Source organism: Falco rusticolus, chromosome 2 (assembly GCF_015220075.1).
Source record: "Falco rusticolus isolate bFalRus1 chromosome 2, bFalRus1.pri, whole genome shotgun sequence".
In the NCBI taxonomy this organism is placed as follows: Eukaryota; Metazoa; Chordata; class Aves; order Falconiformes; family Falconidae; genus Falco; species Falco rusticolus.
Genome location: NC_051188.1, coordinates 44,813,253 through 45,389,968, shown reverse-complemented (window position 1 = coordinate 45,389,968; position 576,716 = coordinate 44,813,253). Strand labels below are relative to the sequence as shown.

At 40.1% G+C, this 576,716-nt stretch overlaps 4 protein-coding genes and 1 long non-coding RNA gene across 19 annotated transcripts; 2 read left to right on the top strand and 3 right to left on the bottom strand.

The window, feature by feature from the left end:
- Window positions 1-180,801: 180,801 nt before the first annotated feature.
- Window positions 180,802-311,821, bottom strand: LMO7 (LIM domain 7). 9 transcript variants are annotated; one of them, XM_037376041.1, is made up of 34 exons: window positions 311,644-311,821; window positions 277,803-277,873; window positions 274,097-274,166; window positions 254,883-254,989; window positions 225,556-225,586; window positions 225,044-225,157; window positions 224,557-224,755; window positions 223,153-223,405; window positions 222,401-222,700; window positions 221,763-222,053; window positions 221,260-221,460; window positions 220,058-220,774; window positions 218,512-218,541; window positions 216,114-216,231; window positions 214,785-214,927; window positions 213,032-213,473; window positions 211,932-212,252; window positions 208,921-209,035; window positions 203,259-203,420; window positions 201,680-201,864; window positions 200,936-200,996; window positions 199,775-199,831; window positions 197,644-197,669; window positions 197,238-197,342; window positions 196,288-196,380; window positions 194,518-194,918; window positions 192,700-192,765; window positions 192,338-192,403; window positions 190,417-190,469; window positions 188,579-188,798; window positions 187,402-187,674; window positions 185,894-186,002; window positions 183,957-184,059; window positions 180,802-181,541 (listed from the first exon to the last, which is right to left on the bottom strand). In XM_037376041.1, the coding sequence occupies exons 1-34, from the start codon at window positions 311,710-311,712 to the stop codon at window positions 181,519-181,521; spliced, it is 5,595 nt and encodes a 1,864-aa protein (XP_037231938.1). In that variant the 5' UTR covers window positions 311,713-311,821; the 3' UTR covers window positions 180,802-181,518. The 9 variants fall into 9 exon arrangements, with proteins under 9 accessions (XP_037231938.1, XP_037231937.1, XP_037231931.1 ...); XM_037376040.1 differs by lacking the exons at window positions 220,058-220,774; window positions 221,260-221,460; window positions 221,763-222,053; window positions 222,401-222,700 and having other exon boundaries at window positions 211,932-211,972; window positions 212,123-212,252; window positions 311,644-311,798; XM_037376034.1 differs by lacking the exons at window positions 199,775-199,831; window positions 220,058-220,774; window positions 221,260-221,460; window positions 221,763-222,053; window positions 222,401-222,700 and adding an exon at window positions 199,580-199,621 and having other exon boundaries at window positions 311,644-311,800.
- Window positions 311,822-316,882: 5,061 nt separating this feature from the next.
- Window positions 316,883-363,007, bottom strand: UCHL3 (ubiquitin C-terminal hydrolase L3). 2 transcript variants are annotated; one of them, XM_037377292.1, is made up of 9 exons: window positions 362,719-362,995; window positions 362,470-362,481; window positions 349,857-349,985; window positions 346,568-346,724; window positions 346,095-346,180; window positions 344,978-345,025; window positions 321,672-321,747; window positions 319,044-319,102; window positions 316,883-317,594 (listed from the first exon to the last, which is right to left on the bottom strand). In XM_037377292.1, exons 1-9 carry the CDS (start codon window positions 362,758-362,760, stop codon window positions 317,511-317,513), a joined length of 693 nt encoding a protein of 230 aa, XP_037233189.1. In that variant the 5' UTR covers window positions 362,761-362,995; the 3' UTR covers window positions 316,883-317,510. The 2 variants fall into 2 exon arrangements, with proteins under 2 accessions (XP_037233189.1, XP_037233190.1); XM_037377293.1 differs by lacking the exon at window positions 349,857-349,985 and having other exon boundaries at window positions 362,719-363,007.
- Window positions 363,008-365,981: 2,974 nt separating this feature from the next.
- Window positions 365,982-374,315, top strand: COMMD6 (COMM domain containing 6). 3 transcript variants are annotated; one of them, XM_037378474.1, is made up of 7 exons: window positions 365,982-366,168; window positions 366,824-366,882; window positions 367,459-367,524; window positions 367,690-367,766; window positions 369,075-369,243; window positions 370,331-370,483; window positions 371,729-374,315. In XM_037378474.1, exons 1-7 carry the CDS (start codon window positions 365,997-365,999, stop codon window positions 371,759-371,761), a joined length of 729 nt encoding a protein of 242 aa, XP_037234371.1. In that variant the 5' UTR covers window positions 365,982-365,996; the 3' UTR covers window positions 371,762-374,315. The 3 variants fall into 3 exon arrangements, with proteins under 3 accessions (XP_037234371.1, XP_037234370.1, XP_037234372.1); XM_037378473.1 differs by having other exon boundaries at window positions 371,560-374,315; XM_037378475.1 differs by having other exon boundaries at window positions 366,114-366,223; window positions 371,560-374,315.
- Window positions 374,316-382,554: 8,239 nt separating this feature from the next.
- Window positions 382,555-493,732, top strand: TBC1D4 (TBC1 domain family member 4). Of its 4 annotated transcripts, XM_037378472.1 has the most exons (21): window positions 382,555-383,637; window positions 445,867-446,469; window positions 447,845-447,934; window positions 451,501-451,605; window positions 454,176-454,308; window positions 456,149-456,240; window positions 457,043-457,153; window positions 457,791-457,910; window positions 461,326-461,400; window positions 462,408-462,634; window positions 464,461-464,610; window positions 475,111-475,268; window positions 476,159-476,368; window positions 476,579-476,581; window positions 479,988-480,146; window positions 481,680-481,838; window positions 482,262-482,506; window positions 485,352-485,511; window positions 487,765-487,934; window positions 490,332-490,508; window positions 491,462-493,732. In XM_037378472.1, exons 1-21 carry the CDS (start codon window positions 383,146-383,148, stop codon window positions 491,678-491,680), a joined length of 3,858 nt encoding a protein of 1,285 aa, XP_037234369.1. In that variant the 5' UTR covers window positions 382,555-383,145; the 3' UTR covers window positions 491,681-493,732. The 4 variants fall into 4 exon arrangements, with proteins under 4 accessions (XP_037234369.1, XP_037234365.1, XP_037234367.1 ...); XM_037378468.1 differs by lacking the exon at window positions 464,461-464,610 and having other exon boundaries at window positions 382,556-383,637; XM_037378470.1 differs by lacking the exons at window positions 382,555-383,637; window positions 445,867-446,469; window positions 447,845-447,934; ... (6 more) ...; window positions 464,461-464,610; window positions 476,579-476,581 and having other exon boundaries at window positions 461,423-462,634.
- LOC119143834 lies at window positions 454,604-461,389 on the bottom strand. The gene is made up of 2 exons (XR_005102841.1): window positions 461,311-461,389; window positions 454,604-455,947 (listed from the first exon to the last, which is right to left on the bottom strand). It is a non-coding gene; the product is annotated as an uncharacterized LOC119143834 (long non-coding RNA).
- Window positions 493,733-576,716: the final 82,984 nt, after the last annotated feature.

Genomic DNA, 576,716 nt, shown 5'->3' with positions numbered 1-576,716 from the left:
GATTAATAATAATTTTAGATTCTGGAGTCCCTTTCTGCTTCTAGCACAGGGTGTCACAGGATGTCAGAATTGGCATATAATATCCAGAATGAATAAAACCCCAAACTACATTCTTCTCTTCTGATTAGATTGATGATTTGTGGACATCAAAATTTTTTTCCATAAACAAGTAAGTTATGATCATTCTTGTATTTATCATTGTAGGCTCTGTACGCAGCTCCTGATGCCATGTGTAACTCTAACTGTTACACGGTAGGACAAGTTAGACAGTAAAGCTCTGAATCTGCATCTGACCTTGGTTTTACAGTGTCTACATGTCAGCTGTGGGGTCACTTTGGTTTCCTAAATATAAATATCTGAGGCCATCTCTACGCGTGTTGAGATGTCATAGGGCATCTTAGATATAGGGTTGGTGATGTGACATGGAGACTATAGGACACTGTGTCCTTCTGGATTGATAGCTGGATGTTGGGCAGGATATTCAAAGGCATCTCAAACAGCACTGACATCCATGTCTAGGCAACTACACTGAGCCCAGTGGAGTCTTCAGGGCTGTTCAGCTGATTAAATCTGCCTACTTTAGGATAATTTGAATAACTCTCTGGACTCCACTGATCAGATTAATTAGATTTCTGTAGACTATGAGGAGTTTAGGCACCCTCCTCACCTGTGAAGACATACATTATGGACAAATAAATCTATGTCTCTTAATCTGCAATTAAATCTACAGCTGAATTCCAACATTTTGCTAAACTGAATTAGTTCTGAGAATGATTCAGACCACCTGGAAGGAATGGAGAAAGAAAAGGGGGGTAGGGGGGTGAGGGGGTGGGTTGGAGAGAAGACTGATGGATTAGAAGAAAAGGCTTGTGAGGAAAGACTGGAAGAAATTGTTCAGTCTGGAAAAGAGCAAAAAGCACAATAGTCTTCAAGTAGTTTTCACAGAGAGGACATTTGTAAATTATTCCCGATGTACACTGAGAATAAAGGGAGTAATTGCAGTAAAGGGAAATGTAGTTCTGACCTTAAAAAAGAAGTTTCTAATCATAAGGATGGTGAAGTGCTGATGTACACAGCCTGGGGAGATTGTAGAACTGCAATCTCCAGTGTTTTTGAAGAATAGGTTAGACAAACATTTCCAGGAATCATTTTGGTGTAATTGAACGTGCCTGGAGGCTGTGAGCAGGGCCAGGTGAGCTTTCAGTCTCTTCAAAGCCCTATTTTCTCCAGTTAATCTCTTCTAGTTTTTAATCTTGAACTACTTTGTGCTGAACAGAGTACATCAATAAAATACCTGCTTTAATTTTAAATTATACATCTTTTATGGTGAAGAAGCACTACATATTCAAGACTAGACAGCAGTGATGAGGTACTGAAAGAAATAGCCTGGGTAATGCCTTTACTAGAAGATTTGTCTTAGTAGAAGAGGAAATAGAGCTGTAAGCAGTAAGTAGCTATAAGCAGCACATGCGTTATCATTTATTTAAAACTCTTTTATCAAGGAGAAACACTTGTAGCAGGATGGAGTGTAATAAGCAGAGGAGCACACACCTGATCTTATTTCACATTCGCTGCTATCAGTCTCTTTCTCCTTCCCAAGTGTCCACACCACTTGCCTTTGCTCCCTTGGTGCAGGGCATTGTTGTTTAGAGCTCTGATGGTTGGCTGTGAGGTAATTAACTGGAGCAGAGGCCCAGTAATCTCTTGTGCCGACTCATGGGCAAAACTGAAGCAAAAAGTTAGTCTTTGGCAGGCACCAAGACACATTAGAGCTGCCTGAAGGTGTCTAAAGAGGGAGGGAGGGATGCTGTTGTCACAAATCTGTTTGCTTTACTTCTAAAACAAGGACTGGTATAAAGTTTTAAATACCAAGATTCCTGCTGTGCCTTCTTTCACCATAACTGTAAAGACATTTTGAGTTTAGATTGGACTCTGGATTGTATTTTGCCCTTGGTGGAAATTAGTACAAAGAACAAGTAGTTGTAATGCCAAGTGAAGTAACTTTCCTGGATGTACACTGTGGTCTCCCCCCAGCTCTGACGAGCCTAGGGGTGGGAATAATAAACTGAAGTAACTTTCTATGGCAGTTAGTCTACTTCTTCTGGAAAGATGCTGAATAACAAGGTAGGCAACATAGCACAGGCTCTCGGCTGACCTCCTTCTTCAGGTCACCAATTCCCTTTTAAACCCCCTATGGTTTTAGTTACTCAAAATAAAAAAAAAAAAGAGATGAAGTATCCTTCTGACTGTGTGCTACTGTTAAGTCAAGGTGGTTTGCGTTCTCATTGTAGCATGTGATGACAGAATTCTTTGCTTTGTTTAACTCTGAGACTTCTTTTAAAAGCTGGGAAGAGAAAGTGGAAAATTTCAGCTGAGGATGTAAGTTGTCACTATGTTATGGGAAAGGGGGGCGGGTAGAACTGAAAGAAGAGACGTTGGTATTAGCTGAGGGGAAACGGGAGAGGACAGCAGAGGAGAAAGTTATTAAGATCACAAATGGTAAGTGACTAGAAAGTAAATGAGAGAACAGTGCTGGGAGCAAATAGGCAATTACCTTTCCAACTCCAGGTGAGGGCTTACACTTGCAGTTTCTTGGGATGATCTTGTTCGCAGCCAGTAAGAGGTTATTGAAATCCATGAATCCAGGGGAGAGCTGTGTCACAAGGAGCTGGGCTGGGGGCTTTTTCAGCTCATGAGTGGAAGGGAGAAATTGGGGCAGGTGGCTGCATCGATGACACCGGCATGAATACTCACACTGCCTCAGGCTGGTACGGCTTGGGGGATAAAAGCCAAAAGAGGTTTGACTGTTAACAGAGTTGCTGCACAAGACCATAAGAAAGTCGCTGGTTAGGACCTGCCCTTCCTGTGTTTTATGCTCTTGGAGAGCCATACTATGAGGATAAATCTAAACTCTCTTAGCAGTAAGCATAGTTGGGCTCCCCAGATGCTCCACTCTCAAGGCTGGGGAGCTGCACCACCTGGAACAAGCAGCTGCAATAAGGATATAGCACCAGATGTATGAATCATCTCAGCAGCTGGGCATCAGTCCCAAGAGAGAGGAAACTTCCAGCTTCCGAGCTGAGCTGTATTATTTGGCTGGCAGCTGGATCCTTGAGTCAAAGTGAACCGTTAGCACTGCTGGCAGCAGAAAGAGCAGGCAGCCAACAGGGCTGAATGGTTTTCACTGGTGAATGCAAAGTAAGGAGTCTACAGTGGTTTCATTTCATACAAAGTTAGCATGTATGTTCTTTGCTCATGTTAGTATGCTCTCATCTACTCGTTCATAAAATTTCATCATTTAAAAAGTAAATATTCATGAATCTGAATTCCTTACTTGAAAATACAGACGATACCGTAGCTAAGCAGAAGTGGCACAGTAATACAGATGTATAAAAACAGCTATCTAGAAAAAAGGCAGAAGAAACTTTTTCAAATCTTGAAGTCTTGGGAGCTGCTATTTCTTCATGAGAAATAGTTTATTTTCCACAAGGGGAAATAAAACAGATGTTAGAATCAGTAATATAACTTTCTCAGCTGTCACTTCCTCCAAATACTCTGCAGGAAGGGGTGATACCTTCTGAGAACATGAGAGGGGGAAGACATCATTCCTGTCCTTCTTGGTCAGGATAGTCTCATGTAGTCAGAAATCACAGCAAGTTCACTGATGAGCCATAAGATGTGGCACAGCTAGTGAATTAACTAGCTTCACTTCCTCACTGAGAGGATGGTTGCTTACTGGAACAGGCTCCCAAGGGAAGTGGTCATGGCACCAAGCCTGTCAGGGTTTAAGGAGCATCTGGACAATACTGTTAGTCACATGGTTTAGTTTTTGGTAGTCCTGTGAGAAGCCGGAGGTTGGACTTTTTGATCCTTACGGGTCCCTTCCAACTCCATTTATTCTATGATTCAGTAGGGACATTCCCAGATGTCTACACATCCACATAACAGCACAGACCATTTCAGAGTTGTGAGTATTATTAAGTAATGTGTTGTTTATAGGCATTTAAATTCTCTGGTTCATTGACAGTCCTTCCCCAGGAAACATTTATAATTGCGAATATCGAGCAATATATGAGAAACTGTTCCTTTATGAGACTGCCACAAGAACCAGCTGTGTTTTGCAGAGGAGCTCATATAGTGCTGTGCCTATTAGTTAGTGCTGGCTTATATTACACAAAGGCCAGCATTATGTAAGGCAGTTTGGTCAGAGCGCAGGCGCTGGCCAGGGCAGCCTCTGGCAGGCTCCCTGCCTGTGCAAGCACTCTGAACCACGCAGCCCTGCTGTATCTGCTATTTGGATTTGACTAACTGGCACTGTGCAGCACTGGTCCCTTGGTACGTGACTTGCTCTGACCAGCTTCTTCTGGGGAGCCTTCAACTCCTTCCATCCCAAGCTGGTCCACTTCCAGCTTTGGCAGTAGTTGCACTGGTTGGAGTGGAGGTTACTGCGCTGATCAGCACCTGCCTCCCCAGCCAGAGTACCCCTGTGCTCCTCGTGCTCCCATTCTGGCTCACTGTAGTTTTGGCCAACCTGGAGCCAGTATCTGTAGATTTGTACTACGTTGCCGGCTGCTTTCAACAGCAGTAGCGGCACCTCTAAAATATGCCTGTTTTGTCCTCACTTTCTCCATGATAGTCTCTCCAGCCCAACCATAGTCTCTGATGGCTTACAGTCTGCTGTCATTGCCTGGACAGGATTTGAGACTGATGTGGAGCGATATTCTTCCCTTCGCAAAGCAGAGAACGAAGCTGACCTTCCTTTGGTCAGCAAAAACAGAGGAAGTGTGGGATTTCCATCTAGTCACCTACCCAGCTGGGGTCTGGAACTGCCACACAAGAGCTTCCCTTTAAGAAGAGCAGCTAACCTGGGGGAATTTCATAGATGATTGATGTGCCAAGACTGTCAAACAGCAAGAGAAGGTTGAAATAAAAAAACCTTCTTCCTTATTGCTGGTATAGACTCATCTATTTCTGCAGTCACCAGGAATGATTCATCTCACCCAGCTTAAACCATCTAGGATTTAGTCATCTAGGTGTAAACTAGATATCCAGGCTCCTTCTATAGTTAGTGGACAGACACAGGCACCTCATAGTGACAACTCATCCTGCCCAAGGTGGATGTTTAAAATAGATATACCAAATCACCCTCTGGAAATGCCTATTACTCTTCACAAACCATAAAGAGAACTTAGGTAAATAGCTACAGAACCCCCATTTAGTGAGGGGGAAAAAAATCCTCACCAGTAGCAAAAGTTTGACTACTTCAGCTTTGCAGAATGTCATGGCAGGGTTAGATAGAACTGTGACCACCTTGTATTATCCAAAAGCTGCGCAATGGGCTGGTCCCTGGGGGAGGAAAGATGGGGATTGGTGCCCAGTTATTCACCCTACCTTGGTGTGGATGTATATGACACACAGGCTGATACAAATAACATAGGTGTGTTTGATTCCCCAAAACCTCTCAGCTAAACGAAAATTATTTTGATAAATACAGACAGCTGTGTTTTGAAATTCCCAGTGCTACCTAAGCTTTGGCGAAGCCTTTCCACTCTCTCAACACTGGTCAAGGTGTTGGACTTCTGCATTGACTTTTGGGTACCTAAGTTAAAAAAAGAGGAAACTTTAACTTGAGATAATTCCAGAAAAGACCAACAAAAAGGATCAGAGGTAAAACATGGCCAACAAGAAAACTGAAAGCTGTGGAAGATGTGTGCATATCTGCATCTGCCTGTCTTATCAGGCAAACATGCCATATTAATAGCAAGATTAATTTAAGGCTTTTCAGCATACTTCCAGTCAAATCAAGGCTTCATCATCATTAGACTGGAAGGAATTGCTATTAAAGTTCATTTTACTTTTTTCAGATTAAGTAATTTAAAGAGATTAATAATTCCCTGTAGATCCCATTGAGCTCTTGCCTATTCTTGTCTATTCACACATTTATTTATGAGTCGTAATAAACAAGGCAACTAACCAAGTGACTGTGCAGGAATGTGACTGTTTTACATGTTATTTAAACACATATACAGTATAATATGAAATTAGTAGTTTCCTCCCTGTTCTGATGCTGTTTCCCTCTCCTGTTCCTGATTCTTGCCTCAACAGGAGTATGAGGCAAGGCGGTTTTGAGTCCAGTTTTACAAATACAATGAATTTGGAGAAAAGATACAGTGATAGACACAAAAGCTTAATCTAACCAGTAGTATGTATGTTGCACTCTGTAATATTCTGTGATTTATTTCATTAACTTTATTAATTTCAGAGTGACAGATTGATTGTTAACTAAGTAGAAGGTCTAAGAATCATGTAAGGAGAGGATTATCAAGCACATTTTGATTTACTTACAGAATGAACCTGTGGATGAGTTTGCTGGTCAGTTCTACATTTACTTCCAGAACTTATTTCTGAAGAATATAAAATTAGAATGATTACATCTGCCTTACCGTAATTTATGCCATATATGCTATTTTCTTGGAGTTTGCTTAACAGCTCTTTACCAACTTAAAAAGTTACAAGCAGAAACTAGCCTCATAGAAGAAATTAGATCATGGGCTTTGAGAAATAGCTTTGATCTCAGCAAAAGTGACTAGCTCCATGAAATTGTGTAGTTCAGTTTCGCTGGTATTGTTGTCATATCTGCAATGGGCTAAGGGCATCAGCAAGACAAGGTTTCTAGGTAGAGATAATATTTGGGTTATTTTTTTCTGGTTTTTTTTTCACTTTGAAATGTTGCAGTTTATTGAAAGCAGTATTAAAAGTTCTTGCTATGCTCAGAGAATATATCCAGTGAGACACAAGCTGTCAGTTATTAAAGACTGAAAATTTCTAGGATTTACAAACATGAATCACTGAGCTAATGAGAAAAAGAAAGAGGAGGTAGAAAGGGAAGACAACAGTCATTTATGCTGGTGTTTACAGAAGTCAAGATGCATGTCTGAATCCATCTCGTTAACATCCTGGGTGTAATGAATATTTAACATTTCAGTTACTAATACAAAAGGGAAGAGCTTCAGTGGAAGGAAAATCCACTCTCCCAAACACTGCTTCCTGCTTGTTCCCTATGAGACAGGTCTCAACTCCCACTCCATTTCTGCACTCTGACTGTTCACACAACATAAACACGATTTCAAAAAACTCAGATACAGTTCTCGGGACAGCTCACTTGAGTTTGCTCATGAAAAACATACACAAAACCATATCACATTTGGCTCCCTCTAGCCAACATAACCTTCCATAATTTTCCTGGTTGGCTATGCAGCCTCAAAGACACCAGCAATTTTCTCAGTAGCTTGCTATAAAACTGTCTGGTGGGTTATGAGAGAGGCATTAGGTCAGTTGCTTTGAGCTGAAAAACTGCACAAAATAATAAAGATGGTAGGTTTCGTGCTATGTAATGGAGTTGTGCCCAGTCTGTCCCAGAAGGGAATAGTTTGGGAATACAATTGTTCATTACCACTGGGCCAGAAAGCCATTCTGCATTCTGCAGTACAGGTGCAGTTTAACATGGCAGGGGAATGCCAAAAGGAATAGACATGATGGTGCAATAGTCCCTGGCTGACTTTGGTAGGACCAGGTCCTGTGACTGGCCTCTAAGAATGCCTCCAGGCCATGCCTGATAACACCTAGTTTCAGAAACATGCTCAGGCTTAGGAATGTCCAAATGCTTGGTATTGCCTAGGGACGTCAAAAGTCAGTTGGATTTAAACTACCAAAAGATAGCTTATTCATTGTGATTCTAGGAAAAAAAGAATACCAAGCAATATCAAATTGGTTATCTGTTGATACAGTCACAAAGTCTGTAATATTAGCCAGGTTCCTGAGTCTTCACGCCCCTCCTCTGCCGCTGCCTCCTCTCCCTGACCAGCCAGGTGGGCAGAGGGGAAGGCCTGGGGGTGGGCTGTGGTTCCCATTCCCACCCTCCCAGTCAGTGGCACTCTGCCTTGCCCCAGCCAAGCAGAGCAGGTCATGCCTGCAGGTCCTGCAAGAAGTGTGGTGCAAAAAGTGGTACATCTTGGACTTTTCATATGGGAGAACCCTTCACAGCTCAGATGCCCTCCTGGGCTTAAACGTTTGGGACCTCTCTTTTCAAGCATGGAGGAGATCAGCCCTTTCTCAAGAAGAGGTTGACACATTCACATGGTAATGTGCTACCCTCAGTTCTAAGTTCATTTTGATCAAGTTTTCATCACAGAGCTAGATGGGAGGTTGTAGGCATCAATCCATCCACCCCTATGAGAAACTACATCATATGCTAAGGACAAAATTTACCTTAATTAAAGTATCTCATCTTGATCTAATGGGAGAAAGAATCTACTGCAGCTCTTGACAAACAGGTTGGTTATCAGATAGTCACTCAATGTATCATATTCACCTGATTTTTAAATTGAATTTGCCTGGCTTCAAATTACAAATGTTGGATTTTATTATACATTTACCTGGATTGACCAAAAATCCTTTTATGGTAATATTACTTATCATGTTGATTTTTACATAGCTGGGGTTACAGCTTTATCTCCAAGAAGTTAGAGTACCCAGAGTTTTTCACTAAAAAGAACAGAAACTCTTTGTTATTTTTTTTTCTAGCTCTTCTCTGAACACAGTCCAATTCAATGCCTTCCTTCCACTGTATTTTCCAGAACCAAATCCATCATTCTCAGCATGGTTTCACCACTAACAGACATAGAGGTAAGGTAACAAATGCAATGTGTTTGTGGTTTGAGCTTTTTTCTTTTAAGCTTCAACAGACTTTGCTAATCCCTTCTCTAAAAATATGACCCCATAATTCCCAGCTCCCAGGAAAACACCCTAACCATCTTTGATGCAATACAGTTTCTTCCAAGAACAGTGGTAGGGAAAGTAGGGGGAGTATAGTTATAATTATCTTTTTTTGTATCACTTTGCCTGCACAGTTTAACTAGTAGCAGGGCCAGTTATAGGGTCCTGGCCCTATGGTCTAAGGCTACAAAGCATTTTATGTTAATTGTTCAGTGAAGTAGGAATGGGAGCCCAAATCTCTTCTCTTCTAGGTGTGGTGCCCTGAGCACTATGCTTGCAGACTCACGATCACTTTTGTTCTGTGTCCCTGCTAATGGAGATCATCCTCATTTACCAGGAACTGGATGCACTTCACTCTATGCTCCTAATGTAAAAATCATTTTGGTGTCACTGTTCAAGAGAAAGACTGTTTGTATTGGATATTTTTGCATGTGCAAATACCAAAGTGAGTTAAATGGGAAAAAAAGGAGGATATGTGACTGGGAAATTGCACCGAGAATAAAAACCAGAAGTAACCTACTGTGATTAGCTTTGGTAGCTTCAGGCACTTGAAAATATCTGCTACACATATAGCAACTGAATTTTGCTTATCATTTATTGAAGCAAAAGAATACAATGTAGGGGGTCAAGTAAAAATATATCGATTGAGTCCAGGAAATTTAGAAGCAATGAAACTTTGCCATTTCTATGTGATTAGGGATTAGAGAAAAATTATCTTCTTTTGGAGGAAATTGTAAATGTGAGGAAATGTCACTTCTTTAAAGCCACACACAAACATTAATGCAGATCTGGATCAACAGATACTGGAATTCTCCCAAACACAGGGGGAAGGAGCAACCTCTTACAGGGCGACAGTTTCTTGTCTGCTTAGCCTGGTCCTTGCCTGTCATTTCGAGCAATTGCACCTCAGGTGCACTAGCAGGGTGTTCAGCTGAGTTTGACCTTTGCATCTGCTTTCTTTCTGCTTTCTGTGATCCGCCCGAGAGGCAAGTCTCCTAGCACAGCACGTACACAATACAAGGCAAAACCACTGCTGAAATGACATAGCTCATAATTTTCTCCATTCACTACTTTTTCCATTTCCCAGATGCTGTGTGGTTTTAGATTTATTTAGAAATGGTTTTCAGATCACATTGAATAGTCCTTTTGTAAAGCAAAGATTTTGCTTCACCTTATTTCTGTTAGAGCTATAGCCCCAGATAGGCGAATGAGCATTCAGTGATAACTCTGAAGAACAGACCTCTAATAAATCTGTCTTAATAATAACCATCCTAACACTAGAAACTGTAAGAAAATCTACATACAAGCCTCCAAAGTAAATGTATAAAACCTGTGTATTTTATTACATCTGTACCATGTGGTAAGTACAGAAAGGTTTTGATCATGTTTAATTATGCAGGTCAATTCATATTTAACTTCGCTATAGTGATAATGCAGATATCGAAAATTCCTGATAAAAAAGCCTTTGCAGTGTTCTATACTAGTAGATTTTTTTTCCAGAGTCATTAAACACAAATCAAAGAATTTAAAAAAACTTTACTACAGCTAGTTAGTCTTCACACCTGCTAACAATCAGACGTGTCACAGGTATGTTCAGTGTCCAGAGGAAAATATGAATATGAATGATAAAATATGAATGACATAAAACTGCTTTATTGAACTGAATGTTCCACTACCAAGAGCTTGTCTCAGGTGTAAAAGTGAGAGCTGTGTGTCCCATCCTAAAAACCCAGACCCAGGGGTAACAAATGTCCTTCTTCTAATCCAAGGAGTCACAAAATATCAAACTGTCACTGAATGCTGACTTACTACAAGACAGGATTTAATAAAAGAAAACAAAATTTTTATGGAAGGGGGATTGGCAGAAAATTAATATATGAACTAAAAAAATTATCATAATGTAACAAGAGGAATATTTTAGACTAGCTGTTTGAATGGCCAGAATACGTTTTGCTTGTGATGGTTTACAGGAGACATTTTAGTGCACAGATTGGTTTCTTATATGGCTGTGCAATTAATCACATAATTATCTCTTTTACATGACATTCATGTACTAATATGCTGTTGTCCGATTTCTAGGCCCTGTAAATTGGCTTTTCTTTAGCGGGGAAACAAGCAACACTCTCCCTGTGTAAATCTTCAAACTGGTGGTGTAGTAGTATCATACATTTCTCCAGATTATTTACCACCTTCTCAGAACAGAGGTGGGCACGACAGTCGCAGCCAAGCTGGTGTTCCAAGAGCTCAGCTGACAGCAGCCCCTGGCTTCAAGCAGTGACTCTGCCTCCGTAAATAATCCTGCTGTGTTAGCAAGTGCAAGAAAACCAGTTCCTTTGCCATTTTGAGCCTTCACTTTCCCACCCACCCATTACCAGAGCGATTGCCTGCTGCTCGCCCACACCACCCTGTGACAGCCCTTGTAGTAAGTGCCAGCTAGTGCCAACGGCTTCAGAAACACGCCGGCAAAACCTCCCGAGCACCCCAAAAATCCCAGAATGTGCTCGTTGCTGCATCAGGCAAATGATGATGATTTGTACCCACTGAGGACAGGAATAAATTAATGCATCAACATGTTGTCCAGGTGGCCCCAAAGGCAACCTCTTCCCACTCATAGACCTTCTTCCCTTCCATCCATCAGTTAGGGCCTACCCTCATGTGGAGCATTTATTCCTGGGTCTCAGTACTCTGTTATCATCCACTAAGAACAAAGAGCTCTGATTTATTCTGTTTATCCTATTTATGAAGTTTAATGTGTTGGAGGTACATAACATTTTCAGATGTATGGGCTATATATACAGAGTACCTATTAGAGTGGCTGAGAACGTCAGACTGCAGAAAGTATTGAATGTTGTGCCAAACCTCCTTCACAGTGCCACTAGGATAAAGTCCTGGTTACTTCAAGCACTGGATAATCATGGTCATTGGGTGAGCACAGTCACTGAACAGCCTCTGCCAGCCACCTCAGTAAGTCTTGCAGCTTAAACTATATCACAGACCAAACAGCTGCTCCAGGCACTGAAGATTAAGTAGGTACACTAGATATCAAGTATTTTCTATTTCCTCGGGTCTATGAAAATAAAATTATCCTATAAGGAGTAATTACTCAAAGTAATTTTCAGCATTTTGTTAAAATAAAATCCAAAACAGCAACAAAAAAAGAAAAGAAAGTTGGATAGATTGAACTAATTAATTCTTTCCTACAGCCAGTTGCCCAGCTTTGATTTCTTTGACCGCAAGATGCTGGCGTGCCTGTGGATGATGGCAAGACTATCAGGAAGTGCATCGGATGGATTAATTACTCAGTATTTGAGAGGCCCAATATGATTTTTGGAATAACATCTTCTGCTCTGAGGGCTTTTTTTATATGGTAGATCTACAGAACTTGTTACCCTTCATGTTAGGTTTATCTTCAAAGCCAGATGTGGAGCAAACAGATCATACTTTCATTTTTCTTTTTTTCACTCATATCTCATGTCTCCTTTTCAGCCAGCTCAGAGAAAATAAATAACTTTCTGTATATAAGAGTGTAAATTAGGATTACACATCCGAACATTTCTTACATAACACCAGAAGTCCACTATGTGCAGAAACAGCATTGGTAAAAATGTATATGGTTTGATTTTTCCAATACTTTTTAACCTCAAGACTTTCTTCCAGTTGCTTATACTCACCAAGCTATTTCCACAAGTTGTTTGCCCAATTGTATGTTTTTGGAATTTTGTCAAAACAGATTGAACAATACAAAAATATAGATTCTGTGGTATACATTCTTATAAGTCATCCTGGAAAATGGAATTTGCTCCCATCTGTTCTGGTATTCCTCTGTGATCCTAGGCAAGTAATTGGGTTAATTTTGCCCTTTACTTTACGAGATTCTTTTCTTTCTCTCCCCACGTTAGTTCCCTAACTGAAAATCAGTGGTAATTCCATTTCTCCTTCTCTCAAGCTCAACCTAAAATTTGAGTCTTTTTTTCTGTTTGTTATTGTAAACATGATGGGGTTAGAGTGAGCACCACATAAATGCCTACATTTGGTATATTGCACAGGAGATATGGCTATCCACATACACATAGAAGAACAGAACGAACTAGCCCTCAATCAACACAGTCTATCCACTTTACAGCATTCTATGGAAAAAAAACCCCACACCTTATAATCATGTGTATAAAAACTTACATAATCCACATGCATATGAGAGAAATGAAAACTTAGTTCTGCTGTGAGCAAAACTTAATAAAAAAAGTAACTTTACATCACTGATTGAATATGTCTTGGTTAATGGGTACCATATACAGAACACAATATCTTTATACAACATGTAGAGAAAATTGGATTCTGTGCCCCATTACAGCTGTACTGCACACAGGGGCTGTATCTGCAGGATCTGCCTGTTTCCCAGATCACAGCTTCTGGGCTGAGAGCATTCCAGACTAATTAAATATTTTCCTGGTGAGTGGTGGGACCCATTCAAATGAGTGAAAGAGAAAGTGTTTAATAAACATTCAAGGAACAAACATAGTCTGGTGTCTTTTAAAGAAGAAATGTCACTGGGAAATCAAGAATAAAAGATGTTTATATTCAAACAAAACTGTTTTGATGCCTTGGAATCATGTGTTGGAAGTTTTTCAAAGATATTAAAAGAAGATTACAGGGTGTCTGCATAACTGTACATGTTCTTCCAGCATAGTCTCAGGAAAACTTTCAGGGCCACTAAGCAAAGGGAAATTGGCAGGAGCTTTCACAACTTAAAAAGAACAAAATGCTCCTTAGTAAATTATGAATCACTTCTATAAAACTGACTACATGAAAAGGTAACTTCAACAGTTACCTCTTGAATTCCTGAAGTGCAGAATGGATCTAGTTCTTTGGTTAACCCTTTCTTACTCAATACCTATCTGCAGTAGGTCAAAATGAAACTATAGCAGCTAATAACTGAAATGTCCTGCATTTGTCTGGTGTAGAGTTTGGTTATGCACTGGATTGGATATGGGTCCTGCTTGAGAAGTGTGGCCTTAATATTTGGGCCAAATATTTTTATTTCTTTCTCAGAATTCTCAAAGATAATTTAGTGAAGAAAGCTCTCAGAAATGGCAACCCAAGAATCACAGAATGGTTGAGGTTGGAAAAGATGTCTGGAGGTCATCTGGTCCAACCCTCCCTGCTCAAGCAGAGTCACCTAGAGACATCTGCCCAGGACCATGTCCAGATGGCTTCTGAATATCTCCAGGGATGGAGACTCCACAGCCTCTCTGGGAAACCTGTGCCAGATTGATCACTCCCACAGTAAAAAAGGGTATGCTAGTGTGATCAGATAAAAGTTCATGTGTTTTAATTTGTCCATGTTGCCTCTTTTACTGTCACTCAGCATTACTGAGGAAAGCCCCTTCCATTCCCTCCCTTCAGGTATTTATGCATGCTGATAAGATCTCCCCTAAGCCTTCTTTTCTCCAAGCTAAACAGTTCCGGCTCACTCAGCCTTTCCTCATAGGAGACATACTCCAGTTCCTTAATCATCCTCATGTCTCTTCATTGGACTCTTGCCAGTATGTCCATGCCTCTCTTCTGCGGGGGAGCCCAGAACTGGATATGTGCTCGATGCGGCCTCACCAGTGCTGAGTAGAGGGGGAGGACCACCTCCCTCGATTGCTGCCAATGCTCTTCCTCATGCAGTCCACAATACCACTAGCCTTGTTTTGCCGCAACAGTGCATTGCTACTTCATGTTCAGCTTATTGTCCACCAGGACTCCGAGGTCCTTCCTGCTAACTGGCCCCCAGCATATGCTGGTGCATGGACTTGTTCCTCCCTAGCTGTAGGGCTTTCTACTTCCCCTTGTTGAAATTCATGAGTTTCCTGTCATCTCATTTCTCCGGTCTGTTGACATCCCTCTGAATGACTGTACAACCCTCCAGTGTACCAGCCATTACCCCAAATCAAGATACTTGGACATTATAAAATATTTAGTATTTTCTGGTGTAAATAAGCAGCAACCTGGCAGCCCAAGTATCCAAGCACTAACAGAAGATGACTTGAAACAGCAGTTAATGGTTTCCCCATCAAAGGCACAATCCATTCTTCAGTTTCTCTATCTTTTTTTTTAACCATCTGCAGTACAAAACCTCTGGGTAGTCTTCACTGCATTTTCAGATCTCAGCCATTCCTGATTTTAGAAGTCTAGAAAACAAGAGCTGTGGCTGAGAAAAAAAAAATAGTTTTCATAAAAGTTTTTTTGTTCTTCACTGGAACAAAGCCAGGATATTTTCAAATTCTTCACTAGGGAAAGCAAGACAGAAAAGAAAACAAAACCACAAAGACATAACCCACCATGACATTGCGGATAAGATATTCACTTGATCCGTAGGATATCATGTGTCAGTTCCCACTTCTAACTGACTCAGGACTAGCACTTCACTTCCCCATTGAGTGTCCTAGTGTACCAGTTACAGCTTTAGTTTCTTTATTTGGAGCAATAAATAATGAAGAACAGTTTCAAAAGGAGGGACTGAGAGGGATTAACTACTCCTCATCGATCCAAAACAGTGGGGGATTTGCATATAATTCTTCAACACCTTCAGGACATTTCCTTAGCATTTTCCTGCTTATAAATCCGTGAAACTGTTTTTTCTTCCTCTGTTCATCATTTGCCCTGCACCTACACAGACTTTGCAATGAGGGTTTGTTGTTTTAAAAATGACACATTTACATGAGAAGTTTAAGGTTTGACACATTGCCATGTTCCAGTATAAACTGTTCTCACTGAAGAAAACACTTATCAGCATGCCCTTTGACCTTCCCTGCTATAATGTCTTTTTCTGTTGTGTTCATCTTTTTTTTTTTTTCAGCTAGAGAGCAAAAAAGGATATGTTCACAAAAAAGATTAAATCTAGAATATGATTTAAATGAAAGCAGATGAAGCGATTTGTTTTCAATTCTGAAGACAAAGAATACACAACAGATTACTCAGGGTTTGTTATATCGTCTAATTTATCCTTAAGAGCTCTATCTTGCTCAGGATAGGTGCAAACACAATGAGACCTATGGAGTTCTGGGCAAAGCCCCAACTGTTGTTATGTATCCTTTGTTTTTTCTCTGCTAACTGTATCTGGGAAGAAGTAAGGTCCAAAGCATCATATAATGTTATTTCAAGGAAATCAGAACCACTGAAGCATATTGCCTGAACTGGGAAGTCCTAACATTAGTCTCTTCTAGTTTTTGTCTTGCCTCCATGGTTACCTGTTGCAAGTACTGTAATGTGCTAGCTATAGAAAATGGAAGGGCAAAATAAATTGTGACTTTAGCAGATAAGATAAATGCATTTCCATTAATTATCTACAAAGCTAATTCTTCTTGCCAAAGCTGTGAAGCATCTAAGCTTCTACAACGCTTTGCCAGGGCACTGTACTGTGTCTATCAGCTCTCCCAGCTCTGGTTCCACTCTAGTTTTCTTTCAACAAGATTCCTTACAGAAGCCAGGATTTAGAAATGACTGCCAAGTTTACTTTTACAAATTTCTCAAATTTATGTTCAGGACTGTACTACAATTGCAGGAAAAAGCAAAAGAGCCAGACAATGAAAGACAGAAGACTGTGGAGTATAAATCACTTATTTTCTTCACTATAAATCATTTTTGGAACAAAAATCTCTCCTGGAGAATTAGGTATTCATCAGAAGGGACAGTGTTTTTATATGCCTCATGGGTAAATCCTCAAAAGAGACTCTTATGCATTACAGGGTTTTTTTTGGGGGGGGGCTAGGGGCTGGGGGCTGGCAAGGAATAATAGGGGAATGCCAATTTTCAGAAAAAAATTCCAAGACACAATGAAACTTATTAGAATATGAAAGGTCTATGGACATGATAACTGACATTCTACAACACGCTGAAATATAGCTTACTATGATAAAACAATAGGAAAGTAAAGATAGAAATATATTATTCCATTTAGACCAACAGCCTCTTTGGAGCAGAGCAAAGGGTATGTAACCCTCAAATGCTTTGTTCAATCTTTTTTCATGTGAAGACTGTAGTTTTCTCTGGTTGAGATTTTCATGATGTTCCTGAGTGTTCCCTGTAGCTGGTTTTATATTACATAGAGACAAGTTCTCACTGATAGTATTGCGTTACACACTACATTGTAAAATGTGGTGGTGTGCAAAGATATTGCTAATCAATTATAATATTATATAGGACTCAAATCTAAGCTGAAAAAACTGCGTCCAGCATTGACCAGTCACAGAGAGCTGAACTGTGTCTAGTTCATGAGAAAAAATACACACTGTGACAAGGCAGGCGCACAAAGTACTGGTGAAAGCGGGGTAATACGGCACCTGGTGCTGGGTCCCTCAACACAAGTTTCTGTGGACACTTAAATGGATTCTGGAGCAGAGTGTAAGACAGTTAAATATATTTCTGTTAATGTGCAAATCAATTTACTTTTGTGATATTATCCTAAATGCAAGGAAGTAAATCAGAGGAGGTTGCTGGAGGAAAAAATAGAAGATAAATCAATGAGGACAATGGTGTTTGGTTCCAGCTAAAAGGATAAGATTTATGTTTCAGTGAGTTTTTCAGCAGCAGTTGCAATAAGCCTTGCAAAGATACACACAAATTGCAGCTAACCCCTATCTCCCCCAAGCTAGACACTGGAAATTGAAAGGCCAGAAGGAGTATTATAAATTGCAATATAGATAAAACCCATGTCGATGGCAGCTTTTTTTTTTTTTTTTTTTTTTTTTAAGTATTAACCCTTTTGTCTACCTGCTCTGTGGTTCTGGATAACTAGTGTCTAAAAAAAGCTGTTATTCAGTTTCTTTGATCAACTGTTATTGCAATCTCAACACTCTGCAATTGCATTCTCTATACCTGTTAACAGATCATAATGACATACAGAACAAGTGGCTGTGAATTTTTACAAAAATCTATCACCTTGAAGACAGATGCCATTATTTTCTGATGGTTTATTTCTGAGAAAGTGTGATGTATTGAAAAACCCAAGTGATGAACTTTGGTGTGTAAAAAAGAAAGCGTTAACCAGATGTACATTCATAGTTTGGACTTATTCTCCAGTTAAAATCATATAGAAATTTTGCCATGGTACTTGGTGAGCTCTGCTCTACAAGATGCTTTTGACTTACATGCTACTAAAGCCCTTAGGGATCACTGTCATATTATTGATGATATCTGTAATTTGGATTGTGTGTGAAATTATAGAACAGGGACAGCCATAAGATGGCAACGTTTGTCAGAATTTAGAGTTAGTAATTTATACGTTCTTAGATAAACTCAATTGTTATTTTATGTCTGTTTCATTTTGAAGAAATGAAGCTGAGGAAAAAATCAACAGACAGAAATAGCTTCAGCTACACAATGGAAACACTTGGTTTAGTCTTCATGATGGATGTAAGTGAATTTTTAAAGATTTCTGTTGGCTTTCAGTTACAAACAACTCAAATACTGCAGTTATAAACAACTCAAATACTGGTACTTGCGCTTTTTACTTCATTGTATTATATAAAATGAAGTTGTTTTTCTCCTGCCTCATGAAAGCAAAACTATTATTTCTGAAGATGGCAGTTGAAAATGGTTGGGTTTTTTTTCATTTTACAAAAATAATTAACTATTTAAAAAAAGAATGAAAGGATAGAAATGTGTTTTCATGGTAAAAAATATTCTGTTTTCATGGGAAGGTATTCAAATACATGTTATTAATTGCAAAATTGGCAGAAGTTTTGGTATATCAGTCTAGGCTGAGGAAAATCATGCAAAGTGCATTGTCATGTCTTTGTGATCATCTTATGTACAGATATCTTCTGTACAGAGCTGACATGGAAGTACTAAACCAGCCCTTGCAGAGCCACTGTGAGTCTCGAGTTGGCACATGCAACTTTGCTTTTAAGCTGTGAGGGCTGTTCTGCTGATTAGCCTCATGAGAGATATTGCGTTCAGCCTGATCTTTTAGAACCCCCTGGCACCGATACGTGGGAAGGCGGGTGGAAGTAGGCTGCTGTCAGCTAAGTCTCATCACCCATGGAGAAATCCAGGGATGCACAGGCATGGAGGTCACACATGAGCATCTAAGGAGCTGAAAGTTGGATCTTCCTCCTTTTGGGGGCAGAATTTCCAGTCCTGGCGGGTCCTCTCCGCCTCACATAAGTTGGCATGAGCCTGTGGACTGCCCTTTGGGCATGCTTCAGAAAGCTGCAGTTTAAGCTCCACTGGAACGGGATTTCTCTGGTGTATTTGAACAGGCACGTGACAAAATGACAGGCCTCTGCCAGCTTGCATTGGAGTTGGCAGGGCTTTTGCTTTTCTGAGCACCTAGAATCTGAAAGAGCACTGTCAGAGGACAGGCAGTCATATCTCCTTTGATTTTCCCTACCCTGTCCATAACAATCTAATAGACCACAGCTTCCACCAGTCTCTTGCTGTAGGAATCAGCACAGCACTTCCTGATAGATGGAGAAAGTTGTTATTATACAATGTGTGTATCTGCCACTGGGATAAATCTATAATTAGGATATCCACTTATGGACGTTTTCCAAATACATCTAAACAGTTATGCCAATTACAGGCATAATTATAAATGAATCAGAATAAGCATCAGCAAATGAATCAAACTGGAAGTTGTACAGTTTGCCTTGCTAATTACATTGCTCATAAAATAGCTGACATGAGATGTCTGCTACCTGCTGACTGGGAATGCAGGGTGTTCTTTATGCTACTATTGAACACTATTAATAAATAGGATAGTTAAATAGAGAAACATAAATAGCCTCAGAGGGAGATCAAGAGTGATTATTTTAACATCTAGAACATTCCCATTCTACTAGATTTGGAAACCAGGCATTGGTGGGAACTCCTTTGCAGTGTGTTAGCAGAAAATACAGATGCTTTGCTCCTTAGTTCAAGCTCTGAATCCAATTCCAAATAGCTTTTTCTTTCAGTCTTTCAGCTACCAAGACAAGCAAGTTTTGGTGGGACAGGCTGAAGAAATATAAATTCAAGCTTTTATTGGCAATGTCTTTATGCCCACTTAAAATAAGGAAATTCCTAGGATATTTATCATTTCACACCCCTCCCCTCCTTAGAGTAAGTGACTCTTTTTACTAATTCTGGAAGCATACAAATAAGTCTTTTAAGCATTTGTTTGCCGTGAGGTTTTGCTGTTGTCATTGACAAAGAAACTCACAGGGAACATGCAATATTGGCAGCTAATAATATCTGATTGATGTCACACTTATCAGAATAACCTTTGTTTTGCAACTGACCCTTTCAATGGTGCTAATACTTGACTAAAATAGTGAGCTGTGCCTGCTCCCCCACTGCCAGCTGGTTCAGTCCCACACAAGTTGACAGCAAAGGCTGGTGAGGGGGAAGCAGCAGAGAGGAAGCAGAGACTAAAGCTCCTGCTGCCTCTTCTTTGCACTGCCTGCGTGGCTGTGAGGCTCAGAAGCAGCAGAAGTGCCTCACAGATGCCTCTTCAATCAACTGTGCGAGTGTTGATGCATCCTCTCCACACCCAGGAGTTGGGGAAATCATCACATCCGTACCCCCTAGTAGCAAACTTACAAATCAAATAAGAAGCTTGTTAGCAACAATAAGAAGTGCCAGGCTCATCATTATCTCTTTTGCCTTCTGTACACTGCTGCTTCTCAAAAGATCTGGGATTATGACATGCACAGAGTAACTGCAGAAGTAGAAGCAGCCACACCTCTGTGGATGTCTACTAAATTTTCTGCTTCAGAGCAGGGGAAAGCCAAGCCTGCGAAAGTATGGGCTAGAACACAGTTCACAGTCCAGTTTAATCACCAGAATTATCCAGAAATTAATCTGGCCAAAGGCTTTTTCTACTTTATAGCTTTGAAAATAGAGAGTGGGTAGAGTAAGAAACAGCTTCAGAAAGTTAAAGAAGAAAACTAGTGTTCAAATGAACTTACATTGCTTACTGATGATGCATGCAAAAGTAAACAGAATTAAATTTGGTTCTTACCTTCTGTGGTCTGTCTCAGGTGGCTCACAAACAGTGAATATAGGGTAATGATTTTTATTATTAGTTACCTGTTTAGGCTTACGCACACAAAATAGCACTTGTCACCCCGAGCTGTACTCACACACTGGCATCTCTGTAATAGTTTGGAATTATTCTTGAAGAGTTTGCTGCGCAGTCAGACAGTTTAGAGGAACAAAATAGCACTCAGAATCCTGGTGTTAGATCTCTCAGGTATACTTACCCACAAGAACCATCCAATAAACCAAGTACGTCTCCTCCATTTTTACATTTCATACACCTGTTATTTTCCTCTTCAGATTAAAAACTGTCTTTAGCCTACTAACAGAATTTCAGAAACACCCATGCTCTGCAATATTATAATTCAGAGAGTAAAATATCTCTAATCAAATGTTCCCATTCTTGCTTATTTTCTTGTGCTGCTGAGGAACCCAGGCCCTGCTTAGAGAAACCTGCCTGTAAAGCATTTTGAACAAAAAGTGTGACATATCTTAAAAACTTTTGTCCTTTTTGACATATCTGTTTATGCTCATTTTTTTAAACAGTTGCACACAGCTCCGTCAGCTTGATATGGCCATAATACAGATGGTTTTCCGGAGCTTCTCCCTGTTCTGTGATATTTACTGCTTCTGATGTCTGCATACAGGAGAACTGTACTTTGAAAGTGAGTTGCAAAGTGAGAGAAGAAAGAATCTGCTTAGAATTTAGGAGTTAGTGTCCTAAAATTAAAAAAAAAAAAAAAAAAAAAGAGAGAGAAAAAACAGAATTCAAACTCAGATAGAAGAGGCTGTGAAATACTTAATTTTGGACAGTATTTTGGACCGCAGGATCCATTGCAGCAGACCCTGGATTTCACTACTTTTATGTCCCTGATCAGAGTGAAAATGTTCAGGAATAAAATCATGACTACATGAATATTCTGCTGCAGTCTGTCATATAAACTGTGACCTTCTGCTGCTTAAAAGCTTTCACTCATTCCTGATTAAGGAAGTTAAATGCCTCAGACAAACTGTTCTGCTGCAAATAATTCAAAAGATGAGGAAGGTGTATAGCCAAGTTGATATTTACAGACCATCATTTGCCTTTTATTAATGATAATAACATGTAAGAGTGGCTACCCAGTATGGTGTGATGCCTGTTGTGTCTTAGGTATTGCATTTCTGGGGCAGCAGTTTGCAGTTTAAGTTTCTGGCTATCAAAAGTCACAAACATTCTGTTTTCCTCTACTGAAAAAGATCAGAAGGAAACAAAATAAATAGGAAAAAAAAAAGAAATAATAGATCTAAATAAAAATTGCTTGAGTAAAGCATGAGAAAGTCAATGAAGGAGTTTTCAGGGGATAAATTGAAGATAGTAGAGAGGATTGTGAAGAAAAGAAGAAACTGTTAAGAGGGGAAATTTTTGAGTGGTAAAGGCTGGCAGCAAGGGAAACCAAAATAAACAACGATAGAGGGAAAGTTATAGGAAAGAGAACAGAACTGAAGATGAAAGCGAAGTGAGTGTCACTGAATGGAAAAGGAATTGTGCATGTCTCAGTGAAGGAAAGGGTGCTGAACTGAGGGCAAAGGAATGAAGCATATTAGGATTTCTGGAAAGAGAATATAAAAGGAAATTAAAAGGGGCAGATAGAATAGGAAGGAGAGAAAATCAAGTGTGGATGCTGGCTTGAAAGAATTCTGAGAGGATGAGTGGTTGGGGAGGTGGGGTATTTCTGAAGGGATGATTTTTAGGTAATAGCAAATCTGAGGTAAAGTTAAGGAAGTAAAGTAGGAATATTGAAGAAATAAATCATCTCCAGTTGCTCCTTCCACTTCTCATCCTTTCTTCCTTCCATTAGCATAATTTTCAGTTACAGATCCTTTCATCAAAATTTCTTATATGCTTCCCTTCTTCTTTGCAAACCACCAAAAATCTTCTCCCTTCCCACTAAGAAGATAAGGGGGACAGAGTTTGTCCAGCCCTTACAGCCTGTCCTGTGTTGAGAGCAAACACATTGCATCACTTCTTTATATTGCCTCATGGAAAAGGACTATGTAGCCTCATCGGTCATATGCTCTGCCATGAACACCTCCCTCCAGGCATTGTGAAGAAAGAAGACAATCCATGACCCTCTTCTTCCTTACCAGCTGTTCAGACAGGGAGCTCCAGGATTTCCAGTCCTTTTCTCTCCAAAGGAGTATGAGCTTTTGCTTGGGACAGGGAAGATAAAGAGGCAAAAAATCTTTTTCCACATCAATTTTGCAGAGGGAATAATATGCAGGGTAGCTGCCTCCTTCCCTAGGCAATCTTCTATTGGCATATGAGGTGGAACAAGGAAAATACCTGTGAGAATCCTAGATCCCAAAACTGAGCTCCACAAGAACCAAAGACACACAAGGAAGACAAGAAGCTGGTATACATGACTGGTATGCAGGATGATAAAGCTGTGTGTGAAAAAAGATGATAATAACAGTAGTTGGTGGGGAAGGCATAAGAGAGACAAGCTTGGATAAAGGGAAAAAAAAAAAAAAAAAGGAAAAGAAAGGACCTCCCTTTGCAATGCTTGGTGTACAGAAGACTCCTGTTTCCATCCATAGCCAATGTCTCCAACGTCTTCCATGCTCCCTTCCCACTGGGTCTCTTTGCTTCCCACTACTCAAAGTAAATGGTGAAAACACCAGCCAGAGCACTCAGCACAGCAGCTTGCAGTGCTCCTCCCTTCAAGAGCTTTCTCCATAATGCTCTCAATCCTAGAGAGACAAGAGAGCAAAGTGACAATCAGATTATAATGAGCATCATTCACTTCAGTCTGCACACAATTGAAGTGCAGAAAGCTGAAGTAACAGCTTTGCTAGTGGGAGAGCACTTTCTCCTGTACCGTCACAGCATTCCTGCTGGACAAAAACCTCAGTAGATTCCCCTCCTAGTTCCTGCAGTTTCCCCCTGTGATCCTAGGGCCTTCACAGCATATAAAATGTGATCTGCAATGCAAAGGATTTCTTACTTTGCCCCATTTGCTATTTCAATTTACTGACATCTCCTGCTTAGGGACGGTTACATTGAGTCTTTTGCTTCACTTTTAGATAACTATGGCTAATATTTGGAGCTAAAAATAAAGATAGCAAGCATATGCTGGCAGTAAAGGAACAAAGATTACAGTTTTTTTACTGTATATACACCAAGAGAGCATTTTACTCAATGTATTTTAAATATATTAGTAACAGAGTCAGGCTGGTAGAAACAGTATCACACAACCAAAACCCATAGATTTTTACTTTTAACTATTTATTTTCTGTCAGTGAAAGCAAATTACTAGTGGCTTCCGCTCAACTGGACATTTTATGCAATGTTTCTGACAGATGTGGAAAAAGAAGACTGATACAAGCTCATTGAAAGACCGGAGTCAGAACAGCCTGCAGACAACTGAGAGTATTTTTAAACTCCTCACCACAGCCTAAATTCCATTAGCATGAGACTTGGAAGGACACATCTGTTATTCTTTAAGGAACTAAAGCAGTTGGCTGGCCTCCTAGCTCTTGAACAAAGTGTTCAGGGCTCACATGGCAACACTGTGCTGCATATAACGAATCTGTTTAATTTAAATTATTTTTCTAAAGGAAAAAAGAAAGGAAGGAGTAATGACTGAGAAGCATCTGTGAAGGATCTGCTATACCCTGGGCTTTTTTGCAAAGTCTGTCTTCATAGGTTAGTTCATCCATCATCTGGAGTCACAGGAAGCAGCACAAGTGTGGAAGCATTGTAGATGAAAAGTGCAATGCTTGAAGATTAGTCTAGCTTCCTGTTTTACTGTTTTGTATATGAATGGAGAGTTTATGGAGAAGGTGTGAAGAAAGCTCTGTTTGACTTCAGATTATTCCCAACAAACTGATTCAAAATATTGGCCAGCCTTTTCTTTTCTTAACCATCTTTCTGTTGGATTGCAGGTGTGTATTGAAAAGGAGAATGCAGACTTCTTTATGTGAAATTTTGGTGTTAAAATCTGAGTCTAAAGATTTCATAAAAATCCAGCTTTAGAAGAGTAGCGGGGGAGGAAAGCAAAGGGTGGAAGATAGACCAAGGGAGTAATTTTATTTATAGAGAATTTGTAGAGACAAAACAACAGTTAAGTGCAACCAGATGCACTTAAAGCTATCCATGAAGTACTGTACCAAGAAAACCACAGAAATAAATTATAGACAAAGTTCCTATTCACTCTTCAGGTGAAAGAATTCGTGTCCTCATGTTTGAATGGCTACAAAACTCAGGCTGAGATATAAGCCATGGACGTATGTGTGTATGTATGCTAACGAGAGAGATGTAGTGAGTTAGTAAAGTATGAAAAATTGCAAGGAACATTTACAAGAAATATATAGAGGAAAGATTTTGTGATTAGGTGAGTAGACTTCATCCACTGCACTCCAAACCCTTCAGCAGTCAAGCTTTATGGGTTATCTCATAGCCAATGCAATCTATAAATATAAAATATAAAGGCTGAATGGGGAAAACATTCATATAAATTGTCCTGAGTTTTTCATGCAAAACCTAACTTGAATCCTCTAATCTTTAAAACCGTTTTCATGAACTGTTTATAAAGCCTGCTATTTCTATGTCTTTGCATTGTTAGCTGATAGACTTGGTAGGCAAAGTAAATCTACAGAGGCAAACTGAAATTTTGAATTTGTTGTTCGTGGGTTTCTTTTTCTTTTGTTTTTAACTGTTGTACAACTAGGCCTACTGAAGATACAAGGTCCTTGTTTCTAAAGACTCCTCTTCACATTTGTCTTCGATTTGTTTCTTAAAGAGAAAAGAAGAAAAGAAGAGAAAACAAAAGATTAGAAATGTGGAAGTACTTAAAAAGGCGAGCTGTTCCCAGCACTACAGAAAGAGAAGAGCAGCAGAGCTTTTGTGAGACTTGGAAAGGCCTAAGGTAAACTGGCTGAGGCACTCTTGGTGGGAGGCTGAATCTGTGTCCGGTCACCCTTTGCCCAGGGTGGATAGCTTTATTGATACTTTACCAGTTTGCTTCCTTCGTTCAAAGGACTTAAAAAAACACGAGTGTTGTTCTCTGGCCAGCAAAGTTCCAGATGCCTCATAACGCATGCTGATCACAGAAGTATTTGAAATACTACTTCAAGTAAAACCCTCTAATTATAAAAAAGCACTATAATCATACATTTAGGAACATATGTTTAAATTGGCTTCATCTATTTTAAGCAGAACAAAAGCCAACTGAAAAATTTCGAAGCAGAATACACCATTTTGAAGCGAGACACTAACAGGGATTTTTGGGGCAAACCCCCTATGATTTAAAGCTGAAAATTAAAATAAATACATTATGGGAAAAGGAGGTCTCAGCATGAATGGACTTAAAGGTGATTACTAGGAGATCCTTCCATTTATGCCAACTCTGTCAGTGATTTGCTGCATAATCTGAAATTAAGAGGGATAAAGTTTCTAGGAACAAGTAATTTGCAGTAAGCTAAATGAGGTTGAGAAAAATTGGACAAACTTGAAGGCCTCTCAAGCCTTTCAGTCACTGAATATCTCTGTCCTACTTTTGTCTGTCTGTAACTTAATATACAAGCTGATCTAACTTAATGTACTGGCTGATCCATCTTAGTTCTGCTGTTGAAAAGCACAATCATGCATGTGTGTTCCTGAGAAACAATTTAACAGCAGTTCAGCAGGGGTACCTAAATGTGCCAGACTTCATGCTCATAGCTTATTTGGGTCCAAGGAATAGTGGCCCCATACTCAGAGTACTCCTGTGCATCAGAGCATGCAAGCTATAATTTCAAAGTGCAGCCTTAGCGTGGCACAGATGCAAGCCTGATTTCAAACCCACAGTTCTGCCTAGGCAGTTACAATCAGCACCATTCACTTTCCAGACCATTTCTTTGCACAAGACGCAAGATATCACCTGCTGTATGTCAGGAGAAAAGTGAATTAATAGCATGGATTTAGTTTCACCTCCCACTTTTACAAGAGAAAGAATAGAAGGTGGCAAATAGGAAAAGCTTGAGAACTTTTGAATCATTTCATTACATTGTACTACACGAAGGATTTTATTGTTTAGAAGGGGATGAATAAGCACTTGCTCAAAATATAGAATAATTGACCTTTGAGGTCAGCAGATCTGGTGGTGCTGCACAGCAGAGCTACTTGCCGAATAGTAGAAAGAGGATGAGCCAAATGCCATCAAGGTATTTTTCATCTTCAAACTCATCTTCTGGGCTTCATAGAGGAGCAGATGTGGTGCCACTGAGGACAAAAAAGCACCATCCTAACAGTATTTCCTCTCTTGCATTTGCTTCCTCCATCTGCTCACATTCCCTGGGTGACAGGTTCATCTCAGCAATGTGTAGCTGAAGGGCCATCCAGACGGCATTAATGTGTGAATGTTGACCTCAGCAGCAGCAGCAAAAAATTCCTGCTCTGTTAGCCTTGCATGAACTGTGCCTTGTCCTTTTTGCTCAACAGCAGAGAGAGAGGAGGCTCTGTCCAAAGAGCCACGGATCGGAGGAGAGCTCTTTTGCTCATCCTCAAGCCTGTATATTCTCGTGTAGCCTGAGCACGCTCTCCTGACATTGTGTTACTGTGCCATCACGGGAAAGCAGGCTTGCTTCATTGGCTTCCCTTTTATAGAGAGACTAGTCTCCCATTCTTCAAATGAAATCTTGACATCAACATTTTAAAGATTTTTCCATTTTGCATTTAAACTAAGATGTTTAGAAGTGGTATTTCCTGGAAGTCTTACTCTATCCTAACATATTTCTCATGGGTTTTGACAAAAGAATTTGCCTTGAATCTGACAAAGCAGAAAGGAAAGGAGAGTATGAGACACAGAGATAGGGTTTGAGATAACTGGGTAATGGTATAAGGTTTTAGTATTTTCCAATAAGCCCATGGACACTACTGAATCAAGATCTTATTCATTAGTGTATGTTTATTTGTTTAAATAAAATGTAAGAGCACAAAAGGAGAGGTGGACTCTGCAACTGAGGCCCTCAGTTAGCTTGTGGGAGAACAGGCAGAAATTTGACAATGTCTTCCACATGGAAATTGTATCCTTTGACTACTGGGTTACCAGTTGGTTATTTTGACATAAACCCAGCTGCTTTAGCAAAAAAAAATACGTCCCGAAAAATCTCTGTTATTCTTTCTTATTGTCATTGTTTTATTTGTATTGGATTTGAGAAACTGGCATTTTCCCACTGCAGAGAAGCTTCCTGGAAACTAGAGTTACCATGCCCTCTCTGTGACATTTTATTACTCCTTTGGTTCTTTTGCAGCTTAGTAGATGAAATGTGGCTCTGGAGTTGAGGAGAGCTTTGTTCTGTCACTCTTAGTTTTCTTCCTCTCCATCCTTCTCCTTCCCCAAGAGTAATACAGACACTTCCCTCCTTTACAAAGTACCTTGAGATCTGCTGTTGGTGATCACTTCATGATGGTTCGACATTTTGTTTAATCTCCATAGCCCACTTCTTTTCTCCCCACTGGTTTGATCCATACCATTGTGTGCAAAAATACAAAATTTTTGTGTGCTCCCAACCATTCATTCAAGGCCTCTTAATTCATCCAAAGCCACTTAATCCCTATATTATATTACATTATATTGCATTATATTGCATTACATTGCATTACATTACATTACATTATATTACATTATATTATATCACAGTTTATTATATTTATTATTTTGTATTATATTTATTGTATTATATTGTATTGAATTGTATTATATATCAAGGAGCTTTGTCTCACACTGTCAAAGAAATGTGATTACACCTCTAAAACTGTTATTCCGAAACTAACCTCTGTGTTTATAGCAAATCAAAACAGAATGTAATCAACTCAGTTTGCTTTTGACAGATGTTTAAAAACAATTTTATGCTACCTATTTTCTTTGTGTCTGGTTTCTGCAGTGCCAGGATACGATAGTTACAATTTACGTTCACTGCATACGGGATGGATTGTTTGCCATTAGATAATTCTCTGCTATACACTAATATTCCTTTACTTTTAGCATTTGTGTTGTGAGTTCAATGTTTGCAAAATGTGGCGCTCTGACAGAAAAGTTTCTCCTCTGTTTATAAACTGGGAAAAGCACACTAACTTCCTCTACTTAACACTAACATGTCTCCAGCTGCAAAATTAAAATATCCTTGAGAATATGTTCGTTTCAAACAAGTGAATTGTTCCATTATATGTTTTGAAATCAATTATACTAATTCTACTTTAAATTAAATAGTTGAACTGCTCTTTCAAACTGATGCTCTACTGCCCACTCCTGGACATCAGAAAGTAATTCATCCCCGAAATCTGTTCGGTGCAGGACTTCCCTCCTGGGCGTTTGAAGCTGACTGAGGCAGACAGTCATTTCACCAAGAGCCCGAGCCCACTGGATAATCATGACCTGAATTCAAAACCATTCTGGACTGGATTTGAGACAGTCATCTGAACGACTCCGTATTTCCCCACTGACTGGTGAATTTCTCTTTTCCTCCTTACTGCAGGCCATAAAATGAGTTTCAGCATTCCTGATCTTCATCTGGCTATAAGTAACATGAAAGGAAATATATAACATGCATTACATCTAGTAATCACCCTAGCAAAACTGTTTTTCTTCTCAAGCTTAAATGCCAAATAATTAATCATAAACTGAAATAACCCATGAAGGAGGAACCTCTAAGAATGCAACTTTGGATATTATATGAAAAAGCCTTATTAAAATAAAATAGAATATCTTGAAAGGGAATGGAAACATGATTAATGTGCTTAACGCAGTATTTAAATATTTCACTCCCCGAGGTGAAAATAAAGGTTATTTGAAATAGATGCTGTAAAACACAAAGTATATTCTCTTATCCCCGCCACTGGCTTCTGAGACATCTGTCAGTTAATAGCTTTTAGGATGATAGCCTGAAGGAGTTCTTTACAGTACTTCTTCCTGTCCCCTTTAAGGCTTCAAAGGGTTACTGCCAATTATGTTTTAGGAGTAATGACCATAGGGCAATATACTTAACAAAATAGGGTTTTTATACATGAAAGCATTTTTTTATATATATATATGAAATATGTAAGAAATAAAACTGACTATATCAAAGCAAAAATATTGAGGAGGGTAGACTCCAGTGCATGGTAAGAACTGTAGCAGCCTGCCCCTGTGAAGCAGAGGAAGAAGAAATGCCATCAATTCAAGGCAGGCACAAACAGCCATTACGCACTCTCAGTATTACTATTCTCGCTCTTACAGGTAGTTACACGTTTTGCAAATGCCAAGCTTTAGATTTTCTCTGAAGTCTCACTGGTTTGGGGACAGTGTGCTTATCCCAGGGATGCACCATTTAGTACTTTGCTCACTGTGTCTGTTTGGGACCTTCTGAATAAACTTTTCCAAGACAAATCCATGGTGGGGGCAGCTCCCCCAAAGCAGTGTGGATGCAAACTAGTTGTTGTTATGCTTTTATTTCTCAGTGTAGTCATGATCTTGGAGTTCCTTGGTGCCAGCTCCTTTCTGTCTTTTCCTGCTCCCTTTCCCCCACTTTAAAGGTATCCACGGATTTTTTTTTCTTTAGCAACCAAGGATTTAACAGAGATATTGGCAGTAGCTGAGAATTGAATTGTTCCTGATAGGATCAGCAGCAAGTATTCATTTGATTTGTATGGGACCTGTTTCCCAGAAAGAGCTCTACAGTCCTAGCATTGCACAGTACTGGCGTATGCCACAAGCATTGAATATGCAATAGTAGTATTAGTCAAGAATCACAGTTAATGGTAATCTTTTTTTCCCCCAAATTAATCAGAAAATATGTAAGTCAGCATATTTAAATAATGCACTGAAATCAGAGCACAGCGTGAATAATATTTAAATAAATTCTGACAACATAAGAAATATAAAAAAGAGTATTCACAGTAATGGAAATAAGGAATTTTGAAAACTACATTTTCTGAAGGAGGAAATAATTAAAAGACCTACTTCAGTAAGATAATTTATGGAATGACCTTATCAGCAAATGAAAAGTGTAGTTAGGCTAAATAGGGCTTCCATAAAATGAAAAGGAGAATAAATGAAAGCAAGATGGAGATATATATTACTTTGCAGGAAGGCACAGCAACTAAAACAGGCAGGTTGTTCTCATGAAAGACATGTCATTTCTTGCAGCTAAAACCTGGGTGTCACTGAAAGCACTTTAAGGAAAAAAAGCCTTTAAAAATGTGTTTATAAACTTAAACACATCTCAGACCAAGCAGATGGATAACAAGGATCTCAGGTTCACATTTCTGAATGGTGGAGCTCACAATGGGAGCATACATAAAAGCAAATGCCTGAAAAATACTCTTTCCACAACAGTACCTTCTTGGGGTCATGGGTAAGGAGTGTACTTAGAAGAAGGTATTTGTTGTTTTATATTCCACTGCTGCCGTTGAAATACACCCAGGATACACAGATTTTGCACATTGCAAGCCAGATTCTAGACAGCAGGGGAAATACAGTGGACCTGAGCCTTGGTCGGCTCAGCTCTGACTTTAAAGCCATTTAATGCCATTTAAAAGTCCATATGCCAGTGCCCTCCTTCTCTCCCTTCTAATGTGATGTAGCCAGTTACATCTTGTATTTAACTGAGTGGCATGGTCTTTGGGCCACAGTGTTTTACTCTGATGAATAAAAAGAATCCCTTACATTGCTGCCAGTTGATCAAAAGTACCTACCTCCAATTTAACTGTTTATAGGTATTGTTCCTGAGCACAGTCAGAAACACTCCTCAGTGGTTTAGTGCATTTCCTGACCCTGTGTGTCTTTCAGATTTGTGCATGGGGAGCTTTTAAAAAGCCCTTTCTTATGTACACTTTCATACTGAAATTCTCCATCATCTGCTGCAATACAAATATGTTCTTCTGGCAGTTAGCAGACATTGTGAATAGTGACTGATTCCTTCCATTCCGCTGTTCAAGCTTACATAAATATCAAGATGTGACAGTAGGGATGAGGAAGATGTCACCACAACTTCATTTTGGCACATGAGAGGGTCATGGGGAAGTAACAGCACTTTTACTCCAGTATAGGTTGCTTAATTAAACCAATTGCTGATCATAGACAAAGGCACTCTGAGCTCACAGATGGGAACAGCGCCATCCTCACAGATGGGCATGAGCATCCAGCACCAAGGAACATTGTACTGTCACTGAATATCTGTGTTGGCGCCTGGCCAGAAATGTCAAAAAAACAGGTGCTGATCCTGATCTTCTATGCTCACAGTACAAGGGAACGCACCACTAGTCATTAATCTAACACCCGCATGGGTTAATCTTCAGAAGTCCCTGGGGAAAAATAAGGAGACTTTAACAAGCAGGTTTAAAACAAGCTGAGTATTTTGAAGTGCATTTCTACATTTCTACATTTAGAAGAGAAAGATTCTTTGAAAACTGATCTCAGTGGTATCTTCTTGATTTAATGAGAACATGAGAATAATCTTCCAGAAAAGCAACAGCTCTCCTGAAGCCAGTGATCTTATTGCCTGCCCACTGCAGGATTGTAGATATTTCAAAAGGAATAGAGACTATGTATCACCAAAGATAACCTTGCTTTTACACTACTGGATTTAACAAATTTAATCATGCTGTATGGGACACTTGAAGAAAGAAGGAAAATCTTAGAAAGAAAGGCATGAAAAGAAAGGCAGTAATTAATCAAGTTGCTCTTTAGGGAATGGTCAAGATATCTGCAAAATCACAAATTTGCTTGACAGTGTTCATTGTAATCATGGGGGAGCACAGCTTGGATCTCTGTTCTAAAAACTGCACGTCTAGTATCAATATATTTCCAACTGACTTAAAAGGCGTAGGCAGCCTGGGGCTCATTTTCTCACTCGGGCCCCTCTTCATTCTTACCTACTGCATGAATAACTGCATAATGAAAGGGAATGGGGCACACGGTAATATAAGCATGTCAAGGAGAGGTCCTTCAAGTGAGAAAAGAAGGACAAGAGAAAAGGTAGCAACTAAAAGGTATAAAAGGTATGATGGAATGAAGAAAAGTTGAAAATTGCAAAGATGGTGCATGAGAAAAGCTTGAGAACTTTTGAATCATTTCATTACATTGTACTACACGAAGGATTTTATTGTTTAGAAGGGGATGAATAAGCACTTGCTCAAAATATAGAATAATTGACCTTTGAGGTCAGCAGATCTGGTGGTGCTGCACAGCAGAGCTACTTGCCGAATAGTAGAAAGAGGATGAGTCAAATGCCATCAAGGTATTTTTCATCTTCAAACTCATCTTCTGGGCTTCATAGAGGAGCAGATGTGGTGCCACTGAGGACAAAAAAGCACCATCCTAATAGTATTTCCTCTCTTGCATTTGCTTCCTCCATCTGCTCACATTCCCTGGGTGACAGGTTCATCTCAGCAATGTGTAGCTGAAGGGCCATCCAGACGGCATTAATGTGTGAATGTTGACCTCAGCAGCAGCAGCAAAAAATTCCTGCTCTGTTAGCCTTGCATGAACTGTGCCTTGTCCTTTTTGCTCAACAGCAGAGAGAGAGGAGGCTCTGTCCAAAGAGCCACGGATCGGAGGAGAGCTCTTTTGCTCATCCTCAAGCCTGTATATTCTCGTGTAGCCTGAGCACGCTCTCCTGACATTGTGTTACTGTGCCATCACGGGAAAGCAGGCTTGCTTCATTGGCTTCCCTTTTATAGAGAGACTAGTCTCCCATTCTTCAAATTATACTTTGCTTTGTGAAAGAAGGAAATGGTATTCAGAAAATGTGAGTTAATGGATGAGAAAGGGAAAAGGAAGCATATAGGAAAGTGTGAGTTTTAAGGAGGAAAAAAAAGCAGTGGATTTTACTCCACATCTGCTCTTTAAAGTCCCACATCAGTCACATACCATCAGATTTACTTTCCTCTGACTAGACAACAAAGTTAACGATACCTGATTCTGCAGAGGAGAAGGAAAAAGTAACCAGTTGCCTTAGCTCCATGTTTGTGGACAATGAGTATATCTACCTTATTTTACAGTTCAGATGTATAAAATCATTAATGGTTATACCAGCCTTCACGGGGATTGTATGGGTACTGACATACTTTGGTTTACTCTGAACTGATATTGCTGTACTTTGCAGATATAAAGAAACATCTCCCCTCTTTTACAGACCTTTTTCTTTCTCCCACCATGCTTATAATCTTGGGCCCAAACTCTGTCTTTGGGTTTGGGTCTTTCTTTTAGGAAAGTAGTTTTCCCTGTGGTCACATAAACATTATGAGATGTAACAAACACTCTACAGTACATTCAATTACTTATTTTAGATTGAGTGGAATCTTGAAAAGTTTACATGCTGACCTATATCTAAAGCAGAAATAAATGCATGCTTTTGACATTTTGGAAGGTGTTAGCCATATAAACTCTTAATTCATTACAGTATTCCTAGATAGCAATAGGAACTACAGTCCACATTCTTATATGCATAAACAAGGTATTGGGTATAAACTGTCAGTTCTTGTAAGGAGATAGAAACAGTCTCCTTCCAACCTCATTGAACAGAAGTTCAACATTTGCTTTCTATTAGTAAACATTCTTTGCTTGCCCAGTTTTCATATCAGTGAAAATCCCCTTAAAGCAAACAAACTTCTTGTCAAAGTGCCTAAGGATTTGGATCCATTACTTAACATAGCGAATGTCTGATTTGGGCACTGGATAAGACATTAGCTGCTTTAGTAAAAAGCTGAGATGCAGTGAGCTATACTAACAATTATCTGAAAAGATTTTATTGTTTGGGTTTTCTTATTCTTTATTTCCATCTACTACTGTGGTTCAATTCACAGAAAAATGCTATTTAGACATAGTATGAGAAGGTGAAGTTTATTTCAAAGCAGAAATTCACCATGATGTGAGGAAAAGAGAAAAAATTGGTCAATTTTTTTTTTCTCTAACTGCTTTCAATCTTGCAAACAAGCCCCCCCCACCCCCCACCCCCCCCCGCTCCCGTCAAAAATACAAATCAGGAAGTGTTTGATAAAATAAAAGTTGTAAGAAAAATATCATTTAGAAAAACTCACAATCCATGCACAGATGAATTATAATAAAGGGAAAGGTTTGTTGAAGAAGTTGAATCAACAGTGATATGGATGTTTTGGAAAACCATTGTCATTTGAAGGACAGCAGGATATGAGATTGCCCTGCTCATGAGGGCTGCTTTCTTTGTGCAGCAACTAGTCTTTTCTTCCTGTGTCTTGTAAAAATAAACGCTGTTAAGTTATCTAGTTAACCTTCATAACATGCTCAATGCTTTTTATTACCTTTTTTTCATGAAAGTGTACGTTATTATTAAACAGCAATTACTATTGTAAAACAGCAGTTTTCTGTGAAATGTTTTTCATAAGAATAGTTCTTTCATCTTATTTCACAGTTTTGTCCCTACTCACCCAACTTTCAACTCTGTCATTACAGTTGCCAAGTGATAAAAATTCGGAACCATGTCATCTTCCTGAGTTGGGCGTGATGGCTACATCTCTGTAGGTGTGGTTCTTGTCAGCTAATTCTAACTAAATGAGTTTAATTCAGACATAAAGCACCTATCTTGGTGTTCCCTGTAGTCAGTAGAGACATGGACATTCCTCGAGGACATTCATTAAATCTGTCTTGCATGCCTATTTTGGGCCATCTTTTAACAGTGATTTTTTTTTCCTGCTGTGATCTATTGAAGGACGTTATATCAACTCACTTCTGCATGGTCTGTCTTTTAGATGGTTCAAGTTAGATGTGAATGTTTCAACTGTGAAATTTCAATAGATTGAACATTAGAAGATTTTGACTATGTACATGCAAATATTGTCCCAAAAATAGGAACTGCATGGGCAACAAGAATGATGGCTTTGACTGTAGCTAGTTCCATATATTTGTTCCATATATTGCAAAAAAATAATAGAATAAATGTTACTGATTTGGAGTTTTGATAGAATAGGCTAACCAGCCTGAAACAGAGAAAGAACAGAAACTTGTAGATCTGGAGACTCTTTCCTCTGTGAATTGCAGAGAGGTTTTGATGAACATCTCCTTGAGTTCATCAGTATGCATGCTACAAAGGTTTTTCTTTTACTTAAGCATACTTATTTTTAGCAAGAAGGCCCCTACTGGATTTACTTTCATCCCTCATACTGTTACAACAATTATCCCACAGGTGCAAGGGGTAGCTGCAAATCAAGATGGAAAGATTATTCAGACAGAATTCAGTCTGATAAGGTATATGTTCAAATAAGATAACGATTTATTTTAAAATGTAGTTTTGAATGCTTGTCATGAACTGTGCTACGCACAGGGACAATAAGAAGAACCAGGGAGAATATTTCAGCTATGACTCTATTTTCTGATTTACTTTAAGCAGTTTTACTAGAGGATAATTAAAGACATAGTAGATCAATTTTAGGACCCCCTGCAAATCGGTTTCTAGACTCTTGAGTAGGTATCATCCATTTCAGTTTGGTCAGGAAATATCTGCCTAATCTAATCTGCCATGTTTCTAATATGCACTTCCTCCGAGTGTTTAATTGCCTCACTGAGAGTAATGTTCATGAGCAGGAAGAAAACCCCTCACTATAATTGTGGAAGTTTACTGAGCAAAGTATGCTACAGTGATTCATAGGTAACTTTCTACACTTTACTTAACTGGGGATCTACTTAATTGTGCATCATCCCAGGGAACCAATTTGGCCTGAGGTAGTGAATTGCATTGACTGCTGAGTAATGAGGATACTTCTGACAAATATTTCTGTTTAATAGATATCATTCAGCAAGGTCCAACAGCTTAGGTTGCATTTAAGTACAAGAAAAATAAGCACAATATTCTACACTTTCAATTTTCTAATACAGAAGCAGACGAATAAAAAAGTAAAAGTAAGTGATTAAGATGGAATAAAATAATTTTATCTGTCTGTGTTTATACGTTACCATATCTTATTTTGAGTAAATCACAGCTTTAAATTGCATCCAAGTCTGTAAGAGACCATTGAAACATTATTTACTGCTGGATGTCAGCTATATCTGTCAGCACTCCAAAAATGTACAGTTGACAATGAGTCATAAATAAGAGATTAATTAGTGCAGTAGCTGGAAGTTATGTTGCTGTTTCAGATATTTAGTATCCACTTCACTAAGATAATTTGCATATGTTCTGCCCTTTTATCATCTGTTAAAAGATTTGATTAGAAAAAGGAGTCGAAGAACATTAGTGGCTAAAGGGGAGAGAGGGACACATGGGAAGGACACATGACGGCGTTTGGCTGAAGCCTCAGAACAGAAGAAAACAACCCTTAGTGCTGGCGTGAGCAAGGCTGAGAGTCAGCGAGGCTGACAGGATTGGTGCCCTTGGAGACAGAACAATAGGCATTATATTTAGAAGCTCAAAGGCCAACCATGAAAATGCCTAATTGGTTTACACTCTTGATTTAAACCCTGTTTCCCCTATTCTGCATTTTGTTGCTTTTTATTCAAGTCACTGGGAATTTTGCAAGTGCTCCCAGTGGGAGAATTAGGTTTACCGGAAAAGCATTTTCAGATATTAAAATAATTTATAGCAGTATAAAAAGTTGCATGCATATTACAGATGAATCAGGCATCACATATTAAAGGTGATATGTATGTCCCAAACTGCAGAGGTTTGGGAAAATTTAATTAATCATAAACCTTATCTGCTTCACCTGGTTCTGTCCCCGAGATCTCCCTTTGACTTTAATGTCCTAAAGAAATGTTCAACCCTACGATAACATCCCAGGTACTAGTGAATGCCTGTGCAGCTTCTGAAGGTTAGCCATCTTTTTCAAGGCAACTATGAAATTCCTGAAGAAACAGTTGCCTCTTTCTATTTAAGCACGCATGGGAAATGAGCAAAATTCTGCCCTAACCTGTTTTTTCATAACATATGATCCTATGGCTTCTTATTACTGACTGCTAGACAACTGTGCCCTGAGTTGATTAGTTAGCTCTAGGATCCCTATGTAGTTAAAGGAAAAAAATAGGCACTTTTAGGTCTGTTTCCTCTTACATTTCAAACAAATTTAGACATCTTCTTTTGTGTGACTTAAATCACGCTTCAGAACTGCCCATTTCCCTTGCCCAAATGACCTTGGCTGCCCAGATCAGATTTAGATATCTGCATTTGGTCAGATGAATCCCACCCTGTCACTCCAAATTCCTAGCTATACTGCGATATTTATTCTGATGGGGCTGTGAATCAAGCGAAATAGCAAAACAGTCCTTCCATAACATTCAGAGCTGCTGAAAAGGGTGGTCTGCACAGTCGGGAAAGACATGGGCCAATTTTGACATGTTGTGATGGGGAGTCTCACGGATAACTGGAAGTCTATATAAAAAGAGACCTTCAAGAAAAACTTAGAGAAATGGAGTTTGACTTAGGCAAGCAAAAAGAAAAATCAGGGAAAAAACAAAATCATGTTGTGTATAGTTCTTGGATCTGCGAAGATGCAAACAAATTTGTCTTCATGTCCACTGGGAACGAGACAAGAAATAAAAAATTAAAACTTCATTGAGGGAAATTTGGGCTAGGTATTAAAGAAATTTCTAAGAGAAGGGATGCTTAAGCAGAAGAACAGATCGCTGAAGACAATTATGAAACTGTTATAGTAAGGGATTTTAAAAAAGTTTGGAGCAGTATCTGTTGGGCATATTTTGAAGTTAGGATTTCTTTTACTCTGCTACTTTTCTGTCATTTTTTCTTTCACTCACTTGTATCTCTCTCTCTCTCCTTTTTCTCACTAAGTGTGTTTTAAAGGAGAGAAGAGAATCACAGCCTCCAACAGTAGTCCCCACTTTATTTCCAGGTCTGGATCCCAAATAAGTAATTTCTTTTTATATCATCTGTTTCTTAGGTCACTCTGCATTTGTATGGCTTTGTGGTTGGCCTTAGAGAAACAAATTACAAATGAAGAAATAATTGCTACGTATTCTACCCTTTGAAAAGAAAATGCAACAGGCAGGAACTAGATGGAGAAGAGAATCATACATCATTTACAGAATAACTACTTGGGCCTGAAACTCTGATGGACAGTCCCAGAGGGGCACCTGGGGGCATGCAACTCCTGCAGAAACCCCCCAGTAATTTTCCTACTACCTGCTGGCTTAACATTAAAAAACATCACTTCTGACAGCCTGCAAAAGAACAAGCTGGGACTTATTTCCATTTCTGAAGAAGAATTGTTTCACTCAGTGTGGGATTGGGTCATTGCATCTGCAGAGTTTTTTTAAAAAATGTTGACCACGGTTCTATACACAGTCAGGTTACTAGACTCTGTTTACTTGCTATATAGTTAAAATGAGCAGTATTAAATTTTCAAAGAAGATTATAAATGAGAAGGGGAAAAATGCCTTAAAATCTTTATTTTACTGTATCACATGAAAATAAGAAAATAATTAGAAAGGTGACAGAACACAAGGAAAAATAATTTTGCATTTACATCATCCCATTAGTTTCCAGATGATCACAGAATTCATGTTATTTGATGAATTTTACCTTCTGTGGTTACTAATAAACAAAAAAATCCCTGAAAAAAAACCCTGTTGTTTTTCTACTGAAGTTGCACTAAGCAGGTCTTTCTCTCTCTCTCTCTGGCAGTTAAAGGCATATTTGTTTGGCTGTTATACGGATCATACATTTGACCTCTTTACCAGCAGTAGACAGTAATTTCCTATACATTAGACTTTGGACACTGGGAAAAAGCCTGTTCTAATGTTCCCATGTTCTTTCTGAAGATTGCTGCTTTCCCCCTCACCCCCCCAGGAGAAAGAGTACTTTTAAAAACAAAACCAGGGTTGATAAACTGTAGTTCAGAGGTTAAAAAAACATATTTCTTGGAGACTTGTCGGAAAGGAAATTTTAAGGGCAGCTAAAATTGTTTTATAATAGCCATATGTGTACATTTTAAATTACAGCAACATGTATCAAGAATGCGTCTTTAGGCTATTTATGAACCTGGAGTTCATTGTGCAGCTAAGACTTCCCTGGCACATGAAGAGTCAGGTCTAAAAGGTGACATGCACATGGCAATAAAAATATTCAGTCCAAAGTACCCCTTTGATCATACAATGATCAAAAGCAGACACAGCACACTTCAACACTACAGTTTGAGCTACAACAATAATTCCATTAAAACACAGCAGGTAGATTTATGTGCTTAAACCCTTTGATGAATCTACTCTTCAGACTTGAAATCTGTTCCTGCTGCCTTTCATTCCCACACCAATGCCAGTGTTGATATTTGCTTTTTCCAGAAATTTCTCCAGACTCTTTCTACCATGTCCCTTTTTGTATTAAAATATCTCCTGCAAAAATTTTGTATACTAACGACAACTAGAAACATTAATCATCTGCATGTCAAATGAGATCAGATCACAAATGAACAGCTGCTAAGGCTCAACTCATTTCTAAACCAAAGTGGTGGTAGTGGGCAATCATGAAGTCTTAAAGGAGTTTGCAGCAATACTGCTATCTCCTTTGGCTCCAAAACCATCGTCAGGCTGGCTGTGTTTATTTTTCCAGGTGGTACCTATTGATACTATAGTCCACTGAAGTGGACAAAATCCCTGATGTAGCAGAGATGTTGGTAGTGACTCAATGAATGTTCAATGAGTGGTGCCTAAAAGATTGAGTGATGGAAACCCAATACAGGACATTGTTGAGCTCCTCCCTCCTGTCCCCTTCAGGCAGATTTGTGTTGCCTCTTCAATTGTTTACTTTTGGCCTTTGCATCCTGCATTTCTCTCCGCAGGGTGACACAGATGCAATGGGAAACATGAAGATGTGTTTAACCTGTTTCACAGCCTTGTGTTGTTCTCCTGAAAGCTGGAAATAGAGATTCCATACCCCACCAAAGTGAGAAGAGCTGAGACATGAAGATGTCCTCCATCTTCTACTTCACTCCTTTAACTGCTAGGAGTTCTGTGGATTTAGCTTCAGTAATACATTTCCTACACTTCAAAATGCAAGTGACTCTGAGTGCTCCCACAGATATCTTTGCAGATGCTTAGGCAAAAAGTAGAACCATATGGTTGTAGGAATACCCAGAATTAGGCAGAATTTGAAGAGGATTTGAGGAGGATTTTGAGGACTTAAATTTTTGAATGCAGCTATTTACAGATTTGTAGAAAGATAAAATCTATTCATCTGAAATGTGGAAAGCTTTTGGACACAAAAGCTCTTCCTCAGGTTTGAGATGGAAGGCTACAAAGCCAAACACAAAAGCTTCTGAGCTGCCCACAGACTACCACCGTAACATGAATGTTATTTACCAAGACAGCTAGCTTGGCTTATATGTCTTTGTTCACGGCTTTAGAGGCAGATGGATATCCAACTACGATTAAGATTCTTGGCCTTTCTTCCCACTGTAAAACCACAGAAAAAAGGAAAATCCCAGGAGTTTCAATTTATTTTAACAGCAAGTTAAATGAATGTTCTCTTTCTCCTACATATAGCTTTAAAACATCGGTCTTCGTTGTTGGCTACTCCTGTAACAGTACTGTTTGTCTCTTGTAAGTACATTTTAACTGTGTTTTCAAAATGCTTTCTGGAAGATGAAAAATGTTTGGGGCATGGGGAATACCAACATTTAAGGTAAAGTTACTACTGCAAGGGAAAACTAAAAGAAACCTTCCCCAGTTGGTAAAAATATATTAAAGATCCTTTAGTACATTAAACGCACTTTATTTTCTGCAATATTTTTGTTTACTCTTTGGTCGTATCACAGTGGTATGACTTTACTAACAAAACAAAGTTAACACAACTCTGCTATGTTGGTGTAAAGAAATCATAATCCAGAATAGAACAGCTAGAAAATTGCATGCCACATCCCACTCTTATTCCATGGCCACTAGAGTCCACAGACAAAATCCATCCCAGTCTTTGGAAAATAGAAAGTATGAATGTGAACATCACGCACAGAGAGATTTTTGGTTATCCCATTGAGAATCTTTTACTGTAAGCCAATAGGGGTTTTGTGCCCCAAACCCCAGCCACAAATTCCCAGAATGGGAACAAAACATGGCTTCACAAAAAAGCATGAAAAACGTTGGGTTATTAATAGTTTTTCCAAGAGGAACAATGCTAGTATATGCCAATATACCCTTCTTCAAGGGTCTGGAACAGAAAATGCAGTTTAGTGCCTCCATCTACAGTTTCTTTTAGGAATACCATCAGCAGTGGCCAAAGGGCCATTTGACTGTTTCATCCTCCTTTTGTTTAGCATAGGAGTGATGGAGACAGTACTCAATAAATGGAAGCATCACAGATCTGCTGAGAGAGAAGTCATTAAGCAAGCTGAGGAGAGGAGGTATAAACCCAACATCAAGGCCAGATTTGAAAGGCTGTGATTTAAAACAAACCAAAAAAATAATTGACCCATACAGATCTTGTTGCAAAGTATTCACTTTGTGATACGACCAACTATATGAAATAAGGAAAGAAGAGCCTATAACTCCTGCTTGCTAACTTAATTACTCAGAAAAAAATCCTTAGCTACACGCAAGGTTTCACTGTCCAGCTGTTTCCTGTGAAGCATAGTCTTACGATGTTTAAAAGCAGGTTCTTCTGTCCTAGCTCTGAAGGATGAACAAACTTCCATTTTAGCAAAAGGAAATAACTTTGGACTGAGACCAAGTGCTGAGAATTCCAGGATAAAAAGAGATCATATTAGTAAAAACAACATGATCATAGTAGTACAGTTACCAATTTAGCTATATTACACATTGATGGAAATTATGATCAGTGAAAATTAGGCTTGAGAAAAATATGCAAGGAAAACCTATTTAAATTAGAGGGAGCAAAGAAAGGAAAAACCAGCATGAAAATATTTTTCTAAAAAGAAATGTAGTCTTAGACTTGAATAGACTGATATGTGACCTTCACCGGCCTTTAAATGATGCTTTATTGAGAGAGTTGATGCCTGGTTCCATCTTTCCATCTCCACAAAATAAATGAATTATCATTGCATTTCACAAACAAAGGAGTATCTGAAAAGCTGCCAATAGCCTTTCAAGCACCATCTGACAGAAAAGATAGGAAATATCACTGACATAAAGCAAACAGAATAAGAAAATGAATACTTAGGAACTATTTATATGGAAAAAAATGCAAGATAAATTTCTTGACACAGAGCAGAGCCTTATTTCAGAGACCACTGGACTGAAACATGACAAAAAGAAAAGAGTGGTATGGTCAAGTGCAAAACAGCCAAGTCAAAACTAGAGCAGAGAGCAGAGAGGTTACCAGCGCTGAACTTAAAAATATAAAATGGAAATCTGAATCGAGAGCAGTGAGGCCATCCTGGAGTGCTGATACTGTCTAGTATCTCTATTCGGTAATTCCCTCGAGGAAACAAGGGAAATGTCCACCGCTTTTTTGTTTTCCATACAAGCAATGCTTAACACTTTCTTTTAATCTTTTTTTCTTCTTTTCTTTTTTCTGGTTTTGTTTGTTTATTTGTTTGTTTTGTTTCAAATGCTTGTGAGCTAATAACTGATAGGGAAGTAAAATGTGTACATTAAGATGAGAAAAGGTAAGACTCTGGGAGACACATTCATTCATCTCTAGGCTGCTAGAAGCTGACCACGATGACAATGATGATATCCCATCAAACATGCTCTTTTGTTCAAAATGAGCACCATACTTTATTGATTCCCGGTGAAATTGCTCTGAGAGGAATCAAAATACCAGCTGCCCCATTTATTGAGCTGTGAAACATTTCTATTCGCTGTGCAGCTGTGTGAACCTGAACTAATCTAAAGGGCAGATCGTCTCCAAGAGAGCTCAAAATAGTTTTATTGCAGGCAGTTTGCCTAAGTATTAAATATTGCCTGCTCACGTGGGATTCTGAGCAAGGGCTTATACTGAAGGGAGAGCAATGTTACTTACTGAATAGAGCACAGAATGCTGCCTGTTTATCATAGATGCACAGAAATTGCAGAAAAACTATTAAATACATCCAGTTTTGAAAAGTGTGAAGAAATGTCATGACCAAATGGTACATCGTGGTGCTCACTCCCTTGCATGTGGTACTTAGCGTTGTGCAAAACTGGAAAGCTGGGTAATGATTCAGTGATTCTTCCTGATAAAAGCATGTGTTTCTCTAGTGAGTGTTATCTCTGCAAGGGGTTGGAAGGGAACAGAATAGCCCACTAGTTTGCTTTTTGACAGATGGTAAATGATAAAGCAGCATTAAAATCAGCCAACCAGCTTAAAGTTTTCATTTTAGTGCCAGCACATATGTATGTTGCTTGGGGAATTATGCTCTAATTAACCTAAAGCATGTAGTATTGCTCTTTTACACGTAATGGGAAGATTAAGTGAGTGCAGCAGATTCTATGGTCATTATCAAAATATCACTGGTAATAAAAATTCTAGAAAACATATAAGAATTCTCTAAGAGAGGAACTGAATTCTCTTTTCTTGGTAACATTTTTTCCTGCCATATTTTGTATTCTTTGGCAAAACCACTTTTATCTCAGGCAGTTCAGCAAACTGAAAGCACTTTTCTGTGGTCAATAGTTGAACTCTTGTCAGTTACAAACCTTGGGCCATATAGCTCCAAAGGAAGGAAAAGCCAGTGGGAAATAAATTAATTTGGCTATATCTTTACAGTACATGGCTATACCATGCACCATGAAAAAAAGAGGGATTTCAGAAAAGCTGAAAATACTTGTAGAACAGCCCTGCAAGCACCACTTTGGGAATTCCCAGTCATTAAAAAAAAAATAAAATAAATAAAGTATCTGTCAGTTTGTCTACTTCTTTACTCATGAAGCAGTAGTTTTGGAGATGGTATTCAATCACATCCAGATTTTTAGGGACTATTCTAATAATTTATGGGTAGAAAACTGGGGACATTTAAAAAGAAAGATGGAAGAGGGGGTGTGTGTGCATTCCTTAGCATGTTTAGCACAAGCTCAGTTTAAAGCACTTCTGTGACTATCTGCAGGTCCAACCATCAGATGTTTTCACACTTGAGAAGGCCATCCAGAAACACAAAGTAACTCCTGTCATTCTGTTGGTAGACCAGAATGCATTGATAATCTTAATTATGTTAATTTTTGGATGATGGATTGATAATGTTAATGATAATTAACATTATCCATCCATTATATTATGGAATAGGAAGAAGAAATGAGCTGGAGAAGAAAACACTGGAGTTGCCCCTGGCATAGAAAGGAGAGGAGTGGATGAATGCAGGATAGGTGGGACAGGGAATGGCACAAGGCTATACCCATGGCCCCTGGTCTGAGAAGAGGGTAAGGAATGCTGCTACTAGGGAGGGAAGAACTGGAGCAAGATAACCCAACAAGTAAGACATTTTGTATTGGGGGGTTGAATTGACAAACTGTTCTGGTCCTGTCTTAATGGAATAAGGAGAATGACAAAGCCCCTGACAGATGCCCCTGCCACGGGGGATGAGGAGAAGCTGGGGGACCTGAACAGGATTTCAGTCCAGTGAAAAAAGAAGGCGTGAGGAGAGGGGGTATGACATAGCACCCAGAGTTACTCATAACAGGGTCCCTGGCACAGGAAGAGAACAGCTAATAGGAAATAAGCACTAGCCCTGCCAGAAGGAAAATGCAGAGGGACAGGAAGACGGTAGATGGGACACAGTGATGAAATAAAAGGAGGCATGGTATTTGTTAGTAGTAAGTTTAACCAACAATAGCTGGTGAAATGTGTAGTCTCCTTGCTGCTGCTACTTCGCCATGCTTTTTAACTACCTAGCTTTCACTGCTGCCCAAATGTAGCAATGCTTTCAGTTGGGCAAGCAGAGGGGATTGTGAGCAACCTGACGATTTGCTATCCACATGGATTTTGGTTTGCCAAGATGCTTGCTTTTCTGCAGCTTGGCTTAGTGTGGGAATATTTTCATGGATGATGTATGGCTAGAAGCTCTTGATAATACTGAAAGTCCTGTAAGAAATGCGAGGTCCTAACGCACCTAAAGATATTATGTGTGCACCGCACCTCTAAAAGAAGGATCAGTGTGATCTGTAATTTTGCAAAGAACAGGCAAGCAGAAAAATAAAGACATGGATATATATAAATATACATTGAATGATGAATGATGTACCACTTATCTATAGGATGATGTACTTATGTTTATCTAAAAGTTGGGAAACGTCCAAGGACCCTTATTGCTAACATGATGGATGTACTAATTGCTAAGTCCTTGGATTTGTCATCTTTAAAAAGGCTATCTGGGCCTAAGCTCCTGTTGTTTATACAACATGGCAAAGACAAGGACTTAAATCATGGTCACTAGTTTAGTGAGATATGTAAATGAATTCCTGGAATTGTAATGAATATGTAAATTATTTCCTGGAAAGTTAATGAATAGGTATGAGTTGCTTGTATAAAGAGGGGACTGAAAAATCGCCTTGGTGTGCATGACTTTGGTGGAGCGATCCCCCATGCACCCAGCACTGCTGAATAAAGATAACCTCTGCTTGCTCATATATTGGTGAAGTGATTCTTTAAATCAGGCGTCCTCAAACTACGGCCCACGGGCTGGATATGTCCCCCCAGGGTCCTCAATCCGGCCCCCGGTATTTACAGACACACACACCCCCCCCCGCCCCCCGCCGGGGGTTGGGGAGGAAACCAAGCAGCCGCAGATGACTGCCTGACACTGCATCCACGCGCCGGCCCCCTGTTTAAAAAGTTTGAGGACCCCTGCTTTAAATCAACATAAACACAGGTGTTTCTTTGCTGGCATATTTCTGGGAAAAAAACCCCACATCAAAACTAAAAGCATTTACACAAAAATGTCTGCAGGTAGGACTGAATTTGTGATTGGGTAATAACCACGTGAAATTTGAGGAAGTATTCAGAGACTGATTATGCAATGTTAAGTTACAGACAAAATGATTCCTTACTACTGGTAGAATTAAGTTGGCTAGTATTTATTTCTCTCTCTGAAAATGATGATTAGATCCAAGCACTTCTCAAGGCAAGGCTAAGGCTTCCATGCTATATTTTAAATAGGTCTGGGGCGATTCTCTGCCATTGAGTGCAACAGTATGGATCAGCCCATTCTCATAATATCAAGCACATTTACATTCTGAAGTGGGTCACTTTCAAGTTAATTGAAAATAATGCAATAGTCCATATAGTCCAAACTATGTTTAGGAGTTGTTTGGGAGAATGCTGGTTGGCCCAGGTTTAAAACAAACCAATTTAGCACTATACGTAACATAATCCAGTGGCCAGTAGTGCTCCCTCATAACAACCAATTTACCTGTATGAATGCAGCACCTTGGTCCTCTAGCAAAAATCCAAAGACAGCAAAATCATCTTTCAGATTCTCAGAAAAAAGGTTAAATAAAAGATGTTCTGTAGATATCTCTTCTTAGTGCATGTTAACTATGTATTCATCATTGCAGCCTTAATTTCAAAAACATTTGTGGTTATTTTTAATATTTGGCTTTGAGAAAATGCTTTGCTGGATCTAGGCATTCATCTGTTGATAACTTCATGGAATGGTATTTGTAGGCAACAACACCACTGTAGCACTTAGGACAAAACCCCTCTTAAATGGGTATACTTTTAAAAGTTTTCCCATAAAACAATATCCTTGGAAAAATTTTAACATTCAAGTTATGATATTTTAAATATCTTAAATTTAAGATTTTCTGTCTGTTAGGGATAATGAAACAAAGTGAATTCCAATAAGAAATTCCATTTACAATACAGGCTTCCCTGAAAAAACTTCTAAGGAGGGATGGAAAGAACAAATGTAACAGAAAGCCATGATCTACTTATCCCCAGAGTGCTAATTTCCTAGTTAATTTTCTGACTATACCCAACAGTCTGTATCAGGAACAAAGAGAAACAGAGACAGGGCAGAAAGCTGCTGAAAGGAAAAACTAATTACATGAGGGAATATGAGTGAAATAAAGTAGTTTTTTGCTAGTTTGGTAACTGGCACAAAGTATTTAGAGAGGATTCAGAGCTACACGGAAGTCAGAATTGTTACAAAAAGCCACATAATGAGTTGCAAACCTTCAGACAATCAACATGCTTTTATAACACAGAGATGTGCAAACTGCATCCAGTAACGGGGCAAATCTTGCCCGTTGGCCAATTGTCCAAATAACAGGATCGATGCCTGGGACACACGGGCAGCTCATTCTAAGCAGCCATGTCCCAGCTGTGGTAATAACCATGGAGTTGCTCCTTCATTCATTAGTGCAGCAAATTCCTGAGGATAAAATTATTTAAGGCAAAAGCTCCCAGCCCCATGTGTGGCACCACGTACTACTTCAATCCTGCAGGAATGCAGAAGTTCAACCAGTATCAACATGTGCATTTCCAGGTCCAAAGCCAACCATGGCAGGGGAGGTGGGATGTGAAAAGGGAGGGTGGGAGAGAGCATCTTGTTTTGTGGGCTGTGCAGGAGGCACAAGGAGATTGGTGTCTTGGTTTGTGGGAGTCGGGCCAGTAGGGGAGGGATGTGGGTTATCGAAAATAGGGTCTGGGGGAGCTAAGCTGTGTGGTCTTAGGAAGGACAATAGGATGTTTCTCTTCTATTATTCTATGTTTGCATCTGGGGGAAACTTAGCTGGGTATGGCAGGATGAGGCATGGGTATCAATGGTGACAGACCTTGATGGTATGAAAACCCATAATACAATTTTGCCACATCAGCAAGAGTCTTTTCTGGTAAGGAGAAACAGCATTAGGAATGTGTCCCTGCACATCAGAAATGGCTTTTAAACACTTTTCTGCCTTTACAGGCTTGTGTATTCTTCAGCCATTTTGCACTATCAGGATTTTATCAAGCAAGACTCGGAGCTTTCTGATGAAATATGCAGCAATTTCATGTTTCTTCCACACACAGGCTTCTAATTTGGTACAGCATAGACCCTGGTGTTCATTTAAGAGTTATGCATAGCAAAAACAAAGAAAAAAAAAAAGGTAACTTTGGCTTCAGATACATCTGGTTTTTTTGAAGCCTAAAGATTGCTTCAATATGAACAGCTATTTTATGTTTATAAATAGAAGCATATAAAATAAGTTTTAAAAGGAAAATCATAATTGGCCTACTATTTAGTGCTTTTGATCTTTTAATTAATTGATCCCCTAATTATTGAAAAGTGTAGCAAAAGAAATGGTAAACAGGTTGGTTTGGACTGGTTTTTGGTAAGGATTTTAGCATGCAGCAGTATGTCATTTCAGGAAAGCATTCTACAGGGTTATACAATATATTGCTTTTTAAATACAACACAGCTCTAGAGATCAAAGTTTCCTGAATAACCAAGTACATATTTCGGAGCTGTCATTCTGTTGTGGGATTAATCTTTGGATTAAAGTCCTTACCAGTGTACATTAATACACAATAAAGCATAATGACACCAAAATAATGATAAGGTACGATGATACCAAAATAATATCACAGAAAGTGGGTTACAGACAAAGGGAAAGCCTGAGATATGAACTGTGGTTTATGGCTCCAGCTCACATTACATGTTAAACATAGCAGTTAAGTGCTATTATTTTCAAATATATTTACAGAGACATGGTTAAATGTTTTGCAGAGGATTTAATTCTTTCAATTCTTTCCTTAGGCAAAATATATCCTTCTATACATGAAATTAGTTTTATTTCAATAAAATAACATTAATCCTTCTTAACTTCCCAGAAGATTATCCTTCAACAATTTTCTGTGAGATTATCCTCCCTTTCTCTTTAGCAAATACATAAATCAGGATCCAAGATCTTCAGCACAGGAGACACGATGGTGCCCGTTGTATCTGGTAGCAATTTCCCATGGTTACAGCTTTGCAATAGAAGAAAATACACTAAGGGAAAAACATGGGAAACCTGGGGTAATCCCCGCCAGATTAGTAATTCCTTAGCAGACACTATGAAGTTAGATTCTGCAGCCAGAAGAAGCTTTCCAGCAAGAAATTAGTTGTGCATCACGCTAAGGATGCACACAACCGGGTTCTGTTATGAGTCTTCTGGTGCCATCTTTAGTGAAAACCCATTCCAGAAGCCAAGTTCTAAGAAAGATTTTTACTTGGTTTTTTGTGCTGTTATTCATTGTAGAGTGACATCTCAAAGAGTTTTGCCCATTATGAAAAACCACTAAAGGCATTGAAACCTGGCACAAATTAAGACAAGTTATTTTGTTTGAAAATTGTTTACATCCACAAACTGTTGTTATAGATAAACTGGCATTTTCACATTAATCAGAAAATCCATCTCATTTCTAGTCTACTCTTGGTTCCATAACGAACTAAATGCACAAGTATCTATTTGAACACATTTAGGTGAGAGGTGCCACCATGACTCATTCCACCATTGTAGAAATAAAATATTTCTCTGAGCTGATTGTGAAAAATCAAGATGACTAAAAAAATAATATCTGAGAGAATCATGGGTTCTGCAATGAATGTTGTAAGCTGGACTGTGTATTTGTGGTAGGTCCTAAACTGGTTTAATAAATGCCATCAGCAACACCTCTGCTGTTCTTGACCAAGACATCCTGAAAACCAGAATCTTGTCAACTAGAAGATAACAGAGTCTGAGACACTTCAAAACTCTCCCTCACCCCCTCCATCACATCTAGAACTATGCATTTTCCCCCACTCCCAGTGAACTAAATCAAGAAGGTACAAGCAGTCCTAGCTCAAGGGCTGAGTTGATCCTTCCAGCCCCTGCTAGCTGACTGCCTCAGCCCAGCTGTGCAGCCCTCACACCCTCTTGCTGCCTCTCCTGCTCATCCCATGCACAGCAGCATCACTTCTGCCAGCTGCATGCCAGCCTTTGGAGAGCTGACTGGATGCCCTTTGCACACAGCCGATGTGGATACAAAAATCTGTTTTGTGAATAGATGCCTACCCACTAAATAACTGCAGAAAGAGGGGGAAGTCGTCCTCCACCAAAAATAAATAGATAGATAAATAAATAAATAAAGAGAAAGGTGCAGCTCTGACTGTATTTTTGCAGGAACCATTTCTGCCAGCATGCATAAGATATTTATGTTACCCCAGCCATACTAGGTCCCAACTGATGCTGTATTAGCTACATATAAATTCCTAGACACTTATGCCCCAGGGAGTGATCCATGGCCCTAGACCACTCATCACCAAAAGTTTCGCTCCCACCCTGCTGGGACCAGCTCTCCAGAGCTGCTTGGTGGTGTCCACACTATAAACTTCCTCCTCATACTCTCCTGGTCATTCCTGCTGGAAAGCATGTGATGTAAAACTTCGCATTTGACCCTGAAAAACCTGCAAGTCGTTATGTCAAAGTATAGATTGCTTCCTAAAGAAGTGTTAGCAACATATTGCTCTCCAATTTAGTCTTTTCATCTTGAAACCAGAGCATTACACCTGAAGCTTTGGGAATTGATTTTCCCATTACCACTGCAGACTCACCGTTCCCTGTAACTCAGCTACCAAAGCAAGTAAACACCTTCACTTTTTCAGTTCCAGTCATTATCCTGAAAAACCTTCATCAGTAAATGATCTTTCTAGCAGTGAGTTTCAACTAGCAAATTATAAGCATTTTTCAAGTAAATATAGTGCATATTTCCCAACAGTCCTTCAGTTTCAGCATCTCTATGAAAGGAAAACGAGTAAATCACTGATTTATTTTCCCTAGACAGCAGTAACTGTCACCCTGATAAAGTATCATGAAATTAGTATCGGGTAAGGATAGGCAAAAATTTGGAAATACTGTATCCAAATGGGTAATTGCAGTGGGCTATTACTAACACTAAACAGAGTCCCAGACTTGTGCTATCTAAATTCTGTTCAGTACTTGTTATTCTGAGATTAACCTTTTGGGTAAAAAATCCTTAAAAGTATTTTTTTTCTTTCTTTTCATGAATATGTTAATATGGTGAATGTGAGTATCTAGCTGTTATGCAGTCTGTGCTGCCTATCTTTAGTCATTACGCACGTTCAAAAAGCTTTCTGGTAGAGATTTATGCCAATAGTCTTTCCTCTGACCTCTTCCTCCCTATTTCTCATGGAGACAGCTTATAGTCACCAAAGACCTTCTTTGCTAATATAGCTTAAATCATTTCCTTGGCCAGACACCAAAGTCCATTCGCTGAAAACAAGACTTTTCTTGTGTCCACGCATAACACAGCTATATGTAGATTTCAGAATAACAGTATTGAAGAATTTCTTTCTTGCCGTTTTTTAACCCACAGATCACAAGTGGAAGGTGAGCTATAAGTGAAGGGAGGTCATATAGTTCTGTAACATTACACAGAATCCTAGAAACAGAATTATTTGGGTTGGGAGGGACCTTAAAGATCATCCAGTTCCAGCTGCCCTGTCATGGGCAGGGACACCTTCCACTAGACCAGGCTGCTCAGAGCCCCATCCAACCTGGCCTTGAACACTGCCAGTGATGGGGCATCCACATCTCCTCAGTGTCTCACCGCCCTCACGGAAAATAATTTCTTCCTAATATCTAATCTAAATCTACCCTCTTTTGGTTTAAAACTGCTACACCTTGCCCTATCGCTACAGGCCCTACTAAAAAGTCTGTCCCCATCTTTCTTACAAGCCCTCTTTAGGTACTGGCAGGCTGCTATGAGGTCTCCCTGGAGCCTTCTCTTCTCCAGGCTGAGCAACCCCAATCCTCTCAGCCTGTCCTCATAACAGAAGCGTTCCAGCTCTCTGATCATCTTTGTGGCCCTCCTCTGGACTTGCTCCAACAAGTCGATGTCCTTCTTACGTTGGGGGTTCTAGAGCTGGACCCAATCCAATACTCCAGGTCGGGTCTCACAAGAGCAGAGCAGAGGGAGAGAATCACCTCCTGCTACCTGCTGGCCACACTTCTTTTGATGCAGTCCAGGATAGGGTTGGCTTTCTGGGCTGCAGGAGCACATTGTCAAACCATGCTGAGCTTTTCATCCACCAGAACCCCCTAACCTTCTCCTCAGGGCTGCTCTCAATCCATTCTCTACCCAGCCTGTGCTGATACCAGGGGCTGCCCTGACCCAGATACAGGACCTTGCACTTGGCCTTGTTGAACTTCATGTGGTTCACAGGGGCCCACCTCTCAAGACTGCCAAGGTCCCTCTGGATGGCATTCCTTCCCCCCAGTGTCAACCCTACCACTCAGCTTCGTGTCATCAGCAAATTTACTGAGAGAGTACTCGATCCCACTGTCCATGTCGCTGACAAAGATGTTGACCAGCACTGATCTCATGTATTTCAAGTTTATGATTCTTTTTTTGTTATTTGTGAAGATTTTTGATCCAATGACATTTCTGTTACTGTTGATATCCTGAAAGTGCTTTGCCCTTACATTTGTTTGATGTGAGTTATAGTTTTGGATGGTCAGTGGAAGACACCTACTGACTTCAGGGAGGTTTTTAGAGTGCCCCTTTCCTAGAATGCTGGAAGTATTTAGAGAGTGAAAATTAAATGTGCTAAAAATTTCTCACAAACCCAAAGCCAACCAGACAAAAAAGGCTTGTGTACAATATCACAGTCAGTCAGTAATAATAGCTGCTAATTAAGACTTTGGTAGCTGGATGATAACCTCAGAAGTCAGCAGATGAAGTTCAGAAGTTCAGAACAATTGCCTACCTTAGAGATGATGCTAAGTCATAAGAAAATTACTCTGTTACTTTAATGACTTCAGACTAAATCCACAAAGAAACTCTCATGGAAAGATTAATTTAGTGGAGGATATGTTTATATTGCTGTACATAAAGCGGGGAGAAGTGGGCTCATCTAGAAAGCTATTCATGTGGCTTATTTCTGTTAACTATCTTAACACAAGATGAATAAAGTCATCCTTCTTCCCCAGCTGTCACTGTGGACCTGCTTGGGTCTCTAGCTTATATCTAAGGGTCCATTAAGACGTTCAGACTAGGCCTTTGAAACCAGCACTGCCAGCCAAGTTCCAGCCTCGCTAGCATTTGTGTGATTCTAAAGATTTCTTTACAATTTCAACGGATTTATTCAGAATTATGTTAACGAGGTTAGACTCTGGAATGTCTATCACTTCTCCCCCCAAACCAGCTCAATGCATATGTCTACGCCAGTAAACTAAACAGGACCAGGATAGATTGGGATCCTGGCACACATTTATCTTTATTGTTTAATTTTCAGCAAATTCAGAATGTTTTTTTCTGTGCCAACCGGAGAGTGTCTGGGAATGCTCTGAGGTGTAGAATAAGCCCAGGAATGATCCCAATAAAAGTATGGAGAAATGTCCTTTGTGGGAATTGAGAAAGTGTATATGGTGAGGTTTTTATGCCATTTGTCCTCAGGGTCAGAAATCTGACTTTATTCAGTAGTGAATGGGACAATATTGACAAAAAGTCCAGGACTCATGCTTTTGATGGGCAAACTGCTGGCGCTGCTCTGTAGAGCTCAAGGTAAATGGCAATATCTGGCAATTAACGGTGGTGGTGTTCTCACCTACATTCCTTATTTCCCAGTTAATACTGGAAATGCAGGTCATTGAAAATACTTCCACCTTCCCAGCTATTCATAGCAATTGATCCTGAACTTATTTAGCTTATTATGTTTTAGAATACTAATAAGAGGTTTATTAAAATTACTGTTATTGAAATATCTTTCCTCGAGCATATGTTTGGAGGTTAATGGTTTTTCTAGTCGATATATCTTTTCCTTTGGCTTTGTAGGGAATAGACAGCTATGTATTTAATCCATTATCATGAGTAATTGTTTAATCAGTTTCTATACGTTTTATGCATTCTTAAGTCTACACCATCTTTTCTTTTCCTACTTTTAGTGCAAGCTGCTGAATAACTGTGTAGGATGTAGCTATACATTAAGTTGCATTTTATTAGTTTCACACTGACAGAATTTGCAGCACTGACAATAGCTTATTGAAATATTTTTCCAAAATAGTCTTCAAATTCTTTAAGTATGCTTCCTCCAAAGAAATTTTAATATTTATGGAAACATCACCAAAGGACAAACTGTGAAGGATACTTTGTCATTTAGCTAGCTGGAAAACTAAAATGGAGTTAAACATATGCTTCCAGATAATCTGAAGATTTCCCCTAGAAAGGTATAATCAGTCATACCTTTAATCTGTTACAACTGACTTTGATGGAACAAGTTTAATTGGATTAGCTTTCCCTGCATGCTGCACACACTTCTCTCAACATCAGTAGTCCTTTCTTATGATGGTCCTACCTCCTTGCTCAGCAGTAGAGTTCCAGAGACTTCATGAATTTTCCAGTGGAGGAGAAATTGAGGACATAGTATGATCAGACTTTACACTTGGTTTATTTTGTCAGCACACACACATAGGCATGTGTGCGTGCATACATATGTGTGCACACATATCATAGCAGCCATGAAATGAAGATGACTGCAATGAACAGGCAGCCAGTTTCACCTCCCAGGAATAATGTCATTACACAACACCCGGTATGCAGAGAAACACTCAGTTTTGTGTATTTATTCAAATTTTAAAATAGGGAAGAAGCTGTCCTCCTTCCTGCAAAATACCTTTCCAAAAGTTATGGTCTCAGCCAGAGCTTAACGTAAAACTCATGAGACAATGTATTCTCCCAGCTTTTGAGGATTTACTTGCAGGCTATGTGTAATAATACCACCTACTACCACCTGACAAACAAAATTTGTTCAGCTGCGGAGAAAATTGATGATTATTTTTTTACAAAGTCCTCATATTTGTAGATTCATGACCTTAATTTTGAAGAGAAAGGGAATTCTTCAAGCCATATTGAAGTAACTCTGTTCATTAACTTGATGTTTCAAGACAACTCCTGACTAAATTCACACACATATTCATAGCACATAAATTCATGCTTTTATTCTACTAGAGTTAGATTCTCCACCAAAAATAAATACCATATCAAATCTCAACAATCTGACTAGAGTTATTATAATGCAAATATATTATGCTTCAGATGTTAACTTTTCAGATTAAGAAAAGGAAAACATGACTTATCCGGGGCCAATATGTCAGTATTTTCAGCAGTACTTGAATCACATTTTGAATTAAGTGATCTAGCTAGAAGAAACATTTAAGAAAATAGCAGCAAAGTAATAATTTTGAGATTTATAAAAGCATAAGTATGTAAATAAATCTTCATTTATTCTTTCTAATTATGGATAATTATAACTCCATATTTAATAATTCATATTCTTTATTACTCCATTTTACATTCCTTTCATATGGAATCTCTAAGTGAGGGGATTTTTAAAATTAAATTTGGACATTTATGATCAAATTTTCAGACTTGGTACATAAAATTCTTGTGTTATGTCCACATACAGCAAAGCAGAAGACTTAAATGCACATCTGGAATGTTTGTAGTAACACTGTACATGGTTTCAGAATTTACAGTCTTTTCAACAGTCATGGTTAGAGTAATGCATTAGTCTTCCACCATAATTCTAATTGCAGCTGCACATATTCTGAAGCACAGATATTAAATCTGCCAAAACATGTGTGTCAGTCCTGAAAATATGTATTTTACAAATCAGTCCTGACTGGAAAAATACAAATGTATTTCTACTTAGAACCACTATTTTACTAAAACCAGATAGCATGTCAGTGTCCTTTTATTCAGGAGGTGAACGTGAATAATGTGCTTGCACAGGACTCAGAGGAATCAAGTTCACTTCCACCTTTTACAAGAGAAGACTTAAACCCGTGTATCTTTCCAAGAGATGCTGACCCACTGTCCTGAATTGTACTCTATTGCTTGCTGTTCATTTGACATTATTAAATTTTGATTGAAACACATAGTAAGACACAGCTTTTCAACATCCTAGCTGGCTGACATTGCACTAGTCAGTAGGCTTTTTTTAACCTATGCCATTGTGTTTAAAGTAATTCAACAGCCCCAGAAAGGATGATCAAAATATGATTTTGGAACCTGATCTGGAGGTGGCAATGGGGCTTCAGTTTCCCTGTTCTTTCATTTATGTATTTGTTTACAACAGGAAGACATGAGATGAAAAGGCAGTAAATTTGTGTTGTGGTTTAACTTCAGCTGACAACCGAGTACCATGCAGCTGCTCACTTACTCCTCCCTGGGATGGGGAGGAAAATCAGAAAAAGGTAAAACTCATGGGTTGAGATAAGAACAATTTAATAATTGGGAAGAAAACCCCGAACACAATATTAACAATTGTTATGAAAAGGAGAGAGGAAGAGAGAGGAATAAAACCCAAGGGGGAAAAAACAAAACAAACCAAACCTAAAAAAAAAGTGATGCACATTACAGTTGCTCACCACCCACTGACTGATGCCCAGCCAGTCCCTGAGCAGCGATCAGCAGCCCCCATTCAGTTCCCCCCAGTTTAAATACTGAGCATGACATTCTGTGGTATGGAATATCCCTTTGTCTAGTTTGGGTCAACTGCCCTGCCTGTGTCCCCCCCCAGGCTCCTTGTGCACCTCCTCATTGGCAGAGCATGGGAAACTTGAAAACCCCCTGATTCAGAATAAGCACTAGTTCACAACAACTAAAACATCAGTGCTCAACAGCTAAAACATCAGTGCTTTCAACATCATTCTCACACTAAATCCAAAACGCAGAATTGTACCAGCTACTAAGAGGAAAATTAATTCTGTCTCAGCTGAAACCAGGACAACTTGTCAAAAGCCTGAAGATCTTTCCCTTCCCTTTCTGTCCCCGTTCCCTTCCCAGTCCGCTTCCCCTTCCCTAAAATCTCAAAAATTCTAAAATATCAACTTTTAATATAAAACATATAACGATTATGTTCCTTGATGATCCTTGCAGATTTATATTTGCTTTTCTAAGCTTCAAGGTTTTAGGGTTTTCCACCACTTGTAAAAGGCAGTTTCACTAACGGTGATGCAAAACCCAGCACCTATTTTGTCAGATGAGATCCATTGTGAGGTTTGCTTTGTATTATTCTTATTTCATAGCTGCTCTGGTGGCATGAGGTCATTTCACACTCATCATGAAGTTTTGATTTGGTTACAAAAGAAGTTGCAGACAGCTGTCTTAGAAAGCTGTATTTAGCTAGTATTTGCTCCAAGAGGGTGGCTGGTGTTTGAGAGCTGCTTTGACTGACGTTACATGGGCTGTGGTTTAATCCCAGCCACACAGTAAGTACCACACAGCCGCTCACTCGCTCCCCTCCTACCCCCAGCAGGATGGGGGAGAGAATCAGGAGAAGGGTAAAAAAAAAAAAAGAATAAAGAAATTGAAATTAAATGAAATAATAATAAATAGCAATTGTAATGAAAAGGAGAGAGAAGGGGAGAAGAGTAAAATCCAGAGAGAAAGGGAAAAAAAACAAGTGATGCACAATACAATTACTCAACACCGATGCTGGCAATTGTTGACCGATGCGCAGCCAGTCCCTGAGCAGGAATTGGCGGTCCCGGCCAACTCCCCCCAGGTTATATACTGAGCATGACGCCCCATGGTATGCAATGTCCCTTTGGCTAGTTGGGGTCAGCTGTCCTGGCTGTGTCCCCTCCCAATGTCCCGTGCCCCTCCAGCCCTCTGGCTGGCAGGGCCCAAGAAACCAAAAAGTTCTTGATGTAGCATAAACATCACCCAGCAACAACCAAACCCATCCGTGTGCTGTCAGCATTGCTCTCACACCCAATCCAAACCACAGCCCTGCACCAGCTACTGAGAAGAAAATTGACTCTATCCCAGCTGAAACCAGGACAATATGATCTGTCAGTTTTTTTCTAAAATACATGTCGTTTACCTGATGACACATCTTTTGCTTTTCCTCCTTTTGAGTTGAAAATTAACATCTTCACTAAATAATTCATAGAAACAGACCTTTATCATGTAACTAGCTTATTCTGCACAAAAATCTTGAAGGGTATTTCAATAAAAGATAAAGCACTGGAGAATGGACTTTCAACCCTCTTTAATTAACAGTAGCATTGCTAATTCCAGAAGAAATCACAGAAGGATCCAGAGGCTGACTTAGTGTACTCAGGAGTGTTGTCTTTATCAGTTTTGAAAACAACAGACAGCAACAGCAAAGGCCTCCAAGCTGTGCTCCACTGGTATTCCTGAGCTGATTCCTCTCACGAGATGCTGATAAGAATGCTACAAAAGCTTGCTTGCTAACAATAGCTATGAGGCACCCTTTTTGTTAAAGCATTTTCTTGAAAAAAAAAAAAAAAGAAAAGAAAAAAAAGGGTGGGTGGGTGGTGGTTTTTTGGGTTTTTTTTTTAAGTCTGGATTTAAAGGGCTACGTGGCATAGCACCAATCCTTGCAGACACACCAAGTGCAGTGTCACAGCCATTTCCCCACCTGGCAAAGGGCCCAGAGGGAGGCATGTTGTTCAGCATCACTTTCACAGCAGTGGTTGAAATGCATCTTTCACAGCTTGGGCCAGCTTTTGCTTTCCTTTCCTGTGCTGGAAAACCTGAATAACTGATAAGTAACTAATGCAATTATGGCAATATGACACTATACAGAATTGTGGCATTGGAAGCTTAAAGTTCAGATAATGTGAGATTCAAGCAGAGTATGTCACTAGTGACTAAAGAAAGTAGAGCAGATTCTCTGCCACATTTCCAAAAATCTTTTCACAGGCCTTCTTAAAAAGCTTATAACTGACTGCAAAACAACTTTGCATTTTGCTTACTATGTTCCTTTTTCTTGAAATGTCTGCTTTCCAAGACACACGCAGTTACTCTGGCACACTCATACCAATCCTCGAATTAATTTGGGGGACAAATTAATGTTAATTTGGTAGGCATTTACATAGTAGCTAAATGAAAAGAGCTCAGAGAAAAATTTGTTTCAGATTTCAATTTGATTTTTATCAATAAGTCGATTTCTACAAGACACGTATAAGATTAGATGGCCACAACTGTATCACAATGGCTTTCATCACCAATGCATCAAATATATGAAATTTCCAAATGTTTTTTTCAACTGAATAGAGAATTTTTTAAAAGGGCTATCTTTAGAAATAAAGAAGACTTTTTAATCTGAACACCATTTTAATAAAACAGTAATCAGATTTGCTGATCACAATGAACTATGGAAAAAGTGGAATAAGTAGAACTGATGAGTGTTTTTGGCAAGAACATATTTCAGCACTATTACTTTTAAACCAATGTTTAAATATCACAACCACAAAGTGTACACAGAGAGAAAAATAAGTATTATTACATTTGCTAAACATTTTCCCAGTCTCAAAGGACTCTGGATCCCTTGGAGAATTGTAAGGCTGAAGTTGAACTTGACAGCAATTTATATTTTATCCAAACTGGCTTACCCATCTCAGGAAGATGACTGCACATAGTTGGAAACTGAAGAAGGAAAAAAAAAATGTCAACATGAAATAAGTATGAGTAATTAATCACTGGATTAACTACTGTCAAGTTGTATATTAAATTAATTCCCACTTAATGGTGTTAAAACAAGATTAAAAGTGTTTCTGAGTGTTACAGACCAGTTCATCCACAAGTAATTGAGCTCATTATTGTTCAGCTGGTAACAGGGAGAAACAGCTTTCTCTTCTGCAGAGTTTTTTAAAGGAATCACTCTCTTCTCCCACAAAGCAGCTGGGGAGCCTCCTGCTCCTAACTCACTCACTTGTGCGGTTTTAACTTTATTGGGATTCCGGTACTCTGTTTGCCCATTACTAATGCAAACTGTAGAGCTGGAAGTGACCTAAGGGCTGCTCAGATATATAGCGTGAAGTCTGTGGAAAAGGGAAGATGAACGTTTCAAGGAGACGGTCTAGAAAATGGGCCTGCATGCACATACATGTAAACCTCACTAAATAATACTCAGTCTCATAGCTCCACCTCCTTGATTACAGTACTGTGCAAGACCAATTACTGCTAATATTTAACACAGACATTTGCAGCCACGGGCTGCACGCGTGCAGGTCTAGGTGATGAAAATATCCCTGCAAAATGCAAAAACTAAGACATTTTTACTTTTGATTCCCTTGCAATTTCTGAAAGATCAAAAAATGTTTTAATGTATTTTGCCACTTTTTCCCCATAAGGTAACACACGGGCAGGATTCTTTGCACTGTCTTCTGAGTCCTGCTTGAAAACCAATCATGAAAAATATAGCACACTTACATTTCTTCTTAGTTTCTTCTCTTTGTTCTTTAGCCCTTTTTTCTGTCATCCTTGCTTTCTGGACCATTGGTGCAAATTTATCAGCAGAAATGTCGTTCTGCAAGGTACTGAAAAATCTTCATTCAGAAAAAAATAGTGTAAGTTCTATTTAAGGATCACTGTTTTCAAAGTTCAGACTGGATAATAGAAAACTGGAAATCTCCGTGTTTAAGGCAGACATAACAGTTTAAAAAGGGTAAAATGGGTAGCATGGTAGATTAGTTGCCTTGTGAGGACAGACTAAAAAGACTGAGACTTCAAAGGCAAAAAGCCTAAGGAAGTATGACTGAGAGGTTTGAAAAGTTGTGAAAGGGTAAGCTGAGAGCAGAACCTTATTTACCAGATTTTGCAGTACTGGCAGTAAGGGGTGATTGCCGAAAGTAGAAAGATCAGTTCAAAACAGAGGTAGATGCAAAATGCTTCTTTACAGAGCAAACGGTGATCTGAAATTTGTTTCCATGGAAGCTGTGGAGGCAGAAAATAACAGCACATTCAGAAAGGGGTTAGAAAAATTAATTCCAGAGATAGATATTACAGGGGAATAGGCAGAGATGTAACTTCCAACATCCTTAATCCAACAATTGCGGATGCTGGCAAGACATAAAGAGAGACACTGCAGACAGCAGGCAGGCTCTTGTACTTCCCTTAGGCAGCATGTGCCACTGCCACTTTCACCGTGGGATGAGGAAGAAGGACTGCCAGTCCAAGCCTGCTGGGTCTGTATGCTCTTGTGATCCTATGATGTTTAACCAAAGTGGTCCTCCTTAAAAAGATGAGGTATGCAAAGAATACCTTGGCAGACTTTCAAGAAGTAGAAACAGCTTTGAGTACAGGAGTCAAGGCAACATACAGATAACATACAATGGGGGAATGCCCATGGACAGCAACCATGCTAAAAGTTTGTCCCCATCTTTCTTATAAGCCCTCCTTAGCTACTGGAAAGCTGCTATAAGCTCTCCCTGGAGCCTTCTCTTCTCCAGGCTGAACAACCCCAGTGCTCTCAGCCTTTCTTCATAGCAGAGGTGTTCCAGCCCCCTGATCATTTTTGTTGTCCTCCTCTGGACCTGCTCCAACAGGTCCATGTCTTTCCTTTGGTGAGGACTCCAGAACTGGGTGCAGTACTCCAGGTGGGATCTCATGAGAGTGGAGTAAAGGGGCAGGATCACCTCCCTCTACCTGCTGGCCACACTTCTTTTGATGCAGCCCAGGTTATGGTTGGTTTTCTGGACTATGAGCACACGTTGCCAGCTCATGTCCAGTTTAGTTTTTCATCCACCAGTACCCCCAAGTCCTTCTCCTCAGAGCTGTTCTCAATCTCTTCATCCCCCAGCCCTGACCCAGGTGCAGGACCCCACACTTGACCTTGTTGAACCTCATGAGGTTCATGTGAGCCCACTTCTTGAGCTTGTCCATCCTTCTGGATGGTACCTTGTCCCTCAGGTGTGTCAAAATTGCTGAGGGTGTACTTGAACCCACTATGTCATTGATTAAGATATTAAACAGTACTGGTCCCAATACAGATCCCTGAGGGACACCACTTGTCACTGATCTCCATCTGGACATTGAGCTGTTGACCACTACTGTCTGGATGCGACCATCCCACCAATTCCACATCCACTGGAAAGCCCATCCATTAAATACATATGTCTCCAACTTAGAGAAAGAAGGAAAGCCCATCCACTAAATACATATGTCTCCAACTTAGAGAAAGAAATGTCATGGGTGGGATACAGAGCTGATGGGAACAGACTTCATCTGTTGATATCAGTAAGTTTTATCAGACTCCTATGAATTTTAAATGACAACAGAACCCCAAAATCTACCATATAACTGAATTTGTGAAAAATAAGACTGACTTTTGGTTTGATTTATGAGTCCTGAGCTTTCAGTAATGCAAAGCTCATACTTACAGATGCTTGTTCACTTTACATTGCATCTCCAGATTGTGGAAACATCACAACGCATTTAATGTACAAGATTCTTGGGTAATCATATGAAGAACACTATTTGTGTGAGTTTAACTATATTTTCAAAGAACTATAAGGCTGAGGAGCCAAACCACTAAAACAACATTGGAGGAGCAAGTCTGTGTTCTCTCTGGCTTCATTATACCCATAGGCTTAGCAATAACATCAGCCTGATTAGTTTGATTCAGCATGATGCCAGGCTTTTAGTCCTCTCCATGCAGACATAGTCCTACTGTTAGTACTTGTTACAGCCACATAGGAAAACTAGACTTAATAGTTTGTGGCCATATGCAAAGAAGATGTAAACAAACACAATTGCACTAGTTTCACTGGACCCAAGACAACTTACTCAGGAGCTATAAGCTCGCAGTCTCCAGATTTTCATTCTAAGGTAGCAGCAGACTGAAGGGAACCCAAATGGCAGGGTAAGACTGTGTTTTAGAGCTCAGGTGTGGGTTACCTGTGGCTTTCAAATCATGTATTAGCAGGCTGACCACAGCTACTATATTTGTGGCCATGCACTTTTCTAGCAAGTGGGCAGAGGACCTGTGTTGTGGGAGGAATAAATCCATCAGGAGCTACCTAGACTGATACTGTCAGATTATTCTGCAATGTGTGGCAATGCTGAGAGAGAACAGCAGGACTCCTTAGGAGCCTGATATCTCACATACATACAATGACCCCTGTAACCTTCCTCTTGGATGTCTGTGAGGTATGCTATGTGTCCTGCAGATTTTGCCCATATGGACATGAAGACATGTGGGTTGGAGGATCATGAAGACTGACTGTTCTTCTTCTAGCTCAGATGGGAAAATGTAAAACTCACTTGTGTCACTGGAAAGGTTCTCAGTGACTTCAGTGTTTGCTTTGCTGGGGCTGTGAGTCAGAATGACACACAGGTGGTGGGGATATACTTATCCATTGAATGTTTCCTGTCTATTTTAAGCAATTACACTTATCTGGTTCAGGAAATTCAGCATGCAGTTTGCAGCTACTTGAGGAGGAAACATAGAAGAGAAACTCCCTGATGATCTGCTTATAGATGAATGTAGCCCTTATTAGGTTTACTTACCACAGTTTTCTTGCTGTTAATAACATGCTGCTGGTGGAAGAAAGAAAAGGTATATATTAATTCTCCCTTCCCTTTGTTTTGTGCTTTTCTTACTGGAGGCTGCTGGAATGAGTCAATTCTACCTAAAAACCTATGCCTCTGCAATGCAATCTGTTATGGACAGCAAGGTCTAAGGCATTGAGGCAGTGTGAGCAGGTGAAGAAAGGCACGTCCAGTAGTGTCTCCTAATGTTAATAGAAAGGATGTGTATTCTCTTGAAGGATGGGAAAAAAGGAAAATAATCAAGTTTAAACCTATTTTGCTCTCCTGACTGATGAGCGTGGGAGCCAAAAAAAGCAATACCTTTGGGGAGAGTTAATAGTCTTTCTCACATGAAGTGGTTTAGCTGGAGGAAATGAACAAACGACTGTCTTGAAATTCAGGCAGAAAGCATTGGAGGTATGCTGAGCAGTCTAGGCAGGTAAGAAGCCATGGAGTCTCATTGCATTCTTCATTGACTGGTATGAAGTGCAGAGCTCAGTGAAGAGCAAAACTGGGGCCTCTACAAATCTTGTAAACTCTCTTTTAGAGACTTGAAAGAGATGGCAAAGAAAAACCAAAACAAAATGCAGGAAGTGTTTTGCTATTCTCTTCCCTAATGCATGACAAAGATGAACATGTCCTTTCATCTTACAATACCTTCCTGATTACATGATCTTAGCAACAGTTTTGTTTCCTGTAAATCTCTAGGTACTTTGTGCTGCTTTCTGATTTCCTGAACAAAGACACTCCTGCAGTTCTTTCTGTTTGTGCTGCCTCCACTAATGAGTTCTCAGAGGTACATTAACCTAAACAGCTTTATAAATGAGAGGTGTTAGAAGAGGTCTTTTGGTTAGTTCAGAGGGGTTGGGAGTATGCATAAGAAGCCTTCTTCTCCTCTATTCTCTTTCTTCTTCTTGCAAGGAATTTGCTATACTAGCATTTTTCCAGGGAAAATGCAGTTACCATTCCCATCAGGTGCCAAGCCTAAACTTGATCGGACAGTGTAATCTTTCTTTGCTGAGAAGCACAACACTCCAAAGTACCATCTATGCCCATAAGATTAAAAGCCTTTCAGCTCTGTTCCTATTTTCCTTCACCATTCATTGGTGCTGTGGGACATCAGCTACTCAAACGGTACGAATGAACGGAACCGAGCATTATAAGGGATGCAAGCAGGCACCTCAACATGAATAAGGAATCAGATATCTCTGGGACTTCCATGTTGTTAATATTCATTAGAGCTTGTTTAGTCCCAAGACCAAGAAAAAAAATTTAAAAAATTCATGTGCAAGTTGCCATGCTAAAGGCAGAGAAACCATTCAGCCAGGAGTTGTGGTACAGTGAGTAGACTGAGATTTGTACTCCTCATTAATATCTGACTACTATGAAGCAAGGAAGTGAGAGAGAATTCCTCAGGCAAGACAGGGATACAGATAGGTAGCAAAAGATGACAGCTTTCTCCCCATAGAAGGGTGCTACTGTATTACTTTATCTCCTTTAACTGTTGGCAATTAACATAAGGGAGAGAATGCAGCTCTTTGCAGTGTCCCTAGCAATCACCCATCAGATTTGTATGGTGGTAACAGAGAAGGGAAACAAAAAGAGTTAAAATACTTCAAATGGCATCATTAGATAAGGCTTGATATTAAAGCTACTGCAGGTGTGGGACTTATTTGCTCAGTCCTTTTGCCCAGGAAACAAATAGTTGGTCAACTGCTGGAAAACTACTAGTGCTGTGGGATGACATTTTGTGTTCATTTTGTTCAGTAGCTATGATTTATAAATTGTTGTGACTCTATATGTAAGGCCCCCTATTACAAAATACCACCCCAATCCTTCTTCCATTGTGGCTGATAGAAAAGCTCTTATAGGTTTTAATAGGAACTGTATAGAGCCCTGTGATTTTAGTGGGGCGCCAGGATTAATTTATTCCACCTACCGATCAGCCAATAGTCTCTGGTGGTTTTTCTTTGTGTTTGGGATGAGGGAACACAGAAGACTTTCTATTTAAGAGAATTTCACCGTAAGACTGCTGACTGAGATTAAGCTGTGTGGAGTGTTTTGTGGTGTTCTTATTTGATACTGGATAATAGTAATAATAGGACTTACATGTAATTTCTGCACTCATTAAGGTCTTTGAAGAAGAATGGAAAATGAGTTACATATTTATGACTTTCTTGAGCAAGCTTATTAAAAATGTTTATCAATGATGTCAAAATTTGAGGAAGAATTCTGTCAGGTCATTTAAAAGAACTTTAAGGTTTTCATTGAAATTACTTATTTCAATTGTCTGAACTTCTATAGTTATTCCATGAAGACTTTGAATTCAGCACATAGCCTAATTTCTTTTTAAAAAAAGGCAAAAAACAACAACAACAAAAACCCAAATAAACCAAAAAAAACCCAACACACAGATAAAACAAACAACCTAATCTAACAGTTTGGAAGGCCCCCTGATGCAGCCTTCTTCCCTCCAAAAGTATATTATTGACTCATGAAAACTTATTGTATGGCCAAAAAAAATCTTTACAAATGTTAGCCTGTCTCAGTGCATAACAGGTGAGCAAGGGTGAGGAATGGTAGGGAAGCACATATGTCACTAGCCAAGAGTATTGCGAGCGGAGACAGAGCTGTATGAGTGATCAGAGGGCTGGAGCACCTCTCCTATGATGAAATGCTGAGAGGGTTGGGGTTGTTCAGCCTGGAGAAGGGTCCAGGGAGACCCTATAGCCACCTTCTAGTAGTTAAAGGGGGCCTATAAGAAAGATTGGGACAAACTTTTAGCAGGGTCTGTTGCGATAGGACAAGGGGGAATGGTTTTAAACGAAAGGACAGTAGATTTAGATTAGATATACGGAAGAAATTTTTTACAATGAAGGTGGTGAAACACTGGAACAGGTTGCCCAGAGAGGTGGTAGATGCCTCTTCCCTGGAAACATTCAACATCAGATTGAACAGGGCTCTGACCAACATGGTCTAGTTGATGTCCCTTACTCATTGCAGGGAGCGATTGGACTAGATGACCTTTAAAGGTCCCTTCCAACCCAAACTATTCTATGACTCCATGATTAATGCATGGTTGCTCATGCAGACTTCTCATGGCAAGTGCTGGACATACAAAAATAGTTCTCTTCTTTGCTGCTACTCACGTATCATTTGGAAATTCAGCCTCTTCTAATTTAATTAGAAGACCATCCTTGACAAATGACAGCTTTTCATATATATGGCTTCATTTTTATCATTTTCAAAGCAGTTTCTTTTTACCTTTCCAGTGATGGTTAGTCCTACAAAAAATTGTTACTGCTACATCATTATCTTGTGTATGAGTAATCATTCCTTCTTTATTTATATCAACAAAACATGCACATGACTTTGGAAATCAGTTTGATGACAATTTACATATTTTTGTAATTAATCTAGAAGTAAGTTTGTTGTTGGAGTGTAAGGAATACCATGAGCTATGTGCACAGAAATGAAATTGTAAGACCACAACTGATATGAATTCAGCATCCCTGAGCTCAGTACTTGTACAGCCAAAATAAGAAGCGATACAAATTCTCAGGCCTGAGAGCTCTCATGCATTAGCATGGTCCATTCGGAGCCATAAGACACATTGTTATATAGAAGACATACATGACAAATAACTTGACTCAAAAAGCTGACACAAGCGAAATTGCCTGGAAACTAGAAAACTAGAGTTTGCTTAGCCACATAACGTTTGAGCTGAATCAAAGAAATTTGGTGCCTCAAATCTGCTAAAGCTTACAGATGTTACAGCTTATTTTCCCTCCCCTGGAGTTACAGTATCAAAGAAAGTGAGCTGCTATATCTACTTTCCATAGTCAATGTAATAGCTTCTGTAACATTAAGTATGTTTTTTCAGTGATTGAGCCATCTGCAGAGAAAACACTATGTAGGCAGCTAGAAGAGCCATAATCAGTGTATAAAGACTGCACTACTTTAATGTATCAATGTAAAAATTATTTTAATCCTCTGAAACATAATCACTTACTGCTGTGGGAAATTCTACCACAGTTCCTAAAGTAATCATGGTGTGGATGGGAGCTCTGCAATGTGCATTTCACCCAGGAATTTTCCACTTACAAGACTGGCATTCACCATAGCTATCACATCATGATCAACATGCAGTACATGACACAGTTATTAATTATAGCTATAGCTATTCTTACAGGTAACCAGAATGACAGAGAATCATCCTGGTCTGAAAAGAATGCATGAAAATTATCTTGATATCCTGGCTTTTATTTTGTAGCTGATCTTGATGTGTTTTATTTTTTTCTTAAAAGCTAACAAAGAATCGTTTCTGCCATTGGAAGTAAAGGATCAGAACAGGTTTTGGAGGGATATGGTAAATGACACAAACAGCTATCTATTCAGAAAGGGCACCCCAAGCTCAATAGTTGATGCAGGTAGAACAAGGAGGACCCTGACTTTAACTTTTCCCTTCTGCACTGCCCTCTTGGCTCTTCTTGGCAGCTTGGGCTGCAGCTCAGCTGGGGCAGAATTTTGAGTAGGTACTGGGATGGTTTGAGTAATTTTGCATACAGCCAGCAGCAACGAAAGACAAAAATCATCAAGAGGAGCGTGATTTCTGTCCTGCTTTCTCTTCTGTCCTGCTGTCTCCTTCCCACAGGGGTATCTGCATAACAGGGGGCAGAGAGCCACTTAGTAGGCTTTGTGTCCCTTGAAAACTCTGCTTAATAAGAAAATCCACATTGTTCTGACTGTTTTGCATTGCTTCAACCAAGCTAAATCATTTCCTTTCCTCTTCCATTGTGCTTTTTCTTATTTGTTTTTGTGGCACCTCATTTCTTCAGAGCTCAGTCCCCTGCTGTATTCACTACTCTCTACTTTCCCTCTACTTTTCCCTCTCTGGTGTTTCTCTGTTCATTAATTCACTTGCTTTTCATTTTCCCAGTACTGTACCCATACATACCGCCTGCTGTCTCTGATACCTTTTTATTTCTCCCCTGCTTCCTCAATAGACAGGAGATTATGCAACAGGTTTGCAAGAAAATACTCATATAGACAAGAGTACTAAAAGACAGCATTCCTAAAATACCGAAAGCCTACTAACTCACAGGAACAGAAGACCTCCTTTTTAGTATCGGGTTTGATGCCATTAATTCACAGTTTTCTGTTAGCTCACTGTTACCCAAGTTCCTGTTTAATTATGGCTGATCCTTTTTTGTATTAATTTGGTCTCTAAGGTAGGTCACTGGTTTTCAATCTGTTTCTGACTTGCAATCACAGGTTTTACAGATACTTCTCCATTTTTTCTTCACTTGATATTTGATTTATAATTAATATTCTATGTTTACTAGATCTTGAGCTATTTTTTGCATTTTTAACACTGGCAAGGACATTTCTCTCAGTCTATGATACTGTACTCATTTTTATTTCTCTCCCTTTCATTCCTGCCTTGGTATAGGTTAAATGGGAATACTTCTCATGCAAAGTTCTTCATTAAAATGTTCATTTTTAACCATACCTATTATCATACTCTCAAAAATGGGCAGAAAATAGTTATAGGCTTACTGTATGACTTTGGAAGAGATCATGAAAACCTTTCTTTGCTGGGCTTGGCAGAAACCTCATGGGGCTGCAGCTTGTATGAAAGGATAATGGCTTGGCTTTTATGAAATTCCTCCTTTTTATGCTCTAAATAATAAATTGTTGCCTAGTTCTGGGATTCAAGGACATGAGTGTGGAACTTGCTCTTTCTTGGGCTGGTGGAGGATACAAGCAAAATATTGTCAATTTCTTTGCATTTTCCAGCCATATATAAAATACCTGAAATAACAGGTAAGCAAAGAAATATATTCAATATACGCTGAGCTTGAGCAGGTCTGAGAGTCTCCTCCACACCAGAAAACAGCCCCAGGAGGCTGTTATTCTGCCTTCTTGCTGCTTCGCATTCACGTAGCGATGGGAAAAGTTGTGTGGTATTTAAGTATGAATCACACCTAGAAAGCCTGATTTTCTGAACCCACTCTCACATATCTATGTTTTCCACTAGGGCTGGACTGTCCATAACCAAGTAACAAGTATTAACTACAGTATTTGTTCCACTGGGTGCTTGGACCGTCTGCCTACAGCTCAGTGCTATATGGAAGGCACCAGGCTACAGCCTGCAGATAGAAGCTTATGCCAGCTGCCATGTGCATACCTATAACCCCATCCTAAAATATTCTCTCCCTTCTAAGAAAAGGGCACGGTACCATTAAAAACAAAAAGCAGCCATTAACATTTCTGCATACTGTCTCCAGAAAGCACCGAATTACATTTGTTGGTGCTTCCATCAGGGAATATCATCGATTGGAGATTGATGGCTGTCAGACCTCTGAAGATATATGGAGAAAACTGTCTGCTGGTAGTCCTGTACAAACTTAATATAAAGTGGTGAAGATGAGAAGAGCTTTAGGGCTTGTCTCTAGTTCTACATCAGCAGAAATGGGGATCAGCAGAAGCAGAGATAACAGAGGGTCAGAAGGGAGAAAATGCTGAGGAGAAACAAAGCAAGAAACTCAAAAGAAAAGAAAACAGGGCAGATACTGGATGCAGAGAGATAAAGGACAACGGATGCTGGAGAAATGAGGGGAAGTAGAAGACAGAGGAGGGAAACTCCTTGTTTAGCTCTGGGCTACATGATATGGCTGGCGTGCCTGCACCAGGCAGGCAGATCCCGTGCCTCACATATTTCTACATTTTAGGAACAGTGCTTTCGAGTAAGTTCTCTGGCAACACGGAACAGGAGGTGTCTTTGAAAGTCTCAGTGGTGACCTTTTTTGCCCAAGTTTAGATATAGGAGCTATTGGTTACATGTGACAAACAGGAATTCCCATGTGACTTCTCTCCATGGACAGACTGCAGAGGGAACATGGACACTTACTTCATTAAGTGCCTAAAATTTCAACACAAGTTACATGCCAAAGCTAAGCAGACAGACTCTCACACAGTGGCATTTTAGGTTGAATGTAGCTAGCAGACTTGAACTCCCTTGCTAACAGCTGAAAGGATCTCTTTTTTTGAAGACACACAGAGGAAGACAAATATTCCTAAATTTCTCCACTAAAAGTGACTTGTTAAGTCCCAGACATCAGCTTTCATCTCAGCTGCTCTCTGTTATGAGCACACTTCACTCTGGGTTGAAGTGTTAGCATTACAATATCAAACATGTGTAAAGTGTACGGGGGAAGGCATCATGTGGTTTCTTTCTTGTTAACTCAAAATTATTCCCAGTACTAAATGAGGAGGAATCCTGCAGTGATTAGCAAAGTAGAAAAGGATGCACTTTCCTATTGTAGAGGAACCACAGTCCCAGCTTCTCAGGCCCTAGACCTCACTAACCTGGCTTCCTATTTTCCTTGTGACACCCTTTCAGTCAGGCATCAAATTCCTCCTGCTATGCAGGTGGAGACTTTACAGTTCATATAGGTCAGCCTAAGGGGAGAAGAGTAGAAAAGATGATGGTACCAAACAGTAGGAATGGAGTATGAACAAGCACAAGGTTTTCTACTGTTTCTGTTTTCTTCACCTTCCTTCTTCAAGATGTTCCGTCTTCTTAAAGATGTTCCCACTTTGCCAGTGTCACCAGCCTTCCTGCATTTGCTTCCCTTCACACATGTTCAGGTGTTGGAAAATACTTTAATTCCTATTAAAAACCACAGTGAATAGAGGAAATTATAATCAGAGACACTTCTTTTCCCTACTTCTTTTTCTCAGGGAAGCAATTCACCAGGAGGGGTGTTTGCTGTCCTATGCCTTGTCCTGTATCTGCTGTGAAGGCAATGTCTCTCCTCTCTGTGGGAAGTACTGGTTCACTTTTCACTAAGTCAGGAATAAAATTCCCATGAGGTGACTTTCTTTCTGTTCCCAAATTTTTGCCTCAACGTTTCCAATGACTCACATCAATACAAATCATCGTAAAAGGAAGCGAGGCTTCTTACATGTATCAAACAGCTGCTGTAAGAACTTCCAAATATTGAAGGGATGATAACAAAGAAAATCTACTTCAACTCTGGAGTTTACTACGTGATCAAATTTGATTAAAGAAGTCCAGTTCCTTATTGTTCTGAAAATTGAAGGCATTTTGAGATTATTCCGCAAACCTGCACTAAATTTATGTTATATAATACCACATAAATGGATAAACCAAAAGTAAATTAGGCAGGCCTGACAACTTCCCCCTTTCATTAAAATAATTGTCTTGATCATTACTTTTAAATCAACATGTTTTGCAGTATATTTTGAAAAACACTAACAACTGTTTTCTTGTTAAATCTTTCTCTGCTTCCAGGTTCTTACTGTCAATGAAGCAGCATACATAAATCAGAGGATAAGACAAAGGGTACCAAAGTTATACTTTTTGCAGATAGCCAGTACACTACCATGTAAAATCATGAAAGAATGTAACATTTTTGCCTATTTTTGGATGAAAAACTCTTGCTGTATTCCATCCACATCCTGGCTCTATCTTTTCTCTCTGTGAGGAGTAATGTGTAAAAAACAAGTTTACAAAACTGAAAGAGTAGATGATATAAACTGAGAGCACACCAAGAAGTTTGGCTGATAGGAATGGTAGTGTTCTTATTTGTCCTTCTGTATTCTTGTGGAAACCACATTGCCTATGTGTAGTCTGACAACATAGAGTCAGAAAGCATACACTAATGACAGTCTCCGATAGCATAATTTATATATGGTCATGGCCCAAAGGTGGACTTCTATAGAGCAACAAATTCTATCTGAGTTTTCTGGCTGTGCTTCCAGTACCTTATGCTTGATCGAATGTTTGATTTTTAATCTTAATAAACAAAAAATGTTAGCAGCAACGTCAACACTGAAAGCATCAGTCACTTCTACAGTAGGTAAAGAAAAAGTTCACCCATAATTGAAAAACAACAGATTTATATGGTGTAGTTAGTATCAGGGGATAGATAATTAAGCATGGTAGGACTCTATAAAGCTATTTAAAGTTAAATGATAGAAAACAGGATTTTTTTTGGAGAAGAGTTTATACTTGAAATATGCCAGGGATTTGAAAAAAAACTATGTGAGATTATTTTGCAATACAGTTTCTAGATCTTATCTTGACATGCTTTTAAAAACATGTTGGAAAGATAAAAAGATATATGTTAGTTTGGACCCCTGCTTTTGAATTGTCTCAATGCAGCTCAAAGAGAAATGAGGCAAATAATATAAAAAATCAAAGCAGCATCTAGAAAAAACTGTTGTGCAACAATGATGCTAGGAGTTTGGGGGTAAGGTTTTTTTAGGTGAATGTATATGGAAAGTGATTCTTTGAAGCAATTTGTGGACTCCATACAGGGAGGGTGACCTTGGACAAAGTCAGAAAGACCAACTGCAACAGAAAGAGATGTGATCATTTAACATAAATTCATTTATTGATTCGTAAATGACGGAGAGAGACTTGCCATATCATGCTGATATGTATAATTTCAGTTTGTGTGGGGAAAGAAAAAACAAATTTTGTTGTTCTTGTACCTGCCAATATTTTAAGTTGTTATCATATTTCAGAGTATTTTGCTTCTACGTGCCTGTTACTGGAGCAGTTATCCCCAGTGATGACAGACCTGTTTCACGTCTGACATCCAGCATCTTTCTAAGAGTACTTTGAAGAATGATTCACATAGATCCTATATGAGATTAGTCAGCTTGACAAATGCAGCCCATCTACTCAATGAGTGTCAGAGACTCAGTCCTTTAAACCTCTGGACTTAACAGCTGTAGTCAAGTTCAGAGTGAAGGTCATAAATCTTCCAGGTTTGGGCTAGGTGCCGTTTATTTGATAGCTGCAAGTTGCTGAGGACTACATCAAACTCATATTCTTTCAGGATAGGACTTGGACCAGATCCAGAATCGTACTGGGTAGTTTAATTGAATGAATGAAACACAATGTTGATTTGCCAGCTGTTAGAATCCAGGCTTTTAAGTCCTTGCTCACAAATGACTCTCTGCATGCAGGAGGGAGTAAAGGATTGTTCTGTGTAACACCCATTGATTCAAAACCTGTAGGGATCTCTGTTGCACACAATGCAAATACTGGTTATAAATACCAAAACATTCCCAAGTATGGAAATTAAACACCTTCAGAAGTTTTAAAAAGTAACATAGTCTTAAGACTAGCAATCACATTCTGCAATGAAATGCATACAAAGCATACTTATATACATACACATGTATGCATATGTTACAGTGAGATGTTTCAGTCTGATCTTGGTTTGATGAGATTTGGCTTTTCCAACTTTGAATTGGAAAAAGTTAATGCAAAATTCTCTTGCCTCCACCCTTTTCAGTATCAGGAATTATAACTGCCTGTGCCCAGTCTGGCATCTTTTAAAATGAGCACTCTGAATTGCTGAAAATGTGACAGAACTTAGAACAAAGATTTGGGTAGGCAGAGAAACAGCTTGAAGGCAGATAATGGTGTTGAAATGTAGCTGTCATTTCCAAATGCAAAGATTTGAAAATAATTCTTCACTTAGCTGCCAGGATGATCTGGATGAAAGAAGAGAGAATAATTGTTGCTTCTTCATCAAGTGAAGCAGTAAGTGAAGAAGTAAAAGGTCTGAGCTCTTAGCTTTTTAGTGTATTCCTAAAAATGTAACATTAGAGAGTAGAAATGAACTCTAGGAATTAGGTGGCTTAGACACACAGGCAGTCATTTGGATCTTGAATAATGGACTGCAAGGTCAGGTCCTGAAGACCACCATTGTTACTGTATTTGATTCAGTCAGAAATACCATGTTGTATAGACCATATGTGATAATCAAATTCCTTTTCACAACTGCATTGGCTAGATACAACACTGTGTAACATCTGAATGAAAGCAGAGAAGCAAACTGATTACCAAATATATATATATTTAATATCACCATTGTTCTTAAATTAATAAAATAATCACCTTTAAAAATAAGAAGATGCCATGTTCTCAATAAAAAAAAAATATAATAACGGAGTATCAAAGTTCTTTTGCATGAGTTAGGATGGTAAGACTTCCAAAACGTCTTGTGATATCTGATTTCCTAAAGGAAAGAATCCCAGGAATTATTATCTCCTCTTCCTTTGGTACTTTCTTGATATATAATTAGTGCAGGCAACCTAGTACTTTCATTCCTGACTCTTAGGACTCCCTTTTTTTGTCGAATAAAAAAACATAAATAGAAATCTGCTGACAGGAAAACTACTAGGGAGTTCAGCAATCAATACCTGCTAGAAAATTATTTCTAAACAATTTGAAATTTGAAGAGGCAGGGAAAATTCAATTTTGCCACTTTAATGAAGTACAGCAGTCTACCCAGACTCTGCTCATTACTTTTACAATGGCTAACATTCCATGTGTGAAATCCTAACCCAATGAAACTCAGTGGCAAAATTTTCTTTGGCAAGATATCTACCATCACCATTTTTTCTAATTGTTCGTTACCTAACATAACAGCTATTCCTCAGAGATTAAAGTGAGTTGAAGGTTTTGTTAGCAGCAAAAATATAATATGTAAACCAGGTCCAAAATGTATCACATTTGCTGTTGCATCTTACCCAGAAGCAAAATGTGCCTGTGGCCAAACATTCAGAGTTTAGGCCTGTTGCATTATTTACAGTGTTAAATGCACAGTTGTAAAACCAACTTCTAAACATAAAACCCACAAATTTAACTGAAAGAATATTAAGATTACCACAGAGACAAAATCCAGGATGAAGATTTTATGCCATTTAGTGCAATATCACTTTTTTGCCATCACTGCAACTTATGCATTATGATGCAGTACTGAATTTCTTTCTTTTTTTTAAGTAACACACTCTTCCCCATGCAGTGGATGAAGTGGTCAGCACATCTATTCACTAATCTCTGTTCTTCTTGATTGTGTCCCTGTTACTTCCCATACATCATACACTGCTGAAAAGGTGAGAACAGTTTTTCTCCCTGGTATGCCACTTATTGGAGGTCTTCAAAAATAGCAGCAGTTTGATTTTCATAACTATTATTGTCTCTGTTTTACAAATAACTTAAGCAGAGAAATGCAGTTGAAAGTATGGATGCTCTTAGGAGTATTGCATATGGTACTGGGTACTTTTCTATGCAACTGAATCCTGTTCCAGATCTCGAATGATTATAGTGGAAATTTAGATGTTTACCGTACATACAGACATGTACTTACAGACATTGTCAATTAAATAATCTGAAACCTTTTGGAAACATATATACTGCTGCCTCAAGCCAGTAAGCAAGTCTCTTATTTATTCAAGGCTAACCAGATAGGCTTGGCACTCTTTAATATCATCTGCTGCAGAAAGGCAGCAAAGCCTTCTGGCAAAAAAAGAGAGGTTTTGTGGTCTCTCTCTGGTTCTGCAGACCCTTCCAAAGATTCATTTTAAATAACTGCACCACTTTCTAGAAGTAGTAATTGATTTTAATATTTGTTCTGAGTGTCTATAAAAACTTGGCAGCATCCTGGCATACCCAGGCTCATTTCTATTCAGGAATAGAAAGGCATCTTTCTATTGGGATGTTTTGGGTAGAAATATTATAACTGCAGTGATTAAGATTGCAAAATCAAACCACTAGTAAATTAGGAAATTCCAAAATTAAATCTGCATTTTCAAGGCTAGTAGAAGATACAGATTAGGTCATAGGAAACTAAAAGATGTACTTTGTTTTCAGATTCACTTAAATATTCTTGGACATGTCACATAGAAAAAAACTCCACTAGTTTGTCTGCCTTTAAACTGGAGAAAACATCTTTTGCAAAACACTTCTTCTAGCAGTTAACTTGATCACCTTCCAATGTAGGCACCAAAGGAGGCAGGGCTCTAATAACAATTTTCTCTTTGTATGTGGAGGTATGTTTCCTCTTGTGATTCAGCCTTCTTCACTAGGTTATAAGGATCACCAGGATGCTCTGCTTTCTACTGACAGACTCGGAATGCAGCATGATCAATCTGTTAATATATAGATCCATATTACAAATTCAAAACTGTCAAGAGTAATGCTGGATGCCAAGTATTATTAATTAAAGTGTATAATAGACTATACTGGCAGTACGGGCACTTAGAAATTAAAGGCAAAGTGGAACTACAACAGGAGTGGGCAATAACATTCTCATGCCCATAGACTCAGACATCCCTGGGTACCAATAGGAATAACAATGAGGAATGCCATCTGCTGAGCTCTGAAATGAGCTCTTTATTCATGCTTGGCAGACCTGCAAAAAAAAGGAGAGGGAAGGAAGGGGTGTGGGGATTTTGTAGCCAAAATTTTCAGCTAGATAAAGGTAAGCACAGCAGATGTTGTCAGCATTTCCCTCATGGGGTTTTGTTTGCCCATCCGCTATTTTTCTGTAGAGACTAGAAGCTGTCATTCAAGAGACCCACCAAAATTGCCAGGGATGCTTTACTAAGCCTGGTACTTTCAGCAGTCAGGTGTTAACAACACATAAATACATGCTGCTGCGAAATAAATTTAGATCTTAATAGAACCCAACTGCAATAACTGAGATGGAACTAATGCCTTTTGTGATTTCTGCAGGTTAGGCTAAACTAAATGCTTTACAGAGAAGAGAAGGTGCATCAGGGATATTTCCTCTTATGGAAGCATATACATTCAGACCTTCACCAGTTTAAATACTAGTCACTGGAATCCAGATAGCTCTGTTTCCAAGACCATAGCACAGCTGATTTGTCAGCCGAAAAGCAAAAGAAAGCCGCTATTGATCATGTTTCCAATTACCAGTAATATAAAGCATATTTACAGAGCATCATACAGTTTTACAAAGAGTTTCAAATGAACACACAACACTGAGGCTGTACGCCAGTAATCATGATTTTTGCCATTATTAGTAAAAGTCTGTAGGCTTTGTGTTGACCTGGTAACTCAGGGTCTAAGGACTTTCTTGGCCTTGCCTTGGTCCAAGATGACCTTACTTGCATTAATAATTGTGTAGCGGTCAACTGATGCCTGTCCTGTTGTAACTTCATCTCCAAGAATATTGCATGTGGCAAAGGCCTGGCAAACTGAGGTGGTCATTGCAGGACAAAGAGCAGCCTTCAGTGTCAGGTGGGACAGCTGGAGGCTGCTCTGCAGCTTTCACACTTCACCTGGGAACCAAGAAAAAGCAGGCAGACCTTGTTAGCAAAACGTGAAATAACACTGAGCGGACCCAAACAATTTTAAGACTATTACTGATAAGACATCTCTGCCTTAATTTGAAAAATGAGCATATATTTTTGTAACAGAGTTAAAAGTTTTGACTGTTAAAATATTCATTTGACTAATAGTAAATATTTAGTTTCCAGTATGAGGTATGTTCCCTTCTGCTCATAATAACATTTGAAATGTATCAAGACTACTTACTACCAAGTCAATACCCTCCGTGACCAGCATTGTAAATTTGGTTATGAACAGATGAACGCATTTCTGCGGAATTAGCCGGAGCACACAACACAAACTTTGTTAGATTTGCGTTGTTATGCTGGCTTTATGTTGGCTGTGGGAGGACAGATGACACATGATGAAGCCTGTTAGTATGAAGTTAACATACCAAAAGTTCTGCACTAATTTGAACCAGCAGTGCAAACTTATATGGGATCAGCACTTGCAGCTGCAACAGTTGGAGCTGGTACTGGGAATCTGAAGACAGGCTTTCCTGTATCATAAAATCATGGCCTCAGAAACTCTGGTACTGCAGTTTTGATTGATATCCTATCTTACTCCCTTTTCAATTCATGTAGGCTCTAGGATATTCATATGACGTAGAATGTGCCTTAGGATTCAATAAATAAGGGACATGGTGATGAATGTGCTGATTATTTTTCTCCTCGGTGCTTACGTCACCTTATCATCCCTTCTTTCTCTTTTGCCCTTTGCATCTCTGTTTATCATTCTCCTTGATTTTCTCCTTTCTGGCTTTATGCTTCACTACTTATCTCTTGGTTTATTTCTCTCCCTTTCTTTTGCCTTCACTGCTTTTTGTTGAGTCTCCCTGCTCTGACTTTCCTACAGCCCACTGCAGCCCTCCTCACTGATGTCCCCCGTACGCTGAGCCCTGCAGACTGCTCATCAGCCCTCCTTTGCTGTGGAGCAGGGGCAGAGCACGGTAATGGACCAGCGTGCTGGTTCCTCTTTTGAATAAGATGCTTGTGTTTATGGAATAATTGCTGTGTGAATAGCTTTGCTTTCACTATAAAGCTGTAAGTGGTGCTAGTAGTTTAGCACAATCGCTACTGAATGAGTAAATGGGAGGTAAATAATGGAATTTAACAAAATGAATTTAAATATATTGTGTTCAATAAGCTCCTGAGAAAAAATGTATAAGAAGGTAGTCATTATTTGAGAGACCTCAGACTGGCAATATAAAACCAGTAATTTGAAATTAAAAATTAGGGAGACTAACAATAAAAAGGGAAGAAAATAAAGAAGATATTGTGGAGCAGGGGAGAAATGCTTAGTTTGCCTATACTCATAATCAGAAAAATGAATCTTATCTGTCCAGGGATGGAATTTGCACCCCAAAACATGGTTAAAAAACCAAAACATAAAATTGACAGGAATCAAATTAAAACTGTATTAGATCAGAGTGGGATACTGACCTTGCAAAAGCTCTAGTTACCCTTTCCATGGCACTGCTGGATGTGCTGTTGTATCACTGGATGACTTTTCGTTACCTCTGTGAAGCTAGCTAAATACTTTTGTCCACGTTGTAAAGCAAAGTCACCCAAAACACACAGGAAGTTAACATGAATGACCAAAAAAAATATACATTTTGGTTGGTCCAGCAAGAGTTAAAAGGACAACTTTCTTCTTGGCAATTTTCTCACAAGAGAAAAATGGCATTTTAGGATTGCCAATATATCCAGAGGGCTAACAGGGTGAAATTGCCACATCAGCAGCAAACAATAAAATAATGCAATGCTTGCTGAAAATGTAAAATAAAAAGATCTTTATAGAGGGCAAACCTTCATTAATATAAAAAAAGATTATATGTCCCAAGGGGATAATTTCATACTTTGTGGCTGTCAAAGGAAAGAAAGCACTCAGGGGCTCTAATTTCATCCATCCCTTCCCTCAGCAGTCAATGAGCTTTCAGATCACCACTCCCCTTCCTTGAAATATTTAATCTGGATCATAACTAGAGAGTTTCATTGCTGCCTTAATCTCTCAAGCTTCAGTATGAGACGTGCGTGGACTTGTTAAGCTTCTTGAGCCCCCTGTTCCACAGGACTCCAGAGATCCAACCAAGGCACCTAAATGAGGAGCCAGGTTGTCCTCACTTTACGATATAGCCTGGGAGAAATACAGACAGTAACAAAGGTGACTCAGATCTTAAATAGGTTAAATGTCTTCTAACCTGTCTCTGTGAGAAACTACAGAGAAGCTGTATTCCTAATTATTGTTCCTAATTGCTTGAAATTAGGATAAATTCAAGGAGGACCTGAAATAAACGTGGTGTTGTACAAAGGCGTGTCAAATAAGCAACGCCCCTCAGGGATTTTGCAGCCCAGCCTGCTGGGCGATGAAGGCTTGCGGAACAGCGAGACCCAGAGGGACGTGTTGTCTGAAGACCAAATTCAAAACACGTTGAGGTAAATGAGCTTTGATTGATGTTGGTGGGCTTCAGCCTCTGCTTCCCTGCAGGGCATCCACAGAGGTGAGCCAGCACCTTTTGCCTGTCGGAAGAAGTGAGGTGTGACCGCCTGTCCAACCCGCAGGCGTTGTCTGTTACTGCTGACATTACTTGTCGTGAGTAAAATGAAAAGGTGTTTCCTATGCATTTTGTGCTTGCATGTTCTGTTCACTTTCATGTTGTACTTACACTGCTGCCTAAGCAGCCCGTAATCCTCAGCAACATCTACATGCTGTTTGAGCTGTCTGCATATTCTCCTGACCTTTCTCAAAGGCAGGAAGCAGCTGCACTGCTGCATCCACGCTGACAGCCTCAGCCTGGGTTTTACATCTGCTGTCATCTTGCCAACTGCTTTTCATTACTCTTAAAAAAAAATAAATAAAATCGACCCCAAAAAAAGCCAACCACATGCCTTATTCAAAACCAAATTATCGCAGTTTGGATCACAACTGGTTTACTGAGCCTGTACAAAACCTTGTGCTTGTGGAGTGAACAGTGGAAGGAAAACAGGGAGATAGAAAGGTAAATGCTTCACTAGTTTATTCCTCACCAGCTTTTTAATTTTAAAATGATACCACTATTTAAATGCCAGATCTGATCAATCACGGAATTACAGAGGTGAAAAGAGATCATAATTAATCTGTAAAATATTTTTTACTGTGGGAAACTTGGAAACATATATTATTATTGCTTTTTCTATGCTCATATTTCTATTTAGGCTGAGATCTTATTCTTCCACAGATAAAATTTATAGTGGCATGTTTCAGAAAAAATCTCTCAGCCACCTTAGAAAAGACATATAAGATAAAAGCAGATTGTTTGCTCACTTCAGCATGAGCAGCCTTTGCTCTAGTACTTAACAAAGATTTCATGCACAGTGATTTTTCAATCTTGAAAAATGTTCTTTTAATGTGTTTGTGTGCAGCGTGTGTTTTTTGTGTAGAAGTCCCTAGGTTTTTAAGAAAGTGAACCATAACAATCAGAAGTTTACCAGCTCTGCCATTTGAGGCAACACACTTAGCAATAGCAGCAATTTGCGTAGGTTTGTCAACAGAAAAGAAAATACGTGGAACTCAATAAATGTGGATTATACTGAGCACTGTGCAGTACTAAATAGAAATATCTGAGCTAGCAAGGGCAGTGGGAAACTGAATCGTGATTCTGTTAGTGTGGTACTTTTCCTGGCCTAATTCCTCCTCATGACAAGTGCAAAGGAAACAGGATAAATTTTCCTAGATAGATCATTATGCTTGCACAGTTATATTGGTCCAGGTATGGAACATATACATGGCCATGGATTGTGCAGTTGAGAATGACTGAAATTCATGGTCTAGTAGGAGGTTTCTGCTTGTATACAGGCTGTTCTGCCCATTCCCTTCCAACTTGATTGTATCTGGCCTGGTGCAAGAGAGTGTCCCCATTGCAGTCCTTTCCCTACTCTGTCACTGCAGCCTCATCATAGTCCCATGCAGTCAGTCCCATTTCTCCAATTTTTAATAAAAGTGAAAGCCTCCTTATCTGAACAACTCCTTTCTCTCTAATTAAACAGCCAGCACCACCTCCTGACCCCACAGCCATGCTGTAACTTTTTGACCGCTTCCCTTTCAGCAGTACTGAACCTGGAGTGCCCAGACTTTTTGCCAGACTTTGTTTTCATCTAGCCCCTCATCCATGGATCTTCTACACCCACATCCCTTTTCTCTACCCTCCACCCTGCCTCAGTGTCAGGTCATATCTGCCCGCCTCATTGCATTTTGTCCTTTGCCTCACTGTTTCCAAACTTGGTTCTTCTCATCCAGATGCCCAATCTGCTTGCAGTTCCTTTGATTTCCACATCTACACGGTAGACTTTTCCTTCTTCCATATTTTCTCCTCCACGTTTGCCCTCATTTTCTTGCCCTGGCAAACACGCTGTTCCTCTCCCCACTCTCAGTCGTGCTTTTTCCGCAGCCTGCAATGCACACTTCCACCATCTACAACTTCACATCTCATCCTGCCCCAGGTTGTGCTCCCGCATGCTGTTCGGTGGTCACCCCTACTTTCCCATACTGTTTTAACCCCTTGGCATATAAATAAATTAAAGTCTTCCTCCAGGTTTCTTGGGCCCAGCAAGAAAGTTCTTACCAAGCACACAGGAGAAAAGACCCTTAAGATCTGAAACTTGGACTTGGCACAGTAAGAATAGCTATGATACAGCTACAATTTTAATCATAGTTTCATTCAACCACATGATAGACCTGCCACAGCTGGGATTTTGGGAGGCTTTATCCTGGAAATCTGTGGCAAAAGGATATCTATAGGACATAAGCCAAGTGTGGCTTTTCAGAGGCCAAATCTGAGCAGCTTTTTCCAGAGAGAGAAAAGTCACGCCAAAACACGCAAATGCAGGTGTACGTGATACGTCTTCTAAGTAGAAAAAAAAGGCTGAATCTTTTAACATGAGCAAAACAAATGTCTTTTTCCATTCTGTTACTGGTACCAAACCATTTACAAGTTGATTTTAAAATAAATAAATCTATTGGGCAGAAACAGCCATTCAGCATGGAAAATTTGAGTTGAAAACAACTAAATCAAGGAAGGCTTGTCAGCAGTTGAAAAGAAGTCTTCTAATAGGAAGCATAAGGCATACTGATTGCTAAGTGATGCTAACAATCCCAAATCTACTATTTTTCTGATTTTTTTTTATTATTATTATCTGACACTAAATGCAGACAACAATCTGAGATGATAACAAGAGGGTGTGAGAGGCACACTTAATATAACTGCTAGGCTTTCAGAAATGACTGAGGGGGACTGGCTGAAGCAGAAGATGAGCTTTTCTTTGTAAGAATATTGATGAAATAGATAAACCACATACTGAGTCTAATCTGGGAATCTGGAGATGCTCAAATGACTGTCAAAACAAAATGAGAAATAGAGGAGGAAATACCGTTCCAAAGCCTGCTCATTGTTTTAAGCACTTTTGGTGCCAATAGGAATAATAACAATAAAAACCATCTGCTGATCTCTGCAATGAATTCTTTATAGATAAAGAATGCTTGAAAGACTTGTGCAGAGATGGGAAGCTATGTGTGAGGCTAAAGATAAAACAAGGTGTGTGTGGCAGATGTTTGGGGGGCTCCACTCACAGGAATCCAACTGCCATGTTTAAGACCTCTCCAGGGACTAGAGATAAGCTTCTTGTGGAGATGCTGTCATCAGAGCTAAAAACGCATTTCTAAATTCTTGCGGTTTAATTTATCAACCATTAGCCAAAAATAAAAGTGAGATTCTAAAATGAATGAGGGCTCAAAAAAGGACACTGCCATAACAATTTAATATATACTGACCTAAATATAAATTGATGAATAAACAGAAAATTGATAGGGGAGATACTGGATTAGTTTTTCCCTCCTGTGGAAAATTCCATAAAGCCCTGACGTCAATTGGTAGGCTTTTTATTGCAGGCACTGCCTCTGTTCAAATCAGGCTGCTGCATGCTCACAACAGTTGTGATTCCTAAATATTTTTTACAAAGTTGTAGCATATAGTATATTTAGGAGCTGTCTGTTTGCGCATGTGTGTGAAGAGACTTGACCGTACAGGCAGAATGGGCAGAAGAGAGCTGCACAAAGCCAAGGGAAACAAAACCTGAAGATTAGGGTGGCAGAGGTAACCTTTACACCTGTCCCACAGAGATATTCACATGTTGAATAGTCACTGGTTAACAGCTTCTGTTCACCACCAGGAATCACCTAGTGGTAGTGTGCATCAGTAAATAAACTTTTTGCCATTAGTCACAGAAGATCGCAGGCTTGGCATGGGCCTAACAGTGGAAGGACTCAGGACTTCTCTGGGCCTGAGCTAGTTTTCGCAATAGTCAAGGAACTAATGCCTGATGAGTTGTAGCTTCTGGGGATACTGTATAATAAAGGTTCAACAGATCTAGGTAGTCACTGTGTGATGTACAGTAGCCCTTTATGTTCACAGGAGCTGGAGAAGGTTTTTGGGTGATGCTCAGTGAGCAGAAGCAGGTCATGTTATGAAAATGTAAAAATAGCCCCAGGTAGACCCCAAGGTCAAGGAGGAAGGGACCCCACCACATATCTCCTGAAGACTGCAGGGTGCCCATGACTCACCATGGACCTTTCCCCCTACACGCACAACCCTCTGCTTGAAGAAGACTGAAGCTATTGGTTGTAGCACCCATAGGGACACTGGAAGGGTGAGCATAGCTCCAGGAAAAAGAAGTAGATATTATCAAAGTTTTCTTTTTCAAGTAGTAAGAGTATTATTGATGAGTTTTTTCCACACTGCCTTGGACTAATAGTATTGTAGACTAATAGCGTTAATAGTAGTGGAATAAAGTAACTCTTTGACATATTTTGGATAATTGTTATGATTTTGACTAGTCTAACAACAAATTCTTTGCTCCATATATATATGAAATGGTCCCTTTTGTCCCTAACAAGGTTTCAAGCATAGCAGTAGCTGGGATACAAAATGCTTTTCCACATACTTCAAAAAGTAAATAATAGTCATAATCAGATACAGACCTTTTAGTGTCAAGCATAGTATTTTATGTATTATAACTGCAATCAAGGACACAGTTGGCTTTATATAGGGACAGATCAATTCTTCTTGACGGTAACTAAGCTATCCCAAAAGATTTCTCTTCATTGGCAACTATGTTAGCTCTAAGATGTGAGCAAAATTTATTGCAGAGACTGGGATCAAATCACAGGTAAGGTTTAGTCTAACTGGCTATTTCTACGATGCTGCACATATCTCTCTATGTGTATGTATTCTATGGCTGTATACATCTCTGCCTATTGTGTCCTCAGTGTCAGATTCTGGAACCAGCCTGAGGTCTACCTGTGGCCAAGGATCAGCAGAAACCAGTGAGAGAGGTGTGAAGGGTTACTCACCTGCCACACAGTGTGGCAGGCAAGCAGAAAGGGAGAGGAATCCAGTCTCTTCCCAACAGAGGAAAGGGTGAAGGGAACTTAAGTTTTCCCCTTAGAGAAGCTGCTGCTTTTGACAGTGAAAGTTGTATTTCCAACCACTGGGTCAGGTCACAGCACTTCTTTTGTGCAAGGCGAAAGATGACAGTTTCTCTGTAGCAGTCAGATCCATTCCACCTACTACAATGGAAAGGGACTGGACTCCACTTTTCAGTAATTAAGGAGTTAGAATACTCTAATGTAAGAGCTCTGACATTGCTCTACATGTTGACCATCAGAATATACGAGAACAAAAACCATCGATGAAAAATCAGCACAAGTAGAAGCCCTGTGAATTCGCCTCCTTGCTCATTTATCCCTCCCACTTTCCCCAAGGGTCATACTGAGAGGTATCCTGCAGTTGTGACTGTGGACCTTTTGTTTGGACCTTGCAAATCAGATATGGTTGTTGTTTGAAAAAACAGTTGTTTGAAAAGCCCAGCACTACAAACTGAAACAACTGTTTTAGTACTTGTGCTGTTCGCTGATGCATTTGCCTCTCTAGATTGTAGCTCCCTCTTGGCAACTCACAGCAAGTCCTCTAGGTGGCTAGCTAATTTGGTTTTGTTGGTGGTTTTCAGTTGTACAGTTTTTCTTGTCAGTAAGATGTTTGAAGATTATCTGGAGAGGAAGCGATCAGAGATGCCCTTGTGCTATTGCCAGCTGCAAAATAGGGCTTGAGGAATGTCTCCTTTGGAGAACTAACAGCGCCCTTCAGAGATTAAAGGGTCAATCTGTACCATATGGTTGGTGTCCTAGATCAGGCCTTTGATAGGCCTCTGATGGCAGAAGAGCTTTTCACGGCAGAAAGCAGCAGAAGTGGTAGGAGGGCACTCATCAGCCAGCAGAAGTTTGGGATTCTTTGAGCAGAGACAGGGGGTCCTGGTGCCTGCTAAGTAGAATAAGCACAACCCTGTAGCTCGTCCCAGTCCTGCCTGAGCAGAGCTGTGTATATTTCAGCATTCTTTCTCTACAAATTCCTTTCAAGCGTACTCAGTATTCAGTAAAAGACTGTGCACATCTGCTGTTCCAAGAAGCAAGTTTAATTGCTGATGGGATTTTTTCCCACTAGCATTTCAACCCATCTGCATGTTGCGATTACTGAAGCCTAATTTTGTTTTTGTCTACTTCAACCTTTTCAAGTGATATTCATTAATCCCATCTATGGCATCTCTAACATGTGGGAAATCTGCCTAGAGTAATTACAAAGTATTTCCTCCGCACTTAGTTCTCATATAAGAGCATGGGAAGATAATGAAGGCTGATTGTAGTGTCATCATTCCATTGAGGAAATGAATGATGCTGTTCAAATAACAGCTGGCTTGTTACATAAAAGAAATGACAGATCAGAATAATAAAGTAAAACTCCCCTTTAACAGATCATTCTAATTTGAAAGTCTCAAATAATTGCCTGGAATCCTGGAAATACAGAAAATAGTACAAAAAAACCCCCAAAAAAGGCCCTTACGGTTGCTTTCTGTATGGTTGTGTGCATATGCATATATATATATATTTACACACTTATACATACATGGATACAAACATATTACTTTTCTTTTTATTGTTTTTTCATATGAGATAGATATATTTATGTATGCATGTATCACAGTGAGACAGTGAGAAAGACCACCATGGATAGTATTTTTCAGTCTGGAATATCCACCCTGGAAAACAGAATACAATTTAGGGAAATCTCTTTTTATTGTTAGCTGGCCTGAAGCGGGCATTTAGGAATGTGAATGACATGTATTATAATGGAGTTTAAGGTGCAATGGGAGTCTCACCGTATAATAAGAATTTGCACTGCAGTGCCTTTATAACAAATCTTGAGGCCTTTAATCTCCAGCAGAGATAGATATATATATGAAAAACAATGGAGGTTTTTCTATTTTATATGTATTTGAATATGACTTTGTAGATATAAACATCATATATGTATTTAAAAATAGAAAACCTCAGTTGCTAAATGGTCTATTTAGAAGTGCCCACTCCTCCACAGATAAGATTTGCAGTGCTTAGCTCATTCTCTGCAAAGCCAAAGGGCTGATTTCGCTGTGTCTTTCTACCTGAGGCTGTGTTCCTAGGCAGTCTTTCAGACAGTCTAAACCGTAGAGCTTGACTCTAGTCAGGAAGTGAAAACATCATATGGCACTATCAGACTACAACCCTAATTGCTAAGTGGAGTTTGAAATAAAGGCAGGCTACTAACAGCCAAAATGTGATGTCTTTCAGGTCCAAGAATTTCCTCAAATGATCCAAGGAAAACATCATACAGCACAAGGTGTGACCTCAAATGATACAGAAAATAAAATTAAAGCTAATCACAGCAGTAGGGTAAAATGAGGCTCTGGGATGAAGCCTTTGAGAACAGACTTTCCCAGCAGCACCAGTTACATCCCTAAAATAGATACAGGAGACTTTGAAAAAATTCTTTGCATACTCCCATCTTACATTTTCAAGCTGCAGTAACTGACCAACTGGGCTTTTGGGATCTGCAGATCAGACGGACCCCACTAAAAGAATCACAGAATACCGGTTTCCAGTCCAGCCTCTTGCTCCAAGCAGCGTCTGCTGGGATAAACTCCAAGGGTGGAGACCACACAACCTGTCCGGGCAACATGTTCCGCTGCTTGACTGTCCTAATACAAAAGAGACATTTTGTATTTATGCATTAATGTTTGCCAGTGGGGTAGCAATAAGCTAAAATTAATGCTTAGAGCTTTAACAAAGGATCACAAGTAGAACACAAAATCGTGTTAAAGAGGACAATAAAGTAGTTAAATCAAGTGTACGTGAAGTCTTCATGAAAGGCTTGCTTCAGGAAAAAGTGGGATCAAAATTTAACTTGATTCAATTAGATTTTTTTTATTATTATTCATAAATGAATAAACAGGGATTTATATCACCATAGCAACCAAATACCATATGTTATTTCTATATAAATTTGAAAATGTACTGGTTTCACATGAAATTAAAACCAGAGCCCAGGAACACAAAGAACATTAAAGTAGTGCATTTATAATAGGAAGCCAATAATTTTCTGACCAACTGGTTTAGTCTCCAAATTAAGAGACTGTTGAAAGGGATATTTAACACTGAAGTTGATTTTTGAGAAGAATGCTTTCACTCCAGAACTAAAAATGATCTCAGAGCCCAGTTTTTCTCTAAGAACCACGCATGTCGCTTTGTGGAAATATGATGTCGCTTGATAGCTCAAGACATAACTCCTTCTAAAAAGACATGATTGTGTAACCAGAGTGTAAGCTATGCTGCACATGCGAATTGATAATGCCTCTTGAAAACGTAGCTTCTAAGGATGTTGTTAATACCCGAGTTAGTGAAGAGATGTAGTGAAGGGCATTTACTGAAAGTTATTTTATACAGCAGGTATCCGCATGCATTCTGAATTGGATTCAGCGAGCCTGCGTTGCTAACCTCTGTGCCTGCTCTAAGCCCACTGACCTGAATGCCTCTTATTACCAAACAAAGCCCAACTGGAAATTTAAGGTAGTAGATATTGGAGCAAAAACCAGAGTGAAAGTAGTCTGCAACCTTTTAGCTAGTGGGCAGCATTTGCATTTAGCATTTCAGCATCCCATTTGAATTCAGACATCAGATGAGAGAGCTCTTAATGGCAATTCAAAGTGTCTTTTTATTAGCAGCAGACTTCCTGCAGCTCTCATGAAAATGTCAGAGCAAGGAGACTGAATAAGAACCTCCTTTACTGCTTATTCTTTTAAAGTCTGGACCTTAAACTCTGCTGCTTGTATTAGAAATCACACCAGACTTCAAGAATTTGGAGGCTTTCAGGAAGGAGTAAAAGAAGGTGATTTTAATTCAAAATTTTGCACCTGACCTGCTCTTATTGATGTCACTGGAAGCTTTCCAGACTGAAGTGTGGCATAACTTTTACAAAGCCACTGTGACAACTCCCTGTTCTGACTGAATTTTCCCAAATGACCAGGGCTCTCATCTGATGTACATTTTTAATTTTCATAACCAGGATAGATCACTTGTTATTTCCTCTGCTGATTTGACAAGAATGGAAATTTTAGATTATATATTGAGTGTCATTAAAAATTCAGACTTTAGTTCTGTTAGTGAATAATTATATCAAGACCAAGAGAATTAAGGAGACAGATGTGACACATTTCATTTCTTGATAAATTTTCAAGTTTTTAACAATGAAAAGACAATTCCATGTAATTTCAGTTTTAACAATCAGAAGCTCTCCAAAATCTTATGCATTCATCCTCATCATATTTTCCCAGTTCTCCACATTTCAGAATCTAATGGTGAGCTTCACATGTAAAAATACAATATTTAGATAGTTATTGAAGCCAAGTGGCCTTAAAATCAAACCATACTGCCAATGCTGACCAATGAAATCACCAGCTGCTGTTGTGTCAGCAGCACATTCCTATCAGTCACAGAGCAGCCACTGGTTGCACAGTATTTCTAATGGACCAAGGAGGTACATCTACCAAAATACTCCCCGTTTCAGCTGGTAGCACACCACCAAGGAATGTCTGACTGTCAGGGAAAAAGAAATCCATGCTGCATGCATTGCTAAATTGGTAATCACTACCACTTCTGCACTGGTCTCAACAAGCATAGAAAAGTTGGGGTAGGGAGAGAGGGGGAAAAAAAAAAACCAAAAACAAAAACAAAAAAACCCCAACTCTTTGAATTGCTTTTATTTAATTAGACTCTTCCCAGACCACATCTGTATCACAGTTTGCATTTGAGGGTTACAGTTGTGTTATGATTTTATTTTTGGGCAAAGGCTTTTGAAACTTCCAGTAAAATTTTCAAAGATCTTAAAAGGAATTAAGCACACACAGCTAAGGTGAAACAGAATTAAGGTGTTCCATTCTTTTAGGTCACAGAAACGTATTTACTAAACCAAAAATACACAAATATGCCTGGTTTAGGTACCAAAACAATGCAAACCCTAGATCCAAAATCCAATACTCAATTTTCACCTTCTTCAAAAGACAAAATGATTTTTCACTTGGAATTTCTATAGACACCTCTACTCCTGCCCATGGTTATTTCCTTCTCTGCTCTAGTCTGAGAGCCTTTGTGTCTAATTCACATCTACATGCTTAGTATAAAGCATAGACACAATCATGCCACAGCAGGCACAAACCGGGACTGTCCCCGCCCCCATTAAGCACTGGAAGCAAAATGGCCAAGGTCCATCTTGAGCAATCTAGCTTCTGGGTCCTTTTCAGTAACAGCTCTTGCAAGGAGACAGACAAACTCAGGGTGTCACAGCACTCTGCCTGCAAGAGCAGCAATACAACACTTTATGGCAGAAGGGAATTACAGCCCCTAGGTTATCGTACATAAACTATTCTTTCACCCTTGTACTTTTTCTCATGAAAGCCAGCCATGCATGCTGCTGAACTAGCTGTGTGACTCAGCATGGATGTCTGCCCTAAGACAATCTCCAGTCATGGAATCCAGATACACAGAAGCCAAGATTATGGCCCTTGAAATGGCAACAAGATGCCCTTTTGCTTACCCTTTTGTATTAGCTGGCTCAAGTGGCACCTGCTCAGATCCTGCTCCGTGACGCATGTTTCTTCATGCAATAGAGGAAGCTTAGTCAGAAATCTGGGGGAGGAATCCAGCCCCTGAAATACTGGTGCAGCAGCCTTTGTTTCTGCAGCTAGAGATTAACTAAATCTTCCACATAACAGCTGAATCCTATAGCTACTCATCACAAGATTACTCAGGCCCTGATCTGTTTGAAACCTTTGAGTTTATTACCAGCAGCTGTGAGGTTGTCCTTTTACTGAGATGTCAAAGCATCTGAGCCACTGAGGGAGGAAGGAGGTCCTATCCAGGGAATTTCAGAATGTATTTGATCTCCTGAGAAAATAAGAATTGAATGTAATAAGGCCCAAAAGGTGAATGAGAAGAGTATGAAAACTTCAGGAGTGAATACAACAATACCAAACCATCTCTTAATACAGATACATCTAGACCGAAGTCCAGCTGGCCTGCCTGACAACCATAGCATGCCCATATACCATTTCTAGCAAAAGAGCCTTCCAAAATAAGGACCTAAGTTTCCTCTAAAGTTAATGAAGGTGAAGGTGGAGAGATGACTTCAAAGGACACTAAAGGGAGATCCTGTAACCCTAAATTTTAACCCCTAAGCTAGACTGCCAGGGGCATCTGGAGGACTCCTCTGCCCATCAGGGAACATCCCAATGTCAGACACTTGACAGAGGAGCACCGGATTCTTGCCTGGCACTTTTGTAGTGAATGACACTATATGTTAAAGAGAGGGTTAGGAATATTGACCATATGGCAAGAAGGGACTTTCTGAATTTCCTGCTATTGTAAGCTGCCACAATGCATAATTCTCTTAAAAAATGTCAGCCCTGCTCCCAGCCAGTCTGATTTGGAACTGCCTCTACGGGATCCATTGCAGAACCTGCTCCTCTTCTATTTTTCTTCTAAAAACCAAAGAACGTGGAGACAGGTAAGTGGATCACAGAGCAAAGTGTGGAAAGGAATAGTAGTGGAAATTAAGAAGGGACAAGCTCTATTCCTTCTATACCTCTTTATTTTTTAAGTTCGCCTTTTAGTCCTGAAGATTACTCACTATACTTTCTATTTTATTTAGCACTCTGGTTGCAGTGTTCATGAAATGTGAGTTCAAAACCAAGTGGCAACACAGTTGCTTAGTATGTGATAACTAAAAGATGGATCTCAATAAAATTAACAGCAAATGTCTAAAACGCCCATGAGGGATACACCCAGATGGAAAAGCTATGTTGTGTTACGACAACTCACCAGTTATACGTATGCAGTGTATGTGAAGTGCTGGGAAGTAATAATGAGGGAACTACATTAAAACAGTAGGATTTAATCTTAAAAATTGAAATGGGCAGTTTGGGCAAATCATAAATGAAATTTAAGGATAACTTTGTTGATATACCTTTTCATTGACTCATTCTGTCTTCCATTCTCATACAAAGACTATTAACATCTTAAAACTGGTAACAACCAAGCCTGATTTTTATTTTCTCAGCCCTACTCTCAACCTGAAGAGTAAATTCTAGGTAATTTCCCCAACCAAAAAAAATGGGCTGTAAAAGCCAAACTAAGGTTGATTGTGTGAAATTCTGATGAATGGATTTGAATTGTGGAATTCAACAGCTAAGGCCCTTTGAGGATCCAAACATCATGGTAGTAACTACCCAGTCTACAATGAATTACTTCATATTTCTGCTGTGTAACCATGCACAGTACAATAGTGTATACAAAAATCCCATCCAAATGCATAGCTTCACTTCAGAATCTGTCCAGCTTATGATACGCTACACTGACCGGCATTCTTTGGAAAAGATCTTGATTTGTGAAGGGGGAGCAGTGGGTCTGCAACTTTCCCTATGTGTGTATTCCTTCTCCCATGATAAGTGAATATATGCAAGCTGTGCAGCTACTCATTTCCCCCTTCAGCCTGGGCTGAGAAACGCAGAAGGTATTAGCTGAACTTTGAACAATATGAAGTTGTCTCTGAATTAAGTTAGTACATTCATAGGGGAAGTTACATAGTGGTATAATGGAAGTTGGGAATAGGAATAGCTCAGTGCTCTGTTGATGCAGCCCTGAATAGAACAGAATCATTCCAGTTGGTAGGTACCAACAACAATCAACTAGTCCAACTGCCTGACCACTTCAGGGCTGACCAAGAGTTAAAGCATGTTGTTAAGTGCATTGTCCAGAAGCCTCTTAAACACTGACAGGCTTGGGGCATCGACCACCTCTCTAGGAAGCCTGTTCCAGTGTTTGACCACCCTCTCAATAAAGAAAAACCTGCTAACATAAGTCTGAACCTCCCCTGATGCAGCTGTGAACCATTCCCATGGTTAATGTTGTGGCTTACTATCTTTGCAATTTCAAAGGTGGAATATGTTCTGCTAAATTTCATCTAGGTTTTTTTGCATGAAAGTTTTAAGCTTCCTACATGTCTGCATACCTACTCTTTATATAGGTGCATACAGAAACACCTACAGGGTACCAAGTATATACTTAGATCTTTGAGTAGATTATGCAATTCTAACATGTGTAGGCTACATGGAAACAAAGGATTTGAACAGAATACTAACTTAAACAGAAAAGAAAGAATTAGCAGAGAGAGTTCTAAAGAGTTAGCAGAATGTTAGTAGCAGTCTTTTCTCTTCACTAATTTTGAATATTTTTTTAAAAAAGGATCAAATGAAATTTTGAAATAAGATGTCCTTCCAAGCAAATAACGAGCCAGCCTTTTGGACCGTGCTTGACAATGATTCTCTATTTTCTCCACTTGCTTTTTTTAGCATTTGAAATTTGCCAGTGAAAGTAGCACTTTGAGGAAATTCTCACAAAAAGCAACAGAAATTAAAAAATGAGAATGTAATTAAGGGGTGCATAAATATCAAGCAGAAAGAGGGAAAGAGCCACAATTATTATATTTTCCTTCACCCACTGATTATGTCATCAAAGATAATTTCTGTTTACTTTCTTCCCTTCTGTGAAACATTAGAAAATGGAGCTTCTTGCTGGTGTCTAATATATTTCACATATGAGCCATTACTGCAATGTTTCTATCAAACTTCAGAATGATTTGGAAGAAGCAGATTTCTTTTTCTGATACATAAGAATTCCCCAGAGAGGCGCAATGAGATTGCTGAAGGTCAGTCATTGCACCCTTTAACCAGGTATTTGGAAGTCTGCATGATTCAAGACAGACATACTTACACTATGTTTGGGGCATAATCAGTTAGGCAGGGAGTTACAAAAACGAATTTTAAACAGCTTTTGATCTCTGTATTTAACAGAGTTAAATGTGCTCTGTGTAAAACGGAGTTACCAGATCTACATCTGAGAACCTCAGTGTATGTCAAGCCTTGTTGATCTTACACTCTATGTTCAAAATCAATTTTAAAAAATCACTTTATTCAAACTGCTGCCTCACAATACAGTCGAAACATTTGTCTTAAAAGGTTAAGTTAGATACCCACTCAGAAACTCTTGCAGATTCTTAGCAATAGAAGTTCAACAGAAGGAATGATTTCCAGGTAGTAGGAGATGCATTAATATCTTACTTACTCCCTGCAGAATGAGACAAGTATGTATTCTGGATGACTGTTCAAGTCAGGTCTACAATAAATCATGGCAACCAAAAAACTGTGATGTGAGCAGTGCTGGAGAAGAACTGCATATGGATTTTTTTTTTCTTTTCCTTTTTTTTTGTCGTTACGGTTTCATTTGAAAAAAAGATTAATTTGTGTGATTAAAAGATTAAGTGGTGGAGCACATTTTCTTTACGTTCTATAGAAGGCTGTTAAAGAAGCTATGCTTCTGCATCCCTGTAATGCTTTCTATGCAAGTATCTCAATGCACCCACAACACTGTCATAATCAGACCCCTTGAAAATCAACTGCACATCTCAGCAGAAGCTGGATAAAAATGACACTTCCACTGATTTCCACAATTTATTCCATACTAGTAGCAAAACCAAAGACATCAAGAAAGTTTTCTTGATGCAAAGATGCAGATAGAAAGTCAACATGCTGAATCAATCAAAAATGAGACAGAAGAAGCCTATGTGGCTGAACACCAAAGTTTTATTTGCTACAGTATCTGACAACATGATCACACCGACACCAGTTCCTAAAGATTGCATGTTTCTGAGCATTAACACTAGGGTTATTTGCACTCCAAAACAGTTAATAATATGATCCCATTTGTGCCCTGGTTTAAGCCATGTAGCTCCTCTTCTCAGAACACTCTAAAATAGAAAAATAAATTCTTCAGATTCTTCTTTCTGTTCATTATCTCAGAAAATTTCATAAGGCTTCATATTAAAGTTACTGCCTTAAGGCTATCAGATTGCTTATCCACCCCAAGAAATCATCTCATGTCCTCAACTAAAAATCTTGTTAAACATAATGAAGCAGAAATCAATCCCTTTATGAAATAGAGATATTTTTCACTCACACACACACAAAAATCTCATGGTGTTGTTCCCAATAATCCGTATAACTGTTACTTTGTAATTTCCTTGTTCATACAATCACAGAAGCATTTATATCAGAAGAAACCCCTGAAGACCATCCAGTCCAAAAGTGGACACAGCTCCAGACATGGTCTGACACATGCCAAGCAGAGGAGAAAAATCACTTTCTTAGACCTAGACCTACTAATCATGCTCTTGCTAACACAGCCCAGCATAACTAGCCTTCATTGCCATAAAGGCATGGTGCTGACACACGTTTGCTTTGCTGTCCACAAGGACCTCAGGTCCTTCTCAGTAGAGCTGTGACCTAACCAGTCAGTTCCCAGCCCGCACTGCTCAATGAAGTTGTTCTGCTCCAGATCCGGGACTTTGCATCCATCTTTAATGAACTTCTTTAGGTTCTTGTCAGCCCATTCCTCCAGCTTGTCAAGGTTTCTACAAATGGCAGGTGTTCTCATCAACCATTCACCCTGACTTACTGTCATCCATTAATTTGCTGAGGGCACATTCCTTCCTACAGTTCTTGGTAATAAATACATTAAAGAGTATTAGGCCCCATATCAACCCCTGCGAATACTGTATTTCATTGGCTACTGGTCAGACTGAACCATTAACCAGTAACACTTCGAGCCAAATGGTCTAGTTAGCTTTTCAACAGCCTGAAGTCTAGCCCATTCAACACACAGCCTGTTATTTGCCTGCCAGTATGCTATGGGAGACCTTTTCAAGGGTCTTGGAAAGCCAAGGCAAACAATGTGCTCTGCTCTCCCCTTGTCCACATAGACAGTCATTTCATAAGAGAAAGCAACCATGTTGATCAGACATTATTTGTACTAGGAAAATCCATGTTGGTTGCTCCAAAACACCACCTTCTTCTTCAGATGTTTGGAAATAGGTTCCATGAAGCCAGTCCCCTTAACTGTCACAGGAACCGAGTTGAGGCTGACCCTCCTGTAGTTACCGGGATCCTCCTTCTTGTTCTTTTCCAGAAGTTGGACAGCCTTCAGAAAGTCCCCCTGCTTGCCAAAGCCTTTGAAAAAAAATTACAGATGGGCCTCACAGTAATATTGACAACACCTAAAATTCATCCTGTTCAGTTCCACAGGGTTGCTGATTTTCAGTTTGCTGTGGCTCACTCCTGCGCTGCTGGCAGCACTTCTCTCTGTCTCACTGCGCTTCCAGGCACAGACAATAAAGACCAAGACTTACTTGCCAGAAAAGAGCAAGGCAAAGAAGATATTGAGTACCTCCGCCTTTTCCATGTCATTCATCATCAAGCTGCACATCCTATTCAGCAGCAGACGCCAATTCCCATGGTTTTCTTCTGCTGTCAAAGTACCTATGGGATATTTCTGTTTGTGCTTCACATTCCTCATTAGTTTTAGCTGCAGCTGAGATCCAACTTTTCTCATGCCATCCTGGCCTGCCTGGTCAGCTCTTTCAGCCAAGCTGGTTTTCTGCTCAGCTGTCTGCACATCAAGATGGACTGCTCTTGCACTTTGAGGAGGTTGTTCCTGATGATCATCCAGCAATCTTTGGCCCCTTTAAGCCTTAAGGCAGTCCCATGACTATCAGTTACCTGAACAAGCTTTCTTGAATTTGACTATCTTGAAGTTCCTGATCATTACTCTGACAGCTGCTTTCCTTCCTTCCCTCACATTCTGCAGCTCTATCATCTCACAATCACTGCAGCAAAGACTGCCACTGACCATTGCATCCCCTCAAACAGATCCAGGGGAGCGCCCCTCTGTCAGTCCATCCAGCACGCCTGTCACAAAATTATCTGCAGAGCTCTCTTGACTTGCTTCTAGCACTCATCCCTCCTCCCAGCAACAGAAAACTCAGAAGGAATTGGGTTGCAGAACTTCATTCACCTCTGTTTTTTTTCAAATTCAAACACATCACAAGTTGTTTTTAACAATTTTTATGCAACAGAATCTAACATAGAGTATCAGGTTTCCCCATTGAATTCTTTACCTTGCGTGTTTACATGTAGTATCAGTTGGGGAGGTATGGTTCAGCTCAATCAAAAATTACATTTGATGTGGGAATTCCTGGAAGTGAAAGTACACATTACATGGTGTTAATGAGAAATCAAATGAGATGAGTAGAATGATACCTTGCAGCCTTAGAAGTCAATTACTTTGGCCTTCTAGCAGTATTCAAGCCCAAACTCAAATGAAATCAGAAATACATTCTTTCTTTTCTTTGAAAACAGCACTGCTGTTTTTCTTGACATAACTTAAAGAAAATCTATCAATTATTTATGAAAAAATTGGGTTTGCCTTGCATATTTCCGGTGTAAATGAAGGCAGCCAGAAACCTGAGAAAAAGACTCGCGAGTGTTCTCACACAAGCCTCTGCATTGGTGAGTGCTTCTCTGAACTGAGTTATAGATTTTAAAATGCAAAATGCAGAGGAATGTAGTTTTCCTACTAATATTGTCCAACATGACACATTCCCAGTTAAGCTATGTGACTACAACATGTGGTCATATAGACCCCACTACAACACACCAACTTACCTGTACTGCCAGTTTCCATCTACAGACATTTATTGTTTCAACATTTGGTATTTGACTCACGCTGTTCACTTATTTCTCACACAGAACTTTGCAGATGTGTCTTTTACCAAAGTACAAAGGCCATTCCCATTTCCATTTCTTCTTGGTTGTGTGCTTTCATGATAGTTCTTTTTTTCTCCTTTCAGAAAAGAAGCTTAATGCACAGTGTCTTTGTGAAACTGAAATTTCATCTCAACTGCAGCATCTCTCATCTACCAACATAATCAGAGATGTGCTGCTTTAATGTTCTGTTGATACTGGAAAAATGAGAACAATGACCTTTGTGTTAATTAGTTAGCCCAGAGAAGCTACTAAGATGGAAAGTGTGGAACTTAGCAGGGCACTAGGTTACATATTCTGCCCATATCATATGTTAATTATGGGCTCAAAAAATGTTGCTGTGCATGTTAGTAGCCCTCTAACTCCTTCATTTTAGTTGGAGCAGGCATATAATTCCTCTCAAATATATTTTTTTAAATTCAGGTAAACTAGAACATTAGAATCTGATCAGTGGATTGTGTACATGGTGCTGAGTGATTCACTATGCTATTTTCTTCTTTTTCAAGACACTCTCGTGACACATTCCCTTGTTATTTTTTTATAATATAAAGAGTTAAGCCATTATCCATGTCATTACAATAAAAAACCTTCTCATAAACATGCAAATTGGTTCTTTTCAACATGCAAATTGTGCCTTTTCAGATACCTCTGCAGAGTATCTACCTGAACTGTAACAATAAAATTGCAGCACGCCTCTAAATAAGTACAATTGTCAGATTCTCCACTCTCCTACTCTGACAATGAAAATGCCCAGGGTCTGAATATTATTCCTGGCCAAGTAACCAGTTCCTTAAGCCACTTCAGTGGTCACCATTTTGCTCTGAGAATATATTATCTTCAAGTTATTACTTGAAATGTTATTTGGCAGTGAAGCTAAAAGAGAAACTGTCAGGTAAGGCTGATGCTGTCAGCCTGAAAGTACTGTCACACAGCCAGTACTGCTGATACCGAGTTGAAACGGCATGAATTTCCACCACAACAGGACCTGTCAATCTGTCACATGTCACCTGCTCTGATTAAAGATTTTGGGAGCAGGTGTCTGCAAATGCAGCAAAGGTCTCCTAGAATGTAATGATTCAAAAATAAAACCTTGCACAATGTGTCCATCAGAGAAGGGGACAAAAGGGCATCATCAGGGGCAACAAAGTTAGTTTAAAAGCTTGTTCATCTGCATGTTTTCATTAATCAGATGGCTTTTTGGTGGAAGCTGCCTAAAAGGTCTCTTTTGACTCCCTGTTTCCTCAGAAAATACATATAATATATGTCATCAATACAGACACTTCAGATCCTTCATCTGCCACCTTTGTTTAAGAAAAAAATTTTAGGCTAGAAAAAAAAAAGAACTTCTGCACTTCAATAAATGTGAGAAAAAATATTTTCTGCTCTCTCATTTTTCAGAAATTTGTCTGCATCAGGATCACATCTTGTATCCTCTGCAAAAAAGGTCTTCTACCCATAGTCTTGGAGAGGGCCCTTCAATGAAAATAACCTCTAGAAACTTTGGCTCTAAATCACAGAGCTTTGTGGATGATTTGCAATAAATAATAGGAAGATCAAAGGAGGATTAGAGGCTGGCTGTGAACAGCATGAGCAGGGACAACAGAAGAAAAGGTGCTAGAGTTAACTTAGTTATGTTCCCACTGTGAAAATAATTAAGGAAAAAGCCCTTCACCTTATTCAAATGTGTTGGATTCATTGACTAATAGAAGAGTTCCTTGTATCCCTGTGTTAAGATTGTACTGTTGTCCTGTGCACCAGATAGGAGGAGACTCCCGCTGAGTGTTTCATGCTTATGCATGAGTACATTATATGTATATGTCTTAAACTCAAAGAATAGGCAATGGGAATTTTAAATATTCTGTTAAGTATAGTAAAATCTTAAGATATAGAAAAATACACACATAAAACCAAGTAGAAAACCAGACTTTCTCCATAATTATTCTCTCTTTGACTTTTCCTCTTTCTTCCTTACACAGCTGGGTTTGTTCCAGCTTCCTCTAAGATACATTTTGCCAAGGTGAAATAACAGCAACTTTGTTATTTAGATTAATGAACACTGACTAACATTTTCCCTTCTTTTCTTGCCTGCAGAATTAGATAAATGCCTATTTTAAGGTAATCTTTACGTTTTAATCTATACTTTCACAGTTGTGTGCTTCAGGACTTGATTCACAGTAAAATGTGTTTGAGTTTAGACCTGAGTACTATGAGAAGTGATGTCATGCATTGCTGTTAAATTCGGGTGATTAACACATTGTATTTCATCCTCTGATTTACCAGTTCATGTTGACAATCTCCTACTATGTGTGGCAGAATTATGTACCATGACCCTTTCTGCTCACAACAGGTTAGCAGGGTCTGATAGATGATGACTGTAGGCAGCCTAGGGCTAGTGGCTGGGGTAACCATAATATAACAGTCTCATCAGCTGAAATTCCCACGTGGCTCATATGACCAGCCTTTCTCTGGAAAAGGGAATGCAGGTAAGAGAAGAAGAGGGAGTTAAAAAGGGTGAGGACTGTGACCAGGGCAGAAACCCAGACTTTGAACTGGGAAGTTCCCCTGGGCTGCCTCGTGTAGACAAAATTCTCACAGGGCCTAACATAAGCATATACAATACCTGACCAAGCACCCCTCTATCAGATTATATTTTGTTTCCTGTATCGCCGTTAATTTGAGGATCCAAAAATTGTTACCAAGACAGTCTTTGCATCTCTCCTCCTTAGTAAAAATGGAAAGCTGAAACACAATAAAGTTAAACCATTCCTAATCATTGAACAGCTTATCTTTATTGCCAAGATCAAAGATAGCAGAGCAGTGGGACAGCTGAGACTGCAAAGTAATGATGAAATTATGAGTTAACAAAAATTAAACATCATTTTCCCTTTGACTTCAGCAACGCAGCAAACAGTCGGGATTTCAGCTCAGATCTTTAACTGACCAGCTGCTGCTTTGCATCATGATGGAGCCTCATTCCTCTGATGGGGGCTGAGAGATCTCCCCCAAAATATTTTCTTTCTTGGTGATGTCAAAGAAAAGAAGAAACTAGAAACTCGGGGGGGGGGGGGGGGGGGGGCCCCCCAGTGTTCAAATGTGGTATTTGAAATATATTGATTTATGCCAAGAAATTCTGCTGAAGCTCATCCAAGCCTTAAGCTATTCCACTGTACTTAGGCCTTGCAACTCATAAAATGCAATTGCTAGGAAATGTAAACTCTGTCTGACATCATTAAGACTATTTAGGTGGTTAAACACCATCAAATGCAGTTAAGCTTGATTCTTTAGGGATAAGAGCTTAATATCAGCCAAACCAAGTAGTATACCAGAGATCCATCCAACCAACACTCTGTCCTGGAAAGTGGCTTGTTACTGATGCTTAGGAAAATGGCCATGCATCAGGTAAAGTTCCTCTGGTGACTGTTCAGTCAACTCCTGATTAGATTTTGGCTAAGCCAGCTCATGCTAAGGCCTGATATATGCTAGGAGCAGCACCATTAGGTCAAAACAGGAGCACCTGTTTTGTAGGCTGGGCAGGTGGCCAGGAAGAACTAAAAGACCATTGTTTATGCAGCCATGATACCCGCAAATTGCTGTCTCTGGCAGCTCTTATCTTCTGTCTGGCAGTTTCCTCAAAATCAACTAACTTACAGAATGGTATAGACCAAACCTCCAAGCTAGAGGGTATAAAACATCAACTTAACCAAGAAGCTTTTGAAGCAGGTCCAACAGCAGCTGGACTTCTGAGGCTTTCATGCTTCCCAGTGTGATACAGGGGATGCCCACACTGGGAAGGAGGAGGAAGGGTGGGCGCTTTCACCATTGGGTACATAACTATTTTCTTTTGCTCATAGGTGCATGATATTAAGAGTTACAGGTTATACACTATGAAATCTTAAGACTTGAACTATGAATTAGTGAATTAATGCGATAGACCCATCTGAGAAAGAGGGGGCTGAGCTCCATTTGTCTTGTTTGTTTATTGTATTTCTTAATAAGCTCATGAAATGAAATTTAAATTACAGAGTACATTGTCCTGTAAATTTGAGAGCTCCAAAGGGACCATAAAGTTTATATTGCAGAGTACTTTGTCCTGCAAATTTGAGGGATCTGAATGGACCTTGACATACACCCCCCCCACACACACCCCCATTCAGCTTTAAAAGTGCACTTCCTACACCGGAGGTCGCTTCCGGGTAATCGTCTTTAACAGGTGCTGAAGGATGTGAACCCATTTTGGCCTCCACAATATCCTGTGACAATGAATTATGCAATTTAATTATTTATAGTGTGAAAGTAATCTCTCTGGAGAGAAAGCAATAGTCTAAGTGACTTGTGAGGCAGCTTGCTCAGTCAGACAGGCAGTGGATCACGTTGCAATGCCAGGGCCATGGCAAGTACCCCAGACAGTGATACCAAGAATGAAGGGTACACATTAACAACAATCTAGTTCCACTTTCTTGCTATTAGTAGCTTACTGAAGTGTGATGGGAACCACATCTTGTATATCCCGACAGAACCTATGCCACCAGGAGGGACAGGGGGAGAAGAGGTCTCAGCTCACAGCTGTGGTTATGTCATTAAAATTGACAGTGACTTCAAGTACGCTGCTCAGCAAATTGTTCCACTAGGCAGCTCAAGAAAATTGTCTGAGGATCTCTTCAGTTTTGCAAATGGAAACACAACCTGGTGGAGCAATAGCAAATGCTGCCTAGTTTCTTTATTACAGGTTCGAGAGACATTATTACAGCTTGAAGTAGAGGCATTTCCTGGTAGATGGTCCAGAGAATGAAAAGTGACAGAGAATTTTTAACTTCTTTGTATGCTGGCAACCATATAAGAGATTCACAGAGGAACAAAAGGTATTCTGATCTCTTCACTGCCCCTCACACCGTGGGGGAGGGGGAAGGGGGGAGTCTTGGGAAGAAATAGTATTAGGAGGCTATCAAACAGAAAAAATGTTCAAAAGAAGGTAAGTCAGAAAGTAAACATTTCTTTACCTCACATTTCAATTCTTGCTAAATCAGATAGCTACATGACTCACAAAAACAAACAAAACAAAAAAACAACACCCCAAACATACAAAACTGTGACTTTGAAAAGGGCAGGGAAGGAAATCTCTGGTTATCAATTAAAGTAGAATCACACCAGGAACTTATAAAGGATTGTCCTGATCTTTCCACGCTACTGGGAGCTGATGGTTGCTATTTTGTCAGAGAACCAGAATTTAAGTTACTCAGTCATATTTTTTGGTATCTCAAATTTTGCAGGTTGACTCTGTACATATTCACTTCTGTTTTCCATCAAACTTTTAAAATCTCAGTATTTCTGTGTGAGATGAGATAATTGCATGAGATAGCTGACCTGATCTAATAGCTTCCCACTGACAGATGGGAAGCCCTATGAAGAAAGGTTTGAGGGGATTGGAGGAAGTTTAGCTTTTGCTCCTGCTCCTCTTTTTCCCCTGTCAAACCAACTGCCAAGCACGGATAAGCCCTTTTACCCCTGTGGCTGCATGGCATTGCATTGCTGTGATCATCTGTACAGAATCTGAGGTAAATGTTTGCAGCTGCAACTCAAATGATTTGGGTACAGGCAAAAAGGAAAAGCAAAACAAAAGGGGCATGGCAAGTAGCAGATATCACTGAGAAACAAGCCTCCCTAGCACTGTAGTTTAAATTTTTGTACTTTGATCCCAAGTTTAAGTTTGGTTGTTAGTGGCTTTCCTTGACGCCAGCAGGTCTGACCATCTGCTTTGAAGTCTCAGTTCTATGGATATCTGGGATTGTTCATAGTTTGTTTAATCATTTGTACCTCCTTAGTCATTTGCAAGGAGGCAGGAGGCCATAGCCATGTCAAAAGGATTTACTGAAATACACAAAAAAGCAAACAACCTTTTCAAGCCAACAACATGTCACCATATGACCCACAACTAACAAGCAGAGATATACTTTTAAATTGATAATTCATTTAAATTGATACTTAATTCTGGAACAACAAAATATTCAACCTTTACCAACTGCAATCCCAAACATTCAGCAAGGGCAAAATAATCCATGCAGATTAAGAACTTCCCTTACATTCCTGGGAAATTCTAAAACGAAAGCACAACAAGCTTTCAAATGCCTGTGGTGGTGTTGTACAACTCAAACAAAAAAAACTACTTGATTCCAGAGGCCACAGCAATTCTCATGTATATGAACTGATCTCAGTAATTGGGTGTCCAGACACATGACGTGTGTCTCTCTCTCTGAGAGCAAGGTTCTTTTGCAAACTAACAAAACACCTTCTGCAGGTTCGGGAGCCAACTGTTAGCCAGCCTGTATCCATAAAAAAATTTTACCTCATCTTTTTTCTTTCATCCAGAAAAGGTGAAGTGCATTTGGAGTCTGAGCAGGAAGTGTAAGATGGAGAGGGTTACTCGGGGCTGTCTGAATGTTCCTTCATGTCCTCTCATTCAGGCCCATTCAAACAGTGTTGCAAATTCTGTACCTTATTCGTATCAGCAATTCCTAACATGAAGTATGAGTCACATGGTGTTCGCCAAAAGACATTTGTTGCTTTTTCTTTTACATAAATAATAGAAGTTTAAATCACTTTAACAGTCTAACTGCCTTTGCCATTGTAAGAAAAGGAAAGATGTGCCTAGTGCATCATCCCTTGACAATTCTTGGGGTGTCTTAATTCTGCATGGCACTGCAAAACCTGAGAAACATGTATCTATACATATCTATACATGTACCTCACTGAATATACCTAATACAAAAGCCACCGTAGTAAAAAATACCAACATACATCAAGTAAACATAGACAACCAAAGCTCGGGGCACATATTCTTGATTTCCTATGTCTCTAAACAAAGATGTTTATCAAAGTAACCATAATAAGTAGCTTCAACACATATTTATCGTCTCCTCAATACCACTAGCAATGTGTTTTCAAACTGGGTTTTTTTGAGAAAAAACATAAGATAATTTAATTCCTTTGGCATTTTTTTACATTTTTATGTAATTTTGTTTGCCAAAAAGAAAAGTAATTGCTAGTATTCTTCCCAGGCTACAAGTAAGTGCAAGTTGCTGGGTTTGCTTGCTTTACATTATCAGGAGCTATAAATCTGGAAAGAGTTTAGTGAGATCCACTAGCAGCCAACAACAGTATCTCTGTTTGAAACCAAAAGCAGAGCAGTTGGCAATTCCAAAAAGATGTCATTAAGATGCCTCACTTTTTCCCTTTTTTATGTATTTTATTTTCTTCTTGTTTTCATCCAGTTAAAGCCATTGCAGTTTAAAAAGGCACAGTGGTCCTATCCAGGTTAGAAAAAAACTACCATCCATCCTAACTGTCTAGGAAAATGGTACTTAGAGTAGCAATTACAAGGATGAGTTGGGCTTTTTCTCTAAGGGAAGCAAAGCTAGCTCTCTTCTGGCTAAATAAGGCAATGTGCTCTAAAAAAATATGCAAAAAAAAGTTATTATGCTGTAAAAAGTTCTAGAAAGCTGCTCTGATCTCCTTGATGTGTCTCACAGCAGGCAGTAAGGAGGTGTTTGTAGGACCTACAAGAAGTTTGCCTACACACGCTCACTGAACAAATGAATCCCTGCGAGTGGTTGGGAGAAGCATTAGATCGCTGCACAGCTGTATCCAGCACACAGTCTGCTATAAGGAGCCATGCTGGGTGAGATGATAAAATCACACTTTTCCCTCTGAAGAAACCTATCCCATATTCAGATGGCCTCTGCCTGCTTCAGCATCTAATGAAACCTGTGGTACAAATGACAGGTTTCTACTTGTTAAGAGCTTAGGTTCTGTGATCATTACATTCAGGCACGGAATAACACATGCCAAGTCTTGCAAGATTTCAACCTGGGCTTGCAGCTATTGCTCAGGTCGGACTCCCAAACTTAGAGCAGGTTTCTCATTTATCATTGCAGAGCTAAAGCTCTGCACCAAATTCTGCTTGTCTACAATTGCCACATACAGCCAGGCACGTTTTTTCTTTCATCTGTTGTGAATGACAAGTACATACCTCTGGTTTATGCATGTCTGGCAGTTCTCTCCATCATCATATATGAGACGGTGGGGGTCCTTGCTGGCAACCTGATTGCAGTTGTAACACCAAAAAGGAAGACCCTGATGGCAGATACCATCTTTCCACGGAGCAGGAGGTTTGTGCTGGGAAGTGAAAGTCACATGGCAGTGAAAAATCAAACTAAAGAACAGCCAACGGCAAAGTGTGAGCAGGCCCATCCTAAATGAAAACAGGGTCTTTGTCAGAATCTACTGGAAAAAAGAAAACTACAAAAGATTTTGTTTAAAGGAATATAAAATAGCAGGGACTAATGGAAAAGCAGAATCTGTTAGAGTAGTAGTATTGCTATAAACACCAGATCTGAGCTTTCTAGACAAATATGCCTGGTCTCACTTTAAGGCACAGGGCTCTTGAGAGAACACAGTGTCCAGCAACATTGTTTTCAGTATTTTACAAATGGGGTAGAGCTCTAAAAAATTAACAACTGCTTTTTGAACCTGAATAAAAGGAGGCCAAATTTGTTTGGAGTACCTGGTCCTAAAAATGACTTTATAAGCACGTTCACTTCCCACTTCATAAAAATTCCTGATTTTATTTGAAGTTTTTTTAGCATTCAGTTTTCCAATGCTTACTGAAATCTATGAAAGTTAATCTACAAGGAGAAATAGTGGCCTCTTACACAAATGCCTTTAACTCTTTCCTGCAGCTAAAGATTTTTTAATCCAAACTTTGACTTCCCTGAGTCTTTTCTATCATAGAGCAAATTATTCCCTACTTCAGAAAAAAAAAAAAAAAAAAAAGAAAGAAAGAAAGAAAGAATAAATCAGAAGTATTATAACATCTATGAAACATCACTGTTTTCCTTGTAGAGCCATCCTGAAGCCCACGGGACGTAATTTCAGGGATATCAAAGCACTAGGGACTTACAAGTATTATTCAGAAGGGAAATCAGATGAGTGAATCAGCTGCCTTTGAAAAAGCAAACCCCGGCATAGATAGGGCCATCCCCATATTTCAATAACAAGTAGAAGCAAAGACATGTCATTAAAGTGGCAAATAACAGTTCTCCCAACAAACAGCTCTGACAAACCACCGAAGTGAGGGATATCCATTTAAACAGCTCCTTTTTTTGTCACTGGTTCTGAGATGTCTCCCTAATGTAAGCTGCCAGAACTGATAGCTCCTGGCTTTTAGTGCATTTTCATTCAGGTGAATTTTTTTTTCTCTCTCAAGGCAAATAGATCTCTCACACTAACATAAATTCTGCCTCATTCTTACTTACAGATAAGATTTATTTAAAGTTATAACTACAGTATTTGATTACAGTTGTCTCGAAGGCTTTTAAGACAGGGGACCAAAAAATCAATGTCTTTAAGGTAATTAGAGCTTTGCACCAAATCCTAGTAAATCCACAGGCTAGCTCAGTTTGAAGATACTACCTTGGGCTATGGGAGATGCTGCTTAATTTATATGTTCCACTTACACTTCCTGGGTCACATGGAGCAAACCTTTCAAATGTACGGTATCAAGAATCTTTACTACTGAAGCGGTAATTAAAGCCATTCTGTCTTCCAGGGGAGCATGATGAAGACAGAAATAGAGATTGCATTACCTTGGATACCATCATAAACACTTCACATAAATGTGACGCTACACAACCTAACAGGCATTTGGAGCTGATCCCTGTTCACTGAACCAAGTGAGTGTTTGATTTTAGTTTTGCCACCAAAAAGACGCAGTGTTGCCAAAGGCAAAGCAGAGCATAGGCCTCTTCAGGCAGCAGTAAAACAGCACCCCATCCTAATAATTTTGTTTTTAAAAAAGTAAAAATCTAAAAACTAAAAGGAAAGGTCGTTTCTCAAACAGCTTAGCTGTAACAAGTGGATGAGGTAAAGACTACAAAGATGTGTTGGTACCACTGCCTTATATAACATTATATAAAATTGAAACTACCTTTGTTACAGGGGATGTATTTTTTGGTAGCATGAGTCACTGCATAACTATGACAACATACTTCAAACATCTGAAAATAAACTGATATTCCTATAAGCTACTTCAAAGCAAAAAAGGGCAGGATTCATGCTTTTCATAGTAGACATTGCAACTCAGCAGGGCCCAGGCTGGCTCATAAAATTTGGAACAACTCTCCCTGCCTCAAGACAGCCCATGAGTGTCTGTATTTACTCTCTGTTCCTACCTGCTGGTCTCAAAAGCAATGCCAAACAATCCTAAGCAATCCTTAGCCTATTTATGATCTGTTCCTAAAAAACACATGGAAATAAATTTTACAGCATTCATGGTTCATCTAAAGTATAATCACTTATGCTCATTAAGAAGGAACATGTTTTTGTCTATTTTAATGAAAACAAAATAATATAATATCAGCCTCAGCCTGTGTTGCTGACTCTAGCTGACAAGGCAAAGGACTAAACCAAGATCTGTTGTCTCAATAAGTATGTAAAACCACAGAGAAATATTAAGGCAATCTGTTTTTCATCAGTGAAAAAGAGCAATTATTCTGCCAAAATTTTGCTTCTCCCACCTTCAGCTAAGGAAATTACTCTATTTGTTTGTTATGGCATAACACTGGGCACACCAGCATGTGCTCCTGGGCTTCATGTTCTTGAAAATGGTCTGCATGTCTCATCAGAAATGTGATAGAAACGTGAGAACAGCTACAGGGACAGCAAAAGGCGTTCAGTCCTACAAATTCACCATGCACCCCAGCAGAAGTATGAAGCCGTATGAGCAGCTCTGGGCTGGGCTTACACCCCAGGGAGGGGCACAGCCATTTCCATGCCTTTGAAAAGGGGATGCCTTGCTCTTTTCTGTTTCCTTCTGACATTGCTCAAGACAAAAAACCTTGGGATCAGGTAATTTGCCAGTGTGCAGCCCTACTGTAAAACTCCCATATTTTGGATCTCTGTTATCATACTTTGTCACTTGTTCTTGGGTAAATGATAAAAATCTAATTATAATTACACTACATAAATAAAAATAGATTATTTGGGGGAAGATTTTAATGAAACCAAATAAGCAGTGATTATACACAGCCAAAACTTCATTTGTCCAAATTTAATAATCTAGGTAACTTAAAATTACATTTCTGAACCTAAGCTTGTAACTCTAGTAGTCACTTTGTAGTCAATGATGGATAGCTACATTTCAACGGTGATTCAGCTCATCACAAAATAAGAGTTTAATGTGAATATTCCTCTGGAGGTGTCTATATCTCTCAAATGACAGTGTAGCCTAGGATGATGAACTTAGAATTGTATGCCTAATTTTTAGACTCTTACATTTTGGCAGATGGATGCCACCATGAGTATGCTAATGCAAGGCATCTATGACAGGCACTATTAAGACAGCAACTTGGAAAAAAGAATTTGAAAGAAGTTAAATGGTACTGCAGTTCCCATTACAGCAATGTTTTTCTCCTGCAATCATTTCACTACCCATCATAAATATTTCTTAGTGATATCTCCTGAAATGAAGTGCACGTACACCTGGTGCCACCAGCTGAGCTGTACAGCCCATAAGCTTTTATGTGAAGTGTTATAAGCATCAGATACAACATCTTTGCAGTACATTTTAGCATGCTATTAAGGCATAAAGGGTATATGATGCAATGTGGAAAAGATTGTGTGGCAATGCTGATGACAACACCTTTTATCTCCCCTGAACTCAAGCATCATGACTTTACACATTCATAAATAAATCTCAAAGGCTACACTAAAGAAAAGAAAAAAGGAAAGTGAGTAATATATTAAATTGTCTGTAAAACATTACAGAACATTATATCCAAACTCAGGAAACAGAGTCGTAATCCAAACCCCAAGCTCTCAGATGCAGGTAGATTCTGCTGCATCTAAATCTAAATCTAGACCTAATTCTAAATCTAAATTTAAATCTAAAAAAGAACTATTTCATAGTTCAAGCGAAAATGAAAAGGTTGACATATTTTCTAGTATTAATTATAACAATCTCACTGCTATTATTTTGAAAGGAACTGTAACAGAGAAGTAGAATGTCATTTTGCACTATTTAATAAGACCACAAAGGCCGAAGATTAATGACAATATTTGGCAGAGAGACAAGGGTTTTATTTCTATTGTATATACACCAATGCTAGTGGCCTCAGATATAGGCACGAGAAACTGGCATTGCTCATTTCTAAAGAAAAAAAATGATAATGCTAGTATTACTGAAGCTCAGGGTCACATGCCTGGAATGTTAAAATACCCAAGACCCATTATTTATATACCCAAGACACATTATTTATACAGCATACTGTGTGCAAGTGAAATCCTGGCATTGGCCCTGACACTGGACACCACTGACACAATCGTCAATGAAGATCTGAAGGTAGATGCTTCCCACAGCTATATGTGATCTGTAACTTGAAAGGAATCTGAAAAACGTACTGAAATTTTTCCAGTCTTCACAAAATAGCTTCTACCTCCTTGGCAAGTCTGAAACATTTAAACGTTGTAACTACTAAAGCTAAATACTCTCAAACCAGGAAAACAGCAGATCTTTTACTTAGGGGTATCAAACCCATTAGTCTCTCTCCCTGCACAGCCTGCCCTCATGCAGTCCTGACAGCAATCTGAGAAAAAGTAAGGCAAGCTGACCTGAGATTGAAGAAATGGTAAATATCTGTTTTCAGGCAACTAAAGCAAGCCTTTCGGCCCAAATCAATTCCAGACTAAAAAACTTAAAATGCCTCCACGTAGGTGTCTATAGATGTCTAAAATCCGATTACAGGCAATAGAGCCTGGGAAGCATTTCAGCCCATGATAAAACAGACATCCAGGGGATGAGTCAGCTGCCTACACGCTGGTTTGCAGTGGCATTTGATATGTCTCAAGGTATGGATGATGTCAAATGGACCTCTGGGAGACTCTCGCCCTTCTAGAGCAGCAGCTGGAAGCCACATGAGATTACTGAGGACATGGGAAGTGACATTAATGTCTCTGTGGTGTGAACAAATCATATCCCTGGTGATGGTCGGCTGAATTACTCCCCACATCTCCACCGACCATGAAGTCTCCTTTGCAGACACCACCGGGCACTAAATTTACCAGCATAAACTGATCTGTCTTGATCTTGAAATGAATCCCATCTGCCACGACCATTCAAGGAAAAAAAGATGCCACAGCTACACGATGTCAGTTTTCTTCTTCAATGCAGAGGCATTGAAAAAAACATTAAACATCATGGTAATGGACAACCGCAATGTGATAGCTTGCAGGGCAAATGGTATCAAACAGGAGGAGGAAGGTGGTGTTGCCTCCCTGCATGCCATCTGCAATAGCTTTTGTAGCTCTGTTGCAAACATTTGAAAGAAGATGGTGAAGGCTGGCTAAGGATTTCACAGAGAGCTACAAGACCTGGTCATGGTCTAGAAAACACACTTAATAAAAGGCGTGGCATATATTATCATGCATTATTGTCAATATTCACACCGGTTTACACAGAAAGGAATTTCTGTCAGTAAAATTCTGAAAACTAGCAGGAAAATATTCAGAGAGATGCCATGTTTGAAAACTAAGGACTGATAAATCTGAAGACATTTTTCCCTATGTGAAGAGAAACTATCACACAGAGATGGCGATTTTTGAACTCAGGTTTGTCTAACTTTTTCACAGTGATGCCCTAGGTTGATTCGTTCTGGTGCTGAACAAGCAGTGCGCTGCAGGAGGTTGGAGCAGAAAAGCAAACAGGCTCCCTGTAGCTGTGATACTTATAACACTACTTCGTGGTGCTAACACATCAGAGTGTGACACCCAGAAATTTCCCCAGGCTCTGCATGAGACCTCATAGACCGTGGGGAATGCACTAAGAGAGAGGGGAGAGAAGAGGCTGCCTTTTAGAAGAGGGCAGAGGGTGCCAATTAGCAGAGAGATACGCTGAGGTGCATCTTGGTAGCCGCACTTTTCCTTTCATCTTTCACAGAATACCCAGTCCCCCCCAAAGCCATACAAGAAGTACAACTAGTAGCACATCCCGGTGTTTGTCACAAGAAATTGTTAATAAGATGGAAGATTTTCTAGAGGGAACCTCAGGAAACATTCCAGGACTAAAAGTATTGAAAACAAACTTGTAACATTTAAGACAGCTCTGGCATTGTAGATGAAAGATATACTTGAACAAAACCCAGCAATGAGTTGTCTCTGATTAAACAGTATCACCTAGAGAAGGCTGATTCTCTCACAAGCTGAGGAATTACTTCCTTTTTGTGTGGTGCAAGAAAGGTAACAAGGAGCTGCTGGGATCTCTTCCATCTTCCACAACAGTGACTGCAAAATTGCTGGAAAATTCATGGGCATCTATGAGGGAATCAGAGGGGATTTGGGAGGAAGAACATTGTACATATAAAGTAATGTAATAATCACTAGTTTCAACTCAACATAATTACAAATGAGCTTCCACCAGCTACTAATTATCTTCTTGGTTACAAAGGCCACACTTTATTTAAATGAAGTGGAATGAAATGCTGGTAAAAGCTACATACATAGTACTAATGCAAGAATGCATTGGAGGAGATGTATTTTCCCTTTAGGCCCTTGAACTAAGGGTCTTGTTTTTAAAGGCACGAGAAGAAACAGCACACAGAAACTGAGCAACTTCCTGAGCATCTGAGAAACCACAGGTCTAGCTCAGAAAAAAAATTACTTTCTTTGAATGTGTAGCAAACAGTACACGCAAAGAAAGATAGTTAATTTGTAATAGAGCTGGCTGCTCTTGAGTTCTTTCTGAAAACATCTGGCCCAAATCAATTTTTTGTATGAGGACATTGGATCATATCCCTCTCACCATTTTTTTTCAGGCACCCATGGTAAACGTACCTTCAGCATTTTCTGTAGTCATGGAGGTAAGCACACCTTTGCTGGATCTCTAGATGCCTAAGTTTTGTGGGAGGAACATTTTGCCCAACTTCACCTAAGGAGCTTATAAAATAACGCATGAATTTAAGTCAGATCTTTCCCCATGCATAGGAAAGCTTAAGCAGGTCTCTCTCAAGACAATGTTATATTTATCTATGAAGACTAATTAGCATTCATAATCATGGTTATTGGAATAACATCTAGGGACCAAACGGAGCAAGACAGAATAACCTGCGGTCCTTGCCTAAAAACTCCAGTCTAAACAGACAAGGCAGAAAAAGGCTGGATGAAATGATACAACATGAGAGCAGAAAGGTGTGTGATGACACCCGCCTTCTGAGATGGTCCACAGTTCTCATTTTTTAGTTAGAAGACAAAGCTCATGGAAATAGAGAAGGCAGGAGATGTGTTGGAAATGCAGACAGGAAAGGAAGAAGGAAACTACTGTAAAGTGTGTGTAAGGAAAGAAGTTGCAAGGATTGCCATTGTCCCAACGTGCTGCAAAGTATTTGGGGTTAATGATGGACTTAGTGCACCACTCAGGCATAAATCCACAGTGAAATTAAAACATTGAAAGACAAAACCAGAAATACCAGAATGATCAAAGACAATGAAAATCTTGTAAGAATAGCATATCCATATAAATATTTTTGACATTTAAATGTCAAAATGATTTCACGACAACAACAATAGCTGTCAAGTGCAAATGTACTGAGCTTTCTATTCACCTTTCAGAAAGGAATTTAATAAGTAATTTTAATATTTTTCCTTTCATAGACAAGGGGTCTATGTTTTGTTTACAGGATTTGTCATTTATACTAAAAAATGTCATTCTAATCATGAAATATTCATTTAGTAAGTATGATAATTATGTAAGTTCTGTTTATTCCTAGCACACTGACTCTTAGGATCAGGGCTACAGCGACTGAGGACTCGTGAACTTGCTGTGAAATACCCACTACTCCAAGCAGATTTACAGCTGAAGAAGACACAAAGCCCTGCCAGAAATCCCACTAGCATGGAGCTCTCTGGAGTCACAGACTTGGCGGTGACAGTCTGCACAGGCATGAAAACCTTGACAAGCATCTCACAGTGCAGGCGTGATAGCTAAAAAAAACCAGACACAATTGCAGTATAGAAACCTTCACATACACACACAGGCTTCTTATTATAGCGTAATGAATGTACATTATCTGTATTTGCGGCTGGTTCAGCTTACTCGTAATTATCTGGCTCATTTCTTGTACATCACACTGAATACATAAATGTAATATCCAGAGATGTAGCAGAATGATAAAACCACAAACATAATTCATAAGACTAGAAAAAAAACAGTTAAAGGCAATATCATTCTGCTGATGAAGATTCCAAGCTGAAGAGCGCATATTTTTTTGACAGCCTTTTTTTTAATCTTTTGTCTGAAAGGGGAATAGACATTTGGCTTTAACTTTCCACTTTTACAGCCTGTTTTATAACACATATGAAATTATTTTTCAGTATTTAGTTATTTGAACATTAAGCACCAGATGCTCAGCACTCTATATTGTACATATATTTGTTAGTATCTCTGTTGACACTCAGTGAAAATAAAAGCAGGTTTGGTTTTGCAGTTTCTCTAGCCTAGCACCCTATGCCTCTTGTGTGTCGACTACATTTCCATGTGTGATTAAAATGATAGGTGTCTGGTGGTTTATAAAACCCAATCCTATTTACTTAGCTGTGTTTTTAATTAAGTGTGCTTTGCAGTCGAGCTCTCTGTGGCACTTGTATGGAGAATACTATAAAAATAAAATGAGTGACTGAATGTAATATTGGGTAGGGACTGCTGAAATGTCTTTTAATGTATTTAAAGCATGCTCATAAAACTTTTGTTGGACAGGCTAAAAATTCAAATTTCCTGGAGGAGAAGAAACTTTTTCCATTATCTAGCCAGAGAAACATATGATTAGTCATTAGACTCTACCCAGAAAAATTAAAAAATCTTTTTATGCCACTATTTCCCTTCTGAGTTTCAGGTTGTTCTACCTTACAGCTATTTTCATCAGCCATAGCAGAGCAGGTGATAAATGAGGTTACTCTCCCTGCTCCCAGATTTGTGATTCTGGCGGCTGTGTCACAGGAGTGAAGGACTCGGAGCACGGGCTGTTTGAATCCTGCATCTTTTCAACCCACATGTACATCTTACATTTGGAAACTCAAACAACCTTAAATTACTAGATGACATTGATGAGAGATATATAATTATATGGAAGTATATTCAGTACTCTGTGCTTTTACTGTTTTTATGCCCATGACTGGAACATGCAGAGCTTCAGTTTTGATCCCATTCAGCTGCTGCTCACACCAACACAAAAGATGGTCTCTGCCTATAGATATCAACATGTATACAATCTCAACAAAAGATTACAGAGGTACAAGGTGATGCACAGATTATGTGAGAGGGAATGATGGGCAGCACATTAGCCACTCTAAAAATGTACATCTACTTTAGAGTGCAGTAGGTGATGCCCCCTGAAGTGCTCTTTTCTCACTAGACACTGCAAAAGAAATCCGGGGATTTGAGACATGCCTTACAGACATCTAAAATAAGAGGTGACTCCCAAAGAGTCAAAATAGCTAATTATTGTCAATTTTCCCTGGGAGGCACAAAGATAAGACTTAAGGAAGACTGTTTATATAAAAGAGAGCAAAGGAATGGTTTTGTGCATATTTAAATGGAGCTGGTCTCAGTCAGATTGAGACTGAGATTGACCTGGTCAGGCACTTCCCAGTAATGCAATGATCTAATCAATGATTTTTCAAAGTATTTTTTTTAATACATAATTCAATTTCCGCATTACCCTCTGCAGTAATAAGACAACGCTGTATACATAGGAGAAACTTTATTAAATTGCAGAAGCAAAATGTACAGCTACTGCTGCAGGTACTTCACTTTGTGAGTCAACTTTCATGACTCATTGCAAACCCTGTATTAGACTCCAGCTGGGAGCAGCAAAATTAAAGTTTGTGCTCTTTCTGGTGGCCTCTTTCCCCAAACCAGAACTTTCTGTGTAATCCTGTATGCGTTTGCAGTATGTCAGCTACACGTCTGAGCCCATTCGTGATTCAGATCACTTTCCCTCCTGAACGTTTGTTGCCAGTGCCATCAGACTTGCTGCATTAAGGTCTCCTTTGGGAAAAGCCAGATTTCCTGCTCATACACTGTAAACTGATTAGGCATGGTGGGATGGATCAAGCTACAGCTAAACTCACCATCATCTTAAGTTTCCCTCTTTCTAAGCTTTTTGGGTGCTTTGAGCCTGAGCTGCAGCTGTGGCAGTAGCTCACAAGACAGACAGAAAGTATGTGGATCCGGCAATAGCATGCTTATGCCTATTTTTTACCTCTACCATATGGCAAAATATACAGCCTTTTGATACCTATCTGGATATCCACTTTTATCACAGAACTTCACTGGCAGAATAGAAATCATATCAGCTATCACCTTCTTTGCCTATCCTGGATTGCAAAAAGAGTGACAGCACAAACACTTCAGTGAGTGGTGAGAAGCATCTTCAGCAATTGCTTTTGTGCATTTTTAGTAGGTTCAGCCCCTCCTATCAGTTTCTGTATTAAAGCAGCAAAAGGCTGCTAGTTAAAGAAGGAAATTGTATCCTGTGTTGTGATCCTAAGGGTAGTCTCTACACTTGTATACTTGTGATGAGCATAGTAGTCTAACAATTGAAATTACCCATTTATTGCACTTCAAATTTCCACAATACATCCAAATAGCACACAAGGAAGTGTAAAGTGATGAGGGAAGTGGCGTAGTTGTTGCAAAGCCGTGCTTAAAAAAAAAACCAACAGACTACATGCTAATAACTACAGGGGAGGTGAATATTTCTTTATAGACACTTAATGTGTTCGAGTCATTATGTAGACACAGCCTAAGTTGCCTGTACATTCTTTGGCTGTGTACAAATCTTCAGATTTTAAAATGGAAAGTATTTTTACATGTTGCATCATACTGTCTTGTAAACAAAGCAGTGAACTTTGACATTATTAAATTTTGTGGCTTAATGCAGGCTGGGAGCACAAACAGAAGATGAATGTTCAGCCTAAAGGGAGAGACAGGGAGCGTCTGCCTGTTTCCCATTGATGAACCAGGGGATGCTATCCAAAAGGAAGCACAGCCGTTGAAGGATAACCTTCTGCTCTACTAACAGCATTCTTCTCTCAATAAATAGGCAGGAATATTTTCAGGATCATGAGGAATACAAAATCAATCTTTTATCATCTCATTCTGCACATCCTAGCTATTTGTTGCACTTGGATTTGGACAGCGTTCAAGGGACTGTGAATGGATGAATCTTCTGCAATTTTCTTTTGTAATGTTGCATTACCAGTGATGTTTCCAGTAAAAACAAAGCATCCCACCCAGTCACAAGAAATGCTGAAAGCAAGAGTGACAATGCTTTGCTTTTGGAAAATACTCTCGTGACAGGTTGGAAACAGCACAATATTGATGAGCTATGTGAAGGCTCTTGCTTGTATTCTCAGCTGATGAAAATTGTGACTGTTGCACTGCGCAGAGCTGGACAGAACAAGGTTTACAGCAACTCAGGGTCTGTTCTGCCATGATATTCTTTAATTATTGATCACAAAAATTAAGCTCCATTTTAAGGCATCCAATAATAAGCGGTTGAGCATTCCTGGCTCCAGAGAAGATTTACAGATACTACAGTGATAAAATCCATGCTGCAAGGTCAACATAACACAACTGTTTCTAACTCCTTGGTTTCTTTCACTGTTGAACTTTGAAGAGCGACCTACACCACGTGACATATAACTTCCCTATGTCTTAAGGCTGTTATTTCATTACTGATTATAACATACAAACAAGCTTGCTACCAGTCTCTGGCCCATATAAAACCAATAATGGGATATAAAGCTCAATGTTGTTGATTATTTTTTCTGGGTCTTGATCAGTTTTCTATAAATTAATACACTTGTAGGATAATCTAATGAATGGGGGTCATTTGAGGCAAATAGCTTTATCAGTTCAGCTCTTTCTGATGTGTAAGTAATTTAGGGACAGGAATAGTAAATGCTTTGCCTTGTGTCTGTGAGCTGATGCCTCTACTGCTGAGATCTCACCCCCTCTAATGATGTTGCCGTTGCTGGAGAGGAGCAGCTCTGCAGCCTCCTGGAGTGATGACTGGGCAACGGTGCTGGATGTAGTGTCTTTTTAGCCAACTCAGTCATCCCTGGGTGCAGGAGAGCAAGGGGGAGGTGACAGAAAGGGCAGTTAGGATGGAATAGTGGGAAAGTTGTGAGCAATAGGCTGTGGCTTTTTAGGTGCATGATCTAAAACAGAAAAGCAGAGTAATTACTTACCTCCTTTCTGCTGCAAGGAGAACGTGCTGAAGGATTCCCCTCTTCCATCACCTTCCCCTTTAGAAAAACTCAGCCACCACCTGCCTCCATTTGCCTGTGCATATGTGTGCTGCTGTTGTACAGTTACAGCATTGAGTACATTCTATATATTCACCCAATGTATTTCATCTTCTGTTCCTACCATGGATATATACATATATTTCTGTTTAGTTCAATATAGGCAAAATCACTCCATTTCTCTCAGTCCTTCAGCTACACTTCCACTGCTGGTATTTATCTTGTCAAGCCCAAGTAACAGAACACATTTACTAGCTGAAGTTGCAAGAATTTTAAATGGGTTTCTCGCTTTGCTTAATTTCATCAAACCAGAAGGCTTGGTAGCACCTTCATAACAGGAATTTGTAACGACACAACACTGAAATAACTCATACATCAATTTGTTTGTATCAGGGCAGAGGTTTTTCAGTGTGAGACAATCCCAGGGGAAATCAGGAGGAATACTGAGCAGATAGAGAAAAAAGAGCCATATCACTTGCTGATTCCAACGCACCTTGCTGAAATACTAGTTACTGCTTTTTGCACCAAAGGGAACTGTGCTAAGAAATACATTTACGGGTCCATTGCTCTGCTCACTGATTTGATAAAAACAGAACAAAAAATTACATTTGATGCCCGATTCTTCAAACTTTTATGCAACTGCTTAACTACAGGTGTTTGCAAGCCCCCTGGTGACTCAAGCTTACCTATGTGTTCAGTAGCTGCAGTGTTAAGGCTACAGGTGTACAATGTTACCTTCTTAAAATATGCCACTAGAAGTGGGGGTCAGTCTACCCGTGAGATTACTATCATCAGAGTGCTTGAATCAATCTTACAGTATTTAATCAATAAGTACAAAAAGCAGACTTTCTGAAGCATAAGGGCCCATATACTATGAAAAGCTTGAATGGTTGTTTCTTATAGAGAAAACTTAAGACATCCAAATGTGGAAAAACAAGGACACAAGAATCAAAGCAGGACTTTGCTGTTTTTTTCGAAGTAAAAATCAATTGCAGGATACAGCTGTGAGGACAAGATCACAAAATATATTGGATTTAGAAGCCAGAGAGCTATAAAAGCTTTTTTGAATGTGTGGACATCCCAGGGCTTCCTATTGTGTAGATTTTTTCCCTTTCTCAGCAGCAAAATAAGCCTTAAAAAACCCAAAAGCTGTAACGTCACCCCTGCTAGGACTGCAACATAATGACCTAAAATTGAATAGATTAGCTTAAATTGAAACATTTTTTGGCGTCGTAACAGAGTCATTATGGGATATTTGGTTACCATAGAAACACAAGTAATGAATAAGGCACTGTCACTAGGTCATGAAACTTGAAATAAATGAATACAGACATTAAAGGACCAATCTCATTGACACACCGCTATCTCTAGAATATAAACTCTAACCTTACTGATTGTAAAAATCTAAAAGACAGACTGTGCCTAGATGTCATTCCAATAAAAAAATTAATCTTTGTTCAATGTTTGGAAAGAAAAAGAAAGTGTGATGTTTTAACAACTTGCAGCTATGTATTTGCTGCTCACCCATGTTAAAAAAATACTCTTAAACAAGCAAATAGTACTGCCTAAAGGGTAACATTTAACAAAGAGGGAAGAACCACAGCAGCTATTACAACACTTAGACAGAATCTGTGTCTGCTAGAAATAGCTATTTCTATTTTCTAAGGTTAAATACCATCCTCTTGTTATTGTTTTTTCCCCAAGGTAAATGAGGAGGAGTCCTATGCCTTCTCTATCAAGCAGCTTTGTCAACAGCTATGGAAACATGTCTCTTCTCTGCTTGCCCACATTGAAAAAGCTCAGCCTCTGCTGCCACCATGCAAAAGGTGAAAACCATAGGTGACCTGTATGAAGGTCTGTGCAGCGAGGCAGGGGTGTGTGTTCTTATGTTTTCTCTTTCTGACACACATGCAAATTTAGCATCAACACCCACAGGAGTGAAGTTAAATGTCTGAATCTTGAACAAACTTACAAATGCACAAAGCTGGCCCTTTTGATTCTCTCTAATACCATCTGCCATTCACAGCTTACCCATCTCATCCCTCATTCTTCCTTCTCTTCCTTTTCCTCCCAGTATCCCTCACACACAAACTTGAGTATTTTGATAAAGAAGAGATAGGCCAGTGTGAATTTAAAACTTCCTCATAAATATCTCCAGTCCAGTAATTCCAAACATATTTGCTTGGAATTAAGTTTTTCATTACTGCATATGTTGTCAATTAAGGAACACAGTGTCCTACCAGCTAAAGTTTGTTCCAGCAACGTGAAGTATAAATATCATAACTCAAGAAAGCGAATGAAGAATAAGGAAGGATGCAATCTAATAACTTCTATATTTACCTAAGCCTTGGCAATCTGACACCTAATGCATAACAGTTTTACAAAGATCAGTGTTATACATGTTAGAAGACAGGTGAGATCTAAAGATAGGGTTATGAGACACAGAACATTTATTACGTACATGAATGCTCTGTGAAGGTGATTGATGGCTTTATCTGGACACTTGAGAAGAGGATCTGGATTTGAGTTGTTGCATTTGCAGGACTAGAGAATCAGTATGGGATAATTCAGAAAATACCTGTTTCTGTATTGTAGTCATACTTCAGCCACCTTCCATTAACAGAAATCAACGGCAATATGTTAATATTCCTTGTTTCTGATTCTATTATTACAGTGTTATAAGAGAAATTAAGGGAGAATTACTTTCCAGTAGAGCTGATAATTATAATCTCACCTTCCATCCTAGCCTTGAAATATGACAACTGGTATCATGTCTCCACCTTGCAGGCAAAAAAGCAAACAAAAAAATCTGTAAAGCACAGCCTTTGTCCCTGATGAGAGTTCTACAGACCAGGAGATGCCAGAAAGTAACTGAACTAAGAAATGTTGCAAGTGGCACTTTCACACTTTCTGCAGGAGAAACAGTGATGTAATAAGAAAAGGTGAATTTCTAGTTTGCACGTTGTGATTGTCATACTTACGCTTTCTCCCACAAAGATAAGCAGAGAAAACTGTTGGGTGTTTTCAGCAGGGTTGTATAAATTCTTCCATAAACCTTCCGCAGAACATCCTCACCAGAGGACAGGTTCCTGAGACCAGCTGGCAGGTCTCTGCTTTGGTAACTGTGTTTCAGCCTATAACGGGGATATGCTGCATGTGTAAGCTCCTGCTGCCTGGGGAATGACAGTACCTCTCCCCTGGAAGCAGCTGGAGCAGTTCCCTCCACACTTGCCACCCCTGCAGGAGCTGGGTCCTACACTTTAGCAATGCCCATCATGGCAGGTATTTTACCTTCAGGTATATCAGGAAGCAAAAAGCTCTTAATTTTGCAGTGTTGTTCAGCCTGGCTAATTGCAACCTCATAAGGCATTTAATGTCTGAACAACTCATGTCTAAATTTAACCGCTTTAAATGCTGACTCAACACAAAGGAGTACTGCTTTAGTTCGCTTACAAAGGAGTACCCATTAAGCCCTCTCGACAGTATACTTTAACAGGAAAGTCTTACATCTTACCATCCCTCCTTTTGTTTACACTGAACGAGTCTGAAAAGACTACATGTTTAGAGCGACCAGAAAGGTTGAATTTCCTGATCTTCTCTTGTCTATCTTATGCTGGTCCACTGGAGAAAGAGAGGGAGAAGGCAAGTGGTACTGAGTCTATTTGGGTTGGTGTTAATTTTCTTCAAAGTAGACCATTTTGGATTTGTGACTAAAACGGCATCAACACCCATGTTTCAGCTATTGCTAAGCAGTGCTTATACAGCATCAGGGTTTTCCTTTTCCCACTCTGCCTCAACAGCAAGCAGGCTGAAGGTGTGCAAGAAGCTGGGAGGGGACACAGCCAGGACAGCTGACCCCAACTGACCAAAGGGATGTCCCATGCTTTATAATGTGATGCTCAGAGATAAAAGCTCAGGAAAAGAAGGATGTAGGGATATTTGTGGTTACGGCAGTTGTCTTCCCAAGTAACCATGATGCCTGCTGAAGCACAGCTTTCCATGAAGTATCTAAACATCAGCCTGCCAATGGGAAGTAGTGAATCAATGTCCTATTTTGCTTTGCTTGTGCACACAGCTTTGCTTCAACTGTTAAATTGTCTTTACCTTGAGCAGACAGCCTCCTTGCTTTTCCCCTTGTGATTTTCTCCCCCATCTCACTGGGGAGGGAGGGAGCGAGTGACCAGGTGGGGGCCAGGATCAGCCAGCCCACTGCAAGAACATGGAGACAAAACTGAGGCTCCAAGATGACATTTTTGTGTTTCCTGATGAAAGGAGGCAAATCCCAAGGCTGGAAAGGGCAGGTAACAGCTCAGAGCAGTCCCTGTTCCGTGGGTAGCATCAAAGGTGACTTCCACCACATTTTTCTACAGCTGGATAGCAGCTCACATGAGACTAGTCTTCTCCTATGAAACAGAGTTTAGAAACTTCATGATTTTCCATTTTAGAAGTCTTGGAAATATTTCTATATTTTGTAAAGGATATTCTTAATTATTGATGCAAGAGCCTTCTGGCAATATACTTAACGGCCTTTTTAATAATGTAAAAAAACCTCTGTGGTCAGATTTTTCTTCAGCAAATTAAAGAAAGAAGTAGGCTCATGGTTCACCTAACAAATATACATAAAACTTCCCTACATGTCTATAAAATCAAATTGTGCTGAAAGATCACGTTTTCTCTCTATTGATCCAAAGAAAATCCTTTACAAATTGACTGTCACCCTACTGTGACATCCTTAGGTGATAACACGTCAGTAATTCCCGTCATTTTAGTATTAGAAGAACAACAACCATGTCAACTGCTTGTGTAAAAGTCTTTGCACAAAAGACATTTGCAATCTGCAGAACCCCATCACTATTTCCAAGCACTGAGGACCGCAAGGCCAGGAGGCACTGCAAAGTAGTGCCGGGCAGGAGCGGTGTCAGCCTCGGTGGGAAGAGCCAGCCCCGCACCAGCATTTCTCTGTGGCCTCCCCCCACACTGCTGCTTGGAGCCTGGGGAAGGCAAAGGGTACCAGAACAGGGGAGGAGAAGGGACCAGACATTTGAAACAGAAGCAATCTGAAACCTCAAAAAGGTAAATCCAAGACGCGGGATCATATTTTCTAGATTTGGTAACCATTTTTGTATTGTAGGCCACTTCTTCATGTGTGTGGATATACACATGCCATGCATACACATGCAGCCTTCTGCTCACACTGACACCTACTCCAAGAGATACCAGCCTGCAAACTACTCTGTGGCCAGTAAAAAAATTATTTGGAGCCTCTGTCATTTAGAATATAAGTGCCCTAATGTAGCTGCATTTATGCTAAAAGGGCAGGATGAAGATCTTGAAATCGTAAGAGAGTACGGACCAATTTGTGAGTCGTTCAGAGCACCTTGTACTAGCACAGCAGCAGCCAGGGGAGGGAAGGGGAGATGCTGCTTCTGTAACTTCACAGTTATTTCTTTTAAAGCGGACTAATAAAAGCTCAATGGAAAGTAGAAAATATTTTAAAGACCTTCTTGACTTCACCAAAGGCTGTAGTTGGGAGCACTGAGCAGCTTAAAACATCCTCACCTGCTGTCCCCAGATCAGCAGCTTCAGCCCAGTTTCTTTGAGGAGCTGACTACATTGCAGTCATAAATTTCACCAGCTGGACAGGGAAAAAACGGAGAATTCCTTCTGCACCAAAAATACAAATGAGCACAGTTGTGCCACAGAGGCAAGGCAGGAGGGAAGAACACAAACACTCATTCTTCTGTTTCTCTGCACCTAAATATATCATAGCTTCCCTACAAAAAATGTCTCATAGAGAGATTCTGTTTATTAATTACAATAGCAAACAGCACAGTAAAAAATGCTGGCTGTAGGCTGCCATCTGCCGTTTTGTGTAATGAAAGGTCGCTTGCAAGTGGTTGTTATCCCAGTACAGTGCCACTGTAAGCAGCCTGACAAATCCTGTCCCATGGCAGGCTGGGGGCATCCCATTCCTACCAGCGGTAGGTGATGAAGATTCTGGAAGCCAGTGGGTTTTCTGGACCTGACTTACTGCTCCCCAGAACTCTTCAAAAAGACAACACTTTGCACAGATGTTGTTCCTCTATTAATATAAATTTAAAATTAATATGCTTTGGTGGTTACTGTCAGGTTATGAATCTTTCAGCCACACAAATACACACACAAGCACACGAGCAATCCCCATGGAAGCCACACTAATAGAAAAAGTCTAATTGTTGTGGAACTTCATGTAATATGTACAACTTGCACATTGTTTTCTTGCAGTAGGATTATAGTTTTATATTCATCAGACAGCATGCCCTGAAGGTTCTCCATCTGTTTTCCTGGGCTCTTAACATCATTTAATGACTTATCACAGCTCAGAACACAAACATTTTTATTGGGTTCAAGTGCAGCATGTAAATTAAATGAACCTGTTCTGACGAGGAGATATTGGTGCTCTGATTTAGCTGGCATTTACCTTAACATGGACAAGAGAAGTGCTCACAGAAAATTCTAGAAATAAAAGCCAGGATTGTGGGCTTGTGTGTATCTATCGGTAGTATTTTTTCCATTGACTTCAATGAGTTCAGGATTTCAACTAATGTATCTTGGTTTTGATGCACAAATTCCCAAGCCTGCAATGAGTTCCACATGTACAGACTCTCAGACTACAGCTAGTGCCGTTAGTTTTGCAAGGGAAATAGGGCACAGGAAACTCTCTCCATATTGATCATATTCTCAGAAAAAGGCTGTATTAATCATTTCAGTATGTAGGGTGTACCTCCATCTTGTGGTAATTATTGTTTCAGAAACAGTACTATTAATACTTCAATTCTTCTTCTGAATCATTCACCAGTTTTAAGAAGTTTCACGAGCCCCTGTTACACGGAATGTTATTTTTTTTTTTATTCCCAAAAATACACAGCAGAGTATCTGAGTACCTAATGGACCAACAACACAGCTGAATCTTGCAATATTTGAGCATCACATTCAAGACGCTGTAATCAAGAGGATATTGTCAAGATCAGCAGACCTAATACTAACTTACTTTCTCTACAGCTCCTTGCAGAATAGCTATAATTCTTTATAATGTGAAAGGATCTGTCTTTGTTGGCTTGTGTGTGTTAATGGACCTCAGTGGAAGGTAGATAAATTTGTGGTATTATGTATGTATGTATATGCATTTGTAAGTACATGGTTGCATTTGCACACACGTGTTTTACAGTTTCTGAGAGGAAGAGAATAGGGGTTTCAAACAAAGGTTTTGGAAGCTAAGAGTGTTGTGAAATTTCCTGAGGTTTCCTTTTTACACCCAATAAGACTCTTCAACAACTTAAGCAAAATTTGTTGGAGCTACCTTCTTAATTCTATTGTCTCTTCTTAAAAACACTGAATCTGTTAAAATTGAACATGACGCTCTCAATTAAGCTGACAGAAGCCTCCTAAAGTTCAGCAAAAAGGTAACTGCAGACTCTTGCACGTGGGGTGGGATAATCCCATGCAGCAGGGCAGGCTGGAGCCCAGCTGGCCAGAGAGCAGCTTTGCAGGAAAGGATCCAGAGATTCTAGTGGAGCGTTTGAACATAAGCCACCTGTGCACCTTCCCAGCAGACCAAAGTGTCCTGGACTTTATTAGCAGAAGTTAAACCAGCAGGTTAAGGGAAGAGATTATATTCAGCACTTGTGAGACCACTTCTGAAATGCTGTGTCCAGTTTTGGGCTCCACAGTAGCAGACAGACACTGACATACTGGAACAAGTGCAGCAGAGGCCACCAGGCAGGTTTGGGGCTAGATAACATGGTATCCAAGGAGATCATGTGAGCTCTGGACCTACTCAGCCTGCAGAAGAGAAAGTTGGTGGGGTGATCTTACTGCTATGAACAATACCAGATGAGAAGGTACAGATAAACTGGAGAAAGATTTTTCTTAAAGGTGCACAGTTATAGAACGAGAGGCAACAAGCACAAATTGGAACACAGGAAAATTCTGAATAGCTACAAAGAAAAAGGTTTTTACTGTGAGGGTGTTCAAACACTGGAACAAGTTGTCTCAGAGGCTGTGGGATCTCTGTTCCTACCAATATTCAAAAGCCAACTCAACGTGGTTCTGAGCAGACACCGACTCTGTTTCTAGCAGGGGAGTTGGATGAGACACCTCCAGAAGGTGTCTGCTATCCTGCCTGATTCTCTCCTTTAGTTTCTGAAGACTCTTCTTGTTCACACAGCAGTAACGACATGATACAGAAATTCTCTACTGGCTCTCAGGCACTTCAGCAGCTAAGCAAGAAACAACACTTGACACTGGAACAGAATATTCGCTTGGAGCTGTCAAATCCATCAGTTCTCCGTGCATGCAATGAGACAATTCCTACCAATGCATCTTTAAAAATGTTTGCTTCTCTTTTGTGCATTGGTGAAACAGCTACCTTTCTGTTATTTAAAAGCTGTTCTTGGATATCACCTGTGAATAGCTTTGCCAGTCTAACAGCACACCAACGATATGAGCTGTCACGTTAGCAGATGACATGAACAGCTAGCATTTTCCAGTTAGTGGAAGGCAATTAAGAAACTCCCACATCACTGAAATATGGATGATCTGTTGTTAATCAGACACAAAACTCGCTTTAAATAGATAAATAGACAGGTTATTTATCAGCAAAACACACCTATTAACAACTCTGGGGGCATGCTTTATAAAAAAACAGTGGCTCTCACTGAGTCTGGTCTGTGCTGCAATTACCCTGGCCCAAAGCCCCTTCTCCTTTTGCTAGCCCTTGAAGGTGTGGGGAAAGGAACTTTTGGCAGCCTACTGAGCTATTTCCTTTCAGCCTGCGGGAGATGGGAATTTGAGAGGCATCATGAGGACTTTTATCTTTAAAACACACAGTTGCAAATGACAGTTTTCAGTATCCATTCTCCTGTCAACTCTGGTACTTACATTGCCATCAGCATAAACCAAAAGTGATCCTCAGTTACACAGCAGTATTGTATGAAAAAATGTGCTAATATAAGACTAAATGTTATTATAAAGTATTTTCTATATTTAAATACGTAGCTTGTATGTATTTTTATTAATGAAAAGTTTTTATCACAGCTAATGAAAATGCTAAGTATAATACCTTGCATTTGTCTTCATGAAAAATCAAATCCTAGTGCTGTTTTGAATGACCTAGGCATCTTCAGACTGTTAAACTGAGTATCTCAACTGACAATCGATGGATTTATCTATTAAGTCCTGGGATACATGACATAATTTGTATTTGCTATGGAAAATCCATTAGTGCTGTTCTCAGGTAGGTTAAAGTAGATTTCAGGATGACCTCTGTTGGAAAAACTCACAGATTATAGACAGTGACAGAGATTTTTTATTTTTTTTTTATTTCATCTCCTGGAATGCAAATGAAGGGTTATAATTTAAAATCGGTTGCCAATCGGGAAGAACATATGCAATCGTGTATCAATGCCTGTAACTGGCACATGTAATGACAGCTCCATGAATAATGTATGAGCAAAAGTGATTGCTAATCATATTTGGAGTATCTGAAATGTAGATCTTGACTTCATCTGGTCTGAAATAGGAGGAAAGCAGTAAAGTTTATGAAGCATGAACTACTGCAGTTTCTTGTTACATAGACAGGGTTGAAAGGATATTAAGACTGCTTCCTGCTACTCTTTATCCATAAAAGAAATATTAACTCCTCTGGGAAAAAATACAGAACTTGGGATTTACATTTGGAATATTTCTCATTAACGAAATAGTATAGTAAAGACAGATACATATTTCAGGCAGATGTTGTGCAGATCTTCTTTCAGAACTTCTGAGTTCTGCCTTAATTGCTGGCTATCTTCTCAAGTAATTATGCCTGACAAATATTTGGTTTCTACATATATATAACAAGGAAACAGGTGACAACCAAACTATTATTTTTCATTTTTTGTAAGCCTTTCAAATTGTGATAGCTTTCAGTCCTGTAAAAATGTCTCCAGTGTTCAACAGACTACTGATGTCTCAGCTTTTAGTCACCAGTTCTTAGTACTGGAACAACAACAACAATAAATCCCCCCCTCCAAAAAAAAAGCCTGAGATGAAAGCATCTATGCAGCACATAAGTTTTTTTTCCAAGCCCTCCCACTGCGTCTTTCTATGTGAGCAAGGTGTCTAGTAGCAAACACTACTTTGACCTCCTGAGGGAGAGGGTCTTCTGCATAAATCATGATGGCAAGAGTAAAAAGAAAGCAACACATTCCTTTGATCCTTTGCCATGCACAGCTGCTGGTCTGGGTGTTTATAAAAGTAACCCTCTCCGAACACACTGAGTTGCAGCTCCCCAGCTTTTGGCTTCGGAGCCCTGTTGAGTATCACTCTGTTAAGATGCTGTTCTCATACCCACAGCATGTGATAACTTGCCTGCTTAAGGGATGGGAGCACATTTGATGTGAATGTTTTGAACGGCTGTATGCTTATCTGCTTCCATGTTTCTCTGATGCCCTTTGTCACAGGTGTAGATCTTTTTCTCATCCTGAGTTTAGTGCTATAGAGTTCCTCCACACCCTGCAGTTCCCTTCACTGGGAGAAAGCAAGCTGTTAGCACCGCCGTAGGAAGCCTGTTGCCAGGGCAGAGGCATGTCTGCTTCTCTTTATCAAGAGGAGCCAAGACAACATTTTAGGTATGTTCACTACATTAAGAGCAAGGGGAGACATTTACTTTGAAAAGAAGAATGATAATAAAGGACAGTTCAGGGGGTGTATGACAGGATTAACACAGTGCATAAAGACCATGGACATGGGATGCATCTGGTAAAAACCAGGAGTGATCTGCTTCTAGGACAGAAACAAATAGCTTGATATTTAACTAAGGAAAAAAGCAAACAAAAAAAAGGGAAGAGGCAAAATAAGAGAACTGGAGTTTCAGCATTACTACAATGACATTTTGTCAGAGGCAAAGTGGCAAATAAGGGAACTGGCAGTTTCTCAAGGGTACCTAATACCAAGATTTCTCAGTACTAAGTCTTTCTAGGAGAAGCACAAATGCTTAGACACTTCAAAGCTAACATAACACAGAAGAACAAGACATGGATATTAATGTAAGGCAAACAGATACACGATTTCAAAAAGGAAAGGCAGACAGCTCATTTAAAGGCAGGGAGAAAAAAGAAGGAAGAAAAAAAAATCAAAAAATCAGGAGAAAAAAAAAAACCAACCACCAAGAAGTGCTTTTAGGAAAATTGGTTTTCACAGCTGACCTTTTCCTCCTGTCCCTATAGTAAATGCTCAGTCAAGCACTTCGGCCACTTTGCTGACTGCTCCCTACTACTCTGCGACTCGTTCAACACTCACACTTCTCACAGTTCATGCCAAACATATCTACCTGACTATCTATATATACATACACACAGATATACAGTCGACATCCTTGCCCTTTGGTCTGATCTTTTCTTACTCATCTCTGAATTCTGTTGCTGTGATCTGCCACTTACAGTTCAAGTCACTTGCCTTTCTTCTGACTCTCATGCATTATGCTAACTTCTTTCTTCTGTTTCTCTATGCCTTCTCCATCAGGGGTGACCAATCAGTGCTGATGCCTCATCCAGATTAACCTTTGCAACTAGAATCCTCTACACATTGATATATCCTCTTGAGGACAACACCAACTAAACCTAGTATGGAAGAAAAGCGAAGAAGTTGGAAAATTTATGGCTTCTAAATTGCATTCTTCTTTCTAATTCTTTTGTCTAGATAGAAAGCATTTTTTGCTATAAGGTAGCAAATTTCTTTGTTTGTATGGCAGCTATCACTTTGACAGTGGCATTGCAAGCAAATTGCAATGGAGACAATATACAGTTTGCCCCAGAAACATGCCAGAGTGTACAAGGGGAACTGAAGGTGTGGATTTCCCCACAACACTTAAAGTGGTAAAAGGGTTGGACATAATTCTCACCAAGAGAGAAGAAGGTCAGACTGCTCTACAGAAACATATTAAAGGGCATCAGGAGAGGCTCTGAGATCAATATTTATAGGGTAGCTGCTGTATAAGATAGATGTTTTGGAAGAGAAAAAAGTATTATGAAAGAATGTAGGTGCTAGTGGAAAGCTGACTGTTGCTTAAATAACAAGAAGAAAAAAAACCAAAACCCCCAAAAAACAGGATCCATGAGCTCCTGGCACCTTGAAAATACTTGCCCAAGTTAGTGGCAGTTTTGGCCATGTGCATATTTTTTGCTGGTTTTGCTATTAAGCATATACCTGAAAACCATTTCCTTGACTCCTTTACAGAGCTGTAATTGGAAAAAAAGGATTTTCTTTTCTAACTTACTCTGTAACAGTATCATTAGTCAAGCAAACAATGACGTAAAGAATGTACAGAACTGCAAGGTGGGCAGCAGTATTTAACTTCTTCATTGTTTACAAAATATGCTTATTTTTTTCTCCATATATACTAGTTCATTAAAACTGGCTCTTTCCTGTAAGCAATATAATTGTACCAGCATGGAAATACCAGGTTGACCTTTCAGCCTGGCTGTAATCATGACCTTAGCTATTCCATCAAGGTAGAAAAACTGTCTCACGGATTGTGTCCGCAAATGCATTAGTGGAGATTTTTGTCTTTTATAGCTATCAGAAAACATACTGGGATGTTCCATTTGCTGGATAAAATAAGATGATACTTCAATGAGAAAGGCTAATGAAAGTTATCCCAGCAAAACAAGAAAGTGAGGCAGCATCTGGAATAAGCACGAAACAAGTGCGGCCACCAAGTGTGAAGTAGAACTCTCTAAGATGAAGAAAAGAAATACTGAGCCTTTGAAACAACTCCAGTCAGCCTGAAATAAACCAGACTGCTATTCCAGTAATAATAATACTCTTAAATAAATTGTTACTGTTCCAACAAGCAAAGCAATCAGACTTTCTTTCTTTACTCTGATGAAACCATATATACTGTTTCCCTTTTATCTGTCTATCACAATGCCCTCTTCTGAGCCACAATGATTCATCCTTTAGGACTGAATTCTCCTAATAAAAGTTCAATTAATAAATAGATCCTTTGGTAGCAGAACACATTGCCTGTGAGTTTTTCAAACAATCAGGATGAATATTTAAGACAATTATATATAGAAACAATATTAACAGTTGGCCAAGGCCTATAAGACCTTTTCTCCTCAGTAACAAAGTGCTTAGAAATAATATATTTTAACTTGTTAATCTGTTCTCCCCTGTAGGGAACACTTTATAGTTAAACATAGAAAATAAATTTTGCTTGCAAACCTGTGTTACAATAATAAGCATTGTTTTTATAAATACACTGAAAAGATCAAGGAAAGATGCATGCTATCTGGTGATGTGCTTCCAATATTTTAATAAAGAACTCCTATAAAAGAAGTCCTTCTTTTGCTCTTGCTAAGCTTTATGAACTTTATGAACAGCAATCAAGTTGTAAAAATCTTTCTTAGCGCAAAAAAATCTCACTCAGTTTTGCAGGAAGGCTGGAATCACAAAAAGGGGAAAAGCCATTTTTGTATTGTGTTCTGAAAAACAAATTGGTAGAAAGTCAAAAACATTCACCAGTGGACAATAGCAGGCATGGTAATCCATGATATAGATAGGGTAAACTAGGGGTAAGTACATGTCACCAGTTTCTGATGCCAGAAGCACAGAGAATGCAGGTTTAGCTGAAGCTCAGACCCAGAATTTTAAGCAGTTGCTCTCCTAATGTTAAAGATTTTTGGTTCGCCTGTACTGTCCAGGAAAGTAGCAATCTCACAGTAGGAGCTTTCGGAGAATGTGAATAGCTATCATTTCACATAAACTTCATTGGAAAATAAAAGAACTCAGAATTTATGCAGAATTTAGGCTCCCTAACTTCAAAATTCCAGTCCTCAAGTCTCTGTTTAGCTGCTGCCTAGTCTTGGAAGCATCATCGCTTTCAAAGTGAGAGCTGCTCAGCAGTTGAGCTTTTCCCTGCCCATGCCTCATACTCCATGAGGTTTGGCAGATTACGTCCAGAATCACTCAGGGTCTAGAAATCAATTGTTCCCCTAACAGTATCTAGTAATCAATTCCTTCAGTAAGTGTACGCTGAAAACAACTATCATAAATCTATGGATGTGTTACACGGTGGCAATAATTTCCTTTTAAAATATTGCTACCTTCTCTCCTTGCCTCTACTCCAAATTCCTACAGAGACCTCACTAGTTAAGTCACATATCCAAGGAAAGGGAGGCTAAGGTCCACTTCCTATGTCTTCTTGAGATTACCTTAATCAGTAGGGTCCTCTAGCTGACAGTGAGTACACAGAGGGAAAGACCTTGCAAGAACATATTTGTATTTGTTCCCATTCTTTAATTAGTCAATGCTACTTTGAGCTTTGTGCACAAATTATTTCAAGATTTGTTGCATCAGAGATGGAGCACAAAGACCATGAGGCCTATGCTGTGTCCCTTGACCCCTGGGCTGTTTAATGAGTGACTTTCAATGTTTCTTACAAAAGGACAAGGTCTGTATGTGTGAAGACACCTCAGGTGATAATGCATCATCTTCAGACTCATCTCTTGCTTTGTTTTCCTCATTTGTCACTTTTAGAGTCACCTACATGATGGTCTACACTTTGATTCCCATTCTGATGTACCAGACTCTCCCCATGTGCTACAGTGGGATCTGAAAGCAGTCCTGAACATAAAGTCCTTTTGCAATCAGAATATAATTCACTGCTTAATCAAATTTCTTACTTCCCCTCTATGATCAGTCCATAGGAAGACACCTTGTACAGGAGCACTCATAGTCTTTTCTGTTGAGAATTTGTCTGAAGACTCTGGGTTACTGCAGTTCAGCCTGCTTCATCATTTCACAGGCAAAATAGTCACTCCTCAGTACAATGAGTATGTGCCTTGATAATGCAATTAAGTAGTAGCCTAGAGATGAACGTCAGGACTTTCTCCGGATCACAAGCAAGGCCTTCACTCTATCTTCATCTTTGATCAGATAGAGGAATTATGAGAAGCCTCTTCAGAGCCCCTTCAGCAAATCGTTAGCATTGAACATCACGAAACTGCAGGTCACGTGAAGAACTGCAACCACCAAATACAAAATCAAAATGCTTAAAGACCACAATAGATGTAATACCTCCATGCTCACCAAACATATCCAAACCCACAGAAGACCTTTAGACTCCTTTGTCATCACTGGTAAGTAATACTGAACCTTTTGCTCACAGCTGAGATACTGGTATATCATTGGTATATCATGAGACTTCTGGGGTGTTTTGTTTCAGTAATTGAATAAACACACATATTTGGGCAATGTTGGGTTGGAGTTGGAGTTGTGAACAGCATAATTCAGACTTAGATGCTGTTTCAAGATTCATGTAACGATCCATCTTTCTAAAGAAATTCCAGAAGATTTAAGGAATCACCAATCTGTTTCCAAGCTTGAGACATATTGGCTGTGTTAATAAGCGTGCGGTCAGTGTCTCTCCATATTGCAAATACCCAATGAGTCACATGGATCTTTGGACAGATTGTACAGGAATTTTCAGCATAGGAGAAAAAACAATAAAAGCCAGGAAAAAGTTCATACTTACTAAAAACCCAGATAAGAAAGCAAAGTTTATGGCATGTTGGATGCTCTCTTACAACAAAATTCATACTTCCTTGTAGAGGAACGAGGTCAGTGGGTTGATTAGCATTGATAACATGCAGCTGTGGCCTTGCCTCGAAGGCAGTGGGTTGATTGACATGGATGATGTGCAGCTGTAGCTCGTTCCTGCTAAGTGGTTAAATAGCCCTGAGGATTGTGGGAGAGGGGGCAGAAAGGGCAGTGTGGTCTTATTGCTGGGGGAAGGAGCTACAATGCAAACAGTAGAATCTCACCAATGGTAAAGCCTTGTTGCAGTCTACTAGTTTGATTGTGCTGCAACAATTGGTGCCCTGGGTGAGGCTGGCTGAGTTGGACTCTGGCTGCAACAACTGGTGCCCAACATAGCTGAGACAAGCGGAAGAACCTGCAACCTGTAACAGACACTGAGAGGTGAGCTGTTGCAACTACTTGATATGGGTATTTTGCAATATTTGTTGTCCATCTTGACTCAAATTGCAACTTTTGGTACCCAATGTAGATGGGGACTAATTGATATGGGTACAGAAGAAAATTCCACTTTAACAATGCTTATAGATATATTTGAAAAAAGAAATATAAAGTATAACAAGAAGGCAATAAGAACTTTGCTAGGATGGTGCAAAGCAAATGATGTGCTAATCAACACACTGCCTTCATTCCTCTACACTTCCTTATAAGACTAGGAGGAATGATGAGTGTGGTCCTTCAAACAGTTCATTATGATTATTTAAGTGCTTCCAGATGCAGAAAATAGCTACATATTGGACTGTTATTTCAAGACAACTTCAAGACTTGCAAACAACAAATTCAGGACAACTGGAAGACTTGCATACGGTGCATTCTACTACTGTGTAGTTCAGAGCAGAACTTCTCTCAGACTCTTCTCATTTAAATACTGACTGTCTTACTGACTCAGGTTTATTTATCCTTTCAGACCCAAGGTCAACAAGCTTCAAACCCAGTGAGCCAGGAAGATCCATTAGCTTAAAGAAATTTAACAATCAATGAACATTTAATTTGTAAGTTTGCAGCAGATTTTTTGTGTGGTTTCCCAAGAAAAAAGTGGGAAAAAAATCCAGGAAACTTGTAATGGATTGGCTGTTGGAACCAAGGGCACTTTTTAAATTGCTTTACAGTTGCAGTACCTGTTTCATTTCAGCCTTTGCTGATTTTTTTTTTATAGCTCGGCAAGAGGTTTATAGCTTACTGACAAAGACAGAAGGAGAAAGAAAGGAAAATAGAAAGGTGTCAGCCGTATCCCTGAGGCTCTGATAATCGTAAAAGGGCTTCCCATTTATCTGGTTCTATTTTGGATCATTGGATCAAATCCACCTTTCATATGTTGCATTATTACAGTAGAGTTCTAAGCTTTTATGTGGGAAGCTCATTACAGCTCCTATAATGTGTGAGAGGCAACTATTTTAGTGCTGTTTCAGGGGGAGGAAAATGGGTTAAAGCTCAGCAGGCCCTGGAAATGGCTCTCTTTCATGGGAGCAGGATGCCAGACTACGAGAGAGGTGAGAGGCGGAGAGACACCCAACTCCACAAAGGTCAAGCAACCACCCAGGACCCACAGCCTTTCACCACGGGAGGGTACTGACAATCAGGGGTACCCAGCAGATGTGGGGTCCTGGGACCTGCAGGCAGGGAGCCTAGCAGAGCTGTGTGACCCCCCTCTCACTGCCCAGGGATGCTGAATGCCTGACTCGGGACATATCGCCTTCCTGAGGCAGCAGGTCACAGCATCTCCTGGCTCCAGCTGGGCTCACGCCTCCCGCATATGGCAGAAGCAGTGTCTTCCACATAGCTTCTGTATGCCCTTCCAGTAAAATCCTCTTTCCCTAGGAGCAGTGAGCATATCTTAGAAGAACAGGAGGAAACCTGAAGGCACAGTATACCCCTGCTTTCTCATTGAGGATTATTCTTACACCTGTCCTAAAAACAGACAAACAAGTGCAGATAGAGTAACTTAGCTGCCTTAGCTCAGTGATTAAACTGCAAACAGAATCCAGCCATCCCGACCTCCTAATGCTGCTCTAAAGCTGTCACCACAGTTATGAACAACTCAGACTTGAAAATACAAGTGGCACGGGTGCTACCTTCTTACTGTGAAAACAGAAGGTATCAAATATGAGCAAAGTCAAATTGCTCCACCGTAATACTAAAAAGAATCAGAATAGATAACCTATAATAAATGGGATTTAGAGGTCTGTGAAATAAAGGATCTGATCCAAGTAAAGCCAAATGGCAGGATTTGCAGTAATCAGGATAGTCACTGTAAATGTTCATAAAGGTGCCTAGATGTACATTTATCTGTGCAAAGATCACCTGATGCACAGCCACAAAGGGCTGCATCCTCTGGCAGTTCTGCAGGTCTGCTACCCTTTTCACGAAGAACTGGCTCCTTACAGTTGCTTTAAATCTGGCTTCCACTATTTGCATTTCACAGTATTTTGTCCTCACTCTAGAAGAGACAGCAGTCTTTTACCCTTCCTGTGAAACTCACAGCTCTGCAGAGCTCTGCCAAGCAATACTGGCACTCTTCACCCTTAAATTATTCTCTCTCCCCTTCTCTCAACCTTTTCCAATTGCAACATACCCTTTAGAAGATGGAGGGACCAAACCTTCACTCAGTGTACCAGCCATGGGAAAAACCATGGGTTTGTACATCAGCATGAGTTTTTTCCTTGTTTTTTATTTCCTTCTTAATGATCCTAGCACTTGATCTGATTCTTGACTGCTACTGAGATGATATTTGCTACTATCTATCATAACCCCAGGGTTTTTCTCTGCAGCAGTAATGACCACTTCAGAGGCTATCATTCCAGGCAATGATAGGATTGTTTTCTTCCCAGGTTCATTGCTTTACACTTATCTACATTGAATTTAATTTGCCATTTTTTTTGTCTAGTCATCCAGTTACATAAATATTCAACTTCTCCTGTCAAAAAATAGAAGTACCACACTCCGTCTAACTACTTGGTTTGCTTTTCACCCTCTATCAAATATTTTATTGTTAAAATCTTTGCAGAATTCATACATCTCCAATAACTATTTCTGTTTTGCTGAAGCAACAGCTTTTCAACAAAGAGTTGTATTCATCAAAAATATTGCATCCAGCTTTCCTTGGTAATATAACAGAGTCTTCATTTGCTTTGTAGTTTGGTGACTTTATGCCTTTCCAATGTTTAGCATATAAATTAAGCTGAAAAAGACATAGACACAGCTGGTGTAACTCAATGTGGTTTCAATGAAAGTTTCTGATTTTCTTCCCTTATTTTAAGTTATTTAAATTTTTTTTGTGCAGTTGAGTGGAACTGCATATAGAACTACTGGTGGGCTGCGTAAAGTAGCAATGCTAGAGATGATCAAAGCCCTTTAAGACTTTTAATTATTTTAGCTTTCCCTTCTTTGTCTTCTCTGCTCTTATTTTATCCACTATCTTTGGGACACCTGCATTGAAATGACAAGATGCACAACTGACATGGACATGGAGGTATGCCAGTTTACACTGGCAGACTGTTCACTGGGATACATGAATAAATCAGTGATTTCATAGCAGGAGCCTCTTGAAAATTTTGAACTGGAATTTCTTTGCAGAACCCTAATTGCAAATATAAACCCAGAACACTGTACAATGCATGGGGCATTGTTTACTTTATGGTCCATATCAGAGTAGCTACTGGGTAAGACCCATGATTGTCACACCATGTGGTGATACAATCCTGTAAAACAAAATCAACTGTTCTTGTTTCTGTCTGACAATCCAGACCAAGGGAACCCTGGTAGGCAGTATTACATGAGCGCTAAACCAACAGCTTGCTCTGAACACACAAACATCTGCCAAAATGTGATATTGTGTAAAAATGTTATTTTATTAAACATCTTAAGATAATTTAAAGTAATTAATGATCTAGTTGTTAATGTACTTTGTCAGCAGTTGTATTAGTTTGCAGAAAATATAACTGCTTTAGCAGCCCTCACCATTATTTTCTGCTTCAGCATTTTGTTCTATACCTATAAAAAACAAGATGGTAACTGCTTTGAGTTGCTACAGGCAGAGGTAGATGGTATTTTTATCCATTAAATACAAGAGATTACCTGAACTGTTTGTTTAAGCACCTGCATTGTAAGATGCTTACTACTTTTACTTGGACTGAGAACCTTAAAAAAACAAAAAAAAGGGGTCAAAAATAAGTACCAATGGTATTCTCAACAGCAGCTGGAGCTTTCCAAGACATTATAGGTGGGTTTATTATATTATGGTGATGCTACTCTTTTATACTGTTCTCTAGCACCCATTTATTAAGACTAGATATTTGGATTTCAGAGATGCATTTATGAAGATTAACAGGAAATAACTTCATATAAAGATGTATAGGATGAGGGACACAAATGTATTCTGAGCCAAAACATGACAGCTAATTTGCAATCCTAACAGAGATATGTAAAGTATCCAGTGCTCCATTGCTAGACCTACCACAAATATCTTGCAGAATAGATTCTGGGATAATCTGTGAATATTGTATTATCATTTTCCTTGAACTGAGTTAAAATTTTGATTAATAGTTTGAGCTTTGCAACAATTTCTTAAAAATGGAGAAATCCTTACAAAAAATAAAGGTTGTATTTGCATTGCAGTAGGGCTGGGGGAACCATGGGACCATCATCCCACTCCCAGAAGTGTCTTGTTGCAAAGACATTATAATCTCAATAAAAAAGAAGTCCATCCAAAAAGATATAAGCATTGTGTGTTCATTGGTATTAACTATATGATTTATGTTAAGGCAATTAAAAAATCAGGGAGTTCTTGTCCTGCATTTCTTAAGGTCTCCTGGCAAACCAGTGGGTGAGAGGAAAAGGGGGAACAAAAATAATTTCTTTGCTGTTCTATGTTCATGTCAAATTGGCAATGGCCTCCCTTTATCTTAATGATCTTATGATCACTGTGCAGGGTGAAGGTATTTAAGAGTACAGTGTGAATGTATCAGAGCTGCATTTCAAATAGAATAAAGTGTGTGTTTGGGATGCTGAGGAATAGTAACTGGGACAAGGAGACAGAGGGCTAACTGAGATACATGACATGAGGAAAAGAATGGGAGATCTTGAAGATGCTGAAGAGGAAAAATCATGGGGTATGGCATAGTCTTTCAGGAGCTTTCTTAGCCTGATGTAGCTGAGAAAGGGCTTTCCAGGTAGGCCACGCTGACTTCAGCTTTTTGCAGTTTACTCGGGTGAAAATTTCCAAGACATCAAGGGAAACAGTTAGACGGAAGGGGTAAAAAATTTATTTAAATAACTTAAAATAAGGGAAGAAAATTAGAAACTTTCATTGAAACCACATTGAGTTACACCAGCTGTGTCTATGTCTTTTTCAGGGTAATTTATCAATTACTGGACTAAAGAGGCTGCCTGAAACCATGCACTTAGGTGAGCTGCCCTAAAAGCTAGGTATATAGTAAAGGTCAAGGAGTTTCAGAGAAAATGGGGACAGGCAAAATGAATGCCACAAAACAGATAATGACGGTCAGAATTACAGAGAATGACCCAAAATGACTCAGAGAAATTTTAACAGAAACACTGACTGGTCTGAATGAAGAACTAATGGAAATATCTGTATGCAAAAGCACAAGAGGTCTCAATATAGAACAAAGGTGAAAATAATAGCATATATTAATGACAAGGGCATGATGACAGCAGTAGGCTGGATAAAACTCAGGAACTGGTAGTTGGTCATATAAAGACTGGCAGGTCTGTGGTCTGATAATGCCACTGCACAGGAGACTTTTCAGCAGAAGGCCTGCGTGCTACCAAGAGGAAGGTAGCAATAAGGTGACACCACAGTGTGTGTTCTATCCCTCTTGCTCTTATCGCAGATGGAAGATGAGGTATAGCTGTAAGGAGATCCAAAACCAGGAAACACTGACAAAACTTTGCTGTGTTTTAGACAGGCTGAAGAAAGAAAGTTTCTGAGGCAAAAGAATCACACCATACCTTATAAAAAGAGTAAAACCAAAGGTTATCTTTGCCAGAAAAGCACATGGTGACATGATTAGGACTCATCTTCTGGTGTCTCTTTTTCCTGTCACACACAATTGACATGGGGCAGACCACTTGGACATGTTTATTTGTGCTGCTTGGTGGGTCTGAGAGTGAGTGATGGGAATGACCACAAGTGTCTGAATGAATTGTTTGAAAAATATCTCCTTCCCCTTTTACAGTGTCTCACAATGAGCTAATCTCTTGTTTATCTTAGATAAACCAGACCTAAGAAATACAAGAACTCCCTTTTTAAACAAAATAAATTTGCCTATCTAACGAAAGCATATGCACTGCAAAGCATTTTTTTTAGCCTTTTCACATTACCATTTTTGTTTAGATTGTCTGTAGAAATAATACGTACTGCATTGTAAATTTGTATAAAAAGTGGCAAAGATCTCAGCATCAATAGTACATGTTTACTGGTAAATATTTTAGGATAATTTTTATTTCAGGAATTAAATTCTGCTGACTGGTTTGAGCTCTACCCACAACTTCTCAAAAATAGACAATTTTTTACAGAATGTTTTAATTTCTTTTTTTATACATTATACAGTAAAATTTATAAATATATACACTCTAAATAAATATTATACAGTAAAAAAGGTTCTTCAAGGCTCGTGATAATATTCCTACTAAAACCATTAATATATTATTTGGAGGTGGGATGTATGAATGCTGCAGAGCGGAAGCTTAATATTAAGCAAGGAGGACAATAACTATAAGGCTTAACTTTGATATTTATGCTTCAGAGTTTAGAGGGGAGGGAAATAACAGAATGTTATTAAAGTTAAGCTGAAAATATCTTACCTCAAAAATTGTAATTGTATTTTTTTCTGTATGAATGAGAATACCATCCTCTACTACTTAGCATGGCAATATTATAAAATGCCAAGTGAATCCTAAGTATAAAAGTGCACTGAAAACTGAAAATGCTGAGGTAAAAATGCTGCTCATGATACACACATGTACAAATGGTCATTTTTCAAGATAGTGCCTGAACTTTACAGACTATGTGAAAACCACAGTGCTCATTCATTTTGGTACCAGAAACTGTGGACCAGTTAAAAGCCACATGAACTCCTAGACAGAGGGAACTCTGTAGCTGCATTTCACGGGATTCTGCACCTCAGAGGAGCCAGACCAACACGGCCAGGAAAAGCAGACTGGCCACTGATAAAATCAGTCTCTGCATACTTTGAAGAAACAGCATGTGATCCAAAGTGATAAAGGACAAAACCAAAAAATATTTATAGATAGATATAAATTGAGACACAGACACAGATATATAGGCATCTAGTTATAGAGACATAGAAAAAGAGAGAGAGAGCGCGCACTACTTGAAAACCGTTTCTCTGGACACTCAGACAACTGGCTGGAACAGAACAATCCAGGTAAAAGGCAAAACAGAAAAACAAAACAGAACACATCTGATCGCTAAGAGACCTGCTCCTCCCTGTTGATCTAGCAACTACGAGCAAAATGAAAGTCTTGCTTTCAGAACTGTTGGTACATCAGACAATCTGGAGTAATTGACATTGATGAAGCCCCTGTGTTAGATCTGTGCAGACCTTTTCTGAGATCTGTGACTGTGCTGCATTGAGGGAACAATCAGTTCTGCAATTCTGAAAACTTCTGAACTCACTTAACTTCAGGCAAGACCCTGGAGGACTGAGACCCTTCCTAAAGATAATTAATGAAATTGCATCAAATCTGGCTCCTTTAATAAAATACATTCCTTCAACACTAGCTCAGGAGTCTACCCATTTCAACTCTCTCTCGTGTTCTCATGTCACATCCTATTTACTTATTTTTGTGCTAGAAAAACACCAGTTTGGTGAGATATACCGCAACCAACTGAAGTTTCAGATGCTTTGAGATGGTTAAAAAAAACCCAAAAAAAACAAACCATGTGAAAAGGTAAGTATGTCTTAGAGCTGAGGAAAAGCACATAAAACAGAACACATGATGCAGAGCTACATGGCATGCCCTGGGACCTAGAAAAGACCAAAGGCCAAATACAATAGAGTGGGAACATAGCCAATTGAGAACTGGTTTTTCAAGAAAAAGAAGATAAAGAAGATCAGGATCCAGCAAGAGGAATTTAAAAAAAAAAAACAAAACAAAAAAAAACCCACAAAACTGGCTGGCTCAGGTAACTAGGCAGCTGATCACTATTTTTGAAGTATTTTTATTGTGCTTCCTTCTTTGTTCTTCTCTCATTCCTCTGCTGCACAGCCTAGTGTGCTGAGAATGCCAAAACAGAACCAGTGCTTCACTTCTCGTGACAGCTGGGGAAACACAGAAATGGTTGAGGACTCCCCATCCTCTGCCAGTTTTGCCTTTGACAAGAGTGTATGCATTTCCAAAAGTTCTTGTACATACATCCTGACCTCTTCCAGAATATTGAGGATGGAGGCTGTGTGTTCTTGCAGATACCCCATTACAGAAGCAGATGGCAGATTATGGGTGTCCCATACTGAGCACCATTCTATGTGATAGCTAAAGAAGCTGATTGTTCAGAGATTATCATGATACAATTAGAAGTAGAGTCTGTCTCTCTCAGTTGGCTCCTAGATGAGAAGACTGTTCAAAATAGCCTGACTATCTGGCTCTGTCGTAGCATTGGTGGGAGCCAAACACTTAGGGCTTAGCTAGGGTAGGAGAAGACCCTATGTCCTATGCTGCCCATACTGAGTAATAGCTTAACTATCCCAGAACAGCTTAAATACCTCCTGAATTGCATTTCTGAGAGAAACTGAGCCATTGAGTGAGTGCTCAGCTTGGAGTGAGACAGTTCTGCATGAGGACACGCACCATCATGCCTTCTGCAGCATGCCAGGGCAGCAGAAGAGCCATTATCAGGGTCCACACAAAACGGTGCATATGTTTTCAAATAAGAACTGATACGTTTATCCTTCTTATGCATTTACTCACTCTGACTGCACATAGGATTGGTGTCTGCTCAGAACTGACGGGCCTCAGCAAGTACCACCTGAAGGCAAATGTAGGCAACAGTGAGACAAAAAACAACAATGACAAATTGAACTGGATGGTGTCTTGCCTCCACCAGCAGAAGGACTAGAGGGCAGCCTGTAGAATATCTATGCATGTACAATTGTTCTACTCTTCCTACCATTTCCAAGGTCATGTCTGTTGATTTTACCTTTTCTTTTATTGTTTTTTTTACACACAGAGTTATGCAAGACCATGGTGAAGCTCTGTTTTTTGACACAGCTTCAGTTGTGTCTTTTCTTGTTCTGATACTTTGAAGATTCACAAGATTTTTCACTAATGTTAGCTTGATCCTTCTCAGAAAATCTTCACCTTCTTTCCCTGAACACCTCCTCCCACTAGCCTGCATGTCAACAGATAAAATCTTACAGCAAATATTAAACAGCCATTTCTTCCATTCATAGTATCATATGTTGTACCCTTACCTTCTATATGTTTCACTCTTCCCAAAGAACACAGTCGGCTTCTGTGGCATTGGCAGTAAATGACCTTGAAACAGATATGTCAGCGAGTACTGTGTCAGTTAATCATAACATAGTTTTCTCCATGTATTACACATATACATAGACATATACAGTAACACATCCATGAAGTTAGATGCAACAAAATCCCTATTTAAAGCTTCTAGGTTCTCCAGCCCTAATTTGGGGATCATCTTCAAGAAATCCATGCTACAGTGTGTTTGTATCTGGGTCAGGCATTTGGAGCTGCAGTGGAAAAGCTTTCTGGTTTCTCCCACACCTGCTCATTTTTGGTTTCATAAATAGGTGCTCTCACGGAAAGAAGTAGAGTTCAAACCAGTAAAAGGTGGGAAATGCCTTTGTTTTGTTCATATGTTGTAAAAAAGCAAATTGTGGTGTTCTTGCTTTTTCTCTTTATTTAATTATTCACGTATTAATAGTTTCCATACCACTGCATTTCACTGAAAGAAACTTCTAAATATCATTTTGGGGGGGAAAAACCCTCATTTTTTGAAATTTCCCCTTTCTTTTTTTCTGCACACTCTGCAAAGAAAACTAGAGTGGGCAAAATCTCATTTGGTAAACTCACCTGGCTTGAGAATTTCTTTCAGTCTCATTTTAATTCCTCAGCATGGGCTTTGTTTTGCATAATATTCAAGCCTCCAAATCTAATTTGATCGATGCATATTTGTATTCTTTCATAGATCCTACCACTCTCAACATTCTTTTCCAGCTAATGCAGCACATTCTCAAAGTCACTCACCAATGAAACAAAATGCACCACAGCTACACAGTCAATGAGAATACATTAACAATATTTGATTGTACAGCACAACTTCAATTATTACTTAAGGATAGAGTTATGTCACAATAGTTAATGCATACAATTAACTATTGGAATTCTTGTTGTTTTTGAACTCTTATTGTTTGAGGCAAACTGCTTCAATCCCAAAGAAAAAAGTTGCTCTTCAAAAGTATTTTTATGAATCACAGATCATATTGGGCCTGGAACAAATGCAGAGTTTTACCAGATGCATGGAAATTAATTGCTTCAATCTATCGAAAGAGTTTTAAGAAAGGATTCCCAGGAGGTTGTATGAGCCAGTTCCAACACAACAGTGGAAATATATACTACAGCATTTGCAGCTCTCTGAACTTACTCTGTAGTAATATCGGGGGGGGGGGGGGGGGGGGCGGGGAATGGGGCAGGAGAATGACTATCATCTAGCTGTTCTTCTTTCCTTACTGTTAAAAATGTCACCAGTGTTCCAGTGCAGTCTCAAATGACAGCACACAGAAGAAAAGAAGAAAAAAAAAAATGAAAGAAAGAAAATATTTCTAAAATTAATTCATATATGAATGCTTTGCTTAAACTGAAAAGTTTGGGCCCAGGTTTGTTTTTGTGAGATTCATGGATAATTATTCCTAGCTGAAATAACTACCATTCTGCTCCTGCATATTTATTTTGCATTGTATCTTTATGTTGTTGGGTAAACAAAATTTGGAAGTGTTCATACATGCTGACACACATAATTTTTCACTTTCAAACACCTGAAGGAAGGGCAAATAACAGTTTTTAAATCATCACCTTCTGTAGTTTATGGAGAAAAGCAAGGCCTTTTCCAAAAGCCCTCTGATATCTTTCTTAGGATGACATAGAATGTCTTCTGGGAATATTTAACACAGGTCTTACAAATCACCTTCTTAAAAAAATCTGTTTCCCTCCACAGAAAGTAAAAGGAACTGGTAGGATGTATAACTCACAGCTGGGTGTTCAATTCTGAGATCTCTGCACCCAGGGTGACGGATCCCAGCCACAAAAGCAGGTGTTCATCAGAAGGGCCAATACCAGCGTGACCTAATTAGGTCCTACAGAACAAAAGGAGTCCTTCAAGTTCCATGAAGTTCTGTGGATCTGCAACCAAAAAAGTGCATTAAGTGGGAATGTACTGAGAAGACACAGTTCTTTCCTGAAAACATGTTAAATATTGGCAATACAGTCCAGAGATGTCATATCAGTAAAAAGGAGGAAGAAAAAGGAAACAAACACATATTTGAATTGTATGCAATTAGTACATGAAATGTATGCCAGAATCCTCTTTATCTTCACCCACGTCTAATTCACACAACTCTCTCAATCAGGCAAGCAGGATTTAACCCATATGTGCACTGAATAACAAATCTGATTACAATCTTGCAAATGAATACAAGCAGGAGCAAGCCCAGGTGCAATTTTTGGATCTGGATTGGAGTCTTAACCATATGGTTTCTGGCTGCCTAGCAAAACCTGTTTTTTACTGCATACTTGCACAGGATGCTAATAATATTGGATCAAAGCTCAGGGGAAGAATGCACTTGTCTTGCTCGTGACATAGAGCTTCTAAACTTGGGGATATTTATTTTTTTAAAACTGATGGTGCAGAATAATAAAAGAGCAGAGGAAACTTATTTTATAGGCATAGATATACACATGCATGTACTTCTTAGCCAACCTTAAATTGCTGAGGGCCAGTTACTGCTCAGTGGTTTGAGGCAGGATCCTGATTTTAACTTGATCAAAGTTAATCTAGCTCAGGGATCTGTGCCTGGATCTGCTGTCTCCCATTGTGAGGTGGCCCCGCGTGAAAAGGGAACATTTTGGTCTTCACCAGCTGCTACTTCTGCCCACCATGCAATTCAAGAGCAGGCATGGAGGGCAGTGAAGGCTGTTCAACCAGCCCAGAGATCTGTTCCCAGACCACTTTCTCCCTCACTCCTGACTGAACTGAACAGGCAGTACATTTGTTTGTCCCTGCAGCCGTGCCTTACCTGTGCCCCTGGCTGATAGGTCATGTAGTTCTCAGTGTCATAGAACCAAAGCTATGACACCTCCCCACTGCAGGTTTTTTAGCAGCTTGGCTCTAAATGTGTATGAATACGAGCTATGTTTTCACACCTATTTGGATAGCACCTGGCACAGTCAGGCTCAAATCTGTGTGCTCTTCCAAGACAAATAACAGTGATAACTCTAATGGTAATATTCACCTGGAATGGAAAAATATCTAGTTATATCCGAGAGACAGTGAGATCTTCTCAGAGGACTGTATCCATATTGTCTTCCCATCCTATTCTACACAATTCTTTTCCATGCACTATACCTAATTTTTTGAGATATTTTTTTTTATTGAAGCCAGCTGAAAACTTTTTTGTTTTGCAGTGAGTGATGTAATCTTGCTTTTGACACACATGGAATTATGAAGAAATAGTAATACGATTTCAGATCCCATTAAACTGAAAAAAATACGTCTAGTATATGTAATAGCCATTTTGGAGCTGTAACCACAGAATTCTTTCATTTGCTTGAAACAAGAGTCAGACTACTGTTTGACTACTGTTTGAGTTTGACTACCACAGCACTGGTATTAACGTGGTCCTGGTGGCAACGCCTTGGTTGCCAGGCTTGAAAAACCTGCATAAATTCTTCTGGAAAGAGCTACTTCTGCATGAATTCCCTCCCTCTTTGTTTTTCTGGCTGGAATACCAATAAGGTCCATTAACTAAATCTCCTTTTGACCAAAACATAGCGATGGGGTGAATTTGTAAACCCTGAATATACAAATACATTCAAATACACTTTTATTAACACTCAGATAATCACACTTACTCAGTGAATACTAAAAAAATACCCCAACTCTGTTTGCTTAGAGGTTTTAATGACTATTTATAGTAATTTGAGGTAATTTCTGAATTGAGTTTCTGAATTCTGTCTTAGGATGCTGAAATGCAATTTTAAGGCTCTCCCTGAACTAATAATTTTTAAGTAAGTGCACGGTACATGGGTTGTACATTTATAGGAAAAAGCTATTATAACGAGGCCTTGATTGAGTTCAGTTACTCAGGACTTTCATTTATTGAAACATCATTTCCTATTGTTTATTAAAGAAATTCATTAAACTCTTCTGCCTCTTTAGCCACAACTACAAAAAACCCAAACATTACCTGGACTTAATCTCTGGCGCATTTGGTTTTGCTTCATTGTAGTAAATTAGAGTTGTGGCTGGAATTGATTAGTATATCCAGGTACTCAGGGCCTAAGTCTCTTGTTCACACAGGAGCTCCATCCACATCAAACACCTGGTTTAAGTGACTGAAGGGAAACTTGAGTTACTGCAGTGTAACTGAGAGGATAATCCAATCAATTAACCAAAAGGATGTAAAGGAATTCTTACACCTTAGGCTAAACTTTCACTCTAATTTACATAGATTTGCATTAATTATACTTTTCCAAAGCTATTTCCACAAAGTAAAAACTAAGTGTTTGTTCAGTGATCCCACTGAACAATTCCAGAAATAAACAATAGTTTTAACATTTACAACCCATGTCGCCACCAGGTTGCATCGCACAATTAAGATAATCTCAGTCCAATGAGTTAAAAACATCTCCTCTAGTTTAGTCCCTTAACATACGAAGAGTAGCTAAGCCAGACCCTGCCTCTGCCTGCTGTTTAGTAGGGTTGGTTACATTTGCAGCTCTCCTTGACAGTGAAACAAATAGTTTGGGGGTAACATCCATACAAGCTAGAGACAGCCTTAACATACGGAAACATTAAAATGCTGTTGGGGAAATATAAGGCCCTCAAAAGCTAAAAGCGCACACTTTGTGCTCTGTTCCATAGACCATAGATCAATTTCTATTACTTGGACCATGAAGTCTCCTGCAGGGCCTTCCATGGTTCTTATTAAACTGAGGACACAGTCAATATCTGGATATCTCTTACCTCAGCTATGAAATGTGCTGGCTCCAATCATAATCTAGCCATGACTTCTTTTTATCCCCTCAGTGTCAAAAAAAGTATCAGGTCCTCACTTACCAAAGCCAGTGTTGTCATGACACCTGGCTGAGCACACCCAGGAAGGTCCCAAAGGTAACAGTCAGAAGTTTCAGAAGGTAACTGGTGACTGAAGCTTAGCTTCAGGTGAGCCTGGACTTCACACCACCTTCTTGTGTGTGTGCAGGGTAGGCTTCTTTGGTGGTACAGCTTCCAGAGGGCAGCTAAGAAATGCAGCTTTCCCCATTCAAAGTACAAATATTGTTCTTATACTCCTGTAGATTCATCCCTGAGCCTGCACAACTATTAAAAGCAACACGTAAGGTCAGTGACTGCGCAGAGCAAGAGGGGGTGGGTTTTAGTTACTGCTGCTGCTCTCTTTGCATTAGTCTTCTGAAATGACTTAGTGACAGCTGCCATGCGTTCTGCATTTGACTGTTTAACTGGCCTGTTTTCCACTCCCCTTCCTATTACATGTCTTCTTTCAAGCTACCACTAACTTCATTTCTTTAGAGAGGTCCCTGTTGGAAAAAAAAAAGAAAAGGCTGTTAGTTGTCCACCACATACAGAAACCCAGCAACTAAAGAAATCTAGCAATGATAAAATCATAATGCCAGGGAACAAAAGGTTACTATTTATGGTGCCTTAAATCTCCAGGGGAAAAGAACACATGGAGGAGCTGAAGGAAGGCAGGTAGGAGGGAGGGATGTTCTTCCTGCACGATAAAAAAATCATTATTACTCCTCATTTGTTTGCACTTCATTTTGAAGAGTAGTATCTTACTATGTTGATTCTGAGCTCAATTAGAAAAAAAGCAAATTCCAGAATGGTATTAGATTTTGTTCAGAAGAATGGCTCAGATAATTTCATATCCAACAGGCCACAGGCCAGAGCTCAGATTGTTTGCTGTGCAGACAAAAATAGGTCTAGCCTTCCACTACATAACTACTGCTACAAGCTAACAAAAAAAGAACTAAAATCCCAGACTTGCACCTCCTGAATCTCAGTACTTTTACATGTAATTTGTTCCAAAAGCAACCAAATATTGCTGTTTGCACCATGTGTGATGGTAAAAATCACAGGTTGGGATCTCTGTCAGCAGAATCACTTTGTTGAAATCCATCAGCCTTTGCCACGTCTCATCAGGTAGGGATCTGACCTTGTGTCTTTTCTTGGCTCACAGCATGACTTTGCAGGCAATATAATTGCAGTGGGCTGACCTTGGCTGGCTGCCAGATGCCCACCAAGCTGCTCGCTCACTCCCCCTCCTCAACAGGACAGGGTGAGAAAATAAGATGAAAACGCTCATGGATTGAGATGAAGACAGGGGAGATCACTTACCAATTAACATCACAGGCAAAACAGACTTGAATTGGGAGATTAATTCTATACGTTGCCAGTTAAAATAGAGTTGGTTGCTGAGAAACAAAGAAAAAATTAAAACAGCACCTTCCCCCTGGTTCCCCCCCCCTTTTCCCAGGCTAACCTTCATTTGTTCATTTCAACTCCTCCACCTCCTTTTCCTCCCAGAGCAGTGCAGAGGGATGGAGAATGAGGTTTGCAGTCAGTCCATAACAGCTGCTCCTTCCTCCTCACACTTTTCCTCTGCTCCAGCATGGGGTCCCTCCCGTGGGATACAGCCCTTCAAAAACCACACAAGCATGGGTCCTCTCCATGGGATGCAATCCTTCAAGACAAGCCTGCTCCAGTGTGGGCTTTCCATCAGCTGCAGGAGAATTTCTGCCCTGGCTCTTGGAGTACCTCCTCCCCTTCCTTCTTCTCTCACACTCACATTTTAATAAGTTTAATTAATTTAATAACTTCAATTATTTTAATAATTTTTGCTTGTGTTCTACTGCATCTCTTAAGCCAAACTTGGGGGGGGGGGGGGAGAGGGGCCGGGGGGGGGGGGGAGGTTTGTTGCTAATCCAGAAACTAAACTCAAATCACTAATACAAGCACAATCTCAAAGAGGAAGCATGTTCATTCATGCTTTAAAAAGCACAATGAAGACATGCAAATCATTACTAAATTTTTTAAAAACTTTATTAGATTTTCTTAATTTTAGATGCTGCAGGCGGTGGGGGGGTGGTCCACTTTTGTCCTGGGCTTGCAGGTATGACTGAGCCCTGGCACAGGTTGCCCAGAGAGGCTGTGGAGGCGCCATCCTTGGAGATAGTTAAAAGCCATTTGGACATAGTTCTGGATAACTAGCTCTAGGTGTCCCTGCCTGAGTAGGAGGACCAAACAACCCCAGAGGTCCATTCTGTGATTCTGTGGTTTTAAAACGGTGCCAACAGGACTCTGTGTGGAAACAGGTTTAACTGAGTACAGGTCGAAATGGCTCACTTGTTACATACAATATATATGCTGACCAGCTTCTACATACAGCAAAATACCTTTGGCAGCAAAGTGATGCTTTATTGTATGAACAGACTAATTCTGAGTAGTAGAGAAGAACGATGTTCTTGTAAGACTGAAAATTGCACAAAAGGGAATTAAACTCAATGCCTGGGGTTAATGTTGCATGATTTCAAAATCAGATGTCAGTGGTTAACTAGTGTAAATTATTTTCTCCTTCCTCCCATGGTCATTTACAAAATGAGGTGTTGGTAATGCCAAAATAAAAAAAAACAACCAACATTTTAGTTGATAGGTAACCGTAATGGTCAAGAGTATGATAGGAAGATGATTTCTCATCCACTCCAGTCCTTCTGTGTAACTAATTAAAAAAAAAAATAAAATATATCATTTGCAATTATTTTGTGGAGAGGTTCAGAAGGAATTAAATCATCATGGATTAAAGCTATCTCTAACACTGCAATTAAAAACAAAGTATCCAGTATGCCAAAATGAAGGAATGTACTCTCTTTAATGTTCAATGTCACACAGGGCCTTTAAAGTTACTAAAAGTAACTCACTGAAAGGTCTTTCAGTTCAAAATCTCTGAAGTGATTTTTTTTTAAATAAAGGAATCAATAAATAAAAAAATGTGTACATCTGCTGTACATAATCATTATAAGTTTGGACCTTATTAGTGGTATTCCAGTAGAGTTTTCAATAGCTGAATTAAGATCTGTGAGTTTCTAGGCATGTTTTCCTAGTTTATCGTGCTTTATTAGGCTGGAAGGGTCTAGCCCTGCTTTGAGTGGTATGTGGGAGCACGATACAAAATTACACCTACGCCCAGTTATCCACCATTAAGTTGCTGCTTTTATATGAAAATTAGAGAAGGTAAAAAGAATGAAAAATCTGCGTTTCCATAACTAAGCTAGTAGTTAATATCATTAAGTTACTTTGCCTTGAGAGATAATAATTGGAAGACAATAAAATGGGCAGGTTCAAAGCACAGAAATCGAGAGACCAATTAGTGTTATCAGAAGAGTGCTGTAGGGATAACTTAGGTGGGAATTTCAAGAGGCAAAGATAAAGTGACTGTCATGGCATTTCCCTGGTGGAATAAAGGATATTATTAGCCATCTCCATGATACAATTACTTCAAGGATAAAAATAAGGAAAATTACAAAGCTTCATGTGTTGGTTTGTTTTAATATTGAAATATTGTTTTAACATACACTTTCTGAAGATAGAAGTCCCTCTCTCCGAAATATACACAGAAATGGCCTTTAGGAGGAAGGAATTGTGTTACTAATAAATTTAGGCATTAGTTAAAAAAAATTTTAAAAAATAAAAAGCAAGACCTTTCTGCTGTGGCTCTGATTCATTCAGGAAAATACACCCCCACTTCATTTGATTTCAAACAGGAGTTCAAACACAAACTCAGTTGGACACCACATGCGGTACGCCTAGCTGAAGTTCAGGAAGATGAATCTTTTTCCAAAAGCCATCCAATCTATGCTGATACAGGCTCCTCTAAGAGTCGAGAAAAAGAAGGAGGTGAGCCCCAAAGATTATCTCTAGTACAAGCCTAGTCACTTCACAGTAAGCTGAACCATCCCTGAAGTGCTTATCTTACTCCATGTGGGAGGCTGAACAACTAGGTTACTGCTGGGCTGAACTCACCTCCCGGGGCCAAGCTGCACATCAGAGCCCCTGCAGTCATGTGAAGGTCTCAGCACCTCACCCATACAGAGACAAGGGGACTGGGAGGACAGAGATAGACTTAGTTCTTGGTGAAGGACTCATCTCACCTAACTTGGGATGCTTAAATTGCCGTAAGCTCTCTGCATAGCCAATGGAGAAAGACTGGTATTTTTAGAAAATGATCCATTTACCTGTTAGATATCTACACTAGGATGAGAGGAAATGTCCCCCTTCCTCTCCAGTGGCTAAGAAGGAGGTACAGAACTGCTCCTGCTGTCGTTAATATCTGCACTGGAAACCATTGGGTGAATCCTGCTTCAGGCATCACACAAGGATGGTCTGGGGGTTACAATGCTGTAATTCTTATAAGTGATGTCCAGTTACTGTGCTGTGATAGCAGAGAGACACCTGGCTCCAAGGCTGTGCCCAGATGCCCTTTGAGAAACTTACCTAAAGCAGTGTGTCAGTAGGTGGTCCACATCTCCAGCTTTTGTCAGTAATTATCACAAAGTGTTAATTCTAACTACAGCATGCTCTCAGGCCTAGGCAGAAAGGAAGGAAGGAGCTCTCCTGAAGAATAAGATTTTCCCTTAAATCTGTCACCTGCTGTTGCTTTGCATCCCATTTTAGCAATTGTTATGCTTGTGTCAGTAAACATTTTTTCTTCACCAGCATTATTACCAAAAGTATGTATCTAATCCTACTTTTTGATATATGAAATGCTTAGACTGCTCAATGAAAACAGGAAAAAGAAGAGGCTTTATGAATAGTGTTCACTACACTATTAAAGAGTATCAGAAATTAGCTCAGGCTTGCCTCCAGTGCCTCAGCCTTTGAACTACTCCGAGTCCTGCCTCCTCGAACAATTTGGACTACAATCCTGGTTTATTCTGAAAAAAATATTTAGGCCTTTGAACTATCTTTTTTATTGCAAAGACCTAACTCCCCTTCCTCCTCACTTTCCTTATTTCTCTGTCAGGCAGGAGCCTGCTTGTTCCTTCCCTATCAAGTATTATTACAAATTTTTTTTGTTTTTTTTTTCCTCTCAGAGAAACCACTGAAATGTGGCAGCTCCCCTTTCACTCTCATCTTGTCTGAATTGCTTTCCCCTCCAAACTTCCTTTATTCTACATCATCTTGTGTCCTAGATTCTATGGGTTGTTGGCAGTTGCCTTCATTTATATCTTTTAATCTTCCCCTGTCACTCTTTTAAGCTGCTATTTCAGGCTTATCTCAGTCACCTGTCATTCACTCCAATCCCCTGACTTCAATTCACTTCTTTCTTTTTTAGTGAGGCAACTCAGACAGTATGTAAGTTCTCTATTTAACTAAAAAAAAAGAAAAGGAAAAGAAAGAAATACACAAAGGACTAAGCTCTGTTCTGCTATGTCTATACATACTAAATTACTTAAATGGAGAAAACTTGTTTTAAATGCAAGAGGAATTGATATCCCAATCTCACGTGTGCCTGCTGGAGCACTTTGAAAATGGTAAAGGCAGATGAGATCAAAAGGCTGAGTGGAGAACACATAACTGTGTACCCATGCTCTTTTTTTTAAAAATCTCAGCAGATGGTGATGTTTTGCAATGCAAACACTGAAAGAAAAGGAAAAAAAGCTTTCCTCAGCAACAGTTTTAAAATCGCACAAAACTTCATAATCTTTCCCTATTCCAAAACCAGGTTTGGAAGAAAATTATTTTTAAATGGATTAATATAAATATAAAATAAAAATGACCACAGAAAAATTTTGAAGCACCCCAGATGTCTGCTCAACACTTTCTTTCCCACAGTTTAATGTAGACTAGTACATCATGCATCATGGCAAGTGCTGTTAAAGTCTTACATATCGATGAACCCACAAGCCTCGGCACCTAGTTCATTAAGTCTGCTGTGAATTGATTTAAATGCCATGCTAATAACCATAAGTAAGTTAATAAATGGAATGGCTATATGCTTGAACAAAATATGTCAAAAGCAGTAAATAGTCTATCAAGCTAGGTTTTGCAGTACAAAAGCAGAAAAATATTCTTCTGGCAGCCTTATTTGCATTCAGAGAAGCACGAGTCTAAGTGCTGTGGTTCACCGTTAAAAAAATCATGAGATTAACTCAGCTTAGTGAAAATAAATCATTTCATAAAATACCATTCAGTCTCTTCTCGCTTGTCACCTCAAGGCCATGGCACTGATGTTTGCAGTGGTTACGATGGCAATCGAGACATACAGACATTTAGCAAATGAGTTTTCTCTACTCTGACAGCAGCTTTTCTAAGCACTTCTGAGTTCTGTAGAAGGAAAAGGTGCACACCGATAATTTTACTTTCCCAGCCTCTCCTGCTTTTGGACTACATACAGAAATTGCATCCTGCAGAGCAAAAGGAAAACACCTCCAATATGTTATATCAAGAAATGAAACAAAGCAATAGACAAGCCAACACAGCAGAATACCACATTTTTAACACTAGGCTGTTGTCAGACAGTCTGTGAAGACACTTTCTGACACACCTTCAGCTCCTTGCAGACAGTAGTTCTGAGCTCCCCTCCTACAGGCTATTTTTGTAGTTTTACTTGTTACAGGCTGGTCAGTGGCATGATTTGCAACCCAGAAATTACAGGGTATCCATTACACCAGCAGTTTAAAGCATCCTGTATACAAGTTTCAGTCACAGCCAAGGTCACATCAGAAACCCAAAGCATCCAAATCATTTACAAGATAAAAGCATTACAAAACCTAACATAAGCAGGAGCTTTATTACATACCAAACTGAAGACATTCTTGAATCATCCTCAGGATTAGTGCAATAGCGGTCAATTTATTTTGTTGAATCCACAACAATCAAAAGGAGATACAGAAGTCTAAATATGGATTACGTTTGTCTTGCAGCTGGTACTCAGAAAAATTGCCAGTATACAGCTTATGTCCTAAAACCCACTAATATAAGCCGCCAGCATACACTCCACAGGATCTTGTGTATCAGGATAGCTGTTTTCTGTGTTTGCATGCCACCCATTTCCTCCACAATTTGCAGCCAGCAGAAATGAACCCATGGCATTTACTCAGAACCAACCCTCAGCAGATATAAATTCCTGCAGGTCTGTATAGGACTGTAGGATCAAAGTCTAGATTTATGTAGAAAAATTCAGAGCATAAGGGGTTACTTGTTAGGCTTTTTATGTCATACCAAAAGGCATGGATGTAAGATGAGTATTGCAGTGAGCAGCAGTTTGAAATACTCTTCAGCATACTGACTGTGAAAAGTTTCCAAAGGAAGGACAGACACTCATAGTCCAGATTTAAGCCCACTGCTTTTCTTAGTTTCCTTTTGCAGACCTTCTGGAAATCATGCATGAAGGTCTGCCCTCGCTCTAAGGCACAAACTAAACCCCACTGTTGTAAATCAAGCAAAAAGACTGGGGAAAATAAACACAACATTACTAAGGCTGGACAAAACCAGGCAGAGATACTCTGATTCAAAATCAGCCTGGAAAAGCAGGACAGAGAAAAAGATTCTGCTTTACTCTGAGCCTTCTTGAAAACAGCTCTGCAGAAGGAAGCAGAGACGTGCCATTATTCCCCCGCAGCAGTCGGAAAGCTCACACATGGACAGCCATTTCCTAAACAAGAAGTCATTAAAAATCAGGTTTGTTGAAAAAGGGACACAGCTGCGTTAAGGAAGAGATTTAAAGGAACCTCTTCAACTCAGATTTGCTCCCTCAGAATATAGATTTTGTAAAAACAGGCTTTTACAGATCTGTACTGTTGGCTTTGCTTTAAGATATCTATGGGAATAGACTGGTTTTAAACAAAAAGCATATTTCCCAGCACTGCTGACAGTGTAAGCTTCCTCAGACACAGGTCCTGAAAACAAGACTGACACTAAACAAAAATGCAGCTAACCTCGGTGTCTAAAATGAGCAAAATGAAGGAAAGGAAGAAAACAAACTGTCCACGGCCTGGATAGTGAAGAGCTGTTCAGTCTCACTGAGGTTAAAATGTTGATCTCAGTCTTACTGAAATCAGTGAAAAAAGACTTGCAGTGACTTTTAAGGAGTTGTGCATTAAGCCTTCCATTATTATAGCATATAATAATGTGTGTTTAGCAATTATTAGCAACTTATTCATTAACTATCCAGTTCTCTAGGATATATCCATGTAAAAAAACCAACCAACCAAACAAACAAACAAAAAAAACCCCAAACCCAAATGTTAACATCCAATATCCTTCTAAAAGCTTCATAGTAACTGCTGGGTTTGCCAGAGAAGTTTTTTCTGGTTTTTCTTGTTGATAATCCAACACAGAATTTAAATATAAACCATACTTAATACCATATTGAATTGCTTCTTCCAAACGTGATGATTTAAGAAGCTAGGCTATTCCTGAATAACATTGCAAGGTTACTAATGAATCATCTGGATTTTGGTTAACTGGATTTGGAAATTTGGAAATTTCTCCAGTCCCATCCCAAAGAGATTAGCTAATGCCTAGTTCAAAACATGGGCAAAGTAATATACACAGTAACCTCTGGTCTGCTATTCCAGTACATTTACTGTATTTCAAACCTTAGCATCTAAGACAATTACAGGAAAAATAAGGAAAGAGATAGGGAAAGAGATAAACAAGATGTCCAGGAGCTTACAGCCAAAGCAGCAATTAAGATTATGGTGCTTAACGTTGTGATGAGTTAAAAGTTATTTTTACTTTTTACAAATTTTACACTTTACAAGTGCTCCAACCTACTGCTGTAAATGCCCTTCATCCATTATCAGGTTTCCAGACATGAAAGCAGTAACTTGCAGGGTTGCCCCTTCACTTTGCTGCTGGGCTTTGCTACGACTGTGATTGTTTGAGGCCTTTTTCAATGGAAACAGCAACAGAAACATTGCTTCTTAAGTTCTCATCTCTTTCAAGCATGTATTGAAAGAATCTCCAAGAAGCAAAGGCATTTCTCCATATTCATTGTGAGAGAGAGTCAGAATATTTTATGAAAAGAATTCTGTGTTGTGGATTACCTGAAAATGCTAGGACTCATTTTCATTTCAGTCTATTATTTCCATGCATGCATAATTGAATACATACATGTATATATATATATATGTAAATGCAATTTTAAAAGCTTTTTAAACATAATCTATTGTATTTGTACTTTTTTTTTTAACTTTTATTTACTTCAGAGGGAAAAGGGAGCAATGTACAGCAGTACTAAAACCAATCAGAAATGGTTCCTGACTTTGTCATCTAACTTTAAAGACCTGGCTGCAGATACTTGATTCCTCATGCAATCAGTGAAGGAAGAAAAGCATCTGGAAGGCATCTAAATAGGGAGGCAAAAGTATATGTAATCTCACTGGTCCAAATTACTCTCTGGAGTTAACTCTCCCCATGGCTCTATAGGGAACTTCAGCTCCTCACCTAAACTGTACCTAAAATGTTGGGGATACCATCACAAGATCCCAAACTTCAGTTCCCAGCTTTCTTTCCTGCTTATGGAGAAAATCAGACAAGCCAGTTAAATGACTTCATGTATTTCTTTTCAGAAAAAAAATCATTTATCCTCGTGAATAGCCAACTGTGTGTTAATGTGTATAATCCCTATGTGTCATATTCAAAGACTGAGAAGACATATAATCCTTACTGTAAAGGTAACCTGGTAGACTTAAAACACTTTGAGGTCAATGGATCTGTACTGCTTTGGGGTATTTTTTTAAAATGGATTCATATTGCCAAGGACAGAGAGCATCATTGCAGTTATTTAGTCTACTTTCACATAGAAGACAGGAGAAACAGCTATCGTTCAGTGACTCATACAGAAAAATTTATAATTTCTGACCAGACTAGAGGACTGGAAGCAGATCTATTAGAGTCTGAGCCCATTTCTGTCTTGGTCTGTTATGGAAGTCTGTATGCATAGTATTTAAATACCAAATTAGGCAAATGCATATTTAGGGATTTTCTTAAAACCTGGTTCATTGATACATTTGAACTTTTAGCATCTACTCTAGACATACATTCATGAAGTTCATAAAATGTTTATTAACCAAACTAAGGAGAAGCAGAGTTCTTGCTCCATGCTGTAAAGTCTGAATTCCATATTAAATTCCATTTTAATATCAGATGGGTCATAAAACCCCATTAATTATTTTTACATACATAATATAAAAAGCACATCATTCTGCCCAGAAAAACTCTGTCAAAACCAGAAACATGCCTATGTCCCATGGCTGACTTACAATTGTGAGGCTGGGCCAGCTTTGAATTATTTTTAGCACATCAGGGGAGAAAAGTACGAGACCACATTCAGAGATTCACAGCCAGGCACAATGCCTGAGTTCAGTAAATACACAGATCGCCCCGTCTTAACAGCCAAAGTTGTCAAGTCTAGAAATGGTCTAAAAAAATCTTTCCTAGCGCAGGTAAGGTACCATCCACCAGACTTCAGAGATCTACCTGTGTGGTTGGGCTGAGCAAAAGGAGAGCAGAGCAGCACTTAACAAACCAGGTTCCTCTATCAGTGTGCTGTTTGGATACAGCAGTCATTCCCCTGTAGACAGACTTGCGTCCCACAGAGGTTTCAGACCTCACCTCCAGCAAATTCTGAAGTTACATGGACCACCTGCATGTAAAACATCTGTTGGTCATGTCGTCGTGTCATGTACCTCCTGTATTTTCTGCTTCATTCATGTGGTGGTACATACTGCTTTGCTCTCTCACCCAGCCCTAAGGAGTGGATCCCTCCAGCCTTTTTCCTGCAGAGGGAGCGGTTGTCCTGGGATTAGCCTGTGCTCCCCAGCATCTCTGTCTCTCCTACAGAGGCTGGGAGAGGAGAGGCTTCTTGCAACAGCTGCGCAAGGAAATAAAACAGCAGCAGGTCCCTTCTTGTCTTTGCTGTTATTTGATCACACCTGGTGTAATAGGGATAGAAGTCCCAGTCCCTCATGTGTCAGGATCACTGGTCTTCACTCCTACAAGGTGTTCCTAACCAGTTTTTCTAAAGGGAAGAGGTCTGTGTTCTCAGAAGTCACTAGTGATACTAATTAGGATCCTTGCAATTTCCCTAGCTCACTTAAAAGTGTTTTGCTCTGAAAGTAGTGTATTCCCATCCACAGACTGTAAAGCCTATTATTTATGGCATCTCAGCCACCGAGTACCAAAAAAAAGTGTGGCAGCATCCAGACTTTAGTCCTTTTCTAAAAGACTAACAATTTTAATAATGAACATCAACTTCCCCGTGTTAGCCAGACACATGCCAGTTATTCTTTCCCTCTGCCCCATGTAAGAGAGAAAAGTGTCAGAGCTAAAATGAAAAGGGTGGAATTCAATCGCTGGACATGTCACTTAAATGTCTCACCTGCTACACCTTCTGAAGATTGCCCGCTGACATTTGCTGATTGTATTTGGTCCCAGTTGCTGGGAGACTCCCTGTACTTCGATTCCATTGTGAGGCAGCTCTCTGCTTTGCTGGGGGTCCTGTTAAAAGCAGTTCATGCCAGAATTGCCCTATGAAGAATTAGAAAGCACAAAGCTTCCTAGGAAGTACATGATACCTAAAGGCCATGGCAGCAGGGTGCTGTCATGTTTTCTTTAAAAATAAATGGAGATGCCCGTTGACTTCGCTGGTGACAGGATTTCATAGCATGAACACAAAGTCCAGGTTTGAGTCCTGCTGAGGTTTCAATTTCATTCCTCATGAGTAAGAAAGATAGTATGAGGTTTTTAAATCCTAAAACCAGCTTTGAAACTTCACTGCTATCTCATGTACCTGCACAAAAACCTTGTATATTCTTGCGGCTTTTTTAATGATTGTCATTCGAAGCTCATTCCCCTCATCCTCATTCTGACATAGTTTGCTGTAGCTTAACTTTTAAATCTTTGATGAAATGGCTTAAGGTGGCTATGTTAGATGGAGCATGTCCAGGTTAACAAAGAGGGAAGCAAATTCTATGGCTGTAAGAAACCAGGAGAGCGAAACCAATGAGCTAATGCCAGAAAAAGGGTAGATCCAGCGACAGTGGAGGCAGAAGACCCAGAGAAATGGCAATAAACTAGAGGTGAATCAACTGAGACCACAAAAATAGTACCTAAGTGCAAACTGGTTTATGTGCAGAACTGATTCATCTAAAATCTCTGAATTGGTTCCTGCCTGCATTGTCACAGCCTCTGAGTGCCCACATGGGAAGCTCATTAACTGCTCAGTGCAGCTCATATTATTTCATTTTCACGAACATATGACTGCTGCAACGGTATTGTTTAAAGTGTTGGGTTTGCAATATATGGCCCCAGACAGTTTGAGACCTGCTCATTGGAGAACATCTTTTGTAGTCATCCAACAGCTACCGTGACTATGGAGAAACTTCATCAAGCCCCGCGCTGGGACGCTGGGACTTGAATCCAGGAGGCTGCTGCAGATTCAGGAATCTCAATGTAGATACCTGAAGAAGTGTCCACATTTGGTGTTAGTGGAGATCTAATCAACAGAGCCAAGGGCACCAGAAAAGCAGTTCAGTGAGTAAATGTAAGGATGCGATTCAGTTGCCTCAGTCAGTCATCCCGAGGTATGAGATGCTTCATATCCAGGCAGATGCTTCAGATATCCAGGATTGTTTCAAACAGCGCTAGATGCCTATATATTAACAACTGAGTTGAGCCCCAGCTATCTGGTATAGGATAAAACACAGAACCATCCCTTTCAATCAGTCTCACTGACTGTATTGATTAGCTCCCCTTGGACTGTAGTGGGAGCATACACACATCACAAACAGGTAAGCATGTAGACGTATACATAAATATGTGAATCTGGAGCTCAGTACAGTGCTTGCATGCATCAAATATCTCTGCCTGAAGATGAGAGCATCCCAAATTCTGAACTGACTCCTTTCAGTCCAAAGTGACCTAAATCCCTGCGTGTCCAAGATCCTTTCCCAAATGTGTTTCCATTGATTGCCAGCATTTATGACAGTCATCTACTTGTTAACTTAGTGAGGAAAAAAAAAAAAAAGTATTAACAGGCAGGGCATTAAAAAAAAAATAAATCATATGTATTTACCATTTTTTTCTCCTTTTGGACCCTGTTGAGTTACATTGGGTCATGTGCCTGCTTTGTTAACACACTTTATATATATATGCAATACATACACAGCTGCTTTCAATGAAAGTTGAAGTCACCACAAAATTTGGAACACTGTCTTGAACACCCATTAAAATAAGCGTTCACATCCATGATTAAACATCATTTCTACCCTCTGTGCCTGACATCAGCTGTGCTGTGACATTAGCCAGCTAGTTGCTGACACTTTCCACACACACCCTCGCAGACTATTTGAAAAGGATTTCATCTGCTTTTCACATTATTTCGTCTGGCTTCAAGACTGTTTAAGGTGAAGGATGTGGAAGCAATGTTCCCGGATTTAACCATGAACTTGGGTGAAAGGCAGTGAAAAAAAACTTGGAAAAAAAACCCCTTAAGTGGGCAGCAAAGCATAAACAATGTGTCAAGACTTGTCAATACACTGCAAAGCCATTTCCATGCCTGTTCAAAACCAACTGGTTCCATGAGCAGCAGAAGGCTCCTGCCGCTGGCTGCCTATGGGTTTGTGGCCTCTGTCCCCAAAACCTCCCTGCTACCACACCTCCACCTCCCCACAGCCCCTGCGATACCTCCATGAAGAGCCTGGGATGGCTGAGAGCCACCCAGCTGGCACACGCCAGCCAAGGCAAGTAGCAGCTGAGCCGGGATCCATCTCTGTTTATCAAAAGCTCTCAGCGCGGGCGCTGATTTGGGCCTTTTCCGTCTGCTCAGCATTTTCACAGAACCCCCAGGAATGTAGTTATTTTGAGATTTCTACATCTCTGCCAGGTTAAGTGGATGTTAGCCAACAAAAGCCTGACAGACAGAGACAATGCAATGACAGAAGTCTTTTACACATAGGAAAGCAGAAAAAAATAGGTTTCAAAGGTATTTCCTGAGTCAGTGGGGAACACCTCCTATTTCACTCACCCTGGAGGATGTATGAATTGAAAGTAGCACACTTCTTCCGGTGAAAAGATTTAGTTTGTACAAAATCTAAAGCAAAAATAATGTTTGATGGTGCACTGATGCCCCAGAGGAAGAGCCATGTTAAAAAAAATGGCCAGAGCATAAATGCTGAGTTTGCTGGATTTTGTCTGCTAGATACTGCAGAGGAAAGGTAAACCTTCATATTTCATCCAGGTGTTTCTGGATTTTTCCATGAAAAAGGTAAGGAGCATAGACCTGCCATACCTGCCCATGGATTCAAAAAGAGAGAGTCACAAAACTAGAAAGCAAATAGTAAAAGACATGGAGAAGAACCAGTGAGAAACCGATACTTTCCTGTTGAAGGCAGGCAGGTAAAGTCTAAAGTGGAGTCAGAGTCAGTTTGGAGAAGTCATCAGCATTAACATCCAGTATTTCTTTTACTGCCTTGCTATTTATTAGCAATGAAGCAGAGAAGCAGCAGTTTCCCTGAACACAACAGGAGTCAGACAGCAATAAGCAACAGCCTGGCTCATCAGAAAGCAATTCCTGATCATGGGAAAGTTTGTTTTCTCAGCAGTTGTTCCTTTCTAAGGGAGAATAGTGTCATGACCTCTAAAAAATTTGCAAGACCCAGCAACCACCATGAATATTCAGTGGCTCTGTGGTCATAGCACTTGTGTTGGATGAAGAAAACCCAGGGGTTGGAGCACTCTGTGGGTCCCCTCATACCACATCTCTGAGTCTACAAGCTCTTCTGGAATTTCTCTTTGCATTTCTGCACATTTATGTAGACGTAAAATGCTCCCGTCTAAAGTTTCACTGAAATCCCATTGGAAATTTGCTTTAAATAAGTTGTACTTTCTATCTAATTTTTTTTCCTCTGTTTCAGAGTTTTAAAATGTGGTGTTTCACTACTTACAGCTGCAGCCCTCTTTCTTCACTCAGAGGAACTCTAGGCTCTCCTGGGGACTGTGCCACTGGGTCCGGGTCTGACTTTGTGCTGTCTCTCCTGTTTTCAGACACACGCACACCTTTGCTCAATAACGCCAAAGAGGAATGTTGCATGTCACATGCCCTAACACCCAGACAGAAGAGGTGGCATCAGGGAAAGGCTGGACAAAGAGGTGGAAATTGAAGAAGGAGCAGGGTGAGGCAGATGCTTTTTACCATGTGAGTTACAGATCCCTAAGCAAATGCCATGAGCACTCTAAGATTTTACACAGAATTTCACACATTTTCGGCTCAAGCAGCAATTTTGACCCATATAAACCCACTTCTGGTTTGTTTTTTCCTTTCCCTTTCTTTTTGCCTGGGGAAGGAAAGGAGGGAAATTCTTCTCATAATTTTTGAATACTTTAAATGAAAGTTTCACCATCTCTTTATCTGCACTCTTTATATGAACGTCACGCAGTGATTTGCTTGTGTCAGGTTTAAAGTAAAGCTAAAACAAGACTTTTCCAAAACAAAATAAGAAACAAAGAATATTCGCAATTACAAAAATGTTCCCTTCTCTTTCCCTCAGACAATACATTATCTGTTGAGGTTATCCTGTGATGTATTTCCACATCTAAAAAACTTATTTGTTGGGATTGTCACTATTTTGTTACTTGTGAGATCTACAAAGGTCTTTCTGAAAATGAGCCTTAAATAAAACCTTTAAATAGAGAAAAAAACACAAACAAATTATCAAACTCTGGAGTTACACTGCACAACCACCTACAACTGTTTCAAGGAAGTCATCAGCCAAGATGTGGTGAGCTTTACTTACTAATGAGGCAACAGCTTTGCGAGCAGTGAACTTACTTCCAAGAGTAAGCAGTCAACTGTCTGGGAGCATGCCAGCCACCAGAGGATATGCTTCCTTCAAGTTATTGTTGTAACTCATCTTTACACGAACAGAAGCAGGCAGCATTAAGAGGCTATGGCAGCCAAATTAGATGGCTGTGTGCTTGCAGAGCTTTTCTTCTTCACAGTTAACCATGTATTTCAAGGGGACGTTGGCAGTACTGATTGTATCCAGGAATGTCTGGATTTGCACAGCAAAGAGGCATCTGGGCCTGTACCACAGGCAGATAAACACTGGAAAAACACAGTTGTGTTCAGTGAATAGATTAGTCAAGAAAAGACAGATGGCAATGAACGAACTAACAGTATTTTTTTATTTTTCAGTAATGAAGAAATTATACATTTCTCCATTCTGGTCCCCCTGAGAGGTTCCCCCCTGTACCCACAAAGACAGTGCAACTCCTGATTTCTAAGTCTCTACTAACATTTCATGCATGAATCTGTGCACAACAGCTGCAACCCGCTGATGTCTTACTGCTGGAGTGTCTTCAGCCACCGCCTTTCCAAATAGCTGGCAGAAGATTTCTGCCACCAGAGAGCCCGAGCTGGAGATTTAGGCTAGAGATTCTTTATAGTATTCTTTTACCACTCACTAAATATTTTACCGGAGTCAGGCATTTCTCCTCCAGAAAGACTGTCAAATGGGTTTAATATCTGCTACTCTATGGAGAACAGCACTGAGCCATTTGAGAAAGGTACTTTACATAGCTCATGGACATCAGCGAGCTATTCCCATTAGCAGGGGGAGTCCATACCTAAGCATGAGCATCATCTTTTCCTATGTACAGCTGCAGGAGAAAAGAAATCCTGGTAATACCTGAGGGTACTAATCCATAATCCATAAGTTATCTGCACAGCAGTTACACATTGTGAAGATGTCAGCTGTTCTTTCCACATGTGCAACCCCTCTGCAAGATTTATTGAGATGCTATTTGATAAATTTGGGCAACATAGATGTTTACTTTCCCTGAAAGTCAACAAACCAAATAAACAAAACCATCTAGTTGCCTGATAGAGTTATTCTTGTTACAGCTGTCTTCTCTACCTGGAGGGAGATTCCCAGCACCACGTGCTAGGCAGTGCTAAGAAAAAGACTAGCAGTGGAGAGCCTTTACAACACAATGCCTTTAAATAGTCAAGAATTGTCATCATTTTATTTGAAGAAAAAAAACCCAAAAACACACACAAAACAAAACCTAAAATGAAAGAACCTATCTCAGTCAACAGAAAAGCAAAGTTTAAAGGAAAGCCACAACTCTGCAATGGTAAGGGAACTCAAAGGAAGTCCAAAGAACAGGAGTCCCTGGGCCACAGTGAAAATCACTGCCCTGTTGTGATAAGAAATGAGCAAAAATTCTCTCCACTGGAGTACCACAGTCCACTGAGATATTCATAGAATACAAAAATACAGAGAGACTAACATCCTGATGGTTTTAGAGATAATGAAAAACAGTACTACCTTAGGGACTCTACAAGAGAAACAGAAAGACTCTGGCTCAGCATTATCACTGAGTCTGATTCACAGGGTACAAAACTGAAAGGTTTCAATGGAAACAACTAAGTGCGCTTGTTAAAATATCACAAGTACAACTGCACTCTGACTGATTTCTGAAACATCTTATATATTGGTGAATACTATCATATTCAATATGATAAACAGAGCCAGTACAATCTAGCATATTATTCCACTATTCTGATTTTACGATTTCAAATCTGCATCTTGAGTTGCAGTACAGCGCGTGCAGCCATCACAATCCAGTTGTGGGATTCTCCTGATTTTCTACAATGAGATGGTCCAGCCCTGACCCACAAACTTGAATCTCTAGATGCTAAAATAATTCATGAACATGTGTCAGGGGAAAATACCCCCACTGCCTAGTACCAGAAACTAATTTTCAATATGCTATAATCAATATGCCATTTTGGATGTATTCGGCCTTTTTTTGCAGACTGTGCACTCCTTAGAAAACAGTACGTAAATCATGCCACATGTAGTTAATTCATATCACCTTGAAAATACATATATACAAGTCAATGACTAAACCTACACTGAGCTGTAAGAATTTTACTGCAGATATCTCAGCAGAGGTACTACACAGTGTGGAGAGAATGGAAAGGAAGTGTGAGTGGGTCAACTGCTTCAAAAGAGATGCAAGGGCTGTCAGTGAACATGACGAGCATCATCAAATAAAAGGGAAGATGAAAAATGAAACAGGGATTCATACTTAAAATAACCTGCATAAGCAGACTAGAAGAACTAAAATAATAATAACAGTATTTATATACGTTCTTAATGAATTAAGAGCCTCTGTCTACTAAGTCAATTTGCAAAATCAGGCACAAAGCTCATGGGTGACCTAACATGCTACTCTTAAGATAAAATAAAACACAGCAGCATTTACTGCATTAAGACACAGTGAACTGCTTAACATGTGATTTAGGACATAATAAATGAAAAGGTATTTCTTGAAGGAGATGTTACAGAATATATTGCCATGGTAACTAATAAAAATCACTGTCTATTGTTAAACTTAGTACTTACCAACTTATTAAAAATAAAAAGGAAAACCATTTTAGGTAGCCAATGCACTCTGTAATTAACAGCTGAAAAATTAAAATGCACAGGAAAACTGCTGATTTTTGTTTCAACTCATAGCTCACTTCATGTTTGGAAATAAGTGGTAAGAGCAAAAGTAAAAAAATAAAGAAATAAAGAATATAAGCTATTGTAGAGGGAAATTCTCACTTTTTCCAGGCTTTTTTTCTAACTTTCAAAGAAGTGGACTGATTTGGATTGATCTCCTGTTCCACCTCAAGCTGCTATAGTTCACAGCTCTTGGAAGATCATCAAATGTTTCATCAACTTTCAAAGTTGCCCTGTGTTGAAATTAATGAATGATCATATCCTTTCTGACAAATACACATCCATCAGTTTGTACAATAGCTGTTCTTGTTGCATACAAATGAAATAAAAGTAAGCTCATTTTTAGAATCAACTACTGCCCTTTAACGTGGGGCAATAAGGAACCAACTTCCTTTTGTTCTTCTTTTTCAACACGGAGCTCCCAACTTCTCTCTTTACAATGTGCATGAAACATTTCTACAAGGGTGATATTTTTTAGGAAATGGCATTTAAGCATTTCCTGAAATTGTTTCCATTACATCGTACTTGAAGAACGAATCTCACAGACTGACTAAATAATGTCCTCATTATTTTCACTGCCCAATTTGAAAAGCAAGTGAAAAAAATCAAAGAATGAATATTTTGTTTTCAATGTACGTTCATTGTAAATTATCCCTAATAGAGCAAATACATAAATAAATTTGTATTGGGTTAATTCCCTAAAGTCGAGAAGCAGTCACTGCCCTTCACTTTCAAAGATGTCAGAAAGTAAGCTGAGGTTTTGGCCCAGGAATACTAATATGGCACGGGAAGAAGACAAAAGATTATATTTATGCACATACCCAGAGTTTACTGACTTACAGCTCTGATGTAACTTGCCCTGTGACTACATTTTGGAAAGAAAACATTGTCTGACGTACACAGATATGGAAGTGACCTTTAGAAGGCAGGTAGAGGGAATATAGGCTTCATAAAGTATCATGCTTTAATAAAACTCTAAATACTGCACCTGATCATCACAATTGAAAAATTAAGTCGTATTGTCTTTCTGTGCTATGAACTGAAAGAGTGGAAGATGCCTCAGAATTTCCTTTTCAGACTACTTTGGGGCAAGATCTTTAATGACCTGGAAAACAGAATATATTCAATCAGAGCACAATCATACATATTTTGGAGGGGTATGCTTGCAACCTCAGGTAATGAATGGGAATAATGACAGTTCTTGGAAAACTCAGATCAGTGCAGGACACAACTGCATTGCAAAGAAGTCAGCAAACTGCAGCAGGGAGGTGGAGCTGTGAGAAAACCGAGTACATGATGTAGGTCTCAACTACACAGGAAAACGCTAAGCACCCACCTGTACTTGTACAGAGTGAAAAAGACTTAATGCACAGGTACGTCACATCCAACTTCAGCCAGAGGGTGAATTTTTATAACATGCCACAGAAATAGATCAGGAAAGATCAAGAGCATTGCAGCTGTCCTTAATCCTGCCAGCAACAGGGAATTTGCCTTGTGAAGCTCCCTTTTTCTCCTAGTACGTCCCACACACTGGCCAAACTGCCCAGAAAGGACTCTGTCCCAGTCCCAAGAGTGGCAAGTCAGCCAGTCCTGTGAGTGATCAAAGCATATAGAACTAGGACCTGGAAAATATACAAATGCCATTAGAAGGACCAGCACACCCTACTCATGCCAGCAGTTGTAGCCAAACTACCATGCCTCAGAAATCATTGAGAGAGGGTAGAAATTAATCAAGATGCCAACATGTGACACCAAGTAATTTGGGCCACAAGACTATTTTTTCTATGCCCAGGAATGGTTCTGTTTTCTGTCTGTCATACACACTCCTCCCTATCTCTCTGAAAGTTCACCTTGTCTCTATTGCTGTGTTTGGAAGACTAGTTCAGGTCTCGTTCTTCAAATGGTCAGAAAACTTTTGAATTTCCAGTCTAAATTTATGATCAGTGTACAACACTTTGAGCTCATGCCAGTGCTTCCTCTTAACTGAAAAAGATCTCGTCTTTTTTACCTCCCTCCCTCTCCTGAATGCATTTGTACATGAAACACCATATTCTCTTTCAACCCTTTACTAGGCCAATCAAATCTAGAAGCAATAGGACAGTCATGCACAGAGCACTTTGAATGATTAAAAAAAACTAACGCAAGTCAGACAGCCTCACATGGCATCTACATGTATTATTACAACCGCCACATGAGATCTATAACAACTTGCATTTTGAATATGATTTAGAAGACTTAGTCTGCTCCCCTTCCATTTATTAGGATTCTAAGTGTATGCGAAGGAAATACAATTTATGATTATCTGAATTCAATCTAAAAGCAAAACAAAACTTGATCTTTACAAATTAGACTGGTAGCAAATAAAATAGAAACTGGTACGTTCACCTAATTGAATATTATACTGAGCTATGAAAGCAGTTCATTAATTCTGATAAAGTTTCTCAGCATAAAAAGGCAATTAACTATAGTGTCATTTTAAAGAAAAATCTTTAAACTCATCCTCTAAATATATTTAAATAGCACTTATGGAAAAGAACATGACCATTTATTAAATGTTCTTAATGCATTTAACCTGAGCAGATGAGATTCATGCTGGGTGACAAGATTTTTGAGGGTGAAGAAGGGGTGAAAAGAAGGCAATTACGTTGTGTCAAAAAATGTATAACAGTTTGTGTTAATGGATGCACTCCTGTAAAAATATTTTAATATTTACTATTTCAATAAATGGCCAGTACACTCTGTGAGCCTCTTTGATTTCTGATCCACGGCTTCTGAGTTTAGGATCAGACCACAGCACACAGAGACAACTGAGAAAAAGTTTGGATGCACTTTGCAAGAAAATGTCCATGTACCCTGGCCAGTTGTTAACAAACTGGAAAGACTGAATCAATTGTAGTTCTCAAACATAACAACAGCAGAAGCCAGCTCAGAGCAGAACAAAGATTTAAGCTTTTTAGTAGTCTTTTTTTTTTTCTTCTCTACTTCCTCCATTTTAATGAAAAATTAATTAAAAGGCATATCTAAGTCTTTAATCATTGTATGGGTCTGCAAAGCCAGAGGCATTGCCTCAAATGCTGCAAGGGAAGCAAGGTCAAACCTACAAAGAGCTCAGAGATGAAACTTCAGAGAAAATCCACCGTCTAGGCAAGAAAGTGTCAGTTACAGATAGTCTAAAGCCAACATTGTTTTCATAAAACATAGAAAAACTGCTCAGTATTTTTCAGATAAAAATCTCCAAAATTCAGCTCTTTCACTGCTCTAGTGCCAGTGGATCAGCTACTCTTGTCACCGAGTCAGTCCCAACTGAATTCTTCAGAGAAAAGCTAGTAGAAATGGTGTCTTTGATTGAAACGCAAAACAAGGAGTTTATTACAGCCTAAAATGGATGAAATCAAACCCGTGACACCCTCTGTTGGTGTAAATAACTTTGCAACCAGTTGTTCACCATGTTAAGCAAGCCATATTTCCACCACATAGTCCTCCAGTCGAGTGAGGTTTTCACCAAACTGGTTATAACCTCTTAGAGAGAGGCATTAAAGGCATCTGTCAGAAAATGCCCCCAAAATTGTTCTGCATCGTGTCATTAAGTTCTAATTTTTTTTCTTTGATGATCAAAGGTGCAGCTCAAGGTATGATAAGGGAAATAGTTTTTAATGACTGCAGCCAGTGAAGTTGAGAGCTGCCTTCCGGGTCCAGCCCTTCCCTGCTGTGATCTGCCTTCATTCAAATCCCTGCAGTCAGCATATACTGTCATACTCATCAGTCTCACCTAAAACAACACACTTCACCACAGCATCACCCAAAAACAGGAGGCAACCCCTTCCTATGGTTCCCCATATTTCTGCTCTTCTTGGGAATGGGATACAAAGGATTAATATCTCCCCAGCTAAACAGTTCATGGCTGTACTACTTTTACTCTGAATTTATACTGTTCCTCCAGTACCTGATTTAGACAGTCAAAGGGTCAAAACGCACTGCTCCCCGGGAGACTCTGACAGCAGAGGTGGCTTCTGCCGAAAATAAGCAACTTCCATTGCGTGGTGGCAGACAGGCATAAGGCTGATGGAAATCAGGAAACTCCAAAAGTACTTTGCATTTAAAGCAGATGATTTATGAAACCTATGACTTGACTTAATTACAGGTTCAATGAGGAAAAGTTCCCCTCAGCACAGTAAATGCAGAAAAGGAACCTGACCCCCGGCTGAATCTGGGCAGTGCTGCTGAAGCAGAGCTGAAGGAAAGAAATAATAACTTAAGTATGGAGTCACGTGCGGGTTAGCTGCCAAAGAGACATTACTCCTTCTGCCAGCAGCGCAACTGTCAGTAGATAATGGCTGAGCCAACCTGACGGTGCAGTAGGAAAAGTGAGGAGATGGCTACGTTTCACTCTCCAGCGTGGCTGCAAGAACCTCAAGGCTTGCTGCTTAGCAAGCCAAACACTACAGTTCATTACTGACATTACAGGGAGAGGCTGATAGGGGCCGAACATCACGTTTCTTCCTGTTTCAGCTGTCAGGAATGCAAAAATCTGACTTTAGTGCCAGAACGTGAGCATGAAGAAGGTAAAACTAGCAGCCATGGTATAGGAATGCATTCAACTCTTTTGGCCCGAATGACCAGTGAAGCCAATGCACCAGGAATTGCTGTCCTGCTCAGAAAAGTGACTAAGTAAATATGTGAAATTCTGCCCAAGGCAACCCACAGGGCAAATCCTGTACTGGCAGAAAGGAGAACGTCCATATTCTGATGTCAGAGGAAGTAGGACAGCAGAACTTGCCCAGCATTTATCTGTCCTGGATGTTATCTGCTCAGTCTTGTATTGAAAAGCTGGTAGATGAAAGCCATTTCTACCCGTTACACGTTCTAAGTGCTGAATCAGGTCTCAGATGTTTGGGGTTTAGTATCTGGGCAGAGAAAAGAAACAAACACTACTCCTTCTAATCTGACCCCACACAGTAGAGGGACTTGTCTGCCAAGAGATTTGAGTCCCAAAACCTTCTAGCACTGCTGGAGATGACGTACTGCAATACAATCTCCCCAGTCCCACACCGAGTGTCCTCCACACAGAGAAACAGGGGCAAAGAAGAAAAAGTTTAGATCTCAGCTGAACTTAGATCTAAGTTTAAACAGAAACATTTGTCATCCTTCTAAGCATTCTGCTCACAGGTTGGTTAGTTGAATACTGAAGCTTACTAACAGCTGATGGGTGCTACGAATATGTCCAAAAAATTTAAAACTTAAGTCTTCACGTGGAAAATAATAATCAGTACTACAGATCCATGTTACAAACATCTAATCAGACAAATTAGAAAACACTGTCCGCAGACTCCTTTTAAAAGTAGTGGAGGATCACAAACCTGTCACTCAGGAGTCCAGGACTAGCAGATTGTTTGAGGTTAATTTTCTCATTTAAGAACGAATTCAACCTCGGCATTTCTTTTGGTGAAGCAATCATCTATCAAGGGCTCTTCACACTCTATTAGCTGAAGAAATTCCAACAGAAGTTAATTTTTTATTGAAATATCTGTTTTGCTCTCCTTGTTTTCTTGATTTGAGGAGAAAAAAGGTCAGCTGGTTTATAAAAATTACCATTTAATTAGCAAGTTTGAAACAAGAAGTTTCAAGAACACCCAAAAAAAGGTTTATAAGCCAACAAGATAGGTGAGCACTCAACATCTTCGCAGAATCACAGCATATTGTTTTCATTACTCTCTTAAATCTCCAGCTACTCTCTCAAGCTTAAAAAAAAAACCAAAAACCAACCCTGACAGTACCTGTATGGCTGTACAAGACTTCTACAGGACCTACACAAAAACTTAAAAAGTAGAGATGAAAATTACAAGGTAGTTGTAATTTTATCTGCATCACACATACGTTCCCAGCTGAGGCTCTGCTCACAACAGAGAGAATTTTTCTAACACTGCCCAACCATATAGCCTTTAGTATTTAGCTCAGTCAAGGTTATCACTTCACAGCCTCCCTAATGGGCCTTGCTGATCTGAGTCATATTCCTGTTCCAGCTGGCCAGCAATGAAGTAAACCAGTGGCGCCGGCTCTCCTTCACGCAAGCCACCAGAGTTCAGTGAACAGCAGAAGGTACCTGTGGGTTGTATGGGGAAATCTTTTTCCCAGGCTAGAGAACGGCAGTGCTGTTGCAAAGAGCCTGTTCCATCAGGGGAGGCAAGAGGCAGGCAGCTGACTCCCAGGCTCGCTTTGAGGAGTGCTCTGCTTAAAACCAGTCAGGCTCTGTGGGAATCAGAGAGTTGCAGCTGATCTATGCACATGAGAAGAGCATTATAAATGCATCTGTTTTGCTGCCTCAGCATGAAGCCTGATCAGAAGATAAACATATTTGCTGAACAGTATAACCATTGTTGTTATCATGGAAAAAAAAAAACAGTGAAGCAGGACTGATGAGAGAAAAAAATAATACTTTGACCATGAAAATCAGTGAGTGTAAATATCTGCTTCTTGGGGGAACTGAACCAGGAACATTTTTGCCCTTGTCCATTGAGACTTTTATGGACATACTTCCAAGGTCATAACCTTGAGACACTGAAGGGAATAATTCAAATGCTCTCTAGTGCTAGGCGGAGGGATGCTTTCGTTTTACAAGCTCAATGAAGGTAGCAACTTTAGTTAGTATTTTATGCACAATTCAGTTTTATGAACAATTCATGACCTGGCAAGGAGATTAGGATTAAAAGATTATGTAAACAGTATTTCTGAATAGGCAGGTTTCTTGGCTTCGAGTCCAAGATGTTATAGAGATAGAGGATTTAAGAGAACATCAGTGCACATGACACCAAGGATATGCTGTGTGATAACACTATCTATCTTCAAAGTGCTGTAGGGAATAATCAGAGAGCATTAGCATAATAAGGGTAAATGGATTGTGTAGCCTATATACCTCTTGTTTAGAATCTACCCATCTTTCCATTACAAACTGGTGTTTATCTGCTCACTTTTTATTTTCTGTTAAGCACTACATCACTAGAAGAAGCATATGAAATTAAAAAGATTAGGTGTTGGTGAAACCAAGGTGGCTCACGTAATGTAGAATGTTCTGAACAACCTAAATACCTTTGTATGTTGACAGGGATTCTGTGCAGAATTGCCTTTCTTTTATTGCTGAGTTGATACAGTACTGAGGGAGAGGGAACAGAAAACCCTGAGGTCTGTGGGTGTTAGACATGCTAGGAACTATTACAGGCAACAGAAAGCTCCAGAGAATGCTGAGTCCACCCGTCAAAAAACTAAAAGCTCCAATTATCCCAACAGCAAAGGGCAAAGAAGTGATATGTCACTTTTTTTACTTGCTGAGGTTCAAAAGTACTTGTAAGCATTCAAATTGTTGATAGAAATGCATGCAGGCATGTGCATAAAATATGCTAACTAGCGCAGCTTGTGACTGCCGTTCTTCAGTGTGCTGTGCTACCTGGGATGGTTTGTTAACAGGCAGTAGCTGTGCGGAGCTGAAGGCTGCCTGTTTACTCACCCCCACTGCAATCAATGGGGCTTTTCCTAAAAGAATCCTTTAGGATTCTCTTCTGATTTGTACAGACAGGAGTACACTGGTAGAACCATTGGCATTAATAATGAGGTACAGCACATATATATCTCATAAATGCAATAGTTACCTGAGCAGGAATGAACTTCATTTAAAATGAAGTATCACGTACAAATAAAACTAATGTTTCTCTGCAGGAGTCTTATTTACATGGGCATCAAAAAACAGCAATTGCTATCTTTACGAAGCTAGAGTTTGATGAAAGGCTGCAAGTTGGACCCTTCTATCAATACCTGCCAAACAGAGCAGGAATGAGCAGGAATTTGCAGCTGACACTTCATGCCGAGACATAAAAACAGAATGTGATCTTATCCCCCAGACATGTCAGCATGGGAATCTCTTACGGGTGCTTCCCCAAGACAGGAAAAATTAGTACAACTACACTGGAATTCAGGCATAGTCATTCCCACAAAGGCAATTCAATGCCTTACTAATTATGCCAGAAAATCTATGCAGCAAAACACCCTTGAGGACAAAAGCTCTTATTTGAATCTGTGCATTACACAAAGAAATTCTTACAGAGCTTCAGATTTTTTAATGCTTTTAAAGATTATTTCCCCTCTGTTCTAGATATTCTCCTAGGAGAGTTTTGTGTTGTAATTCACTGAAAGAGGGCCAGTCTGTCGACACCATCCTCCCATGGAGGTAATCTTGCATTTTCTGACTGATGCCAGCAATAAGGCTTTATGAACAGGTATAAGAAAAAAAACTTTAAAAAAGGGGGGGAGAGGGATGGAGGGACAGGACTGTAAAGTCACATGCACAGTCTAAGAGAGAAAAAGAAGAGTTAATCCAGTGCTAAGAGCCTAAATTAAGTTACATGAATGAAAATAAAATCATAATAAGCTAGAAAGCTTATTAAAATAAAATAGCTAAAAATAAAATTAACATCGTTAAGAGTGCTAATTAACCACTGAAACAATTTATGTTGACTTGGTAGATTTTCCATCATTTGCATACTTCAGATCTACACAGAGCTTCTTTCCAACAAAGAACACTGTTGTTCACACAGAAGCTGTGTGTTCAATATGGGAATTATTGGGCGGGAGGTTCTGATCTTTGCAGGGATATAGGCAGGTCAGCTTACTGCAGTTGCCCGATCTGACCCTGAAATCTGAATTTCCATCCCGGAAGGGCCAGATTCAATTGATGCACCAATAAATGGCACATCTGGTTGACTGCCTCGGGGCAAACGAAAATTCCAGTTCAGGGAATCAGAAACACCTGCTCTGACACAGCTACTTGCAAAAGGCCATTTAAGATGGCACACTGTGTGGACCACAAGCCTCACTAGGCTGTGTTTACTCTCACTAGGCTGTGTTTATGAACTGTCCATTCAACAGCCTTAGCTTTTCCATTCTTTCTTCTATTACAATTAATAAAGAGAATCTGTGTGTATGCACACCCTTGTACATATTTATTTTTTTTTTAAAGTGCTTTGGTTCTTTGCACAATGTTGACTGTTAATGCAAACCCACAGAAGCTAATAATTCCCATTGCACGACACATGTCTTTTGAGTGTTTGTTGCCTACAGCGGCAACTTAATTGGGAAGTTTGTTTCCTGTAGGTTGAGCCAATTAAAAAGATTCTTCAGCTTTAATAAACCGATACCCTACTGCTCACCCTAGAATATTCATTTTGTGAGCAACTGCTCCACATCATCCTCCTATATTGTTTTATGATGGTGCCCCTATCTCCCAAGAAGCATGGAGCTAAAATGAAAATGCTGAGGAGCTTCCAGCATGAAGCTGCCCTGTCATGTAATTACGCCTGCTGCTAATAGCCTTCCATTATAGCCATGGCACAGGTTTTACTAATCCATTACAAATGATTGGTTGGAATTTAAAACACTGCTGCAAGTACACCGGTGTTCACGTTGAGCTCAAACTGGCAGGTTTCAAACCTTTTTACACTCCATAAGTGACAAGGTGGGCCAAGTTACAACAGCTATTACCCAAGGGAAGTGTTGAACTTATTTATCACTTGGACCTTCCTTGGGGTTCACCCGTGAGGTACTTTCCTGAAAATAATGAGAGTGGCTGTGCCATTTCTGGTATCAGCATGAGCTCTGATTTCAGAGACCAGGCTCTAACAAAGGGCTTGCTGCATAAATCTTGCTGCTAACCAGCACGGCCTGCAGTGCTGCAGCTTGCCTGAAGAGACGAATGCATAGGTAATCGAGCTTGAGATTTCTGATGAATCTTCTATTAAAAAAATTCTTAAAGAAATCTCAACAAAATGAAGAGCATACCCAATATCTTGAATTTCACTCAAAGATACCTGATAGGTTTGTTCTTCGGCATTAGAGATAACACACAGTAAGCTCACGCTGAAAGTTACAGAAAACATTTTCTATTTTTGAAGTGCTGTTCCATTTAACTGGCCTGTGCCAGAGTGCCTATCCACAGACCACTCAGTTCTGAAGCCACATTCAGAGGCACATTGCAATTCATTAGCTGACAGCCTGCAAGCCTAAAGATAGGCTAGATGAAGGATTTAGCTGAATCAGAAATTCTCAGATATTTTTGGAAGAATTCAGTCAGCATTAAGATAGGTAAACTTAGGCAACGTAAAAATGGGGGCTTCTACATGTGAGCCTGCATCCACATGCCTGTTAAAGTCAGTGAACCTTAAACAGCCAAGCACCTCACCCAATGGTGGACACCTACTCCCCGGCCCATGAAATCACACCTTTGCTCCACTGCCTGTAGGGAACTGAGCTTGATTCAGTTGCTTGCTCATAAATGTCTGCTGCCCTTTCAGATGCTGTAAAGCATCTTGTAAGACCTGCACTGGCAGCTGCACAAGTATCTCCCAGACTTGCACCATATCTCCCCCGCCAGCCCTGGGTAGCTATCCCAGACACTCGACAACATCCCAAGCAGCACCTGATACCCAAGAGTAAGGAATGGAGCAGAGCCCTAAGTCCACTCAGAATTTAATAGCAGCACAGAGGCCCACCTCACCTATAGACAACTGCATTTAAGGGTTTTAATCTTAAAGAGAGCATCTGAATCTGATGAACCGAGGGAAAGCAACGGGTGCTCCTTGCTTGAAGATCATCTTAAAAAAGAATCTAACAAAATACAGCAAAGCCCTCCACTAGAAATCACCTAACTTATTTTTCTTCACAGAAAATGTTCTCTTTACCTCTATCTCTGCTTAGTACTGGTTTAAGTAGTTAATTAATGGCAAACACAATCATGTGAGACTGCTCAGATTCGGCTGCATGTTGCACCTCCATTACACCAGGTGGGGAGAAAGGCCCAGGATGAAGAGAAATTCTCTCTACAACTTTAATTACATTGCATCTGTAGTGCCATTTAGCAAACGTGACCCTTTTTTTACAGGATTACAACCACAGAAAGGCTTTTTATCGTGCAAGCTGCACTGACACACTGCCATCTTGTGTTGCTAGCAGATAATCAGTTTCGCTGAATTTGAGAGCCCAACATGGTCCAAATACTTTAGCGAGGACCAAAATACACAGACACAACAACACTTTTAAGGTGGGTTTCTCTGCCTGTTCCCCTCCAGGGGAAGGCAAGGAGGAAGGAATTTTCATTGCTTGCATTTGCCAACTCGAGTTAGCAAACGCAGGTTTGAAGGAGCCTTGTTAAACCAGGCTCCTTGTTAAACAAGAGTGAGAAACTCGGCTTCAACTCTGCAAAAGTTTCGATTTCTACTCTTTGAGCCCCACTAAATCCAAAATTCCATTCTCTGTTTGCTCACAGGCAAGCAATTTGGTACAAGCTAATGAAATAACAGAGTTTTCCACAGACATTTTGTGGGAAGATGAAATTGGAGCCTGTATGGAAATACTTGACACCATTTTGGAAAAGCCAGCCTGGCTCAGAGCTAACTCCAGGCTGCAGGACACCAGTCAGGCAGCTCCAGCAGCATCACAGGGCGGTGACTTTTCTCGTCTCCCTCTGCTCTTCACCCCCCCCAGGCAATTTCCATGCCCAAATGATTCCCAGGGATGGGTCAACACAACTGGGCTCAAGATGCAAAAGGTAGCATAGCCATCCCTGACTTTTCCCACAGTTTTGCTGCATAACACAGTGCTGGGAGAGGGGGAATCATGGGTAGGTTAGGATAAATTCATTGATGCTTTGGAGGTTGAGAAACTTTGACCTGTGACAAAAAATGTTGGGTGTTTCATTGCATTTCAGGGCTGCTGATGGAGATTGTGAGTATCCAGGTTTTTTTTGGGGGGAAGCAGTTATTCATAGTCTGGTGCTGCCTGCCATAAAAAAAAGGCTGAAAACTAGACAGGGTAGAGGAGCATCTGCACCCTCTCCATTAGGTACGTGCCTTAATCAAGACCCAGATCTGCACAGCACCTGATTTGGGCTCCTATTCCGAAGCATTCTCAGGGAAGCACTCTTCTTCCACAAGCAGCAGAGAGGACCCCAGGCTCCCAGACAGCCATGTGAGCAGGCAGCATGAATATCCTTCTATAGTGTGTATTTAAGGACTAGGGTCTTCAAATCCCCGAGTTCTCACCTGCAGTCCACAGTGTCATTACTTAACACAGTAATGCAAACCAAATGAAATATCCAGTTCGCTTCATAAGAGGCATTTTCAACTGAAAGCCAAAAGCAAAGGCCAAGTTGTAAGGGTGGCTGAACATGGAGCTTGGCAACTTTGGGTTGATGAGGTGGTTTAGATATTTTTTTGTTTTGTTTTAAAAGCAAAGTTTGAAAATTATGTTTGGCATTTTGGAATTCAGCATTTATTAGCAGACAGAGCCCATCTGTTCAGGGAAAGATCAATAAACCAAAGCAAAACAGGAGACTGACAGAGCTACAAGTAGGAGTTACACCAAGGCCCACACAGGTGAAGTACTCCCAGTACACCAAAACAGCATGATCTTCCCTTGTTGCCCCCAGCTATCAAAGCCATGATCTCTCTCCCCAATCTTCGAGTTCTCCTATCCATCCCTGAGACCCCCTGTGAGGAAGGAGCACCCTAAGCTGCTTTGGCACCCGCACTGCGGCTCTGCTGTGCTTTAACCCCGGCCGGCAACCAAGCACCACGCAGCCGCTTGCTCACTCCTCCTCACCCAGAGGGATGGGGAGGAGGATTGGAAAGGAATGTAAAACTCAAGGGTTGAGATAAGAACAATTCAATAGGTAAAGCAAAAGCCACACACACAAGCAAAGCAAAACAAGGAATTAATTCACCACTGCCCATGGGCAGGCAGGTGTTCAGCCATCCCCAGGAGAGCAGGGCTCCAGCACACATAACTGTTACTCAGTAAGACAAACGCCATAATGCCAAATGTCTCCACCTTCCTTCTTCTCCCAGCTTATACACTCAGCATGGTGTCCCATGATACGGAATATCCCTTTGGCTAGTTTGGGGTCACCTGTCCTGGCTGCGTTCCCTCCCAATTTCCCGTGCCCCTCCAGCCCTCTGGCTGGCACGGGCCAATAAACTGTAAAGTCCTTGATTTAGTATAAACATCACCCAGCAGCAACTAAAAACATCAGTGTGTTATCAACATTATTCTCACATCATAGCTAAAACACAGCACTGTACTAACTACTAGAAGAAAATTAACTCTATCCCAGCCGAAACCAGGACAGGCTCCTCATGGTGCCACGTACAAGCTCAAACTCAGAGCTAACATCCTCCTAAACCTCCCAGCTGTCCTCTTCCTCCATTTCATCCACAAGATGCTCCCCCAAATTCCTCTGATCTACATCCCATGTTTTCTTCGCTGCTTCTAAGGACATGGACACAGAAGGGTATGTAACTGGGCATGAAAAGATCTGGGAAAGCCACTGACCACAGCAATTTGGGAACCACCGCTGGAAAACACAGCACACATTCCAGTCGTGTTTTCAGGAGCAGAACCTAACCCAAAATTTTCAGCACCTCATTTCTAGACAGTGCAGAGAAGTTCTGGGGAACTTTCACCTCTTCCAGTTGTCATGCCTCAGGGATGAGGTACAGGACAAAGAAAGAGTCTTGCCACTTGGATTAAATGCTGAAGGGAAAGAGCATGAGGAGCTTGACAGAAGAACTATATACAGAATTTGACGTCTACTGTAAGGGAAGAGAAAAGCAAGAACTTTGCTCTTGTACATATTTAGGTGGACATCTTAATCCTGTCACAAAAACTGTTTTCCCAAGATGAAATTCAAAATTCCGTATTTCAGCAAATCATCTTAGACACATTTAGCTGGAGAGAAAGAAAACAAACTTCTACTAAATGCAACATCAGAAATTTTATTTACAAATGTACTGTAGTTCAATAACCATTGTCCACATATTTTGTGGAAGAAAAAGTGATAGTTACATTTTCCAAATGGGAAAAGAGAACTCTTCCCCTTAAATGTATTCCACAGAATATTATGCCAACACCACTGAGCAAAGGGATTATTCTTTGTATTTAAGTTTCAAAAAAGCACATAATTTTAGAAACCAGCATACGGAAAGCAAACACATTTGTGTGTATTTAAATGCAGCTTCATATTAACCTAGAGAATTCACTTCCAGTATATGTCAAAAATAAAGACAGTAATTGCAAATATATATTTATATTAGCTATTTCTCTAACACTCATTTCAAGAGCTTAGAAACAAAATACCCTCTTCATATACCATTGGAAAGTCAACTAGTTGATTATAAGCCTCAAAAATATTTTGAAGTTATTACTGAAAATATACTTATTCTCCCTTGTGCTCTCAGTACTTGAAGCTGAAAAAGTTAAAGCATTTTCCCCAGATATTTCCTTACTGCAATTACTTTCTTATAAATAAAAATAGTTATATGAAGAATACGATGCATTGCTATGAAGACTAGATAAGCGAGAGTTACTCTTAGGAAAAACACACATACACACAATATATATATTTATAGATCTACATCAGCAGCAATCACCTCTTCTTTTATCTGCAACAGTGGTTTCATATCTTCATTTGCTTCACATGGAGGTTGGTTGTCCAGCTATTAGAGAGAGACAGAAGAAATTGTAATTAAAGCCTAGCTACTGAAGAATCTTAGTGAGAGAAATTAAAATTTCGAAGTTATAAATAGTCAGACAACAGTATTTCCAATACCTATTGAAAATGGTAACACAAACTAAGGCATACATTCTGAATTTAGCAATCCAGATTTTGTGAACAATACAAATTTACGTTTAATCCAATTATAGCACTGCAAGTATTTCAGGCCAAGTAATACTCCACAGAACATGCACCTTACCAAGTTTTTAAGAATTATTTTTAGTATCAGCATAGAGACAGGGTGACAATTTTTCTAAATTTACCCTTCAATAATCAAATCAAAATCTGTTAAATAACTCTATCAGTATTTTAAAAAAAGAACTTTTTTATCCCCTCTCTGCATATATTTGTGGGCATCTGCCCATACACTGGTGTTTTGCTACAATGTCCCAGGTTTAAACCACACAATTAACATAAAAATGTGCAAAAATATCATAAAATTACAACGTAAATATTAATAATCCTACAGTTTATGAAACCTTTTAGCCAATATGTTCCTGTTTGAAACTAACAAATAATTAGCCAGGCTGATGTCAAATGCCAACTGCAAAGTAATCTGCATCACACACCAGTGCTGTGTTGTCAGTATATTTTCACTGTGGTAATAACATAGCTGTTTTTTGTATTATTCAAATAGCTAATTTCAATTACCAATCACTAATTCAAATATTTTGTTTTGTACCCACAAATTCTTACAGTTCCTGATTTACTCATATCTCATACAATTATGTTTTGAGGTGCCCATTGGCCCAAGTAGATGCAGTCTGAAGGGAAGGGAATCGAACCGTTTCCTCACAGATCAGCTCTGCTTCTGAAAGGCACTGCTGTGACTTTATGGGTTGTAATGTCAAGACTAAATAGCAATTCATCCGTGATAAAATTTTTTGTTACTTCCATCACCAAATTCCTGAGTACTGTCTTGGCAGGGAGTAATAAAAACAGGTTTTATTGGTTGTTTTGGTTTTTTTTCCCAGTACCCAACTTATCCAACTCACCCAGCAATTTTGCCCCCAGAAGAAAAGATAAAATAACATGAACAGGCTCCAGACTGAATCTCCCACACATCTGGGTGCTTGAAATAGGAACACTGTCACTTTGATGTAGTCTTGTCATCAACAAGGAGATAAATTCTCCGAACACTAGCTCAGAGACATATGACCCAGTGCTCTGGATCACCCCTCGATGGAAGGTGGCGATTCTCTTCCTCCTTCCACTGATCATAGTGGCATCCTTGCACCTAACATTAGCCTCTCTGAATGCACTGTTAGTGTCAAGGAGAGGTGGGTTTTTTTCTGGTTTTAGCTGGGGCACCACACAATCATTTCTGTGGTGCAGGCAGCTTCTCCTCTTCCTGGAAGCAAAAAAAATATCCTGAAAACAGCAACAGCATCAGATGCAGAGCTTCTCTTTCTGAGCTAGGCTTGTCAGCCAGCAGATGCCCAAGTCCTGCTCAAGTATTGCAGCATAGGTATCCTGTTCCCTTCACTGCCTTCTGGTCCACCATGAGAAAAATGTGCCGGGCTCATGAAGAAATGTGGACATGTTTCCCAGGAATTAATTCAGAGATGCTTTCCCTTAGCTGAATTTTATCATTCTAGAGAATTCCATATTTGCTACATAAAAATAGAGCCATACAAAACTCTCAAGACTTGTCAAAATTAGGAGGTTGTCTACCATCATCTATGACAGCAGGAAAAAACCCTCAACACCATTATTCAAAGCCTTAATATCATGCTCCAGTAAATCAGAATTCTGCAAACCATAATAAAGGAAAAAAATTATACTGCACCTTTTAATTAAGATCTGTAAGTAAATCAATTCCTCCTGAACTTGTACCTAAATGAATAACCAATCACAGACCTATAATTCAAATAATAATAGCATCGCAAATAGAAACCAGCATTTGTGCCACCTGCACAGGATAAACTAACAGCTTCCCAGGTATGCATTAGGATTGAATTAAATATATATATTCAGATCACGTTTTTCAAAAATGTAAACAATTTTTCAAAAAGACTTCTCTGTTATCAAGACAAGCCTGTTCAGCAACTGACAACTCCTTGACAACACTCTCTCAGATCTATGAAGAAAGCAGGATGACTATACCACATTGTCTGCTTGAAGCTGCTTAATAACAAGGTGGTAAAATCAGCTACCAGCAAGTTACAAGTCAGGAATGACTGACTACCCTACGAGGGGCAGAAACTGGCAATCAAACCTTGCCGAACCTATTCACTAACATACCAACTTAAAGCTAAATATGAAAGCTATCGAGTGGCTCAGCCGTGCAAACACTTGAGGCTGTACAGCACAGGCAAGAACTACTGTCACGCACACCGCAGGTGGATTGCCTTACTTTTAAATCTGATATAGCAGTCGTTGCAGAAGAGTTTGTTGTTTCGGATCCGAACTTCAGCTCCAGAGCGGGATCCCCCGAGGTCACATCCACAGGAAACACACTGCATGATAGATGAGTAATTAGAACTCCTTACAAAATATTAAGAAATGAGAAAGCTGTTCAAAAGCAGCTTGGATTAAGCTCAACAAAGCTTGAACGATAAACCCACAGCCACTAGCAGCAAATGTGTAACAATTAGTAGATCAAAACGCAACTAACCCTGAGAAAGTATTTTAAGGCGACGACTGGACAACGAATAGCAGATACACCAACTAAGCAAACATAAAGCAGACTTTTTAGAGATTAGTTCATTAAATCTAATTTTCTCTGAAAACTAAGACTGGCTCGACACAAAAAAAAATTGTTGTCTAGATGGCAACAGCAATTTTGGCACAGAACACCTGGGTGGGCTGCTTGCAGATTTCCATGTGGCACTATACACTGCTGGTATCCTCAGCCCTTTGGCACTCAGAGCAGCAAATGCTCAAACACCCCTGACTTCCTGGGCTTGCATCACAGAAATGAGTTCTTATTTGGAGAGAAGGGGCCAATTTAATTTTTTTTTTTTGATCAACACACAAATAAGGGGCTTGACAGCTCTCATACTAACAATAAACTATTTCACTATGGTGGCTGAACAAGTCTTTGCTATGAATATGAACTACCTCTGGAAGGAATGTAACCCAAACCATAGCACACTCCTTATGAATTTATGAAGCGAAGTACTCAGCTGACTACAGAAGGACAGACAGTTTGCCTGCTTGCTTACATGAGTAATGAATCTTTTAGATTTGGCAGATTGGCACTCTGTTCAACAGCTCATTAATCTCCAGAGATTTGAAACACAGAGATTTGGTATTTTCTTATGTAGGTTAGGAGCTATGGGTGGACTCCCTTGTACAGAATACACTCTGCATAAAGGGAGTGACAACGCACCCCCATGGATTACACCTTCTGCTCAGGCAGGCAGGATCAGGGGAAATTTTGAGTCAATCCCTTGTAGTTTTCTGGGTGATGCCTTTGAGATGGGCACAGAAGACAAGTGTTCTGAACCAGACACCCAAGTCTCTTTCTTAAAGCCATGCCTCCATCCAACACAAGGTAGAGTAAGAGCAGAGGGGTGCCACAGCACCTCCAAATCAGAGTCTAATTTATCATCTGGTCCTAGAGTAGGGGAACTAGAAGTGCTTTTACATCTTTTGCAGGCAGGCATTTCTTCTTTCAGCTTTGCGTATGCCCCGAGCTGACTACAAATCATGTAACTATGCCTCAGCGCTAAGCATGAGCTGATATACCAGCTTCTGTCCAGGGTCGAGTGGCACTAAACAGCTTCCTTTTGGTGCTGGGTTCTATCCTGCCAGGCTGAACGCTGCCAGCACGCCTTTGCCTGGAAAACACCATGTGAACACTATGCTAGGATTAGCTTAGAAATGATGGGCCACCTTAAATGTTCAATTGCCAGGGTCCAGGCTGAGGGTTTTTTTTGTTTGGTTTTTTGTTTTGTTTTTTTTTTGGGGGGGGGGGCGGGGTTAGGTTGTTTTTATTTAGGGTGGGGTTTTTTTGGTTTTAAGGTTTCTGGGAGAAGTGGCTCAGCCCCTTCTGATTTTTTTTTGCTGCCTATTCGAAGAAGGAAGAACTTTGATCTCACAGTCAACATCACCATCTTATTTGTCAAAGCCCTACTGGTTAGCTCTAGCATTTAACAAATACTTCTAGAGTTAAGGGCTAAATGCCTGCAGAGACGACTGCCTCATGGAAATATGCATGCGCCACGCTGTCAAAAGAGTAGAAGGCAAAGCAGGTGATTAGTAGAGCCCCTGTGAGCATAACACCGAGTAGCCATGCGTGCTTCTGATTAGTTCCTGTTCCTTCAAGATGTTACTCCCATCTCTCACCTTAAAGCAATGTAAATGATAACAAAGACCAAGAGACTCAATGATCATGGCTGCTCCTTTGCCCAGAACGTTATTACAGTATGAACAGATTTTCTTCCCACTGACTGACCTAAATATAGAATGAAAATCCTTAAAACCAGTTTGAAAAGGTTTAAAAGACAAAGAAAAGTTATCAAAGACTTTTTGAGATTAGAAACAAAACCACACTGGTGTAAAAGTGTACTATTAGGCAGCCTGGGGAAAATAAACTGAAAATTAAATATCATTTGCAGTAAATCTGAAAGCTAAGTAAAGCTGAAGTGTTATAATTTAAATCAAAGTTACACAGGAACAAATGGAGAAATTCTGTCACTTTCTTGGGAGATATTTCTTTGTATAAAATACCTTCTACAAATAAACATAAAAATTATGTTATTAAGTTTGGAGAGTAAGACCACAGGTTTTGTGCTGCTGCCTTATTTCTTATTTGTGGGGAATTATCCTGAAGGCTACGTTTTAGCAAGCAGCCCTGCCAAGTCCCACCATCTGCACCTCGTTAGGTAACAGAAGGCTACTCCTGGGCCTATAATATTATGCTAACTCTGAACATAATCCATACAGAGGTCAGTTTCTATAGATCTGCCAAGATGTTAGCAAATGGAAGCGGGAACAAGATAAGTAAACATGGTTAAAAAGGTAATTTTTGTACACTATAAAGAATGTAGGAACCTAGCTTTGGGAGGGAAAAAAAAGAAAACTAAAAAGAAAAAAACAGGTTCAATTTATCACAAAGTGTCTGAAAGCATAAGAGCTAGTGAAGCAATGTTCACACTGTTGTTATATATAACATGTGGAATTGTGTGGGGATGATTCTCTATAGCCTTACCCCAAGGTATTTTTAAAACGTTTCAAGTACATAAAGTAGCAGTTATCTACCCTACCACAAGTGAATTCCATTTTTGTTTCAAAATATGTTGCAATTTTTGCTTTCTCCTCCTAGATTTAAACCAACATCCTACTCTGCAGTTCCCCAGGGTCATGGGTTATGAGCATTCCTGAGCGCTCCTCGAGATGATATTGACCACATGCCAGGAAGGGGGGAGGAAAGACCAAGATGAGGGCCATAAAGCGTGGGTTTCAGGAATCTTTTGTTAAAACAAACCTAAGAAAATAAATGTCAGAAATGCCATCTGGAGTATGCTTTTACTAATCATTTTGGTAACCAACATACAGCTTGGAGACTGGAGATTTATTATTCCAGTTCCTCCGGTGTGTTTTTTTTTTTTAACCCAATGTCAAGCAGTGATGACAAACCTGGGGAATTTTCTGAAGGACTGGAGCAGGGGGGTAATAACAGCCCTTACTTCCACCGCCCCATCCAGCCAGAAAACTAAGTCCAGGTAGTTTTCAGACTTGTTTATCAATGTTATGGGCAAGAACGCTGCTGTGGACCACCATACACACAGTCTGCTCTCTTCAGGGCAGCCCAGCATTTATACCTTCCCAGCAGAAGGGCACCGCTCACTCACCTGCTGCGTGTCTGGGACCCTGGCTGGGAAGCAGAGAGGGGAGACTGAGCTCGGGGGGCTGCCTGGGACACAGAGGGGGCTCTTGCAGAGGTGCCTGCAGGAGGTGCTTTGCTGGAGGAAGGAGTGCACATGTAGGCTCGGTTTGAAGTGGACACCGGGCGACTGAAATCTTGACTAGAGGACAAAGATGAAGAGGAGGCAGACTGGTTCAGCCATGTGTGGTGCCTCCATGAGCTTGTTCTTGAAGAATCAAGATTGTCCAAAGACTCCCCTCTGTAACAAAGGTACACATAAAAATGTAAATAGCAGTACAGCTAGAGAAGAAGAGCTATATTCTGATTTTTTTTAAAAGAAAAATCATTATCCTAGCATTTTTAAGATTTTCTAGCATAAACATGCTTGTCTGATGACACTGAGAAATATTCTTCACACACCGATTTAAAATGTTTGAGCAGAAAATTATCCTTTGTGTCCAATCTTAGTCTCATGGGAAAAAGCAGGTGAAGCAAAAAGAGAGGTGGGACTTAATCACTACAGAATAAAGGCAAAACACTCTTCACTGCAGCCTTATCAGGGTGAACCATATCAAAATCCACTGTAGGGAAACGGACCTCAGACACCACATTTGTTTTTGTTTTCTCCAAGGGATAACAGATTGAAAATAACAATCCATCCAAGCTGGACAGTATCATCTAGGTACAAGGTGTTGGCCCAACAGCCACTCTTCTGACTGATGACTGTTTCCTAAGTGACAAATCTAACATACATACATTACTTAAAGCAAGAAACAAACTCCAGACTTTCTGACATTTCTACGTAAAAAGAGGTATACTCCTTAGCCATAATAATTAGTTTCCACAATAAATTGTCATGCTGAAATTCTTAAGCACATCTGTCAATGACAGAGTACATTATTGATTTCCATTGCTGGTACACCAACCAAGAAATAAGCAGCTGAGTTATTTACAGGTCACATCCATATTCTTTACTCGCAAAAAAAAGTTTAATTCCAGCTGTAATACAGCTACTTTCTTCTATTTGTGCTGCTATGCAGTTTAGCTTACAGCATTTCACAGACTCATTTCATTTCTGTGCTCTGTAATACAAGCTGAGGTTTAGAATCACTAAACAATATTACCTGATGAGAGACAAAGTTTATTTTTAACGCAATTCCTACCTCCTCATACTACTGCTGTACAGACTTATAGGCTCCTTATGTATACTGGAACTGCGCTGCCTAATCCAGCTGCTGTCCGTGTGTAGAGATGTTTTCTTTCTCATTTCCTGAAGGATTTGCTGTCTTTCCAACTCTGCTGCAGACAGGTTTTGCTCCTTCTGAGGCTTCTTCTGTGACTCGCCCGTGTTCCAGGACCTCTCTGAGTACTTGCTCTGGGTACCTGTTTGGACAAAATGCACAGATTTCAGCCAGATACCTTAAGGCACAAAGGCAGTTATCACAGATTCAGTGCTCTGGCTGTAACTCCAAAGCAGTCATTCATCACCACATTCACAAGTTTCTCCCGTTCCTTTTTATGGACAGGTGACCAGTATCAAACCTGCCAATATATCATTATGATTACACTTTTTAAAATCGTATTTCCATTATGTGGTCCTTTATGTTAAGTTCAATACAAGCAGGCATTTTCCTTCACTTTCTAAGTGTATATGCCTATCCATTTGTGTGTGCGTATGTATGCACACACATACATGTACTTTTAAAAGAGCATGATCTCTTTTAGTGCCACAGTATGGAGACTTCCTCCAATACAAACTGAAGTATGTATAGAATATATCATTGAACGGTGGGATACCTTCTCTCCCTTTAAGAGTTCATATCCTGTTTTCCTGTATGTTGTCCCTGTTCTCAAGATATTTTTTTCTTTATTCAAGGCACTAAGCACATTGCTTTATCTTGTTTTAGACAAGTATCTATGTATATGGGGGGAGACAGACAGGGAAATCTTACACAGTTTCTTTGTAATTTGTATGTTGTGTTAACTACTCAGTTGAAATTACATTTATGGTATAGATGGCCTTTGAGATTTTGGAAGGGGAAAGAAACAAGCCATCTTTCTTCAATGTGTTGACATGCTAGAAGGCAACAATTTTTTCTTTATTTCCTAGATCTGGTAACTTCTTTACAGTAAGACTAATAAAGAAAATTACTCTGCAAGAAGTCATTCAATTTAAAATTCAACCCTTTTAAATACTGCTCTGACTATAGATTTGCTCTTGGTTTTATTGCTGTAGATTGCCATTATAAGTGAGTCAACTTCCACAATATTTTATGAGTTCCAATGATCAAGTTTTAATGTGTGAAAGCAATGTTGTCAATCTGCAACATATCCTCTAATACACCATTTACCTCTCTATGATTACTTGCAATTACTTTTTTTTCAACCATGTTTTAGACACAAGAATAGCTTTCAGTCATTTTTTACTGTAACATAATTATGACCATCTGGTTGGTTTGTTTGCTTTATACACATTCCTTTCAAGACACAGGAAGGTAACTGAAGGACAACTCAAAGGCAGCAACGAACTAGAGTCCAGAAAACAAGCCACTGCGACAGTATCAAGCACTGACTTCTAGCTGTGTTACTCTTAACAGTAGTTACAAAGAGCAAACAGTTGTATCAAATACATTACCATCTTGGTATGAACAGCTTTTTTTATTGACAGAGTCATATCAAAAGAACCCACATCTTCAATGATATATCTACACAACTGGTTTATTCTCATATAAGTATCAGACATCTAAAATTTAGGCACCCAAGATCCATTTGTAATCACTGCTACAGTCTTCAAGGGAGCAGTTAATCCAGCAAGACACTGACTGTACGAATTTCCTCTTGCTGTTGAAACTTCATTAAGCTGTAGCATGGTATGACTTTGAACTACACTGCAGCTATCAAAAAGCACTTTGACAATTAATTTTCTTAGGATAACCACATCCAACACACCTTTTTTCAAGAAAATACATTTTCAAAATAATGAAAACTAAACAGTACTTACCATTTCTGATTGTGTTGAATTCATTCAGTTCTGAACTTGACTTGGACTTATTCCTAAGGATATAGAAAACATTTCTCTATCTCAACTAGGAGACCTCATCACAGACAAAGATCTTATCATTGCAGAGAAGATACACAACCCCTTTTTTCACCATCCCTCCCATCAACAACTAATGCTGAACTTAAAGCAAGAGGCAAAAACACCCAAACCAAGACCAACAGGATATTAAGGGGAGAAAAAGATGCCAATGTTTAAATGTCAATAGGTGATCGCTGATTAAAAGTTAAAATTATGTACTGAAAGTTCCCAGTGCTTCAGGTATAAGGGACCAATCATTGTATTTGCTTCAACAAAAACATGTAAAAAACAAAGTCCTCCTCTCTGGAAGCTTTGTGAAGACTACAGTCAGACAGTTAAAGAAGTGATAACTTTCAAAGCAGGTTTATAAATGAGTTAACATCCTGAGAAAACTAAATCATACTTCAGCACCATTACTAGATTGTAAGCAAAACACCTGCTCAAACACTGCATGCAGATAGTTCCCTGGAATTTTATCAATCACTGATTAAAAAAACCCATAATTTTTAATGAGTTTTAGACAAGATACGTCATTCAGTATACAGGCAGACAAGCAGCAAAAAGCTGGTTTTCTGACAGTACCAAACTGGAGCTTCAGTAACACCTCTGTGCTGTGTTATTAGTCTCAAGTAATAAATGCAGTTTCTTAGTTTAAAATACCTCAGAAGTGAACAGAAATCCTTTACTGGGTCACAACTCAAAGCTGCTACGTTAATGTGTTTACACTTAGAGTACTGGCTGCGTAACAGTGTTTTGTGGGACTCTTGTCCTTTGTCTATAAATAAACGATGCATAAAACTGTGTCACTTTTCTTGCTCCCCCAAGTTCCGATTGTCCATCCTGTGGTGCAGACCTATTTATTTTATTCTGTTTGAGAAGATGCAACAATTTCACAACCGCTTGTGGTAAAAACGAACTCCAAAGAGCAGGTCAGCCTCGCCTGGGATGCTTTTAGCACCCAAGTGTCTTCCTCACACATATATCCAAGATGTATCTATTTAGTGCAGGCATCTTCTGAAGTTAGATTTAGATCTTCCATTAGTAGTACCCTGTGAATTTTGGGGTTCCTCTTCATATAAAAAAGGGTATGCTCACTCCAGCTGTAAGAACTGATTAAGTATATACAGCAGAGGTGATCTTTTAGAACTAGTGTGGGATGCCATCTAAGACAAAGACTTGATAAAACAGTTCTGGATTTAAGTAACTTCAGCATTTTTTTAACCATAGCCCAGTTATTAAAAGGGAGAAGAAAAAGCTATCTATTCAAGAAGCCCAAACCTGCAGTGGTTAATATACTCTACTGAAATAAAAACAAAACAAAACCAAAACAGTACAACAAACAAACCACCAAGCAACACAAGACAGAAAGTAGCCAAGGTAAGAGAGCATAACTTAAACAAGCGGCACATCTAATACCTTCCTGATATATACGCTGCTGCTGTCTCTCTCCTCCCTCCCTGTTTACTCTCAAGTTGCACAATCCTGACTGGGATGACTGCACCTTAGTTTGTGTGGCACGTTATGACAACCACAATATTATTTGAAATTGTTTTCCAGCCAAATAAAACCAGTACCACCCACATATTTACTTCCTTACAGTTCTGCTTCTCCCAGTAAAACCCTACTGCCTGACTAACTGTTGTTTACAGCATAGCATATAATTTGCCAAAAGTTTAGCTGCTTTTTTTCTCAACATGAAAACATGCCATAAACACTGCAAAACACAGCAGCATATACGAAGTATTCACTTAACTGCCATGGCTAAAGCTTATTGGAAGTTTCAAAGCTTTCTGACACAAACAGTGACGTTACAGTCTACAGCGAGATTCAGTATCACACGTACCTGTCAGCAAATGACTGGCCAGGTTGCTCCTCAATGGTTTTAGAAACTTCATAACGCTCATAATGCCTTGAGAAAAAAACAAAACAAAACAAAAAAAACACAAAATGAAACCATAGTAGTTCCTACTAAAAATATTCAAAACAGATCCTTAAGGCGGGGGGGACGGACGGACCCCAAACAGTTAAATTCTAAGGAGACTTCATTTTAACAGCCAGAAACACAAAGGGCAGAAAAAGAAAGGCTGTCAGAAAAACTGCCTGAAATTGTTTTGTTAAGTGACAAGGAATCCAAACGTAAGCATGTCAAATTGGTTGATACTTATGAAGTAGGCTGAAAACCTACCTATTGATTCAATTTCTTACCTGTCAATGAGAGGATGGCCAGCTTGATCCTCTATTGTTTTAGATACTTCATAGCGCTCATAATGTCTGGAAACAAGATACAGATAAAAGAAAATACGTATTAAACAAAATAACATTTTCTAGAAATTGAGCAAACAGTAAGTATACATAGAGGAAACTGAGAAATTTTGGATATGTTAGATATATGAAAATACATGAAAAAATCTCCGAAGACTTTTTAAGATGCTGCAAAATTTACCATTAGCACTATATGACAGTGATTATCTTATCCATTTTAAAGCCAGGAGGTAAGCTTTGTCCAAACATAGCAGTTCTCTAAAAGTTACATGTATATTCTAGAATATTGTATAGGTGTAGTTTATAACCCACAGAGAAAAACTCTAACTTCCACAGACAAAGCTCTTCCAGTTGCCTGTCCCCAAACTCAGTGCTCTTAGCAGCAAGTATCCTGCCTTCACAGATGTTTGTATAACATTTCAGATTTCAAGTCACACCTTCTGATACCATCGTAAACCAAACATTTAACACCAGATATTTTAAACCCCAGTTTCACTAAACTTTCTCCTTTTACTATTAAGCAAAGCCTTCCTTCTTTACCAAAACACATCTTTCGGCAGCAACCTCAGAAGCAATGGAATCCCCTAGGATTAAAGCACATATCAAGGATTTAGATATGCAGACATTAGAGCAGCTTTATAAGTTACCGCACAAAGTCCTATTATCTTGCAACAGGGGCAAATTAAAACTCTAGAGATATTCTGGCTCAGCTGCCAAGAAGAACCTGTTTAGCCATTGTAACAACTGTGCCTCTGCTTTTCTCAGCAGGCATCTCAAGCAGCAGTCAGTTACAATGAGCTAAAGTAACCCCAGGTCTCGCAATCTCTCCTGCAAATATATGCAATTTTATAATCATACTTTCCTCTTTTAAGACTTAACTTGATACCATGCGTTATCTTCAGTCATCTCTTATTACTTACTTACGAACAGGGGAAAATCCTCAAGAGAAACAGCAAGGCTAGTAATACACAAGGCACTAAGCTAAATGCACAAGAAATAAGAAAAACTTACTGGTTTAATTTGTTTCAGACAGATTAATCTCCCATGATGCCTGTAATAGTCTGAAAACTTCTGGGCCAGAACATGAACTTGTAAAGTAAAAGTTGGGATTTTTGTTTGGTTTTGGTTTGGGTTTTTTAAACCAAGCTGCCAAAGAAGGTAATGAAAGAAACCACTTCATGCTTTAGAATAAATATATCCACAGTGAGTATTTCTAACAGGCTATGATATTTTTAAGCCAGCATCTGTTTGCTCATACACCATGATACCCCTCATCAGCAAGTTAACCCAGTAGTGCAATTAAACTTTACTACTGCACTGTCGAACTAAAGAGAGGAGTCTGGAAAATCAGTCATGCATTTATTGGAAAAGAGTTAACTTATTATTTCCTCTGAAAGGCCTTGCATATTGAGCCACTGGCTCTCAATTTACAGCCTTAATCAGGATTCTTACAAAATCTTCACAAAAAGCGTTTCAGGTCACCTTTAATTTGGCTGCAATTATTTATTTACACTTCCTACTTAAAAAATTAGCTGAAGTGGGTTAAGGGGCACTTGATTCATGGGGAAAGACTTTGTCTTATGCCTGATCCTTCTACCTTTAGAAAGAAAGGCCATCCTGTGGTATCTTGCACTGACTGATTACAGTACAAATCTTAAATGAATACCCTTACATATTCAGGACATACACACTCCCAGAAGAAATTTGTTTGAATTTTTAATGCAAAAGCAAGAGAGAGTACATCCCATCACAACTGCACACCTTTGGTACTGAGGCATCTCCACCAACACCTCCCTCTGCCTTTCAGTCTGACACCTCTGCTCCTCCTCCATCTCTGCCCGCCGCCTCTGCTCCTCCATCTCTGCCCGCCGCCTCTGCTCCTCAGCATACTGCTGCTCCCTCTCTTTACGTTGTCTCTCAAGCTCCAGCTCCTGGAGTTCCCTTTCTTGCTCAAAATGCAGGGCTGCTTCGTCCTGGATCCTCCACTCCTCCTGCAGCTTCCTCCTTCCTTCTTCCTCACCCTGTAAGCATGCTGCCAGCTCACTTGCTCCAACTCCTTCTGGCTCCTCAGAAGTATTTCCTTCAGGGCTTGCTCTCCAGCTGGATGCAGATGGAGCCCATGCAGGGACAGATGTTGTGTTTAAGGTTAGAACACTCTGCTCCTGTAGCAAAGAAAAAAAAAAAATCATGCTTTTAGGGAAGGGAGCTATTTTTTGAACAGGTTTCTCACTCAGAAAAGTTCATTTACTCTGAGGGAAGACTGTGTAAAAAGCATCCCAAACACTTTCAATGCAAGACCCAGGGTATACTTTGTTTTCATGGTTTGAGTGACTGCTAGCACATTCTCCTAATGAAAGAACTTCATTCCACACAGCAGCCTTAGCAAGCGCCATGGGCAGCGCGGCCACAACTATGTGAAACATTCTGCTTTCTAAAGTATCACTTACATTTCAAGCATCCCATCCCCACTTAAATGCCCACAGAAAACAAACTCATCCATGATACCCCCAGCATTTCTCCCTACTGTTTTGACTTAGAAACCCAAGACCTACCTAAGAACGTATACACAAAGAGATACACTGCAAATGCACATCAGACCAATGAATTTCACATGAATCCTCATGTGGGTGAACCCCCCAACCTCCTCCATTCTCTTACCGTTTGAAAGTCAAGTTTCAGACCTACCACTCTATGACCCTTCTCTCAAACATGAGAAAAGGTCTTTCAGCGGTCAAAAGATGTTTTAGTTGCAGAGAACAAATACCGTTTTTATGGGTCCATCCAAACCTCTAACGATGGAAAAATATGAAATGGTTTACATTCTCGGACAAAGCCCTCTAACAGCTCAAAGAGGTTTCTTATTGAAGTCCTAAGCCTTAAATTACAATCTACTTGCTTGTGACTGTGTAAACACAACTGATCTAGCTAGGATGCCTGAAGCAGCACTTGCATAGCAATAGAGATATCTCAGACACCTCCCATACGCAGGAAAAAACCTGTTCCTCTTCCCATAAGCAACAGCCTCAAAGTCAGCATCTACAGAAGCTACACACATTCAATGTTTTGAAACATATGATAGCAAATCTACGTTTATTTGATATGCAGATTTACTAGACATGGGATGAACCAGCTGCCAGTAACAAGCCAGGCACTTACGAACATGCCTCATGATGAAGTATTGAAGCAGAATTCCAACAAGTAGCATCAGGAGGTAAATATACCGCAAAGGTGTATATACAAGGTGACACTCCATTCTGGTCACAATAATTAATACGTGCTGAAACTTTCTGCTGACATGTTTCTGGTGTTAGTTACCTAACCAATCCTTACGGAATAAAGTCAAAACATCTCATTTACTCTGTTCTTCCCATCTTTGCAACCTCTTTCTACCAATACAATTTATTTTCCAAAATGAGAAGATAAATGACATAGCAAAATAAATCATTTGCCTGCTTGGATGCATCTGCTATAAGAGAAAAAAGGCATCATAAAAAGTAAACAGTCAAAGGTGACGCCATATTCATAGCCTACCTCATCAAAATACTTGGAGCTCTCTTTTTCTGCTTCTTGCTTAGCTCGCAGCCATTCTTCCCTCAGTTTTTCTTGTTCACGTTGGTATTTCTCCTGTCACATTAGATTGAAGTTAAACACACAAATAAGAAACATGGTATGTTTTTATTTGCATTAGAATGTACTTCTGGTATTTAATGTGTTTTTTAACAGACCAGCATAGGAAAAACATGCTTGAGCTCCACCAGGACATTAGGTTTGCCATAAGTGACTGAAATCCTGGCTCAACTACAATCCAAAGTTGTGCAACTAATTTTGGAGAATCCAAGATTATTAGATGTTAAGTCTTGTAACAACTGACTTCATGTCTTTTATATTCCCCGTTTTACAGTTTAGTTTCCATTTGAACAAAAATCAGCTATCTAAGGTACTTCTTGAAAGATGGAGTGGAATTGGGCACGTTAATACAGTAAATATAAAGTGATATCAACCTGGGAACCAGGTTGATTCCAACTGTTTAGCCGATTGCTAAACAACAGGATGCTAGCAGACACCTAAGCAGGCACTGGCTGCCTTCTCCCTTTCTGATTATAAGGCTGTATCGCTGATTGAAGATAAAAACTCATTCTAGAGGAAATTTTCTTAAGGGGGAAAAATAAAACTCATATTCCAAAGTGAACACTACAGCCCTTAAGTCTTTGCTTATTCCTTAAAATCTGTTGCCAGTAAAAGCATACCAGCCTTGCAATGACTGAGCATTTTGGACGTAGTGAATACACAGTCTGGGTTTGATTGTCCTCTTTTTGCTGAATAATTGCTAGTGTGTGTAATTGTGCAGCCCAGCAAATGTATGTGAAAGTCCTCTTAGGCCATCAGTAAGAAGAATTGCAGAAGTTACACGTTAATTTCTTTCAGTAACATTTGCTGCACCCAAGGGATTGCCAGCCTATGATTATGAAGATTAATTATACCTGCAATAAACGGTCCTGCTCCTTTTGCCATTTTTCCTGTCGTTTTCTTTCTTCCTCTTGATCCCAAACCCGACGAGTAGGAGCACTAATGGATGGGACTGGGAGCTAATAGAGCACAGAAATGAAATATTATTATCTTCTTTCATGTAATCAACACTTTAAAAACATTTTTTTGAAGTGGGAAATAAAAGCCATTACAAACACTACAGCTTTATAGTGACAAGGACCTAAATTAGTCTTTTCTTCAAAGGGTCAGAAAGCAACCATTCTATTGCGCATTAGAAAATCTTAGTCCTCTCAGATTTGATCACAATTTTAAAGAAGCATAAAAAGCAATAGAAAGCTTTGGTCTTCTTGAAAAGACCAGGGTTATACAACTAATCAGTAGTTCGTAAATAGTACTTACATCAGGCATTGCAGGCTCTGGGCCTCCTGCGAGATTTTGAAGGCAAAAAACAGAAATCATTAGAGCCATACATATTCACTATTGCAAGACGTGTGTAAATGTGGAAAGTCTGAGCTTCAGACAAATTTTTGCTTCCTTTGTAAGCCATGCTTGCATTTTCCCTACTGAACTTACTTGAGGGCAGAATTCATTAGGTGCTTTCAACTAATGTGTGCAATTGTTTAAAAGCTTTACATGCTCAAAAGTGCCATCAGCAATTGCTTGCATTAGCAGTACATCTCCCACTGTGGCAATATAGAGGTTCTTTGCTACACCTCTCTCCTATTATTATTGTGAAACCCGACTGTTTAGCATGACCAATCACCAGAACGCTGCTCCAGGGTAGAGCAGCTACTCACCTACTGCCCTTGATGTGAATTAAGAGCAACAGACATCCACAGGCAACTTCTCTACTGCAAAACCACATATTTCCCCTTTCTGACTGTCCTCTTTTCCTACTCCCAAAAGCACGCTTGAGTTTGATGAGCTTGTTACCATTCACTACGAACCTTATGCTATTTGAGGCCATCATGCTCGGTCTTAGACTGTGCCAAGATGACTATAAGCGATGTATATTATGCCAATACATTAAAAGTTGAGAAAACATGGAGAAGCACAGATGCCTTTCCTAAGCATCATCACTATTTTTCTTTGTTGCCAGCGTACTTGTCACTTAGCTGTCCAAATTTCAGTTAAAAAATAAAAAGTGCATAAAAGCAACAAGTTGCAACAGTTTTCTGTAGAGTACGACCACATGAAGTGGAGAAAATTCAAATACAATAGGTTACAAAAGACATCTAATGAGTCACAGGCTAGCATCCGAACTATATATGCACAATTTTGTCGTAATTATCAGATCGCAGCAGCCACAGGGACAATATGACAGACTTGATCTCCTGCAACTGCACCAGCAGATGCTGAAGTGAGGCATAGACAGCGCCTATCTTTGCTCTCCACTTCTCTCTGCCTTGCAAGCTTATGCTGGCCTGTACATGTTTAGAAAGAAGAATCTTTATATAATTGTAAAGCTAAAGTGTCAAAAGTTTAAAATGAACAAAACTGTACTGAGCATACACTCTAGAAATACACCCTTCTCCTCCCCCTCAAGCACAACTGAAATACTTCAAATATTACTGTAAAATTTATTAAAATAAAACCCAAACTTCATAACCAGTCTTAAAAAAAAATAATCCAACAAAAATACCACCATATTGCAGATACAATGCAGCAGAAGTATTCAAAAGCAAACAGAACCACAAACACAGATATATGCTGTGGCACTTCACATATCTCTTCTAGAAAAAAAACAGAAGCCATCACCACTGAAGGTAAAGTTCTGGCTCCACTGAAATAATTGCCAAAATTCACACTGAACTTCCAGTGGGCCAGGACTTCACTCTTTCAGGCTACAGCAAAACAGCAAGGCATACATAGTCTGAAGACAGCGTTAGACATACAACATTAGTGGAAGTATGTGAGTTGTGACATGCAAACACCAAAAGGCAACCTACAAAACCGAAGTTGAGGCAAAAATGTTTTGCCTTTAAAAGCTAACATATTCAATTCAAAATTTATATAGGTCTTCTTGGGATCTTGTGACAGTCACCACATAGTGGAAAGCCAGTAGCTACCTTTTTTTCCAACCAATTTAGATGAAAGCACAGTGCTGCAACTCAAGATAAATTCAAATCCAGAGTTAAATATTTTATCAACAGCTCCGAGGTCTGCACTAAGCCTCTGCTGGAACATCCAATGTTATTCTTGTTTTGTAGGTAGTAGCAAACCTGAACAGAGTGCTCGATCCTTCTTACTCCTACCCAGTGAAAAAAAAAGTACGAACAACACAGAAGAGATTTTAACAGCTATAGATATAAGAGAACACACAAAGACCCATTACCACAAAGGTAGACCCATGAATTGTAAGAATAACCTGATGACCCTGGGGAAAGAAGGGAAATCAATTATGTTGCTTCGCTGTAACTTCAACAAACAATGCTGAAGAGGTATAGTACCCAGCACCAGACTTGTTAGGAAGAGTGTGCAGCAGGAACTATTTCATGGAAGTACATGAAATGTTAGCTCTTTGGTTTACCTTGCTCAAAAAATTGTGACCGTCTTTTTAAGTTTTTCAAAGAAATAGGTTCAGACGCTATTTGAAAAATACAAAGAACACAAACAAGTCAATGAGGTGCTGGTTTTGGTGGGTTTTGTGTTGGTTTTTTTTAATGACTATCCCCACTGGATAAGAAACTTCTGTTAGACCCCCAATCTATAGCAATGCCATTTCAGAAAAAACAAAAAGCCCCTGAAACACAAAGGAAATCTAATCTTTTGTAACAACAAATACAGTTTTTAGTAGGTTACATCATATACTGATTAGTATTTCATTTTATCACTAACAATGTCCAACTGTAACAACAGTACAAGTGTCAGACTCAGATTCTCTCCGTCTAATTTAGGCCTCCTCAATTGACATGCCAAATTGGACTGAGGTGCCTAATCATCATTTAAAGTCATCAGAAAAGCATGTCCAGAGGGCAACTGATCTCTTGGCCCAGGGGGGAGGAGGGGTACGGAGTACAACATGACGGGACTCATACAATTCACCATGTGCATTCAAGACAAAATGAAATACCAAGTTCCCACTTAAGGATCATTGTTCCATTAGAAAGTATACGTACCTGGTTTCTCTCACTGTCATCAAGTAAGGCTATAACTGTTCATAGCATCATAAGTAATTATTGTTCATACCAGTATTATTAATAGCATTCTCCAGGAATAAAAGTAAAATAATATTAGAAAAATGACAACTACCCCCAAAACCTCACAACTGAAAAGGGCGGGGGGGGGGGGGGGGGGGGGGGGTGAGTTCAATACTTTTTAAACTCTTCCTGAGCAGTGAAATAAATCAATGCTCATACTGAGTCAGTCTCTACACAACGCAGTAGCAATTACAATAGATTGTGTCCCTTCCCCTTCTCTTTCACCCCTACCGCACAATAAATTTACAACTGCTAATGCAGAGATGTGGGGATTTGTCACTGCGCTGTTGTCAGTTCTCCAACTGCCTAGCATGTTGTGGAAGCAAACTACACCCAGTTTGGATGCAGCTAGATCTCTGATACCTGCCTAGCTTTCAGTTCATTAAGGTCTTGCTTTGCCCGCTGTATAAAGCTTGTGATGATTACACGTATAATGTCAGCGCTTGTTGCAAACCCACACAATTAGCAGATGAAAAGCAGTAGTGGTTTACCTCTTTGTTCATTAGAGCCAAGGTCTCCTTGCATTCCATTTATCATTTTTGTTTCTCTATCCTGAAAAAGTGAAAAATAAAAGGGCTGGGGTTCATTGGATTTGTGGAAGTTTAACCAATTACATGTCTCCCTGACAGGAACTGTGTATCACTGAACACTTCAGAACACTTTCCACAGAAAGATACAAAACTATCTGAAACTGCCTGAGTATATTATAAGACAAAAAGATAACAGGCATTTGAGAGGATCAATAATCATCCGTGAATTGCTGGCTGGAAAAAAAACCCACAACCATCAGTTTGCAAGAAAATGCCAGAAGTTGCGATCTTGCTATTTCAGCTCCTCGGCAGGCAGGGTGTTATTTGCAAGTAATTTGAAAGCACAGATATGCTTGCTCTTTGGGGCTGCAACTTTCATTTACATGAATAATGGAGGTAAAAGTCTTTTCTAAAGGATAAACGCTCTATATGTTCTAGTTCAAATGCACTCTGCACATATTTTAATACTCCTCCCTTAGCAGTGTCTGCTCATGGATGGACAGTAGCAAGTCTTTAAAATGCCTTATTTAGCTTAACACATACGTAACTACATCTCTGTATTTGCAGTACCCTATATGCTCCTTAAGCAATACAAATAAAAACAAGACTTCCAAGGTCTTTTCTCCATCTTCCCCCCATCAAGGTCTTAGACTTTTTACTTTCTTCCTCCCCCTAAATCCCACAACCCTTCAAAAACATACTCACAGAACTTTGAAGGCTGCTGGAGAAGTCTCTTTTTGTTGTTATGGTGGAAACATTTGAAATGTGTTCTCCAGAAGTTGCATCAATCCATTTATTTTCAGATGTACCTATAATGTTGGTAGCCATACTGGTGAGATTGAGGATTTTATGTCTTACATGTGGCAGGGAAGGCTGGTCTTTGCCCCAGTCTTTTTGGTATGTGGAAGATCAAGAAATTAATGTGGACAGTAATGTCAAAGAACAGAACAAGAGTTAGAGAAAACACATTAAAATAACACACACAAACACACACACAACCCACCACATAACAGAAGAGGGAGACACACAAATCAGGTGGAATTTGTGAAGAGAGGAAAAAGGGCTTTTACGAGCAGACCGCCTTCCCCAGAAATGCAAGTGTTAGTCATAAGCCAGGTAAAAGTTTACCAGATATTTTGCTAGCATGGGCTACAGTAGCTCAACATTACAGAGCAATTAGTATTCATTGGAAACTATTTCATTAGCATTAGTAAGGATCGAGAAAATTCTTCCAACTTTACTCACACAAGGTACAGTTTGACTCATATGCTATCCAGGGAAGTGTCATTTTTATGTCCATGCTCATCAAGAAGCACAGAAGGCAGGGGGCAAGGCAGTCTAACCTAAACTAGCAAAAATGATGAGGCGAAGACAAATGAGAAACTTCTCTTGCACTCCCATCATTTCTCCCCTCCCACTACCTAAAATTTATTCAGTGATGACTTCTCCACTAATCTCACTCCTTGTTCGTGCTAGGCCCTGTAGAAGTGATTTGTTTCCTGTCTGTTCCTCACCCCACTACTTTTTTCCCCACTTGCTGGCAGTGTATTCTACCTAGCTTCCCACTAGAAGAATGTTTTGCATTTGTACTGTGAAAGAAGTCATTGGTCACACTTCCAACTCTGGAAAAATCCTTTTGGGACTTTGAAAGGGTATCCTCATTAAACCCATGACAAGTCTAGAGATGCTAAAAGACCTTCAGCCAGGATGAAAAGCCTCACTAGCCAGAACAGGTAGTACCATTCTGGAGAGGCTGCGCAGCATCTCAAGATTTGGGTCAATACCCAAAGCATAGCACAAGGTACTACATCACTCACAAGCTCGTACGCCACCTGAAGCACTCCCTGAAGAAAGGAACACAAGATCCTCCTTCCCTGAAGAAAGGGAGCTGCTGATCGCAGGAGAGAGGCTCTAGAAGTTACTATCGTCTAGAGACCATCCCCTCTTCATTTTTGTGGTATGGCAGGAAAGAAAATGTTATATTCCCTTGCGTGGTGGTTGCATACTTTTTTACCTGTCCATCCTCTCAGAAACAGGCTAGAGCGTAAGAGAGAGGTCAGTAGTTCAACACTTTGTAGACTTGCTTGTCAACACATTTCTAATGCACAAGTAGTTAAAAAAAGCCAGGTTGTGTTAAAATGCAACAGACATGCTAGCAAACTACTTAGCTTAGATACATATTACTACTGTAAGGGTAATAAGGACTCTCAGCTGTCAGGTACAGCAGAGACAAAGCTTATTTGCCTTACAGAGCATACTGTATCTGCCCGACGAAACAACTCACCATTCTTTCCATATCGTCTGACATCCATGAGTAGGTTTCCAGTTTCTAGTGCTCTGCTGATGGCTTCTTCCCACTGACTATAGTCCATACCTGAAACCTTTGTGCCATTGACAGCAATGATCTCATCATCTACATGCAGCTGACAAAGTGCTGCAGGGCTACCTGCAGAAAACAGAAGAAAAATACAATTGTGTCTCAGTTCACAATTATTTTTTTACCACAGTTGTGGCTAGGTCAGGGGGGAATCCTTCAAAGAAACACTTAAGTGATGGATACTCAGAAAAATCTTTGAGAACAATCTATGACACTGTAATGTAAGGTCAGTAAACTCAGTATCCAGGTAGCATTTCAATTTGAAAGTTATGAAAATTACAAACATCAGTCTTTTGGACTTGTAAGTGTTCACATTATGGCTAGCCCATTTAATTAACAACTTCTGGGCCCACTCCTGCCTTCACTAGCTAACCTTTATAATCTGGGACAATGAGAGACAGGCAGCACCACCGTGTCTGTAGCCAACGATTAGCTGAAATTCAGCCAGTGTTTGGGTAATCCTCTTATTTGCCCAAGAAAACGGCATCCACTTTGTTAGTCCTAGGAGAAGCTGGCTTTCTCGTATTCTTATTTACATTTTCTGGGCTCTACTGCAAAAGCATGCTGCATTACTTCTTTTCTAAAACAGTTTGTTAACTCTGAATTGACTGGTAATTGGGCTCAAGATATTGCTGGGTGCTGTCCCATCAGACTTCTCTGGATTCTAATTATTTTGCCTATTAAGAGCAAATTTTATTGCAGCTTGGACTTTGAATTCTACTGACATTCTGCAGGATAGGCTGCAATTTATACTCTTTTTTCATTTACTACGCATTGGCAGGTGAACTCACTAGCCTAAGAACAGAGAACATACAGGATCAGTTAATAAACTTTTTGCTGTTTTAATTCAGAAAATGGATGAGCTAAGGAACTCAGACTTCCCTAAATAATGTTTTATGAATTACCATACCATTTCCATTAACAATTATTCCCTTAGCAGAATAGAAAATGGAAAAGCTAAGTGAAAACATAGTTAAAGATTGCACAATAAATGCTCATGTTAATAGAATAAAACAAATCTGAATTACTTTGGAAAATGTTTCCATTGTGTAAGTAGTGAATTCCACACACCTTATTCAAAATATACCAAGAACAATGCTATACTCCGTTATCAGAAATTAATGTGGACAAGCATGACAGAAGAATTTAGACACCATATGCTTCATCCTGACAATGTTCTAACTCACTAATAAAACGCTGCTGTGTGGATCATCCACTAAGGATTCAGATAGCTTTAAGTATACCTGGCGCCCCAGAAAGTTAAGAAATAAAGAAATGCTATGATTCCTAATACTGCATGAAACAGTGATCCATCACACTTCACTAAAAAAACAACACTGAGTACTACTTTAGGAGAGAATAGCTTCATATTCTATTTTTCTGCATTCTTCTTAAACTACAGACTAAAAACTCCATTAGCAGTTATCAGTAAAGATTTCAAAACACAACAATTACTTTTCAGCAATACTATAGAAGAAAAGGTAGGGTTTTCATTTGAAGGAAGAAAACCTGGGTGATAGTTAAACAAAAAAATGTGCGTCTCCTTAGAGCCAGGAAAATGTTAAAGAATTAACAGATTTTCAAATATATTAATGGAAGGCACTATTAAGGATACCATTGAAGTTCCTGTTTTCAACAATACCATATAACATTTGGAATTGTGTCTGATTTCAAGACATGAAATCTTTAATACCATATAGTTTGACCACATATAGACTGAACTTCATGCTCATGGTACAGGGAATGCTTCAGGCTCAAGGAGATCCTCAGAACTGGTAATTTCCCTTTTATGCTGTGACAGAATGTTCATTTTACTCAGTTTGACAGGGATGAGATCCACCTTAGAGGTGAGAACAGTATACCTCAGTTCAGTGTTAGGAAAGGAAGGGAATTTAAGATTGCGTGGCTCCTCCAGTACCACCAGAAAGACATATCCAGACCATACCCCAAACCATACATACAGATTGGAATGAACAGCAGCAGTCGTGTAACTAACTTCTAACTTCTAACACAGCCAGAACAACTTACACCTCTCAATTTTTGGCACGTTACTTTGCCAGCTGCCCTTCCTCTACTGCCTCTACAGTTGTGAATAAAAGAGCTTAAGAGTGCAAACCAGGGTGACTATACTGGGCTTCTGCTCCAATTCACCTCCAGAGAAGCCTCCAGAGACTAGCTGGCAATTCCAGTGCCAGAAGTTGTACGGTGCCAGTTGTCTCTCTCTGTCCAGCTCCTTTCAGGACTATAGGAGTTACTGGTAATTTCTTTATACTGCTGTAGAGGATTTAGTTTATGTTACATAAAATAGGTACTGCTATTTTTCATTAGTTTCCCTGGAGGTAAATATTTTTCTTTCTTACTATGCCCCAGTGAAAACAAAACCAGCCAAATACTCACTCATTTTCCACACGTGTTTAGTTATCTCTAACCTGTCCCCATCTGTTGCAATAACAACAGATAAATAGTAGCTTAATTAAAACTTGAAGGAAGCGGGTCAAATTTACTTTGTCCTACATGTCTGCAAGGGTTTGATTGCAGATGTGCACTCCTGCATCAACACAATCTCAAAAAAGGATTGCGAATAGGGTGGGTGAAAGGGGAAGGACTGAAACAATAAAGATTATATGGTACTGGGGAGGTTGGCAGAACAACCTCTAGATTAATGAATTCAAGGCCTTCTGTTTACCTCTGTTTTAGTGTAAACATTGAAAATTACTGTAAAAAATAAGCACTATCTTCTTTTATATGTAGTAAATGGGTCTCACTGAAACGTGTTACAAGCTTAACTCTTAGTAAGCTTAATTTGAGAACACTTATAAGAAGTTAATTTTGCTTGCCAAGTAGTTTTCTTAATTTTTTTGAAAGAGAAGAACCTATGTATAACACAGAGACATTTTCAGACTTTTCAGTAGCACCCAGTGACAGGACAAGGGGCCGCAGGCACAAACTAACACAGGAATCAACAGCTGAATGTGAGGAAAAACTTGTTTTCTTTGAGGGTGACAGAGCACTGGAACAGGCTGCCCAGAGAGGCTGTGGAGTCTCCTCTGGAGACATTCAAACCCCACCTGGACACGATTCTGTGCAACCTGCTATAGGTGACCCTGCTTTTAGCAGGGGGGCTGGACTAGATGATCTCCAGAGGCCCCTTCCAACCCTGACCATTCTGTGATTTATAATCAGTAAAAAGATAAATGCAGGTTATCACCTGAAGAAAACCATATAGCTAGTCAGAATGACACGTATGTCAAGACAAACAGAGAAAGTCTCCCTGGAAGCTATTTCTGGGCTCATGGAAGAGAAAAAGATGACTGGGAACAGTTGGTATGGAGTTCCCAAGCCTGAAACACACTCGATCAGCCTGGTTGTCTTCAATGATGACATGACTAGACCTGTGGATGAAGGGAGAGTGGTGGATACCATCTACCCTGTCTTTAATAAGGCTTTTGGCATGATCTTCCACAGTATCACTATAGAAGCTGGGACAATACTGTCTACAGGGCAGAATGACCAGATGGGTGAAATACTGGCTGGGCTGTCAGGCTCTGTGGGTAGTAGTCAATAGTTCACACTCAGCCTGGAGGCTGATTACAAGTGGAGCTCTCCCAGGGGATGAATCCTGGGTCCTGTCCTCTCTAACGCGTTCACCAATAAGCACGAGGAAGAGAAGGTGAAACACACCCCTATCAGATTTGCAGACCACACCGAAAGGGACAGGGTGGCAGATATACTGCAGGGCAGGGCTGCCATTCAGAGTAGGAACCTGACACCCAACAAGGGGAAATGCAGAGTCCTGCTCCTGGGATGGACTAACTCTGATGTTGGCTGATAGGCTGGAGAGACCCTGGCAGCAGTAGATTACAAATGCTGCTCTTTATTGAAATTTATGGCAGAAGAACACAGCACAGTGTTATAAACTGAGGCAAAGGTATGTCTGACTGGATATGCGGGGAAGATTTTGTCTGAGAGGATAATTACGCAATGCCCAGAGCAGCTGTGCAGTTTCCATTCTTGGAGGGTCTCAAACCCACCTGCCTAAGGCCCTAAGCAACCTGGTTTGAATTCAGTCTTGACACTTTCTTGAGCAGGGGTTTGCTCTATGACCTTCAAGGTCTTTTCCAACCTGAATTGTCCTATGACTTATCCTTAAAAAATAGGAAACACAAGATTCAGAGGTGCTGAGCTGAAAGCATATCTTACTCTTTCAATGGGCCATTCACCTCTTTCATCCTTCATTCCTTTAAAGGAATCTACAGCTACTGAGTAAGGATACAACACAAGCTAGTTGAAAAAATTATGTTAAACACAGGCGATAAACAAGAATACCAAGATACAGTCCATTCTCCATTCAATCTTTATACTTTGCACCCTTCCTTGCAAAAATGGTAATAAAGCATAATGGAGGTAACAGCCACTAGGTCATCTTCTTGCCTAGAGAGCTGGGGATAGAGTCCACATGGACCTATGTGAATGACCAGCAGGAACGTTCACTCCCCTCAGGTTTCTTACTTATACCTGGCAGTGCAAAAAGACAGTCGTCTCCTTCCACATAACAACATTAAACCAGAAGCCTAGCAGCAGGGAAAGCCATTGGAAAGTTACTCTCCATGCAAAGCGAGTATTAATGGTTACAATCTAATTATGAGAAGTGCCCACCTATAGTGCAGAGAGGTCTAAACATTGAACTGGGGGGAGAGGGGGTGGGGCGGGGCTGAAATCAAGGGTGCTCAGTAAGTGCTGTTAAATAGTATTTTTTCCTCTCTGGAAAGTATAATGAAGGGCTAACTACACGAGAAGTTTCCAGTTATTTCTCCTTTCTCAGGATGATCTTGTGTTAGCTGGAAGAAAGGGCACAATTCAATACTCCTCAAGTATTACTGGCAATGGGAAAGATCATTGCTCAGAAAACAAGCATTACACGTGATTTGCTTGGGTTTTGTTGCCGTTTAATTAAGGAAATCAAGCTTGTCTCTGCAGAAGACTACTAAAGCCTAGAAATAAACTTTATTGATGTTTTGATCTAGCCAAAAATGTTTGCTTTTCCTCAGCGTGAACACATCTGAAAAAACTGCACTGGAAATAAATTTAGAAGTTGCAATTGCTTAAAAATATTAACTATCTGCAAAATTCAACATGGCTAAGAAAGGGAAAATTGAAATGAAAATACTAACTCCTAACTAAGTTTCCTCTGCAAGTAATTACAAACCATATGAAGTGAAATGTTCCAAGCTTAGCTGAAAGGAACAATATGGATATTAGAAGTCTGTATGTGCCACTTATGACTGTTCTGTAAAGGGTTTGGTGACTATGTGAGTAATCACACTTATGCCTTTTTCAGTGGTTATAGAAATGTCCTTGGCTAGCAAAACGCAGTTTTGGTATTTCTGAATTCAGCCCATTTCAAGTGAAGAGGCTTCACAGAAATACATTATCAAACTAAATACGGATTTTTCAATTCTCTACCTATTTTTTTAACATTTACAGCCTTCTTCACAGCAAACACCTTAATTTAGAAGCCTCTGCAAACTAAACATAAGAAGAAAAATTTGTGCAATTAATACACATTTACCTTCTTCAACTGTCTGTACAAAGGCCCCTGAAGAACTCCAATTTGTTGTAAATCCAAAGCTGCGACTGTGGCCAGGTCTCTGGTTTATACTGATTCTCATTTCACTGTACTGTTCCTGAAAAATAAAACATGACACTACAGTATCTGGTATCACAGGAATTTAAATGAGGGAAAGTTTATCCTCTAAATAAGTGAGGCTGTTCACAATGTGCACCTTCATCATCTATTATTAGCATCATAGAAAAAGGAAGCAGTATTGAAGTCAGTTAACTAATTTGTTTTTTATTCAAACAGGTATGTTTTCGGTTTACATTTACATCTTCTCTACATACATATTTAGCTGTGCATCTCTCTTATTTTTAATGTTTTGTAACACAATGCTATAAAATATAAGAAATTTGATGACTCTAAACCCCTAAATGAGTCTTCATGGACAGTCTTGTGAATTTGTGAAACATGCTGCCTCCTGAGAGAGCACCAGTCAAGCAGAGATGTGAAAAAGCTAGATAACTGGAAAGAAGCTTGTTTTTTTCTTGTACATCCTTCAGTGGGAATCATCAGTTTCCTTTAGGTTCAATGCTGCAACTAGGTTTACTTGAATGAACAATTATCATTTTAATTTCATATGAAATACTACTAGCTTGCTATGGATTTTGTAATGGAGGCCTTCAATAATAAAATTAATCCCAAAATTAGCTAGAATCCAGATCTCCCATTCTAGCAAACTTTCAAGATGCTTTCGAAGTCAGAATTGAAACTTAACATTACTATTTTAAACTACAGAAATATTTGATTGGGAAAACATTTTGTAAACTTGCTTTCAATCCCACACTATATTATGAACATGTGTTGCATGCATTAACATTTTAATATGAACTCATTAAGAAAACAATTAAAATACACAAATGCATGCTATTTTCATTATCCTGGAACTGACATTGCTATAAAAGAAAAAAAAAAAAAAGATGAAAAAAAAGACTTTTTCTGTTCAACACTTAAAACAGACATATTCTAACATGTGCATGAAGAAGACCCCCCACATGCTTATATGTATGCACTAAATGTACAGTGATATTTTAGTTGCCTAGTGAACAAGCCTTCCTGAAGGGTGGGATTAATTTTCCTTAACTTAAAATATTTAAAAGCCTAGGTATCTAAGCCAATCCCCCACAGCTCCTATGCTGCTAGGATGCAACAGGCAGCACTGCACAAGCAGATGTAGTTGGTCAGAGTCTCCGGACAGGATGCAGCCAGAGGCGGCTCCAGCAGTACCTGAGTGCTGGGTACAGAAGACACCACCAAGGCAACATCCTGAGGTTTTTACTCATTAGAAAACACTCCCTGTTACTGCCCAGGGTAGAAATTAAACCCTTTCTTCAAAGCACAGCTACTAGCTTGCAAATGCTCCTATACAACCCAAGTCCTTAGGTGAGTAACGGTACATTAAAAGTGAATCTACTAATAGACAGGTTAGCACACTGGGCTAGAGCACATATAAAGCTTTTGAATATGAGTGTGTTCCAGGAAATTACTGCTGCTGTTATTTTTATTTCCACCATCCCAACCCAGCTACTTTTGAAACCTACCTCTTGCCTGAGGAATAATGTGACTTTGTATACTGAACTTCACCATTTGTACAGATAGTCTCCAAAACACTTAGCACTCCACAAACCTAGTGTTACTGCCCTGATGACTAGCGACCTGTATCAGTTTCCTAACTCTGGCGATGATTTACAAACATGCCAAATGTAACTTGCATTCCTTAAGTTATAACTCATTTGAGGCACAACACAAGCTTTTATTCTTTTTCTTTTTTCTTTTTTTTTTTAAATTTAAAAACAACACCACATTATTCATTTGCAGGGAGGACAATTTATAGTCTTGTGACTAATTACAGGGAAAAAATATGGACCTAGTACATGTTGTTCTCCTTTGACTCGTTTAAAGACAATCAAAGAACCCATATCTAATCTATATTTTCACTGATCAGAACAGCAATTCCTCTGCCTGTTTTTGCTACAACACAGAAAAAAAAAAATTATCATGATCTCTTTCCTTATACAACAATCATGTTTCCAAAAAGTTATGATAAATTCATTGCAATGGTTAAGGGGCTTCAGGAGTATTAAACTGAAATGCGCTCATTTTCCACCAAGTGATTAGGAAGAAGAATGGTTCAAAGTGACTGGATTTATATAAAGCTGGTGTGAGAAGTGACTTCATAAATCAGCATCCTAGTTCTTATGATCCTCACCCAAGCAACTGGCACAATTAACTTTTACAGCAGCATTAGAAATGCAAAGAAGTATCGCTAATCTGTCAAGGGGCATGAACCCCAGCATTACGTATACAGAAAGGTATCAACAATTAAAGCTATTGCTGATCATTTTTTACATGTGAAACATTTGATCAGGATGAAACAGTACTTGAAGATACATATTAAAAAAAACCACTGAAAGACCCAATAATTAGATAAGCACAAACACAAAGCAATGGTTATTTGCTATAAAATTCATTAATGTGAACATTAATTAGATTAATTTCAAGTAAATTATTTAAAAAAAAAGGAGGGGCTCCAGCCACAACAGATGGAAAAAAGGATAGTATGATACTAACGTTTAAGACTGGCCTCTGAAAAGCTAGTCTTTATTTTCCACCATCAGTTTGAAAGTGCAAATGAATGCTACAGCAGCTCAGATCATTCATCTAACTGACATACCTGATTGTGCTAATTCAGAGAATAACAACTTTGCAAGCATCAAGCAAAATTTAAAACAACTATTTTGAATTAGAATGAGAAATAAAACTAAGCACAGGACATATAAAGGGTAGGGAAAAAATGCAATAAAAGAACCAGTTATTTTCTTTCTCCTGAATTAAATCAAAGGAAATAGTTGTCTGAGCTGTTCTCTTACTACCAAAAGATATTTGCATTTGATGCAATTTACTTATTTTTTTACTCTGCTGTAGCATTCAGTTACACTAAGTAATCACATTATTTCCACACTTACCAGCGATTTTGAAACTTCAGGCTCCGGCAGAGTCACATTTTCTACAGAAGATACAAGTGAAAGAGAATCAGGGGGAATGCGATGCTCTTGTTTAAGAATACTGCTTCCAGCATCTGTGTCTTGGGATTTTGCAGGTAATGCCAAACTAGGAGAAGGTGTTGACTGAACACCTTCTTTTTCCTCCTCCTCACCTCTGCTTTTGAACGCACTAGTGGAGAGAGGGTGCGCAGAGTCTGGTTGAGAAAACGAACTGCTGGTGAACAAAGTCTGAGTTCTTTTAGCTTTTTCTACTTCTCCGTTGTATTTCTGGGTATCATCCATCTAGGACAAAAATGACAGTTTGGTAAATACGTGTTTTAAAAAAAATTCCCTAATCTTTCAGCAATCTAGATGTTTAATAAAAAAACCCTCTCCCTTTCACAAAAATTCTGGTTACTGTACCCATTACCCCATTACTTATTAGTCACTTTAAATAAGAAAAACGTATTATTTTCTTCTCAAGTGCTTGCAGAATAAGTAGTCCAGACTCTTTAGAGATAAACTTTTTAAAATCATCTGCTTAGAATGATTTGCATTCTTACCATTTTTTAATTCAAAACAAATAGGGATTTAGGAGAAAGCTATGAAAATAGATATAGTAGTTGGGAGGTGGGGGAATAAATCAGTTTCTGTGTTTCCGTGCTTTACTGAGTAGGCAAATTTTAGGCTAGCATAAAATGTCAATTCCAAAGTCAGCAGAGCAGAGGAAACCTACATCATCTGAAACGTGTCTTTAACACTACCTTATGTTAACTTAGCTTCAGGCAATTACATTCGAAGGCAGCTTTTTGATAATGAACACTAAGGAGACTTACTACAAGTAATAAAAAGATTCTTCTACCAAATATATTTGTCAGCCTTATTTCTAGGAGTGCCTTTAAGTCCAGGAACACAAGTAAGCATCTAAAGCCACAACAGAATTGCCTGCTCTATTAGCACAGCCTTCATCAAACAACAGATGATTTTTTAGAAAGAGAACAACCAAAGTTAAAACTCTACTGCTCCCCCAGCCATCCAAGACCCCAGCGTTTACAAACTTCAGGATTTAAGTGGAATTTTACCGTGAACGACCGTGGAAGTGACGAGATTCCTCTTGAGTGAACACCAAAAGGTCTTGGTGTAACCACAGATGTTAACCTAGAGGTATCACTTTTCTGGTAACTTCTCGGGAAAGAAGCTGAAACCTGAGCTGACCCAGTTTGAGCATTCACTGAGTAGCGGCTAGACAAAAGAGCCGAGCTTTGCTCCTCTGCCAGGCTCTTTGGCAGAGCAGGAGCTTCAGGAGCAGCCGAGCTCTCTGGCAGGTTCTCCTTGCAGAGCCGTGTGGCATACGCACTTTTGCTGTCCTTAGTGCTGTAGGAGGTATCTTCTTCTATAAGGTCAGCTTTTGCTGCTGACCGTGTGGAAGGTGCTTTTTCTTCACTAAACACGTCATCGTTCAGTGAATACGTCCATCTGTGTTCATATTTTCGCTGCCCATAGGAGTCTTGGTCTCTGTCCTCCCTGTGGGGACAGAGTACGCTGAAGTACCAGACAAAGTGACCTGACAAACAGGTGAGCCCTTAAGTCTTTCAACTACTGAATATTCAAAGCAGGGCATAAAATGAGAAAAACACATTTCCAGTAAACAAAAATGAATGGCATAATTTAAAAATATTATTATTTAAATATATTTTTAAATCTACCTGCCTCCCCCTCCCCCCCATTTCATAACTCCCATGACACTCAGGCACACGCTACTGTCACATCATCAGGTTGCCACCACGACAGAAATCTCTCTACCAAGAAAAGGATATAGTCGTTCAAGTTACATATCCTAGAAATCTGCATTTTATTGAGGAAAGAATGGGAAGAAGGTAGTCCCATAACACTGCCTGAACTGTAGAGCTCTGCTGATGTCTCTGCTCTATGAAAATGCTGTACTGAGCTTTAGATAACAAAGCAAGATGGCATCCTGCAGTTCAGGTTATTTGTTTTTCTGCTATTCGTTTCTTTGTCATAAAGGAGCAACCACCACAGAGATAATGTTTACCACATAATTTTTAAGATTCTGACGATACTGGATATTCAATACAATTGGCACCTGTATTTTTATTCAAGAGACTAATTTTTGTCCTCACAAATAAGTAAAAAAAAAAAAATCGGAAACCAAACACATTCTGTTTTAAGACTCATTTAGATTTCTTTTATGAATACATGCCATGTACATATCCGCTTCACCTCAGTCATATATGCATTTCAAAAACCCAAATAGACAAACAAAGAGACTGTCATCACTAGAAATGGTACTGTGCTACTCAATTTACACTTTTTAGTCTTTGGAAAGAATTCTGTTCTGCAAATAGCCGGAGGAACAATTAGGGATAGAGGGGAAGTCAAGTAAGAGTTTACAGCTCTGTGATATACATTAAAATTCTGGCTGTATTTATCCACAGTGGCTAAGAGACTAGCAAATGGTAGAGGCAGGTGGTAGAGGCAAAAAATAGTTAAAATGACCCAAGAATAAAGAAGGCAATTACCCAGTCCAACACTATTGCTTTAACCTCTTTAAGGTGGATGCAAATACTGGACTTCTCAATACATTTATTTCTGGACAGCAGAGCAAAACATCATTTATAGAGCAAAACTGTTCAACATTCTGCAAAAACAATGCACTGCTGGACCGTATTCCTTCCTTCAACTCCCTGGATTACTACGTTTGAGATCTCTGCAGAATCAACTGCAACTTGCCAGTGAAAGCTGCTCAAGAATTCAAGGGAATAAAAATGCTTAGACTTAAATTCTTCAACTTAATACTCCCATTAGGGTCATTACCTCTCCTGCTGCACTTCTTTCAGTGATTTGGTACTCCTTTCAGACACCTCAGAGGCTCTCCTTTCTATTTCTTCCCTCTCTTCCTTTTTCTTTTGCAATTCAGAAGTGAAGCTCTTTCTACGATTCTTCCATTTTGCTAGATCCTATAAAATTAACATGAACATATACAATCAGATTTTCTCATGTCCTCGTAAATCTACAGAGGCATCCCATCACTTGCTACCTACTGCCCTGATCTTATCTGCGTGTCTGCATTGTGGCCATGTTTTCGTGTGCCTTCCCCCTAAACGATAAAGGGTTTCTCGTATTTCAGGTAGGGTTACAGGCTCACTTCCTGCTAAAGTTAGCAATTGTAATTACTAGATTACAAGTAGAAAAGTACGTGGTTTGCTCTTTCTGCGCCCTCCCTCTTAATATTTTCAATTTTTTCATTCTGGAATACTTCACCCAATGACACATAGTTGAAAACTAATGCAAATGCCATCTGTATTTCTTTGTTGTAAACTTTGGAGTTCGGGATTATTTTTTTTCCAAATCACTACTATGTTAGACTGATATATTAGCTTGAGAATAAATAGGCCTTAAATTCTAAATTGAAAACATATACTTCTGTATTTTCTTCATTTCTATAAAACCACAATGTGAACTGGCAATATTCTCTACGAAATACCAGAGCTGAGCTAAAAGAAGTACTGAATATTAGAACCGAGACAGCTGAGATGCATTAAACAAACAACTATGAACTTCTTACTTGGTGCTCAGTTCTTAATTTCAGCTTCTTGTTGGTAATCATTGTCAAGCACAGACTTTAATAAAAAAGAAAAGGTCTTCAAATGATGCTGTGCAAAGCTACCAAAGCAGTTTACAAGCTGGATTTAAGACAGAATTATTAGGGCATAGGAGCCTCAAGAATTTGCACAAGGAAATACTATTTCCCTCCCTTTTCCCAAAGTATCAAATACTCAAGACATTCCAATAGTTTCACAAAAGTATTCACAAATTTCAGATAACACGTGAAACTGTGTTTCTTTATGTCCTGATTTTTCTTTATGTTCACAGAAATCAAGTCCGAAGGCTTTATAACAATACATTAAAGTCTTATCCTGAAGCATTAATCAGACACTTATGACGATACTTAAAGTCATTTCAGTTCCGCATTAAACAGACATCCCCCAAACCACTAGCAGTTGCATTGAGGTGGATCATTTTAGAAGACAGACCCATAAATTGCTGCACATGTGCCAAAGCCTGTTTTCTAGGGACACTGAAGGTAGATGGCATCCAGCCCTTCAGCAGGACACGTAAGGAGGGGTGAAAAAGAACACTTACTTCTTGCCACTTTAGATCTTGTTCTTGCAACTGTTCTTTTATCCTTTGTAGCTCTTCATAACGGATTTTGCGCAATGACTGCAGCTCCTCTGCGCTGACATCGTTCAAAGATTTACTCCTAGAAAGAAAAAGAATACTCGACTTTATGACATCTCGGCCTACATTTATGCAAGTGAAACCTTTGAGAGAGATTTATATTAGTACAACTGAGCGCTCGAGTGTTATTTTGAACTGAGCAGGAAACAGGGGCAGCTGAGGACGTGCTCTAGTGGCAGCACTCAAGTCAGTAGTTGCATATTTGAGCAAATAAAATCAGGTTAAGGGAACAAGCAGCTCTGTAGCAGCTCCATGCCAATCATTCACATTGAGCTCTCATACCCAACGGCTGTTTCTGTTTAAACTTGTTACTCTCTTTATTGACCTTGCTCCTTTTTTTGACCTAAAAGATGTCCTCCCCTCCTTGAGTCCATATTCCATCCTTTCACTTCTTTTCTCCAGTAACAGCCCCAGAATCACCTCCCATTCTTTCCTTCCTGAAGCTAATCATAAAACCAAGTCATCTATCAATGCACGTTTCTAAAAGATAGAAAGTCATTCACTGCCAAACGCTCAGTCCATGCATGTCACGGGCCCCACTAACCTATGTTACACTTCCCCAAGCTTCCCTGATGCTTTCCATCCAAGTTGGGATGGCTAACACAGCCATCTCACTAATTCCTTGAACATGGCTGCAAGTTTGCCCCATGAACTCCTACTCATTAGTTCCCTTTAATCTAAATTCCTCAAAGATCACCTTTCCTGCTTCCCCCTGCCCCCCCTCCCCCTCCCTTCAATACCATTTTCTCCTTTATTCTTTCACACTGCAGCGATAAACATAACTGGACTTTTAATTCAGGTGTAGGGCAAGACTCCTGCTTGGAGCTGATCACCAGCCTCTGAGACACCAAGCATAATGCAGGTGTTTCATCATAAGGTTCAATGCTGTAACTTAAAAGGAAAAATAGCCTGCTGTGTTTTACTTTTTTTTTTTAAAAAATAAAATACTTCTGTTTGCATTTATCCAAACAAAATCTGAATGACAGAGTTCTAACAGGGCTTGAAAATGTGGCACTTCTCCGATACAACGGAAGATCAGGTTAAAACCAAAACTGATCCAGCACAGGGCCTTGCTCTCATCTGTTATCCACCCAGAGACCGCTGAACTAACAAACCAGACTCTCTCGCTTCCTCCCGAAAGCCCCAACTACTTTTGTTGGTAACATAAGATTTTGGCCTCTAGAAACAAAGGCTAGGGCATTAACTTATTACACCTCTTTGCTTGTCTATTTTCTGAATGGGAAGAATGCCAAATGTAGCAAAAAGGCCTCCTGGTCACTACTGCAGAAACGCTTTTCTAGTACAGTTCTTTTCCTCTTATTTTTCTTTTTTTTTTTAATGGTTAACTTACATTGCATGTAAAAATGGTTTTAGGTAATGGAACTGTACGTAAGTATCAAATTGTTCCAGATGAGCTTAAGAACACTTACATGACCAGGGTTTCCTTTTCTTTCTCTTGAGTTTCTATAACTGCCTGCAACAAAATAGGAAAATCTACACCCTAAGAACGGGTATATTCGTGTATTCATACCAAGGAACAGGACATCACTTTCAATTCTAGTCTTAACTTTGAAATCTAACTAGTGACTTGAGCCTTCTGAGTCTTCCTCCCCTAACATCTAACTTCTGAAACATTTCTTGCTTCTTCCGGGAACGTTTAGCCATTTAGCAAGTTTTGTCTCAGGGTAAAAATAAATGAGCAATTAAATAAATGTACAGCTAAAAAAAAATAAAAAATGAGAACATGCATAACCAAATACTTCACATGCCATCACACCGTAAGTGGAAAAATATTTCTCTTTGAGTCACAGTACACTGTAAACAACACCTAATTTCACATTGTGTGAAGCAATCAGTTTACCACTGAGGATTCAATAACCCGTAATATATAAAACAACCACAAAACATTCATCAATCCCACGATAAGTATCACGTCATTAATTGTTTTCAGATTCTAACTGTACAGCCTTCGAAAGAAAAAAGTTACTAATCTTCCTTTAAATTTCTGAATGTTTTAAAGCCTGATTTAAAACACAGAACACAAAATACTTCCCTTCAGCAGGAATAAAATATTAGAGATGATTTTTCAAGTGCCTGATAACCATAACTCTGATACCCTAGACGCCAGAGAGAACTTTTGCCAGACGCATAGCTTTTAGTCTCTTACATTTGTTACATAAATTGCCCAAGCACAGAAAAACGAAGCAGCATGCACAAGTTGTTTTCAGCACCGAGTCTTTAGCTACTGTGCATGCACAAAAATTTGGAGGCAAAAATAACGTTATGATCTTTCAAAACTTACCCTTGCTCATCAGAAAGCTTTTGAAACAGTCTGAGAAATCAGAAACCAAAAAAGAAAAGATTCAGTGTCTTAATATTCATAACAACGTTAACACCACCAGTACACCAGCACTCCAGTAAGTGAAGGGGAAACTGAACACTTCAGGACCAGCCAGCGTGGAATAGCACATCAGAGGTCTGACACTAGTCAAAAAACACACGAGGACTTGCACGATGTGTAAGTCGGGCAGAAAACTGACAGAACAAGGCTGTCTGCAAGTTTCCAACACTTCTGATTTATTGATACTGCACAAGTAGAGCCTTGTATTAATTCTGCACCGCTTATTCCAGTGCTGCTGAACAGCGCGATGCTCAAAAGATACTCATTTCAAGAAATGAAAATTTATGTCACCTCAAGTCCCAGCAAGAAGCCTGGCTCACAGAGGCTGTTTTCTTGTTATTTAAACCATTTATGATACTTAATGAAAGCAATACTTGGAACGGATAAGAATAAATGGCCCTGTATAGAAGTTTAGCACATTAAGTGGAGAACCAAATTAATCCAGTGTGATTCAAGAGGATTTTTAGTATTCTTGAATGAGTATTTTATTCCAGTGAATGAATTCTTAAAACGTGAAATATTTTCAAGCACTTCAGAAACATTCCTCAGTGAAGCTCACACTTTGTTAACAGCATTAAGCTTAAAAGTTAAATGCAACAACACTGAAGTATCAACTGGAACATGGAAGTGTCTTAGTCACAAAGTAATGATGCACAGCTGGGAGAACTGCAACTTGCAATGCCGTATTTTCAGACCTAAGGAAACATTCAAAACCCCACTCTCTCCCAGTAAGTACGAAATCCAAAGGACAGCTAGAAAGTAGTTAAAAACAGTATTTAGTGAGAGAAGAGAAATTCTGAGTATACCAGGAAAGGATTAAGGGAGAGTATTAATCAGGACTGTATAAAAAAGCAGGGGGAAAATACTGGCAGAATGAAATACGTCACAGTGGAATTTAATATTACATGGACACACAACTTGCATGCACTGTGACTTTAGGTGGGCAAAACAACACTGATTTTATTTTATTTTTCCCCCCACCTCAAAACTGCGGCAGGACAGTTTACAAGCATTTTCAAATGTAGGTGCAAGCACGAGTATCAGAATGCCCATTCTGAGAATTTGTCATTAAAGCATTCATGTGTTCCAGAAATGTTTTTACCAATTATAATGGGGAAAAAAAGAAAATATTTCTAGCCTCCACAGTCTTTTGAATAATCACTATTCCTGTTCAAGCATGGAAAGAAACTTATGCAGAAGTTTGAGCCTGAAGGAATACATCTTTCCTCTAAAATAGCAGCCTAAACCTAGAAAACATAATTTTTTTGTTGAAAATATGGTATTGCAGTCATGAGCTGGTATTCAAAGCAAATAAAAAGCTTGTCCAGGACGCCACGAACAAATAGCAGATTGGCACTGTACGAATGGTTCAGCACAAGACGATGCTTTTCTGAATGGAAGGGGATCAACTGCACTCAAGCGCAATCCGTGCAGGACACAACCTGACCTCTCCACCATCTGCCGCTTCTTGTGCCTAACTCTGCTGGCCTCCCTGATTGCTTCCCACTTCTTCCAGTCTTCTTCACTGCACGGACCTGGGATGAAATTTACTGGCTGGATGTTGCTTCCCACCTTCCAAGATTCAATCTTGCGGTTCAGCATATCATCCTTCTTATGGCGGGAGGATGGTGACAGCACTCTGCCGTTGCTCTTCCTTTCCTCCGGTGTCGTGTTTTTTTCAAGTAAACATAGAAATTTGGACCGGATCTCCTCTGGAAGACTCCATGGATCAGGAAAAAGTGCCGGGTGATACTTGTCTGGAGCACCTGATAAAGGCACCTCTTTTTTCTGGGAAAGGATTTTACGGAAAATCATGTCATCCTTTTCCAAATCTGGAATTACAGTTTGGCCATCTCTGGGTTGCAGGATTATCTCACCCTCTAGGGGAGGCTCCTGCTCGGAGAATTTTTTTAAATACCGAGGGTCTTGGAGAACAACTTGATTCACATGGAAAGCCCCAGTTTTCCGAACAAACAAGTCATCATTTTCTAAATCTGGGTACAGATATCCATTTTCCGCATCTCCTTGCTTGCATCCTGGTACAAAGGAAATATTCTTTCTACATTTTATGAGCCTAGGGCCAGAAGTAGGATCAATTTTGGTCTTCGTTTCAGAAGACAAGTAGTCAGAATATTTTTGCAGGGCCTGAAGTAACGAAAACTGACTGAAGCATATAAAACAAAAGGAGGGAAGTAAAAATATCATTAACTAGCAAGAGACAAGCAGGTCACAATGTATTGCGATATACATTTGGTTTAGGCTTGCAGTATCCCAAGCAGTACAATTACACCACTTGGCATTCACCACCACTAACTGTAGCACAGCACACGTCAACCAACGTAAAGGTATCACAGCATACTAACCTGCTTAGAGACAGCACGCTTACATGCTCACACGCAAAGCCAGTAACCCTATGCAGCATGTTACGCTTTTGCATTTACACGTTTCAGAAGACCACCAGCTTACGGCTACATTAAAAAAAGAAAACACAACAAAACAACAAAAAAACCCACGCAAAACCAAAATCCAAAATAGTAATAATCAAAGAAGCGCAACATCACAGGACGTGGTTTAATTCCATTTAGCTGTTGCATATCCAGCCATTTCTTTTTGATGCAGCAAGAGTACAGCTCATGCAGCAGTATCAACCTGGGCTGATCAGAAGCCTCCAAGATTTTTCCTTCTGTAATCTGTGACAATGAGCTTCCCACATATTCAGCAGTTGGCTTATAGTTCTGATCCCTTCTGCAACTGCTGTTCCAGTCAAAACTTGGTCTTGGTTGATTAGCAACAATGACAGAGCTTTGTTGGTAAGCAAATTCCTCATCCTTGGAATCTGATTTCTTTCTACTGTGCCGCAGCACAAAGAATGAACAGAGGGAAAGAAAAAAACCCATGAAGTGTACTCGTTGAGTAAAATGCACAGTGGTAACAGTGCAACAGTGTAATGAAAATAATATTTCAATTATTTTTTTTCTTAAAAAAACCAACAAACCAAAACAAACCAAAAAGGAGAGAAAGAAAACATATCCTGCTGCTACACTGGCAAGAGAATGAAAATACCCAATAAAATAAAATAAAATTCATACCACTAAACTTCATTTATAGGTTTTGCACACAGGAGAGAAACAGGGGCATGCATGAAAACGCACCTGAACCCTTGAATCTCTTTATACCAGGGTTTGAAAGAGGATTTCCTGATTTTTTTCCATAGCAATTCTTCTTCTGGAGTCCAAAACTTAGGAAGAAATTTGTCAAAAGCAACAACTGTATTTGCCGCTGAAGAACTTAGCTTGCGAAAATAGAGATCATCTTTTTCAATGTTTGGGATGCCTATTTCTTCTTCCTCATCCTCATCAAAATACCCAGATAATTCTGAAGGAATGTTAACTCTTGGTTTGATTTCCTCTTTAGTATCCAACTGCCTCTGCCTCCTCTGGTTACTGTTCAAAATACCCAATCAGTTAAGATATTTTAGCAGCAACTTGACATAAAGAATGCAAAAAGACATGCTGTTTGGCTCAGGAGTTCAGCCTCATGAATGAAGCAAATTAGTTCTCAATTCCATCACTGCAGCACCAGAAATAACAAAATACATTAAAAAAAAAAAAAGTTAAATGGTTATATCAGCATCCTATCACCTCCGACAAAAATACAAAGTTTGACAGAAAAGGCATAACAATTATCAGCTGTGTTAAAATGCCAATTACGAGGCTACACTACAGAGTTATTTATGGACTGCAATTTAGGTAATACAATAGTTACTGGATCTTGGATTAGTATCTCTGACCTCAGTGGTTCAAGCATTGCAGCTAGTGGACCATCTGGATAATTTTCTTGTGAGCAAGATTTAGGAGAGTCATTGCGCAACATGAAATGATGTCCAGGTGCAGCAGAGCTTACAGGGCTCTTTCTGACTAGAAATCTACGTTTTGCTAAGTCATCCATAACCACGTCGGGCAGCCTTCTTTCATCTTCTGAATCAGAGCCACTGTCACACTCATAGATCATCTGGAGGGAAGCTGGATTTGTGAGACCACACTCTGCTCTGCTATTTTGGCAGGAAGCTACAGGATTCCTTTCACGTCCACTGAGGTTGACCAAAACAGGAACAGAATGAAGACAGTGAAGTCATGAAGGCAATGATGAAACCCAAGAACTGCCCACTAATCTCATCTGTATGCACCAAGAAGCCGGACAATCAGAATTCACCACCATATTTTGGAAGGCTTTAATGAGAAACTAAAACCATAGGTGTCTCTTTTATGAATTTCCATTTGAGATCATTTAAATCCCCTCTATGTGGAGTCTGGCCAGCCTCAAAAGATTACTCAAACACCAGAAAACTAGTTATGTGGAACAAAGTAAAAAAACAACAACCAGAACAACAAAAACGAACCACACAACCACACCAAAACATCCACCCTCCATTAAAATAAGGGAACTCAAATGCTTTACTTTGTACTGCAGCAACACCAGCTATTCTTTAACTAATAAAGAAATAATTTATTTAAGAAGTCCTAAAAGGCTGTACACCAGTACCTTGAAAATGTGGCATCTGACTCTGTGTAGGCAGGACTTGCCCAGCTCCTCCTATTGTCCTCGTTTCTCTCTGTCCTCTTCTTCCGTAGGGGTGCCGGCACATACGCTGTCTGCTTGTTTTTGCTGGGTAAGAAGCGATTGAAGTCAGCGGTAGGCTTCGGTTCAATCACAGGAATCCTACGGTAAGACCTGTCATCTTTATGGGAGTCATGCATTTTGAAAGGCAGTTCCGAGTCTGTGTCACTGTCGCAACCTTAGAAGAAAGGGGAGAAAAGGGAAGGCACAGGCATCATTTTCTAGACAGAAGCTTCTAGCTAGAACTTGCAAAAGTACATTCTAAAATCAATCCAACTCCTTATTTGGGGTGTTTTGGCTGCAAATCTCCCAAGCTACTGACAGCAGGACAGCAGGAGAGGTATTTTTAGACGTTTGTGGCAATGCTGCGATAAGGTCCATTAGGCTGAATTTGGTTTGCATGCCCCTGCTACATTTGTTCCATTCTTTCACTATCACAGCCTCCTGCAGGAAACAAAGCACTAACCTCTAGGCTGAAGACATAAAACAGCACAGGAGTTTTAAATTAAAAATACACTTGCCACTCAAATTTACTGTCGAAGACAAGTTACCAGCAAGTAGATATAGCAACAAGCTCATGTCACCAGGCTAATGCCCAGTAGAAGCCCCAGGTATGTCACATATGCAGCATGGCTACACGTTGCTTCATGCGGCTCAGAAATGCTCCATGTGACCTCAGCCCAATGATTTTATGTTATTCACATGGAACAAAATCTAAAAGCTCGCTATTTTTTTAGACTACAAGTTGGTATTGAATTTTAAAACAGGGAGGAAAAAAGGTTAAGAGTACAGCTGTAGGGATCCAATCTCACAAACTTTCTTCCCGTTACTTTTCTTTCCATGACAAACTATCAGAAGTAGTAACTACTGTTCAGTTCTTAACCTAGGCAGGAAACCCCCTACTGAACAGTGCATATTCACAAAAGGAGTGAAGACATAAAGGTTTGACATATCCGCATGAGGAACACGGCAAGGGACTTTTGCAACTGCTGAATTTTAGGTGATCCCATCAGGTGATCTGAATTCCAGCAATTACTCTTGCTGAACTATGGTAAAATACCCTGCACATACACACACCCTAATGCAGCAATGAGAGCAAGAGTCCCAGCAACCCTTCCTAGGAAAATTCATGTGAGCATTGCTTTGTTCCTGCCAGCCGTTAAAGGTCAATATTTGCTTAACCAAAACGCAACTGCAGCAGTTGCAAAACTAGAGTTGCCTTTCAAGTCGATGTAAATACTGGGCACCCCAAGTACTAGGTCCATACATTGTCTTCTTCCACACTCATAAGACATATGTCAACAAAAGATTTAAAAGAGGAAACCATACCTTCACTGCCACCTTTCAAGGTTATATCTGATGAAAAGCTTGTTGATGATCTTGAACCAAGAGAGTCCAAGCTATCAAAGGAATCGTCTCTTTTATGGTTAGCTGAAGATGAAAAGGGCTCTCCCCGGTCAACGTACCAAATGTCACCGTACCCACTATCCCTGCCACTTCTGTTCAGGTGGATGGACTCTTCAAGTGCCTGTGACAGTAAGTTTTGAAAGGTCTTTTACAATAATTTAAGATACAAATGCTGTTCTTGAGTTTTCACTCAAAAATTTTTAAAATGCATTTTGAGTGCACAAACTTCAACAAAGACTATTGCAAACCCCTAAAAATAACACATACAACAACTTGGATAGGAGGTTCAACAGAAGGTCTTAAATTTCTCTTATCCCAGCCAAAGGGAATCCAAGACAGGGCTCTTCACAATCTACTACATCAATCAGAGCAGATGGATTCTGAATTTTGTGATTATTGGATTCCTTACCTTAGTCAATGCTTGCCCTAATAACTTCTCAAATGCTTTAAGATTGAGGTTCGGACCATTATAATGAGGGTTACTTTGAGCTTTTCTGCCAAGCCAGTATAATGTGATCAAAACCTAAAAACAACAAAAAACCCACCCTGAAATACAAACTTCATCACTTCCCTCTCGTACCACGTACCAGTATAAAAGAATCTCAGCATGCTGTTAGAGATGTTTTCCACGAATTGTTTACAGTATTAGCTATGATCTCCATTAAAACCAGTTAAGAGTGTTACAACGCATTGCATGTATCTCAAGTGAGCAGATTTAAGTACTGTTTGTAATTATTACAATTATTTGGGAATGTAAGCTGCATAGAGATCACTGTAAGACGGCACTAATTTCTATCAGATAAATGAACAGCTGAAGAACAAGGTAAACGTGATAGTGCCATAAACAAAAGTGTTTTAAAAATATTTAGTCAGAATTAGTGTGAAATTCTTTCAGAAAACATTGTAGTAGGCGTGTCTTACATTTTTCACTCTTCTGTTGGTCTCCTCTGGTCTGAAGCAGGGCAGGGGGTGAGAAAAATGAAACAAAACAAAACGTTTTAAAATACCTTGATTTAAAACTTAATTATTATTCAATATTTATAAGGTTTCAAGCCCAATTAGAGACCAGTATAAAATATGCAACTATGTCCCGAAAGAAATCAAAATCATTTTACTTTGAATTCATAGTCATAACTCTGTACTATTTCATTTATTAAAGCAAGAAACTAGTTTATCTACTATAGTTTCTGATTTGACAGGTACTCAGAAAGGCCCTAGGGTTTTTTAGTTAGCTAAGGTTTTTAGTTACCAACAAAATAAAGAGTGGACAACAAACTAATGACTTAGTGAAATACAGCACCTATTAGCCAGGAAGATCTTCAGTTCCATATGAAAGCAGATTCAATTATTATTTTCGCTGATCATACTATGTTTTCTAAAATATTTGCCTCAGACACAGAGAACAATTCAGACTAGTGAGATTTTTTCAAACAAACAAAAAAAAAAAAGAGCAACTGAAACCGGAACACCTGGAGAGAGATGTTGTAGGGCTGGAAGGAGCAGTTTGGTATACTTTTATGTAAGATGAGTGTTTCTCAAAAATATTAAATAAATATGCAATCACTAACACTAGTAAGATTTTTTTCCCCCCCCACACACATATAGCCAATTTATGGCACACCTCAGAAGTGCACCAATGCACACATTAAGCATGGTGAAGGGGTTTAAACAAAAAAGCTGTTTCTGGCTGTCTAGGAAAAATCTAGTCAAAGGTTGCAGAGAAAACACAGCATAAACTTCAGGGGACAGTTACAAGTTAGCAAAATGATGACAGGGCCTGGACAGCATAACTGGCACTATTAATGGAAATAAAATGTTTGATGCAACATGACAACTGTCAGGGACACAGACCATCTCTCTCTCTTCGTAGTTTAAGAGTGCCCACTCCCACGTGGTGTGACTGTAATGCCTTGGCTGTCCCCACACCATAGAGAAATCAGGCTGCCAAGAACACAACGTCCTGAGATGGCTCTGACCTGCGGAGTCCTTGCCTGCAGCTTCCTTAATATCCCATGCCAGAGATGCTACTGGCTTTGTAGTCAGTGACCTCCTTCTCATAGATAAAGAGGTACCCTTCTCCTTTAACATGAGTTATTTACACTTTTTTTAAAAAAAAAATAAAATATTAAACACACATTGTTGTTCTTTTCCCACTGGAGACTATTTCTGAAAAAAACTTTCTCTTCCTTTTCTTCAGTACGTGGATTCCTTTTATGATGCCAATGTTGCAGGACCATGGCTGTCACCTAATGTGCTGACTAAAGACAGGCTGGTTTCCCAAGCAGAGGATGGAAAATTATTCTGTATCACCATTAAATTTCTTATACCCAATGGAGAGCACTCTAAAGGTTTACATTCTTCAACTTCAAGGTCTAAAAACCCTTCATTAGCAGGATTTCTGCTGTTATTTGCAATTACAAAAGCTGAGGCTATGCATGCCCTTGCTAAGGATACCATAAAGTCTGCTTCCAAACTTCAGCAGTCTACTAAGGAGTGAAAAACTCTGCCCTTAGTCAGCTGGACCCTGTATCCAGGACGTTCCAGTCTTCATGTAGAGCAAAGCTACATGACAGGACATGATGATATCCACATCTGCTTTCCAGAAGTTCTCTGGGGTCATTTAGGTCAACCACTTGCAACAGGAGCAACATTCAGCTACCTCTATATATCAACATTCTATACTGGAATAGCTGTAAACACACTAGGCCTGTGTACTTGTGTTACAAACAACACAAAACTTAGGTCGTTCAGGTAAACAAACGAGCACAGTTGAGACTCAAAATGCAGGCAGGGAGGTATTTCACGCACTTGAATGATCAACTGTGCTCCATTCACATGTTTGCTCAGCTAACAGAAGCAGACAGGTAAGTTGCTTTACACCTCATGAGCAAAGTTTCTTCACTTGGTATTTACTACTCTACTTCTTTAAACTACACCTATTGGTCACTAAACCTTTTCAGCAGCTTGCCATGATAGACATAGTCTGAGCAGAAGAAAAACCAAAACAAGAAAACCCCTGATAATCTATAACAATCAGTTCCTCATGTATCAGACACACGCACACGCATGCGCGCGCACACACACACACACACAAAATCCTAAATAAAGAAGCAATGCTGTTATCTTACTGGAAGACCTTAGAAGTCATTTGTCACCTACGAACTTCACAGCTACTTCTCCTCTGAGGCATGCAACTTGCAGAAGATGCAGTTTGGGTCCACTTGCTAACAACATTCTGAGTGAAGTAATAAAGAGCCTTTTACATGTACAACCTGGCCAAGCTCATGATGCACATCTGAGCTTATGTGAACAAGCCATTGCCCAGTTGCCCTCCAGTACATCACATTTAAAATAGCTGGGCAAATATCTATTGGATAGAAATGTGATACAAGCTGAAGAGCTTCTAAGAGGAATGACTTTTCTGTGAGCATGAAAACAAAAAAAGATTTTAACTCAACTGCAGTAAATGAAAATACAAAATGAAATAATTACATTAAATAGAAGTTCTCCATGAAGTTTTTATCAGAATGTAAATACTATGCAGTACTATTAAAAGAATTCAACTGAGGTCTTGTGTATAACTCTGAACAACTGCAGTTCATAGCAGGGGACAAGACATAGGCACCAGCCTCAAGCACAGCCAGCTCTTTGCTGCTGTGACATGACCCTGCCTCCTCTGACAACGTGCTGCCACCCAACAGCGAGCTCCTGCTCCCACCTCTGCTACCCTTCACAGCTGTGGCTCTAAAAACACAGGGCTGAAAACACTTAGTTTCTCACACTGTACTGGAAGAAATCAGAGGGTGGAGTGCAATAACTACAGCAATGTAGCGTTTAAGCTTTTTAAACACTCCTGGAGAACCACCTTGTTTTGAATGTAAGTCTATAACATTGAAGTGCACACACTTGTAGAAACACCTGTCCTACAAAAACTGTTACAGGAAATGAAGTTGCTGAAGTATCTTCACCAATGCAAACAAATGTCAATCCTACGCTGGGCAGCTGTGAAGGATGCCTGCTTTTTGATGTTTTCATCCAAAAGTGTCATAGAACCCAGTTGGTGCAGACTGTATTCTTTATGAAAATATTACTGTGTAACCTAATTTCTGACTTGAATAAATGAATGCCTTATGCTGAAAGTTATAAGCAGGCTGCTGCTTTGCTCAGGAGGGCACAGCCAAGGCTGCATCCCAAAAACAATCTGCTGGAAGAAGCGGGTTCCTCTCCAAATGATGATGCACCACTTATTAAATCACTTTGTGTCATTTCAAACATTATCTTCTCTTCCCAGAGGTTTTTATCTCCTTTCACTATCAATGTAACTTTGCCAAAGATGTCTGAACTAAAGAAAGGAAGCTGCTAAGGAGAGTAGTTAAGATCTCACAGAAAGAATTTTCTTACAAATACTTCATCTGCTCCTGCTAGTCTCAGCATTTTAGCATTCATTCTGAAGCTTAGAAGAAAAGCAACGCTGATCCTTTGCATTACCTAACCTAACCCCAACGCTAAACCCCAGCTAAAAAAGAGGTCTCCAAATTGTACAACTTTAATTCACAAAGTGTGAACCTTAATTGTTGGCAGTGGTTTCAATACAAGTTTATGTACAGCTTCAAGATTAGCCATGCTGGGAAAAAAAAAAATCTATCAAACACAGCATGAAAGTCTAAAGGCCATGAGATAACAACATGTCGGGGATATTATAATTGTGAAGCACCACTGCACAAATCCCCATTGAACACTGATGCAAAAAGGTGTGAAATAACAACCTGTGGAGAAATAATACTTTCTATGTAAATCGTATTATCTACGTCAATCTTTTTGCAAACAGAAAAAAAGAGAAATGGGACAGAAGCAGGGCTCACTTGTTAGTAGGTGATAGGCTTCAAGACCAAATACTTCTGTTATATCTGATCCACAATGCATATTCACAAACATCACTTATGCCCAGCCAGCAGGGACCAAGTGATGTTTCTGTAACAAGGACCACTCTACAAGAATAAAGCAAAGTGACAGGGCAGATCAGTAGGCTGAGCTGCAGCTCAAGGAATTTACTCTCAGCTCTGCTGTTTGCTCAAGGTTAAATAGCAGAATTAGTCACCAAGGCCCTAGCCTGCAATACAAAGGCTTTGGCAGCAGCTCTAGCTCAAGGATTTCCTGGTCTCTCTTTCCCTTCCAGCTGCTCCTGTTTGCTGCCCCCGTGGTTATGCCAACACGACTGAATCACACTGCGGTTCTACACTGCCCATCAGGACTAGAGGGCTGTGCCCATTTCTTTGTGTGGGTTTTTCCTAATACACATTTTCAAACTCCAAATTAACTTGCTCATCGGTTCTAGAGCACACTCGTACAAGCAACTGCATCAGCACCAGGGCAGAGGTAACATGTTGCCGCAGAGGAACGGGGCAGGGGGCTCAGTGGAGGAGGACCCTGCTCCACATGTTACTACCAAGAGAGTCCCCATGTGACAAAACCCCAGCCAAAGGCACTCTGTGCTTCCCGTTCATCTGCCGATGCTTAGCTTCACAAATTGAGAACAGCTTGCTAGGATTATTTTAATGCACTTAAGATATTTTAAAAATTAAAAAAAAAAAAAATTGTACAAGACATTTGCAAATCTTACAGTAGCTAGCAGACCACAGTACCTTAAGAAATCATGAACTAAACTTCAACCAATTATAAAATATATCCACTAGCAATGCTGATGCTTACACAGACACCCCTCCTTGTGCCTTCTTACAAGAGCAGTGCATTTTAAGTTGCTATGTTTAGGTTTGACTTCTTTCAAAACATTTAAACAAATAAACTCAATACTTTGGATTTTGTTTTCTTAACACATTATATGGTTCAGTTCCCCCCCATCCTAGCACGTATTAAATTCCAGCAACTAGCAACTCATAACGTCAAATCTGTTTTGGCACTTCACTTCGTTATTTTCCAGAGAGAACATCAACGTGGAGCTCAACACCATATCCAAGATAATAGAAGTCTGAGCAAAATTCTGGAAGAATATTTTACAGCATCATGTTCAGATGTGGCTTTCTGGGGGTCTATTTCTCATACGGAAACATATTTAAAATATAGATATCAATCTACAATATATTAAAAAAAAAACAAACAAAACAAAACTGCTAGATCAGAGTATTCCCCTCCCCTAAATGAGGGTTATCTACTGCGAAGAGGCCATGCAGTCATGCCCAAAGAGATAAGACAAATCCAAACCCATTTACAGGGAGAAAGAAGGGACAGAGACACTCCCACTGATAGAAAGGAATGTGCCAGTGACAAATGCACCCTGCCCAGAGCCAAACCCTTCCCTTGGTGATGAATACTCCAGAAACCCCAACAGCTGCCAAAGCTATCTGTTTTCCATCCTTTCCTCTGTACCACAGATGCCATGAACACAGGACTTGAACAGATTTCTACTTTAAAAAAAAGTAACGGTGCTCTTCCTTTGAGGTTCCTTCCACCAAGGCAGTAGCTCCACCACCTAGATGTCCTTTGAAGGACTTGGAAAAGCCATGCCCTGGCCTGGGAGCCGGAGCAGATCAGCAGGCTGCAGAACAAGCCTGCTCCCGAGCACCCTGCCGAGCTCCAGGCGCTCTAGCCCGACACCAAGCAGCTTTACTTACACTTTTGCAGAGGACGTCGGAGGGTTTGAAGGATTCTCCACCCCTGCTGAGGTATGCAGCACAGGAGACGAATGCTGGCTGTCCAACTAGCAGCGGGCTTGTGCTAAATTTCAACCTCTTTGGCCACCTACTCAACTGCTATTAATATTGCAGTTATCGGATTTCACTGAATTCCCACGTGTTGCTGAGAATAGAAAGGCTCCGGTGAAAGATGGGGCTGCTGCATGGGTACTGAAACATGAGGACATTCCTCCAGCACTTGGATTCTGAGCTAAATGATACTCAACCCCGAGAGCCACAGCTCACTGCCGTGATTGCTGGAAGTAAAACAGTCGGGTTTCGGCTGCGGCATTTGAGAACAGTTTTTGGATACACACCTTTCTATTTGACTATAAAAAGCCCAGGTATTTACCATAGCAACACATCCACTGGACCCAGTGCCACTTACATTGTAATAGCTCACAGAGTCCGGTATAAAATGATGGTAAAATCATTTCTCCATGCCCCTACAAAAACACTGGCTGACAAGGGGCTCTGTGGGCCCTGATGACCAAGCAGCCTGTCCCCACCCCACACCCTCCCCTGCTAATGAAGGGCTGAGGAGTGGAGAAGGGAAGCCCAAGAGGGGAAAGGTGGAGAGGGAACACAACCGGCCAACACCCTCCATGGGAATGTGCCCCTGTCCATCTCAGCCTGAACTCTCACACTGCCTCTTGAGCATGGTGCTTCCTTGCTGATCTCAACCCATTATGCTTCCATGCTATTCTTAAATTCCTTATCAAAACAAAAACAGGCACTTCTAGACATGTGCATCAGCCCCAACGAGTCACCGGACACTAACATTATCCATTTCCTCAAGCTCTTTTCCGACCTCTCCCTGGGTAGGCCATCTCTGCCAGCTTCCTCATACTTCGGTCTAATCTACAGGTTCTCCCAAAGGGAAAACTAATATTCATGATTGTGTAGGGCAGAAGGCATACCTGCCAAATAAAAAATAAAAATAAAACCCACAAAACTATCCCAGAAGAATACGCCTGTGCAGAATAGCCTGTCAGATAACCTGAGCACTCTTTGGCTCTCATCTCAGGGGTGGGCAAGGGAAGAGAGATGGACCATTGCTGCAGCAACAACTTGCAGAGAAAGAGGAGACTGATAGGAACCTGCAGCTTCCTGCTCAAATATTAAACCATATTAAAGACAATTAAAATATTTATAATTAGCGTAGCTTTGTTGACTGGTCCCTTTTGGTGTTTTTTTTCCTCACTCTATTCCTAAAAACACCTAGAAGTCAGCAGCTTCACTGATTACAGGTAATTAAACTAGGTATTTCTTCTGTTGTTTTGGGTGGTTGGTTGGTTTTTCCAGGCCTAATCTAGAATTCCTCTCTGGTCTGTATTTGTTACTTTAAATTCCAGGCCTAGACTGGTACCTAAGTAAATAGTGGGTATTTTATTTCTGAAAGCTGCCAATCGTGTGTCATATACTTTGACCAAGCAGCATGAGACCATCCATTGACTTTTATGAGAAATGATGGACTCCGCAGAAAGAATTAGAAGTTGTGGAGTTGACTCCAAGCTCACATGGAGTGTTATGAGTTCTCAAAGGAAATCAAACAGCTTGTTCAGATTCAAGAGGATGTTCGAATTTCAGAGGTGAAATTAATTGCTTTTCAAGAAAAAAAATATCAAAACACTTCAAAATACAAAGCAATTTAAATAGCTTGAAAGCCATCATATCATTACTTACACACCCTATAGATTTTTGTAACTTCCGAAGTATCAGTCTTTAGAACTTGGACATATTAATGTGCTGACTCTCTCCTCCTTCTATTGCCCTGTTGCTTTTTTTTTTTTTTTTTTTTTTAAACCTGTACAATTCAGTTGACCCCCCAGGATTATAATAAATGTTACAACTTCTACCTTTTTCCTCTCCTTGTACCTTTTCAAAATTTTCAGATTTTAAACTTCCTCTCCAAAGAGCAAACAGACTTGAGCTCATTCTGTTGATCATCGAGATCATTACTTACATTAACTTCTCTTGCATTTAGTTTTGAGGATCACAGAATCATGGAACTGCGTAGGTTGGAAAAGACCTTTACGATCATTGAGTCCAACGTGCAAACACGATTACCAAGTCCACCACTAAACCATGTCCCTAAGTGCCACATCTACACATATTTTAAATACATCCAGGGGCAGTGCCTCAACTACCTCCTTGGGCAGCCTGTAGCAATGCTTGACAACCCTTTGGATGAAGAAATTTTTCTTAACATCCTTTACCTTCATTCCCCCCCCCCCCCCCCCCAAAAAAAAAAACAAAACCACCTAGACCATATCATGTAAATTTCATTGATTAATTTGAAGAGGAATCCACATGGGGAACACGCGATTGTGCTAGCATTCTTTCCAAAAGGAATAGCTGGTATATCTGTGCAGTCACTCTGAAAAATAAGTTATCAAAATCAGCAATTAAGTGCAACCCTGTAAGTTTTTAGAAATACATACAAAACCACATGAAGTTGCTGCTGTTCACTAGCACAGAAATAGTTCAACAGCATTTTACAAAAGAAAATATTCTGTATGAAGTATGTTATTTGCTTTAGCTAAGCTGCAGCAACCATGGCAACTCACAGTTCCCATTTTTTCAATACCAAAATTCACCTTCTCTATTGCCTGATGCCTCTTTGCCATTATTAAATCAAGTATTTCCAGAATTGGTGTCCTTTTTTACTCCCACTCCTCTTCCACTTAACTGAAGTATTTCAATATCACCTCTTCCCAAAGGCCAATACCAGAGGTAAATTTGTAGAACAGCCCTCAATACAGACTCATTTATTCCCTCTAAGCATCGCTTAGACACCTCTGCACCAATTCTGGGTACAGATAAACAAGTTACTGCAAGGTAACGTAGGGCAAAAAAATTTCCATCTACCAACTACTCCATAGCAACTGCCTGAGTGCACTCTCTTACCCTTGACCCCCAGGATTAATACAATTGTTCAATTTGGATAAAGCACTAAGAGGTGGTCCCTCGGGAAGAGCTAGGATTTGGCAAGTTATACAACTTTGCTTGCTCAGAGAGACAGATTTTTATAACCTCTATAACCAGAGAGGAGGGAAAAAAAAAACCCAAACTCCAAACAACCTCCTGCATTCAATCTCCTCCCTTGCTCCATGCCCAGGGAAAAATGTGGTAAATTTAATCCTTTGTTATTTTTGTGTCAAGCAAACAGGTGGTGATGTACAAGTGCCTTACGTATGTAAGCCAATCAGTTTACCATAGCTCGTAACACTCAATAGGAAGGTTTATTTAATTTCTTGGGGTGTGCAAAAAAAGATAAAAACCAAAACTCAAGTCTATACTGTATAATTTATACCAGATATTTGGCAATGAAGATATCCACTGGTAAAGAAAAAAAGATGATTGACAGTAAATTGTACCGGGTATTCCTGTGTTCACGCCTGTGCTCAGATCAAGTTTCACCAGTCCAAGAAGGTATCAGCTCAGTTGCTGTTGTAACGCATACACAGAAAACAATTCAATGCAGAGGTGACTCACAGCTGAAACTACAGATGCCCTATCCATGGCCAGTGAGTGGGAAGTAATCCAGACTTCAGTCCACTCCCGTCACCATCTCTTCAGGGGAGCCAAGACCCAAAAACGTCGGGTATACGCATGAGGATGGATATATTCTCCAGAGAGGAGACAGACCCCCTCCATTTTTGGGGTACGTGGGATATGCAGCGCCTGGGAGTCACCTGGCAGATTCCCGATGGCTCATTTTTGCCCCTAGAGCAACTCCAGCACAGTGCTGGCTAAACCACAGTACAGGAGAACAGACAACTGGTGCAGTGCCTACACCAGCCCCTTTTCATTTTCAACGTTTGTCATATTATTAAAGAACAAATACTTTAGCATTTAAAATAGGGATTACTAAAAGCACAGCTTTTGGGAAAGTGTCACAGAGCTAGGATTCTGGAAAGAATTTAGGTTTATTTATAGAAATGGACAAAATGGAGGTACAAGGTAAGCGCAGTTTATTCCACGATAAAGATTTTGGAAAAAAGTTGTAGTGATACTGGAATTTGTCTTTAAGTAGAAATAAATCACTGCTGCATGACTGCATAATTTAGTTTAGTCCCTACATTCAGAATAAAAACTTTAAAGGACTACTGGGTTTTCTCAGTAATATTTTGGCAAAATATTTCACAAGTAAATAAGAAGCACTGAAGAAATTATAATGCTTCCTTTTTGAAATTTTGCCATATTTTCTCTGTGTTTCTTTGTGTTACCCTGGCAACAAAGAGCACAACATCATCACTCATCACACCGAGCACAAAAGTATAGAATAGACTGAACCTGCCTTCCTTCAATTGAAGTCAGTTCTCCGTTAACTTAGTTAGAGGCATATATGCCCAAAAATGAGGTACACAATGCAATTATTTCTTTTGTTTTCTTGATCTGCCTTCATTTCTGAAGATGTATATAGAGCCAGGGAAGTGCACTTCATTTAATGCAGAATCAAATGTTAACCTATTCACCCTTATCAGAAGGGAATACTGAGAGAGGATGTATTCCCTTGAACCAGCTCTCCCAGAAAACATGGTGTGAAATAGCAACACAATTTCAGAACAAGACACAAAAATCAAGTAAAATACACAAAGTCTACTAGTCTTAGTCAGAATGTGCCCTTTTGTTTTGGGGGACAGACAAGATCGAAGATAAGCAGATATTATTTTCCATATTTACTACAATTCTCACCTTCCATCCTCAGCTCCTGCAACATTCATACGTAAGGGAGCTCCTTAAAGATGTAACTATTCTTACTCAGGTTCCTTATGGCTTCAGATTTATTTCTGTAACATTTGAGATTGCAAAATTCAATTTGTTGCTATCAATATTAATAAGTAGTAGCTTTTTTATTAGCTTTTTTGGGGGAAAAGTAATTTGTACAACCCAGTAGACAACCGTGCTTCAAGGCTACCTACAGCGGCCAAGTCAGAGGGTATTTTTAAACATTTGCTCAAAACATTAAACTTTTTGGGCCAGGTTTTCTGGCCAAGTTTTTAATGCTGGAAAAATGAATGCTTCTTTACTGCAAAGTGAGAGAATGGGTAAAAGTCCAAATACTTGCTATGCCAGAATGTTAGAAAGCCTGTGTGGGAGGCAAAAAGGAGGGGGGATGGGCAGTTAAGCTAGTTTGACCATGTAACTCTGAAGTTGGAGAATGTACATCAGTTCTTAGCATCCCAACCTACTGAAACGAAATGCGCTATTAGTCACTTGAGAGTTTCTGTTGTAAAGTTAGAGGAGTCTGAGAATAAAAACTTGAACAAAATTAATGATATGGGAAAACAATCCCAGCCAGGAGACTATAGATGATCTCACACCTCTCTTTCAGTGGTACTCATGAAGTATGTAATTTGTACCACAAAACTGATGACTGAAGGGGAAAAAAAAAAGCTTAATACACCAATTAAGACACCACCAAAATGCTCCAGCAAGCTATTACAACTAAGTCTGGTGGTAGGGAGGGAGTGGAGTGGAACAAAACACTCCGATTCTGCTCCAAGTGAGGCCATGGCAATATTCCCAACATCTTTAATGAGTGCATGAGTAAATGCTAAATTAGGACTCTTCCTTCTCATGAGAAAGGAGATACTACATACACCAACTCTTGGAAACTACAGTTAGTCATCTGCAGAATTTCACCAACTGTCTAGCCAGATGAAACACTGCAGAAGCAGCCTCCTTAAAACGCACACGGTGACTGTAAGCTATACTTCCCAGAAGTCAATCAAGCTTCAGAGCCAGCATAACAGAAAAGTAACCCTTGGGCTCTGGAAGAGGCTATTCCACAAAACCTTTCCCCAACAATCCTCATCATTTCTACACAAAGATGAAGCAGTCTTTTTGACCCAGGTCAGGTTAACAGGAACCTTAAGACCCTTATCTAAGAACCCACAGCTTCTGAAGACTAAGAGTCTCTTGAAAAACCCTGTGAATGGCAATCATTATTGTTTTTAATCATTGCAAAGATTAAATCAAGTTAAACTGCCAAGTATGTTGATGGCACCAGTTTGCTACAAGGCTCAGCTTCACCATAAGGGGCAGTATGCATGCTGCATTAACAACTGCTAAATGCTGACCTCCTACCTTTAAAATGCCTACAGAAGCAGACCTTTAGATCTCAAGCTTTTATCCCTATTTAACTGAGAAATTCCAACAAAACCAGTGCTGTCACTATATTCACTGTTTTACAATTCAATGAAAACCAAGACCTTATCATCCCCCAATTACGACTGATAATCCAAACAGGATGAGAAATGCAAAGGCAGTTCAATAAAACTAATCTGATGTTTCTCCTCTTGATTACACTTAATTCTAGTGTAGCCTACCTGAAACAAATGACAGTCAGGGAAGAATCACACAGGAAACCATCTCAGAGGTCTCATCACCAAGGTGCACGCTGCAACACTGTGACTAAGAATAACTGCCAAGGTCTCCCCTCCTCCTTTTCACCTCCAGGCTAACAAAGCTACAAGAAGAACTTAACACACTGCAATGGAGGAATAACCAGTTGCATCCTCCAATGAGAGGAAGATACATCATTCAGGAACAGACTGTCAAAACGCACAAAACTCGACTGCACCTATAGCAAGCACCATAAAGTACAGGAGAAAAGAACAGGATGGAAATACCTTCACCCTTTGACCCACAGATAGCATGTATGGGAGATAACCTTGAGCGTTATCATCATGTTTGGTTGCCAGACGGAAAACCGTTGACTGCATTATCCACAGAACACTGGAAGTTTTTTGCAATATACTTTCACTTTCTTGCTGTGTAGCATTAGATAGGTGGAGAAGGCCACGAAAAAGTTGGAGTGCTCTTAACATATTATCCTCTCTACATTTCAGTATAGATGCTGTTAGTGGCCCAATTAACCTGCTAGAGTATACATTTTAAACATAAATTTAATAAAAATCACTGTTGTATATTTTTTTTTAAGCAAGTGAAGGTACGAAGACATGTGACAGTCTTCATCATCGAGGAAATACGTTCATGGCAGATTAGTACAGTGCACAAATTTTCTAAGATACTCAAAAATAGCTTATACTGCATTGTAAGTTATGCAAGCCTCGTCTTTAATAAAATAAATCAGTACTATCAAAACCAGCTCATGATATAACAAATCAGCCATCTGTTTGATGCTAATTTATTGGAAGACACTAATTCAGAATCACTGCAATAGTTGGGTGTTTATTGCTCAAATAGAAAGAAGATGAATCTGAAGTCTTCTGCCACACTGCATTTAAAGCTCTTCCCTTAGAAAACAGCACATTGAGTCCACGTAAAAGTATGCACTGCAAAATTTTTTTCAGGTAGAGAAGAATCTGTGGAAGCTTTTCCTAGGGAATGAAGTCCAGAACTGTTGTATGAACTCTGGACAGAATGTCAAGTATGCAATTATTTGAACTATTATTAAAAGTAACATAGTTATTACTTAAGCTCCCAAAGGAAAAACCCCAATAGACACAAGACAGGTATATAGGTGACAATATTTGAAGTATTTTTGTATAATGAAGTTACCAACAAAAAACAGGCAATGCTTCAAAAAGGAAAGCCATGAGGAAAAGAACAATAAATTAAAAGCACAGAGGTATCATTCTTTGCAAGAGAAGAAACAAACTCCCGTCAGAAGCACTCCCAAATCACTTCTCTTTTTAAGTGGCGACATTGAAATTTTAGCATTGATGAATACTGATAGCACAGAAATCAGCAGACTGGATGTGAAGTAAACAGGCCTTTTAAAATACATAAATGCACATTTAAATTCATTCGGTGCTGATTTACAATGTGCAAAATTTCAAGTACGCTCGTTTTGAGTGTCATACCAGTTCCCCTCAAAAATATGTTCACTAACATGCACATGATTCCAAAGCAACTTACAGAAATAAAAACCAGTTTGAAATTCTGCTTTCTTCAGAAAGGCTTTTATTTTTGCTAATTTTGGATTGCATAGAGGATCCTGTATTTCATGGGTACAACCAAGCCTTGCCCAAGTGCTTTCACATGTTGAAGACTGGCCAAGGGAGCACCACCAGAGGTACAAGTGCTTTAGTCAAATCAAAAAACAATTCTCTATAAAAAAATCAAACGTATAATTATCCAATGAACACAATATCACAGTATTTACTCTCTTAAATAATCATTAATTTTATTGCAGGTACAAAGAATAGACTGCAATTTGCTTTGTTTAATGACCAAGCTTTTTCTGCCCACTCTCTTCTACAAGTCTTTTAAGTTGACCTTCCATACCCAGTTTGTCTTATACTCTTGTCTCCATCCCTGCGCCTTGCTACGTTGTCCATCACTTGAAGAACCAGAGGTTTTCAAATACAAGCTGTAAACTAATTTCTGCTATATCCTCCATGACCAAGGAAAGGACAAGGTAATTTTTTCTAATAATTACCCAGTAATTATTTTTTTGTATTTAAGGATCAGGGCATTACTCATTTTAATAAGCAAATGCATGGAAACCTCTGCAGCTACCTTTTGTAATACCATTAAAGGTTAAGCTTTTATAACCGTCACCTGCCCTCTACTTCAAAGCGTGCACTCTTTGAGGTGGATGCAGTGTTGCTGTTTGTTTTGTGAGTTGCCTGGCAGAGACATCTGAGCAGCGGAGAATGAGAACAGTGAGAAAGCATCTTCACCGGGTATCCCAAATTAGTTGGAGAGTTCTCAGAAGGCTCTTCCAAACAATGGCAGCGGTCGCATGCAGACCACCTACGGCCAAGGAACTAGAAAGAAACTCAGAAGATGCTACACCCTTTTCATTTACAGTAAAAGCAGATTCTAGAACATATTACAGGTGAAGATTAATCTTAACACACTTATTTTGAAACTGAAAGGAGCCTTCATAAATAAACAGGTAGCATTGACAAAGAAGCCACACTACTAAGAGCTGAAGTAATCTGAAGTAATTAGCTGGAGTACTGTCTCATGGGTGAAGGTAGAAAAAAACCACTGTTTAGTAGTTTTCTTCTACTGTTTTCACTGCTCTTTATTTCAACTTATAAGGAGCCCAGTCTCTCCTGCAACTACAGATACACAAAAAACAGGAACATATTCCATTAAACATTGTACGCCAAAACCTACATGCAATTAAGCTTGACCAAACAGTTTCTAGGAGCTTGAACATACTTGCTTTCCTGACAAAAATTCTGCAAACAAAAGCTCCTTCCATGAGTTAGGTACGCATGCCTTTGGTATATGTTCATCAAGAACTTTCCTTCACTGGAAGATAAAAGTGACCTTCTCTCTTTCCTCTGACGAATCAGACAGCTATACGTCATTTGTATATGATAGAAACCACACAAACACATTCCTCGGCAACAGGAGACAACAAGTTACCAGTGTTCACTGCTTCCCCACCTCTCCTGAACCAGAATTAAGCTAACACAGCAGCTTTCACAGAAACACAGAATCATTTAGGTTGGAAAACACCTTTAAGATCATTGAGTCCAACCACTAACTTAGCACCAAGCCCACCACTAAACCATGTCCCTAAACACCACATATACAAGTTTTTAAATACCTGCAGGGACAGCAACTACTCCCCGGGCAGCCTGTTCCAATGCCTGACCACCCTTTCAGTGAAGAATTTTTTCCTAATATCCAACCTAAACCTCCTCTGGTGTAACCTGAAGCCATTTCCTCTTGTCCTGTCGCTTGTTAATTGGGAAAAGAGACCAACACCCAACTTGTTACCACCTCCTTTCAGGTAGTTGTAGAGAGTGATAAGGTCTCCCCTCAGCTTCTTTTTCTCCAGGCTAAACTAACCCAGTTCCCTCAGCTGCTCCTCATTAAGACTTGTGCTCCAGACCCTTCACCAGTTTCATTGACCTTCTCTGGACACACTCCAGCACCTCAATGTCTGTCTTGTAGTGAGGAGTCCAGAACTGTGTTTGAGGTGGGGCCTCACCAGTGCTGAGTCCAGGGAGACAAGCACTGCCCCATCCCTGCTGGCCACACTGTTTCTGACACAAGCCAGGATGCTGCTGGCCTTCTTGGCCCCTGGGCACACTGCTGGCTCATGTTCAGCTGGCTGTCAACGAACATCCCCAGGTCCTTTCCCACCAGGCAGCTTCCCAGCCACTCTCCCCCAAACCTGCAGCATTGCTTGGGGTTGTGACCCAAGTGCAGGACCTGGCACTTCTTGTTGACCCTCATACAACTGGCCTGGGCCCATCGCTCCAATCCCTCTGCAGAGCCTTCCTGCCCTAAGGCAGATCAACACTCCCCCCAACATAGTGTCATCTGCAAACTTACTGAGGGTGCACCTTTGCCTAGCTTTCCCCCCACTTCTCTGCCCTTTCCCTGCAGTGCCCCAGCGTGTAAATACACTAGCTGAGAAAACCAGGAACTTTTTCATCTCAGCTTTTCTCCTGATAAAACCCATGCTGCCCATTAAAGAAAGGCAGTTTATCAAGCAGCTTTGGCAAACACCTAACACAGCATAAGCACGGAGTACCTGCTTTGTTTTATTCTGAGAGTCTGAACAAGCACACCCCTCTGCCTGGCTTGCCAGCACCACTGGAATGGGCCGGCAGGTCCTGCTGTGCTGCCAGCCTGGCGCGCAGCCGAGAGCAGGTACTGTGCACTCATCGCTCATGTGGCACCCAAGCAAGCAAAGCTCAGATACGCAGACTTGTGTTGTTTGGTGCCATCAGTCCATGGATTTGTAGATTTAAATTCTTACCTGATCAATGAAAAAGAATACTGAACCAAAAATAAGAGAAATTATTTACAAATGCACTCACATCATTTTGGTGATGATCACCACCCTAGACTGACTACACCACCTGGACAACTGGAGAGTTCTGTACAGGTTTTTTGATAACACAGTCATAAATTATGCAAACAGTTATAGAGAAGACTGATTTAAACTAAAAAATCTGGTCACAGCTCAAAGAGGAAAACGCTTCAGAAAGACAAAATGTTGTTAATAAGAACAGAAGTATCCTTTTGCAAGATAATTTTTTTCCTCTTGAAGGAAGAAGAACATGGCAATGAAATGGCAAACACTAATAAATTACCAGTGCTACGTGACTTTTGTATGATTTCTCAATAACAGTCAATATTCAATATAAGAAAGGAGCTCAGATTTCAAAGAATAAAATGTTCTGCACAGAAAAAAGAGTGGTTTGCAGGATGAGCATAGCAGAGGAGTATCATTACCGATGCATCTCATTCTGCGCTTACTCAGTCTGGGTGGGCGTGCCTTCTGCATAACCATCTGATGTGTGATCTTGCAGTTACATTACCCATGCCAAAATCAGTAACAAAACCCTCTCAAATTAAGTGATCTTTTTAGAGCAAAAGTAGGTTTTAAGTAATGAAGCTGAATATAGTATATGAAATCAAGCTGGCACATGTATTTACAAGAGAATTTCAGCCATTCTCATTTATTATTCTCATGAAGCTTTTACTAAAATTTCAAATGCCTTGATGAAAAACCATCAAATGTTAAGTTCTTAAGAAGTCATAATAACATTTTTCCCCGTGACTGCACAACCTGATCAGACATAGAAGTAGTCAGATACTGGTCTAGATTAAGAGTCCTACCATGACTTTATTCACGTTTTCAAATACCTCTGAACACAATATTCCATACCTGTTAAAGCTTAACAGTGGTAGAATCCTCAATTGATTTAGCAAATCAAATTAATTGCTTCCATAAAATCTGTGTCGTATTTTTTTCCTTAGTTTTGTTTCTTGGAAAAAGTTATCATACATCTACAGAAGTTAAAAGCAGCTTTCACTGTATGTGACCTTTTCAAAACCACACACAGGAACACCCACATGGGGCCAAATAAAAACTGTCTAGCCGAGGATCCCATCCTCTTACACAATCCCAAGTGGTCGTCTAAGGAAGAGTAAAAACAGCAGGCAGGATGCTTCTCCCTTGTGGATTTCCCAAGCTAGATGTCGTTTCCCCGTATTAAGTAGCTTTTAAGAGATTTCCCTTCTGTGAACTTCTCCACTACCCCTTGAAATCAAGTAAATTTTTATCATCCACAGCATCTGTTGACAGAGAAGCCTACTGCCCCTTTGTTTGGTTCACTGATTATTTGTGTAACATCAGATACAGGACTAGCTGAAGTGCTTGGACCATGCCATCTGCTAGGTATTTTTGTTTGTTTTAAGCTTGCTACTTTGTCAACCTCTCCATCCATCGGCTCTCCTTCAGGCCTAGGACTCCTAGTGTGTTTAACTAAACCTACAGCAGAAACTATTCCTACTTTTGGTCAAAGAAATGCCATGAGGCTGAAGATATTCCAGTTCCACAGATTTCACGTGAGGGGAATCTGGGGAGGTGCTGTGAGAGAGTGAGGAAAGGGAAAACGATCAAAGTCCAAATCTTCAGATGGTGTTCATAACACCAGCAAACTCCAGACTACCCACAGCAGCACAGTGATCTGCCATTGTTTTTTCCATTCCTAATACTCCTTAACAATGCTTGAGTTTTGTTTCTGGGTGGTTCTTTGAGGTGGATGGTTGTTTGGGGTTTTTTGTTAGGTTTTTTGGTGGGGTTATTGTTGTTTTGTTTCTTTTTCTTGAACTGGCACTGAACACTGAATAGATAGATGCCTTCACAACACTCTCACAAAACTCCTAACCCCTTATATCTAAGGCCCAAGTGGTATCAGCTGTTCCAGAATTCATCACTTTATAGACAAAACTGGAATTGTTCTGATTTTTCTGTTCTCACTTTAAGTAACCTAAGTTCTATTTTATACATAAAAAAGAACACAGTTTCTGAAAAATTAACCTGCAAACTACTACTAAAAGTTCTTTACTAGAGTAGTTGATGCTGGTAAATTTGGACAGGTTAGGATTAGTTTGTGGAATTCTACAGTAATTCCATAACTGCATGGATCTGTGATGAAAATACATCCCATCTTCCAAGTCAAGCCATACATAAATATACTGTGCCTTCTGTCAACCAAGGCATTTTTAGTGCTTTACCAAGTACATCCCTTTACTCCAGAAAACGATCACAGCTGAGAGCATCTTACAAACATCAGGTCACAGAGTTAAAAAGAATACATTATTATGCCATAAAGCTGACAAGCATATTTAAGCATTTATTCACAGGGCACAAGGGGCTGTCTGTAATTTAATAGCGTTTGCAAAAGCAGAAGTATTTTGAACTTAGCCTCCCTTTCTCTGCCCCAGTTAAATATTTCATTGTGTAATGCATTGGAATCCACGTCAGTTGATGCATATCTGTACATATTGGGTTCAAAGGTGTGTACATGTTTACATTTGCAGGATGTTTTCTCTAGAAGGGAAAGGAAAAAGGAAATATCATCTGCATTAGTCAACCTTCTTACTCTTGTCGCAGCAACTGGCTGCAGCACCTTTCACAAATTTTTCTTTCTGAGTCAGTTTCTGATACCACGCTCCCTCCCTGAGCAGATGGGAGTGCAGGGAGGGTGCAGTCGATACACCAGAGGGCAGGGCTGCTGGGAGGACTGGCTCTGCAGGAATCTCGTGACATTCCACAAGAACAAAGTCCAAGTCCGGCCCCTGGGATGGACGTAACCTCTGCAATGGCAGAGCAGTGTCAGGAGCTGGGCCTGGGGGTCCTGCTGGGCTGAACGTCAGCCAGCAGCAGACCCCTGCAGTTTTAGCCAACAGCACCTGGGGCTGTATGAAATGGAGTGTGGCCAGAAGGCTGATGGATCTGATCATCCCCCCTTTCCTGACAGTCTGTTATGCCACATCTATAATGCTGGTGTTTCCAGTTTGGTGTCCCTCAGTACAGGAAAGACATTGGTAAACTGTAGCAACTTGAGTGGAGATGACAGGGATGGTCAGGGCTGGAGATCTTGAGCTTGATCATCCAGCCTGGAGAAGAGTTCTCCAGTTGGGTTTTCTTTTGTTGTTGTTGGTTTTTTTCCTTTTATTTCCTGAAGACAACAGAACTCTATCTTTTAAAAGAAACATGACAACATCATGCCTTTGTGAAGCTAAGCTTGGCTGCTGTCTAGCACTCTTCATTTCTGCCCCTGCCCCTTCTTGCCTCCAACCATTTGGTAAAACATTATTTCCTTTAGCTGGTTTCAGTGACAAGACGAAAACAACCGTCCAACGTGCTTGATGTGCACTTCATAAAAAATATTAAGAGTTTGTAATTGCATTACCAATTATATTCTGTAACACAGTAGTAAATCTATTAATTCCACTTTGAAGGATACTATGCGTGCTCCATTTAAGCAGTAATAACAATTAGAATTGAACTCTCTGAAAGCACTGTAACAATTGTATTAATCACAGCTCAGGAATAAAAACGGCCAAAAATAGGGTTTTGTATGGAGGATCCAGAACTGTCAATACACTGTTCAGCTTTACTTTCTCTATTTACAGAGTATGGTTAACTGATAAACTCCTCTATCCATGGAATACTTTAAAAAGTCACCTTCCTGCATTTAAATATAGGAACTCTTCCTATTGAGTTGCCTGTCTACAGAAAAGCTAACTGAACTGCAGCAATTTAGCTGTAAAATACAATTAAAAATAATACGATACGGAACTTGCACACATGTTTGTCTGATTTATATTAACACAAACACAAGCTTATTCTTTTTAAAAGTCCTTCTACTTCCAACCTCAGTGATGAGCACTTTTGTTGGGGGGGGGTGGGGTGTGGGGGGGAAAGCCACATCACCACTAAAAAATGCAGGTTTTCTCTTTACCATCTTTCATAACTCACTGCTACTCATCCAAATTACTTTCCTCTCTCTACTGCATTGTTTTATAAACTGTATTTAGTATTGGTGTGTTAAGGGATTGATGTGCATGCTTAAAATGAATATAGGTGCCTAAGGTTTAGATGGATTCCCACAGGGATCCTGAAAGGTTTGAAACTTCTCTTAACACAAAGCAGAAGTGTTGTGAAAGTATTGCAAAGGTTTTTAGTAATAATGGTTTTGTACCCCCCTCAAAGTTATTCCAAATATACTTCTAATAGTTATAGGACCAAAAATGAAGATTTCAAACAAATCAACACCTTTCAGCAGAAAGCTACTGTGACCTCCTTCAGGAAATCATTCACTTTTGCAGCGTAACTACTTAAATTCCAATACAAGGCTAGTATCCGTGTCATGAGAGAGAGCCAAATTGCTCTCAATACAACTAACACACACGAAATGTAATTTTTTTCCCCAAAATTTGTTCAGACTCCTCATGTACACTTGTAGTTACAGGTGTACAATCCCAGATGTTTTTCATTCTTACAGCAGAACCATCTTCACAAAATAGATAAATCAAGCATTAACAAGAGTATAATCGCCTAAAGGAAGCGTAAATTATTAAATGGTAAGTTATTCAACAAAAGAAGAAAGAAACCCCAACCAATCTCAAACATTTCTCTTAGCAATCAGAAACTTCACAGATTGAGTAGAAAGATTAAATAGCACCACACCCAAGACTTTATAGACTTTACACTGAAGAGCTGGAGGTAAATTTCTAGCAGGTACAGTCCAAAGTCTGGAACATATTTTATTACCTACAGTGCTTTTACTGCAATGATTTAAAGCTTATGCACATTAATGACATGAGTGTGAATGCTTTACACAAAGCACAACAGTCGCACAGACTGATAAAATACTCTATTTTCGTTTTCTTTCTCTCTGCATAACTATTAATAAGAGTTTAATGTGCGAAATGAATTATCTTGAAGTTAGTTATATCATAAACAAATTAAATAGAACCATTTCAATGTTTAGAATATGGCTATGCCTGGGAAGTAAATATTACCCATTTCTATGAAAAAGGCCATAGCGAAAAGAGAATTTCCATACTTACAAAATTGTAGGAACATTTCTAGAGTCATTCTGAAGCAAGGGTGCTGCACTTTTCCATTTCAAGGACAGTATCACTAGGAAACTCAGTTACCACAATAAAAGCCTATTACAACCACATGCTAAGAAATGCTATTTCCCTAGATATAAGGGGGGAAAAAAAAGCAACAATCATTGCATTCATTGTTCTAATTAAATTTTGGTTAAACGGTTGGCATTTCAGCTATCAAGACCAACAAAAAATGCCTTTTATTGAATTCAAGTTGGGATGAAAGCAAAGATAGTTTTTTAAACCTTTATGCCCAAGCCTTTCAGTTGACTGTTCTTCAGTCACACAGGTATAAACTGGAGACCTTACACAGGTATAAGTTTTGGACTAACAACTGTTGTACTCCTTGCACTGAAGCACTTGGCTTCCATCCAGTACACAACTTTCTATTCTAGACAAACTAAAAAGGCAGGAAAGGGTGGTTCTGTGTTGTGTGTTTGTTTTGGGTTTTTTTAAGCCAAATTAGAACTAAGTTTTTCAACTCATTAAAATATCTGTTTCTTGGAAAAAAATCAGCACAGTAAATTCAGGTTCAGCTCCATCATGCACTTATTATAAGCATGAAATTCTTGAGTCAAAAAGATTTCAAGAAAATATAGCAACTCCGCAAATGTATTAGATATGGAGGAAGATCCAAGGATGAATTCAGTATTATGAACTGCAAACATCAGCTCTGAGCTACCTGTCCAAATTGACTTGCATTCTCCCTCCTTTTTTTTTTAAGAAAAAAAAAAAAAAATATCGATTTTCAAGGTACTTGACTCTGTCTCGTTTTAGCAAAATAAGGCAGCTCTACCAGAAGGAAAAAATGGGATACAAGTCCCAAAAGAATTTATCATCATCATCATCACCACACCCCAAGCTTCCAGGTAAGTTTAAAGAGCTGAGTGTTACTGGTAAAGAAACTCCGCCCCCCCCCAAAAAAAAATAAAAAAATAAGGTCCTCCAAAAGCTGAGATGTGGTACTGCTTTCCCAATCAAAGCTCTCCAAAACCCAGATTCTTAAATTCTTAAGAACGCTGACAACAATCCTCCACTTAAAAAGACCATCTTTTCAGGCATTTCTATGCAGATTGCTTTCTTCAGTGATCTGTCTGACAGTGGCAACATTCATCCCATAGAACAGAAATTTCACTTTGCCTTTGTTGACCCTTCAGAAAAAAGCACCCTGAGCAGGAAACACAAGTGGAATCAGGAAACTCAGCATATTGCCCAGAACTACACAGGAAGAACATGAAAGAAATGAGAAACATCAACTGACATTTTTTAAAAACATAAATCATAATATTTTCTGCTTAGAAACTAACATCCACTAAATACCGTGCACTTACTTTCCTACCAAGAAAGAGGAATTTGCTAATGGACTGAACACAGCACTGGAAGAAGCTACACCTGCATTTCACCACCCTCTGGTACTGCTTTTCAGGAACACTATTATACCTGCACATTTAGTGGTGGTACCCAAAAAGACAAGTGAGGCAACTTAATCACTGAAAGGAGGCACTGGTGCTATTGTAATCTTGAATTCTATTCATTGAATTGAATTATAGCATAAAGAAGGTAGGTGCTAGAGGATGCTTTGTGTTTGGCTTAACTCAGTACTAGAAGGCTTCCCTTTTGACAGCCTCTAAAAGGAGAGAGTTGCTTAGAATGGGACAATAGTGATATGGCAGATAGTGATTCTATATGCATGCTTAAAATAGTTACTGGGTATAATTGTTCGTTCTTACTTAATCAGAAGAAAAGCCCATGAAATGTACCCTCCTCCAGATGGCTGAAAAGATGTAAAATATGTGCTTATAGCTGCATCACACAGCAACTACTTAATTTTCTTAGGCTTTATTTTAAAAACACCTAATTCCTGAACAACTTTTTTGTGTTATTTCATATTCATAAAGTATTCTTTCTGAACTGAAATAGAGAGCCTGTCTCAAACTCAAAATGCCTAACATGACAGATAACAGTCATTACTTCTCTCCAGTTAGCTTTAGTTATATAGAACTTCATGCTACAGAAAGCACGGCATTCAAGTTTTTCTAGGGTTTCTTTTTTGCTTTAGGAAATCATGAAAAATAATGGTGCTAAAGAAACACTAACTTGCTAAGTTAAAACTATCCAAAAGTTAGAAATACCAGGGCAAGAGTCAGAGATCCACTATCTCATCTATGTGTGCACTTAATCCCGCTTCAGCAGGACTTCAGCAAGGTCTTCTGTTTATTGCTTTATATAATTTACACTTAATTTATCATACAGGATTGATAAGGAATACATGAAAAAGTACAAAGCAGCAAAAAAAAGTGAATGCCTTATTCAAATACCAAGTTCTGCAAGGTGATGAGATACTTCCAGCTATGTCTGGAGACAATTTTTGAGTTTCACTCACGACCTATTCTACATATAAACCTGTCATAATAATATTCATAGAAGCCAAATATTTTAATTTGACATTTTATTGAAGAATGTAATTAATATGGTCAAACTTCAACATCAGAACTCAGGGGCTTGTGGTAGCTTTAGAACAAGGTTGCTATTTAGGATTTTAGAGTGAATTGTTTCATAATTGATTCTATGATTCTAAGTGGAAGTTAAACCAAATTGCTGGCTACTAGAAAACAGCATTTGCAAAGAAAATAGTAGGCACGCTCTGAGGATGCCAGATGAATCCTGGCTAGAAAGCAAGACTGTTAGTGAATAATGGATTCATGAGTTTCAGTTCAACATGTCAGACTGAGCACAGATTTTGGGACAGCATCACCTGGACCAGAGCAGTGCTAGGCAAACTTCTATGCAGACATTTAGGCAGCCCCAAGGTTAGGTGGCATCCTGACCTTCTAAGACTGTAAGTTCAGGAGCCTAGGGGAGCAACCAGCACCCAAATCTTCAGGGGGCACAGACTGCCAGCCCTCTACTCAGACTGGTCTCTAGCCTATTTGGTGAGACACTTCGGTGAGAACGGCAGGTACCCGCAGCTATCAGTTGTGCTCATGAAAATAGAGAATTGCAGAGAGACTTTGTGATAAAGAAAGCAAGCTAGATATATTAACAGATGAATTGAAGACCTTGCCTCACTTTCACCATTAACGAACATATTCTGAGAGAAAAGGTATTTGGACACTGTTTAGTGATGGACTTGGCAGTGCTAGGTTTATGGTTGGACTCTACCTTAAGGGTCTTTTCCAACCTAAATGATTCTATTCTGTATTTTTTTTCTTAGTTTAATATTTTCATCTTTTAACCCACCATTGTTTGGATTTATTAGTAGTATTTAATGAGCTTCTTTAAGCGGATACCTCATTTTATAGAATTTAATTCTTATATCGGAACAATAATTTATTTGCTTGAGAAATAAGACAAATTTTAGCTATGCTCTCAGTCTGATTGTTCAGGCTGCCTCCTTTAAAACTGATGCTTGGGATAACAAATTCCATCTCAGTACCTCCATGACATGATTTTACTAAGAACCCTTCCACAGCTGGGAACAACTGGGTGTGTCACCTCTAGAGAGCTGGGTAAGGAAGTGCTTAACATTTTTAAATAGTAACCGTGCTGACAACTGAGAGTCACTAAGCTCATATTACATTCTTACTTTGATAGAACTAAAAAAGAATCAAATGAAGTATTAAGACAACCTTAATAATAAGAAAAAAAATACCAAGCTGCTGGATTTTAAAATAACATCTCCTCCATTTAAACATAAAATCTTAGGCTAACAAAAAACCAAACCAAAACACCAAAACAAAATCAAACACACTGAAAGAATTGAAGGGGAACACATACACATTTATACAAATCACTAGCCACGAAAAAAGATGATGTGCACATGACTGCCGGACATAGTGTGTGAAGAGTAAGTCCATCTGGATAATCTTTATTGGAACACATGACACATTGCCGTACTATACCATTGAGCAATACCTTCTGCAGATTTACAGGAAGACTGAGCTATAAATCTCAGACATTAATCCCTGCTCCCATTTTCATTGGCAGAAAAGAAACTATCCACACTAGTGTATTTTTTCCACATCACCCAACTACCAAACTCATCTCCGATCTAGCAAAGCATGAAGTCTGCAAAGCTTTGAACAGCAACCAGTAATTTTGACCAGCTCTCTTCACACAAACTTCTAAACAATAAAATCTTAAGAAGCTTTTTCTTTGCAAAAAGGATAATCACATAATCACTTGGAACTGAGAGTCTGGATATTTAAGAGGATACTTGCCTCTCCTGTCCCAGATACTAGTAGTAATTATAGAGGAGGGTTTCATGTCATGCCTGTGCATCATCTCAGTTGCAACAGAAAAAATACAAGTGAAAGTTGTAACCTCCTTACCAGATGGGAAGATTATTTTCTTAGTACAGCCTCTGGCAAGCCATGAGGAACAGAGGGTCTTTACCTTAACTCAGGTGACACCACATACAAATAAAGCATCTGGTATCTCTGAATGGCTTGGTGTTGTTGATGAGACAAAAAGACAAAGTCCTATCAGCAGAGGTATAGTGAAAGGCAACATGCACGCCCAGAAATTAGGTATGAGGAGAAAATAACTTTCCTGCTGGGAAGGGAGCCTGCCCAGGTGGGATACAGCAGTGGTCCAAGATGCTGACAGCCCAAGGATTTCTCACAAGGTAAGAAAAAGGAAGAGGTACCACACACAACTGCCCAGCAGCAGAGATGGGAGAAACAGAGGGAACACCTCTTCACAGAGCACATCATCCTCAGAGGCCACGTGTTCCTCCTGTAGGACCTTCCCAGCACCAGAGGCAGAGCTATTAGACAAGTCTACAAAAGGCCAAATGCAGCAGGGACTGAGGTGCAACCCCCCAGCCAGTGTCAGAGACCAATTTTGCTCTGACATAAGATGGCAATTCTCAGCAACAGCAGCAGACCCACCCATTTAATGGTACCTTCCTCTTGTCTATTTCCCACATACAAGGCAACTCCAGCATCTCCCTACGTCTGGCAGTACATTCGTGCATCCTACCAGCACACTATCTCCAGCCACCCCAGCTTGAAAAGCTGACTGTTTAAACAACAGTTTATTTAGTCTATTTTGGGTAGATAAAACACACGTGCTAACGGTGGTGCAACAGCAGAACACAGCAACGCTGCTGAGGTGTCAAAATAGACACTGCTTCAGGCACACAATGCTATCCTGTACAGCCTAGCACAGCTGGTTTAAGATATGGGCAATAGGTCTCAGGCAATGGCAGTAAAATGAATTTGCTTAGGAATGTTACAAAGCCAATAATTAAATGCAATCTTTTATGAAATCAGCATATAGAAAAGTTTTCCCTCTGTGACAAGAAATTCTTTACTTCTAATTTTGAAACTATGGTTAACACTGGATAACATGAAAGCAAGACAGGAAATAGTACCCCCTTTCTGAGGCCTGGCAACCTACAAGTTTTGAAGAAATTTGTAATTCAGCTTGAACGTATGAGATAAATTATTATTTAATAGAAATAAGTAAAAAATACATCAGATAAAGCTCCTGATCAAACAGCATTTCTCTCCTGACACACATATGACTTTCCCTGGAAACCCTTTGAAAATTAGCTTGCCCTTAGGGTAATCAAATGACGCATAATTAACTTTTCAATGGAGTTATCTTTGTATAACTTCTTTCTTTCATTTATTGGAATAAAAACTTCCTTCCTGTCCTTCCGCAAATTCCTAAACACATCAAAATGTGCTAGCACAGTTAGGTCATTACCACTTCACAGCATGCTCAGATATGTAAGTTTTGAATTACTCTAAGCATTTTACACACACTGTGGGACTGTCCTATGATAAATAACATGTGGAAAATCAAGCTTATATTGACACAAATTAAAAGAGCATGGCTACATGGCTGGCAGCTCTTTTGACTCTAAGCCAGACTCCTTGCATTGCTGTCCATAAGAACCGCTCAATGGTTAACGCCGCTTTTTGAAAAACACTAATTAATTCAATGCCAAGTAGGTATGATGTAAAACCCCCATTGTCTTATGAGGACTTCCAAATCCAGCCTTAGCCTCTGCTCCCAGAGCTGGGAGGAGAACCAGTAGAGCTGAAAGGATCAAAAAAACAAAACAAAACAACCCACCCTCAAACCACACCAACCAACCAAACAAAAAAAAGACAAAAAAACAAACCCCAAAAAACTGACCTCCCTTGGGCACAGTGGTTAACGTAGGGATAAGTTGGACAACATCTTGCACAACAGTTCGCTAACTCGACCTCCCTGGGGTTTCAGCTTGTCCTACTGATGCTGCTGAAGACCAGCTCCTGACCACCTCCAACACTTCACAGCTGTACTCTTGGAGCAAACCTCCACCAAAATAACTTCAGCAAGAGTTTTGCAGATAATTAAAGCAAGGCAGAAGTTACCAACCCCTCCAGATTTCAGCATGATGTAGGAACCAGCAGAGAGAGTAACAGTGTCCTGGAAAGGTGCCCATTCCCTGAACACCACATTAGTGAGAAATTATGTTTCGGGTATCAGTCAAAGATTGACAAACACGTTGCCATCTCAAGTATCAGGCCTTCAAAACGGTGCGAACTTTCATTCTGAAACCCGGAAGAGGGTACAGGTAACACACTACTGCCTGATCCACCTACAAAAGACTGCTTTCTAATTAAAGCAGTTATGTGCCATTTCACAATATTTTTTCCCTTGTGTTTACAGAAGGATTACTGCCTATTCCTTTTTCATGAAACTGGTAATTTAAGATGGGAATCAATTCTTAACATTTAACCTCACAGGTTTCCAGCAAAACTCACCAAAGCTGTTTTTTGTTTTGTGGGGTTTTTTTAGATTTCATAAATTCACCCTTTGTGCCAACACAATGAAACCAACTAATACTTTAACAAAGCAAGATGCCCCAAGACAGTATTTTTACATGACACATTTTTCTTAAAACACCTGTGAAGTGTCTATATAGGAAAACTCCACCTTAAATCTCTCAGAACTAGTCATAAAACTCCTATTAGGAGACACAGCAGTTCTGAAATCTGAGATCTGCTAATAGTATTTCAGAACCGAACCACTTCTATTTCACAGGAAAACTCTTTTCTCATTAAAACATGAACCCTTTGTGCAATCCAGTACTTGGTTTCTACACAGACACACATCCCCCCCCCCCCCCCCCTCCTTGACAGGAGATGTGACATTTGGTGACAAACACCTGATTAATATTCGGAGTGGTGAGACCAGCAGTCCTGTAGTCACACTGTACCCAAGCCTCAGAGCCATTCAGATAAGCATCAGAAGTACCACCTCAGCCTTCCAGATTTTACATCAGTAAATCTCAAAGCATAAAGGGAAGCAATGCTTTCAATACCATTTAACAGTTAATATTGCTCCAAGTTTAAAATAACTTGAACAGTTTCCATCTCATATTAAATGCTGTAAATATTCATTAACAATTAGTTTGCATACGAGGCATAATGATAATTCATTTTTTAAATTAAATTTGTGCAAGTCTTATCTACCAGTCTTAACAAGGCTTAAACACTCACCACAGTATTCAGAACTGCTCATACCGCATTAGAGGAATAATTTTCCATAAGCAAACATTAAAAAAAAATTGAACACACACACCCCCCCCAAAAAAAAAAAAAAAACAACCAACTAAAAAACAACCCACCGTGAAACAGCTTAGAGGGAGAAGGGGAGGGAGGAGGGAGAAAGCAAAACCACAAAACTCACTTGACTGTAACTCGATTGGACAAATCCTGAAGATCTCCTGGGTGAAAAAGCTGAGCTTCTTTCAGTCCAATATTTTCGCACGCTTTCAGAAAAACATTTATATTATCCTGCAAAGAGAAGTAGAAGGCAGTTGCTTAGTTAAAAGCACTAAGCAGGTTTTGCAAGATGATTAGTGTGACTCTAAATGTCAAAGTCCAGCTCATGTAACTAATACTGAAAAAGCAATCTTCTGGATCACAAACACAGGTCATTTCTCATGCACACAGGCAGGCTGGGCTGCCATCTCAGTGACTGAGGGGTACGTTAAAGATTACCTGGCATAAGGCACTGGTGAGCCAGTAGGCAGCAATCACCACTTTGATGTCAGCTCGCTCAGCAAACAAACGCCCTCTTCCCAGCTTTGCACGACAAGCCTCACCTCTTGCCTTTAAAAATAACTCCAGCTACTGGCGTTCACCACCCAGAAACTCTTGGCAGGGGAGGAAGAAGAGGAGGGACACGCCGTTTCTATGCTCACAGACCGATGAGGGAATATTGCACCTGGAGTCTGGGTTTGGTTGCCGAGCTGAGCTCCAGAGACACAGAAACCAAACTGTATTCAGCTTTCCTGCTTCCTTACTTGGGTTTTTTTTTTGCTTCTTTGTGTTCGTCCTCCCTGCTCCCCCCGACCCCTCCAGCTCACAACAACATATAACAAAATATAGGTGCAGCGTATTACAGCACCCACTCGCTGCACCTGCTGCAGAGCAACAGACTCGTGAGAGCAGGGTTTAAAAAAAAAAAATTAAAAATCCAACGATATGGAGAGATTATACAACTTGTGATCGCTTTCCACTTCATAAACAATAGGCAACAGGCAAGAAATTCCTTCTCGTTAAGCCGGAATGCTATCAACAACAAAAGAATGTGCCCTCTTGCGCACTTGCACCCTTCAGCTGGGAGCCACAGGAAAAGGTACACAAAGTTACTTAATTCGTAAGCTACGCACAGCCCTGTCATTCGAAGGGTTTGTAATTCAAGGTACTGGTACCCGTGTTTAACAGTACCAAAAAGCTCTGCTTCGGCAATGTCATACACTTTAAATTGGTTTGGGTTTCGTGTTGGTTTTTTGGGGGTTTTTTTGATACATCACTGGTAACAGTTATTCCATCATTTAAAATTTATTTTTAAAAAATCCACAGAGAAAACAACAGCTGTTTTTAATACAGACAGTAGTAGTAAAACAAACCTAAGAATCTCACAACCTTCTGTTTTGAAGGTCCCGAGGATTCTAGTATTTCTTATCAGTCTGTAAACATAGCTTAATTCAAAGAAAATATTTGAACAAGGTATTCCCCGTGCAGGCTGTGGGCTTCGTGTTACCACATCCGAGAGATCCTAGGTGTCTCACACGGTGACGGTTATGCCCCAAAGCCTGATGCACGATGTGCCATGGTGGGGGCTGTTCTGCTATGGGGGGCTGCAACATGACAACGGTGATGGGGGACACAATGTGGTGGCAGAGAGGAGGGGGCTGGGAAGGATAGAGGACAGGCAACCTCGCCTCCGCACAAGCTCCTGCAGCATCCACGGGGCTGCTGGCACAAGTGGCCAAGGTACAGCTTCATGCTGGGGGGTGCAATCTCAGGAGGGGCACTTACTTTTCCCCTTCCCATGCAATGCTCCTTTTTCCTTTTCATGCATCACAGGGAAAGCTGGCTAAACTAGTCACTTTTATTCAATTAATATTTGAGTGTCACACTAGTACCAGAACCCCAAGGACTTGAAAAGGTGTTGTTTCTTCAGCATAGAAGAGGCCAACAGGCTACAGTCGCAGGAAGATTAACTACTTGTTAAATAACAACAGACACACAACTATCACACACAACTGTCAGCGTCCAGGGGTCTGGGGAGTCCAAGAAACTGGCAGGAAAGGCAAAAGAAGGAAGCAGCAGGGTGCAAGGAACAAGCAGTTGCAAGGTAATGAACTAAGTGGCACCAACGCCAACCAAGGCAACATGCCCTGATTGGTCTCACCCATTGCCAAAACTTGAGTAAACTCCCAAAACGATGGGTTACGTCAACTTAACTGCGGAAAACAAGCATGTTGTGCAGGTAAACAAGGAAGAAGATTCAGAGATTTAGAGAAATGGATGCTGCCTACACCCTGAGTACAACAAAAACAAAGCAGAGGAGTTGCTCATCAATGACTGCTTGGCTGCACAACCACTGAACTGTCGGCACACAAGAGAATTGATTTAGAAGGTGTCGCAGCAATTAAACCTATCAAACGTCAGCCTCCTGATAAATAACACGGCCCTGAGAACATCATCGCTGACATGAGTCAAGACCTTCAGAAATGGGTCAGAGGCAGGGGGAGATAACATGGGAGGCAGAGCACAGCTAGTCACAGCACTCACGTGCAAGATGAAACATGGTTCAAAACCTGCCTGCCCCCAGCTCCTAAGCCAGCAGCTCGAGCGTGCCTGCCATCTCGCAGGTAACTGCCCCAACACCAGCTCTCCTTCAGCCACGGCCTGGAGCTGACCCCCAGAGCATCCAGAGGTGACACCCAAAAGGCTATTGCTCCAGTTTGGATATTGACACAAAAAGGTGTAATTTCAACAAATCAGCACTTCTAAATACTGTCCTTGCCAAGTTATTCTTGACCATCCCTAATCACTGTGGTAATCACCAAAGCTACAGGTCTGAAAATAGCTAGCAGATGTTTTAAACTCCACCAGAATAATGAACCTGAATATTAATTTTAAATAGCGGCACAGAAATAAGCAGAAGAAAAATGACAAGCTATCAACCTCACAATTAGATTTATCATTAGAAATGTGAACAGGAACATTGTTCGGTGATTAATGCGCTCAAATATAGAAGTCATCGCACTATTCCTTTTACCAAAATAAATGTACTTCAACAGGACTAATGGTCATTACCACTGCAGCTTCAAAGGGTATACTGCAATCTGAATCTCATCGTACTCCACAAAAATCATTAAGTATTCTGAACTCAAAAGCCTGGAGAAGCACAATACACCAGACCTATTTCCTCGTGACCACAAGTCACCGAAGCGGCGCGCTTGAGAAAAAAAAGGGTTCACACTGTGCCTAACGACAACCCTGCCACTGAGGTGTCCCCAGTCTCTGTAAATGAGGGCAGGCCCTTTACAGATTGGAATTAGCAGAGATGCAGAGAAAGAGGAGTATGATGATGAGGGAAGACAAGGGACCTATATAATGAGAACTAGAGAACGTGGTTCCGTTACACTAATAAAATGGGGCGAGCACAAGAGGTAATAACTGCTGCCATCTACCAGCACAAGGGAACCAAAACCAGAAGGGGAGAGAAGAGCTGTCCAGCCCAAAAGCTTGGTCAGGCAGATCAAATACATTTATGCAGAAAACATATAAGGTTTCTGACCATTAAAAGACGAAGCTCCTGAACTAACAGAGATAACAGACAAAAATCAACTACATGATTTTAATACACAAAGCTCAATCAGTGTATTTCTGCGAGCATGTGCAGCTGGAATTAGCATCACAGAACTACAGGTTTTAAATGACAATAAAAAATAAAGCCTGAAGTCTTAACCACAAAATTCAAGTGTAATTCATTTCTAGTATGTTTTTACTACTTCTAAGTGTTTTGGTGGGAGGGGGTGGGGAAGCTGGAAGGAGACTGGAGTGGGACTGCTTTTCCCCCCAGACAGCAGAGCATTTCAGATGCTCCCAGCACGACTTGAGTTTCCCACACACCGTACAGACTTACATTAAATGCACGGCACAGAATGCTGACTAGGTAGAGCTATTACCATTCAGCATTTCATTTTTGTCTCAAACTTCAAAGTAAACCGCACCCAAAAACTCTGCTAAGTCGTAACACAGGAGAGAGGGAGCCAGCAGTGGGAAGCAGGTCATCCACGAGCAGGCATTTAAATACCACTGTCTGGGGGACTTACAAATGATACCACACACTTTCAGGCATGCACCTGCCTTTCTGGTCCCCATAGGGTGTCACTAGCCACAAAACCTTCCCTCTGCCTGTTGCTAAAGCATCCCCCTCTAACCAACATTGAGAAGGAGCCAAGATGCCTTGCCCATACTGAAAGTGAGTGTGGTCCATGCCCTCCCTCCAATGTCCTAGGAGAGTAGGGTTGCTTTTCTCACTCCTGCATCCTCATGGACATGAGGACCGGAAAAAGCTGAGCCTTCCCTGTCCTTCCTTGCCGGACCTCAGTGCTGCTTCTGCTCCTAGGCAAGGGGGCTGCAGCCGAGCTCTGTACCTCCATCATGTGAATGGGGTGGGAACGGCAGGGCTGCTGCTGCAGTTCTCCTCATTCCCATCACTATCTTTCAGGCCACAAAGAAAACACAAGAAGCTACTCATTATATGGGAAAATATAAGAATACAGACACCTTCCTTTAAAAAAGAATGATTAAAAAATGTACAAATAATAATAAGAGAGTGATCAGAAGCAGCAGTGGTGCCGTGCTTGCACTGTGATCAGCTCCTAACGTATGTCACTGTGGCAAGACCTTGAGATACAGGTGAAGCAGCACTATGACAAGGAAGACAAGACAGCGCTGATAAGGTGGAGGTGGGGGAAAGTACATATGTTCCTCAACACCTCAAAAAACCCCCACCCAAATCCTGAAAAAAAAAAAAGGGGGGGTGGGGGTGGGCACTTTCTAAAACAGGAAAAAAACACCAAAACAAAACAACCATGAGCAACAGGAAAATGAGGGAAAAGATAAAATGCAAAAAAGATCAAGACAGAGTTGACCTTAAGTAGGAAAAAAAACCCAACCCAAAACCACCAACCTGAGAATGGACATACAATGCATAAATACCAAAAAGAATTTTAAAAATCTCTGAAAGGAAAGAGCATGAAGTGAAAGGTAATTAAGAAAGTCTCCGCATCATGTGCGTATACCATCTTATTTTGATTACTTATATGCAATGCAAAAATCACACTAAATTCAGCTTGTATGTTTGAGCTGCAATTTAATTAAAAAAATAAATCCCTCATTATCATTATTATCTGGGTAGGGCAGCAGGAATATTAAATACGTGTGTAAATACATTTGCTTTCTTTAGGGTGCAGTCATACCGTGTGGTAAGCCTGCCTTCTCCCTAGTTAACTGTTCCTCTGAAGCCCTGCGCATGCACTGAAACACAGTGAAATCTCATAGGCATACAAGTTATGGCACATCTTTCAGTTCACTTGGCATCTGGGAGAAAAACAATTTAATTAACGTGGTGTTTTTCTGTTTTTCCCGGCTGCGTCAGCCAACAGATGAAGACAGTTCTCCAGGTTGTCTCCTACTCTCCCGCAAATACCTACCATTTCAGTTAAAGCCCTTATTTCTACTGATACTCAAGCTCTGTTTTGTTTCTTTTTTGCTGGGGATTTTAGGGTGGGTTTTTTGCAGAGTATGAAGGGGAAGAATGGGAACAGTATTTCATAACAGCACCCTATGCTCACAGGACCATGCAGTATAAGTATTACAGCATCATCCAGGACATGACTTGGTGCCAGAAGTTGTTTTCAATTTCTGGGCTCAAAAAAAAAAAAAAAAAAAAAAAAAAAAAAAAAAGAAATCCACCCAGTACCTACAGTGCCTAGCAACAAAAAAAACATTTTAGGAAGAGAGATTGATGGTTTTTTCTGGCTACAGAATTCTGAAAATCATCTGACTTGATCATATGTAACAGGCATTTATCTTAGTACTATATGAAGACATTTGGAGTCACCTTGAAAGCTTACAGTGTGCCTCCTTCAGCTCAGCATTCACGACAAACCCTCTTTATTGGCATCCTCATTCTCTTAAATAAGGGTGTATTTCCATTACAACAAGAGGTAATTTCTATAAGTAGAAAATGTTTTTTGTAGATGTAGCATTCTACTGACCATCAAAGCCAGTTCATATCAGTTTCATACAGAATTTAAAGCTGCATTTGGCAGCAGCAGCACTGTACAGCTACCCGCTGTTTATATTCAGAGGTGGAGTGAGGGAAAAAACCTACAGCAGGAGCTCGTTGAACAAGTCGGGTAACTTGCTCTTCCTCGGAGGTACGTTTCGGTTATTAGTGCTGGCTGCAGCTGGGGTTAGAAGGGGTGAGGGGGAGAGTGAGGAATGGGACTGAACCAAGTTTGTGGTCTGACCACAGGCCTGGGAGCCAGGAACTCCCAATTACCACCTTGGCCTTGCATATCAGGATGCTTGATCCCCATCACCCACTCGTCCCATCTGTAGATTGTGATCCCAGCTCCTACAGCTCTGTTTCTCTGAAGGCTGCTAACGGGTTCGACCTTGAACAGAAAGGAGGAGTAGGAGGAATGGAATAGCTGAACTAGGGTTTTTTCCTCCCATTTTGGGCCCAAAACTAAAAATAATAATTAAAACAATCATCCTACAGGCGTAATTTGACTTAGAGTGACCTCAGGGCTTTTGTTCAGTAAATTATACCACCTGTAACAGAGTGCGCTGAGCACTGTATTGGCCAAAGATCAGAAACGATGCTAATTGCTTTGCCACTCCCCTCTGCACGCCCTTCGTTGTTTTTCCACATTGGGTAAAATAATAAATTATTGTGATCCTTGACACAGGGATTCCCTGCCCCAGCTCTATGCATGATTGCAGACACCAACTCTTCAACAACTCATTTCCAGTTTTCCTCTCAAAAAGCAGGTGCTCCCATTGCCAATACAAACTCTCCCATTACCTTAGTACTCCCAGTACCAGTAACTGTAAATCAGCTGGGAAGAGGAACTTTCCCCTTCACCACTGCCATTCACAAGTCTCAGGGTTCAACCACCATGGAAACCACATTCTGAAGCAGACTTACCAGGTAAGAACCATTCTGGTTTTGGACAAAAAGCCTCATTCATCCCCCAGACCCCAGCTCCATGTAATGACAGCAGCTGGTCACAGACCTCTGTAAGACCAAGGTGTGTGTTGAAGGATCTTCCCCACAGTTTGTTCCTCAGCTCCCAGTGCTGCCCACCGCTGTGTGTAATGGCCAGCACAAGACCTCTCTGCCCAGCTCACCTCATTGCCTGCAACCTCTCACAGCACTGAGCACCACAGTTTCTTTCCAACAGGAGTAATGGGATTAAGGAAAACGCACAACAGAAATTAATGGGTTCATTTTGAAGCAGGACTTCTGGGTTGACAGCTGTTGAGGTGCTTGACACAGAAAGGGACCAACTGTCCCCAGTGACTCAAAAGCCCTCCCAGGCCCATGTCTCTTACATGTCTCTACAGCATAACCTTTACTATGACAGTACAGCTCAATAATACAGCACCAATGTGTACCAAACGAGCCTTTTACTGATAAGAGAGAGTGAATATCAGGTTGTAAACTGCAGGTGTGTTTCTGGGATGTCACTGCTACCAGTAAGGCCAGCTGGAAAGGAGAAGGGCAGAAGTACAGCACGTGGGCACCCCATGCAGACATGTCTTGTTATCAAGAAAGCTCTCTGTACTTCACAGTTTCATCCCGTTTTGGACAAGACAAGGGGAATTTAGCTCGCCCAGTCACAGGCACTTTTACTGTAAAGAAAGTATAGTCTCAGAAAGCTAATACGGAATAAACATCCTGGGCTATTTCTGTGTTTAGACAAGCCTTAACTTTCCCACCAGTTAGTTGCATTCCAGTCAAAGTCAAGAAAAAAAGGAAAAAAAAGAAAAAAAATAATCAAGTGATGTGCTTTTCACCCCAAACGGTTTATACAAAACAGACTTTATAAGCAAAGTGTGTTAAATACTCCAGCGCCAAGTCACTCCACTACACAGAACTGGAACGACAGTAATCCACTTAAAGGTGAAACTCCCCTGAAGCCTAATGAGTAATAAAAGAAGACCTCTTGTTCTTGAAACACAAAGTTTTGGCCGGGCTTGCCTCCCCCCACCCTTTTTTTTTTTAGTGGTATACAGAAGCTTTTCTGTTTTGCTTGCACAGGTTAACAGTTTTATATAGATAAAATTGAGCCCCTCTACACACAGGGCTTGAAACAGAGCAAGTTGTCTCAGATTCTTATTTCACGTAGTCCCTGATTTTTCAACTATAATTCATTACTCCATTCTTCCTAAAACAGAATTTGGAAGTTCAACTTTGCATCCTTTAGGAGCCAGATATCTTTTGTTTCTCAACAGGAGCAGCATCCTACTACTGTATGTAACCCTTGCTGCCCTACATGGGCTTGTCCTGTGCTGTTGAGAAGCTCTCCCAGCACACCCGGATCAACGAGCAGGTTGGGAGACAACTTGCCTTGCAGCCCATCTGAACTCCTGCATTAGTGCCGGGCCTCCTCATGTCCCTCCCCGCCCTCGTGCCCCACAGAAAGCACGCCTGGTCACCAAACAGCTCAGTCCTCTGCATTTGGCAGCATTTGATGCGGGTATTGTATTCAATAGCTCCTTTACATACATCACTGGCGGAGGGTGATTCAGCACAGGCACACAGGCACAGAGGTGTTCAGACAGGCATTAAAACATGTGGTATGAGGATTTTGTACCAAACAGAAGAGTGCGCAGCACAGCTGTACAGCTCCAGCACTGATACCACAGCAAAAGCTGTCACCGCTGCAATTAACTTCTACTGTCTTTGGAAATTGCCAACAAATTTTAAACAAAGCACATCAATAAATATCTGACAAGCCAGAGAAAAAAAAAAACAACCACTGTAGTGTCCAGCTAATGAAGATTTAACACAGATAAAGACTGACTGTTGCAAGAAATCTCAAAACCATGCTTCCTTGGCAAATGCAGGAGAAATCAGATTATAAACAACACCAGTATGATTTAAGGTGTGTACCTTTTCTACGTGGTTGATGTTCTTTTTCCAGTTAGGAAGGAATGTTTCTTTACAAACACAGAAACAGTCATCAGTTATTTAAAGAAATAAAAACAGCAAAAAAAGGGCAGAGTATATCACAGACTACAGCTGACTGAGTTCATAAATGGAATTTGTTTGTAGTTTGTTTGGCAACTGGATTTATGTATTTTGTTAAGTGCTGGCAAGTTGAGGTGAAAAATGTCACACTTTTTCAGAGCTTTGGTTCAAAGCAGGAGGAGGGACGAAAAGGTTCCACATTAGAAAGTTCCTGCTGCCAATCATATTACTTTAGCACTAGTTTACCAGAATTTTTGAATGAATTAATTACCATTTTGACATCTCATCCCAGCAACACACTGGAAGCGTCGGTTTGGAAGACATGATCTCATTTAAAGCTTCCCCAAAATACTACTTTTGATTCACACGCATTAGCCAACAGGCACAGCACTTACCGTCTCCTGACAAGCAACCAGGGCGAGTAGCTGAACCACTGTTTCTTGGGGTTGGCACCCATATAATTTCTCCCCACTAATGCCTCCTAGATACATTTCACTTCATCATCACCCACTCAAAACCTGTCAAGTTCAATCTGGTGTCTGGGTTGATCGAAGTCTTGAGCAGCTACTAAAAATGTCACAAAGAGTTTGCATCAACCTCCTCTTTCCCCACACCCTACATTTCAAAGTGTTTAGGCAGCAACAGAAAACAATTAAAGGAAATTCAGAGCTAAGGCTGAAACATACCATATGTTTTCAAGCAGAAGGACACAAAACATCAGTAAACCACTGCCGAGATTACATACTCCCACTATCAGGCATTGAAAGACTACAGAACAATGTCATCTCTAACTATTAATAACCATACTTCCTTTCTAGCACACAACCCTCTTTTCTTAATTGTCTAAGAGAGGTATTTCCATACAAGCCACATTCCTCTTTCCCATAAGACAGCAGAAAGAGTACCAGAAGTGATTTATAGTTCCGCATACATTCCTAGCGGGTCTTGCATCACTCTTAACATTTGCTAATTTATAGTTTTAGATTCTCAGAACACAGGTCAGACTTTTTCTTTTCTTTTTACTTTTTTGTTTGTTTGTTTGCAGGATAGTCTATGACAGAATTGCACTGAGAGTCCAAATTTCACCCCTACCCTACTCCCCCACTCTGAATTACTGATTGACCTCAGGAAAGCCACTAAAACTACCATTGCCCACAGTTTGCTATATTCTGGTGTAGAACCAAAACCATGGTAAAGAGATCTTTGCTAAGTACTCAGAAGCCTAATATATTAAAAAAAAATTTTATATAAGAGGTAAGACTTTTCTTACATTTTTAAGCATAATGATCAGGTTTCTAAAATGCTTCATAAATTTACAAAGACCAACAACAATTTATAACTTTCTATTATTTTTTTTTTTTTTTCAATCAGGATTTTCATTCCCCCAGTTTGTGCCCCCATTATATTTTCCCAAATTTGAAACAACATCTGCTTAGGAGTTTGCAGTACAAGCAACTGAAACATCCAATTTTTACAACGGAAACACACATGCTAATTTCCGATTGCATTTTCTGTGGCACTGACAAAATCTCACTAAAATTCATTAGGTAAGAAATCTGACACATTGTTTGAGGACTACATTTGAAATACCACGCTGTGTCACTTCCCAGGTGAGAACGTATTCTCTCAAGGTAATATCATAGAATGATTTGGGTTGGAAGGGACTTTAATAATCATCTAGTCCACCCCAGCCCACCCCCCCACGCCCCCGCAATGAACACAGACATCTTGAACTAGATCAAATTGCTCAGAGCTCTTGTCCAACCTGACCTTGAACGTTTCCAGGGATGGGGCATCTACCACCTCTTCAGACAACCTGTTCCAGTGTTTCACCACCCTCATCATAGAAAATTTCTTTATATCAAGTCTAAATCTGCCCCTTTTAGTTTAAAAAACCCTTGTCCTATGACAAAAGACCCTGCTAAAATGTTTGCCTCCATTTTTCTAAGAAATTTTCTAAGCCCCCTTTAACTATTGAAAGTCCACAATAAGGCCTCCCTGGAGCCTTCTCTTCTCCAGGCTGAACAACCCCAGCTCTCAGCCTTTCTTCATAGCAGAGGTGTTCCAGCCCTTTGAGCATTTTTGTTGTCCTCCTCTGGACCCACTCCAACAGGTCCATGTCTTTCCTTTGGTGAGGACTCCAGAACTGGGTGCAGTACTCCAGGTGGGATCTCACCAGAGTGGAGTGGAGGGGGAGAAACACCTCTTTCAACCTGCTGGCTACACTCCTTTTGACGCAGCTCAGGAAATGGATTGCCTTCTGGACTGCAAGTGCACATTGTTGGCTTATGTCCAGCTTTTCATCTACCAGTACCCCCAAATCCTTCTCCTCAGGGCTACTCTCAATCCCTTCATCCCCCAGCCTGTATTGATACTGGGGGTTGCCCCAATCCAGGTGCAGAACCTTGCACTTGGCCTTGTTGAACCTCATGAGGTTCACACGGGCCCACTTCTTGAGCTTGTCCAGGTCCCTCTGAATGGCATCGCATCCCTCAGGCATTTCAACTGCACCATTCAGCTTGGTGTCACCTGCAAACTTGCTGAGGCTGCACTCCATCCCTCTGACTATGCTATCGATGAAGATATTAAACAGTACTGGTCCCAGTACGGACCCCTGAGGGACACCACTTGTCACTGATCTCCACCTGGACATTGAGCTGTTGACCACTGCCCTCTGGATGTGACCATCCAACCAATTCCTCATCCATCAATCCATGAAATCCATACCTCTCCAATTTAGAGAGAAGGATGTTGTGGGGGACCATGTCAAAGGACTTCCAGAAGTCCAGACTGACAATATCCATAGCTCTTCCCTTGTCTACTGATGTAGTCACTCCATCACAGAAGGCCACTGTATTGGTCAGGCAAGACCTGCCCACAGTAAAGCCACGCTGGCCATCTTGAATCACCTCCCAGTCCTCCATGTGCCTTAGCACAGCTTCTAGTAGGATCTGTTCCATGATCTTGCCAGGCACAGAGGGGAGGCTGACAGGTCGGTAGTTCCCAGAGCCCTCCCTCCTGCACCCATTTTTAAAAAGGTTAATGCTTCCCATTTCCCATTAATCTCTTGCTTCCCACAAGAAAAAGGAAAACAACACTTTTGGCAAGTTCTGTTACCTGCAGCATAAAAAGGATATTGAATGAAAAGAGGTCGATAACTACTACTGTATAGAGGAACCTGATCTTATTTCTGCCATTTGAAGTGCTCCTGAGCCTGCATTAGATGTATAAGCTGCCTTAGAAAGGACATCACACGTGTGATGCAGGGCATGAGTTCTGTCAGACCATACCCACTTTCGCTTCCTCCCCCTTCCTCCTCAGTTTTAGACATACTGAAGTTGAAAGTCAGAAGAAACACCGACTGCTACTCTAAAACAAAAATCTCCACTGATGTAAGGATTATGCTAAGTAACTAGAAGTCTCTTAAAATACTTGTCTTTCTGAATTCCCCAAAATCTTGCTGAGCATATGCAACTGGAAAAAGAGGCATCATTGCTCATTAACTTTGTTTACATATTGAAATTACCAGCTTTTCATGAAAAAAGACATGTATCATCTTGTGCCTTGCCTTATGAAAAGCAATACAAGACTAATCAGCCTCCAGGTGAAAGACATCAAATATGACTTGCGCAACTTCATCCTTCGCAGCAGCGCTGTGTATACATTTACCCGGTACCTCTGAACTTAACACTTCAGAGACAAATCAAAACCCCAAGAGCCAGGCCAGCCGTGAGAGAGGGTGATGTGGGCAGGGCTCAAGGCAGAACCCACATCTGCTGCATCAGCTGTAGTGTGTCCTGGTACTCTTCAAAAAGGTGACTTAAACCTTCAGAAGAAAAAACACCACTCCACATAACTCAGTATTACTCGTTCATCGCTGCAGAAAGAAAACATCAGACAAGCAAACAGACATGTCAAATGGTTACCAGCTCATTAGCTAGCTCTCAGCCAAAATTTACGAGGCTATTTCTTATGAACATTTTTGGGCCCCGTTAATGAATGCACAGCCAGCAATTCCTTCCAGGTTTGAGCTTTTATTCTTTGGTGTTTGGTAGCAAAGCAAACAACAGTAGCTTTCGTGTAACTTAGTCCATGTATTTTTGTATTTGCCCTTCCTCATTGTTCACAAAGAATAGAAAGAAGTTCATACACTCATTTTCTCATACCAGACAAGCTACTATTAATATTACTAATGTAGCCCATACTAATCAAATTCACAGAGCAGGAGTTTACAATTTTTAAAAATCAAATTATTAGAAGAGAAATACAAAATGCAAGAAGTCAGAAAGCATGGACCAATATAAAGGCTATACTAGACACAAGGAGGTGAACAGCAGGAGAAAATAATCAGGATTTTCAATATGAAGTAGTGAACTGCAGAATTAGAGCTGCTTTGAAAAAAAATTGTATTTTTAAAATTAAAATAAATCCTCTCATATTAATATTACCATCAGATTTTTCAAATTAAAGTGGAAAACAGAACTAATTTGATTGAGTAATCTAGAAAAGGAGCTTTGTAGCCAAGTCCTAAATAAAACATAAAACTGAAATAATCTTCACTTTGCAAATGTGGATTTTACCTGAAAAAAAAAAAAATTTAATGTGTCCTATAATAAAGTTAAAACGTCATCTGCATGCCATTCCCCTCCAACACAAAAAACCCCAAATGAAACCAAAACCTGTCAAGAAAACTTTCCCACAGAAAAGAAAATGTTGGCCAGCTCTACTTGATGACAAGAGATAAGGAAATACCAGGGTGGTTCCACAGTTTGCAAAGTGTTAGGCACAAAGGCTTACAAAAATATTGTTTAATGGCAGCATTTTTACGTTCTCCACCCTGTCTTTATCTTCTCTTTCATTTTGGTATAGCTTTCTTTTACATTTCTCCCTCCTTACCTTTATTGTTCCCTACTTTCCTGGTTTAGAAGGTACATGCCGATGATCTCCATAACAAAGCGGTTCTCCCCCACTCTTTGAGGTGGTTGCCTTGGTGCAAGTGGAATTAATACCTTCTGATACATTAAGTAAATTATATAATGTAGTGGTATATTATATTTCATTAAAGAGAAGAATGATGTTTGAGTAGCACTTGTCAGAAGGGCATGTTGGGCCTTGGTGAACCAGGAAAATGAGTGTTTGAAATACCCTACCCAGAAACCCATCAAGACACTCTTCACCCTATAGGATTCCAAATTCCCCACTAGAACAAAAAACCAAACAAAAATACCACTCTACAGTGTTTCAGATGCCCATGTTCAAAGCTGGGACTGCCTAGAGATGCGCAGATTTATTCTCTTGTGTGAAAGGGAAACAGAAGTTCACAAAAAGCCTTCTGCCAAAGCTGAAGAACTTAATGAAGATGACATTTGGCACTAATATTCATCCAGCACTCACACTGAGACAGTTATCAACATCTCTACTCATTTGAAATCAGGGGCCAACTTTAAAAAACATGCACTTATGTTATTTCACTTCCAATTCTGAAAACCCAACAGTTCTCTGCTCTGCCCTGTGGTTTGCCCTCACGCCTCTGATGTGATGAAATGCTTCCCAACCACAGGGCGAAGTGTTGGACTTCCATCTCACAGAGGCTGCAAGGAAAGATAGATAGATGGTCTTAGAAGACCAAATTGTTACATTGCAAAGCAAAGTTCCCATTAGCTACCACTCTCCAAAGAAGCTATCAACTAACTCTGAGTTTGCTTCGCCACCTGGTCTCAGCTGGAAACTTACTTTAACTGAAATTTTGCCTTGCTACAGCACACACAGTTATTCCTCCTGAGCAACAAGCAATGTATTATTATGACAGATATGTTGAGCTTGCATATACTACATAAAACCCATTCATCTTCCCACTGTCTCATGATGTCTTATGACTTCCATCCCAGTTTATGAGTCTCTGTGTTCAGCCAACTGTGTTGGAAACATGAGGTTTCTGGGGAACAACGACACTGCAGCCAGAGATGCACCTCCAAAAATGCTCAGCAGGGCTTTGTTGGAAAATATGCTGTCAGACCACAATGTCCTCCCCCTCATGTAATTATACCCAAACCATCTCACATGAGGGGGTTCCAGCTGAAGCATCCGTATTTATCGAGAACCAGGTTTTCTCTGGGCTTGCTTTTGCTAAGCATTGATTTTATTTCTATCACTCCCACCCTCTGAGAGTGCTGAGCAAAATGATTTTGCAGGATCTGAACCCAGCAAGATTTGTAAATTTGAGTCATCTTCTTTAAATACCATCTCTGTTTCACATAAGTATGGACCAGAAAAAGTGGATTTTTAAGGCAGACTGCACTTGCACTACCCTGCATAATGAAACCTCATCACCCACCATCCTCTGACTTTTTGGTTACCCTGTTACCATTTCTGCCAGAAATGCCTGAGGGCTTCAGGAACTGCTACTCTGCACCGGTTTGCTTGCCTGCTCTGCTGTACTAGGGAAAACACGTGTAGCTCTTTGCACAAACCATGTTTTAGACAGTTTGGAAGATAAGCAGAAATTAAATTTTTGTTTTCCAGAAACTATTTTAATGCAAAGGTTTTAAATGGCATTTTTTTAAAAATGGCCAACATTAAAGCAAACAAACCAACAGCCACATCCCAGCCAACTCCCTTCAGGAAACCTATGGGAATGTCGCCATCTCCAAAACCTGCCATGGGCTGGTAAAAATCAACCTGCCCCAAGTGGCATCTTTCTGCGACTACTGCTGAAGTTAGTCTTTTGCACCCTGCAATTGGCATGCCTCATTGCTCAGGAAACCACCTTAAGAGCTGTATGGACATTTCTTCAGTCACCTGTCTTTCACCATCCTATCCCTGCAACAGCTGTGGTACCTGCCTTAACCCCACTGAAGCAGTTTTCCAAACTGGCACAGAAATGAACAGAAAAACATGGCTAAGTGAATGGCTAGATCTCACCCAAACCATGGGAGGCATGTGCCTCAGAGGCGAAGCAGAGCAGCAGGGGCGAAGCAGCATGAAGTGGAGGTCAAGTTATGGCCCCAAAGAGTTGTAACAAACACTCTCACACAAGGCACAGCCCAGCCTTCCTGTGCCATGCCAAACTGGGGATGAATTTAATCAATATTTTATAAGCTTGCCTAGTACCAATTCAGCATTTTTTGTGAACTGAATGCCAAGGTTTTTTTCAGTATTTAATTGTCAAAACACACATATTTATCTGTGCCACCATGTTTATACCTGAACCACTGCAATCCACACCCAAAACCAGCTAAAATGTGCTTGGAATTTAGGTGATCCTGCTAATATAAAGCCCCTGTTCGATTTTATGATAACTAAGGTGTCATAAGAGTAAATATGACATATATTAATAATGCATTTACTCCATTTAAAAAAAAAACAACAAAGCACCAAGCACCTCACCCTAACTCAATAAAAAAAAATTATAGCACAAAATATTCCACATAAACCAGAATATTTCATTATTTACATAGGCTTTCACTTCCTATTTTACTTAAAATTTGTTTTCAAAATAACCATGAACTCAAAGAAACAATACAATGAAACCCTTCTGGAGATTCAGCTGAACATGCCTGTTGAACACTGTATTTCTGTACCGCTGAGAAAACCTGCCAAGTATTTGAAGTAAACACAACACATACACAACTTACGTGGTAGTCAAATATATTAACTCTCTAGAGAACAGAATGAAACCTGAGCAAATTCCTAGAAGGGAAAAAAACACAAAGGAAAAAAAGAAACAAGATGCCTTTGAAACCATTTGTTTCCTTCTGATAATCAGACTGCCACAAAACTGTCAAGAATATGGGAGGTTTGCTTCCTTTTAATCAGAAAAGCCAGGAGACAAATGCTAGCTGCCCAACGATGAATGGATAAAATGTTTTGGAAACGGACTTGAGGACATGAGTCTAGAGGACTGCGAAGAGAAGCTGTAGAAAGAACATGATCAAAAGATGTTTGGATTACAGGATTTGCAAGACACAAATTCAAGTTGCAGCATTTGTTTATCCTTTAGGAAAAAAAAAATTAAAAAAGGTCATCTCTTGAAGTCAAAACTTCCATCAGGTTTAAAGAAAAAAAAATTCCCCCTAACAACTGTAATTTCTAAATCTTAAAAGTTTGGTGGGGAGTAATTAATGCAAGACTGAAAGACATGGAAATCCGAAGTGAGAGCCACAGAAGTATATATATGAAGCCACAGAAAACACCGTGGGATAAGCAACTTACAAGCCATGAAAATATTTCTAGAACATGGCAAGCCAGCCTTCTGGCTAATTCCTTCGCAAGCTCTTTCCACCTCTAAACCCTACAGTTCATCAGCCACAGTATCCTGAGCCTATCAGGTATCAATGCATGCTTTTCCATAAATGCAAAACCCCACCATTTTCAGTTTGAGTTTTACATGCTGGGATGAAAGCTGGGCTCTTCAAACCTGGCGTCACTGAGCACATTCAAGTCTGGGAAAACACATCTCCCCTCCCTCCACTGCCACCGTAAGCACCATCTTCTGGAACCCTCCCATTACGGTCCTCATAATAACAATCTTCTGAAACTGAAGTATTTTATGTAAAACCTTTTCCATGGGTTAATACAAAACATCACCTCACTCAGTAACTATTCTGAAGTGGTATTTTAATAATACCACTGGATGATCTTGGTTTACGAGAATCATTCACCTTTCCTCCCCTTTATTTTTGAAGACTTGTAGGAACTAGAAACAACTTGAAGGAACAATTATACACTACAAGAAAGATACCAACTAAACATCTAATGAATAATCTGAATTTTTGCATCTGGAAACAAACAAACAAAAAAATGCATATAAACCCAACAGTTCTTACAGTTAGGATTCAGGACAACATTAAAGCCACCACAAAAATTAAATCCAGCCTATGGTTTTCTGGTTTGGATCGAATGGCTACTTCAGAGGCCATTTAGGCAATCAAACTGCTGATAGAATAACTGTTCTGTCCTCCCCAGAATGATTTTGGTTTCATTTGAATTTTTTTGAATGCCTCACGGGAAAAGAATGTGCAGCTCTCATTATTCACAAGGCTAATACCCTAAGCTTTTCTGGGACAAAGGCAACTAATACTTTCTATATTTATTTGATGTGGAAATGCGCATTCTCAGTTCGTGCAATAATATATGGCAAGTTAATTCAATCTTATGACCTCCAGCCACACTTACCTACACTTCTCTAATGAGATACATGGTTGACCAGCAAAAGCAGATGTACTGTGGGCTCATCCCACTAAAACATACAAATAAAAGTATCTAGAGATGTTTTGCATTCTACTCCTACTAAGAAATCAGGTAACATTCCCTAATGTTGACACTGCATGTTTACCATAAAGTGGATGTTCCGTTTGTTAACAGGAATCATGCATATGTCACTGTTTATCTTGGGTTTTTAAAGATGAGACCAATAGAGTTGTTGTGACAGGACTAAATGGCCTAGATACCCTAGTACACGTGAATAGCCAAAAAGGCTTTTTTCTGGGGGGGTGGGTGGTGGGGTGGTGGTGGTTGGTTTTGTTGTTGGTTTTTTTTGTTTGTTTGTTTGGGGGTTTTTTGTTTGTTTGTTTTTTGTTGGGGTTTTTTTTGGGGGGGGGGGGGGCAGGGAGAAGGATGAAGTAAAAAATATTTGCATTTGTTTACCCACAAAAGGGTTTCTGATGCTAAATGGCTACAAAATTTACCCTACGGTCTCTTGACAGCAACTTTGCCAAACAGCATACAGGAAATCTTTTACATTTCCTGTGAAAATGATTACATCTGTCTCCCCCCTCTCCCTCTGACAATGTGATTTACAGCCAAAACATTGGCAAATCCCTTAACTGAAGCCTGAAGAGAGATCATTGCATCAGAGTTATTTTAATGCAACCTAAACTTTGCTGTGGGTGGGGAGAAGCAGATTCTAAAAATATTCCAGTTACACAGAACATTTCCTAGTCTGCTTATTCCCTAATAAAGGGACATCTGAAGTGGCTTGTGAATATAAAATAGGATGGTGGCCTTTAAATAAAGGGAAGTAACACTGTATAGGTTTGTGCACAGCAGCCGTCATCTGTGTTTGATATATCTGGGGATGATTAAGCTTCACAGTGACAACCTAATTAAAGGTACAGACCCAAATCACAGAACAGGTAACCTTTGTGGTTTAAGGCAACATATAAAGGGTACAATTTTAAACAGAAAGGGAAACAAAGCTAAATTTTGAAAACTTAGTAGGTTTTTGTAGCAAGACCATGTAAGAACAACAAGCAAGAAAGCTCTCATTAAAACCAAAGAGAACTTGGTGTCATACCCCAGATACTAGATTTCATGCCGCTACTTACCAAGCCAGCTATTGGAGTTGACAGACGATTGATTTTCTTAACGATGCCAGGTTTGATCTTGTTAATCAAACTAGAAAGAAGACATATGATTTTGTTACATAATCAACTTTAAGCATGAGCATCAATGCTTATTAAGAAATACTTTGCATGTAGTGCTACCTACATGACTTGAACCAAGTAAATCTGAACCTATTTTTTTTAGTACACATAAATAGCCAAAAAGGCTTCTTTGGGGAGGGGGGAATGAAGAAAAAATTATTTGAATTTGTTTACTCACAAAAGGGTAATAAGTCTTTTAAAATCAGTTTTCCAAGAAGTGACAAGTAACAACAGACCATACAAGCAAAAATAGGCTAAGCTGCACACACACATGCACAAAAAGAGATTTCTGAGAATGACAAAGTGAGAAAAAAGTAAAGAAAGTGCCTGGGTAGCCATGGGCAGAAACGGATCAGTGTTACTATTACACGTGTGGTGATGTTGATGACACTCAAATTTCCCTTTTAAAGACTTTCTTCACATAAAAGTTCTGATACGGAAGATGGCAAAAATATATCAGAATATTAACTTTCAGAGTTCAAGGTGAAAGCATTGATATTCCTGTAAGTGTAAGAAATCATCTGAGTTTTCATAACGTTGTCAAGCCCCGTACAATGTGTGCCACAATAATTTTTGGCAAACGTGACTAACACACACAAGTAATTTTCAGTTTCGGCCAGAAGAAACTCTGCCTCATATCACTCTTACTTTATACAAAATTCATAATTAAACTAAGACAGGACAGACTAACATGTCACTGTTAAATACACAAGCCCGAACACATACCTTGTCCTGCAGTGAGGAAAAGACACAGGATTCCTTGCACCTTTATATCCAAGGTTTCAGTCATAGAGGTAGTGAAATACTGTGGTTCACCAAATTACATGCTAGACCACAGGAGCGACACAGAATGGGAACTGAGGATACCCTGCAGGCTTCATCTGCCTATATACCTTTGAGGATTTTGGACTTGCTCCCTCTTCTTGCTGCTTCTTGTCTGGCCAGACCCTTTACCCCACAAAGCATCGGCAAACATTTGTGATCTACCCACACCAATACAGAGTCAGGACTTGGGAGTTTAAAACTCTGTGTAGGAAAAGGCATTTTTTGCTGAAGCAGCAAATGTATTTGGAAGATAAACAGAAAGAGAGTTACCTAGATACACTGGAATGGAGAATAGATTTCTATGTGCCTGCAGAAGAAATAATGGCAGCAGGTCCTGAGATTTTTCAACTGCATTAAGTTATTTAGTAAACAAAATACATTTGATGACTTTTCCATGACAAGGAAAAAGAAGTGATCTGCTGAGGTGGAATTAATAAACAAAAAGTTACCCGACATCCCACCCCCCACCCTTTTTTTTTTTTTTTTTAATCTTCCAAACACATAGGTTTTATTTGTTTTAGCGTACTTAAGAACATGAAGTAGCATGTGATCACGAAAGCCTTAGTGATTTCTTCCTCTAATGTATACACAGGAGATCTGGTAAAATGTAAAAGGCTTTATTTTGTCAACTCAGTCAACATGTACACTTGGTCATTAAGTAAGCCAAACAAACCAACTGGACTGCTACAGGAGTATGTGGTGCAAGTGTACATCTTATCTGCTATAGTTTCAGTCAAATACACCATCTCCAGAGATAACGTATCTGTGGACACTAAATTAGCCACGTCCCAGGTAAACCAAGGAAATGGGCAATGTCATGTCTGGTTTGTTTCAATTATTTAAGATCTTGCACTCTGACTTTTCAGCAAAGTAGACATCTGAAAACCTTTCCCATCTTGCTCTTTTCTACTTCCACAGAATTTCTATGAAATCACTTCTTGTACTTTGAGTATGTCAAATTTAAAATTATGACACAGGAAGACAGCTATATGATTTAGTGCAACATAATGAGGCATCTTGCTTTCAAGAAAGCTGCATGCCTCCTAAGGCAAGCTGCTTAGCTGAAGAAATTACAGGATGTTTTTTCTTGCATATGGCTATTAAGTACAGATAAATTTAACTGATTTGCATTTGGCAGATGGAGGCTCATATTCTTTTGCCAAATAAGCGTCAACAATGAAGATATCAAAGAATTAGAATATATCAGTTTACTGCCAGCTCTTAAAGACACTATTTAAAAGTTACAGCTGAACACAATACACACATCCCACTAAATACATACCTGAAGAAAGATCTTCTTATTAAAAGTATACATTATTTTTATTACCACATTCAGTCTAGTTAACATTTGATTACCTAAGTAATAAGAATACAATGTCCATCTCTACGAAATGATTCAAAATTAATCAACTCCCCATATCACAAAGAAAACTACAGAAGAAACTAGCAAGACAGAATTAATGGGCGAAGTGCCAAAACAGAAACATAGAAGGACAAGGACAGAAAAGACAGTAATATTCACAGAAGGGAAAATGCAGGGATGTTGCCTTTTGGCATTGCTTTGATTATTTTTGGTATATAGTAAAAAAAATTTCAGAGAACTAAACCTTTATAAATATTTTCTGAAAGTTAGCTTGGCTGAACTGATTTAAGAGTGGTTCTGAGATTCAAGAGATTTTTTTAAGTGTCCCAGGTAGCTCTCTAAAAAGATTTCTCTTGCACTAGCATTCTAATGACATTTACACCTGCTGTTCCTTAAAATACTAAGGGATTAGCACCACTTCCAGTCCTGAAACCTGTTCCAGTAAGTACAAAACCAATTACAGATATGTGGAAGAGACCTGACAAGTGGGTATTTTACATCTCTGACTCAGTCTAGCAACGAAACCAGACAAGTCCCATTATTGCCAAGCCTATAATATATAAGCATAAGGAAGCTTTTGGAGAAAGCACTCCAAAAAGAGCTGAGGTCAGAGTTTGCTGTTGAAAGCAATAACGAAGTCAGTCCAGAAAGTCCTGAAACCTGGACTGCACGTGCACCTACCTGACAACATATTTCTGTGTTATGCTGAGACCCAGTCCATTTACTTTAATCACCCTAAAGCATTTTTTTAATGTTTTTATAAAGTATGCCAAATGACATCCAATAGGTTCTAAGGTACCGAGATACTTGGATGTAACTGTTTGAGCAGTATTAGTAACGGACACATAAAATCAAATGCCTGCCTGTCAATTTACAATTTTGTAAAGTTCACTTCTGAAATTTGGTACCTTTTAAAAGAAAATTTATCCTAGTGTAGACTTGTCTGGTAGGACTAGGTAGCTTTCAGGATTTAAAGAAAACCAGCACACAGAGTTTACAATAATTTCTTACTAGGGAGTGGGAATAGAGGACAAAACCCCAAACATTAACAACAGCGAGTACAGGGATAAATGAGTGCTCTGATCCCAGCCATGGCCACATCACCTTGCACAGGCTGAAGAGAAAGCCCAGCGATACCATAAGCAACATAATCAATAAAACCAATCAACTGGCCAGATGATCAGCACGATCCACTCTGTAACACACGAAGAAGTGTGTGGGACAAGCCATGGGACATGTAGGTCTATAAAGAGGATGTCTGAAAATTGTTCTTCCTTCTGACAGCAAACAACAGGTATTACAAAAATTAAATTACTTATTACAAAATACTTCTGGTACTTCAGAAAAGAATTTCAGGGGTCACTAAGGAAAGCAGCCAACTAATGTTAACCTGAAGAACATAGGCAAGTCAATACTCACTCGCACAACAGGACTCCATTTTCTAGAGCTGCTCGAAAGTCATTGGTTCCAAAGCTTTTCCCAGTAACTGTCTATAAAAATAAGAATTGAGAGTTAATTGGACAGACACACAAAATCAGGACTAGCAAGAGCATTTAGGAAGTACTAAAAAAACGTAACAACCAAAACCCACCAATAAACCAACAAAAACTTTTTAAGTCAAACTTTAGTTCATACTATTATTTTCTTATATTAATTTCAAAAGAAATAAGTATTTTAAAAACAGTTCTTTATGCCTCAAAAGAAGTCAGAGGCAAGATCTTCAAGTAGTTTCCTCTAGTTTAAGTCAATCATCAGATAAATTCTTTGGGAATACTTATTATTTTCTAAAGCAATACCAGCCACATTGAAAAGCATAAAATAAATTTCAAACAGAAGAGCAAAAAAGAGGAAAAGTCTTTTATCTCCTACTTCATGTTACAGCGTGTATACTCATGATATCTGGCACAAAGTATTTTAATAGGGTGGTTTTTTTCCTGCCACTTGCACCTAAGGCAGTGTGACTAAAGAACCACCCCAGCAAGTCCGCGTTACCACGTGCACATCAATTCCCATTACTTGGCAAGCGGTCGGACTGTACTAGTGGGACTACTTTTTATATTCAGAACAAAAAGCAGTGAACAGCGTCTTATAAAGGACTTAACGTACCCAATGCCAAAAGCATTGCCTACCGGTTCTCAGCAAAGTTGTTTGTCATAAAAGCTTGCTCCTGGCATTGACTCCCTCCATCTCAAATGAAACCATCAACACAGCACCCTGCTCCAGCCTAAACTCACTTGGGTGCTTCCTACTAGACCTCCACTCTGCCCATGCCCCTTGAAGGGACCAAATGTGGCAGATTTCTTCTAAGTACCCAGATGAGTAACCCACATGCAAGCCAGAAAAGGAGTCAATATTCCTAAAAGAGTCCAGAAGAAGGTTTTATCCCATTTGGGTATAGAAATCAAACGCTAGGAAGGGTATTTGAGCTTCAAGGTCACAAGGTTAAGTCACTAATTAATTACAAACCTCCCTTTGGGGATCCTGACCATCCCTGATACTGCACAGGACTTCAAGGACACAATTAAATGTGCTGTGGAACCTGTGTGCATCCAGACCAAAGCTACTGATTACCACAGTAATTAAGGAAATTAGTAGTGAAACAAATGAGCTGTGCTTGGTAAAAGAGCAAAGGAGACTGTGTAGCTCTTTAAGGATATGTTACATTATCACCCTATTATTTTTTTCCAAATTGCAAAAGGAACATATACTGACACCAGAAATCCTGCAACTTAAGTAACCAGTTTTAATGTAGGTTACCTTTTCATTCAAAAGCTGTAACTTCAGTCTCCCTATTGAGGACAAAGCTAGATGTTATTAAACTCTCCTTTCGGGTTTAAGGTTTTCTAGGATTTAACAATAATATGAGAGAGTTAAATGATGGCACACTCAAGGGAAGGAAAATTTTGAAATTCAGGGAAAGAAGAAAGAAAATCCTCAACTTTTAATAAAACCAAAGGATGACGGGATGACAAACTGGGAGAACTGCATTTTATACAGTATTCCTATAACAACAGTCTGTTCTTACAAGAGAGCAGATTTTGCATCTTAGCAATATAATTTTCAAGAGTCATTTAAAAACACAGCATCTGAAAATTACCTTTACCTCAAATAAAATACGGTCTTTTGCTTCCAAATTTGTATATTCAGTGATAATAATTTTGAGGAAACTAGCTAATGTAAAAGCACTGAATGTTTAAATATAAATATTTGTGTTCCCTAGGTTATAGGGAATACGGGTTATAAATTAAGCCCTTCATTCTTCAAGCTAGAAACTTGAAGCGTGCATGTCATACAGCAGAACTGTACTGCAACAGAGGCTGTAGGACAGGGGTCTAGCTTTCTGGTTATGTTTCAAGTGCCCATTTTAAGAGTCCAAAAGTTGTTCTCATTCTGGAGTTGTCACTGACACCTACAGGACTACACAGTCCAAATGTCTGGGTTTATGTAGACAGTTTACTGATGTTTCCTTCACCTAGAGTTGGGCCCATCCCAAACCTGCAATGTCTTATATATCCATCTACAACCTTCGTGCTGTAAGTCCTTTAAAACAAAAAAATCCTAGAACTGCAGCATTTAAATAAGGAGATCAGTCCACAAAAATTATTCTCAAGAAGTCAAGGAGCATGTGTCACCAAAGACACATTAAACTTCAGCATAGCCCCTCCAGAACACGGGAGTGCCACGCTGCAGTGGATGGCCATGTTTTTGTGGCCTATCTTGTGGTCTTTTCCACAAAAAAAACCCAACACCTGCCCTCCAAAACGGAGTGCAAAACATTTTTGACTGCCACAAAGTCTTCAGGCACATGACCTCAGGTAATTAGAACATTCTTGAACAACAAGAATCCAACTTCAGTACAAGGTTGTAAATGCTACTATTAGACTTGCAGACCTCTTAAAATTACATTAGAAGGTATTACCTGGAAGCATTTTGACTGAGTTATTTGCAGAGCCACTGTGGCAATCAACACTGATTTGATATAATGGATGGAGCTCTCCGACCAATCATGTGATCCACAGATTTTGACGACTACATGGTTTGTTGACATTAAAAGAAAAGCGTTGGTACTGCCAAGCTAGGTTTCATTAATATTGGCTTTTAAAGGACAACTAATAATTAAGTAATTAAGAGGTATTCTCAAGTAACAATTTAACACCGGTGGCTTGAAACTGAAATGTTTTCCAAGTTGCACAACAGCTTGAATTTGTTGATGTCACAAAAATAAGTGCTCCATTTTTAAACCTTTCATACAGCGACAGAGGACTTTTCTCAGCACAGACTGTCATCCAACTTACACCCACTGCAAGGCATCAAGCTCAGCTCTAACTATTATAGCCTACAGAGGAACTACGTATCATTAACAAAAATGGAAAGCCAAGGACTGGCTCAGAGTTCCCTGACTTTTAAGAACCCAAGTAAGATGAAGTGAATCCCACCCCGAGATATTACATCTTCAAACAATGTCTACGATTTGTGAGTCACTGTTTATTCATTAAAACTGGTTATACTGGGTGTGGTACTCTTATGTAACAGGCATAATTGATTTTGGACAATTTTTGAACCACTTAGGCCTTGTGAGCCACCAAATAATAAAGGAAATATCTTGCAAAAGCAATTTTTATCCATGTTTGAACAACATAACTCTTCAGGTTATGTCTCTCTTCTCTCCTTCATTCAGCTGAATGTATTCTGCTTCTTTCTCTGCTTTTTTGACAGAAAAAGAGCAGTGACATAATTAAAGGCTGTATCATGAAATCACATGTAATTGCTGCTATAAAAGAGTCTGATTTTATTTTCGTAAGACAGCGTCCCCTAATACTTTGGTAACTTGCAATTGCCAAGTTCAAGCAATTTACTTCAAACAGTATGCAAATCAAGTCTTTACTTAAATTTAGACATTTTAAAATTGCTTACACATACACAGAGGGCTGGTTTCATTTCGGGTTTACTGTGATTCCTGCAGGAGACAAATCAAGAAGAAATAACCAAAGATCAACCGTTCTGAAGATGGAATGACATCAAAATCATGATGGAATGAACAAACAGCACGTGGCACAGAAGAATATGCTAATTATATGCCTCAGTATCAAAATTAACACCGAGTACATGGCTTTGGCTTGTCCTACTAGAGGCCAAATATAGCTGATCAGAATAGGCCTTCCTTGCCTTAAAAGCTATTCAAAGTTGAAGGCTCTTCAGTATTAATAAAAAATACTAAAGGAGTTTATGTCAAGTTGCTTTCATAGTTTACACAAGTTTGAATGGCTTTAGCAATAACGCAGCTTTACTGCAGGACAGCAAATGTTTTCAAGTGGGTTGGTTTCCCATACATACCACTACATGCAACTCAAAGTGCAAGGGACTGGCACGTTTCTCCATTTAACTTTGTTGTGGTGGAAACACCAAAGCTAGACTCTCCCCATCTAATACAGGACTCGTACCACATACACAGGCATGCTGGCTAACCAATTCTCCGCTACAAGAGTATTAGCTGCTCAGAAGCAAGGAGGCAGCTCTGCATCATGCCCAGCCAGGGACCTGAACAATGCCTTGCTGCAGTGGAGCCAGGTACTCGGCGCCCAGCCAGCTCTACAGTTCACACTGGCCAGCCCCCCTCTCTCCACCTCACTCAGAGCTCCTCTACTACTGTCCCATGTGGACTGCACCATCTCCAACCACGCAAGGACGCTGTGCACCTATTTGAGAGAAATGCTAACTGCATCCACATGAAGCACACAGCTCCCTGATGTAGGGTCGTAGGTTAGGGATGGAAGATTCAAGAAAGGTACTGAACCACGCATAACAGCAACAGCCTTAATGCAGGCTCATGCAAGGATCTCATGGGGTAAGCCATTCATCAGATGGCAACCTCAAGGATACTACACCGCTTTATGAACTTCAGATCCCCAGCTCAGCCTGCTGCAGCAAGAAAAGCCAAGTTTATCATGCTGCAGAGAGGACTTGAGCAGTCCTGTGCTGTAGGGAACCGGGACACTATGAATCTGATGCTGAGGTACCACCCCACTACAGAATTTCAGCTATGCCTGCTGGTTTCTGTCACAGTGCCAGCCTCGGCAGATCACCTCACACACATATCACTGTCTGAATTACTACCTTGCTAGTGGCCTGTTCTTCCCCCTACCCATTACCAAAAATCTGGATCAGACCACATAGCAAATGGCCCCATCCTTACATAACCCCAGCATTACATATCTCCGTTTACAGCACTTGTTTGGCTCTAACCGCCCTCACCCAACACACCCTTCTAGAACGTACTGTTACTGTACGATGCACAGGGAGATATCAGGCTACACCCACAGCCAACAAGCAAGCATTCAAGCAGCTCCCAGCACCCTGGCACCTGTACGGGTTGGCAGGGCCTGGAAGTAGATTCACGACATGTTTCCATATGGTATTTTAAGCCCACTGCATTTTATATACAGTTGTCAGTAACACGCTTAACCTCAGTAACGTGCTTAATCTCATCTTGACTGATTTTATCTTTTAGGGTCTGTCGTGAAGGAAGACTAACACACAAACAAAGAAAGGTAGCACAAAAGCAGTAGGGATTTTTCCCTTTCCTGTGTTCCTGTAGGAACTGGTGGTTCTTCTAGACTGTGACAATGACAAGGCAGCTGCTCTGTGGGACACTTCAGATGCATTACCCAAAGTCCTGCCTCCCCCTTTCATGGCTATCTGTAGTCCTGTTTAAATCCAATGCAGGATATGAGCTTGTCCTTGAACGGCTTAAGCAGTAGCTGTCAAAAACACTGCCATTGTGCTTTGAGGTGAGGAGCTGTGGGTGCTCGGCCTTTGCAGACTCCCTGCCCAGTTCTCTCCCCCACACACTGGTTCTTCCTCTCTGGATTTCTTTTAAAAAAACAAACAACAAAAAACACAAACTTGCCACAGTTTGCTCTAGTAGTCAATTGATTTATCCAAATCCCTCCCAAAGGGCAGATGGTAGGAACCACATTCAGAGGGTTGCTGCACACAATCCTCAACACACAAGTGACAAGAACCAGCTGGTCAGGCAGAAAGCCTCTGGCACTGCAGCACACAGCCCGACCACAGTGATTACCAGATTTCTCAAGGTCAAGCAGTAGAAAAAGAGTGTCTTATTTTTGAGGCAAGCAAGATCTGTCTCCCTGAATTTTGGGCCCCAGGAAGATGAACAGAAAGATCGGGCATTCATATCTTCCACTCATGGGAGAACACTGCTGGCATTCCACCTCTGGCAGCAGAGACGACGCCAGGTCCAAAACAGCCAAAGTCAGAGGGAACCATGTTGCTGTCTCCCCTTCTGATCACAACTGACATGGTCCAAACAACTCCTGAGGCATCAACAAGTGCTCAAGCAGCTGGTACCCACACAGGCTTTCCCAGTCAGCTGTCCGACAATGGGCTTACAACACTGCCCAGCCCAACAGCTTCACAGGAGTCAAGAGCAAGGCCTGGATTTCTACAGAAGGAAGCTCCTCATTTCAAGTCCTCACACCTCATTGCTAAAATCCATGACATGCACAACTTCACTGAGGAAAAGAGCTGGGGTGGCTGGAAATAACAAGAAAAATATCTACCAAAAAAAGATCTGCTGTATAATCTTAACTGTACAGCAAAAGTAAGAAGGCTGGAGCAGATACATATTTTTGCCACTGATCACTTATGCTGGACAATGTGAATGCTCCCCCTTCTACCCATAACAACATCCATAACACTAATGTTTTTCAGTTGGAATAACTCCTGCTCTATTGCTTAATGCAAAGCCATACTCTCCCGTTTACCATATACCCCAAAACCCTGGGCATCATCTTATTCCAGAGGATGTGGAAATTTTTCAGCCTTCAGCCAAAACTGCTTTTGATAACAAACCAGAACAGACATTTATAAAGGGAAATGGTTGATTACTGAAAAAGTCTTACTGTTATTTTCTATCATCAACATAATGATGGGGTCTTATTGTGGTATGCCTTCTGGACAGACATGCCAAGACTCCTGAAATAACATAAATTTTTACAAAAGATTAAGAAAAACAATGAAGAAAGGGCAAGCTAGAAGGGGCACTATTACTGGTGTGGTAGGTGCAAGAAGCGTAAGTCTCTGCTCATCAGCTGCTTACGCTTTGTGGTTTTTTCAGCTCTTCTGTTAAACTGCATATAGAAACAAGAAGGATGGAAGTGAAGTTTTACTTCCAATATTTAAGGAACTCCCTGACCTAGGGGAAAAACACTGCAGAAAGAGCAAGGATAAACACTTGGGAATAATCAATCCAGTCAAACTCCCCTCCCCCCCCCAACAATATCAACCCCCAAAACAGCAAGATGAATAAGCTTACTGTTATTTATACCGATGACTGTACTGACAGGAGTCAAAGTAGGAAAACCAACATATATTATTACTAAGTGTGATAAAAAAGCCGCACGGTATATGCGGAGATGGGCAGCATAAACTAGATGGAGGTAGGTGTTCCAGTAGGATGTAAAACTTGGAAATGCAAAGTGAAATCTGAATTACTAGGAATCTCTGAAAAAACCCGAATCATCGTGATTTTATTGTAATTATATAGGTACACCTGATTTATCTGGAAACTATTAATTCTGCAAACAATTTAAATGCATGCAAGTTCTAAAGCTGCCATCCTAAGTGATGCATGCTGATTTCAACTTTAACCATGCATTTACTTTGTCACATGTACTTGCAACTAACTTCAGTTAAATAGAAGTGGATATTTATGCACCATCCCAAGACAACAGAAGAGTAACATTACAATTTAAAATTTGCCAGCTGAACTCCATACTAGTTCAGTGGTTGGTGGTAAAAGAAGGGTAGCATTAGGCCCCTTAACCATAAACGTTCGGAATTAAGCAGAGGATAAAGCAGTAATAAGAAAAACGTCCAAACATTCAGTTCACCCCTAAAACTGCCAGAAAACAACCACTTAATTCTATAAATATTAAAAAAAAAAAAAAGTTTACTGAAGGTTGTCTTTCCCAAGTAATTCACAGTATGATGGTGGTATACTAGATGTGCCATAGAAAAAAACCATACCCAGGGAAAAAGAATTATGAAGCAATGATTTCTAGAAAAACAATTGACTGAGGTAAGAGAAGAAGTGGCAAGCAGAGATTCTAGTTTTTCTGGAATTATCATGTTTCATAACATACGTGCTCTCATGCTAGCCTGATTTTGAACTTGCCCATTGTGAAAGTTAGTCACCCTGTATACCTTAATCTTTTTTCTGAAACATCTCTCTCTTCAGCACTGCATTGGTTATTACCTGCCCTCCAGTTGTTAATGCCTTTCCAAGCTGGGGAATAAATGATCAAGAGATGAATTAATCTATGCATAGCTGTGTCTTCAGCTGGACTGCTCCCTAGCGTCCACCTGGAGCATACAAAAAGCTTGCCCTGGACAGAAAAATCAGTATGTCTTCAACATCTCCCTTAGGAAGCTGAAATAAAAAGACTAGAAGAATACTGGCAACAACACAGTTTAGAAAAGAGGACTTGTGAGAAGGCTTAGACACACCACATACAGAAGAAGGTTTGGTAGAGCTGCCTGAGCAGTCCAGTCACAGAAGAAAACCATGGTCTTCCTGCTGCACCAGAGCCTCCCTTCCCACTCTCCTCCTCACACCCATGTGAAGGGTCTGCATTTAGAAAGTGTCCTGCAATCATCCAGACTACTTTGTGCTTTAATATAGTACTAAAAATGAGAAAAGGGGAGGAAAAAAATATCCCCACGTAACTCCCTTCATGCATCCCACTGCCTCTCCCCTGACCCAAAACAACCATGGCAATCAAGCCAGGGGTTCCAAGCACCAGAGAAGGGCATCACAGGGCTGGACCCACAACATCCTGGAGATGAGAGAGGAATAACACTTGGACTTTGTGCAGATTCTTGAGAGGCTTAACATACCCAAAGATCCAGTGATTCAGCGCCCTGACAGCCAGGTGGTATGTGACCGAATGGGGTGGACAGCCACACGCCCTCACAAAGAACTTCAAGTTCAGACAGTAATAATAATAATAGAAAAAAACCACCCTGAAAACCTCTATGCAAAATCTGTCTATACCATTGCTTTTGCTAAAAGAGGAAAAAAAAGTTTATGACAACTGCAGCACTTCTGTTTCATGGGAACGAGAAAAAAAATGGTTTTACAAGCTTCAATTAAAGTAAGAGACATTACTTGAAATATTAACAGATAAAATGTTAGTGACACTAAAATCAGATTTGTCTAAGTAAGACAAAGGAAGGATTAAAGCAAACAAACGTGGACATTTCTGCTGTAAAGGTACCAAAATCACACTTGTCTAATGTTTTAATGTATTATTTTATATTTAGTATTCCAAGTAATGCCTCCACTACACTATAATTGAATCTTTGAATATTTTGTTTATGCTCATTTAGAATAAAAGATAAATGTAAGCTATAAAAAGCCTCCTTATGTTTGTATTTCTTAAGTCTATAACTTAGTTTTACTTTTATTGTAATTCCAGGTCAGAGTATACACTGCTGATTTTAACACAGGCTGTCAGTTCACTAGCATTTATTTTTACAGGAAGGTCATATCTTAAAGAAAATCATATCTTTGCTTATGCTGATTAAGAAAAATATGCTAAAACTCCACTGCTATTTGCAAGCAGGTCCCTGTTGGGATTATTTATGTTAGTGGCAGAGAGATAGAGATACCTAACAAAACAGCCAAAACCAGAGCACACTTCTGCCCTACATTACAGTTATCTGTTACAAATCAACTTCCTTGCTCCTGGCTGCACCTAATACTTTGGTATTTTAAATATAAAATATCAAAATATTTTAAATATGCCCCCTTCTCTGGAGGGCAGCACTGGTGCTGCAAGCTAACTGGGGATCTAACCACAAGGTCTTGAAACTGCATTTGGCAGAAGGAGGAAAAAGGCATCAGATAAAAGAATATGCACACAAGAAGGAAATGCTTTAGATACAATTGCTCTTGTGTGTTTAGCAAGATTATTCACGCATGGAAGTAATTTCTTGTTATTACTGGAGATTTGTCAATCTTTACAAATTTTTCAACCTTTACTGGAAGCAGTACTTTGAGCAGCATACGCATTGAGATACGATTTGAGTCAGCTTCAGCCAAAAACTTTCACCAACATCCCCCTTTCTCACACACACACACACGTGTGTGCGCACAGGGTTTGGGGAACCAACAGCCTTCTCACCGGGTCTCCCCTCTTGTCCCCAGATGCCCTGATATTTATATTTCCATCTACACCCACAGGTTTCCAACCCATTTCAGCAGGCTTACTTAGCTCGTTAACACGGCAACAAAGGGACAGCAAGCAAAGAAATTGTGTGGAAACGACCATAAAGGCAATAAGTGTCATGTACGGAGTCTGGAAAAAAGAGTCACGACACCACTTCCCAGTAAACTATGGCACTTGGCATTAATTTCAATGCTTAAATGATGTCATTGAGAAGTTTCAGTATTATCTAGCAACAGTTACATGGAAATAATCCATTAGGTAGAAGTCAACTGAAATGAATTCTGACTTCAGCTGTAGAAATATTATGCTCTTCTCTGGAATTACAATAATTCAGAGGGAAGATTAACTTACAAGAACTCTACTGATTTGCCCTGTTCAAATCAAAATAAAAGCAAGACTGTAATGTTCTTTACTACAGTTTAGTGGTTGGAAGTTTTCAAAACTACATTTAAGTTTCAAGATCTGAGAGCGAGTAAGCAGTAGGAGAAGCTATACAGAACTGCAACGTCAAGAAAAAAAAGGTATTTCATGGGTTTTCTTTGGGTTTTTTTTTTACTTTTAAAAATCTGAAGTTTAAAGAAATATAACACGCATGCAAATAATTATATTGGAGTATTCAAAATACACTGTACGTGTACCAAGTCACTAAGCTGGGAGCAAGGCTTCTGAAGGCTCCATTTCCCAAGTCTCATAGTGATATAACGCGTTAATGAGCTCCTATATTACAGCGTCGGACATCGCCACTGCTTCGCAGCACCACCTAATGAGAGACGCCAGGTACGACATATGACCAGAGGCTCTATGCTTATATGTAGTCCCTCTCCTTGGCAAGAGATGAGAGAAATTGCCTCTGGCAAAGAAATTAAATAATTGCAGACGAGGAAGGATGGCTATGGAGGAAACTGAAGTCCAAGGGACCCACAAAAGGATGGCGTGTATTTGGAAAGACAACAGGAGCACAACTAGAGGAGGCAGAATACCAGTCTGGGCAAAGGAACAAGGAAATTTACGCTCAGTAAGTTTTGCTGACCAACTCTTGTCTCCGATTAGGTTTTTTGAGGAATTTTAAAATGTGAACGCTGCCCTTGTAAAGGATTTAAATATAGAGGAATATTTGATGAACACATAACAAGCTACTGAAGTGTCTTCATACCTGGAGAACACACTCCACGTGTGTTCTCTGACACGAACACACTCTTGTGCTTGATCACAGAGCTTTCAGCTTTTCAGGGGATCCTATTCCAGCTACGCCTCCTTCAAGATCCTTCTGTCATCTCACAGCAGACATGGGTCCACCCTGAACAGTAGCCTACGCTACTCACCCATTATTTGTGATTACATATGTATTTTCCCCCAAGACGTAACTCCTTCACTGTTCGAGATGTATTTGCCTTTACAAAAATAAAAGTCATTGCTAGCAGAAATCGGGGATCGGGCTACCACTGACCTCAAAATCAGGACTTCACCCTACTTAAAGATTAAAGATGATATGAAAAGGCCCTGCCAGCTGTCTTTCCTATCTGAACATTTTGGTCTAGTCATCTGAGTATTTATTAAGCCAAATACACCACTAGCAAGCTCTTACCCTCCATAAAACTCTTCCACTGGTTTGCAAAACCACAGAGAGAAGAAGCGTTAGCAGCTGTTAAAGTCATAGGTGGCCCTGCACAGGGATAACTGCAACGCTTCAAAGAACTGAAGCAAAGAGCACAGAGGACAGATTGTGGTACAGAAGGGAAGTCACCAGCGACAACTGTTGCTCTTCCAAACCCTTCCAACACCTCTGCCTTCCTATCTTTCCTCTTGGACATCACTGCTTGCCACTCCACTTCTGATCAAGGCTAAGCACCAACGCAACCCAAGTGTTACTCAACCACCTCCAGCATGACACTTCCTCTGGCCATTTTATCGCTCCTCAGCAAATGCATCTTTATTTATTTAAATATTTAAGGAGCCAAACTGGTTTGACAGAGTGCTTGCCTCCTCACCTGGGCATGTTTAGAGGAGCCCAAGATAAGACTGACTGTCGTAGCAGCTACCCAGGGTTGCTATGCACACTGCCCAGAGGTAGGATTTAATTACTAGTCAAAAGCAGCCAATCTTCCCCTTATTACAGAAGACAATTATAATTTGCTTATATTTATTATGACATCCTTGCAAAAATGTTCATGACTCTTTGTAAACAATTCCACACTCTGCCAAGGAGAGGCCGAAATTTACCCCTTAGTTTCCATATTCAACCCATTAAACATTTAAAATGCGATTCCTCAATATTTTTTTTAAAATCATTATAAAATTCCATGTTGCTGAAAAAAAAAATCTCTTTTCCTCTGGAGAAAAAAAAAAAAGATAATGGCATATTAAATAATTAATCTGCACATGGCTTGCACATCCTTTCGCAAAGGGAGACACTGACCTTAAGGCCCACACGGAAACACCAGGGAGTTTCCAACTTGTAGTGGGCTGGTTCACATATATTCACATAATCTCCCGTAATGCCACACAATTAAAAAAGCCACACAAAACACACTCAACAAAAGCACTGAGATGCAAGTAGGCAAACTGCACCAGAACATGTGCTATCCAGAGCTATAAAAACAGTCTTGGAAGACTACTCTATTCCATTCACGTAGTAGGATTATGCTTGTACCTTGCAGTCACAGAGAAGATGCACTTTTGGGATTATAACCAGATGCATGTAGCTTGGGCATTTTTTGTCTCTAGCTTAACTTTTTGTCTTTAAAAATAACAGTGCATTAAATGGAGAAATATTATCAGTAACCCATACAGTTTTTCATAGACAGAGAATATCTAGGTCCTGGAAGACATGAGATTTTATTCTGTCATAGGCAAGATGCCTTAAGCATTTTTGGGTTTGAGCCACAATGTTTTCTATGACCAGCTGCCTTCCATGGCATGCAGACTTCAAGAATGCCTGAAGTTTTGCCTAGCAACTGAGACAAAGCATAGACTGCCCCCAATTTAAATATTTTTCTCCACACATATTGCATGAAGTTATGCCAATTTCTGCTGCTTGATCGGGTACACAGTTACCATTTGTACATGAAAATTTTTACCATTTTATTTACAGCTCAGGGGAGCAGTTGAAGACACTGTTCCTACCATAACAAAAACAAAACTGTGAAGTGCTTTTAACATTAGGTCACTGCTTTATCAAAGCAGAATAATGTCTTTGGGTTGTGGGTTTTCTTTATTTGAAATTCCAGAGAGGATGGAATGGTACTTTGTATCATCGATGTTTATTTCCGATGCAAGATTTAATTTCGTTTGGGGGCATCACAAAATTATGTGTTTTATTGGACACGGGTCTTCTTAAATATTTTCCGTTAGAACAAAAAGTTTGATGTAGCTTCGGCTTGAAGCATTCAAGCACCACTTGTACGACATTTATAGACTAACAAAGGAATTATCCCATTAAGCTAAGCTAGTTGTCTTGCATCCTTGGTCTGACAGTGGCCTGTACCAGGTGTCAGCACATTCGCAGGGTAGCTAGGGAGGACACCAGTATTGTCATATTTACAGTAGAGGAGTTCTACCGTTCTTTATAATTAAATTTATAATTAAATGGTAAAAAACACAGTTAGGGAGAGTAACATCTTTTCACGGACAGTTCTCTTAAATCAAAAATTGTTACAGAAAGGAGAAATTTTTGTTTGTAATATACAATAAGATGTGTATCCAGAAAAAGCTGGACACAAGCCTGACTTGTGTTAAATGCAAAGCCTTAAATCTATAGAACGCCTTTTTAACTAAATCACATAACCAGGAATATGTGACTGAAAATTCATACATCTTATGCTGGCCAATGTTCTCTAAGACTGGTGCCCCAGTTCGAGAGCCTGCATTGACACCAGGTGTGAACTCGCACAGAATCTGGGTGTCACTACAAAACTGATCTCGCATTATCTCCTGACACATTCTGACCTCTGCTGTTATAAAGTGGAATTTATTTTTACAGTCTTTTTTTTCTTCATTTTTTCCCCTTAGAATACTGCATTCAGCCAAGTAAGAATTTTCAGTATCTGCAATTATCCAGGGTAAAGAAATTGTGAGAAAGTCACTTTTCTTTTACACCATGAAGCACAAAAATAACGTGCCCAAGCTTTTCTTCCCCCCTCATGTTCCCATCATCCTGTTCATTATAAGCTGCATATTTGACTATTACATAAATACACATACCCTGTTCTTTAGCATCTGGGCTCTACATATGCTACCAAACTGTCCCAACATCATCTGAGAATGCACTGTTTTAGGCTTTTCATACAGCAAAACCACCAAGCACAGCAATATACAGACTATCGCAAATCTGAAGCTAGTCCAACAACTGGTTTTAAGCAGTACTTTATTTTTTTATGATTATTTTTTTCTTACAGTTTAAGTTGCATTTTCACTGCAAAAACATTCTACAGTAGACTAGCAAGATGTCTTAATTACAGGCAAGTCTAGGACTCTATACTGAGTTTTGACAGTACTGGTCAGTAAAGAAATCATATTATAAATATCCTGTATATTAACATCCATGAAACTGTTAGTCTGAATGAATCATGACTATCTTGGTTGGCAAGATTTTGAAGGCAGCACAACAGCACTTTTTAAGCTAGGGAAATTTCTTTTTTCAGAGGGGAAAAGAAGAAATGGGGGTGTCCATCATGATGCTCTACTTCTAAACTTCTCTTTTCCTCCTGGATAATGTCTCCTCTCAGACCTTGATCTTGAAGATTAAGCCATGGACCTTTACTGTACTAATCACAAATGCTCAAAGAACATTTGCTCTTCCTTTCCCATCGTAACGCCTGACACACATCAAAACAAAACTGCACCTACAGCTTGCATTATTTCTGCCAGACTTGCTGATTTCCCATGGCTCGGGAGATGATAAAATATTTGATCAAATATTTATAAACAGTACAAATTTAAGACTGTATCTCCCAGTCAGATAACACTTTTGCCCAAGGAAGAGAAAGACAGCGGCACAGCGCCCAAGTCTTTTAGCGCCAAATGCTCTTTTTATCCTCATGTTTAACTAGGAAAGAGACCCTCATCTCAAATCAGCAAGTTCATCCTTACGCCAAGAACCTCTCTCTTTTAGAACTACAAGTAAGAAATAGTCTTGTTCAGTTCTTTGGCAAGATTTCCTTCTTTAAAAAAAAGTCTTTACTCACAACTGTGTAATTTCCCAGCAATACTAGAATTAATGTGGTTTTTATTGTTCTGTGTGTAACAACTTTATTTTCATCTGCATACATATAGTTAAGTTATTTACTTGGTTTTAATCACTAAAGATTTTGCTTCTGCTGGGACAAACATATGGAAGTTTGCCATAACATCTTTACTGGAGTAAAGGCAGGAAATGCAACAGCCTAATATGAATAAACCACTGAATCTTAAAGGATCCTCAACTGTAACTACAAAACACTCATTAAAACTCAATATGGCACCCTACTCCATTGCATAGATGTCCAGGTGACAGTCTGTTAGTTTACACACACACACACACGCGCACGCGCGCACCATTCCTCACATGTTTTCTTTTGCCTGTGGTTGCAGCCACCAGCTAGTGGAAACTAAAGCAGAGCGGTCCCCCAGAACGTTACTGCAACTCCAGCAAGGAATACCGAGACTGTCAGCAAGAATGCCAAGAGATGGGTTATACAAACTACCATGAGTACCATGTAGGTTTTAACATTACAGTTGATATTTTAAAATATGGAACCACTTTAAATACAGCATGTCAAGACAGCCTAGTTTTCCACTCAAATGCTGTATTAATAAAGACAATGGCTTTGTACAATATAAGGAAGAAGCCTCAGTTCTGTTGTCTGTGTATAGAGACTACCCAACAGTACCTTGCAAGCGGGCTCAAAACTTTATTTATTGTTGTAAAGGCTATTAAGGAATCTCCTAAGTGTTCAATCAATAAAGTACTGTGTTTAGTTTAATTTTGCATTCTATCAAAAACGTGATGAGAAACTGAATATTCTTAAATTCTTGAAACAGGGAAAATGAACACAAAATTAGGATATTCCCGTACACCTCAAAATCTCTTTTTTTTTTCCTACAACAGACTTGACCTCAGTTTGTAGTTAGTCACCCCCACACCCTTTTATGCAGTGCTACTGCCCTAAGTGGTTATTTACCGGATTGTATTGGTGCAGTAGCTGTCCTGCTTAGTTTGGTACGTGCTATTGCATGTATCACGCTTCAAGGCAAGACAGAAAAGAGGCTTAAGAGTATGGGGACTGGTTATTATAAAGAAGAGATGAGACTGAGGGGGAAAACTAGCAAGTTTATCAGAGAAAAAGTTGTACTAATTGGTTTAATTTGCAACAAAGAAGATTGTCACATATTAGAGAAGAAAAATTAACCGTAAGAGTTATGTACCATAGACCAGTTTGCCAGTTTTAAAGAGGTTAAAAAAAATAAATAATACCTATGCCAGCAGTGGTCTAGGTATAAGAATATCCAGTCTTACAAGGGAGTAGTCATGAACTATGTGACCTCTGAGCTCCTTCCAGCCATGTATGCTATTTCCACATGAAAGAGCTTATTACTCATTCAGTCTCATCATCTGAATACCAAACCAAGAGAAAATTCTTTGTTAAGCATGTATGCATCTGCAGGATTTAGGGCATATAACAAAACAAAGTAGTTTCAGGGGGAGTTTTGGAAATTAGGTACTTCACAGCAACTGCTCAAAACACAGGGTAACCTAGACACAAAAAAATGTCTACACATAAATCAATTTATTTTAGGATGTATACTCTAAGTGTCAAGTCGGAAATTCAAACCGATGCCTACTATGGCCTGACATTCTTAAGATAATAAAAAAGAAAACCTGTATACCCATGGTGGGGGACAGACACAAATACTATCAAGTAACTATAATTGCCAGCTCTGGAGACACACATTTTAAGTGGTACTTACACTATCATACATAACCCAAACACCAGATTCTCTAACTCTAATGTTATGGTAAAAGTTGCATAGGGAACTACAATTTCTTAGAATTTAAAGGCTAAAGTACTGGTCGCATCCAATTTAGGCTCTCTAATGAATTCTATTCCCAAAATAAATTCCTCTATGACCTGTTAGTTCTTGTCACTTGCTGGGGATGGGGAAGAAGGAAGCTCTTGGTGGTCCAACTGTGCTGCTCTACTGCCTTGCTTCCCTGGAACCACTAGAGATGCCTGCAGAGAGATGGGAGGGCACAAGGTGGTAGTTCTGCTGAGGATGCTTGAGTACCACCAGTACTTTCTACATCTACACAGAGATTACATGGATGGTGTCAGACAACAACCACCAAAAATTCAGATTTCCCTTTCCTTGACGCAGGATTGTCTTTATCTAGTAAAAAGAAGTGACCTACAAGATCTGAAGGACAAAGGGCTCCTCCTGGGCACCTCCAGTGACAGTTATGTAGAAATGAGGCAGGTACCAGTGGAGAGAAGAGCTATAGCTACTGCAGTGTTTTATTTGAAGAATCTCCAGAAACCACATGAGAAAAATAACAGAAACATATTTTTTGGAAGGGAACATTCAAATTAAGAGCAGGTCTGGACTTCACTATATAGCTTTTCATCCCAGGCGCTACATGAATCCACCTGCTCAAGCTGTCATTTCAGACACACACACACAAAAAAAACCAAACCCACAAACCCAAAACCAACAGAAAACCACCAAGTTCTTGCCACCCTATGGAAGAAGATGAAAAACCCCACACAGCCTTGCTGCCACAGTAAGGAATGGAGAAAACACAGTATAAAAATGGAGAACCCTGGAAAATGTGCTGTTTGTGTTTGCGTTTGAGCAACAGGGGGGTGGAAAGATGAGAACAGCCACTTTTGTTGCCTACCCCATCCCCTCCACCATGCACTGATAGTGTCCAGCACACCCCTCGCATAACCCTGCATCAGGCTGGCGGTGGGGACATGACTTCTGCTACACATTGGTCTCCTGCCTTTGCCTATACCCAGCACCATAGAAGGTATATATGGAAGGCACAAGTCTGGATAAATCTATTTCCACTACTGCTTCCAGCAGCCCTGTGCAACATTACCACTCAATTCAGTGAGGTTTCACGGAAACCCAACAAGCTGAGACAACCACAAGGCCTGATGACCAAACATTTTGCGGTGATGGCAGCTGACACAAGAACCTCAAAAAATCCGAAATATGAAAGTCAAAAGCTGGTAGATGAGAAGTAGCCCTCCAAGGTTTTGTTTGGACAGAGATCTGTAGTAGTCAAGGCTACATACACTTTGACATGTGCCAAATTAACACCAATATGTGTCTCTGTCAAACAATATGCCTATGAGAAGTGACCATCAGTCTTTGTATTAGATCTATCAATAGGGATCAAAGGACAGATCTGGGGTCAATAAACTGAATGGCCCATCTTTCATTTAGTGGCTTTGAAGAAGCAATTTAAAATTAAATAATGTCCAACAAAAACAACAAAAAGCTAGTTAATATTCTTGCCTACATGCAGGAGTAAGTCCACAATATAATTACCCAAAACACTTCTTTTGTTTGTTTGTTTTGGTAAAAAAGAATTCTGAGAAATATATTCAATATTATTTGAAGACAGCTTCTTCTGGAATGAAGGACTTCCCTTATAAACACTGTAAAGGCAATTTGAGAATCCCTGCAAAATATCTGCTGAATCCTTGGGAAGTCACAATTTACTGCAGTGGAAGACGTTTTCATCAAAGCTGAAAACTTTCCAAGAAGTGAAACCAGATTAAGTAGTAAACACTTTTCTGCCTAAAGGAAGTTTTTGTGAGCAAATTTGTGATACCAACATTTCTGCTAAAAATAAAAAAAAATGTACACGTGAAAAGCACTGCGGCAGAAAACTCCTTGTAGCTCTTTACTATAAAGTAATTTTGCAAAGATTTTTGTGCTACTCAAAAATGTATAGCAGTGTTCAGATTAACCGAAAATAACTGACATAAAACAATAACTCAGTTCCTTTCTGTGTCTTGATCCTATTTTTCACATAAATGAAACATTTATGAAATTCATAGCATCTGAACACCAAATACACATTTTTTCCATATGACATAGTGAAGGCTATTTTAAGATGCTGGAATGTCATTAATTTGTGCCCCTTAGCTCAGCAATTTGTAAATGATTAGCTCTAGGACACCAAAACAAAGTAAAGCCTGTCTAAGCCCATTTTATCCAACTACTAGTATTTAAAGATCTAATGCCAAAGCCCAGCATATACACTGTTTATCATAAAACTGAAAAGGAAGCCTGATGTATGATGCATACCTACAGGACAATAAGAACAACTTTTTTTTTTTACTGGTTTTTTTTTTTCTAAGCCTAAAGCTTGACCCTTTCAGTTTGCCAAGATTTCAAGCTATTACCTACATTTCTGATGTTAACAGAGCCCCTGAGGAGCAAGCTTTGCTTGAGATGTTTCTGTCAAACCTTTTTCCTACAGTGTCTCTAGGAGGGGTGGGAAAGAAGAATACAATGAAGCAAAATATTATTAAAAATTGTTTCTGGTTACAAGGGATATCTGTATTTAATGGCAGCCTCACACCCTGAAGAAAGACTTGTGCTATCAGGTTCCCATTCCTGTTGAGCTTTACAGGAAACAACAAGTCCTTGGCCACTGTGCTGCACAAAGGGTTACAGGCCTGTGGCAGCTCTGGTCTCTGGAAAAGCCTTAAACTCTCACAAGGGTCCCAAACAAAGCTAAAAATGAAATTATATGGTGAAAAGTGGGGAGCTCCAGAAAGTTTATGACAGTTTGACTCTAGGAGAAAAGCTCTGCCAACAGCAGACGGCTCTGAATGGGGTAGCAGGCACTACTTGGTGTTTGTTTTTTAAAATCGATGAAACAGAACACACCTACCACTTCTCTTTTCATTCTGAGCAATTCATTCAGAGTCAAAGCTTTGGTCTGAAGCTTAAGGTCTTTCATTTTATTTAGGTCTGGGCTAGCCATAAAGGAGCAGTGAGAGAGGTTTAAGACTGGCAACATCATTCACCAGGAAATTCGAGTTACCTGCTCTTAGGCACCTCTGGAGTACACTGGTTTCAAGTTCTTCAAGTTTGAGGAAAAAATCCAGACTTCAAAAATTCCTTAATTAATGACTTGCTCTAACTTGACTTTAAATGAGTTTCATCACTATGAAGGAACAATTAAAAAAAAAAAAAAACACCACCAAAAAAAACCACAAAAAAGTTCAGCGCCACCTGGTATTTTAAACTAACAGCTTTAAAATGGTATTTTACCACCTAACCAAGCCCCACTTTAAGCCACAGGACCTTCAAACCAGACTTTAAGAAAAGAAAAAACAAGCCGTGACCACACTAACACAACCCTGAGGCTTGGGTAAGGAGAGAGGCTGAAGATCCCCAAGTGGCGGTGAATGGTCCTGCTCCCGGCCAGCCCCCCTCTGCCTCCAATCCAAACATTTTGATCAGATAATTTTAACTCACATACATATAAGAATGAGTTTTCACATTGATTCTAGAAGTCTTCCTTACTCAAAGGATGCAGAAGCCAAAGGAACATATTGGGGAAGAGAAACTTTGGGAAAGGATGATCTAGAATCCTCCACACTTTAAGACACAGAGAAGTAAAATTTAAGCATCCAATTTCCAACTTCAAAAAGAAATAAAAATCTGAGAGCTCATTTTCATTTTGAACAGTTACCTGGAAGTCCTTATCCATCTAAAAGAAATTTTAATGAGGAAGGTATGACACTGAAGCACTGAAACCCATGCTAAATAATTTCCATAACCTCAGAAAAGATATTTCAAGTTTCTTCTCCCTGGCAACTGTTTTTATCCCTGGTTGGAAATACTTCCTCTCTGCTTTGTGCTTAAAGAAAAAAAGAAGTTTAAATACACAGGCAGGTGGCTGTAGCAGCTCTGAATTGAGATGTTCCTGTTTGCCTCAGCTGAGCAATCTCCTAACTGATGGGTGCCACTAAAGCAATCAGGTTGTTTAGCATCCTATGCAAATTACTGGAGATGAATGCTGAAATCCACCAGCACACATACAGATGGAAATTAGCAAAAAGCAGCAATATGGTAATTCAGCATGATGCTGAACTTAACACAAGCATCACTAAAGGAAATCAACAGGAGATAGGAAGGAAGACAAATTTTGGGACTGCAGTATGAGTTAGAGCAGAAGTCCACATGATGATATTCAAAACAGAAAATCCCACTCCACAGACTAGTTTTTGATCTGGAACAAAGAGTCTTTACCTGCTCCAAAAAAAAAAAAAAAAAAAAAAAAAATCCCACAGAAAACCTCCTCCAGTCACGAGTACATCTTAAAGTTGTTGTGGCAGACATTCAGTACTAATCACCTTGAACCTTCTCCCCCACAAACTTAATCTCTGTGTAGTTAAACAAATACTAATAATTGAAAAGTACACAAAGTGATTTTACTAAGGGGGTAATTAACCATTTCAGTTTAGCAGCTGATTTTTAGTTGGCATTAAACCAACAGGAACTTAAAAGAACCTATTATACACGGATAAGATCCTGAATAAACGAGTAAGTTACTAGTTGGCAGTTTGATGTGGCCCCCGGACTTCAAAGGCCCCTTTCATAAGAAAGCAGGACAAAGGCAGAAGGGTCTTTATCATCATTTATGGTAAATATGATAGACAAATCCACTACATACTAGAAAGCTGATGCAAGGAAAAGATTGAACTTAGCATGAGCTTCATCAGCGTTTCAGGAGCCCTAAACTACCCAGTAGTTTTTTTTTTGATTGGAAGATGACAGTAATTTGGAAAGGCAACAACAAATAGTTCAGTAGCACAGAAGGACTCAAAGTTTCTGCTACTTTGCCGTCAGCAGATGCCTGGGTGGACACACCACCAGACTGCAGCAGAGCACATGCCCAAGTGTTCCCTGACACTTTAAGTCAACATGTCAGAGCCCCCCACCCTGGGCACACACGGCTCAAACCGTCTTCATTCCTACTGCTCAGCCTTAAGGATTCCTACCGCCCTAGGAACACACAGGCAGACAGGCAAAACTGACAGTCCCTGGAGTCAGCATTAGAGGAACCGCATGTTAAGGTCTAATCACGAAGTACACACAGCGCTGATAACTAGGCCATGTAGAAACGTAAGGATTTCCCCCTTACCAGTATTCACTGATGAAAAACCAGCAAGGACAAACAGCTTAAAATCAACGCAGTGTGAAATGAAAAGTACAAACTTCTAAGTGGAAAGCTGGCTAATGTAATCTTCACAATTACCATTTAATTTAAGAAGCAGATCAAAGAAGTGCATCATTTACATTTTCAAACATTAAGTTTTAAAGATCAAAGACCTCTAATATTTCCAGACTGCGTACATGTGAGTAACATAGTTAATCGGTCTATGCAGAGGAAGAACATGAGCTGCTCCTTCGCTCCGTGCAGCAGTTCCCCCATTGTCTGAGGCTGTACAAGTGGTATCTGCAACAAGCATCATCAACCAGCACCCGCTGGCACTATATATAAATAGAAGCAAGGGGCTCCAAGGTCTGAAATAGCATTACACCAGTTTTCTGACTGCTGGAGAACCCTCTCCCTGAAACTAGCTGCTGCTTCAGGAATTTTTTTCACAACTCCAGCCTGACAGCTATAATTTAACAGTGCTTCTACACTGTTCCAGAGGTCATTAAAAGACTTCACTTTCATTGCAGTGTTTAACCAAAACCCTGTTTTCATGACAGTGCTGGAGCCTAATTATGCCAAAAAGTTAAACAGAGAGAAGTGCACCATGTAAATGTTCCAAAACATGTCAGTGTAATTCTACATAGAACTGAAAGAGCAGCAGCAGAGGTGATGTTTTAATGACTACTGGGAGCTGCTGCAACACAGCCTGGTCAAATTCAGCGTAAAGTAGAAAGTGTCCTGGCACTTATATCCAGGAAACATACTGTTAGTTCATACTGAACACTCATGCCTACTTCTGAGCACCTCCAAAAAAACACAGCTTAGAATCGAAGATTAAAACCAGATTTTTCTCAGCAGAAAACCAGAGAGCATCATGGCCATAAAACCTATGCTAAAAAACCAAAACCAACCAAAAAAAAAAAAAAAAGATCATTTAAACTGAACCAGCAAAGAGGAGCTGCTCAAGGTAGTTGAGAAGATGGCCAAAACTCCTCTTACTAAGTTGAGGAATGTGACAACGCCACATGTGTAAAGTGCAAGTGTGCAGTGATGCTCAGTACCTAACTGCCAGTGTTACAATAACATTCAGTCCCCGGAGCCTTCCTCATTGTACACCAAGATCTTCAATACACCAATGCTGCCCAACTGTCTGGTCCCAAACCCAGGATAGATTATTATCTGCATCTCCTTCACGTTACCCATTTCCCCTCCGAATCACAGGATTATAACTATTTCAAAAGTATATGGGAGGGGATATATAATGCTAACACATATAGGCTTTAATTCTTACAATACGGCATTACGCATCTGTAACAGGAGAGAAAGCGGCATACAAAATCCGCATACCTACCTCTAAACACAACAGGATTTAAAGCAGCTTTCTCGAGAGAAGCTTCTCCAACAGACACTTCTCACAGTAAGGAAGTTGCATTCTATAACTAAGACTATCAAGCTCGAGAAAGATGAACGGCTATTACACTTTTACAATACTTGTAAAATACTAGTGCTGTGGGAAATGGTGGGAAACAGCCTCGCTGAGACACAGAAGAAGTTACATAGAAGCAAGTTTTGTACTTCTTGCATACATCTTCTCCCACAAAATAAAAAGGTGAGCAATGTCCAGGCTCTTTAGATTAAGAAAATTTTGAGTTGTGTCCAGCTGCAATTAACTCGTAGCATCCTAATCTCAAAGGATATTTCCGTTGCATAACGCTGTGGGTACTCCTGCCAGACCTACACTGGCTCCCATGGATTTCTGCGTCACAGCAGCCACACTGCTTCCAATTCCCAGCCTACATCAGGTAGGCAGACACAGTCAAAGCACTTAAAGTTCTTAATCTGCATCTCTGTCAAAAATTAAAACCACTATGCGCAATCTAAGCAACGTTATAGGCATTGGTAGATGAAGAGGTTGGTAAAACTGGTGTATATAACATCTGCCTCCACTAGCAGTCTGCAGAAGACTGCCCCTTCCCAAAGGGCAACATCTATTGCCTACCTCAAGAAGAAGCAAAGACACATACACTTCTTTACCCGAGCGGAGACGCATGTGCTGAGGTTGGGATGAGAAAGATCTGGAAATCCAAATCTCTTCTCCATATCCTCCCCCCAGGAGCAATGTCTGTTAAACCGATCCTGCACTAGGCTGATCCATTCCCAGATTGTGCAGTAGTGCAAGAATAAAGTTAAGACATGGCCAAGTTACAGCCACAGCACAGCTGGGTTAGGGATAACACTCTAAGGACATAAAAAACATAAGACCAAGGTGAGGAATGCTGGCATACCTTTAAAAACAGCCGAGACACACCAATATCCTTTTCATATTTCAGTCCCCCATATCTGAAAGGTAGCGTGACATTAGAGATCTCTCCTACTCCCCAAGAGAAAACCTCCTCTATCCTACCTCCGCAGCTGATCACAGAGGAGAGAAAGCAATCAGATGAGTCACCGCTGGAAATCTGCACAGCTGGGTTGTATCTAACCCATCTATGCACCAGACACAGGAAACCGAATTACTGCCAGCCTCCCAACCGCATCTGCTTAGGCACTGGAAAACGCTGCTCCGACTTTCGGCTTTGATTCCGTGACCAGTAAATACGGTTCTTGCAAGAGACCTGCCTGCATGCAGACAGCAAATCTTGTGGCAAAAATGCGTGTGTTAAGTCTTTTGTATTCTGACAAAATTAACCATTATATTGAGAACCAGACGTGATTTAATAGCACCATTCTTTTTAACTATGATATATCCAAATAAGTTTAGGAAAAGAACATTCACCTTTTTACTGTAATTTTCAAGGGGAGACAGTTTTCACAAGACCAAAGATTCTACTGGAAAACGGAACGCCACATTTAATAATAATAATAATAATAAAAACCGCCAACAAAACATTTCAGAAATTCTTAGCTGCAGAGGTAAGAAAGGGAAGAAAATAAAAAAGTTACCATAGGTACCCACATACATGCATTTTTCAGCATGAAAAAAGATAAAATAAATGTAATAAGACACTCTGAAATTCAGAACCATCTGAGACTGTATTCTCCCAATCTTTCAAATGACAAAAATGCAAAACAAATGCCAAAGAAACAGATTTTAAAAGCCAGTACGTTCTACAAAATTTCATAATTTAAATACTTACAAGGTAAGAAATTCACTCCAGTAAGAAGAAAAAAGGACTTATTTACAAATAACCTTAGGTGTACATTTCTGCTCTTCCCTTTCCAAGCCTCTGTCATTTCTCCACAGCTGCAGCTCCCAACCCCATCCACTGATACCTGACATGCAGAACTTCCTGGAATCTTTAACGATGCTCTCAAATGAGATTACAGCCTGCGTCTGCAAGACCTACCCCAACGTCACAGGGGACTTTTGGATTTTATCAGACACATGAAAGCCAGGTCGTTAGTGAGCAACCCAGTCTGTGCATTTTAATGGGCATTTGTCTCTGAAGAAGATTCGTCAACACGAAAGACTCGTAGTTGTGAAGCAATACCCTCCTGAATAATCATCAAGTCGATGTTTATTATATCAGGGATTTTTCCCCCTCCACAGCACCAGGCAAATGTCTGTGAAAGATACCCATCTATACCTGGAGCTCATGCCTTCATCCTCACCCCATTTTCATTCAGTTCAAACACAAGCATCTCCATGCAACTTTTTTATTGAATGCCGGGAACTCGCAATGAGGATGCCAACGTGATATTTAAAAAATATATATATATATACACGAAGGTAAGACCTTTGTAGTTGGTTCAGATAGTTGATGTCACTTTTTACAACTCCTTCTATTTGCAAAAGAACCTGCAGTCAAGTGTCTGGCCCATTTTTGCTCAGGAGTACATTTTCAGGTGCATCAAAAAGGTACATTTTGTCAGTGGCACCGTTTAGGCAAGCGGAGAATGGCAACACAAAGAAGAAAAGTGGTTTTTCCTAGAGAAGAAACACAGTAATGCCTAGCTCTGTCCCCAGTTTCACCTAACCTGAAATAGTACCCAAAGAAGCATTTCAAGGCAGTGCAACAGCTGTTGCTACAAGCCCCCCCCCCCGTAGCGCCAAACCGGGATCTTAATTTTTCTTCCTCTTTTTCACAGTCACTTTGACATCTGGCTTCATTTGCTTCCATTCTTTATCACATCGTGATTTACTAGCAGACATGGTCATTTGGCCACATAGAAAGCCTCAGATCAGACTCCACAAGCTAAATTTTTCAAATTCCTTCCTGAAGGAAAAAATAATAAATAAATACATCACATATAGCAGGGCCAATAAAGTACTTCCAGGAAAGAATTTGCAAATAACAGTGAAGATTAGATCTGGGATTAGATTGCCCTCCTGAAAGCCAGATGGCCCAAAACCTCTGAAGGACCATCTCCCAACAAACGAAACCCCAGTGAGACACGAGGGCTGCTTCTGCCATAGCGGAAGGCAGTGCATAAGCATACAAAATACTTTCAAATGCTTCGGCCCAGAAGCTCCTGGCATGCTTTCTATTTAAAACAGGGCCAACTGTATTTATAAGCCTTACGAAATTCATCCTGAAGAAGTTATTAATGGCTAGAAGCCAGCCTCCCTAATTCAGGTGTCTAACTTATACCTCGACCCCAGGCACCCAGCGAACAGCTCCCAAGTCATGTAAGGAAGAGAGCCAGGCAACGAGCAGAAGCAGGTGACTTGAGAAGCCTCCAGGGAAAGAGATGGCTTGTCTAAATTCAGGTGTCTGCCTCTCTTCATCCCACTAGCTTGGCGGCAATCCAGCAGCAAGCTGCCACCAAAAGACCAACTCCACCAACACCACCACTTCCCTGGCATGAGCACTGGTGCCGTCTCACCTCCCAGGAGCCAAGCGGGTACCAAATTCCACAAAACGGGCTGACTTCCCATTGTCAGATGGATGGAAAACCAGATCACTGGGAGGATCAGACAAATGCCACTGCCATCACAAAAGGAGGCATGAGAAGCACATGCCAAGCACAGGAGCTTCAACAACACCTTGCTGTTATAATGTCCCAGTGCTGACACAAAACCGTGTCGCTGTGGGACATGCCCTAGGAGGCAAGCTTGGCCCAGCCAACAGTTTTCGCTGTCTGTGCTTAGTTGAATTGATCCCAGCCTAGATATCCCTTTAAAGCTGTGTTAGATGACGATGATTTTGACTTTTTTGGCCAACATAGTAAAAACTATTTCCCAAAGTTAGTATATCAGGTTTCTTTTCTAACAGTAATGACTGAAAGCTGAATCATGTCCAGAAACAAAATTTAGGGCTTTCACATGAGCTGGTACAAAAAAAAAAAAAAAAAAGTCCCAACACATCCATCACTGGCAAAAAAAAAAAACGGGGGGGGCGGGGAAGGCAAGTCTTATAATCCTCATGCTCTTCTATGATAATCCCAGATGTTTTGTACCACAAATGCAAAACACTGTTGAAATTCAGTTTCTCTACTCAGTGTAACACAAATGAAAGTTTTACAGCTAAATATCCAACTGGAATCTAGCATGCTGTGAGTCACATCCATACATCTTTTCATTGGAAAAATAAAAATTTAGCACTATTCATAAACACTAAATTTACAACTGCTTGCAGAAGCTCACAGCATGAGGAACCAAAAAAACTATTTTGAAGTATCTCATTCGCTACATTCCTTTGAAGTTAGATTTTTACCTGGATTGACAGCATTCAGATATGTGAAAAACAGCAAAACCAAAACACTCCTCCTAAGGTAATTTGGATAATAAGTTAGGTGTGTCAAACACACCTTAGACCAGCAGAAGCATTTCTAGTACACTGTGTCTGAGAGCACATGCTGTTTTTCATTAAATTGCTGAAGCTGGAAAGACCTTTTTAAAAATTATAGTTAAGAGTTACATTAGTCTCATTAAGCAGAAAAGGTTGGGGGTTTTGTTTTGTTTTAAAAACCAACTCCTCCAGAGGTGGATAAAGGAACTCTAGAGAGGAGGAGTGGTAGGTACAAGGAACAGCTGGAATGTATCTGGTTCTTACAACACAATAAAACACAAGTGTTTTCCAAAGCTCAGCAAGGTCACCGTCTAATGTAATACACCCAAGTGCTCTTTAAAAACAAAAATTTGGACAAAAAAAAAAAAAAGTGTTTGACAAAGAAAAGGTGCTAAAAGGCAGCCCATAAGCAATGAAGGAGGGGAGCATGCTAAACATGGAAATCATCATCACACCTCCTCCCCAGACTATAGGTGGAAAAAAACATATGACCTCAGAAAACTGAATAAAGGATCAGGATACAGTTCAAAACACAAACAAATAAAAAGACAGGAGGAAAAGAACAAAAGTAACACCACAACTAACCGTAGCTTGTAACCACAAAACACAGAACAGAAGAAAACAAAAGTCCAGTCAGAACTGTCTGTAGATCCCCTTAAGGTGCAATGCATTTCCCCAGTATGGAAGACTTCCCCACTTCTATAGTCAACAAGTTAATTCCTCCTCTTAAAGTGCCTGCAGATGCCGTTTTCATGCAAAATTTTAAAACAACTTTCAAAACTACAAAGAGAAGCCATCCACAAAGGAAACTACACTGTGAACTCAGCTCAAAGCTATGCATGCCTATCGCACAGGACTCTGTGAAGACAGACTTTGAGACAGACTTTCCTCGACTCTTAAGAAATCCAAATACAGACTTAACTTGAAAAAAATATATAAACCCACCTTGCAGAAACCAGGAAACAGATTTTACTCTCAAGCAAACTGGTCCCATGTTTCTCTCAAACATATCACCACATACACCACAGATACCTTTCTTGAGGTCCCAAAGGAAGGGGACAACAAGGTAACAGAATAGTATGCAGCCAGATAAAACAGTATTAATGTCACCCTCTCCCTCTAAAACATTATTGCTAGCCCTGTTATATGATATTTTGCTACAGCGCTTTTGTAGTCTGCAGCCAGTGGAGAACATTATTTCCAGGATTTACATTTCCAGATTTACTTCACAGCATGTGTATTTATGTATCAATTCATATTTCTATATTAATTGGATACACTTAGACTTATTCCACGCAAGGGCTCACTGCCAAGTATCAACACACAATAATGAAATATTGATGCATCCACCTAAAGGAGGGTTAAATACATCCCTTATGTAGATGCAAGCCAGGACTTTGGCAGCTGTGCTGTAAGAAGTTCTCCAGAAACCAGCCCACCCAGGTTTTATGACTTGACAGAATTACCCAGTATTCGACACAGTTTAGGCAACACAATATATAGATTCTGACTTTTCATTCACCCGTTTTTCATTCTGACACCCATCCAGGGCATCGACTGGCTCTCTACACACTATCTGAGAATACCTTACCCAGAACTGAGGAAAATCTTTCCACAACAATTATGTGAATTGAAATGAAAGTACGTACGAGAAGAGGATTCAAACAGTAAGACGAATCTTCTGTCTCTACAGTTATTCCTCCCATGTGCCATACCAGACTGTATGCATTAGATTCATGCTTGGGGGAAAAACAAACCAAAATAATCACAGAGGTAAGATCTCTATGCAAATACAGGGAAAACATCAGTGCTAGACCTCTTGCTGCATTTGCAGAAGCCATAAAAGCGTACAGTAGAAATGCAGACTTCGAACAGTTTCAACAAATAGAAACATTTGGTGACCACATGTCAGAGACCATTCACCGGATTTGACTGCTGCACCATTGGTCTAAACCAGAAGGTTTCAGTAAGTAGTCTTGGCTCTCAAATTTTATCCTCTAGCTCACTCTTCCTACCAAGCTACTCCACAAATCTGCTTTTTTAATCTTCTGAGCAGGCAGGGGGTAGGGGTGTGTGTCTGTGTGTATACACACATTTGTTTTTTTCCTGGAAAAAGACAAAACCACAAGCTCTCAAATAATTTTCCAACATCCAAAATGTAATAGATAGCTTTAAACCACGAAGGAAGGCAGTTCTGGACTCTGAAAAGCAGACTTCAATGCAATAATGAATGAAGTTGTTAGCATACACCACAGCATTCAAATAAATCAGGCTATTTCACTACCTATTTAATGGCCATGGTGGACACGAGCAGCAGAGGTACTTCTAGTTGCTATCCAGACATACCGGGCTCTTTTCCTCTAACGCCGTCTATTGAAAATGAAAAAAAAACTTATCTTGCCACAGAAATCCCAACGGTGAATCACCTCTCTCCATCAACACTGGGTAGTGTTAGAACTAGGAAGGACTTCTGTTCCCCTGCGGTGTCCCTGCATGAGGGACAGTCCCAGGACTAGAGAGTCCTGCTTGTGGCTCTGAGACTGACCCTCAAAGATGGTGTCAGATGAAATCTGTAGCTCTCAGAACATCCGACTAACAACTCTAGATCAGTTATTAAGAGAAGAAATTCAGCTTCCAAGAGGCCCTGTAATAGCATGTGATATTAAGAGTTACTTGGCCCAACACCTCTTTTTCACTTCAGTGGATTTGTGAAGGTTGCTCCACGTGCTTTCCTACAGCTTTGCTCCTTCACTCCAACAATTCATTCAGGCACACGCTCACTGCCCACCTTCCCTCAGATGGGATCTGTACCTTCAGCTACACTGGGGGAAAAAAAAAAAAATAAATTCAAGTGTTATTTGCCTCGGGGCACTCTAACTAAAGATTTACAGACTTCGTGGGTCAGGTTTCAAGTTGCTTTAGCAAACAATTTCAAACCATAGACATTCACCTGAAGATGAGGGTCCACTTAAGATACAGAATGGGAATCAAAAGCTGACGCGCTTTACAAGAAAACCTCACATACTCTTCTTTCCCCCTGAACGCCTAGAGGGGCATCACCCCTAAAACGGTGAAGGGTGTTTTGGGGGCGAGGGCCCACGTCTCGCCTTTGTTCACAAGGATGAACTTCGTGGCGGACTGCGGAGAGGAAGAGGCAGGCTGCTCTCCCACATCCTGAGGCGGGGAAACAGACTCGGCAGTCTGGGATATTTAATAGCTGGGGGAAGAATGCTTCGGTTTGAAGGAACAGCTTTTGGCTTGCTTAAGTTATAATATGGAACAGAACACAGTAAAACAGCTTTAACCCAGCTATTTCTAGCTTTGGCAAACAAAGCTCTACCTTAGAGAAACTATTTCTAAGTTGTGGTGTCTCGGTGTTTTATTCTGGGCTCGGCACACACCATCTGCCCAGCTGAGGTGCTAAGTAACGGCTGAGTTTGACCAGCACCAGTTGTTACAGGCAGAGCTCAGAAGACTCCAAAAGTCCCAGGTGCAAGTCCCAACACCACTATCTGGAGAAGGGGCACCTGAAGAGCTTGACTTTTGCACAGTAAATGACAACTCTTTCCCCAAAAGAGGTAGATGTCCTCAACAGCTAGCTCTCCCAGGGTGACTGCCTCCAACGAGAGTAACCGATACGGAGACAAGCGACACAGTCCCCCCTCCCAGCTCACTGCCGCACACGGAGCACAAGGCTGGGGACTGTGCCTGAAGAGGTCTTTGCACGGAAAAGGCCACAGACCTGCCTTGTGTGCATGACCACAAACGGTACCTCAACGTAAACGTGAATTAAAGGACAAAGACTTTCATAAACTAACACTAGCTATCAGATGCAATTTTTGGTTGCTACTACTCTTATTCATGTTGTTGGGGTTTTTTTGTTTTGGTACAGCCTAAGAACTAGGATCACATGTTTGAGCTCCCACCAGGCAGTGGCTGCCATACAGTATGGAGACTCCAGCTGGGAACAGGAGGAAGAAGAACCTGGCCAGGACAGAATCTTCTCTCACCAAAAGCTTCAAGAACAGATGAGGTGAAAATTTTTGATGGTTTTGGGGTGGGTTTTTTTCCCCCTTGAGATCTGACAAATACAGCTGCTCAATCCCCATCACAAAAATCCCTCAGCTTCAAGGTTCAAGCTCAGGTCTTCCGAGGTTTTTTTTAAATCTCAGGAGTCTAAAAAGCTCTGTATTGAATACAGAAATACGTTAACACATGTCATTAGCAAAGGGAAATAGTAACGGTTTACAAAGAGATTTTTGCTTGTTCTTTTAAATACATAGTAGCTAGTGTTTGTATGCTTTAATCTTCCTCTAATGTTAGGGGGGAAGTTGGCACACAAAAGCTTTCCAAAACACAAGAACTTCAAGTTTGTAAATATTTGGAAATCTGCCTCATCTTTAAAACTAACTGCTTAATCATTAGGACTCACCAAGTTTCACCCTCAGTCAAGCACACACCACTTCGTTTCACTAGGACTTAGGAAACCTCGGGACGTATCTCGTTACTCTGAAAATACCTTTACAAGAATGGAAACGGTGGGTCTTGCCTTTTTAATCCATCTGGATTTAAAGAGTAGAGACACACAAGGGACCCTCTGAAACCACATTTCATAGTGAAACAAGTATTTATATTTTCCTTCAACATTCCCGAATTCATAACATCCTGTTTATCGATACCTTCAGGTTTTTACGTTACTCCATTTACAGCAAGACATTTCTCCAAGGAGTAAGTTCAAAGGTTACTTTAAAATAAAAATAGCTTTCACGTATCAGAAACAAAGTACAGCCACACCAATTAGATGGGGAAGGGGTAAAGCTGAAGTGTGTTTTCCACTACACAAGCAGTGCAGGCTTTACGCTGCCATGGCTTCGCTAGTGCTCGTGCTCCCTTGTGCTACCAGCAGGCAGGGGCAGCCTTTCGCTGGAACAGTACAACCAGTATCAAATGAAAATTAGTAATAATTAAGACAAATCCCCAAACCCTTAATAGGATTTTCAGAGACAACGTTACATCACCTTAATGAAACTATTTCAGGTAAGCTTTGCCAGTTTAAAGAAAGCAATGCAAGAAACGTATACGCGCGAGAGGAATGCTTTGATTACCTAAACTCACAGCTGGCTCTTACAAAATCGGCGCTCGGGGAAGCCAGGGCTGCTGCAATTACCTACGGTCACGGGTGACACTTACAAAACCGACGCTTGTGGAAGTCATTTGCGATACCCCTGCCTACAGTGCTGTTGGTTCAAAGTTCTCAATAGATTTTAAGCACTAGATGTCATCGTTTTACAGAGGAAACAAAGAAGCCTGGACTCGGGTCTCGACAAGCTTACAAAGACGAGGGGGTAAAAAGTTACCAACCAACCTTCTTCGAATAGTTACTCCTCCGCACGTTACCGGCATGGCATTTCTGACAGCAGCAAGTTTCATCTCAAGCGAACGGGTGCAAAGGCTTCGTATGTTAACACACACGAACCAGCACGGCAAAGCCACCCTTAAAAACCACGCGACGAGCTAACTCTAAGCGAGGCTGTTCAACCTTCCTAACATCTCTCCAAACAGCCTCCACGCCAGCAGCCTGCCCCCCCCCCATACCCCCCGTACCCCTGTGTGCGGCCCCTCCCCCGCGTTAGCACTCACCGCGCCCCCGGGACTCCGCCAGGCTACAGAAACAGGTACCCGCACCCAGCGCTACGTGCGGGCGGGCACCCGCCTTTGCAAACAGGAGGAAAGGGCTGTAACTTCAGGTTACTCGCCGTCCTGGACGCTCCCGAGGCAGGGAGAAGCAGCGTCTTTAATTCCGACCGTCTCCGAGCAAGCGCTGGAGAAGTAACTGCCAAGGCGGCAAGGAATTACAAGCCTTAATGACAGGAGGGGCAGCTCCGCCGGCCGTGAGCGGAGGGTTTGGGGAGGGGGGCGCCGGCCACACCGCAGACGGATCTCCGCGAGCTTTCGCGGCGCGGTCCAGGCACGGCAGCAGCCCGCAGCCGCCCACAAAGAAAAGTTTGGGACCCGCGTCCCCGCAGCTCGCGCCCGGCAGCGGGACCCCGGGAGGGGACCGGGGCCGACAAGGGGGCGACGCACGGAAGGGCCGAGAGACGCCTCACCTCTACCCATCGCCGAGCCTCGGCGAACGCCGCCTGGCAGTCGCACTCCGCGTCCTCTCTCCCCTCCATGGCCGGCAGAGCGAGCGAGCGAAGGCGGGGTGGGGGGGGCCGTGGCGGCGAGCGGCCGGTGCTGGGGTGGGGGCCCGGGGACCGGCCGCTGTCATTCAGCTGCCGCCTTTTAACGCTCCCCGCGCCGTCTCCTCCCCCTCCGCCTCCTCCCCGCCGAGCTCCCCCTCCCGTGAGCTCGCCGGCGCTCAGCGACCGCAGGAATCCGACGGGGCCGCCGGACGGCAGCGCCGCGCCCCCCCGGGGGCAGCCGGGCGCCCGGCAGGGGCTGCACCCCCCCGCGGCGGCGGCTCCGTCCCGCCGGGCCGCGGCGCCCCTCGCCCCGCAGAGCCCGCCCCCGGCGGCCCCCGCCCCACCGCATACCAGGAATAGCTGGGGACAATCGCACCTTTCAGGGCCGGCCACCTCCGCCCCGGCCCCGCCACCTGCCGCCCCCGCCCGGCCGGGGCCACCCCGCGGGCCGGCGGCCTCCCCTCGCCGCGCAGCGCCGGGGAGCGGAGCGGGGCGCCTGGGGGCGAGACACGGCCCCCGCGCCCCGCTGCAGCGCTGTCCCGCGTGGGGACGGAGCGAGGAGCCTTCTCTGCTTCGGGAGACATGACAGCGCCACGCTTCGGGGCTCCTCACTCGGAGCGAGCGAAGCGGGGATGCCCGGGGCAGCGCCGGAGCCGCACTCAGCCCCCAGCCCCCTGCCCGCACGCCCTGTGCCGCAGCCGGGCCCGCCCGCAGCGCCCCGCCAGCCCCCAGGGCTTCGGGCCACTCGCGCCTCCGCCCCCGGCAACGGGCTCCGTGCGGCGGGTCCGCTCCCCGCGCAGCCCCAGCGCGGCGGCCGCCACCAGCGCGGGAGGAGCTGCGGGGGCTGCACCCCGGCACGGCATCCCCCCCGCTGGCCCGGGCCCCGCGGCGGGGCAGGTGTGCTGCCCGAGCAGGGCAACCCCCTTCCTCCCAGGGCCGGAGGGGGCATGTGCTAAGCAGAAATGGTAATAAAGCACCAGGAAAGACAATTTTTTTTCAATATCCATGTACAGCATTAGGTTGTTTTCAGTTGTGTTTATAGTTGGTTTTTTTAAAGTACCTTATTTCATTTTAACATTGCATTTAAGATGATCTTTTCCTACTTGAACAGTATTTTTCTTTCCATATTTTCTTTGTAAGCAAAACTGAGTTGCTGCACCCATCTTCCACTTACATGGTCCGTGGCAGAGCATGGGGTCATTTCTTAGCAACTACTGAGAAAAGATAACTTAAAATTTATACCTCACACAAATTATCATCTTCTACTTGGCAGCACACCTTCTTTCTGCTCTGCAAACAATCTTCTTAGTCTAGGGAAGATTTGAGGAGATTAATTCAACACCCCAAGAAGCTACTAGCCATCAGTTTCTGCAGGACATGGAAACGAAGTGTTCGTGGTGCTACACACAGGAAGGAAAACGCAGTGACTCTGGCTGAAGTTAACTTCCACGGGAAATGTTTGACATTTATTAAAGTTACAAATGCATAGAAATTATGTAGTTGGCTCCTCACAGTGGTGTGATCCGAGACATCTATGCTATAAAGCCAGTGGTGAATGAAATGATAAGCAAAGCTTTAATTCTGCAATTTTTTCCTACTCCTTTTTCCTGCTCCAAGCCACATCAGCCACAAGACCAAATACAAATGAAGAATCTGCATTTTTCTCGAGTGGGAAGCCTGAGCGTCAGAAAACCACCCTCTCATCTCACTATTTATCATGCATGACTACAAAGGGGGCGGGGGGGGACGTCTAAATAAAGCGTGTATGTGCTGCTGCTGGCTGGCACCAGTTTGTGTGAGCTGTCATTACTAAACATTTTTCTGGTGAACTAATGCAGCTTTTCCCAGATACTTGAAGTCTGCCTTTTCACTTCATATAAAAATATGCTGCTTGTCCCTAAGGAAGAGAAAAAAACTATGAATTAATATAAAAAATAATTTTATTTGAGAATAAAATTCTATGAAACAGGTTTTAAGAGGTTGTGTTTAAAAAAAGTTTCCAGGTTCTCACTTGTTTCTGGTTATTTCACTTAGACGGCAAATCAAATCACTCTTCTTTATGAATAAAGTGCTTAATGTTTTAGATGAAATAATTTCAGTAATCAAGTATTTTGACTAAGTCCTCGTTTTAGTAAGCTGCATGGACCACAGCAGCTGTCAAGCTGACGTTATTCACTGAGTAAAAAAAGTTCCAACATGGAAATTTCTTCCTTGAAGTGAATTTAAAATCAACCATCATACATAATTTATCTACGCAAGCCTTGACAACCAAAATATTTTAATACTCCTTTGCGCTAACAAGGTAAGTCACTAGACCCCTAGATCAGAAAAAAATTACATATCCCAGATATGACTGGTAATTGTTGGTGTCAAAAGTGGGAAACGTAATGTTGTTCTGCTTGGCAAAAATAAACCCTTTCAATGTGTGTGCTCCTAGGGATAAGTCAAGCAACAGTTTACATCATATTCTTTTCATAGAGAGTTCTACAAATATTTGATACAATATTTTCTACCAAGGCAGGCTTCTTCCCTTAAGGAAAGACTGTATTTATTTTCTAAATGTAGGCTGTTAAGTGTGTTTATTTTCTAAAACTGACATTTCAATGACAGAAAACACTTTTCTCCTTCTTTCCTTAACTGAGTCATGCAGCCGTGATTGAAAGGAAAGGGCATTGTACTAGTTATTAGATTCTCACAGTTTCTCAATAAAATGCTTGTACTAACATGGGAAAACTTACACCAATATATACTTAAAAGAGCTTCAACAATCCCAAGTGCTTAATAGCACACCTGCTCCAATCAGCTAAAATTAATATAAGCACGGAGCATGCATCATCCCTTCACTCCTACATGCACCATTTCCATAAGATGATGTGTACGGCTGGCCCAGGCTGCAGAAGCTGAAGACGGATTTCCTGGCAGCCACCAGCACTACGTGCCTGTGGCCAAACCATGCTCCACACAAAGGTGGCAAGGCTCTGGCAGGGCTGTACAAGTTAGGAAATTCAGCATTATTTTCCCACGGAGCTTGAGCTAATAAGCACAGATTGTACAATTAAGGCAACGTCTGCATGGGCATCGCAGCGCCAAAAGCATCATGTGTTCTGCAGGGTTTACCCGCCCCTGGTCAGGACCTTGCTGGACTATGCAGGTCAGCCAAGTGTTCATACCTCACTCCTTGTATCCAAGTTATACAGGTTATGCCAATGCCAAAGGTATTCCAGCACCCTGTAGATCCCTTTACTTCTTGCGTTCCTCAAGAGGGCCACCAATAACTGTGCCAAAGCATAGTCTTACAAGAAGCACTGGAAGGTCGCTACACCGTACGTGTTAGGCGAAACAGTATTTCTGCAGCGCAGTCTTTCAAAATTTCAGTCTAGCAAGGGACCACGCAGTGAGCAGACACAGTTCAGCGTAAAAACTGGTGCACTGCACTTCCTTCGTCATCTCAAACTTCTGAGAACCTTTCCAAAAGCAATGTTCACTAAAAAGTACCATTTTATATATTAATAAACTGGAAATGAACACTGAAAGTAAAACAAAATAGAAGGAAACCTTAGCACGCAGGACAACTGATTTGAAGTCTACATTAAAAAAAACACCAAACAACCAAACCCCCCTCAAAAAACCCCACTGAGCAAAGCTACCATATTGCCAAAATAATAGGACCTCTTATTCATAATTTTTTACTTAAGATTCCAGATTTTTCCAGTGTGAACATGAAAAATCCTACCCCAAGTTTACTATTCTAACCTTGGGTTTGTTTGTCATGAATTCACTTAATTAGTCCTCATACTCAATTAAAGCTCCGGTCCTGAAGTGACTTTGCAATAAATAATTGCACAAAAACAGTGCCCCTCCATTTATTACCTAAAACTACCAAAATCCGCTGAACACTGAAGAGCATACACACTGTGAAAATTTCCCCAAAGCGGACAAGTGATGTAGGTAGCTGAACAGCTTTGAACTGCACTTCCGCTTTGTCTTTTTACTCACCCTCCTCCCTATCCTAGAAGCACCTTATCGATATCAACTATGGCTTACTTGAAATGTAATCCTCTGAGTCACCTTCAGCATAAAATATGCAATATCCTAATTACATTGTGACAACTTTTATTTGATTTTTCTGATATTAGCCGGAAGACAATGCAGCTGTTTTGGTAACTAAGTCCTTTGATGTTTATTTAAAAGCAGGTTTCATGGCTTTACTAATGAGCATGACAACATAAAGCAAGTCTTAACGATACTGCTTTTTATTGGAGTGAAAAAGCTCTCAAAAATAGAAGCTCATTAGTGTCGTTCTTCCCCCTCGCTTTTCCAACCAGCTCACTTAGAGAAAACAGACTCTTGTTGTTAGTGGGCTCTTAAGGTGACATGTTTTAGACAGACACTCCTACTTTCTTTAGAGTGCAAAAGATGTTCTTAAGTGATAAGACAGACTCCTCCCAGGCCTCTTTCTTTTCTATAAAGAAGGAAAACTCTGCCAGATTGCTTCTGGCATAACCCCATTCATTTTTCCTGCAATGACAATTGGTAGAAAATGAAAGCAACCCTCCGGGACTGGGGGTTCAGTTTCCTTTGGCAGTGGTCTTGATTGGAAGCAAACCTGAATTATTTCACTTCAAAGCAACAAATAAGGAATATTCTTCTGGAAGTCAAAACCAGCAAGTTAACCAAAATAAACTTCCACAAGAATCCTAAAGCATGTGATTGTTCAGCCAAAAAAAATCCCAAAGCCAAACAAAAACCCAAAACAACCCCAAACCCCCAAGTTGTTACTAATTTGACTGTAGAAATTGACCAACAGTACCTTAAGATCCAGTGTGTGTGGTGGGAGGGATGGCACAGGGGAAGGGTATCACACAGCATTCAGTAATGCCACATGACAAACTTACAATAGATATTCCTAAAGGGAAAAAAAAGTATATGACTATCATGTGTATCCTAAAATCTATAGTCTGTTTCTGTTCTTGTTACACAAAACTTCATTACAACAATCATTGCTTTTCTATCCTTTATTTCAGTTAGGTAAGATACTTCACATTGCTGCATCCACCTGTGTGTGCCCTCTGCAGTCCTGCCGTTCAAACTAGCATTATCAGCGTGGCTTTTCTGGAGCAAAAATCCATGTTTTTCCATATACACAAAGAGCAAACACTAGTTTAACTAAAGGTTTTTGACAATTTATTAACATTATTAAGCTTGAGAAACAAAATTAAGCTTTATTCAAAATGTAAAGGTAATTTTAAAATGTTAGTGCTCACCAACAGTTAGAAGAAACAGTCCCTTTTTTCTTCCATTTATTTATTTATAAATAATGCACTGAAAAAAATGCCTTTGTCTTTTGAGTCACCTGCAAAAGTTCTTATAATATTAATGTACCATCATAGTAAAAGATGGAGATAGCCTCATATTTTGAGTTTTTACCCACTAACATAACACATACTCCACTCAAAATGTTATCTGTGAATGATACAAATGATAACCCTCCTCTGAACCAGCTCATCATTATTATGATGAAATAACACAGACAGTAATTCCCAAAACTTTTAAAGGGGTGGAAGGGGAAAAACCCACCACATAAGAAGTCTTGCACAAAATGCATGCGTGTATATAAATACCCAAAGTTGTTTTAGGAACAAGCAGCAAGATATAGCAAGGACAAATGCAAAGTTTATTCCACGTATGCTACAATTAATCAGCATGTTAAGGAAGTATCAAAATTTGTACTATTAACATATGGCAACGGTTTTATTGTTACAATACATTAGCCCCACTGGAAAAGGCTTTCAAGCTGCAGACAGTGCAATTGCATTAAATCTTAATTCTTCTGGGTCACGTTCCATGAATTTCTTGCAAACTTCTATTGCATCCTAGGGGGAAAAAAAGTAAAAAACAAAACAACAAAACAAAAGATGACTATAAATCATACTTACTTAAAAAAAAACAAACAAAAAACCAAAAAAAAAAACCCAACCACCCAAAACTGAAATAGGAAGATGTGCTCTATACAAACTATGTTCAAAACTGATTTTTCCATTAAGGGTTAATAGTGTCACAAATCTACATAAACTGTATTTCTGATCTGAGTTACCACTATTCAAGATTATTTACAGTACTCATATGGGCAGCATTAAAAGGGCCAACGTTTTATGCAGAACTTTAGCAACAATGATTTTTGTGACCGAGTATTACTTTGTGCAACAGATGTGTTGCTTGTCTGACTTTCTAAATGCATCTCTGCAGTTTGCCTTTACTAGTAATGCTGTATTCAGAAGTTTTTCCTTTGTTTCAAAATGAATCTAAGCTGTGTGGGGTAAGTGAAAGATTATAAGTAAATCCTTCATCTACGCTTTAGGGAGCAATCTGGAGAACACATGTTATCAGTAAAACAGAAAAAAGCCACATATGAAAAAATTAAAGCTTTATCCAGCTTCTTCCCCTGCCTCAACAAGCATAAACTGTACGCAAACTTTACAGACATTAGTCTATACTACTAAATTATAAAAGGTTTTACTCCTTTGTTTTGTAGTTTCTCTGGTTTCTTCCTTTTGAAAAGCTAATTCACAGAAGCAGCATCTTCTGAACATTTTTAGCCTGGTGAAGGCAGAGGAAGAACAGCCATTTAGGACCAAGCACAAGCAGAGAGGCACTGGCAAGTCTGGGGAGTGTCCAGTTTGTAAAGCTAAGTCTGGATACCATAAAAGTCAGATCTATGCATTGCCTTCTCTCAGCTTCAACTTCACACCATTCTGTGGGGATGACAGTTTATCCTCCCAGTTCAGTATATTCCTTTCTAATTCATTTCTTGGCTAAATAGCTTGTGAAACAAAAAAGCACCCAAAAGAAGCCACAAAACCGGAGAAGAATGATTATTAGTAAGCGTCAGAAAGGAAATCAACTTCTGTCTAGCACGGCACCTATCAAACTATAACTAAACCAAAGGAAAGAGAATGAAAAATTATCCTAAGTTTTCAATCTGATGACTCATGTACAATTTGAGAAGAGCAGGGTTATATGAAAATCTCAGCACAGAAGACAAGTCAGTCTGATCTTCTGTTATGGTCAACCCTTCTGATCTGATATTTCTTGTTACTATTTTATGATACTTTGTCAACCAGAGTCACAACACGAACATTTTTAAATACCTCTTTTAGAGCTGAGCAAACCTAGTTTTCTCTCACTCTATTCCTCATCCAACCATATACAAAGCAAGATTTTGTAGAAATATTTTAATACATATTTTTATAAGTATTTTCTATAAAATTTGTGGAAATGTAGCACGAATTTTGTGTAGCACTAAGAAGGTTTTCTATTCGTACCTCTAAAAAAGAATCGTCACTAGTTTCCCCATGGTTTATTGGAAATGGCTTGCGCCCATCTGTTGAAACACAAAGCAGGATTGAACAACACATTCATAAAATTAGAAAAGATTCATTTTTGCAGTAAAAATTCTTTGAACAGATATTCTGCTCTTCACTTACAGAAATGCTACCTCATTTTTCATAAAAGAATCACACATGCAGCTAGCTATTCCCTGGTCTCTCCTCCACTGTTGACTGCTTCAAAAGAGATCATTATGTGCAGTCTGTTATGTTACAAAAAAATACTCAATCAAAACAATTAGATACTTTTATATATTTTATTTGAAAACGTCAAGGCTATAAGTTGTGATTGTTTTAATGCTGGTATAGTACTTTGGTTTTTCAAGTAGAGAAGAACAATGTCAACTACACAGAATGGATTTACCCAGACAGACAGCTGTATGTCTGTAGTCTTTGGCAGCTGTTAACAGGGACTCCACAACAGAAGAGAATACCAAACCCAGCAATCTGAAGAGTCTCGCATAACTGAAATGTTACTCTCATTTAAAATAAACACACCCACCCCCTAATAACTTCTTAAGTATCAAGTATTTTCACATCATTTTAAAATGGCTGCTATAGTTATAGTTATTATTTTTTCTCCCATTTGTAATATAATAATTCTCAGCATTTAAAAAATTATTTCACTAGAAATACTTTTCAGGTTACTTATGAAGCTAACAGTGAGAATATATGTCATGATATCCTAAATATTTGCTAGACCTGATTTCCTTTTGGCTCTGCCCTCCCTTGTAAAGACTTTTCCCTCCCCAAAGATTCCATTGAAGTTGACAACACTTCTAAACGACATTTACCATAACTAAAAGTAGATTTGATGCAGATAAATTTTGGATTTACATGAGCAAGAGATTGCTCATTGTTGTAACAACCATGATTGAAGATACAACAATGCAAAACCCTCAGAATGTGCCAGGGACACAAAACTGAATGGCCTGTATGGTTGCAAGCTAAGTTTGATTTGTTAGGCTTTTGTTGGTTTGTGGGGATTTTTTGGATTTTTTTTTTTTTTTTTTACATACATCTTGGCAGAACAGGATTTAAATTTCATGTGCCTATAAATAATATGTTTTCTATGGCACAAATATCATAAGCATTTAACATCCATGTGCTTCTTTAGCATTTTCTGCCTGCCAAAGCCCACATGCTGACCACAGTGACCGAGGCCAGTGAATCAATTGAAAAACCTTCTTCCATTTTCCTACTTTTAAGTATTTTTTGCTTTCTTCCGGTGGTACAGAGAAAAGTTATTTTAAGAGCAAAGGAAATAGTATTTGAATTCAACTATACAGTGGAGCTAAATGCTTCTTTTTTTTAACTTAAGGAAAATATTTATTAGAATTATTATTTAAGCAAAAAATTCATGTGGGTTTTATCTTGCATCATATTAATGGAGAATAGCTAAACATGGTAGTCATAGTCGATGGTGTGCTTTTTAAACAGAGTAAATTAATCCACAACGAAAAGGTAACATGGAAATAGTGGCACACAACTAAACGAAGAATGAGCCATACATCATGCCTTGAAATTTAGCTTTATAGAATATTTATATTGCATCCTAAAAGTAGTTGTTTCACTGTTTGATCTAGTTCACTGACAGACATAGAGCATCATAAAAATACAGCAGCAATGTGCGCCTATTGTTCATGACCTACCACTGATAAGAGCCCTTAGATCACCTTAATCTTAACATAAGCATTTCTTACAGACTGCTTATGTCCCAGATTATGATTAGTTGTCACTCGTTAAGAGCAATTCTCAATTACATGCTGATTTTCAGAAGATTAAGATGTTCTCACCATGAAATAGCGCAAAAAATTATGTTAGGAAAGACCAGTGAATTGCAGCTTTTAAATCCTGATCTACTTGCTAGTTTTCTGAAGCACCTGCAGCAAAACCTAGTTGCCCAGCAACATGTTTAAGATTGGAGCCATTAGAGAATTATCTGAGCAGAATTTGGTACTACACAATCTGAAGAGGGAAAAAAAAAAAACAAACAACCACCTGTAAGTCAGAAAACAGATTACTGTTTTAGTTAACTGTCTAGTGACCACAAAAGGGCAGAAGTAACCAGCCTGTAACAAATGGGTTGCAGAATATTAGTCTCTGCTAGTATCTTGACGTGATTTCAGTTTAACTGTATCACACTATTTAATAATATAGCTAACACTCTAAAGTGGCATACAGTTCATTTATTAATTCCACAATTATATATATTCCAAAATTATATATCGGGATATAACAGTACTTTCTTTCAGAAACTTTGAGTGTTCATTAATTCTTTCTCGTTTCCTTTCCTTATAAATCATAAAAGAAGTTTGGAGGCAGTCTAGTATTCTGTACCATTTTATCTTAAGAGAAGGGAGTTGAGGGAAGGAGAACACAAAAAAACCCCAGGGGGAAGGTGGCTGCAATTGTTTGCCAGAAACCCCCAGACTCTATGATGCAGTTGAAAGGAACCTAAGCCATACGTCCCATGAAGTAATCTCTCCAACTTTCATAGTTAACAACATTACTGCTTGTATTTGTTTCAAACACATGGAGAGAGTGGATAAAAAGTGTTCTTACCCAATTCATAGAGATGACCACCTACGTTAACTAATGCAATAAAGTGAAGATCTACTTTTTCATCTATACTTGGTGCCTGCAAGACAAAACAAAACAAAAGAAATTGTATTCACCAAACCCCTTATCACAATATGATTAATGAGAACACAATATGCAAAACACCTGGCCAAGATAAATCACAAGTGAGAAGCACATTCTGGATCTATACAGAATGGCAGAAGTCACACTGTGGAACATTTTGGAATATAAAGAAGCTTTATGCAACACACAGATTCATAAGAATCCTTTCAGTGAAGTATCTGGAAGTATTTCCAATTATAGCTCTACATAAAAGCTCTGTTTTTCATTACCGAATTAGTACCAACTCAAATACAGCAACATTAAAAAAAGATAGGTATAAATAGCAACTCCTTCAATAACCCATCTCCCAAAACAAAACAATGCAAAGCTGAACTCTGAACCCATAGTATTGTAAAACTTGAAATAATCACTCGGTCACAATATTTTTTTCCTCATAATCCATGAATACAGTTCCTCTGTTCTCTCTACACAGGCAGTCAAAAGAAACACTTCTCACATCTTAGGTGAAGAGGAAGGAAAATAACCAGAGGTGCTTAGACTGAAATTTTGAAGTGGCATCATAGCCACCATACCAAGAAAGAACTGAAATACACTGACAGCATCAAGTGATGTGGCATAAAAAACAGTCACAGTTGGTAAAGATCTATCTAGCCCAGTACTGTATTGTCAACTACAGCAAGCAAAAGCTTTTTCAGAAGAACACAGGGCATGCACAGCATGATATTCTGCTAGCATACATCCCCAGAGCCAAAAGGTGCATCACCACTGTTGTGTTCAATAGCAATTGATTGTCTTATTTCCTCATCAATCCTTCCAGTCTGCATCTGAGCCTTGATCAACAAATTAAGAAGAAACCGTTTGAGGGAAACAGTTTTTCATAAATTATCAAAGACCTGACTTCTGTGAAAATAGTTTTAATGCAGTTTTCTTCCATCTTGAAGTTACTGTTACCCTTATGTGAATTTCTTGAAGCACCCCAAAACCCTAAGGTTTTGCCAGAAACAGATTAGAGTGTAAAATGAGTTGTAGAACCCTACAGTCGCATCATGTTTTGAAGACTGGGTTAAGTTTATTTCTTCCTGAGAAGTCATGAGAAAAGCCTTCAAAAGATGATCTAAATTGAAGAAATGTAGCAAACAACGAGAACAACAAAGCAAAGGACAAGAAGTCACCATAAAGTCTTTCAATACACCAAGAGTGACAAAGAACACAGCGTTACAGAGGAACTGCCAACAGCTTACAGAAATTCAATGCAGCAAGCTCAAAACCAAGAGAAAAACAAAAAACCCCCCACAACCTCCCCTCACTGTCATCTGAGATTCATCTCCATGACCAGTTACAGTGTGAAAGGCATAAATAACCTGTTTCATCTCTGTTTCAGAGGGCCTAGAATGCAGAAAAAGCATCTCTGCTGCTGAAGAGGAGATTGCTATCAGAGGAACAAGAGGACCCTTCCATCAGGACCCAAAGCCTCTTTTTTTTCCCTACGGAATAAGTGATTGTCTTTGAGAATTGTTTTACAGAAGGCCAAACAGAGGGATCCCAAAAACAAGCAGCCTCAAGAGTTTGACTGCCCCAGTAGTAAACTTCCAAGGACCACAGGTTTCCATAACTTGCTGAAAAACACACAAGACAGTAGCTAGCAACCAATGGCACCTCGTTATGCTCATCAATCAACCAACTTTTTACAGGCATCTAAACCGTGGTGATACAAAAGTGCACAGGCAGGCAAAGCTGACACTCCGTGCCAAACCCCACACTGCCACCTAATTCCCTTAGCAGACATAAAGCTGTTCATTTACAAACTAAACTTACTAACTTTCAGGGTTAGGAGAAAGACCACTACCAGTTTGGCTTACTTTAGCAAGGAAATGGCTTAGCATTGAAAAGGTTGTATCTGAACATAACGCTACCAGCGCTCAAACTGACATCAGCTAGAAGAGCTCAAAGTACCACTATTTCAGAGAACTTTGAGATGTTCAGGGATTTGGTTTTCATCACATTCAGAACAAAATACAGTTTCCCCTTTGACTCTTTTGAGGACTGTGTTCTTTGCCAGCTTCTAATAAACACCTATTTTATAGAGAAAACACACTTGGCGTGCTTGGAATGCTGAGCCTATATACAGCTAGATGGATAGGGAAGCCACCAAAAAATTCATAAGAGTTTACTTGGAGACACATTCCTATAGAATCCTGCTGAGTTTTTGTACATACTTAATCTAAATAATGTGCTTTCATTGTGCTATTGCCATAACCGATGAGAAATGCTGCATTTTTACATTTTTAATTCCCCAACCTCAGAGAACGAAAGTGTCATGCCATTATTAAAGTTTCCACCACATGTTCTAATGTAGACAGTCTCCTTCCACTGTGACTTCATCTAATATAGATAGAACTACTTTGCGATATATTTAATACTATTGTAATTCTTGAAAAATTAGGATTTCAATCATTTTTGACAGACAATTATTTGCTTAATCATAAGCACAGAGAAACAATAGGGTCTGAATAGTCATATGACCTAGAAGTTTGTATTATAAAAATCTGTTGCTTATGACTTAGGCAAACAAGTAACTGGATTAAACTTTCCTAGTGTGATGAATGGGACTAGAAAGGCCCCCACTCCTCCTTGGGGGGAGGGGGAAATAAAAAACCAAAACAAAAACATACATCTATTGCTTATGCGTGCACGCATGATGCACACACACAGATGAAAAGCAGCCTAGTCAGGCCAATTTCTATTTCACTGGGAAGCTCTAGAAGTTCTAACACTTGAACCCAAAGGCTTTAAATTTCAAAGAAATGGAAAGAAGAGGGAATGTCAGCTTCAGGGAGATGTCTTTTGTGGTCTCCTTGAAAAAACTACACCTTTCGCCAAGTTTTCAGCTTCTAATAAAGCTGTCTGAATGTTGTGTGAATGCTTAAAAGAACAAGAAAACATAGCTTTAAGAAGTCTGCCTGCATGTTCATCACTAGGCAGTACCTTCAGAACAATTATAGACTATTTTCTCCTGATTATTCTTCTTGTCAAAGACCACAGTAACATGAACATCAGTCAAGTGTTGGGATAACATGTTCCTTTAGATTATTTTTTTTCACTTCAAAGCCCATTCGATGCGCAAAAGGAGAGAGCACATTTGAATGACCACATGTGTGAATCCCAAGGAAGGAGAAAGACACAGGAGTCTATATAAGATGATTGTCTAATCAGGATTTGGAGCTAATCTATGGGATTCAAGACTCATTTTTCATGTCCTGTGAAGGGCTGTAGCACACATTGAAGAAAATTTGTATTTCTTTCCCATCCAGAAAAGACAGAAAGAGGGCAAATAACCAGCATCTCGAGTAGCTTACAGAAGCTTATGTTATGGTTTCAAATGTAATGTAAGAAATAAGTTTTGGTGGTATGAGTTAATGGGCATCATTTTTCCAACTTATCTCCTCAAAAGAAAAAAAAAACAAACAACCACCAACCCACAACAGAAAAATGACCCATAGAATTGAAACTGATTTGAAGAGGAAAAATGCAAAGTTTTGCGCTCAAAATGATGGTTGCAAGAATATCTTCTAGGCTGTAGTTTGTTCTCAAGGTACTGAGATAATGCTTAATGATAATAATATAGCACTTCTATGAATGTGCAGTGTCACATACAAGAGAGACTACCAAGGTTGTCATGCCCTCTTAATTTGGGATACCACGTTAAAAGCACCTGAATGACCAAACCCCAGTTTTTCAGAGGCCTTCTCTGCTAACCTAGACATTGAAATTAGTAATAAATAATTGCTGGCTGCTGTGAGTTGTCAATTTTAATTGACTTGTCTCAGCTCAATACCCATTAGTTCTTGTTACCAAAACAGCACTCTACATTTCCTCCTCTATTCTTCACTAGCAGATTTCTAATGAGTAATTTTTAAAATGGCACTTCCCGAAGTGTTTACTATACAAATTATAACTCTTTCCTACTCCCTCTTGTACTAAGAAATTCCTTGATTTTACCTTCCGCCACTGCCTGCTTCCTTCTCCTTATGAACTACAACAGTCTTCTTTCTTGTTGTTGCACTAACCTTCAGAAACTCAACGGTACACCCCTATATCCCTGTTTGCCCAATCTTATTAGCTGGGCTAATAAACTGTATTTCATCACCTACACAGTCTATCTTGCTAATGCACTTAGACCATTATCCCAATCAGTCAGTATTCAACTTCCATGCATTTGAAATATTGCTAACTTAGAACAAAACTGTTCATCACATTTGATGTGCATCTGGTTTCTTTTCCCTGAAACTGCATTACTGGGACAAACACACAATTGGAATAAAAAAAAATTGTCTTGTTCTCATGGACTTAACGAACAAGTCCTTACCGCATCCTGCTTACAATTTATTTTTGAAAGACCACATTACAAAACCAGGTTCAATGTTACATGACAGATTTCAGGCAACTTCTAACTAAATCTTGTATTTTTATCATTTTCTTACACTTGCTCTTCAGAGAAAGGAGTGAAACAAGAAGTCTCACAAACGTTTGGTAGAATGCCTTGCACTACAGGTAGCGACTGAGAAAGGAAAAAGCACCACTTGTGCTAAGTCAAGAAACTGGTATCAAGAGTCTATCAGGTTCCTGAAGAAGAGCAGTAAAGAGTGATATAGAAAAAGACAATTTTGCAGAACCTTAAAGAAATAAAAAGTTTCAGATGCATCCAACTGAAAGACCATTACAAACATAAAATAAGTCTAAGAGAATTAAAAATCGTTAGGGGTTTAACTATACAATTTCACTCAAGGAGTTACATGAAAGCCAAAGGAAAATGTACTAAAAGATGCAAGTTTACACAACAGCACATTAGGTAATATTTGGATTCAATAAATTGTAAAGGGGAAAAAGTGATGCAATTGCTATTGCATTGGGTAGATAAGGTGCCTGTAATTTCCATTTTGAAGCATGGAGCATGCTTGGGCAAGTGTACTGTGTAGGCCTGTGAAAGGGATTTCGATCCTGGTTAAAATATTGTACTTAAAACAAAGACCACTGGAATGATGATCACAAGTTTCAGCAAGATTAGTTCGGGCTTTCTCACAGAACAGTGATGTCTCTATTCACGCCCCATATACTACAGTGAGTTTACAGCTTACCTTGATCTAAAGTATCCCTTGTCCAGAATATTAAGAAAGAATTTTTCTGAGAAAGGTGCTGAGGGACTGTCTTAAGTGCTAACCCAAGAATGGACAAGAAGTTCATTTCCTAAGCACTGCCTTATGTATTTTTCTACCACACTGTCACGGTAGACAACCTATCTCAAGCTTATTAACTCTATGTCCCCAGCTATAGCTAGAATAAATAAGTGTCGGGTGAGGTACAATTCCAAGCTGCAGAACAGTAGTATCTGATTCTGAATAAGAGGTCAAGCAAGAAGGTGAAATTCAGAGAAAAGCTCTATCAATGGACTACAGAATCTGGATACAGATTATTTATACAAACACAAATCTCCCTTTAGATCCATAAGAAAGAGGGATTATTTAAGAGTATGTTGCTCTAAATAGGTATTTTCTGGTGTGGTTTTTTTTGGTTTTGGGTGGGGGTTTTTTTTTGCACTTTTTAAAAGATACTTTAATGCAGAAAGTAAATGGCAGAAAAAAGAAGAGCATGTTTTCCAACTTGAGAAAAGTAGGGAAGAAAAAAGAATTAGGATATTAACTTCAGATATAAAAGGCAGCAAAATGATCCTAAGGCAAGCAGACACACTAAACTAAAAGAACAGATGAGACAGAAGAATAAGAAATCATTACAAGGATTGAGGGAAAGTCAACATTACTAACGAAAGAGACGTTACCTGTAGCTTAAAATTTGCCATACCTACTGCAATTTATCAGGATTGCATAAAACATTTCAGGACAGGATTCTCAATACTATTTTTTTTTCTATTATATGTTTGTAACTCATCTGGAGACCTACTCTAAAAAGTTGTATTTGGTCTGGCTGAGATGGAGTTAAGTTTTCCCCACAACAGCCCTCATAGTGCTGTGCTTTGTATGCTGTGCTTTGTATGGGTACCTAGAAAGGTGCTGCTCACACACCAGTGTTTCAGGTACTGCCGGAGCAGTGCTTGCACAGCATCAAGGCTGCCTCTCCAACATCCCCACACCACCACCACTAGGCTGGGGGTGAGCAAGATCTTGGGAGGGGACATAGCCAGGTCACATGATCAAAAGGATATTCCATATCATGAGGACTGCTCAGCAATTAAAGCTAAGAGAAAGAAGGCAGGAGGACATTCATTATTACGACGTTCACCTTCTGGAGCAACCACTACACATACTGAAGCTCTGCTTCCTGGGAAGTGGCTGAATATCACCCAATAACGGGAAGTAGAAGATAGTATCTTCTGTTTTCTGCACGCAGCCTTTGCTTTATTAAGTTGTCTTCTTCTCGACCCATGAGGATTTTTTCCACCTTATTTTCTCCCCTGCTACCCGGCTGAGGGGGGAGAGTGATAAGAGCGGCTTGGTGGGCACCTGACATCCAGCCAAGGTCAACCCAACCACAAAAGACAAGGGAAGTTTTCAAACAGGAAAAGTGGTTTTACTTACGGAGCATAAATACAGTCTCCCATCATTAAGACCTTCACCCTTAATTTTGAGACATCCTGTTCCCCCTCCTCTGCCCTTAAATTTAAAGTGCATAGATACCTTAATAAAAGCAATACTAGAACATTATCATACAACACTGAGACCAATAAGCCTCTTTGTACATCTAACAATAATCAGAGCTATACTAATAATACTTGTTGACGGGCATTGACAGGACAAAACTTGAAGGACAAGGTAGTATTTATTATCAAGCCAACTGAGACAGCTTTAATGCCCAAAATGCTGGGGTTTTTGCATATTAAGCTAATATACGTATAGTTGCTATGTTCTTGAATCTTCTTTGAAAAGTATGTTATATAAAAGTGTAAAGATAAGAACAACATTTCAGTTACTGATAAATATCAGACTATTGTATTCAGTGATAAGTCTTTGCATACTGGACTTAGTTTTATCTGTAAGATGGAGACAGTCAGGATCTCAGGGGAGTTAACGACTATTATTTTAAAACTATTTTTAGTGGCAAGCTTCTGTTTTGCCAGATAGAGTTGTATTGAAGGCAACTTATTTTTTGAATGAATTTTTTTAATGTTTTCAAAGCAAAAGCTCACTGCTAATGGATGAGGAGTTGTTTTTAGAAATCTTCTGAAGTAAATAGAACTCGCAACTTGCCAACAGTGGTTTTCTAGTATAATCACAACAAATTATGCTGTAATGGCCATCCTTGGATAAGTCACGGTTTATTTAGTGTTGAAGTAAACTCGGGGTCAATTAGTTTTTGTTCTAGGCAGGCACACTCAAGCTCAAGTATTCCTTACTAAGTCCTTTGTAAACAACAAGCTTGTATAGATCAAATTCATACAAGATCCCAGTTTCAAATTACAGAAATATGATGTAGAATTTTCCAAGTTTTGCTAAATGAACAAAAAAGTCCCCAGGTAAAATGTCAGAGGGTTGCCAATGTTAATGGCATAAATACTAAAAGGAGACAAGAAGCATGAGGAGAACTAAGCTCTGTGCTAAACTCCATGCTTCCTCAAATCCTAAGGTATTCAACTAGCTCCAAATGGTAAGATCAAGAATGTTCCATAGTTCTGAAGACTACAAGAGAGCTGGATACTCAATAATAACTATTACTATTCGCATAAAGAGAAAGGACTCTGGGAAAAGGTCTCATCTTGAGATACTTACTAGGATAAAATATAAAAGCTATAAAGAAATAGAAGCATTTAGACACTAATTTTTAACAGCAATAAAACATTAAGAAGGACTTCCACATCTGGAAAGACAGATCCATATGAAAAAGGAAATTATTTGGAACACTGTCAGAATAGTTATTTCACCTCAGTAAAAAATTCACATACCTCAAATAAGAATTTCTAGCAACACAGGTGAAATATGATCATTACCAAAGAATGATAAAAACAAAATCACTGTCCCAATTTCGCATCCATTCACTTCTACATATGAAGATATTTGTGTGTGTACTAAATAAAAGCGTGATCACTCCTTAAAAGCAGGATGAACTACCACTAAACAACTCTTTCAGCTTAGTGTTTCTGATGGTGCTCATAGGACAGTTTAAAAATATTGGCTGTTCCATGCATGCAATTTTTTCATATTTCAAGATATATATTCACAATGTATTTCAAGATATATTTGTGCCTTGTGAGTGAAGAAGGAAAAAAGTGTAAGTACGATATTTGATGACAAGCTTTTCTTATTCAAATGTCTTCACCTTCAACTAGAATGTATCTCTACAAGCTGGATAGAGAAACAGATGTCAAGTGAGAAAGTAAACCAGCCCCTTGGGATTACAGGAAACATTTCATCTTTACTGAAATACCCAGGGACCATTAAGCAAGACTTAGAATGAAAGGAGACTAGGTTTAGGATATGAGAACATAAACCAGGTCTCAAACACAGAAGAAATAATATAACGTGACAAAGAATTAGAAGCCCCTTGGTTTAGCACATCCAAATGAAAGATAATGAAGATGAGGTGAAAAGAAGAGGCTGGATGCGGAGCCTATGGCAAAAAAAAAAAAAAAAAGCCACTTCATGAAAGGCAAACTCCATCTATGCTTTGAAAATGATTTGGCAAGTGTATTGAATCAAAAATACCTGAACAGCAAAGCATGGAGTGATGTACTTTTGCTGTCTGCCATTGCAGGGGGTGGGGTGGGGGGAGTGGGCGAGGAAGAAAAAAGAAATCCTAAGAATGGTTGAGAAAAGACCCCAACAAAAAATGATGCCTTGAAGACTGAAGTTACATGGCAGAAGGCCAGTCGTGTCAGAGTAAGAAAAGACTGAAGATGGACTACACTTACAACAGAATGAAGCCCAACAGATGGAAGGCGTATCAAGGGCCGCCAACGACGAAGACGGATTGACGGACTGGTAGCCTTTGCAGGACCTACATGATTACGTTTGGCCCAGGAGAGGGATGCAGAGTGACACAATGGTGAAGCCTTCGTTCTGCTGTGGCTAACCTGAGGCTGCGATGAGGATGGTGGTGAAGACAGCGAGGACGATGACGACTACATAAACATTAAAAAAGAACATACTTAGCCCACTTAAACTTGAAGTAACATACCTAAAAAGGCAACTGCAAAGATTGTCCACTATTATTATACTGTCCTTTAACTGATCAAATCACGCAAATAATAACCAAGAATGTGTTGAATTGGAATGAGAAGACAAAAAGAACAATGAAAATAAGCAAAGACATGGTCCAAATCTGAAGTTTATCTTTATCTTTATTACTAGATACACTAGAGGTTATTCACACCCAGTGAACTTCACAATATGAAGACAAGTTAACTGACTCATTCAAGAGACAAATTGTTGGAAAGTGAGGAGGGAGGGGGGCTTTAAGTATTTGACAGAAGGAAGAGTTGAAAACAGAGTAATCAGTTCTGTTTACAGCTACAAAAACTGTGAACAACAGTTCTTTGGTAATTTGGGAAAGCTAGGTTGTGCTACTCTGGGATTTTAAATGAATCCAGTAACTACTGTAACAGAACCCAGAGTTTCTTTACTGTTCCGTGTGTAACATAAAAGGAAAGCAAAGGAAAAGGGAAGCTTACCGTGGTGAGGTATGCAACTTCCTAAGTTTTTCACCTATTCTTCTAAAATAGCAGGCCAGTGGCAGTACTGCCATTAACACTCAGGATCCCTTTAGTATCCGTGGAAGCAGTAGGACTATGTTAAACCATTCAAATTGTTACTATTAGAAGAAAGACCACAGAAGTATTAAAAATGACTCTCAGCTGCAACTAAAAGTTACAGTAAATATATTCAGACCAGAAAGGACCATTGTGATGATTTAGTTTTGATCTTCTTCCCACACAGGCCACAGGACCAATCAAGTTCAAGTTTTGTTTGGATGAGAACATACAATACAAAAACAAACATTCAAGCATAACAATTTTTTTTTACTACTGAAATATATCAGAACAAATCAAAATTTCAACTGATCCTGTCTATAGCTACAAAGACAGTAAGGACATATTCATACAGTTTACTGAATACATTAGTGCTAAATGAAAAGGCAATGTTTCTAGTCCTGCTTAATGATGATAAGAACATGAAACAATGGATTACATTAGTTCATCTGGCCACAATGTCAAACAGTGGCTCACCTTCAGATTACCATCCACCATTACTTTCCCCTTTCAGCACATATGAAAATGCCCAATATCATATTCAGTCTTTCAGAGAACCCCTCACCTTCTGCCAGGAAACAAACTTTTATCTTTTAAACTATTTACACAGTTTTTATTTAGCCTCCAAAAAATTTGTTTGAAGCTAGCCTAAAGGGCAATCCAGACTGTCCTATGTTGATGTTTTGTGCTTTACTATCTCTGGATCTTCCTACACTGCCTGTAGGTTTTGTGGTGTATTTTTATGTTGTCTTCCAGTCCCTCACTACAAAACAGACACCGAGGTGCTGGAGTGTCTCTGAAGAAGGGCAACAAAGCTCATGAAGGGTCTAGAGAACGAGTCCTGTGAGGAGTCCCTGAGGGAATAGAGGTGGTTTAGCCTGGAGAACAGGAAGCTGAGGGGAGACCTTACTGTTCTTTAGAATCACCTGGGAGGAGGCTGTGGTGAGGCAGAGGTCCGTCTCTTCTCCCAAAGAACAAGTGATAAGGCAAGAGGAAACTGCCTCAAGTTGCGCCAGAGGAGGTTTAGATTGGATATGAGGAAAATTTTCTTCACCAAAAGGGTTGTCAGGCATTGGAACAGGCTGGGCAGGGAAGTGGTTGAGTCCCCATCCCTGCAGGTATTTAAAAGATGTGTAGATGTGGCACTTGGGACATGGTTTAGCAGTGGACTTGGCAGTGCTAGGTTAACAGTTGGACTCAATGATCTTGAAGGTCTTTTCCAACCTAAATGATTCTATGTCACTGATACAAGTTGTTTAACAGTACAGGTCTTAGAACCAATCTCTGCCGAGCCCCACTAGCAAATACACTTATCCATCAATGACACTGCACTTACCTACACTAAGACCTGCCAGCTGCTTGTGAATCCACTGAAGTTATGCAATCAGGATAGACAATGCGGTTCCTTACAATATGTCCCACATTGCGCATTCAATTGAATGATTCTAGTAGATTTCAAAAACCAAATCTAGCTAGCTTCAAGTAGCTAGCTTCTCTGAAAAAAAATTTCACTCTTTTTAAATGCATAAGTGACAGCAAAACCATTTACTTTCTTTGTATTAATTTTGAAGCAATTAATCTTCTTTCCTGTTATTTTTTTTTTCCCTTTTCCTATCAGAAGTGGGACAACGAATTGGTTCTTTCTGCTTTTGTACTGTTGGCCTTAACGAACAAAGACAGGATAGGAATTCTTCATGAAAAGCAAGCATCAAGTACAGCTTACACAACTGTACAGTAGTACAACTGTAAAGCTCAAGAGATAAGCATGAAGTGCTACCAAGTCTCATAACCTGCCCAGAGAATAGGGTTTTTCACGTGTTTGGGTTTGTTGGTTTTTTCAGTTAGCTTCTGATTTTCAAGCATTCTGATCCATTCCTAAATCTCAGCAGCTTCGCATGTAAGAGTACAAAACCAGAAAACCTCCAGCCCCAAAATGTAACTGTATGAGAAAGAGGAATTTAGCAATGACAATACTTCTACGAGTCAGGGAAGCTTACAAATGTGTAATGGCTGTTATAATTGATCTGTACTCCTGATAGTTTGGGGGTTTTTCCCAAATTCTTCACTTGATTTAAAATGAGACATTTTACATTTAGATAATGTATCAGATGGCTTTAAAAACAATTTATTCTCAGTTTGTGTAACAAAATTCTGAAAAATGACTGATAAAACACTGCTGTTAGAAGTCCTCGCTGTCCACAGACCTCCCTGTGGAGGGAAGAACCTGTAAGTTTAGAACCTGCTGTGGGACTGAAATTTAAGAGCTTTGCTGACTAGACAGTTCACAATAAAAGGCAAGACACAGCACATTAAGTTTTACAATTTTGTAAGCTGCTGCTATCAAAACAGACAACATTATTGCGGATTCCAGGAAGACTAACATAGTAATGGTTTACTTAGAAATAGTTAAAAAAATGAAACTCAAAAGCTTGACAGTAGGAATTTACTCTGGCTTGGATGCATTCCATTGACTGGAAGCTGTTAAACTGTATACTTTTGCTCGGAAAATGCCCTGTCTTTTAACAATCCTAGTGTAATTACTCTGAAACTATTAATAAGACTTTGAATAATACCAAATTTAAGATTTATTTAACAGTACAGGGATGACCAGAATATTGATAGACTTTTTTTAATAAAGCCTTTTTCACTTTTGTTGCCAGTCTCACCAAAATTCTTCACTTTTACCATTCTTAATGATTGCACTTCTTTGTTTCCTGGTTAATATTGCTAAAATAATGAGAATATATTAAAAACACCCCTTGCCTGAACGAGACCAGAAAAGACTAAGTTCTCAAAACTGAATTTATAATCCAGAATGCAGTTTAAGGCAACTAATATTTTAATCTTTCTAGGCCAGTGTTTGTCATCATTTTGAATTCCTTTTATTGAATTTTTATCCTTTATTTCCTGTTCTAGTGGGTCCCCTAGTGAGATCAACCAAGACAAAAAGAAACTTCCTCCCCACTGCAAATATACTTTGGCATTTGTAAGAGTGAAATTTCAAGAGACAGTATATAGGAATTTTGGAAAAGCAAAGTTAACACTGTCTAATTAACAAGGCTACGATAGCCATAAATGAAATTGCTTTAATAATAAGCACAAAATTAAAGCTATAACTGAAGTTTTTTGCAATTGAATATTAAAAAAAATAAATTACACTGCAACGTTAATATGAAGTTAATGTTAAATACAAATCTCCAAATAAAGTTGTATGTTTCACATTTAATTTAAAACGTAGAAGACAAATCATGACTTGAGACACTATTCAAACAAGACTTATTAACAGCTAGAAACTGCAAAGAAGAGAGTGAGACTAACTTCACAAGATTAAAAGATCACAGGAGCATATTTCTGTACTGAAAATTGTAGCAGGTCAAATATCTGAAGTGGTAAAACAAAAATCCTGAAATATAATTTAATGATATTGTCATATAAACTCGTAAGCACATTAAGTTTATGGTCTGTAATGCAAAAAATACATTATAAACAAGTTAAAAGCGTAATGGAATAGGTCCAAAAATAAAAATGCTGAGGCAATTATCATCTGCCCCAATCCAAAACTCATTCCGATACATAGCTGTTATTAAAACCTAGAGCCATTTAAACCTAAGATCTAAAAGAAACACCTATAAAATCTGTCAGGCATCAAGAGCTGTGCTTTTGCACATATCTAAAAGTGCAGAAGTTTGATAGTGCCAAATAGCTCATGACTTGGCTCATACCCAAACCTGTCGGGTTCTAGAAACAGGGATCTGTGTGCTCATCTTGTTTGGGGAACCCAATCCAGCAAAGTCCATGTCCAATACATTGAAGACCTGACAGGACAAAGCAGCATCTGGTACTGCATTGAAATTTCTAATAAGAAATACTTATTACTGATTAACTTGCTAGCGTTTACAAAAAGTCACCTTTCTGGAAGCTCAGGTTCAGGGCATCCTCTCAGTGGAAAGTCCATGCCCACGCCACCTTCCTCGAAGGAAGCTTCCCTGTCTATCAGCTGACAAATTATAGCTGGGACTGGGGCTTTCTTCTTTCCTTTACTTTGAGGTTGTGTCACTGTGTAGAAAGAAATGCTGGCTGCACTGGGACAGGGATCAAACGAACTTTAAGTGCATACCAACATCACTGGAAACCTGGGATACAATACTTTTAGTCCTGGTCTTTGTTTCTTATGCACAGCCCTGGGATCAGAGGCCCAGCCACACGTCCTGCACCTGCTCAGTTGAGTCAGTCCAAAAGCATGCAGTAATTCCTCCCAACAAACTGTTTGTGGCCTTGTTACACAGTTCCCATACTGTAAGCCCTGTAGTAGAGGTGGGAGAATGTCGAAGCGACAGTAAGAAGTGCAACTTCTCCAGCCAAACGGGCAATACTAGAGTTATTTCAGCTTTAAGATTATACCCAGGGAGGACGTACTTAATAGAATTTTCCACCACCACCTCTTGAGGCTTTTTTTATTTTGCTTAAGTAATTACTCATTACTGAATTAAACACAATGTTTTAAAGGGTCTGTATTACAGTTTAAAGTGTAATAGCTTTTTTCTTCCTTAGAAGTCATTATCCTTAGTGGGTTTTTTAACTGCAGATTAAACCTATGCATCACACTATCTGAAAAAAACCTCTTCCTTATTCTCACACAAGTGTTTTTAACCTTTTAACTACATTTCAAGCCTGTTGTGGTGGTGGTGGTGAAATCTTGAGAGACATTAAGTTCCTTCAGTCTTTTATAAGAAGATAAGCAGCCAGACAGGAAGAGGAGCCTGACAAAATAAGTATTCCACAGAGGCAGAAGCTGCTTCGTGAGCTCATCTCCAACAGTACATCACAGAATTCACACGAATGAGAGACATTATGAATATTTCAACTGCAAGAAAAGCCTTGATCCTAACTTGAACTTCCTTACATGTAACGAAAGCCTGTACCACAAGCAAACTCGCAGGAAGTTAAGGTCCTCACAGACCTCCTTGCTTTGTCAATGTTACAATTATCAGCATTAATATATATTGAAACTGAGACTACAGTTTAAAAACTGGATTGGACTGTATCTACTAGCTGATCAACTTCTGTACCAGTACATTTAATTAGTGTTTCTGCAGCTGGTAAAAAGAAAATCTTTACAGTATTCTCCAAGTCAGTTTAATCCATGATTAGGAATAGACATTATCCCCAGAGTATTACTTTGCTAGACAAATGGGTAAAGACAGAGCTTAAAGACAAGAAAAATGGTCAGATCAGAGCACCACCCCCCCAAAAATCTTTCCAAAATCAGTGATAATTTACCTTTTATTGAAGACCTAAATTTAAGTTCTATGGCCTATGTTAGGCAAAAGTCAAGCTAGATTATCACAATGGTGACTTCTGTGATCAAAAATCAGTGGAATTACAAAAAAGAAAATTCCAAAGGTTAGGGAGCTCTGCAAAATCTAAATTAACTAGGTTCTTTCAAATATTTTTTCATCTGCAAGGTTTTTTCTTCTTAAATAAATTGAACAGCATTGTTGCACATCCCATTACCATATTTTTAGAGTGCTTCCTCAAGCAAAGTTGGTTCATGCAACAATTCTCTGAATAGTTTTAGCCTACTGCCTACCTTCAGCCATACTGGTAAAATGTTGGGAGTCTTAAGGATCTTAAGTTCTTACATTTTTTTTCCCCCAAATTAGTGGCTGGATAAAGAAAATAAATAAAAAAAAAAAAAAAAAAAAAGAGCACCAAATCAGTTTCTCTTCTGCCTGAGGGAAGCAGGTTGAGTGTGAACTCCACCATCACCTGTCATGATCAGCCTGCTAAAACGCCACTGAGCAAACACATGGCTAGAGCCTGCTGCTTTCTGTCTCTTACACAGATAGTGCAAGAACAGCACCGCCAGCATTATGGATTGCAGAGATGCAAAAACAAACCAACCAACCAACCAACCAACAAAAACCCCCACTTATGGCAGTTGATTGGTAGAGAAGTTGGAAGCAAAACTGTAGAAACATTTTGTTACTTCACGTGTTATTTATTTATTATATACTTATTTAAATTCATGGACTGCTTTATGGGTGCGAATATCCTCTATAGTTATGTTTCATCCTAGGAATCAGAGTTCCTTCATGCAGATTTTATGGTTAAGCATAAACCCAGAACAACAATTCGGAGCAATACTGTATTAATATCTTACTAGTTATTTGCTCATTGAAGTACAGAAATCAGATTGTTGCATGTCTCTGAAACACTGGTATGTTAAATAACACGGCAATGCAATGAGTCAAAGACTAACCAAGTATGATTCCCAAAACACATGATTCTAGTAAGCTCATTTTTACACTTTCACTGCATAGGCTGTAAAAGAGAAAAAAGGTATAGCTAATAGTTTTAGGCAACTTCCTTGTCTTTACAGAAGAGATTACCTGTTTGTTCTGTAATGCTAAGCTAAACAAAAATCATCTTAGAAACAGTTATATAATTGATGTTATATTCTCCCAAGACGCAAATGTTTCTTTACAAGACGAGGCATTATTCAGAAGAAACACTAAGGAATATGGGCTATTTAAGAAAAAAATCCCACCATATGTTCTTGTCAGGAGTGAAAGGGAAGCTCCTTTATGTTTCTTCCCTAACGATAAATTGTAATGCCCCAGGGAACCAGAGATCTTTGAAAGTTCAAGTTTTATAGCAGTTGAGAACAGAGTGCATTGACTCTACGTAGTTCTTGCCAATGTTAATGACTGTTACTGTGATCAAAGCCTAACTTGGCGCATTCCAAGCAGGATTATAGTTCTCAAGGCACACTAAACAAGTTTACAGACTACAGTTTGCAGTTATGGTTTGAGTTAAGGAAGAAATCAAGCTGTGGTAGCTTTCTTAGTAGCTGCCAACTTCAATCCATGTTAAAAATATTCATGATCATACTTGTGAACAAAAAGTACATCTAAGTAAATATACTGATGTGCACAAGTATTTCATTTTTTTGTGAACATCTAAGGCCAGTTCTTCCTTATGACTTTTATACTGACAGAGTCAAATACCAGTTTTTATTTTCAAAGGCTAATTTTTCCACCACCGATCTTTTGATAGAGGTCTAATGAGGTACAAGAATGTTGTTTTCATTTGAAGCAGCAGCTCAGATGCAGTACCTCAGTCTTCTCAGTTCTGAGCCTCATTTAGCCCAATGTATAGTTCTAGTAGCCAAAGCCGTCAGTTGGTAAATAGACATATGAAGTGAACTGAAAAAACCCCAAACAAAACAACGAAATAAACAGGAAAAGTTACAGAACCAGAGATAGTATTTTCTGTGCTCCCTGAAATGGTTGATATATTTTATATTCCAGTTCTGTTTTCCTCTCTCTTCCATATTAACTAGTAACTGAAACACTGTAGGTTAAACTTCATTTCATTGGACATTCTTAATAACCTCTAAGGAAGAGGAAAGGTAACACAGGTATTTGAGAGCTCCTAAGTTTCTCCTAATAATTTAGGCCACAAACAAAATCAAAAACTCTTATTACACTCTAACCAATATCTAACACAGGTATTTCATGGGGCCATTTCACTTGTATTTATGTGATTGATTGAAACATTATTTTGAGCTATGCTGTAATAACCTTTAAAGAAGTAAACTTCCCAAAGACCACAAATCACATTCTGCTAAGCAGTAATGCATAAACCATGCTAAAACTCCCCTGTCCAAAAAAATGTCAACCTCAAACACAAAAGTGGTTCCATATGCCGCAAGTACCACAAGACATAATAAAAAGTTTGCTCTATCATTTGAACTTTATAACAGAGTGATATGGAAAGCTATCTGTCAGCAGTTAGTGATACCTTGATGTTGCACGAACTGCCCGCCAATTACTTCACACCACAGCTATTTGAGTATTTGCTGTCCACAGAAGCAAAAGCTGATCTAAGTCTAGTCTGTTAAGCCTTCTCTCTTCCCAGGAGTGTGCTTCTGCCACAGTTGTGCCAGTGTTAGCTCTTACAAGGCTATAGGATGAGCTCTTTTAGGAAGCTGTTTAGGAAGCTGATGGAAGGCAGCAGGTACTGTAGATAATCTAACAATCCAGAATGACTTCAACAGACACACATAGCTGGCTAAAACTTCAGATGTCATTACCAGAACATTACTTGAACAACAGTCAAGCATGTTAAAGCATTTAGAAATGCAGAAATTGAATAAAGATTATTCTCTAGATCTGATTTCTTGACCAAAGGCCAATTAAAGCTTGCCATCTTCCTTACTGTAGAACTGAGCTGTAATGAAGTACAGTTGCAAAGCAGTGGAAGTGCATGTCAGTAATATGAGAGCACAACAAAAATATCTTGCTACTCACATTATTATATTCACATATTAAAAAGGTCATTTAGTTCAAGAATCAAACAGATAATATTTTCTACCTGGTATCACCTCCCTCAAGCTATCGTAGCATAGCATTGTTTGAATGAAAATTTCCACTGGTTTATTTCTAAGCGTGCCTTTCCATTTTCCTCCTTTCCTACTCTCTCAGAAAACTATACAGTAACTTTTTATTATTAAAAATTAGTAGGCAGGATAGGGAAGAAGCTTCTTCCCTAACTCCAAATTCAAAGCTGGTATTTGCTCTGCAAAAGACTCCAGATGTGGAAGTCTCTCTTATGCAATGACACATTTTCCTTTTTTAAAGAAAACTCTCCCCTCAGATTTCCTCATCTGTTACTTGATTGTTTTGAAATAAGGCAACCCAGGATAGTAATACAAAAAAAGTTAGATATAAAACTGACCCTGATCAGTGCTATTAATTGCTGCTTCTCCTCTCTGAGATTTTGCCACCATTTCTTTGTTAATAATCACTGTAGGTTAGACAGCTAATGCAGATGGTCTAGCATCCACAAACTATTGTCTTCAATATTTTTGAAGGATGGTGTTTTTTCAGGTTTTTGTTTTGTTTTTTTATAAGAGGGTAGTCAAGACGATGTGTGGTACCACAGTTTTTAGGAGTTCAAGAACTGCTGAATGAGGCAAAGGAAGAACGAAAAGGAAAAAAAAAGCAAAACAAAACCAGAAAAGCTCAAACACTGTTCAGTATGAAGCAATAATATAAGGACCAGCTTAAAAGTGCAGTTCTGCAAAGAGACAGGTTATATTTTCCACATCTTCAGACATCCTAGGTATTACAAACAAAAGTATATGCTCAGCAGAAGACTCATGAAAGAATAAAGAGGATCTTGAGTAGCTGGCAATTATTCTTGTTCTCAGCAATAGCTGTCTTTCAGGAGCTATCACACAGAAAGAGCGGCGAGCTGAATCCATGAAGCTTTATCGTAAAGACCTAGGTCCTTTATTTGGCAGCTTTGGATACGAAGTACTTGTCACTTGAGAAAGTGTAAGCTTCAGCAGCATAAAGTTTAACAGAAAGACTGTTACAGGAGTTACATCAATTGGCATCATTATGGTACTGGAATATGGGACCAGAATCAAACCACCCTTGAAACCAACACCACTCCTGTGGAATTATTCCCAGACCTTGCTACCAAATTAATTTTAAATAGACCTACCTTTTTTTTTAAAAAAAAAAACCAAACACATAAAAGTACCCATAAGACTGCTTTATCTATTTAGTTGCCTCACTGTAGCAGAAAAAGCGAGCCACGGAGCCATAGAATCCAGGAGTCTTAACACAGAACTTGAATCAAACCTGGTACAAAACCTGGCCTGAAGGAGTAAGACCAAATTTACAACCCTTTGAATTTGCAAGCCTGAGATGAAATAGCAAAATGAAAACTGCTTAACAGTTTTTAAAATTTAATCTCTTTGAAAGAACAAAAAATGTCTCTATTTAAGAAATATGTTTTAAAAAAATTCACTAAACTTCATTAAAAGTCTCACATATTCTAATACATAAAACCCTCCCCAAAATACTCACTTCTATTCCAGTCTATAGATGGCCTGTAACAGTTTTAAATGCAATACCAGAAGTTATATAAAATGGCTAGGAACACAAACTTTTCTTTTTTGTTTGTGGGTTTTGTTGGTGGTTTGTGAGCTTTTTGTTGTTGTGTTTTAAACTAGGCAAATTAATCACAGCTATCAAACTTGGGAAGCCTGTTAAAGCTAAAGCACCCCACTCTATAGCTGTCAGCTTCAAACCCTTTGCTTAGCAATTCATCCTAATGCTTCATCTCAATAGATTGCACAGTAATGATAAATCCCAAAAGCAAACTGTTCACCATAACTCCTCTCTTCCAGCAATCACTAACTGGAATGTAGAATCTAGCAGGCCACTACTGAAGTTACACAAGCAATATCTTGCCAAATAATTATTTTTTCCCCCAAATAGAACTCTTCTTCAAAAACGTAAGAAATTAAACAAAATAAAATATCTGATTATAGATTATCCTAAACCAGAAACAAATCTTACCCACCAGACAAGATAAACAGATGGAATGCACAGATACTAGAAAGATAGCATTGCTTTGCTCTATTATTTCTAACTTTTTTTATTCCTAAATAGACTTGCTTTATTTTAAGGTTTGATATACTCACATACATGGAACAGAAACAAAAGCAGAAAATCCAGAGCATATCGTAAAAATCAAATAGCCATTGAGATGATACAAAAAAGCTTGTGAAGACTCAGAAAGACTGTCAGCAATCAACAAATCAAGGCTTTACTTAGAAGCCTTAAAGGCAGCATCCTCAAATATCTGAGAAATCAGAGCCACTCCACCCCCCAAAAAAAAAAGCATTATCAGAAGAGAACCTTTCTACATCTCAAAATTTCAGAAAATCTCAATGGTGTGATGGTGTGTTTTGCATGGCAGAACAAAGAGAATGGAATCCTGAAAGCAGTTACAAAGTTTCTTAACCAAATCAGCAAAGCTGACTGCCATATATCCCACTTTTGGAAGTTATTCTAATACAGTTGAGCTTAAGAAATGTTTTCAAAAGAATCTGAGTGGACAGTAGTATACAATACCTATCTAAGGGGACAGAACTACCTCCAGAGCAGGCTATTCTTGGGAAGAATGTAAGCCAAGTTAATCATCCCAAGAAAGACCTGCATGTTTTCTTAATCTTTAATTCTGTAGGAGACCTGGAAAGGACTTTTTGCTTGCAAAGCTACAGCACTTACTACTGAGCAACTTTATTCAAAGGGAAGATTTCTATGCAAAACACTCTAGCTATCCTGGGGGGTGGGGGGGTGAGGGTTGAATGTCATGGGGAAAACAAAACCCCAGCAGAGTCATACATAGGAAGGCAAACATGCTCCTTTCCAGTGCTCTGAAAGGAAGTTTAAACTCTCAGGAAAGTAATCGTAACAATAACTGATATGCAGGAATTATGGGATTCTCTCCTCTCGTGCTCCAAAGGTGCTACAAGTTATGAACTTACCCTGCAGGACAAGTCTACATCCTTGTAGGACCTGCATATGCTAACTTTAGCATCTTTAAGGACATGCTGTTCATGAGCTCCTTCACCAGTACATTAAGATGTATATAGCAACATTTAAAATGTACCACTGGAAGGAAAAAACTAGGATATTAACTCACTCCAACACTCAATTACACTTCTCGGCATATTCATGTTTCAGATTTTGTGTTGCTTAAGAAGAACTGTACTTTAAAGTAAAAAAATTCCTCCTGTACAGAGGAAAGGGGAGGCTGCGCTGCCCGTTTAACTACACTGTGGTAGGACAGATCTTCAGGCAATTAGATGTTCCAGTAAGGTAACTTGTTTATTTCTTCCCTTCTTGGTTGATGGTTCAGAAGTATTCTGAAAAATGGTCCTAAGACATGTACTTAACCATTGTAGTATTTCAGCTTTTGGAAACAGAAATACAGGAAAAAGTTATTTTACCAGTCTAAGGAATATCCATATTGAATTACTTCCAGATTAAATTATGCACAATGTAATAATAAATATTTGGCAAGGAAACTACTTATTTAATGTGTCTTTAGACATGGTTGCTAGGACAATCTTGTAAATTTTTATTATGAAAAAAGTCTTCATATTTCCACGTAATTATTAATCTTTTGTACTGTGGTTATCTTGATCAGGAAACGAATTAACTTGTGAAAGCTCAAGAAGTTAACTGTCACTTGTTAGGGTATTCCATCATCACTTAGATGCTTCCCGACTCTACAAAGACTCTCAGGAACTACAAAGCCCTTGCACTTCTTTCCCAATCATTCCATAATTTCTGCCAGAAGAATGCAGAGACAAACCATGCTCTGTATGAATGTCACAGTACATCAGAAGCGCTAAAGAAATTCTTCCTAAGTTCCTTTCTTGTGAAAGAGAAAAGATTCAGTCTTCAGCAATTTGTGGGAATAATCTCCATAGCCTCTCTCATACTGAGCTTGCCAAGAATATCTATAAAAGGACTCATTTGTAAAGAAAACAGACCAGATTTTTTTTAGAGTCTCTCACTTAGAAAAAGAAGAGAAATGCAGTTTTGTTCTGGTATTTGTTCTTGCAATATAAAACTTTGATTAATTTAGAGAAAGAGATAAGAAGAAAGAGTGGTGGTGTTTTTAATGAAAGTATCACAAAGACAGTTCAGTATCTAACCGAAATGGTTAAAACAATCCTCTTAATTTTAATTTCCAGACGATGGGGCAAGAGGGAGCAGAAAGGACTGCTTTGCTTTCTCCTGCATTGTTCAGAAGATACTGCACAAGCCATAAAGAAAACCTTACCTTCTGTACTTCAAAAAAAAAAAAAGAAAAGTGGATGAGCCACTGGAGTCACAGTCAAACAAAGGAGGGTTCCTCTCTTTTTCAAACAAAGCAGTGCTAGTGACAGTCTAATCAATTTTCTTTCTGTGGAACAGATACTGAAATCTGAACCAGGAAGATGGAAAACTGAGTTACTACAACTGAAGCAGAAGAATGTTGAACGTGAAAATTATATTTATGTTAAGGTTTTTTGTTGGGTTTGGAATTGAGTTTTGGTTTTGTGGGATTTTGGGGGGTGGGGGTGGTGTTTGGTTTTTTTAAATATATCACCCAATCTGTTGGGGGAAAAAAGCTTGTAAATACATGTATTAGTGAGAATTTATCTGAATTAGTATTTGTATACAAAAAACACATACACAATGGCAAACCAAGTGTTGTACTATTTCTTTTCCTGAAGTAGAACTTTCCAGACTTGTAAAATGTTTGTTCCACTTGTGTGATTACTATAGATCTTGCAGTCTTACCTACTAATTTGCAACATCAAAACCTCAACTTTCATTAAAAACACTATTGCTGGCTGAATTACTCTGAAAAGATGACACCTTACACAAAAGCTTAAAATACCCCCAACCCACCACCAGCTTCAAGTCTGGTTCCCTGCCCCAACAATGCCACTTGATTTTGTAGCCTGATTTTTGACTAATGACACAATACTGCAAACCAAGCAATAGTCTCCATTTTACTGTAAACTTTTAATATATGACTCATTTCAATTACAGTCAACTCAAAGCAGTTATTAACAAAGATAGTTTTTTTTTAAAAAAAGGAATACCTCAGTCTGACCTTCATGGGCACTGGATTCATGAGTGACACGAATAGCCTAAAATTAAAACATATTTCAATCAGACTTTAAATGAGAGATTTTAAGTGTTTTAAGAATCACTGTATGCTCTTAATTTTATTAAATGCCATAAATGTAACTATTTTTGTTCCGTGCTTATAATAAAAAAATGTCCACTTCTAAGGATCTTGGAAGCCCAGTATTTCAGTTTCATCACAGTCAATTCAAATCAAATACCTAACAGTTTGTAATGTCACTTTTACACATAGAAAACACCACAGGCAAGTGTTTTGGAGGTATATGTATCACTTTGTGAGCAGACAAAATACTTTAGATAGAAGCTCTGATCAAATATCATGTCCAACACTTCTACAGAAAATGTCATCAAACCGCTACTGTTTATATTTGTTACTACTTCCCTCAGCCACATGTTAACACCCTTACTCCTGAGCACTTCATAATAAGCTTCAATTGAACTCAGAACATAGAAACTTTCATTTTGAGAGATCATCATTACCATCAGAAGCAGCAACACTGGTCTCCGCTTCTACCACTGGCCAGATGTTTCTGCTGCATCTTTTCAAACAGCACTAACAATCTGGCTAACCACACTTTTACCTAGCTCATCTAATTGCTTGGCGTAGCAGGGAAAGGAGATTATATTTCATCCAAATCAGCTCTTTGTGTGCCCCAAACTGCTAGAACCGAAAGAAAGATAACTAGAAGGCACAAATGAAAGGTGGCAGCAGAAGGACCATCTCTTCAGCAGCTGGCCCAGATCAACTTAGACTGCCCATTAAACTGCATCCTGAACCCACCAAAAAGATCACAAACGCCTGCCACCCATTTCAAAGTAATCTTAAAAGTAAGCCAGGGAATTAACATGGATGAGGGAACATTGACAAAGTCCATTCTGCTGGCAGGCAGGAATACTTTAAAACCCACCAACGTAGGGTTTTCTTTGTAGCAACTGTCTGATCACAAGCTCACATGTAAAAATCAAATTGTTCAAGTGCTTCTTCACTGGATTAAGTCCTAAGGACAGCACCAGCTCATACAAGTAATTCTTATACCATTTTAAATAAAAGTAAAACCACACGATACTAACTTCATAAGTTTCTAGATATTTGGCCCTCTCTTCAGGAGTCATAGATAATGAATCTTCTAGGAACTTTTTCAGTGAAGAATTAGTTTCTTAAAAAAAAAAAAACACACACCAAAAGAAACATCATTAGAGTCACACTTTAACTCCAACTTCATTCAAAGCTTATAGAATGCTTACATCCAATGAAAGGTTTAAAGATGTAATTACATTGTATCTTTAAGACACTGAAGGCTGACTGCAAAAGGAATTGCTACCTGCGGCAGTTCACAATGTTTTGAGTTCTTTAGTTCATGTATTAGTATGAAATATAGTTTTTATAATTATAGGTCAAAATGTTCTTTTGTAGAGATCGTCCTTTATGAATAGTTACATTCAGAGAAAATAGTACAAAATGTGTCCTTCCCTCCCTGCCTCCCCACAGTTAACAAAAAAAAGAGAAAAGCCAACAAAACCCACCTGGCAAAAAAAAGACTTACCAAAGTTCATTTTATCTCTGTTGTTTGCAATAGCATGAATTAGCCCAATTGTTCCACAAGCGTTGTTAATGGTCTGCTTCATGAAATACACTGATGACTTGACATCTTGCCCCTTAGCTTTTATTCTCTCCTCTTCTTCTGTTCTGAAGGTTTCATACTACAAGGAAAGTTACAAACGTCTCACATATAGTACAAATAGATACTGGCTACAGTATTCAAGCAAAAGTAATTTTAAAAGCAACAACAGCTAACTAATAACAACCAAAACTCAACTTGCAATTTGAAATGTTTAACAGATGTGGTCCAACACGTACATGTAAACTTACTCAACTGAACAGCTCTATATCATTTCTTAAACCAATGCCTTGTCAGTAGTCAAAAACCAGTCACAGCTGAAACAATTTTGAAATATTATGTTATCTAATCTAATTTCAAAAATGTTCAAAATATTTCCTTGATCTGAGCACCTGTCACCATCTCTCTTCAACAAAAAGCTTTTAAGGCCAGAGGTCTCAAAGCGCTATCAAGCAAACCATAATACTTCAGGTGTTTAATCAGCATGAAACATTCTTACAAGTTCCATTTTTAAATTTCATTTTTTTCCAGGATTTTAAAAAAAGATTTATATAATGCTTACAGCCTCAAAAATGGCCCTTTAAAAGCCATATTTGTAAAATGAATGTTTATTTTCCACAATAAAAGTAGTAATTTAGTTTGATTGAACAATCTAAAGTACTTGTTTTATAAAGATCATAACCGACTAAAATCTGTTATACTGTGTAACAGTGTGTTGGTTTTGTGGGGGTTTTTTTGTTCCTTGTGGTTTGTTGGTTCTTCTGCAGGGGGTGGGTTATTTTTTGTGGGTTTTTTTTTATTATTTGGTTGGGGGATTTTGTTGTTGTGTGGGTTTTTGTGTTTAAGATTTTCATCTCAAACAGGAAAAGAATGAAAGAAAACTTCAAATATTCCAGACAACACTGTTCTTTCTTCCTCCTTTACCTCTTTACTAGGTACTTTTGCAGACAAAAAAGAAAATATTGAAGTAGATGGGCTTTTCATACAAGTGTGACAAAAGCAGAGTTTGAATGCAGAATGTTATCATGGAACTATTCCTGAAAACCCATGAGAAATTTCTCTCAGACTCTGTGTACCATCAGTGACAAACAGAAACAAGAACTTTTCCAGCATCACGATTCCACGCTTACACCTTGTCTGAATGGTACCACTTATCTACAAGTTAACAAAACCAGCCCAAATTTCGGAGAGCATAATTGGACAAAAGTTCAGATTACAGAGGGTAACCAACATAGCTGTCATTCGCTTCCCGCTCACCAAAATAAACTCCATGGCAAAACCAAACATATAAATATTGAGAATACTGAAATACAATTTTGAGCAAGGGTTAGAGCAGATCATCACCTCAAGAGGTCCCTCCTAACCTATCCCACATATGTTCGTTGGACTATGCCCCAAACGCCCAACCCTTACAGTATTCACTCTGTCTAGAACAGACAATGAAGACTAAGAAAAAAAAGACACTGACCTTTAAACTGGACAAGCACCCTAAGACTATCTGTATGCCAACAAGAATATCTTGCCCTAAAAGCAAGTTTAAGCAAATTGGTATCTAGGAAGCACAAAAGAAAGGAACCTCTAGACAGAAGAGCAAAGGCATGACACAAAAGCATTTACGAAGGCAGCAAAACTAAGAGGCATACTTTCATAAGTGTAGACAGAGCCAGGAAACATAAATAAATAATAAACTAAATAAAAGCAGAATATAATAGGCCATATTGAAAGGGAGACTGAGGAGGGGAGAAGTACTCCAGAAATACAAAATAACGCTGAAGAGTCTCGTGGAGTTCACACTAAACAACAAAAGCTTCAGAACATTGTGACTTCCACATGAAAGATTCAGACTTCACACACTCGGGCTAAACAGTTGAAACACTTCTGTCCCTTATGTTTCTGAAGTATCAACATGCTGTAGAAAGTCTCAAATATTTGGCTGATGATCAAATGTGATTGATCGATGCAACAGAACATATGCTGTTTCTCCAGTTCTGTTTGTCATATGCTTCCTCAGGACGAAATTGGATACACCTTCTGGAACAAGAGGAAAGTTGTTCTTTCCCATGGGATGATGATCCCATAGCATGATCCAAGAAAGGAAGTTTGCACAGGCAGGGAGGCAAAAGAAAAGTGACAGTCACAGAAGGAGCTCAGATGTGTAGCTCAAGCAGCCAGACAGAAACCACAGAACACAGAAAACAATGCCTTAAAGGTGATGGAAAGACCCCAAAGACAGGTGAGGACAGTTAAGACTTTGCTTATATTCAAAACTATCAAGGTGGCTGAAATCAAGCCTGAAAAAGACTGCCTGCATAGCTGTATGGAGCAACTGAGAACACAGAAGTTTGCAGTACCTGATGAGTAAGACTACTAACTTAGTCACTCTTCCCTCTAAACAGGTTTTGTTGTAGAAGTTAAGTTTTAATAGCTAACTGCTTTGTTCTTATAAACCATGTGTTCTTGTTGAGACACACATTAGAAGGAAGAAGTTTAGGTAGATTCACCTCAAACTTTTTGGCTAACCTTATCGCAATCACGTAAGATTTTTATAAACTGGAAGATCACTATGAATTACGCATTTCAACTCACATAACACTCAAAGGAGATACGCAAGATGAATGTCTTTGCTACGTAGAAACACATCACAACACAGATTAGAAGATTTAATCAAACCAAGCATTTCCATGTCTAACAGAGGAAGAAGCAGGGGGAACTCATTTTAGAAGTATGCCCCATCAGTCCAAGAAGCAAAAGCCATATTGGTACCGATGACTGAACTGGAAGTGGACTGAAGTTTGGTCAGTGCAACAGTACAAAAACTCCAGAAGTAGTTACATTTCATATAATCTTACACACTACCTCTTAATTTGCTTAAGCTATTGTAGCTTTCGCTATAAGTAGCAGATCTGAGCCATTTCACAGTGCATATTAAAAAAAACCCACCATCAATTGTCTGTATTAGAAAAATGTGAGATGTATTTGTCTGTGCTTCTACATTAGCTGTTCACATTCCAACTTGAAAAGAAATTGGAAATATACAGGTCAGATTATCAAAAGAAGATTCTGAAGGAAGCATTTTGGTTTTTTTAATTAAGAGGTCTCTGAAATAAGGTTTGAGTCACACCTTGTTTATGACACCAAAGTACAAGACTCAAGTTGTTCATTCCCATTTCATTTACAACAAAAGTGATTAGCCAATTTTTAAATAGATATTTACCTTTTCTGTTACTGGAAAGAGAAGCAGCACTGCACAGACAGGTCTTGGCACCATGCTAAGCAGTTCTGGTTCCATACCATAAACATCTACAAATTGCCAGTCAGGATGTATACCTAACTGTTTGAGAAACTGGAAAAGAAAAAAATAGAATACTACTAAATGAATATGCTCATATACATACCTTTTTAGAAACATAACAGAGTATTTACAGCGTGAAATACATTGCGACAACCCGTACTTTCCAAAAATTAAGGAGCATAAAGGAGAATAAACGAGACTCAAGTATTAATAAATAAGGCTAAACAAATCATAGGGCTAACAATGACACTCAAAATCCCCATGTTTTATTTAAATAAATAGCTTTATGAAACGGAAGTGAAAACACTCCTAGCGCTATTTACTGAAGCATTAAAGGATTTCAGCCATTTTGAAAGTGTTTTGTCATAAAATACAGAAGTACTGAATAGTCACTAACTACAAATCATGGATCAGAGCACATATGAATAAACATGATATTATTTGTCTCATGAGTACTACAGAGTACCTGACACCAGCGCTCATTATATTGGAGCTGCTGGGTTTTAGCAGCTCAAAAAGTTGTGATCTTTAATGACCTTTTGAGCAAAGAGATACAAGATATATATTTCAGTAGGTGTACTTTTTAAGGTGTTCTTTTACAAGAAAAATCCTTTCAAACTATGATAGAATAACATATTTTGAATTAGACAAGGATTAAGTACCAGACTAATCATGAATCTTCAAGTAATTCTCAGTCGCTTTTTTAGAATATTTGAACAGCATCTCAGCCAAAGGCTTTCTGATCATGTTTCCTATATTATAGCTATGTGTCAGAATACGAGAAGTGATTTTGGATCTTTTACCTAACATTAAGCCACTTAAGAAGGAAAGAGACTGCAGCACCTACTAAGCTCTGACAACCTTAGCCTACAATTGGGTGTTCACTTTTTAATTAGATATTCTTCTTTTACTCAGATATGTACCACAATAACAGCTGCAGAATTATTAACTATGCATGATCTAAAATAATTTGAAGTATTTCTATTACCAGTCTAGAAGAACCTAACTGAATTCAGAAACTAGTTTCTATACACACACTGACCATTCCTAATTATAAGGAAAAGCTAGCTGTACACTGTGGCATACACAAATCCTAATTTGAAACTACTTCTACTGGTAAAAGTAATACATTTTGGAGAAAAACTTAAAGATGTGGGAACCCCATGTATTTTCCAAGATGTCAGCGTTTCATAACTTACTGTATATTCTCACTGAAAAAACATATTCCACACAAAAGTCTTATCCAGCCACCTGGGGCTCTCAAGTTTAAAATAAGGAGTCTGCTGATAAACAGCTGTAAATTCAAATGCCTGAAAAAACATGCAGCAAGCAATATTCCTCTACCCTCTTTAATGGAAAAACAATGAACTCCTAAGGCATTTCTTTAGCAAGCTCCCAACAAAACTCAACTCTGCAGTTCTTGATACTGTTCCCAAAAGTGATACTGTAAAAGACCAGAGTGATTTGCCCATTATCTTTCTTAGAGGGGAAAGATTACTTTAAAAGCCTCATCATACTTCCTGCTCAACCCTACTTGAGAAAATCTATTTATTGATACATTTGCAGCAAAGATGCTTAAGAATAACATAAGATAAGCCTAAAAGAAAGGCACAGATGACTCTCTTCTTTCCATAATCCACCTAGCGTGCAGGTTTACACATCCACACAAGAATTCAGTAACAGTAACACCATTTTTTAGTAGATTCATACCTATATAACTGTGAGAAATACCTAAAATGAGTATTTTAGTAAAACAAAACATGAGAACATACAACAAAAGACAAGTGTCTTCATCTAACATGAGATCCCTTCAAATACCAGTTTCAACTTGTAATGGGCAAGAGGCAAAGTGGTTGTCTTTCAGGAAACATAGCAAAGGGGCTGTCTCTCAATACTTAAAAAGAGATATAAAGGAAACAGTTTCTACAAAGGCTGAATGTATGGAGAACAAGGATTTCTAAAGAGTAAGGAAGATGAAGATTTCTTACCAGTAACACTTAAGGATATTTGCTACAAAAGGGGCAAAAAATAGAAAATACAAATATCCTGAAGTTTATTAAGTGAATGAAGCTACAGTTTGTAGCCAGTGTTTTGAGGGGGGGAAATAAAAACCAACCAACCCCCAAAATTTTACCGTTTTAAATGCATTATTCTCTTTCCATTTTACACTGCAAGACATGACATCAAAACGAAGGGCAAGTAAAGGTGATTTAAGTTTGAAAAAAGTTTAAAGAATATCTTGAAAAAATACAGCTTTTCTGTGTATCTACAGTAATAAAGTGTCTTTATCAGGCTCTTAAGGAAATTTTCCTTCCTTATGTAGAGGTTTATGGAACCGTGCACAAGTCATAACGAAGGCTTTGTAGAATCTAGCCTTTTTGACTAGTTCAAAAAACAAGGTAGTTTTGAAGTACAGTAAGCAATCTTCTGAGTGAATTTCCTTATGCAATGCACTAAGCTCTTTTGGTTCTGTACAATCTTTGAGTCTTACCAAGATTGGGAAGAAGGCCGAAATATTATGTTTTAGTGAAAATGGAGAAAAGGGAAAATTTTAAGTGTTTACTAGCTGATGAAACAGAAGACGTATATTTTGAACTCCTATTCTAACCCTCAAGGTTGTGAAAATAATTACCACTTTATGATTAACCAAAAAAAACAAAACCAAAAGGGGAGGTAGTATGCATATAGGTGCATTAAAATACTGTTTGTACTTCTAGCACTTTCCTTATGAAGCAAATGACTAATCTTTCCATCGTTTTAACTGCTGTGATTCAGAACTGTGGAAAAAGTAACATAACCAGAAAAAAAAATTATTATTAATTATTATTATTATGCAAGATTACATGAAGTAAGGACACAAAACCCCAACAACATAAAAACAACACTCAGTTTAGAAAAAGACCCCACAACCAGAATCATTGAATCATTGGGGTTGGAAAAGACCTTCAAGATCATTGAGTCCAACCGTTAACCTAGCACTGCCAAGTCCACTGCTAAACCATGTCCCAAGTGCCACATCTACACATCTTTTAAATACCTGCAGGGATGGGGACTCAACCACTTCCCTGCCCAGCCTGTTCCAATGCCTGACAACCCTTTTGGTGAAGAAAATTTTCCTCATATCCAATCTAAACCTCCTCTGGCGCAACTTGAGGCAGTTTCCTCTTGCCCTATCGCTTGTTCTTTGGGAGAAGAGACGGACCTCTGCCTCACTACAGCCTCCTCCCAGGTGATTCTAAAGAACAGTAAGGTCTCCCCTCAGCTTCCTTTGCTCCAAGCTAAGCAACCCCAGTTCCTTCAGCTGCTGCTCATAAGACTTGTTCTCTAGACCCTTCACCGGCTTCAATGCCATTTTCCAGGCACACTCCAGCACCTCAGTGTCCTTCCTGTAGTGAGGGGCCCAAAACTGAACACAGTGTTGGAGCTGTGGCCACATCAGTGCTGAGTCCAGGAGGACAATCACTTCCCTTGCCTAGAAGAGGCAATGCTAGAAGGATCATATTGAGCTACTGGAGAAATAAGTGATTTAGGGTCTCCTGTCCTGTTCTACACCACTGTGGAAAAAAAACAACCAACCCAGCCAACATCAAAAATCAAAGCCACAAACTCCACATTAGTAGAATGCTCCCTAAACCCAAGAACAGCTACTCAAACTCCTTAATGAAATATTCAGCATAACTAAAACTCTACAGATAGAGGGTGCCTTTTGTGTTACCATACTGCCTAGAAACATTACAATCTAAGGAATTGTACGTTTCTGTATATGACAGTGATGACTAGAAGTGCTGATCAGCATTACAGGGAACAGCAAGAGCACAGGCTTAGTATGACAGGCAGTGATGTTAAACATGTGAGCAGCATTAACAACTTTATTGTATAATTGTCAGAAAAAAAGAAAAAAATACTAAGGAGAGACAAAAATAGGCAAAAGAGATGCCTCTGTCTATCAAGAAGGTTTCCTTCAGGCCTGGGAGGAGGGGAGATATATCCTTCTGAAAATTCAGTAAGTATATGATAAAAACTGGAAGCATAAGCCCCTGTGTAAGACAGACTGGCAGATGGGTAACAGATGAATAATAGATGGCAGCATGGGAAGAACTCTTAAAACAAATATATAGAGCTTATTTTTAATGTGGAGACATGCAAGGGAAAAAAAAAAAAGAGAGTTCAGTCAATTACACAGCCAGATAAATAATTTTTTGCCACTGTTATGAATTGATAAAAGCAAGGTAAGACTGTATTTAGCAAGGCTGGGTAGAAGAAATTTTGTAGGAATAAGAAGTTATTAGGAACCAGGAAGAGTTCTTCAGAAGGACAAAACCACATATTAGTTAGATGTAACACAGGAAGGTCAGAAAAAGATGTCACAAGCAACTGCTTCAGTTTAGGGAAGCTGCATGAATAGCTTAGTAATAACTATATTAAACCTCCTTCCCCCCCCCCCCCCTCAGTCTCCTAGCTTTTTCCTAGCCCAGACAAAGATGCTGGTACAGAAAGGAGTCAGTTATGCACCAGGAGCTGAAGCAACCCCTTCCCCTCAGACAAAAGCATTCCTGTTTTAGGACAGAAGGCAGTTCTGCATGCTTTTTAGACAGTGTCATTCATAGGGAGGGACCTCTGGTGCTTTGTATTCCAATTATTCAGTAATTATCCAAGCAATTTTATTCTACAGATACCTGCTGGACAGAGCAGTTAAGGGTACTTTACATTGTATCTGAGGGCTTACTCACTTTCAGCTGCTTTCTTTCTCTCAGCTTATTAATAAGTACTCAGGTTAAATAGCACCTTTATATTTCTCTAGAGCTGCACAAGAGAGTATTAGATAGTCTTTTTCAGTCACTGCATATCACATTGCTGACTCCTTAACTCACACCTCTTTGAGCATCCTTAGATAAAGAAGAAAAAAAAACCATACTTGGCTTCATTGCAGAAGTCTTACAGGGGCTCATGAAGAACAGTAACAGCAACAAGAAAAAACATCACGCATGCCTGTATCTAGTTTATTAACTTTTTCAGAACTTTATTTTTACTGATTGTTGCCATACTTCCAGTTATCTCTTTTCTTGTTGTATGAAAATACCTTCCTAAGAAACTCTTCTTGGTTTTTCACTGGTCCAACTAACCATCAGACAAAACACTTTTGAAATTACTTTCCACACACTCCTCCTTATGTGCGTTTCTCAATTTCTCCTTTCCCCCCCCCCCCCAGGTGAGAAGGAAGCGCCTTATGAAATACTGTTTTCAACTAGCTAAGAGAGAGAGCAGAGAAGATGAAGACAGACTCAGCAGTGGACAATAGAACAATGAGAAACAATGGACAGAGGCTGGAACGCTGGAAATTTGAACTTGATAAGGAAAGCATTTAAATTTTAAAAATAATGATCATGGTCAAACACTAGTACAAGGCTGCCCAGGAGGCTGTGAAGTCCATCGTTTCAGGAATTCAGAACTTGACAAGTTCCTGAGCAACCTGTTTTGAAGAGAACATGGCTGAACTACAGAACTCTAAGAGTCCCTTCCAGCCAACCCTATGCTATTCTAAATCACCACGCACTGTAAATATGTATGTCTAAATGTTAGTTAATAGCAAAAAGCATTACAATAAGCACATTTAGGCACGTTACCTATGTGGTATAAGCTACACTGCTTTCATTGTTGGTACCAATACTTTAACCTACTAACTGTTAGACCTGAAAGAAGCACAAAGCAGTTATTTTTAATACTTGATTCTGCTCTGAAGCACATTGGCTACCTTTAAGGTTCATGAAAATTATTTATTTATAAAAAAACAATTCATGCTTATTTATTTATTTTTAAAGAGCCTCAAAGTAGAATGGAAACCCAGTGGACAGAGGCAACTTAGCAACATCTTGACTCATGAGACTTGATTTCAGCAGTGTAAAATAGAAGTACTTCTGCCAACACAGTTATGCAGCCAGTAGGAAGAAGTGATTTATGGGGTTGTTGGAGATGTGGGAAGGGTAAGTGAGGTAAGAAGAAGTAAGGGTGCAATTTATTTTAACAGAAAACTTTGGAGTAGTTAATGTGCAATTTAAATAGTCTGAAGTAGCAGTGCTCTTTTGTACTGTCACTTGCACATAAAAACAAAGTGAGGACAAACACTGAAACAAGATGGACTTTGAAAATTAGGTGCAATTAAAGTTGGGACAGCATTTGCAAATATTCAAGAATGCCACATTCTGAATACTAAGTCATCATAGTAATGACTGAGTTTTCCACATTTTACTATAGTACTTGTATAGAAGCTGGAACCATGAAACCATAAAACTGGCAAAAAGCACAAACATTTCCATACATTCAGATGCAAAAGTCAAAGGGCTTTTGTGGGAAGAACCAACTGTTGTAATCCTCTTCCTAATGCAAATGCAAGCCAAGACACCAACAGAGTCTACATTTTATTCTACTTCTGCTCAGCGCATTAAAGCATTGCTGTATCACAACAAAAACACAGTTAAGACCTTCTTCTGAAAAAAAAACCCCAAAAAACAAACCACACAAATACCAAAACACAAGCCTATGGCTGTAGGAAACAGGGAGGACTACATCCAAATAAACCAAGTGAGACAACCAATATTTTGTAACTTTTTCGTTAAAGCCCAAGAATTTTTGGCACTTCATTAAACCGAAGCTATCTTTTTACCTAGGAAGTCGTAAGTCACTGCATAAGATGTGTTAGGGAGTTATCACCCAGAAAAAAAAAAAAAAAAAACCCACACTGAAAAGCACTTATATTACAATTTATAAAAATCCAAAAATACATGGTTGTATTCAGCCCTTTAAGTATCCAATTCTTACTAATCTATATTACAAATATAAATACAGATTTTTGTAATATGCCCCTATAAATTATGTATAAAGACTTGAAAGCAAAATACTTTGTTTCAGAAGTTAAATCCTTTTCTAGAAATAAGGTAATCACCCAAACCGTATTTTATTGTTTGGGCCTTATGAGGATATATTTCTTAATTCTTTCATTATGGAATTTGTGGAATTAAAATAAAGGGATCATTTATCAATACGTCTTAGAGAACGCATCTTTCAGACTAGTAATCAAATTGACTGATGTGACAAGACGGCAGCAGCTGTAGAAACTTTAGTTCTATACAGCTGGTCAAAAGGCATACCAGAAGCAAATAAATGGCTGTAACTTACATGAGGTGCGTTACTCTTCTTTACCAACTACTCCCCAGTTAGAGTGGCCACAGTATGGTCTTGCTTACGCAAGAGATGCTCCATTATAATAAACTTATTTGGGAAATTCAATATTTATTAGAAATTCTTTAAATATCCTCAAACACTGATTTTCAGAACCTCATAATAAAGTTCAAAGAATACAGCCCATTTATCATCACAATTTTTTAAACTTTTTTTAGAAAATTTGCAATGAAGGGGGAAAAAAGGGAACACTTTCAACTTCATAAAAAATGTGAGAGATCTTACACCCACAAAATTTTTATCTTTCCAATTGAGTTAGTTTTTTTTCAGAGTGTCTCAAAGAGCACTGCTGAATTACAGCTGATCTTCACCATGAGAGGTATATTATTTTTTAACATATCCATCAAGCAGTTTTGAAACTTAATACTAAGTATGCCCAGGTACTGGTACTGCCACATATATTGAACCAGGATATCACACAGGCAACAATACAAAGTGCTGAAAAACCCAAACTAACCAGCTGACCCAGGCTTCCTTTGAAACCACCCCAGTGAGTGAGAGTTTTAGAATGCTCCAGAGTCCTGAGGTGCAGCTACTGAGCCACTGGTTCAGCACAGGACACCAAATTACACTGTGAAAAACAGAGACCTGTTTCTATGCTCTAAATTATTCATACTGGGCACAAGCCATACCAATCCACTCCTCCAAACAAGCTTTTATGGATAGTATTTCTACAGCATACTAAACCAACAATTGGATTCTACTGATTCTGCTTGTCCTTTAAGCCAAGGAAAACGCGAAAGTGGGGAAAAGCATCTTCAGTGCAATATAGTAACCTATCACATGAACTGCTATGGCTTGGTTTTCCACTCTGTAGCACCTCATTCCCTTAAACAGTGTTCCAGAGAGTAAGGGTCTCATGGTTACAATTTTTAGTTTGTCACTGAAACAGAAGAAGAAACTAAGCAAAAGAGAGCATAATAAAAGGCCAGAAGTGGCAAGTACAAATAGAGAAATGCAATACGTGGTTTTCTTAGCTTTCAGTTACTGAGGAATGTACAAAGGAAGATCTAAGTCAATCCTTCAACTACTCATATATATAATGCTCTAAACCCCAAAACAAGTTACAATTTTCCTTTTACAGCATATCTACCCATTTAAACTCAAGAAGAAGTCTATATAGCTCGAGATATTTTAAACTAGAAGCCATTCAACAAGTGATCTTACAGTGGATGTCTACAATCCCTTTGTATTTGTCCTTCGGCTTATTCTTTGCTATGCTATGCCACAGCCTCAACAATTCCCGTTTGCTGGCTCTGTGGAAGGCTTTCTGGGGGTATTCTCTTTACAGAAAGGCATAAACTGAGTCCCGGTCTTTCGCCTTCTGAGGGTCATAATAACAGGCTGTTTTCCAGGCATGCATGCTATGTCTACTGTTTCCACTCTGCTTGCAACAGAGAGTTCAACTCTACTCCCCCACTCCCAAGTAAAAAAGTAAGCTTAGCCAAGCATTTTCAGAAGGACATCTCTGTTTCTTCACATCCAACATGCTTCCACTCCAACACAGCTCATCTACAAGTATTTTCACCCTTCACATCAGGAATCGTGGGCACTTTCAGTTACTTCCATCCCTAGGGCTTTCTTTTGGGAAAGCTTGTGTGATAATGTTAAAGAGTTCATAAAGTTGAAAGACCTTTTAGGAAGAGTAAAGTTTGTTTCCTCAGAATACTTAAATTGTGTCTCCCCAACACCCTTAAAAAATGTGGTCCGTGACTGGGTGAAGACTGGCTGTATCCAGTTTCTGCCATTTGTGCTATGTTTTGTGATCTTTATTGCCCCCGTGACTCTAAAGTCACAGCTGTCAAGGTCACCCATGGACTAAAATTAATTTCTGTATGTAGCTGAGTCTCAGTACATTAATGGATTTGGGGAAAAAAAAAAAAAGGTAGGATCAAAGGCCTGGAAAAAATGCTGGAAGGTAACTAAGAACCAGGAAGTAAGCCCTCAGGTCGCAAGAGAAACCCAAGCCACAGTCACCTCCCAGTTGTTTAACCTGAACTACCTGAAGCCAATGCTTGAGTTGAAATGGTACCTTATGTAGAAAGTAGGGGTGTTTCTTAGAGCACGTGAGATGAAGAAAGGTAAGAGAGAATGAAGAAAGGTAGAACATCAAAAAAGATAAACAAAAAAGTAGTATTGGTTGTTATCTGTGCATGCTAGGAAATCAGTCATGGGTTGCAAGCCAAACTTAAGTGACATCATGAACAATCAGTTTGTGTCTGGCCTTTTCACTGCAATAATTTGTTGCAGTCTGGTTTTGGGGGTTGGTGAGGTTTTTTGTTGTTGCATTTTTGGGGTTTTTTTTTGTTTTTGCTTTTGTGTGTGTGTAGAAGAAATTGAGAACATACACAGCCAAATATAATATGGTAAACAGTGGGCAGATAAATCCCATTTTCTTGCTTTCTCTCTCCCATTAGTGGGGAAGGTTTCATAAGAGATTCAGTTGAAGGTGAAAGAAAAGGAACCACTCCCAATCATCACTGTACACAAAGTGGAGCTTTGTAAAAGCTGAATCATCAACACCTTCTGTATCAGAGGTGGACTAACAATTCATCCTATCAGTGTTGAAGGGGAGGAGAAAAAAAAAAGGCATCGTGACAATTATATTAGCACTATATGGTACATCTAAGTATGCTGACTTCTCTCTTAAAAATACCACAACAGATAGGTGGCTGTGGTATTTCGAGTGAGTCACTGCCATTGTAAATCTTTCAAGCTAAAAAAGAATATCCCTGTTTATCCTCAGTCAGTTTCTGAACCTTTAAATAATTCTAACACATATGCACGAAGAGAGGTCCTATATATACACCAAGGATTTAGAAATTCCTAGACTTGTATTACAGCATAAATGCTTTCAGATAGAGAAAAGCTTGCAAGATAGTTTGAAAAGATTTCACATACCCTGAGAAATACCAGTACTTCTCCATTATTGTCTGAATTCCAACCACAAAGATTTAAAGTCTCAAACTTGCAACTTACATGTCAAAACCAGAGAGCACACAGCATAGTAAGCACATATTAAAAGCAAATTAACCTGTATTTAGTACATTTTCTTTCCAGTTACTATTAAAATAGGGTATGATTTGTACAATAACCAAAATAGGCTAACCATTTGTTAAATTGTAATGACAGTTCTGACTACAAACTAAGACTTAAGAATCCACACACCTTACAGGTGAATGGAATTTTTTTTAGTTTTAAGAGTTCACTCACACACCTGGCAATAACATTAACACTAAGAGTAGTACATTGCAAGGACAGTGTAACACTCAAGTAAAACAAACAAAATACAATTTTTAAAAAAACAGCAAGAAACCCAACCCCAAAACACCAAGAAACACATGTCTAGATATCTGTGTAAAAAACTACTACTAGATGTATCTCTTTATGTGTATGTATCTTAATACATTACAGCTATTAAGGGCACACCATTGTTAGTTTGTGGGTTTTTTGAAATCCTGAAGAATTCTAGAATATTTTGGAGAACACAACAGAGTACCACAAAAAAACCAGTCTGTCCTTGCAATTAACTTCACAGGATTTTTTTAAAAAGCATTTGCAACTTCATTTGAATCTCAAATTACTATTATTGTTGTTCTAAACATAAGCAGGATATGAGCAACTTGTGACTAATAGCCTTGTTCTTACAGCTTACCACTGTACTGATGAGATTAAAAGAACAATGACTAACAATGCAAAGTGTATTCATATTCAACACTGACCATTTTTTCTTTTCTTTTTAATATAAATCTCTTAGTCTAGATAGTAGCAGCAACCACTGCTAAGTTAAGACTGGCAAAATACAGTGAAGGAGCAAGTCTAAGTGGTCTAAAGTGGCCTTTTCTGTACAGGAATATTAAGAAGAAAATCCTTGCAGAATGAAAATTCCAATAATCCATGATCACCCACAACTGACAGATATCCATTATCAACAAAAAGCCAATGGGCAAGACAGCCAGATTTTCAACATGCTTAAGTTGTTCATTTAGTGTTTTTTCAGGATTTACTCTGTATAACAAACATGTAGTGGCAGAAGATAATTCAGATTTTTTTAAAAAAAGTAACATTGTTTTTCCTCCTCAGTTTATACTTTACAGCTTAAATTAACTGTAACGAGCTCATCTCAACATCTCAACATCAACATCTGGAAAGCGATGTTAGAGAATTTGAAATTGTACTAGTCATTTACTCATACTTACTTCCTTCTAAACAGGAATCTAGTCTCTGAATTACAAAACTTAAAAGAAGTCTAAAACTTAAGGAGATTATAACACACATCCAAGAAAAACTCCCACGAAAGGCTGTTAATTTTAATTGAGGACTAGGATTAAGAACTCTCCACAGTAGCAATACTGTAAAAATTATAAAATTATTTGTTCTAGGAAACTATAAAGCAAAGTACAAAATGACGCAGCATCAAATAACTTTTTGCTCTCCTGAAGACGCAGTGTATTACTACAACAACAAACAAAACATTTTTCACACACAGAAATTCCTGATTTCCAAAATACTTCAACAATACAGTTTTAAGAATGTAATCTTACAGCTGGAAGCTTAAGTCCTTTGGCTTAAACACTACCCTTAACGTTATCAACAGGCCTGCTAGGATCAACGTCTTGCCTCTAATGCTTGTTAAAGATACTCAAAGTTGCCACTGAGAACCTGATGCAGGGTTGGAGTATGTGTGATACCCTTTCAGCTAGAATTTATCTAGCACTTAACATTGTTTTGTGGACTAGAACAAGCTTCCTTTCTCTAGCATGGATTCTACTACGCTACAAAACCAGAAATAACAAATCACACAGATGTGGTCATGAATAAGCAGCAAAGTGCAAAAATAGTAAAATGACGTTATTTCTTATGGGCAGGCAAAGAAGAGACAACACAGTGGTGTGAGTAAACCCATGCAAGTGCACAAAGCCATCCTGTACAGGTCCAGAACAGGCACACATTATATAGTAATGTTTTAATCATCAATTAATTAAAACCCACCTCGCGACACATCAGAGGTTACATTACATTAATAGCCAGACATTATCTATTCTGTTCTCTCTTCCTTTAGCTTGTGGGTGTTTGGTTGTTGTTTTTTGGGTTTTTTTTTCTATATAGTATCTTTACATTACACTACGTACTGAGAGGTTTCAGAGGAGTGTCCAGTACAGTCCAGTACTAGAAGGCACCCGTGGGGGAGGAAGGGGTTACTCTCGTTGGAGAAGCAGGAGCCTTTACTACACGAAAATGAAAGACAGGCCTAGAGCTGAAGCGACACTAAAGGTTACCTCGAATAAAAGCTGCTTACCTGATTCGTAACCTGGAAAGAAAGCAGAAAACAGAGAGAAGTTAAGACCCCAGTTAGATCCGCAGGCTGAGACCTCCCCCGCTCCCTGCCACAACCAGCCGTGGCTCAGCCCGCGATGCTGAGCCCGCCGCGGCCGCAGCCCCGACCCCCTCCCCGCCGCCATCCTCCTTCCCTCCCGCCAGCCCTCCCGCGCACCCAGCAGCCCCCCCACCCCCTCCCGCCGCGCCCACCCCCGCGCCGAGCACCCACGTCGGGGTTGGCCTCCAGGGGCAGCCAGCGATGGGGCTCCATGGCGGCAGCGGCGGGGCGGGTACCGGCACTGGGCTGAACCTCGCAGCACGGCACTGACAGCGCCTCACGCCGCCGCGCCTCAGACCTGACCCGGGACCGCACCACCGAGCCGCGCGGGAACGGCGGGGGGGGCGGGAAGCGGAGACGAAGGCAACCCCCGGCGGCCCACCCCACACGTCTCCCCCGCTCCGGGGCGGCGGGCCCAGGCGGACACCGGTAGCCAACGCCTTCCCCCCGGGGCGCCTCCGGGCAGCGACGGCCGGAATATTCCCGCCTCCCCGCTCTCTTGGCTCCCCCCGGCTATGGGCTCTCCCACGTGCCAAGGGGCGACGCCTCGGCCGCCCCGCCCCGCGCTTGCTCCCAACCGTCAGGGCCTGCCTGGTGCGCAGGAGCCGCCGGGGGGCGCCCCACCGCCCCCCACCGGCCCCAGAGCCCGCCGGGGCCCTGCCGGCAGCGGCCGGGGAGCAGGCGCCAGGCGCTCGGTACAGCCGGGCCCGTGCGAAACGGCCTCTCACAGCTAAACTGAGCTACAGCCGTTCCCTGGCGGGGAGGCGCGTACACACCCCCGGGAACGGGGCAGGCCGCGGAGCCAGAGCGGACGAAGCGTTCGGAGGGAACTGCCCAGCCGCGGCAGCGGGTACCGCCACACCGCCTGAGCAGGCTGAGCCGTGTGTAGCAGCGGGGGGACACGGGTGGTGAGGTCTCTCTGTGAGCTGCTGCAAATTGATGTGGTAAACCCAACTGAGAATAGCATCCATCTTCTAACGCTGCGAATCCCCTCGTGCTTTCCCATCTCAGTGGCATCAACATACCGTTTCTTGGCGTTTTGGCTAAGATCAAGCACAGTATCATATACATATCATACGCGGTGTAAGATATTTCACATATATATATATCAGATTGTGTTGCATCTTCTTTCAAGTTAATCAGAAAAGCAAAAACTGAAGGAACCTGTCATTTCTCGGCACCAGCCCTCCCCGCCTGCATCTGCTCACCACTCCGTACAGGCTGCAGCTCACCTACACAGCCCCTTGCAGCACTTGCACAGGGCCTCACGCTTTCAGAAGCGGACATTTGGACAAGGTTTTGGTAGAAGCCCCTCAGCTGCACCTCCAGGCCTGCCCAGTGTATGCCCGGAAAGGTTTGGGGCAGAAAGGTGGGTCAGCACAAATAAACATCCAGGGTGAGCAGGGAGGGTGCGGGAAGACTAGGAACTGTGCCAGTTCACAGGCAGATCTGAGCCCCATGAGGAAAGGAAGGAGTACAATATGAACACTTGGTGTTTCTAGGTACTGTAAAGACAGGAGTACCAAGGTGCCAGGCAGTAGGGTGTTGGGGATACCATACAACTGAGGGCCCAGGCACTGGAGAAACATATCTTCTTGAAGAGCTTTTTGAGGAACTTGTTGTAGTCCTTCAGTGTTGATGTAAATGATACCCCATTCTGTAAATGTGAAGTTTATGAACTAGGGTAAATTACCTAATGTTTTTATTTTATTTTATGCCCTGTAATCATTTAGCAGGACGCTACATGCCTGTGCCTGAAGCTTCTGCATTGACCTGTCAACAATACTGTAGTGTCTCCCTTCAGCAATCCTGTCTATTTGTAGATTTGTCTTTTAGTTTCTATACACAGTGTCTCCTCATACTAAGTTCTCAGTTCTTATCTAGCTAAGACATGGGCCTGTACTGTCAGATCACCACCACTGTCTACCTCTCTGCCACAAAAAGCTTCATAGAACACACTTACAAAAGGCAGAGTTTTCTAAAGATACATAGTTTCATTCCATGGATGGGCAGACAAGCAGAAACCATTACATACTTCACCACTTTCTATTCACAATTCAAAGAACTAAACGCAGGTCTACGTATTGATGAAAATAACCCCCAAATAACTCCAAATTTCAGCAGATGATTCTGTAATTACCCAACCAGCAAGATACTCACCTCCACATCTACCTCCACATTTTGGAGAAAGAATAAAAAGTAACCTAACAATATTAGTCTTAGTGCTAAAGGCATGACTAAGAGACTTGGTGAAATTGTAAGATAAAATAGTATGTAAAGTTGTCTTGGTAAAAAAGTATGCAATAAGAACAAAGAGATTAAATCAAGTCCTTGCTATCAGAGACAGATCTTACCAGTACGTGCACTGCTAGTGTTTTGATAATCATGAGGTCATAAAAACACATACTACTCAAAAACGTTTGCACGCTTAATTAGACACTTTAAAAGGGAGAGGCCAAGATCAGACAGGCTGTGAATGTATAAAGCTCATAAACACATACCATATTCCTTAATTACCCTTTTCCTGAAATATATTCTATGTTCTTCCATTACCATTTATGGCAAATATGTAATTTTAAACTTGCCAGAACTACTGCATGACAGGTTATGTTTTACTACTGTCACAATCCTACAATAGAAGTACTAAAATTGTAACATTGTGGTATTTTTTTTTAAAGCTAAAAGCAAATGTAAAACTGATTACTTGAGAAATCTAAGAATATTTTCTATTTTTAAAAGGTGAAACTGGTAAAGAATTAGTGATGCTTTAGGGCTGTAGTCACACCCCAAACAATGCAGTTAAATTAAATTTAAAGGATTGAAAAGCTTATCGAACAGTTCTAGCTGTAGTTAAAAAAAAAAAACCACGATCTTCTCATAAAACTGAAGACATAGTTTATCTACACAAATCATCCATGAACTGCACAGTTTATTTGCAGGTGTACAGGCTGATTGCACAATCCACCTGTACAAAGTACTGTCACAGTCTATGTACCTGTACTGTTTAATGTACTGTATTTGCTGCGTTCACAAAGCACAGAGCGTGATTTAAGATCCCGAGACTATAGCGGGGAGCACCGAGAGAGCCCTGACACCAGTTATCAATAAACCAAACTCAGTAAACAACTTGTTGCGCAAACCAGGTGTGACTTGAACCAGCATTTCCACAAGCCTCCCCAGACGATTCTCAGGCCTGCGCCATTTCCCAAGCTGTCACTAACACAAGCGCTGCCAGAGGGGCCTGCGGCAGGAGAGAGCGCGGCCAGCCTGAGGGGAAGCACAGGCAGGCCCTAGCCTACCATATGTAAGTGGCTTTTTCCACCCAACGACTCAATAGTCTCTTAAAACGCTGTCCTGGCTTTACTCGTAACTATTTAAGACGCGGTTTGCCTCAAAAACGACAAAAAAAACCGCCGCAACCCGCCCCGCGCAACCAACCCGGACGAAAAATGCGGAGGACTCCAACCTGCTCGCGCAGGCTCCGCCCTCCCAGGCAAGAAGGGCGCACGCTCCCTGACCGGAAGCCAATAAGGGCGAGCTCGCTGGCCTTGCCTCGCTCTGGTGTCGCCCGGAGCCAATCAGAGCGGCAAGCGTTGTGTGGCGGAAGTTGGGCCTTGGCGGGTGCGTGGCGCCATGGCCGCCGGCTCCGCGGTGGTGCGGGCGCTGGAGGCGCTGGGTGAGGGTGCAGGGTGGGGACCCCGATGTGAGGGTGGCGGTGGGGAGCTGAGGGGGTGTTGGGCCCACCCGGACCCGCAGGGTAGGTTGTGGAGGGGGGCGGGCGCTGCCCCTTCCTGAGCGTTTCCCGGGGCGTCCTGGTGAAGGCTTGGGGTGGGCGAGCGGGGCCCTTCCATGGCTGCCCGCGGGCCGCCTGGGGGGTTTGCCACCGTGAGGCGGCCTGCATGTAGCAGCGTAGCCGCAGGGAGAGCCGCGGTGCTGTGCTACGGTGCCAGAGGGCGGCCCTGGGCATGCCCGGCTCCCCGGTAAGCTGAGGAACTGGGTGCAAGTACAGCTCCACTGGCTTGGAGGGATTATTCAGGGCTGTGAAACTGCAACTGCATGGACTTGGTCTGGCCTTATGGAGTCTCTCCTATTAGACTGTGCTTGACATGCTGAGCAGATGATGTTAATGCAATTCAGGACAAACCCCCTTAAAGAAAGCTTTGTTTTTAGGTTAAATACATGCATGAAGACCTAGGAAATCTTCAGCGAGAGTCTAGGTGTAGTACCATAACACTTTGAGGATTTGCTTCTGATTGCTAGTGTTTGTGTTTTGCAGATGTTGGTGGTGCAGCAGATAAGATTAAATTAATACCTCAAGACTTTTTTGCAGAACTGGTAAGTAGTGCAATAAATTGAATGTTGAAGGGCTTCTGCTACTCTGATTCAATGAAACCTTTTTGTTTAAGGTTTTTTTTTTTGTCTGTTGCAAAGGGAATCTTTTGTATGTGGTAGGTAGTTACATGACTCATGAAATGGGCCAATCCTGCTAAAAGAAATGGGATTGCTTTAAATGTTTTTATCATATAAGATTTCTAAATATGTATTTTTGCTTTTCATCTGAAGATATCAGGTGAGCTTGTCCAGAAGACATTCAGTTTGTTTATTGTAGTGTGCACTTGAACAAGATGACTGCTCAATTAGCATTAAAATGGTGTGTTAAGTAGGAATAGCTAGTGAGGTGGTAACTAGAAGTTTTGACTGAGTTTATTTGCTTTTCTTGAATTTGATGTAACTTTAAAAGTCATTTCAATGACTTTATTCTCCACTCTGCATTTAAAGCATATTCTTGTTGTCCATTTTTGCAATAACTAGTTTTCTTTTTTGTTTTTTAGTCTCCAAGTAGTCAAACTAGTTTTGTCTTGTATATTAAAATACACATTAAGAATGTTTTCAAACTTACTCTCTTTACAGTGTGAGCAAATAATTCAGCATCTGAACCAGAAGATCCCAGGTGTAAATGTAGCTGAACTGTGTCAGGTAAGTTTAGATACTAGCACTTAGAAGCAAGTATATTAGCTGTATATGCTGTAAAGGATAGATTCCCCCAGTAAATGTTTTCTTTTTGTGTGTGTATATACAAAGAGGGGTTTATTAATGCATTGTTCATGATTATTTGTAATTGCTCAAACATTCTGTTTCTAGAGAATTCAAACATCTGGGAGTGAGATTAATGTTGGTGACCTAGCAAAAGTAGCTAATATTGTTTCCTTTCTATTCAGGTAAGCACAAAATAAATTATGTTGCCTCACGTCTTTTTTTTTTTTTTCCCCTCCACCCCAACTTAACAGTGGTATTAAAAAGTGACATCGAATGTGGATGTAAAATGAACTGATTTGGGAAAAGGGCAGAAGTTTGTAACTCAGTACATGAAAATGAACTTCTGGACTTAGTTTATGTTCTTAAAAAAATTATGTGGTTAATAAATCATCTCACTCTTTGTAATAAAAAAAAAACAAAAACAAAGAGAGGAAAACGTTCTAAGATCCTGTCTGCAAGCTTTAGAACTACTGGCCAAATAAGTTGAAGTTAAGCTCAGTTCTGAAGCTGTCGGCTAGGCCTTTACCTGGAAGAAGTGTGTTCTAAAAACTTTCTTAGAGATTAGAAACCAGCATTTGTGCCTGTTTGAAGGGCGCACAGTTTTATGATGTTGAACTCTGCTGTGACAGAGTTTTTAGGTAGCATTTTCAGCAGTTATTTTCCTCTTAAGTTTTTCTGCTTTCAGAAAGATAAAATTTTCAAGAGCTTTCTTATTCTTCTAATATCTAGTATCTAAACATTTTACATAACATTAACATGATTGAAGAAAGTATACCAGTAGAAATCTAAGATACTACTACTTCCTCTCATATAGAAAGCCTTAAATTATATTGGACCGTGCTACTTGGCAGACCAACTCTTTCTGTCTATTAATGTCTCTAAGGGGTGTGGATCAGCATGGACAAGCCAAGGATGGGAATTTTTTTAAAAACTTCTGGTAGAGGAGAGAGTAGCAATTTTCCTCTAGACTTGCTGCATTTTCAGTTGAGGGTGTATTGCATCATTTGACTCCTGTTAGTACCAATTATACCATTACCTAGAGGTCCTTATTTGCCTTTAGGTGATACTTTAATTACCTCTCCTAAATGTTTAATTAAAAATGGCTTTGTTTCTAAAGTAATAGTATTGTTGAATGCTCTATGCAGATGTCTTTCACTGAATTATGCTTGTTTTTTTTCAGTTGCAACAGAACTTAGGGACTGTGATTATTTCTTGTTATAATGTTGCATGTTGTGCAAGCCCAGCAAAGCTTGGTCTCTGCATATTAAGACACATTGAAAGCCAAGTAGTGGTGTTTTTTTGCATGTGGATACAAAAGCGTAGTTAAATATTCTATAGGAAAAAATAAAAATCATAGGCTGCCTAATTATTGTAAAGTACATAGACACACCAAGCAGCAATACAAAATTGCCTATTTGGGGTGAAGTGAGAAATTTTATTAAATCCGTGGAGAATTAAATTGATATGGTGTTCTTTGGATATACCTATAGCACAGCAGCCAGAAACAATCTCTCTACAGAAGAACTCGTCACCACCTTGGGCAATACAGTCAGCGCACTGCCAAAACATGCAGTTCAAGTTATTCGTCATGTATGGAACGAGCAGGGCAAATCCGTTAGTGTCTCAGAAGATGCAAGAAATATGTCCACAGTGGGGCAGGTAACTAAATGACAAAATGCAGTTGAGCTAACTATTAACTTTTCAGAAATATCAATGCTTCATTGTGTATGTTGTATTTTCAAGCACAGGGCGGTATCTTAACTGCTGAAAGCTTTTCTATATATAAGTTGCCAATTGTCTACCCAGATAAATAAGCATATACAATAAAGGTTTTCTAAATGCTGACCAGTTTTCTAATATTATTGTTTGGATGATAAAGTCATATTTTATAGCGTTTTAAAAATTAATGCATCATAGTACTGTTAGGGAAGGTAAATGGCAGTCAGTGTGGTAGACAATTGTATTGGCCATTAATGTGAATCTGTTTTAAATGTAATCTGAATTGTTCTTTAGAGTTGATAACACCACTGCCTGATCATTTTGTCTCCCTAAGTTTAAACTCTTGTTTTTAAAGATACTTTATGTCAATTTCCAGCATTCCTTTTTTCCTTTTTGAAAAAATAAGACTATATTTGCATTTTAGATCTTTTTTGTCTAACAATAGTTTAAAAGAATATGGAATTACGAAAAAAAGTCTGCAGCTTGATAGTAGGCTTCTAAAGGCTCTCTTCACTTCTTCATTCAACAGTTCTGCCTATCGTAAAAGACTAAAAATGCTACCTGTCTGAAATTTATGTACTTAGATAAATAAAAAATACAGTTATAAAAGATGTTAATTGTTTTCATTACTGCTATTATAAAATTCTTGTGCACTGTCTGAGGTTTTTCTCATGTTTCCACTAGATCTAGAAACTTGTATACCATTATGGTTTTGTGATTTTTTTTTTTTTTAAGTCAGGTGAACTCTGTGGCTCAAGCTGCTTTTACTACAACTTTAGACTGTACTTGACTGAGAGTGTTTGAATAAGGAAAACGGATTAGTTAACAAATTAAATTGCTTATTTGTTCATTATCAAAAGGAAGGGCAAATGATATTGTATTCACATTAATATCTGAATATGTATGTTTGTTTCCCATTTGGATATGAGCTGTAGATGTCCTATATGGTTTGTAAAACATCCATCCAACAGAATAACCATGGTAGATCTTTCTTTAACACTGTTTCCAATTATTTTCTTCTTTGTAGTTTGTAGATATGAAATGGAAACTGGGAGTTGCGATGAGTTCTGACACCTGCAGGTCTCTGAAGTATCCTTATGTTACAGTGACGCTAAAAGTGGCAGACCCTTCGGGACAAATAACAGACAAATCTTTTGAAATGACAATCCCACAGTTCAAGGTCTGTAATCAGTGTTACTTGATTCAGTCTCAAAAAACAGTGACATTGTTGTGAGGGAGCAACTGTATACCTTAATGCATATGTTTGTGTTGCTTCTTTACTCATACAGTCATTCAAAGATGAAGCATTAAATATTTAAAATGCTGAAGCTAAATACTAACTTCATAGCATTTAGTTCTACATCACTTTACCCAAAACTGTTAATTTAGCAGTAATTTATGTGTTCTCTTACAAATAAGCTAACAACTGAAGATGTAAAGACTTTTGGGACTTTTCTGTCAGCTGTCACTCTGCCTTTTTAAAACCAGAAGGAATATTCTAAATATATGGAACGGTTCCCTAGTCTCTAAAACTAAATCTAAAACTTGGGTTAAGCCTAACACTTGCTAATGATTAAGAATGGAGGTCAGTGTGCTTTGTCACCACTGGCTCTTAATTGCTAAGCTTTCATCTATGAATTTATGTAACTTTGTTTAATTTTGTGTAAATGTAGGACTTGTGTTGTAATTCCTTTTTAAAGGGTGAGTACATTGTGAGCTTGCACAATACTCCAAGCAAATAAATCCTTTGGTTTGGACTGGCAGGAATTTGACAAGGATGTTCTGAATACTTAGGTGTTGTGAAATGTTGCATTCACTCTAGTTGAAACCTATTTAATAACTTGCTGTTCAGCTACTATAAGAAATGGGTGTTATACTTCAGAAGCCTGGATTATTTCAGCTGGGAATAGAAACATTTGCGTGAGAAGTTTTTTTTGGTGGCTTTTGTTTTTTGTTGTGGTGTGAGAGCTACTTAGTATTTTTCTTTCATAGCATCTTCTCCTGTTAATAGCCAAACCCATACAAATAAGGCAACACCTGTGTAGATTTAATACTGAATGTGCCCAAATGTCAACCAACTTACAAAAAGTAAAGCAGAAACTTTCAGTTCAAGCTGGAAACTTCACTTGGAAGAAAAAGGGAATATGAGAAACATGGACTGTGATTTATTTTTTTTTTTTCCTAACATGCTAATTTGAACTATGGTTTGAGCTTTTCTTCAAGCAACTGAAATTTGTCTTAACTCTTGCATTTTAGAACTTCTTCAGACAGTTCAAGGAAATGGCAGCTATTCTTGAAACAGTTTGAAAAGAACTTTTATTTACACTGAAATTTTGGACAAACTTAGATCAAGTAAACTTTCTGTTCTGCACAGGAAATAAAGTGCCATTGTTCAGCAAGGTATGTATCCTTGTCTTTTCAACAGGTATTTGTCAGCATCATCCTTGAATTGCTGTGAAGAATTCCTCACTTTTGAATACTTGAAGCAAACTCTGCAGTGTTTGTGATAATGTGTTCAGCTTTGTTCATCCTGGTAGACAAAAGATCAGGATGTGTATGGAGAAGCATCACTGTAGACTTCCTAATATCCAAGAGTAAGAAACCACACATTTAACTGTAGAGCGTGGAAGTCACTCACAAATGTTGACTGGGAAGATGCTGACAGAAGCGTAAAACCCACATTAACACTTTTGTCTGTAAAATTGAGATGTGCTTGGATTCTATAATATTAAGGAGTATATGAAGTTATGCCTAACATACAGTTATTCTTGAAGAATAGCAATGTCAAGTAGTTAGTTGCAGGCATTTGCAGACCTGGCTTCCAGTTGTCTTTTAGTAACAGGAGAATGTACTTATCCTAACAGCTTGTTTATTTCAAATACTTATTTCCTAGGCTTATAAAAATTGAGTTAATGCGTTAAGCTTTTCTGGAGATGCAAAGTTTATTCTCTGAGAAGCCCAGAGGCTAATTTTAAGTCAAGGTAGAAAGGTGAATTTTATTCAAAAACATTTAAATATATTTTTGCCTTTACATTTAATCCAACTCTAATCTGTGGCACTCTGCTTGATGTTTTGAATCGCCAGTCTACTTTCTAATTAGATTAGAATACTGGTGTAGTTGCCTCGCTCCAAGCTCTGAACTAGAAAAGTCAAGAGGAAACTTGAAAATTCAGGCTGGAGTGTTAGCCAAGCACATCAGAGAGAGGACTGCACTAAAATTCAGCAAGATTTCTATGCTTGTTGTGTTGTGACTGCTCTCAGAGAATGTCCTAAACAGCAAAATTTTGACTTTGATTCTGAAGAATGGGGGCATTTCCAAGGGGGGAGTAATAAATCTGGTGTGCTTGCATGCTGTTTTGTTTTTGTTTGGTGTTTTTACCCCTTGCATTTTCCATAAACAAAATACAAATTGCAAATATAGTGATAATAAAAATACTGTTGCATTTCAAGATGGGCTGTGGTATGGTAGAACAAGTAAATCTGAAGAGAGGCATTTCATACTGGTAAGCAGACTGAAGTTTATGTTTTAACTTAAGAATGGTAGAGACTGAGAACCAGTTCTGCTGGGACAGATCCTCAAGTGATTTCAGGCTCCCTTAAGAGGGAACTTCTACCTTTTTAACTCACTTAAATTAGATTTCTTATTAACTTTTTTAGAAGCTGGCTGAAAGTCATTGATACAGGTTATGCCTGCCTTTTTGTGTCCTGAAAATAAACTGCAGCACACTGCATGTGCTGCATACTGCAATCCTTTCACTAAAGAAGGGTACATCCCCACTATTTGGACATTATGCATGGTGCATAAAAGCAGTGCTTGGAGTTGCTTAGAAGAGAGAGGGGGAAAAAAAACCAACCCACACCAAAACTGTTGGCTTTAATGAAAGACGGTAAAAGCTCTGGGCTGTGGCCATTGATCTGGATGGTACTTCCTTTGTGCTGCTGAAGTCCAAGGTGTTTGATTTGTGGCTGGGGGGAGCAGACTGCTCTTTTCTGAGGCCCTTTCAATGGAATGTCACAGAGTGGTCTCTGGAGCAGACTACCCATTTGCCTTTTCCCTTGTCTGTCTGCAAGGGCTTGGGGCTGAACACAGTGAAAAAAATCCCCTCTTCGTCTGGAAAAGTGATGTGAGCAGCTGATTTATTTTTTTAATTTGCAGAAGTTGGAGTGTAAGACTGCTATAACTGGAAAACATTGTCATGCTTTGGTGTAGTGAGTTAATTGGCTTACATCAATGCAAGAATTCCAGAAAAAGAATACTTTTTTTAGTAAAGCTGTAGCCTTACAAATACTTCCTATTTATTCTAATGCAGTCAAGTTCTTCATATAGCTGGAAATACTTGTGCCTTTAATGGAACTGGATGGAAAATAAGATTTAATTAAATCATGTCTTAACTTCTAGAAACAGTTATTTAGTGGATGCTGGAAGGTAATGAGGAAACTTTCAGTTACCGTTTTTGCATGGTCTATCACCAAGAGGAGAAAGTTGGAAGCCTTTGAAAAGTCTAACTTTCCATTTTTGTCAAGGCAGATATTCTAGAAATATTAATGAATATTTTTGTCATGTCCCTGAACTCTAGCATGTAGTAAGTCTGTCTGAAAGATGCCTAGGCATTTATGCTATACCAGCTTACCGTCTGAGAATTTTCAGAGGCGTTTGTGGACATCTAGGAGATGTGATTATAAGTTGGTTATGTACTCAAACTTGTGAGATTTGTCTTGAGTGCTGTCAGTAGGAATTCCTATACAGAGTAATGGAAGAATTAAGTATTAAAAAAATAACCAAACCAACAACCCAAAACCAAACTAAAAACCTAAGTTTGCAGGGTAGCAATATTAACATGCTCAAACAAGCTGTTGAGTTGTTTGTCTATATGTGCAAAACCCAGATCTTTTCAAAGAATATCAGGAGTCCTTGTGTGTTCCTAATTCTACTTGTTGATTGATATGAAATTGTATAACACAAATATTTTTGTAAGTCCACAGTCATTAAACATATGGGTAACAAAGCTAAAGATGGTCTGTACTTTGTTGTAAGCCTACTGCACTTAAGTCTGTCTCAAATACTACAATGGGTGAAGTTCAGGACTAGACTTTGACTGAAATTCTTTCCGTATTAAATTAGGATGAAGTTCAGACATATGCAGTCTTTCTCTGTGATGGGGTACCAAAGAGCTGAGGGATAATTGCAGGCTGCAAGGAGTATTTGTATCGATTACAGGTAGTCAGACTTTTTTTTATTGAATGAGGAAAAGACAGAGGACATAGAATAATAAAATTTTGCATAATTTAATTCAATATATTTCGTATATTGAATATATATAGAATATATATTTTGTATATATATTTGAATAAAATTCATTCAAGTGGTTACCTTTCCATAACTGTATTTAGGAGACATGTAAATGTTTTTTCTTTTTCGACATCTATGGGGAACAGAGCAAGAAGGGGTGGGTGGGAGGTGGATGTCTTACATAGTAAACCCAAGGGAGGGAATAATGAAATAATCTCCTGCCAATGACTGTCTGTTATCTTCTTCACATGACTGTTTGGTTTTCTCATTAGTTTCAAACACACAGCCCCACTTGAAGAAAGCTGTTTTGCAGAAAAAATGGAGACAGGCCCACAGAAAGTACGCAGTGCACCAGTATTGGATATTTAGCTTCTGTACTCTTTGGCCTAGAGCATGCCTCTGTTCCTGCTTCCACAAAATTGTACTGCCTTTTTTTAAACCACATTTCAAAGATATGTAAATATTCAAAGATATGTTGTTCACTGTGAGACCACCTCCCTTTATTTTTTTTTACCTTCCTGTTTTCAAGCCTTTGCGCTCTATTTAAACACCTGAAGATGCATTAGCTTGGACCAATAAAAAACAAAAAGGTAGAGAGATGATAAACTGGGGGAGAGGAAGAATGTTGTTTCTTCTTTCTTGCTTGCCTTGTTCCCTAATGTTTTATTATCCTCTTAGCTGTGGGTATAATGAGAGGGTAATTTCCACTCCTTTGCAGAGGCATGCAGGGTTCTTTTGTTTAACCCTTGCAGGTACTAGATTAAAGGGCCTAACTCATTTGGTATACCTGCGGCAAGAAATGCCTAATCTCTGAAGAATGTTTTTAAAGGGGAAGAACTTAAAAATCAACAGCCTTTATCCTATCTAGTACCCTGTGGTTGGTCATTTCCCAGACAGATTTTTTTTTTGTGTGTGTGTGTGTGTGTTTTTGTTTTTAAAGTAAAATGTTATATAGTTGTTGGTTGGGCTGCTAGCTCATGGGCATTGGATCTATGTAGGTCAATGTATGACAGGAGGAGTGCCTCAGCCTGAGTTGAGCTTGTGTGGTATTACAGTGCTCCCTTCCTGAGGCTCGGTCACCTTATAAACAACTGGATTTGTTTGTCACTGTGCAATTCTGGCCAAATGTTTCCTTTACTTCTACCAGACAGCACTGTCCATACATACTCAACCAGTTCCAATCTTGGTACTTGAGTGCATAAGGAAGCACGTGTGTTACAGGGATGATGCTCTTTTAGGTACTTTTCATACCTAGTCCTGGATGCTTTGAAAGACTTCCTGACTCTCTATTTCCAAGGCTTTTCTGAGGAAAGGTGGAGAAATGACCTGCCATTTAAACTAAGTTACTGGGATGTGTCTGTTAATTAATTATGACTTGGTGTGATTGAGAAAGTAAGGAAACCGAGATTGCTGAACTTCTCCATAAAGGCTAATTTTAGTGTTTCTGGGTTTCCTTCTCCTTGTACTGCATTTTCCTCCTATGACTAATTATGGTCTAGCTGCCCTAACTTTAGAGCCATTTCTGCTTAATATGTGTAGGTGCCATAGTTTCCAAATACTCTTGTTAGTGTCTACATTACAAATGTTATATTTACAAATAGGAAATTTCAATGTCAGTTTTGGATTTCGCATACTGAGCTTTGGAACAGTAAGCCTTAATGTGCATATTAAAAAAGAAGGAAAATTTATTATTTCATGCAATAAATTTCTGTGCTAGATAGTTATTTGAAGAGGAATTTGTCACAGCATTGGTCACCAGATGGCAGTGCTACATAGAGCCTTGATTCACGGTACTCCTTTGAGAGCCTGTCTGGCAAAGGGGATAAGGACTTGCCCGTGTAGCTTCTGTCTGGAACTGTACACGTTCATGTCACCATAACTTTCATTCTGTTTCTTAAACTGTAGGGAAATACTCTAACTTCTGTGTTAATTAGTAAAAAGATGAGCATAAAATACAGAATGTTGTTTATGTCACCGGATATTTTTAATAACAGAATATCTTGAAACAGTATTTTAAATATACTAACATATCTGCATTATGACTTGCTCTTTATATAGTATCGTGTTACAGTACTATTGGGGCCTATTCTTGTTTTGCATTTTTCCCGTTTATCATATTTCAGCTAGATTTTTCTAGATCTGTATCTTGTTCATAGAATAAGCATTTGCATTTCTCTGTCCAAGGTTTTCATGCAGTTTATCCACTCTAAAATCCTTATTCCATATTTTGTCATGCAGCCTAGTTTCCAGTGTCTTTATACCACGCTTAAGAATACACTTCTCTGCCACTGAACGTGGCCCAGTTACTCAATTCCCCTGTGAACTACATGAATTACCTCTGAATTTGAGAAACAACATACTGATGTTCTTGTTACTACTGAAGCTGCAAAGAATTTCTCTGTTCCTCATGAATGTCATCACTGCTGTGTCTTCAGCAGTTTACAGGTACTTTTAAAAAATAATATTAATCTGAGAGCAGGTTTCCCTCACAGTGATGCTTCTGAACTGGCAAGTACTGGGTGCTGACAACCACACATGAAGCTTGAGAGGGGTGCTAAATTAGTTTACATTTAAAAAGAGCACAGGATTGGAAGTGTGTGTCCTGCATGAATCATCAGTGTTCTGTATGATGCTGTTTCTCGCAGTTAGGAATGTGGGAAGATGAGAGATGCTCAGCAGTTGAACAGAGTCAAGACAACAGATGTCCATTCACCTAGGAGAGTCAAGGACAATGAGAAAGAGGATTAAGTGGTTCCCATCTGCTCTATTTTTTTTTTTTTTTTTGGCAGCTACCCAGGCACCATTCTTGATACTGTGTTGGGACAAGTGCCCTGTTCATGTAAGCTGTACCTTTTACCAGACATACAGTATTGAGTTGTGGAGTGGCACTAACATTTTAACAGTGATACACTCTTGAAGTCTTAATGGTGTTTTCCTCTTGAACATGTATAATTTGTGACCTTCAAAGCTGAAGTACTCCTGACTTCCAAAGCATCTCTCTTTGGTGTTATTTCTGCAGTCTACTGCAGATTTGCTAACCTTTCTAGCTTGTGGTTCATCCTTTGTAATAATGTATTTGTGGAATAATATCAAGATGTTCCTTTTAGCTTTGGCAATGATGAAAAATTCTCTCTTAGTTGCCATTGCTGGAGAGTTGGAGGGGACCTGGATCTCTTCCAAATCACAAAATGAGGTAGAGGGTAGTGGGCGCTATCAGGGAAAAAAACAGACTCCAGCAGCTGCGGTAGCCTCTTCTTCCTTGTTGGTTTTTTTTTTTTTTTTCTTTGTATGCTACTGCAGTGGTTGAGGAATAGTTGGGAAGTAAATGTCTACTTTATATAAAAGCAGGAATAATTGAGAATGTGGAAGTTCTTTTTGCAGAAACTGCTCTGTCTCCTGCAATAACTAGCTTTGCAACTGACCTGAGCTGCTGACAGCCATCAAACTCTGTATTACCTCAAGAGCAGAGATTTCATGAAGCCGATACTCCATTTTTGGGAAAAACCTTAAAAAAGAATCCTAAACCCAACAAACTGAAAATGTTCCCATCTGGAAAGATGCTGTGATCACACGTAAGCACACAAGACTCGAGATTCAAACTTAGTTTTAAATAGAAAACGTTGTTGTTCCTTGCTGGATCAAAGTCTGCTGTGCCAGAAAGCTTCATGGGATGGCTATTACTTGAAAAAAATGACAAAAATAAGAATCTTTCCACAATCAAATAATTCTTTCAAGAGAAATATAAGAATTCAATGCATTCTTTCTCTTTAATCAGTGCTATGTTAAATTGAATAACAATACACTGAACACAAAAAATGTGGTGGGTCGCTTTAAGTTCTAGAGATGTTTATGAAACTTCTAGCTAGGATTATCTTACAAATTTTGCTCATTCCAGTTCCCCTAAATCTGTTTGGGAGTGGTTCTTATTGGCAGAACAAATTATAATCTGTCATTACGATCAAAAAAGATTAGTGCCATTTGAAAGGAAAAAAAACACATCACCAACCCCCTATCAGATTAATTTTCCATCGTTTCTATTGTGTATAAATTTCAGTGAGTGTCTCCTGCTATCGACATGTCTCTACAAGACTGGTATGTCTTACTCAAACTTTTGGCATTGTATTTTAAACTATAATAACCTCTATGTATCTTGCAAAATCTACAATTTTCATTATTTCTAGTGATTTTTTTTTTTTCGTAACATACTTGATAGAGGAGGCACCAGAGTTTCTCTAGCAGCTAAACTTTAAAGCCTTGGTAATATGCCCAGTCCACTGAATTTGCTTTCTAAAACTTAATTGTATTTCCAAAAGTTAATTCATTAGAGTCTTCAAATAAGACTGGGTAGTTTAAATAAAATGTTTTCTAAAGGAATAATGTCTGTATCTCGGATCTTCCTAAGAGGCAATCTGGGAGTAAATAAAATTTTACTAGTTAAAAATTATGCAAATACAATAGTGAACCCTGAAATCCCAGAGAGTTAAGCGACAGCATTCTTAGAAAAGCAATAGGATGAGAAGCAATTCCAGCTACAGGGCATATTACTGAAATAAAGTACTTTAGTCCAAGCTGATTGAAGTTATGCATAAATTACAGGATTGTAAAGTCTACAGCTCCTCTAATAACTTAATTTTTTTTCTGCAGTTAAAATTGTGGATAGAGAGCTTAAGGGGATGGATAATTACCACCAATTAACAGTCCGATCATGTGAGATGCTGAGGTCTCTCTGCTCCTTAAGATATTACTGAGAACTGTGGTTGCTTTACCATTTTACAAGTTTAAATCCTTTAACACTGAATATGAACTGATGATCTAGATATGATAAATGAAACGGTTGCTGTGATGCCATGTGCAGAAACAGTATATATTACCAAGATACTGTCTTAATAAACAAAACATACTTCCTTTAATAGAAGGAACATATCAATTTTATTTGGAAAAATAATCTTTACATGTAGTAGTTCACTGACAGGCATATTGAATCCAAAATGTTCTTTATGTTTACTTACATTTAGTTAACTGCATCCGTGTTTGGTCACTTCAACAATATCACTTAAGAGATTTTGCATCTAAAGTCTATACAGTCAGCAGAAATCAATGTCAGGTTATCAACAATTCAAAACTCTGGGTATTGTGGTGGGTTTTATTTGACCAACTGAGCATGTATTTGCAGCACATGCTATGGCAATTATTGAGCCCTAGTACTTTATGTACTTTAGATCTTTGAATATAGTTTTCACTTTGAATTTTACAATTTGTTTCAAGAAGCTTGGCCAATAATAATAATTAAAACAGGAACTTTAAAAAAATTGTGGCGTCTCATCAGAGGCTTTGTCTGTTGCGTCGCTGCATGGGTGCTGCATTTACACATCCATTTGGGATGACCTCGAGAGAAACTGCTCTTTCAGCAAGAACAGGCATGTTTTCAAAGCTCTGTGGATAAGGGCTATGGAAAGTTCCTTTCTTCTCTGTCTCAAAGTTTTTGATTCCCATTAACTGAGCTATAAGGAGTATATAGTTTAGGCTAATTCCTAACTATATTGTGCAAAGAGTTAGATGATGATTCTTTTCTCACCATTACAGTTTTAAACACTTAAGGGACAAATTACATGAGGAATAAATCAGAAGTCATGGGCAAAGGAATACTGTACTCAGTATGACAGAAATTAGGAAGTTTTAACTTAAAGACGCATGCAATATTACAACTGAGAAGAAATGAGAAAAGGGCACTAACTTCAAGAAGTTATGTAACTAAAGGACTGAGTTTCTAATGAAACACTATTAATGAGATGGGGATAAAAAGTGGTAGGAGATTAAAGGATAAGAAAAGATGAAGTAAATGGATAAAGGTAATGGGATTCAGACATAAAAAGCTGAAATGGGAAGACAGCATGAAAACTTTGGATTAAGATCTGAGAATTTGATTTTGGATGTAGTTAAAATATTAGTGGTACAGTTTATATAGATTAATTTTGTCTTATAAGGGTTTGTATAAAGAATTCAATAATAAAAATAAATTAGGTTAAAATAATCACATCTCATACCACATTAAGCAAATCACCCAACTGAAGAAATCAAACAGCTTGACATAACTGGCACAATGGTGATAATTTAAGAATTTCAGATTAATTTTCTACATTTTATTTCTTGCAGTTCTACCTCACAAAATAATTTGCAAAATTTGAAATGTGTTCTTAGCAGCTGAAAACATGGGTCTGTAGCGTCTTAAAGTGAAGGCTTCTTGTTCTTTTCTAACAATGTGAGAACATCGATGGATCTCTGATTAGTTAAAAGAATTTCAACCTTTCTGCTATTTTTTTAAATGTATTCCCATGTTTGTCTTCACGTTTCCTGACTATTATTAATTTGTATCGCCACAGCACCTACAAAGCCTAGGTGGTTGTCTGGAACCTGGTTTTGGTAGGTCATGCACAAACATCATACAGAGGGGTTGAATAGTGTTTGTAAGCAGCTGCAGCAATTCATTATGTTGCAGCCTCCCCCTGAGGCTGCTTCATTACAGCCATTTCATGATTATCCCATCTAAAAACATTGCAACAGAATGCACGAGGGGGTTTCCCCCACTGCTTTGGTGCCAGCCCAGCGTTCAGCTCGCTTCCCTGGTAGTTTAAATCGGTCTTTGTGCTCAAGTGACTTGAATTGCAGCTTCATACATCGGATGAATCATCTAACCAACCATTCCCAAAAGGAGCAAGTAGTCTTGCTGCCCTCTTCACCCCAGAGCAGCTATTCCTGCTTCCTTTGTGCCCACAGCGGTGTCTTTTGAGTGCTGTCTCTTAAATTAGAGGCGGCTCACAGAACTGAGCTGGCAGAAAAGGCGCAGTTCATTGCAGCATTAAACGCGAGCTAGGGCTGCTGCCACGCAGCAAATGGGTCTTCTCCCAGGCGCACTGTTAGAGGATCCTGAACCGTCATCCCGTAGTTGCTGGAGCCATATTTCAAGTACCATTCTCAGCTAAAGGGTTAATGCTAACTGCGCAGACTGGGGAACAAGAAATTTTTTAGCTTTGGGATCCAAAAAATGCATCCGTTATTCTGACTGGCCCAGCTGTAAAATCTACTGTACACCAACGCAGTTCAGATGTTAAAGTGTGTGAAAATAATCCGTTTGGGAAAGCAATTCCATTCTGGCTTTAACTTGTACCATTGCAGCAAATACTAAAGCTGGTGTCCAACCTACGTAAGACTTTTTGCATTAGCTGCCCTGTTCAAAGGATAGCTCATTTTAGGATGCTGTGGGAAGAGGTATACTTGACATCTTTCCAAACCAGAACGTTAAAACTGAAAACTACAACTGATAAACCAAAATGCATAAACCAGATGATTAAACTGGGAAAAAGAGGAGCAAAATACTTTGCTCAGGAAGCGAGCGCAGTTGCTGGTAATGCTATTGAAATATTGCTCGTGCCACCGTTTCTGTGTCACTTCTGTGGTCGTTGTGACCTACATAACACCTCTCTGCCCAAATCTGCCACCCAGCCTGAAATTACAGAGCAGCCCTTCGGTTTGAGTTACAGATTATTTTTTTTTCTAGACAGGGTTCAAGCGGTTGCTATAATGGCACGTTACTGGGAATTCTCGCCGCTGTTGCTACCGATGTAAGCACAAGGACAGCCACTCAAACTGACAGTTACAGAATGGATACGGGTGCTGTGTGACTGGAAAAGCTTTGTCCAGCTACTTTCTCAGGTAGAGGAGACTAGTTACTAAGATCTACAGTAGGTGGCGGTTTTTTCATCGATAGGAGATGTTATCGCGATAGCGGGGGGGGGGGGGGGGGAGTGCGAACGGACGGGACAGGACACAGATAAAATCTTAAGCAGGAAAAAGAAACAGCATTTTAAGAGCAGTTTTGATTAAACTCTGACTTGCGAGCGACCCGACAGGGAGATGCTGCTGGGATGCAGCCATAAGGTCCCCCCGCACGCTGCGGCAAGGCTGTGCCTCCCCGCGCGGGGAAGGCGGGGGGCGGGGGCTGCCCCCCAACGCCCCTCCGGCTTGCCGCAAGCAAAACCGACCGGGAAAAAGCTCGGGAGCTTTTGCAAACGGGGCGGGGGGCGACCCCGCCGGCCTCCCCACCTCCTTCCCGCCGCTGCTCGGCGACCTTCCTCTCTTTGCGGACCTCCTCCTCTTCCTTCTCCTTCCCCACCCCTCCCCGGTGGCTGGTCACGTTGCGGGGCCGCAGGGAGAGGCCCGCACCCCCGGGAGCGGTGGGGCCGGGCGCACTTGGCGACGCGGAGCGGAGCGGAGGCCACGTTGTATTTTTGTTTGCTGCCCGGGGCGGCACCGCCCCGCCCCTCGGAGCCGCTCGGGGCGTAGCCTGCCCGCTCCTCCCCGGGGCGCGGAGGAGGAGGAGGAGGAGGCGGGGGGGTGACTCGGCCGTCCTTCCCCTACCCGGGGGCCGATCCCGCGCGGGCAGGCGGGCGACGCGGCTGCGGGGACGTGCCCGGCGGGATGCGCGCTTAGCGGCGGCTCCGGCCGAGCGCAGGCCCCGTCGGCTGCACCTGGCGCCCGCCGCCCGGGGACCCGCCATGGAGAAGCGAGGGGAGGGCGAGCCGCTCTCTCACCCCCTGGAGCTGGAGCCCGAGCCCGAGCCGCAGCCGGCGCCGCCGGGGGAGAAGCGCTTCAGGCTGTGGTACGTGGGCTCGTCGTGCCTGGACCGGCGGACCACGCTGCCCATGCTGCCCTGGCTGATGGCCGAGATCCGCCGCCGCGGGCAGCGGCAGGAGCCCGGCGGCGTGCCGGGCAGCGGGGTGCTGGCCCGTGAGGTGCTGCTGCTGCTGGGCTCGCCCACACTGCGCTGCGTGCCCGCCGGTCCCGGTCCCGGCCCTGGCCCCGGCCCCGGCCGCCCCGCCAGCCCCGCGCCCGCCGTCTTCATCTTCGAGCACAAGGCGCAGCACATCTCTCGCTTCATCCACAACAGCCACGACCTCACCTACTTCGCCTACCTGATCAAGGCGCAGCCCGACAACCCCGACTCCCCCATGGCCTGCCACGTCTTCCGGGCCACCGACCCCAACCAGGCGAGTGGCGGCGGGAGCGGAGGGAGGGGGCGCTGCCCGGGATCCCCCCCCCCCCCCCCCCCCCCCCCGCTTTGCTTCTCTCCCCCTTCGCCTCGTGGGACTCGGGCGCTGCTGTCCGCAACCGCGGAGGCGGTCGGTGCGCTCGGTGCGCTCGGACGGGGCCGGGCAGCGCTTGCGAGACAGTAACCTCCCACACAGCCGCCCGCGGAGCGTGGGGAGCGGGGCGGGCCGTGCCTGCCGGGCTTTCCCCGGAGCAGCCGGCCCGGGGCTGCACCTGTGCTGCACCGCGCCGAGCGGCTGGGGGGGCACAGCCCGGCGCAGCGTGGGCTGCCGTGCCACCCCCTGCACGGGGCGTCCCCCTGCCGGGCCGGCGGTGCCAGCCTCTGCGGAGCGGGGGTGCCCCCTTCCTTCCCCGCGGTCCCCGCCACGGGGAGGCCTCGCACCCGCCGCAGCGCAGCGCCGAGCCGGCGCAGGGTGCCGGTGCGCGCCCCGCGGAGTTCGCGTTAACCCGCCCTTAGGGCCGTGTCGGTGCTGGGGGGGCGCCGAGCCGCGAGGACCGTGTATCCCCGCGGAGCCCCGGTGGCGGGGAGACCACGGCTCGGGACCGGTGGGCCCCGTTTTGTCCCCGGGTCACGCTAAGGACACCTGGCCCTGCCCAGGCACACGGTGGTGCTGCAAGCAGCCCTGGGTTCGGGTGGAGACATTGTTGATAAAGCGCCAACTGGAAAAAAAGCCCTGACGGTAAGGCTGTATTTTCTTGAGTCTCTACCAGGCTCTGGCTCACGCCTGAGATGTGTGGCAGGCTGCTTTCTCCTCCCTGTTTAGAGTGTGTGAGCAATGGCGGTGTGACAAGTAGGTCTGGTCCTTGATCTAGCACAGGGACAGCAAGGAAACGGCCTTTCAATAACAGTCCGTTGGTGGAGTAAGTTAAGACACCTGCCCTTCAGTTTTCACAGACGCATATGGAAGAACACATGTGCGATTAGAAATGCTGGATTTTACTGGAACCACTTAGCTGACTTAGTAGATCTCCTGAATGGTTGCTTGGGTTTCTTTTTTTTGGGGGGGGGGTGGGGGGGGGCTGTTGGTTTTTTGGTTTTTGTTTAAAAGTGAAGAGGATAGGAAGCATTCAGAAAAATCATTGAAAATTTCACAGTGTATTAATTTCTCTGAGCCAACATACTACCAGTGGTTATAAAGGAGGGGTTTATATCGCATGCATAGCAGTGCCTGGAGCCATCATCAAAGACAGAGCAGCACAGGAGGACAGGTGGCCTCCCTCAGTGGAGGTAAGTATGCTTAACTTGCAACTGCTGCCCCCGCTGTGCTCTGCCGGGAGAGAGCATGCAGGAAGCACGAAATGGAGGGGATGGTGTCTGGCAAGGGAGGAGCCAATATCCTTTCAGGAGTCTGACCATATGGACCAAAAGGAGCCAAGGTTCCTGTTGCTGGCAGAAGAGGCTGAATTAAATTTAATTTTGGGGTAGATCTGCTTTGATACCATGAGTTTGTAAGACAACCTCATGCTGTAAGATAGTAAATCCCTGTTACTCATGTGAACATGCAAAATACTATGTACGTTTACGTTTGGGAGGCTGTTTCTGACTAAACGTTTTATCTGTATGTCTTCTTTCCTTGTGAGGCAAGTGGAATTAAATCACATTGATGCCGTAGGTAAAGTCTTCCTATTGAAGGAAGTTATTAGTGTGAACAAGTTTCCTTTCATAAACTCCTATCTTGTTCTGACAATATGCTCTAAATTTTATCTGTCAAGATTTTTTTTAACCTTGTTATCATTAGTAGAGAATAAGTCCCTCGCATGAGGGTTACTCAGCGTGTGATTTCCAAAGAGCTACAATAAGGGTAGTAGATGCACAGCCAACGATGTGACTCACAAGTATCTGATTAACAGGCAGGTTTTTTAAGGTATCAAAAGGAATAGAAGGTGGAATTTTTTTCCCCTCAAGTTTTGTTACCAGTCCTTGAGGCTTGGTTGGCTGAGGTGGTGTAGGTCTCTAGGTGTTGCTCTGTGCTTAAGCCTAGTCCTGAGTAGCGTCGCTAGCTCTGGAAGTCTTTTGAAGCTCTGAATTGTTTGTTATGAAATAGATGCTGTTCTTGCACGCTTTCAAGATCTTTAAGTATTACTTCTGTTTCATATTGGTTATGTGAGCTTCATGGTGCATATCAGTTTAGAAAGTATTTTTCGCAGCTGTTATTTTAAGATGACCTCATTTTCCATCTTAGGCCATAGTCACTTCCAGCTAGTGTAAGTAGGCGCTGCTACAGAAAAGGGTTCCCACTCTCTTCAAGCCTTGACCCCTTGTTCCTTCTCAGCTTTATCTTCATGGTGGCACAACTGTTGTTGTGACTACCCAACTGTAGCCACATGGCTAACGGGATCAGGGAACTGACTGGCATTAAATTTGCTTTCCCCCCACCTTTGCTGAATTAGTTCCAAACAGCTTCCTTCGGTTGCTTTACTGTGCAGCTCTAGTACTGTTTATGTCAGGTCAGGTGGGTTGGAGGCACAAAGCAGCAATGAGTGGCCAAGAAGGTAAAGGGTCAGATAGCCTTTCTAGAAATTACGCTGACTTCAGACTAGCCAGAGATGACCACAAAGCCGTGGTGTTACCTGTCTTGGCAATATTAAGTTCAGCAGCATGCTAAGTCCCTCTGGAATGAAGGAAAGGTGCCAGAGGTGTTGTGTGGCCTTTGAGTTAAAGGACAGCAAGGTGTCATTTTTAATGGTGGGTGTAAGTTATAAAAGTGAGAGGATAATGATTGATTACCAAGAGATTAGTGCTAGCACAGTAATTCAAAAAACAGTGTAGGTTCAGAATGAAAGTTTTGGCATCAAGCCTGTTGCTTTGTCCACCGGTGGTACTGCATGGTGTCTAGGATGAACACGCATTCACTGTGACCACAAAACGGGCAGTTATGCACAGGAGGGGGAAAAAAAGCAATACTTTTTGCCAGTCCCTGCAAATGTCTTCAGCAGATGACCAATAAAAAGCCAATGCAATATGTGCTCAGATAACATCAGGTGGAAAGATAACATCTTTTAACGTTATTTGCTGTGACTGAAGACAAATGAGAGAGTGAGGCAGTACAAAATGCATTCCTGTTTTACTTGAAAGCTTGCAAACTGTAGGCAGAGCTGAAAAGGAGGAGCCACTGGGTCAGCTCCTGTTCCGGAGCAGTACTTAGGCACCATGTCAAACCCAGAGCTCAGCTGTCGGTATGGGGATAGATGCTTTTATTTAGAGGAGTTGTTTTCTTCTGCCATTTAATTACAAGGGGAGAGAAAACTGGAGCCCTCTGGGTGAGGATGGGAACAGAAGTGTTTGACTTCTGCCCCCACCCTCTTAGAATTATTACAGTGTTTGCTGCTCCTCATAACTTTTCAAAGCAGCAGCCAGCTGAAGTGGATGAGGGTAGTTGTTTAGTAGCTTTTGAAAAGCAGCCAGAGGTTTGTTAGTTTTGTATTGCTGTCATTTGAGAATTATCTGGGATGCGTGAAGTCTGTCTGTAGCCATCGGATGACAACATTGTCTCATTTTATATTTGGCAGATTTGCTTCACAGCCCCAGGAACAGATTCCCCGCCCCCCCCCCCCCCCAAGTTGGATTTTATAAATATAGCAGGCATACCCTTCTCCCACTCACCAAGAAAAGCCCTTTTGATTACAGTTTGCAAGCTCAACTTCAACATATTTTTACCATGAAATATTGATTTTTTTTTCTATAAACGTGATTTTAATTGTGTGGAACAAATCAATGCTGCTTGACACAATTGCCTTGAGTTCCCTGTTTTTTGGGAGAGGGTTATGGTCTGATCTCTTTCTGCTTTTTTTTTTTTTTTTAAATTATGCTAATCTAGACTGCATTTTCTTTGTGAAACATGAATAAGCCTGTTTTGGGGGATTTTTTTTTTTTTTTTTTTAACCTAAACTGGCATCCTAAACCTATTTATACTATAATTGATTCTATTACTGAAGATTATGTCTCCAGTTAAGCAAGAACTTACTTGATGCATTTTGTATTTCTTCTAGAAACCTTATAAGCAGTGATCCAAATATATTGTTATGAGGTTTCAAAACTAATCCTAGCTGGCTGGGAAAGAAAAATACTCTAGTACAGACCTCAGTAGGTTTTAGCTTTGGTGTATATAATCTGTAGCTGCGGCGTTCTGCTGCAGCCGTGTGTTAGGGAGGCTGTCTCAAGACAAAGTAGAAATAATGGAGCATTTTGCTGGCAAAGTAAAGCTGTGATAAGAACTGGAGAGGTAAAGAGCCAGAGACAAGAGCCAGAAGCCAGCCTGCTTGTAACCCAGATCCCTGCTTTGTCATCGTTGCATGATGGGCTAAAAGTCAAAAACTTTAGTCTGTTCCAAGAGTGTGTTAATTGTCTGTTAGATAATGTATTTCAGTAAAGCGAGGCCAGAAGATGGTTTCTTCTTAAAAACAAGGCATCAGTACAAAGTCTTTCATTTTAGATATTCAAAGGATGCTTTTATGCTGTAATAATACCACATTCTGTAAGGCTTCTTATTAAAGAATATAAGTTCGAAATGTTTGAAGAAGAAAGTTCATTAACTTTACATTCATATTTCTTTTGTGCTTTGATTTTTACATGACATAGGAACATGAGCTGAATGGCAGCAAAGTCTTGGTGTATTAAGTACACGTGTACAGCATTGTTGTGGCTCATAAAAATATTGCATAGGTTGAGTCATCTGATAAACTGTTGAATAGGTCTAACAGACGTGATAAAAAAGATGGGCTCTGGGTTTTGAAGGATTTTGCAGGTAATGGGAGAGATGCAGTTTGATTGCTAGGTAGTTGTGAGCGCACTGGGATTGCAGAGGAAAGAGGTGATGCCATTTTCCATGAGAAAGATAGGTTGTCCCAGTTTTATCAAGAAAACAAGTCTTGGAGAGACCAAAAGAAAATTTTCTCCAAGTGTGTGTGACTCAGGATTTCATTCATGGGGTGAGAAACTGAAAAGCGATATGACTCAAAACAAAGCCTGGATGCTAAAGGCTTGCAACGAATGCAGAATTGTTCGGTGAGCAGCCTCATTATCTCCAGTCTACATGGGCTATACTCCCTTTTTTTGTGTGTTTTGTATGCTTATTTTTGGTTTGCTTGTTTTTTTGTTGTTGTTAAGTGATGTTTGACTTAAGATTTGCGAAGTGGAACTGAAAGTTGAGAGCTTAAGGTTTCATTTTTGTTTTCCTTAATTATAGATTCAGCACTTTTTTTCTGAAAACGAGAGCATTTCTCATTTTAGGCTTGTAAAGCTATCTTTAAGTTTCTGTTTTGAACATGTTGTCCATCATAACTTTCTCCTATGTCCCAAACAGAAGAAATAACAAAAACATTAAAATTGTTAACTGTTTCTAAATGGTGATATGTAGCCTCTTTATGGCTGACTAACGTTTAGGAGAGGAAAGGGGATGGTTTCAAATACTCTTACTTGAAGTGTTTGCAGAAATAATTCATGCATTTTCCCTTTTGCGGTTCCTGAAAACCATTCCATTATTTGCGGAATAGAAGTGATGTTACAGAAGATTGTATTTTCAGAAAGGCAAAATAAAATATAGAATGGTAGATATATGAAATGACGTAAGCTCACTGCGAGTGGCTGTAGGTAACACAGTGACCGGATAAGGCTATTTTATTTAAAGAAAGGAGCTTGTATGCATCTGTGCACACCAAATCAAGGCCCCTATTCTGATTATCTGTTTCTATGGGGTTTTTCTCCTATTTTTCAAATGTAGAGGCAGTTCCTTTTAAAAATAATCAAATAGAAAACTGACTTCTGAAAGATTTGGCTAGTTTATGTATTTCTTGGCAACAGGGAGAGCCTGATTTTTAGGGATGGTAAAAATCTTGGACCAAAATGCTTGAAGGTTTAAAAAAGTGAATAATAAAAAAGATTACATTTCTAAACAATCATTGCAGAATAGTAGTGTGACTTGACTCCTGTCGATCTATACTCTTTGCTAGAGTTTGGTATATTATTTGATGTGCGCAGTTAAGCCTTCTTTGCATGCCTTGCATCAGTCTTCCCCATTCACGTGGAACTCCCTGGACATCTTGCGTTTCTCTGAAGTAAGTGAAGTGGTGAACAGCGTGATGAATTTCAGGGCCCGATCATGGAGATTGCTGTCTAGGCTGTAGGTCATGCAGAAATTTCAGCAGTGTTGGCATGGTCCCCTCATGGCACCAGCTGTCCTCTGCCACCTGGTTTTGTTTCCTTTGTGGTTTCAGATACTCTTTCAAGTTCAGACACAAGAAAAGAAGAAGAGTTTATTTCCGTGTGGTTTTTATCATTTGTCCCATATGTGAACTGTGGCATCACCTGTCTTCACATTCTGCACTGTTCTTTAGGCGCCTTTAGAGATCACAAGGAGATGACTGGTAAAAAGGCAAGACCTACTAGAAGTCTTGTATAGGTCATTAAATAATCTGGTATCTGAGGGCAGCTGGAAAACAAACTTAAGGCAACAAAGCGTCTTAATTCATAAACAGGGTCTGTGCTTTTCTTTCTGTTCTGTATAGACGGTAATGTCTGTCACCTTAAGTTCTGACACAAATAGGTACATCAAGACCATATGTGATAACGTGGGTTCCAAAATAAAATAGAGCATCACTGATACAAGATAGTGTATCATTATGTTGAACAACTTTATCTGCCCTGAAGAGGTCTTCCTTCAGAGTGTAAAAAGGCAGTACTGAATGTCGGAGGGCAGGGTGAAAGCACACGAGTGGAAGTGGTTACTCCAGCAATGTATGAACTACATGACTTCTTGTTTTGTGAGCTGTTTTGGGTACCAGAGAACATGCGTTAGTTTCGGATATGTGTGTTTGCATCCGTGAATGTGTTGGGCTTGTTTGTTTCTTTCCTTTGCCGGGTGTATTAATTAGGTGACAACTGGTAGATCAGTGAGGTGGGCAAATAAACATTCTTGGCGGTCCTCTGGATCTGAAAGTACTCTGGTAATTCAATCTTCCTCTTAGCCTGGGTCAGAGGTAAGCTTGTTTGTGCTGTAGGGGATTAGTTCTAGTAGTATATTTAGGACTGCAGGGGAAAGGACATAAAACCCAAACAAGCAAACAAAACCACATGCATTCACCCCAGAGGGTTCATTGTACTCGTAGTCAAGTCTTCACTTTCATATTTTTGTAAAAGTTAACTATGTATCTTGAAAAATCCAGTTAGTCTTCATTCTGAACGCAGTTGTGCTTTACCAGCACAAAACCTGCTGTGGTTTGCAACCGTGCTCCCTTGGCTCTGCCTCTCCGCTGCGGCCGTGCCGCTTGAAATGAGCAGCACTGCGTCCTGCTGTTTGAAGTGAAGGCTGCTCAAAGCCATCCCTCTCTTAAGTGAAATGGGCTGCTTAGTCCTCCCCCTCCCTGCTGCAGGGAATTAGGACTTCCAATGAGAAGTTAATTACTTGGTCCTCTTCTGGAGAGGGTGGGCCTGCTGGGCTATCTGCTGCTCCCCAGGCAGACCCTCTCTGGGCAAAACTGTGTCGGTGGTGGGGCCGCTAGGTCTTGTTTCATTTTCCTAAGGTGAAATGTGTGTTCGCTTCAGCTGCAGTGCTTAAACATGGCTTTTCTGGCCTTCTACGTGGTTTCAGTTGCTTAGGTCAACTGAACAAAAACACTGCAACATGTACCTCAAGGGCTGTCATACCGTGGAGACTCTTCAGGCAGGACGGATGGCATAGACTTAAGTACACGTATAACATGTCTGAAACTTCATTTTTCTGTTCAGAGCCTCTGAAAGATGTCACGAACTAATAAGCAGTTACCTGGATGCATTACAATTTCATTTGTAAGAGAGGCAAAGTATTTCAGTTGAACCACTGCAAAACAGGAAAATAGTACTTTTTGTTATTACTATTTTTTTAAATGGGCTCCCAGTGCCATTTAGAAACTCTGCTTAGTGCTTTGGAGGAATTGTATCTAGTAAACCACATTGCCTGACAATGTAAGTTACTTGTAACAGTAAGTTGTCATCTCTGCTCAAATTTGGTTCTTTCTCAGAAAATCCATAACCTCGTTTGTAATTTTATCTCTTCAGAATTAGATGCGCTTTTGCAAATGATCTTTTCTGGAAATTTGGAAAGGCAGTATGGTAAGGTTTTTCTTGTTCTGTGTTTCTGGAGCCACTGAAGATAGGTAGGATTCTACAGTATTGGGTATGCGGCATGTTTCTGAAGGATTAAATTAATTTTAAATACAAACATGAGAGAGATTCTTGTTCAAAGCCTGTGTGAAAGACCTGTAGAAGCTATTAGATAAGATAAAACCAATGCCGTGGAAGCATGGCTGTTTCCTAGCTCTACAATCCCTGTCTCTGTGGTTTTCCCCCTCCCATTACAGCTGACTTCAAAGTATATTTCAGTTGTGAAGTTCATTTTTGTATGTTGATAAACCTTAACAAGCAGCTTGCTCTGTTAAAATGACTGGGGTTATGTTTTATTTCATTACTGTTCTTGGCAAGAACACGTAGATCTGCACAGTGCTGTTTAGAGATCCTTGATGCCTTGAAAAACATGTTGTGGGAAGGCAGAATATTATCCTCTGGGGCATAGCAATGACTGCCTTCCAAACTGTTAAAAATTTTGTTTTTACTAGCAAGATTAATAAATACTTATTTTTTTAGGATGCGGATGTTAAATATATTTTGTGTACTCGGTGACACTGATACGGGTTTCCTGTTATGCTCATGTAAAAAAAAAAAAAAAAAAAAGATAGAAAAAAGAGCAGTGTCCTACGAGCTTTGGGAGTAGTCGGTGGTCTGTGGGTTGTTGAGTATTTCTAAAATAAATATTCAGTAACAGAGCAATGAAAGACTAGGACGTGCAATGCTAACTCTTTGAAATGTATTTTTATATACCTTCTCATAGTTTGTTTCTTGCTTTGGCTTACTTATTCCCAGCAGCTTGATCTCAAGTTCCGGTAGGATTTCTAAATAAAAATAGATGTAGGGTAGTACATATTTAACTGAACTGTATTTGCCAGAGGGGAACCAGTTGCTTTCTTTAGGGCCGCTTGGCTGGAAGGGTAGTAACAGAGCAGCACATAAACTCCAGCTAAACCCTGTGATGAAAGCTGATGTATGACCTTCAGGTTGATGTCCACAGAGCACTGCAGTGCACACACACATGCAGGATTATGGTTTTGGTAGTCTAAGGTGAAAAAATTTCTTCTAGCTAGTGTGCAGATTAGAAAGAGAAGGGATTTATGCATGACCTGCTGCCTTACTTTGCAATGGAAATAATACCAAACTGCCCTCAGTGTCATGGTACCTTTGTGCCAATGTAAGCAATTTCAGATACAAATTGTCAAATAAACTATTGTAGCTACACTTCAAAACAAAAACATTATTTAATATGCTGAAATGTTGCTCTAATATACAAGTCTCATAAGATCTAATAGGAGAGATGTCTATGGAAAATACCGCCCTTCCTGTAACGTTTGGTTTAGGCTTTTGTACAAGACTTTGTTTTTTAAGGAGAAAGATTTTAAACAAGTATCCCTTTTGTAAAAAATACTTCTGGCCTGACTTTGTGGTCGTACTCAGTGAGAGTTCCTTAAATTTCTGTGCTGCAGGACTGCAAGCTTGAGCAGTACAAAGCAATTTGTAAAGAGGATCCACTTTTTTTGTAAACCAACTACACTATAAATAGAGGCAATATGTTGGCTGCTCTTTAGCAGCACTTTTTTTTGGGCAAATTTTGCTGAAAGAAAAAAATCAAGCAAGCCTTTCAGTAGGAGCAGCACATCATACTTTTATCTGAATTATTCATGAAGAAACACACCCAGATTATCTGTGGCATATGTGTGCCATGTATCCAGATTTAGCCTTGAGGAAATTTGCTGACCTAAACATGGGAACAGAGTGGGAGCAAGGCAGCATGATTAAAGCCAGCTCAGAAGGAGTGGGTTTACATCCTGGCAGTGTGCCTTGGATTCCCTGTCTGCTTAGTGCTAGGGAGAACTAAAAATATCTGCAGTTTAGTGGGGTGGTGTGAAGTTTACAAAATGAGTGTGTTTCTTCTGTAGTGATCTCTGTCTACCAAATCACCACAGAAGAAGGTGATGTAAAAAAATTATATAGAGCATATCAGTTGATCTGTATAAATGCTGTTTGGGTTTTTTGTGTTTTGCGTGTTTTGGGGTGGTTTTTTTGTTTGTTTTTTCACCTTTGCTCAACGTGCAGGTTGTCCTTAAAATATACAGCATTGCAGCTGGGAGTGTGAGAAATGTGGAGACCAGCCCAGACTGCTAGATTAATGAGCTTGGTGTATTAACCAAGTAGCCAAGTATTTTGTTTATGTATGTTCACCACTGTTCTGCACTTCACCTGTTTTACTTCAATATCATAAGCTTGCTAGTTGTTGTTGTATGGGAATTTGAAAGGAAGCTTTCTGTGTTTAGTGAAAATTATAGGTTAAAACTTGAGCAATCCCTTCTAATGGTACCATCAATACAAAGCTCAACAGAGGTTTAGCCATAGTGTTGTTTTATTTCTTGTCTGAGTTTTTCAGATTTGAAAACCTATTTGATATGCTTCTGCTCTGAGTTCTCACATGACCACCATAAAAAGGCCAGGTTTTGAGAAGATGGTTAATACTTGGATTTCTGCAGCACAACAGTGTGGTTGATTCAGCTAAATTCTGTTACTTCGGGAAGTGTCAACCTCAGGCAGGCTGGGCGTGTATATGTATATGCTGCTGTTTATTACCTATCAAGTAATAAATCTTCAAGAATCACTTCAAGAACAAACTACAATATGATAAGCTTTCCTATTACGCTAAGCTTGAAGCTGAAGAAAAGTATCAGAATGAGATGTGGCAGTGCTAATTCTTTGTTTGCCAGCTCAACCTATACTACTGGGGTTTTTTTAGCTATTTAGTCCTGCTGTTACACTTTGCAATTGTACCATTAGATTTTACGTGCTCTGTATACCACCACCTGAAAAACTCCTACAGGGTTCCACTGGCTTTGACTCTCATTTTGCCAATTTTTAAAATTCTTGCTGTAGCTCTGTGGGAAGCTCAAAATACTCTGTGGAGCCCCACAGATTGTTGCCATCCTTGTAGAAACACAGCACCCAAGCTTGTGCATGCCTACACAGTCATATACATAGTAGTTAACATCTAATAAGATAAAGATATGAAGATAAAAACATACCAGTAAAATGCTGAATTCTGCTATATATTTTAGCCTTGTACATAATGCTTTGAAGCATGCTTGCATCTGTATCATGCTTTTGAGTGGGATTACTGAATTCAAGCAATAACAGGTAGGGTGTAAGTTTTAAACTTAGGATCACCTGCATTTTTTTATGGGAAGTTCAAGCTTTATTTTTGTGTGATATTCTTCTTTCCATCAGTTTTAAAGTATTTAAGTCTGTTACCTATGGTAAGATACAGAAAATACTTCATTTCAACCCTGTAGTGGGTCAGTTTGTTGGGAATAAAGAATAGGCTTCCTGGTGTCCTTTTACAGGGGTCGGTCAATTCACTTGAGCATACTGCTGCCACGTGAGCTCCCCAGCCGCCTTACAGGGAGCAGCGCACATAAATTGTAATGGGTCACTGCACCTGGAAGGGCTGGTTTTATGTACCCACAGGAGCCCTGCATGAAACTATGCTGGGTCTGCTTCGTGGTCTTATCCCGGGCTTCATTGCTTTGGGTTGGTTTTAGGGGACTATTCAGTCAACAACTTAAGACTCTGTCCAGAGAGCCCGGTTCTTAAATAGGAACAAAGTCACACAAGTCGTTCTGCTCAAACCGCAGAGAGTTTTCCTATAGGCTCACCATCTACTAAATGGTGAACCTATAGGTTCACCAGCTGTTGCTGGAAGATAGTACTGCTTTACTGGTTTGTAGCATGTTTTGGTTTTTATAATGCTTTAAGTATTTTCCTACTATCAAATATAGCAGTCTTGTGCTATTACTATGTCATAATAGTCTTGAAGTTTCTAGTTTCTACTAGCACTGCTCGTATTAAAATGTCAAAATACCTTTCAGCTCAATTGAATAAGCAGGTGGATAAGGATGTAACTGGTTTCTAATTCAGATTAAGTACTTGGTGCTACTGTCATTTAGAGACCTAAGAAAAAGTAACAGTTTTTATTGGCGTGTAGATTTGCTGGCTGTGTTTGTTGTACCATCAGGAGCATTCATCCAGGAGAGCACATTTCTTAAAGGGATGTTTTCTCTAGTTGATGCCTGTGAATGACCATGATGAGGTCAGGGTTGGGAACCATGACATGAAGATAATGGGGAGTCTGATACAGAGATCAGCTGCCCACGGAAGAGTATAGAACGCAGATCACTGTGATATCCCTTACTGTTTGTCAATGCATTCATCAGTTTTCAAATTTGTGGGCTTTTCCAGTATTTTTACCATACGTGTATACAAGGCTACTGCTTATTATTTTCTCATGTCGTGTCTCTTGCTCTTCCATTTTTCTCAGCTCCTTGAAATTATCTCAGTCCAGGATTATAATCTTTTTTTTTTTTTTTCCCCAGGAGTTAACAGTACTGCATGCAGTACAGACAACCATGAAGAGTCCATGATGCTGACCATAGCGGGGGGGGGAAGATAATCCATTTACCCCACTGCTTCCCACAAGCCTTCTGGCTCCAAATTAAAACTTGAAAGAAAAAAAGCCATTCATTCTCTTGATTGCATGCTGCCAGGAGCTGAGCTTTTCAGATACAGCTATCAGGATTATAAAAATGTAAACTTTATTCCTGTTCATATTGCTAGTGATAAGTTTTGGATTTCATAAATATCACCAAGACTAGCTCCTATTTCTTCTCTCTCTTTTTTTTCATTAACTTTTTTTTTTATGTTCTGGTAATAGCTGTTTATTGAATAAAATCCTGAACAGAAGATTTTATGTAAAAATATGCATGCATGATGATTTCAATTTTGATCGAACTGTTCTAATGTACTTACTTGCTGAAAATTCCTTTGCATTTAAAGTTTGTTTTCACCTTCATGCCCCTCTTTAAAACACATGACCTGGCACGTTTAATTTCAAGTCAAGATTGCATACGGCCAATGATAAGTGAAAGTTAGCTTCCTGGTGATCAAGGCAGCGTGTCATGTTTCGGTAGAAGGTATGGATGGAAAAAACCCAAACAAACAAACCCAAGCTCTGCTGTGGGGGAAGAGGATGCGGTGCTGTATGGTAAAAGGCAGTAATGTTAGCAGAGTAACTCCTGGAGGATGACATGGGCAGCTGAGTCATTTATAGCTGGTACTGAGATAAATTGCTGCTGAAGGATCCTGGTTACTGCATGGCTGCTGCTACAGCTGGTAGATTGCTTGGTTAAGAGCAAAGTAAACTTGAGCCTGGTAAGAACTGCTGTGAAAAAGTACACTCCAGATAAGTGTACTTTAATCTCTGGAACATTTAATTGGTTCACCAGCATTTTGTAGCGCCTGAAGCTTTCAGATGTGCAAGTGTATTAATGATATTGACATAATTGCTGATTTCTACTTTATTCTTCTCTGAATTTGGTAGTAATAGTAGCAGAGGACACTTCCCTTTTTACTGTTAATAGAGTTATGGTTCATATATCAAATTATGAAGTTCATACCTGTCCTTGAAAGCCTCCTGCCTATTCTCTGCATCTTAATGTAGTACAAGGCTGCTGTTGTAGACACAAGATCACTATAGTGACCTATCTAACGAGGTTTGAATGTGTTTAATATGATCCTCAGAGTATGCTTTCCATGCAACTATGTAAAATTAATCCTTTCAAAAACTTGTATTCAGCTTGCGGTCTTTGAACATCATCTCCACTGGAACGTTGTTTTGACAGATTAGTTGTTGATAATTATTTTTTTTTTTAAAGCATGTTTAGCTCCTTATTATAAACATTCTGGTAACTATCAATCCAATATTTTCATATATAAGATATTGTTTGAAATTTTGTTTTTTTAAGATAAGAAGGGCTTCTACCGTCTTTAATAATGTCTTTGCTTCCCAGTTCCCAAATGTGGGTTTTTTTCCAAGCAGTCAGACTCAAAACAGAGCGTCAAGAATGATTGTCAAGCTCCTGTCCCACTGCGCTGTGGCAGAGGGTGGGCAGGTGGAGGTTCGAACAAGCCCTCGGCTCTCTAACTGGTCATAAAGAGGTTGGCAGGTTCACAGGACTTGAAACTGTATATAACGAAATTTCAGAGTGCCATTTCTGAGGTTAAGATTGGGGGAAAGAGGGACCATTTCCCCTTCTCCCTGAGGGAATTGTAATGCTTCCATGGGAGTGCTTGCGGTCTTCTGGAGGAACAGTTAGTGGCAGCTTGGAGGAAAGGGAAGCTTCTGGTGTCCTTGCACGGTAATCAGGCTCCTGAGTAACTAACCAGTGACTCTGACAAATATATTCCTTTCACCTCTTGAGTTGCGTTATTTCTGACGCCATACGTGGTTAGTTGCCACTTTGCTTGCAGATGTAGCACTGCAACTTTACAGAGTAAATATGTAAGTACCTTCTTGGGCATCATACCTCCTGTTAGTCATCTAACTTCTTGTCTTTTTTTCCTTTTGGTGCTGTTTTTCATCTTGGCTCCGTTTTTTTTAATCGTCTTGGATGGTAGTGGATCAGAAAGATTTAATGCTGTGGTTATTCTTTGTTTTCTGCTTTACGGAAATCTGCATAGTTTGAATATAGTAACATGAAGGAAAAAAAACCCCCAAATAGTAGCAATTTATTCAAGTAAATTACTTCTAGGCCCTCACAGATTCAGGTATCATAGAGAAGCAGGCGTTTGCCCATTTCTCTTGACTGGGGAGCTCAGGGTGCTCTGACAGGTCTTAATCACTCATTTCATCCGCTTGCTTCTTTCTGTCCATCTGGACAGTCTTGATCTGTGGCAGCGGCATATATGACAGTATACATCAGTGCGTATCTCTTGCTTCAGCCCACGGACTGTAAACTAACAGGTGGCATCAGCTAAGGAAAGAGAAGATACATCAAAAAAATCACACATCTTAAAGGGTGCTGTTGCATGAAAATGGGTTTGAATAGCTCAGGCATGGAAATTCCGTTCGTAAAAGTATTATTTCTCTGTGCCGCTGTGGGTTTTTTTGTAGATTGGAAATAAATCAATCTAATTGGACTAGATACAATCTTTTAGAGGTGAGTAAATTTAAAAGAAAGTACTGATTGTGTATGGTTTTTTGACTTCATGTGCAGAATGCTTATTAGGACTATAAAAAAAGATCGGACATTTTCAGGAGTATGTTGAGTCATGAGCAATGTTTAGTAGTCTAGATTAACAAAAATGCCTCTTTGGAGAGCTCTAACGCTTCTGTATTTCTCCAGCTTTTCTGTGAAGGATAATTTTGTCTCAGTAAAATTTCCCTGTGGATTGTCCTATTGTTACATTTTCTTAAGCATAAGTGACTTTCACCGTGCTATTTCAGATCATGAATATCTAATGTTTATATATGAGAAGTGCATCTTTCACTGCGCACCCCAAGAATTGCTGAACAGAATGGTATAAAGCAGAAATATCCGTGCCTCACCAAAAAAACGTACTTGGGAAGATGTAGACCAAGTAATTTGTATGTAGGCAAGCATAACTGAATTTTTCTAGCTGGTTTCTGAAGTTTCACATAAAGGAATCTGCAAACATGATACTGATGATGGCTTTGAACAAGGCAAGTCCTGTTTTCAACAAATGTTGACCTCATGTTTGTGGGACTGATCCTCTTAAAATGTCCATATCTCTCTGTATTGTGTAAATCAGTTCTTTTCATATATATAAGCCTTTGCTTCTAGATCGCTTGCTGAGAACATGCAGCAGGGATCATACATACAATTTTTGATAAAGTAACTTTAGGCTATTTCCCAGCTTGCAAACAACCTTTCTCTATGACCTTGCAGTCATGCTGCCGGCTTGTGAGCCACAGTTCCTGCCTGAACTCTGGACACAATCGCCCAGTGTTACAGCTGGGCTGGCACAAAGACATCAGTTATTGCACAGAAGTACATTATTCTGCTAATACCTATATGCTTAAATACTTGGAAGTGATAATTCTTTCCAAAGTTATTTCTAAAGGCACTGCCCTTTCAGGTGTTCTTGGACAAGTCTAGCTGACTTCAGGGAGTTGACTTGTGTATGAATTTTCCAGAAATGGGCTGCAAGCCCAGAATTTGGCCGGGAGGGTTAATCTGAAGAGCACTGTAGTTATGTATTGTTTCCACATGAAAGCTTTCTGTAAACTTTGATTTTACCAAGACCTTAACAAATAAATAAAACATTTGTAAGCTGGTTTGAAATGTGCTTTAATAAGAAAGTATGTAGCGTGTCACCTGTCCTCTTCCAGCAGGCATACTTTGCTTTACTATAAAAAACCAAGCTGTTACTTGTTTTGCCACCAACTCAGGTACTCAAAAAACCTGCTAATGGATCTTTCTTCCAAATATTTTTTTTTAGTAGATTGCAGTTTTATGTGACCTCCTGCTATCTTTGGGGGTCTATTGGAAAAAGCAGCTTTATTAGAGGTATGCCATGAACGTAAACGGTGAGGGCATCGCTCTTCCACAAAGTCTCTTTCTTTGATTGCAGGAGCCTCTGTAGATTGCAGAAGGTACAAAAGGTCTGTAGAAATTAACGTGGTGACAGTTTCTTGTGAACTTATTATTTTTACCAAACGTTACAAATATTGTGTATTATACATTCATGTCCTTATTACCAGCTTCAAAGAGTTTTCTGAGCTACTTGTTACTATAGGATCTGAATGTTTTGCAAAAGCATTATTAAATTTATTTTCATATTTGTGAGAGAAGGGGTGTCTTAATTTGGAAAAAAAGAATAAAATTAAAAGCCCAGAAAGGGATTTTAAACTGGGTAGAATAGTAAATATCTATTTCTTGAAAGCTCAATTCATGGTGTTTAGGAACTGTTGTGAAAATAGCTGATAGATTCAGACCTCATACTGGCTTCTGTTCCTGCTGTAGCTTCCCAGCCTTCCGGCTTGTGATACTCTGGGACCTTAAATCAGTCACTCAGATACTGCAAAGTACACAAAGCATTTGGTTTAGTGCAAAAGGTGATGTTTAGGCACCTTATCTAGCACCAGGGGAGATCATAATGGCAGAAGAGTGAGTCTCCTTTGCTACAATTTGTCTTCTGTAACTGCAAAGTTATCCTCCTTTTTGGATTTCTGTTCCTTGAGCCATGTATGAGGAAAGGTTCTTATAAATGGAGCAGGTGGACTGTCTTCCACTGCAGTTCTAGTTTGTTCTCAGATCATGACCTTTTTTGATGTGAATGAGCCAGGGATCTTGTGGAGAAAAAAGCATCAGTCTCTAACCACAAAAATTGTTAAGAACCTCACTATATTCCCTGCAAATGTCTGTCCCTTTTGAACTAACTGGATAACTGATGGCAATGGAAGTCTTGTGCTCCAGTGCTAATGGAAAGAAGAAGAAAAACACATTAATTTTTCCCAGACGTTTACTGAGAGAAAACATTTTGGATGCTGACTTTGAGAATTACGCTGAGTACTACATTCTGCATTCTGCTTCTAGCTCATTTTTGCCTAATCCTCTTCCTTTGCCATTGCAGCTCTTTCCCAGTTTGCAGGCTGCTGCTGTCACACTCGTTTGCACTCAATGTGACTCTGACTTCTCTGGTCTTTTTCTGATCTCTGTGTTTTTGTCAGTCTCTTTGTATTGGCAGTCCCTGGTCTGACACAAGTCCTCATCAATCTCTCTCGCTTGCCTTTACCTCATCCTTTCTGTCATGTGTTTGGCCACAGTCCCTGTTGTTCTTTCAGCTCTGCCTGCAGTTCTCTTCTCTCAGTCCTGCCTGGTCCCTGTCTTTCTCTTCCCTAGCTTACCTCAACTGAGTTTTTCCTTCCCGTTCCTGAATTTGTGGACTCAAGCATATTGCAGATGTGAGCTGTATTTGCAGGCAGAAATTGCTATAGTATTTTCAGGGTCTGGTTAGCATCCAGGGAATCTGACCACTTGCATAGGTTTATTACCGCTAGACAACATTTCACAGAGATTTCTAATTTGGGTAGATTCTGGTGGAGACAAGAATTGTAAGTTATACACAAAGACCAAACTGAAGAGTTTGCATGCCCAGGTATCTTGGATGAGTTGCTTGCAGTGATTTATATATATATATTTTTTTTTAACAGGAGTCAAAACCCAAGGAAAAATGTGTCTGTTTCTTAGCAGTGACTGAACTATTTTGAAGATGTCCATCCAGAAAGCTTGGTAAAGTTATGATCTAAAACCAGAGCTTTGTAGCATGAACTTTTGGCTCACCTGAGCAGCCTTTCATTCCAGGAGATGTACGTAATTTTTATTTTAAAACTGTAGACTGGGGAAAACCAGTGCAAGGTGGTGATCTTTCATAGAGGGTTGAATTGTCCATTGTGTCATCAACTTTTTCCTTATTGATTTTTCTGGGCTGGGGTGTGGAGGAGTGTCTCTTTCTGTAAGACGTTTTCGGCTCAGAAGTGATGAGAGTTTTGCCAAAAATGTGAGGGGAAATAAGGAATGAAGCTGAATGTGTTATAAATTAATTCAGTCTCAGACATGGGCATGTGGAAATGAGCAATTATGTACGTTAAAAACACCTTCAGATTTAACATACTGAATGTTTCCATTTTGTGCTTGAGGTTACAATAGAAGAGAGAACATTTTGGATGGGATTAGAAGTTAAAGCCCTACTGGTTCCTGTTAATACTTTGAACTTTAGACAAAGATTCCATGTCTTAACACCAAACCTGTGGTAATACTTACTAGTAAAGGGACCCATCTTTCCCTGGCTGGTGTAATATAATTCTGTATTACAGAATGATAAATCGGCATTTGAAAATCTGATGATCAGTAAAATCTATTGAACGCTTGACTCCACAGAATTATGTCCATCCTACGGATGCAAGTTAAATAGGGGCAGAATTTTACCTCATTCTAAAATAAAAATGCTAAATGTGAGGTAGATCTCCAGAAAGAGTTGGAGATGAGAAAGTAGGTATCGTGCCTTTTTGGCATCTCATCAGAGCCCAGGTTTCTGATGCTGATTACCTGAGAGAGAAGTACAGTGGCAGTTTACCCTATTCCAGGCTAAGATGAAGTGTATTTTCACAGATGTGGGAGAGAGGCACGTGGTTACACCTTACTGACTGTTGCTAGATATGGCATGGTTATTCCCCGTGTGTGAAAACAACAAAGGTGGGAAAATCTACCACCTTGCTTCCCCACCCCCCTTGAGAGACAGTATTATTAATACTGAAATCTGCAGGTGCCGTTTGTATTTTGAAATAAAATTATTCTTAAATGCAGTGGGGAGAGGGTGTTTCTCTTTGAATTTGCCAGGACATCGGCCCTTTGTGACCTAACAGCTGCAGCCTTGGTGGGCAGCTGGTTTTGCTACAGGAGTGTTAGTACCCAACTTGTCAAACATTCGGCTTTCTGCAGGCAGCACAGTTCTGCTGCTGAAGTTCGCCTGTTTAGAAGTGTTTGTGTTTTCAACAAGAACGTTGTGTTTTCTGATGTATTTTAAGCACCCGAGCACTGTAGTTTCCCTCTAGTTGGACTGACGGACCAGCAAGAGGAGCTAGAGAGGAACCATAGCCTTTGGGGGTAGGAGAGGCTCTAAAACCAGAGATTTCTTTTTGAGATCATCTTCAGGAAAGGATGGAAGATGGTGATGCAACTAGCTAATCCTTTGCCCGCTGTCTCCTTATTTCCAAACAAATGTCAGAGCATCTTCCTGGCACAGCAGTATTAGGGTTATAAAGAAGCGAACCTCAGCAAACCTGTACCTTAAGAGCAGATAGTAAAGACACAGCATTCAGACTATACATTGTATGCAGTCTGGAGAGCTGATGAAATGCATATATGTGAGGTCCAGTGCCGAGCCTGCTTCTGAAACGAGAGCCCTGAAGAGATGATTTTCAGGTCAGAGTAAAACTAGGAGTAATTGCATAGCTCAGCCATTAGCATTGTGAGCCAGAAGCGTGATGTATGTTCCCCTGATGTTACGGAAGGAAAGGGTCGATGAAAATCCAGTCTATTTCCATAATATTTCAAACCAGCAAAATTGGTGAATTAGAGATGCTAGGAAATACTGGAGTTAATGAATCCCCTACACAGTTCAGTAAAAGTAATGTAATTTTAAAGAGAAAGGCCTTCCAATAGCTTTAAAAGTAATTTCGCAGCTTAAATGATTTCAGTCATGCCTCTGTAGTAAAGAGTGCATTACCCTTTTTATTACCATCTGTGAAAACTCTGCTTAGTTACATTTGAATTCAAGACACGATGGTTAGACTTGTCTGTGCATAGTTGAAAGTGACTGATCTAATTCCTGAGAAGGTATGTCCTAATAAATACATCTGTTTATCAAATAGAGCTTCAGAAGGGAAATGATTACTCATTTACTGAATTTAAATATAAAGGGCAGCTTTTTATAGCCTAACTGTTAATAATTGCTCTAAATATACAGCAGCTACTTTTTAGAATATGTTAACATGTATTAAGGGCAGATACGACTCTCTCTGAGAGGAAAAGTCTGTCAGCTCTTAAAAGATCTCCATTTATCTAAAACTAAATGTAAAATTCCCCGACAGCCCTTTGAGACAGATACTGATAGTTTGAAAAAAATTTTTATCCTTTCTTCAGATTTCCTCAGGTTTTCAGTGATTAACACCTAGATTACCTGTAAAGACAGGGATAATCTGTCTGTACATACTTCAGTTTCCCTTTGAAGCTTCCAGTTATATTTATTGGTAGCGGCTGCTTGGTCTCTTTTCATTCTAATCGTAGAATAGACAAACCGTAATGTTTTTTAATTGCCATCAGGTATTTCTGAATTTGAAACAAGCAGTTTGGAGAGGCTGAATTTGAGGGAGAAGCAAATTTGGTGCCCTGTGTCCATTTCGTATTAGGAACTTGTTTAATAGGTTTAAAATAAACAGATTTTATGTTTAAGTCTGAACTAAGATTCAAAGATCAAAATTCTTTGCCTACTGTGGGTTGAAGCAAATGGGCCTCATTTATAAAAATGGGTCTTTTAAAATACATAACACTTTAAATCGATAATATTGTGGACTATGTACTTTATTTTAGAATTAGGCTTTACAGAAGCAGCCAGTTTTGCATGGTATCTGTTGTTAAGGCACCTTTTCTATCAAGTGGAGTTTATCAAGTGCCTTTACAGGTCCAGATGAAAACATTTGAAAAAAATTTTGAAAAATCTAACCTAATTAGGTGTAAACATTAAAAATGCAGAAATAAGCTGAAATACAACTCTCTCGGAGAGAGCATCATGGAGTCTGACTTTTTGACATAATGCTGCAAAAAGTAAGCACCATATTTAAAAAAAAAAAAAAAAAGGCAACCCCCACAACAACATACACACTCAATGGAGGACAGTCTGTCAATCTCCCTAACTTTTGAAGAATGCTGGAGTTGTGCTGTGGAACGTTTATGTCAAGGTGGCATGGCAGATTTCAGTTCTGCATCCAACTAGCATTCAAAGCACTGTATTTTCATCCTTTCAGCAAGGATCTTGCAGTTGACTGGGAACAAAAACTGTCATGAGTCTCACATCTAGATTTCTTTATATATGTATACATGCCCCAGCTGTGTTATGTAAAGAGAGGAGACATTTCATTCATTAAGATTCTTTCACAATGATTTTTTTATTATTATTATTAAAGGCTGTTAATGAGCTGATGTGCTTTGGAAGCCTTTGGAACAGACTGTGTGATGGGAGCAGTTGAGTATTCAACAGTTATTTACCAGCACGTTGTTTGAATTAGGATTGCAAGAGGAAGGAAGTTTCCATGGGAGATTGCCTCATGTATCCATCAGAATATCCGTCTATTCTAGTTGCTCTGCAAGTTTTATATAGTTTTAATTTAAATTGAGTAAAATTGCTCTGTTTTGCACAAATAAGCTCCACAAATTGCGCTATTCTAGTTTTCAAAGCAAAGGTGGGTGGCAGATGTGGTTTTGTACAGAGAAATCCATAGGAATTGTTTCAGATGTCAGAAAATAAACTAGGTTCTTAGTTGGTACCTGTAAAATGGGAGAGACCAGGAGAGTTTTTGAGCTCATGAATCTGCTTTATGTTGTCCATGGCACAAAGTCTGGGTTCACACCACCTCCTGCATCCTGTTTTTTTTTTTTTTTTTTATTTCAATAGACATAGATCCCCCAGGGCAGGAGGACAGCTGTGCTGCAGCCCAGAAGACACCTCAGTCTGAAGACCAAGCCCACCTCATTGTTCAAATGGTGTAATGGAATGAACCCACTTTGCAGAGTTAAAGCTGCTGAATTGGAGCCGTTTGTCACGTGTTACAGAAATGGGTCAGAATCTGTCTTTGGGAAAGTAGGCATATCAAAATAAATCCCTTTTCCTCAGAAATCGGAGTTTCTTTCTTATCAAAAGATATTTTTTTTTCTTCTGCTTTCTGCCTGTTTTTGAAAGCAGATGTTTGGCAACCAATGATTCCTGGATTCCCAGAGTGGAAAGATCCAGGCTACATCCCAGATCTGTTGATTAGCTGGAGCTGACAGTAGTCCCCCAAGCACTGGTCTTGTCCTCTGAGCAATGAGTCAGAACATGAGAATTCCTGACACTCATTTCCTTAGGCCATCACTCACATGTTACAATTTATTTAAAAAAAACCCCGTTACATATATTCTCACTTTACAGTGTTTCGAGATCCACCATGTAGCACCTTCTGTTGTAGGGCTCCTCATCAGCACACAGTACTTTACACCTTTATTGGAAACGCCAGAATACTTTTGTGGAACATAACCTTCAGGCATCGTGGACAAGTATTACGTTATGCAAGAGCTATTTCTAGTGTATTAAAGATTAACATCTATGTAGAAAGTTAATCCAGAATAAGCACGTTGTGCTGATAAGGTAAAAATCGCTCTCCGTTTAGTAGTCACTCCTATTTTTAAGAGTTCCCGAATTAGATGTAAAGTTCTTGTTTGTTTGTTTGTTTTCTTTTTTTTAGCCAGACATTGGTGCATGGAGTAGTCAGTCAGGAATATAATTTATTTTTTTTTTAATTGTGTTGTTTACAGTGACTGACTGTTTTTGGTTAGAATTTTCATCTTCATTATTAAATAAAAAAGGTAAATCTGTTCCTTTTCTTTGTTGTGCTTTTAAGTACAGGTAAATTCAGGCTGATGGAAGTATTGATTAATCTCAAAAATATCAAGTTAATTGAACTTGCAAATATGTATTAAAGGAGGCATAAATTTGCCTCAGATCTATTTGTAAAAAAATACTGATGCTTTTAGTTTTGAAGTCAATGCTTTAAAGTACGAGCTGTGCACTCTGTTTTTTTTTAGTGGATCTAGCACACTCTATTTTAGGTTAAACTTTTATTTTAAGCTAAAGCATGGTTTAGATAGTAAGTCTCAGTAAAGACACAAGTATCTTACTATGACAGCAGCTGGAGTACTAAAGGTCTAGAAAAAATAAAAACACCATAAAATTAAATGCAGATTAGATTGATGTACCAGTAACGTGTCAAAAAAGATGGTGTTGCTGCTTGGACTATGAAAATGTCAAGATATTTTTTTTTTTAAATTAAAAATGATTGAGGAAGAATTGGACTAAGAAATAAAATTTTGTGTATTCCTAGGGGTGAGCTGGGACACCCAATTATTAGGGAGGAAAGACCTCAAAATCTAAGGAAGCAGTGACTGTAACAGACATTCTTTGATATCTGTGGCACATGTATAAGTTAAGAAACAAAATAATTATTAATTTTGGAATAGTAATTTACATTTTTTGGTTCCCATGAATTTGTATTCCCAATTTAAGTTTCCATTTGACATAAAATACCATAAAAGCACATAAACCAATAAGGAAGTGATGAGCAGTAAGAATGCTAGTGATCTGTTCTGAAGGGTTTTCTCTAAACACAGCTTGAAAGCACAATCATAAGATTTCCAAATACTTTTCAGTGTTTTTGCAAGTGTCAGAGCTCAGAGACTCCATATGGTTTGTAAGCAAACCAAAAAGATCACATATAGTTGGGGAAAGCATGGTGCAAGATGAACTGAGTCTGCTGAACCGTTCTTTGGCTGCAGCTAACATCTGGTAGTGCAGAAGTAATGGGTGTGCTGCTTTCTGGAGTTTGCTCAAGCTCTCTGTACCTTTTCTTTATGATTAGCTGTTTCAAAGTCAGAATAAGCTGCTTCTGACTCTCAGAAGTGGGATGGGAGATTGTCATTTGTGCCTCTGAGGTTTCTTGGGAGTAAACGTAACCCTGCTCCTTAGCATATGTTAGAGAGGTGTCAGCATTAGCCCAGAATGGTGGGACTCGCTTTCTCTCATGTGCAGCCTCCTTTGAGTGCCAGAAAGTTTGGATTGCTTTCCTGATTTTCATGGCCTCCTTGACACAATCCATATGCTTCCAGGGCCAGCTTTTCCTTCATAATTTAGATGTAAAAGAACACGATAAAACCTCGTTTGTGGAAGCAGATGGAAGGAGTAGGTACCTGGAAGCTGTGGCCCTGGGGACATTTTCCCTGTCCGGTACCATCAGGAGGGGAGAAAACCATGGTGAGCATGTGTTACATTGCTTACTACCCCTACCCATGTTTAATTTTTTTCCTGTCACAGGCTATATATTGCTTCTTTGGAGCAGTGTGATGTATTGGTGAGGATGTTATGAGAAAAATGCCCTTGGAGAGGCACTACGTCTTCACCTGGGGAAGGAGGACACAAAAGTAGCGTGGCTGGACTTGCTTTCCTTCAGGGTCTCCTCCAGTGCAAAGGCAGTCTGCAAGGCTGTCCTTCTGGTTTGAAGTTACTAGCGTTTCTAGTGGTCAGCAGGCTGTCAGCAAGGTTGTTTTGGTTTGTGTATGATGATTTAAGCTGTCATCTTTTAATTGAAGGGGAAGAATGTCAGTTATCCTCCAAAGGTTTTCAGAAATTAAACCTGCTTTAACAGTGATGTCCATTGCACCGATAAAACATTTGCATCTCAGCAGAAGCATTAGCTAGCTGTTTTGGGTATATTTCTTGGACTGTTTCTCTCGGTTGCTTAGCTTTTATTTCACTTGTTCAAAGGCTGTCAGAAAGGTTCCCAAACTGGCTGAAGATGTCACAACAGCTAGATACATTGGAAGGTGGCTTGACATTTTTAAAACCAAAATGCTATAAAATGGAGATAAATGGTGAAGACGTTTCTGCTGTTGTCATGCAGTTGAAGTTATTTATACTTCATCTTTATACTTCAGCTGCTTCTATATTTAATTATGTTGCAATCTAAGTTCCAATTGGAATACAGGTACAAGATGACAAATGATGCAAATGATGCTTTTAAGCAGTAACATTGCTGTTCTTTCCTGGATCAGATCAATTATGGCATAGTTGACAGCCAGGATTAATTTTGACAGTAAGCTATAAAGCAGTGTGGTTGGGGAAAAAATTAGCAGATGCATATATTTGCTGAAGAATCTGGACTTGCAGATTATTACGGGTGTTATGAATTGCAAATTAAGACTACTGGAAAGCTTCTCCACCTTGTACGTCTGCAGCTGTGTTCTTAGTGTCCATGATTTGAAAAGCTTTTCTCCTACTGGATTAGAAAATGCTAAAAGATTAACTTGGCTTTGTTAGCTAGTTGTTTTGGAATGCAGTTCAATAGCCATAATTGAGTAGCAACAAGCTACAAAAGCATGCATTTTGCTAGTTACCATTAAAAAAAAGGAAGAAAACATTTCTTTGAGAGCAGAAGAAAATTGTAAGTTTTTATGATGCCTGTTCTAATGCTTTTATTTTAGAATAAACTTGAACATTTCTTAGGGGGAGACTGAGCTGTAGAGAGAAGCAGCATGTGCTGCACAAGGCAAATGGCACCAGGAACTGCCAGAAACAACTTGGGAACAGCTAACGAAGTGAAAACAGTTCAAGGGCTGTTCACATCTGAGTTTGGGTATCCAGTGACCGCTTTGCTGTGGCTCTCCACAGGAAAGCTACAGACTAAGAGAAGTCCAGACCTCTATTTATAAGAAATGCTGTGATTTCTTAACTTTAACCAGAAGCTTTTATGGTGGTTTATAGTTTGCTGTATTTTACCACATTATTTATCATGTTCTTCTAGTTCTGTAGAATGTGTCCCATATATAATTTTTTTTTTAAACTGCTAAATGGTTAAGCACCTTCCATCTAAGCTTATTTTCCTCGATGGAACATCATCTTAACAGGACTGTAGTCTTTTCTTTGTATTGTAACTACGGCAGCGCTTTGTCTCACCCTGAGTTGAAGGGATCATATCAGACAGGTCTTGAGTATCAGGTGCAAAAGCAAAATAATCAAACAGTGTAATTTAAAGTGGCTAAGGGCTTCAACTCACAGTTGCATAATATTTGAAGAGGCTGATCAACATTTTTGTTAGTTACTAGAAACTTTGGTATAGGTTTTTCCTTGGGAGGCCGCGACTGAGAAGATTTAACACCTTCATCAGCTTCTGTGTTCCTCATGCACTGTTGCAACCCTTACCAGTTTTGCCAATAACCACTGATGCTCACATGTTTCTAGTTGAGTAGTCAGCGCAGAGCAGGTGGCCTGTGGAGCTGCTCTGCCTCTCAGTTCTGCAAGCTTAGCTGCATTCAGCCTGCAGACTGTCCTCAGTTACCCTCATGAAACTCCAGACAAAATCTGGAGCTCTAGGAAAACAGTGACATTTAAGTCCAAAGTTTATTGTTAGGTTTTGTTTGTCTGCAAAAATGTAAACACCCAAACCCAACAAAACAATACAGCTGGTTTTTAAATTTTAGGCTGAATTAGCAGAACCACCAACAGAACAAAAAAAAAATAAAAAAAGTTTGGATTAGAAAAGGCAGGTGGTCATTGAAATACTGGACAGTGAAGTCTCTGCCACTTTTACATAGGCTTTATTTGGATTATCAGGGTGTTTTATTTCCTTCCTTCGTCATTGTAAGGAAAATCAGCTGAGACTTCATGTATGCAGTATGACAGTACAGGCACCTACTAAGGGAAAGATGGAACAGTTGTTGTATACAGATCCTACACATAGTTGATGCAGCGGCTGAGAAGCGGTGAAATCCTTGCCAAGTAAGTGTCTGTAAGCTGAGTGGTCATAATTGATCATTAAAAAGTCCACAGCATGTTTGGCATAGCTTTTAAGGTCACTGGTCAAAACAAGGTATCTCATGATTGTGTGTAGGGTTATAAAGTAAAACAATATGTAGGACAAGCGGAAGTTATTGTAGGATAAGGGCCTAAAATGCAAAATGTTTTGCAGTTGGATACTTCTTGATATGATATCAAACACCACTCCTGCCTAAACACAGGAGAGACAAACTCTAAGCTAATCTAATTAGGAACAAGCATTTTAAGCGATTGTGCTATTTTAAATCTGAAGTTTGTTTTCTAGAAAAGCAGGATAGAACAAAAGTTACTTTTGTTAAACATTATTATAAGGTAATGACATCTGAACTGTCATCTGTGAGAGCTCATCTGAGCTTTCTCATCAGAGCTCTTTTAACCCTCAGTCACATCAGTCAGAAAGTGAATTTTTTCAGTGTAAATTTCCTTTCCCCCAACTATCCCAGTGATTCATCCTCAATTTTAAGCCTGTATGCACGAAGTGTCAGATGGCAAGACTTTGATTATCTTCAGTCTCTTGCTTAACAGTGTTAGAATTAGCTTAAGAAAACTGTTTATTTTTATGGGATTGAGGGTTTTTTTCCTGTTGTAAGCCATAAATTTGTCACAGTTGATAAATAACAGAAGTGGACACTAGTTTTGGGATTTTCTTCATAGAAACAGGTCCTGTCAAATCATCATTTGTCAATACATACCTAGAATATAAAAATATACTAGTTGTGTTTTAAAAGTAATCATCTTTTCCAAGCTAGAGTTTTCTGTACACTGTATCTGTGAAATTACGAGTAAGTATGTAGTAGCGCAGCCTTAAATGTTTCTCTAGGTCTGCTATAACTAAATTGGGATACTATAGTATGTATCCTATAGTAGCACAGATCAGTGTTCACAAAGTCAAGAAATACAGAATGGGACAAGAGTCTATTGATGCAAGATTGCATACTACTTAGTGGGAAAAAATTAAGCACCCTTATAAGAGAGAAATTAACTCTTTTAAACTCGGCTCCACAAAATCTAACCTTTCCTAATGGGAGTTGTACAGCAACTTTTGCTGGTAATTAAATAGACATTTTCTAGCTAGACAGGCAGATTTTTAGAAAGCATTGAGATTTGGGCATTGTAATTAATGTTTTTTTGTAGCACATAAGCTACATGTGTCAAGCAGGGCTGTAGGAGGAGCAGCAAGATCATGTTTTTTTAAGCAAATGGAACCCTAGGAGTATCTCCAGGAAGAAGTTCTTCACATTTCTTCAAGTATGAGTAAATTCATATCTTACTGTTTAGAAGCACTTCGAAGCTCAAGAGACCAACTAAAGTAAAGGAGAACTTAGTAATACACATGTATAGCATATATAATATTCTAAGAAGATGAGAAGACCAGTTAAACAAACATAGCAAACTGGAAGAAAATTAAGGTCCATTAGCATCACTGAAAAACCAAGGCACAGTAGTTCTTACATCTTTACTGGCCTAGCAAGACACAGTTGGAAATGATTGTATAGAGTAAGTCAGGAAGACCCGTAAGATTATAGCATAAAATATATATTCCACAGACGTCAGTGCTGTGGAATTAGTGCTTCAGAGGTCTGTGAATATGGGGGAGATAAAGGCAAGGAGGATGGCTTTGGGCAGTAGGGCATATTCCCCAAATAGTTTGGGCTAAGGTGGAGTGTAATTTTGATGTTCTTTAAGTCATAGGAAAAGACAGGAGCTGAAGCTAGGGAAAAAAAGATGCCACCGTAGTACAGAGACATAGGCTTTACTGCACCAAGTTATGCATCAGGCTGTTACCTTCTTGCATCCAAAGAGCAGCTACCTGGTACCTTCACTCATCATAGCTGGGATTTCGGATTGAGATGGATGTGGGAGAGAACAGTGAAAATCCTATGACTGTGCGTTGTATTTCACAAAACGCACCTCTGTCGGTGATACAAGGTGCATCTGTTCACCAAAGCAGCATTTCAGTGTTCAGATAGGAGCAGGGCTTCGATGCACCCGTACCCATTGAGCTTGGTGTGTTACGGTGGAGTCCTCTTGTTCTTGGACAGCAAGGCTGCCGAAACAGTAAGTGTTAAACATATTGATGTTGAGAAGGGTATGAAGGCATTGTTAATTGTAACATTAGCTAAGGACAACGACGTGGTGAACAGCACGTGCCTTGCTGGATGTTGTGTTTTGTGTGAAGTGCAGTTTTGAGTGGCAGATTTAGTCTAATTATGGTGAAGCTGGTAGCATTAACAGTTGCGGTCTTTCTTGTGCCACTGAGCAGCTGGAGTCAGCGCAGCCTTGCAGTGGGGGCTGTGCAGGCATGAAGATGCGATCTTGTCCTTGAAGGGCTTCTCCTTTGGACTGACACACATCCAGCTAAAGGCATCTGCTCTGGGAAGTGGTTCTTGACTCCAGCGCCAGACAGATGGAGTCTGGTGTTCAAGCTTGCCCAGCTGCCTCCCTCCAGAGGGTACGTGCTGCCTGGCTCCTGCTTGGGGTTTTATCCGGGTGTCTGTGGAGCAGGCACGGGACCTCCGAGGATGGGTAGGCAGGCTGTGTGGTTCTGAGTGCTTCAGATATGAGGTTGGAGTTGGCAACCACAGGACTGACACGATGGCACGGTGCTGAAGTGATCGTATGCTGTCCTGCGAGCTGGCTGAAGGGAGGGTAGGGGGTGGTTGGTGGGAGGTAGCACTTGAGATTAGTGTTGGAGATACAAGGGGGGGTCAAACCTGATACAGCCTTACTGTTTCCCCTTATTGTAAGGGTGCCCTGTGGCAGATAACACTTGGTTTAATGCTTCACGTTTGAGCAAACCGACTGTGTAAGGTGATGAGAGCCAACAGAGCGCTTGGGAGTGGGTTTGTGTGCACAGTGTGGGTGAGCAGGGATGAGGCTTTGGACTGAAACTGGAAGCAAAAGGCAGGCTGAAAGGCATCAAACAGCGTTTTCGGGAGATTTTATTTTGATGGCCTTAAGAGCACCAGTGAAAATGCCCAGCTGCTTATCCAAAGTGAACAAGAGAAAGCTAAATTACTTGATGTGAAAAAGTAAACTGCTGAGAATATATTTTTTCAAAGGAAATTAGGTATGAGGAGATCTTTTTTGACTGACTGCTGTATTTCTCTAGAGGAACTTAAAGGCAGTTGTTGCCATTCAGGCTGGTAGTATGAGAAGCAAATGATTGAATTAATCAGAGAAAAGTGTCTGGGTGGGTGGGGAGAGCTTCAGGTGAAGTTAGTTGTTGGGCAGCTGGTCACATCTAACAGCAACTGCATGTACTTACCTATGTAAATTGAATAGTCTTAATTGATGAATAGGCAGTTTCCCTGTCAATGAAGAGGGGACCTTTGGAGAGAATAAATGGGTGATGCTGGACCATCTTCGTCATTCTGATGAGTATAGGAGTTTCAGGATCTGTTTCTATGGCTCATTTCCTTTCCATTTACGCGCAAAGTAGGATATTAAAAAATTGTTCATTTTATTGACACAAAATAGAACATTTGTGAATCATTATTTATATTTAGGAGAATGCATCTTTGAGTAAAATGAACTGGCTATTCCTAAATATAATTTATGTATGTTTATAAAGTTATAACTTATTTCCAGTCTTATGCAGGAGCATGACAGAAGTTGTGCTGTAAATTACTTGAATTATTCTTTGTGTCAAATAAGGAGTTTGCCAATGCTTCTCTTAATTCAGGATTGAACAGTTATATGACACTTGGATCTCACTGCCTTTGTATTTAATTAATGAGAAAAACCTAGAGTGTGAATTACAGAGCCAAGTAGTTCCCTAACAACATCAGGAAATGTTTCCACAATAAGGTTGTCAAATTGCCTGCTGATTTAAAGGATCGCACTAAAAAAAATATGGTAATCTTTTTTTGCCAGGATATGTCAAATTTCATGTTGCAGTTCAATATTGCTAATGAAATCCCTTCTGTGCTAGACTGAAAAGGAATCTCAAACTATAGTCACAACCTATGCTTGGGTATCGTTATGGGATTTGGTTGCTGGCAGTGCTGATGTTCTCCTATTCTGTACAGTTGCTGAGTGAGTAGGAGCTCTTTTTTTTTTTTTTTTTTTTTTAAAGTATTAGTATCTGCCTGGAAAAAAAGGTAACTGATCAAGAGTAGCAAACATAGGCGTGTGCTGTGTGCTTCTGCCAGGCACTTGTCTCCTGGATTCTCTGATGCATTTCTCATAGCTTGCCAGAAGGAATTCATGCATCGCTGATCATGAAATTACAGCAAATGCAAAATACTGATTTGAGATCTTCAGAATTAAAGTGATCTGTAATAATTGTAGAACCTAATTGGTACTTACAGTGTTTTTGAGGGATTTTGTGCTGTGTTGTCGTGATCCTGTAACTTCTCAGGCTTTTCAAAGTACGGAGGTAAGTGAGGCTCAATGTGGTGCAGGAGTAACGAGCTCCAGCTTAACTCCAGAATCTGTTATGCAAATATTGATGTACACTGCACTTGGTTATGAGCTACAGCATGGATCAAGAAAATGGGTAGAAATGGGAATGGGGGGAGGAAACCTGCATTATTTCTTACAATATTTACATTTATCTTTGTCTCCATTGCTTTGTTACAGTTATAAATTACATGTCTTGCACTGCTGCTTACTTCTCCACTTGATTTCACTTAACAGTGAAGGTTGTGCATGCCACTTCAGGGGTTAAGAGAGTGCATAATGCTTGCACAAATGCAAACTTCCTGGACACAGGCTTCTGCTCTCTGTGTTCTGGCACACCACAGTTACAGCCACCGGCTTCCTAAGGAGCGCGTATGTTAACCTAAGCTGTATCTGTGTCATTGATCACACTGATGAACTCCTTTCACTCTTCCAGCAATTTCTGTTTAAAGACATGTAAATAGAAGTCTTTAATTTACAAACGTAGGGTTTAAGAGGCCCAGCAGTGAGACTTATGATAAGGTGCTCATGCTACATGCACTAGAATGATGCTAGGGGAGGTAAGGGAGACAGAAGGATCGTTATTGCAGAAAGAGCTGAAATAGTCTGGGGAAAAAATAATTTGCAGTAGTGTGTTTAAAGGATGATTTTTGCATTCTTCTATGTCATTTCTACAGTCTTGAAGGTATTTTATAAAACTTCACCAAAAGAGCAAGTCTGGCACTGTCGTTACAATCCTGTATCAACTCATTGTGGTTTTCAGTTGACTTGCAAGAATTGTATCTTCAGTAAGGCAGGGGATGTTTTGGGGTTTTTTGTGTTGGTTTTTTTTTTCATTTTATGTCTGTTCCTTTGTAATGTTCAGAGTGCCTTAAGCATTGTGCATATGAAATGGATGCCAAACTTCCACGTGTTCCCAGTTTTTAAACTTCAGTGCTAAAAAGCAATGAAGTCACATGTAGTCATGGACAAATAAATGCGTTAGATCTAATTTGGCTACTGTAATACATTTTACAGAATGATAAAAACTGAAGGGTTTCAGCCCCGAATTATGCTGTTTCATTTATCAACAATGATAAAACCTTAGTTAAAACACATTCTGCACTTGTGCACCTCACACTCTGTACCCACTTTTGAGAAGCTGCGTGTATTTAGTATTTGACTACTCAAGTGCTTGCATTTATTATTAATGCAATAAACAATTGCATAGCTAGATATCACTTAGGAAAGAACTAACATTTTTCTGCCTGCCTTTTCCCCTCTCCCACCTTGCTTCTGAGCATCCTCCTAAAGCAGAGCTCTGATCCTATGTCCTCTCCTGCTGCAACATCCTCGTGCCACCACTCCTGTGAGGTCCATCCTGTCCATCCATGGCTGGAGCTGGATGTACGAGGCCTGGGCTTGCAAGACACTTACCATGCTGTATGAGAGAGGTGCCTGAGGCTGCTGCTCACGCAGTGGCTGAGTATTTGCTTGTGTGGCTGCTTTCAGAAAGGGAAGCTTTGAAGTGCTTCAAAGAACTCAGTGGTATGTGTACCTTTTGATAAAAAGGATGTTCAGTACAAATAGGAGAATATACTGAAATATTAAGATAAGCAAATTTTGTGGTCGTGAACAATGATTCCTAGGGGAGAGCTGGTGCTGACCAAAGTGTACCTAAGCAAAACCATATTTTCACCCAGTTCATAACGGCTGAATAAACAAACAACCTTGACTAAAAAGAAAGTGGACTGAGGCACGATAGTGACTGTTGGTATTACTGCCCTGTGCTAGGAAGACAAGTTACTGGTAAAGCTTATGTCTTCACACTACTGAATTTTTCTAAACATCAGATCAAGTGTGTCTGGGTTTAGTTTTATACATTTTGTTGCCAATACCTACCAAATAATGGGACTAGCCTTATCTTTTTAAGTGGATAGCCTTCCTAAAAATGTTTTTACTTGCATTGAGGTTGTTTTTTTCCTCTGGAAAAATGAGGTTAGGCTTTTGGCAGAGGGGATCTGTCTGTAATGTAATAGAACTTAGTTCATCTCTTGCCAAACACCAGCACTTGATATCAATAATCTTTGACTCTAGTATTGCTTTTGGGTACAGTTATCATTCCCATTGTTCCATAACACTGCAGGGGAAAACAGTCTTTAACAATTGTTAGCAGAGAAAATCTGTGTGCAGTGGGAGCTGAAACATTTCTTGCAGTTGTGTAACAGAACCCCAAAATTTTGGCAGTGCTCTGGACCTGGGAGGGGATTTGTTCTGGTGACTGCTAGCAGTGGTTTCAGGCTGGTGTACGTCCTTTTCACTCTGTGTGTGGTATTGAGTTACATGGTACATGCAAAATTTAATAATCCTTAAAGGATGTGGGTTTTCTCCTCCCCCTCCCAAAGGGAGTAACTTGTAGGGAACATATGACATAAATTATGACAGTATGAACTTGAATTTCCCTATTGAATAACTGGCAGTATAAACCTGGTGATAAATTTGTGCTGTGTAGTCAGATCAGTCTTTTCTCATATTCAGTGGTGCTAGCCTCTGCTTTGGAGTGTGTGTGTTGTAAGGGAAGAGAAGATAAGGGATATTTTCCTTCTGTGTCTTGCTAGTAAGAGTGACTAAAGCACAGAATATTTCCTTCCCTCCTTTACCCACCACCCCACTGTTTTTACCACAGCCCATGCTTAGAAGCAGCAACATCGCTTCCTAAGACAAATAGTTTTAAATAAACTTCAGGTGAAGATCTTTCTGACTTCAAAGGACAAAGAAGATCATTTGAGAATCTGATTTGTTTCTGAGGAAAGCACAGGATGATGTCTCCCCTGCTCCCAGTTAAAGTAACAGTTCTTTATGCCTGGGAGGGTAAATCGAAGCTCCTCTGGACATAGCTGTGCTGTTGTTGACTTGATGTTTTATGAAAGTGGATGATGATGAGACTTTCATAGCTTTAGAAAGGCATGAAAGTGCACATCCCTTATTTCCCCCTCCGTGCATACTCCTGTCTTCCATGGACGAGACCTTCTGGATGGCAGCCCTATTGCTGGCTGTGCGTAGGTGGATGCCTAGGATCCTCAGACCTAGTAAACTGGATCAACACCACCACTGAGTACGTTTCCGCTAAGGCTAAACTCCCATCCGTCAGCCTGCGGCACTGGTGTAGAAATCTTTCAGACCAGCCCTGGGACTGTTAGGGGTGCATGCTGGAGCGTGAGATGCATTCCAGCTCTTGTTCAGAACTGTCTGCTTCGCAGTAAGGACACAGGGGAAAGCTCAAGTGGTGGCAGCTCCACAGTAGCTTTGCCATAGCTGTGTTTTGCTCAGAGTAGTAATACAGCAGGCGTACAGCACCTCCCTCCCACCCTCAGCTAGGACAAAGCATGTTGGCATGGCCGGCCATGAGAGATGCCATGCAGAGAAGAGAGTGTGTAAGCACCTTGTGGAGCTTTGCTTGGGTAGATGGGTGCGGTTGCTCATCAGCTGCAAAGATGACAGTTGCCTAATAGTGAAGATGCATTCTCTTGACTTCTGACTGATCATTGAGACGCTTGAAATTTTTAAGTTTCCCTTCAATTAAGATTTTGAGCCTCTTTGGTAATACATTTTGATTCAAAGGGGCAGGAGATGGGATTAGAGAGGGATTATTAGGAATTGGTCCCTAATAAAACTTCTTACCCAATACATGCATAAGCTTTCTAATGTGATCTCTTCAGTGTCTCAAGCGTTTATTTCAAGTTAGTCATTTGTTCCTGAAATTATGTCCCTTCCTCTAGAGTGTTTGCATGCTTCCTTTTGGTTAGTGGGGTCATTTCAGAGGATTTTAAAAGGATCCACTGCATGGTGACATACTGCTCTGACTTTATGGTTCTAAATACTAGGATTTGGGTAAGTTAGCCTGAGTCTTATGCCCGAGAATGAATGCTCTACCCACAAGAATAAACTTGCCTGGTCTCAGTTCATCTGAAACCGCTTTTTGTTCTGGTGCATTCACCTAGTTTGCATTTTGTAATGGGAGCAGCTGTGTTAAATGCCTTTATTGGTATGTCTACTTGGTGCACAAGACCTCCTTTGTTTATGCTGATGGTTTTGGAGAGACTGCCAGACTGAATCACTGATGTAGCAATAATATTTTATAATACTGCAAGATAGTTGTTCGCTTGATTCATTACCATTTTCAAGAACAAAGTCTAGGTAAGGAGTTACGTGTTGCCAGGTGGTGTCTGCCTACATATCAGAAGCAGCAATGCTGTGCTTCTAGCAGAGCTATAGTCTGGGAAAAAATCATGACATCTTTTGGAATATTTCATGGCATGATAGTTGGTACTTGTGGCTAAAATAAAGGGATTTTCTGTTGTAGGAGGTATGGCTGACTGGGTCTATTCATAGTCTGTTTTATTGGTCCTTTTAAGTAGGAGTTGTGAAGAGGAGCTTCTTCCCACTTGGCATCAGAATGGGCTCTCAGTCAAGAACAGATCTTACTACTGCTTGTGCAGTTTTCCCCAAAGAACTGGAAAAATACTTGCTGCTGCTCTTCTACCTTCCTTTGCTGAGAGCAAAACCTCTTACAAAGTTTTTCAGGCATCCTAGAAGAGTCTTTTGAATCCTGCCATAATATTTAATGTATGGCTGTGGTATGTAAGGTCTAAATCTGTGTAAGATTTAACCCCAACAACATTCTTCATATTTAAAGCTAGAGTTAGTTCTTCACTGTTATCCAGCTTTTCCTCCATTGCAACTGAGCTGTCTCCATAGCTATAATAATTTCTTGGATAATACCTTTCAGTTCATAGATGGGGACAGGGGAAAAACGTGGTGGGCGAAATGAAGTTAGTACAGGTGGTGTTACACTTGGGAAATGCTTTGATAATGGTTTCATGGGACTTTAGCAATACCTTCTTTCCCAGACGATGGCATTGGAAGGTGTTCAGGTTGCCTTCACAATGCCATGCAAATTCCAGGTTCTTTCCTGCAGGTTACTTCATTGTTATAATCTGCAGGTGACCCTCTCTGACCTCATTTGCATTTATTTCTTCCACTCATTTTCACTAATTCTTCTGTTAATTTTTCTGTTGTCAGAAGTCAAATTGCCAAAGATGATTTCTCCTACAAGCTAACTAAAACAGAGTCCTTTGTGTGATTTCAACCTAGATACAGATTTATTTATTTTTTTCTTTTCTCCTCCAAGTTTAGATAAAAACAACTTTCCATGCTCTTCTAGTTCCAACAGTCGGAAGAAAGGTTACGGAAGAAAGGCAGGGGTTTGTCTTCTGCAGAACTCTTGAGTCTCAGTACCTGGGTTTTTCTTTTCAGATCTTGCACTTTTTTCTTTATCTAAAATAAGAAAAGAAGCCAAAAAACCAACAACCTAGAAGTGCTGAAATAATGGAATTTAGGATTATCTGTATATCTTCCTCAAGTGGGGTACAAAATTGGAGAATTTGACTTTGGAGTGTAAAAAATGGCTTCTTTGTAGGCATAACTTAATTACAGCTAACTGAATTGAAAAGTTGACTCTTCCTACAAAATCATAGCATGGTGGAATGGTAAAGGAGGATTTACTTGTACAACTGACAACTTTGTAGACAGTTGTGTTGGTTTTTTTCTCCAACTTGCAAGCTAATTAATGGGATAGTAGACTACTGTTTTCTTAAAGTTCATATGCTTTCATAGAAAACCGTCAATGCAAGGCACAGTTTTGATGAAGCTGTTCTGTTAATTAGGATCTCTCAAAAAGAATCTTTGGCAGACTCCTTGAATTTGTTTTTCCTTTATCAATATTATTGCTCAAGGTTAACTGTTTGGACATGGCAGGACCACCTACACAGAAAGGAGTCTGTATCTCAAACTGATTCTAAAATATGTTTAGGGGCTTTCTGTGAGCAAGGGTCATTAAAAAGAATATTTATTAATGTCTAAAATGTGAGCAAGGTTTTTTTTTGGAAGCTAGAGACTCCCTGCTATAAGGGAAGGGCTGGAAGGGCTTTCTGCAGCTGCCAGAAGTGTCGAAGTGTGATAAATTTCAGCAAACGCACGAGCGGATCCTGTAGTGACTCACTGGAGCTTTGTCGTGGGATTCCCTGAGGATCCCAGGCTTCCTAGGCACAATTAATCTGAAACCTCCTTAGGATTTATCCTGCTGACCATAAGCTCTTGACTGGAAAGGATCCGGAGCTGGTAGCAGAGAGACTGCGCCCTCGGAACGCGTTCAGAAGGAAGCCAGCTCATAATGGCCACATGAGGGCGGGTGGAGGCGGGAGGGCAGAAAGTTCTTACGCTTACTGTGATACAGATGTGTGACTTCTCTATTAGAGCGTAGTTATTACAGGAGGCTGGGGTGGAAGCCTTTGAAATGCATGTCTCTGATAATGCTGAACGTATAGGAAATGTCCTGCCTTCCCGGGTGTTTATGCTTTGGCTGATAGCAAGTAATGCCACCGGTCACCAAGCAGCTCAGGTGGGAGTTATTCATTTAGCCATACTAGAGGGTTAAAGAACCTTTTGGATACTGTGCAATATCAGGGGAATGTGTGAAGGAGTTTTTTTCCTTTTTTTTTTCCTTTTTTTTTTCAATGCAAACTGTTGTTTTCCCTGGAGAAGAAGCCAAAATTGAAGTACGTGGGTTCTCATAGTTAAGTAACTGGATATTAGGAAATGCCCCTGTAGCCTTAATCCTTCTTTTTATATGGTGTAACTGAGGAGTTTATGGAGGATTTGCTTTAGGAGGAATAAGTTTCTTAAAAATAGGCATTAATTTTTGACTTGCACAAGACATCAAGAGACAGGTAATAGGAAATAACTAGGAAGAAAATGGTAAGTAAATAGTCAAGATGAAGTCAAAAAAGCTTAAGTCTGTTCAGTATAATTTGAAATAACAAGATAGGGTTCAGTAAACTTGCTGTCCTCATGCAGTGCTCACTTAAAAATGAGTTTCCAATGACTTCAGTGGAAGCCAGACTGGACTTTTTTTTCCTTATTCTTAGATATTTAAATAAACTGGAAAATGGAAGGCAGCAGAAGAAGGTAAGCTGTGTTTGTCTTCAAAGGGACTCTTGCCTGGTTTGGGATACTTCAATAATAACCTTGGGCTTGGTGTATGGAGAGATGATAAAAAATTGAGCTCTGTGTTAGCACATTCTCACTCTGTGCTATTTCACAGTCTTGAGATTATTCACCCATAGGCACCTGTACCTGGGCTTAACAGGGGTGTCCAAATTGTCATTATAGTTGGTGATGGTCTGGTAAATTCAGTCTGTGGAGTCTGTAGTGCTAGTGCCTCGTGAGATGAAGGGCACTCTGTCATCTAACTGTGTTTCTGCTGTCTGCTGTGGGAATTTGAATTCATCACTCAGACTCATTTCAGGGGGGAAAAAAGGAAAGCTGTTTGGGGCAGGGACAGGGCAGGATGGGATTCAGCTGAAGGTCGAAGTTCCTCTTCTACATCAGATGGCTACTGTGCCTCATTCACGTGTAGTCATAAAGTTCCTCTCCCATCTGTTATTCACTGTCCACTAAATTATTAATCCAGTCTGTTTACTCAGAATAAATAGTCTTGTCTAAACCATGGGAAAGTTGTGTTTTGATTGACAGTCACAGAAACCCTGTATGCATTAATTACTTCAGCTCATTTTGTCAAAAATAATGAGCATAAGGCCCAGACTAAGTATTTAAACATTATATAGCTGTCTAGGATTTGCAGAGCCCTGACTAGCCAAACAGTACTTCTACATCAGCGTCTTGTAGGCTGTTTGGAGTCCATCTTTGTGTTGAAAACAAGTATGCCAAAATGTCAACTTCATTAATATTTCAACATTGAACTTGATTGTAGCTTAAGTAGCTGTGGCATTGTCTTATAGGATAGCAGAATCCTTGCTGTCTCTGCCAAGGGTTAAGAATTGTTTCTGTGCATGAGGGTTGTGTAACACTCCTTGAATTGAACTACTTAATCGTTTCAGTCCTTCAAGAAACACAACAGATATTCCAGATTGGTAGAATAACACCTTTGAAAAGTACTCTGTGGAAGGACATAAGGGATAGTCCTTACGTATTTTGGAAGACATGATGTCTTTCTGTCTAGAAGCTGTGGATGTGCACTGTGAGACAAACTAAAAGAGATGCGTTAGGCTCACTGCTGTTCTGCTGGAAGTACGGCTCCATCTTGTTGCTCTTGCAAAGTCCAGCCGTTAAGTTGTCCCATGATTTCGGTATTCTTAAATACCAGATGGTGTTGAATGGCATCCTGCAAAGTGTAAATATGAACAGGTCAGGTTTAAACACACTAAATTGGTATAGCATTGGTGGTAATGATTAATGCAGTGATCTTATCAGCTGTTCGAATCATTTGGCTTAATGCTCTAGAGAGCTATGACTAACCAATGGAGTACTGCAATGTGCATGTAGCTAAGAAGGAGTAGGAAGGAGGTATCGAACTTCTGAAGTGATCTTCACTGTGCCTGAGATGACTAACGCTGTGTTAGCGTTCATGTAAAACTGCAATACAGCTTCTCGTTCAGTAATGGGAAAAGTCCAGATTTACTGCAGAACAAACACTCCTACCATTTCATGGGTTACAGACTTTCTCATTTTGATCCACTTCCTTCTGTTTAAGAGAGATAAGAAAGCTGTATTGTAATCTGTGGATAGCTCAGAAGATTCTGCTAGGCCTTCAGCATTTCCTGGAAAATGGATGTGAAATCATCCAGTGAGACTAAGCAGAAATAAGAAGGGCAAACACAGAAATTAAATGCACAATAAGAATTTCTTTCATATAAAGCATTTTATCTCTTAGTTTTCCAGCTTATCCTATGTTCTCAGCTAGTTCCTGGGCAAGAAACAGTGTTATCCCAGCTGCCACTGATGTTTGCTGTGCACATGCTTATGTGTATATTGGCCAGCTGAGCGGAACAGATGCCTTCAGTATGTGCTCAGTAATTCTCCTCTGTGTGAGTGTCTGTGCTTTACACAGCCACTTGCTTTCTCTTCTCCACTCCCCCCTTACCCTTCCCTAAGAAAAGATGCTCTTAAGGTGGTGAGATAGTGGTCAGATTTGGTGGAAGACATGGGCCCTAGGTGCTTATGAGAGTGGGGAAGAGGAGAAGGAACTGATGATGCAATTTCAGAAGCCTTTTTTTAGCCAGGAGATGGGGTTTACAAGGTACTTGTAGGTGGTCCTTGATGTTTCACATGGGACTTGCGATTATTCCTTCCAGTCCCGTGGCCTAGGCATGCAACTTTTCCATTGTGAGAAGCCTGCCGGTACACTATGATCCCTTATGAATGCAGATCGGGCACCTCCAGATTAGCTGTGGAGATCCCAATAAGGTCTTTTACTCTGTTTTTTAAATAAGTATATGTTTTTTTCCAAACAGTCTCTCTGTTTGCTGTCTAGAACTTGGGGGTTCTGTTTTCCGCCCCCCGAGAGGATCAAGTGTCTGAAGCTACATGTTGGGTAGCTTCTAGGAAAAGAGGGCCACTGAACATATGTTTTCCTTATCTGTGCTTGAGGATGTCATTTGTTGGTATTATCCTTCCGCTCCTCATGATGCTGGAGATGGGACACAGCTGCTTGTGTCTGAGCAGCACTCTAGATGTTCCTGGCTGCCTCCCAGAAAATTACTTGAGACACTATGTTAACAGTAACCGAGACAAACACCTCTGTAAGTGACAGGGCTTGCCTAAGACCAGAATTAAGTCAGGCCATGAGGAATTCCAGTCAGAGTTCTGTTTCTGAACACTAGTTTTATGCAGAAAGGAAAAAAAAAAAGAGTATTGTTATGTTCTGTTACGCTGCACCTTTATTTTAATAAATGCTTTGTGAGCAGAAATCAGCCTTGCTTCCTGCCCTAGAAAGTAATAGGAACCTAAGCATGCATGAAAAATAACTAGCAAGTCCTGATTGTCGCTACAAGCACTTGTTTACCAGAATTTGAGTAGTAAGAACATTACTGTGAATGGTTAAGCTGACTATGCTTTCAGCAAAACTGAAGATGTGCAGATGCAGCCTACTGTGTTGCCTGGTTTCTGAATCCTCAAAACAGGCTTTTGGGAACAACTGAATCTCTTCCCAGCCCTGCTGAGTTGGATTGAAGAACCATAGTTAGGCAAATAACTTCCTCCCTAACAGATGAAGCTTTTTTTTAAGTTCCTCAGGAGCCTGTTATTAAGCAGGAGCTGTGGAGAATTTATTTTGGCTTTGCTAAAACACTGGAGAAAGGCTTTGTCTTGGCTTTTTGCAAGATGAGGTGAGCAAGCTTTCTTGGCATTCTGGTCTGTATTTATGAGGATGTTCCATTAAGTTGGTAGCATATATAAATGGGTTGATGACCTGTCTGTCATTTGTCAACCACCACAGATCAGATTGCAGTCTTCATGCTACTTATGTGCTATGTAATAGCATGGCTTTACTAGGGAATGAGCTATCTGCAATCTTTCTTTTTTTTTTTTAAGTATGAGGAAACAGAATGTGATGCCCAAAAATAAACTTGGATATGAATTGAGTCTGACTCCAGAAAATTGGAGCTTTTAATTCTTTTATGCAATTCTAAGCAAATTTTTGATAGTGCTTGCCAGTGCTTTAAGCGTTTCTAGGCAGAATTCACTGTAAAGCACCTGTATATCTCATCTCTCCAATAAAGACTCAGTACTGTATTTAAAAAAGCATTTAATGGTGTCTTTTTCCTGTTGAGGTGTCCCTATTTGATGGTGTCTTTTCCCGTGAGATTTGAAGGGGGTGGCATCTTCCAAGCGTATCAATTTCCTTGAACATGTAGGAAAGTGATGCTAGTATGAGTGACTTCAGAAAGACTAACAGATACTAAGTGGACACTGGTGGTTCACCTTGTATGAATCATTGTAGGTTTGCTAGAACCTTGCTGCTTTAGGAAATGTCAGCATGCAGCTGAATGTATGAATGACACTGGTGAAATGGAGGGAAAACTATCTTCTGTCACCTTAGTCTTGGGAAAGATGGACTTGATTATTTGGTTCAAGTTTTGGGAAGAGAGAGTCACTGTCGCCCCGTCGCCGCCCCCACCCCCCCTTCATCTTCTCTGGAAGAAGGGGGGTGGGGGGGTGGAAATGTGCAGATTTAACTTAGTATTAGTCTACAAGCCTATTATAATAAAGGTCTAATAAATACTTGGCTCTTTTTTTCTTTTTAAAGGCAGATGGAAGTGGAGAAGCTTTTAAGCTTAGACAATCTATACAAACTCCAAAATACTTGCACTCTTATTTTTCCATCACATTATAGCAAAGATTTTTTTTGTTTAAATGGTAAAGTAGTAGTAGAGTCCAACATTTGAGCAAACCAGTTTCTGTTTGCTCCTCCCTTCCAGTGCTAGCAAGTAAAATGAAGACCCTTTCTAGCTTTGCGTCCAAACATGTAGGACAGAAGGACCAAAAAAGGAGTAACTCTTCTAAGGGACAAGTGAGCTACTTCAGCTGTCAGGGATTAGGTGAGAAAAAGAAACAACTTAAAGCAAAAAAACCAAACCCACCCACTCCCCCACTCCCCCCCTGAGAAAAACTCACCAAACCCTTTTGACCTTATAGCTAAGCTGCTCTTGTTTAAACATTCTGATACAGAAAAAAGCTTTAACACAAATGGTACTGATTCTTAGGCAAAAAAAAATTTTTTTTTTCTTTTTCTACTGCATAGCCTTTGCAGTTACTGCATAGAGATCTTACTGCATACAACAGATGAGCCTATGTGGGCATTTAAAACTCTGATCTTGCAGGTGGATTTGAGAGGAAGACCCTCTGTCCTTTTGTAGAGACCTGCTCACTAGAAACTATCAGTCTATCTGCACTCTTGTGGACATGGCCTTGAAAGAAGAGAGGCTGAAGCCTGCATCTTTATGATAATGCAGAACACTGCTGGGGCAGGGGAGAGTTTAATGCCAGAAAAAGCAGAGGTCTCAATTTTTCATCTCATTCCTGAATGTCTCAGAAAAGCAAGTTCTTTTTCCCCTAAGCAGTTAGACTGTAATGAATTCAGTTTAGTAACCTGAACCTTTTACTGACAAACTTACTTGAGAGATCTGCCGAAGAAATTAAATTGTGTTTGGTTACTCCAGTGTTCATCATATTTACATTTTTTTAATAGAAAGCTTTTTTTTTTTTGCCCTTCAGAATAAAATGAGGAAGCTTCTTTAGTAACTATTGCTTTTAAAATTAAAAGCAGTTGCAGAGGGTCCTTAGTGAACCTTGAGAATATAGCAAAATGACAGGAATAAGGATGGGCGTTGTAACCTCTTGGCCACGGAAGGGTTATTTACTGCACCTTTGCACGTGGGTGTTTCTTGGCCCTTTCCTCAATGACTTTAGGACCTCATGTAAAAAAACCAAAAAGTCTTGCCATCTTGTTTCTGGGTGACTAAATGGGAAGCTCTCAGCCAAGACGCTCAGCTGAATGTGGCTGTTGATGTAAAACTGTGAAGGTTAGGCCACAAAAAATCTCAAGGCATCATAAAAATAAAGCAGTGGTGTTACACCTTGAGGCCTGGTGCAATAAGTGCATTAAGCAGCAGGTGTGGAGGCAGCATTAGTGGTTGCCATGTGTTAATTTTCTGCATTAATGATTGAAGTCTTCCCCTTCGGTGTACCTGCCAGTTGGCCACCAGTAGCCAGGGCCCACGGTAAGGCCTGGATTGGCCTTTCAGTTCAGCGGCTGTCACTGCATGGGTCATCCACGCTGTGCTGTGTAACAGTCTGAAAAATCCAGGGGTAAAAGCGGGCTGTGTTTGGAGATTGAAGAAAACGTTTATTTAGCAGCATGTGGATAGTAATGGAAGCTGTAAGCGTCTCTGTTTTTTTAGCTGTCTGTACTGGGTTAACCTTGGCTAGCAGCCAGATACCCACCGAGCTGCTCACTTGCACACACACCCCCCCCACACACACACACCCCAACCCGATGGAGGCAGAAATAGAGTGGAAGAACAGGGAGATGGCTTACCAGTTACCATCGTGGGAAAAACAGATTCTTGGGGAAGATTAAATTAAATCTGTTTCCAATTAAAATGTGTTTCTGACTTGAGAAACAATGACCAAAAACCCCCACTGTCTTCCCCCTACCCACCTCTTTTTTTCTAATGCAGGGTTTCTTTCAGCCCTGCTAGATTAATTTTGTATGTCCTCTGGTAACTGTAGTTGGCTGCAGCTGGCACAAGGTTGCAACAATGGAAAGTATTAAGGTCGAGGAAATTCAGCTCTTCAGGGGAAAAGTGAAGGGTTTGCACTTACTCTGCAATTTTCTTTCAGCAAAGGGGGAAAAAAGTCAAACCAAACAAACTTTAGCCAGGCACTGGATCCTTCACTTCTTCTTAGGCTATTGAAGTAAATGCAGAACTTAAACTTAGTATTTAATTTGACTAATTTTGTATTAGTATGCTATGCAAGCAGCAATCTCAGCTAGAGGTCTTTCAGGCTTGTGGGTGTACGCAGGGTTTAGTGAGCAGCTGCTGATTAAATCCAAGCTGAGTACATAAACCTGAAATTGGCTGTTTCTGTGGTGCTTGTAATGGGACTCAGGACATGTGTTCATGTCCTAATGGAAAGGTAAGGCTGCCTTGGCACAGGGTGTTTTATCATAAAAGCGTGGTGTGTGTTTTTCTAGATCGTGCAGGGCAGTGTTCAGATAAGCGTTGAAATGATGTAAATACAGCTTTGTTTTTAATGTGATGAAGGGACCTGTTGTATTATAAAGAGCAGCTCCCTCCCCTCTTCAGTCTATTAGGTATTTTTAAATACCTAATCTGGGGACTTAAGAGCTCTGAAACTCCTTTTAGCCAGTTTATGAGCAGCAGTTTCTGGGTAGATTCTCATAGCTGCCATTCTTAGTTTGTATTCGGGGGAAACCTGCTCATGAAGTCTATGAACGTGCTGGGTAAAGCTGGGGTAGCAAAACTTGATTATTTTTGTAAATGAGTGTGTGGAAGTATGTTCTTACCTTCTGTGGGTGTGAGCATCCAACCAAGCCTTGTAGAAACAACAATGTCCATGATAATATTTGTACAGCTATAATGATAAATAATCAGGAGTAAATGCTTTTGATGTGATAATATTGAGAAAATACTTGGGAGGTGGTAGTGAGCAAACTCTTCAGCATCTCAACTTCCAGGTGCATCTCTTCTTTCCCAGCTGCGTGTAGAAACCCTTCTAAGGACCAACCATTTAGGAGGGGTCCCCTTCTGGTAGGAGTTTCATCTGTTCTCGTGTCACCACTTGGTTTAATTCTTGTAAATTTGAGGCTTTCTAACTATGCTGCATGTAATTATGGGGTAGGAAACACACTGTTTGTCCACTGTAGTTTTGATAGAATCTTGGGAGTTTTGAGGTTGACAGCAGGTGTGAGTATGCTTTTAACAGCTGGAGTTGCTTGCTCTTCCACCTCTTCCCTGAACTAATTTCACACCTTAAAATATCAGGCCTTGTTCTGTTCTTCTCAGTAAGTATGTGCTTTTCCTGCTCACACTTGTATTACTGAGCTGTTAGCTGCATGAACCATGATTTCAGCTTCCGGGTAGGTTCCTTCCAAGAACTGCAGAATCCAAAGTGCTGTATTCTTCCACATTTTAACATCGTAGCTGGTTTGTAAGTGTAACTAGTATATACTCTGTGCTTACCACAGTATCAGGTCTCAGGATCTGAAAACTCCTGTAGCTGAAGGTCCTTTTTTTCCCCTCTGAAAAGCATGGGAAATCAAAACCCTGAAGAAACAAAGCTCAGGACATCATGAGTAAAAAGCAGTGGGTTATTGCTTCCTCCATAAAGTATCTACTTCTGTTGTCCACAGTTTTTTTTCCATGCAGAGAATATTGTAAGTTCTGAAGCTGCTGCATCATAACAACAAAGCACATAAAGATGTTTGTTTTTTTTTAAAATCCTTCCATGGTACATAAATGTTATTACAACTACCTGTATGGCCCTTTTGCAGGATGAAACTGTAGGGTATTGCATAACTTGGGCAAAATTATGCAAATACTTTTTTTTTCCTTAATAGTATAAATGACAGCTATTTTACTGTAAATTTCTACACTATGCAGTAAGACATAATTTAAAGTTCCTGGAGAATCCTAATTTCTGAGTGGCAAGTGTGCATCTGTCAGGTTTTATTGATGTGAGGCTATTTGTGGAGCTTCTGCATCATGAACAGTTCTTAACTGCTTGGGAATTCACAGCAAGCAGTCAGTGTTGGTATATATTAGCAATACAAGGACTCAGCAAAAGTTTCCTGCAAAGATGACTCTGACTTGTTTATTTCTGGTAAAATACTTATTACAGTCAACATATATTACAGCAGCATGACCTCAGTTTGATCTTAATTTCCTGCCTTTATTCATACGTACAGAAAAAACAAAATACTAGCGCTGCCAATTGTTCCAATCTTACAATATTCAGATATTTGCCATTGGAAATAAGCATTGTATATCTTAAATCCTATATTTCACCTTCACGTCACTTGAGAACACTTGGTATAATACCAGGATGTTATTACATGACGCGTATCTGTTATTACCTAATGTGTCTCTTTGAAGTGTTGCCTTAAAATTAGCATCCTCCTTACCTATTTGTTCACTTAAACCAGTGACTGATTTTCAGAAGTGACAAGCATTCAGCTTTGATGCTTTGGATAATTTATTATTTTTTTTAACTTGAAAGACTGTCATTCCTTGGTTGTACCTGAAAGTTTCAAACCTGTTGATCCAGCAGCTTACAATGGGCTTTGTTCTGTGTCCCCATAATTAACTGAATATTTAGGTAACAGTCTTTTTTTTTCTTCTTTTCTTTCTTTATGACCTCTTATTTCAGTATGTCCTTAACGTGAATCGGTTTCTAATGGATGCTCGAAGTGCTTTCATTTTCTGGTCTTAATACCCAAAGAGAGCACAGGTTTTAAATTTGTCTTTCAGTAGCATTTTTTACTGTATGTGTAACAAATGCTGTTGAGCCTTACAGTTTCCTTGCAGCAACACTGCTTTATGTATCCTTCTAGAATCCCTGTCTGCTATGGTCTGCCTCAGAGCAGACATCATCTAAGTAAATTTTAGGAAAAACGATCATCGTGAAGCTGCTACTGATGGAAAGTAATACGGTTTCTCAAATGTTACATGCTGGTAAGCAATTCTAAATGGTTTAATTCCAAGACTGGTGTTTATGTGTGATGCATCTTTGAAGCAGTCAAACAGGCTGAACGAGGATTGTGATAAACTGAAGGACCTTTCCATAAAATGTCCTGTCATACTTCCTTGTAGCTTGGGGAGAGGAAGCATGTTGAAAAACAAAGATCACAGATCAAATTCAGAAAAACAGAAATCTCCGCTCTGCACAATGTGAAACACAGATTAGCTGTTTTATGTAGTAGGGGCAGTAGAAGCTCCTTTTTACCTCATCTTGCAGACTTTTCAGAAATGCAGTGCTTTTAGTATGATATTAAATTGAACATCCCAGTCTGAGCTAGTCTTTCCCAGTGTTTCCATGAAGGGAAATAGGGTGTAAAAATCTCTTTACGGGATGTAGATTCAAGTGTCTGTGGAGAGCAGCCTCAGCTAGGCGGGTTGCAACTCTGCAGAAAGCTACTTTCATATGCCAGTTTGAAATTATTTATATACCAAGTACTGGATTTGGGAGCAAATGTGTCTGTTCTTACTTCTTTCTACTACTTTCACCTAAAATTTTGTCATTGTTTGCTCCAATGCATCATAACCCGCTTTTAGTGTTGCCCTCAATCCCTGTTTAGGGGGAGGGGAAAAAAAAAAAGATTTCTACTTGGGTTAGCTTGTCTTCTGTTCATCTAAAAATAAGGAGGTGTTAATATATTCACTTTTATTCACTTCTATTCCTGCAAATACCTATGAGCTAAACTCCGTCTTGGTCTATGAATTTAATTGGGCTTCTCAAATTGTCTTTTTCAGATTTTGCTTCTAGCTGACTGTCCATATTAGTCTCTGAACTTCCATAGTTCTAATAACATTCTCTTGATAAACTAGGATTCTGTTACATCTGCTTCATTGTATCATAACTGTTTTGCAGTTACCTAATTTTATGCAAGGTGTTAAGTTTTTCTGAGAGCAAAACCACGGAAATGAGCCAACTTGTACCCTGTGTTAGCTTCAGCTCCCTGAGAGCTCGTGAGCAAACTACAGCACCTGGGACCATGCCAAACAGGTTAAAAACTCCCTAGAGGATAGTAAATCTAGCTAGTGTTGTATATTTCTATCATGTTTGGGATAACCCTTGAAGCTGAGATTTCTGTTGTTCCTTCCGGAAGAGTAGCAGTATCTACTATCTAGAAATGGATGGAATTGTTTCGGAAGCCCTTGCGGGTGTCACAGCTGAAGTCAGAAGGCATGCGTGTGAATCCACCACACAAAAGACTCAAAAGACTGAAGCTTGGTGACTAAGACCTATCTTGTCTTCCTAGATACGGTGCTGGGAAGCAGAGAATAGATGTTATGAAACGTGCTTGCTCTTGTGATACAACTGACATGTTTCCTCACTGTCTTTGCAAAATAAGTTTCAGCCTTGACTTCAGTGAGAACAGGACATCCAGACGTGACCAAGAATAAATTCCCAGTGTAGATAATTCCCAGATAGGCTAATCTCCCTCAGGGGAGGGAGAGTTGATGGGCAGGAGGAATGAAGTTCACTCCTCAGGGGAGCTTATTTTCCATTTTCCATTAATAGTTTCATGTTCACTGCTAACTCATCAGCAAACTGACTTTCAGTTGCAGAGAGAAATATTTCATAATCTGGGCTATTTTAAGTTTAAAAAAAAATCAGCTGTAGAATGACAAAATTATGGATAAACTGAGTTTTGAAGTTCAGCAGTCCAGAGAAAACTGTCATCTTTTATGGAAGGATTTACATACTTCTGAAACTTAAGTTACTTGAAGCTGTGTCTTGCTTTGATTGCAGCAGAGCATGACAAGTAATAACCTTAGCTGAAATGATTGAGAAACTCCTGTGGTAATCTGAAGTGAATGGGATTTATATCACCCTTCAAAATAATTTATTTAGATGTCATGAGAATGCTGTTGTGACAGTAGCAGAAACCACTCTTGACTTCTCATCCCTCTCCCCATCAGCCTGAAATGGGAGTTTAGTTTCCAGGCTAGACAGGAGCCCCATGACAGGGATTGCCATGCTGTATCTAAGCTTACTTTTCCAAAGCCCTAGACATTGCAGCTGTGCCGCCCTTCTCCTTTACATGCAGGAAATGTGTCTTAATATATAGGTACCCAAGTAATATGTGCTAATAGCACTAGTGTGGAGGGTTGACCCCGGCTGGAGGCCAGGTGCCCCCCCAAAAGCTGCTCTATCACTCTCCTCCTCAGTTGGGCAGGGGAGAGAAAATGTAATGAAAGACTCGTGGGTCGACATAAGGACAGGGAGATCACTCAGCAATTACAGTCACAAGCAATAGACTTGACTTGGAAGAAAAAATTAATTTATTACCAATCAGATCAGAAGAGGATGAGACATAAAACCAAATCTTAAAAAAAACACAACTTCCCTCCACCCCTCCCCTCTTCCCAGGCTTAACTTCACTCCCAATTTATTTGTGTCTTCCCCCTGAGCAGCACAGGGGGACAGGGACCAGGGGCTGCGGTCAGTCCCTCACACGCTGTCTCTGCCGCTCCCCCCCTCAGCAGGAGGCTCCTCACACTCTGCTCCGGCTCCAGCCTGGGGTCCCCCCCGGCAGACAGCCCTCCATGAACTTCTCCCACACGAGCCCTTCCCACGGGCTGCAGTCCTTCCCACCCTGCCCCAGCGTGGGTCCCTTCCCCGGGGTGCAGCCCTTCAGGCACAGGCTGCTCCAGCGTGGGTCCCCCGCGGGGTCACAAGCCCGGCCAGCAAACCTGCTCCAGCCTGGGCTCCTCTCTCCAGGGAGCCACGGGTCCTGCCAGGAGCCTGCTCCAGCGCGGGCTGCCCACTGGTCACAGCCCCCTTTGGGTGCATCCACCTGCTGCGGTGTGGGGTCCTCCATGGGCTGCAGGTGGGGATCTGCTCCACCACTGACCTCCATGGGCTGCAGGTGGGGGTCTGCTCCGCCAATGACCTCCACGGGCTGCAGGTGGGGATCTGCTCCACCACTGACCTCCATGGGCTGCAGGTGGGGGTCTGCTCCACCACTGACCTCCATGGGCTGCAGGTGGGGATCTGCTCCACCACTGACCTCCATGGGCTGCAGGTGGGGGTCTGCTCCACCACTGACCTCCATGGGCTGCAGGTGGGGGTCTGCTCCACCACTGGCCTCCATGGGCTGCAGGGCACAGCCTGGCTCACCGTGGGCTTCACCACGGGCTGCAGGGGAATCTCTGCTCCAGTGCCAGTTTCTGCAGCTACACTACCATTAGTCACTGATGGGCTTCGGCTCAGCCTTGGCCAGCAGTGGGTCTATCTTGGAGCCAGCTGACATTGGCTCCATCAGATGTAGGGGAAGCTTCTAGCAGCTTCTCACAGAAGCTACCTCTGTAGCCCTCTGGCTACCAAAACCTTGACACGCAAACCCAATACAGCTAGTGAGATGAAGATGCTGCCACAGAAGGTGAAGCAGTTTTTTGAAGCTTTGGCGTACCTTAACAATGAACTGAAATTCTGGAAATCCTGGGTATATTTGTGATTGTATTGCTGGGAGTTGGTAAAGCCTATGCCACTCCTTGTTAGCAATGTTAGCTCTAGTTAGTTCATGCAACCTACCTGTTTTGCTTACCTGTGTAGACTTGAGCCAATTCCAAAAGCTGGTTCCCTAAACCTTACTGTTTATGCTGTCAGGCAGTGCTGGGCAATTCCCAGCTCAGAAATCTGTCGCATACCAGGCATAGCAAATTAAGAATATAAAGGTTAGCAGTACCGAAGCAAGTAGTATCTACTGTTAGCAATTAGTGAAGCACTACAGAAGTTACTTCACCTAAGGTATATGAAACTGTTGCCTAAGACCAAACAGAAACTCCCCATGTACCCTCAGAAACAACTCTTTTCCATCCGTCTTGATTTGCTGTATTCATTACCTATTGTGTTTTCTTCCTTACACAGTAACTGAGTGCCTTTATGCTTCCTTTTCCCCTGCAGTTTTATAGAACTCAGATTCATAATCAAAACAAAACACTCTTTCATCAGCTTTTTGGGTATATATGCAAATGGTCTCATGGGTTGTTCTCAAGACTCTAGGTAATTCATCATGTATATCGTGTTGGTGCAAGAGTCTTGCCTTATGAAGCTCTTCCTCTGAAAGGACCTTACCTTCTCTTTACTTTGACTCATTGGTATCAAAGCTTTCTTGGAAAGTGTTTCCTTTTCTGTTGCCCCTGGGTCTTGTGGGTTGGGGCAATTATTATTATTAACAGTAACTCAGTAGCTCTCCTGGAATTCTTCTGCATCAAAAAGTAAAATAACCATGCGCTTAATTACTTTTGGCTATTAAATCTGAAATACCCCTTCAACTGTGTCTGTACAGATTTACTTTTGACCATTATAACTATCTAACTGTATTTGATATTTTTCACAGCTAACATAAGCAGCTGATGAAATCTTAGTATTTTTAACAGTTAGTGATTGACAAGATTAGACTATTGTGACTCCCAGCAAGAGTAGCACTTGATGTTTTGTGATACACTAGCTCTGCCTTCAGGCACGGTATTTATTATTGCTTGCAAAGTGGTGATTCAAAACTTTGGTGTTGGTAGAGGTCTAGTAGCTGGAAGCTCCCTGCTCTGCCCGGCACTTGGTTTCAAAGCGGCTGGAAATTCAGCATCTGAATCAGCCTGGCTTTGAAATCCTCTTCTGCTGTGTTTATGCGAGGGTTGTTTGCTGGTTGTTATCTGGGAGAAGTTAATTGTATTACTGGTTGCTTAGGCATTTGATACTGTTGCAAGGTAATGCAGTTGCTCTTCTGAATTGTGAGATTACCGGACAAGCTGTAACTTGTACAGGTGTGTATTTCCAAAGTACTGGAAAACTAATGAAGTTCCTTGGCAAGGGTGGAGAAGCTGTTGAAAGGCTATTAGGTTGCAAGCTATTTTTTTTTTTTTTTTTCCAGCTCTGTGCACACTGACTGATAAATTGTGTGCATTTGTCTTTTGCAGTTTCTTCGTGCATGCATTTTTGAGAAAAGGAGTCTTGAACCCAGTAGTAACTTTTTTGTGTCTCTACTGTAGTATCACGTGCTGCTTGACACTGGTGTATAGCTTTCTGTAAGCAGAGCTTTTTTTTTAAGAAAAGTTTTTAGTCTGAAGCCTCTCAATACTGCAGTCAAGAGTTTCTGAAAAAACATAAAATAGGAGACCTAACTCCTTGGTTTCATATCATTGAGGAAGCTCTGGCATCATTAAGGCGGCTAGAAGTTGTTGCAGTGCCAGACTTCTTCTGGACCAAATACATACACACCTGCTAGATCTCTTAGACTGATTAAAGTCTGTAATTTTTCCTATCTGCCATAGTAAGCACTGAATCATCATCTCCTTCAGTGATAGAAGACAACAGTGGTTATTGTACCAAATAAGTTACAAAGGTGGTGGCGTCCATGGATATCACATGCAGGTGGTTCTCAACCAAATCTTGGCTGATACTCACTTTAGGACTCATCATGGTCCAACATGGAGGAGTCCCGAAACCTTGATCTCTTGACTAGGGCAAAACTAGACTTTCCAAGGTGTGTTTGTTTCATAGTGAATCATGTTAGTTCATCTTTTTAAATTAAAATCTTGAGAGCTTCTATCTAAATGACTGAATTAAGAAAACTGCCACTTTCTTAAATATGGTGCGTGGAGCACTTATTTCGATCTTAGCACTTGCACTTTAAATCTGCTAAAATGAAGTTCACTATCTTATGATCTGTATTTGAGAAGTAGATAGCGACCATAAATGGGCAAAATACTTCAGTGAGCTCTCCAATTGTAGCTTCTTTTTTTTTTCCCCGAAAAAGGAAATGAATGTAGAAAATGTATTAATTGTTTGGGATTGTCCATGTAACAGCCTTATCTTCTCAGGCAAGCCCTTTTAAAAATAGGGTATGTGTTAAACATGATGGAGTTCTTAAAAACATCATCTTCTTTAATAAACCTCTTACTAGAAAATGAAGTGCCAAATTAAGTTAGAAATACAGAGTTTTCAGGAGAAAATTCCTAGTTAATACCTGAATCTGTGTTTTCATAGTTTAGAAAAACTTTGGTTAAAGCAGTTGTAACATCATCTGAAACTTCTCAAGGAAGCTGTACTTTGCTAAACCTTTCACTAGGAACTATGCCCTGAACTTGGAAACAAACTTGAGAGTACTTGCATATGCTTAAAGTATATAACTAGTAGGTGAATTGAGACTTACTATTCTACATATTCAAAGAACATAAGGATCGTCATGAGAGCTCTGTACTGACACTTCTATGGGTTGCGAAGTGTTCAAGCAGAGTGAGTGTGAGCTGTATCTGAAAGGTGGAAAAGCATCAGCCTGACTGGCCTGAACATGGGAGCAAAGGTACTGAATTCAAGAGCCGTGCTTACTTAAAGCAATGTTACTGTTGAGCTGTGCTGTCGCTGCCGTCATTGAAGTTCTTTGATATACCACTGTAGAGTGTTTGCATGCAAGTATAAAAAAAATCATCTGTTGTCCACTAAGGCATCCAAACAATGTTGTAACTCTTAAACATTCTTTCCTGTTAAGTAACTTGATCCACCTTCTATCATTATACTGCTTATTTAAATTTGGATACTTGGCAAAACAGCATCTTATGTGCATGTATAGCACACAGAATATGTAAGGTGATCCACAAATTTCCAGTAACAAATTCAGTAATGTAGTGGGTTCTCTAAACATAAGCTGCGCAACTGTGGTAGACTTGTTATCCTGCTTGTTGACTGTATCAAAACTAAACAGCACAAGTAATTCCTGGGTTGATCTGAAGTAAGAATTATGTTGAGAACTAAATTTAATTTTGCCATATCTATCTAAAAATCTCTCTCCCTTTGGGCTGGTTTAGTGGTAGTCTTCAGCTTTGCCTTCAGCAGGAGTATGTGATCTCCCTGATACAGGCTGAAGGTCAACAGTAAAATAAGTGCATTGCTCTGTAGCAGTTCTTTAGAAACAAAGCTATCGGGTCCTGACCAGTCACCTGGCAAAAAATACAGCCAGGCAAATAGGAGTAAGACAGTCTCTTGAAAGCAAAACTTTACTATATATAATTCTTTAATGGGTTTTAGCTTCTTCATCATGTGTTTTCTGTTGCTGTAAGCTTTCGCTATACTCATGAATGAACCTGTAGAGAACAGCAGAAACATGAAAGCTCTAGCTGCCACAGATGACAGTCAGCTCGAAGCTCCAAAAGCTGCTTTCACTAGGTCTTTCTTTGCCAGCCCCTGTGTTCCAGCTTTCCTGCTACTGGGCTTGTGTTTTTGTTAGCCCAGACTTGCAGCAGAATGAATTGGAGTTGGTGGTAGACGCTTATTGCTGCCTGTTGAGAACCTGCCTTTGTGTTTTCTAAACTGCATTTTTAGAAGTACATGTAAGTGCAGGTAGGTTGCAGAAATGCTTAGCAATTTGGCTGTTACTTTTTTCCCTTTGTGATAGCATTGTAACCTCTTGGTTACAAATCCTCATTTCTGTAAAACCAAAGATGGTCAGTATTTCTTCTGCACTAAATCAGTCAATGGAGACAAACTCTTCTGTTCTAGTTTCTAAACATCTCTAACATAAACAAAGTCAACAAATTCTTGTGTGACTGCATAAATTAAATTACTCTGAACTGGACTTTTATCTCTTTATCAGAAAGATGCATTTTTTAATGGTGTGAACTGTTAAGTGTAGCACTGTCACCAATGTGTGAAGCAGCAGAATGCTGCATATTTGGAAGCACAAAAGGTCTGGATTATCGGTGCTGTACTAACTGGGTGGTAGTAAAAACATTTATAGCAGTTAAAAGAAAACATTTTTTTTTCCCCTCTCCCACCCTTCTTTCTGGTTGAGAATAGTTATTGATATCTGCGCTTTGGCTGGCATTTGGGTGTGTTTTGGTGTAAGATAAGAACTTTGCCTCAGTGTTGAATGCCCAATACATAGCAGGGTGTAATATATGGCTTATTTTGTCTTTGTTCATGTTTCACTGCTGTGGCTGCGTTCTCCTGTCTTATGGATGTACAACTTGACAGTAACTGAGAGTCACATCAGATTGCTCCTAATTTTTTCTCAGAGTTGTGCTGGTTTCCAACTGATAGATGCCAAACTCTTTCAGTAATTAGCAAAGCACAGGGTGTTGATTTCTGGATGGTATCCTGTTCCTCTTTTGTTCATTTTTACATATACATAGTTCAATCGTGAGTGGGACCCGTCGAAGCTGTGTGGGTGCTTCCAGCCTGAAGTCAGGAAATACTTGGCTTTTGAAGCATAACGGCTGCTGCGCAGAGCTCTGGCTCTACCCTGATATCATGAAACGAGCCTGAGGAAATGCTGGCAGTGTTGCCAGCCCTTTGTGAAGAGGGGGATCTTTCTGCACTCACTTATCCCAGGAATCCATTCATGAGCCCTCGTGTTCATCACACTAAAGTTTGATGACAGTTTTGCTTGGACATGCCTGTGCTTCTGAACTGGAGGCCACATCAGAAGGTACTGACTGCTTCTAACGTGTGTATGGATTCATTCATCTCGTGTCTCTTTGCATGGTGAAAGGGGTCTGACACTGCACCTTGTGTGGTGATCGAGTGAGAGGGGCTGAGCTTCTTCCTTGCTTTGAAAGTAATTGCCTTGCTGGAACTGCTGTCATTAAGTAACCAGATTTTAGATAGTATTTTATAGTCATCCTAATGTTTATAAGCCTTATGTATGAAAAGGGGCTTTGCTTTGTTAATGTATTGCAGACTGACATTTTCCATGTCAAAGCTAGAAACAAACAAGGGCTATAGCTTCTTTGCACAGTGAAATTCTGTCCAGCTGTGGAGATAATGATACACAGCAAGGGAATTTTGTTCTTCTTTACAATATCCATAGTGTTCAAGTTCAAGGTTTGGGTTAAAATTGAAAGCACTGGTTGGTAATTACTGTGGGATGCATTTGAATGTTATCCCTCCAGCAAAAAGGGGAGCTCCACCTTTGTTCACTGGAGGCTGTTGTAAATTCAAAGGGAGTGTGTGTGTATTTTTTATTGTTGTTGTTTTTAATGCTTCACCTTCTGTCACTGCTATTCAAGAAAGTGTGCAGTATCACCATGGAGATACTCTGCCTATTCCAGACTTGTGACAAACTGTTCTAGTGTTATGCTGCGGCGTGCATGATTTAGTAGGCTTGATAGCCTATCTGTTTTGCAACTTCAAGATATTGGTGATACCTCATAAGGGATGTTCTTTCTTGGGGGGCTTTAAGGCAGGGTTGATTAAAACTGGAATTAATTTTAACAAAAACCTAGTTGCATGACGTGAGAAGACCTGTGAAGAAAGGTCTTCTGCTCTTTTCCTGTAGTCCTCTCTTTGGTTTTAATCAAGTCAGATGAAAGATCTCGCGTTAGTTACATTAGCTAAGCTGACATTTACAACATGAAAATACATTTCTGCGTTGAACACAGTGAAGTTTCTTGTGTTCGTTCTATGTATAATAGAATAGTTTTTGGCAGTACTGTTCACATGCACTTTGAACAGTGCACTACTTGTGCACGAGGAAGGTGTTTGCTCTCTGTTGTGTATTGACCTTGTTGTAGGTCTAGTCACAAGGGACAGAACTGGATGGAGCCCATAACCTGCAGAGCTGGAATTAGCAGATCTCAGGTATTAATATATCTGTCTTCTAGCCAGGCTAAGTACTGCAGCCTCATCTACACTAGCTGGCCAATTGTATGATGTACATAAGGTCTGTAATCAAGGTCATGGGGGAGGTGGGACAAGGTGGGTATGAAGTGCAAATGGAATAAGTTAGGGGACTGTTTGGCTAAAACTTATACTGCCATTAGTTTCAGCTTACCAAAAGTCTACTGTTTGTAGTAAACAGAGTTTGTGACAGTATAACACCTCTCATGCTTCACTTATGTTGTATATTCAGAGCTGAATCTTACTGTAGTGATGCAGAACTCGACCAGTTCCATCTGTTCTGATATGATTACAGCTAACTTGACTTATTGAATGGCCATGTATTGAATCAGATATAATTCAGTGAAGAGTGATTCATTCAATCTTAGGCTACTCAAATGCAAATAATAACAAATTTGATTTGATTCCCAAGTGTGGGGTTGTTGGTTTGTTTTTTTCTTTAATTAGACTTACTGGATCAGTCATGTTTCCCTGGAGTTAAATATTGCCTATTTCATATCATTATGGAGGAGTTCTTACTTGCCTCTTAACTCACAGTCTTGGTTTTTTTGGTTTCAGTAGTGTTAATTTTTTTCTTTTTTTTTTTTCTCCTGAACCAAGTTTTGGAGTGTTCCTCACACTGAGGAGCTGAATTAGTATCACAGGCCTAGTCTTGTACTTTTGGTACCCACTGTCCATCCTTGTCTTTTTGGCCTCCTGCATTTGCGGGCATTTTGGTACAGGCCCTGAAGAAGGATCTCTGTTCTTCTGAGTTCTCTTGGCTCTATTCAGAGATTCTGCTTTCTCCTTCTGATCTGAGAACTGCTGTCGCGGTATGGCACCATTGACTCCGACCTTTCTGCCTAAGAAATCCTCTGCAACTCAGTTGGGGATGTAGTCATCTTCTCTGCCCAGCAATATTTGGAAAAAGGTGATAGACCCCTAGACCACGGGACTTGGGAGAGGCAAAGCAAGGGATAATCACATCTGCTTGCGTTATTCCAGCACTAACACCTCTGGGCTTGTTTGGGCTGGAAGTGTGCCTCTTTCACCCTGCAAATACACTGCCTATCCCCCTCTACTCCAGCCTCCCTCTTTGACATAACTGTCTTCAAGGCTTGGTGACAAAAATTCTGAGTATTTAAATAGATTAATTTCTGAAATGTTTTAAGGATTTATTTTCTTTATGGTGAATGCTTAAAAACTCATTTCACCTTTTTGGTGTGCTCTACTGTAACAGCTGATAGCATATATTCAGGAAGATCTGCAATGGCCCTGTGGGTTTCAGGAATAAGAATCCCGTTTCTCCCCTTTGGCTGCTTAATTTCATGAGACTGCTGCAGGGAAGTACTAGAACTTGGAAACTCATTAATAGGTTTTGAATGTTTCAGGAGTATGTCATCTTAATATTGCTAAACTGATTTCTAAAATCAGTTAAGCAGTTTCATCCTGTTAATTCAGTTTTTTAAAATCTCCATTCTGCTTACTGTCTTGTCTAACTTTGCCCTACATTTTCAGCATTAACAGGTAATAAGCTAATACCCAAATCCAAAAATGTTACACAACTTTGATGGTGAAACTTTTGTGACTGGGACTTCGTGATGTACAGAGGAGCAAAATGTCAAAAACCAGTGACATATGCCAAAGAAATGTGTAAAAAGCCACATTGGGATGGTTGCTGTGCCTGGTTAATTGTGTAACTTTTCCTGTATCTTGTATTTCAGGAATATAGAGATGCAATCTCTTGTTTAGACTCCACTTGATCCCAGTTACGGTTTTTGCCCAAAGTCAAAACATTAAGATACTGTAATCTGATCGGGTATGTCTCAGGTGGCAGTGGCACTTGATTCTTTATAAGGTAGTATCACTCTGGAAGTGAAGAGAGTCAGGTCTAACGGTACAAGCTGGTACATCGTTGATCACTGGGCACATTGTCATCTGTATGCAGTTACTCCTGTACACAAAAGACCAATAAAATCTGTATGTATGACTAATAGCCTAGCAATGTTTGTATCTGTCTTGCATCTTATACTTGAAGCTAGCTGTTTTTTGGGCCATACTATTTAGAGAATTCATGAAACAACCAACAGGCATCTGGAACTGGTTCTGGACTGACAGATATTTCTTATCCATTGTGATATCCCTGTATTACATTGTTTTCCTCTTCATATGTATATAAGAAAAGTATTCATAACTATGGTGATTAGATGGGTATCAGGTTTTCACCTTGATTTTTCACTTGAATTCTGTGGATAGGTAGAAAAACAGGAAAAAAATGAATACTGAGAAGGGTGCACTCTAAAAAATAACATGGCCTGTAAAAAAGTTTGTCTAAACAAAGCAGGGAATAAGGTTTGGTTGGGCAGTATGAGCTGAAACCCCTGCTCTAATGCTAGGATCCCTCTATGCTGAAGTGAGAACGCTGTAGCAATTTATGTGATAGGTAGAAGCAAAAGCTATACAGGGAGCAGGGATTGTGCAATAGTAGTTGTGACTCAATACTAGTGTCTGAAGAGTATACATGATCTGGAGAAGATGGAAATAAAACCAGCTGATGAACAGCAGGATGGTAGGAGTTTTGTTGTTGTGGTTGTGGGTTTTTTTAGATAGAATTGCCATTACTTAAAACTCTATGTGTATGTTTGTAGGGGATATCTCTGACAGAGGGAGGGGATGGATGGGGAATCCTACTGTGGTAGACTTGATATTGTCTTCTCAGCCTATTTGGGCATCTGCTGACAGGGGAGGATGTTAGGAGGTTATTGGGTATTATTAGAAAGACCGAAGAATTTCTTCTCCAGTCTTACCTTAGAAGTGATGAGCAAGTGGCAGAACCCAGTAATTGCAGTGGAAGTGATGGTACTTTTTCAAAAATCCAAATTGCCAGTTAAACAGCTGACATTATGGTAGTTGATTGCATGTTGAATTTATGCATTTTGACTAGAATTATCATTTATCACTGTACTTTGAATGGAAATGTAAGTGAATTGTCCTGTAATGAATTCTGGATTCTAAAAAGGGAAATGTTAATTAACAGACAGCTAACTTGTGAATTTTGCTAAAATAGAGAGCTAAGGGATTTCAACTCTAGAGCTTTTTTAAGCACAGACCATAGAAAGTATAAGAGGAGTGATCAGTGGAAAAAGAGCTGCGTCTTGGAATATGAATTAGCATGTATGAAGTGAGAAATGTCCATCTTCAGCTGAGCTGGCATGGCTGAGAGGAAGCGCCCCTTGGGCGCAGCCTGGTAAATTGTAAAGCAGCCTGGTAGTGAGAATGAGTGAAGATTGAATACCCTCTAGTATCTGTGTCATGTCAGAACTAACTTTTAGCCTCACTGAAAACTGAGATGATGATGACATCTATAGGGATGAAAGCCAGACAGTCAGTAGATCTTAGGGTAATTGAATTTCATTTTGCAATAAATGGACTGGAAGCAGATTTGAGTTGAATGCCCGGTGGATGAGGAGTGTGTAATGGGAGACGGGGACTAAAACGAGGTAGTTTTCCACTGTCACTTGCAAAACTGTTGGTATATGAGATTACTGCCTCATTAGCAAGTTTCAACTGGTATCATGTGACTGAAAGAAAGAGATACTGTAGGGAGCATGGATTATTAACTAAGGTGTGACTTTGGAGTAATATCTTCTTTTAAAAAAATAGAAAAAATACTTTGAGACAAATGATTAAATATTACAGATATGGTGGGAAGCTGTATGGAATGCAGCAGCTGTTGATTTATTGCATTGGATTAGGTGAGTGTTGATAAGTGATTTCTTTTGCAAGGTAAATCAGATAGATACTGTCTTTTGGTCTCACTGCCACTAGCAATTTCCCCAACGCATGTAAGTGATGCCATTCGTTGTACTTCCAAAGAAGATGAGACCTGGTGAGAAAGAGGTTTGGTTAAGCAGAGGTAGGTACTGTCAAAAGAGCAAATAGAAACACTCTCATCTGTGGTCAGTAGAGTTGGACAATTCCTTGCTTTCTTTATTGAAGACAAAATGAAAAAGGAGCTTGCATATTAAATATGTTGATACTGAAGGCAGACATCCTCCCCAGGTGATTGGCATAGGGTGGAAGAAGAACTAGGTGGCCTTGAAAGACTGGGTGAAATCAAGAGTTTCTACTAGAGATACGCAGTTTGGCCTTACAGGGTATAGTAGGAATCTGTAGGTAAGCATGATGGAGGAGAAGAGAGATTGGGGTGTACTTCTTAATTGCGTGATGACTGAGACATCAAGAAGTGTGACCTTAAAGTAAAGACATCAGGAAGTGTGACCTTAAACTATGCCATAGTATGGATGGGGTGAGATTTTTGTAGTAGATAATGAGTGAGAGCTAATGCAATTGTAGATGGTACATCAGTAAAATTTCCATATGCCTGCTGCCTGTATTGTAAAGCTGGCAGTTGAAACTGATGGGGATTGTTGGTGTCTTTTTCACAAAACTGTTTCCACAAAATGTCGTAAGAATGGAATCTCTGGCTCTGCAAAACAAAAACAAAGAAACCATGATGGTCCGATGCAATATACATCAACAAGAGATGCTGATGTGAGAAGAGGGCTACAGGAAAAGAGAAGGCAGTCTTAGTGTGGGGAAAAAAAGAAAAAAGTGTGAAAATTGGTCAGTAGACCTTCTTGTGCTTTAAAACCTTATGTTCTGAAAAAAGTTCCAGTAAAAAAAAAAAAAAAATTAGAAATTATTTGCTTTGCTTCCACTGCATAAATTGTCTGTACAGAATTTAGAATTTCCTATTCTTACATTTTCATCCAAGAAGCTAGTGGCACTCAACTGAAGAAGTAACTTGTGTAACTGCTTAACAGTAACAAATGTTTGACGTATCACTGTCTGTGCTATGTCATGTGTGGCTACTAAACTGACCTTTCATGTTGTCCCTTAGGTTCCTGATGTCATCAGCAGCATAAGGCAAGTCTCCAAAGCAGCACTAAAAGAAGATGCCAAACCAAGTAAGGATAGTGAAGATGCCTTCTATGACTCTCAAAAATTTGAGGTCTTGTACTGTGGAAAGGTGACGGTGGCTCACAAGAAAGCTCCCTCCACGCTAATTGATGATTGCATTGAGAAATTTAGCCTTCATGAGCGCCAGCGCCTGAAACTATTAAATGAGCAGCGGAATAACGAGTCAAGTTTAGACTTACCCCTGAGTGAAGGAAATGTGCCATCTTCTCCATCAGATAGCCCGTTTGAGGAGCTGGACAGCCCAAGTAACACTGTAGGGCATGCTGCAATGTTTACAATTGGCAGCCAGACCAACTTGACCAACCTGGTCAGCACTCGTGGCTCCTTTCCAGAAAGAATTTTAGAGGACTCTGGCTTTGATGAGCAGCAAGAGTTTCGCTCCCGGTGTAGCAGTGTCACTGCAGTTATGCAAAGAAGGGTTCATGACACAAACCTGAAAATACAGCCACGCAGAAGACATGCAAGTGCACCCAGTCATGTTCAGCCGTCCGATTCTGAGCAGAACAGGACTATGTTGTTCCAGGTGTGTACTAGGATGAGCTAGTTTTGCATGTTGGTTTTGCACTGTATCTTCCCCTGTGCAGTTTGAAGCTGAGACAAGTTTTGCAAGATAAACAGTATAGACTCAGTATGGTTTTGTGATTTGTCATAAATATTTATGTATCTGATCGTAAATGGTTGAAATGCAAGTAGCTGAACTTTAAGGAAGTCATCTCAATGTGTGAGCTCAGGTAAATTTTCAGAAAAAGGAATTACTTGTGCAGTAATCACAGTTTCTAGGGAAATAATTATTTTATATGCAGTTTTGGTTTGTCCATATTGGTGAGATCTAGGACCTAGCTGAAAAAAGTGAGTATTCTTTCAAAAAGAGGATGGATGAAGGCTTCCATCCGAACAAATCCTCTTTTGTGAGTGTCTTTTTAATTGCACAAAACTTCACATAAAACTATGAAAGCCTTATGTTTGGGCCAGCCTCTTTATGATAATTTGTATTAATGTTCAGCTTGTCTTTCCCAGATGAGTACTCAAATATCTCTGCACTGAAGGCTTCTTACTTCACACCTCCTGGTTATTTTTGCTCTTGCCCGAAGTGCATTTGATATCTTCAGAGCTTGTGTATTAAGAAAACAAAAGGTCACTTAAAGGAGGTGACCCATAAAAGGAAAGCTCTTTGGACCTTAAAATAACAACGGGCTAAATGTCTGGGTTTTGTCTTTCCATTTGCTTTAAAGATCATTCTGGTCTTTTATTCTCTTGGGGAAGTGTTAACTGAAGTGAGAATGCATTGCCCTTTAGAAAGCCACAGCTATCACTAGTAATGAAAAGGATTTAGCTGAAAAACTCCCTGAGGTCTATGGAGTAAGTTCCATAGGCTTGAGAAGCAGTTTGGGAAAGCTAAAAGATGGCTTGCTGCAAAACCTACCCTTTCTCGTCTGGAATTACTACAAAAACAAAAAGTATCGCCTTAAGATCAACATGGTTTCTCAGCTGTTCTATAGTATAGTTTAAAAAAAACATTAAAATCTTCAAAATCTGTTTTTTCCTGCAGCTTTTAATTTAGCCACATTGTTTGCTAAATGTTTTAGTATGGTCTGTCAAACATGTGGTCTTTGGACAAAAATAAACTTGAAAAGAAAGGGGGGCAGGGGGGAGGAGGGGGAGAGCTGTCTTCTTCACAAGTCTTTTTCCTATTCAACTGAGAGTATTGTTCTTGCTGAAATATTCTTACTCAACATAGACTCAATTATGGCACCCTTGCTGCTGCTGAGTAAGCTGTTGTGCTGAAGGTATGTGAATAAGAAAGGTCTAGATTGTCACATTTTTGTTGCTGTTAATGTTGTGCCTCCAAGACAGTCATAAACTAGACTTATTTTTCTCCTCATTTTCCCCTGCCCCAGGTTGGAAGGTTTGAAGTTAACCTCATCAGTCCGGACACCAAATCTGTTGTGCTTGAAAAGAATTTTAAAGATATCTCCTCATGTTCTCAGGTAAGCATTAATAAGAAGCAATATGTAGATCATCAGGAGAAAAGGAATTTATTTGTTCTTTAGCTGGGTTGCCTTGCTGGTCTATAGGCAGCAGAAAAAAAGAAGCATAGAATTCTCTTTCAGCATTCTGTGCCGTTTTCCTTTATTCAGGGTCAAAGGCCATTTTTAGCCAGTTGATCCTATCTAAATTACCCTGAAAGTAAGTAAATTGCTGTTTGACCCCATTGGCTCCTTAAAAAAAAAAAAAAAAAAAAGTGGGAGACAGCAGGGAATTTCGAGTGGTTGTGGCTAATGCACATACAGATCCTACACAAAGTTTGGTGCGTCTGCTTTTTGTGGGAGTACAGCTGAAGAAATTGGATATTAAACTGTGATTGCTTCATGAACACTTGCAGCAGATTTGAAGTACTGATTTGCCCTTACAGGAGTGAGAGCTGTTTTTCAAATTGGTGCTTTCACTCATCTGGAAGCACAATCATAATGCAAAGAGATCCCAAAGAGCTTAAGTACAGAAAAGATGAATGCAAAATGACCAGTCTGAGCTCTGGTAGTGGCAACTTCTATCATTGGTCAAAAGATAAACTGTTTTGCTTTGGGAAGAGCACTGGATATAATTTTGGAAGTAGCTTAATCTCCATTTAGGATGCTCTGAGTGTGCTGTTTCGGGGCAGCTGCACTCCGGAAAGCCTCTAGAATGAAAGGAGGAGAGAATCAGATCAGCCTTCCAGAGAAACAATAGTTCACCTGCATCATTTCTTCTGGAGAACATGGCAGTAGGTGAAACCAGCTATGTCTAGTAATAAGTAAATGTGTCTTGTAACATTAAATGCCAGGGCCAAGGGATTTACCTTTCTGTCTTGCTGTTGTTCATCACTTGCTTTCTTTGGGCACTTTCTGTTTTGAAGTCTTACTTTATTATTACCTTCTTTCATTTGCCATGCACATGCATCACTTCAGGCCTCCTTAAATGTTATTGTAGTCTAAAGTATACTTCCTGGCATGCTTTAAACCTGTATTTCATTGTAATGCTAGTAAATCTGCTCTTGCAGGACTGTGTTACCAGTACCAATACAAATTAAGAACTGGTCAGTACTTCTAACTCAAGTGGAGCCTTGAGCTACCAACTAAAGGTCCAGGCCCTTAAACAGACTTTGCTGTTTAACTACAATTTGTATTGGGCTTGGTAGAGAAAAAAATCAAGTGCAAATATAGAATCGGACAGTATAATCAAACAGTGATGTATTTATTAATAGCTTTTAATAAATATAGATCAAAGAGATTATTAAAGCAGTAGTATGGAAAGCAAAATTTGCAGACGTCTCAAGTCTTCTGCTGTTTGGTACTACCCTGAATAAAAGTGACACTTCAACTTTATGTACTGGGCTCCTGGGTTGCATATACATACTGATAATAGTCAAACAAAACAGTCCTAAGTGGGGACAACCTTTGTTCTACTGATTTTAAAGTGGGGTGAAGACCGTGGCAGACGAGTAAAATAACTGTGTCCAGTAAATAGTGTAAGTCGTGCTGTGTGTTGGGCTTTGGAGATGGAGTTTTTCGCTACACCTCTTTGCTTTCATATGGAGCAAAGCTTTTGTGATTTTGCATGCTTGAGTAACTCAAACAGGCGCTAACAATACTGTGGGGGTTTTGTTTGGGTTTTTTTCTAATGCAGAATGGCTACTTTAGAGAAGTCAGGGATTGGGGTTTTTTTTCCCTCTATTTAATAGAAATGAAACATTTATTTGCTCAAGACTAAAGATTTGGTTGCATAAACCCCATCAGTACTTTTTTCGGTGCTAGCGACAGGGCTCCTCCGTTATGTATTTATAGGGCAGTGACTTAGTGCATATTGTGGGACTGCAGCCTAGGAGTGTTTGTTCTGAGCTTTGCAGATGATGAAAAGGAGATGTTCCCTTCAGCTTGCATTCTGAATTATTTTAGTCTGGTCTAATAAAGGTATTTTTATTCTGTAGCTTAAGTATGGTTGATGTGCTGCATTCAGTTCATTATCCGCACTCCATATAATTGTCAAAGCAGCAAATATAATTGATGATAAATCCCTGTGTGTGCTGCCTAAGCTCAGGTGTCAGACAGCTGTAGAAGTTTTTTCGTTGTGGCCTTGCTGACCTTGAGGGACCCCAGAACAGCAACAAACTTTGCTCTTTTGGCACGACAAGTCCAGCCACCCTCTTAAAGAAATGTGATGGAGGTACTGTTAATTGAGGAATGTCCTGTGCTATTTACACTTCAGTGATGCAAGTGTCATGTCCATCTCCCCCACAAATGTTCTCGTGTGGAGACTGAGAAATTGGACAGCTGTAGACTTGTTCAGGAGCACTGTCAGCAGAGAACTGGCATTGCACTGAAGCATTTTGAGTAAATGTTCTCCTTGCAAAACAGAAGGCAACATTTCACTGTTACATAGATCAGCATATGTGTTATGTGTCTGTTCTTTTTCATTTTATGCTTTTGAAGACTTCATGTGTCACAGGAAAATGAGTTCAATTAAGTCAGGATTAGTATGAACTGTGGTAAATTAATGTAGTTTGTGCCATCTTAGATGCCCTCTGCACCTTTGTTAAGTTTTGTTTAAGTAGCATAGATACAACTTTTGGAAATTTGTTTTTAAAAACTACAGCGTACTGTGACAATATGTTCAGTCTGTCACGTACGGCATTACCAATTTTGTCTAGAGTGTTTTCTGTAGTGACAAGCAAGTTGTTTTGCCTCTTCTCCTCTTTCTACAATATAGGTGTTTTCTTTGGAGATGGATCTAAGCAACTGAGTTGTGCCTTCTGTTGTATTTGGACTTGAGGGATTAAGCTTTCTTTTGGAGAAAATCTACTATTACTATACTCAGATGATAAAAACATTGGCAAAAGCTTTAACAATAGTGAGTCATGTTCCATGAACTGAGACTGGGAATATAGTGCTTCTTAGGAAGCAACTCTCTTTGATCTTCTCAGTGCTGTTTTCAGCAAGGCAATGTTCCCTGTCAAGCAGTTAGACTAGGATCTTGATACTACACATCAATAGTAATGTGTAGTAAGTCTTGAAACTTCTGGTATCTAACTCGGTTTCAAATAATTTATTTAAGAATTAGGTTGGAATTTTGCATGCCACCACTCATTCCCTGCTCTTTTTGGTGTAGTCCTAACTTACTTTAGAGGAAAGTGAAGATCTGTCGCTACTTTGATGCTAGTCCAGTCCCATGTTTTGGTGTGGGCTCATCACATACATTTTCAACTGCAGAGATGATTTCAGATACAACCTAGGACTCTTTAGTTTGCTGCCTGAAAATCCATTTTCCTAATGGAAGAAATTCAGGTCCAGGTCTATTGCTGTATAACTTTTGGTTTGTATAAAGAGCTTTATGTAACTAATAAATGCAAAAAGCAATTTAAAAGATAACTGCTGTAGTGGTAAAATAGATCATTAGGAGTATGCGTTCATAGTTTCTCGAATTTTTGTATTGGCAAGTGTTGGAGTCTGTTACCTATTTGTGGAAGCAAAACCTGTTTAGGAAATGGTCTACTAATGCTGGTTTTTTTAAACTCTCTTAGGGTATAAAACACGTTGATCACTTTGGTTTCATTTGCCGGGAATCTGTTGAACCTGGGTTAAGCCAGTATGTTTGCTATGTGTTCCAGTGTGCAAGTGAGTCTCTGGTGAGTATTTATTAACAATTCTGACCTTTCCGTCGGAGGATGTCTGAGACATTTCCTAAACCATGGGAGTCTCTGTTATTCTGCCGTGTCAACTGAGACTCAGTGGTCACGTCTTCTCAGGTGTGAGTCCTCAGTTGTGAATATGAAAACATGTAATAGGAAATACCTACATCCTGTTCATATATAGCTATATCCTGCTACTCCACTGATGCATATATCAAGAACATGTAGAAAAAATCCAGATGGTTGAGTTTGCACATGCAGACTGTGAGCGTATTTGGGCTCTGTATTTGATTGTAACTCTTGCATTTCTAATGATTAAGACATTTGGTTCCACATTAAACATGTAATTACATGCGTTGAATCAGTAACAAAGCTGATGATAAAACCCAAACATACTTTTCAGGGTAGGGTTTAAACTACTGGCTGATCCTGCGTGTGTCTTTAGCCTGCATGTGACTTTATCATTTTACCTGTAGCCTGTTTTGTTCCTCAGGAGAAGAAAATAACAGCATCTTGTGAGAGAAGAAAACCATAGTATGTGTGGATGTATGTAGCTATAAAAAAGTCAGTTGGACATTTGATAAAGTATATATATCAGTCTATTGAACTTCCAGGTGCCAGTGATTTAACTGATAAAGGTAGCTTAGCTTAATGATGTGAGATGCAAACAAGGAGATCATTTTAGCTACTACATTTTTATTTTAAAGCTCTGACACTTTAAAAAGAAGCTGGTTTCTGTTTTTTTCTGTTCCGAAACATGTTTGTTCCTGATGGCTGTGCTAACAGCTGCTAGCTCTTTTTCAGCTAATCTTAAAACCCTTCTAGCTAGCTGAACATGTAATTTTTTAATCCATTGACTAGCTTGAGAGTGAATAGATTACATTAATAAAACTTCAAACAGCTAACAGCCCTAGATGTACAATAGTAGCTGAGGCTGCACTTCTGTCAGTATGAGAGCTTCTTATGAAATCAGCTCCGACTCTGTATTAACAGAGAATGTTACATCTGACCTACTGATAAATCTGACCATGCATAATTCAAAGACTAAAAATGTGGTATATAAAGAAACCATGTATTTATGAACCTCCTCACGTATTCTAGTACTGATGTGTGTGAGTATGCCCACATTGCAATATGAAATGAACATTCCTGAGCTACTTCCAGGTGCAGTTGCTTGGACCCCAGTGGCAGTTGGATTGTGGCAGGGCAGAGCTGTAAAACCTAATGCTTTCCAAATTCTGTGCTGCCAGGCAGGCTGTGGTACCAGGCTTGTGTATGTTCGCTCTAAACCTAGCTACAGTCTGTGCTACAGTTCTCATGATTTTAGTGTAGTCATAATCCATATGCTTAGCACTGTACTGTGGATCTTATTTGAGAGGCATTGTTACCAACTCTTAAAAATTTATCAGTCTGTATTGCAAGATGGATATTCACTGTTCAATGCCCCGCTTCATTGCTAAAGAGGGAGCACCCAGAAATTCCTGGTAGTGCTTAAAACTGGGGTTAAAAAAAAAAAAAAGGTAAAAAACCTCAAAACCTAAATGTATTGGGACACAAACTAAATCAAATATCCACAGTCAAGGCCCCCCTGCCCCCACCCAGGTGAAAGACACTCAAAGTCTTTGTTTTCAATGTCAGACTACATGATTTTGGTCTCAAATATTTATTTCAGCTTTCTACTTCCTGCTTATAAAAAAACCCAACAGGTAAAATCAAGGATATGATTTGGCAGTAGAATACTAATTTCTTTCCTAAGATTGTCATCAAGCTGTTGTCTCCCTCTTTCCATGCTAGTTCAAAGACTCAAGTGACCAGCTCTTAGTAAGCATTGTATTCCTCTAAAATACAGACAGGGAACTCCAAGTGCTTTGTGTATAAGGTCTGGGAGTGTATTTGGATGAGTGTGGAGAAACACTGTCACCTTGACCTCTCTTACATGAAAGTTTGAGCTTTTCCACTGCTGTTGTGTGGGAACATAGCACCGCTGTGTTTGTGTTAGTGGTAAAGATCAGGGCAGACTGCAAGGCAGGCCAGCAGTACTTAAAGGTAAGTTGGTGATTGTAATGAAGCTGGTAGCCAGTTTAGCAGCCTGGAGAAAAGTGAACTGCTGTGGGAAGCTCCCGTCTGCCAGCGGGATGAATCTGTGGGATTTTGCGCTAAAATGATGCAGTGGTAGGAAGCAAATCATTCAGAGGGAGCATGTGCAGTTTACAGGAGAAACGTGAAGCTAAGGGAAAAGAAATTAATGCTTTTTACTTAGCCAGCATATATTCAAGCCAAAAATTCCCACTTGCAGCTTCTTAAAACAGCAGCTGCCTGCCCAGTAAGCTTGGGCGGCAGCAGCAGATAGATACTCAAAATTACACTGTCTGGCTGAACTTGAAGAATGGTGAGCGTCCACAGAAAAGGTAAAAAGCTGGAAATTCAACCTTGATCTCTTTAGAAGACAGCAAAAGGTTTTATTTTGATTATAAAGCACCTCTCTGTGATGTGATTTATAAATCTAATTTGACATATATGGCATGCATTTTTGTTTATATACTCTCTTTTCCCTCCTTCCTCTATAGGTTGATGAGGTAATGCTAACCCTGAAACAAGCCTTTAGCACTGCTGCAGCTCTGCAAAATGCCAAGACGCAGGTTAAACTGTGTGAGGCCTGCCCTATGCATTCATTGCACAAACTTTGTGAAAGAATTGAAGGTAGCAGCTGAGTTTATTTTCTAATTGTGTTTTTCTGATTAGTCTAGAATTTTAATTATGTTAGCCAGCGCTTTCAACTTAAGCGATATAAGGACAGAGGGAAAAGAATCCCAATAAGCAATTCTAACCATCCTTTGCACTCTCTGTAATCAAGTGGAGGTGATTGCAGTAATGATCCTGCAACTGAATGCAGTATAGCTTCTGTTATAGATACATACTCTTTCATCATCATACCTCTCTTAAATTTTAAGCAGTGCAGAAAAATCCACCAGTTCACCTTCCATTTGGTTTTTTTTTTTTATTTTTTTTCCCGAAGGTGCAGGCTTTCAAAATGAGTCATAAAAAGACAGTTCTGATCAAAAATGGTCTTGCTTTCTTGTGTTTATTCTTTCCTGTCTGGAATTTTTTTTTCCTTCTTTGTGTTTATTCTCTTACACACTTCAAAACCTAGTTCTGTTATGGGGAAATAAATGATTGAGTTAGGAGATTAATAACCAATAAAGAAAGTTAGGGCAATTACCTGGCTTCAAATAAGAGTAGACAAACCTTTGTAATTTCTCTGGAAGTGAGGTATGCCAGAACACATGCAAAAAAAAATCTTACAAGATATAATCAAAAAAATAAATAATTAGTAACAGGATGCTATTTTTATAGTCACTCCACTATGTCTCCTTGCGAAGTGTTGTACAAAAAAACCCCCAAGTATGTTATAGTAGTCTTTTATCTTCTGCCCTGGTGATGATGGTGCTGGCAATTGCCGGTTCTCCCATTCATGAGGTACGTAGCTCCCTCTGGTGGATGAAAAGCAAAGTATAAAATCTTGGTGGAGCGAAATTCTGCTAGGTTGTGAAGAGTACTTACTGCGTTTAACAACAGATATTCAGAAGTGATAAAACTTAACAGGGAAAGTCCTCTGTAAATGAAAAACTGTAGAGGCTTCTTTATAAGGCAGCGTAAGTATCTTGAACACAGGTACTTGCAAGCCTGGGATGAGTATCCGGTATTAAAATAAAATCTCTTCTAGGACAACAACTTGAGTACCACAATAATAGTTCCATAAACTTTGTTCTTAGTGACTGAAAAGACATACTTTACTGTTCCTTTGTTTTTATCCATCTGCTTTGTTTAGAGTGTAGAAATTTATCATAATCCAACCTAGAGCTTCATGAATTTGGAAAAATCTTTATCTGTTCTGATTTTACAGTTTTCTGTTAATGATATCTACCTTGGATGGAAGACCCATGTATCTTCATTTGATTCAGGGGTTTTGTTTTCCCCCATGATTGCCCTGTATCAAACATCAGGAATTCTTTCCTTTATTCTTACTGTTTTTTTGCTATTCTTGATTTTAAGTCTCTTCAGTTCTCTGGTATGACCGTACCATACCATTTGCTTGTGTAGAAATGCATCTAAGTTTTTCAATTAACAGCACCTGAAAACTTAGGAGGATCCTGTGCGTTGAGTATGTCTCCGGTTATATCCCTGATCTGTTCCTCTTTTCCTCCTCTGCCGTACAGTTGTCAGGCTTCCAGCTGTCAGTGATCTCTTGGTACTAGGACAGAAGACATCAGCGGGGTAGGGAGCACAACCTTTTACACAGGAGCCAGACACTTAGCTGCTGCTAGTTCTGTTTTTACCGCTAAAGAAAGGAGACAAAACCATGTGGTTTAGCAAAACCTGAAGCATTTTGTATCATGTATACTGCAGATATACAGCTGTTATATGTTAAACTTGTTTCAACTCAAATGAAGGCTTAAATCTTCTACTATCATTGTTTTCGAAAGTTTTTTAAGAGATCATTTGAGAGTCTAGAAGCTTTAATGTTCCTTTCTTTTCTCAGGACTCTATCCACCAAGAGCCAAACTTGTAATTCAGAGACATCTGTCGTCACTAACTGATAATGAGCAAGCAGACATTTTTGAACGTGTTCAGGTAATATGTTAGAAGCTCTTCTTCAAATTTGAAAAAGACCATGATAAAATGGACTAGACGTTTTTGGTTTTGATTGTTTGGTTTGTTATGCAGCTGATCTAGAATTTACTAATTTTTCCACTAAACATCATACTGAAATAGCATGCTCCAACCTAACCTCATGTGCGATACACTGCTGTCGGAAAAGTTTTGATTCCCAAGTCTGCAGAGATGCTGTGTGTTCATACCCAGAGGTTTTTTTTTCTGAGCTTAGTTCTTCATCTGTAAACACATTTCCCTACTTAAAATTGTTAGGGGAGTGAGCTGAGAGCAGATGAGACAAGCAGATACTGGGAACGTGTCTGGCCTTTACAGAAGTTGCCTTTTTTGACTTACTCTGAGGCAAGGTTCTGGTGCAAGCAAGTGTACTCAAGTATATGAAGCATACAATAATTTAGGCTCCCAAAGGCTACGCTCATCCCTAGCTCATTCCCTGAAGAAGGGAGTGGCTGTTTGATTTTCCTGTGTTCCTTACTCCATTTATAAGGCTATAGAATGGCAGACAGCCTCAGAAAACAAAATGTGTGGGCATAAGGCTCCCTCCCCTCCACAGCCTGTAACATTTTTCCATGTGGAAAGTCTTGGTCTGTTCTACTCAGGAGTACGGAGGCACACAAAGAGTAGTCAATTTGGCATACTAATAGTATGCTGTAGCATCTGGCATATTGGTATATTAATTTCAAAGAATACATACGTATGTAAGGGAAAATAAGCAAATCATGACTTGAAAGAACTTTTTTCTCTTCTTCGCTGTTACTGACAGAAAATGAAGCCTGACAGTGACCAGGAAGAAAATGAACTTGTGATCTTGCATCTGCGCCAGCTCTGTGAAACTAAGCAGAAAATGCATGTTCACATTGGTGAAGCACCATCGGTAAAGCTTATTTTTGTGTTATTCCTCTCCTTCCTCTCACCCTATTATAATGCAACCTGCAATTTTATCAGGGCCACTGCTAGAGTTCATTAGGGATAGCTGAAGCTGGGTATTGTAATTGAGAGGACTGTGAAAGACAATTAATTTGATTTATAGTGGCATGCTTGTGTTTTGTTAAGTTTGGGGGGCACAAAAGGAGGGAAGAAAGACAAGCAATTATTTTTAGGTCTAGATTTCCTTACTGTGTGAGGATACCTCTTCTGTCCTTTTTTGTTCTCCCTGATCCCCACTCCCAAACAGTTATTTCTAGGGAGAACAGGGATGAAGAGGGCATTAGTTTCAGTTTAAACTACAAACTTATCTAGCAAAGAGAATGGGTGACAGTACTGTTAAATTGATATGCTTTTGCAAGATAGTCTTTAGGGATGGAATGTGCTTTTTAACTGTGGGGTTTTATGCGTTTGTGTTTTAGGGGGTGTGGGGTTTTGTGTTTGTTTTTTTGTTTGTGCTGTTTTTTATAATGAAGGCCAAGGATATGTTGTTTATTATATAACTTGGTTCAGCTCTGGTCTTTGGAGGTCTGCGATTACAAAAAAGAATTGCCAAAGCTGAATTGTGCCCTTGCTTATTTCAACAGACTGTTTCTAACAGTGCAATTCCAGAAGGCACCACGAGCGGTGGCAGGTTTAAACTTGACATTTTGAAAAACAAGGCCAAGAAATCCTTGACTAGCTCACTGGAAAATATCTTCTCAAGGGTAAGATTAACAACTCATTGTCAGCAGCTCTCTCAGATAACCTTGACAGTAAAGACCTAGCAGATTATTTTTTTTGTTTTGTTTTTGTTTTTGGCCTCAGTCTGATAAATACTTAATGAGGCAATATTGTGAAATCTGAGGGTTACAGCTGGGTTGATAGTGACTTAGCTGTGCTAGAAAGTTTATGTAAGCCCACACATACAGAGGAAAAAGGGCAACTTTCTGAATAGGTTCGTTGTAGGTGGCAAGAGATTTAGCTGAGCATTATCGGATGCGTTGCTTCAGAATAAAAAACATCAATCAGGATGGTTACATGATCCCATAAAGACACATTTTATCTTATTTTTTGAAAGTGTGAATAAATGTGCCTGCATAAATGGGAAATCTTTCTGTTCTGTGAAATAATGCCTTACTGCTCGTGGCTAAAATTGCTCTTATTGATCACTAAGAATCTTTAGAAAGTAGTAACAAAGTTGTCCTTTTGCAGGGGAAAAAAACCCAAACCAGTAGACTTAAAAAGTGAGTTGTTGCTAGCCAGGTATGTTGTGGAATTGCAGAGAATTACCGGAACTTTTTTATATTAAAGTGGAGAATAGGTGTATAGAGGAGTAACTGAAGAAGGCTGGGTGCCTGGGATCCAGTATGTTGTTCCAGAGGAGGTGTGATGGGCTGTGAATACTGGATGGTGAGGCTTAAATATAATTTGGAGCAGTGAAATTAAGTTCCTTCTGCTAGTAATTTTAAAAGTACCATGCTGGATCAAGGTCTAAGTTGCACTTGGCCTGCAGCTTATATGGACATGCCATAAAGTAACCTACAAATGTAGGATGCCACAGGTGTTCCCTGTAAAGGAGGCAAAATATTATTTGCCAGGGAGAATGCTTAGAGCTTTCAGTTAGGTGTGAATTTGATCTAGGACTGAAGCTAGAATTAGAACTCTCCTGGTCAAATCTGACCTCTGTTGTGCAGCAAGTTTTACACACTAGGGACTTGGTCTGAAGCAGGGGTGGGGGATGGAGAGAGGAGGAGGGAGGGTGGAGAGCAACGATGGTCAAAAGATACAGATAATTTCAGCAGTCTGGAATATCATCACATGGTGACAGCTACAGTCATGCCTGTGCTGAGTCTGATTTGTTTTCCACATCTAAAGGGGCATGTGACTGGAAAGTGATCTAGCTCTGACCAGTGGGTTATTAACCCTGTGGTGGCTGTGGAACAGGCATTCATCACTGGGAACAACCCAGTAAAGCAGCCCTGACATATACAGACATACTAGTACTCCACTCATGTCAAGGAAGAATCACTTAGATGGCTTCAGTTGAGTATCTGAAGGGAAATTGCTTATATATTGTTGGTTTTGATATAGTATGTTTCTTCTCACCAGGGCCACTGTAGCATACTGCATGTTATAGCATAAGGATCTGTACAGTCCATGATTGAGTTCAAGAGAAGTGGACACCTGAGTCTGGATTAGGGGCATTTTAAGTTTGCTCTTTAAGAAGTGGATTTGCAGTTGTGAGGAAGGTTGTCTCATCTTTAACTTAAAGCTGCAATAGATCAGGAGCAGCAGTAGAGTATCGTGATACACATAGGGGTTCACCCTTGCAGACCCATTTAAAGGTTACACAATGCAAGACCGAGAAAAATACTTTATAGTGCAGCTCAACCACTAATTATTTGATTAAAGCAGGTATATACAATGAGTATCTCTGTGCATGTATACTGTGTTATGTGCATAAACATGTTAGACAGTGATAGTTCCGATAGTTCTCATTCTTCATCAAGCTATTACAACAAGCCCAATGGATCATGGCTAATTTCTAAAGGTATTTAGGCACCAAATACCTATTGGTGTGGTGGGTTTTCCCCTCCTTAAATCAGCTGCAAATCACATGGTATTGATGTAATGGGATGCAATTATGCATGACTTATCTTCATTTTAAAGTACATTTAGTAACAAAGAGACCAAGAACTTTCAGTTTTGTTTGGTTTTTGTTTGTTTGTTTAAGTCGGCATTTGGCATCTTTTTGTAGATGAAAACATTTCAGTAAAAAGTAAAAGTCAGAATATGTGGGGGAGAGATGCAGCCTCAATCTTAGCAAAACTAGAAATAAGTATGTAGTAACCAGATATATAGGAACACTTTAAGTGGATGGCGTCTTAACTAGGTAAATAGCATCAAGTGACATTTGAAGCTACTTGAAGGAGTAGCTGCTCACTGCTCACCATAGGGAAACATGCTGGGTTCTGTGCTCTGGCTTCACATAGGCCCAGAGGAATGTCACTTTTTTACTTGTTTGTTTTGCTGGACTGATCTTATTTTTGTCAGGTTTGAACTGAAAACAGGCAGTGGCTTCCTAATGAGGTACCTTAGAAAAATAAATATAACCTCTGTTTGACCTCATGAACAGATTTCTTCCAGCCCATGCTGCACTAACATTTTCTGTTGCTTTTTTCTGAACGAGAAAGCCCTTCTTACAGTGCCAAAAATGTGTGTTTTTAAAGCTAGTGAGAAACTTCCAAGTTATCCTTTGCTCTTGTTTTATTGTGAAGGGTCAGTGAAGAGAGAGGGCAGTGTATTCATTGGTAATGAGCTTAAATGGGATAAAGTACTTAAAAGGCACTCTAAGTCTTGAAAATAAACCTTGCCAGGAAAAAGTAGGCTAAATAAATACTGCTGATAGTTTTCCCAAAACCTAGACTATTTTTCCCAGATAAAGTTACTGAAAGCAACTTGCTTCAGCAGATGGAAGTGTCCCAACAGCGTCCATCACCAACATTTAATGGGAGTTAAAGTTAGGAGTGGAAGGTAGTCAAAAGTATTGTGGCTCTATTGCCTCTTCCTGTGAAACCACGTGTTAACAAGTTCAGAAAAGATCTGCTAACGCTAGTTTTTAGCAAATTTGCCTTGGGTTTATCTGCAGTATAACTGGAAAGTCTTGTTTGTATCTGGTACTATTTGGTTGGATTTGCAGCCAGAGGACATTTAGTGCTTTCACTACTTCTGCCCGGTTGTACTTAATTTGTCTGAAATATATAGATATGGAGTAAACTCTGCTGAGATTGTAGTATGTCAAATGCATCTGTTAGCTGCAGTGCATGCACAGTACTGAAGTCTGGAGCTTTTTGAAGTCGGCTGTTTTACCTCAAATAGATCAGGAAATACTCAGTTGCTTCGGACAATAGAGCTACAAGTTTAAAGCTCTTGGGAGAAAGGGTAGAAGATACAGTTTTGCCAGCTGAAGATGCCACTGCTTGTAAAATCCAGTGCTTACCCTGTGATCTGTCATCTTATGTCAAATGTGTCACGTGCCTGAACTGTCCTTTGTTCACCTGCATGGCTGTTGCCATCTTGGCTTAACCTTCAGAAAGAGGAAAAAGACCAGGTTAAATTACCTACCTTTTTTTCTTGCAGGGAGCCAACAGGATGCGAGGCCGCCTGGGAAGCGTGGACAGCTTTGAGCGCTGCAACAGCCTTGCTTCTGACAAAGTACGTAAAGAGCTTAGTTAAAATTGGCACGTTTTTATACACGAGCGTTAATGAAGCATAGATACGGCAGTCTGCTTTGATTTAAGGGAAGCAGGACAAAGCACATCAATTTCCAAAACTCAAGTAAGAGTTTCCACTGGGAGGTGGATGGTGTGAGAACGCTGACATGTATGTTGACTTGAAGCTTCAGCTTAATCTGCTGTTTGACTGCCAGTCCTGTTTTTCTACACTTCCCTCGCCTCTACAAAAAGCAGGGAGTTTCTTGTCAGCTTCTGCCTTGTTTCACTGAAGTAATTAAAAAAAACTCGTTATCTCAACAAAAGGAAATGCTCTGAAGGTGAAGAATCCCTTCTGTAAGTAACAGTTGCTTTAGGGAAGTAAGAATTTTTGACCTAAAACCAGCTGTTGGGGATGCTGTATGGGGGCGAGCGGGCGGAACTCTGTTCACTTTCTTTTTGTTTCCTGTTTTTAATGTTTTACCTCACGTGAGGATTGGTTGGTGGTTTTCCCAAGAGGTGAAGATTCTATTATGGTTTTCCTGCTACAGTTGCTCACAAACTGGCTGTGCAATAACAGCCTGTCTTCCAGGATATCTTTCTGACAGTACAGGAAGTATGCTCACGATATGTCGAGGAAACTAGCTGAAAGCAGTTTCCCTAGTCTCTTCAACTCCTGTATTTTCCTGAAAGAGCCAGAAGTCCGGTAGCTGGAATGCTGATCCCTGGGAGAGGATGCCCAGAGTAATTAGTACGTTGTTTGTGCTGCATATACATTTATATTCCTCCCTCCTCTTTTTTTTTTTTTTTTTTTTAAAAGAAGGATGCTACTGGCTTTGAATACGTTATCAAAGGATGTCTGGTTTTGGTGATAATTAGCATACAATAGGCCACGACCAAGAAGGGGGAGAGGCTTTGGTGCCCTGATGCGGCGCGCAGCCGGTGGGGCTAGGCGAGAGCTCTGGCAGGGCGCTGAGCCGCGGGCCTCACACCACCAGCACTTCCTTTCAGGACGCTTCGCCGGGTGATTCCCCACCAGCTACTCCTCCGGCGTCCCCCGTGTCCTCGGCCTGGCAGCCGTTTCCAGAGGAAGGCTCGGACTCCCCCCAGTTCAGGAGGCGCGCGCACACCTTCAGCCACCCCCCCTCCAGCGCCCGGCGGAGGATAACCTTCCAGAACGGGAGGTCCCAGAGCGCCCGGTCCCCGCTGCTGCGGCAGAGCTGCGTCGAGGCGACAAGGTGAGTCGGGGCACGCCGCGCCGTGCGCCTGCTCCCCCATGCCGCTTCAGTACGCGAGCCTCACCCACGTGCCTTCTTACGGGAGCTGTTCCTGCACTGCTCTGGGTTTTATTTATTTTTCTTTTCATCCGTCTTCTCTGCCACAGAGAGTTTGGTGCTTTGCAGTAACTCATTAATCCCAACATTAATGGTTCAAGGGAAGCATCAATCCAGTGAATTGATCATCCGGTGGGATGCCGGCACCTAACTATTTATTTGTCACCTCCGAGCTGAGCCTTTTTGGCAGTGTTGGAAGTCAGGCCCTTTGGAGAAGAGGTCTTCACTGCTTTTAGATGTGGAGATGGTAGCCTGATGGTTTCATGCCAGGATGAAAAAGGCACTGACAGTTTCACGTGTCCATCACTGTGTTAGCCAGAGCTCCCAGGGAGTGTGTTGAGAATTGGAGGTGGTGAGGAGCCTCACAAAAGGGCTTACGGATTACACACGTCCGCTGAACTGTCAGGCATGCCAGTTCCTTGTTTGCCTTTCTCCAGAGCTTCCCTCTGTAACTTCTTTCCTCTTCCTTTTTGGAGTCTCTCCAGCTACCAAGTGGAGGAGCGTTCCCTCAGGGGTTCCCTCGCTCAGCCAGAAGGGGTCCCCGCAGCTCCTTGTGGGCCTCTGGCTCTGCTTTCTGTTTCTGCCTCCATCCTGGCTGCCTGCAGTAAGTGACCATGCAAATGCCAGTACCTTTACAAGATTCAGGCCCAAATGAGCTGATTTTTTTTATTTTCTGTTAGAGGAGCCCTTTCTCCAAACCGCTTGTCTGTTTCAGTACTTCGCTGCAATTCTGCTTTTTGTGGGCTCTTTCTAAAAATGGTTAGAAACCATAATTTCTCTCCCCTTTCATGTCTAGATCAGTGTGAATGCTGCACCAGCTTGCAGAGAAAGGCAAAAAAGTTTATTCTGTTTAAGAGAGCGGAGGGGGTTGAAGGGTAAGAAACTAGCCTTGAAGTAGCTTTGTTACATTGTGTTTCTGAAAAGATAAATACTGTGGTTTTTACTGAAATAAACTTTGGTTATTTTTTTTTCCCCACTGACCATGTTGTACACAAACAGGAAACCCTGGCAGTTCAAACTGAAGGACTTGCTGACTTCACTTCTTTGTATTAACTTTTTAAGAAGTCGCTGATTAAGCGGCATCATCAGCAGATTTTCAGTCAAAACAGTTTGTAGCAACTTGGTTTTAGGCTGGGATTTTTCCTTCTCTCCTTTCCTATTGAGGATTCATCAAAAGTGTTAAGTAAAAGAAACTTAATTTATTTTTATGCTCCCCCCCAACGCTTGTTACTATTACTAAATAATGTTTTACTGTATAGTAGTTAAACATACAAACTAAACACTTCACAAAAAAATATCCAAAAATATTGCATTTAAATAATATCTAATGTGTTCTAGCAATACATGTTATTTACAAAAGCAAGAGGAAACTGAATGGAAGAAACAAAGTGTTTCATGTTATTGGAAACAGGTTTCTAAGGATATTTTCTGTACATTTCAGAGACTCTTTTTCTGAGTTTACTTTGAGAATAAACACGGCTAAAGAAATAAGGTGGTCTGCCTTTTCCTGCAATGTCATTGAAATGTTTCCTGAAAGAAATCAGCTGTAACAGCAAAATCAATATCAGGGAAACTGCCCAGCAGTGTATTTGGTACATTTTATCTTCTGGGAAACAAAGTTCCTATAAGCCAAGATGAGGTTCTTGGCCAGTATCTTTAATCTGAATGTTTTTTTGTTGTGTCCGAATACATGCTGACCCATCTGCTATGTTCTCTTGTTGCCTGCACAGCCCTGTTGTTGGGGTTTGGCACACTCTCAATGAAAATGAATCTGCGTCACCTGGTCTCCCTTCCTCTGTCTCTGCCCCTTCCTTCCTGAAAACCTTATACCAGGGCTCAGGAAGGTTGCTCCAGCCCTCGGAAAGCCAGTTCTCCAAGAGGTGAGAGTGTTGTATCCTTCCTAGTTCTTCAGTGCCACCAGCTTAAGATCAGGATTCCAAGTGCAGTGCAGCACATGGGATCTCTCCCACTCTGCCTTGTGATCCTGCATTTCTAACAGACTTCCTAAGTACTTGATGCAAATGGGCGAATAGGCTTTTGGCCAAAAAAGCCTGTTAAAAATAGAGGCTTGTCTGCTAACATCTTGTAGCTTTGACCTGTTTCTGTTGCAGTGTTGCAAATCTGCTGCATTGGTTTGTTGCTTGAAATGCAGTGTTTTTTAGGAGTGTCACGCCAATTTAATGCTTTCTCTGCTGAATGCAAACCAGCATGTGTTGCTGTGATCATTGGTATGTGAAAATAAGAAAAAAGCAGTGTGACGAGTGCGCAGTACTAATGTGGGATGCCTGTGCATGAGGAAGGGGAAATGCCAAAATCAGCTGGGTGATACTAGCTGTGATGTGAGATGTTTAGAGAGAATCAGCAAATATATTCCAATCGAAGAGGAGTGGGGAAGAAGCGAAGTGCAAGAAGGGCTTTCTGACATCAGTGTGAAAGACAGTGTCTGAGTGGAAGTCACACTACTTTTTACTGTAAGAGGAGGCTCTCCTTCAGGACAGTGCTTGAGGAAGCTGCATATGGGTTGTTTTTCTGAAGTAGGCCTGTAGTGAATAAGGTGGAGCCGTAGTTTTGAACTTCTTGATCTTTTTTTTGCCAGTCGCTGGCCTTTCTATTCCTCTTCTGTCAATGACCACTCCTTTTTCCTTCATCAGTCTGTCCTTGTTCACTGAACTACTTGTGTTTCTGGTACTCTTCATCTCTGAGTGTAGCTCTCCCCTAATCATTCACAATAGAAGACTGTGGAATTCTAGAAGGTGCTTTTGTGACTGTTTCTCCCTGGAAAAATAACAGTAGCTTACATTCTTACTGAAAACAAGTGTTGAGATCTGGATTCTGGGTGTGTTAGACTCTAATATCTGGGATTTCTGTTGTATGAGATGGATGTAAAAGTTTTTAGGGGTGCTTAAAGATATTTTTTTCATCTTGTGGAGCACAATTTCATTAAACACTGATTAGTTTGTCATCTTCATTTTTAGGGTTGAATGTAAGAAATCATGTAAATATACAAACTAATGCAAAAGGCAGTTGACCTGAAGGTGATTCTAAGGTACAGTTTGGGTTAGTTAATCTCTAATAATACATGTGTTAGAACAAATACAAAGTATGTATCATCTCCTTAAGCACAATTTATTGTACGTTGATTTCACTTACATTTGAAAGAGTAACATCAGAAAGAGACAGTCTGTTATTGGTGTACAGCATGCAGCCAAAAACTGTAATGTAGACATAATTACAAAACACCTAGTGGGAAAATTCTACAGTTTAGGTCCTTCCAGCAGAATAATCTTGTATATAGGTGGAATAAGGTGATAGATCCTTACAGGAAGGTGACTGTATAGCCTTCATGGCAGGATGCCTGCTGGCCCTGCCCCTCACCACCCTCCACTCCCCTGCAATCCCACAGCTTTTGAGAAGTAAACGGTAAATTGTCCAAATTCACTTTCTAATACAGGGATAATGTAAATTAATCATTAATTTTCAGAGGTGTTTCCAAAACCAGTCTTCAAAATATTTCACAGTTTTGAAGACAGAGTCACTTTAAGATGACCCCACCTTTTTACCCCAGCTCAAATGAATAAGGAATAAGCAATAAGCAGTGTAAGTTTCTGAAATTTGAGAGGAGAGATTGCCATCTTGTCCAGTGTAGAAACAGGCTTTTAATATCGCCTGTTCTAATCCTTGTGTCCAGTAATAGTTACTGTATGAGTGCATGGGATGCTTAGATTTTCCATTCCCTACTATGCTGTGGTAGCACTGGGCTAAGTAGCAGGTGAATTATGAAAGCTGAATTTAAAGAAACCAATGAGCACACACTAGGGTGTGCAGAGAAATGGACAAAAAACTCCAACCAACCCCAAAACCTGTCTCTTACAGACTACCTCTTATTTGGGTTCCAGTCCAACTTTGCTTCTGTGTTCCCATCAGTTAGCAGGCTTGGTCCAAGCTGAGCTCCTGCCCAGGTCAGTTTGTACAAACAGCTGGATCCCATTAAACCTAGCTTTCTGGGTTTGGGGAATGTAGGTATTGAGTATTGTACTAAAACTGTACTATAATGCCAGCAAATTCCAAGCTGAAATTTCTGAGGCTATAACTCTTTCTGGAATTGGTTTTGTATGCTGGTCAAGATACTGTGTTTCATTATAATGAAGTTTTGAACTGCAAGGTGGGTTGATCTTCAAATTCGGAGTAATTCCCAAAAGACCACCCTGTTTCTACTTAGCTTTTATAGTATACAGGTTTCTGACACCATTTAATCTTGAATTTGTGTGAAAACTCCTATGAAAATGGGATCTCATTAGCTATAGGTCTCGCTGGGAGCAACTGGGCCTGAACTGTAATGGTAAGGAAATGGCAGTAGCAAGGGTGAAGTGTTGACATCTGGTTGGGTTCATGAGGTGATTAAAACAGATATAGTCAGAAAGAAGTGCCAGATGGATAATGCTGATGATGAGAGTGACTCGGGTAATCCAGCTGTCAATTGAGCTGGCTAATAGAGAATGAAATATATTGTCCAGCTGACAGTGGCTGAAACTCTTTAAACTTTCCCTGATTTAGCTTGCAAATGTGCGTTGTGCCATGAGGTTTACAAATGAGAGGAAGTTCAAATTTTTTACAGTAGGGTTTTTCTTACGGGTTGTTTTGTTTTGTTTCTTTGGGGTTTTTTTCCTTTGGGAATTTTTCACAGGGAGGACCATCATCTGTCCCAGTAGGCTCAATATGAGGTGTTCTTAGCATGCTCATGTGAGTGAACGTTAGGTTAACGTGGTAGCCCTTTACGATCTGAAGACTACAAGCTGTTTAACTGTTAGGAACCCTAATTAAAACTTCAGTGCAATTTCCTCTCTAAGAATAAACGTGGTTACTAGAAGTGTATCCTGGCCACATTGCACTGGAGAAAAATTCTTTATAGTCTGACTTCTCATATCATGTAACTTTGAGACAACACATGATGCAGCAGGTAGCTTTTCTTGTGGTCTGGTGAACTTCAATGTGCAGGAGCAGCGCCCGTTTCATTTGGAATTCATTTTAGAAAGATATTTGATTTATAGCAGTCAGATGGGCCTATGCAAATAACACTAAGCCAGGATCAGCTGGAGACCTGGGAGTTAAAAAGCAATTCTGCTTATTATCTGTGTTGTATATGTTTTGAATGATGTATACAAGATGATCCTGATCCATATTTACGTCTCATTTGGCATACGGTCACAAACTCAGAAACTGATTCTAGGGTGTTGGAGATACAGGGTACAGTGGCTCTCGCCTGATTGTAGACGGCTTCATTCTCATCTAGTCAGTGGAGAGGTGTTGGTGTTTCTGCAGCACAGTTGCTCTCATCCTGATGTGATTGTCTTTAATATTCTGACATTTACAGAACTGATCCTGCCTGTTCATCTGTGGTCCTTCCTGAACACTAATACAGCCAGTTGTGCCTGTCACTGGGAACATCTTCATTTAGAAAGCATGAATCATGCCCTAGAAGTATCTTGACCTCCAATAAAAAGGAAGCCTCAGTTGACTTGCTAGGATTTAAATGGCTGTGTTAGAGATACCTAAAGCCAGGAGAAAAAATAAAAATAAGAATTATTCTCCAGATAAGTTCACTGTGGTGAAAGACACATCTTTTTTTCCCAAATGTTTTTGGGGAGGCTGAGCTTTTTGAGTCAGATTCTAATGATCACTACTATGATGCTTTCTGTGGAAGAGAGAAAACACTGATCTATTTTCTGCTTTAAGGAATGAACAGTATAGTAAAGTTGGATAACAAAACGATATTGGCATGTGCCTTCAGAATGTTGTTACTGCATGGTCAATTCATTTGTCTAGAGAGAAGTCTAGGGTGGAAGTGGTTGCATAATCTCGACTTTTGACAAGTATGTTGTGTAGCATTTAATATTGAACACAAGCACACATAAGGATTAAAAAAAATATCCTGCCAACAAGGAGGTGAACAAAGAGGATTTGAGAGCATCATCTGTTTTTAAACTTTCATTTCTGTAACTTCTGGAATTTCTGGCTTTTATTCAAAGCTACTCCTGAAAATTAGACTATTAGAAGGATCTGGGTTGTTGTTGTTTTTTAATACAAAAATAAAAGCAGCGCTTTTAAAAATGGAACAACCTTCAGCATAGGTTTCACTAGCCCACACCGTCTCCCTTCATTGCATTGTTATGCAGGGATAATTGAAGCTGATTTATTGCCACTTGAATTTGAACAGATTGCTTTTTTAAAACAGCTTCATTTCTCATGAAAAAAAGTTAAGTACTTAATGTGCTTTAAACAAAATAGCAGAATGGAGTTATTTAGAATAAAAATATATGACAGTTGTGACAATAAATAGAGAGGTGTAAACTGATTGGAACTAGTTTTTCTTCTTCCCAGAGGGGAGGTATACTTCATGTATTTGGCTTACATATAGGCTTCTGCTAGCTTAAGTCCTGGGAATTGAAATGTTAGTTGTCTTTCTGTACTTGATCTGGGAGATTTTGTATCACCTCAGCCTCAAAATTGCAGAGGAGACTGAGTTGACTTAGCTGCTAGTTAAAGCAATCAAGAGAAGAAGTTGAAATGAAAGTGAACTGGGGAAAAATACAAACCTTGGCGTGAGCAACAACAGTATTTATTCTCAAGTCAGTTGGCTTGTATGGACTCAAGTACAAAACAGTTTAGGTAAGTATTGGATAAAGAGTTCAACAAGAATTGGGGTAGCTTTGTGATTTTTTTCAGTCATCAGTCTTTAGGAGCATTGTGAAGAACAGTTTTGGGAAGAGATTTAGGAAACTGAAACCAAGCAATAAAGATGCTTGTAATCTGAACAAGTTTTGGGGGTTTCTTCTCCCCCTGACCAACTAGCTGTGTCATCTTCATACTGGGCATTGTCTGATAGAATAGTGAATGGGGTGGTGCTTTGGTCAAACTGAGTTGCAGGTACTGACATAAAAAGCTTAGATGATTGTACTCTTTACTCTTGAGTACTTAGGTTGTCACTTGTAACAGTGTAACAATGAAAGTACAGACTGAGATATTGGAGGCATTATATTGAATTTATAGCTTTTCTTGTTTTAGTGCGTACAAACTGATGAATGCATTTTCGTTTCTGTGTTGGGTAAGGAGCATAGGCTAAGTAGCCTTACGGAGAACCATTATTCTTCAAATTGAACTGTGATGCATTTGTCTCAATTATAGAGTATTACATTGTTACTGTTTTCAGGAGCTGCATAGGAGGTGTGTTAAGTGAAAAAAATTATTAAAAAATCAGAAATACTCCATTTTGTGGAATTTCGCTATTGAACTATGTGACTTTGGCCTTTCATATGTCTGTTTTACCAAGCTAAAATACTGCGATGTGGAAGTTGTACCGTAATGTAGTTGTCATTTTCTTAAAATGAATGAGTAAGAGTGAAGTGTGGGGGTTTTTTTTTAATCCATTCTTGCAATCATGTCCTACTTTGCAGTTGAGTTTTTTAGTGTCTCTTCTGTAATTTGTTAAGATTTTATGTGCTGCCATCTCTTAATTTGCAGTGCATTGACTCAGGTGCATTTTGTCTCGCTTAGTCGTTGGTAGGTGGCAGCAGGACAGGAACTTGTAGAGAGTAGTTGTCTGTTTTTTCTTCTTGGTGGCTATGTTACTGTATAACCCAAGAAATACTCATCCTCTGCTTTTCCCCAGTGTCTAGGCTCTACAATCCATAGTTTATAGAACATGCATACATTTCTTGAGTTTGAGGTAGCAACTTCTTTTGGAAGTGGAAAATGTCATCTAAAAACTGGAATTGATGAATGGACTATTTCTGCTAGTTGACCTTGCAACATGTTTCCCATGTAGATGTTTAAGTCTGTGTGTTATCACAACAGGGTTTTTTCTTAAGAATTCTTGAGAATTTATCCTTTCTGTGTTGAGGTTTGGTATCGGTGCCCTGACAGGGAAGTTGTGAAAGTCTTTTTCCCCAGGTTGAGGGGTAGTGAAAACTCTGCTCTGCTTTTCATAGCAGTGACTGAACTCCATTTAAGAAGTTGCTGCTGTTGTTTTGGAGTTGCTTTTGCTTTTAGTCTCTCTGCTCACATTAATAAACCTCTTCATTTTGCAGGGAGCTGATAGCTAATGGTCAGATACGCAGTTTTCTTTACCCCCATGTTCTTTAGAGGATCTGTATGATGTGTTGCTGGGCTGTCTGAGCAGAGCATCTACCTGCCTGGCTGTTAAAATCCACGGCTATTTTAAAACCTGAAGTAATCTTGCAAATATGACCAAGAGCCAAGCCAGCCAGTTAAGTTTAGGTGTGAGAGATTGTAGACTAGGGAGTAAGTATTGTGCAGCTTCTGTTTTGAGGTAGGGAATATGTAACCGAGTTACCTCATCTGTTTTTTGTACCAGCCTTCTGAACCATTTCATCATGGAATGGGAGATGCTATCTTTTTACTCTGACTTCTTCCTGCTTTTACTCTTTAGGGTATTGTTTCATGCCTTTAGATCTGATACTAGGCTGGGACTTGTCTATCTTGAAATGAGGAAACTTCCTTTGCTCACTTTCCAGCCTCACTTTGCTAAATCTCGGTGTTTTCACAGGTGCCCTTGCCTTCATTGAATACGGCAAGGTGCGCACATGAGACTTTCAAAAGTTTTCCTCTAATCGCTCATCATACAGCTCTTTGAAGGAGAGAGTGATTAACATTAGTTGCTTGAAATATCAGGGGGATTTTGGAAGAGAGGGTTTAACAACAGAAATACGGGTCCTGAGAACTGTATGATTTGTACACTTCATGAGGCAGCACGTGTGACTAATCCATCCCAATGTAAACTCTGCAACTGAAATGACATAAACGGCTTTGTTTCATACCCTGAAATAGCCCCTGTCTTATTCTGACTTCCGTGTAAATTTTACTGCTATAAATTGTACACTATTCCTAGGACTGCCTGCACATTTAGGAGCACAGTAGCTGATTTTGTACACAGCAGCAGAAAGGAAGATTTCATTCTCTTGTTACGTAGCTTCTATTTAGTAAGCCCTGGAATTACTCAGGTTTTGTGTTCTAACATGTGATATGTAAGACCTGAAATAGAGAGAAGTAGTTTCATTACAGTTATTTATAGAAACATGACTTATAATCATTAATACATCCAAACTCAATACCTTATTTCGAAGAGTTGCTGGACTGCAGTACCTTTGGAAAACACCTCTAGACTCAATATTAGTTTTGTAGTTGATGTTTGGCTAGCACAAGCATTGGTTACCCCATCATGAAAGACTCTGTAAGTTGGCCAAAGATTTTCAGAGTTTTCTGTTGCTGTTTTGGTTAGTGCAACACGGGGCTCTACCGAGATCACCTACTAACAGTATGATGCATAGGGAATTGCGGCACTGTAGAAGCTAAATCGGGAGTAGAGAATAATTCAGGCTGTCTGTTATCCAGGGCTCCCAGTCCTTAGCACTGTTCTTGGGGGAGGGCAGGGGTGGTGCCTAATGCTGTGTAAGCGAACCTCAAGACATAATTATTTCCCTGCCAGGATATGGAAGCAAGGTCTGATACCTGTGTATGGTAGTGAGTCCAGTTTTCTCACTGAGGCTTACAGATGTCAAGGAGCTGTTGCAGATCATTAGCACAGGGACAGCTTTCATCGCCAAAGAGGCCAATTCTAGCTTGGTGCGTTATCATTCAGCACAGAGTATTTGATATGAAAAGCGCTGATTGAGATGATCTAGCTGCTAGACTCGTGTAGGTGAAACTTCATAGTCTGCTTCCCTTGCAGATCTCTCCTTTTGTGGAGGCCACGCGTGGGGAGACGGACTGCAGCTGGCAAATGCAGTTACCTGCATCTGACCTACCACTAAAAATGTAGTGAACACTTAACATGCTAGGCTTTCCTTTCATCTAACTCTTTTTAGGGACTTTGCACTGTAGCATGAAAATTCTTCACAGCATGAAGGTCTGAGTGTAGCTACTGCTGCGTTGATCTAGCAGTTTTCCTTGTGATGAAGATGAAGCTGCAGACACAGTTCTGCATATTTGATGCTGTCTTCCCAAGAAGCCTGTAAGTGTGTGTCATGCTGTTGACATTCCATGGAAGGATTTATGATGGATAATTAACATACCTTTTGCTATATGAGATCTATGTACCTACTTTACTACCACAGATGCAAAATGCTGAAATATTTCTGAAAGTGGCTCAAGTATTTACAAAAGCTACATGTCCTTTCCGTTGGCAATAGTCAGTAGAGAAGTGTGCCTGGTGTCCTCTTATAATGATCTCCCAGCAAAGCTTCCTTGTATCCTCTCCTTGCCTCTTCCAGCAACATAAGCTACTCTTAAAATCATTATGTAAATACATTTCTATGTGGCCTGCATGGATAAGCAAGGAGCTTCTGGCAAAACTCAAACAGAAGAAGAGAGTTAATGGAATGTGAAAAAAATGACAGGCCACTCGGGAGGAACATAGGAATGTCAGAATTCCTATATATGCAAGGATGTAATGAGGAAAGCTAAGGTCTGCGTGGAATTAAATCTGGCAGGGGATGTCAAGTACAACAAGAAGAGCTTATTCAGGTACAACAGTAGGAAGAGGATGACTAAGGAAAATGCGAGCCCACTGCTGAATGAGATGGGTGCCCTGGTGATGAAAGATACAGAGAACGTGGAGTCACTGAAGGAAGACTTTCCCTTGGTTGAGGAGAATCATCTAGATAAACTTGGCACCCACAAATCCATGGGTCCCCACGGAATGCACCCATGAGTGCTGAGGGAGCTGGCAGATGTTATTTGCTAAGTCGCTCTCCATCATCTTTGAAAGGTCCTGGAGGACAGGAGAGGTGCCTGAGGACTGGAGGAAAGCCTGTGTCACTCCAGTCTCCAAAAAGGGCAAAGAGGAGGACCCAGGAAAGGCTGGTCAGTCTCACCTCCATCCCTGGAAAGGTCATGGAACAGCTTCATCCTGGAGGTCATCTGGAAGCATGTGGAGGAAAAGAAGGTTATGAGGAGCAGTCAGAATGGATTCACCAAAGGGAAATCATGCCTGACCAACCTAATGGCCTTCTATTATGGAATGACTGGCTGGGTAGGTGAGGGGAGAGCAGTGGATGTTATCTGCCTTGACTTCAGCAAGGCTTTTGTTGCTGTTTCCCATAACACCCTCATAGATAGGCTCAGGAAGTGTGGGTTAGATGAGTGGACAGCGAGGTGGATCGAGAACTGGCTGAATCATCAGCCGGTTTTCTGATGATACAAAACTGGGAGGAGTGGCTGGTACACCAGAAGGCTGTGCTGCCATTCAGTGAGACCTGGACAGGCTGGAGAATTGGGTGGGGAGGAACCTAATGATGTTCAACAAAGGCAAGTGTGGGGTCCTGCACCTGGAAAGGAACAACTCCATGCACCAGGACAGGCCCGGGGCTGACCTGCTGGAAGGCAGCTCTGCGGAGAAGGACCTGGGAGTTCTGGTGGACAGCAAGTAGCCCATGAGCCAGCAGCGTGCCCTGGTGGCCAAGAAGGCCAGTGGGATCCTGGGGGGCATCAGAAGGAATGTGTCCAGCAGGTCGAGGGAGGTGATTCTCCCCCTCCACTCTACCCTGGTGAGGCCACATCTGGAGTGCTGTGTCCAGTTCTGGGCTCCCCAGTTCCAGAGACAAGGAACCACTGGAGAGGGTCCAGCAGAGGACTACTAAGATGATGAGGGGACTGGAGCGTCTCCCTTATGAGGAAAGGCCAAGAGAGCTGGGACTGTGTAGCCTGGGGGAGAAAAGACTGAGAGGGGGTCTTGTCAATGCATACAAATATCTTAAGGGCGAGTGTCAAGAGGACGGGCCAAACTCTCTTCCGTGGTGTCCACTGACAGGACAAGGGGCCATGGGCACAAACTGCAACACAGGAGGTTCCATCCAAATATGGGGAAAAACTTCTTCACTTTGAGGGTGACAGAGCACCGGAACAGGCTGCCCAGAGAGGCTGTGCAGTATCCTTCTCTGGAGACATTCAAAACCTGCCTGGACATGATTCTGCATAACCTGCTGTAGGTGACCCTGCTTTAGCAGGAGGTTGGACTAGATGACCTCCAGAGGCCCCTTCCAACCCCAACCATTCTGTGAAATATTACCATTCTTTTCTCTTAGCTTTTATTCTAAGCTTCCAGCTGAGCACTGCATGAATGCTATGAGTTCTTCCTGGTGGTATATATTGCAAACTTCACAGCACTGTGTTACAAGAAAACAATTGGGCACATCTGTATTCAGGGTGAAGCTCGCATAGAGCACACTTTACCTTCTAAAACTTCCCAGTAAATACTCCTGCAGGTTTGGCTGTACATTAGACAGACTTAATAAAGACTTTTATTTCCCCCCCACCTCCAAAGATGACTGACTTTGATCACCCCATCTGCTTTTTCTTTCCTTCAGTGATGGGGAGGGAAAGAAAAGAACATCAACCGTCTGCAGCAGTGAATCTCTAAATGCTGTGGGGGCCACGCTCACACCTCGCCGCATCTCCTGGCGGCGGAGAATATTCCTGCAGGTAGCTTCACCTATGAATAAATCTTCCAAGATGCAGCATCCAGGTCTGTGTGTGCTTTTAAAGAAAATAAACAAGCAGTTGTTACTGAATAGTTATTACTATAGTGAACTGCAATGCGAAAATATGAAAGGGAGAAGGGAGTCAGCTTGCTAGAGCCTTGCTAGAAATCAGTTGTACTCAGCTGGCTTTAGGTCTTTGTTGCTTTGAACACAGGATTCTGTCATCAAAATCAAATTAATTGCAATCTCCCATGGCTGTGCTGGTAGCAAGCAAATGAAGAACTACCTCTTGCTGACAAAGATAGCCTCTTTAACAGTTTGCATATTTTTACCCTAGCGTGTTTACGTAACAGCAGTGTTATGTTCTGCCTTGTCCTTGTACCGCACATAGCACCTGTTCATTGTGTTAATAATTCTTACAGCTTTAGGTCATTTAAAGTAGGAAACTCTGAAATACCTGAAATCCTGCTCTGTTGATAGAGTCCCATTGGCAGAATTCACAACCGTAGGTAAATGACGAAGTCTTCATTTAGTAACCATGAAGTGCTGTAGCACTGCCTATAGTGCAGCTTAGCAGATGGAAAAAGTTGCTTTTATTATAGAGCCTGCGGTAAATCATGGCAGTAAACAAGCTCAGCTGTAAAGGAAACTTTATGGATAAACACCTCTTTGTAACTCTAGAAGGAGCTAGAGGGGAAAAGGGTTGAAATACTGGCTGACCTTTTATTTACCTTTATTTAATTTTAAAAATTAAAAAAACTTTAAATAAAACACTTTATTTAAAAATAATTCTCTACTGCTAAACTGCATTCTTTGGAATAAGCATCTCACTGCTGAATGTAGAAGACAGCTATATTTGTTCTACTGTGACTTAGATTTTTGTGATACGTCAAGCAATCTGAGTTTCCTGTAATAGCTTTCTGATTCTTTGCAGATGGTCATGATGGAAGTGAATTGTTACCATTATCGCCTCTTGCTCCACCCCTCGAGGAGGACCCTCTTGTTCTAGTATTGCAAAATGAGGATGGTCCGGATAAAACTGGAGAGAGGAAAAACTCAGAAGAACTACAAAGTCTGTGGAGAAAAGCCATTCATCAACAAATTCTGTTACTTCGAATGGAAAAAGAAAACCAGAAGCTGGAAGGTTAGCTACTTAGAAAATACCCCAAAAACTATTACAAATTCTGCTGCCTGAAGCTGAAAACTGTACTGGTGTTGGGCACCTCAGAGATGTGGTTCTGTGACTTTTTGGTTAACGGTGCTAGAAAAAAATCTGTTTACCCACTCTTATCTCAAGTCTACCAGGTTCTTTGTCTGCCTGCAAACTCTTATTAATGAGTCACCTCAGTTAAAGAAGGTAACTTTTCCTTTTTTAGTGCGCATTAGGCAAAAGTTTCTACAGTCTGGATTTTAGCTAAGTCTAGGAATTCTAGTGTGAGGTGGAGGCAAGAGAACAGATGCTGTGTGAGCATTCAAGTATGGTAAACCTTACCCTCTGTATCTCATTACAGTCCTTCGCAGTGTATGGGATTTCTGTCCAGGCTTTCTGTCCTGCGTTAACCACATCACAGTGGTAATTTATAAATATTCAAATGCAAATATGATTTTTAGGAACTGGCTCATGAAGTATGTCAGAAAGTTCTTTTCTTGAATGATGAACACTGTACACTGAAAATTGAGTGCCCTTGCTGAGGGATCTGAAGTTGGCCAAGCTGACTTGTCAGCTGCCTGAGCTTTTGGCTAAGATACTTTATTATGACTGGTCAAGACTCGCACAAATAAAAGATAGTATGCAATGTCTATCCTAGTTTATAGAAGTTCTTCGGTATAATAGATTAATAGCTTTTGGTGCAAGTTGAAAATTTTCTCTCATTTTCAAATGTTATCTCTGTAATTGCTGCCCTCATCTTCTCCTATATGGTCTATAACTTCATTATGTGGTAGTCTGATTCTTCAAACAAAACATAACGATCTTGTTAAGGTCAGTTAAATCTTTTTCCTTCTTTAGTGATGCTTACTGAGAAGGCAGAGAGAGGAAGGAAAAACAGTAGGACAGAAGTCTTTCCATGTCCCTACAAACGTACATCCTTGAATGTATTTCCTGCACAAGTAGCATATTTCTTTGTGCATTCTCTCTACAGTTTGTCTCCTTGTAGATTCATAGGGAACATCTACAGAGAAGTCTGCTTTAACTTCAGCCATAATCTTCACTTACTGTTTTAGCAAATGGTTAGTTTCCTGTTGTAGGGTGGGGAAGCTGGACATCTGCTGTAGTGACTAATTTTATGTTATTCCCTCTGGTAGTATGAGATGCTGAGGGACAGGCTCTTCTCTGTACCTGCCCTGCGTTACTGGAGGTACTGAAAATCATAATCAGTTCAGTTCCTTAAGACTTAGTTGTAAGTTATTTCCATTCTGTAACGGATATGTAGAAACTAAGTTATTCCTGCCTGATTATTTGTGGTGAAAACAGGAGTGTCAGCAGTGGAGACTCCGAACTGGCACTTACCTGCCAGCCCACATCTTGGTTTGTAATCCAAGAAGCGTATCTCCATTCTCCTATGCAGGTTCATAAGTACTGCTAATGAAACTGGTGCTCTGGCTAGCTAGAATTTATCACCTTGTTTTCAAAGGGTGAAAAGTAAACTGTCTCAATGCCTATATGTAGGCTTCCTTCCTCTGGGCTGCTGTAACACGGGCCATTTTACGGACCAGGCATATGCAGAACTGATGCATCCCAAAAAAGTACTGGTTTGTGCAGTGGTTGGCATCCTAGCTTGCAATTAAATGTAGATCTCAGAAATGTAAAATGTAATAACAGAAATGCAGCTATTTCTCTACTTGAAGCCACGTTCCTAGCTGTGAATTTATTCAGCTGTATATGACTGGTTTAGAACTGGAATTGCTGTGGAATTGTTTTTAGTGATTTTCTCTTAATGTTTTGTTGATTTTTATTTACAAAATATTAATAGAACTTCTTTTCCTATTCCTTTTGCTGTCGAGGAGACTTGAATACTATTAGCTCTTTGTTTTACAGAAGGTAAGTTCTGTGAATTGCACAAACTTGCTTTTTTCTGAGAAGCTTCACACTACTTTTTCCAATAGATCACCTAGAAATACAAGAACTACAAAAAGTAGCAGGCCACCTAGCAATGATTAGGAAGAACATTAACTAAGATGGTTGCAAGCAGCCAAGGGTGGCATGGTAGGCAAGGCAGGTACAATCAACAGGCAAGCTTGCTGACTTTCACTGGGGTTAACCACAGAGACAGAGTATTTTTCAGAGAAAGATAACCTATGCACTTAATCCTGGAGTTCGTTGTCACACTGAAATATGTTACTGTTGTCTTGAATCTGTCATATTGCTTATGAGTGAGCATTCTCGGATTAAATCATAAAGCAATAAGGTAGCATTTAAAATTGTCCCAGTTGGACTGCAGATTCTTGTGGCAATCACATTCCATTTTTATGGAAGTGTGCTGCACGTTGCATGATAGTTGTTTATACAAAGCCCCCTGTAGTCTTGAACAGGTAGGATCTCAGAGGTGTAACATACAACTTCTAGAAATAATGTCACCTATGTTTTGGAGTGGGCTAGGCAATGATCTTATGGATTCATTCAATACTGGCTATGTCCAAAGCGAGATAACTAGGAAAAGGAACAGATTGTTTTGTTTTGCAGGTTGTATTAAAACGTGAGAGCTTGCTTTCACCTCGAGGTGATGATGGGGACAGAGATACAACTGTTAAGAGGAAGGAGTCTCCTCCAAGGAGCGAGTACTGCATGCAGATCAAGGCAAATTTGGGATAAATCACTTGCAGCTTTCAGAGGTCATGTTGTGAAATGTACAATTCAGTCCAGTGATAATTAAACCTATCTCTGTAAGTTAAGACACATTTAGGTCTTCATTCTAGTTTTTTACACTAGTAGTATGAGGAATTGGGAGTGATTTTCTGCATGCGTATCATGTGTAGTAAAATAACCACAGTTAATTCTCAGTAATGGACATAAAAGCTACTCCTTCGTGAAGTTCCAGAGTAACAGTGCAGCTTTATTTCAGAAATAGTGAGTCCTCTGGGATAAATATTTTTGCAATATTCTATTCTTTTGCAAAGTTCTATTCAACGAACCTTTTAAGTTTACAGCAACACCAGTTTTGTGCTCAGCCCAGATATACCTTCCTGGATATGGTTCACGTTGGTTCATTCTGTTTCCTTCTTGTCAGTTTGATGATGCCAGGTGGCAGGGCCAAGAGCTCTTGCCACTGTCTTAAGGAACACATAAAAACTGGAGCCAACGTGACAGACTCCAGTTTAGAAGACTTGCCTGCTTGCTTGCCTAAATCTCTAATAGAAACATTCATATGGTTGGGACTTTCCATATTAAAACAATCGTAATGTTCAATATAAACAAGAGAAAAAATTATCAAAGGTGTTTTTGCAGTTGAGAGAAGCAGCAGATGTGGTGAAGTTGTGTTGAGTGGGTTTTTCTTCTTGCCCTAAGCCTTAAAAAATGTTTTCATGTACTTCATGAATTACTAATGTTCATGGCCCAGTAACAGAAGCTAAATTGTTGCCTGCAGGATCTTATGACAAAAGACTGGCCCCATCTCAGCTAACAACTGATAAATTGTAGAAGGTGTATTTATGCCTAGACAGATTATCAGGTAGATATATCTAACTTGAATTGGGTTTGCATATTTGATGTCTTTTATAATTTTCTGATGTTCTGTTTTTCTGTGTGCTCTTTCTTTGTGTTCTAGCAAGCAGAGATGAGCTCCAATCAAGAAAAGTAAAACTGGACTATGATGAAGTTGGTACATGTCAGAAAGATGTCATAAATGTTTGGGATAAGAAGTTGCTGAACTGCAGAGCCAAAATCCGATGTGACATGGAAGATATTCATTCCACTTTGAAAGAAGGTATTTGTGTCTTTTAACTATGAAGTCTGAAGATAGATTTTTTTGTTGTTCCTTTTTGATACTGAAGGAAATCTGCCAGCAGTACAGTTTTTCCAGTAGCACAAAATTATGAAAAAATTGCCTTCTTTCTACAAATGGACCCACCTCCTGCTGCCAAACAGAAAATAGGTTGTGCTGTGCCTGCAACTAACAATGTCAGCAATGCAGAAATATGTATATTCATACTCCTGAAAGTAGTGTCTTGTGCCCATGTATTATTAGACTGAAGATTAAACTTGGAGCTTCCGCAGCTAACACTGTGACCTTCTGATTTCTGGTCCATGGCTGCTATCCAACTGCCAGTTTCAGATGCTCTAATTTTACTTACTTACTAAGAAGGCAGGACCAGAATCTCTAATGTGGACTGTGCCCAAACCCTAGGGTAATTGCAGCCAAGCTTTGGGGAGTCAGAATATGGTCTTCTAGTATTTTATTTCCTTAAGTGAAAGGCTGAGGATTTTGGTTTGAAGATCTTTTTGTGGCCTAGAAGGGGAGCCATAGGGCCTTGTTAGTGTAATGCAGATATGGAGTCTGCACCACTGTGCTCTCTTCCATAGAAGCTCACGTCAGTGTTACAGATGCTGAAAAATAATATTTCAGTGTAATCTGGCTGTGGTACAGAAGGGAAGTTTAAATTGCTTCTGAAGGAAAGTGTGGTAGAAATAAGGTGGTTCCGGTTAGGGACATGCAGAAGACTGCAAGCAAATTACTTTACCTTGCTGCCCTATCTTCTGCTGCTGGGCTGCAGTTCAGAGTTGGGAACAAGGATATGCCTTTTCTAACTTATATTCTGTTAAATAATTATTTGCCTGGAAAGTATTAGAAGAGTTGTCAATTCATTTTGACTTTCAAAGGTCAGTTTACAGAGTCAGATTTCGAAGGGGGATGTGTGTGAAAGTCCAAAAGTAGTATTTTAATTTAGTTTATGCTTTCACAGATGCCTGGCTGACTTGAGAGAAATGATGCCTTTCAGTATGAGTGGTTCTGTGTCCTTCCTTTTGGTGTGCAGCGTTAATGCTTTTAGTTTTGAACTGAGCATTTTATAGTCTGTACATCTTTCTCCAAGCCTATGGACTGATATGAGCAGCCCTTTGGAAAGGGGAAGAGGAGGTGGACTTCGCTGTGTTTTATACCTGTGAATTTAGTTCAGCCTTTCTAAACAGGCCGGACTGCATTCTGTGTGTGATTGTGCATCTTCTCCTGCTGGAGGCTATAACAGCTCAGAAGTGGCAGAACAAGTGATGTTGGTACCGTAGTTGCCCAGTGTAGGTACTGTTAGTTTGTAGTTAATGTTTAGTTAGTGGGACTGAACTGTGGCTGGTGAGTGAATACACTGCAGAGCAGACAATTTCTCAAGCTGACTGTAAGGGATCTTCCAGAGTGGTTTGGCCAAGGTTATAATAGACCAAGGTTATGACAAAGCAAATTCTTGTGTTATAGCACTATAAAAACATGGCCCTGCTTAGGCCTCTTCTTTTCCTGACTGACCTGCAGGTGTACCAAAAAGTCGTCGGGGAGAAATTTGGCAGTTTTTGGCTGTGCAACATCGAGTCAGACACAGACTGCCAAACAAGCAGCAGCCTCCCGATGTCTCTTACAAAGAACTTCTGAAACAACTGACTGCACAACAGCATGCCATCCTTGTAGATCTAGGTACGTCTGTTTGTAGCTGGGAGGTTTTTCTGACTTGTTTCGTGGGTCTTTGAGTAAAAACACAGCAAAGTTAATGGAAGCTGTTGTTGGAGGGAGGTATCAGCACCACTTCCTATGTCAGGATGCATTCTGTGCTTGCCACTGAATGTCCTCTAAGCAGATGTTTTCTGAGGTTATGCTGTTTGTATTTATGCTCTTATACATCTGTCTGAAAAGAGATATCAAGCAGTTGCTTCTGCTGGTTCAATGCAGATGAGAATATTATATTAGCTCAATGGATACTGTCTAAAATTGGTGGTAAAGTACAGATTGATCTGACTAAAGTCAACCTGCATATGAAAGCAAAGAAAGAAGTGCTGGCAGACGGATCTAGGATTTTTTGAGGAGAACTGGGTAGTGATTACTCTTTTCTCTTTATGTCAGGACGGACATTCCCTACGCATCCTTACTTTTCTGCCCACCTCGGAGCAGGACAGCTATCACTCTTTAATCTCCTGAAAGCGTACTCTTTGCTGGACAAAGAAGTGGGTTATTGTCAAGGTATCAGCTTTGTAGCTGGAGTGCTGCTTCTACATATGAGTGAAGAACAGGCCTTTGAAATGCTGAAATTCCTCATGTATGACCTTGGCTTCCGTAAACAGTACAGGCCAGACATGATGTCACTACAGGTAAGTCAGTTGTTCCTACTAAAGCAAACCAGAGTTTTAAATGAGTTTTGAGCTCTTAGAGATTGCTCGTTCTTCAGGGCCTTATGAAGCTTCTTACGCGGTTTTGGAAGTTATGAGGTGCATGCAGTTGTTGTCGAGCCCCTCTCTGCCTCTCAGTTTGCAAGCAGAGAAGTTCAGAACTTGCAGAATTTTCCTGTCACACATCCCCACCATTTACTGTTTGGAAAGTCTGCGTCTGTATAGATGGAGATTAAAAATAAATTTGATTTTATTTTTCTTCAGTCCATGAGCACCGAGATGTAGATTTTTCTCTTGTAACTCCAAGGCAAATCAATAGTGACACCCAGTGGCCGGTCAGGGTACTCCGCAGGCATTTGTACTTGGGGCTGCTCTGTCTTGCCTTGTCATTTGCACCTCTCTCATCGTCCTCTGCCTCACCACCCTCAACACAGCAAGACAACAGACCAGTTTTTAATCTTTTTATTTTGGATGAGAAACGATGCATGTTCTGCAATATTAGTCTTTCAACAGCTAGCTATAGATACTCAAGGCTGTTTTGGAAGGAGACAGAAAATCAGATCTGTATAAACTTCACAGTTTAAAGTCTGAGAAAACTTCCACCTTGGGATGCAACTGTCCACTAACTTATAATAATTGGGGCTTAGAGCATATAGTTATTTAAAGGGATACGCCACTGCTGAGCTAAATCTTGTAATCCACATTTGAGAAAGAGAAAACTAAGAGGCAGATACAAAAGTCTTTTTTTTTTTTTTTTCCCCATGCTCCCTGCATAGCAAACACTTATAATTACATAAAAACTGAAGTAGGAGTTTCAGTCCAATTTTCATGACCAGTCACTTTAGGTGCTTATTTGGCAAATGTCCAGAAAAATAGAATAGATTGTAGTTAAAGAAATTGTATATGCTTATTCAAAAAAATGGTAGAGAGGAGTGTTTTACTGTGACTGTAAGTATACTATAAGACGTTTGTTGTGATCAATTAAGGGTGAAAAGCCACAGAGTCATAAAGAGCATCATTCTGCCTCTTCCCTGTTCCCCCCCCAACCCCCCAATAAGTTTTGAACCAGTGGGGTCTAAGTGTGATAAATGCATGGTTGTGGGATTTTTTTCGCCTAGAAGATGCTGTCTTAGTGTTTGTATGTTATACTGCAGCTGTAGACTGTCAAGAACTTCTGATGATTTGGGAACATTCAGAGATCCAGGATTTTACCTTTTGATTTAAATGAGTCTGAAAATTTCATTGTCAGAAGCTCTTAGGAAGAACACTTTTTACGTTCGAGAAAGGTCACTGGTTGTATAGTACTGTTTGCCCTTTAAATGAAATGACCTCTCTTTACCCCACAGTTTGCTCCTAGGCAGTTATTCTGTTCTAGACAAAAGTACAAGTTTTGTCTGCTCAAGACAAACTAGACTATTGAGGATGACTTAAAGGATCTCACTAAAGCCTAACCCTTTGTTTTGCTTTTTAACAGGAGTAGAGTACTTGCAAATTCTTTCGCATTTACAATACTGAAACACAAGTAAGCTTATATGCAGAGTTAGCTTCTGTCCTGAGCAGACAAGCATTGTATGTTTCTTTAGGATAATGAAAACTTATTTGACTTACATTTTTAATTGTTATCTGGAAAAAGTAGTAATCTAGATCCTTAGTTCATAATTAACTCATCCAATTGGTGTATGGCCTCTGCAATACTCTTCTAATTTCACATGTAAATGTATTTTGTATCAATGCTGTCCAAACAGTGCTTAATTATTATCTTTGGCAATTAATGTAAGAACTCAAAACGCATGCACAAATTTAGCTAATTTGTCTTAATGAGAAGTGATCTGTCTGCTTGCGGAAACTGCTGACTGATAATAGTATCAAGTGCAGTCAGATTTTGGTGGGGAAGAATCATAACCACTAAAAGCAGGAAAGTAGATGGATCCAAGAAATAATTTTCTTATTGAGGAATGGATTCACCTGAAGCATAAGGCACTGTTGACAGCAAAGCTGGACCTGACAACTAATCAATATATGTCTGCTTCTCATCCATCTTCTGCTTTATGATGGAAGCATTGGCCTGTGCTGTGAGTGACTTACTAGGGAATATAAACTATCAAAATGGCAAGGAAATAATTTGGCAGAAAGTGATATTTCTGGCAATGAGTAGCAACTTCTAACCATTTTGCTTTGCAACCTTTTACAGGTTGTATAACAGCACTTTATGTATCAGTATCTTAAATTTTTCTGGACCGCTGGCATGTTGGAGGTTTGTTGGGAAGTATGTATGTGGTACACCTCTAATGACCACTGTATCTAATGTACTTTGTGGGGACAGAAGCAGTCTAAAGTGATGATTGTAGCAGAGGAGTTTTAAATGCAGCAAAATTATTGCCAAGATTCAAAGGATGAAAGCTGAAATGTGTAAATTTAGCCAGAAATAGTTCAACTCTATAATGGGGAGTTTTGGCATCTTAAAAGAGGTACTTCTACTTTCATTGCTGCAAGACTGAATGCTCTGGTTTGTTGATAAAGTTAGATCAATATATTCTCTTCTTACTTTAAGCCTGTGAATCTGAAATGATATTTCATTAATAATCAGGTTCAAACTCTTATTTATTATTGACTGCTGTGTTGGTTTTAATTCATTAGGGGTGGGTTGTTTATGTGTGAGTAGAAATCACTTGAGGCCCTAGGCAACAATTAAGCTTCATTTTACAGTGGCGTCTGTACTAGAGTTTCTTTCCCTCAAGTGGAATGTGAATGGTGTGGAAAACTAAGTAAAGCTGAACTTTTCTTTCTCTACTTCTTTTCCCCCCTGCAACCCCCTCATGCACTGTAGATTCAGATGTATCAGCTCTCAAGGCTCCTTCATGATTATCACAGAGACCTGTATAATCATCTTGAAGAAAATGAGATCAGTCCCAGTCTTTATGCTGCACCGTGGTTTCTTACATTGTTCGCATCTCAATTTCCATTAGGATTTGTAGCCAGAGTATTTGGTAAGAAAGTTTATTCTGTTGCAATAATAAAAAGAACAATGTTGTCCATTGTGTTTTGAAACTCTCAGGGATTAGTTTTCTACGTACTTGGGACATTTGGGGTGACTATTTTGGGTGGCAAGTAGCAATGCTCTTCATGGTGGGATGTCAGCTCCTTTTCGAAAAGGAAAACTGAAATGTATTCTTTGAAACATTGGACTTGAGCAATTAAGTATGTCTACTGTTATTAGCCAAGAGACTTCTGATGGATAAGCAGCAGGACATTTATTGTTGCAAATGTACTTTATGCACCAAGTATTCCATTTATATCTATAGAAAAGTTCATCTTGCAAACTGAAAAAAGAGAATACATTGGTTTTCAAGAACATGTTTCTGAATAATTGATTCTAAAGTGGTTTCTAATAAAAATTCAAATAAACTTGAACTTAAAGGCTGGTTCAGGTATTCATGTATGTATTGAATAGTTCCCTAGTCTTAGAATGCCTCTTATTCCATTTAGAGGGTTTTTTCATGACTCCTCTTCAGATAATGTCTAGTACAGAAGCTTAAATATTGATTGTGCCTTGTAGTGTTTACATTATCAGCATGTCAGGTACCTGGGTTTGTGTTCTTTTATTGTCAGTAAGAGCTGCCAGCTTAATCAAATCTCTAGTAGTGCAGATATATGTAAAAAAAATTACATGTTAATATGAAACTCAATGTGCTTAGATATGCACCAAAAAACTGGGAGCATATGCTGTGTACTTCCTCTTGAATCAGACTTTTTTCCCATTTGATTTTTCTGTTTTCATACAACACCTTTTGTCTTTTCTGATGAAATTCAACTTGACTTCTGTCTCATGTTTTATTAATGGAGTGAGTTAGGTTTTTAATTTGTTTGGTGGGGGGGGTTGGGGGGGGAAGAGAGGCTTGTTTGGTTTTCATTTTTTTTTGACCCAGTGATTTCTCCATTACAGAGGTTTTTTTCCTTTTACAGTAAACTTTTTCTAACTGCTCTTTAGGTGAACCAAAGACTGGTGTATCTGTTTTTCAGTGGTATGCACGATCGGTGCCTCTCTTTCCCAGTGAGATTATTGAATACTGGAACACTCAAGTGTTTTGGATTTTTTTGATTTGTTTTTCAAGGCTGAACTGTTCTTTTCTTTTTTTTTTTTTTTGTTTTCAGTAGGCTTTGAATTTGGAAAACAAATTTTTTAAGGGTGGGGAGCGTCAGCATTCTTTTCTTTGTAAATAAGCTGAGCAAGGCATGTTCCCATTTTAAAAAACAAAATCACTGAGTTGTTTTACTTCCTAATGCTTTGGATTCTTGCATCTTTGGTGTCTTATGGGCCATTGTCAGATACCACTAACAGATGGTTAGTGTCCACCCATCACAAATTATGCTGCTTGAATGTGCATCATAGACTTGAGAAGGGAGACCTTTAGGAACTGTGTATGAGTGAGATGGCTGCCTCACGAGTGTCCTGGTGCTCCCCTCTGATACTGGATTAGCGCCAGTGATAACGTCTCAGCGTCAGGATCAGAAGTTGAGTTTATTCAGTCATGGAGCCCTGCTCTTGGTGGTGTGACAGAGCCAACAGTACAGGAGGCTTATTTGAACTGCTCATGTGCTGCGTTCACCTCGGTAACTGCAACTCCACCACTGCCACTGAGACAGTTTCTAGTTACTCTGAACAAGTTTCCAGTTTCTGTACAGTCTGTATCTACTGACTTCTGCAGAGCCTGGACTTCACCCTCACATTCACGTAGTTATACCTCAAAGTAAGGGGTTTGGGCTTAAATTACAGCCAATGTGATCACTACTGTGGATTTTGAGGATAATGTGTTTGGTTATGAAATCTACATGATCATTTTTTAAGGACTAGCTTTTGCCTGTAGAAAACAGTAAAACTTCAGTATGTTGTGTTGTGATCCACTTCCCAATTGCTTTTCAATCATAAATACACTTAAAACCAGTTAGCAGTTAGCTAACAGTCTATAGTTTGCAGTAGACAATAATGAAATGCTTATTGCAGGTAACAGTTACAGACGTAACAGGCATGTTGTATTTTCTTTAATGCTCTCTCATGTCTGTAAGGTGACAGAAAATGCTTTTATATGCTTTAACCTCATGTTGAAATAAGACAGATTGCACTTCTGAACTGAATAAATATGTGTTATGATTGATTACAAAGAACATCCCAGCAAATACATGTATTTACCCAATTACTTTAGCTCACGTTTTCAAGATATTTCAATTACTTTCTTTTTTAGACATTATTTTTCTTCAAGGAACAGAAGTCATATTTAAAGTAGCACTGAGCCTACTTAGCAGTCAAGAAACATCTATAATGGGATGTGAGAGTTTTGAGAACACTGTTGATTTTCTTAAAACCACTATTCCAGATATGACTCACCCTCAAATGGAAAAAATTATTACTCAGGTAAGTTGTTTTTCACTGCTCTTTACTTCCCCCCCCCCCCCCTTTAGTGTACTTTAAATGAATCATGCCCAAGGCATAGGTAAAAGTCTTCTCAGTGTGTTCCTTTTGGTTTTAAATGCAAATGAGTAATTTTCCCAGTAACTTGTATAGAAATAGGATATGAGCTAATTTCAATGGGTTTTGAACTGCAATTCTAGCAAGACTTTAGTTGCTACCTCAAGGTTTAGTACAAAGGTTATTTCGTGCCTCAGATATTGGGAAAACATGACTTTGCTTATAAATTTCACATCACCATCAGAAGGGTAAAAGTAGCCTATTTTCCAAACTTAAAGCCAGCTATTGCTCCCTGCTAGCGGGTGGGCAGTCCAGCAGTTTGTGACAGGAACCACAACTCACCATGTTGGAAGAGGCAGCATCACAGCAACTTCTCCTCCTGATCCTTCTGACTTCTGGTTGCACGGGGCCAGGTACCCACCCCCATGGGAACTTTGCTGATACTTCCAACTTAAAATTCTACAAGTTAGGAGGTTGGTGAGGCCCTGTTTTCATGATACTTAATAAAATCAAGGTCAGGCAAACTTTTGCTGTTCTGTTGTGGGGGCAGCTTCCATCCTCTTCGGGATCACTTTTAGGGTGAGAATAGAAGAGAAACAAAGAACTACTGATGCTGGTATAGGAAAAGCTTCTTGTGAAATACTGTCAGTGGCTGGGATCTTCATGTCTCTACATCATCTTCCTCTGCACTGAAGCTGCAAATTGAAAGTAAGCCTCAGTACAGTACCTTAACTGTGAAGGGGTTTTTTGAGCAGTTTTCCTGTTCAGGTGACAGTTTGGAGGTAATAGAAGAGTTCTGGAAAACCACATCCACGTGCAGGAGTGCAGTTAACACTGTTGCATTCCTGTGGTTTGGTTTATGCTTGTGTATTTCAGGTGCTGTCAGTTAAGAATTCATTTTTAGATGACATGTTAATCTTCATTCCCTTATTGCAGTGATTGTGATTGCTGTGCTAAACCAGCATCAGGCACTTCAACGTCTATCTTCACAACTCACTGATTCTGGCGATGATAGAGATGGTAGTTCAATATTTTTGATGTTATTAGAAATTAAATCTCTGTCTGTGGTCTGCGTGGGTTGCAGAGCAATTGTGCTGTGGTGAGCATGGTAGAAGTGGCTTTGTGCAAAGACAAGACTGATTGAGTAAAGGATGGGTGATCTTACCTGAGCAGAGGTGGTTGTGGTTATATGCAGGGTCAGTTCAGCTCTGAGATGAAGGCTGCCTGCTTGCCTGTGGTGTGGTCTCATGCTGAATAGCCTTCTGGATCTGCATGCACATGTAGACTGCCTATATCGTATTGCTCCTACACCTAGGCTGGCTGAACGGGGTCATTTGGCTGTCTCAGAGCTGTAATTCCCAAGACCATCCTTTTATAGTGGATAATAAAAGAAATATGTAGACATCATGCAGGACTACAGTACACAAAGAATTGACCAGGTAGCCTCATAGAGGAAAATGGCACTTGCCCAGTTTGAACACTGTATGTAACTTAAAGTTTACCTCATTTGAATTACCTAAAGAACAGTGAAGGTAATGCAGAATCTGTTTTGTTTGGGGGATCTGTGTGTGTGTGTGTGTGTGCTCTGTTGCTGTAATGTTTGTAATCTCTAGAACAAGGAACAAAATTAATGTCACTGTAGACATCCTTCCTTTCCTAGCCTAAACTATTTGGTAACTTTCAGAAGCTGAGAGGCTGTGACTAGATGTATAAACAGGTAAGGGTCATGTGGTCTCATCACTGTTAGATGCTCAATTCCATAGTCTTCACTTTGTTACCAAAGCATCCCAACAAGAAAATAGTGTATCTTCACAGAGAGACAGAGCACAGGGAAACTGTAACCATGAAGAGTATTCTTGTAAAAGTCTGTAAATGGGCACTTGGAGTCAAGAGATCCAGTTTTGAGGGTGGAGATCGGATATTCCTAGATTATTATTCCTCATAGTGTGATCCTGCTCCTATCACAAGCTGGTGAGACTTGAATTTCAAAATTTCCTCTTGAACTTCTTAATATTCCTGAGTAAGAGATGATAAGACTTGATCATATTATAAAATTCTTGGATTACATAAGACTTTTCTGCTGATATATCTCATAGTAAGAGATGGTATTTGGTAATGGTAAAAACGATGATCCGATTTTTCTAAAGTCTGATTTATTATGGCTCCAATAAGAACTTTAGATGCTAAAATGCTCTAACTGGAGATTCTCCCTTAAAATACTTTTTGAGAGGAACAGGAAAAAACATTAAGTTAATTGAGCAGAGTTGCCTCTTAGCTGAACATTCACGTGGAATATGTGCTCTCTATTGTAGTTTAAAAAATAATTTTTTTCTCTCGTGGCAGGTGTTCGAGATGGATATTTCAAAACAGCTCCACGCCTACGAAGTAGAGTACCACGTTCTTCAGGATGAACTGCAGGAAAATGTGAATCCCTGTGATGAAGGTGAACCCCTGGAGAAGCTGGAGAGGGCAAACAGTCATCTGAAGAGACAAAACATGGATTTGTTGGAGAAGCTGCAGGTAAATGATCTAAGACTACAAACGCATGGAGAGATCATTTCTGTGATTCAGCCAATAGCCAGTTTTTGTGTTTATGGCCTCAGGGTGTTGTGCTATTTTCTTTTGGTATTGAAAACAGGGATCATTTGGGTTTTTTACTAGTATTATTATTATTATTATTATTTATTTATTTTATTTGTGGCTACCTGGGCTTTTATGTCTGTTCTGAAAATGCACCAAGGACATAGAATAAATATGAGTGACTGATTTGAAAGGCTCTATCAATGCTCTTCTGTTCTTCCAGAGTGCTATGCTATAACGCATCTTCCTCAATTCCTTAACCTCTTCATCTTTTTGTTTGTATACCTTCTTCATTCCTCTGATTGGGCCTTTTCCTGGGAATGTTTGGAATTCCCCCACCTCTCACAGAGAGACATTTGCTACTGCTGAGGTCCAGGGTTTCTGATTACTAGTCATTGTTTTTTGTTTCCCAGAAGCAGCTATAAGTCTTTTGTTGGGAAATAGTGAACACTGTCTGCCTCTAGACTTAACACTGACGTTCTGTTTCCCTCTAATCTCCATCCTAATTTACTTTATTACATAGGGTTCCCATTGCTCCGTCACTGTCAGACAAGTTGTCTCTTCCAGTTCTACTATAGCTGCTGATTTCCTTTTTCTCCTTGCAGCTCCAGTTCCTTGTTACTCTCAACTGTCCGTTGCTTGCTGCAACTTGCATGTCTCCTTCCCTCTGTAAAGCTTTTGGGAATCCTTCAGATTGATCTGGTCTGGTTACTATAAGGAGATTCTGTGTATGATACACAGCAGGCATTCCTTGTATCATCTGCCTACACAGATGTCTTTTAGAAACATCTATGTAATTAAAGTTCTTTCCATATTATATAGCATGTCGTAATATAAAAAAAGGTTGTTCAGAACGTCTCAATTTATTATAAAGATAATGCTGTTGTTTACAGGTTGCTCATGCTAAAATTCAGAGTCTGGAGTCCAACCTGGAGACTATTTTGACTCGAGAGAACAAAATGAAGACTGTAATTCAGTCCCTGGAACAGGAGAAGATAACATATCAAAAGACTCTTGAGCAGATAATGAAGTATTTGCCAGCGGAAGTCTTGTCTGACTGTGAACTGCTCCTGAAGGAAGTAAACTACAACCCAAATAATAAAATAAAATAAGGAGTAAGCCATAAACCAAGGTTTTCTAGGCAGCATTTTTTCAAAAAAAGGGAAAGAAAAGATGAGTATGCTGCTTTCAGAGGACTTAGCAATAGGCAACAGTATTACCCAAAACTAGTGCTGGGACACTCATAGCTACAGATGGGCCTTCAAATGTCAGTATGCAAATTCAGGCTATTAATTTTTTTATGATTCTGTAAATAAATCGCAAGGGGGAAATAAAGGATTCTTATATGTAATTATGATGAGTAGATGTATATTTAGAGTTGATCTAAAGGAAAAGAGAAATTTCAGTAGTCAAAGCCAAGATAATGGCGATCTGCAAATTCACTCTGGATGTGCTTGTCTTGTAGCAAAATGAGGATAGTGTGTCTTTATATATATGTATGTTGAATAATACTTGAAGAAAAAAAACAAAAAAGAATGTAATTTTCCCTCCAAAGAGCAGCATGTTTCACATCTTCTGTGGAAAATCTGTGTGAACTCATGTGTGCCTCTCTTTTAATTCTACTGACATTGTGCGCGCAGACCAATAAGCAGAACAAGTATCATGGCTTGGTTCATGCGGAAAGAGCTCTTGTGCCATCTGCTGCCTGGGCTGTCGCCGTCAGCGACGTAATTACACACGCATGTTGGAACTGGAAACCAAAAGCATAATGTCATAGCTCCGCCTCTGTAACTCAGAGCTAAGAAATAGGTATCTATACACGCTCGCAGAACTTGTAAAGGCAAGAGCTAACAGTGACTGCTACTTCCTTCCTGGCCGGTTTGCTTCTGCCTGTCTCGGGGTTGGTCACGATGACGGGAGGAAGTGAGCGATCCTGATGTTAATTTTCTGCAAGAGACTTGCTGTCGTAAGAGTCAGGCATGCAAGAAGTTCTCATTTAACCAAAGAAATACTGCAAGGAGCCTTGTCTTATCATAGTGGGAGCCAGAAAGCTATTCTTAAATTTTATTTGAAGAGAAAATTGAGGCAGATTGCAGGAAGTTGAGCATAAGTGCACGCAAGAGGACCAAGCAAGTTTCAAATGTTATATACCTTTCAGTTTTCGCTTACACAGTGGGTATACATTTCAAAAGGGATTCTGAAGTACAGGTGTCGTTTTAATAATGCTTTCCAGGTTATTCCTGTTTTAATACTAGTTTGTGGTTTTCTTTTTAAAACAAAAGTCATGAATTCTTGTGTTCTGGGCAGAAGGTGGGTAAGCTCTGATCATTTCAAGGGAGAAAATATGTTTATAAAGGTATAAAAAGATGCACATAGATTTGAAAATGTTTTTGAGTGGAATTTATGAGAAGGTTTAGACAAATGTGTAATAGACATGTACTTTGGAGTGCATGTCTGAACCGTTAATTGAGTGTTACAGTGGCTCATGTTATCTCTTACCATTTATACTGTATTTCAGGAAAGACATACTCTTTTTAGTAAGAAAAACAATTAAGCAAAGTGCCAAATCCAGCAGTGTCTTTATGCATAAGTTTGTCCAATTTAGAAAGCAAGGACTGAATATCACTGCTTTCTAAATATTATGCTTTATGTTAACATGAAAGTGAGGAGCAACAATGCTGATTTGCTGCACGCTGCTGTGGAACTTAGGGGCTTGGGGTCTCCTAGGTTTGGTTTTTGTTGTTTTTTACTTCTGTGATGTTTTACTTGATTAAATATACTGATTTACTTAACAATCCTTCTTTTTACAGTTAGGGTGAAAGGTCTTAACATTGTGTGTAAAATTGTGGAATCTGTCTAGATATTTCAAGAACGTTATATTGTCCTAGGTGGAAAAATGCCAAGTGAAAAGACAGTTCTTTGCAGTGTTGTTCAGAGTAAGTTTTAGCTGGCGTGTACATACAAAACCAATCCCAGGAACTGCAGTAGCATTTATTACAAAGAATCAAGGTTATTCAGATACATCTCTTTTTTTTTCTTTTTTTCTTTTTTTTTTTTTTGTAATAAGATGCACTGAACGTGCTTTATCCTCTGTTTCACTTATAAAATTTTTCATGTAATGCCTGGAGTAATTCCAATAAATGTCATTGCTGCATTTCTCATGACCTCTGGCTAGTTTTATTTTTTTGCACCTCAAGTACCAATCTCATTCTCAATAGTGCTGTTTACATGAAAGACAAAAAGCATCTGTTTTTAGTTTCTAGTTGTGGAGAAAAGAACTACAGGAATTGTAGAAGGACATGGGAAGGGTCGGAATTCCAATTAGGGAAAATAGTCTTGCATTGTTCTTAACTGAAGATTAAATGATTAAAAGGTATTTTTCTTCTGTAGCAGTTCATTTGGTATGTATGCATGTTGGGAATAGTAATTTGATGAACTCTGCGCTGCACATCTAGCTTGGGAGGAGGAGGAGGACACTGTATCAACAAGTAGGAATAAACTACAGAAGTAAACCCCCAATTAGGTAAGTGCCTCATAACATTAGGGCATATGTGATAGCATTTGTATTCTGAACACAAGTGTGCCTTGCTAACTGAGTATCTCTAGAGTGTTTAGCTTGAAGTCTGCACTCCAGCAGATATCTTCCAGACCATCTTCAGATGAATAGCCAGCAAGATTATCTAGAAGATTGAACAGCATGTGTGTTTGCGTCCATCTGTTTGTCTCTCCCTCTCTATCATTTAGGTAGCTTTACAGCTGTTCTGTTCTGGTTGCAGTTGTGCGACTGTGAATTGTAAGGTGCAGTGAGCCAGACAGAGCTGCAAGGATATTTGCTTGGGAGAAAGGATGGTTCCTGGGTTTGGACAAATTGTTCTTTTAATCTTGTTTTTCTCTTGGAAAAAAAAAAAAAAGTTTTCAGAATAAAGCTATTGTTCTGCTTGAGCTAAGCGGAACAGCACTCTCCATTTTTGCAGTCAACTTGCAGAGAACTAACTCAGGAGGAAAAAGTATTTGCTGTTTTCAGGAACAGCTAACTTAGACTGGTTTCTGCTGGCAGAGGGTTTTTTTAAAAGTCTGGGAAGACATCCATCCTTTTAGGTAGCAAACTAGCCTGTAAATGAAGAGTACTGCTTGCCAGGAATACAGTTGAAATAGGTCAGTCTGGTAAGAAGAAGGGCTAATATAAGCAACACTCTGGTATTCACATCATTTATGGGTGGGAAACTTGGCCAAGAAAGTTGTAGGGTTTTGGTCAGTTGGTTTTCTGGTTTTCTTTCGGGGGTTTTTTTTTGGAGTGTGTTTCTGGTTTTAGTTTTGTTTTTCCTTCTCCTAAAAAGGAGAGTATTTCTCTCCTTGAAAGAGGAATGTTTATTTAAGGTGCCTTTAAGTTTAATTTTGTTCACTTTTCTCTAAAAAAGCCTCAGATTTTTACAGAAAAAAAAATAGTCTTCTGATAAATGGCATGTTCCAGTTGAAGACCTAACTGGAAATCACAAATCTAGCTAAACTTAAGTGGTTTGATGATGCCCTCTTCAACATCATACTGCTTTGCTTAATATCACTACAAGGCAGGCAAACAATTTGTAACACAGGAAAGAATTTCAGCAGTTTGGTCCAAGAATTTGATGCCAGTATAATCCAGAGGGTCTACATTTGGACACTTAATCTAAACCTAAAACCACATAAGTATTGGTGTGAGTAGCCTTTTGTGTATTGAGGTGAATAGCCCCAGGCACTATTAATAGTGGTTATCCACTAAGTCGTTGTAGTCATAGATGGGCGTTGACAGACACCTGCAGGTGGTAACATGTCAAGCTTTGTGGCAGGCTACACCATCCATTTGAGGAATTGTAGTTGATTTTATATTTCTGTAGTTCAGCTTTTACTGTCAGTGTTAGCTATTGAATGCATTTAACATACGCTTTGCCTTCCTCAGTCTTTCTAGTGACTAGAAAGAACAAAATTTAACTTCCTTCCATACTGAATGCTTGGCCATATCCTTCCTCCATACATCTAGTGTGCAAAGGATAGAGTTTATATTCCTGGAGTTTAAAATATGTTAGCTGACTGTCTGATAGCATATTAAACGCAGCAGTGACAGTAAAAAGCTGGGGAGTAAAGCAGAGATTACTGTGTGCCTTGAGCAGCAACGACTTGCATGCTGACTGGCTTGCAATGAAGTGGAATCTGGATGGGTTGGTACTTGGTGTGCTGTTTGGTTTTATTTTAATGTTGACCTTAATCCTGGACCAAAGGAAGGAGCTAGAGGTGCTCCTCTACCAAAATGTTGTGTTGGAATTTCCTTGAGAGGTTTTCCGCTCCTTTGCTATTCTCTTTAGAACTCTTGCTCAGCAACTAGGAATTGTTAACAAGGGAATTGGGAGTTGTTTGTAGTCTTATCATCAGAAGAACTTCTCTTGGAGTTTATCCAGACTGTTCCTGTACTCAAATTACAACTTGCTCAAGTCTTTGCTCTGATTATTTTAATATATTGGGGTTTATTTTTAGTAGGAGCGCATGCTGAGGGATGACATAAATGCCGTACATCATGTCCTGCCAAAACGTATATGTGGAGAAGTGTAGAGTGAGCTTGTGCTTGTGAAACACTGGATTAAGAGAAGTCACTTCTTAGTGTGGGAAACCGGTCTGTATCTGACCTCAAAATAAGAGACCCAGTTTCACTGGCTCTGTGTACTCCTCTTCTGTCATCTGTCTGAATGCCTACTTCAGTTGTCTGTGTACAATTAGCATTTGGAGCTGCAGATATTTAGGTGTACGTGTCCATTTTTGTCTTAAAAGTTTAATGGGCTTGAGCGTGAATGGAGGAGGAATGAAGCGTTCTGTATCATATAAGCATTCTCTTCACATCCAGAGTAGCCATCCAGCCGAACAACTTCATTTCAGAACAGAAGAAACACACAGTGAAGAAAACTGGTTTGAGCCTATAGTTGCTTTTCCCTTGCCTGGGCAAGTGGGCTACCCAAAATAGAGTATCTAAAGTTGGAAGGGACCCATAAAGTTCATTGAGTCCAACCCCCGGCTCCTCACAGGAATGCCTAAAACTAAACCATATGACTAAGAGCATTGCCCAGGTGCTTCTTGAACTCTTGACAGGCTTGGTGCTGTGACCACTTACCTGAGGAGTCTGTTCCAGTGACCAACCACTTGTCTCAGTGAAGAACCGTTTTCCTAATGTCCAAGCTGAACTTCCCCTGATACAGCTTCATACCATTTCCTTGTGTCCTGTTGCTGGTCACAGAGAGAAGATCAGCACCTCCTCCTTCTGCTGCCCCCCTTGAGGAAGCTGTAGAGTGAGATGAGGGCACCCCTTGGCCTTCTCTTCACCAAGCTGAGCAAACTACGTGACTGACCTCAGTAACTCCTCTTAAATCTTGCCCCTCAGGGTCTTTCGTCATCTTTATCACTCTTGTCTGGACACATTCTAATAGCATGATGCCTTTCTTGTATTGAAGCACACAGTACTGGAGGTGGGGCTACACCAGTGCAGCGTAGGTGGAGTGGGACAATCACCTCCCTTGAGCTTAATGCACCCCAGGACAGGACACGTTTGGCCCTTTTGGCTGCCAGAGCACACTGCTGATTCATTTTCAACTTGCCATCAGCCCAAACCCCCAGATCTCTTTCCGTGGGGTTGCTCCCCAGCCTCTCATCCCCCACTTTGTATGTGTAACCAGGGTTATGCTGTCCCAGGTGGAGAATCAGGCACTTGCTCTTGTTAAATTATGTACAGCTGGTGATTGCCCAGCTCTCTGGTCTATCCAGATCCTTCTGTAAGGCCTCTCTACCCTTGAGGGAGCCCACAGCTCCCTCATGGTTTATTATCATTGGCCGTCCTGGGGAATAGGGATTCTCAGGGGCGCAGTGTCAAGAGTAGATCCAGGCTAGCTGGAGCCTGGAAGAAGCCACAATAGGACCGTGCAAAGCCTGGCTTGCTTAGCATCCAGGAATGCAGTCTGTGCATGTCTCTGGGAGGGCTGGACATCACCTCTGTGCTGCACCTCAGGGCTTCTTGCTTCAGAGTGAGGTCAAGTCTGGTGCTGTGGACCTGTTTTTCCTGTGCAGTTTGTGCTCCTGGAAGTTGTCTTCTGGTTTAATTTTATGTGCTGAAACCACACACTGTTACAAGTCAAACTGGAATAAGTAGGGATGAGTGGAAGGTTTCCTTCAGTGTCCACCTGGTGCTGACTAAAGCCCAGCTGCAGGCCCCCAGTCGGTCAGCATCCCATCAGCGCTACTCCGGGAGCATACAAGACTTGTTCTGTATGAAGCTGTTGGGCTGTCTGCACTGTCCTCTCCAGCACTCGGTAAAGGGTGAGGGGTTTTATTTTTTTTTCCAGCACTACAAAAAAAATTAGCCTTAATTTTTTTAATTCTATTGCCCACGAGGTGTCAGTGTTGCTTTTGCACGTGCAACCGGTGCGTGCCCCTGCCCGTGGTTGCACGGCTCCTGTGCTGTGCACGGATGCAAACAGCACACTGTGGCTCTTATTTTAAAGAGGAGAATTAACTTATTCTCTTGCCCGATGAAGCATGATGCTGTATTTGCACACTTTCTAATAAAATGTGACGTTCGCGATCAAAGAATTTATTGTAGTGAGAGGACTTACTAAATGACAGATACAGTCTTCTCGGAAACAGATGCCTCAGTTGCAGCGTTTAGCCTCTGCTCTTCTGTGAGAGAACTATGGAGGCACTTTTACACCCTACAACAGGCATATTGTCCCCAGCAATCTGTTCCTGGGTGTCTCCTTTTGGACTGTTCTGGTTGAGCCGGATTTATTTTTATGTCTCTTGCAACCAACATTAAGCTGATCTGGTCTGACTGCAGTCTGATTCTGCACTTACTTTATCTTTTTTAAAATAAGACTTCCTTGAAATAAGCTTCTCCATGCCCACCAAGTCTCAGAGAACCAGTCCTTCTTCCCAGGTTTTCCTTTAGTTAATCTTACCAGGTTTTCAGCGATCAGAACAAAAATGAAGGGTTTGCTCCGTTTTTTCCCAGAACTACAGAGAAAACGTGATTTGCTCCTTCCATTTTCTATTTAACACCTTTTCCCTCCAACAGCATCGCTTTCAGATGTCGTGCTTGCACTGAAATGTGGAGGACACGTTCAAGATAACATGCTGTTCCAACCACCAAGACGCAGCTGTTCTCAAATACGTCTGGACAACAAGTACAAGGCGTGTTTACCTCCCAACCGGAGCCTAATGTTCAAACCATACTCAGGTAATTATGGCATCAGCATTTCCCTGGAGACTTCTGGGCATAAATAAAGAGACCACATCTCTTCTACAGTGTGTTTGCATTTCTAAAAGCACCAAATTATAGATGGGCCTAATGGGTTGAAGGTGCTTAAAGCAGGGCCAGTGCACTTCATGTGCAATATACCATCATTTGAAAAGCTATCACGTTGTGGAAACATCATTCAAGTGCTAATTTAAATAATACTAACATCTAACATGAAGGCATGCTCTGACATTTATAGGTTTAATGTCTATTTCTGCACTCTACCAAAATAGATGGGCTGTGGGTGGATCTATGATTATTGCTGTGCATTAGCAAGACAAAAATTGTGTAGGCAGCTGGTATTATGCCTGGGTAAATATAGATGAGGGAGAATCTACAGAGTAATTTTTTGATGTCACATATTTATTTAAGAAATAATTAGAAACAGCATTAACTTCAGCAGTGTTTAAGGCTTTGGAGAGGGAGAGAGGATCTTAAAAATTTGTTGACCAGGTATGTCTCCATCCCGCATAGCCTGTGGTCCAGTAGCAGGGATGGGGTTACGCAGTCACGGACAGGAGCAGTGATTCCCTGCCATCCTTTGCCTGCTGAGCAAACATGACTGTTGAGCTGAATGCATTGCCAAGACATCATCCTGGTCAAAATTTGTGACGTTTATGTCCTCTGCCCATGTGGTAATCCTGAAAACTTCAGAGAGCTTTGACGGGCTGAAATGGGTATTTTTTCGCTGACTCCTGGTATAGCATATTGTGGAAGGAGCAAAGGTAGCAATCGTTTTGGAAGAACATAATTTTATCATTTTCTGGCTGAAACAAGTAAAAGCTACTTGGTCCTTCCTACTCCAAATGGACCAGTGAAGGGAAGCAAGGTATGCTCCACCACTAAATTGCTCGCAGTGGCATAACTGCTGTTAGTAACATGTGCTTGTGCGTAACTATAACAATATGTAAATCGGAGGGGACCTTCTCACAGTTTTCTAATGGAGACTGGTAGGTAAAGTTCTCCAGAGCTTTTGGTACCTCTTTTCTGTGTAAGGATAATCTTGACATAGTACTGCAGTAAACTTTGTAGGTTGGGTGATTTGGTTCTGTCATTGCGGGGGGTGTGGGAACAACAACAACATAACAGTGCAGTGGAGGGAGGCCCAGCTCTGACACTTGGTACCAACTGCTTTTAAAGCCTGACCTGGGCAAGTCCCCATTGTCCTCAGAACCAAATGTGCAAACTAGTATTAAACTGGGAGTGTGTGTTTCTTTTCCTCTTTATAGAGTTTTCCCAATTCTATGTCCTCTACAGGAGGACAGAATCCCACAGCATATCTTGTTTTCCCTTCAGGCCAGCTGATCCCCACATGTGTAGTCTTTCCCTTCTTGTGTTTCACAGCATTTTTAACAAAGGATGAAACCACTGACCATTTCCTTGGCTTATGGGCGATGTTCTTGCCAGCTTCAGCTTGCTGGACAAATCTTTTTTCTAAGAAATGCATTTCCATCAGGCCCAACGGGCAGTGGCATTGCTGCCCATCTCTTGTGAAAAGGCAGAGTGCCCTGTCTGGCAGTTTCGGAGGGTTAGTTTGCCTGCTCCTGCAGAGGTTATGCACAAGCAGTTCAAGAGGATGCTTCATATGCCTGCCACAGCTGTATCCTTGTTAAAGGTCCAGGGTCTGGGTGACTGTAACACCCCTAGTACATGAAGGTGTTGGGAATTTTTTAACTGTCTCTCGGTGGAAGTCAGTCTGATGCAGCTAAACAGCCCTGGAGGAAACTTCAGTTTAGCTGGAGGGGAGGGGGCTAGGAATGTGTAAAGTGGTTGTGTGGGGGAGGGCAGGAAGAAATGGAATTATGGCAGGAAATTATAAAGTAGATGTGGCAAATGCTTTGGTTCTTACAGCAACTTATTTATACCAAAACACATGATAACATGCCATTTTTTGAGGATTTCTGGCTTTTTTACATTTTCCTACTTATTCCTTAAAAAAGTATGTATTTTTCTTAGTACCACCTGAAATGATCATAGCATCCTAGAAAGCCAAAGCACTAGAATGATGTGAAGTTGCTAAGTGGAGAAGATGCATTTTGGAAATTATATTCATTTGTGATATAACCGGGCCTGAGAGATGCTACAACACAAATCTGGTAAGGCAGCAGAAATTGTACAGTGTCCCAAGAAACTTAGTGCTGAAGAGGTGGGAAGAAGGATGAGAGTGAGGTGATAAGAAGAGCATCATGGGCCCAGGGCAGTTATGATAAGTTTAGGCAGACATACAAGTATTTTGTAGATGCCTGGTTTTAGAAATGGGAAGGTTTGATTTAGTCTTCATCAAGCTTTCTGGCTCAGCACCGGCTTTATAGAGACACCTCCAAAGAGTAGATCTCATTCATCTAATTCTGATATCCACCTTTCTCTGGCTGTGGTGGGTCCTAAAACATTTGCCCATGTCTTTCTTCCCCCCCACCCCCCACCCCCCCAAATACCAGTAGAAGAGAAGAGGTGTGGTACCTCTTTTCTTTCCCTCTATATAATAACCTAATGGTTAGCACAATTGTTAAGGAAGCAAAAAGCCTGATTTCTGGGCAGAAAGGCATCCTGGAAAAAATGCAAGTGGAAATATGTAACACAGACAGCCTCCACAGCCTGTTTGCTTATTCTTATACTTAGAGATTCAAATAATGAGCATGATTAAACTCTCAAAGGATCTCAATTACTGACTCTCTCTCCCATTTATGGCATGCTTTGAGGGAAATTATAATGAACATACTATTAAACAAAACATGAACCCTCAGGCTATCTGGGCTATGGCAGATCCTCTGCTCCTTGGAGCATGCATAAGTCTCTCTCCCTGCTCCCCTGTGTGAGCCAGGATCCTGATAGGACTTTCTGGCCCTTCCTTGCTCCTGGACCCTAGAGTCAGGGTCTCTAGCCACCATGTCAGGGAGGGCAGGAAAGGGAGAAGAGGGGAGGGTGATGCTCTTGCTGTCTCTCCACACATGCCATGATCTGAGGCACTGCTGTTCTCCAGCTGCAGTGTCACCCAAGTTACTAGTGTTTGGGCTTTTTCTTATTTCTTCTTCCTTTTCTTTCCTCTCATGCCAGGGGAGTTGGAGCCTGAAGGGAGTCTCAGCGTAAACCTCTGAACACAAAAATAAACTGGTCCATGCCGTATGCGATAGGAAAATGAACAGCAGAAAAACTTTGCCTGGAGCTGCAGGGAAAGGTGAAGGATTTGCTGCTGCAGATGCCTTAAGTAGAGTGTGTTGGAGTTTAGGACCTGGTTCAATAGAACCATCATAAAATAAATGTGTGCTCTACCTACCATCTGTAGTGCGTGCACAGCAGCAAACCACTCCAGACACAGCTAAAAGTGCCCAAAGGCAGAGAAGGAAAAGGAGAAACAGAAGGGAAGGAGAGAATATGTATTACAGGGGAAAAAAGGGCTGGAGTTGCATTGGGTATGTGAGGAGAAACCTGTACTGCTTTTCTGCTGGAGGTGCCTGTCACCATGAGGTCTAGAGTCACGAATCAGTTTGGTGATACCTCTCTTGGGCTCATCCAGCAACCCCCTCTGAGCTGTAAACGTTCAAGATCAAATGGTTGCCTCCCTTTCACTGTAGCAAAGTTGGGAGGAGAAGGCACCTACAACCAAGTCCTTGGCAGCCCTCAAAACACCTTGACAGCCCCCACAATCACTGCTCCCCACAGACGGGGTTCCTTTTCCTACGTGAAACAAGCCATGTGCTAGGTTTTGCCACAAAACTGAAGGCACTTCAGTCCCTTCCCAAAGACCAAGTTCAGCACCATTCAAACTTCTGAAATCCAGGAAAGGAAGAGGTGAGCTTCTGAGTGAAGATCCAGTGCACAAATCTCTTGGGTTCGGCCTCTGAACTGTGGGTGAAGAGGAGCTCTTGTTTTCAGAGAAACCCAAATACCAAGCCAGGTAGTTAGAGCGTGCGACCTCCTTGGGGTCAGCTTTTTGTAATCCTCCAAATGCAACAGCATCCGTCTGGTCTGATTGTTGCCTTTTTTTTTTTTCTTTTTTTTTGTAACGTTAAAATATACATTGCTCTGTGCATGTAAGGGATAAATACAATTGCAGTACAGGGGGCTCAAGGGCGTGTAGCATATTTCTTTGACTTTGCAGGGCCGGTAAACCTTGTGTACTGAGAGTGGCTTCCTTTGGGCATCCTTTTACAGAAGCTTTTAATCCTTGCTTTCCCCCCACATGAGAAGCCACACGTAGTCATGGCTATTATAACATGTAGGATTAACTTAAAGTACAGCACTGAGCTTGCAAGGGTTTGGAGTGTTGAGATTTCTGCAGTCTGCTATCTAAGTATTTAAGCACTCTGCTCATTTACATCGTCTAATTGTTACATTTGTTAACAGTTAATCTCTCACTCAATCCTACATCTGATCTCTACTAGGCAAATGTTGTCAGAGCAATCAAATAGAAATGCATTAGATGCAGACAGGAGGAAAAAGAAAGCAAAAAGATAACCACCAGTTTCTCAGCAGCATTTGTAGCCCTTTAACCATAGCGCAAATCTGATGTGGTTGCCGATTCTACTTCCTTATTCAATTTTGTCCCTAATAGCCATGGGAACAAAGAAATGTCAGTAAAAGTAACCATTTTACTGAGTTCCTTTCTGACCGCAGCCTGCACTAAAAGCTTTGTTATTGCTCTCCTCTCTGCATGCTGGAGGGAAAGGAGGGAGAAAGCAAGGTAGTTCGCAGAGCGCAAGGATCACTGCAGATGTGGCAGGGAGGGACAGAGCAGCAGGAGGCCAGGCTGAGATAGTGATGACCCGGGCATTGAGAAGCGATGCAATCCTGAGAGAAAACAAGACCGTCTCAGTATGCCCTCCCCGTCTGCCTCCTGCCCCTGTTCCTTATGCTTCAGCCCAGAAACCTGAAGTGAAGGGGCAGGGGCAGGTGGTGGTGGAGCAGCAGTGGAGAGAGCTCCACAGAGTGTAGACACTCGCGAAGGCAAGGTGGGCTGCTTAGGGGTTAAGAAGCAGTCCCCAGCTTTCCTCTGCTCTTTCACTGGCCTCTGTAACCCCCCCAGTGAAGGTTGAGATGGGGCTGGGAAGGAAGCAGGAGTGGGTGGCTCTAAGCAAAGAAGCACAGAGATTATGAGGGCTGGAGGAATTGCTGGGAAGGGCAGTTGTCATCGGTGTGGGATATAGGCAGGAAGCAGCTGGGGACGTTAAGCTGTGAGAAAGGGGAACAACTTTTCTTTAAGAAAATGGGTGGAGGCAGCAAAAAGCAGGACTGTGGAAGTGTGTATATGAGATGCAAGTTGCAGAGGAGGTGTCTGACAGACATCAGTGTTTCCCTGATGAAGGCTGTGCAATGCCCTGGCTGGAGTGTGAGATTCAGCAGGCTGTGCTAATAATAAAAATAAAAATTATAGAAAAAGAAAGAAAAAGATGGTCATATCTGATAGCCATGAGTATTGTCACACCATGAATAGGAGTACTTGAAGGTAAGTGTACTTGAAGGTTAAAGTGTCTACCTAGAACTCACTTGGACCTGATAGCAAAGCACAAGCATGTGATAGAGGTGTCAGGCCAGGGATCTCCTGCTCTTCAGAGCAGAACCTGGATGTGGAGGAACTTGAATACTCAAGGGACTATTGCTAAAATGGCTAGATGTGTAGGACCATGTAGCAGCCAGCCCAGCACTAGCATTGCAGGTGGTTTTGGTGCAGAGTCCTACCGCAGACATGAAGGTCTGACCACAGCCGGGACTGATGCTGGTAATGTGGCTGCACTGAGGAATGGTGATGGAACACCCATGTGCTCTTGCCACGTGTCAACAGCAGGTGAGGGTGACAGAGATCTGGTTGGTCTACTGAAACTGCTCAGTGGTTGTTAGCTTGACATAGGTTTTGCATATGTATGGATGTGATTGGGTCAAATTTGGTGACAGTTTTACAAGTTCCTCTCAGAACTTTGACTGTGCATGACACCGCTGTGTGGAAAGCCTTCTGGAGCTCTTAGCTCTCCTCGGTTCTCCTTGCTGATGGTGGGTTTTGGTTCTGCGTAGTTTTACCCCAGGGGAAATTAACAATTCTCATCAAAATTCTTTGTAGGCTTCTAAATTAAAAGATATGAGTGTGAGAAGAAGAAATACTAGCAAAATCCCACTCGCTAGAGTTAGGTCCCTGCTTCTGTCACAGAACTTCTGTTGGCTCTGAATAGCGGCACTTACTTGTGCTGTTCAACGCAGCTGGAGACAAGAGGGTAAATGTTGCTATAAGGATGAATGCCAATGTTACACATATATTTTTAAAGGTATCTGCTGTATTACTGTAGGTTATTTAAACAAGACTTTCTTGCTCTGGAGCCTGAAAACAGCATAGCAAAATGTGGTTTTGTTCGTTTGTTGTTGTTGGTGGTTTTTTTTAACTTTAACCATCTTTCTGTATTTCAGGACTGGAATGTAATCATAAAAGTGAGCACGGCTCTTCAGATTGTTCTTTCTGTAAGCGCGGCTTCGTAATGGAGATTTAGTGGGCTGTAAACAGGATGTCGTATGGTGCTCTCTGTCAAAAATTAATGATGGCAATGAAGATTAAATTATTCTTCCGTGAAAATACAGCACATACGCGGAGAGATGTTTGCAAGCAGGCTTAAAATAGGCCGTTCCCTGAGGACAGCCTGGGAAGTTTACTGGCTGTTTGCTGTTCCTGGTGAGAGTCTGGGTCTGCCACAAAGGGGAGCTGTGTTTAATTCCTGCAAAACCCTGGGACACAAAGGGAGGCTTTTGTTTCTCTTCCTTCCAGGTGGAAGCTGTAGGCTGTGGTGCCTGGGATAATCTGATACTCGGCTACCTGCGGTGTACTCCCAGGGCTCCAGTTTGCACCGCTGGCCTCCTTTCGCTGCCCTTCGCTGTCAGAGCTCAGCGTGCCGGTCTGGGAGGATTCACTGTGAATTCGACTGTGCGTGTTGAGGGGGGTGGAGGGAGAGGGAGAAGGGATTTTCCACAAATGGAAACTGAAAACCTGCAGCACATCTATATGGAAAAGGCTTCCACTCCATCATCTGCTTCTGATTGTGATTTTTTTCCCCTAGGTGCAGCACGAACATGTCAGTGGGAGAAAAAAAAAAAAAATTATGTTTCCCGAGACAGGTTTGTCCTGATGCTGGCCGGTATGGATTGCTTGGTGTGCCAAGCGAAGCTGTTTCATGTGAGGCACGGTTTTCTGCCATGCAGCTCTCGGGAAGCCTGTGTGGCTGCTTTCTGTTTCATTTTTTGGCGGTAGGTGGCTGTCTGCCTCTGCAGAGGCTCAGCCCAGGCCAGCCTATTCCCCATTCTCCAAACCTGTTTTCCACATTACCGCTCGGTAAAGATGTAAATATTAAGCAGAAGATTTCATGCCTTCCACAAGGGCACGGCTTTCTCAGCAAATTCATTCCTGGTACTGGGGAGAAAATTAGGAAACTACATCTTGGAGGGAAGACGTCATCGTGACCTTTTATTTCTTTGTGGAAGAACTACTACCAATATTCCAGCTCAATGATCTTTGTCTTCCCACAGCTTCAGCACTTACCAGTTAGGATCCTGAAAAGCATCAGGTTTGAGGATTTTTACATTTTTGAATGCCCTCTTTTTTTCTTAGTGTTGTGAGCTGCCTTGATTTTTTAAATTATTTTGTTTTTTTTTTAAATATTCATTCTCCCCATCATATCCTGTGTGGTAGATCTTTGTAGTGGTATAATCCTTTGAGCCATCTAGACCTGGGAAAACACCTCTTTCCCCCTTGTTTTTGAAACCTGTTGTCTAAGAAGACTACGCATTTGTGTATGCTTAGAATATGTGAGCTGATAGAAGCAAAAGGGGAAAAAGAGGTGACTATGGTACCGACTGCATCCCCTCGCATGGGGAACACAGTGCTCTGTGGCAGAGAGTGGCTCTTTTCAAACAGGTGCTGCACTGGACCTTCGGCACACACAGATGTATAAACTGAATCACACCTGACATTTTAACTCTCCTTTGAAGCTCCATCGCTATAGTGAAGCTAAAGTGTATCCAGTATGTAAAACCAGACTATTCCTGTATCTTCGTAAAGATCTCTGCTCCTCCAATTACTTGCACATTTCATGGGGAAAATTACTACCCTGATAGATTTAGTCTTTCCATGAGCAATGAATATTGTTGTTGCTCAGGAATTAGCTGAATAACATGAATTACACTGGTAAAGTTAACCCAAACAGTGTGCAAGCATGTCTTTCTGTTTTGACCCATCAGTTGGAGATTACCAGCACTGGCTCCTGCTTTGGGGCAAAGATGACCTTTTCTGCCATGGGCAAGGAGACCTGGGAGGGCTTCTCAGGTTTGCCTTTCAAATGTACGCTCTGTACCTGGGTAGGTGCATGGCATTTTTGATGCTGCTGTTCTTTGATGTGGGGAATGGTGTCTCTTCTGAGAAAATATCTCATTAAAGTAGATTTTATTTTATATGCTAAGACATGATCCTTGGCTCTTCCATCGTAGTGGGGAGAACTGAGAAGTAGCCACCTAGCATGGGCTGCCTAGAAGACAGTGAGGACAAAATAACCACCCGTGCCTCTGTGAGCATTGCCCAATACACTGCATACTCCTATGCTATGCGATGGGCAGCTGTCTGCACCGATTTTCATCTTCCACCGCACACACACTTACATGTTTTCCTATTCTGGTCATTATATTGAGATCTCTCCTATGGCTCCAAAGTATGCATTTTGCTTTTCTGGATTCAGCACAGCAGGTCTGATTTAAGTCCTGCAAGCTGTGTAGCCACTTCTGTCTCTGTGAATGCAGGTAAAGTCTAAAACACTCTCACAATGAAGTTGCCTCAGCTCTGGCACAGATCAGGGAGTTGCCACCTGCTTTGTATATCCAAGCAATTTGCAGCTGCTTTCGCAGCCCAGGGATGACTACCTATGGGCCTGGGACAGAGATCAGACTTGTGGGCAGCCTGTGGAGAGAGGATGGCAATGTCCTCCAAATGACAGAGTGAGGTGGAGAAGCCTGCCATGGGTTTCCACAAGGCTGCCTCCAAATGTTGCTTCGGTCTGGTGTGGGAAAGCAAAGGAGATGATCAAAGCTGTCATTTATGGATCATACCTACTTTTCAGGCTCTCTGTTTCCAGCTGTGGCATATTAAAAAAAAAAACAAACCTGCACTTCTGCAGAGAGATGCCTGTGGGGCTGTTGGAGGACCTTTTTGGCTCAAATCCCATCCAATGGTAAGTGCCTGTCCAAGCATCCCTTTACTGTAGCTGCCTACTTCTGGGTAGGGATAAACTGTCTGAATAATGTATGGGCACTTTTTAAAATGTCTGTCACTCACAGTAAGTGCAGATAGTGACAGCAATAGATAGGGGACACTTCTGCGTTTTCAGGTAAATCCTCTGTATTTCTTTACACATCTGCTGAATTGACTTGAGTTGGGGATTCTTGCCACTGAGTCCCCAAGAATGATCTTTAATCCTCAAAGTACAAGACCAGCTGAAGTTTTATAAATACTGCCTAGTTTTTCTCTACCTGCAAAACAGTTCAAGCAGCACAGTGTAAGGAGTAATACAGCTACCGCTCACACTGGCCTCAGGATGCGAGTGTTTACATTGCCTCCCGGATTTTCCAGATCATCAATTGAGAAGTCAGTTCTGAAAGATGATTAAATCAAATAACATTTTATTTAATAAGTCATCTTCCTTCTGGCGTAAGTCAATTAAGTGGTCTTGTCTAGACTTGTAATGAAATCTCTCTGGAATTTGGCCAAGGAAAGGTATTAACCTTACTAAAAGGCAAAGACTTTGCACCTAATTGATGTGCAGCTCCGCCAAATCTACAAACACAGAGTTGTGAATTCCTTAACTGAACAAGTAAAGGTATTGTTTTCAAATGAAGCATGTTCTTCTTTTCATTTCTTGGGCACGGCTATCAGTGAAATACAATCCTAACTACCGCTTTGAACCTGACCTGCCCTGAAGGGAGAGTAGCAGAAAATATGAAATTAGTTGCTAAAAACATAACAATTGTGATTGAAACAGAAGCAGCTCTAGAGAGAGTGCTGTCCTTTGCCACATGGTAAAACAGAGGTGAAACAGTCCAGAATGAATGGCTTTGTTACGTTTCTGATAAAAAATAATAAAGTGCTCTGTAATGGTAGCAACGAGCATAAATAAGGAATAAGGATGTCTCGTTGTAGAGAGTCTGCCCAGACATGACAACAAGAATGAGTCTTGAAATTATCGGGGAGTTTGTGCATATTTCAGGAATTTTCAGATATTATCCCATGTATTTCAAATAAGCCAGAAAAAATATGGTTATCTGAATAAAGCACCCAACTTTTATCTTCTATTTGTGACTAATATTTGATTTTTCTAGCCATGTGAGTAGGCTAGTCAACATCCAAGCCTAGGAGAAAGTAGTTAAGAGGAGATACTCTGTTTTTCCACTGACTTTTCTCAGAGGAGAAGATCATGAATAATTTCACAAGCTTCTAATACATTGGACTGTAAAGACATATGCAGTGGAAAACATCTTAAACATCTTGTTGCTGCTCTATATTTTAGAAGATTTTTTTTCAAGTTCTTAATTGAATAAAACCCAAAATATCTTTTGCCCTTAATCCAAGCTCTTTCCCCAGTTCCGTGAAGGAATCTTTTTCTAGGTTCCTGTGTTCAGTAATGTAAATCCAGTCAATCAATTCAACTCCGTGTATTCAGCGGCAGTACAGAAAGGCTAGTACAGCTGGGACATCACTCTTCGTAACCTCTACTCTTCGTATCTGTGGTGGTCTTAGAGAAGTACAGAGAGAGACAAGTATACCTCTTCTCAGATATATTTGTACAGGCTATATTTGGAAGACATCATGTGATGTAAATTTCCATTGTTAATTCATTGTAGTAACTCCCCCCACCCCACCCCCCAACAAAACCCACCAAAAAACCTTCCAAGTTCTCAATCCCTGAAGCGCACTGATGGGAAATCGCAGTATCCCATAGTGGTCTGTGGGTCAACATGTCCTTCAGGAAATTGCAGCTACCCTTTGCGCAGCTTCTGCAACCCTACTGTGAAACTAAACGAGGGCTCTCTTTCACATGTGAGTTGCTCTTGAACCTCAGTGAACCTGATATAATAAGCAGGTCTACGTATAGGGCAGCACAGGCTGTCAAACGAACTAGCAAGTACGTGCTGTTGTAACGGAAAATGTGTAACAGAGAATGTCAAAAGGAAACGGACCATAAGAATGGTGCCTCAGACATAACTGGCTAGTCTTGCTTGGTCCATTTCTCAGGTTTTACTGTGGACATGAAAGCTGTGAGCTTTTTTTTTTTTTTTTTTTTTTTTTTTCTTCTTCTTCAATAAAGCTTGCTAATAAAAGGGGCATCTCCTTGTACTGGAGACTATAAAATCTCCTTCTCTTTATTCTGGAGCTGACAGGCAGCATGGCTGGCATATCTGTGTCTTTGTTCTTTTACATGCTGCAGTTTCATTCACCTTCTCTTCCCCTGGAAAGACCTAGATAAAGTGTGATTGATCACCTGCTTGGATCTACAGCAAATTATCTCATTCAAAATGTTAATTTGGACCCATTCATGCTCAGGTGAGAGAGTACAATTTAAAAGGCTTTTTGAAAAAAGCTCCTTTCAGCTCCTAAGTTCATTATGAGCATTGAGGGATTTTATTGAACTTGAGGTTTTTCCCCCAAGCATCATATTGTCCCACCCTGTCACATCCATAGGATACATCATGGATACTGTGACAAGGACAGTCAGCTGAAACACATGTTCATACTTGTGTAAGGCCCCATGGGCACGTGAGACTGTACTTCACCACAGACCTTATCCAAAGCCCAAAGATCTCAGTGATATGATTAGCCCTGAATTTGAATTTTTGCTGAAGTTTGACTCAAAAGCAAAGCCACAAAACCCAACCCACTAGAGAAACAGGCATCACCTTTGCAGCTATATGGATGGCTTTGCTTTGTTGAGGAATCACAGGTAAGACTTCTATTTATTACTAAGTTATTGATATACAGAAAATAAGCCTGGGCAAGCTGGTTCCATTACGTATTGCTTTGAGGGACCAGAGTGTTTCACTGCATAGGTTAATATTTCAATTTCTGAGCACTCAACAGTTCTTTCAAAAGGTGATTCTAAATGTAGTTCGTATTCAGGACTGCATTCGTGTTTGGCGATTGGATTGAGTCCTATAAATATTGTGCACAAAGAGAATACTATCTTTTAAAATCACTATAAGAATGATCTTAGAGTTGGTATGAAAGAGTTAAAATTTTTTTAAGCATCTGAATTTGAACAAATTAATCCCACCCTCATGATTGCCAATCATAATAACATCCAGATTTTTGTGGACTGCGAAGCTCTTTATAGAGGAGTTTGCTATTGTTAGCCCTGCTTAAGGTGAAGAAACCATGACATAGCAAAGGAACTGGCCCAGCATCACTCAGGCAGTGATGAAAGTGACAAGAACAGAGTCCAGATCCCCTTTGTCCCAACCCAGTGAACTTTACATAGGTCACTAAACACCATTATCCTCATTTTGTGAAGGGCAAAAACTGACCCTAAGCAGAATGGAAAGGCATGGGACCTGTGTCCTGACTGGCATCCCAAACCCGAGTCTCTCACCTGGGGCATCACCACCTTAGCTCAAGTCTTTGGGGACTCTACCATTCCTCGTATTGTTATTCCTTCTGATTTCTACATTGTTCTGGCATTTGGGGGCGGGGGCAGGGGGGCAACACCAAACAAAAAATCTTTTTAGTTTTCTTTTCTGAATTTCAACCAGACCATTATGCTGAGCTGAGCATTTCTGAATTGAAGCAAATCCAATTGCAGTGGCCTTGCCATAGGCACACCCTAATTAACAGCAAAAAATTCCATATGTTCCACCCTTCACGCAGGCATGCCTGCTCTGTGACCTAAATGCTCTGATTCGTCTAGCGTAGGAGAGTTTTCACACTGGGGGCAACTTTGACTTGTGTTGTTGCCTATATCTGTTTGCCTTTCAGGTGGTTTATCTTCTTTTCCCCTCAGTCCTCAGTGACTACTTTCAAAGGCATTTGTTTGCTTCACCAGGTATTCTTAGCCCCACACCCTGTTTTTTCTTTCTTCATCTCCCAGTAAAGTTATGATGCTCAATTTATGACATGGCAATTATTTTCATGGCAACAGACCATGGCATTATAGAACAGGAACATAATGACTTCACTGAAGAATCAAGCAGAAGCAGCCAGGTTCTGGTTAGGGAAAGCTCTTTTTTAACAAAACATGAATATCCTCTAAAACAATAGAAGGAAAATTGTTGTTAAAGTTGCATAAACAACCTTTATCATCTTTTTCCTGGGGAGCAAAGCCTTCCAGTGATGCACAGTAAATCTTTGAGAAACGTTCAAATCCTGGAAACTCTTTTAGCACTTTTTTGTAGTTTACTCTGATGTATTTGGACTTCTTGGGTTTTTTTAACTGGGTAGGGATGGGCCTTGAAGTCTCCAAAGAGCAGCCTTTCACAAGAGCTTTCCATTGCTGCTATTATGTTAGTGTTCTACTGTATATATACGACAAGAGGTATACATGGTACTTTACAGATGAATAAAATGACAAGTCTTTCCCTCCAGCTGCCCTGAATCATCTGAACAAAGGAGAAAGTGAAGCTTGGGTTAGGCTGGAAATAAACTCTCCTGCAGTAGTTCTCTACTTTGAACTTGGAAATGCAGGCAGTTAATGATTTTTACTATTTGCTCTGGGTTTTTAACCAGTTTCTCAAAACACTTGTGCTCTTTTTTAAGGCTTGTCAAGTTTCAGGCAACTCATGATGTGAATCCTACTCTTACCAGAATTGATTATTTCATCTTATCTGCATTTCTTCTCTTCAGAAGTCATCTCTAGGCAGATATTACGGCTTCATCAGGGCAATCGATGCATTCGGATGGGTTGAGCTCCAGAGCACTGGAGCCAAGACCATAAGCACAGGTGGGAGCGAGCAGTGAGCCAGTGCAGGCAAGTGGGGAGCCAAAACAGAGCTGAAGCAAAGTCATCAGGCTAAATGAAGGGGGGTTTGAAATATTGTAAGGCATTTTGATTCAGTAGAAATCTTTTTTTGACTGAAGCACCACATGCCTCACTAGTGTGGGAACAGGCTGGGGCAGGTGTGGTGGGAGCTTGGCAAAGGTCCTTCTCCCCCTTTTTTTCATGCAGGCATTGTACATTGGGGAAGATGCCCGGGTTTATGACAAGATGTGACATATATAACATCATAAATAAATAACCAACAGGAAAGACTAAGGCCTCGTAATGTTGTTTCTGTGAACACAAACGTGCAGTGAACAAATTGCATGAAAGTGGATGATTCCTGTAACTGGACTTCAAGTGCAGAAATTCATCACTTCTATAGCCTTTGTATTCCAGACTTGTAATGGCTGTTCCTCCGTAGGAGAAAATTGCTATGATAATCCATCTCCCCTTCCAGGTTCTAGTGATAGCTGCGTCTTACGTACTTGAGGACGGTATTAGTGTATGGTGACACTGCACTCTATCTTTCTGGAATCAGTTGTAAACGCTGTGGACATCCAAGCCAGGCTGCTCTTTTTTAATGGGTGTGTTTTCTGTATGAAAGATCTACCTTGGCCTTGGAGCCGTTGGGGTTTAGTGGGGTGTTTCATGGGACTCAAGCTAGCCCTCTGCAACCGGGATGAATTTCACTCTGAGCTCGTTTTCATTAAACTCTTTGCAAATACGGCATTCAACATTTGCTCCTCCCAGCTCTGTACCACCCATCTTTATTTTTCGCTGACTCCCCAAAGCCCTAATTTGCAGTGCTGCTATGAAAAACCTGACAGGAACATATGACAGCTCTGGCCAATCTCTCCCTTTAGATGTAAGACAGTTAATAACCTTTTTAGAAGGATGAGGCAGAAAGCCTGTATATATCATCTCTCTGTATTTAATAAGCTACATATGTGGCCCATCCACTGCATCTGTCTGGGAAAAACCCAGGTTTCTGATGTTGCTAGAGGTTGCTGTTTTCATGGTGCAGCTGAAAAAGATGTCGGTGCCATCTTAGCCGGGGTCAATCAGTCACCTGAAGCACGTCCACGACCCATGTGGTTCAGCTGTCCCAGCTGAGAGAAACTCACCCACTGCCATTGTCAGAATTTGGATTTTAAAAAAGGGGGTATAAAGAGGTTCTTCAGGTTGCAGGTGTTCTTAATATTTGGGGGGCAAAATCCAACTTTTAATATTTAAAAGACTTATGAATGCTGTGTTGGTTTTTTTTTCTTAAAACTTAAAATTACCACAGATGTTTCATAGGCATATTCTAAGATGTTTTAATGGACTATGTATTCAGTGACTAATCCTGAAAGACCTTTGTAAGACTGCAGAGCTGTACAGGGGTTTGTGTGCACCAGCCAAAGGAAAGGCAGATTCTTGGGAAGGTAGATCAGAGGCATTTGACACTGGTGTCTCCATGGGAAAAAAACAGCTAAGATGCCTGTCTCTCAGCCTCCCTTCAGGTAATACAACAGTCAGAGGCAACCTGGACGCAGCTCAGGGGTTTAGCATCAGCCTCTGAACTGATGCAGCCTCGATGAGGCAGGACTGTGTGCTGGTACTGTGTTCCCATCACACTCCACTGTCTTTCTTCCTGCCAAGGATCTGGCAAGCAGTGCCACGGAGCGAAACAAAAAGTGTTTCATTCAAGGAACACAAAGCCAAACTCAGATTTAGCTGGATATCCAAAAATATTAGCTCACAAATGAGGGTGGAAACACTCCCCCAACAGAGTTCAAAATTCTTTGGCAGCCCAGCTGGGTCTGGGGCTGCTGATACTGTAAATAATGAGGAATTGGTGCAAAGGCTTGGATCTGCACATGCTTGCTGTCTGTGCAGCGAATGGTCCACAGCTGGCAGGTTTGCCACAAACCCACCGGGGGCTCAGCTGCCATGCCACGGGGCCACGGCGTGCAGCTCCGCTGCTGGGGCTCCGCTGGCAGGGGGAGAGGAAGCGATGTACCGTCTGTTACCCTGTCTAAATATCTGTGGCATCGACAACTGCTTTATAATGATTACGGTTATTTGATCCCCCTATTTAATCGTGTTATAAGAATCTATTTGTTTCGCGGCTGCCTGGTTTCTAAGGGCTGTGCAACAAAAGCCTTGGCATGGCCAGAGCCTCTGTGTTTGTCAGCGATTTGCAAGGCTCACCGACCGAGTGCTAATTCTGGTAGGGTGCAAGAGGACCACCGGGGGACAGTATCTTTGTTAGGTGAGCAACACCAACAGTGCCAGAGCGTGCGGCGAGTGTGCAGGTGATGGCTCAAAAGAAGGGATCAAAGGGAGGCAGAAATGCGCATCCTAATCCAAGGGAGCTGGGGAAACTGCTCGCCTGCCCGTTTGCTGCACACGATGGAGCAGAAGGGAAACTTACAGTCTGGCTCGGCTGCCTCCTCCCAGGGCTGGAGACTGGTTGCCATGGATATCTGGTGATGGGAGGGCACCAGCAGTGCTGCGGCCTGAGGGGACTGTCTGGGGTGAAGGATGAAGTGGAGGATGCCTGTAGGGCGGGGTGGGCAGCAGCAGGGATTTTTCCAGTGGTGGAGAAGCAGAAGGGGTCTGGGGGCTGGGTGAGGCCTTCCTGAGAGTGGGGCACACCCCACACACCCCCACTCCCCGGTGGTGCTGACGGAGTGACAGTCACAGCACGAAGTCTTGGGATGAATTAGCTGTACCCCAAGGGCTCAGAGGGTTATTTCTGAGCTGTACTTTTGACACTTCTGTGTGTCTGCGCAAAATTTGGCTGGGTTGTACTTTGAAGCCTCTGGTTCTGCTCTCCAGCCGTGAAGCAGATGCAGAGCTGGCACTGGCAATAAAACTGGCATTGCAGGAGTGTGTGTCTGCATGTGCATGTGTGTGCAGTGCCATGCTGGACAGTGTGGGGTGTTCTTGTTTCTGTTGGCTTTTTTCTCTCTTCAACAAAGAACCCAGTTCTACAACATTGTTTTTGAGAGCCCGGCTGCTGATTTCAACAGTGCATTTGTGCAGATACGAGTCTTTCTTGTATGAGTGAAAACAATGTGATTGCCTGAACTTGTGCATTTCTTGCTCTGCTGCTCACTTGCTGCAGTCCTGATCCTCTCCCGTTTTACTGTTGCTCAGAAATTGTAAATGCCTGTGTGAAGAATAACAAATTGCAGTTATTCTTCTGTTTTGCTGAATTAGCAGGAATGAACCCGAGGTATGCTCTTCTGCAACAATATTTAATAATGATATGTGACCAATTTTTTTTACAGCCCTGGTCCTTTCAAGCCCTGTACTTACTGGATTCTCCACTGCCATAGTAGTTTAATTCAAACCTCTCTGTTTGAGCTCCATCCCAGTATGACCCTATAAAAATAGGATGGAATTTACTGGAAATGTATGAAACACACAGATTTGAACTTGTAATCATGTCTGTCACTAAGTAAGGCCCGACGAGGTGCAGTTAAAAGCTGTATTTTCTGTGGGGAAAAACCAGTGTGGGACATGGAGGTGAGGTCTGAGGAAGCAGGGCTGCCTTGTGGCTCATTTAGCTGTGCTGTACCGGTGATAAACTAGTCTTGCTGAGGACACAAGATGGATTTATTTTCATTAAAAGAAAAGAAATATATGCATCATTGATTCTTTATACACTCTGCATGGAAGCACATCAATGAAAATTTATTCCCAGAGGTGTACTCATCTCTAGGCAGTGTTCCTGCTTCAAGATGCTTAGGAGTTACGGGGTGATCTGGTGGACATGAATATGTTTAACCTTAGAAACATGAGTAATAGCCACATTCAAGTGTCATCGAAGTCAAGCATTTGCAGGATCAAGGCTTTAAAGGGTGCAGTCTTGTAGAAACACTCCATGCATTCTGCTTTGATGAACAGAAGTATTTGCAAATGGTGATATTTTATGGCTAAGGACATTTTATAATATAAAACACTAGTGCAGCTAATATGTAAAATACTGAAGGCAGCAACTGCCCGGAGTATATTTTTTATGATTGTTTTCTACAGAGGTGATTATGGTTACTGATGGATTTTCACTGAAATACTTGGAGCTGATCACAGATATGATTGTCAGGTTACATTAATGGGTACCTACATACACCCTTGGTAAGTGCAACATGTGTCCTAAATGTCACAAGACAAATTAATCCCTGGTGGAATATTGTTAATTGGTAGGGTTGTGTGAATGATTACTCCATTATGAATCACCATAAATCCATTCTAGCAACTGGACAGATTTTCTTGTTTATAGGAATAAAAGGAAGCAGCAATCATGTTTCCAATCTGCTTTCATGGTCTAAGAAATAAGTTTAGTACCGAATCCTGTTATTTTGGATTTAATAGGAAAGGCTTCTTATACAAAGGCCAAGAGAAAGGGAGATAATCCATCTAATATGCTAATTTCCTAAAACTAAGGACACCAAAGCTATCATTAAAACAATTCAAACCCAGAATTACAAACAGATTCAATTGAATGTTAAGATGGGAAACTATGTACTTTGAAAGTGTGACATATTTATATTGACATAACTGAACAAAATTTTGGTGATTAAATGTAATGTCCCTACTGAAAAGAAAATTCTGTCAAAAGGGGAATGAATACACAACTAGTCTTATTACTGGTTTTAAAAATGCTGCAGCCATTAGAAAGCAAGGGATTCTGGGTAACAAAATTGAGGGGTTTTGAAGATGAAACGAGAGTTGTTGGGAGGCACCGTCTCAATATAGCTTGTCAGGATGGGAAGGGGCCTGGCTTTGAGAAGGAAGGGAGGTCCACAGCTAAGATCTGCTGAACATTGGGACTCACCTCATATTGTGTTCCTTTCATGTGTTAATGTGCTACCTATCATTGCACATGGAAAAGTAAATGTTTATGGGGAAACTGACCATTTCATACCATAATTCACTAAAATAAACCTATCAGTGTTTTGGGAAATGTCCTTAATCTGGTCCTTGGAAACTAGTCTGTGGGAAAATGACATACTCATCATCACTTTTGCCTCCCAGTAACCTACTTGCCAAACTGGTCCATAGCATCTTGTTCTGCTGCTTTGCTTATCACTGGGTCATTATCCTGCCTGTCTTTGCCATATTCTAGCTCTTTGTTCTGCCCATCTGCCATTTGCAGTATTATGTCTTACTACCCACAGGCCAGCACACACAAAACAGTTCTGCAGTGATTTAAGCGTTTTACATAATTCTTAATCTGCAAGGAAATTTAATATGAAGTGTGGACAAAATGGAGATGAAGCCATGCTAATCTCTTTGGCATTCTTCATCAGCCGAAGTGGACGTTTAACTCATAAGCAGTAGTGTCCTTTCTCAACAGCAAGGGCAAGCTAATGAGCCAAAGCAGCAAATCATTTAGGTCTTCTTTGCAGAAGCATAGTTTAGGAAGCATAACACTCCTTGTCCAATAGAATAGACTTATCTAATACAGAAATCAAAGGAGACAGCGTTAGCCAACAAGTAATCCTCTAAACTACAGAAGATACAGAACAATCAAAGCACTGACATCCCATAGGTGTTTCTTTTCGTTTTGACCAGATAATGTTGAAAGATGTGGAGAGCAACTGGACTGAATGACTCAGTCTCTCCTCACAGTACCTACAGAACAGACGCTAGCAGTATTAGCTCTGTGCACTGTCCTGCCCCACCCATACAGCCAACTTTTGGAGTAAAGGGAATATTCAGTCATTAGCTGTGTGCTGAAGCCACCAGGGGTGTCATCTGGGGTGACCTTTGATAAGGAGGCCAGTCCACTTTGATCTGCACTCAGAGTGCTGGGTCATTGCACTGGACAATTAATTCCTCTTCAACTTGATGGAGGGGAAAATGTTCCCCCTATCCCAGTGCCATTGCACAGGTGTGACACTGAATGCAACAAAGCTGCAGACAAACAACAGTAGCTGTACTGTGGCTGGAAGTGCACCCAAGGGCTCTTTCCTCAGTTCTGGTCTCCTGATGAGGCTGGTTTCGAGAGGGTAAGCCATGTGCCTTTTGGGGAAATATGGCTGCTCCAAATTCTACAGTAGACAATGTCAGCATAACATAATAGCAGTATTTTCCTATTTTCCTATAGCATTTCATGGTGGCATGCTCTTGTACGCCGTGATGTGAATGCTGTGACACTGGGGTGCAGGTAGCCGCAAAGTCATGCAGGGATGTGTCTCACAAGACAACTGCTTAGGAGTTATTGCCTTCCTAGAGACACACACATGAAAGCTAAAGTTTTGATAAACCAAACACTCACATGCATAATTAAGCAGCTACACGTTGTTGTGTGTCATACCAATTTGATGATCGAGATGAAGTGCAATAATTTTCAAAAGTAATAAGGGAAATACAAACAGCAATAATATAACTGTGTACAGCAGGAACAAGGCAGAACTGGCATTAGTCTTTGTTAGAACAAGGGAATGTCTTTGTAGATCCACAAACAACATGATCTCAATAATTTCTGAACTTGGAAACAGATGTACAGTATATTCCCTCCAGCGTTAATGTTTTGATTTTCAGCTCATCTGCCAGAGAAATTACAATCAATGAGAAAGTGGGTGGGAGGGGAAGGAAATAAAGAAATCCCCGTATCTCCAAGTGTCTTGCTGTGGCAGTACGTTTTCAAAAGCCACACTAGCTGTGTCACTCAGTACTCTAAGACATTCCCTATTAATATAAAACAAACCAAAAATCATAACTGCTTTAATACCAAAAGCTACACAGCACATATAAGAAAGTTGAGCAGAAGGAGGAATTGGGAACCTATTACATGTCTGGCTTTAGAGAATCCATGGTCATAAGCAATAAAACAACAGTCATTTGCCAAGACAAACTTGCAATTCATGATGGGGTAGCTTTTCAGGACTTGCCGTCACTATGGAGCACTGTTAAATATCTGGCCCATGATGGGAATGGCCCATGGTAGAAGAATGACAGGCTGAGCGTGTGGGCAGTGTAGCCCAGTGTATTACTTGTGTCACTGCAGTGGCAGAGGAGACACGGAGAGAGGGAGAGAGACAGAGAGACATGCCAATAGGTTGGGCTCCTGCGTCTCCCGAAACCTGAAGGATGGAAAGCTGCGGGAAATTAGTCTGGAAATGCCTTGCGTACATACAGGCACAGATGGTGCAGTTTCAAAGGCAAAACATTCTCTTTGCAGAAAGACAAGTCCTTCCTTGTAACAACAGTTCACTGCCAACAGGAGCGAGGGAGTGTCCCTGGGAGAGGGAATCTGTACTCCTCTTGTATTTAGGCTTAATCCTCATGGCAGGCAGGCATGGATCGGTCTGTTGCAGATGGCAGGGTCTTGGGAAAGGCAGCAGGGTGCATGTGCTGCTCTGCGTTGCAAACTCTGTTTTTTTCCCCAGAGAAACAAGTGGCCAAGGCAGGAACAGTGCAGAGAATGGCCAGTATGTCTTTATTTCAGTCACTCGGAAATAAATCCAAAGTCAGCTTGCTGAACACAGACTTACGTTTCTATATGGCTCTTGCTGGTGGGTTTGCACATGTTTCCTCCCAAACCAGAGGAAACTGTGTTTATATGTTATAAAATGTAGATAAAGACCAGAAGATCATACCATTGTTGAAATACATTGAAAAGTGTTGAAATATGAAATGCCTTTCATGTTTCCAGGCACCTGGCAGGGTAGGGCCACGTCACGAAGCTCTCGTGGCCGCTCACAGCTGGCCAGCTTCCTCCGCTTCGGCTTGGCCCATTTCTCTCCTTTGTTGCAGTGTCAGCATCAGCCATAAGCCAGTCCAGACCCTTCAGACAGAGAGGACCTACATCAGGAGACATGGGTTGATACTAAAGCATCTCAGGTTATCGTCTGCCAAATGCCTACAGTGTGTCTCACCACAGGTGAAGCTGTTCCCCATGTGGACACCACAAGAGTTTTCCTCCAGGTGAGACTGGCAGGGAACACTGGAGGGTATTTTTGACCATAGCATGGGAACTTGGACAACTTTTTAAGAACTTCCGTGTTTTCTTTTTAACACGTGTCCTTTTATTGTAGGGATCTAGAACATTTCTGATGTTCTTGAGCTCTCCTGCTTTTGTCCATGGCTCATTATAGCTGTGTTTTCAGTCTTTTACTGTAGACTTAAAGTTTGGTACCAGATATTAAAGATATTCTGTGATCTGAGGGGAAACTTGGAGAAGACTTTCTATGAACTCTTACGGATTCATCTGCCTTAAGCTGAGCATCTAACATAGCACCAAAATCCTGAGCTAGTACCCCAAAGCTCCTTTTGCTCCCCAAAGCAGGAATCCTCAGAGAATGATTCATTTCATTGCAATGCAGCTGTTTAGCTAGGTTAGATGTAACGCCTGCGCTCTCCGCTATCTATAAAATGACCTTATGGAACCTGGGCAAATTGCTATGGCCAGTGAATCCTATTCTGAATGCCTGTGACCTGATTTTCTATGCATGTGGCTGTGGTAACTGTTTCTATCTGTATGCCCCACTTCTAAGCAATTGCCAGGTTATCCTAAGTGAAGAGATTTTAGCAGACATTTGGCTGTGGCTGGTTCGTGCACTGTTTGCATCACAGGTAGCAGGGGAAGAGAGGGCAGTGGCAGCTTGGTGAGGGGGTAGGATCCAGCTACAACCAAAGAGGAGAGTCTCCTTTTCACTAACTTGGTACGCTGAGTGGTGAGAAGGTCTAGCTCATGAAGAGCTGAAAAGCCAGGAGGTACTCAGAGTGGGTAACGGAAAGTGTTTATCTTCTTATTTAGAGAATTTTTCTTTCTGTTGCATAGTCAATATTTATCTTGTGCCTTACTGGGCTTACTGCTTCACCTTCCTTTTCAATAGTCTGCATTACCAAGAAGGACAAAAGAAATTAATTTTACTGAGTTTGAAACACTGTTTTATTTGGGTTTTCCAAATACTGCAGCTATTGTTTCTGACCAACAGTGCTCAGGAACAGGAATGAATACAATGAGGAAATTTTACCGACTCACAATTCCTAATTTTTACTTACTCAAAAGTTTGTTGGAAGAGGCAAGCAAAGGTATGCTTTAGTTTGCAAGGAGGACATTAACAAACAGCACAGGTGTTCACCATTCTGAGTCTGAAAATTCATTTCCCATGGGTTCACATCAACTTCCTTGTGGTTCAAGATGTTGCTGGATTCTCGATTCTCCTCTCTGCCTGCAAACGCAGCAGCACATCAAATGCTGACAGTGAGCTGTACTGATGCTGATGTTCAGTAGATAAGCCCTGAAAGCTGGCCAGAAGTGTTTCAGCCATGTGTGCCTCCCTTTCCATAGTTTCTTTCTGAACAGCATGTTAAAGCAGTTCTGAGTCTGATTGGGAGAGGTGTCCACCCACATCCCTGCATGACATAGGCTATTAGTGTTTATTAGCACTCAATAACACAAGTCTCATTATGAAACATGCCTTTCCTATTTAAAAAAAAATTACGATGACATGCCAGTCGTAATTCAGCACTTGATGGGCTAGTCTAAGGCTACACTTCATGTTTAGGAAATTTTTTTTACTTCTGTCTCTCCTTTGGGTTTTCATTTTTTTAATTTTGTTTTGTTTTGTTTCTTTTTAATATCAGTCAGGGAATTTAAGGCAATTGAAAAGCACTTGGAGCTTTATGATTTTGTCCACTACTTGTCTTTAAATAATGCATTCCTGTGTCTAAAGAATGGATACATGTGTAGAGCTGTAAAAGTGAAAAACCTACTTTTCTATTTACTAGTATTTATAGCTTTTTCCTCATTTATATAATAGTGCATTTCTTCCTTTGTGTGTATCTGTGCCTCTGACAGGCACTCAGGCAAATCTTTTATTTGCCTCAACTTCCCACTTTTCAGCTACTACAAAAAGGAACATTTTCCTTTACCCCATAACCTTGAAGATGATGCTTATGTAAGGAACTGTAAAACAATTTACGTCAGAGAGAAAAAAATTACCTCTTACCTCATTTGATCTGTCATACTAGCTAACTATTTTTCCAATGTATTTCCAGTTTAATTTTAAACTGTAGGAACTTCAAATGTGGTTTAAAATATCCTGCAAACTATCCCCAACTATATGGACATAATTCTCTACTCACTTTTGATGGTGATGAGCTTTTATATAAATGGCCCCATCCTTATAGGCACAAGGAATAGCGAGTATTGTTTTGCCGGGAGACCTGTACCTGCGAAGGTAATTCTCAGCCGTGTTTAAGGCCTGTGGAGAGTGCAATAACAACTAAACAAGCATTTTCCTCTCTGAACTCCAAGCCAGCACCAGGGATCGTACTTCAGAGTCATGTTATTACAACTGTAGATGATCTATTGCCAACTACCTAACTACGAAGAAAACTTGCTGCAGCTAAGAAGTGCCCACTAGAGATCAACACTTCTCTGCAGCACTTCATCTTTTTTAAACAAGGGATAAATAAATTTCTTTAATTTCTGGCTCTTGGATTTTCTTTTTTCATAATTCTCCCAGTGAGGGGTGGTTGCTGCTAAAATAATTGTCTGGGGTTTTAAGTCCCATGATACTTGTAATCTCTGAGATGTTGTGAAGGTTGGAGACAGCCTTGCAGGGGCTTTGGTGCATCCAAACTGCAGCTTGTGCTCCTTCTGTTCCCTTCGCTGGCAGTTGTTTCCAGCGTAGCCCACCCTGGCACAGGGGGTCACAGTACAAGGAGACACTAGCTATTGCTAATGTTGCTTCAGAGCCAGAGATGCGCAGGAAAGGTTTTTCATGTCTGAAAAAGAATCTGTGAGGATTTTCCTAGCCTTAATCAGGATGAAAAGATGAAAATCTAGTGGGGGGAGAGGGATCAGCTTGGAAGAAAAACCCCCCAAACATCAGACTACACCATTTGGAAATTTTTGTTCCAGATTATTAGGCTTTGTTGCTATAAATGAACTACTTAAAAGAACAGATATTTTGATCTCCAAGAAGCAGCTATATCTCCTATAAAAGTTAAGTACAAACTGGCACGTACTCATGATTAAAACCTCATCATTTCAAATCACAGACAACAGTCCAGTACTCAGCAATCTAACACTTTCCAAGAAAAAAAAAAAAAAAAAAACCACCAAAAAAACCCCCAACAACCAGGGGAAATTTCTCAATTAGAAATATTCAGTAGTGCTGCACAAAGATTTCTGTCATTTCACCATCGTGTCTGCTGGTGAAACTAAGAGAGCCTCTGGGTGAAGCAGACCTTCTCTCCCATCCCCACCTGCTCACTCCAGCACTGCCCCCACCCTTTCCGCTAGGGCTGTGTAGCACAGACGAGGAGGAGGATGCTCCAGAGTAAGGTTAAGGAGCACATGTGGTGGCTGGGCACGGGGTACCATTATTGATATGGTGATAAACTGCACTGCCAGCTGCTGCTGCAGGGAGAAATCTTGCATTTTCCCAGCTTCCCATCCCACTGCACCCTTGCACCAGCACAGAAAGCTTTGCTGATCTTGTGGCATGCTGGTTCAGGGAGTTCATTTGACAGCAAAGTAAGTATTAAAATAACAAGAAAAATATTTTCTTGCTAGTTTAGGACCCTTTGCCTAAGAAGATGCCAACACAGTGGAAGAAGATGGGCTGTGTGTCTTGGATGGGGAGAGTCAGGTCTAGCTGTGCAGCAGCTGCTTCATTCAGCTCAGCTATGTCTCAAAATCACACTTTGAATTTGGTCTGGATCAGTTTCCCTGTCTGATTCACTGTTTGACCACACAGATGTTTGCGCTGGGCTTGGGGGAGCCAGCATGGCTGTGGGAAGTAGGGGCCTGGGGCATGGAAAGGAGGAGGGAAGGGGACAGGGTGATCCTCCAGTGATGCTGTTGTGCACAGCCTGTGAAACTGCAACCAGCTGAGCTGCTAGAGAAATGCTGAGCTCACAGGGGCACCAGAGCTTTAAATTGCTTATTGAAACCATTGTTAGGGCTCAAATGATGTGACAAGAGCTCCCACAGCTTTGGTTACGTCAGAATTTTGCCCCTGCTAGCACACCCCACCACTCAGCACCAGCAGTGTCTCTGCTGAACTCTTCCAGATGATGACACAGAAGCAGCACTATGGTGGGACTAGGTAGAGGATATATTCCTTTGATGGATATGGGCAGGGAGCTGAGGAGATTGCTTGGAGAGCCATGACGAAATGTTCCATGTGGAGGTGGTGGTGGTGGTCAAGAGTTTCAGCTTACTGGGAGTGGGTCTTTTAGGGGCAGTAGAAATAAGGGGGACAGAGACGTTTCTTCTGGAAGAGGTAGAAATGGGAAGAGCCATCTATTGTCCATGCTTCACACTCTTCCTCCCACTGCCAGGACACCCAGCTCTCAGGTCGCCAGGGTATGGGTGGTGCATCCCTGCTGGGAGCCCTGCACCCTCCAGCAGAAGCCCAGCCTGGCTGTGTGGGGAGGCTGGGTCCTGGTCCTGCACCAGCACTGACCCAGTTGGCTCTGCCCTGGCCAGGTGCTGGTTTGCACCTGAAACGCTCCATGGAGAGAGGTGGGGATGAACCCTTGAAGGGCTGTTTGTGAGAGGATGGAGATGAAGGAGCAGCCTAAAGTTGAGCACCTGTGTCAGCTGGATGGAGTCTGTAGGATGAAAAAGCAGAACTTTTCTTAAGGTCTTCATTGCCTAGGGTCCAGCCAAAAATGTGTTTTCACTCACCTTCATAGAAGTGAGGAATCAAAGGTGATGCTAAATATAAGCAAAACAACAGACACAGTGGAGAACAACAGGCAGGTAAAACATGCTTAGAAATCATCACAGGCAGAGATGGGCATAGCTTCACAACTCATACTTCCAGTTCTGTGCTCAGTTCCTCAAACAAAACTTCCTTTAGTAAACACGAATGGTCTCATATGGTGTTTACAGCCCAGATTTGTTGAGAAGCTTTGCAAATCTGAAAAGGAAGATTGATGTGGTAGAAAGCTCAACAGGTAGGTTTTACTACAAGGAAACTTTTGTAATTTGCATTTTTTCCAATTTTAAGAAAGAAAGGAGAGAGGAATAGTCATCATAAACTGGGAAATACAATGAGAGGGCAGCATCCAGGGCAAGTCACCTGTGAGAGAGGAAAACCCTGGGCCAAAGGAAGAGCCAGCCTTGCAGGAGAGACGTCTCGAGGAAGCTGCAGTGTGACAAGTGGGAGAGCAGAGCTCAGCCTAGAAAAGAATCTCTGGAGAGCTCAGCATAGCAACAAAAACAAGCATGCATACTGTATAAAAAATTTCAGGTATGACAGCATCTCAGCTATGTGTCTAAAGAGCACAGAAAGAAAAAATGAACAACAAAAAAAAGGGGGGGTGCTGTCCTGTTAGGTGTGGTTTGCCTTTAAAAATTAATGCATCTCAAAACTGGCATTTCTTAAAGTTTCTTCCAGTTGTTAGCACCGGATGCCAGGAATGCAAATGAGCAGCTGCCCTTCCCAGACTCTATTTTGGATTTTACATAGTTGAGAGAATCTTTAGACCTTAGAGCATATTTATTCTTTGATTTCTTTTGATAAAACAGTCTGCAGCCTGGGTAAACACTCAAGATGGCATTGAGCCAAGCAGTTTGTCTACACAGGCAGCTTTTTGTTTCTCCAGCCTTCATTCAGATTTAAAGCTGAGCAGTTCTAAGCAGTGGATGCACCCTGGAGAATCACTTTCAGCCCCCACAAACAAAGCTGAAATCTGTGAATTTTCATTCTTATGTCCAGATTCAACCAAGTCAACTGTCCATATACATCTCAGAGATTATTTGGGCAATCTTTTTAATAGTCTGTCAAAAGCACTCAGCACCATCCCAGTCCCATGAGGTCCAGGTCTGATCTCAGACTAGTTTATGCCATCATAGTTTTTTTAGCGCTAGAAAAGTTTTTCTCCAATGTATATAAATATATACCAAGTTGAATCAGACTGACTTGGGGCCAAGGCTTTGGTATTCAATCAAAGGTTTATGTCTCTACCTTATGGTTTAAAAGACCTTCACTTAGCATCAACGTACTTACAGTTTGTCTTTCTGTTAAACAGGTTGGTATTTCCACTCCTAGAACCAATGAGGTACAGATTAATGGTTAATCAAACAGCTAATCCAGTGGCTAGGACACATGGTGGAGACTGATGAATCACTGGTTCAGGGACAATCTCAAACAGATTGTTATACGGTGCCTCATCCGTCACATTGGCTTCAGCTCACACTGAACCCCAAATCACTCATAATTCCTGTCCATTTGCTAACACTCTGCCCCAAGTCTGAAGTGAGCTGAGACAACCCATAAATACTGAAGTACACCTAAGTACATTACCCACATTATATGGATAGTCTGTACTTGTCCTGCAGATGACTTCATAATGGAGACTAATCAAATATAAACAAGACAATTGGCATTTCCTAACTTTCAGGTTCTTGATTTTAGTAATTTCAATAATTTTAGTGAAATTTTACTGTTGGGTTTTATGTGCAACGGTTTATATTAGTAGAGCTTTCTTTTATGCACCACTTCTGTAGCTCCCTGAAGTCCACAGGAGGGCTGAGTGATTACCCTTTCCCGTGGGATAAAGCTCTGATTTTAGCTTTATTGAGATGGCAAATAGAAATCATCTGCTGATCAAAAACTTAATTTTGCCCAGTCTGCACCCTGAGTCAATATACGTCTATATTTAGATGGATGCATGAAACGTACTTGCGGTTAGATCCATCTATTCTGTTTTCGTTGCAACAGCAGATTGCAGTCTGAAGCTACTCAGAAGTCAGAGGAAGAGCCAGTGGTGAGGTGTTCATGGATGGTATATAGCTGAGACTGATAAACCTGTAAGTATCTACCACCTCTACTTGAGTGACACATAGCAGTGGTCAGTCTGTAGACTGTATTGACCCTGTAGACAAATGTATTGACCCTGTCTAAAGTAAAGTGAAGCAGGGAAGGGGAGTACAGTATAGGCATCTTTAGGTTCTCAAGTTGTATATAAGTATGTGAGCCTAAATATAAACCTTTTGTTTCAATTTTGGGAGACTAGGCTTAGTACTATTACAGACAAGTTTGCAGATAACAAAGAATACGGGGAAGAGGCAAATTTCCATCTCACTAATAAAATCATGTATATCATATATACCTGCACATTATATACATAAAAATATGCCCTTACCACTTCTTTTGATCCAAACTATGTGAAAATAATAAAAAAGGTCTGCATTTTAAGTGATTTACATGGAAAACTGTTTGATATGGTCTGTCTGTTCTGTCCGTGCAGGCAAAGCTGGTTATCTTTTTAGCCTACATAGTAAGGTTGATAAAGTTTTAAACATGGTGTAATAAGAAACCTGAAAGCCTAATGCTGGAAAAAACGTAGGAATGAGGGAGGGAACACCAATTTAATTTAACTCATATTATTTGTATAATAGATTTTTAGCTGAATTAAACTAATCCTTAGCATCAGCATTATAATGACTCTGCTTCCCTAAGGCTTTGTTACTTGGAGTCCCAAAACAAAAGTCTGCGGTGTCATTTTCTTGCTGCTGCCCTGAGTAATATTAAAGCCACAAACAGTTGATCACAGGCTCCTACTGAGCAGAATGGTTGTGGCAAATGTGTCAAACCTGGAATATGTCTCCATGAGACATATACCAGAGGGGTAGTACTCCATGATGTCTGGTTTAAGCTTGAATCCATATTAAGGCAGAAAATTGAATTTTTTATTCATCACATTCTTCCTAGTAGGTTATGCCTTTTGACAGACAAATAATCTTATTTTATCCGCTTCTATGCTACAAATGATCTACAAATAAGGAGATATCCAATGTTTAGCATAGTTTATAAGCTTACGCTCTTTAGCACAACTTTCTAGTAACTAATTTTGCCAGTTTTTCTCTGGGGAGTTGGGTTTTGATCATGGTGACTGACTCTTTTTGTCTCAGTAGGTACATCTGCAGCATATGTAAGCAAAGATCCAAAACCAGGCTCAGGTTCTGATTTCCCTTCAGATCCTGTGCTCACATGAGAAAATTTGGGCTTGGGCTACACCTTTTCACTAGCTCGAACACGGAGCTACTTGCACTGGCAATGGGTTGAGCATAGCATCTCTCATCAGAGCGCCACACGCCAGGCAACAAGATCACATCCTCGTGGGTCTCCTTCCAGAAGGCTGCCTGCATTGCCTGACCCAGAGGGACCAGGAGCTGCTGCGTGGCAGAGCACACAGGTAAGCAAGAGTCAGGGAATATGTCAGGCTTGGCTCACTACCCAGCCCAGTCTCAGTATCTCCTTTCCCCCATTGCACCGATACATTTAATAGTATAGCTGTACTGTTGCAATGCAGCATCAACATACAGAAAGTACATGCTGTGATCTCAAAACACTACAGATGGCTTAGTACTGCATATGGGAGCATACAGGATGGTGTTTTGCACCATGGGACATATAGCTCCTGGACTGGAGCTGGGGTTGGGCTGCAGTTTGGACAGAACAAGCTGGTATTTGTCTGCTCTAGCCCATGCAGACACAGCCCAAGACCGGTATATCATCTCTCTCCAGTGGGGCTGCAGAAGGAGGCAGCTGCTTCCACTCCTTGCTCAGCTTCTAACAGGGAAGCAGAGAAGCCTTTGAAATTATTAGTTAGTGCCAGAACTGCTAACAACAGCTATTAAAGTCCTTGCCAAAGATGTTTTTTTCATGCTTGGGGTTACACATTTAACAGAAACGAGGGGCACAAGGAGGACATGGGAAAAAATGAAAGAAGATGAGCCATTTCTTTTCTTCCAAGAAACAGGGAAAGTGATTATTTCTCAGGTTGTTCAGCCATTTGAGATTTAAACTAAACTGTTTCTAAATCAATATAAACTAAGGTCAACTCTTACATAAACACTCTTACATTTTTCCTTTTTTTTTTTTTTTATTAGATGAGTTAAGGCAGACAGATACAAAACCAACCAGAACAAGAAGTGAGCAAGAGCTATTAAATGTTCTTCTGGTGTTTCATTTTTTATTTTAGTTTTGCTTTGATTAAGTTAGGCTCCATCTTGCAAAGGTGTTATAGTACAGAAGTCACAATATTAGTCAGTCTGCTGACTCTGTAGAAGCAGTTTTTTCCTTCTAGTGACAACTGCCTTTTTGTTTTTTTTCTTCTGTAGTGAATTTATCAGAGGGAGAAAGAGCTGAACCTGCTTTTTATTGACTAACAAAAAGATTATTCATTGTCTTCCAAAAAATAACATTTGGTAGCATTGTCTAGCTGAGACAGCGCTGAGGTAGGGCACAAGAGAGACCTCTACTCATCTGTTGTGTGCCTGTGAAACGAGTCGTATCATCTCTTCATTCCTTAGTTTCCCCAGTAGCCTAATTTGTAAAGTGTTTGAAAATGCATGGATGAATTACCTCCGTTCTGCCTTTACTGTGAGAATCCACTGAAGTCAACTAGGTTGGACAAATGCCACCAGTGGAAAAATTTGCCTGTCATACACTTAAAGAAAAAAAGACCAGTGCTGATATGCAAATAAATAAAAGAGTACAGCCTATCTTTTGAATCTCAGGCTGAGATTGTGATTTTGGCAGCTGGGAAACCCAAACACACACATTTGCCTTGAAAACTAATGAGACAAAACCATGGATCACTCCAGTGCTATTAATAATGTTACTTCTCACAGTAAATGCATATTTTGGGCCATTGGACATGAGTTATACCTATCTTATAACAGTCAGGACCCCTCCCCCCCCCCCCCCAGTATTATATGAATACACAGTGGTACAAGATGCAATCACACATCTTAGTTCAGGAAGGACTTGCTAATGTTTATAATATCTTCCACTTTCAGATGGGTAGAAGACAACAGTACACAGTGCATTTTTTTGACTTGTCCCCAGTTTAATCACTGAAAAAAAATGAAGAGATACACATGTATTGGCAAAAGAGAGCCAGTGCCACATTTACAGAAATGGCTTTGCTCTAACAGCATGGTCTACAAACACCAAATACAATCCTTCCTGTATCCCTCTGTAGGGCAACAAGGTGGAAATTCCCATTCTCTGCTAATTTAGTGGAAACTAAGAGGCTCTGGTCTTGTATTACAAAATCATTGCTCTTGTTTTCTATAGCAAGGTGCTATTGAGATATAATGAAAGTCAGAGCAAAATTGCGCTTTTATTTTCTCTGCTGTCTGTGCACTCGTTGTCAGCACCTAAGCCTATACAGACAAGGTGTTTGAGGTACCACCTGATGCAGCTCTGCTTACGTATAGTTCCTTTCCTGTACTGTTTTTGTGGTAGTGTTCCTCTGGCCCTATTTCCTACCAGAGACAGAGGCTTGCTGGAAGAAGACCAAGAAGATGAAATTTCAGCCCACTTGAAGTTAATGGCAAAACAATAATTGACTTTAACAGGGCTGTAATTTTAGCACCTAACACCATAAAGCAGCCTTCAGTACAATTGATTTCCTAAATTGCATTCACTGAATATATGGTTTATTCTAAGGGTTTCCAAATGTTAGTTGTTCAGAACGTACCCACAGCAGCCTCTGGCTTCTTTTTTCTTTCCTCTGTAACAACAAATTTCATAGTTATAATTAAGAAATTAATTTAAAGGTTTACCTGAATAAAGGATGGGATAATAGTCTGTCTAAACTCACAATGGCACAAAATGACTAGTACTAAGAACACGTAGGATTCTCAACACATGATGATTCACAATCATAAAAAACCCTACCTCATGCCCTGAAAGCAGGGCACAGAACTGTCTTCCTTAGTAGAAGTGGGTTTTAGACTGAAGAGTTGAGTCAAAACCAAGCTAAAACCCCTTACCAACTGCTTCAGGCATTGGGACTAATCCTGAACCTGAGCCTTTGTTTTGAAGTCTCATTGAACTTGAACTGGAATTGAATCAAGACAAGCGCAGTCTCAGCTGGGCCCAAATCTGATCTCAGAAGCAAATTTTGCTGGTTTTATTTCCTCCATGAAATTAGGTAGATACATCTCAAGTTATTTTACCAGCAGCACCTCAAGCTGGAGACGCTGTGGTCAGTGTGAAGACAGAAAGATGATTTATGACTAGAGGGAGGATTGAGAAAATTAAGACTTCTTTGGAATATGAGTAGATGGAACCATTTTTGCATGTAGTGAGTAGGAAGGATAACACAGGGAGATGAGCAACATGAGGCAGAGATGGTCTGACAGTGGTGTCAGGAGCAGTTACTAGATGATTAGGACTAAGCTGCACCTAAATGGGTTTCCAGATGACAGCTGTGACCCTCCAAATCCTACCCCTTACCCAAGAACTGAAACACTTTATCCATTAACACTGGCTTTTTTAGCAGTCTCACAATGGCATATATTTAGCACATTATTGCATAATTATATATCATAACATGTAATTACATATTACAATATGTAATACTGCATATTACATAGGATACAGTTATCCTATGCAGTGTATTATTATTCATCTAAGTATCAATAAAATGTGGTTAAGAGCTTATAGTCTCTATGTGGAATGTAAACTCATCTAATATGAAACAGTAGTAAAATCAGTATGACATATATTCAAAGGAAAATGGGTTTAACAAACAAGGTCAATAAATTTTTGATCTGTAAACACCCAGAGTAGAACAAATGCTATTGTTTGTGTCAGATAGTCAAAGAAGGAATCAGAAAATGAACTGAGTAACCACTGAAAAATCAATTAGCATCCTGGCTGAAAGCACTAATACATAAACACGGATTTTTTTCTGAATCATAAACACATGTGAAAGAGAAACGTCTCACCTGATATCCACAAAGCTGTCTAGACATGAAATGTAATGTTGCTGTTAGTAAATGCACATAACCTTTGATCAAACTACTGCAGGTAGAAACCCACAATTTTGTAAGAAAACACAAATAAAATTACAGTGTGGTTTACCAACAGGTGTTCTCTGCGTATCTTTGATTGTATTTGTTACAGGCTTATTCTGCTGAGCTGAATCCCACTAATTGTATTAGGGGGAATATCTATTTGCTTGATTTGTGTTAGTAATTGTTTCTATTTGAGTTCCAGCTTCTGAACTGCAGGTGAAACCTAGTAAAAGCACAGAAAGAGACCTCTTTCTTGCCTGACAGCACAGTGTAGCTTTGTCTCACCCACATGGTGATGCACAGCACAGGTAGGTACAGTCAGGGTGGCGTATGCTGATTGATTTGGTGGCTTGTTAGAGGCAAGATTTTATAATCTTGTGTTTTCAATTCCATACCAGCTTTCTAGAAAGCAGATGAGAAGTAAACTGTGCTCTAAGCTACACAAGGTTTCATGCGAACAGGTTAGGAGCTTGTGCCAGATCTAAAGTTGCTAGCTGATTTACCCATCTTGTCAGTAGGCTATTAGAAGAGAACGTACCTTTATTAGACCTCTGGCTGAGCTAAACACAGCAGTTCCTGGAAGATATGATGTGGTTATTCCTGAAAGAACCAAACAAAATGAAACTAGCTGATCTGCAATTAATCTGGCCTCTTCTGGTCTTACTTCATAGCATGTAAAACAAGGTAAAAAAGAAGAGGTAGTTGCAGAGAGCTTATGTCCTGCCCTCAGCTCTGGCAAGCAGTCAAGCATTTATATGTGACTGATGGATGGCAAGTGTTTGCTGAAATACCCCTGAAGCTTTAATGAAGCACACCTGTGGCTAAGATGGCATTTACACAGAGAATCAGTGCAGCCATTAAAACCATCCCCTGGCTTGTACTTCTTCAAGCCCACCCTTGGTGCAAGCGTGAGGGCTCTGCTGACCTGATAGCTCCCCTGAGCAGAGGTGGTACATCCAGCTCTGGAAATGGTCCTGGTGCAGGCTGCTAAAGTGGGAGATGTTTATAGCCCCGGGGGAGCTTTATGATGATGTGTTTGTAATTTATGAGGTTGGGTTTTTTTACTTTTTTTCTTTCTATTTTTCTTTTTTTCACCTTTCCCTCCCCAACGGCTGCATTTTAAATCATCAATGTGATTTTCATTCATTCTTGTGCCAGGATATAAATCACTCACCTCCCAACAGCTATTCATGTGTCTGCAGCAAAGTGCTTTCTGTGTGGTAATTTGAAAATCAATGAGGGGAAAACTGGTACAGATCAATAATGTAGGATTTTTTGGGGTGTTTAGTGCAGAAAATGGAATAAAGGATATTCTTTGCGGATAACACATCTGTTACAGCCCATTACAAATAGGGGAACTGGGATTTAATGGTAAGTCTGGCACGTGGCACTATTATTGTCCTAACCAAATAAAGAATATGTGTTTACAAGGAATACATTAATGCTTGATGAGGCATGGATAGCACCATAAAATATCAGTTGCTTCATGTATTTACGAGGTGAATAGTGACTATTACCAATTTTGTAGAAAAGTCTATCTTGCATTAAAAGGCTTGTGATGAGGAATTTTATAGCCACAAACACCAATGACATTAAAGAAGACAGAGCTAGATGCTGCAGAGCACATAAGGAAATATCTTGTCTGAAAAAAATGCTTTTGATGCTGTGCTGTGCTTTGAACTTTTTATTTCCCCCCCCATGGGGCTGAGGTAAGCAGACATAAATTTGGCCTTCCCAGGAGAGCCAAGCAGAGGAGCAGTGCTCCCTCCTTCATGGCAGTCACGACCCTTTCTATCTCTGAAACCTGTGACTGTCCCACTGCAGCCCCAGCGTGGTACCCTACTGCCACCGCCCTGGTTAAAAACAACCAAAGTCTTCCTGGTTCCCTTCTGCAAGGGGTGGCCCCTGAGATGCGTCCTTGGAGCACTGCGGGAAAAGGTAGCGTGATTTACAGGACGCTTTTAGAAGAAATAACCCACATTCAGAACATCTGTGTAAAGATTGTTTCTGCTTTTAGAGTGTAATGTTATTTAGTCTTCAAAAAGAGCTAAGGAGAAAGCTTTCTTGCTTATGGCAACACTTCTTGAATGGACTACCAGGGAACCTCAGATTGCATCTCCATCTGACCTGCAAAGAGGAGCCCTTTATGCAATTATATCTATTTTTTTATGGGTTTGGGAGTGGCAGAGGTGTGGAGGTGTTGATGGTAGAAGGTGGATTTTGAACAGAATGATTTTGGCAGTTTTGTACTGTGCAACCTCTCAGATTTCTGCTTCCACAGCAGTTTAACAGTAGAGTGCCCTGTAGTTGCACTTTTTTTTTTTTTTTTTGTGGAAGTGCAGTGTGCTAATGTAACCCTTTTCTTACTCTAAGAAATGGGTCCCCTAAGTTGGCATGGCATGTAGTTTCTAGAATACTGTTGAATAAAGGATATGAAATATTTTACTTGACACTTCATATTGCTCCTGATTGCCAGCTTGAAAATTACAACAGCAGTGACAAAAGCTGAAAGACCCATTCTGCTGGCCTGATTCATAGGAAAACAATATATTTTTGTACAAGCTGCCACAGCAAAATCCCCTTGAAACGTTACTCAACATGACTGGATTGCAGAGTCAGGTCCTCTTTGAATAAAAGTCTTTAACTTTCAGAAGAACTGAAGGAGTATGGTTTCATCATTATAGCAAAAATAGATGCCAATGAAGAAAAGATTAATTTTCCCGTCTCTTGCTGAATCCTTGAAGACTTTATATGATTCAGTGTATTTTATGAGCTGTGTTTCCAGGAATGCTGGCAGAAAACAGGGCAATTGCTATTTCACCATCATGTCAGCTTGGTTTTAACCGGCCTCCACTGACTTTTGGAAAAACGAGGAGCAATAGGAGCCATTGACCAGCTCTGTTCGTGTATACCCCTGTATGGCTCCCCAAACTCGCCAGCTCACCTGCTTTATTGGCCTTACAGCACATACGGGCCATGTGAAATTACTCTGGGAGGGGGAGCAGGGCAAAGCGTGGGTCAACGCTGTCCTCTGAGCAGAGGAGGCAGGATTCTTCCCAACTGCCCAGCCAGCAAAACAAGCCATTCCCAAATCTGCACGGTGCTGTGCTGTCTGGCATGCTCTTGTGCAGTATCGCTGCTACGGTGTCCTCGCAGAGGCAGCTGCCTGGATTGTAAGCTGGAAGCAAAACCCTGCCCCTTACTCTGCCTCCCCTCCTGCACCTGCCCCATTTTATATGTTTTTATGGGATGGTGACATAAAATATATGATATTTTTTTTAGCTGGCCAAGCCAGAATCTGCTATCCAGCTCATCCCAAAGGAGTGCTGCTGCATACTCTGCATATGTATCCTATTTTCTCTGGGAGTGATGCAGGTTCACAAACGTAAAGCTCCAGTGCCCCCTTAAATGCCTTATACAGCCAGGCTGTCCCCAGGGGGTTGGCAGAAAGGACCAAGAGCTTAAAAGAGGCCTCTGCCCTCCAGAGCAGTCGCTGGGTTATTCTGCCCTCCATGTTCAGACACTTTACAGCAAAATAATTTTACCTGTGTTCAAGAGAATATACTTTCTGAGTCTTAAATGCTGCTGTTTAGGTCAGTCTAGAAATCTCTCCTGCTGTCTGTAATCATGACCTGTGGTGGATGCTGAGGGAAAGGATGTGAACAGCGTGACCTTGAATTTGCTATGCTCTTTAGCTTACAGAACTCAGCTGCTTTGGGTCTTTGGAGATGAGAGTTGCATGCAGATATTCATACAGAGGTGCCACCTCTCAGACGTTCGCTCGGTCGGTTGCTTCCTAAACCCTTTTTCCTGTGGGTGACTCTCACCACAGGATGCCAGTGAATACCACGATTCTGTTCTGTGCCGTATAAAAAAAAAAAAATCATTCTGCTTGTTTTTAAAATTGTTCTGGATAAATTCACTGGGAACTCTTTAGTTCTTGTATTATGAGAAATAGTCAGAATCATGACCCATTTCATCTGCTCCGTAGCACTTGGATTTTGCAAACCTACGTCACATCCTCCTGGATATGCTTCTCTCCAGGATAAAGAGTCTACAGCAGTGACCCTTCATATGGGAGCTGCTTCATCCTTCGGATGGCTTTCTCTCTACCTTTCACAGCTCTGTTTGATCTGGAAGTGGAGTGGCAAGAGCTGTGTGTGATTGCACTATGGAAACACACAGTGACAGGATGATGTTTGTCTGTGCTCTTGTCTTTCTGACCACTGCTGAATGTTGCAACACAGGCTGTGTATCTGGGCAGATGGGCAGACTTGCCTAGTACCAGGTATGCAGCCAAACAGGTTTCAATGATTTTAGCTTTCTAGTAACTATTTCAATGATGCTAGAATCTGAATTTTTATATTCTTTAGGTTATACCCAAAATAGTGCACTGGAAAGAGGAAGGGTAAAAAAAAAACCAAAAAAACCCCCAACCTAAATCCTTTCTAATTGTGATTCCTCGTTTTCTGATGGGACCAAACTTTATGGCCTGATTGAGTTTTACTGTGTTGGATTTTATACCTGCAACCATTCCAGTACTAAATATTACTCACCCCAGACCTCAGGAAAGTGTAATTTTATGGAATAAAGCCCACATTTGAAGGGTGAGCTGGAAAACTTGTTCTTAAACCATTTGATGAAAGCTGGGTAGAGTTCAAAACATTAAGAGGTAGTCCCAGGGAACATGGATTAGTGACCAGAATTCAAGAAAAGCAGTCAGACATGAATAATAAATTGCATTTGTTACAAGACTCTGTGGTTTCTCACATAGGCATTTACATGGTACATATAAAACTTATATGTATGAGGTACAGTTTCCAGACTTTTTTTCTTTACTTTTTGTAATTCTATTTTATAGGCAGAATTAATGTCATGTGTTTTGTCCACTTGAGCACATCTATATATCACAGCTCAGCTCCAAATGTCATGGACAATTTATGTTGTAGTACTTATAGCCAATACGCAAAACATCAACACGATGGCCATCGACCCTGGCTGGGCCCATGGGCAGCTGTGCTGAGCAAGTAACCACGCTGCTGGTGACACTGTACTTTGCTCTGCCTGTCAGTCTGGGCAGTGGCATGGCAGATCAGCGTTTTACTTTTTAAATTGTGTGTTGCCAGGAGCAACATCACAGGGCATTGCTGCCTGCAGGCTGGTGTAGGGACCTAAGTCAGTGAGCTATAATCTTTGTGCTTATGCATAATAAGGTATATGCCTGCACATTGACAAAGATCACATTTGCAAAATATATTTTCCTTTCCTTTTCCATGCCACCAAGGACTAAAGGGATACATGGCAGTGGTCCCAAGAATGAAGACTTGCAGTCTCTATATGATCCAGCTGCTTCATGTGGCTGGATTCTGGGGTCTTGCTGCTTAGAAAGAGTATTAGGCAGCAGGTCTGCCCCTGGGATGTGTACTTGTAGGATCCAGAGGTAAGACACCCGTCCAAACCTCGACAGTTTGAAAATTTACAGGATTTGAAAACTGGATGCAAAGTAACAGCAATTCAAACAAATCCACTTGCATTTTTTTTCTGTGTAAATTATAAGCAACTTGAATAGACAATTGTTATTTGATAAAACTTTAATGAAAGATGTATACTTCCCATAGAAAACATCGATATTTTATTTTAAAGAACCCTCTGTACCTGAAATTCCTGAAAGTTCTGGGGAAGAGAAAGGTATTTTTAAAAGGTTTTTCAAAGATGAAAACAAGCCAATAACTGGTCCAATTTTCTGACCAGCAGTAATCCATGCAATTGAATGGCACTAGTGGGCTCTTTAAGGACACTCCACATATTTTCTCCTGTTTTCTCTGTTGCTTCTATCTAGGATTAGGACTATTTTTGTTTGACACTAAGTGAGCTCTTTCCTTGTAGAAGGTGATGTTTCTTCATGTATCCTTCAAGTGAATTCAGGCAGGAAGAGAACATTTTTAATGAAAATGTGCTTGCAAATATGGTCTTGCTGGAAAAAGTAATTATTTAATAGGTTTTGTGCACTAAAGTATCAACATACTAAAAACTACTTTCCTCATACTTCACATCTCCAGTGTTTTAGAAAGTGAAAAGCATGCTTCAGAGTTTCCATTCCCATTCCATATATGCTTCTTTTGAAAGAGCATTTCACAGGCTGTTGGCCTCTTTGCAGATCTGGAATACCACGGCTACGGTAATGTTGAAATGCATGGATAAAGCTGTCTCTGGGTTGACTTTTATATGGATTAAGAAATATTGCAGATTAAGCTGAAGCTATTTTAATCATCTGCAGCAAAAACACTGAACACATAATCTGGAAGAACTAGGTAGCAAAATAGTGCAAAAATATACCTGTTGCTCTGAGAACAAGACATAGTATAAAAATCTTTACTATAAAAATTATCCAAAGCTCAGGCTTCCCTGTCTCCTTATACAAGCAGAATCAAATGGATGGAAGAGGGAAGAGAGGTGAAATGGTGAGAGCAGGTCTATGAAAAGATAGATCTTTTTCCAAAAAAATTGTTAAAAAAAAATCGTGGAACTGAAACCATGAAATGGGGACAGAAAAAATCATTACATGACTTAGCCATGTTCCTGTCATATAGTCATCCCTGCTGCTATGCAGTCTGAAGCAACGTGACTGCAAATTGCATGTAGGGAAACTCCATTGATAATTATATTGCAGCATATAAGACTATCAAGTGTCATTCATATACCGATTGTATACTGCTAGTTGTGCTGTCCAGGCTCAGAGAGGTGAGCATCTTCTGGATTTGTGGCTAACTTAAATGAATAAATTTCTTCTTAGCAATATGAATCATAAAACAGGTTAGCTAGGAACAACATCTGCCTACCAATGAGCCAGGCCCTCAGGGGTGAAGGTGGCCTTGCCCTTTAGTCCAGGCATACACAAGTCATATTCTGATATTTGAGGGATTAAACGGTAGATCACTATGGTTTCATTAACATTTGTTATTTGTTAATTTGGATAGCAATTGTTTGTTAGTTTTAGCTGTTCTGATACCAAGATTGATAGGAAATTCTTCAGATTATATTTTTCTTATGTTATTTGGGATATTTCTGTTCACTTTGGTTGAAGATAGAACACTGCGATTTCTGTGGCTGTGTTGCTATAGATCATCACCGAATACACCATTGCTCTTTGTAAGACTTTGATGTTTTGCATCAAGTATCCTAATATTTTGGTCATCTTGTTTCTCTCTGTTTCCCTTCCCTCTGGACAGGACTAAAATACACCAGATAAATAGTTGCAAAGACAACACTAAAGGACTAAGAACTGATAAAGAAAGAAAATTAGTTTTGTCTTTCCGGTTTCCTTACTTAAACAATATCTAAGCGTCTCTTCCTGAGTGCCATGGAATGTTAATAATGCCAAAGGTCTTGCTGTGATAACTTGATTTGAAGTCTCGCTATATTTTGGCCCTGGCTGTGATCTGAAGCTCTGAACTCTTTAGATTAGTAAAATCCAGAGGTGGGGTGCATGTGGAGAGAACATCTGTTTGCAACTGATGTCGTCTTTCAAAGGGTAATCTCTTATGCATGGAGTGAGGCTGTATTCCACTGCATCTCTTGCTGTGATCACTGATCATGTAGACATACCTCAAGCTAACTTTAAATGTCTCATTTGGATAGGGCTACTAGCAAAGCAGAAGACACTTGGCGTTCAGCACAGACTGAACCACCTGAATGTTTTTCTCAGTGGCTGGGTGGATTTTGATACCAGATCTAGTTTAAAACAAGATTGAACAAGTCTCTGTGTGTTTCAGTTATGGCTTTGACCACTACAAATGTGCATCCTGATTAGCATAAAGGTAAATTAAAAAGCTGTAAATAGAAAAGTTGGCTTTATATATGCTGTTATAGAAATACTATGTTACTATGTTGATGTCCAAAATACTTTTACTGCATGCTCCCAGCACTACATTAAAGACCTGATTCTTCATTCCTTTATATACTCAGTGAAGTTGCTCATTATTTACGGCAGGTAAGAATCAGGCATCAGACCTTTTGGCTTGTGGCTGCATAGGATGCCCCAGGATGCCAGCCTTTTCTAAATGGCCTTTTCCAACTGACCTTGCAAGAAAGCTCACTTTAATGACTGCACCAAAATACATATAAAAGAGCTGTGTGGCTTTTCTTGACAAATTTATCCCACATAATTTCGACAGATGGAAAATAGTATTTTGTTCATGCTCTTTTATTTTTCCCCCAGTCTTTTTTTTTTTTTTTTTTTTTTTTCTCCAGAATGATCTTTAAGCAAAAATACTTGCTGAGAAGCCAGGGAAGCATCATGCCTTTATACAAGCCTTGAGGCCATGTTTTTTTTCCTGCTTACAGTGCCTTATCAGGACCTGGTTGTTTCAGGACTGCCTCCTTCCTTTTCCACATTATCTTTGCAGGAAAAGAAAGGGTCAGCTTCCATCTTGCTGCCCTCTCAATGATCTTTCCAGAACTTGTGCTTATCAATTCTCCTTCCTGCCTGCAGGTCCAGCATCACAGAGGAAAGGAAATGAGCTGAGGGGAAGATTGCTGCTCCTTCCCTCCACACAGGTAGAGGTAGGTCTGCACACATGGGTTTTCTCTCTGTCTTTGGCTTCGTATAGCAGAATCTCAGGAAAAAAATAATAACTCAGGTTGGAAGGGACATCTGCCTCCAGTCCAGCCTTCTGCTCAAATCAGAGACAACTTTGAAGACCAGCTTCAGAGTTCTCTGTGCTTTCTCGTGAGGTAGTTGCAGACAGTAATAATATCTTTTTCTTGAAGGTAATCAGTCCTAAGTCTTGTAGTTTCTCCTTGTACACAGTGTGCTCCAGCCCCCAGCCAGGTTGGTTGCCCTTGCTGTGCTCATTCCAGTATGTCCATGCCTCCCTTGCACTGGGGAGCCCAGAAGCAGACCCAACACTCCAGATATGTCTTGCCTGGGCTGAATAGAGAGCAAAGACCACCTTCTGCGACATGCTGGTCAAGCTCCCATTAATGTAGCCCAAGATGTCGTTGGCTGCCTTTGCCAGAAGGGCACAATAATGACCTGTGGTGAATGTGCTGTCCAAAAAGACCTCCCTGTCCTTGGCCAACTGCTTTCCAGCTGGTGGGTCCTCAGTGTGTACCACTGCATGGACTTATTCCTCCCGAGTGTGCAGCTTCACATTTCTCTCTGTTGACTTTGATAAGGTGACCACTTTTCCATCTTACTGTGGTCCCTCTGAATGGTAGCCCTGCCTCCCAGTGTACTGACTGTTTCCTCAAGTACCCAGCTTTGGTGTCACGTGTCAGCTCCTGACTTCCTTTGGGTTATTGTTTTTTATTATTATTATTAATGTTCATTATAGGGAGGATTCAAAGACTTTGGCTATAAGTATAGCCAAAAAAATCCCCCCATCTGTATAAGTAAGTTAGACACGGCCTCTACTGTTCCAAAACATGATGGCTAGCTGACACGCAAAAGGTTCCTAAAAAGGGTGGCTGCATTTGTGTATAACAGTCCTCCTTGGACCAGATTGCATCCTGAGTTATGCCTGGGAATTGTCTGGGAGTATTTTAGCTGCCCTGGGCCAAAGCCACACCAAAGACTTCTCCAACAGTTCAGCACCGTAGCTGGCTGAACATAAGTGCCCAGAGATACTGCCTGGAGATATTTAGTTTACTACTATAGGCACAGCATCCAGGTTCAGTCACGTTTATCAACCGGACGATCTTCTTGTGTTAGAAAGAACAGAACCTTGTCCTCTTGAAAGCTAATTAGCTGTAAAGTGGCAACAAAATTATAACTCAGATCCATTCTCATCCGAATGCAGCAAGGTCAGGTGAAGAGTTTAGTGTTTTCAGGCCTGTTGTTAGGGCCATGAAACATAAGGTTTTGTGTGTTAATTTTCCCACTCTTAGGCAAAGCATAGAACAGTGGGTACTTGGTGATATGCTGTAGTTATGGCTGGTCTACACTTAGTGAACCATCCAAGCAAGCTTGATACACACTAAATATGAAGGCTTGCTTCACTAAGAACTGATTGCTGCTGTAGATTTCTCTCCATTAGGACTTTCTTCTCTTTCCCATCCTTTCCTTTTCCTTGCCAAATGGTCTGGGAACTCCTCCCAACACCACAAACCCCAGACCCATGGTCTCCTACAGCACATACACAAACACTTCCTCTCCTACTGCAGGTGACTTAGGACATCCCCACTTTCCCCCAGAGATGACTCCTAACTTTACAGCCTTAATCTCTTTTTGCTGCCCTTGCTTTAGTTTATGGTCTGTCTCATGTTTTCCAGTATAGATGCATGTGACGTCTTTCTAGTGTTAGCCAAAACAAGACAATTTCCTTCCAGAAGAACTGGCACAGTACTTCTCTTGGAACCTGGCATCAATTTGATGGGAACATTTAAGGACGTAGTAACTAAAGTAGATCTGCAACCAGATAGGAGGGATAGGTGGTGACAGGGAGAGAAAATAGCCTGGAAAAGAGAGGAAGTGGTGTGGGGGGTAGTAATATCTTTGGCTGGCAAAACTGTAGAAGAAGAGTCTGTGGGTCTTTGTCTGCAGCCTCATTAGTTCTGTGTTTGCATTATAATTCTGAGGCAAACAAGAAGCACCCCTGTGGCTCTATCCCTCCCACAGTGCCTGCTGTCCTGCTTCCATTTAGCAAATGTGACCTTCTTTGTCCTTACGTGTTGCGCTTCCAACTTTTTCAGCTCTTTGTCCACAACAAGTGCTAAATGAAATTAAAAATAAAACAGAAGCATAAGCCAAACTGCACCCTGTTGTATTACAACCATGTGTCCTATAACCACAATAAAATTCTACTGTGATAAATCTTTAAATAGGGGTCAATAAAGCAATAATACTGTGCAGTGGAAACTGATCATTTCACATAATGACTGATTTATTACACCATTAACTTGTCCTTAGCTTTGTCTTAGGGCAGTTTACTAAGTGAGTGCTTGTTAACTACTGAAATTAACTGTTTCTTGGGGAAAATACTCCAATGAGTCTGTAAGTTATTGACAGGTGTAAGATTAGTCCTTCAGTCTACCATAACAGTAAAGACTGTAGTGCAAAAGAAAAACATGTATAATTTGAACCTTTTCTGTCATTAAGGTATCAAAAATAACATGTGAATGTATGAAAGTAACTGCAATGAGTAAATAATAGGCTACAGTAACCGATGGTAAAAAAAATTAGCCTTTGGGAGATGGATTATTTTTGTTTAGTTGCAGCAGGTATGAAGTTCAAATGAGTGATGAAATCCTAGCAGGCAATGCCTTTGGCCAGTGGAGGCTTGTCATGGCACTCCTTCTGACTGATTGTGTCACGAAAGAGATGTTGCAGGAGGGTAGAGGAAGGCCATGTCAAGAGTAAGAAATTTAAAGCTTTATGAAAGGAAGTAATATGACTGTGGTAGCAGAGCACAGTTCTTCGAGACCCAGTAACTGCTGTCCCAGAGTCCTGTACTTTCTCCTGGGTGGTCAGGAGGAACCAGTCTCTGACTCCTGCCCTCCCCAGAGGGACAGCGTCCCTTCACTCATACCTATCCTGTCTTTGTCACTGACATTGAAGTGCTTCAAAATGTTATTTGGCTGAAGAGGTGTGGGCTAGCCCATATTCAGGATGGGACCTAAACCTCAGGGTGGATTATCCTGCACTGAGATGTGCTTACCAAGTCAACTATTTGCTCCAGAGTGGAGTTAACGTATGTGCAGTGGAGATAGGACCTTAGTGTGGAGCAGTGGGCTGACTGTAGGGATGCAGCTTTAAGAACATACATGGAAGGGAATCAAATATGTTTGTGACAGTTTTCTGACACAGAGGCCAGCTGGTGTGGAATGGACTTTGGCCATGCAATTAAACCTTTTAGCTTCCAAACCAGGTGTCAGCACTCAAATTGAGCTTGGTCCCTGACCTGTGCTCAGGAGAGAACTATTTTTGGAGAGGACTGCTTTGCATTGAAACCATGCCAGGGTCTGCTCCAATAGTACCGGGGGCTGATTGCATTCTATTGCCCTGAAGCATTTCCTGACACTAATTTATTTTATGTATGTAGTTTTAGAGCTTTAGGGGGCTGAGGAAAGTTATCTGGGATCTGTACAACCATCATGATTTTTTATTTCATGCTAGTGCAGCTCCACTGACTACAGTGAGCTTACTCTACATTCACCCTGGTTTGATTGAGATAAAAAAATTTCTTACTTGATTTTGGAAGAAAAAATGTCCACTTTCTCCTGCTTATAGTTCAGTCTTCCAAAATTTAATGCATGGGTAAAGCCCAGCTTTCTAATAAGCTGATTAAATTACGAACATACCCCTACACAGGAAAATTATCTATAATTCGGATGTAGCAGAAATGGGCTTATTACAGAGGAAGTTTGTTAGCAGTGGTGTACAAATTGCCAAAGATGATTATGAGAGGAAACATCAGAAGGAGCAAGAAAAGAAGTATCTCATAATGGAGGTATGTGTGGAGAGCCAGGAAAGAGCAGAAATGTGTGGAATAGTGATACTGGAAGTGGAAATACACATGGAAAGAGTTAAGATTGAGCAGAAATGAAAAAAAGATCAAGACAGCATAGACATTATTACAGGTAGCAGATAGGAGACCTGGAAATAGAAAAATGTGAAGGGACAAGGAAATGAAGTAAGCAAGGCTATAAGGTAGTGACGAGAGAAGCTGGGGTACTAAGTGAGGAAACGAGATATGTACCCAGTTTGAAGCAGGCACTTGAGGCTTGGGAATGGGGACACAGAGAAGAAATCTGGAACCAGCCATGGAGCTGCTGAGATGTGGGGCTCAGGTGGGGAACTGGAGGAGTCAGAGTGCTTGGGAAACACAAAGGAAAGGGAAGGAGACCTCGACACTGGAGAAAAGATTGGCAGAAAAAGCCCTGGCATGAAGGGAACGGAGCACTGATGGAAGCTCTGGCATATGCATGAGTTGGCCACGTTGAGGGGAGAAGGAAGGTGGACGTGAATCATCTGCCATTACAGAGTGTGCGAGAGGGTGCTCTGCAAGAGTGAGGGGGGGAAGGCAGCAGGCAGGCTCTGCTGAGGGGGAGAAGGAGAGGAAACTTAAGAGTCCCTGTTGGATGCAATGAAGTGTGTGACACACTAGGCTTTAAAATGCTTATAAATCAGTGTCAGGAACAAGTCTGCCAACAATTGCAGGATGAGAAAAATAGAAACTGAAAACCTCACTATCATCCTGGGAAAGAACACATTTTTAAATGCTGCCTGCCTCCTACACGAAGCTGAGTACATCTGAAAATATCCCCTAATTTGCATACAAATAGCTACATAAATTGGACTTGATCTTGCTTTCGGTTGCAGACAGAGGCATGGGAACAAGAGGCAGCACAGTGCAGTGAATGTTGTGCCGGACTTAGTCTGCAGCTCTCCTCCAGCCTCACTTTCTGATCTTGGGTGGGAGGCCCTTTGGACAAAAAGTGGCAGGAAGAATCTTTTATGTTCAAGAGGAGCATAGGTGTAGTTACTGGGGACAGTGGAGACCGTATCCTTGAGAAAGCTGTCTTTTTGGGTTATTTAGAGTAAGACTGTCTTCCTTAATTTTGGATGGTAAAAAGTTATGCACCTAAGTCTGAGACAATTACCTTAGGCTTGATTGATACTGAAAGGAGGAAAATAGGTGGAAAGCCATTCTTCTGACCTATTATAATTGCCTGTCATAGCATAAGATGAATTGCCCTTGGGAGATGGGGTCTATAAACAGTCATAAAAGGAACATAATCTAAGTACATTGGATTCAAATGTCCAAATGGTAGGCATCTGAATTACAGCAGATGACTCCAACCCAAATTGTCTTTCTTTCAGAAGTTTGTCTGAAAATACTTAGTGGCAATACTTAACGTTCCCTGTAAATGTTTTTCAGAGCTTGAAATGTGACGTGTAAACATACCCTATAGTATAAATAGTAAAAATATCCCCAAATTCCATGTTTTTGCACTTGAAAAATCAGGTTTTGTGACAACATTGAAATTTCAACATTTCAAAGTGTTTTTCTCACTCCTTTTTTTCCTCCAACTTTAATAATTTGAAACAAAAATATTGATTTGTAACTCCTATGCAGGCCAAGTCACACTGCATGCAGATGATTAAGTTTTCTTCTAGGAATATTAAGTCTATTATTAGAAAGTAGCTTCTTTGGCAGAGTTATTAAAAATCTCAAATAGAAATAAAATCTCTTTATAAGCTCTCACATATACTGGAAAAAAAATCCCATTTTTTGGATTAAGTTATTTCCCAGCCAACACTTGGAAATGTTTTTACTGAAAGGTGACATTGTGTGTGTGGGATCCAGGTCAGTTATGTTTAGCCATTTATTGGCTGTCTAAACCATTTGTTTCCTACTCTAGCTGGTAGAGAGGTGTCCCTGAAGTCAACTCATTCCACACTTAAAATAGGCACCCAGGGCAAATGAGATTGATTCTTTGTAGGTGCAACTCTTCCATACTGACTACTGAGAGATCACAGTTTAGACAAAGAGGATATTTATGTGCCTATAGCGAAGACAAATGTATCATGTGGTGTGCTGTACTTGAAAACTTATGGCCATTGATTTCAAAAGACCCCAGGATCACTGGTGTTACTGCTGCCTTCACAGCATCTTCTCTAGGAATTCAGAGGTAGTGAGACTACCAGCATCACTGGATCCACTCTTGTATGGCAAGCAGTGATCACAAAAAAACATGTCTTCAGACCTTTTTTAAATGCAACCAGGCTCTGCATCTCCTCATTCCTGAAGCATACTCTTCCTTTTGGGAGGCTGTTCTATAGCATCAGTCTTATTTGCTTTTAAGTTTGCCTGTAGAAGAATGAAGCTGAGTTAATTATCATTGATAATATACAACTGTGGGCTGGCTTCAGGGGCGGCGGGTTGGCCAGTGTAGATAAGGTGCAGCTGTGGCTGGTTCTGTTAAGTGGTTGAGAGCCAATGGAGAGAGAGCAGCCGAGGAAGAGACAGAGGAGAAACAGGGAGAAGAGAGGAAAGAGAATGAGCGTCCTGGGTGAGAAGAGACACCAGGAGAAGGCAGCAGAGGGACTGGTGTGAATAGGATGTTGGTATGTGATAGTAAAAGAACTTGTTGCAGCTGGCTAGTCTGGAGAGTGCTGGGACATTTGCTGGTACTGCTTGTTCCAGCAAGAGGGATGATCAGCAGGTATTTGCTGTTCCTGCCCTGCTCTTTCCCTGCTTGAGGCCCGTGTTGTGTACCTGGCTTCCTGGCAGACTGCACAGCCCTCTGTGCTCTGTATGTGTCTGGCTGACAAACCTGCTGGATCTCCTTAGTAAAAGCCTACAACCATGTTCAGACTTTTTTTTTTTTTCTGATACCAATATGCATGTGTTGTCCTTTCTCTTTGCCTTGTGGCTGTACTTCTCCCTATTTTCTGTTTTGATACTGAATAGTCTGCATTTCAGTTTATATTCTTCTCCAGTTTCTGGTTCTCAGGTATCTCAATCACCTCCCATTGCTTTACCCCATAGGGTTAGTTTCTCTCATACTCATTGTTACCTAGCCTCCTTTTTTTACCCCCCTGTTGTGTTTTCCAGTGCAGGGAACCTGTTCCTCAGCACTCTTTTTGTATAGCTTGCTTCTCTTTCTGGTTTATCATGCTCCCATTTGTGGGAAACCATCTTCATGTAAATTATGCCTTGTCTTTTTGTCCTCCTGTACTTTTCCTGCTTTTAAAACTTCAGATACTTCAGCTAAAACATGTCTAAAAGCCTCATTCCCTGGATAAATATCTGAATAACCTGTCAGTGCAGTGTTTGTGGGGAGGTGTCTGATGTCTGAGTAGAACAGTTCCATCAAATACCATAGCAGTTTCTTAAATTGTATCTCCATTAATGGGTGGTTGTTACACCCATCAGTTCTCAGGAGGTCCAGCCCTCCCCGTAACAATAAATAGTTCCCTTGCTAGAACTCCTATGTTGTTATTCCTTTGCCAGAGCTGAGCTGTACTGGAGCCACAGGAAGTCAAAGCCTTTTAACTGCGCTCAACATTAAACTGCTGCAGGTGGTTAAATGTTTTGCCCAGATAGTGTTACAGACTTGGAACTAGCTAGTGTAAATACAACCCTGTCATCAGCTGTAGATGCAGAGAGAGAGGTCTTTTCCATACCTTTGATGTTGGCATCGTAATGCACATAGATATTCATGTCACTGGTCAAAAAACAGGAGCAAACAGGAAGGACATGGGAAAGCTCACACTGAAAAAAAATCAGGGAGAAGTACCAAAAGGAGCTGGGCAGAAATCACTCTTGCTGTGCTCACTTGAGAGGGTTCTGCATTTCCTACAGGACCTCTCTGATGGGCTGGATGTTGTGCTGGCCCTTTCCCTCGCAGCAGACCCTGACCGAGTATTGCCTCAGCCTTGTGGAGGTTTCTTCTGATATTACAGAGCCTGCAGGGCTGTGGCAGCAGAGTGACCTCCTTTGCTCACTTGATGAATGGCTTCAGATTGAGATTGAAGGGAGTTTGTACACAAGGGGCTCCAGAATATGTGCACAAGCTTTTACAAGACTTCTCGGGCAATTTGCCAAAAGGTTAGCAGCTTTAGACTAGATTGATTTTTCTTAACCTCCCACTGTGAGATAAAACCAAGTATCTGATAGTGGCAGCCACTGAAAGAGGATGTAGAAGTGTAGCCCTAGCAGAGCAGGAGATTGGTATGGGGTGTAAAGGAGGGTGTTTGAGCTGAGAGGCAGAGGTACTTCTGAGGCCAGTGCTGGCTGCACCTAACCACTTTCTGTTTCTAGGAAGCGATTTATGACTTACAAACATTCAAAATTCAACTTGAAACCAGTGGCAAATTTAGGTCAAATTGAAAGAACAGCTCTGATGGAACAAAAGCAAGCAAACAAAAAATCCAAAAAAAGGTGTTGGCAATGTCAAAGAGATTAGTTTCAGCATTCTCCAAATGCAATGTTTCATATTTTTGAGATGGATTCAAAAAAAGCATCTGCTGAAGGAATTCCCGCTCTCACGATCCCGGTGATTAGGGCACTAGCCCAGCGTGCTGAAGACCCCAAAATCTATCCCTATCTGATTCTGCAAGGGAATCAGGATATCTACTTTCTTCTTCTAAGGAGGCTTTTCCCACTGAGCAATCAAGTACTGAATCTTTAGTTTTCTTTCTCTCTGTTGGACCTATTCCACTTTGAAATCAGATTGTTATAAACAAATATTCACTGGGAAGGAGAGAGACTCCACAGGCTGGGAGTCTAGAGGAGCGAAAGGTGAGCTCAGCTCTTTCTTCCAAGTTGCGTGTCAAGGGGGAGTTGGGCCCAGGCAAGTGCTTTTATCAGCTTACTCTGGAGAGAAGCACCAAGTGCTGCCACATCCTTCTCATATTTCTTTGAATGGCTCTACAGACTAGCTTTTCATGCATGCTTTTTCTTTTTCTTTACTTCTTTTGTGGGTTTTTTTTTTTTAATATGGTGCAATATCTGGAAATTAGAAGAAACATAATTTCCACCCAAATGAAATTTTTCATGGTTTGTTCTATCCAAACACTATATTATTTTGTGATGCTTTTTCCCCTCCAGATTTTCGTTTTGCTTCCTCAACTTTTCGGTTCATGCGCTGAACCAAATAATAAGTCATTCTTGTGGCACGTATTCAGCTTCCTACTGGACTTCCAATTCAGTGGAAACTTATAAAGTAGAATCATATATTTTACATTTTCTTTTCTCCACAGGAGTGGGTGACTGAATCTTCCTTTTATTTATGTCCTTGTTTAATAGCATTACACTGATTTTGTTAAGTCACCATTTCTGCATCAGAAATAATGATCTCATGGTCTCACCCATTAAAAATAATTCATGAAAGGTACAAGCCCCACAGTTTGTATTACTCTCCCATTATTCCATTTTTCTGGGACCTTTTTCTTTCTGTCGTGCTTTGTTGTAACAGGCAGAGAATAAAACTGTTTGCAATAATTTCTAGGCTGTTTTGCATAGTATGTTGTGTTTCAAATCCTTTAATCCTTCAAGTAAGAAACAAATCCTAACTTTACAACATTGGCCTGCCAAGAACTTGTGGGAATGAAGGATTTAGAAAGCCTATGGTAAAGGGATTACTAAACATTACTATCGCTTAATGACTATTACTATGGGCAAATTCAGATGCCAGTGTAAAATCAACGCATTCAGCAAGCAGTAGGAGAGATATAATAGAGAGGAAAAATTAGGATCAGTAAATTTTCTAACTAGGAGCCAGGCTATTTGTGGGAGGATATAATTTCATTAACATGTGGCAACTCAAATCTCAGGCATGTCAAATCTTCAGGATGCACCAAACTCTTTGATGACTGTCAAGGGAGGGAAAAGAACAACTTGGCTACTTGGTTGGCTAAATATGGAGCATGTTCCCTATTACCTGTTTTCTGCATGCTTGATGTGGAGAAGATCTGCAGTGAAGAAGTCTGGGCATGCCCTACTGCCCATCTAGAGCCTTCCTTATTACCATGGTGGTTGTCACCAGTGGGGTAGGATGCAGAAACCCAGTGACTGAAGTAGAATTTTCCATGAAGCTGTGCATGCTGTTTCCATCTACCGAGCAGCTGATAACTGTGATGCAGAACCACAGCTCAAAATAGAGGAATAATGATGGAGGTGGGCAAGAGGGGCTCTTGAGCTCTGCCTTGTTGCGTGCTCTCGCTTTCCCACATTTCACATTTTCTCATCTATTGAAATAAAGACAATGGTAATTAACTGCGTACCTCTCATAAGTGATGTGAAGTTTAATTGGTGCATGTACTCTTCAGCTGCAAGATAACTTAGTGCTGTATTGCTGTAATGCCGCTTTCTAATCTTGTGTGAGAAACAAGACACATTACTCAGAAACTGCTTGTATCCAAAAAGTGGGAGAGGCAGAAGAGGGTGAAGTAAAAGAGCTCTTGCTGGCATGGTTTTCAGCGTGTTGATAGTAATGGTCTGGAATGAAAAGGCTAGTCAGTAAAACCATCCTTGCTAAATCTGTCCATTAGGAATAAAAGAATTTTGAACGTTTACCAAATGTACACAGATATACTTGCACTTCTAGTGACTTACTGGATATAATACAGTAAGACTACCTCAATAGCAATAACATTTTTCACAAGAAATGTAACTCTAAAATCTTCTGCTCTTGGTGTAAACAGTGCATTTATAGTCTGCTTGGCAGCGAAGGTAATTATCTCCTAATGAACACAGAATTGTGGTTAGGGAACAATCATGATAAAGGAAGAGAAGTAACTATTTTTTTAAATGGAATTATACATGTCTTGCTCTTATTATGATAATTTGCTTTTCTCCTGTTATGCTTCTTTTCTATATTCCACTAGACTATTAAATCAATAACAGTCTCTACAGTGTCTGAAAAAAAGTTCAAGACAAATGAACTTTTCCCATATGGATGTAATATTTGCAGCCATAAATAAATTCTTAAGGGTTTTGTCAGGCTTTTCACACACCCACAGATTCTGCTATCAGCCAGTAAATCTTTGTTTAAGACACTATGAGATCAGATTTCCCTGGATGAAGTGTTGGCCAAAATGGGGAGAAAATAACATTGCAGAGAAGCTAGTATTTCCAGGTTCTGCCTTCCCCTCCAACCCAAGAAGAATATTCTTTTCCCCTCTGCTTTTCTTCAGGATTTCCTACCATGGTGTCTACTTGGAGTTGGGAAGGAGAAGCAGATAGTGCCCTTGGTGTGCTTTTTTTTTTTTTTTTTCTAATAGCAGAGGGGATTTGAAAAGTCAGGCATCCAGCAGGTCATCTGGAATCATTGCTGTCTTTTCCTCTTCTAGCAGGACATCTGCTCAGCTAGCTCAGTCCCTGTGCAATAGCACAAAAAAAGCCTCCATGATTTCTCCAGTGATGTTTGAGAGTATCACTTGAGATTCCTCTGTAGCATACACCGGGGTCCTATAAATGGTTTCAAGAAAGGTTTGCTTGCAGCTATTCACATAATACTTCATATAATATTGCACTTTCCTATAGACCATAGCTCTCCACCTCTAAAAACTCTGCCTGGGAGTCAGATATGCAGATACTAATGTAGTGCGGTTGCAGGGAATACCATGGTCTCATCAGTGACTCTGTCAGACAAAAATAAAACAGTACCCTTTTTATCACAGGAAGAAAGAATATGACATATAGAACCTCATCATCTTCCTGGAAGTCAGAGCAATGCTCTGTATGCTGTTTAATCCTGAATAACCTGTTTATTTTTTTATCTAGGGCTGTTAGTGATTTATTTTGGGGGAGCGGCTTCTTTTACACACAATACTTCCTTCAGAGTTTTTTCCTTTTGAAGCCATGGCAACTGTAGCCATGGCATTTACCACCTATAAGAATTATTAATACTCCACAGTTGAGCTGGTTTTAGTAATTAACAGATGAAAGGCAATGGCTCAATAACAGTAATACCTCTAATCAGCAGGGTGTATCTTACATGTGTACTGGACTTCTGTACACAGCAGAATCTGGTGATGTCAGCTACACATTAGTTCCTACAGTCACAGTAAAATAAATACCACTGAGGGACTCTGTAAAGTCCCTACTCATTCTTCTGCCCTGAAGCAGGATAAGTTACAGGATTAGTTATCACTCTGCTAACATCCTGACTGAATTTTGCACAACCTGTTCTTACAACATTCCTGTGATGGAGATTCCCCACCTACCTAGGCAGGTTTGACAGTCTCATTCCAGTGTTCTGTTATCTTCACTGTTTACCCTTTTCATCCTGGTGTTCAACTGGAGTCTGCACCCTGCACCTCTTAATTCTTGTCTTATCCGGACATGGAGAACAACTTTGATGCCTTTTCCTTAAGGCAGTCTTGATGAAATTGAATGCTGTTCTAGGAAAACAGCAAAAATGAGAGGCACGTGCCTGCAAACCATCTTTCATATGAATGGTTTATGAGCTTCCATGAGCCAATTTACATGATTCTTGCTCACAAGTAGAGTTTTGCAGCCTGACCAGCGTGGCTAGCTAAGTCTCTAGTTGGTGGTGTCCACGGGCCCTGCATGCAGCCCATTGCAATACCTTGTGGTGGAATTAAGAAACACTGAGTGATACACAGGTTGCAACTCCTACATCAAATACTGGTGGGACCCGAATAAACATAAATCATGGTGGGCCTATTTCCAGATGAAATGTTGCATGGACTATTTTTCAGTGAGATTTTTAATGAATCTTCTAATGCATCATCAGCAGCTGATCATAGCATTTAGGAATCGCTAAATTATTGAAATTTACCTTTGAAATTTAATTTAATAAAATATGCCAGGAAGTCTGGAAAGAGATGGTATAAATATATTTACTGAATGCTCATCTGTTTACCTTTTAATCATTATGCTTAGTCTTGATAGAATCACACTCGGTGGTTCACTCACAGGGGCAGGACTGACTTTACTTCTCTGACCTTTCATATGACCCCAGACAAATTGTTAATAGAGAATTTCCTCTCCCCCAAAAAAGGGTCTGCTTTTGAATTTTCACAGCAACAAGTCAAATGTCAATAATTGTTGAACAAATTCACATGCAAGATATTTGTGTGAGTTTGTGAATAACCCCAAAAGACTGACTAACCACACATAGAATTTCAGAAAAAGGAATTCAGATTCAGGAGACGTGGGATTTCCACCAGGAATATGCAATGGCCCCAAATTCACTGGCTCGCATTAAAGTTCACATTACAGTACTTTTAATTGTAACGCTTAGGTGGGATTAATAGTTTTGCTCAGCAAGAAAACTGAGTCTCTTGAAGTTTAAGCAATGTGTACGTGGGGACTTGCCAAGTTCCTTTCAGAACTAGCGTTCAACACACCAGACCTGTACATTCAGCACAAAGTAAATTAATAATTTTTTCAGACATGGTTTTATAGATCTGAGCTTATCACCTAACCCCTTGTTCTGTGTTTATACACTAGACAGTAGGGCCTAAACTTTGCCCCTCCTTTATCAGTTACATAAAATTCAGGACTTGACACTTTCCAAGGTAGCAATGGCTGAAGACATCTGGCATCCCTTTTTATGTTCAGATCTTGCCTATGAAAAGCATCATGACAGATTTGAAAACAGAGGCAGTATAACTGGGCATTACCTAGATAATGTGCCAGATGTGCAATTAAGTTTGATGCAATATTAAACTCCTCTTGGTTAATTAACAAATTTGGATATCTCAGCTATATCCTGCTGAAGAATTAGCCAGTCAATACCCCAAAGTGCAGTGCATGTTTTGAAGCTGTCTATTACCAAAAGCCATTAACAGATAGACATACATTAAGAGATCTGTCATGGGACTGAGCATCCGGATACCTCTCACAGCCCTATCACAGTATGGGTAAGGCTTTATCTACACAGCAGAATTAAGACAGGGCTATAGCCTGTGCTAGGGTACCTGTGCTAATGTACCCTCTACATCTTCAGTAACAACCAAGACAAGCGACAACATTGACAAGATTGTACTGTGGTGTAGCCATGAAAGTCTGTTATACTGTGTCTTGTTACTGATCTTTATCTGTTCTAGCAAAATCAAGGTAGGACAGATGTGCTACCTTATGCTGCAAACACACATCCATTTAACTGTGAGGCATGCACAGAAACATTGATTCCAATGCTGAAAAAAAGTGGTGGGCTGGAGTGAGCGGCATAATCCAGGAAAAGAGGCCAGCTGGAAACTAATTTCCTGCTGCCTTTATTACTCTAAAAACTAAATCAGTTTTTGTGTCTGGATGGGGCTGCTGAAAAGCACAACTTTTAAAAAGTTACTTTTCTTCCCACTTCAAACTCCTGAATCTAAACAAGTTCCATGCACTTCTTTCTGGAAGAACAGCTTTAGAAAAACCACTGGATTGAAACAGCCCAAGCCAGCATAAGAGTAAGAATTTCCATTGGTGAATACTAGTCAGATAGAAATAGCTTGTTTAGTGGGGGAAAACAGTAGGAGAAAAATTAGTCCTTAACAGAAAAATAACCCATGTATTTTATTTCTCATTAATGGTGGAGCTTTGTAAGCAGGGCAGTACATCATATCTTTGCATTCTCTCTCTGTCTAAACAATGGAATCATGAAATAAATATGTTTGTCTCCTTGAATATCCTTCTCAGTTGCACTTTTCCCACTAGTCTTTGCTGGAATTCCTTCTAATATTCCAAACCTCTGCCAAGACGTTAAACAGCTTTTTCTTCTCCTGGAAGAAGAGAACTACCACAAAAATTTTTCCTTCTTTTCCTCCAAAAAACTTTTTTTTTCATATGGGATTTGGAAAAGACTGTTCACTTTGGGATTTATCTTTGACAGGAATGGGTTCTAGATTTACAGAATTTTTAAGATCTAGTAATTTGGGAAACAAAAGAACTAATTGAAATTTGTGCCTTATCAAGATACAGATCTGACAGTGTCTTAAGCTGGGGATGTGGATTTTTTTAGCTGGAGAAAATAAGTCTGTGTCTGTATAATTTTTAAAGTAGCTTTTTTTTCTGTATTTTTGCCAAACGGTGGCATGGAAAAAAACCCCTGTGTGTGTGTCTGTTGAAGGAAAGCAGAGCGGTTCTGTCATTAGATCCACCGGTATTCCCACAGAAGATTCCGACAGCAGATTCCTGTAGGAATGGTGACCAGTCAGGCCATGAGAAACCATAACGGGCTCTGTTAAAGGAAGTGTCAGACTGGCAAGGAGAATTCCCTTGGCCACATGTAAATATGACATGAAGCAAATTATTTCTGTATCTAGTCACTGCAATAGGCATGTGAATATGATGTATGGTGTCCCAGGAAAACCATCTGCACAAAGTCCTCCCACAGCACAATGTTTCCTTTGCAGGCACCTTGCCTTCCACCTTTTGTTTCTATTAACAGCATCAGAGTCCTAGAAAGACCCCAAAGAAATGCTGCCTGCCATGCCACCCTGCTGCAAAAGCTGGTGGGATGGATGAGGATGCCTGGCCCCACTGCAAGGGATGTGCTAATGGATTAAACAAAGCCAAGTTCTTCTCCCTGGAAGCCAAGCCAGCTGGGCTGGCTCAGAGCTACCTGAAGCCACCTGTACAGTGAAAGTGGTGTGGCTGAGTCAAATACGTTGTGGCCCTTTCGTAACAGGGCAGATGTAGCTGGTGGGTCTAACTTTTCAGAAAATTTAACGGTCACCAAAAGAACAACACAAAACAAACCCACAAAATGCAGAAACAAATCTAGAAAAACAAAGAAGCTCAAAGGTAGGAGGAGTACTTTAATGGAGATCAGTAAGCTGGAGACTAGTTGAGACATGCTAGTTGTGGCAGCTTTTGAAAGAGAGGGAAGAAGAAACCACAAAAGGAGTAACATTTTCTGTTGAAGATAACTAGAGAGACCTGAGGAATTAGATGAGGTTAAATTCAAGGGCTCTGAGTCATTCAGAATAATGCAGATAACACTGTACCATCCCTGCTGGTGTAATGGAAAGCCTTTTATTGTAACTGTATGGAAGTGGTGGGTTAGATAAGAATAACCATGTAAGCAGGCTGGTTTGTCGCTTTAATATACCTCTTTCACCTCTAGTGTCTAAAAATTTCCTTATAAATATGAAGTAAAACACACCTGGGTTTTGAAATACCATTGCTCATAGTATCTCTGGCGATAGATTCTCAAAATGTAGCTGTAAAGGCTCTTGGAGTCACTTGAATTTACCTGGTAAAGCAAAGGAGGGATGCTCTGCTTACATCAGCCAGATCCCAGCCTCAGAGTAGCGTGAAGGCTTTTTGAAGGCTGTCACAAAGTGACCAGAAGGAAGAAGGAAGTATTTGAGCTCTGGAAATGTGGTACAAACATGCTCACATCTAGAAACAGCTAAGATACCTCACCCATTTTAAAGTGTCATAGATTGAATGGCCTTTTTAACTTCTTCAGGCTTAAAGAGATTTACTGAAGGCTAAGGGTAAATCAGCCTTGCAAAATCCCTATGGATGAAGGTGAGAAGCTTTTTTTGATGAGTACCATATTGGGATAAGCATGTGAATTACCTTTCAGGTTTTTTGTTTTGTCCCCAGGCCTCAGAGAAAGAGCTGAATGAGTGAAATTTGCATAAGAATTTTGAAATGTTGCCCCGTTGTTTTCTTAGAGGCTCAGTTTAATGTAGAAAACATCTGCCTGCCTTTGAGTGCTCTGTGGATCATTTGGTTGTTTGAGAAATCCCATTTCACTCCTTCCTCCATTGCCTGGCTGGGAAGTGCTTGCTTTTGGTACCTGTCAGACAAGAGAAAGAAGCAACAGGGGAAAAAAAGAAAGAGAAAGAGGAAAAAAAAAAAAAAAAAGCAAGCTGTTTTATGCACTTAACATACTTGTTTCCCCCAGGCGTGGAAGTAACCAGAACTTGGCAAATTCTGCATCAGAGCAGTTCTAAGCACTCATGACAGTATTCAAGGCCAAATGTAACAGAGATAATAATAGATACTAATTAGAGTCATTAGAAAAACTATTTTGATTTCAATGGTGCTATTAGTAATATAAATAGAAGCAGAGATTCCTGGACCTGCTAAGCCTCATTTTAAGGGTTACATCCCTAGTTTGAACACTGGCTTGGAGGAAGGCTTTTCCTCCCCAGAATTTTCTTCCCCTCTGAGGAATTCATTCCTCTTTCTTTCTTTCAGTACTTAAGTCTAACAGCCCTTTAGGGTTTACAGAATATGCACTAGTTTTGTTTAACATTTGCTTAGCACCTTTTGCATCATTACTTTTCTGTAATTAGAGCACCTAGTGGCTATGGTGATAGACACTGTAGAAATTAGTGATATAGACAACTAATTTTCTTTTTAACACTCTTAAAAGTACAACATCTTTGCTTTGCTATTTTACATTGGCTGTCTTACAGTGAGTCTGAACATACTTTTCCCCATACCTTGTTCCATAAAAAAATATAATGATTTTTCTGTGTTCTATTACTTGTCTTTTTGTTATTCCCTAAAGGGTACACTTGAAACCAAATTATTCTGCTTTCTATGGTGATGTTTTCTCTTTTCTGTATCTTCCACATAGCTGTATAAGAAAACTGTGACTACACCTTTCTAATTTTGTCTGACATAGCTAACTCAGACAACATTTATTTTAAAAAAAATCAAAACTTGTAGAACCACTGAGAAAAAACCTTATAAGCGGCATAAGAATATTCATCTTTATTTGATTGTGTGGCAGAAGCCACACTTTCCTTCCAGAATCTTGCACAGGAAAAGGATGCATCAGCAACTTTCCTCCAGATTAAAAGGGTGGGATACAGTTACTTTGGTATTTAAGATTTTCAAGGTAGTCCTGCCCATCCAGACAGCTGCAGGTCTTCTGGGATTCCTGTGTCATGTCTTAGATAACCAACAGGATTTCAAATTGTATGGCACATAAGCTTAGGTACCTGCATCACCTCCCAATAGTCCAGATCTGAGACTTATCCTATTACTTTTCTATATAATCTAGATATCATTGTGAGAGACACAGTAATCACCTAAGCATAGGCATCTATTGCCATCTGGGGCACCATGGGGTGTCTGAGGCACCTGTGTAGGTAGGTAGACATGACCCAGGTTCTACAGGACACTGTGCCTTCCAGGGCTGGCAGCTGAAGACAAAGCGAGAGACCATATGGTATTTAAAACCACAATATGTACCTATATTTAGGCACTGTGCCCCACTCTTGGTGTCTGTTTTGCTTCTTTATGGTCCATAAATCCTGAAACTCTGTGGATGTGCTATGTGGCCAGAGGGGCTATGTAATATTTTTTCCACTTGATCTGTTCATTTTAGATTGTCATATTTCTTGCAGTGTGTTTTTTGTCTCTCCCAGGTTTTTTTTTTTCTTCCCCTCAGTAATTGCAAAGCAGTTCATGTTCATAAGGGATTCCCTAAAGGGGAAAGGTGTTGAATTTTTGACATAGACTTTTTTCATTTGTGTTTACTAGGCATTGAAATTAAATATGTGTTAATAAAGAATAAGCATTTGATTAGAGTTTATAACTTTAAAATATTTTTCTTCCTCTGTCAGCACTCTCTTTGCTCATTTCATGCCTTAATTCTAAGCTTTTTTACAATCACAGATGCACTTTTATGATAAGTATGGTCTTTCTTTTAATCTACCACATGTACAGTATTTTATACAACACGAAGAAAAGCAGTGAAAAGCAGACTGTTACAGTGACACAGCCCAACCGAGCTACTTGATGTCTCCCACCGGCTCTGTGTGAGGGTCCCTGGGCTTTTGCTCTCCCCTGCTTGCTAGCTAATAAGCAAACAGCATTGAGGTTGAATTACAGAGTTTTAATTCATCTCAAAAGATCTGAGTGCTAAGTGTTAAGAGATCTGCTGTTCAGGGTGTGAAGAGTGGTGCTTTCTTCTCTGCCATACACTTCCCGTGTGACCTTGGGAAAGTCAGTCACTTTGAATTTCAGAAAAGGCTGCAGGAATTCAAGATTCAGCCAAAAGTGGAAGGCGGTGAAGCCTCTGCTGAACTGCCAGCAGCAAATGAGTCCCCCAGATCCCAGATGCAGAAGGGGTCACTGACACTGCCAAATCTTCACGTGGCCACGTGTACCCAGGGTGGGATTAGCCAAGGTGAAGGAAATAATACATTTTAACAGTGTCCTGTCTCCTCCTGCTTGCTTGGGGCATTAGAGCCATCAGGACCATCTCTGTGGTAGGGTAGCACAAGAAATGGTATTCTGGCTTCCCAGGCCTGAATAAGTCTTCACTAATGTGTGGTCTCACATACCTGGTGTCATCTGTACCAAAAATAAAAAAGGGGTGTGTGTGTGTGGCATTGGCAAAGTGTCCTTAATGAATATTGTGCATTTTAGACCACTCAAATATTCAGAGATAAAAAGCCACTTGAGCACAGCAAAGTGTTACCTAAATATGGCCGAGATAATGTGGCATGATGTGGAAGGTAGCATTGCATTTCTGGTTTCTACATATGTTTTTATATATATATATAATGTATAGAAATATATTCTACATATATGTTTATTCTTAAAATTATTCACATTTGTTATAATATTCTAAACACATACTTTTCATTGTTGTTTTCTGGAAGCTTGGGTAACACACAGTCCCAAATGGTAAAATACAGACTATCCCTTTACTCAGTAAATAGCTTCCCAGGCTTGCAACTCAGTAGAAAATTTTTACCCACTTATTTTTCTGGTAAATTAGGTTTGCTGCCCTCTGTATGAGCAACAAGAACTTGGTCTCATCAAACTAGTACAAACTACAGCAAAAAGTACAGCACAGAGACACACAGATTTTAATATGTTAGAGGAAAAAAGAATGCTGCTTTCAATCTTCATGCTGAAAGGTTTGGGGTTGTGCACTTGCGTTTTAATAAACTACAAAAAGATCATCCAGCCAATGTTTTTATGGGGCCTTGACAGTCTTCAGAAATGTGCTGGTGGCCTAGGACCTGGGGGAGAAGATCTGCATCCTTCAGAAGACACAGGGGGCTGGATGCCCAAAGGGACTGAAACACTGCTATGAGAGAAAGCTGATGGCACATGTCAGCTAGCAGAACATCTTTTTACATGTGTATTTGTCAACATCTCGGAAGTTGTGGGATTTTTTTTTTTGTTAAAAGCTGTAGGAGCTGTGGGTGTTAGTGTGTGAAGTACTGGGGCCACCGGGCTTGGCCAGAGGCAGCAGCTCACCCCAAACTGATCTACCTGGCTGCCCTGGGGCAGATGACTGGGATGAACAGGCATCTGAGAGCTCTAGGGAAAGAAGGAAAGATATCTTCTTTTTGGCACCCTTCTCATCTTCAGTGGTTTTATAAAGGCCCTGCACATGCTGGGGTGAGACCTGCAGCCTGGCTGCTAGACCAGAACATTGAAGGTGTCCCAGGAGGTTGCATGCTTTGCTAATGCTGCTGGGCATCTGCCTCCTGTGAATGATGGGTGACAGCATTGCAGCTGAGCAGGGTGACCATCAAAATCTGCAGCAGTTGTACTGAAACCTTTTTATACAGCAGCCTAACCATAGCATAGTTTTTTGACTCCCAGAAGCTTGACACATCCCATAGGGACAACGAACCGTGAATGAGGTGCAACTGAAGAGGAAGGGAGTGACAAGCTGTGCCAGCAGTCACTGGTAGTTCATAGGAGAAGGATTTGGTGTAAACAATATATTTGGGGCCAACTCACAACATGTATTGTATTTTTCTTCCCTCTCTCTCCCTTCTTTCACCCCGAGCCGTTCCTTCAGGTTACACCATTTGTTTAACTCACAGCCTGTGCGCTAAGCAGTATTGCTTATGGGTCAGTTGAGTGTCTCCGATTTCTAAGTGTCAGTGGGTTTTTTGTTAAGTACTGTTCATGACTGAAACTAGGCTTGCTTCCTAGCAAAGAGGGTACAGGCATTTTTAGCAAGATGGGAATTAACAGTATGAATGGTCTCCCTTCTTCTGGGATCTGGGCTTTTTCTGTAGTGATGGAAATGAAAACTGTGAGCCTCAATTCTGAAATGTATTGCTTTTATTGGGAAATTGTAATAACCAAATCTGTGTTCTGCTTTATGTACATTCTGATACATACTTTGGTGCTCATGCTTTTCTGTGCCTGACATGGGACACTGGTGAGCTTGTTAGGGATGGTGCATTTGCATAACATCCCCTGGATCCATCTATCTGCTTGCCTTTCTAAAATCATTTACCTGTTACTATAATTATTATTACTTCAGCTGGGCAATCTGAATTTTTCTGTGTATTTTCCAAACATATAAAAGAGTCAGTTTTGAATTTAGAACCAGGATTTTCCTTCACAGAATGAGCTTCCATCTACATTAGCAACTTTGTGCTTCTGCTGGAGATGTTACTGGGCAGGATCCAGCCTGCTACCCAAATCACACCTTCGCTTCACATGCTTGGCTAACTGGTCCACCTAAAATAAGATGCTTACAAAGCCAGTTAAAGGAAGACAGGTGTTTTTTAATGCCTCCAGGGAAAAATCTGGTCTTAACTTAACTTAAAACTTAGGTGCCCAAACTAGATGGACAAGATTTCTGGAGTACTGGAGGACTCTGCAGGTATTAGGAGCAGGATTTAGTTGACTAAATGTCAGATTTATGAGAATCAAATATGTATCATATGTGTCAGAGAGAGGTACTCACACTTCCTACACAGTGAATGAAGAAAATTAAACATTGCTATAGCACAATTCCTCTGAAGGTATTTTAACATTATCTGATATGTATTACAGATGTAACTGTTTCTTTTCGTTTACTGGGGTAAGGGGACAAGTTTGGATTAGGTGTTCTGGACACTGCCCATATTATGGGCATAATGGATTTTTTTGATTTCTAACATATGAAAAATAATTTGAAAAGTTGAAATAAAGAGAGCAGAGGAAAGAGAACATACAAACACTGGACAATTTAAAGCACTTTTCTCAAACCCAGGCAAACTATTTTTCCTGTATTTTTGCTATTTGATCTTTTCTTCAACCTCTCTTTAAAAATCTAAATAAATATTGAAAGTAAAATGTTTTGAAATGAAAAATCTTGACACTCAGGGAGCAAACTATCCTGCCAAAAATAGAGTTGTTCAGTGATTTTGGTGTCTGCGGAGTTGAGGATAGCTGGAGAGCAGCCAGTTTCCAAACTGCATGGATTTTCCATGCTGAAATCCTAATTTAGGCAAACTGGTTTTTGCTTTCAGTTCTTGATGTTGTATTTTTCCAAACTTTGAATTTGCTTGGTTTCTTCTTTCATCGGCTTCTTTAACTATTTCCCCTGCCTTCTTACTCACTGAGAGAAGATTGAGACGAAAGGACAGAAAATACCCCCTCAAAAAACTCTCTTATCTCTTCTTTGTGCTATTATTTGTTTCAGTATAAAGTACTAGAAAAAGATAAAAAGTCAAAGAATTTGTAGTGGGGGAACAGATACACACATCTTTGAGTTTTTCACAGTTGAAAAAGTAAGAAAAAATAGAAAATATCTAAAAAGAAACAGAAATTAGGCCTGTTGGTTCAAAGCTGTTTATTGAAACTTGTCCCTAGGAATGAATAACCACTGAAAAAAGACAGTTTTTGAAGTGTATCTACTTCTATTCCAACAAGAAACTAGGTTTTTTTAGATCAGTATTTTACAGAGGGAAGGTCTAGAATCAATGCATGTATTATCCTCTGCAAGGAGCTGAACTGACTTCACTTGCCCAGCACTATGCTTGACTGGTGGCTGCTGTCTCACTTTAGGTAGCTCCATACTTAGCTTGCTACACAGTTAAGTTACTGTGCTAGTTTTTTAATTAATTTACATTAATGTGACATTTTAGTCACTTTAAAGTTGAGAGTGGGGACTCCATATTTTATTTTCCTGGTTTTCCAGAGGGCAAAATCTGTACCTGGTTAACGCAATTTGCCGGCTGTAATGTCTTCGCTCTATACAACAGCTGTAATGCCATCCCTCTATACAATAACGCAATGACAGCTTTTCAGCTTCCATGTTACTTCACAGTGAGGCAATTCTTACTGAGCTGGCTTGCCTGAGTATGTACAACCTGAGTTAACTCTCTTGTAAAGGCAGCCCACGGTACAACAGACATGCTGCAAAATTAGCTCAAGCTTTCGTGTGTAGCCAGAGGCCGTACTTTCCTCAGAAAGCCAAAAACGAGGAGTTTAAGGAATGATTTTCAGGGCAAAAGGGCATTAATCTCAAGGGGAGTGGCAAGAGAGAACTTAGCAATGGAGTGTGTCCTGGCCACAGGAACAGTGCTTGGATTTGAGGGTGCTAGGAGTGACTCCTTGAGCAGCAAGTTTGCAGGTGACACCAAGCTGAGTGGTGCCTCGTGCCTGAGGGGTGCGATGCCATTCAGAGGGACCTGGACAAGCTCAAGAAGTGGGCCCATGTGAACCTCATGAGGTTCAGCAAGGCCAAGTGCAAGGTTCTGCACCTGGATTGGGGCAACCCCCAGTATCAATACAGGCTGGGGGGTGAAAGGATTGAGAGTAGCCCTGAGGAGAAGGGCTTGAGGGTGCTAGAGGATGAAAAGCTGGACATGAACTGACAACATGCACTTGAAGCCCAGAAGGCCATCTGTATGCTGGGCTGTATCAAAAGAAGCATGGCCAGCAGGTTGAAGGAGGTGATTCTCCCTCTCTCGTGAGAGCCCACCTGAAGTACTGTATCCAGCCTTGGGGTTTCTAGTACAAGAAAGACACAGACTCTAGTACAAGAAAGACACAGACTTGTTGGAGCTGGTTCAGAGGAGGGCCACAAACATGATCAGAGGGCTGGAACACCTCTCCTATGAAGAAAGGCTGAGACAATTGGGAATGTTCAGCCTGGAGAAGAGGCTGCAGGGAGACCTTATTGCAGCCTTCCAGTACTTACAGGGGGCTTATAAGAAAGATGGGGACAAACTTTTTAGTAGGGTCTGTTGTGATAGGGCAAGGAATAATGGTTTTAAACTAAAAAAGGGTAGATTTAGACTAGATAGAAGGAAGAAATTTTTTATGATGGGAGTAGTGAAACACTGGAACAGGTTGCCTAGAAAGGTGGTAGATGCCCTATCCTTGGAACCTTTCAAGGTCAGGTTGCACATGGCTCCGAACAACACAATCTAGTAGATGTCCCGTGCTCATTTCAGGGGGCACTGGACTAGATGACCTTTAAACGTCCATTCCAACACATTCTTTTCTATGGTTCTATGACTCTGTGATTCTATGATTAAGACCAAGACCTGGACTTTTTTGGTTAGCATGAGAGACATGGCATAGCCTGCACTGGCCACATTTTTCACTTGGGCAATCAAGAAGTCAGGACTATAAAAATCAAACTATAATTAAGAAGACCTAATGATGTCTGAATTTGCTTCCTTGCTAATTCGATTTCTTCCACGGCCAAAGACTCAGTCAACCCAGTGAAGCCCCATGTCACAACAGGTTTCACACTGGTCACTGACATATGTTTGTTTATGGTAAAGGAAACCTAGTGTCATTCTACTTAAGTTCAAACATCTAAAGGAAACTTTTAATTTAGGAGTCTTGCTTTCCTTTTTTTTATCTACATAATGAACTACTCACTGGAAGTACCTTTCTCTCGCCAGTGATCTTACATAGACCCTAAAGGAAAAGCACCACTGATGGCCTCCTACAGCTTGGTGGGGTGAGTTTAAGCTACATACTGTAAGGCTCAGAAGGACTGCAGCCCTGTGCTCTAGACACATCTGAGTTTCTCCTTCCATTTCTGGGAAGACAGGCTGCAGTGCCAGAGGCAGGATGTGAGAAGCCAGATGTGCCTCTTACCTTCCAGGTTACCCAGCTAACGTGGCAGGCTAAACCCCGTGGTGGGAAGGAGCCATGGTTTAGGGTCACAAGCAAACAGCTGTGGGCCACACTGCTCTGTGTCAACACTCGCTGACTTTTCTTAAACAGCACATCCAAAATTTTGTCTAGTTCACATTCAAGGAAGAAACTAGTGTAATAAGGAGTTTTGGAGATAAAAAATAAAGGGTAGATGGAAGCCTTAGGTGCAAGGGCAGAAAGCCCTAGATAAACATGGCTCTGTCCCTCTATCCGGGCAGTTGTCCCTGGGGAGAGCTGAACTTTTTGTAACTTTGTACAACTCTTTTACATCAGTGACTCTTAGGTGGGTTGGGCTGCTGGCTTTGCAAGAAACGACAACTTTAGCTGTTTCTTAATACAGACATCCCTTTAGTGCTTTAAAACAAAACAAAAAGACCCCATTTAATTCCACCAGGCCTTTTGTGCTGTGACCTCTGTGCACTGCTCGAGTTACACAGCAAGGAAAAGGTGTACCTTTCTTCCATTACAGATTCATGAATTTTTAAACTTGTGGCATGGGGCAGCCACTATCAAGTGACAAAGGGAAACTGGTATTGTGTCCCGCCATGCCCCAAGAGAGTCGACATGAAGCAGTGGGACCTGAAATGAAAGATGCAACTCTGATGCTACAAAAAAAGCAGCAGAAAATCTTCCCTCTTTCCTACCTCTCTTTTTTGTCTCATCACTTTTACCTCATTATCTTTGTGTATCTAAGTATTGTTCAACGGAAATGACAAGAAGCACTTAATTAACAAAGAACAAATCAGTGTCAGTGTGAATCTATTGACTAATGTGCCTCCAGCAGGGCAAATAGGAAAGTGTTGAAATATAGCAGCCCAAATACAATCTCTCCAGTCACCAAAGTCCTTTAAGCACATCTGTGTCTATACCACTATTTTGCTTTTTCTTTTTAGCTGAGAAGAGAAAAAAATCTGGACACTTCCCCTTACAGTTGCAGGAGTTCCTTTTGCCTACTTTGTATATCTTAATTGTGGGCTTGCATATGCATGAGGTATTTCCAACATTAGGTGGACACTCATGTTTCCTGCTTCTAACAGAGGCTTCATCTTGCTAAACCAAGGTATAAGCATCTTTGTGAAGGACCAGTATGGAGCTAATGAAAAATCTCTTAACACCAGAGTACCTCTGTGGAGTCCAGTTATCCCAAAGGAGTTGTAGTTACTTTCCCAATACGTTTTTGAATCAGGCTTGGGATCACTGTGTCTAAATATGCTTTGTTAGACTGATAACTGAAGGCAGTAATCTCACTTGGGCTATAGAATTAAGCAGAAAATTTTGACAATTAATACATTAATGTTATGAACCTTTCTTATCTTCTGTTGATTTGTAATTCTGTGAGCTGTTATACTCCAATCATAAAAGAAAAGGATTCTAGAAAGAAAGTTGCCCATTCAAAGACACTTCTATTAAGCTAGTAAAAAAGAACTTGCTAGTGTCCATTTTTTACAGCAATTAATAAAATTCATGTTTGGATTTTGGCTGAACTCTGAAAAATAATTTTTCTTAGTTTCCTTACCTAAAAAAAAGATGAGAACCTGAAAAATGTTTCATTTTCTTTTTTAAAATATCTGATATAACGTGTTCAATTTGACGTTTTTTCTGAGCAGTCCTTTTTCTGTTAGAAAGCAGTAACCTGAAAATAAGTGCATGAAAAGTATGTTTTTTTCTGTAAAGATATATACAGTGAATATGCAGTAGACTACATGGAGAGGAGAGAGCTGAGGGGAAAAGTTTGCTGACAATACAGGTAAAATGAAGTGAAAGTGAAGAAGTTCTGATCTGTTTGTTTGTTTCTTACAGGACTTCAGTTTTCTCTGTATTAAGATCACAACATCTTTTTTCCCCTTTATATCACATTCCTCCTTTAATATTCTGGCACAATGAAAAATAACATAAAATACTAGTGGTTTTTAAGTGTTTGCAAAAACTTACAAGGAAGGTTGGGAGTCACTGTGGACAACTGGTAAGGAAAGAGAAGGTGTTACTCTTCAGTGAGCATCTGGAGGGTAACAAGTTCTACTAACATTGGAAGGAAAATAGTCATGTTAACATCTTTTAAAGTTTTGGGAACTGGCACACATATTTGTTGCTTCCACTTTGTCCTGAAAGACAAAATACTAGAGAAATCAGCTACCCACCTACCTATGATACCTGTCAGTATAGTAAGAAAAAGGAAATTAATATTTATATCTAATAGTGAACGTGTACACACAGGATAAGCACTGCTTTCAGTGGATTGTGTCCTCAGATTCACTTTTCCCTTTCAATGGGCCTTCACATCAACCCCTTTTATCATTCACAGCTAAGATAACTTATGATCTGGACACTTTCTTCCAATATTTTTTTCTTTCTTTTTCAACTCCAGGGGAATTCGATAATGAATGAAATTAATTATGACTTGCCATTTTTTCCCATACCATTCCTGGACTTTTTACTTCTATTGATGAAACCATGGCGAAAACTGGGTAATGAACTAGTAAGAGCACCGAAGTAAAATGCTTGTAGGAGAGAAACTACAGGTAAAGGAAAGGATGGGTCAGGAACAAAAGCGATGTCTGGTTTCTGGCTGAGTTGTGGAGTTCATACTGCTCCAAAGACTTGTTCTGAAAAGGAACTAGTACTTCTGGAAGTGTTACTGGGTATCTTTACTTTGATTGAGTAATACTTCTGTTCATCACTGATACTGTTGAGGGGATTTAACTGTTCTATAGTATTTGCTGTGTGTGGATGGATTTGCAGTTAGTGAACAAAGGGTTTTGGGTGTATTTCTTTAATGCTCAAGGTTGAAATTTTAACTTATTTCCTGGGAAATGAGTGAAATGAAGTTTGATAATGCTAATTTATCCTAGATTCATCCAGTCAATATTTCCATAGGAAACCACTTCAGCTTTTTTAATCTCAGCGTACTACTTTATTGACTCTTCAGTGGCTCTTTGTATCCATATACTTTAATAACATATATAGCCAAGGAAGTTGGAGCTTGTACCAAGTGCCCTTCTGAAAAGAATTGTTAGGATTTGCCTGATGATTTCAGTCTTTGTAGACTTGAGAAGAAATATTCTGCCACTTTTGAAAGACGAGACTATTCGAAGTAACTACTTCTCCACATAAACCTGTGCACTACCTTGTGTTTTCTAACCTTCTTTGGCCATGCACAAAAGAAAGTATGAGACATTGTCAAGCTTGAACTTAAATTATGGGGGGCGGGGGGGGGGGGGAATGATAGAGATGGAGTAGATGGGATATTTTATGGAGACTTCTGCAGCTGCCAAACAGGGGTTTTGGTAAATGACCGTTACTATAGTTATTATACAGGAATCTTCTCCCACAAAATGTGCATATGATCACAGAGAAGAAAAACCTTGCCCAATTATAGCTATAGGCTGCATCATATCACTTTATCGCCCCATATCAGAATGTTCTTATTAAATGCCTGTTAAATGTTTCCACATTATTCTTGCTTTAAGATGCTCACGATTTGAATAAAGGTTTGCCTTTCAGATACATTTTGCATTCCTCTTTGCTTATAGTAACTAGCTTGGAGGTTTATAGCACTGAATTTTGAGGATTACTTGCAGTGATTGCTTGCACCTTTTTAATAGTTGTAGTTCAGGAAAGAATTTTTCATCTGATCCATACAAAGGTGTTAATTCTGGTCAACTGCGTGTTTTCCAAGACCTGTGCAAAATGTGTTCATGCAGCCAAATGCAGAGGGAGGGGTGAGCTTACCGAGGTGTAACAGCTGTGGAGAATATGGGAAGTGGGGATGAATGAGTTGCTGATCTGCTTCTCCTTATGAGGGGAGAACAGGGCTGCTTGGAGGGAGGGTGTTTCTTGGCTGATGCAAGGAGAATTAGCAAGGTGTATCTCTTGGGCACAGGATATTCTGAAATCTCTAGAGTGTGCAGGAAATTTGGTTTGTGAGGTGTTTGTGACCATGTTGTTTGGATATAATCTGAAACATCTCCAGTATTTACACCAGGAAAGATATAAAATAAACAACAAGGAGTTGCTTCAGGTCACAAAGCACGCCATATCAGATAAGGGTGCGTGCAGCACCAGTCTAGATAGGTCAGCTTCACGGCTACGGGACCACAGGTGTACCAGAGACAGGATCCTGCACAGACCACCAAGGGCCACTGAGGAAAGCTGATGTTATCTTAACTTTCCATGGAAAATCTGTGCTTGCTAGAGATCCTGTCAAGGGATAACTAACAATCACACTGCCTTAGTGTGAACAAACCATGAACAGAAAGGGTCTGTCCTTGAACACAGTAGGGAAAAAACAACAGTTCTGAAAAAGTCTTAAATGTGATTAACATTAACTTTCATGCTTATGTATCTGATCAATTGTCCAATGAGGTCAATGAAAACCCACTTACTTCCATGGATCTTCAGTCAAGTAATCTATTCGTGAAGTGTACTCTTTATTTGGCTTCTGTTGCCCAAAGATAGGCAAACCACTTATGTACAGTAATATCTCACCTGTTGTAGTGCAATGTACTCATTCTATAATATAAAGGCATTAAAGAACAGAAATAGTAGAACAGTAGGATCCTCGAAAACTTTTGATAGTCTTCCATGTGTCATCCAAAATCTGAGCTTCCCCTGTAACCTTTCATTTTTGCAGTTGTTGACAATATCCTCCAGATAATATGCTTTTTTTTTTTTTTGTCATCCTCTGAGTTCTACGCATTTTAAAGGGTACAATGATATGTAGCAGACATTTCCTCCAGTGTGTTAAATATTTCCTGGGGAAGTTTCAAAACCCTGCTACTCCTCTTTGATATATGCCTGGTACAGTCTTGCCTTGTGAATGGGACTTGCATAGTGGCATAAAGCTTACCTGAAAAATATCTAAAGGTAAGTCTGAGAAGAATGCGTACTCATTTACATATATAAAAACTCACAGCAGCTGCTGGTGTTCAAACACATTTCTCATGAAAATGTTTGCAAACAGGTTTGGGGTTTTTTTAGCGTAATCGAACCAAGATACTACATCTGGGAAAGATTTGTTGCTATCAAAAGTAGGGACCAGAGGGGCATGAGAAATACAGCTCTCTAACTGGAATTCTTTTGCATTAATATGACTCTACTTACAGGTGAATGGATGCTGCCTCATCTGGTCCATCATGCTGAGAGAGCAGCTGCTATATATGAATTTGGGAGGTATTTGTTTTCCATACACATATATATAATCTTGTCTCCATAGGGACATCTGTGGAATTAAATTGTTTGATCTAGGTTTAATTCTACAGTCTAGTTAGTATCTTACATCTCAGAGTAGATCTAGGAAAAATTTAAAGCGTGCACTATGCTGTTTCATAGAAGAATCTACTATTCCATCTAACCTGAATAAAAGATTTACTGAAAAAGAACAATCTTCAGAACACTTATTCATCCTCAGTCAATTATAGTAAAGGAACTGACTATTGAAACACACTCTGCACAGGCTTAACATTGTAGGCTGGGACACTCACTCTGTTTAGCATTAGTTAAAGGTAAGTATTATTAAGTTTCTATTAGCAGATAAAAGAAATTCAAACCAAATCCAACATTACTGAGATCTTTGCAAATACTAAACATAAAGCTTTGATTGCTACTTTTTCAATCTTGATTTAAGCTTAAATGTACATGTAATATACCTGTATTGTCAAAAGAGTGTTTATAGCAATAGAGAGCATTGCCTGGGCTACTGAAAAGCTTAATCACCTACCTGCCTGCACTAGTTTCACCACAAAATACAGTGTTTCTAAAGTGATACGTGTGATTAGCGACATGATGTTAGATTTGGAATTTAGACCTTGCTGCAGTAGGGAGTGTGGAAGAACTTCAGCCTACAGCTTTATGCTTAAACTAAGCTTTTTGTTCTTGCAAAACCAAAAAATCCTGATGTAAAGACAAAATTACTTTCATTTTCACCAGAGCTGAAGTGTGCTCAGGTAGAGAAGATGCATGCAGACTGCAGGTGCAACTTAGCTGCTCTCAGTGCATGGGACCACAAAAAGAAGTCACATCATAGTCCCTTGTCTGCCTTTTCTGTGTGATATGTTTTACCTGTAGTGTTGGTTCCACCAGCTGCTTTTTGCCAAGTATGTGATGTGTCATGGCCATGAATATGTGTGTGTAATACCTGCTCAGCCTATCCTCTTGTCTCCCTTTGGCTTGCCTCCACTTTCCCACCTGTAGAGGGTCCTTCCAATATGGCAGGGTATCCTTTGGCCTCTCACTGCTCCAACCTCAGCAGCTCCTAAGTGTTACTCTTGGAGAGAGATTTTAGACAGCCTTCAGATCTACAGCTAAATTTCCTAGTATGTGGCTACAAAAAGAAAGCACCCTGGAAAATATGAGAAGACAAACCTGACAATGTGTTTGGGTATACCACTGCCTGTAGCATATGTTAGACAGGAGCAGAGTGCAGTAAATTCTGTCACCTTGCTCTCCACCCCTTTTTGAGATTACTTTCAAATATGCAGAAGTCTTGTTCACAAACACACAAACTGCGAGTGCTTAATGAGGCAGTGCTATGTGTTGCAAAACTAATATCAATTTCTGCTTTCTTCCCTTTTTTCCCATGTCTGAGACTGACCCTTACTTTGTTTGCAATCCTTTCCTGCAAAATCTGAAGGGGGGGGGGGGGGGGGGGAATAGAACCCAATACTTAATGTATTTGAGGAAAAGAGACAAGAATTTTAAAAATAGAAAATTTCTCATTTCACTTTGTATGTTAAGCATTTTGATGTATTGGACTGGTCTAGTGATATAAGTAGAAATGTGCTTAAGTTCATAAAACCTTATTCTTACTCTCTCTGTGTTGCTTCATAGAGCACACCATAACATACAGATGTAGTTTTCTTTATTTCTGCTGGGGCTGAAAAGTCACATAACCATCCTCTCTGACTTGACTCTGTTCTTCAGTGTTACAGTAGTCCAAGTACTAGAAAACCTGATTTGGAATATCTTGGAGACTTCACAGGACAATAATTTGTAGGAATTTTGTTTTCAGACAATGTCATCTAAAGGACCAATATTTAACAAGCAATTAAAGCAGAACTGAGAGGGTTTTGGTTTTTACCACAACACCATGGGGATAATTTCATGTCTCCCATCAAATAATTCAGATTCATGGTTTGAGGCACAAAACGATAGCAGCTTGTTAGAAGCAGAGCATTATTTATCCTTGTAATAATTTGTGAAGCTTTAGTTTCTTTTTTATTATTATTTTTTAACACAATGCTTTTCTTATGTCAGTGTTGATATAACAAATATGAGCAACTCATTCACACACAATCGTTGTCTTGTTCATTCTGAGCCTATGTTTTAAAAGTGTCATTATAACTATTTGTGCTTATGTGAACAACGTGGGGTTGGAAGCTCACTTAGTATTCAGCAGTTTTCAAACATTGGCTTCAAATTCATTCTGATGGGAAAAATACTATTTTTAAAAGATGTATTTATTTACTTACTTGTTTTTCATCAGGAAAGGTAACTCATCTCATGATGCAAACCTCTTGGGAAATCTATCTTGTTCCAGAAATATTTCTGCATTCATTAGAAATGCTGATGGAATCTGTGCAAGTCATAAAAAGTTTAGTTACAGCTATGTAAAAGGAAGATCTGTATTTTATTACAGCAGCCTCATTTTTTTTCCTTTTTTTTTTTTTAATATTTATCTTGAAAGGAAGCCTTGCAAATGGTACAAATGATTCAGTTCATCAAACTTCCAGTTTCTCTGAACAATACCAGTTACAACAGCACAATCCCAGCTTTGATCCATTAACTGTTAGAGGCATTCTTATTCCCGATTACAGGACAAACTGTATTATTTATATTCCTGAAGGTCTGTCTGTGGTGAACAAAAGCAAGGGATTTTTATAAAAATCTAAGTAGCTAAGGCCAAACTTTTTCTTAACTGGCACAGGTCAGAATTGTGTAGAAGAACAGCTGATGTTGCAGAAAGACATGATAAATGAAACATTGAAGCATTCCACTGTGTACACACAGTTCTGAAGGATTTCAAGCTGGGACCCCTACCTGTGTCACACTTTGGTCAACTGGGTTCCTGTTTCTCCTCTTTCTTATTTTTCATTTTTTAAGTCACAGTACATGATTTACTCAGACCACACCAGCATGCTACAACAGTTATTTAAGTTTAGCCAGTGGTTTTGTATTAGAAATGCTCTATTTTTAGAAGTTTCTAACCAGACTATAAAAATAACTTTGGACAGGCTTGGAGTTAGAAAGCTTCTGCATAGACATTGTGTTAAAAAAATGTAATTATAAACAGCAGGCTGTATTTGGAAAAAAGTACATGCAACTAATTTATGTAACAGACCCCAGTCACCCTCTGTGTACTGTCACTTCCCTACCAAAGCAGTATCTCAAGATTTTGCTCGTACATTTATTACACACTTTTACCAGCTTTACGCATGTTTCTATATACCTGCTGTATTCCTAGATTTTCTGTATTTTTAAAATTTATCTTCTGCATACCTTGATCCACATACAGCCTTCTTTACCCTGAAAGAACCATATTGCTAAAGATGTAGAGGTTAGGTGAGTGGTGGGTGATGCGCACACAACCATGGAAGCTGGTAGCTTAGTCTTTCCAGTAGGTAGCTGGAGGGTTTTTCAGTTCCTCTGTACCTTACCAGCTGCATTCATGAGAGTCTGCAGAAGCTGTGAAGAAGTTGTGAGGGACTGTTGTGCAGGGCCCTTTACCATCCCTTTCTTCTGTCACAGGGATGCTGGCAGGAGAGATGGGGCTCAAGTGGAGCTGTGCCAGCACTCAGACACTGCAAAGATGAGATCACCATCAGCCTTTACTAAGCCAATAAAGTAGCTACAGAATATGGAGGAGAAAAGAGAGAGGAAAGGAGCCCCATGACGAAAATTTTCGATGTCTAAATAAATCTAAGTCGTGCTTGTGGGGTGCTTTTTTTTTTGTTGTTGTTAGAAGGAGGCCGTGGAGAATGGAGTAGGACCCTGAGTCATGTCTGTGTTGTTAGAAAGCTGCCAGCTCTGTTTTAGTTACGTTCATTTTTATCCTTTCTGCTGTCTTTGCTTGCAAGTTGGCCTGATTCTTCACATCATGGAGGCACAGCCAGCAGAGGAAGGGATGTGATTCCTGGGTCACTGAAGCACAGTTGCTTCAAGCAATGAGCTAGCTCCTGTTACTCAGATTTGGTACAATAGGCAGCGGGTCACCTAAGTGACAAAGTCACCTACCTAGGGTCTGTTTTTTCCAGATCAGGTTACAAGACGTCATCTGGCAGAGGAACCAGAAGGTTATAGAAAAGGATAATGGAGCATTTTTAGCAGCTCAGGCTGAAGAAAAGATATCTGCTCCAGGAGCTAGGCAGGGTGGGAGGGAAACAACACAAACAGACATGGAGGGAAGAACAAAATAAAATTAAGAGCATAGTTTTCAGGTATCAGGGATGGATTCAGCCCACCTGCCTTAGGTGCTTCACTTTGTGGTGTCTATTGAAGTACCCCTAATGGAGATGCTTTGAATCCCTCTCTAGTCACTGGGGGAAGCAGCTGCTCACAGAGATTTCCAGAGACAGATCATGTCTGTGAGATGCTGCATGCTGGGTGAATGGGATCCTATCCTTGGTAGATGAATAATCTTCAGTAACAACTTATAGTTTGTCCTTTAAGTAAAAGGAGCTGTGTTTCAATTCCTTGCAAAGCTTCTCTATACATGCATACATGTCTACTAAAAGGATGATATCCAGGGATGGAAGGCTCTGATTTCTGGCATGTGAGAGGAATCTGAGAAGTTGGTACTTTGCCCTGGGATGTGCAACTGCATTGTGAGTTCTTGGCCTCAGTAGATTTGCAAGACAGAGGATGTGACTCTTTGGGAATACGCCACAGGGATTCAGGGGCTTCTAGACACAGCTTAGGCTCCAGAGGCTTGCAAGTGCTACGTATGCAAAGTCTGGGTTCCCAGTAGACCTTCTGAGCTTTCAACAGAGGGTGTGTGATTAGGTTTTGTCCCCTGAGATAGTGAGAGTCTCCATTTCCTCCATGCATATTCAGCATTTATGTTCTTTTAGGCTTGGATGATGTTTTCTTTTTATACAGAGAAGAGAAAGGTCCCTGTTATTAACTTGAGAGCCTGAGAGTCTCTGGAATCTGGCTTTAGAATACATATTTTTCTGTGTTCTTTAAAATATTATTTTGTAGTATGTAAGGCTGTACTTACATGAATATTTTCTTCAGCAGCAAAACAAGTTTAAATTATACCCTCAGGCAAATAAAACATCTGTAATGACATTGCTGGAAATTTCACAATTTCAATTGCATATTTACAAGGAATATACTCATTTTAAGTTTGAGAGGCTAATACTGAGTTATGTGTGGAAGTATCTATTGATCAAAACAGCCATAGATGATCTCAGAGCAAAATACTTTTTTAAACTTGCCAAAGAAAGCCTCGCAGACAAAACCAGCAGGTATGTTTGAACATTTACAATTCAGTGTTTCAGGCTGTTAAGCACTTTGTCCCATTCTGAATCGAATGCTCTTTCAGATAAGAAGGTGGCAGAAGTCACCAATCTTTAAGACTGGGAAAGCATATTTCCAAGGTGTACTAGGACTACCGTTCAGCTACATCCCAAAGAAGTGCCTATATTTTGTTCATTCACAACATTAAATCTTCACTAACTGCATTCAAGAATCTCTTCCTCCCTCTAAGAAACTAACAGGCTTCTGCTTCTAACACTTGTGGATTGCTTTTAAAAATATGAACTAAATGTA

Excerpts from the sequence above, each read along its gene's own strand:
- LMO7 (XM_037376041.1), bottom strand. The coding sequence starts at position 311,712 with ATGGAGGGGAGAGAGGACGCGGAGTGCGACTGCCAGGCGGCGTTCGCC. Across the intron at positions 225,158-225,555 it reads CCAACAGAAGAGTGAAAAAT|GTTTTGATCACATTATACTG; the intron begins GTAAGACACGCC and ends TGTTGTTTTTAG. Across the intron at positions 222,701-223,152 it reads TCAGATGCCACATTTTCAAG|TGGACGTGAAAGGAATCCTG; the intron begins GTACTGGTGTAC and ends GGTCAACCTCAG.
- UCHL3 (XM_037377292.1), bottom strand. The coding sequence starts at position 362,760 with ATGGAGCCCCATCGCTGGCTGCCCCTGGAGGCCAACCCCGAC. Across the intron at positions 346,181-346,567 it reads CAGAGATAAAATGAACTTTG|AAACTAATTCTTCACTGAAA; the intron begins GTAAGTCTTTTT and ends TTTTTTTTTAAG. Across the intron at positions 321,748-344,977 it reads CCCATGAAGGTCAGACTGAG|GCACCAAGTATAGATGAAAA; the intron begins GTATTCCTTTTT and ends TTTGTCTTGCAG.
- COMMD6 (XM_037378473.1), top strand. The coding sequence starts at position 365,997 with ATGCGGAGGACTCCAACCTGCTCGCGCAGGCTCCGCCCTCCCAGGCAA. Across the intron at positions 366,169-366,823 it reads CGGAAGTTGGGCCTTGGCGG|ATGTTGGTGGTGCAGCAGAT; the intron begins GTGCGTGGCGCC and ends TGTGTTTTGCAG. Across the intron at positions 366,883-367,458 it reads AAGACTTTTTTGCAGAACTG|TGTGAGCAAATAATTCAGCA; the intron begins GTAAGTAGTGCA and ends CTCTCTTTACAG.
- TBC1D4 (XM_037378472.1), top strand. The coding sequence starts at position 383,146 with ATGGAGAAGCGAGGGGAGGGCGAGCCGCTCTCTCACCCCCTGGAGCTG. Across the intron at positions 454,309-456,148 it reads ACTTTGTGAAAGAATTGAAG|GACTCTATCCACCAAGAGCC; the intron begins GTAGCAGCTGAG and ends TTCTTTTCTCAG. Across the intron at positions 456,241-457,042 it reads ACATTTTTGAACGTGTTCAG|AAAATGAAGCCTGACAGTGA; the intron begins GTAATATGTTAG and ends TGTTACTGACAG.